The sequence below is a fragment of the Mastigoproctus giganteus genome, chromosome 11, assembly GCF_048544385.1.
Source record: "Mastigoproctus giganteus isolate SK-2022 chromosome 11, ASM4854438v1, whole genome shotgun sequence".
NCBI classification, from domain to species: Eukaryota; Metazoa; Arthropoda; class Arachnida; order Uropygi; family Thelyphonidae; genus Mastigoproctus; species Mastigoproctus giganteus.
Window position 1 is genome coordinate 13,044,405 of NC_143585.1, and position 475,471 is coordinate 13,519,875.

At 38.9% G+C, this 475,471-nt stretch overlaps 2 protein-coding genes across 2 annotated transcripts; one reads left to right on the plus strand and one right to left on the minus strand.

Annotated features, from left to right (window-relative positions):
* Positions 1 to 6,337: 6,337 nt before the first annotated feature.
* On the minus strand, positions 6,338 to 302,349 carry LOC150077726 (MFS-type transporter SLC18B1-like). Its single transcript, XM_090385228.1, has 13 exons — positions 301,565 to 302,349; positions 275,400 to 275,495; positions 242,949 to 243,022; positions 238,200 to 238,347; positions 219,356 to 219,424; positions 174,780 to 174,870; positions 142,101 to 142,243; positions 115,358 to 115,456; positions 99,589 to 99,680; positions 78,925 to 79,020; positions 60,286 to 60,360; positions 14,876 to 14,969; positions 6,338 to 6,520 (listed from the first exon to the last, which is right to left on the minus strand). Exons 1-13 carry the CDS (start codon positions 302,276 to 302,278, stop codon positions 6,338 to 6,340), a joined length of 1,974 nt encoding a protein of 657 aa, XP_090241354.1. The 5' UTR covers positions 302,279 to 302,349.
* Positions 302,350 to 353,702: 51,353 nt separating this feature from the next.
* On the plus strand, positions 353,703 to 446,967 carry Ak2 (Adenylate kinase 2). Its single transcript, XM_090385422.1, has 6 exons — positions 353,703 to 353,794; positions 353,847 to 354,049; positions 378,509 to 378,554; positions 407,691 to 407,881; positions 427,491 to 427,658; positions 446,707 to 446,967. Exons 2-6 carry the CDS (start codon positions 353,936 to 353,938, stop codon positions 446,926 to 446,928), a joined length of 741 nt encoding a protein of 246 aa, XP_090241548.1. The 5' UTR covers positions 353,703 to 353,794; positions 353,847 to 353,935; the 3' UTR covers positions 446,929 to 446,967.
* The last annotated feature ends 28,504 nt before the right edge of the window (positions 446,968 to 475,471 follow it).

The window sequence follows — 475,471 nt, forward strand, 5'->3', positions numbered from 1 at the left end:
TTTCTCTTGTTCATGCATAATCCATTAAAATAATTCACTAGCTCACTTTTCAAAAATCAATAGTGATTGTCAAATGTAAGATTCTTAAAGATATCATTATATAATCTCAAAAATTTCATATTCCTCAAGAATGAAAAATTATATACATAGCACTAGTATTTACAGGTAGCAATGACATTTTCAACTTTGTAAAAACTAAATTTTTTCTATAAAGACACAACGTATCACAGCAATGCTTATATCAAATTCTAAAATATAAATATCAAACACTGGTTTAAATGAATGATATATATTCTACTAATGAACTTCACAAAATAACAGCAAGTATAATTACAAAATATTCTGGTTTTACTAAAATACTGTCTCTTTTACCACAGATCTATCTTATGCCACAATAAGAAATATAATGGCAAAATTATGTGCTTTGTTGTTCATCAATATGAGCAAGGAGATGTGTTCTCTCTCTCCCCTTTTTTTTTTTTTTTTTTTTTTGTATAAGTTTAACTTAAAACACACAAGAAAATAAAAGTAATTTTCAAAGAGAAATATTTCTGTTTGCTATAATGTTTGCAGGTATGGTGGTTTTTCAGAAAAAAATTGTATATGTAATCTATTTAAATAAAGCATAACTTGAAGATCCCATATCCATATATTTTACTATACAAAGAAAAATATTATGTATCACTTTCTGTATACCCAATACAAAAAAACTAAGATCAGTGGTAAATGAGATAAATAATAAAGGAAGCAAGAAATTTAATGAAGCAACAATTTTTAGCATCTGCAACTTATTGAATACATCAGTCTAATTCCAAAAGTAGGGATACTACAACAATCACATCAAATTTATGAAGGGAGTACACTTTGTAGTGGTTAAAAAATTTCTGCAGATTTGGTTTTAAAATATATTTTGCCAAACTAGTAGATTTACATCCTAACAAATTCAGAGAGTCGATTCAGCAAGTCTATATATAATACACATAAACCTATAAAGTGGAGACACTGAGCAAATAAAAACTAACCGTAGATGATAAAATAAGAAATTCAATATATTAAAATGTTAGATCAGTAATAAATTGTACAATTCAGAAGTATATACTCAGGTACTGATAAAAGTTATTATAAGAAAGGTTAACAGATTCAATGGAAAAGTAAGCAATTGCTCTAGGTTATGGAATGCATTTAACTACATAAATATAAAAATATCAATAATCATTAAAGTACAATATTTGCAAGTGCACTGCAAACTTATCTTTAAATTAACAGAACTATCAAATATTTTCAAATTTTCTGATATCATACAAATATCTCAGAACACTCACTAGATCAAAAAAAAATTAAACAGTTATCAAATTTCATGCTCAGTTTGTATTCTTTATATTTCTTACTGATGATAAACATTACGGCATCTTTTCCAGTATGAGACAAAGGATTCAAAGTTGGCATTTCCTTGATATTTCTTCAAAATCATTCAAAATTTATCCCTTTTTTTTTTTGAGACATCACTATAATTTTTTTTTTGACCAAATGTGATTCGACTTTCGGAATGAATAATTTCTGCATCATTCTAGAGTGCACTAGAAAATAAATGAATTTAAGTTAAATACATTCATAAAAATTATTTTCATTTTTGGTTCCTGCATACACAAAAAAATAGATATTTGTAAATGAACAAAGAATAAACATAGCAAACTTTTAAAAATATGTAATTCTTTTCCACGAGCTTCTTTTTCATTATTATAAATTTTATAATTACCATCATACAAAAGCAAAGCCTCTTTGTTGGCAATACACCCTATCAGGACTACAGTCTTCAAAGCAGATAATGAAGCAGGTATCATTAGCATTAGTAGTAGCAACTGATGCAAAAAAGTAAGCTTATACAGCATCAGAAAAAAAACAAAAAATCAACACCACCTGCTGACTGAAGAGAAACTTCCACACAGCTATCCTGCAATCATCCTCCTTCAATTTGAATTTAAGCTTCCTCATGGGTGTAATCTGAGCAAAAGGAAGGATGTCATCAGCATTTAGCTTACTTAATAATTCAAACCCTTAGACACCTCAATCAGATCACCTCACAAGTGCTTAGTCTCCAGATGCTGAAATTTGCAGAACTGAAGTCTTTCTTGATAAACAGCACTCTTTTGTTCCTCTCGTAATCTCATTGCTCTTCTCTGCACCCATTCCAATAGATCAACCCATTCCATCAACATCTTTCATAAAATGAGACTTCCGTACCCGTATGCGGTAATCAAGATGTGGCCTAACCATTGAGACAACGGGATAATCACCTCCTTATTCCTGCTTGCAAAACTTCTGTATATTTTCAACTAAAGAAAATGCAGCTTGTCTGCACTGTCAGGCAACTTCATATCTGACAGCACAATTACTGCCCCAAATTTTTTTTTTTCATTCTTCACTACACTGAGTGTGGGGAATGAAAAAGACTTACCACACAGGTAGGTAGCTCTAACATATATGTTGTGCTGTGGCATAACATTTATGCTACGATTCACCTTAATGTCCAAGTAGTGTGACCCTAACTACTGTAGCAACACAGACAACATATTCTTTAATTTAAAATGAATCTAGATAGTCAGGCAGACCAAAATATGATTTTGGTTTCAGTATTTCTGGACTGGTCATGAAAATAATTATATTTTTGAAAAATAAATTGGGTGACCCCCCCCCCCCCATAAGAAACTGTTTTATTAGTATTTAACATTTCAAGGGTAAAAATATATACTGTATATCACAACAGACTCAAAATTTAAGAAATTAACTAATTAGCTATTGCTAATTTCTTAAACAAATAAACCTGAAAAATTCTCAGACATTCTCCTCACACAAATAGAATGACAATAAACAGAGAATCGCCATGACAAATAGCAGTTATCTAGTTACGGTCACAGCACAAATAACATTTGAGCACCTCTTCATTTAGAGTATCCTGTGCGGACGTACATTTTTGCCGATCCTGAAGTTTTTTCTGATTTATTTTCTGTTTTATTAGCTTAAATTGGCATATTAACTTATTTTCTAGAGTAGTTTTATATTCTTATTTACGATACTTAGATTAAAGTAACTTAGATAGAGATTTTGTAGGTATTACTTAGTATCGGAAAGGGTATCAAATCCACGTGTTTACCGTTCGTAATTGCCGCCATTGTAACGCGATACAAAATATCTCGAAATAGATAGCATAAGCTTAATATAGTATAATATAGTACATAATATTGTCAATTAACCAGATAATTAATCTTGTTGAACTTCATTGTCAATTAAATTGTACCTTTAACTATACATATAACAACTTGGGTTACGTAACATAAATAATTAATACTTAACTTGATACGGACGTTATATAAAGGGATTTCGTAGATAACACTCGATACTGAAACATAAATATAGCGTTATAACTGTGTTGAGATATAAGTTTAGGGTTTTAATTTTGTACTGAAATTGAAATTTTATTGAAATTAAATCAAAATCATGACTCTGACCACAGCAGCAAAGCAAAAGGCTCAAGCTAATGGGAGTGCTGTGGCTCAGGGGAGAACTGAGGGGGGCAGTTGCCCTCTGAATCACAGCTTATTAAAATGCACTACTTGCTTGATGTTTGTAGAGCAGTCAGGTACGGGACATGATACTGCCACGGGGAATGTCTTTGTGTGTGCGCGATGCAAGGAGATCAGGCAACAACTCAGCACTGTTATGGGCCTATATGACAGCTTGAAGGACAGGGTGGATGCCCTCGAAGGATTAAAAGTGAGGGGCCTATCAAGCTCTCAGCTGCCCACACCAATGCCAGAGCTTGCACATGGTCATCGCGCAACACAGCGGCAGCTCCCAAGGCAGAATGCGCTGGTCCCGAAGGAACTAGTAGTTGTTGGTGACTCTATTGTCAGGGAAACGGGGAACATGCTTTGTAAAAAAGATAGGTGAAACAGGACCAGGGTATGTCTGCCAGGGGCAAAGGTTGATGACGTTGTAGAGCGGATATCATCTTTTAAGGGCACAAAAGGTGATATAGTTGTACACGTTGGCACTAATGATATTAAGATTAGGAGACCGGCGGAATTACTTAACAAGTACAGGTCACTGTTGAAAAAAAGCCGTGAATTAGGGGTGAATTCGAAAGTGTCTGCAATTCTGCCCAGATACGATAGGAGGGAGTATATGATGAGAGCCCTGTCGATCAATTCGGCCCTGGAAAGACTGTGCAAGGCTCAAGGGGTAGAATTTTTTTCAGCCTGGTCTGTACTTGTTAACAGGAGAGACTGCTTCTACAGGGATGGGATACACTTAAATAGAAAGGGCGCAAGAATGTTTGCTGATGCTATCGAGGCAGTGTTAGGTGGGTCAGAAAACTGCTAGATTGGGGGGGGATACAAGGACTAATAGATTAACAGTAGCCACTGGCAGAGGTGAAAGTGATTCTTCCACTGCTTCTATTGGAATGAGCCGCAGCCTGGAAAATAAAATGCAGGATATTTCAGAGACTGCTGGGAATCATTGGGGTACAAGTAAACACATGGGTTGTGTCAGGGTAGCTAAGAAAAAGAACAGGTGCATGTATACTTGTGTGTACACCAATGCTAGGAGTTTAGTAAATAAATTTGATTTTGAGGTATTGCTCAAAACATCAAAGGCAGATATTGTGGGGATTTCAGAGACGTGGTGTCACATAGATATAAGGAATGCAGAACTGGAATTTGGGGAGTACAATGTCTACAGAAAGGATAGACAGGATAGGAAGGGAGGAGGGGTTATGCTATTAGTTAAGAAATACATAAAATCCAAGGAAGTGAAGCCAGTCAACATTGCTAGACAGTGCAGTGTCAAGTCAGTTTGGTGTGACATAAGCATTGGGAAATCAAAATTGAGAGTAGGAGTGTGCTATAGGCCTAATGACTCTGATGAGTATAATAAGAAACTATAAAGGGAAATAGAGTGGGCCAGTAAATCAGAGTCTTATAATGGGGGATTTTAATTTCCCAGATATTGACTGGAATTTGGGGGCTGGTTACTCACACACTAGCAGGGCTTTTGTGGATTTATTGGATGATTGTTTTCTACATCAGCATGTTCGGGAGGCAACTAGAGGGAGTAATACTCTTGATTTGATTATCAGTAGTGATTCTTCATGCATTAAGAATCTGCAGGTAAATGAACCACTAGATGGCAGTGATCACAGTGTGCTGAAGTGGGATTTACTCTAAGAGGTAACTACCATTAGGGGTAAAGGGAAGGGTTATTGCTTTCGTAAAGGCGACTACGATGGACCGAGACAGTATTTAAATTCTATACAGTGGGACCAACTGATGATGTTACCAACAGCAAATTCAAAATGGGAAGCATTCAAAGAACTTATCTTGGAAGCTACTAGGCTTTACATACCAACTAAGAAATATTGTTCAAGGTTTAGGCCTAAGTGGATGTCAGATGAACTAATGAGACATATGGCAGAGAAGAAAAATGCATGGGATACATACAAATTAACACGTGACACAGAAGCCTATGATAGATACAAGTTGATCAGTAACACAAATCAGTATAACTGTTTTTGTCAAAGTTAAATTTCTAGGTAGTATTAGTACCAGCAAATGATGCAAGGAAAGCAAACTTATACAGCATTAAAAAAAAAAAAAAAAAAACTTCCCATTTCACCTATCCATCCCCTCCAATAGTTTGTCTAGTTTTCCTTGAATTTATTCAAGCTATCAACTTCCACAACAACAACTGGACGTTTGTTCCAGCAATCAATCACCCACTGGCTAAAGGCAAACTTCCACTCATATATTCTGCAACCATCCATCCTAAATTTAAATTTATGCCCCTTCAATGTGTGTAATCTGAGCAAGATGAAGAATCTCATTAGCAATGAGCTTGCCCAATTCAGGTATTACTTATTTAGAGATGCAATGTAATGTCACCTATTTGCTCAACTGCTCTCAGTTATTTAATGTAGACACCAAAAAAAATTGTTCTTGAAAGGTAATAGGGGTTGTAAACTGAGTCGGAAATGGCTGGAGAACATGGAAACTTATCACTGGGCCTATCAGACTCCTGCATCCCAACTATGTGAGTTAAAAGAATGATCCTAAAGGTTATTCTTTCTTTTTTTTTTTTTTTTCTTTGGAAAAATATCTAAATATCTCTGAAAAAACATTTTTTTAAGTTTTTTAAAATAACTGCTAAAACATTTTACATCACTAACACTATGGAAGTAACCAAATGCTTCAATAATAGCATATGCCCAAAATCACTGATGATATTAAATAATAACTGTCTAATATATTAATACTTACTGAAAAGATATTCACAATATATACTACACAACTGGATAAGAACATTCTGTTGTATAGGCTGGCTTCTGATCTAAAAGCAAAGGTTCTTGCTCAGATAAAGTATGTGGTACAGGTACTTTAACTTCAGTGAATCCAGACTCCTCATCAATTGATAGTTCTCCAAAACATTTGAAAGGATTGATCCATGCTATTGTAGCTATTACACTCTAAAAAGAAAAGAAAAGAATAATATATGTTATCATCAATGGCACTTTATTAGAAGTAAGAAATTTATTGTAATATGTAATATAAATAAACATACATAACTTTAATCGTGTCTTTTGATCTATCCATCAAGAAATAAACTATTCAAACACTACACACGACAAATATTTTAAAAAATGAGACCATATTAAAAACCAGGCTCAAGCTAATGGGAATACTGTGGCTCAGAGGAGAACTGAGGGAGGGCAGTTGCCCTCTGAATCACAGCCTGTTAAAATGCACTGCTTGCATGACGTTTGTGGAGCAATCGGGTACAGGACATGATATTACCATGGTACAGGACATGATATTACCATGGGGGATGTCTTTGGATGTGCGCAATGCAAGGATTGGTGTAATGAAATCAGGCGACAACTCAGCGTTGTTATGGGCCTATATGAGAGCTTGAAGGACAGGGTGGATACCCTCGAAGGATCTAAATTGAGGGGCCCATCAAGCTCTCAGCTGCCCACATCAACGCCAGAGCTTGCACTTGGTCATCACGCAACACAGTGGCAACCCCCAAGGCAGAATGCACTGGTCCCACAGGAACTAGTAGTTGTTGGTGACTCTATTGACGGAAATGGGGAACATGCTTTGTAAAAAGGATAGGTGGAACAGGACAAAAGGTATGTCTGCCAGGGGTAAAGGTTGATGACGTTGTAGAGCGGATATCATCTCTTAAGGGCACAAAAGGTGATATAGTTGTACACGTTGGCACTAATGATATTACGAGTAGGAGACCGGCAGAATTACTTAACAAGTACAGGTCACTATTGAAAAAAAGCCGCGAATCAGGGTTGAATTTGAAAGTGTCTGCAATTCTGCCCAGACACGATAGGAGGGAGTATATGATGAGAGCCCTGTCGCTCAATTCGGCCCTGGAAAGATTGTGCAAGGCTCAAGGGATAGAATTTTTTTTCAGCCTGGTCTGTACTTGTTAACAGGAGAGACTGCTTCTAGAGGGATGGGATACACTTAAATATAAAGGGTGCAAGAATATTTCCTGATACTATTCAGGCAGCGTTAGGTGGATCGGAAAACTGCTAGTTTGGGGGGGATACAAGGATGAATAGATTAACAGTAGCCACTGGCAGAGGTGAAAGTGATTCTTGCACTGCTTCTGTTGGAATGAGCAGAAGACTGGATATTTCAGAGACTGCTGCGAGTTGTTGCGGCACAAGTAAACACATGGGTTGTGTTAGGGTAGCTAAGAATAAGAACAGGTGCATGTATACTTGCGTGTACACCAATGCTAGGAGTTTGGTAAATAAATTTGATGAATTTGAAGTATTGCTCAAAAACATCAAAGGCAGATACTGTTGGGATATCAGAGTGGTGTCACACAGATTTAAGGAATGCAGAACTCGAATTTAGGGAGTACAATGTGTACAGGAAGGATAGACGGGATAGGAAGGGAGGAGGGGTTATGCTATTAGTTAAGAAACACAAACTCCAAGAAAGTGAAGCCAGTCGACATCGCAGGACAGTGCAGTGTCGAGTCAGTTTGGTGTGACGTAAGCATTGGGAGATTAAAATTGACTCTGATGAGTATAATAAAAAACTGTACAGGGAAATAGAGTGGGCCAGTAATCAGAGAGTCTTATAATGGGGGATTTTAATTTCCCAGATATTGACTGGAATTTGTGGGTTGGTCGCTCACACACTAGTAAGGCTTTTTTGGATTTATTGGATGATTGTTTCCTCATTAGCATGTTCGGGAGGCAACTAGAGAGAGTAATACTCTTGACCTGATTATCAGTAGTGATTCTTCATGCATTAAGAATCTGCAGATAAAGGAACCACTAGGTGGCAGTGATCACAGTGTGCTGAAGTGGGATTTATTCAAAGAGGTAACTACCATCAGCGGTAAAGGGAAGAGTTTTTGCTTTCGTAAAGGCGACTACGATGGTCTGAGACAGTATTTAAATTCTATACAGTGGGACCAACTGATGATGTTACCAACAGCAAATTCACAATGGGAAGCATTCAAAGAATTTATCTTGGAAGCTACTAGGCTTTACATACCAACTAAGAAATACTGTTCAAGGTTTAGGCCTAAATGGATGTCAGATGAACTAATGAGACATATGGTAGAGAAGAAAAATGCATGGGATACATACAAATTAATGGGTGACGTGGAAGCCTATGATATATATAAGATGGTCTGTAACCAAGTCACAAAGGAGATTAAGCAGGCAAAGGCGGATTATGAGAAATCTTTGGCAAGGGATGCAAAGAAAAACAACAAAGAGTTCTTTACTTATGTAAATTCTAGAAGGAAGGGGATGAATCAGATTGGTCTACTTAATTTCGATTGTTCAATTGTTGATGATCCTGCTCAGGTAGCTAACAGACTAAATGAATATTTTGCATTGACATTCACACATGAGGAGTTATTCAACGAGGGGAATGCCAGAGGTGTATTCAACTCTGGCAGTAAGCTAGATAATCATGTAATAACTGAGAGTAAAGTGGAGGAGAAACTGTTGAAGATAAACACAAGAAAGGCACCCGGGGTGGATGGGATCTATCCAGTTATATTAAAGGAGGCAGCAAAGGAAGTAAGCAAACCCTTAGCCATAATTATGAGAGCTTCCTTAGACTCAGGGGAAGTATCCATAGACTGGAGATGTGCAAATGTGACCCCAATTCACAAAGGAGGATCAGCCTTTGATCACAAGTAATTATAGACCTGTGAGTCTAACTTCTGTTCCAGGAAAACTAATGGAGGCACTGGTTAAAGAAGCACTACAGGATCATCTAGACAAGACTTCAGTTATAGCTCGGGCACAGCATGGTTTTGTTAAGGGGAAGTCTTGCCTGACCAATTTGATTAGATACTATGATGCCGTCACAAAAGAACTGGATGCAGGGAATAACTTTGATATTATATACTTGGATCTTAAAAAGCTTTTGATACTGTTGCACAAGGAAGACTGCTGCACAAATTGGAGCAATGTGGCATTGGAGGTAAATTGCTGCTATGGATAAAGGGGTGGTTGAGGGGGAGAAGACAGAGAGTGGTAATGAATGGACACTGCTCATCGTGGACTAATGTTATTAGTGGAGTTCCTCAGGGTTCAGTGTTGGGTCCATTATTTTTTTCTGTATTTATAAATAATATTGATGATGGTATATCAAGCTTAATGTCCAAGTTTGCAGACAATACAAAGGTTGGCAGGGTTGTCAAGGACACTACTGACACTATGCTGCTGCAACAGGATGTGGAAAGATTGAGCAGATGGGCTGAGAGGTGGCAAATGAAGTTTAACATTGACAAATGTAAAGTACTACATATGGGAAACAGCAACCCCAGAGCAACATATCAACTCTGTGGTACTACACTGACAGTGGTAGAGAATGAAAAGGACCCAGGGGTAATTGTGCAGGCAGATATGAAGTTCTCTGAGTAGTGCAGACAGGCTGCAAGTGTAGCTCGTGGTGTCTTGTCAACGATATACAGGAATTTTTCTAGCAAGGATAAGGAGGTGATTATTCCCTTGTATAAGGCAATGGTCAGGCCACACCTTGAGTACTGTATGCAGGCCTGGAGGCCTCATTTCACGAAGGATGTAGAACTGCTGGAACATGTACAGAGAAGGGCAACAAGATTAGTTAATGGAACAAAGGGTTGCTCTTACGAAGAAAGGCTTAAGACTAGGAGACTTAGGAAAGGCTTAAGACTCTCTGGAGACTAGGCACCGGTGAGGTGATCTGATAGAGGTGTATAAAGCCTTGAATGGTTTGAGCATGCTCAATGCTGATGGGATTCTTCCTCTTGCACAGAATAATCACCTGAGAGGGCATAAATTGAAATTGAGGAAAGACAGATGTAGGATAGATGTGCGAAATTTGTCTTTAGCCAGCGGGTAGTTGGTTGGTGGAGCAGACCTCCATCCCTTGTTGTGGAAGTTGATAGCCTAAATAAATTTAAGGTTCAGCTGGACAGGTATTTCGAACGAACGGAGGGATGAAGTGAAAGTTTTTTTTTTTTTTTTTTGGCTGATGCTGCATAAGCTTGCTTTCTTGCATCATATGCCTCTACTAATGCTAATGCTAAATCCATGCCAGTTTCTATTCACATACAGAATGACAAAGAACAAGGAGTACAAATTTGCCTTTCTTAAGCTGTTGACATCAGGTTATAAAAGATATCTCTAATCCAATGTCTAGCTATCTCACAGCCTTGTTCCCCACCATGCCCACTCCATTAGCTTAGTCTTGTTGAAAAGTCGATTCCATGGTGACTCCATGTTCTTCTCCTATCTCAGATTAAAGCAACCTGGCTAAATTTCTTACTGTAAAAGGTTTCTTTTACAACCTCTCTTTTCCCTCCTATTACTTCACATTTACCAACACTATATGCCTAGATATACTCAGCACATTCTCTGGAGTGCATTTCTTTTAACTATGTGTGTTTTGTGCTTATCTAAGTGAGTTTCAGATCTTCTCCCTGTCTTGTGAATGTATATCTTTTACATATTTACACTTATATTACATATGTTCTATTATAATCTGGTGTCAGATCTTTGTGCAAATTTTCCATTTTATTAATTAGCTTAAAGATCACCACAGGACCAAAACAGATCTCCCCCCCCCCATAAGCTGAGATTGAGACCAATAATAACTTGCCTTTCTTGGAACGCTGGACTCTAAATCCAATCCTGTGCACTGAGCCAGTTCATGGGATTTAGAAGCCAACAGATTCTGAGCAACATTGGTAAAAAAAATCACAGATGAAATAAACACTATTATTTTAATAAAATTATTAAAGACTTTTTTTAAATAATTCAGACTAATGATTAAAAATATTGATGATGAATAACTTATGATTACTCAGCGTTGGTCTGTAGTAATGAAAGACCCTTCATGCTAAAGAGAGGCTGTGTGAGGGAGGCTGAGCCATATGAAATTAATGATTTCAAAATTACTGATGACAGTATATTAAAAAAACTTTCATGCATAAAGGCAAGTAAGTCTCCCGAAGTTGATGGCATATACCCAGTAATTTTGAGGGAGATGACCAGAGAGTGTATTGAACCAGTGAGGTTAATTATGAGGGCATAATTCGACTAAGGAAAGATTCCTTTGGATTGGAGAAGTGCCAACATATCGCCAATACAGAAAGGTAGTTCTAAGAGTAAAGTTTGTAACTACAGACCAGTCTGACTTCAGTGGTAAGGAAAGTAATAGTAGTAGCAGAGGCATGTGATGCAAGAAAGCAAGTTTATTTAGCATCAGCCAAGAAAAAAAAACATTTCACATCCATTCCCTTAAAGGTTTGTTCCAGGAATCAACTATCAGATGGCTAAAGGCAAATTTCCGCACATCTATTCCACAACCGTCTTTACTCAATTTCAATTTATGTCCCCTCAGGTTTGTAATCTAAGCAAGAGAATCTCATCAGAATTGAGCCTGCTCAACCCATTCAAGGCCTTACACACCTCAATCAGATCACCTTGCAGGTGCCTAGTCTCCACTTAAGCCTTTCTTGGTAAGAGGACCCCCTTTGTTTCCTTCACCAATCTTTTTCAAGCAAATCTACATCCTTCCTAAAATGAGGCCTCCAGACCTGTACACAGTACTCAAGGTTTGGCCTGGCCATTGCCTTATACAAAGGGATAATCACTTCCTTTTCCCTACTAGCAAAATTCCTGTATATCATTGACAATACCCCATAACCTGCTCTGGCAGTCTGTCTGCATTGCTCAGAAAACTTCATATCTGGCTACACAATTACTCCCAGGTCTTTTTCATTTTCTACCAACCACACAGTTCGTATGTTTCTTTGGGATTACTTCTTTTCTAGATCCTGTTGCAGTAGCACATTGCCGTCATTAATAACTATGCCAACTTTTGTGTCATCTGCAAACTTGGACATTAAGCCTGATATACCTTCATCAATATCATTCATAAATATAAAAAACAACACTCTTAGACAAAACTCTTAGAGACAAGGATTAACTGTGCAATACATTTAGACATTTAGAAAGAAAGCATTCTGAAGGATAAACAGCATGGTTTTGTTAAGGAAAAATCAGTTTTAACTAAGCTAGTAAATTATTTTGACACAGTTACTCACGAGATGGATGTAGCAAACAATTTTGACAAAGTTTTTTTGGATTTTAGCATTAGCATTAGTAGAAGAATATGATGCAAGAAAGCAAGCTTATATAGCATCAGCCAAAGGAAAAGAAAAAAAAAACCTTCCCATTTCACCCATCCATTTAATCCAAATGTTTGTCTAGTTCTGCATTGAACTTATTTAAGTTGCTGACCTGCACACAACAACAGATGGAAGTTTCTTCCAACCATCAACCCACTGCTGGCTAAAGGCGAATTTCTGCACATCTGTTCTACAATTGTCTTTTCTCAATTTGAATTTATGTTTTCTCAGGTGAGTAATCTAAGCAAGAGGAAGAATCCCATTAGTATTGAGCTTGCTCAATCCATTCAAAGCCTTATACACCTCAATTAGATCAACTCGCAGGTGCCTAGTCTCCACAAGCTGCAATTTGCAGAACTTAAGCCTTTCTTGGTAACAGCAACCATTTGTTCCACTCACCAATCTCGTTGTCCTTCTCTGTACTTGTTAAGGGCACAAAGGGCGATGTTGTAGACATTGGCACTAATTACATTAAGAGTAGGAAATCTGCGGACTTACTTAACAAGGAAAGCAAAATTGAGAGTAGGAGTGCTATAGGCCTAATGACTCTGAGGAGTACAAGGAGTGGGCCAGCAAATCACATGGTCTTATAATGGGGGATTTTAACTTCCCAGATATTATTATTATTAGCCATATGGTTCAAGGAACCCCGAGGTTTATGCTGCACCAGCCAAAAAAAAAAAAATTTCTGAGTTACCCTGACAGAGAGAGAGCAAAGTAGAAGGAAATCAAGACAGAGAAGAATGATAATATCCAGCTCAGGACCCTGGATGTGCCAAGCCCATATTCACCAGATGTGAGCCTCTGGGATTAACAGACTGGAACTTGTGGATTGGTCACTCGTAAACTAGCAAGACTTTTGTGGATTTATTGGATGATTGTATTCTACAGCAGCATGTTTGAGAGGCAACCTGAGGGAGTAGTACTCTTGATCGAATTATTAGCAGTGTTTATTCATGCATGAAGAAACTGAATATAAAAAAACCATTAGGTGGCAGTGATCACAGTGTACTGATAAGGATTTATTTGAAGATGTAACAAGGGGTAAAGGGATGGGTTTTTGCTTTCGTTAAAGTGACTACAGCAGTCTCAGGCAGTTTTTAAATTCTATATGGTGGGACCAACTGGTGATGTTACCAACAGCAAATTCTAAATGGGAAGCATTGGAAGCTACTAGGCTTTTCATTCCAACTAAGAAATACTGTTCGAGATTTAGGCTGCATGAGTAGCTCATGGTGTCTTGTAATGATATACAGGAATTGTGCTAGCAGGGATAAGGAGGTGATTGTCCCCTTGTATAAGGCAATGGTCAGGCCACACCTTGAGTACTGCATACAGGTCTGGAGACCTCATTTTAGGAAGGATGTAGAGCTACTGGAACAGGTACAGAGAAGGGTAGCGGATTGGTGAGTGGAACAAATGGTTGCTGTTACCAAGAAAGGCTTAAGTTCTGCAAATTGCAGCATCTGTAAAATAGGTTATGTGTGGTGCCTAGTCTCCAGATCGAGGCCTTATACACCTCTGATTGAGGTGTATAAGGCCTTGAATGATTTCAGCAAGCTCAATGCTGATGGAATTCTTGCTCTTGCTGAGATTCCACACCTGAGGTGGGGGCATAAATTCAAATTGAGGAAAGACATGCAGAAATTTGCCTTTAGCCAGCAGGTGGTTGATAGTTGGAACAAACGTTCATCAGTTGCAGTGGAGTTCAACAACTTAAATAAGTTCAAGGCAGAACTAGACAAACATTTGGAGTGAATGAATGAGTGAAATGGGAAAAGTCCCCCCCCCCCCTCTTTGGCTGATGCTATATAAGCTTGCTCAGGTAGCTGACAAACTGAATGATTATTTTGCATCTACATTCACATATGAGGAGGTCTGTAGTGAAGTAGACACCAGAAGCTTATCAAACTCTGGTGGGGAGCTAAATGCTTTTGTAATTAGTAGAAGCATCATATGCTTCTACTAATGCTAATGCTAAGATATTTAGATAGAAGCAGACATTGCCTACCCTCAGATAACTATAATGGCCCTGAGTGTTGAAATTAATAGCTAACAGAAAGTATATGAATGAATAAATATAAACATCACCTTTTATTCGATAATTATTAATAGTATATATATATATATGTATGTACATCAGACTTACTGCTAATGCAGAACATGCAGCCATTATGGTTGAAGCCCAAGGAAATGTTAACAGATCACTTAAAAAACCTCCTAAAGTTGGACCAGCTACTTCACTGAAAACAAGAAAATAGCAAATCTCTTGAGACGCCTTATAAAATAATCATAGTCATACATGACTTAAAAATGCTATGCTAAATAAAATATACAAATATCATTATAACACGAAATACTAAACAAAGCAGAACCAAATAGAGTTTCAAAGCTTATAATGTAGCTGTGTATATATATTTCTTATTTAAATTTATTTTTTTGTTCAAAAGATATTTTAAGCACTGTAAAAATCAAATATCATGTTCATAAAATTTTTAGAAGCTTATAATATGACTGCATAATAATATTTCTCATTAATATACAAATATTATAATATAAAAAATTTTACAATGGACAGTAAACAAATAGTTCTAATCATTTAAAAAAATGAAAATTATTATTAGGGAAATATAGGAAATAAGCAGGAGAAATGTGTTGTTGCTTGTCAATTTAAATTATCGAACTCAACAGTTCACATATGAAATCTCATTATTCAATACAGAAATAGTTTAATTTTGATAAAAGGAAAATGTGTTGTTATTAACCAGCCAGCAATGACAGGTAAGTAATAACTACCACAGGAATTCCTGGACTTATGTAAGGGTTGCATTTTTTGGAATGCTACGTAAGTCGCAATTTCCCCCATGCTTGTGCAGTCCTTGCAACTCTGCTCGCTGAATTGATTGAATAAAAAAAGAAATGTTCGACGAACATGCAAATAGAATTATTTATTGTATTTATTCAATTTTTTATCTCATGCGCAGGAAAAATGACAAAAGCATGCAATTTAAAAAAATTTCAAAATTATAAAATTACAAAAAAAGAGAGAAGACAGGCATAACTTCAGTAAGTTTTACCTCTCAAGCATTGTTGCCAGAATCGACGTTTTCAGCTGTACGTTGCTGCGGAGGTTGAGGGTTGTGGAGATTTAGAAGGGGTCGGCCGCTCAACCGAAAGAACATATTAATGGATGACTGGATGGTGGCTTTTTCCTTTTCATTGTAGATTTCTTTGTAGCAAGCAATCATATCATCCACCCCTCTGTTAACTTTTAAGAATAGTTTGCTGTCAGGATCCATCTTCCCAAACCTCGCCATTGCCGATGCAATTTTCAGAAAATGCCATTGCCATCTCTCTGGTGATGAAGCATCTCAGCTCCTCATTTGGCTCATCTTGAGCTTCGTCAGCATTTTCTTCTTTCACTATTGCTGCCTGCAAGTCATTAAGTTCTTTGTTAGATAATTCCTTCTCTTCTTCCTCAATTAACTACTCCACATCTTTGGCATCAACCTCCAACTGAAGTAGCTCTGCAACCTTTACAATCTTATCTGTAACCTCTTCATATGATTCGTCTTTTCAAAGCCTTTTACCTGCCATGGGCATATTTTCTTCCATGCGGCATTTAAAAAATTTTAGTAATTTCAGCCGAGGCCTTATTTTTTTATGGCGTGGTAAATATTGTAGGATTTCCAAAAGTCTCTTAATTTAAATTTTTCTCATCGTCTACTGCAGAGAATGCCTGAGCAAATGTATGATAAATAGTATGCTTTTAAATTCAAAATAACACCCTGATCCATAGGGGGAATGAATGAAGCCATGTTTGAGGTAGAAATATGACTCTCACGTTCAAATTGAAATCATCCATCTAGATGCGTAGGATATTCAGGAGCATTATCTAATAGAAGCAAAATCTTGAAAGGAACGTCAAAGTCTTTACGATATTTTTCAACCTCGGGAATGAAGCAACATTTAAACCAATCCTCAAAGAGAGATATTGTTATCCATGCTCTCTGGTTCGATTGTCATTGTTGTTATTTGGTTTTTAGGAGCATTAGCAACTAAGGCCATATTGCTCAAGGGATATGCGGTGGTCATTCCCTGACCTTTCTGCATCCTCCATATTTGGTGGTCACAGGCTCGAACCCCCGTTCTGATCAAGAAGCGTGTGCTACACACTGCTGCTCCTGCCCACCTGGCTACAGAGCCACCCCCTGGTTCGATTGGAAATGCATGGGTAGGGTGGCTTTATTGATGCCTTTAAATGCACGAGGATTTCCAGAAAGGTACACAAGCAGTTGTTTTAATCTGTAATCTCCTGCTACATTAGCCCCAAGCAAGAGCGTGTCCCTATCTTTTGACACCTTGAAACCTGGCATTGCATTTCTTCTTTGACGATGTATGTTCAATCCGGCATTTTTTTCCAATACAGAGCGGTCTTGTCAACGTTAAAAATTTGCTGCATTGAATAGTCGCCTTCAACAATAAATTTTTTCCAACACATCACAAAATTTCTCTGCAGTTGCAGAATCAGCACTGGCAACTTCACCGCATACTTTAACATTGTGGAAACCAGTGTGATGCTTGAACCTATTAAACCACCCATTGCTTGCTATGAATTTGAATTGGGCATCGCCGCACTTATCCTTAATATCTTTATAAATATTTGTTGCTTTTGCTTGAATGGCCATTCGACTCAGGGGCACTCGCTTCTGAATCTGATTTTCTATCCATATCATTAACAGCTGTTCCATCTTCGATATATCACCTGAATGCTGTTTTGTGATCACTGTTGATCTTAAGTGCATTGATCCTTTGATGTGTTCTTTTATACGTGCACTGTCCTTTAAGATAGTATTCACTATTGAAGCAGTGAGACCTAATTCCCTTGCAATAGATGACAAACTTTGTCCTGCTTCGTACTTCATGATCATTTCCATTTCTAAATCAATTTTATTTCAGTTCCTGGCACTGCCAGCACCTGCAATTTTCGTTGGTCACTTTCCCTTCATCATTCTAATACATAAATAGGAACGAAGAGAAGTTTCTGAAAATTTGTTTTTATATGATTGAAGATTTCAGTGAAGGGGAACACATTTCAACATAATAGCATAAAAACCCACAGAATTGCAGTTATTGGTATTATTGCAAATGCAATAAGATCGAGTTTACTACCCGTTTATAATTAGATGCACTAACAGAAAAGCCCAATAAACCAGAAAGTCCAAATTGTTTTTATTGTTTTTTGGTCGTGACCTCCAGAAACATGCTTTAGAAAAATATCATAAAGGTGTTCAAAATTGATTCTTATAATGGGAACATATGATAACGATGAAAGTGTAGTGCAATTGCCATTATAAATATGACCTTTAAGAGAGATAAATAGTTTAGTAATATAGTGAAATTTTCAACTTCCAAGGACGTGGATCGAATTACAAAAAAAAACAAAAAAACAATGTGTTGTTGGTTGGATTCACATTGCGATATTTTCACGATACCTCCATTTATTCCTATGGGATGCAAAATACGTTTCCACAATTTTTTTTAAGTTTGCACCGGCAACTAAAACTTACGTAAAGTCGAATTTCCGTAAGTCGAGTATTACATAAGTCAGGGAGTTCCTGTATATATCATTAAAAATATATTTCCAATGCTGCTGTACTTTTCAAGGATACTCTAAAGCTGAGGCCATAAATTGATCAAGATCAAAGTCAAGGTGTGTTTGTTTTCATTGCGGCCTCCAAGGTTTCCCCTATAAGCCACTATAGCATCTGAAATGGCAAAAGCTAAGACCAGCAAGTGTAATGTATGTAGGGTGAAAGTATGTGTATTGTTATGTTGAGTGCTGGCACCTGGAAACTTTGCAGCCGGGGGGGACACCTGGTTCCTTGACTCCCAACCTTGGCCACGAGGAGGCGTGCCAGGGTTGGGAGTCAACTACCCTTTAGCTGAAACTCTTTTAGCATTAGCATTAGCATTAGTAGAGGCATTTGATGCAAGAAAGCAAGCTTATGCAGCATCAGCCAAAAAAAAAAAAAAAAAAAAGTAACATAAATAAATAAAAATAACCACTTCCACTTCACCCCTCTGTTCGTTCGAAATACCTGTCCAGCTGAGCCTTAAACTTATTTAGGCTATCAACTTCCACGACAAGGGATGGAAGTCTGTTCCACCCACCAACCACCCGCTGGCTAAAGGCAAATTTCCGCACATCTATCCTACATCTGTCTTTCCTCAATTTGAATTTATGCCCTCTCAGGTGATTTTTCTGAGCTAGAGGAAGAATCCCATCAGCATTGAGCATGCTCAAACCATTCAAGGCTTTGTACACCTCTATCAGATCACCCCGCTGGTGCCTAGTTTCCAGACACTGTAATTTGCAAAACTTAAGCCTTTCTTCGTAAGAGAACCCCTTTGTCCCATTCACCAATCTAGTTGCCCTTCTCTGTACTCGTTCCAGCAGCTCTACATCCTTCCTGAAATGAGGCCTCCAGGCCTGTATACAGTACTCTAGGTGTGGCCTGACCATTGCCTTATACAAGGGAATAATCACCTCCTTATCCCTGCTAGAAAAATTCCTATATATCATTGACAATACACCATGAGCTACTCTTGCAGCTCGTCTGCACTGCTCAGAGAACTTCATATCTGCCTGCACCACCACCCCCAGGTCCCTTTCATTCTCTACCACTGTCAGTGTAGTACCACAGAGTTGATACGTTGCTCTGGGGTTGCTGTTTCCCATATGTAGTACTTTACATTTGTCAATGTTAAACTTCATTTGCCACCTCGAAGCCCATCTGCTCAACCTTTCCAAATCCTGTTGCAGCAGCATAGTGTCAGTAGTGTCCTTGACAACCCTGCCAACCTTCGTATCGTCTGCAAACTTGGACATTAAGCCTGATATACCATCATCAATATCATTTATAAATACAGAAAACAATAAAGGCCCCAATACTGAACCCTGAGGGACTCCACTAATAACATTAGTCCACGATGAGCAGTGTCCATTGATTACCACTCTCTGTCTTCTCCCCCTCAACCACCCCTTTATCCATAGCAGCAACTTGCCTCCAATGCCACACTGCTCCAATTTGTGCAGCAGTCTTCCATGTGCAACAGTATCAAAAGCCTTTCTAAGATCCAAGTATATAATATCAAAGTTATTCCCTCATCCAGTTCTTTTGTGACTGCATCATAGTATCCAATCAAACCTTAACAAAACCATGCTGTGTCCTAGCTATAACTGAAGTCTTGTCTAGATGATCCTGCAGTGCTTCTTTCACCAGTGCCTCCATTAATTTTCCGGGAACAGAAGTTAAACTCACAGGTCTATAATTACTTGTGTCAGCCTTTGATCCCCCTTTGTGAATTGGGGTCACATTTGCACATCTCCAGTCAATGGGTACCTCCCCCGAGTCCAAGGAAGCTCTCATAATTATGGCTAAGGGTTTGCTTACCTCCTTTGCTGCCTCCTTTAATATAACTGGATAGATCCCATCCACCCCAGGTGCCTTTCTTGTGTTTATCTTCAACAATTTCTCCTCCACTTTGCTCTCAGTTATTACAAGATTCTCTAGCTTACTGCTAGAGTTGAATACACCTCTGGCATTCCCCTCGCTGAATAACTCCTCATGTGTGAATGTCGATGCAAAATATTCATTTAGTTTGTTAGCTACCCGAGCAGGGTCATCAACAGTTGACCCATCGATCTCAAGTGGACCAATCTGATTCATCCCCTTCCTTCTAGAGTTTACATAAGTAAAGAACTCTTTGCTGTTTTTCTTCGCATCCCTTGCCAAGGATCTCTCGTAATCTGCCTTCGCCTGCCTAACCTCCTTTGTAACTTGGTTACAGATCAACTTGTATCTATCATAGGCGTCCGTGTCACGTGTTAATTTGTATGTATCCCATGCATTTTTCTTCTCTGCCATATGCCTCATTAGTTCATCTGTCAACCATTTAGGCCTAAACCTTGAACAATATTTCTTAGTTGGTATGTAAAGCCTAGTAGCTTCCACGATAAGTTCTTTGAATGCTTCCCATTTTGAATTTGCTGTTGGCAATATCATCAGTTGATCCCACTGTATAGAATTTAAATACTGTCTCAGTCCATTGTAGTCGCCTTTACGAAAGCAATACCCCTTCCCTTTACCCCTAATGGTAGTTACCTCTTTGAGTAACTCCCACTTCAGCACACTGTGATCACTGCCACCAAGTGGTTCATTTATCTGCAGATTCTTAATGCATGAAGAATCACTACTGATAATCAAATCAAGAGTATTACTCCCTCTAGTTGCCTCCCGAACATGCTGATGTAGAAAACAATCATCCAATAAATCCACAAAAGCCTTGCTACTGTGTGAGTGACCAGCCCCCAAATTCCAGTCAATATCTGGGAAATTAAAATCCCCCATTATAAGACTCTCTGATTTACTGGCCCACTCTATTTCTCCGAACAGTTTCTTATTATACTCATCAGAGTCATTAGGCCTATAGCACACTCCTACTCTCAATTTTGATCTCCCAATGCTTATGTCACACCAAACTGACTCGACACTGCACTGTCCAGCGATGTCGACTGGCTTCACTTCCTTGGATTTTATGTGTTTTTTAACTAATAGCATAACCCCTCCTCCCTTCCTATCCTGTCTATCCTTTCTGTAGACATTGTACTCCCCAAATTCCAGTTCTGCATTTCTTATATCTGTGTGACACCACGTCTCTGAAATCCCCACAATATCTGCCTTTGATGTTTTGAGCAATACCTCAAATTCATCAAATTTATTTACTAAACTCCTAGCATTGGTGTACACACAAGTATACATGCACCTGTTCTTTTTCTTAGCTACCCTAACACAACCCATGTGTTTACTTGTACCCCAATGATTCCCAGCAGTCTCTGAAATATCCTGCGTCTTATTTTCCAGGCTGCGGCTCATTCCAATAGAAGCAGTGCAAGAATCACTTTCACCTCTGCCAGTGGCTACTGTTAATCTATTAGTCCTTGTATCCCCCCAATCTAGCAGTTTTCCGACCCACCTAACATTGCCTCGATAGCATCAGCAAACATTCTTGCACCCTTTCTATTTAAGTGTATCCCATCCCTGTAGAAGCAGTCTCTCCTGTTAACAGTACAGACCAGGCTGAAAAAAATTCTACCCCTTGAGCCCTGCACAATCTTTCCAGGGCCGAATTGATTGACAGGGCTCTCATCATATACTCCCTCCTATCGTGTCTGGGCAGAATTGCAGACACTTTCAATTTCAACCCTTAGTTGGTATGTAAAGCCTAGTAGCTTCCACGATAAGTTCTTTGAATGCTTCCCATTTTGAATTTGCTGTTGGCAATATCATCACTTGATCCCACTGTATAGAATTTAAATACTGTCTCAGTCCATTGTAGTCGCCTTTACGAAAGCAATACCCCTTCCCTTTACCCCTAATGGTAGTTACCTCTTTGAGTAACTCCCACTTCAGCACACTGTGATCACTGCCACCAAGTGGTTCATTTATCTGCAGATTCTTAATGCATGAAGAATCACTACTGATAATCAAATCAAGAGTATTACTCCCTCTAGTTGCCTCCCGAACATGCTGATGTAGAAAACAATCATCCAATAAATCCACAAAAGCCTTGCTACTGTGTGAGTGACCAGCCCCCAAATTCCAGTCAATATCTGGGAAATTAAAATCCCCCATTATAAGACTCTCTGATTTACTGGCCCACTCTATTTCTCCGAACAGTTTCTTATTATACTCATCAGAGTCATTAGGCCTATAGCACACTCCTACTCTCAATTTTGATCTCCCAATGCTTATGTCACACCAAACTGACTCGACACTGCACTGTCCAGCGATGTCGACTGGCTTCACTTCCTTGGATTTTATGTGTTTTTTAACTAATAGCATAACCCCTCCCCCCTTCCTATCCTGTCTATCCTTTCTGTAGATGTTGTATTCCCCAAATTGCAGTTCTGCATCCCTTATATCTGTGTGACACCACGTCTCTGAAATCCCCACAATATCTGCCTTTGATGTTTTGAGCAATACCTCAAATTCATCAAATTTATTTACTAAACTCCTAGCATTGGTGTACACACAAGTATACATGCACCTGTTCTTTTTCTTAGCTACCCTAACACAACCCATGTGTTTACTTGTACCCCAATGATTACCAGCAGTCTCTGAAATATCCTGCATCTTATTTTCCAGGCTGCGGCTCATTCCAATAGAAGCAGTGCAAGAATCACTTTCACCTCTGCCAGTGGCTACTGTTAATCTATTAGTCCTTGTATCCCCCCAATCTAGCAGTTTTCCGACCCACCTAACATTGCCTCGATAGCATCAGCAAACATTCTTGCACCCTTTCTATTTAAGTGTATCCCATCCCTGTAGAAGCAGTCTCTCCTGTTAACAAGTACAGACCAGGCTGAAAAAAATTCTACCCCTTGAGCCCTGCACAATCTTTCCAGGGCCGAATTGATTGACAGGGCTCTCATCATATACTCCCTCCTATCGTGTCTGGGCAGAATTGCAGACACTTTCAATTTCAACCCTAATTGACGGCTTTTTTTCATCAGTGACCTGTACTTGTCAAGTAATTCCGCCGGTCTCCTACTCTTAATGTCATTAGTGCCAACGTGTACAATGGCTATCACTGTGGCTATCAGGCAAGCCTGGGAGCCCTAAGATATTTAGGGAAAGGAAGTGGAAATAAGAATGAAAAGTACAGAGATTGGAAGGGTAAGTTGGATAGAAGATAAGGGAAAGAAGAAATAGACATCCCCTGAAATAGAAGAGAAAAGTTTACAGAAGTTTATAGAAAAAAGTGAAAAGTGGACTATATTCTATTTTCGTTTTTAAAATTTAATCTTATGATTCTTAGGCAAATTTGATAATAAAACATAATAAAACCTGGTTTTGAAAATAAAATGCTACCAATCTATCAATAGCTACTAACTATTCAAATACCAAAACCTCAACAATCTAACCATTCAATTGATTTTAGCCATATGTTCATAATGTACAGATTATATTCGCAAAAGTCAGCCACACCAAAGTTCAGCTATGGGATAACAGGTATGAAAACTAAACAATCATGAAAAACACACAGTAATAACTATGTCAGCAAGTAAGAATTTCCTTTCCTATAGCCTGAGTGTGGCCAAGCACCCAAGTGTACAAGAATAGCAGTTGATTTACATCCAATGAACAACGCAATCGAAAATCATAATACCAACTTCAGTATGAATAGTTCAATAAATTCAAAGCCAGTTTATAGATTACAGTTTATCTTGAACTCGAGATGCTTTAAGAACATATCCTGAGTAATGTCCAATTAAAGTTTATGGAGGTATATTTTAACTTACACATATCAAATTCACACCCAATGAAGAGCAGAAAACCAGACACATTCAGTTCATTTACATTCTACATCCATCAATAACAATCAGTGTCAGTGTATATCTTAGTATGATATCTCTTCACCAAAACGTGTGGTAGCCAAATCAATCTAATAATTAAATCAATCAAATCAATCTAATATTAGCAATCAAATCAATCTAATACTTACAAATTAACACATGACACAGAAGCCTATGATAGATACAAGTTGATATGCAACCAAGTTACAAAGGAGGTTAGGCAGGCGAAGGCAGATTACGAGAAATCCTTGGCAAGGGATGCAAAGAAAAACAGCAAAGAGTTCTTTACTTATGTAAACTCTAGAAGGAAGGGGATGAATCAGATTGGTCCACTTGATATTGATGGGTCAACTGTTGATGATCCTGCTCAGGTAGCTAACAAACTAAATGAATATTTTGCATCGACATTCACACATGAGGAGTTATTCAGCAAGGGGAATGCCAGAGGTGTATTCAACTCTAGCAGTAAGCTACAGAATCTTGAAATAACTGGGAGTAAAGTGGAGGAGAAACTGTTGAAGATAAACACAAGAAAGGCACCCGGGGTGGATGGGATCTATCCAGTTATATTAAAGGAGGCAGCAAAGCAAGTAAGCAAACCCTTAGCCATAATTATGAGAGCTTCCTTGGACTCAGGGGAGGTACCCATAGACTGGAAATGTGCAAATGTGACCCCAATTCACAAAGGAGGATCAAAGGCTGACACAAGTAACTATAGACCTGTGAGCTTAACTTCTGTTCCAGGAAAATTAATGGAGGCACTGGTTAAAGAAGCACTGCAGGATCATTTAGACAAGACTTCAGTTATAGCTCAGACACAGCATGGTTTTGTTAAGGGGAAGTCTTGCCTGACCAACTTGATTGGATACTATGATGCAGTCACAAAAGAACTGGATGCAGGGAATAACTTTGATATTATATACTTGGATCTTAGAAAGGCTTTTGATACTGTTGCACATGGAAGACTGCTACACAAATTGGAGCAGTGTGACATTGGAGGCAAATTGCTGCTATGGATAAAGGGGTGGTTGAGTGGGAGAAGACAGAGAGTGGTAATCAATGGACACTGCTCATCGTGGACTAATGTTATTAGTGGAGTCCCTCAGGGCTCAGTGTTGGGTCCATTATTGTTTTCTGTATTTATAAATGATATTGATGATGGTATATCAAGCTTAATGTCCAAGTTTGCAGATGATACAAAGGTTGGCAGGGTTGTCAAGGACACTACTGACACTACACTGCTGCAACAGGATCTGGAAAGGTTGAGCAGATGGGCTGAGAGGTGGCAAATGAAGTTTAACATTGACAAATGTAAAGTACTACACATGGGAAACAGCAACCCCAGAGCAACGTATCAACTCTGTGGTACTACACTGACAGTGGTAGAGAATGAAAGGGACTTGGGGGTGATTGTGCAGGCAGATATGAAGTTCTCTGAGCAGTGCAGACGGGCTGCAAGAGTAGCTCATGGAGTATTGTCAATGATATACAGGAATTTTTCCAGCAGGGATAAGGAGGTGATTATTCCATTGTACAAGGCAATGGTCAGGCCACACCTAGAGTACTGTATACAGGTCTGGAGGCCTCATTTCAAGAAGGATGTAGAGCTGCTGGAACGAGTACAGAGAAGGGCAACAAGATTAGTGAATGGAACAAAGGGGTGCTCTTACGAAGAAAGGCTTAAGTTTTGCAAATTACAGTGTCTGGAGACTAGGCACCAGCGAGGTGATCTGATAGAGGTGTATAAAGCCTTGAATGGTTTAAGCATGCTCAATGCTGATGGGATTCTTCCTCTAGCTCAGAAAAATCACCTGAGAGGGCATAAATTCAAATTGAGGAAAGACAGATGTAGGATAGACGTGCGGAAATTTGCCTTTAGCCAGCGGGTGGTTGGTTGGTGGAACAGACTGCCATCCCTTGTGGTGGAGGTTGATAGCCTAAATAAGTTTAAGGCTCAGCTGGACAGGTATTTTGAACGAACAGAGGGGTGAAGTGGAAGTGGGTTTTTTTTTTTTTTTTTTTTTGGCTGATGGTGCATAAGCTTGCTTTCTTGCATCAAATGCCTCTACTAATGCTAATTCTTAACATACTGGATCCACAACATTCCCTACTAAAGGGCAGCTCCTTTCAAAAGAGGTAAACGAATCATTGTTAACCTCAAAACAGAACCAAAGTTTGCATTCTGCATTTAATTAATACATCTTTAAAAAAACTATTAATATCAAATCTCAGACGGATTCATCCATTTTCCTCTAATACATTACTATAAAGATGCTTCTTTCATCTGTATAATTTATCTGCAATGTCAGAAAAAGCATTAAAATTTTTCCTAGAAAATTGAGGCATTTCATCCTCATTATATACATTTGTAAGTAACTGGAGGTTGAGCATAAGGTCTACATACAAATAACAATCAATTGATCAATCACAAATCAGGATTTTGTCAATCACAATAGCATTAGTTGAGGCATACGATGCAAGAAAGTACGCTTATGCAGCATCAGCCAAAAAAAAAAAAAAACACATTCCAATTTCACCCCTCAATTCATTCCAAGTGTCTGTCCAGCTCACCCTTAAATTTATTTAGGCTATCAACTTCCACAACATAAGATGGAAGTCTGTTCCACCAATCAACTACCCGCTGGCTAAAGGCAAATTTCCACACTTCTATTCTACAACTGTCTTGCCTCACCTTGAATCTGTGCCCCCTCAGGGTCATAATCTGAGCAAGAGGAAGAATCCCATCAGCATTCAGCTTGCTCAAGCCATTTAGGGCCTTATACACCTCAATCAGATCACCTCGCAGGTACGTGCTCTCCAGGCACTGCAATTTGCAGAACCTAAGCCTTTCTTGGTAAGAGCACCCCTTTGTTCTCCTCACCAATCTTGTTGACCTTTGTACTCGTTCTAGCAACTCTACTTCTTTCCTAAAATGAGGCCCCCAGACCTGTGCACAGTACTCTAGGTGTGGCCTGACCATTGTTAACCTTTGTATAACAGGATAATCACCTCCCTGTCCCTGCTAACAAAATTCCTATATATCATTGACAAGACTCTATGACCTGTCCTGGCAGCCAGTCTGCACTGCTCAGCAAACTTCATATTCAACTGCACAATTACCCCCAGGACTTTTTCACTTTCCACTTCCCTGAGTTAGAACCACACAGTTGGTATGTTTCTCTTCGGTTATTGCAACCCATATGCAGTACTTTGCATTTGTCAATGTTAAACTTCAGTTGCCACTATTCAGCCCATTTGCCCAACTTATCTAGATCCAGTTGGAGTAGCATACTGTCTTTACTGTCGTTAACAACCCTGCCAACCTTTGTATCGTCTGCAAACTTGGACATTAAACCTGATATACCTTCATCAATATCATTGATAAATATACAAAACAACAATGGGCCCAACACCAAATCCTGGGAACCTCCTTTGTGAATTGGTGATACATTTGTGCACACCTCCAGTCCATGGGGACCTACCCTGAGTCCAAGGAAGCTCTCATAATTATGGCTAAGGGTTTGCTTACTTCCTTTGCTGCCTCCTTTAATATAACTGGATAGATCTTGTATATTCCAAGTGCCTTCCTTATGTTTATCTTCAACAATTTCTCCTCCACTTTGCTCTCAGTTATTACAAAATCACTTAGCTTCCTGTTAGAGTTTGAGAAACCTCTGACACTCCCCTCATTCAATAACTCCTCATGTGTGAATGTTGATGCAAAATACGCATTCAGTTTGGTCCTTGAGGTTGTCACAGACATTCTCTCAGATATGCCAGACAAGTTGTACTTGCTACCTGGGAGTCTAAAACGCTGATGGAACTGATATTCAGGTGACACTCAAGTCAAGTGGACCCAATTTCGGTGAAGTCCAGACGGTCTGTGACAGCCAAATCCTCTGCTTGCACCTTCACGATGGTGGGAGTGTTAGTAATCCTGGGTATAACCTCCATGCACAAGTACATGGTGGGTGACCACCCAGGTGTGAACCAACGTAAGCAGGGGTCAACATGTGGCACCCACACCACATGGAGGATTGCCAACCCTCTATGTTACCAGGCAGTACTAGGTGGTAGATGACTCTCATCAACCGGTGAAATACCACCACTTTGCTTATTGGAGGCTTGAAGTGGTGGAACCCATGTTTAATCTCTAGAGCTAAGTTCCGGTCAACCTATCTTCCCTATCTCTTCCATCATGCAGTATGATTGATGACTTTTGAGATTATGATGAACGTCGTGGCGAGATCCAATATTCCTTACATTTCGAGGGTACAGCTCTGAAACGGTGTTCGCAGGCTGGCCGCTAGTTAGTACACCGGACCGAACCTATTGGTAACTCTCTAGGAGGCTTCTGGATCAGCTAGTGTATAATCTTGCTACCTCTACTCTGCCAGATAGTGACTGGAGGGAGTCCGAGTAGTGTGTATGCGGGGAGCATTGTCGAGGTCACGTTATGTCAAGGATCTGGGTATATTCTTACCTCGTGTATGCCATATCCAAAAATTTCATTACTTCATACAGCATGTCCCACCCACTTTTTCTTACCATTGAATACACCATGAATTGTCAAACTAATAGAGCAAGCTCAACCGGTGAAATACTACCACTTTGCTTATTGGAGGCTTGAAGTGGTGAAACCCATGTTTAGTCTCTAGAGCAAAGTTTGCGGCACCCCCCTTCCCCCATACTTCTCCTTCAACCCATGCATGGTACTAAGTACTATAGGTTTTGATAACTTTCGTGTTTGGGGTTTTCATAAAAAAAAAAAAAAAAAAAAAGCTTATCTGCGAAAAGATCTAAACCTCCCAAACACTTACTAATTCATTTCACAAATATACGTGGTCTCAATTCTAATCTCAACGATGTCCATTTCCACTTGCAGTCTGCCAAATCCCATGTACTTTTTCTGACAGAATCTCAGTTATCGGTTGATTCAACCACTGTTCATCTCAGATGCCCAAATTATTCGCTGTATGCTTCCTTTCGCCTCAAAGGTGGTACTTGTGCATATGTCCGTTCTGATATTCCCTGTCAGACTTGGCAATTTGGAATCTCCTCTCTTTGATCTTCTCTGGCTTAAAATCTCTCTACCTCATTGTGTCAAATTCATCAGTTGTCTCTACCGTTCTCCCAACTCCACAAATCACTTGGAGCTCTTTGACTTCCTCTCTTTGCAACTTGACTTTCTCCAGTCCAACTTTCCTAAAAGTGAGGTAATTTTCCTTGGTGATTTTAATGTTCACAACTCCAGCTGGCTTCCATTTTCTAGTCACACCGACCCAGCAGGTCGAGATGCTGAGGCTTTTGCAATTACTAATGATCTAGCACAGATTGTTCATTTACCTACAAGAATACCGGACAAACCTAATCGTACAGCCAATACGCTTTATCTTTTTCTCACAAAGAACCCTTCTAAGTACACGATCGAAGTGAGAGGTCCTTTAGGCACTTCAGATCACAACTTGGTGATTGTCTCTTCTCATTTTCTGCCTACACCAAAGCTCGCAACAATTGTAAAGCAGTTATTAATCAGTCCAAACTAGAGTTTGAACAGGCTAAGAGTAGAAAACTTGCTTCTTGCCCTAATGGTAGCCGAGCATTCTGGTCTCTTGCCAAAGCTATTGGCCGCAACTTTTGCCCATCTCTGCTCCCACCTCTGTCCAAACCAGATGGTTCTGTTGTCATTTCAGCCAAGGATAAAGCTGACCTGCTAGCATCCCATTTTTCTTCCAGCTCATGTATTAATGATCTTGGTAAAACACCTCCCACCATTCCCAACACACTCCATTCATTGCCTCTTGTGGTCGTCCGTCAAAAGGATATCAGAATGATTTTGATGAATCTTGATGCTAAGAAAGCTCCAAGTCCTGATGGTAGTTCTCCACTTGTTCTGAAAACCTGTGCTCCTGAACTTACTCCTATTCTTTGCCGCCTTTTTTTTCACTTTCTTATTCCAAAGGTGTCTTTCCTTCTGCTTGGAAATTTGCTCATATCCAGCTAGTTCCAAAAAAGGGTGACAAATCCCTCCCATCCAATTATCGTCCCATTGCAATTACTTCTACTCTTTCTAAAGTAATGGAGAAATCATTTAACCGCCAACTCTTAAACTACCTAGAAACCTTCCGTCTGATCAACGATCGCCAGTATGGATTCCGTCAGTGTCGATCCACTGGTGATATTCTGGCTTATGTTACCCATTTATGGCCTAATTCAATGGAAAGGTTCAGTGAAACACAAGTAGTTTCTCTTGACATCTCAAAGGCTTTTGATCGTGTTTGGCATAAAGGTCTTCTAAACAAGCTTCCATCTTATGGTTTGCCAACGTTTTTAGTAATTGATTATCCAGTTTTCTCTCTGATCACTCACTGAGGGTGATGGTAGATGGCTCTCTGTCTTCTAACTTCTCCACTAATGCCAGTGTCCCCCAAGGTTCAGTTCTCTCCCCCACTCTTTTCCTCTTGTATATTAATGACCTTCTTCCATTGACTGGAAATCCTATCCATAGTTTTGCCGATGATGGCACATTGCATTCCACTTTCCATTTTGAGAAACTTTGTCCTGCTCAATCAGCTTAAACTTCTCGAAAATCTGCTACCAATTCCTTAAATGCCGATCTTCAGGTAATTCTCCAGTGGGGCAAAGACAACTTAGTTGATTTCAACCCTTCTAAAACTGAGTCTTGTCTTATATCTCGCAAAAAGGATTCTTCTGCTCCTATACTTATCTTTGGTGACACTACAATTTCTAAGCAAAATGATATATCTTTTTTGGTGATTATCCTGACTTCTAATCTCTCTCTTGGCACAAGCACGTTACAAATATTGCTTCCTCTGCATCTAAAAAACTTGGTTTTCTCTTTCGCTCTCGGCGTTACTTTTCTTCCAAACAGCTGCTCACTCTGTATAAATCCCAAATCCTCCCTGCCATGGAATATTATTCCCACATCTGGGGTGGTGCCCCCAAAACCTCTTTCAGGCTTCTTGATTCCATTCAGAAGAGGGCAGTTAGGTTAATTAATGATTCATCACTAACAGAGTCTCTCCACTCGCTTTCTCATAGACGCACTGTTTCTGCTGCATGCCTCTTCTACTTCCATGGGCACTGTTCTTTTGAATTGGTTTCTATAATTCCCGCTCTCTCTTTCAAAACAGTCCGAACACGTGCTGCCACCAGCCAACATCCATTTACTATCCAACTTCAAACCCACAGAACGAACTTTTCATCTTCCTTCATACGTATTTCCTGAAAATTACAATCTACAGAAGTTCAAGTCCAATGTCAACAAATATCTTCTTTCATCTTCTCAACCTCCAACCCAAGCATGGTACTAAGTACTATAGGTTCTAATACCTCACGTGTTTGGGGTTCACATAAAAAAAAAAAAAAAAAAAAGTTTATCAGCTACCTGAGCATGATCATCAATGGTCAACCCATCTATGTTAAATGGTCCAATCTGATTCATCCCTTCCCTTCTAGAGTTTACATAGGTAAAGATCTCTTTGCTGTTTTTCTTTGCATCCTTTGCCAAGGATTTTTCGTAATCTGCCTTCATCTGCCTAACCTCCTTTATGACTTGATTACAGACTAATTTATATCTGCCATAGGCTTCTGTGTCACCTGATACTTTATATGCATCCCATACATTTTTCTTCTCTGCCACGAGCGTCATTAGTTCATCTGACATCCATTTAAGCCTAAACCTTTATTTGGTAGTATTTTTTAAATTTATATTTTCCAGCAAAATTGGTGCCTGCAGCTGGCATATGCTATTTCTCAATCATACATATTTTATATTTATGGCTGTCTGACACTCCTATTATTTAAAAATTATTTTGTCTGTTTATAGTTACCAGTTATCACTTGGCAGTTATTATATATTGGATTTCATCTACAGCTTCCACCTTTTCATGTTTATGTTGTCGTGAATACTTGATTGGTTTATCATTATAACTTTTCCTTTTTTGGCAGCATAAATGTTGCAGCCATTCAAAAAGTTAACTTCTCTGACTAACTAATAAAATTATGTTTGTCGTGATATCTCAGCAGCAATCTGAAGAGTTTGGGATTGATGGCCATCATTTCTTTATTTTCCTCTTCCTTTTTCTGTTTATTTTATACATGGTATTTCAGAGTTCAGACCACAGCTTACTCAGATGGTTCTGGTGGCCCAGACATCTCTGTAGCCAGCAAAATTAAAAATTGGTAATTTAATTTTAACTTTAGCCAAACTGGGCGATACTATTATTATTATTATTTTTATTCCACATTATTAATCTGTTTAATGTCTTTTCCATTTCTGTTTTCACTTATTAGGAATTCCCAGAGCATTCAGAATGTAGTTTTCTGTTTGAAATTTTGTGATATTTTACTCTATAGTTTTATTTTAAACTAGTATCTTCAGTAGTTTTTTATCAATTGATCCTAAATTGTTCTCAGCATTTGCCCATTCCTTTGGTTTCCTAAATTTTACTAAATTTCATGGTCACTACACCTATGTCCTCTTACTATATATCTTTACAGTTTTATTAATTTATATATATTTATTTTTATTATAGTACTACTACTACTATTTTTCTTAGTAGTGCTATTTTTTAAATATATATTCCAGCAAAATTAGTGTCAACAGCTTAGCCCATGCTATTTCATTATGGTTTCCACATTTGTTCACTCAGTCTTCATACAGCTTGTATGCTACTCATTCATATATATTTTTTATAGATTATTTAAAATAGAGATATATATGTACAAAAATGTGATTAGTCAATCTAAAGACTGTGTTTATTTTAAATATAGCTGAAATGGTGGGATTGTTGCCAGGCCTTGCTTTAAAGGATGGGTCAATAGCAATCAAACCATTCAAGTTCAGTGACTGTGGACAGTGCAATGGTCAAAGATTGCCTCTGGTGGATTTCATCCCCACACCCTTTCACTCGTAATCTTTTATGAACAGTCTTAGTTATTCTCCCATAAGGCAGCAGATCATTTTTAATATTAAGGTATTAGTAGCAGCAAATTATGTAAGAAAGAAAGCTTTAGCATTAGACAAAATAAATACACTACTTCCCACACTGTATGTTTAATTCCTTGAATAATTTGTCTAGTTCTTCTTAAAATTTATTCAAACTCCCACTTCCATGATAAGACTGAAGCTGTTCCAATGATCTACTACCCTCTGGCTATCCAATGATCCACTATCCTACACATCTATCCTAAGATCATCCTTCCTCGATATAAATTTATGCCCCTCTCGTGTGTGTGTGTGTGTTGCCTGAGCAAGAGAAAGGATCCATCAGCATTAAGCATACTCAATGTATTCAAAGCCTTAAACACCTCAATCAGATCTTTTCACGGAAGACAGGAAGTCCTACTCTCAATGCTGCAATTGATAGAACCAAAGCCTTTCTTAAGAGCACACTTTGTTCCTCTCACTAATCTCATTGTTCTTCTCTCCATCTGTTTAAAGAGATCCACATCTTTCTTAAAATGAGTCCTTCAGACCTGTATTCCGTATTCAAGATGTGCCTAACCATTTCCTTATACAATGTGATGATCACCTCTTTATGCTACTGGAAAAATTGTGGTATACAAGGTGCTACTCAAAAGTTTCTGAAATGTATTTAAAAAATAAATTAGACCCACCCTGGGTCTTATTTTCCAATGTCACCTTCAAAGTAGTCCCCTTGACAGTGTAAACACCGAACGTAGTGCTTCTCCCATGATGTGAATGTGTCCTGAAAGTCCCTCTTCATCATAGTGTCCAGCACAGTTGTAAGAAGGGAGAAGGGGTTATGTTGTTAGTTAAGAAACACACAAAATCTAAGGAATAGCATCCAGTTGACATATGTGGACAGTGCAATGTTGAGTCAGTTTGGTGTGACATAAGCACTAGGAAAGCAAAAATGAGGGTAGGAGTTTGTTATAAGCCTAATGATTCTAATGAGTACAATGAAAAATTACACAGAGAAATAGAGGTGGCCAGTAACTCAGAGTGTCTTATAATGGGGGATTTTAACTTCCCAGATATAGACTGGAACTTGTGGGTTCATCACTCGCCCACTAGCAAGGCTTTTGTGGATTTATTGGATGACTGTTTTCTACAGCAGCATGTTAGAGATGCAACAAGTAACTCTCTTGGTCTGATTATCAGCAGTGATTATTCATGCATTAAGAATAGTACAGATAACGAAATCACTAGGTGGCAGTGATCACAGGATACAGATGTGGGATTTACTTGAAGATGTAACTACCATCAGGATAAAGGGTAGGGTTTTTGCTTTTGTAAAGGTGACTACAGTGGTCTCAGAGATTTTTTAAGTTCTATACAGTGGGACCAACTGAAGACATTACCAACAGCAAGTTCTAAATGGGAAGCATTCAAGGAATTTTGGAAGCTACTAGGCTTTCTGTTCCAAGTAAGAAATACTGTTCTAGGTTTAGGCCCAAAAGGATGTCAGATGAACTAATGAGACTCATGGCAGAGAAGAAAAGTGCATGGGATGTACATAAATTATCAGGGGACACAGAAGCTAATGGTAAATACAAGCTAGTCTGCAATCAAATCACAAAGGAGGTTAGTCAAGCGAAGGCAGATTATGAAAAATCTTTGGCAAAGGATGCAAAGAAAAACAGCAAAGACTTCTTTACATATATATAAACTCTAAAAGGAAGGGGATGAATCAAATTAGTCCACTTGTAGTAGTAGTAGTAGTAGTAGTAGTAGTGGCATGTGATGCAAGAAAGCAAGTGTATGAGCTTATGCAGCATCAGCCAAAAAAAAAAAAAAAAAAATCACACCATTGCCTCCAAATGCCTGTCCACTTCCTCCTTAAATTTATTCAACCTATCAGCTTCCACAACGACAGATGGAAATTTGTTCCAGCAAGAGAGGGCGCTGACTCTCTTTAGAAAATACAGCTGCAAGTTACAGGCTCCGAAAAAAACGATAAGTTTTTGCTTTTTATTTACATAATTGTTATTTTATATTGTACTTAATAAGTAGTCTTATAGTTCTAATTATGCTGGTTATTTTTATTTTAATTTCTATAAACAGTTTTTGTAGATAAACTTAATACTTTATAAAACCGTTATTTCATTCGAATATTGCAGGCATTGTTTTTGTATATAGTGATAGGGAATTCAAATTTTTAATTGAGGTAGTTAGGCAGCTCTAACGTATAATTATAGAAACAGTAATACGCTTCACTGTTTCTATTAGATAGCATAGTATTGACATTTAATTTAATTTAATTTATTGATCTTATTAATTTAAAATATCATGCCCCAAACTAGAGCAGCAAAGCAACGAGCACAAAGTGGCAGGAGTGCTGTGACTCGGGGGAGAACTGCGGGGGGGGGCGATTCTCCAACACATCACAGCCTAAAAAAATGTGCAACTTGTGAAATGTTTGCCGAACTATCTGGAATGGAACATGATATTGCCATGGGGGATGTCTTTGTGTGTGCACGATGTAAGGAGTGTAAGAAAATCAGGCGACAACTCAGCGTTGTTATGGGCCTATATGAGAGTTTGAAGGACAGGGTGGATGCCCTCGAAAGATCTAAATTGAGGGGCCCATCAGGCTCTCATCTGCCCACATCAACGCCAGAGCTTGCACTTGGTCATCAAGCAACACAGCGGCAACCCCCAAGGCAGATTGCGCTGGTCCCAAAGGAACTAGTAGTTGTTGGTGACTCTATTGTCAGGGAAACGGGAAACATGCTTTGTAAAAAGGATAGGTGGAACAGGACCAGGGTATGTCTGCCAGGGGCAAAGGTTGATGACGTTGTAGAGCGGATATCATCTTTTAAGGGCACAAAAGGTGATATAGTTGTACACGTTGGCACTAATGATATTAAGAGTAGGAGACCGGTGGAATTACTTAACAAGTACAGGTCGCTGTTGAAAAAAAGCCGTGAATTAGGGGTGAATTTGAAAGTGTCTGCAATTCTGCCCAGACACGATAGGAGGGAGTATATGATGAGAGCCCTGTCGATCAATTCGGCCCTGGAAGGATTGTGCAAGGCTCAAGGGGTAGAAATTTTTTCAGCCTGGTCTGTACTTGTTAACAGGAGAGACTGCTTCTACAGGGATGGGATACACTTAAATAGAAAGGGTGCAAGAATGTTTGCTGATGCTATCGAGGCAGTGTTAGGTGGGTCGGAAAACTGCTAGATTGGGAGGGATACAAGGACTAATAGATTAACAGTAGCCACTGCCAGAGGTGAAAGTGATTCTTGCACTGCTTCTATTGGAATGAGCCGCAGCCTGGAAAATAAAATGCAGGATATTTCAGAGACTGCTCGGAATCATTGGGGTACAAGTAAACACATGGGTTGTGTTAGGGTAGCTAAGAAAAAGAACAGGTGCATGTATACTTGCGTGTACACCAATGCTAGGAGTTTAGTAAATAAATTTGATTTTGAGGTATTGCTCAAAACATCAAAGGCAGATATTGTGGGGATTTCAGAGACGTGGTGTCACATACATATAAGGAATGCAGAACTGGAATTTGGGGAGTACAACATCTACAGAAAGGATAGACAGGATAGGAAGGGGAGAGAGGTTATGCTATTAGTTAAGAAACACATAAAAACCAAGGAAGTGAAGCCAGTCGACATCGCTGGACAGTGCAGTGTTGAGTCAGTTTGGTGTGACATAAGCATTGGGAGATCAAAATTGAGAGTAGGAGTGTGCTATAGGCCTAATGACTCTGATGAGTATAATAAGAAACTGTACAGGGAAATAGAGTGGGCCAGTAAATCAGAGAGTCTTATAATGGAAGATTTTAATTTCCCAGATATTGACTGGAATTTGGGGGCTGGTCACTCACACACTAGCAGGGCTTTTATGGATTGATTCGATGATTGTTTTCTACATCAGCATGTTCGGGAGGCAACTAGAGGGAGTAATACTCTTGATTTGATTATCAGCAGTGATTCTTCATGCATTAAGAATCTGCAGATAAATGAACCACTAGGTGGCAGTGATCACAGTGTGCTGAAGTGGGATTTACTCAAAGAGGTAACTACCATTAGTGGTAAAGGGAAGGGTTATTGCTTCCGTAAAGGCGACTACGATGGACTGAGACAGTATTTAAATTCTATACAGTGGGACCAACTGATGTTGTTACCAACAGCAAATTCAAAATGGGAAGCATTCAAAGAACTTATCTTGGAAGCTACTAGGCTTTACATACCAACTAAGAAATATTGTTCAAGGTTTAGGCCAAAATGGATGTCGGGTGAACTAATGAGGCATATGGCAAAGAAGAAAAATGCATGGGATACTTACAAATTAACACATGACACAGAAGCCTATGATAGATACAAGTTGATATGCAACCAAGTTACAAAGGAGGTTAGGCAGGCGAAGGCAGATTACGAGAAATCCTTGGCAAGGGATGCAAAGAAAAACAGCAAAGAGTTCTTTACTTATGTAAACTCTAGAAGGAAGAGGATGAATCAGATTGGTCCACTTGATATTGATGGGTCAACTGTTGATGATCCTGCTCAGGTAGCTAACAAAGTAAATGAATATTTTCCCTTCGACATTCACACATGAGGAGTTATTCAGCGAGGGGAATGCCAGAGGTGTATTCAACTCTAGCAGTAAGCTACAGAATCTTGAAATAACTGGGAGTAAAGTGGAGGAGAAACTTGAAGATAAACACGAGAAAGGTGGATGGGATCTATCCAGTTATATTAAAGGAGGCAGCAAAGGAAGTAAGCAAACCCTTAGCCATAATTATGAGAGCTTCCTTGGACTCAGGGGAGGTACCCATAGACTGGAAATGTGCAAATGTGACCCCAATGCACAAAGGAGGATCAAAGGCTGACACAAGTAATTATAGACCTGTGAGCTTAACTTCTGTTCCAGGAAAATTAATGGAGGCACTGGTTAAAGAAGCACTACAGAATCATTTAGACAAGACTTCAGTTATAGCTCGGACACAGCATGGTTTTGTTAAGGGGAAGTCTTGCATGACCAATTTGATTGGATACTATGATGCAGTCACAAAAGAACTGGATGCAGGGAATAGCTTTGATATTAGCATTAGCATTAGTAGAGGCATATGATGCAAGAAAGCAAGCTTATTTCAGCATCAGCCAAAAAAAAAAAAAAAAAACAACCACTACTCCCATTTCACCCCTCCATTTGTTCGAAATACCTGTCCAGCTGAGCCTTAAATTTGTTTAGGCTATCAACTTCAACAACAAGCGATGGAAGTCTATTCCACAAACCAACTGCCCGCTGGCTAAAGGCAAATTTCCGCACATCTATCCGACATCCGTCCTTCCTCAATTTGAATTTATGCCCTCTCAGGTGATTATTCTGAGCAAGAGGAAGAATCCCATCGGCATTGAGCATGCTCAAGCCATTCAAAGCCTTATACACCTGTTGCGCAGGCTTTTACTCCGTTATAGTATAAACTTGCTAGGGTTCCAACAATTCTCAGTTATGGTGTGATGTGTCAGTTAGGAATAAATGTTCTTTGCAAGAGTTACACTAATATTTACATCCGGAGAAACCTGGCTTTCATGTAATCGTCTAGCAGTTAGTTAGGACAAATCCCGTGTTCTAAAAACTTACTCAGAGGGACGTTGAGCAAACCTGCAACATCAAGATTGCGTTGTGTGATTTTCACCTTTGACTCCTTTCTATTTGATTAGAATCAAAAGCGCCGCCTTAACAGTTCTTTATCAGTAATCCATTCAAAGAAATCATGTGTCATCAGAGAGTAATCAATAGGCAAAAATTAGCAAACAAAACATGGTTTATTAAACATCATCATCATCATCAGCCATTTTCAATCCACTGCAGGATGAAGGCCTCTCCAGCAACTTTCCAGTTCCTTCTGTTTTGAGCACTGGCCATCCATTTACTACTCGAAAACTCATGAATTTCATCTATCCATCTCTGCCTTTGTCTTCCAGGTTTTCTTCTAGCTCCTCTTGGGTACCATTCTGTTATTTTCTTAGTCCATCTGTCATCATGTCTTCGAGCTATGTGTCCTGCCCAAGACCATTTTAGTTCTTTAGTTTTGATAAGAATGTCCTTTACTTGAGTTTGCTGCCTAATCCATGTGTTTCTCTTCTTATCTAACAGTCTGATTCCCAATATGATTCGTTCCATTCTTCGCTGTGTAGTTCTCAGCTTCTCTTCCATTCTTTTGGTGAGTGCCCAAGTTTCACTTCCATAAGTCATGGTGGGGAGTATACATTGATTCATTATTTTACGTTTCAGACAAACTGGGATATTGCTCTTCAGTATGTGACTATATTTCCTGAATGCTATCCATCCAATATTTATTCTTCTCTTGACTTCCAGCCATTTATCATTATTACAGCTAATAACTTGTCCCAGATAAGTATATGACTCCACGTTTTCAATTACTGCTCCTTCAATCATTATTTCCCTTTCCGTGGCATACTTGTTCATCATTACTTTTGTTTTAGCCATATTCATCTTTAGTCCAAAATCCTTACTAACTGTGCATAACTGATTAAGATTTTCCTCTAATTCTTTGGGATCGTGGCTTATGACCACAATGTCATCTGCAAATCGTAAATGGTTTAGGTACTCTCCGTTCACATTGACTCCTTTCTGCGACCAGTCTAATCTTCTGAAAGCTTCCTCAAGGGCAGAAGTAAACAGCTTCGGAGATATTGTGTCTCCCTGTCGAACTCCTTTCTCGATTTTAAATTTGCTACTGTCTTTGTCTAGTCTAATAAAGGATGTAGCACTCTCATATATTTTCTTCAAAATCATAATATATGGAGTATCTATGCCTTGTCTTTCCAGTGCCCGAAACATTGCCTTATGCTGTATGGAGTCAAATGCCTTTTCATAATCCACAAATGCCAGGCATAATGGTGTTTTATATTCATTTGCTTTCTCCATTAGCTGTGATATTACGTGAAGGTGATCCATAGTTGAGAATCCTGTCCTAAAGCCAGCTTGCTCTTTTGGTTGATTCTCATCAAGTATTCTTTCTAATCTGTTAGTAATGACCCTTGTGAACAACTTGTAGATATGGGATAACAAGCTAATTGGTCTATAATTTCCAATTTCTGATTTATCTCCTTTCTTATGCAGCAAAACTATGATTGCATTATTCCACTGCTTAGGCATCACACCTTTTCTAATGCACTTTGTGAAGAGTCTTGCCAGTTTTTGTGTTATGTCTCTTCCTCCCAATTTTAACAACTCTACAGTAACTTCATCTTCCCCCGGGGCTTTCCGATTCTTCATTTTCTTCAATGCATGTTCTACCTCATCAGGAAGAATATCGGGTATGTCGTATGTGTTGCTACTTTGCAATCCATCTTCCCCACTGCTGGTATCATTCCCTCGCTCCTTGTATAATTCTCTATAGTAGTCTTCTGCTATTTGAATTATGCCTTCTCTGCTGTTTATAAGTACACCATCGCTATTCTTCAGTTTCAGTATCATTTGTCTTTCTGTATTACTGCTCATAGCTGCTGATTTAAATCCTTTGTTTTCCCTTAATGCTTGTTCTACTTTTCTTGTGTTAAATCTTCTTATGTCCTCTCTGAGTCTCTTTCTAATGGCTTTGTATAACTCAGTATACTCAATTTTCTCCCTGTCAGTGTTTTTCTTGCTCTTCATTTGTCGTCTTTGGTTCATCATGACAAGTGTTTCTTGACTAATTTTTTCTTCTTTGGATTTCTGTTTCCCTATAGGTTTCTTGGGCTTTATCACTTTCAGAAAGTTGTAATATTCCTCGTCGATATCTTGGTCCTGAGCAGTCTGCAGAAGCTCAAACTTGTTCTTAAGTTCCAGTACATACTGCTTTTTCTCCTCCTCTGTTATCTCAAAGACCTTTGTATTATTTACTCGAGTCAGTTTTTTCCTTTCCTTTCCTACATCTATATCAAGTGTACATCTTACCATTCTGTGATCACTTCCAACATTTACCTTATTCAGGACGGTAACATCATTCACAATATATCTTCTGTTAGTGAGGATGAAGTCGATTTCATTAGTTGTTAATCCATTTGGACTCTTCCATGTCCACTTTCTGTTCACCCTTTTCTTGAAAAAAGTGTTCATTACTGACATTCCTTGAGATTCTGCAAATTCCACAAGTCTTTCACCTCTTTTATTTCTTTCACCAATTCCAAAATTTCCTATAGTTCCTCTTTCTGCGCTGTTTTGCCTTTTTCCAACCTTAGCATTGAAGTCCCCCATAATAATAGTGTAGTGGGTTTTCTGCTCATCTAGAAGACTCTCAATTTCAGTGTACATTTCTTCAACCTCTTCATCATCATGGCTCGATGTTGGTGCATAAATCATTATAATCTTCAGCTTGTATCTCTTAGAAATCTTGAGTATTAGTCTTGACACCCTTGGTGATGTACTTTTGAATTCCAAAATGTTGTTTTTAAAATCTTTATGGACCAGAAACCCAACTCCACCTTCACTCCTTTCACTGTTTCCATTGGTGTACAGCAGATTTCCACTTGATAAACTTATAAGTGATTCATTTCTTCTTCTTGTTTCAGCCAAACCGATGATATTCCAATTCACATTTTCTAATTCCTTTTCCAGCTCTAATATCCTGTCTTCACCGATGAGTGATCGAAACATTTAGTATGTTTATTAAACATTTAGTAAACATTTAGTTTATAAACATTTAGTATGTTTATTAAACATACTAAATTGTTACAAAATACAGTTAGACAAAACAGTGTATAAGTCTTTAGTAAAATAGCCTTGAGCTTTATACCTTTACATATTTAGGTAACCAACGGATTAATTAATAATGGTATTGGTTTGCAAATTGTTATGTTCTTCACGAACATTCGACAGCCAAAGAGCATTCATACATCGCGTAGCTGACGAATATTACACCACATTGGTGGAACATGTAAGATTGTAGGCCATGATTAATATTCAGTCTTAATATTCAATTATAATATTCAGTTTTAATGTTAATTCTGATTATTCAGTTTTAATATTTAATTATAATTAATTCTAATTAAATAACGTCCGGCATTCATGTACAAGTTACAGTATCTATTAAATATGAAATGCTAAGTAAAATAACAAAACTCTCATCAAAGTGTGAGTTTCCGTGAGGATAGATGTCTTTAAGCACATAAAAAATATATAAAAGGGGGGGGGGGATGGAAGTATGTTCGACTTAGTGCAATTTAGTTCCGTTTATAATTACACAACAAGGGTTAACTTACCCGAATAATTCAGCATCGCCTCAGGAACTGTAGTTACAGGACAGTAGTTCATCCCGATTCCTTCCTATATCTCATTAACGAGTTTTTGCCTTCTTCTTCTTCCGACTTTTCGTTTTCTCTTCTTAAGAATATTTTCTTCACATTCTACAAAAGATTATCATAGCGACGGCTCTCTAACTTACTAAAATCCTAACTCAAACTCCGCTAACTGCCCTTACAAGTCACCGCTCGTTCACCGACCAACTCTCACTGTCCAAGCCTCAGCTCCAACTACTCTCTCCCCTACCACACCCTAGCTGCTAACCGAACTGCCTTCCCCCTATTTCCCCTCTAGTTAGTTTCGTCAAGCAGAAAAACATCTGGGGAACTGTCGCTTTACAGCGTTCTGACTCAACAGAAAGTCCGATTTATGAAAGTCGTTGAAAGAATTACATGTTTGTATGAGGTTCGCACAAAGGCCAAAACGGACATAAAAATCGTCTACTCCGACACAAGGAATCTATGAAATAATAAACACTCTGCTGATGCCTGAATCAAATACAATACTAGTAGTGTTCTCCGAAAATGTAACTCCCCTGTTTTTATGACTAGCGCCGCGACTTTTCTGTTTTTGTCAACAATACGCTCGGACGCTTCCCGCTCCAACGAATAAATAACGTACGGCAGGCGTCGGATGGTGGTTTTGGAATTTCGTGGGTGCGGCTCTGCTCCCATGCGAAAAACGAAAGTAATTCTGCCTTCTCCGGTGAAGTAAATATTGTATGACAGATACAGCGCAGTGAAAAGTATGAGGCCCTTGTGCTCTCTAAGAATGTACTAATACGGTTAAAAATAAATGCATTTTTAACACACCTCTATCAGATCACCTCGCCGATGCCTAGTCTCCAGGCTCTGTAGTTTGCAAAACTTAAGCCTTTCTTCATAAGAGCAACCCTTTGTTCCATTCACTAATCTTGTTGCCCTTCTCTGTACTCGTTCCAGCAGCTCTACATCCTTCTTGAAATGAGGCCTCCAGACCCGTATACAGTACTCAAGGTGTGGCCTGACCAATGCCTTATACAAGGGAATAATCACATCCCTGTCCCTGCTAGAAAAATTCCTATATATCATTGACAAGACACCATGAGCTACTCTTGCAGCTCGTCTGCACTACTCAGAGAACTTCATATCTGCCTGCACAATTACCCCCAGGTCCTTTTCATTCTCTACCACTGTCAGCGTAGTACCACAGAGTTGATACGTTGATCTGGGTTACTGTTTCCCATATGTAGTACTTTACATTTGTCAATGTTAAACTTCATTTGCCACCTCTCAGCCCATCTGCTCAACCTTTCCAGATCCTGTTGCAGCAGCATAGTATCAGTAGTGTCCTTAACAGCCCTGCCAACCTTTGTATCGTCTGCAAACTTGGACATTAAGCCTGATACACCATCATCAATATCATTTATAAATACAGAAAACAACAATGGACCCAACACTGAACCCTGAGGAACTCCACTAATAACATTAGTCCACGTTGAGCAGTGTCCATTGATTACCACTCTCTGTCTTCTGCCACTCAACCATCCCTTTATCCATAGCAGCAATTTGCCTCCAATGCCACACTTCTCCAATTTGTGCAGCAGTCTTCCATGCGCAACAGTATCAAAAGCCTTTCTAAGATCCAAACTTTGATATTTAACTTTGATATTATATTATATAATATCAAAGTTATTCCCTGCATCCAGTTCTTTTGTGACTACATCATAGTATCCAATCAAATTGGTCAGACAAGACCTGCCCTTAACAAACCCATGCTGTGTCTGAGCTATAACTGAATTCTTGTCCAGATGATCCTGCAGTGCGTCTTTAACCAGTGCCTCCATTAATTTTCCTGGAACCGAAGTTAAACTAACAGGTCTAAAATTACTTGTGTCAGCCTTTGATCCTCCTTTGTGAATTGGGGTTACATTTGCACATCTCCAGTCCATGGGTACCTCACCTGAGTCCAAAGAAGCTCTCATAATTATGGCTAGGGGTTTGCTTACTTCCTTTGCTGCCTCCTTTAATATAACTGGATAGATCCCATCCACCCCGGGTGCCTTAGGTATGCCCCCTTAGGTTCGTAATCTGAACAAGTGGAAGGATCCCATCAGAATTCAGCGTGCTCAACCCATTCAAGGCCTTATACACCTCAATCAGATCACCGTGTAGTTGCCTAGGCTCCAGCCACAGCAATTTGCAGAACTTAAACCTCTCTTGGTAAGAGAATCCCTTCATTCTCCTCACCAATCTTGTTGCCCTTCTCTGTACCCGCTCAAGTAAATCTACATCCTTCCTAAAATGAGGCTTCCAGACCTGTACACAGTACTCAAGGCGTGGCCTGACCATTGCCTTATACAGAGGGATAATCACCTCCTTTTCCCTGCTAGCAAAATTCCTATATATCATTGACAAAACCCCATGACCTGCCCTGGCAGCCTGTCTGCATTGCTCAGAAAACTTCATATCTGACTGCACAATTACTCCCAGGTCTCTTTCATTTTCTACCACCTTAAGTGTAGTACCACACAGTTGGTACATTTCTCTGGGGTTACTTCTACCCATATGCAGTACTTTTCATTTGTCAAGGTTAAACTTCAGTTGCCACTTCTTAGCCCATCTTCCCAAATTATCTAGATCCTGTTGCAGTAGCACACTGCTATCACTGTCATTAACAACCCTGCCAACCTTTGTATCATCTGCAAACTTCGACATTAAGTTTGATATACCTTCATCAATATCATTGATAAATATACAAAACAACAGTGGACCTAACACCGAACCCTGTGGGACTCCACTAATAACATTAGTCCACGAAGAGCAGCATCCATTGATTACCACCCTCTGTCTTCTCCCACTTAACCATCCTTTTATCCATTGTAGCAACTTACCCTTAATACCATTCTGCTCCAATTTGTACAATAGTCTTCCATGCACAACAGTGTCAAAAGCTTTCCTGAAATCCAAATATATGATATCAAAATTATTTTTTGCATCCAGTTCCTTTGTAACCACATCATAATATCCTATCAAATTTTTCAGACAAGACTTTCCCTTAACAAACCCACGCTGTGGTCTGAATTATTGCTGCAGTCTTGTCTAGATGAGCCTGCAATGCATCTTTAACCAGTGACTCCATTATTTTACCCGGATCAGAAGTTAAACTAACTAGTCTGTAATTACTCGTGTCACCCTTCGATCCCCCTTTGTGAATTGGGGATACATTTGCACATCTCCAGTCCTTGGGATCCTCCCCTGAGTCCAAGGACGCTGTGATAATTATGGCTAAGTGTTTGCTTAGTTGCTTTGCCGCCTCCTTTAATATAACTGGATAGATCCCATCCACCCAAGGTGCTTTTCTTATGTTTACCTTCAACAATTTCTCCTCCACTTTGCTTTCATTTATTCCAAAATCATTAAGTATCCTGCTACAATTTGATAACCTTCTGCCATTTTAAGACCTTAATAATTCCTCACGTGTGAATGTAGATGCAAAATACTCATTCAGTTTGTTTGCTATCTGAGCAGGATCATCAACCGTCGAACCATCGATGTCAAGTGGACCAATCAGATTCATCCCCTTCCTTTTAGAGTTTATATAAATAAAGAAATCCTTGCTGTTTTTCTTAGCATCTTTTGCCAAGGATTTCTCGTAATCTGCCTTCGCTTGCCTAACCTACTTTGTCACCTGATTACAGACTAGCTTATATCTGCCATAGGTTTCTGAGTCGCTTGATAATTTATATGCATCCCATTCATTTTTCTTCTCTATTACGAGTCTCATTAGTTCATTAGATAACCATTTAGACCTAAACCTTGAACAATATTTCTTAATAGGTATGAAACTTTTAGTAACTTCCACGATTAATTCCTGGAACGCTTCCCACTTAGAATTTACTGTTGGTAACATTGTCAGTTGATCCCACTGTACAGAATTTAAAAACTGTCGGAGAGCACTGTACTCACCTTTACGGAAGCAAAAACCCTTCCCTTTACCCCTGATGGTAATTAAATCTTTAAGTAAATCCCACATCAGTACACTGTGATCACTGCCACCTAGTGGTTCCTTTATCTGCAAATTCTTAATACACAAATAGTATTCAATTAGTATTAGTAATCGATTAGTATTATTAGAGGCATATGATGCAAGAAAGCAAGCTTATTTAGCATCAGCCAAAAAAAAAAAAAAAAACCCTTCCCATTTCATCCATCCATTCACTCCTAGTTCAGCACTGAATTTATTTAAGCTGTCAACTTCCACAATGACAGAAGGAAATTTGAGCAATCAACCACCTGCTGGCCAAAGGCAAATTTCTGCAAATCTATTCTACAACCATCTTTCCTCAATTTGAATTTATGCCCTCTCAGATGTGGAATCTAAGCAAGAGGAAGAATCCTGTCAGCATTGAGCTTGCTCAAACCACCATTCAAGACCTTATACATCTCAATCAGATCATCTCACAGGTGCCTAGTCTGCAGATGCTGCAATTTGCAGAAGTTAAACCTACAAATGATCACTAACCATTGATATCAATAAACCACTGATATCAATGGTTTAACTGTAGATGATCATTCTCAGATAGCTGCCAAACTAAATGAGTATTTTGCATCTACATTCACACATGAGGAGTTATTTAAGGAGGAGAGGGCCATATATTTATCAAACTCTACATCAAGGTTAAACGATTTTGTAATAACTGAGAGCAAAGTGGAGGAGAAATTGTTGAAGTTAAACATAAGAAAGGCACCTGGGGTAGATTGGATCTATCCAGTTATATTAAAGGAGGTAGCAAAGGAAGTAAGCCAACCCTTAGCCATAATTATGAGCACATCCTTGGACTCAGGGGAAATCCCCACAGACTGGAGTTGTGCAAATATATCTCCAATTCACAAAGGGGGATCAAAGGGTGACATGAGTAATTACAGACCTGTTAGTGTGACTTATGTTCTAGGGAAAATAATGGAGTCACTGGTTAAAGAAGAATTGCAGGATCATCTAGACGAGACAGCAGTAATAATTCAGACAGCATGGGTTTGTTAAGGAGAAGAATTGTCTGACCAGTTTGATTGGATACTATGAAGTGGTCACAAAGGAACTGGATGCAAAAAAATAATTTTGATGTCATATACAGTAGACTCTCGATTTTCCGGGATAGATGGTAAAAAACAAATCCCGGATAATCGATTTCACAGTTATTCCAAAATACAAAAGTCCCCGACATACATAAAAGGTACATTCCAGGACTTCTTACGTCGTCAAGTTTTATGCAACTCAAGAATGACTAATAACATATTGCTACTATATTATTATTGACAAATCTGAATTCCGCGCGATACTTGTTATTGTTTCTTAATTTTCATACATCCTTATTAGTTTAATTTTCTGATCCAAATCGATCGCTTTCCTTTTGTTGATAAATTTACTAGTAGCGCTGTCACTTATTCTCTTAGTCGGCACCATGATAACGGTCAAAATGAAATTTTTTGAAAAGAACTTCACAGAGTTAAGGGGGAAACACACACACTATTATCACCTCACGCAAACTCACATTTTACTAAAGCATAGTTTCTGGAGGTCACTGCCATTAAACAATTTGCACCTTCCGGGTTACTGGGCTTTTCTGTTCGTGCATCTAATTATAAACAGGTAGGTTTTTTAAACTCGATCTTATTGCATTTGTGATAATACCGATAGCAGGAATTGTGTGGGTTTTTACGTTATTATGGTGAAATGTGTCCCCTTCATTGAAATCTTGAGTCATATAAAAAAAAAAACCATAAATAAACTGTAAGAATCTTCTCTTTCCTAATTTTTTGCTTGTTACTCCGTATCTCACTTGTGCAATTTGTGCGTGCCATGATCATCGTTATTCATTGCTTATTTTATTTATTTATTATTTTTGTTTGTTTTAAATTTTACAATCCTAAAAAAAAAAAAAAATCGAAAAAAGTTCAGAAACCTACATAAAAACGCACTAGTTGCGTGTCCAATACGATGCTTCCCTTTTGCGATGTTTTTGCGATGTCAATTTTAAGTCTAATAGCTTTCCTATATTTTTTTATGATGTCGATTTTAAATCTAATAGCTTCCCTTTATTTTTTACAATGTTGCGTATGGTTTGGTCACCAACATTATAATGGTTCATTAGAGATTTCACAGATGCACCGTTTACAAACTTTTGAATAATTTCAAGTTTTTGTTTAATTGAAAATGCAATTCTTTTGCGTTTACCCATCAATTTCACAATTTCTAAACAAAAAAAAATAATAATAAATCTACTAGAAAAAAAATTGTGACATTCCTGACAAACAAATTTTTTTTTTTTTTTTTTGAGCGCCAAGTGTGAAGGCCTTATTTATCACTTATTTATAACTCGCAAAATATCTGTTTATACCTATTCTAGTTATTACTTGAATTTTTTGATTTCTGGTTGATTTTTATTTTTATTTTTTATTTGGAATCTTGAAGTGTCCCGGTTAATCCGCTTCCCGGTTAATCCGATCCCAGTTAATCAAGAGTCTGCTGTACTTGGATTTCAGGAAAGCTTTTGATACTGTTGCAAATGCAAGACTACTGTACAAATTGGAGCAGTATGGCATTAAGGACAAGTTGCTACAATGGAGAAAAGGATGGTTGAGTGGGAGAAGACAGAGTAGTAATCAATCGATACTGCTCTACGTGAACTAATGTCATTAGTGGTGTCCCTCAGGTTTCGGTGTTGAGCCCATTGTTGTTTTGTATATTTATCAATGATATTGATGAACTATATTTTTTGTATATTTATCAATGATATTGATGATGATTGATGATGATCATCATCATCAGCCATTTTCAATCCACTGCAGGATGAAGGCCTCTCCAGCAACTTTTCCTTCTGTTTTGTGCAATGGCCATCCAATACTCATGGCCATCCATCCACAAACTCATGAATTTCATCTATCCATTTCTGCCATTATCTTTCAGGTTTTCTTCTAGCTCCTTTTGGGTACTATTACCATTCTATAATTTTCTTAGTCCATCTGTCATCATGTCTTCGAGCTATGTGGCCTGCCCAAGACCATTTGATGAAGGTATATCAAGTTTAATGTCAAAGTTTGCATATGATACTAAGGTCGACTGGGTTGTTAATAACAGTAATGACAGTGTACTGCTGCAACAGGATCTGGAAAAGTTGGGCAGATGGGCTGAGAAGTGGCAATTGAAGTTTAACATTAACAAATGCAAAGTACTGCATATGGGTAACAGTAACCCCAAAGAAATGTACTAACTGGGTGATGTTACACTTGGGGTAATGGAGAATGAAAGATACCTTGGGGGTAATCATGCAGTCAAATAAGAAGTTTTCTGAGAAGGCAGACAGCCTGCCAGAGTACGTCATAGGGTCTTGTCAATGATATACAGGAATTTTGCGAGCAGGGACAAATAAGTGATTATCCTCTTGTGCAAGGCAATGGTCAGGCCACACCTTGACTACTGCGTACAGGTCTGGAATCCTCATTTTAGGAAGGATGTAGATTGCAAGAACAAGTACAGAGGAGGACATCAAGACTGGTGAGGGGAACAAAGGGGTGCTCTTATGAAGAAAAAGCTTAAGTTCTTCAAATTGAAGCTTCTGGAGACTATTCACCTGCGTGGCGATCTAATTGAGGTGTATAAGGCCTTGAATGGATTGAGCAGGCTCAATGCTGATGGGATTCTTCCTCTTGCTCAGATTACAAACCTGAGGGGGCATAGATTCAAACTGAGGAAAGACAGTGTAGAATAGATGTGTGGAAATTTGCCTGTAGCCAGCAGGTAGTTGATTGCTAGAACAAACTTTCATCTGTTATTGTGGAAGTTGATAGCTTAAATAAATTCAAGGCAGAACTAAACAAACGTGGAACGAATGGATCAGTGAAATGGGAAGCGTTTTTTTTTTTTTTTTGGCTGATGCTGTATAGACTTGCTTTCTTGTATCATGTGCCTCTACTAATGCTAATGCACCACCTGCAATTCAGTTTGGATATCCTTTATGCTGTCTAATCTTCGATCCTTCACCTTGATTTCCATTCTTGGGAAGAGGAAGGTCGCATGGGGCTAAGTCTGACGAATAGGGGGGGAGAACGATTGTCATGTTATTGGATGCCAAAAACTGAGCCACAGTGAGAAATGTGTGGGCCAACATCTTGTCATGATGAAGGACCCAGTTCTTTGTTTGCCACTTCTCTGGATGTTTCATCCTGACAGCTTTTCTTAACCGCCTCAGGAAGTCACAGTAGAACTTTGAGTTGCTGGGCTGGCCAGGAGGGATGAATTCCTTATGGATAATCCCATCAATGTCCAAAAACTAGATCAGCATGAACTTCACATTGCTCCTCACTTGTCGAGGTTTCTTCAGTCGGAGCCAAGATGGGCTCTTTTGTGATGATTGTTGCTTGTTTTCTGGGTCATACCCAACTTTCGTCACCAGTGATGACCATAGAAAGGAAGTTTGATAGAAAAGATGATAGTCTTACAATACCAAAAATGTTGCGGATGGTCAGCCTGCAGTCTTCAAGGATCGCCGCACAAACTTTTGCAACGTTTTTCGGGGTGGTGCTTGATGATTGATGCCCAAAGTGATCGTCGTCATCAACTGACATTTAATCATTTTTAAAACAGTTAAATCAGTAGTGGGTCTGTGTCTGGCCTAAAGCATTGTCACCAAAAGCTTGTTTCAACTTCTTATGGTTTCTGCTGCTGTATCGTTAAGAAGGAAACAAAACTTTATGCAAGCATGTTGCTCTCTCATAACAATCGCAAAAAAAATTTAGGGATTATATGTTAAAAGCCTTGTGGATTAACTCAAGACTTGAGGGACTCTGCAAGGCTTTAGGGGGGAAATTTCTATCAGCATGGCCCGCACTTGTAGGTAGAAGGAATTTGTTTTGTAGATACGGGATACACTTAAACAAAGGTGGTGCAAAAGTTTTTGCCAGTATTATTGAGGATACCTTAAAAGGTTCAGGGAAACTGCTAGTTAAGGGGGATATGGGTAATACTGACACTCGTTTATCTGATAATATTGGTCAAAGTAACTCTTGCACATACCTCAAGAGTTCTTATCTGTTACCCCAACTGGACATATTATCTAGGTGTTCTGGGGGCAGAAACATTTCAAGTGAGCGGGTAGCCTAAAAAACTTCAAGGGTTGTGTTAGGGTTGTTAAATATACAACAGTAAGTCTTAATTGTTTATATAGTAATGTTAGAAGTGTTGTCGATAAAATGAGCGAATTCGAACTGCTGGTTAAAACAAGTAACGTGGACATAATAGGGCTTATGGAGATGTGGTGCCACCCGGAAATTGGGGATAATGAGTTTCAGTATGGCTTGTATAATGTATTTAGGAAGGATAGGGTAGATAGAAGGGGTGGTGGGGTAATGCTTCTTATCAGAAGCAGCCTGAGTGTGACTATAGCTTTCCCAGATTCAGACATTTCACATGCTAGTATAGAATCTGTATGGTGTGAGATAGTTGGAAACAAAGGTATAATGCGAATAGGAGTAATCTACAGACCAGGTGATTGTGATGATTATGACGAAAGCCTCTACATGCAAATGGAATGGGCAAGTAAGCGTCAATGTCTTATTATGGGTGATTTCAATTTGCCTCTAATTGATTGGAGTAAATGGGAAGGAAACTCGACATGGCGTACAAAATTTTTAAATCAACTAGATGACTGTTATTTGTATCAGCATGTCAGGGAAAGTACTAGAGAAAAGAATATCCTAGACCTCATTATCACCCATGAATCAGAGGACATAATAGGGCTGGCAGTAGAGGAACCAGTAGCAGGAAGTGATCACGGAGTTCTACAGTGGATGATGACGAGAGAGAGGTAGCAGAAGTAAAAGGCAAAGGAATGGGTTTTAATTTCAGAAAAGGAAATTATGATGCCTTAAGGTACTATATGGCCTCTATTAACTGGGTAGATATCGCACAGAGAATGAATACAATTGAACTGTGGTATGCTTTTAAAACATTAATCACAGATGCCTTGCATGCGTATTTACCATTAAAAAATTACTCCACAAGGAGGGTTCCAAGTTGGATGAATAGTGATTTTTTTTTTTTTTTTTTTGATTTGGTAGTTGTTGGCGCATCGGCTTCTGTGGCCATATTGCACCTCCCAAGGTTTTTGCAGTACTTTGATCCAAGCCCGAGGCGGGAATCGAACCCGCGACCTTTGGGTTGCCGGGCAGGTACTTTACCCATTCGGCTAGCCCGGTCGGCGATGAATAGTGAAGTTGCCACTTTACTTGAAGGCGCCTCCGTAGCCAGGTGGGAAGGAGCAGCAGTGCGTAGCACACGCTTCTTGATTAGACCGGGGTTCGAGCCCGTCACCACCAAATATGGAGGATGCGGAAAGGTCAGGGAATGACCACCGCATATCCCGGAGCAATATGGCCTTAGTTGCTAATGCTCCTAAAAACCAAACAACAAACAAACAAACAAACAAACTTTACTTGAGCAGAAAAAGGTGGCATGGAAAGGTTACAGAGCAATAAAAAGTACTGAAGCCTATAACAGCTACAAGATGATCTGTAATAGAGACACAGAAAAGGTTCGACAGGCAAAGGCAGTTTATGAGAAATCACTAGCAAACAGAGCAAAGAGGGGGGGATAATCGGACCTTTACATAAGGGAAAGGGAATACACCAGCTGCCACTGCAGGTGAACTCAACAGTTATTTTGCATCGATATTTACAAATGAAAAACCTTTTGTGGCAATGGGAAATTGTGGGAGCGAAGTTGAAAAATATGTAATTAATGATATTGAAATTTCGCAAGATTATTTAAGGAAAAAACTTTCGAGCCTACAGGCCAGTAAGGCTCCTGGAGTTGATGGAATATACCCTATAATCTTATGGGAGGCGGAAAGTGAGTGCATTGACCCATTGAGGCTAATTATGTGAGCATCGCATAATTAGTCGCCATGTATGAAATATTTTCATACATGGCGACTTAAACCTAACTTAAATAAAGCCGACGTTAGCTGCTTTCATCTGGATAATCAAAGGGGTAATTATATGCCTCAAGTGGAATATAAAGGCCAATGACTGAAATACAACCCATGTCCAAAATATCTGGGAATCACAATGCACCGAACACTGACGTATAAACAACACCTTTGTAATATTGCAGCAAAGATAAAAACTAGGAATAACATCTTGCACAAACTCAGTAGAACAGGCTGGGGAGCAAATGCAACAGTGCTACGAACATCAGCCCTTGCCTTAGTCTACCCAGTTGCAGAATACTACTGTCCCGTATGGCTTAATAGTGTACACACTGTAAAAGTTGATACCCAACTGAATGACATAATGAGGACAATATCAGGCACCATTAAATCAACACCTTTAAAATGGTTACCAGTGTTATCTAACATCCATCTCTCCTCATATAAGAAGAGAAACTGCTTTGCTGAACGATTGGCAAAAATGTCATAGAAATCCTCAATTGCCCATACATCAGGACTGCAAACCCCAGAAGCCGAAGAGATTGAAATCCAGGAACCCCCAATGGAAGCTAGGTGAGAAACTTATTAAGTCACATTTTAATGTTGATCAGACCTGGTGTGAAGAATGGACTACTTCAAACCCCAACCACCTGGGTTTAGTCAATGATCCATGCAGAGCTGTACATGGTTTCAACTTACCAAGAAAGGAATGGACATCCCTGAATAGAATCCGAACAAGTCACGGAAGATGCAAGTTCTGGCTGCACAAGTGGGGAAAAACAGAAAACCCATTCTGTGACTATGTGCCTCAGACTATCCAGCATGTCATCTCGGAGTGCCCAAAGAGGAGATTAGCATTAGCATTAGCATTAGTAGAGGCATTTGATGCAAGAAAGCAAGCTTATGCAGCATCAGCCAAAAAAAAAAAAAAAAAAAAAACCCACTTCCACTTCACCCCTCTGTTCGTTCCAAATACCTGTCCAGCTGAGCCTTAAACTTATTTAGGCTATCAACCTCCACCACAAGGGGTGGAAGTCTGTTCCACCAACCAACCACCCGCTGGCTAAAGGCAAACTTCCTCACGTCTATCCTACATCTGTCTTTCCTCAATTTGAATTTATGCCCTCTCAGGTGATTTTTCTGAGCTAGAGGAAGAATCCCATCAGCATTGAGCATGCTTAAACCATTCAAGGCTTTATACACCTCTATCAGATCACCTCGCTGGTGCCTAGTCTCCAGACACTGTAATTTGCAAAACTTAAGCCTTTCTTCGTAAGAGCACCCCTTTGTTCCATTCACTAATCTTGTTGCCCTTCTCTGTACTCGTTCCAGCAGCTCTACATCCTTCTTGAAATGAGGCCTCCAGACCTGTACAGTACTCTAGGTGTGGCCTGACCATTGCCTTATACAATGGAATAATCACCTCCTTATCCCTGCTGGAAAAATTCCTGTATATCATTGACAATACTCCATGAGCTACTCTTGCAGCCCATCTGCACTGCTCAGAGAACTTCATATCTGCCTGCACAACCACCCCCAAGTCCCTTTCATTCTCTACCACTGTCAGTGTAGTACCACAGAGTTGATACGTTGCTCTGGGGTTGCTGTTTCCCATGTGTAGTACTTTACATTTGTCAATGTTAAACTTCATGTGCCACCTCTCAGCCCATCTGCTCAACCTTTCCAGATCCTGCTGCAGCAGCATAGTGTCAGTAGTGTCCTTGACAACCCTGCCAACCTTTGTATCATCTGCAAACTTGGACATTAAGCTTGATACACCATCATCTATATCATTTATAAATACAGAAAACAATAATGGACCCAACACTGAGCCCTGAGGGACTCCACTAATAACATTAGTCCACGATGAGCAGTGTCCATTGATTACCACTCTCTGTCTTCTCCCCCTCAACCACCCCTTTATCCATACCAGCAATTTACCTCCAATGTCACACTGCTCCAATTTGTGTAGCAGTCTTCCATGTGCAACAGTATCAAAAGCCTTTCTAAGATCCAAGTATATAATATCAAAGTTATTCCCTGCATCCAGTTCTTTTGTGACTGCATCATAATATCCAATCAAGTTGGTCAGGCAAGACTTCCCCTTAACAAAACCATGCTGTGTCTGAGCTATAACTGAAGTCTTGTCTAAATGATCCTGCAGTGCTTCTTTAACCAGTGCCTCCATTAATTTTCCTGGAACAGAAGTTAAGCTCACAGGTCTATAATTACTTGTGTCAGCCTTTGATCCTCCTTTGTATATTGGGGTCACATTTGCACATTTCCAGTCTATGGGTACCTCCCCTGAGTCCAAGGAAGCTCTCATAATTATGGCTAAGGGTTTGCTTACTTCCTTTGCTGCCTCCTTTAATATAACTGGATAGATCCCATCCACCCCGGGTGCCTTTCTTGTGTTTATATTCAACAGTTTCTCCTCCACTTTACTCCCAGTTATTTCAAGATTCTGTAGCTTACTGCTAGAGTTGAATACACCTCTGGCATTCCCCTTGCTGAATAACTCCTCATGTGTGAATGTCGATGCAAAATATTCATTTAGTTTGTTAGCTACCTGAGCAGGATCATCAACAGTTGACCCATCAATATCAAGTGGACCAATCTGATTCATCCCCTTCCTTCTAGAGTTAACATAAGTAAAGAACTCTTTGCTGTTTTTCTTTGCATCCCTTGCCAAGGATTTCTCGTAATCTGCCTTTGCCTGCCTAACCTCCTTTGTAACTTGGTTGCATATCAACTTGTATCTATCATAGGCTTCTGTGTCATGTGTTAATTTGTCAGTATCCCATGCATTTTTCTTCTCTGCCATATGCCTCATTAGTTCATCTCACATCCATTTTGGCCTAAACCTTGAACAATATTTCTTAGTTGGTATGTAAAGCCTAGTAGCTTCCAAGATAAGTTCTTTGAATGCTTCCCATTTTGAATTTGCTGTTGGTAACATCATCAGTTGGTCCCACTGTATAGAATTTAAATACTGTCTCAGTCCATCGTAGTCGCCTTTACGGAAGCAATAACCCTTCCCTTTACCCCTAATGGTAGTTACCTCTTTGAGTAAATCCCACTTCAGCACACTGTGATCACTGCCACCTAGTGGTTCGTTTATCTGCAGATTCTTAATGCATGAAGAATCACTGCTGATAATCAAATCAAGAGTATTACTCCCTCTAGTTGCCTCCCGAACATGCTGATGTAGAAAACAAGCATCCAATAAATCCACAAAAGCTCTGCTAGTGTGTGAGTAACCAGCCCCAAAATTCCAGTCAATATCTGGGAAATTAAAATCTCCCATTATAAGACTCTCTGATTTACTGGCCCACTCTATTCCCCTGTACAGTTCCTTATTATACTTATCAGAGTCATTAGGCCTATAGCACACTCCTACTCTCAATTTTGATCTCCCAATGCATATGTCACACAAAACTGACTCAACACTGCACTGTCCGGCGATGTCGACTGGCTTCACTTCCTTGGTTTTTATGTGTTTCTTAACTAATAGCATAACCCCTCCCCCCTTCCTATCCTGTCTATCCTTTCTGTAGATGTTGTATTCCCCAAATTGCAGTTCTGCATCCCTTATATCTGTGTGACACCACGTCTCTGATATCCCAACAATATCTGCCTTTGATGTTTTGAGCAATACCCCAAATTCATCAAATTTATTTACTAAACTCCTAGCATTGGTGTACACGCAAGTATACCTGCACCTGTTTCTATTCTTAGCTACCCTAACACAACCCATGTGTTTACTTGTACCGCAATGGCTCCCAGCAGTCTCTGAAATACCATGCATCTTGTTTTCCAGGCTTCTGCTCATTCTAATAGAAGCAGTGCAAGAATCTCTTTCACCTCTGCCAGTGGCTACTGTCAATCTATTGGTCTTTGTCTCCCCCCCAAGCTAGCAGTTCTCCAACCCACCTAACACTGCCTCGATAGCATCAGCAAATATTCTTGCACCCTTTCTATTTAAGTATATCCCATCCCTGTAGAAGCAATCTCTCCTGTTAACAAGTACAGTCCAGGCTGAAAAAAATTCTACCCCTTGAGCCTTGCACAATCTTTCCAGGGCCGAATTGATCGACAAGGCTCTCATCATATACTCCCTCCTATCGTGTCTGGGCAGAATTGCAGACACTTTCAAATTCAACCCTAATTCTCTGCTTTTGTTCAACAGTGACCTGTACTTGTTAAGTAATTCTGCCGGTCTCCTACTCTTAATATTATTAGTGCCAACGTGTACAACTATATCACCTTTTGTGCCCTTAAAAGATGATATTCGCTCTACAACGTCATCAACCTTTGCCCCTGGCAGACATACCCTGGTCCTGTTCCACCTATCATTTTTACAAAGCATGTTCCCCGTTTCCCTGACAATAGAGTCACCAACAACTACTAGTTCCTTCGGGACCAGCGCATTCTGCCTTGGGGGTTGTCTCTGTGTCACGCGATGCCCAAGTGCAAGCTCTGGCATTGATGTGGGCAGCTGAGAGCTTGATGGGCCCCTCAATTTAGTTTCTTCGAGGGCATCCACCCTGTCCTTCAAACTCTCATATAGGCCCACAAGAACGCCGAGTTGTTGCTTGATATCGATACACTCCTTGCATCGCGCACATACAAAGACATCCCCCTTGGCAGTATCATGTCCCGTACCCGATTGCTCTGCAAACATCAAGCAAACAGTGCATTTTATAAGGCTGTGAGTCAGAGGACAACTGCCCCCCTCAGTTCTGCTCTGAGCTACAGCACTTCCATTAGCTTGAGCCTTTTGCTTTGCCGCTCTGGTCTGAGTCATGATTCTATTAATTTATTAATTAATTATAATTAATTATGTTATGTTATTAATTATGTTAAATATAATTAATTATATTACGTTTGTAATCTAAGTCGTTATATGTATTTATTTAAACGTACAATTTAACTGCTAACGAAGTTCAACTAACGCTATCTAGTACGGTATATAACTATCGTATCACAAAGGCGGGAAAATTACGAACGGTACTGGAGTTGAAACACGTGGAAACCTTTACCGATACTTTTATGCAATTACAAGGCCGAGTAAAGAATAAATACACCAAATTAATCAGAAAATCACAAAATAATGTTATACTACTAAATTTAAATCAATAGTTTTAGAAAAACAATAATTTCAAATCAATAAATAAGAAAAATCCACTTAGCGGCTTTGAACATGACCGTCTGTAGTAGCCTCGGCAGCAGACTCGCCAGCAGATTTAAAGAACCCAACCAAGATCTACATAGTGTTACTGACGATGCTATCAACTGGCTGAATAAACTGGACATTACATTTTAATTCATTAAAATGTTATCTATAATTTTCTCTGTAAATATTGTTTTTAGGCTTATTGTAATTTATTTATATTTTTTAATATTGTTTTAATAATAAAATGAGGATACAAATGTATCCTCATTTTGCCATACGAAATAATAATAATAATGCGAGCATCACTAGACTCTGAGGAGATTCTCTTGGATTGGAAAAGTGCCAATGTATCTCCCTATACATAAGGGTGGCTCTAAGAGTGAAGTGGTAAATTATCGACCTGTCAGTCTGACTTCAGTAGTAGGGAAAATCATGGAGGCAATGATCAAGGGTGGAATTCAGGATCATTTGGATCGAATTGAAATTCTCAAGGATACTCAGCATGGTTTCGTAAAGGGAAAATCATGTTTAACAAATCTGGTTCGCTATTTCGAAAGGGTCACTCACGAGCTGGATTTAGGGAATAATTTTGACATTGTTTATTTAGATTTCAGCAAAGCTTTTGACTCAGTCCCACACGAGCAGTTGCTTTATAAACTGGAACAGGTTGGAATCACTGGGAAAATCCTTAGATGGATAGAAGGATGGCTTCAGGGCAGGAGGCAGAGGGTTGTGATAAATGGCTATTCCTCAAATTGGGTTGATGTAAGAAGTGGGGTTCCCCAAGGATCAGTATTAGGACCACTGTTGTTTTTAATTTTCATAAATGACATCGATGAAGGGATAGAAGCCGTGATGTCTAAATTTGCAGATGATGTTAAAATTGGTAGAGTAGTTAATGATCACTGTCAAGCTGAGCTTCTTCAGAGAGGCCTAGATAGACTTCAGGAATGGTCAGAAAAATGGCAGCTATGCTTTAATCCAACAAAGTGTAAGGTATTACACCTGGGAAACAGTAATCCCAAAATAACTTATGCACTTGGTGGAGTTCAACTAAACCCAGTACTGGAGGAAAGGGACTTGGGTCTTACGATACGGTCAGACATGAAATTCTTTGAGCATTGTAAACAGGTTGCAAGGAAGGCTCATAGTGTCCTATCGATGATCTATCGAACTTTTGCAAGTAGAGATAGGGACGTGATAATCCCATTATATAAGACTTTTGTTAGACCACACCTGGAATACTGTGTTCAAGTATGGAGACCGCACCTAAAGAAAGACATCGAGCTTCTTGAAAGGGTGCAAAGACGGGTAACTCGCCTGGTGAGATCTGCAAAAGGGCGTCCTTATGAAGAAAGACTTCGAATATGTGGGTTGCAGAGTTTGGAAACTAGACACCTTAGAGGAGATTTGATTGAGGTGTTTAAGGCTCTGAGAGGCATCAGTAAAATGAATAAGCAGGTTGGGTTTTTTAATGAGAAATCTTTTCTAATATCTGCTCACTAATCATTTTGATATTAATCACTCACCTGTTATTCATTCTGATGTTAATTTCAGTTGTTGAACTTATAATTTCATATTGTAAGTTCTTCCATACTCTACCCTTCCCCTCACTGCTCTTTGGGAATTACATATGGCTGGCTGCATTTGTCTGCATAGCAGATTGGGTTTTCTAGTATATACTTAAAAAGTAAAGCATATTAATAGTTGAATTGTTATATTTAATTTTTTTTACTTACCCCAGCGAATACATTGCATTCCATAATCCTGCAACAACACTATATGTACCAATATCATCTTCAAATCCTCCAGCCCTAAAAAAAAAAATAAATAAATAATATAATAATATTTTTAATATTTTCATAATATTTAATAATATTATAATATTTTTGAATAACATATATAATTGTAATTTGCTAAATTTAATATTATTAATTAGAATGCAATGCCACGAGCAATTCCATAAAGGTAATCCCATCTCAGGTTGATTTTCATGGTCATTCACATCTGTAAAAATTCTTGTTTCTCGATCGATTGTCATCTTCCACTTTATACAGGGTACGCTGCACAGTATGCATTCAACTTATTTATCTACCTGCTGCTGTTCTTTCTGAAATTCTTTGATGATACTGTAGACACCAATATATCCTTGTCCAATTATGTTCTCCCATCTTCTGTGCCAAGCTTCATGATATTTTGGATGCATGCAAGCATACAGTGATTTGCTACAGGTCTGTATATGACTCCAAATTCTATGGAGTCATATACAGACCACAAAATTTGTGGAAACAATGGTGGGGCACGAACAGCAGTACCATTACACAAATACCATCTTATTCTTCCAAAAATATAATTGTTTTCGAACCACTCAATCACATTACTAACTACTCTTGGCAAATTGAGTTTCAGAGCATTCAATGCTTTGAAATTTAATCAGATAGAATAAATGTCAAGGCAAACAAATGATGTAGCATCAAACTATGCTGCATCATTTGTTTGCCTTGGCATGCTATATCCAGATTCTAATCCACTTGCTTGCCTCTTTCTCCAACCATCCTCCCCCTGAAAGAAAGAAACAAATTTTATTTGAAACATCAGGAAATTCACTTTTAGAAGTGTTTATTGCAGCCAATTCTAGATAAGTTAATCCTGTCTGTTGCTTCAGTTCAATTTCATTTTCTTCAGCAAAGTCAATCAAATCTTGAAATAAACGTTTATATTCTTCACTCTTGCTAGTCTTTAACACTTAAGCTAAATCAAAATTTGGTAATTCCCAGAACCAACCAGTGCATAAAGCTGTTAAAACATTTTGAGAACAGTTTTGACTGTACCATCCATAATTCAATACTGTGCCTGCAATAAACATTGAACATTTACTTTTTTTGTAAAAACCAAAATTCTTTCCTCTCTCACTACAGAATCTCTAACCAGAAATAACACACCATTTAGTGTTTCACACAAAGCAATTGGAATGTCAATTTCACACAGTGATTTGCTACAGGAAGGAGCCAAATGACTAGTTCTACCAGTCATTCAGCTTCTTCTCACCCATTTTATTTTCTTTGCAGAGAGAGTTTTTTGATAGTATATACAGCTGAAACTGTTGAGAGATGGCAATGTTGTTGGTTTGAATAATCTGACAAGGCAGATTTTTTGTTTGTTTTGCATGCATCTTAATTTGCCCAATGATTTTTGTAGCAGCAGAACTTCATTCTGGAGCATGATTATGATTCACAAACTTCTGAAGATGATGTTGCCTATTCAAATATTTTGTCATTGATCTACCTTTACAATCTACTGATTTTCTTCTTTCACAACACCAATAGTAAATATTCTTGCAATGTTTATATTTTACCATTAAATATCCACATGTTAATGTGTTGTTCCCTTTTTGAGATGGAACAATTTCACAAATTTCATCCATTTGAACAAGAAGGTTGACTAACACTGAAAAGTTTTATCTTGTACACACTTTTATATAGGTCTGTCCTACCTAATGTAATCCTTTTTCAACAGATTTCTCAAAAGGAAATATCCAAATAAATGAGAAAAATAATCTAAAAAGAAACAAAAAAAAAAAACTATTAATTCCTAGAATTTTTAAACCTAGTATTATAGGTGGTCAAGTATTATTATATTTTGGTATTACAGCTTGTCAGGATTATGGCCAGCACCCATTTGTGTCATATTCAAATTTAGTTTGCTTCATGAAGCAGAAGCAACAAAATTCTAAAAATAGGCTTTCTGGCTATGTTTCTAGATTTGTGACGAATCCTATTTTCAGGGCAAAAAGTTAAAAATTATTAATAATCGTTTCCCCCGATCCCATTGATGTCCTAAAGAATACTGAGGTAGAAGTATTTATGACTTCTATTGAAAATTAATTTATAGAATACATTCCTTTGTCCAAAAATTTTGGCATACTTTGCAGACAATATCCAAAAGTATTTTGGAACCAGGACATCCTTGATAACTTCCAAAACACAATCTACATATCAAATTCAACATGAAATTAGAGAACCCACGAATCCTACAATTTCTTACCATCAAGCTTTTTTAGGACTCCAGAGACAAAGATAATGATCAACAGATAAATTGGAATTCTGTGGATAATGTCGATGGCTGTAAATGAAAGATGACGAACAGAATTCTGTTGATCATCTGTTATTCACAACTACTGAATTATTAACCCACTTCTGGGCCAGAAGACTGGATTTATCACAAATCTAGAAACATCCAGCAAGAAAATTTTAGAAAAACAAAATTGTCCATCTTGGTTATAGTCTAGATTTGTTTCTGGCTACAGAAACAAATCTAGAATTTACTAGAATCTAGAATCTACTACTGCTGCACTGTTAGCACTGGTAGGTACTGGAATCTGTACCTTCTACTTTATGAAACAATAAACGAGGCCTCATTTTAAGAAGGATGCCTCATTTTAAGAAGGATGTAAAGCTGCTGGAAAGAGTACAGAGAAGGGCAACAAGATTAGTGAATGGAAAAAAAGGTTGCTCTTGGGCTTAAGTTTTGCAAATTACAGTGTTTGAAGACTAGGCACCTGCAAGGTGATCTGATTGAGGTGTATAAAGCCTTGAATGGTTTGAGCATGCTCAATGCTGATGGGATTCTTCCACTTGCTCAGAATAATTGCCTGAGAGGGCATAAATTCAAATTGAGGAAAGACAGTTGTAGGATAGTTGTGCAAAAGTTTGCCTTTAGCCAGCGTGTGGTTGATTGCTGGAACAAACTTCTATCTGTCGTAGTAGTTGATGGCTTAAATAGCATTAGCATTAGTAGAGGCATTTGATGCAAGAAAGCAAGCTTATGCAGCATCAGCCAAAAAAAAAAAATAATAAATAAAATAAATAAATAAAAAAATAAACACTTCCACTTCACCCCTCTGTTCATTCGAAATATCTGTCCAGCTGAGCCTTAAACTTATTTAGGCTATCAACTTCCACGACAAGGGATGGAAGTCTATTCCACTAACCAACCACCAGCTGGCTAAAGGCAAATTTCCTCACGTCTATCCTACATCTGCCTTTTCTCAATTTCAATTTATGCCCTCTCAGGTGATTATTCTGAGCAAGAGGAAGAATCCCATCAGCATTGAGCATGCTCAAACCATTCAAAGCTTTATACACCTCTATCAGATCACCTCGCTGGTGCCTAGTCCCCAGACACTGTAATTTGCAAAACTTAAGCCTTTCTTCGTAAGAGCACCCCTTTGTTCCATTCACTAATCTTGTTGCCCTTCTCTGTACTCGTTCCAGCATCTCTACATCCTTCTTGAAATGAGGCCTCCAGACCTGTATACAGTACTCTAGATGTGGCCTGACCATTGCCTTATACAAGGGAATAATCAACTCCTTATCCCTGCTAGAAAAATTCCTATATATCATCGACAATACACCATGAGTTACTCTTGCAACCCATCTGCACTGCTCAGAAAACTTCATATCTGCCTGCACAACCACCCCCAAGTCCCTTTCATTCTCTACCACTGTCAGTGTAGTACCACAGAGTTGATACGTTGCTCTGGGAGTTCTGTTTCCCATATGTAGTACTTTACATTTGTCAATGTTAAACTTCATTTGCCACCTCTCAGCACATCTGCTCAACCTTTCCAGATCCAGTTGCAGTAGCATAGTGTCAGTAGTGTCCTTGACAACCCTGCCAACCTTCGTATCGTCTGCAAACTTGGACATTAAGCTGGATATACCAGCTTAATGTCCAGGATAATATACCAGGATATAATAGATTCAAGGCAGAACTAGACAAACATTGGAGCGAGTAGATGGGTGAAATGAGAAGGGGTTTTTTTTTTTTTTTTTTTTTTTGGGTGATGCTATATAAGCTTGCTTTCCTTCATCACATGCCTTTACTAATGCTAAAGAAACATAATTTCCAAAATTTTTTAACTTTCTACAAGTTCTCTTCATATAAGAATATCTCTTTGTTTCCATAGCTAGTTTTGAGGTCCTCTTTTGCATCCTTTCATACATACCGTATAATGCATCCAGTGCTTATGTCCATATATGCTTCTGTACTATGATGTTACAAGTCATCACACTACCATTAAAAGTTTTCCACCCTTTTACCTCAAACGGCTAAAGTAGCAAATTAAATTTTTCTTTTATCATTTTTTATTTCTGCTTCTTTTGTGTGCTTTCTTGACATTTGTAACTTTACTTCAGAATATAACACAAATTATTATAATGTGATTATAAGACTCAATGCCAGGGGCTCACATCTGGTGAGTATGGGCTTGACACACCCAGGATCCAGAGTAGGGTATCATCATTCTTCTCTTCCTTGGTGATTGCCTTCTACTTCTGACTTCCTCTCTCTTTCTTTCAGGGTAACTCAGAAATTTATTTTGGCTGGTGCAGCATAAGCCTCAGGCTTCCTTGCACCATATTAGCATTAGCATTAGTAGAGGCATTTGATGCAAGAAAGCAAGCTTATGAAGCATCAGCCAAAAAAAAATAAAGTAAAATAAATAAATAAAAAATAACCAGCTGGGTCTGCTGACGAGGCCACTAGAGACGGTCGTGTTCAAAGCCGCTAAGTGGATTTTTCTTATTTATTGATTTGAAATTATTGTTTTTCTAAAACTTTTGATTTAAATTTAGTAGTATAACATTATTTTGTGATTTTCTGATTAATTTGGTGTATTTATTCTTTACTCGGCCTTGTAATTGCATAAAAGTATCGGTAAGGGTTTCCACGTGTTTCAACTCCGCTACCGTTCGTAAATTTCCCGCCTTTGTGATACGATAGTTATATACCGTACTAGATAGCGTTAGTTGAACTTCGATAGCAGTTAAATTGTACGTTTAAATAAATACATATAACGACTTAGATTACAAACGTAATATAATTAATTATATTTAACATAATTAATTATAATTAATTAATAAATTAATAGAATCATGACTCAGACCAGAGCAGCAAAGCAAAAGGCTCAAGCTAATGGAAGTGCTGTGGCTCAGAGCAGAACTGAGGGGGGCAGTTGTCCTCTGACTCACAGCCTTATAAAATGCACTGTTTGCTTGATGTTTGCAGAGCAATCGGGTACGGGACATGATACTGCCACGGGGGATGTCTTTGTCTGTGCGCGATGCAAGGAGTGTATCGACATCAGGCAACAACTCGGCGTTCTTGTGGGCCTATATGAGAGCTTGAAGGACAGGGTGGATGCCCTCGAAGAAACTAAATTGAGGGGCCCATCAAGCTCTCAGCTGCCCACATCAACGCCAGAGCTTGCACTTGGGCATCGCGTGACACAGAGGCAACCCCCAAGGCAGAATGCGCTGGTCCCGAAGAAACTAGTAGTTGTTGGTGACTCTATTGTCAGGGAAACGGGGAACATGCTTTGTAAAAAAGATAAGTGTAACAGGACCAGGGTATGTCTGCCAGGGGCAAAGGTTGATGACGTTGTAGAGCGAATATCATCTTTTAAGGGCACAAAAGGTGATATAGTTGTACACGTTGGCACTAATAATATTAAGAGTAGGAGACCGGCAGAATTACTTAACAAGTAAAGGTCACTGTTGAACAAAAGCCGAGAATTAGGGTTGAATTTGAAAGTGTCTGCAATTCTGCCCAGACACGATAGGAGGGAGTATATGATGAGAGCCTTGTCGATCAATTCGGCCCTGGAAAGATTGTGTAAGGCTCAAGGGGTAGAATTTATTTCAGCCTGGACTGTACTTGTTAACAGGAGAGATTGCTTCTACAGGGATGGGATACACTTAAATAGAAAGGGTGCAGGAATATTTGCTGATGCTATCGAGGCAGTGTTAGGTGGGTCGGAAAACTGCTAGCTTGGTGGGAGACAAAGACCAATAGATTGACAGTAGCCACTGACAGAGGTGAAAGAGATTCTTGCACTGCTTCTATTAGAATGAGCAGAAGCCTGAAAAACAAGATGCGTGGTATTTCAGAGACTGCTGGGAGCCATTGTGGTACAAGTAAACATATGGGTTGTGTTAGGGTAGCTAAGAATAGAAACAGGTGCAGGTATACTTGCGTGTACACCAATGCTAGGAGTTTAGTAAATAAATTTGATGAATTTGAGGTATTGCTGAAAACATCAAAGGCAGATATTGTTGGGATATCAGAGACGTGGTGTCACACAGATATAAGGGATGCAGAACTACAATTTGGGGAGTACAACGTCTACAGAAAGGATAGACAGGAGAGGAAGGGCGAAGGGGTTATGCTATTAGTTAAGAAACACATAAAAACCAAGGAAGTGAAGCCAGTCGACATCGCTGGACAGTGCAGTGTTGAGTCAGTTTGGTGTGACATAAGCATTGGGAGATCAAAATTGAGAGTAGGAGTGTGCTATAGGCCTAATGACTCTGATGAGTATAATAAGGAACTGTACAGGGAAATAGAGTGGGCCAGTAAATCAGAGAGTCTTATAATGGGAGATTTTAATTTCCCTGGTTACTCACACACTAGCAGGGCTTTTGTGGATTTATTGGATGATTGTTTTCTACATCAGCATGTTCGGGAGGCAACTAGAGGGAGTATTACTCTTGATTTGATTATCAGCAGTGATTCTTCATGCATTAAGAATCTGCAGATGAATGAACCACTAGGTGGCAGTGATCACAGTGTGCTGAAGTGGGATTTACTCTAAGAGGTAACTACCATTAGGGGTAAAGGGAAGGGTTATTGCTTTCGTAAAGGCGACTACGATGGACTGAGACAGTATTTGAATTTTATACAGTGGGACCAACTGATGATGTTACCAACAGCAAATTCAAAATGGGAAGCATTCAAATAACTTATCTTGGAAGCTACTAGGCTTTACATACCAACTAAGAAATATTGTTCAAGGTTTAGGCCAAAATGGATGTGAGATGAACTAATGAGGCATATGGCAGAGAAGAAAAATGCATGGGATACTTACAAATTAACACATGACACAGACGCCTATGATAGATACAAGTTGATATGCAACCAAGTTACAAAGGAGGTTAGGCAGGCGAAGGCAGATTACGAGAAATCCTTGGCAAGGGATGCAAAGAAAAACAGCAAAGAGTTCTTTACTTATGTAAACTTTAGAAGGAAGGGGATGAATCAGATTGGTCCACTTGATATTGATGGGTCAACTGTTGATGATCCTGCTCAGGTAGCTAACAAACTAAATGAATATTTTGCATCGACATTCACACATGAGGAGTTATTCAGCAAGGGGAATGCCAGAGGTGTATTCAACTCTAGCAGTAAGCTAGAGAATCGTGAAATAACTGGGCGTAAAGTGGAGGAGAAACTGTTGAAGATAAACACAAGAAAGGCACCCGGGGTGGATGGGATCTATCCAGTTATATTAAAGGAGGCAGCAAAGGAAGTAAGCAAACCCTTAGCCATAATTATGAGAGCTTCCTTGGACTCAGGGGAGGTACCCATAGACTTGAAATGTGCAAATGTGACCCCAATTCACAAAGGAGGATCAAAGGCTGACACAAGTAATTATAGACCTGTGAGCTTAACTTCTGTTCCAGGAAAATTAATGGAGGCACTGGTTAAAGAAGCACTGCAGGATCATTTAGACAAGACTTCAGTTATAGCTCAAACACAGCATGGTTTTGTTAAGGGGAAGTCTTGCCTGACCAACTTGATTGGATACTATGATGCAGTCACAAAAGAACTGGATGCAGGGAATAACTTTGATATTATATACTTGGATCTTAGAAAGGCTTTTGATACTGTTGCACATGGAAGACTGCTACACAAATTGGAGCAGTGCGACATTGGAGGCAAATTGCTGCTATGGATAACGGGGTGGTTGAGGGGGAGAAGACAGAGAGTGGTAATCAATGGACACTGCTCATCGTGGACTAATGTTATTAGTGGAGTCCCTCAGGGCTCAGTGTTGGGTCCATTATTGTTTTCTGTATTTATAAAAGATATTGATGATGGTATAGCAAGCTTAATGTCCAAGTTTGCAGACGATACAAAGGTTGGCAGGGTTGTCAAAGACACTACTGACACTATGGTGCTGCAACAGGATCTGGAAAGGTTGAGCAGATGGGCAGAGAGGTGGCAAATGAAGTTTAACATTGACAAATGTAAAGTACTACACATGGGAAACAGCAACCCCAGAGCAACGTATCAACTCTGTGGTACTACACTGACAGTGGTAGAGAATGAAAGAGACTTGGGGGTGGTTGTGCAGGCAGATATGAAGTTCTCTGAGCAGTGCAGACGGGCTGCAAGTGTAGCTCGTGGTGTCTTGTCAACGATATACAGGAATTTTTCCAGCAGGGATAAGGAGGTGATTATTCCATTGTATAAGGCAATGGTCAGGCCACACCTAGAGTACTGTATACAGGTCTGGAGGCCTCATTTCAAGAAGGATGTAGAGCTGCTGGAACGAGTACAGAGAAGGGCAACAAGATTAGTGTATGGAACAAAGGGGTGCTCTTACGAAGAAAGGCTTAAGTTTTGCAAATTACAGTGTCTGGAGACTAGGCACCAGCGAAGTGATCTGATAGAGGTGTATAAAGCCTTGAATAGTTTAAGCATGCTCAATGCTGATGGGATTCTTCCTCTAGCTCAGAAAAATCACCTGAGAGGGCATAAATTCAAATTGAGGAAAGACAGATGTAGGATAGACGTGCGGAAATTTGCCTTTAGCCAGCGGGTGGTTGGTTGGTGGAACAGACTTCCATCCCTTGTGGTGGAGATTGATAGCCTAAATAAGTTTAAGGCTCAGCTGGACAGGTATTTTGAACGAACAGAGGGGTGAAGTGGAAGTGGGTTTTTTTTTTTTTTTTTTGGCTGATGCTGCATAAGCTTGCTTTCTTGAATCAAATTCCTCTACTAATGCTAATGCTAATTTTTGACTTAACCACTTCCACTTCACCCCTCTGTTCGTTCGAAATACCTGTCCAGCTGAGCCTTAAACTTATTTAGGCTATCAACTTCCACGACAAGGGATGGAAGTCTGTTCCACCTACCAACCACCCGCTGGCTAAAGGCAAATTTCCGTACATCTATCCTACATCTGTCTTTCCTCAATTTAAATTTATGCCCTCTCAGGTGATTATTCTGAGCAAGAGGAAGAATCCCATCAGCATTGAGCATGCTCAAACCATTCAATGCTTTGTACACCTCGCTGGTGCCTAGTCTCCAGACACTGTAATTCGCAAAACTTAAGCCTTTCTTCGTAAGAGAACCCCTTTGTCCCATTCACTAATCTTGTTGCCCTTCTCTGTACTCGTTCCAGGAGCTCTACATCCTTCTTGAAATGAGGCCTCCAGGCCTGAATACAGTACTCTAGGTGTGGCCTGACCATTACCTTATACAAGGGAATAATCACATCCTTATCCCTGCTAGAAAAATTCCTATATATCTATCATTGACAATACACCATGAGCTACTCTTGCAGCCCGTCTGCACTGCTCAGAGAACTTCATATCTGCCTGCACAACCACCCCCAGGTCCCTTTCATTCTCTACCACTGTCAGTGTAGTACCACATAGTTGATACGTTGCTCTGGGGTTGCTGTTTCCCATATGTAGTACTTTACATTTGTCAATGTTAAACTTAATTTGCCACCTCTCAGCCTATCTGCTCAACCTTTCCAGATCCTGTTGCAGTAGCATAGTGTCAGTAGTGTCCTTGACAACCCTGCCAACCTTCGATTCGTCTGCAAACTTGGACATTAAGCTTGATATACCATCATCAATATCATTTATAAATACAGAAAACAATAAAGGACCCAATACTGAACCCTGAGGGACTCCACTACTAACATTATTCCACAATGAACAGTGTCCATTGATTACCACTCTCTGCCTTCTCCCCCTCAACCACCCCTTTATCCATAGCAGCAATTTGCCTCCAATGTCGCACTGCTCCAATTTGTGCAGCAGTCTTCCATGTGCAACAGTATCGAAAGCCTTTCTAAGATCCAAGTATATAATATCAAAGTTATTCCCCCTGCATTCAGTTCTTTTGTGACTGCATCATAGTATCCAATCAAATTGGTCACGCAAGACTTCCCCTTAACAAAACCATGCTGTGTCTGAGCTATAACTGAAGTCTTGTCTAGATGATCCTGCAGTGCTTCTTTAACCAGTGCCTCCATTAATTTTCCTGGAACAGAAGTTAAACTCACAGGTCTATAATTACTTGTGTCAGCCTTTGATCCTCCTTTGTGAATTGGGGTCACATTTGCACATCTCCAGTCCATGGGTACCTCCCCTGATTCCAAGTAAGCTCTCATAATTATGGCTAAGGGTTTGCTTACTTCCTTTGCTGCCTCCTTTAATATAACTGGATTGAGTGCATCCACCCCAGGTGCCTTTCTTGTGTTTATCTTCAACTATTTCTCCTTCACTTTACTCTCAGTTATTACAAGATTCTCTAGCTTACTGCCAGAGTTGAATACACCTCTGGCATTCCTCTTGCTGAATAACTCCTCATATGTGAATGTCGATGCAAAATATTCATTTAGTTTGATAGCTAACTGAGCAGGATCATGAACAGTTGACCCATCGATATCAAGTGGACCAATCTGATTCATCCCTTCCTTCTAGAGTTTACATAAGTAAAGAACTCTTTGCTGTTCTTCTTCGCATCCCTTGCCAAGGATTTCTCATAATCTGCCTTCGCCTGCCTAACATCCTTTGTAACTTAGTTACAGATCAACTTGTATCTATCATAGGCTTCTGTGTCACGTGTTAATTTGTATGTATCCCATGCATTTTTCTTCTCTGCCATATGTCTCATTAGTTCATCTGACATCCATTTAGGCCTAAACCTTGAACAATATTTCTTAGTTGGTATGTAAAGCCTAGTAGCGTCCAAGATAAGTTCTTTGAATGCTTCCCATTTTGAATTTGCTGTTGGTAACATCATCAGTTGATCCCACTGTATAGAATTTAAATACTGTCTCAGTCCATCGTAGTCGCCTTTACGAAAGCAATAACCCTTCCCTTTACCCCTAATGGTAGTTACCTCTTTGAGTAAATCCCACTTCAGAACACTGTGATCACTGCCACCTAGTGGTTCATTTATCTGCAGATTCTTAATGCATGAAGAATCACTACTGATAATCAAATCAAGAGTATTACTCCCTCTAGTTGCCTCCCAAACATGCTGATGTAGAAAACAATCATCCAATAAATCCACAAAAGCCTTGCTAGTGTGTGAGTGACCAGCCCCCAAATTCCAGTCAATATCTATGAAATTAAAATCCCCCATTATAAGACTCTCTAATTTACTAACCCACTCTATTTCTCTGTACAGTTACTTATTATACTCATCAGAGTCATTAGGCCTATAGCACACTCCTACTCTCAATTCTGATCTCCCAATGCTTATGTCACACGAAAATAACTCAACACTGCACTGTCCAGCGATGTCGACTGGCTTCACTTCCTTGGATTTTATTTGTTTCTTAACTAATAGCATAACCTCTCTCCCCTTCCTATCCTGTCTATCCTTTCTGTAGATGTTGTACTCCCCAAATTCCAGTTCTGCATTCCTTATATCTGTGTTACACCACTTCTCTAAAATCCCAACAATATCTGCCTTTGATGTTTTGAGCAATACCTCAAATTCATCAAATTTATTTACTAAACTCCTAGCATTGGTGTACATGCAAGTATACATGCACCTGCTCTTCCTCTTAGCCACCCTAACACAACCCATGTGTTTACTTGTACCCCCATGATTTCCAGCAGTCTCTGAAATATCCTGCATCTTATTTTCCAGGCTGCTGCTCATTCCAATAGAAGCAGTGCAAGAATCACTTTCTACTCTGCCAGTGGCTACTGTTAATCTACTAATTCTTGGATCCCCCCAATATAGCAGTTTTCCGACCCACTTAACACTGCCTCGATAGCATCAGCAAACATTCTTGCACCCTTTCTATTTAAGTGTATCCCATCCCTGTAGAAGCAGTCTCTCCTGTTAACAAGTACAGACCAGGCTGAAAAAAATTCTACCCCTTGAGCCTTGCACAGTCTTTCCAGGGACGAATTGATCGCCAAAGCTCTCTGATCATATACTCCCTCCTATCGTGTCTGGGCAGAATTACACATACTTTCAAATTCAACCCTAATTCACGGCTTTTTTTCATCAGTGACCTGTACTTGTTAAGTAATTCCACCTGTCTCCTATTCTTATTATTATATGGCTAATAATAATAATAATAATGTCAAAATGGCTTATCTATTTTTTAATTCATTTTTAATGTTCAAGTCCTCATTCAGAGGATAAATATCTCTACAATTTCAGTTCACCTCATTAGGCAGTGAAAAATAACTGCCTGTTATTCACAAAATTTGACCAAATACCGAAAGTACATATGCAATTTTATTTCCTTAGTTTTATTCATTTTGTCAGCTTACAGAAGCAGCAACAGCAGCATTTCTTTTTTGAAAAACCTGTCTAGAAGTGATGCATTGAATCTTTCTCATCTGTAATAAACAGGTGATAACAGTAATAATAAATAATAATAATAAATTTTTTGTTTAAACTCCGGGACGACCAAATGGTCAGAGGAGTTTACAAGATACACAGAATACAAGAAACAGCACCGTATTCAGCAGTCACGGGCTTGAACCCCGGTCACTCAAGGCACGGGTACTTATGTACCCACGCGCCTGACCACTAGGCTACGGCGGCCTTTAAGAACACTGAAAGATCAATAAGCAAGGATTATAATGCATTACTTAAGGAAGATTTTTCATAAGGAATGCATCATAAGTGTACACATAAATGATTAGATTATCACTTAATGATGCTACTGTTTACCAGAGAATTTTATGCTTGTAAAAATTTCATTTTTTTAGCAATTTTAAATAATGCTTAGTTTATAATTTTTTTTTTAGCTTAAAACAGCCATGGACTGAATCTAGCATTAGCATTAGTAGAGGCATATGATGCAAGAAAGCAAGCTTATTCAGCATCAGCCAAAAAAAAAAAAAAAAACCACTCCCATTTCACCCCTCCGTTCGTTCGAAATACCTGTCCAGTTGAGCTTTAAATTTGTTTAGGCTATCAACTTCAACAACAAGTGATGGAAGTCGGTTCCACCAACCAACCACCCGCTGGCCAAAGGCAAATTTCCGCACATCTATCCGACATCCGTCCTTCCTCAATTTGAATTTATGCCCTCTGAGGTGATTATTCTGAGCAAGATGAAGAATCCCATTGGCATTGAGCATGCTCAAACCATTCAAAGCCTTATACACCTCTATCAGATCACCTCGCCGGTGCCTAGTCTCCAGACTCTGTAATTTGCAAAACTTAAGCCTTTCTTCGTAAGAGCAACCCTTTGTTCCATTCACTAATCTTGTTGCCCTTCTCTGTACCCGTTCCAGCAGCTCTACATCCTTCTTGAAATGAGGCCTCCAGACCTGTATACAGTACTCAAGATGTGGCCTAACCATTGCCTTATTAGTATTAGTATTAGTAACGGCCGCATGGTGCAAGAAAGCCTATGGCTTATGCTGCACCAGCCAAAAAAAAAAAAAATTAAAAAAATAAATCCGAACAAAACAATGATAAAAACAAAAAAATAAAAATATATAACTAAATAATAATAATTAATAAAATAAAAAATAAATAAAAAGGAAATTAAACCTATCATCCTATGTGCTTCCCTTACCCGAAAGTACTATCCAGATGACCTTTGAATTTCCCCAAACTGTCGGCCTCTACCACCCATGAAGGCAACTTATTCCAGTAATTTATAACTCGCTGGCTAAAATAGAACTTCCTGCAATCCAATCTAAACATTTCCCCCCGTAACTTGAATTTATGTCCCCTAGTTCTAGCATCATTTATAATCTTGAAAATTTTGTCCTCATTCATTTTACTGATGCCTCTCAGAGCCTTAAACACCTCAATCAAATCTCCTCTAAGGTGTCTAGTTTCCAAACTCTGCAACCCACATATTCGAAGTCTTTCTTCATAAGGACGCCCTTTTGCCGATCTCACCAGGCGAGTTACCCTTCTTTGCACCCTTTCAAGAAGCTCGATGTCTTTCTTCAGGTGCGGTCTCCATACTTGAACACAGTATTCCAAGTGTGGTCTAACATAAGCCTTATATAATGGGATTATCACGTCCCTATCTCTACTTGCAAAAGTTCGATAGATCATTGATAGGACACCATGGGCCTTCCTTGCAACCTGTTTACAATGCTCAGAGAATTTCATGTCTGACCGTATCGTAACACCCAAGTCCCTTTCCTCCAGTACTGGCTTTAGTTGAACTCCACCAAGTGAATAAGTTTTTTTGGGATTACTGTTTCCCAGGTGTAATACCTTACACTTTGTTGGATTAAAGCACAGCTGCCATTTTTCTGACCATTCCTGAAGTCTATCTAGGTCTCTCTGAAGAAGCTCAGCTTGACAGTGATCATTAACTACTCTCCCAATTTTAACATCATCTGCAAATTTAGACATCACGCCCTCTATCCCTTCATCAATGTCGTTTATGAAAATTAAAAACAACAGTGGTCCTAATACTGATCCTTGGGGAACCCCACTTCTTACATCAACCCAATCTGAGGAATAGCCATTTATCACAACCCTCTGCCTCCTGCCCTGAAGCCATCCTTCTATCCATCTAAGGATTTTCCCAGTGATTCCAACCTGTTCCAGCTTATAAAGCAACCGCTCATGTGGGACTGAGTCAAAAGCTTTGCTGAAATCTAAATAAACAATGTCGAAATTATTCCCTAAATCCAGCTCGTGAGTGACCCTTTCGAAATAGCGAACCAGATTTGTTAAACATGATTTTCCCTTTACGAAACCATGCTGAGTATCCTTGAGAATTTCAATTCGATCCAAATGATCCTGAATTCCACCCTTGATCATTGCCTCCATGATTTTCCCTACTACTGAAGTCAGACTGACAGGTCGATAATTTCCAACTTCACTTTTAGAGCCACCCTTATGTATGGGAGATACATTTGCACTTTTCCAATCCAAGGGAATCTCCCCAGAGTCTAATGATGCTCGCATAATTAGCCTCAATGGTTCAATGCACTCGCTTGCTGCCTCTCTTAAGATTATAGGGTATATTCCATCAACTCCAGGAGCCTTACTGGTCTGTAGGCTCGAAAGTTTTTTCATTAAATAATCTTGCGAAATTTCAATATCATTAATTACATATTTTTTAACTTCGCTCCCACAATTTCCCTTTGCCACAAAAGGCTTTTCATTTGTAAATATCGATGCAAAATAACTGTTGAGTTCATCTGCAACGGCAGCTGGTGTATTTATTACTATCCCCTTTCCCTTACATAAAGGTCCGATCTGGTTTGTCCTGCTCTTCTTGGCATTTATATATGTGAAGAATTCTTTATCCCCCCTCTTTGCTCTGTTTGCTAGTGATTTCTCATAAACTGCCTTTGCCTGTCGAACCTTTTCTGTGGCTCTATTACACATCACCTTGTAGCTGTTATAGCCTTCAGTACTTTTTGTTGTTCTGTAACCTTTCCATGCCACCTTTTTCTGCTCAAGTAATGCGGCAACTTCACTAGTCATCCAACTTGGAACCCTCCTCGTGGAGTATTTTTTTAATGGTATATACGCATTCAAGGCATCTGTGATTAATGTTTTAAAAGCGTACCACAGTTCAATTGTATTCATTCTCTGCGCGATATCTACCCAGTTAATAGAGGCCATGTAGTACCTTAAGGCATCGTAATTTCCTTTATACAAGGGAATAATCACCTCCTTATCCCTGCTAGAAAAATTCCTGTATATCATTGACAAGACACCATGAGCTACTCTTGCAGCTCGTCTGCACTGCTCAGAGAACTTCATATCTGCCTGCACAATTACCCCCAGGTCCTTTTCATTCTCCACCACTGTCAGTGTAGTACCGCAGAGTTGATACGTTGCTCTGGGGTTACTGTTTCCCATATGTAGTACTTTACATTTGTCAATGTTAAACTTCATTTGCCACCTCTCAGCCCATCTGTTCAACCTATCCAGATCCTGTTGCAGCAGCATAGCATCAGTAGTGTCCTTAACGACCCTGCCAACCTTTGTATCATCTGCAAACTTGGACATTAAACTTGATATACCATCATCAATATCATTCATAAACACCGAAAACAACAACGGACCCAACACTGAACCTTGAGGAACTCCACTAATAACATTAATCCACGTTGAGCAGTGTCCATTGATTATCACTCTCTGTCTTCTGCCACTCAACCATCCCCTTATCCATAGCAGCAATTTGCCTCCAATACCACACTGCTCCAATTTGTGCAGCAGTCTTCCATGTGCAACAGTATCAAAAGCCTTCCTAAGATCCAAATATATAATATCAAAGTTATTCCTTGCATCCAGTTCTTTTGTGACTACATCATAGTATCCAATCAAATTGGTCAGGCAAGACCTGCCCTTAACAAAACCATGCTGCGTCTGAGCTATAATTGAATTCTTGTCTAGATGATCCTGCAGTGCTTCTTTAACCAGTGCCTCCATTAATTTACCTGGAACAGAAGTTAAACTAACAGGTCTATAATTACTTGTGTCAGCCTTTGATCCTCCTTTGTGAATTGGGGTTACATTTGCACATCTCCAGTCTATGGGTACCTACCCTGAGTCCAAAGAAGCTCTCATAATTATGGCTAGGGGTTTGCATACTTCCTTTGCTGCCTCCTTTAATATAACTGGATAGATCCCATCCACCCCAGGTGCCTTTTTTATGTTTATCCTCAACAATCTCTCCTCCACTTTCCTCTCAGTTATTACAAAATCATCCAGCTCACTGCCAATGTTTACTTTACCTACATCATTCTCCTTCCTGAATAACTCCTCATGCGTGAATGTAGATGCAAAATACTTGTTTAGATTGTTAGCCACCTGAGCAGGATCCTCAACTGTTGAACCATCAATATCCAGTGGACCAATCTGATTCATTCCTTTCCTTCTCGAGTTCAAATATGTAAAGAACTCTTTTCTGTTTTTCTTTGCATCCTTTGCCAAGGATTTTTCGTAGTCTGCCTTTGCCTGCCTAATCTACACATAAATAAAGGCAGTCCTCTATTTACAATGATTATTTGTTATTTGTTACAATGACATCAATATTTTGTCTTCAGTATGAGTCACAAATTTTCACTATAATGATTATTAAAACTGAAAGGTATGCTAGAATTATTTTTCTCTGTGCAGTGAGACAAAATGCATTGTATGGTGTGCCACTGTAGAATAATCATTTAATTCTATAAGTCTGAGAATTTTTATTTATATTTAAATAGTGGTTATTTCAATGAAAAGTTATGAATAAGTTATCAATAAGTTGTTTTTCACTGTGACAATAACAGTATACAAATAATGTACAGAAAATTACCAACAAGTACAGCTACACATACGCTGTTGAAAAGGTTACAAAATGAAATCTCTTTATCAGTGAAATTAAGTGTTAAGCTGATATAATGATGTTTAATTTATGGACTCCCCCAGTAATGGATATGATATTTTTCCATGTTCATTGAGAATTACTGTGCAAGGAAATATTAGGACAACAAAAACTTGATCGTGCAAGATAACTTGAAGGATCCAATTCATAATATTCATGTTCTATTTTTACCTCCAAACAAATGGTATGCAATTAATCAACTTCACAATGGTGACATTACAAGCAATGGACCTGGAAGTGATTTCCACATTCAAAAGGTTTGCTAATACTACCACACTGTTAGCCAGTTGAACACCAGCAAATCACAAAAAAGTAAAACAAATTATGGACAGATAGAACCTCATAGGAATGCATTCTATGAGGTTCTATCTGTTTATCTGTTAATCATGTTTATACTGATTTTTTCCTATGAAAACATCCCTGTTTCAATTAAAGTGATTTCAGTTAACATTAGCATTTGCAAAGGCACGTGATCCAGCCGAAAAAAAAAAAAAAAAAAAACCCACCCTTATTTCACCCATCCACTCATTCCAAATGTTTGTCTAGTTCTGCCTTGAATCTATTTAAGCTGTCAACTTCTACGACAGATGGAAGTTTGTTCCAGCAATGAACCACCCGCTGGCTAAAGTCAAACTTCCGCACATCTACCCTACAACTGTCTTTACCCAATTTGGTTTTATGCCCTCTCAGGCGATTATTCTTAATATCATGCTTTCTAAGAATATATCCTCATAAATAAAGGACTTCCTTTGAAAGTCTTTTAGTTTTTTTACCAGCTGTGTCTCATCCTTAATATAGAATAAGGTTGTGTGTGCATGCGTGTGTGCATGCTTGCAAGCATGCATGAATGAGAGAGAGAGAGAGAGAGAGAGAGAGAGAGAGAGAGAAATGGAGGGAGAGAGGAAAATCAATAGAAATTAATTTTAAAAAATTAATTAAATGAATAAAGGATACTTACACAGCTGCATCTAAAACACATTCAAAAGTTGGAACATAAGCCATGGCTAGAGATACACCCAATAAGAAGATGGCCAATATATTCATCCAGACTTTTCTGAAATATAACAAAAATATTTAAATATTTTACTTATAGATACTTTAAAAGCTGTTACTCCCTCCACGGGATCAAACATTGATCATTAAGTTCATGATCCCACAATTTTCTGTGGCGAGAAATAGAAAATTCCATGGTGCAGCATGGAATACCACAGCTGTGGAAAATCATAACCTTTACAGTAATAATTTAAAAACATTGAAATCACCAAGGAAAATTACCTCACTGTTAAGATTATTACTATATTTAATATGACCCTTGTACAATGTGAAAGTAATAATATACTTTATTAAGCCAATCGAATCGACTAAACCACTATACATTAAGGTGACATTTCGGGCATCTTGCTAATACCCATCATCAGACCATGCTTTTGGGGGTTACAAATTTAACTATATTATAATATTACAATAACAATTGCAAATATTACAATTACAAAAATTATTGATTCATTGCGATTTACTGTTACAACAAAAACAGATATTAATTTAACTAAATCCAAATACATAAAGATTAAATTCTTACCTGCTGACAGACTCCTACTTTCTGCCAATGCTGCCAGAATCCTGATGTGTATCCAGGCAAGAGGTGCTGCCAGTAGTAAATTTCTAGGTGAGGAATTAAGCCAAAAAGAATCCCTCACCTATAAAAGTCGAGTTTCAAAGAGAGGAAGTGAAATAGTTCCAAGTTAGTGGAGTTGGGAGAACAATAGAGGTAACAGATGAATTTGACAGAATATGGTAGAGAGATTTGAAACCAGAGAATCTTGAAAAGAGGAGATTCCAAAGCACTAAGTCTATGACAGGGAATATCAGAACAGTTATATGCACAGGTACCACCATTGAAGCGAAAGGAATCATACAGCAAATAATTCGGACAACTGAGATAAGCAGTGGTTGAATCAACCAATAACTGGGATTCTGTCAGAAAAAGTACATGGGGTTTGGCAGACTGTAAGTGGCAATGGACATCATTGAGATTAGAACTGAGACCATGTATATTTGTGTAATGAACATGGGAGGTTTAGATCTTTTCGCAGTACTTTGCATTTGTCAATGTTAAACTTCATTTGCCATTAACCACCATGACAACCTTTTTATCATCTGCAGCTTGGAAATTAAGTCTGATATGTCTTCATCAATATCATTAATAAATACAGAAAACAACAATGGACCCAACACCGAACCCTGGGGAACTCCACTAATAACATTAGTCCATGAAGAGTAGTGTCCATTGATTACCATTCCCTGTCTTCTCCCACTCAACCATCCCTTTATCCATAGCAGCAATTTGCCTCCATTGCCACATTGCTCCAATTTATGCAGCAGTCTTATATGTGAAACAGTATGAAAAGCTCTCCTGGAATTCAAGTGTATGATATCAAAATTATTTTTTGCATCCTGCTTCTTTGTTACAGCATCATAGTATACAATCAGGTTGGTCAAACAAGATTGCCCCTAAATAAATCCATGCTATTACTGCAGTATACTTGCATCTTAGTCTGCATTACTTTAGCCAGTGACACCTTTATTTTCCCTGGAACAAAATTAAGCCAACAGGTCTGTAATTATTTCCATCCCTTTTTGATCTCCCTTTGTGAATTGGAGATACGTTTGCATATCTCCAGTCCATAGGAACCTACCATGAATCCTAAGATGCTCTCATAATAATCACTAGGAATTTGCTTACCACTTTTTTTTGCCTTGCTTAATATATCTGGACAGATCCCAATCACTCCATGGACTATTTTTAATTTTAGCCTTCAACAATTTCTCTTCTACTTTCCTCTCAGATATAACAAAATCATTTCGCTCTCTCTTAGAAATTGATAAACTTCTGGCATCCACCTTTCTAAAGAATTCTTTGTGTGTGAATGTACATGTAAAATACCATTCAGTTTGTTAGCAACAGGATCATTTGTTGATGATCCTGAGACAGGATCATCAACAGTTAAACCGCTTACATAAAGTGGACCAACGTAATTCAACCCCTTCCTTCTACTGTTAATATAAACAAATAAGTCTGCTACTTTTCTTGGCATTCTTTTCCTGACACTTCTTGTAATGTCCTTTACAAGAAGTAATATCCTTCTTGTAACCTCCTTTCTGACATGATTACACACTAGTTTATACCTACTATAGGCTTCTGTATCATGTGATACTTTATATACACCCCCTGAATTTTTATTCTATGCCACAAATCTCATCAGTTCATCTGACATCCATTTAGGTCTAAACCTTGAATGGCATTTCTTAGTTGGTATGAAAAGCTGAATAGTTTCAACAATTACTTTTCTGAATGCTTCCCATTTAGAATTTGCTGACGGTAATATTGTGCATTGGCCTCACTGTATAGAATTTCAAAACTGCCCAAGACCACTGTAATCACCCTTACAAAAACAAAAGCCCTTCCCTTTTACAAACCAGCAGTGGGACATCCTATACTGTGACCATTGCCACCCATTTTTTGGGAATGAGAGTAGCCTTGTTCCGGGGAAGTTTTTACTGCTCCTGGAAATAGAAGTTTTTTCTGTTTTATTAGCTTAAATTGGCATATTAACTTATTTTCTAGAGTAGATTTATATTCCTAGTTACGATACTTAGATAAAAGTTTAACTTAGATAGAGATTTTGTAGGTTATTACTTAGTATTGGTAAGAGTATCCAATCCACGCGTTACAAGCAGCTCCGCTGAATGGGAAGTTTTTAAGCCATATTTAGCCGCTTTATTGACCAATTGTTGTATTAAATTATTTTCTATAAGTAGTTTACAGACCTAGTCAAGATCCTTGGTTTATTCTGAATTGAGACAGTGAGATTTTGGAAGTTAATTAATACTTAAGTATCCGTAGATTTACCGTTCGTACCTTGCCACCATTGCTATACGATACGTTATATCCCGAACTAGATAGCTTTAGCTTAGTATAGTATAGTATATTATATAATATTGTCAATTAATCAGTAAAATCTGTTAATCTTGTTAAACTTCATTGTTAATTAAATAATACTTTTTAACTAAATACTATAACTATATTTTTTTAACAAAATGCATATAACGATTTAACTTTTACAAAGGTAACATAATTAATTAACACATAACTTGATACGGAAGTTATATAAATGGAACTCGTAGATAATACTCGATACTGAAAAATATATATAGATATACAGTGTTATAACTGTGTTGGGATACAAGTTTAGGGCTATAATTTTGTACTGAAATTGAAATTTTATTGAAATTAAATCGAAATCATGACTCAGACCAGAGCAGCAAAGCAAAAGGCTCAAGCTAATGTGAGTGCTGTGGCTCAGGGGAGAACTAAGGGGGCAGTTGCCCTCTGAATCACAGCCTTTTAAAATGCACTGCTTGCTTGATATTTGTAGAGCAATTGGGTATGGGACATGATATTGCCATGGGGGATGTCTTTGTGTGTGCGTGATGTAAGGAGTGTAAGTAAATCAGGCGACAACTCAGTGTTGTTATGGACCTATATGAGAGCTTGAAGGACAGGGTGGAAGCCCTCGAAGGATCTAAATTGAGGGGCACATCAAGCTCTCAGCTGCCCACATCAATGCCAGAGCTTGCACTTGAACATCACGCAACACAGTGGCAACACCCAAGCCAGAATGCGCTAGTCCCACAGGAACTAGTAGTTGTTGGTAACTCTATTGTCAGTGAAATGGGGAACATGGTATGTAAATAGGATAGCTGGAACAGGACCAGGGTATGTCTTCCATTGGCAAAGGATGATGACGTTGTAGAGCAGATACCATCTTTTAAGGGCACAAAAGGTGATATTGTTGTACACGTTGGCAATAATAATATTAAGAGTAGGCGACCGGCTGAATTACTTAACAAGTACAGGTCACTGTTGAAAAAAAGTCGTGAATTAGGGTTGAATTTGAAAGTGTCTGCAATTCTGCCCAGACACGAAAGGAGGGAGTATATGATCAGAGAGCTTTGTCGATCAATTCGGCCATGGAAAGACTGTGCAAGGCTCAAGGGGTAGAAATTTTTTCAGCCTGGTCTGTACTTGTTAACAGAAGAGACTGCTTCTACAGGGATGGGATACACTTAAATAGAAAGGGTGCAAGAATATTTGCTGATGTTATCGAAACAGTGTTAGGTGGGTCGGAAAACTGCTAGTTTGAGGGGATACAAGGACTAATAGATTAACAGTAGCCACTGGCAGAGGTGAAAGTGATTCTTGCACTGCTTCTATTGGAATGAGCAGCAGCCTGGAAAGCAAGATGCAGGGTACTTCAGAGACTGCTGGGAGAGACTGCATTACAAGTAAACACATGGGTTGTGTTAGGGTAGCTAAGAATAGGAACAGGTGCATGTATACTTGCATGTACACCAATGCTAGGAGTTTGGTAAATAAATTTGATGTCAAAACATCAAAGGCAGATATTGTTGGGATATCAGAGATGTGGTGGCACACAGATATAAGGAATGCACAACTGGATTTTGGGGAGTACAATGTCTACAGAAAGGATAGACAGGATAGGAAGGGAGGAGGGGTTATCCTATTAGTTAAAAAACACATAAAATCCAAGGAAGTGAAGCCAGTCAAAGTTGCTGGACAGTGCAGGGTCGAGTCAGTTTGGTGTGACATAAGCACTGGGAGATCAAAACTGAGAATAGGAGTGTGCTGTAGGCCTAATGACTCTGATGAGTATAATAAGAAACTGTACAGGGAAATAGACTGGGCCACTAAATCAGAGAGTCTTATAATGGGGGATTTTAATTTCCCAGATACTGACTGGAATTTGTGGGTTGGTCACTCAGACACTAGAGAGGCTTTTGTGGATTTATTTGATGATTGTTTTCTACATCAGCATGTTAGGGAGGCAACTAGAGGGAGTAATACTCTTGATCTGATTATCAGTAGTGATTCTTCATGCATTAAGAATCTGCAGATAATGGAACCACTAGATGGCAGTGATCACAGTGTGCTGAAGTGGGATTTACTCAAAGAGGTAACTACCATCAGAGGTAAAGGGAAGGGATTTTGCTTTCGTAAAGGCAACTACGATGGTCTGAACCAGTATTTAAATTCTATTCAGTGGGACCAACTGATGATGTTACCAACAACAATTTCAAAATGGGAAGCAATCAAAGAATTTATCTTGGAACCTACTAGGCTTTATATACCAACTAAATGGATGTCAGATGAATTAATGAGACATATGGCAGAGAAGAAAAATGCACTGGATACAAATAAATTAATGGGTGACATGAAAGCCTATGATAGATATAAGCTGGTCTGTAATCAAGTCATAAAGGAGATTAGGCAGGATTATAAGAAATCCTTGGCAAAGGATGTAAAGGAAAACACAAAAGAGTTCTTTACCTATGTAAACTCTAGAAGGAAAGGGATGAATCAGATTGGTCCAATGGATATTGATGGTTCAACTGTTGATGATCCTGCTTAGGTGGCTAACAAACTAAACGAGTATTTTGCATCTACATTCACACATGAGGAGTTATTGAGGAATGGGAATGCCAGAGGTGAAGTAAACTCTGGCAGTGAGCTAGATGATTTTGTAATAACTGAGAAGAAACTAGAGGAGAAATTGTCGAGGATAAACATAAAAAAGGCACCTCGGAAGGAAGGGATCTATCCAGTTCTATTAAAGGAGGCAGCAAAGGAAGTAAGCAAACCCTTAGCCATAATTATGAGAGCTTCTTTGGACTCAGGGGAGGTACCCATAGACTGGAGATGTGCAAATGTGATTCCAATTCACAAAGGAGGATCAAAGGCTGACACAAGTAATTATAGACCTGTGAGTTTAACTTCTGTTCCAGGAAAATTAATGGAGGCACTGGTTAAAGAAGCACTGCAGGATCATCTACACAAGACTTCAGTTATAGCTCGGATACAGCATGGTTTTGTTAAGGGAAAGTCTTGCCTAACCAATTTGATTGGATACTATGAAGCAGTTACAAAAGACCTCCGTGCAGCGAATAACTTTGATAATATATAATTGGATCTTAGAAAGGCTTTTGATACTATTGCATATGGAAGACTACTGCATAAATTGGAGCAGTGTGGCAATGGAGGCAAATTGCTGCTATGGATAAAGGGATTGTTGAGGGGGAGAAGACAGGGAGTGGTAATCAATGGACACTGCTCATCGTAGACTAACGTTATTAGTGGAGTCCCCCAGGGTTCAGCGTTGGGTCCATTGCTGTTTTTTGTATTTATAAATGATATTGATGATGGTATATCAAGCTTAATGTCCAAGTTTGGAGATGATGCAAAGGTTGGCAGGGTTGTTAAGGCTACTCCTGACAGTATGCTGCTGGAACAGGATCTGGAAAGGTTGAGCAGATGGGCTGAGAAGTGGTAAATGAAGTTTAACATTGACAAATGTATAGTACTACATATGGGGAAACAGTAACCCCAGAGTAATGTATCAACTCTTTGGTACTGCACTTGACAGTGGAAGAGAATGAAAAGGACCTGGGGGTAATTGTGCAGGCAGATATGAAGTTTTCTGAGCAGTGCAGATGGGCTGCAAGAGTAGCTCATGTTGTCTTGTCAATGATATACAAGAATTTTTCTAGCAGGAATAAGGAGGTGACTATTCCCTTGTTGTATAAGGCAATGGTCAAGCCACACCTTGAATACTGTATACAGGTCTGGAGGCCTCATTTCAAGAAGGATGTAGAGCTGCTGGAACGAGTATAGAGAAGGGCAACAAGATTAGCGAATGGAACAAAGGGTTGCTCTTACGAAGAAAGGCTTAAGTTCTGCAAATTACAGTGTCTGGAGACTAGGCACCGGCAAGGTGATTTGATAGCAGTGTATGAAGCCTTGAATGGTTTGAGCATGCTCAATGCTGATGGGATTCTTAATCTTGCTCAGAATAATCACCTGAGAGGGCATAAATTCAAATTGAGGAAACACAGATGTAGGATAGATGTGCAGAAATTTACCTTTAGCCAGCAGGTAGTTGGTTGGTTGGTGGAACAGACTTCCATCCCTTGTGGTAAAGTTGATAGCCTAAATAAATTTAAGGCTCAGCTGGACAGGTATTTCAAACGAACGGAGGGGTGAAATGGGAATGTTTTTTTTTTTTTTTTTTGTTCTTTTTTTTGGCTGATGCTGCATAAGCTTGCTTTCTGGCATCATATGCTTTTACTGATGCTAATGATGCTAATTGATTCTTTTATCTGTGGATTCTTAATGCATGAAGAATCACAGCTTTGGTCCTTGAGGTTGTCACAGACATTCTCTCAGATATGCCAAACAAGCTGTACTTGCTACCTGGGAATCTAAAACGCTGATGACTGATATTCGGGTGACACTCAAGTGGACCCAATTTCGCCGATGTCCGGACGGTCTGTGACAGCCAAATCCTCTGCTTGCACCTTCACGAAGGTGGGACTGTTAGTAATCCTGGGTATAACCTCCATGCACAAGTACATGGTGGTTGACCACCCAAGTGTGAACCAACGTAAGCAGGGGTCGAGATGTGGCACCCAAACCACATGGAGGAACGCCGCCCCTCTGTGTTACCAGGCAGTACTAGGTGGTAGATGACTCCCATCAACCAGTGAAATACCACCACTTTGCTTATTGGAGGCTTGAAGTGGTGGAACCCATGTTTAGTCTCTAGAGCTAAGTTCAGGTCAACCCTTCCCTATCTCTTCCATCATGCAGTATGATTGATGACTTTTGAGGTTATGATGACCGTCGTGGGAAGATCCAATATTCCTTACATTTCGAGGGTACAGCTCTAAAACGGTGTTCGGAGGCCGGCCGCTAGTTAGTACACCGGACTGAACCTATTGGTAACTCTCTAGGAAGCTTCCGGATCAGCTAGTGTATAATCTTGCTACCTCTACTCTGCCAGATAGTGACTGGAGGGAGTCCGAGTAGTGTGTATGCGGGGAGCATTGTCGAGGCCACGTTATGTCAAGGATCTGGGTATATTCTTACCACATGTGCGCCATATCCAAAAATTTCATTACTTCATACAGCATGTCCCACCTACTTTTTCTTACTATTGAATACACCATGAATTGTCAAACTAATAGAGCAAGCTTATCTGCGAAAAGATCTAAACCTTCCAAGGACTTCCTAATTCATTCCACAAATATACGTGGTCTCAATTCTAATCTCAACGATGTCCATTTCCACTTGCAGTCTGCCAAACCCCATGTACTTTTTCTGACAGAATCTCAGTTATCGGTTGATTCATCTACTGCTCATCTCAGATGCCCAAATTATTCGCTGTATGATTCCTTTCGCCTCGAAGGTGGTACTTGAGCATATGTCCGTTCTGATATTCCCTGTCAGAGACTTGGCAATTTGGAATCTCCTCTCTTTGATCTTCTCTGGCTCAAAATCTCTCTACCACATTGTGTCAAATTCATCTGTTGTCTCTACCGTTCTCCCAACTCCACTAATCACTTGGAGCTCTTTGACTTCCTCTCTTTGCAACTTGATTTTCTCCAGTCCAACTTTCCTAACAGCGAAGTAATTTTCCTTGGTGATTTTAATGTTCACAACTCCAGCTGGCTTCCGTTTTCTAGTCACACTGACCCAGCAGGTCGAGATGCTGAGGCTTTTGCAATTACTAATGACCTAGCACAGAGTGTTCATTTACCTACAAGAATATCGGACAATCCTAATCATACAGCCAATACGCTTGATCTTTTTCTCACAAACAACCCTTCTAAGTACACGGTCGAAGTGAGAGGTCCTTTAGGCACTTCAGATCACAACTTGGTGATTGTCTCTTCTCCAATGGAACCTTTATCTCATGGCTATTCCCAACCACGTGTTGTTTGGCATTACAAGAATGCAAAATGGGATGACCTACGAGACTTCTTTTCTTCTTTTCCTTGGTCGGATTACTGTTTCAAAACTTCTGATGTCAATGTTTGCTCAGATCGTGTCAGTGAAATTATTCTGGCAGGAATGGAATCCCTTATCCCACACTCCACTTTAAAATCTCGTCCTTTATCTAAACCTTGGTTTTCCAATAAATGTGATAAGGCTGTCCAAGAGAAGAATGTTGCATATCGTAATTGGCTTGTTTCTAATTCTTCAGTTTCATTTTCTGCCTACACCAAAGCTCGCAACAGTTGTAAAGCAGTTATTAATCAGTCCAAACTAGAGTTTGAACAGGCTAAGAGTAGAAAACTTGCTTCTTGCCCTAATGGTAGCCGAGCATTCTGGTCTCTTGCCAAAGTTATTGGCCGCAACTTTTGCCCATCTTTGCTCCCACCTCTGTCCAAACCAGATGGTTCTGTTGTCACTTCAGCCAAGGATAAAGCTGACCTGCTAGCATCCCATTTTTCTTCCAGCTCATGTATTAATGATCTTGGTAAAACACCTCCCACCATTCCCAACATGCTCCATTCAATGCCTCCTGTGGTCTTCCGTCAAAAGGATATCAGAAGGATTTTGATGAATCTTGATGCTAAGAAAGTTCCAGGTCCTGATGGTATATCTCCGCGTTTTCTCAAAACCTGTGCTCCTGAACTTACTCCTATTCTTTGCCGCCTTTTTTCACTTTCTTATTCCAAAGGTGTTTTTCCTGCTGCTTGGAAATTTGCTCATATCCAGCCAGTTCCTAAAAAGGGTGACAAATCCCTCCCATCCAATTATCGTCCCATTGCAATTACTTCTACTCTTTCTAAAGTAATGGAGAAATCAATTAACCGCCAACTCTTAAACTACCTAGAAACCTTCCGTCTGATCAATGATCACCAGTATGGATTCCGTCAGTGTCGATCCACTGGAGATATTCCGGCTTATGTTACCCATTTATGGACTAATTCAATGGAAAGGTTCGGTGAAACACAAGTAGTTGCTCTTGACATCTCAAAGGCTTTTGATCGTGTTTGGCATAAAGGTCTTCTAAACAAGCTTCCATCTTATGGTTTGCCATCTGTTTTTAGTAATTGGTTATCCAGTTTTCTCTCTGATCGCTCACTGAGGGTGATGGTAGATGGCTCTCTGTCTTCTAACTTCTCCACTAATGCCGGTGTCCCCCAAGGTTCAGTTCTTTCCCCCACTCTTTTCCTCTTGTATATCAATGACCTTCTTCCATTGACTGGAAATCCTATCCATAGTTTTGCCGATGATAGCACATTGTATTCAACTTTCCATTTTGAGAAACCTTGTCCTGCTCAATCAGCTTCAACTTCTCGAAAATCTGCTACCAATTCCTTAAATGCCAATCTTCTCCAGTGGGGCAAAGACAACTTAGTTGATTTCGACCCTTCTAAAACTCAGTCTTGTCTTATATCTCGCAAAAAGGATTCTTCTGCTCCTATGCTTATCTTTAGTGACACTCCGATTTCTAGGCAAAATGATATATCTCTTTTAGGGATTACCCTGACTTCTAATCTCTCCTGTTACAAGCACATTACAAATATTGCTTCCTCTGCATCTAAAAAACTTGGTTTTCTCTTTCGCTCTCGGCGTTACTTTTCTTCCAAACAGCTGCTCACTCTGTATAAATCGCAAATCTGCCCTGCCATGGAATATTGTTCCCACATCTGGGGTGGTGTCCCCAAAACCTCTCTCAGGCTTCTTGATTCCATTCAGAAGAGGGCAGTTAGGTTAATTAATGATTCATCTCTAACAGAGTCTCTCCACTCGCTTTCTCATAGACGCACTGCTTCTGCTGCATGCCTCTTCTACAGATACTTCCATGGGCACTGTTCTTCTGAATTGGCTTCTATAATTCCTGCTCTCTCTTTCAAAACAGTCTGAACACGTGCCGCCACCAGCCAACATCCATTTACTGTCCAACTTCAAACCCACAGAACCAACTTTTCATCTTCCTCATTTATTCATTCAACTGCCGTCGTTTTCTGGAACAACCTTCCTTCATACGTATTTCCTGAAAATTACAATCTACAGAAGTTCAAGTCCAATGTCAACAAATATCTTCTTTCGTCTTCTTAACCTCAAACCCAAGCACGGTACTAAGTACTATAGGTTCTAATATCTCTCGTGTTTCCGGTTCACATAAAAAAAAAAAAAAAAAAAAAAGCTGATAATCAGATAAAGAATATTGCTTCCTCGTGTAGCCTCTCTAACATGCTGCTGTAAAAAACAATTATCCATTAAATATATAAAAGTCTTATGTGTGAGTGACCAAACAAAAGTTGCAGTAAGTATCTGGAAAGTTACAATTTCCTATTGTAAGTTATTCTGATTTACTAGCTCAATTTATTTCTCTGCATGTTTCTTATACTCATCACAATCATTAGGCCTGTGACACATTCATACCCTCACTTTGGTTGGTTAGTTAGTTTTATGGAGCATTGGTAACTAAGGCCATAATGCACCAAGTCAAGATAAACAAAGACATTAAAAAATATATTTGGTAACCCAAATAGGTTACTATGTCAAAAAAGAAATATACATCAAAAGAAAAACGAATATGAGTGTATAAGTTAATGGATTGTAAAAGTTAAAAACATCAGACAAATTGTCTTGGTCATCTAAAATCTGGCTGAGTGTGAAGGGTTCAACCAGGTTAATAAAATGCATAAAACATAAATGACGTGCACTGATAAAAGTGGGACATCTTATAAAAAATATGAATAATGGTTAAAAGAGTTTAACAGTTCTCACACATAGGTGAGGCCTCCACCCTCAGCAGAAATGAGTGCAACAGAGTTAATTTGGTGTAGTTTATTTGTAGCCTGTCCAAGCCAAGAATCTTGCCATTGGCAATATAATTTGGTGCATATTATCTGCTTGTAGGGGACCAACAGGCAACAGTTATCTAGAGGAATGGCATCAGGTAATTCATTTCCCCTGATCCCAATGTGGCTTGGGATCCACCAGAAGCAAATGTCAAATTTTGATGTAATGAGAGAAAAAAAGCATCTGCCAAATCCGGGACAGAACTGGATGAGGGTTACACCTCACTGATAATAGAGCCTGTAACATGCTTGACAAATCTGTATATATCATATGATATACCTACTTTGGTATTCGCTCTCTTTAATGTGATCAAGGGATCAATATTTATATTGCATGCAACTCGGCAGTATATATGCTAGCTTCTTGTGGAATCTTGCTGGACACTGCTTTGTGTGGAAGGACAACAGCTGATCCCACATATGATTCTGACTTCAAGCCATCAGTGTAGACTGGCAGAAAGTCAGAATATTGTGCTATATGTGATGTATATATATGTTGTCTAGTCAACACTGCCTATCATTATGCTTAGTTGATTTAACAGTTTAATCTATTGGATCTGAATACCAAAGATTGGTTGGTAGTCCAATGGGTATTCTAGAGGTTTTCCCATCTTGGCACAAAGATTGATGTCCACATGAGGTGATAAGGCAGGGACTTTAATTTGAAAGCATACTGTAAGGACAGCTTCTTACATTGAAGAGAAAGAGGTGGCTGGTTTGCTTCAATGTAGAGGATTCGGACAGGAGACATTTGAAATGCTCCAGTGGCAGTGCAGATGGCCTGGTGATGGATTGGGTCTAGCCATTAAAGTGCACTATCTCTAGCAGAAGCATCTCTAGCTAAAACTGGGAACCACAGTCAAGTTTAGGATGAACAGCCCAGTATAGCTGGAGTAGGATATAGCAATCTGCACCCCACGGCCACACATGTCAACTGGATGCATGCTTCTTAAGTAAGAACATAATCCCACATTGTACCACCTGAGATTGTACCATCTGGAGGCACCATATCTCCAATAACCCTACAATGATATCCTTACATTTGATGACTTGATACTTCAAATTCATCAAATTTATTTATTATGTTCCTAGCATTAGTGTCATGAAAACATACATGCACCTGTTCTTTATCTTAGTTACCTTAAGCCCATGTATTTACTTTTTCCATGATGACCCAGAGCAGGGCCTGAAATCCCTGACACCTTGCTTTCCATGCTGCAAGTTCCAGTAGAAGCAGATTAACAGTAGTCACCTCTGTCTGTGACTACTGTTAATCTATTAGTCTGTGTTTCCCTCAAGGTAGTAGACCCACCTAATACAGCCTTAATAGCATCAGCAAATATCCTTGCATCCCCTTCTATTTAAGTGTATCCTATCCATGTAAAAACAGTCCTGTTAACAAACACAGACCATGCTGAAAAAAATTCCATCTCATGAGCCTTGCACAGTCTCTTCAGGGTTGATTTGATTGATAAGGCTTCAACATGTCGTCTCTTCTATCATGTCTGGGCAGAATTTTGCATAAATTTTCAAATTTAATCCTAACTCACAACTTTTTCCCCATTGCTCTGTACTTGTTACCTAAGTCCTCAGATCTACTCTTAATATTATTAGTGTGATCATGTATAACAGTATCATTTTTCATGCCCTTAAAAGATGATATCTGCTCTACAATGTTATCTACCTTTGCTTCCCCCAGCAGACATTCCCTAGTTCTATTCCACCTATATTTTTTGCCCAATATATTTCTCATTTTCCTTGACAATCAATTTCCCGACAATAACTAACCCCCCCCCCATTGGACCAGCTCATTCTGCCTTGGGGATTGCACTTTATTTGGACTTCAGCAAAACATTTGACTAAGTTTTGCATGAAAGGTTACAGTATATGCTTGAACATGTTGGCAGAAGGCTACAATTAATGTTACTTATCTTAGTTACCTTAAGCCCATGTATTTACTTTTTTCCATGATGACCCACAGCAGGGCTTGAAATCCCTGACACCTTGCTTTCCATGCTGCAAGATTGGACTAACGTAAAAAGTGGAGTTCCCCAAGGATCATTACTGGGGCTACTGTGGTTTTTTAAATAAACTTCAGGGATGGTCAGAAAAGTGGACACTATGGTTTCATGCAGCAAAGTGCAAGGTCTTAGAGGAACTTGCGAGACAGCAACCCAAAAATAACTAATACACTTGGTGGGGTTGAATTAAAAACAGTAAAAGAAGAAAGCGCTGGACATGAAGTTCTCTTAGCACTGTAGATAAGCAGGAAGGAAGGAAGGTCCATGATATCCTATCAATGATTTATCAAAAATTTTCTTGTAGAGATAAGAAGGTCATTATCCGACTATATAAGGCAATTATAAGACTACACGATACACTGTGTTCAAGTACAGAGACTGCATCTAAAAAAGACATCATTCTTCAAATATGTGGACTACTGAGCTCGGTAGGTGCATTTTCTTGTAGAGATAAGAAGGTCATTATCCGACTATATAAGGCAATTATAAGACTACACGATACACTGTGTTCAAGTACAGAGACTGCATCTAAAAAAGACATCATTCTTCAAATATGTGGACTACTGAGCTTGGTAGGTGCCTCCGTAGCCAGGTGGGAAGGAGCTGCAGTGCATAACACACGCTTCTTGATTAGACCGGGGTTTGAGCCCATCACCACCAAATACGGAGGATGCGGAAAGGTCAGGGAATGACCACTGCATATCCCGGAGCAATATGGCCTTAGTTGCTAATGCTCCTAAAAAAAACCAAATAACAAACAAATAACTGAGCTCGGTAGGTGTATAAGGCTTTGACAGGAGAAAGTAAAATGAATGGGGATGAAATTTTCATTATTACATATGATTTCTGAACTAGAGACCATAAATACTAATTGCAAGGGATGAGGCTTACATTGGATATTGCAGGAAGTAATTTTTTTTTATTTAAAATTTTATACCAGCAAGTTGTAAATTTTAAAAATTAAAAACTTGCTGGTTAAAATTTTTCTTTTAACCATCAAGCTGTTAATTACTAGAATAAGTTTCCCCATCAGTGGTTAAGGCTGACACTTGGTTAAATTTGAAGGTCAGCTAAATAGGCACCTATGTGAGGAGGGAGTCAAATAAGTAGTTTACTTATTTTATTATTTATATATTATTATTTTTATTTAATAATTTTGGCTAGTGCAATAAAAGCCGTGGGCTTCCTTGCACCATACAGCTAATACTAATTGTAAACCTGAACTCTGAATGGTGCCTCCATACTTTGTCCAAGTATGGAGACAGAATCTTAAAAAAAGACATCAAGCTTCTTGAAAGAGTCCAAAAACAGGCAACATGCTTGCTGATATCTGGGAAAAAAAAAAAAAATGGTGCTTGGTTTAGGAAAGACTTTGAATATGTGAACTACAGCGTATGAAAACCTTAAAGAGGGATCTAATTGAGCTCATTAAAACTCTGAAAGGAGACAGGAAAATGAATGAGAGCAAAATTTTAACTATTATAAATGATTCCAAAACTAAAAATCATAAATTGCAATTACAAGGAAAGAGCATTAGCATTAGTAGAGACATATGATGCAAGAAAGCAAGATTATAGTATCAGCAAAAAAAACAAAAAAAAAAAACTACCCATTTCATCCATCCATTTGCTCCAAAATTATATTGGACTGTAGGAAATTTACTTTTAGTGAGCAAGCTGTTAATTGCTGGAACAGGTTACCTCCATGGGTGGTTGAAGCTGGCAACTTGGAGAAATCCAAAGCTTAGCTAGATTGTTATTACCTACATGAGGTGGGAAATAGAGGGTGTTTTTTTTCTTTTTAATTTTTATATATTTATTTTTATTATTTATTTATATATATTTTGTTTATTATATTTTTTATTTTTAGCCATGCAAAAGCCTGTGGCTTCCTTGCACTATATAACTAATACTAATATTTATCAATTTTAACACAAGATTTGAGAATGCAATCTGTTTTGTAGACATTTGTGTCTCTCACCCTCACTGATGATCACAGGGGGTTGCAAGTTCTTGCAGGTCAAAATCTTCATCTACGTGTCGCAAACCCACACTTTTTTCTTCTGTCCCTACTGGTGACGAATCCTGGGTGTATGGATATAACTTGGAAACAAAGGTTCAGTCCTCTTAGTGGAAGACTCCATCCTCTCCAAGGCCTAAAAAAGCAAGACAATCTCAATCAAATGTGAAGATCATGCTTATCACACTGCTTTACCCACAGGTTATTGCTCACTATGAATTTGTTTCCACCTCATCAAAAAGTGGACCAGGAATGCTATAAAAGAGTTCTATAGTGATTGTGCAGTGCTGTTTGGAGAAAACTACAAAAAAAAATGGAATACAGGGAATTGTTGATTGTATCATGACAATGCCCCATTCTGAAAGAGGACAATGAGGGCAAAATTTGATACTCTCCATTCAAGAATTTTTTGCTGAGCACTCTATCACCATAGTTCCCCATCTTCCATACTCACCAGATTTAGCTCCCTGTGTGTTTATTGTTTCCCAAACTTTTTCCCTTGAAAGGTGACCGTTTTCAAATACTGATGAAATTATTAACATGACCCAGAAACTATTAAAACCAAAAGAAATGCTTTGAAAAGTTGCAGAAGCATTGAAATTGATACAGGAAACCACTTCAGAGGAGATCCACCCAAATAGCTGGTAAACATCAATGATACTGATGAAGGCATATCAGGCTTAATGTCTAAGTTTTCAGATGATATGAAGATTAGCTGGATAGTTCATGACAGTAATCAGGGTATGCTACTGCAACATAATCTAGAAAAATTAGGCAAATGGGCTGAGAAGTGGCAACTGAAGTTTAACACTGACAAATGCAAGGTAATTCATATGGGTAGCAGTAATCTCAGATTAACATGCCAACTATGTGGGACCACTCTGAGTAGTAGAGAATGAAAAATACCTGAGAGGGTAATTGTGCAGTCAGACATAAGGTAATCTGAGTGAATGATCTATTACAACAACTCATGGAGTTTTGTCAATGATATACAGGAATTTTGCTAGCAGGGATAAGGAGATGATTATGCTTTTGTATAAGGCAATGTATTAGGCCACATCTTGAGTACACCTAATTCTGTTTTTGCACGAACTTTTTTTACACGAATTTGATTTAACACGAATTCGAAATAAATATTTCATTCTCTTTTTACGCGAGTCATTTTGATTTAACACGATTTCTATGAATTTTTTTTGCCTAAATTCTAAGAAATTTTTTTTTTTATTTGTGGCATATTAGTATCATTTCTATATTACACGCACTAATAGATTAGTGTGATTATCAGCTATTTATTAGTGTGATAGATTAGCTAGTGTGTGCGTTTTGAAATGCATGCTTTTGTTTACCAATGTATACGTCTAGGTATCTATGAATCATCAACGTTTTTATTGAATTTGGTGCACATCTACAGTATTCGTGCATTGTATCTTCGAAAGACATTTAGTAGTAAGCTCTATTTCAAAGTGAAAGAATCTTTAGTGAAATTTGTGCACATATAAATTTATTAATTTTGCCTATAGTCAATAAATTGTAAGTTTACAAATTTTTCATACTTTTTTTATTAACTATAACTGAGATATTTTTCGGTAGCCCTTATATAATGTCGAATAATTCGCCTATTACCAAAATGAAAAGGAAAGCGAGTTCTTTGGAACTTAAAATTCAAATTTTAGATCGTCTTGCAATTGGACAAGGGGGCTACGTCTGTAGGAAAGCATTTTGGTGTACATGAAGCTACCGTAAGAACGATTAAGAAAAATGAAGCTGCAATTAGGAAGTCGGTATGTTCTGGAACAAAAGTAAGTGTTAATTCATCATCATATACAAGAGATATTGTCAAGGAAAAAATGGAAAAGGCTCTGGTAATATGGATAGAAGATCAGTCACAAAAAAGAGTACCAGTAGATGGAAATGCCATCAAGCAAACAGCACTAAGAATTTACAGACAGATTAAAGAAAAGAAGCCAAGCACTTCATCTCAAACAAAAAACAGAAAGTTAAACAGAAAGTATGAATTTTCTGCGAGTACAGGTTGGATGATAGGGTTTCTTGAAAGGAATGCTCTTCCTAATATAAAAATTAAAGCTGAAACTGCATCTGCAGATGAACCGGCCACTAAAGTATTCCCGCAAGAACTTGCAAAAATTATTGAAGACTGAGGATACACTCCTGATCAAGTGTGGAATGCAGATGAAACTGGTTTCTTCTGGAAACGAATGCCGAACAGAACGTATGTAGCCAAATCGCAGAAAACTGCTGGTGGTTTTAAGGTAGCTAAGGATCGTGTGACCTTGTTATTTTCCTCCAATGCTTCAGGAGATCGTATGTTGAAACCACTGCTGGTAAATCGAGCCCTAAACCCACGTTCAATGAAAGATGTAGATATCAATAAACTGCCTGTTCACTGGATGTCAAACAAGAAGGCCTGGGTGACAACTGCTATCTTTACAGAATGGTTCAACAAATGTTTCGCCCCAGAAGTCAGATGTTATATGAATTTGAAAGGTCTCGAATTTAAAGTTCTTCTGATTTCTTGACAATGCACCTGGCCATCCTGTCTTGGAACACCCAAACATACAAATTTTATTTCTGCCACCTAATACTACATCTTTGATACAACCGCTAGACCAAAGTATAATTGCGACAATTAAAACATACTACGTAAAATGAACATTCCAACACGTTTTGGACAAACTGAATGATGAAACACTAACAGTCATTAATGTGTGGAAGAAATTCTGAATTATGGATTGTATCAATCAAGTTGGATTAGCGTTAACTGAATTAAAACCAGCAACTTTAAATGCGTGTTGGAAAGCGGTTTGGCCACAATGTGTAAAAAGCAAAGATCCCATCATCCCTAATACGACTGAATTTCCCAACATCATTACAATGGCACACAAAATTGGCGGAGAAGGATTCGATGATCTATCGTTTGAAGATATTGATGAATTGTTAACCGACAAAGCCCTAAGCGAAGATGAAATATTAGAGGTTGTCCTTGGGACTCCTTATCCCACAGAACGTAGTGATAATGAAGAAAATGATTCTGTTCTAAATGCAGATTTAATAAAAGAAGGTCTGGAACTGGCCAGAAAATTAGGTAATCATTTTGTCAAACATGACCCTAATGAAGAACGCGTTGGGAAGTTTCAACGTGAACTGAAGTTGTTGACTGCCTCTTACAGAGAATTATATAACGGCCTAACCAAAACACGAACACAACGATTAATAACTGAATTCGGTCGTAAAAACCGGTAAAACATCAGCACCAGAGGAGACTCGTGCTGATTTTTCTCAAGAGATCACAGATAGAATTTCATAATAGAGGAAGAAGACCATGTCCACAACATTTCTAGTGATATTCCAGTCGCATGCAAACGTATGCACCGTTTATTATCAGAAAGTGAAAATGAATAAAATCTTGTTATGTGTAAAACAGATTTTTTTTGTTCATGAAGAATTTTTTTTCATTTCATATGCATACATTACTTTAATACATTTTCATTACATATTATTACATGTGTATTTTGTTTAAATAAAATAATAAGCTTAAAACAAATATTTTTATGTGTTTTTTTTTAATTATTTTTACTGCTTTTTTAGATCCGGAACCAATCGTCTTTCCTTCCATAAATACAATGTCTTTTTTTACACGAATTTTTTTTACACGTATTTTTCAGGAACGTATCTATCGTGTAAAAACAGAATTAGGTGTACTTCATACAGGTCTGGAAACCTCATTTTAGGAAGGGTATGAATCTGATGGAATGGGTGCAGAGAAGGGAAGGAGATTAGTGACAGGAACAAAAGGGTGCTCTTAAGAAAGGCTTCAGTTCTGCAAATTACAATGTTTGAAGACTAGGCACCTGCAAGGAAGCAAGGAAATCTGACTGAGGTGTTTAAGGCTTTGAATGAATTGAGTAAGCTCAATGCGATGGCATCCTTTCTCTTGTTCAGCTACACACACACACACACACACACACACACACACACACACACACACACACACACACACACACACACACACACACACACACACACACACACACACACACACGAGGTTTATAAATTCAAACTGAGGAAGGATTATTGTAGGATAGATGTGCAGAAGTTTGCCTTCAACCCAGGGAATAGTAGAGAATGAAAAATATCTGGGGTTGATGTCGGAAAAAAATTTTCATCTGTTGTTGTAGAAGTGGGCAGTTTAAATAAATTTATAGGAAGAACTAGACAAACTATTAGAGTATACGGGGAATGAAAAATACCTGGGGGGGGGGGTAACTGTGCAGTCAGACATAAGGTAATCTGAGTGAATAATCTATTACAACAACTAATGGAGTTTTGTCAATGATATAAGCATTTTTTTCTGGCTTTTTTTTATTTTTTTTTTTTATTTGCTACTTACTGATGCTAATACTAAACTTTTATTGAAACTTTTATTTGTTCTATTTTTTTTATTTCTTTTATTACAAAATATTGGGAAATAAATGTGAGGGCTAATGAATTTTAATTAAAGCTATCTGAAAATAATGTAAAATTCAATTTGAGGTGTCTCTCATTAAGTGTCTTTGTGAATTAATCCATAACCATTATCAAAGTTGTTAACATTACTACTTATTCATATTCAAGTTAAATCCATATACAACTTTTTCTCATTAAATAATTAATGATATGGACAACGTGTTTTTAGAGAGTGTACTTCAAGTTTTATACTAAATAAATTAATGCACAGTTATTGTCAACTGCCATAAAACATCAAAGAAACTAATAACTTATGGAAAAGTCACTTTTTTATAGTTAGAATTTTGATATTTATTAATATTATAAAATTAAATCATTACCCTTCAAATGGCAAAATTGGTGATGGACCAAGGAGGAGAAATGATAAAGTCATCAGGAGCAGGCCATAAATCATAAGAGGATATGGATTTTTCTACAAAAAATCAAAAAGAAATGTTAATGAACATTATAATTCAGATTTTTTTTCTCACTAGTTAAAATTTTCATAAACTTACAGCAAAAACAGTAAAATGAATTCTGAGAGACTAACTTTGAAAAAGATAGAGAAAAAAGGGCCAATCAAATCACAAATTGGAAAATATATTTTTTTAATGTGTGTGCACGCACATTTGAAATAATTTTAATACTACAGTACTTTAGAAAATAATTTAATTTTGTCTATTTATAAGTGATGTCAATGCTATTGCTGTTGTAAGTAATTAGTCATTATATACACATGAAATTTGATATTAAGATAATTTTTAGATTAATACATATTATGGGGAAATGTGAGATTAGATGAACTGTTCAGTTGCATTACATGTGGCTTAAGTCTACAGGGTGTCTCAAAAATATTGGTACAAACTTTTAGGGGAGGTAGGTAACATCTAAAGGAATGTGAATCGCATAGGAACCCATAACCGGAAACGTCATAGGAAAGTAGTAGCAGAAGCACAAGAAGCAGGAATGACACAAGACAGTAATTAGTGGCAAACATTTATTTGGCATAATATTAACAATGGAATATGAGATGGATGCATTTCATGATGTTACAATAGATGCTCGAAGGTTCCACCATGAGACGCGATGCATGCGTGACACCGACGCAGCATGGATTGGCGGACATGGTCGAACACACCTGGAGTTTCTTTGACAGTAGCAGCAGCGCAGATGAGTCTCGCCCCGAGATCCATTTTCGTCTCCACAAGCGATTCATACACAATAGATTTGAGGGCTCCCCCACAGAAAGAAATCAAGGCTCGATAAATCAGGTGAGCGTGGGGGCTAGGCAACGGGTCCACCATAGCCAATCCATTGATGCCCAAAGCGCCTGTTCAAATGGTCATGAACACACCTTCCATAATGGGCAAGCGGCCCGTCATGTTGAAACCGAATGTTGCGTCTCACATTTGCTGGAACATTGTCAAGTAACCCTGGTAAAACTTGTTCAAGAAAGATCCGATATTTAGCGGAGTTCATGCGGGATGGTAACAGGTATGGGCCGACTAAGCAGTCACCGACCATACCTGGCCACACATTTACTGCGAAGTGATGTTGTGCCGCATGAGGGTGCACACCGTGTGGTTCGTCGTGAGCCCACACATGAGCATTGTGCTGATTGAATAAGCCTTCCCGAGTGAAATAAGCCTCATCCATGAACAAAACAGAGGCTGGAAAATCCAAGTCTTGAACACTTTCTTGGAGAAACCACTGCGCAAAAGTCACACGTGCAGGATGATCTTGGGGGAGAAGTAACTGAACCCTTTGGAGATGAAAGGGGTGTAAGGAATCGTCGTGCCAGACACGCTGTACACTGCAATGAGACACTCCTAAGGCAGAGGCAATGGTATGTGTGCTGGTAGTGGGATTATTCTGGATGGCATTCAACACACTTTCTTCCATGGCGGGAGTTTGTGTCAAACGTGGTCTGCTTGCACTACTCCTGTTACCTCTAAATGACCCATAATCGCACAAATTTTGATGCACACGTGCAAACAAATGGTGGTCCGGTACATATCTGTCTGGGAAGCGTTCTCCATAAATTTGTTGAGCGGCTCGTCCATTTCCCTCTGCTAATCCATACACTAGGTGCATGTCTGGCAGCTCACAGTTCGTATATCAATGCATGCTCTTCATGCGGCGACTACTGCTTGAATGAGTAAACCAGAAATTTTCCCTTTTGCAAACTGAAGAACAGCGCCGTCTACCGACTTACGGTGACGTTTCCGGTTATGGGTTCCTATGCGATTCACATTCCTTTAGATGTTACCTACCTCCCCTAAATGTTTATACCAATATTTTTGAGACACCCTATATGTGGTGCTGACTAATGCCAGGTGTGCCTAAAGGTGCAATTTTATAGCAAAATATTTGCCTGTATGTAATATAATAATAAAAACTAAAACTATGTGTAATAATAACACTAATATTATTATTATTAATCTATTCATCCATATGGACATAAAACAGTCTTCGGTCTTAGTACCGTTTTATGTGATTTGAACCAAATGGAACCATTTGGTTCCAATGGGAATGGTTCCATTCCCAGTTTGGTTCCAGTTTGCTGTTATTATCTCCTTTAATGATAAATTTAATCTAGATTAATTTTTGGAAGCTAATTTCAGATTAGAACAAAAAAATATATATATGCCTTATTGGGACATTAAAATTGAGACAACAAAAACAGGTATGCATGAGCTGTTCATATCATTTCTTCTCTGCTCAAAGCCTTTGAGGAGTAGTGCAGGAAAGTCCATGTGGAGGAATGGATTGATAATTATTAATATTATTAATTTTTTTTTAGCATTATTTTCAGTTTTTAGTATTAGATTAAACATAGGCAAATGTGTTGCTACTAAATTCCACCTTTAGGTAAACCTGGCATTAGTCAGCACCACACAGACTTAATCTGCCTGTAATGCATTGAACAGTTCAGGTAATCTTACAAAATTTCCATAATATGTGTTAATCTTACATACAGGCACTCCCTGGCTTACATAATACTTGACTTACGGAAATTCATCTTTACGTAAATTTTTGCCAGCTGGTGAAAACTTCAAAAAATTGTGGAAATGTATTTTACATCCTGCAGGAATCTTGAAAACATCGTAATGTGAACCAAACAACACATTTTTTTTTTTTTGGTAATTCGTTCCAACACCTTGGAAGTTGAAATTTTTAGTATATAACTAAGCTATTTATCTCTCTAAAAGGTCATTTTATTAAGGAAATTACATAACACTTTCATCGTTATCATAAGATCGGGTATAAGATTCGATTTTGAACACCTTTGTGATATTTTTCTGAAACACATTTCTGGCCATCACTACCATAAAACAACAAAAACAATTTTCACTTTCTGGTTTATTGGGCTTTTCTGTTATCACAATCTATTATAAACGGTAGTAAACTCGATCTTATTGGGCTTTTCTGTTATCACAATCTATTATAAATGGTAGTAAACTCGATCTTATTGCTACCACTGTCAGTGTAGTACCACTCTGTGGTACTACACTGACAGTGGTAGAGAATGAAAGGGACTTGGGGGTGGTTGTGCAGGCAGATATGAAGTTCTCTGAGCAGTGCAGACGGGCTGCAAGAGTAGCTCATGGAGTATTGTCAATGATATACAGGAATTTTTCCAGCAGGGATAAGAAGGTGATTATTCCATTGTATAAGGCGATGGTCAGGCCACACCTAGAGTACTGTATACAGGTCTGGAGGCCTCATTTCAAGAAGGATGTAGAGCTGCTGGAACGAGTACAGAGAAGGGCAACAAGATTAGTGAATGGAACAAAGGGGTGCTCTTACGAAGAAAGGCTTAAGTTTTGCAAATTACAGTGTCTGGAGACTAGGCACCAGCGAGGTGATCTGATAGAGGTGTATAAAGCCTTGAATGGTTTAAGCATGCTCAATGCTGATGGGATTCTTCCTCTAGCTCAGAAAAATCACCTGAGAGGGCATAAATTCAAATTGAGGAAAGACAGATGTAGGATAGACGTGCGGAAATTTGCCTTTAGCCAGCGGGTGGTTGGTTGGTGGAACAGACTTCCATCCCTTGTGGTGGAGGTTGATAGCCTAAATAAGTTTAAGGCTCAGCTGGACAGGTATTTTGAACGAACAGAGGGGTGAAGTGGAAGTGGGTTTTTTTTTTTTTTTTTTTTTTGGCTGATGCTGCATAAGCTTGCTTTCTTGCATCAAATGCCTCTACTAATGCTAATGCTAATTTGCAACAATACCAATAACTGGAATTCTGTGGGGTTTTACATTACGGTATTATGGTGAAATGAGTTCCCCTTCACTGAAATTGTCAATCATATAAAAAACAAATAAATTTCAAAATATTCTCTTCATTCCTATTTACTTATTACAATGGTGAAAGGAAAGAGGTTAAAAGAAGGCTCTAGAATTTGTATCAATTTAAAATGGGCCCAACATTTAGCATTAGCACAGGCATACGATGCAAGAAAGCAAGCTTATGCAGCATCAGCCAAAAAAACCCTCCCATTTCGACCCTCCATTCGTTCCAAATTGCCTGTCCAGCTCAGCCTTAAAATTATTTAGGCTTTCAACTTCCACAGCAAAAGATGGAAGTCTGTTCCACCAATCAACTACCCGCTGACTAAAGGCAAATTTCTGCACATCTATTCTACAACTGTCTTTCCTCAATTTGAATCTGTGCCCTCTCAGGGTCTTAATTTGAGCAAGAGGAAGAATCCTATCAGCATTCAGCTTGCTCAAGCCATTCAGGGCCTTATACACCTCAATCAGATCACTTCGCAGGTGCCTACTCTCCAGGTGCTGCAATTTGCAGAACTTAAGCCTTTCTTGGTAAGAGAACCCCTTTGTTCCCCTCACCAATCTTGTTGCCCTTCTTTGTACTTGTTCTAGCAACTCTACATCCTTCCTTTGTAAAACAGGATAATCACTTCCCTGTACCTGCTAGTAAAATTCCTATATATCATTGACACGACTCCATTACCTGCCCTAGAAATTGCAAGTGCTGGCAGTGCTAGGAAACAAAACAAAATTGATTTAGAAATGAAGACAATTAATTAAGAAGTACGAAGCAGAGCAAAGTTTGGTATCTATTGCACAGAATTAGGTCTAGCTGCTTCAACAGTGAATATTTTAAGGGACAGTGTGCATATAAAAGAATATGTTAAAGAGTGAACGCATTTAAGATCAACAGTGATCACAAAACAGCATTCAGGTGCTATATTGAAGATGAAAAAGCTATTAATATTATTATTATTATTATTAGCCAGATGGTGCAAGGGAGCCTAAGGCTTATGCTGCAGGAGCTAAAAAAAAAAAAAAAATTTGAATTACCCCAAGAGAGAACAGAAATAGCATTAGTAGAGGCACATGATGCAAGAAAGCAAGCTTATACAGCATCAGCCAAAAAAAAAAAAAAACTTCCCATTTCACTGATCCATTCTTTCCAAATGTTTGTCTAGGTCTGCCTTGAATTTCTTTACGCTATCGACTTCCACAACAAGAGATGGAAATTTGTTCAAGCAATCAACTACCCACTGGCAAATGCAACCTGCAGGCAAACTTTCACACATCTATTCTACAACTGTCTTTCCTCAGTTTGAATATATGCCCCCTCAGTTTTGTAATCTGAGCAAAAGGAAGAATCCCATTAGCACTGAGCCTGCTCAATCCATTCAAGGCCTTATACGCTTCAATCAGATCACCTTGCAGGTGCCTAGTCTCCAGAAGTTGCAATTTGCAGAACTTAAGCCTTTCTTCATAAGAGCAACCCTTTGTTCCCTTCATCAGGAAAACCAATCAAGTGATTGAACTACCCAACATCTGTGAATGAGTTATCCACTGTGATTGAATTAAAGATGACATGGAATTCTGGTGTGTTTCAATGTGTATATGAAATAATTTTTTTTTTCTGAAATAAAGAGGTTAAATGAAGGCTCTAGAATTTGTATCAATTTAAAATGTGTCCAACATTTAGCATTAGCATCTTGTTGCCCTTCTCTGTACTTGTTCTAGCAACTGTACATCCTTCATAAAATGAGGCTTCCAGACCTGTATGCAGTACTCATGGTATGGCCCGACCATTGCTTTACAAGGGGATAATCACCTCCTTATCCCTACTTGCAAAATTTCTGTATATTATTGAGAATACCCTATGACCTACTCTAGCAGCCTGTCTGCACTGCTCAGAAAACTTCATATCTGACTGCACGATTACCCCCAGATCGCTTTCAACTTTTCCAAATCCTGTTGCAGCAGCATGCTATCATTACTGTTATTAACCACCCTGCCAACCTATGAACCTTTGTATCATCTACAAACTTGGACATTAAGCCTGACATACCTTCATCAATATCATTGATAAATATACAAAACAACAAGCCAAACACTGAACCCTGAGGTACACCACTAATAACATTAGTCCACGTAGAGAACTATCCATTGATTAACACTCTCTGTCTTCTCCCATTCAACCATCCTTTTATCCATTGTAGCAACTTGTCCTTAATGCCATACTGCTCCAATTTGTACAGTAGTCTTGAATGTGCAACAGTATCAAAAGCTTTCCTGAAATCCAAGTATATGATATCAAAATTATTTTTTGTATACAGTTCCTTTGTGACCACATCATATTATCCAATCAAATTGGTCAGACAATACTTCCCCTTGGGCCAACTGGGCTAGCCGGGTGGGTAAACTGCCTGCCTAGCAACCCAAAGGTCGCGGGTTCGAATGCTGCCTCGGGATTGGATCAGAGTAGAAAAAGCAAAAACCTTTGGAGGTGCAATATGGCCACAGAAGCCGATGTGCCAACATCTAACTAAAAAAAAAAAAACTACCCCTTGACAAACCAATGCTGTGTCTGAATTATTACTGCTGTTTTGTCTAGATTATCCTGCAATGTTTCTTTAAGCAGTGACTCCATTATTTTCCCTAGAACAAAAATGTCAAACTAACAGGTCTGTAATTACTCGTGTAACCCTTTGATCCCCCTTTGTGAATTGGAGATACATTTACACATCTCCATCCATGGGGACTTCCCACAAGTCCAAGGATGGTCTCATAATTATGGCTACTTGTTTGCTTACTTCCTTTGTCCCCTCCTTTAACATAACTGGATAAATCCCATCCACCCCCAGGTGCCTTTCTTATGTTTAACTTCAACAATTTTCCATCCACTTCTCTCAGTTATTACAAAATTATTTAACTCCCTGTTAGAATTTGATAAACATCTGGCCCTTTCCTCCTTGAATAACTCCTCATGTGTGAATGTAGATGCAAAATACTCATTTAGTTCTGCAGATATCTGAGAATGATCATCTACTGTCAAACCATTGATATCAAGTGGACCAATCTGATTCATCCCCTTCCTTTTAGAGTTTATATAAGTAAAGAAGTCTTTTTTGTTTTTCTTTGCATCCTTTGCTAAAAATTTTTCATAATCTGCCTTCTCTTGCCTAACCTCCTTTGTGCCTTGATTACAGACTAGCTTGTATCTAGCATAGGCTTCTGTGTTGCCTGAGAATTTATGTGCATCCCATGCATTTTTAATATCTGCCACGAGTCTCATTAGTTCATCTGACATCCATTTTGGCCTAAACCTAGAGCACTACTTCTTAGTTGGAACAAAAAGCCTAGTAGCTTCCAAAATTACTTTCTTCAATGCTTCCCATTTAGAATTGGCTGTTGGTAACATCATCAGTTGATCCCACTGTGTTTTGCATCTGCCCAATGAATGGTTTCATGCAGATTTCACCTTATTTATGGCAAAGGTCAGTGGTAGTAACAGGGTTCGGTGTTGGGTCCACTGTTGTTTTGTATATTTATTAAAGATATTGATGAAGGTATATCAGGCTTAATGTCGAAGTTTGCAGATGATACAAAGGTTGGCAGGGTTGTTAATGACAGTAATGGCAGTGTGCTACTAAAACAGGATCTAGATAATTTGGGCAGATGGGCTAAGAAGTGGCAACTGAAATTTAACCTTGACAAATGCAAAGTACTGCATATGGGTAGAAGTAACCCCAGAGAAACATACCGACTGTGTGGTACTACACTTAAGGTGGTAGAAAATGAAAAAGACCTGGGAGTAATTGTGCAGGCAGATATGAAGTTTTCTGAGCAATGCAGACAGGCTGCCAGGGCAGGTCATGGGGTTTTGTCAATGATATATAGGAATTTTGCTAGCAGGGAAAAGGAGGTGATTATCCCTCTGTATAAGGCAATGGTCAGGCCACGCCTTGAGTACTGCGTACAGGTCTGGAGGCCTCATTTTAGGAAGGATGTAGATTTACTTGAGCGTGTACAGAGAAGGGCAACAAGATTGGTGAGGAGAATGAAGGGATCCTCTTACCAAGAGAGGTTTAAGTTCTGGAAATTGCAGTGGCTGGAGCCTAGGCAACTCCGCGGTGATCTGATTGAGGTGTATAAGGCCTTGAATGGGTTCAGCACGCTGAATTCTGATGGGATCCTTCCACTTGTTCAAATTACGAACCTAAGGGGGCATAAATTCAAATTAAGAAAACACAGATGTAGAATAGATGTGCGGAAATTTGCCTTTAGCCAGAGGGTGGTTAATTGCTGGAAGAACAAACTTCCATCTGTCGTTGTGGAAGTTGATAGGTTGAATAAATTTAAGGAGGAACTGGACAGGCATTTGGAGAAAATGGTGTGATTTTTTTTTTTTTTTTTTTGGCTGATGCTGCATAAGCTCATACATTTGCTTTCTTGCATCACATGCCACTACTACTAATTGTCTAGACCAGTTTCAAATGGCTTGGACTTGGCCTCCTGGATACTGCACCTGAAACGGTGGATATATGTGCCTACAGTGACATTCTGGGCAATTCTTCTTTACTAGCACTATGAGAATTATATGAAGTAGAGCTACTATGGTATGGGCATGATAGAGTTTTGATGCAGCAGTCCAAATATAATGCAGCAGTCCAAAGACAATACCCTATATTTGCCAGGCCAGAGTCCTGGTCATAATTCATCTGAATACATTTAGGGTTATTTTACAACTTAAAACCAATCAAGTCATTGAGCTACCCAACATCTGTGAATGAGTTATCCACTGTGATTGAATTAAAGATGACATGGAATTCTGGTTTGTTTCAATGTGTATATGAAATAATTTTTTTTTTCTGAAATAAAGAGGTTAAATGAAGGCTCTAGAATTTGTATCAATTTAAAATGTGTCCAACATTTAGCATTAGCACTGGCATATGATGCAAGAAAGCAAGCTTATGCAACATCAGCCAAAAAAACCTTCCTATTTCACCCTGCCATTCATTCCAAATTGCCTGTCCAGCTCAGCCTTAAATTTATTTAGGTTATCAACTTCCACAATAAAAGATGGAAGTCTGTTCCACCAATAAACAACCCATTGGCTAAAGGCAAATTTGCGCAAATCTATTCTACGACTGTCTTTCCTTAATTTGAATCTATGCCTCCTCAGGGTCTTAATCTGAGGAAGAGGAAGAATCCTATCAGCATTCAGCTTGCTCAAACCATTCAGGGCCTTATACACCTCAATCAGATCACCTCGCAGGTGCATACTCTCCATGCACTGCAATTTGCAGAACTTAAGGTTTTCTTGGTAAGAGCACCCCTTTGTTCCCCTAACCAATCTTGTTGCCCTTCTTTGTACTTGTTCTAGCAACTCTACATCCTTCCTTTGTATAACAGGATAATTAATTCCCTGTCCGTGCTAGAAAAATTCCTATATATATCATTGACAAGACTCCATGACCTTCCCTGGCAGCCCGTCTGCACTGCTCAGCAAACTTCATATTCGACTGCACAATATGAAGGTCTTTTTCACTTTCCACTTCCCTGAGTGTAGTACGTTTCTCTTTGGTTATTGCTACCCATATGCAGTACTTTGCATTTGTCAATGTTAAACTTCAGTTGCCACTTCTTAGCCCATCTTCCCAAATTATTTAGATCCAATTGAAGTAGCATACTATCTTTATTATCGTTAACAACCCTGCCAACCTTTGTATCATCTGCAAACTTGGACATTAAACCTGATATACCTTCATCAATATCATTGATAAATATACAAAACAACAATGGGCCCAACACCAAATCCTGGGGAACTCCACTAATAACATTTGTCCAAGAAGAGCAGTGTCTATTGATTACCACTTTCTGTCGTCTCCCACTCAACCATCCCCTTTATCCATTGTTGCAACTTACCCTTAATGCCATATCTCTCCAATTTGTACAGCAGTCTTCCATATGCAACAGTATCAAAAGCTTTCCTGAAATCCAAGTATATGATATCAAAATTATTTTTGCATTCAGTTCTTTGTGACGACATCATAGTATCCAATCAAATTGGTCAGACAAGACCTCCTTTTAACAAACCCATGCTGGGTCTTAACTATTACTGCAGTCTTGTGTAGATGATCCTGCAATGCTTTTGTCACCTTGTGTCACCTTTTGAGCCGCCTTTGTGAATTGGTGATACGTTTGCACCTCCAGTCCATTGGGACCTCCCCTAAGTCCAAGGAAACTCTTATAATTATGGCTAAGGGTTTGCTTACTTCCTTTGCTGCCTCCTTTAATTTAACTGGATAGATCCCACTGTGATCCAACCCAGGTTCCTTCCTTATGTTTAACTTCAACAATTTCAACTCTACTTTGCTCTCAGTTATTACAAAATCACTTAGCTCCCTGTTAGAGTTTATAAACTTCTGGCACTCCCCTCATTAAATAACTCATCATGTGTGAATGTAGATGCAAAATACTGATTCAGTTTATCAGCTACCTGAGCATGATCATCAACAGTCAACCCATCTATGTTAAGTGGTCCAATCTGATTCATCTCTTTCCTTCTAGAGTTTACATACATAAAGAACTCTTTGCTGTTTTTCTTTTAATCCTTTGCCAAAGAATTCTCGTAATCTGCCTTTGCCAGCCTAACCTCCTTTGTGACTTGATTACAGACTAGTCTATACCTACCATAGGCTTTTGTGTCACCTGATATGCATCCCATACATTTTTCTTCTCTTCCAGGAGCCTCATTAGTTCATCTGACATCCATTTATGCCTAAACCTTGAACAGTATTTCTTAGTTGGAATGAAAAGCCTAGTAGCCTCCAAAATTAAGTCCCTGAAGACTTCCCATTTAGAATTCAACATTTGTAACATCATCGGTTGATCCCACTGTACAGAATTTAAATTGTCTGAGACTACCTTAGTCACCTTTACGAACACTATAGCCCTTCCCTTTAGCCTTGATGGTAGTTACATCTGTAAGTAATTCCCACATCAGTACATTGTGATCACTGTCACCCAGTGGTTCCTTTATCTGCAAATTTTTAATGTATGAATAACCACTGCTGATAATCAAATTAAGAGTATTACTCCCTTTGGTTGCTTCTCGAACATGTTGCTGTAGAAATCAGTCATCCAATAAATCCACAAAAGTCTTGCTAGTGTGCAAGCGACTATCCCACAATTTCCACTTGATATCTGGAAAGTTAAAATCTCCCATTATAAGACATTCTGATTTACTGGCCCACTCTATTTCTCTGCGCAATTAGCATTAGCATTAGTAGAGGCATTTGATGCAAGAAAGCAAGCTTATGCAGCATCAGCCAAAAAAAATAAAAATCAATAAATAAAAAATAACCACTTCCACTTCACCCCTCTGTTCGTTCGAAATACCTGTCCAGCTGAGCCTTAAACTTATTTAGGCTATCAACTTCCACGACAAGGGATGGAAGTCTGTCCACCAACCAACCACCTGCTGGCTAAAGGCAAATTTCTGCACATCTATCCTACATCTGTGTTTCCTCAATTTGAATTTATGCCCTCTCAGGTGATTATTCTGAGCAAGAGGAAGAATCCCATCAGCACTGAGCATGCTCAAACCATTCAAGGCTTTATACACCTCAATCAGATCACCTCACAGGTGCCTAGTCTCCAGACATTGTAATTTGCAAAACTTAAGTCTTTCTTCATAAAAGAAATCCTTTGTTCCATTTACTAATCGTGTTGCCCTTCTCCATACTCGTTCCAGCAGCTCTACATCCTTCTTGAAATGAGGCCTCCAGGCCTGTATACAGTACTCTAGGTGTGGCCTGACCATTGCCTTATACAAGGGAATAATCACCTCCTTATCCCTGCTAGAAAAATTCCTATATATCATTGACAATACACCATGAGCTACTCTTGCAGCCCATCTGCACTGCTCAGAGAATTTCATATCTGCCTGCACAACCACCCCCAGGTCCCTTTCATTCTCTACCACTGTCAGTGTAGTACCACAGAGTTGATACGTTGCTCTGGGGTTGCTGTTTCCCATATATAGTACTTTACATTTGTCAATGTTAAACTTCATTTGCCACCTCTCAGCCCATCTGCTCAACCTTTCCAGATCCTATTGCAGCAGCATAGTGTCAGTAGTGTCCTTGACAACCCTGCCAACTTTCGTATCGTCTGCAAACTTGGACATTAAGCTTGATATACCATCATCAATATCATATATAAATACAGAAAACAATAATGGACCCAATACTGAACCCTGAGGGACTCCACTAATAACATTAGTCCACGATGAGCAGTGTCCATTGATTACCACTCTCTGTCTTCTCCCCTTCAACCACCCCTTTATCCATAGCAGCAATTTGCCTCCAAACGAGCAATTGCCCCCAATTGCTCATTATACTCATCAGATTCATTAGGCCTATAACACACACCTACTCTCATTTTTCCTTTCCCAGTTCTTATGTCACACCATACAGACTCAACATTGAATTGTCCACCAACATCAATTGGATGCACTTCCTTAGATTGTGTGTGTGTTTCTTAACTAAAAGCATAACCCCTCCTCCCTTCCTGTCTTGTCTATCCTTTCTCTGCACATTGTACTCCCGAAATTCCGATTCTGCACTGATTATGTCTGTGTGATACCATGTCTCCGATATCCCAACAATATCTGGCTCATCAAATGTATTAACTATACTATAATGTATTCAAGCTCATCAAATGTATTCACTGTAATCCCAGCATTGGTGTACATTCAAGTATACATGCACCTTTTCTACTTTTAGTTACCCTAACACAGCCCATGTATTTATTTGTTCCACCGTGACTCCCAGCAGTCCTGGAAATCTTCATTGCCTTGCTTTCCAGGCTGCTGCTCAATTGCATTTTAATAGAAGTAGTGCAAGAATCACTTTTACCTCTACCAGCAGCTACTGTTAATCTATTAGTCCGTGCCAAGCTAGCAGTTTTCTGACCCACCTAACACTGCCTCGATAGCATAAGCAAATATTCTTGCACCCTTTCTATTTAAGTGTACCCCATCCCTGTAGAAGCAGTCTCTTCTGTCAACAAGCACCGACCGGGTTGAAAAAAATTCTACCCCTTGAGCCTTGCACAATCTCTCCAGGGCCGAATTGATCAACAAGGCTCTCATCATATACTCCATCCTATCGTTTCTTCGCAGAATTGCAGACACTTTCACATTCAACCCTAACTCGAGAGACTTTTTTTCAACATTGACCTGTACTTGTCAAGTAAATCTGCAGATCTCTTACTCTTAATGTCATTAGTTCCAACGTATACAACAATATCACATTTTGTGCCCTGTAAAGATGATATCTGCTCTACGTCATCAACTTTTGCTGCTGGCAGACATACCCTGGTCCTGTTCCACCTATCCTTCTTACATAGTATATTTGCCATCTCCCTGACAAAAGAGTAACCAACAATAACTAGTTCCTTCGGGACCAGCACATTCTGCTTTGGAGATTGCCTCTGTGTTGCCAGGAGTGAGCTCTGTCATTGAACTCAGCAGCTGAAAACCTGATGGGCCCCTCATATTAATTTCTTCGAGGGAATTTACCCTACGCCTCAAGCTCTCATAGGCGTCCATCAGAATGCTGAATTGGTGCCTAATTTCTTGACACTCCAGACACCTAGCACACACAAAGGCATCTTTGTATGTGCTAGGTGTCTTGGTATCCTTGGCTAGATCATGTCCTGTTTTAGAAAAGGCGGCAAATATTTCACATTTCGCACATTTTTTGAGACTGTGATGCACTGGAGAATCACACCTTTCGTTTCTCCCCCCAAGCCACAGCACTCTCGCTAGTCTGTGATCTTTGCTTCGCAGCTCTAGTCATGATTTTCATTTAAATACAATTTAATTAACAATGAAATTTAATAAGATTAATAATATTTCTGATTAATTGATAATACTATAATAAGCTAACAGATTCCTAATTGAGTGCTTCATATTACGCTATCTAGATTTACTTTATACCTTACGCTATCAGTTTGCCAAATATATACATTATGCTATTTCTTATCAACTACAATATGGCGGCTAGTTCAACAATATTGACATCAACACCAGGAGTCGTAACTTCCAAAAATTGCTAGTTAAATTCAAAATAAGAACCTACTAAACCTATTTAATATCTCTATAAAACACAATGAAGTATGTTAATTAACGAAGAATACGATAAAATTTAAACATACATTCCTTTACAGAAGCCAAAAATTCACCGACTGTTCTCTTTCGCAACTAAAGCGCCCTCTCCAATATTGCTTCCGCTGCATGTATCCACTAAATACAGTCTTAATAATTAATTTTTCTTATATTTTCACATGTCATATATGATTTTACTGTAACCAAATAATATTTGCATATGAAATATGAAAAAAAATAGTTCATATAAAAAGAAAACAACAAACGGCATTATTTATGATCAGAATATACTTGCTTGTATAGCGACTTCATTAGAATTAGTAGAGGCATATGATGCAAGAAAGCAAGTTTATATAGCATCGGCCAAATGAAAAAAAAAAAAAAAAAACACTTCCCATTTCACCCATCCACTCACTCCAAATGTTTGTCTAGTTCTGCCTTGAACTTAACTTGTCGACCAACACTACTGCAACAGATGGGAATTTGTTCTAATAATCAACCACCCACTGGGCTAAAAGCAACTTTCCACACATCTATTCTACAACTGTCTTTCCTCAATCTGAATTTATGTCCCTCAGGTGAATAATCTGAGAAAGAGGAAGAATCCCATTAGCATTGAGCTTGCTCAAACCATTCAAGGCCTTATAACACCTCAATGAGATCACCGCAAAGGTGCCTAATCTCCAGATGCTGCAATTTGCAGAACTTAATATCCTCAGATGAGGATTAGATGGCAATGGAAAGAAAAATAATTGTCAAAAGCTGTTTGATGTATATAGACAGTATAGTCTAAAGTGAGTGGCTAAGTTAGATTTTCATGCCTAAGATACAACTAATCCACAACACAAAATACTTCCAAAAAAAAAAACGCACGCACGCACCCCCCCCCCACAAAACTTATTAAATATAAGACTTATGTTTTTTTGAAAATAAAAAAATGCTTTTTTGGGACGTCTTTTTAGCAGTCAGAACCATCAGTCAATTTTAGAATGCACCCATTAACCCATGCTTCACATTCAATTAAAGGTTCTTTGGTTTCCTAGTAATAATGTCACCAGAAAGTATAACATTTTTGAAATTTCATACTCTTCCTAGATGGGCCTGACATTAGTTATGCATGTCTTGCTATCTCAAGTGCTGTAGCCAATCAAGGTAGACAATCAGGTTTGAATTTCATCACACTTCTTATTTAGTTATAATATGTAACAGTTCTTATTTAGTTATGTATAATACATTCACTAAATGATGAGTGTATAATATGCTCATTATTTAGTTATTCAATAAATCAAAACCTTAATGGAACTTAACAGGTTTACTAAAAACAACAGTTCAAAGAAATAACAGATGAAACAAACTGAGAAAATACTCAGAAGAGCATGAAAACAATTTTCTGCATGTAGCAATAAAATCTGATGACCCAGTACTAAAATGTTTCATTTCTACTTCCTCTCTCTCTCTCTCAGTTGTACATATGAAGTATTTGCAATTAAAATATATTTTTCCTCAATTTTGTTTTTCAAAATTCAAAATTCAATTGTTTTTCAAAATTTCATGGTATATCTTATAGTTCTAAAATATTATTTATGTATTTTTTTATTGTTGTTTGCCATGAAAAGCTGAATAAAATTTTAATCAAATAAAATTATTATTTTGGAACTTACCAGTTTACCTGAAATCCATCCAATAACTGGAGATAAAACAGAATAGGCACCAGACATCACTAAAAACAGAGCTCCAACAAGTCCAACTGACACATTATACTTAAATTAAGAAAGAAAAAGAAATGCAATAAATAAAATTACTCTATTGTGAAATTTAAATTAATTTGTAATTTTGAAGGAATAAATAAAACTGAAAATTGGTGAAATATCCTTGCTCTTTCCATGGATAAATTATTTTACTTATAATACATGTTAGGCTAACAGAAAGGAAAATGTTTGACATTTATCACTAATGAACAACAAAGTGTTTCATGACCTTCCTGATCAAGACACATTCCAAATATCTGATGGGATTTTCAGTTGTGTTTTGGAATAAAGGTTGTCCCATCAATTGGAAAGTCTTTTATTTAACTTTCAGCTCTAGGATGGGTGAAGGTGGTAAATGATGAAATATGCTCTCTTGACCATTTGAGGTGAATGTAGCTTTCAATTAAAGCAGAAAATTAATAAGATTTATTCATTTATTTATTGTACCAGGTGGTCCCAGCCAGCTTTCCTGGCACCTCCGCCACTATTTACATACTGTACAGATAATTACACTCCATTATAACATATTGAAGTTCCACACTTCATGTACCCACTACATTATAGGGTATTGAAAGCCTACAGTTCATATCATGTTAGTTTGAATCTCTGCCAAGAAAATAGCTAGTGAGAGTCCTTGCACTGGACCTCTCGAATCATTTCGCCTGTCTTTTTCCATCATATTTACCACAGCCGAAGAGACATTTTACATGCATCCGTTTCACTCACAAAAAATTGGAATGTGCCATGGAAGTATCCAGTGCAGTGCATGGAAATGCAAGGATCGTCTTATTCCATGTTGCTCTCAGACAAGAACACCATTTCACTGTGAACGATAGGGAGATTTATGCCCCCTTAGGTTCGGATCCTTCCACTTGTTCAGATTACGAACCTAAGGGGGCATAAATTCAAATTAAGAAAAGACAGATGTAGAATAGATGTGCGGAAATTTGCCTTTAGCCAGCGTGTGGTTAATTGCTGGAACAAACTGCCATCTGTCGTTGTGGAAGTTGACAGGTTAAATAAATTTAAGGAGGAACTGGACAGGCATTTAGAGGGAATGGTGTGATTTTTTTTTTTTTTTTTGCTGATGCTGCATAAGCTCATACACTTGCTTTCTTGCATCACATGCTACTACTACTACTACAGCTCCATTTGTGTGTATTTTCCCAGGTAAGCTAAGAAGCACATAAAATATCCAGTTGATATGAGTAAGCTACCCACCATTAACTGGAATGGTACACACATCCTATGCTTACCCTGACTGCAAAAATTCCGTTCTAATATCCAGTGGACTATTTAGCAAACTGGATATTGGAACAGGAGATGGGGTGGGGAATGTTATTCCCTTAGTTAAGAAGCACATAAAATATCCAGTTGACATGAGTAACCAGTGCAATGTTCAGTCAGTTTGGTGTGACATAAGAATTGGGAAAGCTAAACAGAGTGGGAGTGTGTTACATGACTAATGATTATGATAAGTACAAAAAACAACTGTACAGAGAAACAGAATCAGCCAGTAAATCAGAATGTCTTAATAATGGGGGATTTTAACTTTCCGGTTATTAACTGAAACTTGTGGGTTGTCACCCACACACTAGCAAGACTTTTGTGGATATACTGGATTTTCTACAGCAGATGTAAGAGAGGCAACAAGTGATAACAATACTCTTGCTTGATCTCATTATCAGCAGTGATCCTTCATGCATTACGATACGCAGACAACAGAATCACCAAGTGGCAGTGTTCACAGTTTATTAATTGGGATTCACTTAAAGATGTAACTATCATCAAAGGTAAAGGGAAAGGTTTTTGTTTTCATAAAGGTGATTACAGTGGTCTCAAACAGATTTAAATTTTATACAGAGGGGACCAAATAATGATACCATCAGCAAATTCTAAATGGGAAGTATTTAAGAAAATAATCATAGATGCGACTAGGTTTTTCATACCAACTAAGAAATACTGTTCAAAGCTAAGACCTAAATGGATGTAAGATGAACTAATGAGACTCAAAGCAGAGAAGAAAAATGCATGATATGCATATAAATTATCAGGTGATAGAGAAGATAACACAGATTACATTGGTCAACACCAAAAATGTTTCTGGCTTGAAAATAATTTCAATTCTTCTTAATTTCAGCATGAGAAAAACGAATATAACATTTAAAACTCTTAGTTAGCTCTCGGTTGTTATTTGTTGTTGTTATTTGGTTTTTAGGAGCATTAGCAACTAAGGCCATATTGCTCCGAGGATATGCGGTGGTCATTCAATACCACCACTTTGCTTATTGGAGGCTTGAAGTGGTGGAAACCATGTTTAGTCTCTAGAGCTAAGTTCCGGCCAACCCTTCCCTATCTCTTCCATCATGCAGTATGATTGATGATTTTTGAGGTTATGATGAATGTTGTGGCGAGATCCAACATTCCTTACATTTCGAGGGTACAGCTCTAAAACGGTGTTCGCAGGCCGGCCGCTAGATAGTACGCCGGACCAAACCTATTGGTAACTCTCTAGGAGGCTTCCGGATCAGCTAGTGTATAATCTTGCTACCTCTACTCTGCCAGATAGTGACTGGAGGGAGTCCGAGTAGTGTGTATGCGGGGAGCATTGTCGAGGCCACGTTATGTCAAGGATCTCGGTATATTCTTACCACATGTACGCCATATCCAAAAATTTCATTACTTCATACAGCATGTCCCACCCACTTTTTCTTACTATTGAATACATCATGAATTGTCAAAATAATAGAGCAAGCTTATCTGCGAAAAGATCTAAACCTCCCAAGGACTTCCTAATTCATTTCACAAATATACGTGGTCTTAATTCCAATCTCAACGATGTCCATTTCCACTTGCAGTCTTCCAAACCCCATGTACTTTTTCTGACTGAATCTCAGTTATCAGTTGATTCAACTACTTCTCATCTCAGATGTCCAAATTATTTGCTGTATGATTCCTTTCGCCTCAAAGGTGGTACTTGTGCATATGTCCGTTCTGATATTCCCTGTCAGAGACTTGGCAATTTGGAATCTCCTCTCTTTGATCTTCTCTGGCTTAAAATCTCTCTACCTCATTGTGTCAAATTCATCTGTTGTCTCTACCGTTCTCCCAACTCCACTAATCACCTGGAGCTCTTTGACTTCCTCTCTTTGCAACTTGACTTTCTCCAGTCCAACTTTCCTAACAGTGAGGTAATTTTCCTTGGTGATTTTAACGTTCACAACTCCAGCTGGTTCCCATTTTCTAGTCACACCGACCCAGCAGGTCGAGATGCTGAGGCTTTTGCAATTACTAATGACCTAGCACAGATTGTTCATTTACCTACAAGAATACCGGACAATCCTAATCATACAGCCAATACGCTTGATCTTTTTCTCACAAACAACCCTTCTAAGTACAAGGTCGAAGTGAGAGGTCCTTTAGGCACTTCAGATCACAACTTGGTGATTGTCTCTTCTCCAATGGAACCTTTATCTCATGGCTATTCCCAACCTCGTATTGTTTGGCATTACAAGAATGCAAAATGGGATGACCTGCGAGACTTCTTTTCTTCTTTTCCTTGGTCTGATTACTGTTTCAAAACTTCTGATGTCAACGTTTGCTCAGATCGTGTCAGTGAAATTATTCTTGCAGGAATGGAATCCTTTATCCCACACTCCACTTTAAAATCTCGTCCTTTATCTAAACCTTGGTTTTCCAATAAATGTGCTAAGGCTGTCCAAGAGAAGAATGTTGCATATCGTAATTGGCTTGTTTCTAATTCTTCAGTTTCATTTTCTGCCTACACCAAAGCTCGCAACAATTGTAAAGCAGTTATTAATCAGTCCAAACTAGAGTTCGAACAGGCTAAGAGTAGAAAACTTGCTTCTTGCCCTAATGGTAGCCGAGCATTCTGGTCTCTTGCCAAAGCTATTGGCCGCAACTTTTGCCCATCTCTGCTCCCACCTCTGTCCAAACCAGATGGTTCTGTTCTCACTTCAGCCAAGGATAAAGCTGACCTGCTAGCATCCCATTTTTCTTCCAACTCATGTATTAATGATCTTGGTAAAACACCTCCCACCATTCCTAACATGCTCCATTCAATGCCTCCTGTGGTCTTCCGTCAAAAGGATATCAGAAGGATTTTGATGAATCTTGGTGCTAAGAAAGCTCCAGGTCCCGATGGTATTTCTCCACTTGTTTTCAAAACCTGTGCTCCTGAACTTACTCCTATTCTTTGCCGCCTTTTTTCACTTTCTTATTCCAAAGGTGTTTTTCCTTCTGCTTGGTAATTTGCTCATATCCAGCCAGTTCCTAAAAAGGGTGACAAATCCCTCCCATCCAATTATCGTCCCATTGCAATTACTTCTACTCTTTCTAAAGTAATGGAGAAATCAATTAACCGCCAACTCTTAAACTACCTAGAAACCTTCCGTCTGATCAACGATCGCCAGTATGGATTCCGTCAGTGTCGATCCACTGGTGATATTCTGGCTTATGTTACCCATTTATGGACTAATTCAATGGAAAGGTTCGGTGAAACACAAGTAGTTGCTCTTGACATCTCAAAGGCTTTTGATCGCGTTTGGCATAAAGGTCTTCTAAACAAGCTTCCATCTTATGGTTTGCCAACTGTTTTTAGTAATTGATTATCCAGTTTTCTCTCTGATCGCTCACTGAGGGTGATGGTAGATGGCTCTCTGTCTTCTAACTTCTCCACTAATGCCGGTGTCCCCCAAGGTTCAGTTCTTTCCCCCACTCTTTTCCTCTTGTATATCAATGACCTTCTTCCATTGACTGGAAATCCTATCCATAGTTTTGCCGATGATAGCACATTGCATTCAACTTTCCATTTTGAGAAACCTTGTCCTGCTCAATCAGCTTCAAGTTCTCGAAAATCTGCTGCCAATTCCTTAAATGCCGATCTTCAGGTAATTCTCCAGTGGGGCAAAGACAACTTAGTTGATTTCAACCCTTCTAAAACTCAGTCCTGTCTTATATCTCACAAAAAGGATTCTTCTGCTCCTATGCTTATCTTTAGTGACACTCCGATTTCTAGGCAAAACGATATATCTCTTTTGGGGATTACCCTGACTTCTAAACTCTCTTGGCACAAGCACATTACAAATATTGCTTCCTCTGCATCTAAAAAACTTGGTTTTCTCTTTCGCTCTCAGCGTTACTTTTCTTCCAAACAGCTGCTCACTCTGTATAAATCGCAAATCCGCCCTGCCATGGAATATTGTTCCCACATCTGGGGTGGTGCCCCCAAAACCTCTCTCAGGCTTCTTGATTCCGTTCAGAAGAGGGCAGTTAGGTTAATTAATGATTCATCTCTAACAGAGTCTCTCCACTCGCTTTCTCATAGACGCACTGTTTCTGCTGCATGCCTCTTCTACAGATACTTCCATGGGCACTGTTCTTCTGAATTGGCTTCTATAATTCCTGCTCTCTCTTTCAAAACAGTCCGAACACGTGCCGCCACCAGCCAACATCCATTTACTGTCCAACTTCAAACCCACAGAACCAACTTTTCATCTTCCTCATTTATTCATTCAACTGCCGTTTTCTGGAACAACCTTCCTTCATACGTATTTCCTGAAAATTACAATCTACAGAAGTTCAAGTCCAATGTCAACAAATATCTTCTTTCGTCTTCTCAACCTCCAACCCAAGCACGGTACTAAGTACTATAGGTTCTAATACCTCTCGTGTTTGGGGTTCTCATAAAAAAAAAAAAAAAAAAAAAAATTCCCTGACCTTTCCGTATCCTCCATATTTGGTGGTCATGGGCTCGAACCCCGGTCTAATCAAGAAGCATGTGCTATGCACTGCCGCTCCTGCCCACCTGGCTATGGGCGCCTAGCTCTCGGTTCCACGATATAGCCCCTCTTACGATTTAGGGGAATATTGGCGAATATTAAAGAATTTTGGAGTCTAGAGAATAGACAGGTTGGTAACACTGAAACAGGAACCAATATGCCATGTTTTTTTTTGTTTTTTTTTTTTTGTATTTTTGTGTATCATTTACCTTACAAGTGATGTTCATTTCTTTTTTTTTTCCAGGTTTATGGACAAAAATTACATAAAAAGCCAGGATGCCACACGCAAAAATTGTCAACAGTGTTGACAATTTTTGTGTGTGTGATATGACATTTTCCACTCAGAAATGCCAATTGACTCCACTTGTGAAGACAGCCTACTACCATTATTTTGGCTGTAAGGTAAGGGATGAAGACAAACCCTGGACACCACATATTTGCTGCAACACATGTGCTGTAAATCTCTGTGGATGGTTGAATAACAAAGGACGTTCAATGCCTTTTGCCATCCCAATGATTTGGAGGGAATCTTCAAATCATGTAAATGACTGTTATTTCTGTATGGTGCCACCTCTATAGCATGGCATGTCAAAAAAAAGGAAGTGAACTGTGGAATATCTTGTCAGCTATCTGCCAGTGGCACATGGGGATGGTCTGCCTGTACCTCACCCTCCAGAAGAGTACACTTTGGAGTCTGATGAAGATGGGGACAGTGTGAGGAATGATGGTCAACCTGGGCCTTCAACATCACAGGATCCTGATTTTGTGCCAGAACATGAGTCGCCAAGTGAGTCACACGGAATCACTCAAGGTAAACTAAGTGATCTAATTCAAGACCTAGATCTATCGAAAGATAAAGCAGAGCTTCTGGGATCAAGGCTGCAACAATGGACTCTTCTGCAACCAAATGTAAAGGTGTTAGTGTACAGGAGCAGGCAGAATGCTTTGACTCCATATTTTAAAAGTGAAAACAACCTTGTTGCTTGCTGTGATGTCAATGGTTTGATGACAGCTTTGAATGTGGAGCACAACCCATAGGACTGGAGGCTATTCATAGACTCATCAAAGCTAAGTTTAAAAGTTGTTTCGCTCCACAATGGCAATGTTCTTCCTTCAATTCCTCTAGGCCATACTGTCAACATGAATACACAGGAACATTCGAGACTCGACCCAAGAAAAAAGAGACAAGGAGCACATAAAACCAAAATACTGCACCAAGTCAAAGTCTCCCAACCTTTGCAATTGGGTAGTGGATCTCTCTCCACAAGCGTGGAACCAGCTAAAACTTCAAGACAGGATCTTTATTGGTTGGAGCAGCCACCGCTTCAAGGAACATGTGGCTGTTCCTAAATGCTTCAGATGCTGTCGTTTTGGGCACACCACCCACACATGCACACAGACGGATCCTACCTGTGGGCATTGTTCCCAAAAAGGGCATCATTATAGCAGTTGCCCAAACAAATCATCTGCTCCGACGTGCGCAAACTGCAAAGCAGTAAAACTGGATGCATCCCATTCAATCAGGGACAACAAATGTCCTATTTACATCAAGGCAAAGCGAAACCAACAACTGAAGACCGACTATGGTAGTGAGGCCTAAGCCATTCAATAACAGTGTTATTAAATTTATACAACTTAATGCTCAGCGAGCACGTGCAGTAGCAGCGGAAATAAGAAAAAAGGCAGATGAAGAAAACATTGATATATTACTACTGCAAGAACCATACACCCACTCCAAGAAAGTTAGAGGCTATCCTCTCACATATAAAATAATTCAAGCAGATGAAGATACTCCCTGGGCTGCCATAGTCATCCGGAACCCGAACATAATGGTCACCAAAATCTCTTCTCTCTGCACAGGTTGGGCAGTGTGTGCCCATGTAATTGGCCCCTTAGGTGCCTTCTATTTAATATCACTCTATTGTAGACCCAGTCAAAACATCGGCCCAGCTATTGACTACCTAAGAACTGTTACCACTACTCTACCTAACGCTAAAATCATCCTGGGGGCAGATGTTAACTGCCGTTCTCCTGCTTGGCACAGCCTCACAGCTGACCGGCCTGGTTGCCATAATGGGCGGCTTTTGGAAGACTTTCTAGCCACCTCACCATTTAATATAATAAACAGGCCCAATAACCTCCCAACATTCTCCAGTACTATGTGGGAGTCTACAATAGACATAACAATTGCTACAAGATCAATCTCAAGTAAGGTGTCGGGGTGGCAGGTAAATGAAGCCTGGACCACCTCCGACCATAGAGCAATTACATACAGCCTCACAAGAAATATAGAATCAACTCCTACTCCGCACTACGATATCAACCGCTATGCCATCAGCAAAGCCAATTGGGAGCTGTTCACCACTTCTCTCCAGTCAACAATCATGGATCACCCTTCTGATATCCTCTCCCTGAATCCCGAGCAGCATCAAAAGCTTGTAACTAACATCATTACCCTCTCCTGCAATCAATCTATGCCCAAGAAAAAACCTCTTCCAAGTGCTATACCATGGTGGTCTCAGGAACTCGAACGTCTACGCTGGACTGTTCATAACAAGAGGAAAGCTTTTCAGAGAGCTCGCACCTCTTGGCCAGCTACTGATGTGGAAGCCCTTCGTGAAGACTACAAGAGGACCAGGAACCAATACACTTCCATGATCAGGCAGCGAAAAAGAACTACATGGGAGCGGCTGGTTACCACTACTGGTAATTCGGACCCTTGGGGAGTGGTGTACCGAGTTACTACCAACAAATTGCCAAGAGGAGAAGTAGTCCATTCCACAATAACACCACAAGGAATCATGACAACGTCATGGGAGCAATCCATGATGAATATCTTGGATACTCTCTTTATCAGCGACGCCGATCATCTCACAACACAACAGCAGCAAATTTGTATAGATAATGACAATTACCACATTGACTCTGTGGAGGAAGAATTTAACACTGAAGAACTGCAGCAAGCCCTTGGCAAAATGAAGGATAAAAAATCCCCAGGATTAGATCGCATTGAACCAGAAATACTAAAAAAGGTCGCCCAGGTAAATCCCCAATTTCTGCTTAACCTGTTCAATAAATGCCTAACCCAGGGATCCTTCCCAGAAAGCTGGAAAATAGCTGAATTAAAGTTAATACTGAAAAATCCATCGAAGCCTCCAGAACAGCCTAACTCATACCGACCCATTGCCCTCTTGTCCACATTGAGCAAACTACTTGAACGCCTCCTCCATACCAGACTCCTAACACACTACACAGAAGCTGGCCTACAATCCAATTCACAGTATGGATTTCGCCCAGGACACTGCACAGAGGATGCTCTCTACCAAATAACCCAAGCTGCAGCCAACACTAATTACAAGTACTTTCTCCTCATAACCATTGACTTTGCCGGGGCCTTTGACATGCTCTGGTGGCCAAGCATTCTTCGCAGGCTAAGATTGGCACGCATACCAGCCAACTTATACAGGTGTATAGAAAGTTACCTTTCCAACAGGAAGATCACCATCTCCTCACCATACCAGAAGCTCACCAAATCTATCTACAGAGGCTGCCCACAGGGTTCGGTCCTCGGCCCGTTCCTCTGGAACATCGTCCTTGATGAGTTACTTGATCTGGATCTGGGCCCTGTTACTATCCAAGCATTCGCAGATGATATTACCATCTCCATCGCAGCGGACACCAGAGCAGCTCTCGAGGCCGCTGGAAACCAGGCACTACAGATCATACAGGACTGGGCAACTCTACACAAGCTCCGGATTTCTCCACAGAAGACACAATCCATACTTCTCAAAGGCACCCTACAAATATCAAGGCCACCTCAGATCAAGGTACAAGGAAAAACCATCAAGCTGGTAACTTCCCTAAAACACCTGGGTATCATCCTGGATTCAAAGCTCTCCTTCTTCCCGCACCTCTCATACCTTCAAGTAAAAATCAGAAATTATGCAGCCTTAATCGTCCGAGTAAGCAGGTGTGACTGGGGTCTGAACCGGAGAACACTCAAACTCCTGTATAACGCTATATTCCTCCCTGTTATTACATACGGATCTGGGATTTGGTACCATAGAGCAATAATTGTTCGCAATAAATGCAAACTGGAAACAATTCAGCGAAGTATACTGCTTGCCATTACCAGGGCCTGTTGCACAGTAAGTTCTCCGGCCCTACAGGTTCTTGCAGGTGTCCTCCCCCTTGACTTGGAGGTTATCCGTCGAGGATTGCACTACTGCCTGTCGCGGGGAATCCCAGCTACCATCTTTGGACATACCATCGACACCCACACTGACTGCAAGCAAGAAAAGAAAAAACTAGCTGCCATGCTACTACAAATCTGGCAGACTAGATGGGAGGAGACGGACAAGGGCCTGATAACTAAGAAATTCATCCCGGATGTCAAACTAGTTTATCCAAAGTCGCCGCCTTGGTTCTCTCCTGGCCTCTACTGTACATATATTATAACTGGACACGGCTCTATAAATCATAAGTTGACTACCTTGGGAATCATCAATAACCCCTACTGTACATGTGGAGAAATTGAAGATTGGGACCATCTTCTTTATAACTGCCCAATTTATAACGATCTTCGAGGAACACTGTACACCAGGCTACAACACATACCTCAAGGACAGGAGCACCTGCTAATTTCTGAAGAACAATATTATAAATCATTAACGGAGTACGCACAGAACCTCTTTTCTAGGCGCAGGACTCTACAACCAACTCAAGCCAGGGATAGAAACTTGTAAAGGACTTACTCAAACTTGAAATAAAAAAATCTGTACTTGACTGTTTTACCAGCATCGACTTGCTAACCCTGGAACATCCAAAGTAGGATTACCTGCTAACTTTCCATATGGTTTGGTAGGCTCCAGTGGTCTTGACCACTCCACCGCAAAATATAAGTCACACTCAGCACTCTCGCTGAGTGGTTTTTCTACCCTTCTGGAGTTATCCTCTCCCCCTTTTCTCCTGGTGGGGCATATGCTCCACTGTCAATTTATGGGATGCCCTTACCTACATCCCGTTACTCTTACTTTCATCCCCCATCCTCTTCCGTACACCCTGTACTGCCGCACTCTACCTTATTTTTTATTTATTTTATTATTTATTTTTTATTTTATTATTATTTTTTTAATTTAATTTAATTTATTTATTTTTATTTTATTATTTTTTTTTTATTTTATTTCATTTATTTATTTATTTTTTATTTTTATTTTTTTTATTAATTTTTTTTTATTTTATTATTATTTTTTTTTTATTTTTTTTTATTTATTATTTTTTATTTATTTTTTTTATTATTATTATTATCATTTTTTTTTATTATTTTTTTTTATTTATTTATTTATTATTATTATTTTTTTTATTATTATTATTTTTTTTTTTTATTATTATTATTATTATTATTATTTTTTTTAATTGGTCTCCGTTCAGGAAGCTCAGGCAACTCTGACGGAGACCTGCCAGAGAATAATGGGCAGCCTGGCTACCTCCTAGTGGTGTGTGCGGGCAACGTGGGGTTCCACCAGGGGCCCTGCGGCCAAATGCCAGGACATACAACAGAACCCAACACAAAACTACACATTCAACACACTACACTTTTTCTGGCATTTACAGTGTTCTGTATTTCTTCACAGTGTACATATGGCGCAGATGTGGGAAACCACAGGTGGCGCCCGACCCTAACACTATGCACACTATGCACACTATATGTCAACATGAATACAAAGCCTTAACGAGTTACGCACAAGCTGTCTTTACCATCAGACGGGCAAAGTTTGCTGAACTTAGAGCTGCTCAGAACAACGACCTTCAAGTGCAAACACAAACTGGGGTCGGATAGCATTTTCCCAACTGATAAAAGAGTAAGACTGAAGATTAAAATACTATGCTGGCATCATCATGGTTGGCACTCCTTGAAAAGCTGACCCCCAGAGAGTGCTTGGCCTTTGGCACTCGCACAGTGGCGCCTGCCCCTGTGACTTTTAATCCCTCTACCCATCCCCTATTTCTCCTTACTCGGGTGGACTGCCTTCTCTATCTGTCCACTTTAGCTTGTTCGTCACATTCAGATCCCTCTTCCTCTTGTTCCCCAGGCCTTCTCTTCTCTTCTCTTCCTCTCTCTTTTTTTTTTTTTTTTTTTTAACTTGGTCTTCGTCCAGGACGCTCAGGCGACCCTGGCAGAGACCAGCCAGAGAATAAGGGGCAGCCTGGCTACCTCCTAGCGGTGTGTGCGGGCAACGTGAGGTCCCACCAGGGGCCCTGCGGCCAAATGCCAGGACGCCCAACAGAATCTAACGCAATATGTCATATACAACAGACAACACTCTTCTGGCATTTACAGTAGTTCTGTATTTCTTCACAGCGTACATATGGCGCAGATGTGAGAAATCACAGGTGGCACCTGACCCTAACACTATGCACACTATGTCCACATGAAAGAGCCGTTCTGATCAAGTCCGATTCAGACTCCCTCAAGACCAGTGAGACAAGCTGTAAAACAAGTGGTTTTGCAGTCTGTAAAGTCTGTAAATGTTCGAAGCATGAGAACTATCAAAGATACAGGCGTTGTGCTGGAGGTTGGCAGCCAAGCTGACGCTCAAAAAGTTCTGAACTGTGAGACGATAAAAGCGAGAGGCTTAAAGACCGAGGTTCCAAAGAAACCAGGTAATCATCTTATTATCTACGATGTAGATTCAAACGTCAAACAAGAAGATTTCCTTTCTGAGCTGTATGAACGAAACCTCAGTTCGTATGGTGTAAGTAAAGATCATTTCCAGCAGAGTACTATCATTCGGTCCATGGCGAAGGTTGCCAATAGGGACACAAAGAACTGGATCATAGAGGTTCCCACAGACCTGAGGAATATCTTGATTGAGAAAGGAAGAGTGTTCCTGCACTGGTTGTCGTATAAAGTCCGTGATATTCACTTCACTGTGAAATGTTTCAAGTGTCTTGCCTTCGGGCACTTAGCAAGGAACTGTAAGTTCAAGGCTGTGTGTGCGCATTGTGCTGGAGAAGGCCATTTTCTCAAGGAATGTCCTAAGACGGCTGGGAAGCTGACTTGTATTAACTGTAAGAAACGTGGCAACGCCTCTGACCATTCTGTCCATAGTAGAGACTGTCCAGTCTTCAAGAGCTACCTCAAACAAATAAAGAAAAAAGTTGTTTATGGGTAGTACGCCTATAACAACTCTTACTGATGGGTTCAGCATTATCCAGATTAATGGTCAGAGATCGTATCCAGTGGCCCTGCAGTTGGCCGAACGCTCCAGAAGAGAAAAATATGACTGTATCCTTTTACAAGAGCCATACACTGTGAATGATAAGGTTCGTGGTTACCCCTTAGATTATAGGGTTGTTCAGACTGGTCAGGGTTGTCAGGCAGCGATAGTCGTCTGCAACAAAGAGCTGGTAGTTACCCAGTTGCAGAAGTTATGTTCCACGCACTGTGTTTGTGCTGAAATTATTGGCTCATTTGGCAATGTGTACTTGGTTAGTATTTACGCCCAGTTTCGGGAAGAGCCACACGCCTATCTGCGGTACATGATGAGTTATGTGCTGTACTACCAGGAAAAAGGATACTTATAGGTATAGATGCCAATGCTAAGTCAGTTAGCTGGAGTAGTATTAATACCGACTATAGAGGACTACTCTTTGAAGATTGCATTCTGAGTAACAGACTCGAGATTCTAAATGTCCCTAATCAACCTTGTACCTTTTCTACACTACAAGACGAGTCTAACAATGACATCATGCTTTGCACTGGCAATCTAGTTAATGAAGTTACGGAGTGGTCCGTGTTGACTGATTGGTCGACTAGTGATCACCGGGTCTTACGATGTAGGATTTGTCCATTTGAACGCAGAACTGTTAACTGTGACGTGGATGGGTTTGTGGTGAGTACTGCTAACTGGAGGAGGTTTAAGCCGGTCTTAACCGATGTAACTGCCGACCTGGCCTGGAGACGTTGGAGTTGCGGCCTGGCAGCCCATAGAGTTTCTTTAATTACTGATCTTCTTCGGAAGGCTAGTGTAGCGTCTATGAGGAGAGGAAGGAATAGAACAACGTCTGTTCCCTGGTAGTGTGGGGAGTTAAGCAGACTTAGATGCCTGGTTAACCAGACTCGCAGAAAGTTTCAGAGAGCCAGAAGGTCAGCTTACCAGAACCTTGCCGAATACCGAGAGCGTTTTGCTACGGCAAAAAGAAACTATGTCAAGGTGATTCGCGACTGTGAGTGGAAGGCTTGGCAGGACTTTGTCTCAGATAGAGCCAACTCGAACCCTTGGGGTCTGCCGATACGGCAGACCCCAAGGGTTCGAGTTGCTCCTGACACTGGTTCAGGACAAGTAGCACTGGTTCAGGACAAGTTCACTGACAAGTAGCTCCTGACACTGGTTCGTAGTCATGGACAAGGTTGGACTTGACCAAGTTCAATACTCGGTTTCTGGTGGCCAGAGCGAGACTCAGACCTGGAATGATACTATGCTTACGGTTCTCCATGCGCTCTTTCCTGCCGACGACGTCGAAGACAAAACGGCGGAGCAGGCTGCAATGCATTTAGCTAACCAGGGTGGCTGCTCTGGAAATACTGGTGAAATGTTCACTCTAGCTGAATTGGAATTTGCAGTTAAGAGTGCGCAAATCGTCGAGCTCCTGGCACTGATAAAATTTCAGCAGAAGTCTTGAAAGAATTCTTCAGGCAATGTCCTGAATTATTGTTGTCACTTTACAACCAATGCCTCAAAGAAGGCACCTTTCCGCTAACCTGGAAAGAAGCTAGACTCATCGTTCTCCTGAAAGGAGATGACCGTGAGAGAACTGAGCCATCCTCTTACAGGCCCATTGCCTTATTATCTGTTCTTGGGAAAACCTTTGAATGAATACTCATGAATCGATTAAATAAAGTGTACAGTGACAATCACCAGGAGTCTGTGCGGCAGTTTGGCTTCAGACGAGGTTGTTCTGCTGAGGACACAGTGATGAAGCTCCTGACACTGGTTCGTAGTTCTGAGAGCAAATATGTCCTAGGCATTTTCCTAGATTTCAAGGGAGCTTTTGACCGCCTATGGTGGGAAAGCATCTTCTGCCGATTGAGGCTTGTGGACTGTCCAAGTGATATCTACCGTCTCTTGCGTAGCTACTTTCATGAACGAAGCTGCCCCGCTTCGAAAACGTTAGTCACACAGTCTCCAGAGGGGTTCCGCAGGGGTCCATTATTGGTCCTTTCATGTGGAAAGGACCAATCTTCGTCTTGGATGAGCTATTAAACCAAGACTGGAATGGAGTTGAGATTGTAGCTTACGCAGACGATGTTGCCGTACTTGTGTGCGGTAATGCCCGGATAGAGCTGGAACAAAAGACCAGTTGGGTTTTGGACAGGATACAGACTTGGGCTTCGGTTCACAAGCTAATGATATCGCCGATGAAGTTGCAGTGCATGATGCTAAAAGGACAGTTCAGTCCCAATAGACATCCCACAGTAAGCCTTGGTGGGCTCTCTTTGAGTTTTTCTCCAGTGATCAAATATCTGGGAGTCAATCTTGACCAAAGACTGAGTTTTATCCCTCATGCGAAGTACCTGAAAGATAAAATTAAAAAGCTCTATGCGAAACTGAGAAGAATCACCTGGACGAAACCTTGATGTCCTGTACAAGTGTCTTTTTATTCCCATTATTACCTATGCCTGTGGAGCCTGGGGTCAGGCCACTGACAGATGCATCATGAAGCGACATTTGTTGGCAGCTCAGCATTTTGCGCTGCTTTGTGTGATGAAAGCTTGCCACACTGTCTCCACAGAGGCCCTCCAGATAATCGCTGGTGCAGTGCCAGTTGATTTGATGGTTCTTGAGCGACTCCTTAGGTATCGAACCAAGAATAACTTGCCCACGGAATTGATGGGTGTTTGTTGCTGCCCCGATGAGAGTAGAACCTATAGTAGACTTGATCTGAAAATGGAAGGCAAGAGAATTTCGCAAGAGGTCCTTCAGCTCTGGCAAGAGCGCTGGACGACGTCCTCCAAGGGTAGAGTGACGTTCGAAATGCTGCCCGATATTTCAAGGTTGGAACAGATCCGAAGGTGGCCTAAGCTAGGAGTCTTTCAAGCTATGGTTGTTACAGGACATGGATTTAAACAACAACTACTTCAACTCGGCCTTGCAGACAGTGATCACTGTAGCTGCAAGGAGATTGAGGATATTCAACATGTAGTTTTTCAATGTCGATTATACGACATTCCAAGGCGAAGGCTTCTTAGCCAATTAGGGATTTCCTCTCCCCATGAGTTGCAGTGGCTTTTTGAATCTGAAAATGTGTATAAAGTTTTCTTGACATATCTAAAAGTTGTAAATACTATTCGTAGTGCTCACGGCACTACTTGAACCAAAGTAGGTTCAGTTTTCCCGCATGCTTGCGGATGTTAGTTTTGTGTTGCAACTGCTTGAAGTTGCTATTTTGTTTGTATATTATGTATAACACTCTTTAGACCCCTAAAAATAACACTCTTTAGACCCCTAAATTGAAGTAGTTTTCTTAGATTGTGGGTAAGATCAAAGCAATCAGAAATTCTATAAACATAGAGCTACAACGTTGTGTTAATAAGGATAGTAGCGGTAAAGACTTCCTGGCGGTAAGACGAGTTCTTGCCATTAGGAAGGCTAAATAGGTCAAAAGTAGCTAAAATTGCATTGTTGAGCCTTTGCTCAGGGAACGCTCCAATGAGTGTAAATATGATGATAATGTCCACATGAAAGAGGAGATAGGGGAAACCCCTGGTGCCTTCAGACAACTAACATGTCCACATGAAAGGGAGATGTAACAATGGTGGTTAGCTGTGATAGTTGCTATTATATGTGCTCTTGTTAAAAGTGTTTATAAATATGGTTTTAAAGTGCTTACTTTAAATACTCTTGCAATACGCAGATATATTCTGATAAGGTCTACCTGGTTTGATGATTTTTTAATCAAGGAAAGGTAATATTCAAGCTAGATTTACGATAAGTCTGTTTTGGCAGTTAGAGCATTCTCTCCATTCATCACTGAAACACGTTGTGTGTGGGGATTTCAATCTCCCGAATACTCAGGGAAACCTCAGGAGGGGATTGAGTCAGCGTCTAGGTATATTAGGTCTCAAACTGGTTAGCACACCACCCACGATGGGCGAAAGCACACTAGACCATGCGTTCGTGTCAGAAAATTGTGTGGGTGATCAAAACCCTATAAGCAACATACAGTCTGATCATAACCCCATCATTCTCTCTGTACAAATAGAAATGCCCATCACTTCTGGAAGAAGGAAAGTCACAACCAAAACAATTACAGCGCCCAAATACCTTAATCCTGAAAAGTGTGTTTATGTGGCTCAGGCAATCCCATGGGATATCCTGGAGGAATTCAACCCTGAACTCGGGATTGACCTGATGACAAGATGGATAGCCACTGTTTCTCTCTATGCTGCAACGAAGAAACTAACCATCACAAAGCATTCAAAGGCCTGGTGGAATCCAAAAGTCTCTGAAAGTTTTTACATTAAACAGAATTTGCACAAAAAGTGGAAAAACTCCGGCTCACCCTCGGACAGAACTGCCTATTCCCAAGCTAGGGCACTTTTTATTCTGAACAAGAGGGAAGCGATAAAACTTCACCTAGAGGATACCATAAATAAGGGGAAGCCCTTCCAAAGAATCCAATCAGAGGGTGCCATTGACTCACTCAATATGAGCAGTTGGCTTGACCATATAACTAGGTTTGCTGCTCAGCCAGAATCCACTACACTAATGGAATTTCCAATCAATCTGATTTCGACAGACCCCTTAAATTTAGTTCACCTCACCAAATACCAGCTGATCGACATAATGAATAGCTTAGCACGCTACGGCCGCATCCGGTGCCGACGGAATCCCTCAGTTTATGCTGAAATGCCTCAGTACATTTGTTGTTGATCCTATCCTGTCATTATTTAACAAGATCCTTAATCAAAATTTTTTTCCTCCTATGTGGCACGTCTATCTAGTAAGACCACTGCCGAAAACATGCTCTGCTTCTCAGCCCAGTAACTTCAGTCCAATTTCCTCCGCATCATGCCTATTAAAGCTCTTTGAGAAATCTCTTCTGAGAACATTAACCATCTAAATTATGCCACAACAGCTACCGCAGATCCACTATGCTACCCGGTCAAGATCCACCACTAAAAATCTAGTCACCACCACTACCAAGATCCTTGAGGCATTTGAGCACCATTCGGAAATCACCGTTACTTATATCGACGTCCAGGCAGCATTTGATTCCGTATCTGTTTACGCAATGGCAAAAAGTGGCTACTACGTGAGTATTACCTCATTGGTGGAGACCTGCTCTGGTTTATTCAGACAATGCTTGAGAACAGGACCATTATTGTTCGCGATGGTAATCTGTGCTACACCAGGACAGATTACAGCTGGAATCCCACAAGGCGGGGTCCTGTACGGAATCTTGTTCTCAGCTGTTCTCGTGCCATTTGTGACGGGCCGAACTGATATCATCATCACCTTTGCCGATGACATACAACTGTTTACTCCCATCAGCCCTGGAGACACTGCTGAATACATCAATGCCTTAATCCTACAGAAAATCCGGAACCTTGAGGCCTTCCTCTCCAGTTTCGGACTTCACATCAATCCCGAGAAGTCAAAACAGTTGACTTTCTCTCTCAAACTGAGCCCAACAATAGTGCAACCCATTTTAAGAGGATCCGCGATTTCTGCTGTCCAACAACATACAGATCTGGGCATTATTTTCAATCAAAAGCTCTCCTTGCTACCGCACATAGACCACTTGCAAATAAAGTTCTGTCGACTCCAGTGGATGATTAAACAACTCATGCATGTCCATGACCAGGCTGTTGGTTGCAGATATATTAAGACATGTGTCTATCCAGTTATACTCTATGGCGCCGAAGTCTGGACTTCAACTGCTACGACCCATCTTAGGCGGATTTTCGCGGGGGAATTCTGGCTACTGAAGTGGCTTTATGGAAATTTCGGCTTTCCCCTGCACCAAGGACCACCCAGATGGCGGCAGCTCTCAACATTAGACGTGTTTCACGAGAGAAGACTCATCTTTGCCATCAAAATAATGGTCGGCATTATTTCAGTACCAGATTTCTGGGCTAACTGCAGATGGAGGATCCCGGTCCCAAGCCTTAGGTCTAATCCAATCCTACAGGCCATTCCAAACCGGTTAAAGCTAACAGATCGGTTCCTACCCGTGCAAATGCTGCAAGTCCTTGGATGGCGATCTCTACAAATTCGCAGTCGCCAAGGAATATAGGCAGAAAGTACTCAGTCGACTTCCTTCTCAGGACCATTATGACTCCTTTTCTGGAGTCATAATTTTTTTTTTTTTTTTTTCCGTGTGTGTTTATTATGTTGTATAATTTCTTTTATGTAAACCCCTGGCTTGTAGCCGTGAAGGGAGTTGTATACAGCAATGTGCCTTCTGTATATAATAAAGAGTTCTTCTTATTCTTCTACATATAGACATAAGTTTATTTGACAGTTGGAACGTTCTTAGTTCTAACGGTCAGCTGATTGTTTGCTTATGTTACAGCATAGCGTAAACACTTAACATTTTATCTGGCTATAATTTAAAATTTATTCATTGGGACTAAGTCTGTACAAACCACCATGAAAATGTGTTTAAGAAAATTCAAAAATCATTAATATATTGGAGATTATTAGCTGGAGATGGAAAGAGAAAATAGCTGGAGATTGAAAGAGAAAGAGTGATAATGCGTCACCTCACTGAAGATTAAAAATAATAATAATGGGGACACTAAGTGGGGCTTTGCTGTAGTCACCTTTCCTCTTCAAGAGCATCCCCGTGGGAGGCATGATGACTCTTCCTATGATTAAAGCCAGCCCCTTTCAAAATCAGCCATGTGGTAAGCAATGGCATACCACCACATTTATCTGATGCCACAGAGACCATAACAAAACCAACTCCAAAAACTGCTGATAGAGGAAGACCTGCAACCAGGCGGAAGGATAGGTTCGGTGACCTTTTGGGCATGACATTTTGCGATGCCGCTCGTAAAGCATGTGATCAATGCAGTTGGAAGATTTTGTTGATGGCCACAACAGCTTCTCAGGAAACTATGAGACTGGAAGAAGAAGATCCACATGCATTTACCTTAATCTATAGTACAACCCTGGACTGGAGACATACAAAAGTATCATCAATTCACAAAGGGGGTGCAAATGTTGACAAAAATAATTATATAGACCTGTTATTTTAACTTCTGTTCTGGAGAAAATAATGGAGTCACTGGTTAAAGAGGTGACACAGAATCACCTACACAAGACTGCAGTAATAGTTCAGGCACAGCATGGGTTTGTAAAGGGAAAGTCTTGGCTGACCAATTTGATTGGATACTACAATGTGATCATAAAGCAACTGGAAGCAAAAAATAATTTTGATATCATATACTTGTATTTCAGGGAAGCCTTTGATACTGTTGTACATGTAAGACTGCTGTACAAATTGGAGAGATATGACATTAAGGGAAAATTGCTGCAATAGATAAAAGGCTGGTTGAGTGGGAGATGGCAGAGAGTGATAATAAATGGACACTCCTCTATGTGGACTAACGTTATTAGTGGAGTCCTCCAGGGTTCAGTGCAGGGTCCATTGTTCTTTTATGTATTTATCAATCATATCGATGAAGATATATCGGGCTTAATGGCTAAGTTTTCAGATGATACAAAGATTGGCAGCATTGTTAGTGACAGTAAAGACAGTATGCTACTGCAACAGGATCTAGAAAAGTTAGGCAGATGGGCTGAGAAGTGGCAACTGAAATTAACAGTGACAAATGCAAAGTACTGCATATTCAGGGGGGATTGCCAGAGGTGAGTTAAACTCTGGTAGTGAGCTAGATGATTTTGTAATAACTAAGAGGAAAGTGGAGGAGAAATTGTTGAAGATAAACATAAAAAAGCACCCGGGGTGGATGGGATCTATCCAGTTATATTAAAGGAGGCAGCAAAGGAAGTAAGCAAACACTTAGCCATAATTATGAGAGCTTCTTTGGACTAAGGACCCATGGACTGGAGATGTGCAAATGTAACCCCAATTCACACAGGAGGATCAAAGGGCGACACAAGTAACTATAGACCTGTTAGTTTAACTTCTGTTCCAGGAAAATTAATGGAGGCACTGCAGAATCATCTAGACAAGACTTCAGCTATAGCTCGGACACAGCATGGGTTTGTTAAGGGAAAGTTTGTTATTATTTGATTTTTAGGAGCATTAGCAACTAAGGCCATATTGGCCGAAGTGACAACAGAACCATCTGGTTTGGACAGAGGTGGGAGCAGAGATGGGCAAAAGTTGCAGCCAATAGCTTTGGCAAGAGACCAGAATGCTTGGCTACCATTAGGGAAAGAAGCAAGTTTTCTACTCTTAGCCTGTTCAAACTCTAGTTTGGACTGATTAATAACTGCTTTACAATTGTTGCGAGCTTTGGTGTAGGCAGAAAATGACACTGAAGAATTAGAAACAAGCCAATTACGGTATGCAACGTTCTTCTCTTGAACAGCCTTAGTACATTTATTGGAAAACCAAGGTTTAGAAAAAGGACGAGATTTTAAAGCGGAGTGTGGGATAAAGGATTCTATTCCTGCAAGAATAATTTAACTAACACGATCTGAGCAAACGTTGACATTAGAAGTTTTCAAACAGTAATCCGACCAAGGAAAAGAAATCTCGCAGGTAATTCCATTTTTCATTCTTGTAAGGCCAAACAATACAAGGTTGGGAATAGCCATGAGATAAAGGCTCCATTGGAGAAGAGACAATCACAAAGTTGTGATCTGAGCAAGATTATACACTTTTGCAAATTAGCATTAGCAAAGGCACATGATGCAAGAAAGCAAGCTTATATAGTATCAGCCAAAAAAAAAAAAAAAAAACCATTATTTCACCCATCCACTCACTCCAAATGTTCTGCCTTGAATCTATTTAAGCTGTCAACTTCTACAACGACAGATGGAAGTTTGTTCCACCTATCAAACACCCACTGGATAAAGGCAAACTTCTGCACATCTATCCTACAACCGTTTATTTCAAAAATTTATTCACCAAACTCCTAGCATTGGTGTACACACAAGTATACATGCACCTGTTCCTATTCTTAGCTACCCTAACACAACCCATGTGTTTACTTGTACCGCAATGACTCCCAGCAGTCTCTGAAATATCCTGCATCTTGTTTTGCAGGCTTCTGCTCATTCCAATAGAAGCAGTGCAAGAATCACTTTCACCTCTTCCAGTGGCTACTGATAATCTATTAGTCCTTGGATCCCCCCCCCCAAGCTAGCAATTTTCCGACCCACCTAACACTGCCTCGATAGCATCAGCAAATATTCTTGCACCCTTTCTATTTAAGTGTATCCCATCCCTATAGAAGCAGTCTCTACTGTTAACAACTATAGACCAGGCTGAAAAAATTCTACCCCTTCAGTCTTGCACAATCTTTCCAGAGCCGAATTGATTGACAAGGCTCTCATCATATACTCCCTCCTATTGTGTCTGGACAGAATTGCAGACACTTTCAAATTCAACCCTAATTCATGGCTTTTTTCCAACAGTGACCTGTACTTAAGTAATTCTGCCGGTCTCCTACTCTTAATATCATTAGTGCCAACGTGTACAACAATATCACCTTTTGTGCCCTTAAAGGGTGATATCCGCTCTACAACGTCATCAACCTTTGCCCCTGGCAGACATACCCTGGTCCTGTTCCACCTATCCTTTTTACATACCATGTTCCCCATTTCCCTGACAATAGAGTCAACAACAACTATTAGTTCCTGTGGGACCAGCACATTCTGCCTTGGGGGTTGGCACTGTGTTACGTGATGATCAAGTGCAAGCTCTGGCGTTGATGTGGGCAGCTGAGAGCTTGATGGGTCCTCAATTTAGATCCTTCGAGGGCATCCGCACTGTCTTTCACGCTCTCATATAGGCCCATAACGACAATGAGTTGTAGCCTAATTTCCTTACACTCCTTACTTCACACACACACACAGACATCCCCCATGGCAATATCATGTCCCGTACCTGATTGCTCCACAAACATCAAGCAAGCAGTGCATTTTAAAAGGCTGTGATTCAGAGGGCAACTGCCACCCTCAGTTCTGCCCTGAGCCACAGCACTCCCATTAGCTTGAGCCTTTTGCTTTTCTGCTCTGGTCTGAGTCAGGATTTCAATTTAATTTCAATTTCGGTACAAAATTATAACCCTAAACTTGTATCCCGACACAGTTATAACACTATATTTTTTCAGTATTGAGTGTTATCTACAAGTTCAGTTTATATAACTTCCGTATCCAGTTATGTATTAATTAATTATGTTACGTTTGTAAAATCTAACTCGTTATATGTATTTAGTTAAAAAGTTAAAAAGTGCAATTTAATTGACAATGAAGGTTTAACAAAATTAATAGATTTTACTGATTAATTGACAATATTATATAATATACTATACTATACTAACCTAACACTATCTAGTTCGGAATATAACATTGTATCATATAACAATGGCGGCAAGTTACGAATAGTAAATCTACGGACACTTAATTATTAATTAACTTCCAAAATCTCACTGTCTAAATTCAGAATACACCAAGGATCTTGAATAGGTCTATAACTTACTTATAGAAAATAATTTAATATAACAGTTGGTCAATAAAGCAGCTAAATATGGCTAAAAAAACTTCTCGTTCAGCGGAGCTGCAAAACTTTAACACGTGGATTGTATACCCTTACTGATACCAATATAAGCTTGCTTTCTTGCATCATGTGCCTTTGCTAAAGCTCTGTTCGTAAGAGGATCCTTTTATTCCCCTCACCAATCTTGTTGCCTTTCTCTCTACACGCTGAAGCAAATCTACATCCTTCCTAAAACGAGGCCTCCAGACCTGTACGCAGTACTCAAGATGTGGCCTGATCATTGGTTATACATAACGACAATCATCTCCTTTTCCCTGCTAGCAAAGTTCCTGTATTTCAATGACAAAACCCCATGACCTGCACTGGCAGCCTGTCTGCATTGCTCAGAAAACTTCATATCTGACTGCACAATTACTCCCAGATCTTTTTTCATTTTCTACCACCCTAAGTGTAGTACCGCACAGTTGGTACATTTCTCTGGGGTTACTTCTACCAATATGCAATACTTTGCATTTGTCAATGTTAAACTTCAGTTGCCACTTCTCAGCCCATCTGCCCAAATTTTCTAGATCCTGTTGCAGTAGCACACTGCCATTACTGTATTTAACAACCCTGCCAACCTTTGTATCATCTGCAAACTTCGACACTAAGCCTGATATATCTTCATCAATATCATTGATATATATACAAAACAACAGTGGACCCAACACCAAATCCTGTGGGACTCCATTAATAATATTAGTGCATGAAGAACAGCACCCATTGATTACCACCCTCTGTCTTCTCCCACTCAACCATCCTTTTACCCATTGTAGCAACTTACCTTTAATATTAGCATTAGCATTAGTAGAGGCATTTCATGCAAGAAAGCAAGCTTATGCAACATCAGCCAAAAAAAAAAAAAAAAAAAACCACTTCCACTTCACTCCTCTGTTCGTTCAAAATACCTGTCCAGCTGAGCCTTAAACTTATTTAGGCTATCAACTTCCATGACAAGGGATGGAAGTCTGTTCCACCAACCAACCACCCGCTTGCTAAAGGCAAATTTCCGCACGTCTATCCTACATCTATCTTTCCTCAATTTGAATTTATGCCTTCTCAGGTGATTATTCTGAGCGAGAGGAAGAATCCCATTAGCATTGAGCATGCTCAAACCATTCAAGGCTTTATGCACCTCTATCAGATCACCTCGCTGGTGCCTAGTCTCCAGACACTGTAATTTGCAAAACTTAAGCCATTCTTCGTAAGAGCATCCCTTTGTTCCATTCACTATGATTCTGCTCCAATTTGTACAGTAGTCTTTCATGCGCAACAGTGTCAAGAGCTTTCCTGAAATCCAAGTATATGATATCAAAATTATTTTTTTGCATCCAGTTCCTTTGTAACCACATCAGAATATCCAATCAAATTTGTCAGACAAGACTTTCCCTTAACAAACCGATGTGTGTGAATTACTGCTGCTATCTTGTCTAGATGATCCTGCAATGTATCTTTAACCAGTGACTCCATTATTTTACCTGGAACAGAAGTTAAACTAACTGGTCTGTAATTACTTGTGTCACCCTTCGATCCCCCTTTGTGAACTGCTGATAAATTTGCACATCTCCAGTCCATTGCGACCTCCCCTGAGTCCAAGGATGCTCTGATAATTATGGCTAAGGATTTGCTTACTTCCTTTGCTGCCTCCTTTAATATAACTGGATAGATCCCATCCACCCCCAGGTGACTTTCTTATGTTTAACTTCAACAATTTCCCATCCACTTCTCTCAGTTATTACAAAATCATTTAACTTCCTGTTAGAATTTGACAAACATCTGGCCCTCTCATCATAGAATAACTCCTCATGTGTGAATGTAGATGCAAAATACTCATTTAGTTCAGCAGATATCTGAGAATGATCATCAACAGTCAAACCATCGATATCAAGTGGGCCAATCAGATTCATCCCCTTCCTTTTAGAGTTTATATAAGTAAAGAAATCCTTGCTGTTTTTCTTAGCATCCTTTGCCAAAGTTTTCTCGTAATCTGCCTTCGCCTGCCTAACCTCCTTTGTGACTTGAATACAGACTTAATATTCATATCTAAAATAAAATTTATTGGTGTTGGACCCTTGGGTATAAGCATTACTCTCAAATTATATTTTTTTTTCTATGGGAAAACCAATTTCAACTAATGTCACATTTCTGAGGAGAAAATTAGCCATAAGTCCATGGACCATCTGTAATTCTCCTCAGAGGATATCATTATTTATTTATTTATAGTGTAAGACTGATAAATCTGATGATAACAGTGCTTCACAATATATGATGTTTGATGCACTGGAGCAAATTTAATTGGCACTTTTATTGCAAAAAATTATTTGCAAGTATGTTAGAATTGCACTGTACTATATTATAATGGAGGTTCAAAAAAGATTTGTATTCACCTGGAAGTATTTGTGACAGAAAAAAAAAATTTTTTTTTTTTGTTTGATACCTTGAAATCTATATAGCAATCACACAAATTTTGGTTTCGATCTGACAATTCATTTTTTTTTCTTTTCAGTGCTAAATGAAGCGAATTACAGACTAGCTTATATCTACCATAGTCTTCTCTGTCACCTGATAATTTATATGTATCCCATACATTTTTCTTCTCTGCCACAAGTTTCGTTAGTTCATCTGACATCCATTTAGGCCTAAACCCTGAACAGTATTTCTTAGTTAGGACAAAAAGCCTAGTAGCTTCCAAGATTACTTCCTTGAATGCTTCCCATTTAGAATTTGCTGTTGGTAACATCATCAGTTGGTTCCACCATACAGAATTTAAAATCTGTCTGAGACCACTGTAGTCACCTTTACGAAAGCAAAAAGCCTTGATGGCAGTTACATCTTTAAGTAAATCCCAAATCAATACACTGTGATCACTGCCACCTAGTGATTCTTTTATCTGCAGATTCTTAATGCACGAATGATCACTGCTGATAATCAGGTCAAGAGTATTATTCCCGCTTGTTGCCTCTCTAACATGCTAACCTTTTATCTAATGACTACATTGATGGTGTCTGTTTCAACCTTCTATCACAACTACTGGGTGAATACCAATCTCTTTTGAGTTCCCCTCGTATATTATACTTTGATTAAATAACAAAAAAAGCAAACAAACTTACTTCTCTCATATGAGGCTCTAAAGTAGGATCAACAAATCCCTGGCCTTGGGCTGATATCATCAATATAAGACATAAAACTAATACATGGGGTATTGAAAGTAACTTCTTATATGAAATATCTGAGCTGACTTCAACTGCAACATCTTAAACAAATATAAAAATGAATATTCTAGTATTAGTTTTTAATAATATTTAATGCCTATTTGTAATTGATAGGATAAAGGTAAGGAAAAGAAAGCTCAGTAAATACTACCTGAATGCCGCAAGTTCTAACAGGTGTCAGAATTAAAGATAAAGTACTGTATACAGGTCTGGAGGCCTCATTTCAAGAAGGATGTAGAGCTGCTGGAACGGGTACAGAGAAGGGCAACAAGATTAGTAAATGGAACAAAGGGTTGCTCTTACGAAGAAAGGCTTAAGTTTTGCAAATTACAGAGTCTGGAGACTAGGCACCGGCGAGGTGATCTGATAGAGGTGTATAAGGCTTTGAATGGTTTGAGCATGCTCAATGCCAATGGGATTCTTCATCTTTCTCAGAATAATCACCTCAGAGGGCATAAATTCAAATTGAGGAAGGACGGATGTCGGATAGATGTGCGGAAATTTGCCTTTGGCCAGCGGGTGGTTGGTTGGTGGAACCGACTTCCATCACTTGTTGTTGAAGTTGATAGCCTAAACAAATTTAAAGCTCAAATGGACAGGTATTTCGAACGAACGGAGGGGTGAAATATGAGAGGGTTTTTTTTTTTTTTTTTTGGCTGATGCTGAATAAGCTTGCTTTCTTGCATCATATACTAATGCTAATGCTAATAATGCTAATAACACTCACCAAATTTCTTCATATATTACATATATTTAACTCTGCATCAACAGTATTAATACTAGTACCACTTAACAACAATATTTCTTCCATATACTACAGTATATGGAAGAAATAGAATATGGTAAACAGTATATGATTTTTAATGATCGGTATTAGCATTAGCCAAATAGTACAATGAAGTTACAGGCTTTTGCTACACCATCCAAAAAAATAAATAATATGATGAATCAACATTAATAACAAAAGAATAAAATAACAATAAAGTAATAAAAATATAAAGGAGGATATAAAAAAATAAAAGAAGATATATAAAAAGTAGATAAGAAAATAGATAAAAATGATTCAAGAAAGCAAAGCTTATACAGCCCAGCCAAAGAAAAAAAAAAAAAAAACAGAAAAAAGGAAATTGATGGGAATTTTCCCCTTGCTTAGGTGATACACATGAGGCATCCATAAATTCAAATTTAGGAAAGACAGTTGCAGAATAGATGTGTGGAAGTAGTGTGGAATTAGTAACCATTTATAACCACTCTTTGTTTTCTACCATTTAAATATTCCTTTATCCTTAGTAGTAACTTGTTCCTAATGTCACATTGCTGAAATTTATACAGGAACTACCCAGCTTAAGTAATACTCGACTTACAGAAATTCTACTTTACGTAAGGTTTTGCAGGCTGGTGCAAACTTAACAAAATCGTGGAAATGTATTTTTGCTTCCTGTAGAAAAAAATGAGGTATCGTGAAAATATCATAATGTGAACCCAATGACACATTATGTTTTTTTTTGTTTTTTTTTGTAATTCGTTCCAAGTCCTTGGAAGTTGAAAATTTCGCTATATTACTAAGCTATTTATATCTCTAAAAGGCCATATTTCTAATGGAAATTGCGCTACACTTTCATCGTTATCATATGTTCTTGTTATAGGAAGCAATTTTGAACAACTTTGTGATATTTTTCTAAAGCACATTTCTGGAGGTCATGACCAAACAACAATATGCAATTTCCGGTTTATTGGGCTGTTCTGTTAGTGCATCTAATTTAGGGCTTGCATAAAACCGAGAAATTTCAAAACCGAGTTTAACTGAAGTTTACTCTTAAAACCGGTTTTAAAACCGATTTTCACAGACTTAGGGAAAATAATTAAAAGCTTATAACACAGGTATTTATTTTATCTTGGGTAGATTGTACAAATCGTAATCAAACCTTTTAAACAAAATCTATCACCTCTTATAGTAAAAAAAATAAAAAAATTAAAATGCTACAAAAAAGTGACCAGCTTGAGATTATACAAAATTACAAATTGTATTCAAATCCTTTGAATAAAAACTATCTTCTCATATAGTAAACAAAAAAAAAATAATAATAAGCCCTATAATAATAATAATAAATAAATAAAACTAATGTGAAAAAAAAACAGCTTGGGGAAATTACTTTACTATTTATTGCTCAGTTTTTTTCTGAAAATGATCCTTTAAAAAACAGTATATTAAGCATTTTTCCTGATAGACTTGACCTTATTTTTGTGTTAAAGAGACCAGTGATCGAAAACACTCTCAGATTGGACGCTTGTTGGTTTAATGGTCAGCAGTGCTCTATAAACTTTCTCCAGCTTTTCACTTCTACTGCTAGTTGCCTCCAAAATTTTAAATTCTTTGCTGATTTCCAATTCACTCGGATATTTTGAAGGCTCTTCAGTTAATCTCTTTATTACACTATCATATTCTCTCATGAGTGTATCTCCAACATCGGAACTAGACGAGTCTTTGTTTTCTTCTAAAAGAACAGTTCATTTATTTTCAGTTTCTTCATTCAATGCTAAGACTCCTTTGGAATGTTTTGCAAATAATCTCTGATAAATCTCTTCAGCATGCTTTTTCAAAACTTGTTTACTTGGAAAATCAAAAGTTTTTGAACCTGAATCTTCTTTCCTAAACTTTTTGGGGTTGTGTAGATAGCTCAGCAAAGCCACAGTTGGGCAATTTCGTCTTGCATTGTAACGCTGCAAAAGGCTTTGGTGAAACTTTAAAGCAAATGGGTTTTCTGCTGTATCAAGCTTAGCAAGCAGAAATTCTATTGAAGACTCTGCTTTAAGTAAGTCTGTATCTTCTGAGGTTATAGCCTTCAGAATCATTTCAACTGGTCGCAAAGTTTCACATAGCAATTCAAGTGTTTTCCAGGCATCGTCAGACACAGCTTCAGTTGACATTACTGCACATAGAGCATTTGAAATACAATTTTTCAATTTCAAAAATCGCTCAATCGTATAGAATGTGCTATCCCATCTAGTCTTGCAATCTAATATAAGTTTATATTCTTTCCCATTAAATTTTGCTTTAACAAAATTTTGTAATATGTCATTTTTGGTAGGCGATTTTCAAAAAAGCTTGCAAATTTTTCTGAATTTTGTTAATAGTTTGTGCAATATTGGCCATTGGATTGAAGAAATAAATGAGCTCATTGGTAAAGTCGGTTTGATAAGGCATGCCTTGCTGTCTTTCTTCACTCATCGCTCAATCATCACTACTTTCTTCAATATTTTCATTTTCTTCATTGTCTTTGGGAGACTCAGAGACTGTGGCACCATAATTGATTGCTTTTTCATAAAGTACATCTATAACTGACAGATGTATACAATGGGCTATACATTGTTGATGATTAGGCTTAATTTGCTTGCCAAACTTAATCATCATTGCTGCTCCATCGGTGGTGCAGGCAACAATATCCTCATCCAAGTTCAAACCAAATTCCTTCAAGTGTCCCTTCACAATTTGCTCAGTTCTTCTGCTATCAAGTGAACCATTGATCTCAATAAGACCTAACGACCAATGATTGTCTTGTGAATGCACATTTATATTCGTATAACTTTTATTTTGTATAGAAGTATATTCGTCTAAAGTCAATGAATACCGTGCACCCAAAACCAATGAATTTTTGAAATGCTGAATTAGTTCTTCTTTCTTAGTTTTATAACAATTCAGAACCATATTTTTAATTCCATTCACTGAGGTTGGTGGTAATTTATCGTATTTATTTCTCTGAAGGTGAAGGCTTGATTGTATAAACTCACTCTTGGCAATTGAATTAAAAGAAAATCCATCTAAAGCAGCTAATTTTGAAATCTCTTCTTCCATAGATTTTTTAACGATAAAGTTTTCTAATGTTCTTACCATTTTTACAAGAGGTTCACTGTTAACTTGTTTAATGTCAATCTGATGCATTTTCTTTAAATGCAACATCAAAGATGATGTAGATCCTCCAGACGACTTCATTATCTCCTGACATTTCGAACATTGTGCTTCTTTGCTTTTTCGAGCAAAATAATTCCATACATTTGATTTCATCTTAGACATATTAAGAGTAATAAATATTAATTAGTAGGAATTTATATCACCGAAATTTTAAATAAAAATATTGAAGATAACAAAGGCACAATACTATGCGTCACTCCCGCAAGCACTGAATGAAGAGTCTAATCGAGGCAAGTTTCAAAATTTTCACGAAAGAAATTTTTTATTTATTTACTCGCAATTTTTTTTCCCCCAATTAAATCTATTGTATTTTCAAAATTACATAAAAGCTAAATTTGGTGAAGCTGCTTTTTGGAGAACATTTGATCACAAATTTAATAGAAATAAAGAAGCAAAAAACTTTCTACGATTGTAATTTGATGCAATATTCAGCGAATCTGTTTCTAGTGGGTAACCATCAATAAGGCGCGTTCCATAACTTGCCTGGCGAACAAGATAGATGGAACGGAGAAATGTTGAGCATTTTCTTTTACGCTATCGCTCCGACTCACTCAGTCGTAAATGAGTACACCTGCATCGTGCCATGATACAGGTGGAAAGATAAAAGGCACCCCTCCTAGATTTGGGCCACTTGCCCATGAGATTCAATACCCAAACATAAAATAAAATAAAAAAACATGTTTAAAACGTAAAGCAGTTGAACGATCCAGACAAACGAACAAACAAAAGAAAATGTGCCTAACAAAAAACTATATTCGAGGGCTAACTAAAAAAATATTAGAATCCGGTTTTAGAAGCTCGGTTTCGGTTTTAACAACTCAATATGAAAACCGGGTTTATAAAACTGGTTTGCAAGCCCTAATCTAATTATAAATGGATGGCAAATTTGATCTTATTGCATTTGCAATAATACTGATAACTGCAATTGTGTGGGTTTTTACGCTATTATGGTGAAATATGTTCCCCTTCACTGAAATCTTCAATCATATAAAAAACAAATTTTCAGAAACTTCTCTTCATTCCTATTTACGTATTACAATGATGAAGGGAAAGCGACCAATGAAAAGTGCAATAATATGGATGGAAAATCAGATTCAGAAGCGACTGCCCCTGAGTCTAATGACCATTCAAGCAAAAGCAACAAGTATTTATAAAGATATTAAGGATACGTACGATGAACCCCAACCCAAGTTCGTGGCAACCAACCGTGGGTGGTTCGTGGGTGGTTTAAGCATCGTACTTGTTTCCACAACATGTGGTGAAGTCGCAAATGCCAATTCTGCAGCTGCAGAGAAATTTTGTGATGTGATGGAAAAAATTATTGATGAAGGCGGCTATTCAATGCAGCAAATTTTTAACGTTGACGAGACTGCTCTGTATTGGGAAAAAATGCCGGATCGAACATACATTGCTAAAGAGGAAAATACAATGCCAGGTTTCAAGGTGTCAGAAGATAGGGACACGCTCTTGCTTGGGGCTAATGTAGCGGGATATTACAGATTAAAACAACTGCTTGTGTACCTTTCTGGAAATCCTCGTGCATTTAAAGGCATCAATAAAGCCACCCTACCCATGTATTTCCGATCGAACCAGAGAGCATGGATAACAATCTCTCTCTCTCTCTCTCTCTGAGGATTGGTTTGAATGCTGCTTTATTCCTGAGGTTGAAAAATATTGTAAAGACAACGGCATTCCTTTCAAGATTTTCCTTCTATTAGATAATGCTCCTGGACATCCTACGCAACTAGATGATTTCAATTCGAATGTGAGAATCATATTTCTACCGCCAAACCCAACTTCACTCATCCAATCTATGGATCTCGGTGTTATTTAAAATTGAAAAGCATACTATTTATGCACAACATTTGCTCAGGCATTGTCTGCAGTAGACGATGAGAAAAATTTTACGTTAAGAGACTTTTGGAAATCTTACAATATTTACCATGCCATCTTAAACATTAATAAGGCCTAGGCAGAAATTACTAAAAGTTGTTTGAATGGCACATAGAAGAAAATATGCCTGTGGCACATAAAAGGCTTTGAAGGATTGGAAAAAGATATGACACTATGCTGCTGCAACAGGATCTGGAAAGGCTGAGCAGATGGGCTGAGAGGTGGCAAATGAAGTTTAACATTGATAAATGTAAAGTACTACACATGGGAAACAGCAACCCCAGAGCAACGTATCAACTCTGTGGTACTACACTGACAGTGGTAGAGAATGAAAGGGACTTGGGGGTGGTTGTGCAGGCAGATATGAAGTTATCTGAGCAGTGCAGACGGGCTGCAAGAGTAGCTCATGGAGTATTGTCAATGATATACAGGAATTTTTCCAGCAGGGATAAGGAAGTGATTATTCCATTGTATAAGGCGATGGTCAGGCCACACCTAGAGTACTGTATACAGGTCTGGAGACCTCATTTCAAGAAGGATGTAGAGCTGCTGGAACGAGTACAGAGAAGGGCAACAAGATTAGTGAATGGAACAAAGGGGTGCTCTTACGAAGAAAGGCTTAAGTTTTGCAAATTACAGTGTCTGGAGACTAGGCACCAGCGAGGTGATCTGATTGAGGTGTATAAAGACTTGAATGGTTTGAGCATACTCCTTGCTGATGGGATTCTTCCTCTAGCTCAGAAAAATCACCTGAGAGGGCATAAATTCAAATTGAGGAAAGACAGATGTAGGATAGATGTGCGGAAATTTGCATTTAGCCAGTGGGTGGTTGGTTGGTGGAACAGACTTCCATCCCTTGTGGTGGAGGTTGATAGCCTAAATAAGTTTAAGGCTCAGCTGGACAGGTATTTTGAACGAACAGAGGGGTGAAGTGGAAGTGGGTTTTTTTTTTTTTTTTTTTTTGGCTGATGCTGCATAAGCTTGCTTTCTTGCATCAAATGCCTTTACTAATGCTAATGCTAAGATGAATCATATGAAGAGGCTACAGATAAGCTTGTAATGGTTGCAGAGCTACTTCAGTTGGAGGTTGATGGCAAAGATGTGGAGGAGTTAATAAAGGAAGAAGAGAAGGAATTATCTAATGAAGAACTTATTGACTTGCAGGCAGCGATAGTGAAAGAAGAAAATGCTGATGAAGCTCAAAATGAACCAAATGAGGAGCCAAGATGCTTCATCACCAGAGAGATGGCAATGGCATTTCATGAAATTTAATCAACAATGGCAAGGTTTGAGAAGATGGACCCTGACAGCAAACAATTCTGAAAAGTTAACAGAGGGGTGAATGATATGCTTGCTTGCTACAAAGGAATATATGATGAAAAGAAAAAAAACCACTGTCCAGTCATCCACTAACATGTTCTTTCATAAGGTTGAGCAGCCAACCACTTCTAAATCTCCACAGCCCTCAACCTCTGCAGTGGCATACTTATCAGCTAGGCGCCTCCGTAAACAGGAGCAGCAGTGCGTAGCACACGTTTCTTGATTAGATTGAGGTTCGAGCCCGTGACCACCAAATATGGAAGATGCAGAAGGGTCAGGGAATGACTAACGCACATCCCTGGAGCTGGCTTTAGTTGCTAATGATCCTAAAAACCAAATAACAAACGAAAAAAAAAACTTATCAGCTGAAGACGTTGATTCTGGCAACGATTCTTGAGAGGTAAAACTTACTGATGTTATGCCCATCTCCTCTCTTTTCTTGTAATTTTATAATTTTGAATTTTTTTTAAATTGCACGCTTTTGTAATTTTTCCTGTGCATAAGATAAAAAATGGAAAAAATAAATAAATAATTCTATTTACATGTTCGCTGAACATTTCTTTTTTGTTTTAATCAATTCAGCGAGCACAACTACAAGCATTGCACAAGCATGGGAAAAATTCCAACTTATGTAAAATCAGAACTGCGCAGCATTCTGTGGGACACAACAATTGCATAAGTCGGGGAGTTCCTGCACTTCAATTGTACATGTAGTAGTAGTAGTAGTAGTAGTGGAATGTGATGCAAGAAAGCAAGTGTGTGAGCTTATGCAGCATCAGCCAAAAAAAAAAAAAATCACACCATTCCCTCCAAATGCCTGTATAGTTCCTCCTAAAATTTATTTAACCTATCAACTTCCACAATAACAAATGGAAGTTGGTTAGAGCAATTAACCACCCGCTGGCTAAAGGCAAATTTCCGCACATCTATTCTACATCTGTCTTTTCTTAATTTGAATTTATGCCCCCTTAGGTATGTAATCTGAACAAGTGGAAGGATCCCATCAGATTTCAGCGCGCTCAACCCAAGGCCTTCTACACCTCAATCAGATCACCGTACATGTGCCTAGTTCCAGCCACTGTAATTCACAGAACTTAAACCTCTCTTGGTAAGAGGATCCCTTCATTCCCCTCACCAACCTTGTTGCCCTTCTCTGTACATGCTCAAGCAAATCTACATCCTTCCTAAAATTAGGAATCCAGACCTGTATGCAGTAATCAAGGCATGGCCTGACCATTGCCTTATACAGAGGGCCAATCAACTCCTTTTCCCTGCTAGAAAAATCCCTATATATCATTGACAAAACCCCATGACCTGCCCTGGCAGCCTGTCTGCATTGCTCAGAAAACTTCATATCTGCCTGCACAATTACTCCCAGGTCTTTTTCATTTTTTACCACCTTAAGTGTAGTACCACACAGTTGGTACGTTTCTCTGGGGTTACTTCTACCCATATGCAGTACTTTGCATTTGTCAAGTTAAACTTCAGTTGCCACTTCTTAGCCCATCTGCCCAAATTTTCTAGATCCTGTTGCAGTAGCACACTGCCATTACTGTCATTAACAACCCTGCCAACCTTTGTATCATCTGCAAACTTCGACACTAAGCCTGATATACCTTCATCAATATCATTGATAAATATACAAAACAACAGTGGACCCAACACCGAACCCTGTGGGACTCCACTAATAACATTAGTCCAAGAAGAGCAGCACCCATTGATTACCACCCTCTGCCTTCTCCCACTCAACCATCCTTTTATTCATTGTAGCAACTTACCCTTAATACCATTCTGCTCCAATTTGTACAATAGTCTTCCATGCGCAACAGTGTCAAAAGCTTTCCTGAAATCCAAATATATGATATCAAAATTATTTTTTGCATCCAGTTCCTTTGTAACCACATCATAGTATCCTATCAAATTTGTCAGACAAGACTTTCCCTTAACAAACCCATGCTGTGTCTGAATTATTGCTGCAGTCTTGTCTAGATGATCCTACAATGCATCTTTAACCAGTAACTCCATTATTTTACCTGGAACAGAAGTTAAACTAACTGGTCTGTAATTACTCGTGTCACCCTTCGATCCCCCTTTGTGAATTGGGGATACATTTGCACATCTCCAGTCCGTGGGAACCTCCCCTGAGTCCAAGGATGCTCTCATAATTATGGCTAAGGGTTTGCTCATTAGTTGCTTTGCCACCTCCTTTAATATAACTGGATAGATCCCAACCACCCCAGGTGCTTTTCTTACGTTTAACTTCAACAATTTCTCTTCCACTTTGCTCTCAGTTATTACAAAATCATTAAGCACCTTGCTACAATTTGATAACCTTCTGCCATTTTCAAACCTTAATAACTCCTCATGTGTGAATATAGATGCAAAATACTCATTCACTTTGTTTGCTATCTGAGCAGGATTATCAACAGTCAAACCATCGATGTCAAGTGGACCAATCTGATTCATCCCCTTCCTTTTAGAGTTTATATAAGTAAAGAAATCCTTGCTGTTTTTCTTAGCAACTTTTGCCAAGGATTTCTTGTAATCTGCCTTCGCCTGCCGAACCTCCTTTGTGACCTGATTACAGATTAACTTATATCTGCCATAGGCTTCTGAGTCGCTTCATAATTTATATGCATCCCATGCATTTTTCTTCTCTGTTACGAGTCTCATTAGTTCATTTGATAACCATTTAGGCCTAAACCTTGAACAATATTTCTTAATAGGTATGAAACGTTTAGTAGCATCCACGATTATTTCCTTGAATGCTTCCCACTTAGAATTTACTGTTGGTAACATTGTCAGTTGATCCCACTGTACAGAATTTAAAAACTGTCTGAGACCACTGTTCTCACCTTTAACCTTTAAATGTGGTAGTTCAGTATCAAAAGCTTTGCTGAAATCCAAGTATACAGTGCCAAAATTATTGTCTTCATCCAGTTCCCTTTTGAAAACCTCATTAATAGCTCTTCATATTGATTTTTCATGATCTCCCCTTAACAAACCCATGCTGCATTTGCCTTTTGGCTCTACGTCTAGTGCCAAAAGGCAAAGTGACTCCATTTTTCCTGGCACAGAGAGTAAACTACAGGTTACTACTGGTTGAAAGGGTAAACTTACCCACTTTGCCCTTTCATGTACCTTTGTGAATGGGAGATACATTTGCACATTTCCAGTCAGCGGGTACTTCTCCTGGATCTAAGGATGCTCTCATTATTACGGCTAAAAATTGTTAACAGAAGCAGCAAAAGTTATAACTTTTGCTGCTTCTTTTAACACAACTGGATAGATTCCATCAGTCTCAGGTGCTATGTTCTTTTAGCCAATAATTTCTCTTCCATCTCACTTTCTGTTATTATAAAATATTTTAACTCTTAATCAGTATTAGACAGACCTCTGCTAAAAGCATCTCTAAAAATTCTTCATTGAATGCATGTATACAGGATTATCAATAGTTATACCATTCATATCCAGTGGTCCAATGTGATTCATCTCTTCCCTTCTACTGTTAACTTATAAAGAATTCCTTGTTGCTTTTCTTTGAACTCTTGACCAAAGACCTCTGATCGTAACCAGCCTTAGTCTGCCTGACAGGGCATTAAGTTGTTAAGTTACACACCTGTGTAACATAATTACACACCCTAGATAATTTATAATCATCTCATGCAATTTTATTTTCTGTCACTAAACTCAGCACTTCATTGACATCCGTTTTGGTCTAAATCTTGAACAATACAAGAACTCCCAAACTTACGTAAGGGTTGCTTTCCGCGGAACGCTACGCAAGTCGAATTTTACGTAAGTTGGAATTTCCCCCATGCTTGTGCAGCACTCGCAACTGTGCTCGCTGAATTGATTGAATCAAAAAAGAAATGTTCGATGAACATGTAAATAGAATTATTTATTGTATTTATTAAACTTTTTATCTCATGCGCAGTAAAAATTACAAAAGTGTGCAATTGAAAAAAAGTTAAAAATTATAAAATTACAAAAAAAAGAGAGGAGACAGGCATAACGTCAGTAAGTTTTACTTCTTGAGCATTGTTGCCAGGATCGACGTCTTCAGCTGATAAGTATGCCGCTGCAGAGGTTGAGGGCTGTGGAGATTTAGAAGGGGTTGTCCACTCAATCTTACAAAAGAACATATTAACGGATGACTGGACGGTGGCTTTTTTCTTTTCATTGTAGATTTCTTTGTAGCAAGCATCTCATTCACCCCTCTGTTAACTTTTAAGAATCATTCGCTGTCAGGATCCATCTTCCCAAACCTCGCCATTGCCATCTCTCTGGCGATGAAGCATCTCGGCACCTCATTTGCTTCATTTTGAGCTTCATCATCATCATTTTCTTTTTTCACTATTGCTGCCTGCAAGTCAGTAAGTTCTTTGTTAGATAATTCCTTCTCTTCTTCCTCTATTAACTCCTACACATCTTTGGCATCAACCTCCAACTGAAGTTGCTCTGCAAGCATTGCAATCTTATCTGTAACCTCTTCATATGATTCGTCTTTTTCAAATCTTCGAAACCTTTTTTACCTGCCATGGGCATATTTTCTTCCATGCATCATTTAAACAACTTTTAGTAATTTCCGTCCAGGCCTTATTACTGTTTAAGATGGCGTGGTAAATACTGTAAGATTTTCAAAAGTCTCTTAACGTAAAATTTTTCTTACCGTCTACTGTAGACAATGCCTGAGCAAATGTTATGCGTAAATAGTATGCTTTTAAATTCAAAATAACACCCTGATTCATAGGGTGGATGAGTGAAGTCGTGTTTGTCGGTAGAAATATGGCTCTCATGTTCGAAATGAAATCATCTAGATCAGGGGTCACCAAACTTCTTTGACCGTTGGCCCCTTAAAGAGTTTCTTGACTTTTTATCGACCCCCCTCTATTTTACTATTAAGTAATTATAAGACAAGCAAAAAAGATGATTATGTGAGTTTTTAGATTGTTTATTTTATAGTTAAGTGTTTATTGTATGTATAATATAGTATATATTATTGTATTGCCTTAACGTCAAAGGGATAATTTTTGTTTTTGACATCCTTCTTAATATTACATATTTGATAGGAGGGATAAATAATATATAAAATATAAAATTTAATTTAGATAACAAAAAAAGAATCTTCCTTATATATATGAAAATAAGACTTTTATTAACTTAGTATACAATTTACTAACGTTGTCAATGTGAAGGCTGTGCTTCGTGACTGTTGACAAGATTAGCAATGTTGGGTTCAAAATTAGTAGTTATGTACTGTTGAGGCTTGTCTAGATTGAAGTTTGACTACAACACTCGATTCACCTCTGATAAGAGTACCTACAATGAGAAATAATAATTCCTTTAACAGGAGTGTGTAAGCGCACATCTTGCAAATATTCTTTAGTATGCGAGGCGCCTCAGTAGCCAGGTGGGAAGGAGCAGCAGTGCATAGCACAGGCTTCTTGATTAGACCAGAGTTCGAGCCCGTCACCACCAAATACGGAGGATGTGGAAAGGTCAGGGAATGACCACTGCATATCCCGGAGCAATATGGCCTTAGTTGCTAATGCTCCTAAAAACTAACTAACAACAACAACAACAATAGTCTTTAGTATGCTGTGTAAACACTTCACTTATTCACAGTTTTCTATTTTTCTTTTTTTAGAAAATACTGATGTGTGCAGAGTGCTCACTCTTCCCCTCCCCCATTAATTAATTTAATGGATTTATTTCTCTCTGATTCAAGAAATTATTTAAATTTTTTGACTTTGTTAATCTGAAATTTTTCCAATCTAATTTTTGCTTCTGCAAACTCATTTTCCTCACTGATGTTAAAGTTGATAATATCAACAGGACGATATCAGGATAATTCTTCCTTTTTTCAATTTTACTAGCAGAGGTGACAGCATTTACTATTGTTGATGATCTGATACAAATTCACTTAATAATAGAACATCGAATAATGTAAAATCACTTGCCCAGTGCTTGAGCTTTTCCTCTCCAAAATATTTTTATTTTTCATTGTAAATATTAACTGTCCTTCTGGTACTTTAGCTCATAAAACAGTATTTATCTTTAATTACATAGTCTCTTTGTTAGTCATTCTTAGACTTGGCATTTGACATGATAGTGGTTTGTAATGAAATAGAATTGTTTCCTTGTTTTGATCCTTAATTTGAGCTTTCCACCAAGATAAAAGTAAAAACTTTTACTTTTATCTTGGTGGAGGGCTCGGGTTGTGTATTGGAATAGGGAAGTGGTTTTGTTTCATTGTGAATTGTTGTCATGTCAAATGCCAAGTCTAAGAATTTGAGCTTTCCACCAAGATAATCAGACTTAATTAGATGTCAGACAAACCAGTGAAACCTCACAGAAAAACAGTTTCTCCAGTCAAGAGTAGTCAGCAGACAATACTATGTAATTGAACAAAAAGTACTTTCAGAATATATAGTGCAGACTGTTATTTATAAACAGCATAATTTTTTTTTTTTTTTTTTTTTTAATGTTGTGCTTCTCTAAGTGAGTTATTTGGATAATTTTTCTTGAAATTCCTTTCCCTTCAAATTAAAAAAAAAAACAGGGAGTAATACTCTTGATCTGATTATCAGTAGTGATTCTTCATGCATTAAGAATTTGACGTAAAGGAACCACTAGGTGGCAGTGATCAGTGTGCTGAAGTGGGATTTATTCAAAGAAGTATTTACCATCAAGGGATAAAGGGAAGGAGTTTTGCTTTCATAAAGGTGACTATGGTGGTCTGAGACAGAATTTAAATTCTATATGGCGGGACCAACTGATGATGTTACCAACATCAAATTCAAAATGGGAAGCATTCAAAGAAATAATCTTGGAAGCAACTAGGCTTTTTCTACCAACAAAGAAATATTGTTCAAGATTTAGGCCTAAATGGATGATAAAAGAACTAATTAGACATGTGGCAGAGAAAAAAAATGCATGGGATACATATAAATTAACAGGTGACACATAAACCTATGATAGACATAAGCTGGTGTGTGACCAAGTCAGAACGGAGGTTAGGCAGGCAAAGGCAGATTACGAGAAATCTTTGGCAAAGGATGCAAAGAAAAACAGCAAAGAATTCTTTACTTATGTAAATTCTAGAAGGAAGGGGATGAATCCGATTTGTCCACTTGATATTGATGGTTCAACCATTGAAAATCCAGCTTAGGTAGCTAACTAACTAAATGAATATTTTGCATCTAAATTCACACATGACGAGTTATTTAGGGAGGGGAATGCCGGAGGTTTATCAAACACTAACAGGGAGCTGAGTGATTTTTTTTAATAACAGAGCAAAGTGGAGGAGAAATCGTTGAACTTAAACATAAGGAAGGTACCGGGGGTGGATGGGATCTATCCAGTTATATTAAAGGAGGCAGCAAAGGAAGTAAGAAAACCCTTAGCCATAATTATGAGAGCTTCCTTGGACCCATGGACTGGAGGTGTGCAAATGTATCACCAATTCACAAAGGGGGTTCAAAAGGTGACACAAGTAACTACAGACCTGTTAGTTTTAACTTGTGTTCCGGGGAAAATAATGGAATCACTGGTTAAAGAAGCATTGCAGGATCATCTAGACAAGACTTCGGTTATAGCTTGGATATAGCATGTATTTTTTAAGGGGAGGTCTTGTCTGACCAATTTGATTGGAAACTATGATGTAGTCACAAAGGAACTGGATGCAAAGAATAATTTTGATATCATATAGTTGGATCTTAGAAAGACTTTTGATACTGTTGCACATGGAAGACTGCTGCACAAATTGGAGCAGTGTGGCATTGGAGGCAAATTGCTGCTATGGATAAAGGGACGGTTGAGTGGGAGAAGACAGAGTGGTAATCAATGGACACTGCTCATCGTGGACTAATGTTATTAGTGGAGTCCCTCAGGGTTCAGTGTTGGGTCCATTGTTGTTTTCTGTATTTATAAATAATATTGATGATCGTATATCAGGCTTAATGTCCAAGTTTGCAGACAATACGGAGATCGGCAGGGTTGTTAATGACAAAAATGACAGTACACTGCTGCAACAGGATCTATGAAAGTTGAGTAGATGGGCTGAGAGGTGGCAACTGAAGTTTAACATTGACAAATGAAAAGTACTGCGTATGGGAAGCAGTAACCCCAGAATAACATATCAACTGTGTGGTGCTACACTGATAGTTGTTGTTATTTGATTTTTAGGAGCATTAGCAACTATGGCCATATTGCTCCGGGGATATGGTAATTCCCTGACCTTTGCAGTGCAGATGGTCTGCAAGAGTAGCTCATGGTGTCTTGTCAATGATATACAGGAACTTTTCTAGCAGGGATAAGGAGGTGATTATCCCCTTGTATAAGGCAATGGTTAGGCCCCACCTTGAGTACTGTATACACGTCTGGAGGCCTCATTTTAAGAAGGATGTAGAGCTGTTGGAACAAGTACAGAGAAGGGCAACAAGATTAATGAATGGAACAAAGGGTTGCTCTTATGAAGAAAGGCTTAAGTTTTGCAAATTACAGTGTCTGCGAGGTGATGTGATTGAGGTGTATAAAGTTTGGAATGGTTTGAGCATGCTCAATGCTGATGGGATTCTTCCTCTTGCTCAGAATGCGTGAGGGCATAAATTCAAATTGAGGAAAGACAGATGTAGGATAGATGTGTGGATGTTCTTTTAGCCAGCGGGCGGTTGATTGCTGGAACAAACTTCCATCTGTCGTAGAAGTTGATAGCTTAAACAGATTCAAGGCAGAACTAGACAAACATTTGGAGTGGGTGGATGAGTGAAATGAGAGGGGGGGGTGTTTTATTTCATTTTTTTTTTTTATTTTTTTTTGGCTGATGCTATATAAGCTTGCTTTCTTGCATCCTGTGCCCATGCTAATGCTAAATTTTCCACCTAATGCTAGTAATTTTCAGCCTTAAACTGCCACAGAATTCTATATCTAGCTTATTTCTTTGTTTTATTAAAATGGAATTAACATGGCTGAAACTAGCTTCAACCACGTACGAACTTGGAAATGCAAGCAAAAAGGGGAGTACCACTTCAGAAAGTTTTGGATATTTTTCTACAACATTTATATTCATCCAACAGTAACTTAAAGTCCTATTTTTAAAATGCGTCTTAGCTTCAAGATCAACTGACAATTCAATAAGTTCATCTTGTAAGTTACATTCGATATTTTCAATATCTGCAGAAAATGGTGTGATAATCCAATCTGGAATGTGTATATTTTCAAAATCTGCAAAGCGCAATTTAAAATCATCGCTCAAATTTTGAAGATGTTTTGTGTATATTGTGTATAAGTCTTCATCTTTTACTTCCAATTGCCGTAGATTCAAAAATTACTGAAAATCTTTTCTTAACAATGATGATTTAAATAAGGCTAATTTAGCTTGGAAGCCTAAAAGAATCGTCTAAGCTTGAATAATCATGACATCTTTACCTTGTAGATGGGTCTGTACATCATTAAATTTTGAAAATAAATCCACCAAGTAGAAAATATGATTCTTATTTCTCTTCAGTTCATCACTCAAAAACAAATTAGCATTAGTAGAGGCATATGATGCAAGAAAGCAAGGTTATGCAGCATCAGCCAAAAAAAAAAAAAAAAAAAAAAAAAAAAACACACTCCCATTTCACCCCTCCATTCGTTCCAAGTACCTTTCCAGCTCAGCCTTAAATTTATTTAGGCTATCAACTTCCACAACAAAGGATGGAAGTCTGTTTCACCAAACAATCACCCGCTGGCTAAAGGCAAACTTCCGCACATCTATCCTACATCTGTCTTTCCTCAATTTGAATTTATGCCCTGTCAAATGATTATTCTGAGCAAGAGGAAGAATTCTATCAGCACTGAGCATGCTCAAGGCTTTATACACCTCAATCAGATCACCATTCAAGGCTTTATACACCTCAATCAGATCACCTCGCGGGTGCCTATCTCCAGACACTATAATTTGCAAAATTTAAGCCTTTCTTCGTAAGGGCAACCCTTTGTTCCATTCACTAATCTTGTTGCCCTTCTCTATACTTGTTCCAACAGCTCTACATCCTTCTTAAAATGAGGCCTTCAGACCTGTATACAGTACTCAAGGTGTGGCCTAACCACTGCCTTATATAAGGGGATAATCACCTCCTTATCCCTGCTAGAAAAATTCCTGTATATCATTGACAAGACACTATGAGCTACTCTTGCAGACTGTCTGCACTGCTCAGAAAACTTCATATCTGCCTGCACAATTACCCACATTTGTAAGAAACTCTAGGGTTGAGTCTTTGTAGACTTGCATCTCTGGACAACCACCTTACTTCAGTATGCAAGAGTAATTGGTTTGATACTTTATCATTTTTTTCACAAAGTTTGGCAAACAATTGCGATTTAAGTTTCCGGCATCCCCCTCCCCCCATACTTCTCCTTCAACCTGTGCACGGTACTAAGTACTATAGGTTTTGATACCTTTCGTGTTTGGGGTTTTCATAAAAAAAAAAAAAAAAAAAAAAGAGGATGAACTCTAATTTTATAAATAAATATAATACACACTCTTAGAGTATCATGCAGTTTGTCACTGAGGGTTTTTGCCACCAAATGGTTTCGGTGCAACACACAATGAATAGTATGTACACGTTTAACTTTTTCTTTCAGAAAGGCAGCGAAACCATGATAACAGCCCACCATTGCAGGTGCGCCATCTGTGGCTACTGCTGTTATATTAGTAAATGGAATATCATACTTATTTAAATATTCCTCCAATCGCGGAAAAATTGTCAACCCCGTTCCATCACTTTCAAGATATTTTGCAAATAAAAATTCGTCAATAATTTGATGTTTGGTTTTACTACAATATTTTACATAAGCCATAAGAATAGAAGAACTATCGAATGTAGATTCATCAAGTTGGATGGAGAACTTACTATTTTTGAGTTCTGATACTACAGGTTTTTCTATATCTTCAGCCATTTCACCAATACGCCTTTTCACGGTATTCGCACTCAATGTTAAGCAGTTTAAAACAGGGCTACAATCTTTTTTCATTATGGTTTCAATTACTTCTTTGATTGCGGGTATAACAATGTCCTCTGCAATTGTATATGGTTTTCCTTTTTTTGCTATATTAAAAGAAATATTGTAAGAGGCTGTTAATCCTTGTTTATTGTCAGCTTCGGCAGGTGCTTTCATAAATGATTTTATAGTTGGTCGATGTGTGTATTTCTCTTTCAGTTCTTTAAAAAAGTCAAGATCTTTATCTTTCTTATCAGGATGGAGTCTTTAAAGATGATCTTTCATTTTTGCTGGTTTCATTGCATCGTTACTAAAAGTTTTTTCACAAAGAAGACACATAGGCCTCGTTTCGTTTGTTAATGAAGCAATAAACCCAAGTTTCAAATATTCTAACAAATATTGTCTGCATTTCTTTTTAGAATATGAAAATGCCATAGTGGTTACTGGGGTTGTAATAAAATAATTAAAATTGAAGTTAGTAAGCAAAAGTAATGTCTAAATAATATACCTACTCACGTATTTCTATAGGATGTACAAAACTACCAGCCCTGCTCAACTCTTCAACATAGAGAAGTTTAGTTCGTGAATGAATAACGATTGAATTATAATATGTATGTTGATGAATTTTAGAACATTAATGCTCACTTGTATGTCGATGCGCAAAAATGAGACTGGGATCGAATACATAAAAGTATAAGTAAATAAGCAACCGTGCACATGTTGCAATCTTGCTCCCGCCGCGCCAGCCGGGCGGGAACCACCGACACCCGTTTATTGTTAAATACATCATTTTGGCCTACTTGATTGGCTCCGTAACTATTTTCATGACCTTGCTCCATCTTACAGGTCCTATTCATGTCACTGTTCCCACAATTCACTCTCAATTGCGTTGTCATTCAGGATGGAAGTAATCCAAGTTAACTGAATTAAATATTACCCGTACAATAAAGTCTTATATTTTTCTATCAACCCCCAATCAACTCCTGAGCCCGAATCAACCCCTAACAATGTTATATTGACCCCTGGGGGTCGATATCGACCATTTTGGTGACCACTGATCTAGATGCTTAGGATATCCAGGAGCATTATTTGATAGAAGCAAAATCTTGAAAGAAATGTTGTTGTCATTACAATATTTTTAAACATCGGGAATGAAGCAGCATTTAAACCAATCCTCAAAGAAAGATATTGTTATTCATGCTCTCTGATTCGATCGGAAATGCAGGGGCAGGGGTGGCTTTATTGATGCCCTTACATGTACAAAGAAGTGTATAAAGCCTTGAATGGTTTGAGCATGCTCAATGCCGATGGGATTCTTCCTCTTGCTCAGAATAATCACCTGAGCGGGCATAAATTCAGATTGAGGAAAGACAGATGTAGGATAGATGTGCGGAAATTTGCCTTTAGCCAGTGGGTAGTTGGTTGGTGGAACAGACTTCCATCCCTTGTTGTGGAAGTTGATAGCCTAAATAAATTTAAGGCTCAGCTGGACAGTATTTCGAACGAACGGAGGGGTGAAATGGAAGTGAGAGTTTTTTTTTTTTTTTTGGCTGATGCTGCATAAGCTCGCTTTCTTGCATCATATGCCTCTACTAATGCTAATGCTAATGCATGAGGATTTCCAGAATGGTACACAAGCAGTAGTTTTAATCTGTAATCTCTCGCTGCATTAGCCTCAAGCAAGAGCATGGTCCTATCTTTTGACGCCTTAAAACCTGGCATTGTATTTTCCTCTTTGACAATGTAAGTTCAATCCGGCATTTTTTTCCAATACAGAAGAGTCTCGTCAACATTAAAAAATTGCTGCCGCCTTCGTCAATAATTTTTTCAAACACATCACAAAATTTCTCTACCGCTGCGGAATCGGCATTGGTGACTTCACCACATACTTTAATGTTTTGGAAACTAGCGCGATGCTTGAGCCAATTAAACCACCCATTGCTTGCCACGAACTTGGGTTGGGGTTCGCCGTACTTATCCTTAATATCTTCATAAATTTTTGTTGCTTTTGCTTGAATGGTCATTAGACTCGGGGGCACTTGCTTCTGAATCTGATTTTCCATCCATATTATTAATGGTTGTTCCATCTTCGATATAGCTCCTGAACGCTGTTTTGTGATCACTGTTGATCTTAAGTGCATTGATCCTTTAATATGTTCTTTTATATGCGCACTGTCTTTTAAAATACTATTCACTGTTGAAGCAGGGAGACCTAATTCCCTTGCAATAGATGACAAACTTTGTCCTGCTTCGTACTTCTTAATCATTTTCATCTTCATTTACATCCCATCAGCATTGAGCATGCTCAATGCTGATGGGATTCTTCCTCTTGCTCAGAATAATCACCTGAGAGGGCATAAATTCAAATTGAGGAAAGACAGATGTAGGATAGACGTGAGGAAATTTGCCTTTAGCCAGCAGGTGGTTTGTTGCTGGAATAGACTTCCATCCCTTGTCATGGAAGTTGATAGCCTAAATAAGTTTAAGGCTCAGCTGGACAGGTATTTCGAACAAACAGAGGGGTGAAGTGGAAGTGGTTATTTTTTATTTATTTATTTTATTTTATTTTTTTTTTTTTTTTTTTTGGCTGATGCTGCATAAGCTTGCTTTCTTGCATCAAATGCCTCTACTAATGCTAATGCTAATTTCTAAATCAATTTTGTTTGGTTTCCTAGCACTACCACCACTTGCACTTTCCATTGGTCCCTTTCCCTTCACCATTGTAATAAGTAAATAGGAATGAAGAGAAGATTTGTATATTATATGATTGAAGATTTCAGTGAAGGGGAACTCATTTCACTATAATACCGTAATGTAAAAACCCGCACAATTGCAGTTATCGGTATTATCGCAAATGCAATAAGATCGAGTTTACTACCCGTTTATAATTAAATGCACTAACAGAAAAGCGCAATAAACCTGAAAGTGCAAATTGTTTTTACTGTTTTCTGGTAGTGACTTCCAGAAATGTGTTTTAGAAAAATTCACAAAGGCGTTCAAAATTGATTCTTATAACGGGAACATATGATAACGACGAAAGGGTAAAACAATTTTCATTATAAATAGCTTAGTTATATAGTGAAATTTCAACTTCCAACTACTTGGAACGAATTACAAAAAAAAAACAATGTGTTATTGGGTTCACATTATGATATTTTCACGATACATCCATTTATACTGTCTCAGGATGCAAAATACGTTTCCATGATTTTTTTAAGTTTGCACCGACTGGCAAAAACTTACATAAAATCGAATTTCCGTAAGTCGAGGAGTTCCTGTACTTCCTAGTTGGTGTAATACACTTATTGATCTCTATGATTACCTCTCTAAACATTTTTTATTTGAGTTTTACATTTTTTTAACATCAGTTATCATTTACATTTTTTAATATCAGTTGGTCCCACTGAAAAGAGTTTACAAATTGTCTGGGCTCATTACAGTCACCTGTCCAAAAACAAAATCTCTTCTCTTTACCCCTGACAGTTGTTATTTCTCTCAATAACTCACACATCAATACATTATGATCATTGCCACCTAAAAGTACCTAATTCTGGAGATTCTTAATAAGTGATGAATCACTGTTAATAACTGGATGAAGAATATTTCTGTCCCTTGTTGCATTACCATTGGCACATAATGCAAGAAAGCAAACTTATATAGCATCTGCCAAAAAAAAAAAAAAACCCTTATTTCACTCAATTCGCTCCAATTGTTTGTCAAGTTCTGCCTTGAATCTATTTAAGCTATCAATTTCTACAATGATAGATGTAAGTTTGTTTCACCAATCAACCACCCACTATCTAAAGGCAAACTTCCACACAAATATATGATATCAAAATAATTTTGATATCATATATTTGGATCTCAGGAAAGCTTTTGACACTGTTGCGCATGGAAGACTACTGTACAAATTGGAGCAGAATGGTATTAAGGGTAAGTTGCTACAATGGATAAAAGGATGGTTAAGTGGGAGAGGTCAGAGGGTAGTAATCAATGGGTGCTGCTCTTCTTGGACTAATGTTATTAGTGGAGTCCCACAGGGTTCGGTGTTGGGTCCACTGTTGTTTTGTATATTTATCAATGATATTGATGAAGGTATATCAGGCTTAGTGTCGAAGTTTGCAGATGATACAAAGGTTGGCAGGGTTGTTAAATACAGTAATGGCAGTGTGCTACTGCAACAGGATCTAGATAATTTGGGCAGATGGGCTAAGAAGTGGCAACTGAAGTCTAACCTTGACAAATGCAAAGTACTGCATATGGGTAGAAGTAACCCCAGAGAAACGTACCAACTGTGTGGTACTACACTTAAGGTGGTAGAAAATGAAAAAGACCTGGGAGTAATTGTGCAGGCAGATATGAAGTTTTCTGAGCAATGCAGACAGGCTGCCAGGGCAGGTCATGGGGTTTTGTCAATGATATATAGGAATTTTGCTAGCAGGGAAAAGGAGGTGATTATCCCTCTGTATAAGGCAATGGTCAGGCCACACCTAGAGTACTGCGTACAGGTCTGGAGGCCTCATTTTAGGAAGGATGTAGATTTACTTCAGCGTGTAGAGAGAAGGGCAACAAGATTAGTGAGGGGAATGAAGGGATCCTCTTATGAAGCGAGGCTTAAGTTCTGCAAATTGCAGTGGCTGGAGCCTAGGACCCGCGCGGTGATCTGATTGAGGTGTATAAGGCCTTGAATGGGTTCAGCACGCTGAATTCTGATGGGATCCTTCCACTTGTTCAGATTACGAACCTAAGGAGGCATAAATTCAAATTAAGAAAAGACAGATGTAGATTGGATGTGCGGAAATTTGGCTTTCGCCAGCAGGTGGTTAATTGCTGGAAGAACAAACTTCCATCTGTCGTTGTGGAAGTTGATAGGTTGAATAAATTTAAGGAGGAACTGGACAGGCATTTGGAGGGAATGGTGTGATTTTTTTTTTTTTTTTTTTTTTTGGCTGATGCTGCATAAGCTTACATACATTTGCTTTCTTGCATCACATGCCACTACTACTACTACCACATCTATCCTACAACTGTCTTTTCTCAATTTGAATTTATGCCCTCTCAGGCGATTATTCTGAGCAAGAGGAAGGTTCCCATATGCATTGATCATGCTCAAACCATTCAAGGCTTTATACACCTCAATCAGATCACCTTGCAGGTGCCTAGTCACCAGACACTGTAATTTGCAAAATTTAAACCTTTCTTCGTAAGAGCAACCCTTTGTTCCATTCACTAATCTTGCTGCCCTTCTCTGTACTCGTTGCAACAGCTCTACATCCTTCTTGAAATGAGGCCTCCAGACCTGTATACAGTACTCAAGGTGTGGCCTGACCATTGCCTTATACAAGGGAATAATTACCTCCTTATCCCTGCTAGCAAAATTCCTGTATATCATTGACAAGACACTATGAGCTACTCTTGCAGCCTGTCAGCACTGCTCAGAAAACTTCATATCTGCCTGCACAATTACCCCCAGGTCCTTTTCATTCTCTACCACTGTCAGTGTAGTACCACAGAGTTGATACATTGCTCTGGGCTTACTGTTTCCCATATGTAGTACTTTACATTTGTCAATGTTAAACTTCATTTGCCACCTCTCAGCCCATCTGCTCAACTCTTCTAGATCCTGTTGCAACAGTATACTGTCATTAACAACCCTATCAACCTTCGTATCATCTGCAAACTTAGACATTAAGCCTAATATACCATCATCAATATCATTTATAAATACAGAAAACAACAATGGACCCAACACTGAACCCTGAGGGACTCCACTAATAACATTAGTCCAAGAAAAGCAGTGTCCATTGATTACCACTCTCTGTCTTCTCCTGCTCAACCATTCCTTTATCAATCGCAGCAATTTGCCTCCAATGCCACACTACTCCAATTTGTGCAGCAGTCTTCCATGTGCAACCGTATCAAAGGCTTTTCTAAGATCCAAATATATGATATCAAAGTTATTCTTTGCATCCAGTTCCTTTGTGACTACATCACAGTATCCAATCAAATTAGTCAGACAAGACTTCCCCTTAACAAACCCATGTTGTGTCCGAGCTATAACTGAAGTCCTGTCTAGATGATGCTGCAATGCTTCTTTAACCAGTGCCTCCATTAATTTCCCTGGAACAGAAGTTAAACTAACAGGTCTGTAATTACCTGTGTATCCCTTTGATCCTCCTTTGTGGCTTGGGTTCACCTTTGCACATCTCCAGTCCATGGGCACCTCCCCTGAGTCCAAAGAAGCTCTCATAATTATAGCTAAGCGTCTGCTTACTTCCTTTGCTGCCTCCTTTAATATAACTGGATAGATCCGATCCACCGATGTGCCTTTTTTATGTTTATCTGTTTGTTGTTATTTGGTTTTTTAGGAGCATTAGCAACTAAGGCCATATTGCTCCAGGATATGAGGTGGTCATTCCCTGACCTTTCCGCATCCTCCGTATTTGGTGGTGATGGTCTCGAACCCCAGTCTAATCAAGAAGCGTGTGCTATGCACTGCTGCTCCTTCGCACCTGGCTACGGAGGTACCCTTATGTTTATCTTCAACAATTTCTCCTCCAATGTCCTCTCAGTTATTACAAAATCATCTAGCTCACTGCCAGAGTTTACTTCACCTCTGGCATTCCCCTTCTCGAATAACTCCTCATGTGTGAATGTAGATGCAAAATACTCGTTTAGTTTGTTAGCCACCTGAGCAGGATCATCAACAGTTGAACCATCAATATCCAGTGGACCAATCTGATTCATCCCGTTTCTTCTAGAGTTTACATAGGTAAAGAACTCTTTTCTGTTTTTCTTTGTATCCTTTGCCAAGGATTTCTCAAAATCTTCCTTTGCCTGCCTAATCTCCTTTGTTACTTGGTTACAGACCAGCTTATATCTATCATAGGCTTCCATGTCACCCATTAATTTATATGTATCCCATGCATTTTTCTTCTCTGCCATATGTCTCATTAGGGGCGCCTCCGTTGCCAGGTGGGAAGGAGCAGCAGTGCGTAGCACACGCTTCTTGATTAGACCGGGGTTTGAGCCCGTCACCACCAAATACGGAGGATGCGGAAAGGTCAGGGAATGACCACCGCATATTCCGGAGCAATATGGCCTTAGTTGCTAATGCTCCTAAAAACCAAAATAACAATAACAATAACAACAATATGTCTCATTAGTTCATCTGACATCCATTTAGGCCTAAATCTTGAACAATATTTCTTTGTTGGTATGAAAAGCCTAGTAGCTTCGAAGATTAATTCTTTGAATGCTTCCCATTTTGAATTTGCTGTTGGTAACATCATCAGTTGGTTCCACCGTATAGAATTTAAATACTGTCTCAGACTACCGTAGTCACTTTTACGAAAGCAAAAACCTTTTCCTTTACCTTTGATGGTAGTTACCATCAAAGGTAAAGGGAGGTTTCTTTCCTAATGTGTTGGTTTAAAAATCAGTCATCCAGCAACTCTAGAAATATTTTGCGATCTGTAGAGCTACCAACCTATGAGTCCCAATGGAAAACTTAGAATAGTCATTTTGGTCATTAAATGTCTTTTTCTTTTATCTTTTTGCAGTGAAGTGGCACTAATTTTGTTACTAGCACAGTAAACCCCCGCTATTCGAGGGGGTTACGTTCCTGAGAAATGCCACGAATACCGAAAACGCGGGTACTGAGTTATGGCTCCCATAGTAATAAAGGGGTTCCGTTCCAAAGTATGAAATATATAAGAAAAACTAGTCTAAAATTTTGTCTATGTATGTATTATATGTACCTTCATAATATGACTATATACATAGTGAAATGCAAGCATATGGCATCAAAATGAAAATAAGAAACAATTTAATATTAAATGTAATATTTATTAGAAATTTAAAACTAGCGACTTTGGTAGCTAAAAAACTTATCCCGTCAGTGCTATCACCAGTTTCGGTAAAGTGTTGATAAAGGAGTTTTGCCTTTTCACGAATGATGAGTGAACTTAACGGAATTTTATTTTGAGTTCGGTCTTCTATCCACAGATTTAAAACTTTTTCCATTTTTTTAAATTTAACATCATGAGTTACAGAGCAAATTTTTGAAGCAATTAGCACATTTTCACGGACACTACGGCGGATTTTTTCTTCTGATTTTTTGATTGATCGTACCGTTGACTCATTGATTTTATAATGTTTTGCCACTGAGGAGACACTTTCACCATTAGAAATTTTGTCTAATAACTCAATTTTATTCGCTAATGTCATCACCTTCTTTGATCTTTTCACATTTCCCTTGTTATTCGTAGCCATATTTTTGTACGGGTTAGAAAGAACTTATCCACAATAAAGTCACTTTCTTCCATTAACACACTCAAAAAAGTCTTGTTTTACATTGCAAAATGGTAGATTTATCCCTTTTGTAAGCATATCAATTTATAAATTGATCAATTTATTCAATTTATAAACATATAAATTAAAAGCAAACGACGAAACCTTCCATGACAAGCGCATAACACATGCTGAACAAGGATTAGCGAGAAACGTCCACTCTCGCGATTTTGCACCCCTCTGCCCCCACCCACTGAGCCCTGTTTTGACCAGGAAAGATAATTTTAGCCACGCCCTTGTTTTTTTATGGCGGAAAATGTTCATGGCACTTTAAAATTCACATTTTTTTAGGTTTCATTTTATATTAAATCAGCAACCGCGAATACAGATACCGCGAATAGTGGAGTTTACTGTATTTATCACGATTTTTCAATCCATAGATGTCTAGCAGATGGGCTAATGCAATAGCTCATGTGATGCTGTCAGATATACACACAAACTTTGCCAGCAGAGCTAAACAGTTATTTATCTTACATATATAAAGCAATGGATAGGACACACCTTAAATCTGCATACAGGTTTGGGAACCTCGTTTCAGAAAGAACATGGATCTGTTGGAAAGAGAAAAGCAACATGATTAGTCGTGGATATTCTTACCAAGAAAGACTGTGGTTCTGTAAATTGAAGCATGTGGACACTACATGTATGTGGTGATTTAAATTAAGTGTTTTAAGACTTCAAAAAGATTAAGTAAACTAAACTACAACTTTACTCTTTCTCAGACAACCCACAAGCATATTTGACTGATTTTGGAATAAACTTCCTGATGTAGAAGTAGGTAGTTTGATAAATTTAAAGAGGGGCTTAAAAAATTATTAGAATGGATAGGAAAATGAAGTGAGGGAATTTTTTTTTTTTTTTGCTGATGCTGTATATGCAGGAAAGGTTGCTTTCCTGCATCATTTTGTAGACGCTAATACCAATTTTTCCTCCTCCAGAGGCCACTTTCTCCAAGAAATGACAATGCAGTGCCTACTGCTAGAAATCAACTTTTGTGGCACAAGGATTTTTTTTTTATAAATACCCCAATCACAGAAGGCATTATTAGATCCTATAGTACTTAGTACCAGGCATGGATTGAAGGCCAAGCAGACAGAAGATACATGTTGATATTAGACTTCAATTTTTGCAGATTATAATTTTCAGGAAATATATGTGAAGGTTTGTTTGTTATTTGGTTTTTAGGAGCACTAGCAAATAAGGCCATATTGCTCCGGGATATGCGGTGGTCATTCCCTGACCTTTCCGCATCCTCCGTATTTGGTGGTGACGGGCTCGAACCCCGGTCTAATCAAGAAGCGTGTGCTACACACTGCTGCTCCTTCCCACCTGGCTACAGAGGCACCTCCTATATGTGAAGGAAGGTTTCCCAGAAAACAGAAGTGGAAGGAATAAATAAGGAAAAGGTAAAGTTGGCTCGGTAAATTGGAAGATGGACAGTAAATAGATGCTGACTGGTTGTGGCACATGTTCTGCTCTGTTTGGAACAGAGAGAGAGGAAATTATAGTGCCAATGTAGAATAACAGTGCCCACAGAAGTATCTATAGAAAATGCATGCAGCAGAAACAGAATGTCTATGAGACACAGTGTCAAGCTTCATTTTGAATGGAGTCTAGAAGCTTGAAAGAGGTTTTTGGGGGTGGGCACCACCCCAGACATGCGAACAACATTCCCTAGTAGGGAGGATATGAGATTTTTACAGTGTGATTAGTTGTTTAAGGTTGTAAAACAACCGAATTTTGGATATAGAAGAAGCAATATTTATGATGTGCTTATTCTAAGAGAAATTACAAGTCAGGGTAATATACCTAATAGAGATATGTAACCTTGTCTAGAAACTAACAAGTGTCATCAACGAGCAGCATAGAAGCAGGTACACTCTTTTTTCAAGAAATAACATAGGACTAAATTTTAGAAGGATTGAAGTTAACTAAGTCTTCTTTGTCCCACTGAAAAATTACCTGGCATTTAAGATTGACAAGCCCTAGCCTGTCATACCTGAAAAAAACTCAAGGACAACTGCAGGATACAAGGAACCTATAATGATACAATGTTTTGCATGCAACACAATCACTGTCGTTGCTCTTCGATGATTCTTTCAGAACTTTGAGCACATTTTTTATAAACTTGACCAATTGTTTAAAGATCTTTTGTAAAAATAAGCCTTCTCTCTGGTCAATGTTGAACTTGGGGATGGACAGCTGCCTTCCACTTACATAAATATTCTCCAGGGCTTGGGGATCTTCAAAATGTATAGAAGCTTCAAAGTTGAAGCTATAATTTTATGCAAGTTAATTGGGAGTGTCACTTTTACCTTTTGCAGCCTTGTTTATACTTTTTTGCTACCAACCACTCCTGTACAATATATCATGACCAAGAATAAATGGGATTATTCATCACTTTCCCAATACTTTTGGCTGCCAATGCTCTGTATTTAGTTAAAGGTAGACAAAAAATTCAAAGTTAAAATTATAAGCATGCTTACTATTAAAGTAACTAACTGAGAACTTGTGTAGGAAATTAGCATTAGTAAAGGCACATGATGCAAGAAACTAGCTTATATAGCATCAGCCAAAAAAAAAAAAAAAAAAAAAAACCTTCTCATTTCACCCATCCACTCACTAAATATTTATCTAGTTCTGCCTTGAATCTATTTAAGCTATCAACTTCTGCAATGACAAATGGAAGTTTGTTCCAACAATCAACCACCCACTGGCAAAATGCAAACTTCCACACATCTATAATACAACTCTTTCCTCAAATTGAATTTATGCCCTTTCAGGTGATTATTCTGCGCAAGAGGAAGAATCCCATCAGCATTGAGCATGCTCAAACCATTCAAGGCTCTATAAACCTCAATCAGATCACCTCACCGGTGCCTAGTCTCCAGACACTGTAATTTGCAAACCTTAAGCCTTTCTTCATAAAAGCAACCCTTTGTTCCATTCACTAATCTTGTTGTCCTTCTCTGTACTCATTCCAGCAGCTCTACATCCTTCTTAAAATGACCTGTACACAGTATTCACGGTGTGGCCTGACCATTGCCTTATACAAGGGGATAATCACCTTCTTATCCCTGCTAGAAAAATTCCTGTATATCATTGACAAGACACCATGAGCTACTCTTGCAGACCATCTGCACTGCTCAGAAAACTTCATATCTGCCTGCACAATTACCCACAGGTCCTTTTCATTCCCTACCACTAAGTAAAGAAATCTTTGCATCCTTTGCCAAAGATTTCTCATAATCAGCTTTTGCTTGCCTAACCTCCTTTGTGACTTGGTTACAGACCAGCTTATATCTATCATAGGCTTCCGTGTCACCTGTTAATTTATGTATTCCATGCATTTTTCTTCTCTGCCACATATCTCATTAGTTAGCCGACCGGGCTAGCCGAGTGGGTAAAGTACCTGCCCGGCAACCCAAAGGTCGCGGGTTCGATTCCCGCCTCGGGCTTGGATCAAAGTACTGCAAAAACCTTGGGAGGTGCAATATGGCCACAGAAGCTGATGCGCCAACAACTACCAAATCAAAAAAAAAAAAAAAAAAAAAATCTCATTAGTTCATCCTACATACATTTAGGCCTATGCCTTGATGTTGTTTTTATTTGGTTTTTAGGATCAACTAAGGCCATATTGCTATGAGGACATGCGGTGGTCATTCCCTGACCTTTCTCCATCCTCCGTATTTGGTGGTCACAGGCTCGAATCCCGGTCTAATCAAGAAGCGTGTGCTATGCACTGCTGCTCCTGCCCACCTGGCTACGGAGGTGCAGCCTATACCTTGAACAATATTTCCTTAGTTGGTATGAAAAGCCTAGTAGCTTCCAAGATAAATTCTTTGAATGCTTCTCAATTTTAATTTGCTGTTGGTAACATCATCAGTTCGTCCCACCGTATAGAATTTAAATACTGTCTCAGACCACTGTAGTTATCTTTATGAAAGCAAAAACCCTTCCCTTTATCCCTGATGGTAGTTACCTCTTTGAGTAAATCCCACTTCAGCACACTGTGATCATTGCCACCTAGTGGGTCCATTATCTGCAGATTCTTAATGCAGGTAGTAGATGACTTTCATCAACCAGTGAAATACCACCACTTTGCTTATTGGAGGCTTGAAGTGGTGAAACCCATGTTTAGTCTCTAGAGCAAAGTTTCCGGCATCCCCCCCCCATACTTCTCCTTCAACCCATGCACGGTACTAAGTACTATAGGTTTTGATACCTTTCGTGTTTGGGGTTTTTTCATAAAAAAATAAATAAATAAATAACTACTGATAATCAGATCAAGAGTATTACTCCCTCTAGTTGTCTTCCAAACATGCTGCTGTAGTAAACAATCATCCAATAAATCCACAAAAGCCTTGCTAGTGTGTGAGTGACCAACCCACAAATTCCAGCCAATATCTGGGAAATTAAACCCCCCCTCCCATTATAAGACACTGTGATTTACTGGCCCACTCTATTTCCCTGTACAGTTGTTTATTATACTCATTAGAATCATTAGACCTATAACACACCCCTACTTTCAATTTTGCTTTCCCAGTGTTTATGTCACACCAAACTGACTCAACACTGCACTGTCAAGCCATGTCAACTGGCTGTACTTCCTTGGATTTTATGTTTCTTAACTAATAGCATAACCCCTCCTCCCTTCCTATCCTGTCTATCCTTCCTATACACATTGTACTCCCCAAATTCCAGTTCTGCATTCCTTATATCTGTGTGACACCATGTCTCTGATATCTAAACGATATCTGCCTTTGATGTTTTGACCAACACCTCAAATTCATCAAATTTATTTACCAAACTCCCAGCATTGGTGTACATGCACCTGTTCCTATTCTCAGCTACCCTAACACAGCCCATTTATTTGCTTGTTCTGCAACGACTCCCAGCAGTTTCTGGAATCCCCTGCACCCTGTTTTCCAGGCTGCTGCTCATTCCAACAGAAGCAGTGCAATAATCACTTTCACTTCTGCCAGTGGCTACTGTTAATCTGTGTATTCCCCCCAATCTAGTAGTTTTCTGACCTAGAATAACACAAAATTTATAGTTGTGTATCCATACATGGTACCAATAATATGAACAGAAGTTGCTGACTATTTACATAATATGTAAAATGAATATAGTATCTTAAATTAGTTGGAATGTACACAGGGAGTGTAAGATTATTATATTTTATTTTCATCAGTCATATGGTGCAAGGAAGCCTGAGACATTTGCTACACCAGCTAAAAAAAAAAAATTCTGAATTACCCTGAGTGAGAGTGAGAGAGAGAGAGAGAGAGAGAGAGAGAGAGAAGGGAATTGCCAAGAAAGAGAAGAATGATGATATCCATCTCAGGTACCATGGGTGTGGCAAGCCCATACTCACCAGATGTGACAATGCAAAATTATCCTTTGCATTAAACAATGCAAAATTATCCTTTAAGTTAAAGGTACCTGGCTAAACAATTGCAAATAAACATGAAGATATTCACCTCGAAAAAAAAATACTCTCCAACCAATTACTGGGATACAGAAAGTTAAATCTCATTATTAAAAAATCATATTGTAGAAAAGGGAAAATCACTTCCATTAAGTGACACCTTAATCTTACGCATATGGTCAACAGCAAGGTAGATCCATATTTATTATATGGTATAACCTAGTGGTGTATCCAGTTATCATCGTAAAGGAAGGGCATGGCGACCAGGTTTTTGAGTTGTTTTTTTGTTAGAACGGCTCCTGCATTCTTTTTCTTTAATTTAAAATTTTTGGTTAAAGGGGGAGGGGGTATATGCCCCTTCTGCCCACCCCTGAATATGACCCTAGTCTAACCTGCAGACCAGATAATAAATATGGTGTGTGGATTAGAGAGCTTTACAGCATTAGAATATTAAAGTCTTATTTTTGAATATATTTTAATAAATTGTAATAATTATGTAAGAATCTTTAGATACCTACCAATTTGTAAAAACTATACATTTCATGATATATACATAACACAGCAGTTAAAAAGGAAAGCATTTAAATCTATGTTATATAAAATTTTTATTTGTACAGCTCACCTTTAATATCTTTCATAAGATACCAACACAGTGGAACTGTCAGAATTACAAATGAACCAAGTGTAAAAAATGGCAATGGATATCCTCCAGCCTATAAAAATTAATTAAGTAGTTAAATTATTTACATACATAAAATCTTTTACTTATAGGAACATAGCAGAAACTGAGCGGTGGGTGGGTGGGTGGGTGAGTGAGTGAGTGAGTGTGAGTGAGTGAGTGAGTGAGCAAGCAAGCAAGCAAGCAGATCAACAAACCAAATGTGAGAAACAACAATCAATATTATGGTAGATTTGTAACTTATACAGAGCTAGCAGCTGTTTAAAAAAAAATCAATGCTAAGACACAATAAGAATGCATAGTCTTATTTTTATGCAGAAGAAACAATGTTTCTAATATTCCTGTGCCAAAAGTCAGGGTTATATTCCAGTAAAGATATTCTTTATTCACAAAATTTTACAAGGACCCAATTCCCATTATAGGCAATCAGAGGAATCTAACAATCTTACTGGAGGCAGTATATTAACTTACACCATCATCATCAACATCAGCCATTTTCAATCCACTGAAGGATGATGGCCTCTCGAGCAACTTTCCAGTTCCTTCTGTTTTGTGCAATGGCCATCTATTTACTACCCACAAACTCGTGAATTTCATCTGTCCATCTCTGTCATTATCTATTCCCTTGTATAAGGCAATGGTCAGGCCACACCTTGAGTACTGTATACAGGTCTGGAGGCCTCATTTTAAGAAGGATGTGGAGCTGTTGGAACGAGTATGGAGAAGGGCAACACGATTAGTGAATGGAACAAAGGATTTCTTTTATGAAGAAAGACTTAGGTTTTGCAAATTACAATGTCTGGAGACTAGGCACCTGTGAGGTGATCTGATTAAGGTGTATAAAGTCTTGAATGGTTTGAGCATGCTCAATGCTGATGGGATTCTTCCTCTTGCTCAGAATAATCACCTGAGAGAGCATAAATTCAAATTAAGGAAAGACATATGTAGGATAGATGTGTGGAAATTTGCCTTTAGCCAGCAGGTAGTTTGTTGGTGGAACAGACTTCCATCCCTTGTTGTGGAAGTTGATAGCCTAAGTAAATTTAAGGCTCAGCTGGACAGGTATTTCGAACGAACAGAGGAGTAAAATGGGAGTCATTTTTTTTTTTTTTTTTTGGCTGATGCTGCATAAGCTTGCTTTCTTGCATCATATGCCTCTACTAATGCTAATGCCAATGCTAAGGTCTTAAATTACTGTCTATTTTCTCATAATTCATTTTTAACGAAAGCTTAATTTGTCCAGCTCTTAATCCGCATTTATAACTTTTTGAAGCCCATAAGAAGATAAAAGTTTTAAAAATTGCATTAATAATTAATAATTAAGATACACTCAGGGGAAGAAGAAGCGCATCCCATTTTTCCTCCGGTTTCCATCAGTTTTATGGTTCAGTTGTCATGAATTATGTTTCCTCCCGTTTTTTCCTCTGAGCATATCTTAATTTTTAATGTAATTTTTAGAACTTTTACTTTTACCTTCTTATGGACTTCAAAAAATTATAAATACAGATTAAGATGTGAATACTGGATAAATTAAGCTTTCACTATAAATTAATTATTTTGAACTGATTAACTGTAATAAAGATGATATTGGGTAACATAAAGGATGCTCTAGGTATAAACAGATTGAGAGAACATGATAGAACAGATTGAGATAGTCTATACATAATTCATTGGAAGTTAGTATTCATTCAAATGACAATTGCAGGAATACTGATGGCATGTGAATATGGATTTGCACTTTTTTCTTCTGTGGGCCAAATCTCTGGACCACAGATCAAATCCTAGGTCACGAGAGCTCAGTGTACCGATTATGCTGTTGGGAAAGTGCCACTTGAAAGTCAAGAGCTTCTGCAGGTTTGAACCCTCCTGGAACCACCAGGAGTTCTCAGAAAACATCCAGACAATTCAAGGGTTCTGGAGAGCTCTGCCTGGGATTTTCCAGCCCACAATTTTCCAGATGTTGAAATCATGAGTAGCAGAGCACAGATTAAGTGCCATAGTGTGCTTTCGCATATATGCCCAGTGCTGGGCTGGAGTGTATCTGAGATTCTTGCAGAGCTGCAATTTTAACATTGAATAGGGGAGCTGATGCCAATTGTTGGCCCACTTTAAGACCCAGAATTCTAGACCCCAAAGTGTTTTCAGACTGAATATAGGAGCGGCAGACCAGACTTCAATGCCATACCCGATGATAGAGCTGACATAGTAGAGGAGAAATTTTCTGACTGTTCCTTTATTATGCAATTCACAGAGATCAAGTTTCGTGCCCCAGAAAGCCCATAATTCTTTTGCATGGAATTCCTGTATTTGTTTCTTATACATTAGCTTCTCATCCATTATCACTACTAAGAATTTTATTGAATGAGTGGCAACGAGAATAATGCCCTGGAATGGAGTGTTCCAGAGAGGATGCCAGATTGAGGTCTGCTTGTGCTCTAGGTGAGAAGTTGATATACTTTGATTTTTAGGGTTTAGTTTAAGCCCAAAAGAGCATTAGCATTAGTAGAGGCATATGACGCAAGAAAGCAAGCTTATGCAGCATCAGCCAAAAAAAAAAAAAAACTGCTCCCATTTCACCCCTCCATTCGTTCCAAATACCTGTCCAGCTCAGCCTTAAATTTATTTAGGCTATCAACTTCCACAACAAGGGAAATAAGTCTGTTCCACAAACCAACTACCCGATAGCTAAAGGAAAACTTCTGCACATCTATCCTACATCTGTCTTTCCTCAATTTGAATTTATGCCCTCTCAGGTGATTATTCTGAGCAAGAGGAAGAATCCCATCAGCATTGAGCATGCTCAAACCATTCAAGACTTTATACACCTCAATCAGATCACCTCACAGGTGCCTAGTCTCCAGACATTGTAATTTGCAAAACCTAAGTCTTTCTTCATAAAAGAAATCCTTTGTTCCATTCACTAATCGTGTTGCCCTTCTCCGTACTCGTTCCAACAGCTCCACATCCTTCTTAAAATGAGGCCTCCAGACCTGTATACAGTACTCAAGGTGTGGCCTGACCATTGCCATTATACAAGGGGATAATTACCTCCTTATCCCTGCTAGAAGAATTCCTGTATATCATTGACAAGACACCAGGAGCTACTGTTGCAGCCTGTCTGCACTGGTCAAAAAACTTCATATCTGCCTGCACAATTACAGCCAGATCCTTTTCGTTCTCTACCACTCTCAGTGTAGTACCACAGAGTTGATACGTTACTCTGGGATTACTGCTTCCCATATGTACTACTTTACATTTGTCAATGTTAAACTTCATTTGCCACCTCTTAGCCCATCTACTCAACATTTCTAAATCCTGTTGCAGCAGAGTACTGTCATTAGTGTCCTTAACAACCCTGCCAACCTTCATATCATCTGCAAACTTGGAAATTAAGCTTCATATACCATCGTCAATATCATTTATAAATACAGAAAACAACAATGGACCCAACACTGAACCATGAGGGACTCCTCTAATAACATTAGTCCACGATGAGCAGTGTCCATTGATTACCACTCTCTGTCTTCTCCCACTCAACCATCCCTTTAATCATAGCAGCAATTTGCGTCCAATGCCACACTGCTCCAATTTGTTCGGCAGTCTTCCATGTACAACAGTACGAAAAGCCTTTCTAAGATCCAAATATATGATATCAGAGTTATTCCCTGCACCCAGTTCCTTTGTGGCCACATCATAGTATCCAATCAAATTGGTCAGGCAAGACTTTGCGTTAACAAAACCATGCTGTGTCCGAGCTGTTTATTATTATTTTATTTATTTTTTTTTTTTAGGAGCATTACAACTAAGGCCATATTGCTCCGGGGATATGCAGTGGTCATTCACTGACCTTTCCGCATCCTCCGTATTTGGTGGTGGCGGGCTCGAACCCCGTTCTAATCAAGAAGTGTGTGCTATGCACTGCTGCTCCTGCCCACCTGGCTACGGAGGCACCGTGTCCAAGCTATAACTGAAGTCTTGTCTAGATCCTAAATAAACCAGTGCCTCCATTAATTTTCCTAGAACAGAAGTTAAACTAACAGGTCTATAATTACTTGTGTCACCCTTTGATCCTCCTTTGTGAATTGGGGTCACATTTGCACATCTCCAGTCCATGGTGGTCTCCCCTGAGTCCAAAGAAGCTCTCATAATTATGGCTAAGGCAGTGGTGTAGCTACCATGTAGGCAGGCAAGGCAATTGCCTCCGGGCCCGAGCCCTTTAAGGGCCCAGCGTCTTTGGATGGCTCCTCTTTTTTGCAACTTTCATTAATTAAGTAGGGGCCCAAACATGTTCTTTGCCTCTGAGGCCAAAAAAGGATAGCTACACTACTGGGCTAAGGGTTTGCTTACTTCCGTTTCTGCCTCCTTTAATATAACTGGATAGCTCCCATCCACCCCAGGTGCTTTTTTTATGTTTATCTTCAACAATTTCTCCTCCACTTTCCTCTCAGCTATTACAAAATCATCTAGCTCACTGCCAGAGTTTAATTCAATCATCCAATCATCCAATTCTCCCTGAATAATCCTCATGTGTGAAAGTAAGTTGCAAAATACTCATTTAGTTTGTTAGCCACCTAAGCAGAATCATCAACAGTTGAAACATCAATATCCAGTAGCCCGATCTGATTAATTCCTTTCCTTCTAGAGTTTACATAGGTAAAGAACTCTTTTCTGTTTTTCTTTGCATCCTTTGCCAAAGATTTCTCATAATCTGCATTTCCCTGCCTAATCTCCTCTGTGAATTGGTTACAGACCAGCTTACATCTATCATAGGCTTCCATGTCACCCATTAATTTATATGTATCCCATGCATTTTTCTCCTCTGCCATATGTCTCATTAGTTCATTTGACATCCATTTAGGCCTAAACCTTGAACAATATTTCTTAGTTGGTATGTAAAGCCTAGTAGCTTCCAAGATAAATTCTTTCAATGCTTCCCATTTTGAATTTGCTGTTGGTAACCTCATCAGTTGGTCTCACTGTATAGAATTTAAATACTATCTCAGACCACTGTAGTCGCCTTTACGAAAGCAAAAACCCTTCCCTTTACCCCTGATGGTAGTTACCTCTTTGAGTAAATCCCACTTCAGCACACTGTGACCACTGCCACTAGTGGGCCCTTTATCTGCAGATTCTTAATGCATGAAGAATCACTACTGATAATCTATTACTCCCTCTAGTTGTCTCTCAAACATGCTGATATAGAAAACAATCATCCAATAAATCCACAAAAGCCTTGCTAGTGTGTGAGTGACCAACCCACAAATTCCAGTCAATATCTGGGAAATTAAGATCCCCCATTATAAGACTCTCTGATTTACTGGCCCACTCTATTTTCCTGGACAGTTTCTTATTATACTCATCAGAGTCATGAGTCCTATAACACACTCCTACTCTCAATTTTGATCTCCCAATGCTTATGTCACACCAAACTGACTCGACACTGCACTTTCCAGCGATGTCGACTGGCTTCACTTCCTTGGATTTTATGTGTTTCTTAACTAATAGCATAACCCCTCCTCCCTTCCTATCCTGTCTATCCTTCCTGTACACATTGTACTCCCCAAATTCCCATTCTGCATTCCTTATATCTGTGTGAACCCACGTCTCTGATATCCCAACAATATCTGCCTTTGATATTTTGAGCAATACCTCCAATTCATCAAATTTATTTACCAAATTCCTAGCATTGGTGTACATGCAAGTATACATGCACCTGTTCCTATTCTTAGCTACCCTACAAACCCATTTGTTTACTTGTACCGCAATGACTCCTAGCAGTCTCTGAAATACTCTGCATCTTGTTTTCCAGGCTGCTGCTCATTCCAATAGAAATTTTTTTTTTTTTTTTTTTTTTTGATTTGGTAGTTGTTGGCACATCGGCTTCTGTGGCCATATTGCATCTCCCAAGGTTTTTGCAGTACTTTGATCCAAGCCCGAGGCGGGAATCGAACCCGCGACCTTTGGGTTGCCGGGCAGGTACTTTACCCACTCGGCTAGCCCGGTCGGCTCATTCCAATAGAAGCAGTGCAAGAATCACTTTCACGTCTGCCAATGGCTACTGTTAATCTATTAGTCCTTGTATTCCCCCAAACTAGCAGTTTTCCGACCCACCTAACACTGCCTCGATAGCATCAGCAATGTTGGTAACATCATCAGTTGGTCCCACTATACAGAATTTAAAACTGTCTATAACCACTGTAGTCACCTTTATGGAAGCAAAAACCCTTCCCTTTACCTCTGATAGTAATTATATCTTTGAGTAAATCGCACTTCAGCACACTGTGATCACTGCCACCGAGTGGTTCCTTTATCTGCAAATTCTTAATGCATGAATAATCACTGCTGGTAACCATATCAAGAGTATTACACTCTCTGGTTGCCTCTTGAATATGCTGCTGCAGAAAAAAATCATCCAATAAATCCACAAAAGTCTTGCTAGTGTGCGAGAGACTAACCCACAAGTTCCAGTCAGTATCTGGGAAGTTAAAATCCTCAAATTTTTCTGCTGAAAATTCTCATCCGGAGCAAATAATGGAATTACTGGTTAAAGATGCATTGCAGGATCTTCGACAAGACTGCAGTAATAATTCAGACACTGCATAGGTTTTTTTAAGGGAAAGTCTTGTCTGACAAATTTGATTGGATACCATGATTTAATTGGATACCAGTACAGACAGGAATTTTGCAAGAAGTAAAAGGGGACTGAGTTTTAGAGGGATTCAAGTTAACTACAGGTGATAAGTTTTCTACAGGTAATATTTCCACACTGAAGAATTTTACCTGGAGATCAGTATTTAAGGAACTAGTGGCAAATATTCTACAGGTAGTTATTTGTGCACAGCAGCATTTATAGAACTGGGAACAGTACTATTAAAACATAAGAATAGGATTTACAGTCAATGGGAGATCAATAATAAACAGAAGAAAAAATGTGGGTAAAAGAACAGAACTATGGACGCTGTTTAATGGGTAAGAAGTTACAAAAATACCAACACATCACAAAGAGGGAAAACTGCCTATCCTATTACATAAATCAGAATGCATACTATAAAGTGGCAGTTTGTTTAAAAATACTTCCCACCAAACATGATCAAAAGCATTAGAAATATTGAGTTCAACTGCCTCAGTTTCTCCAAATTTTTCCAAAGAATTTGTCTGCAGATAAGCAGTATAAACCAAGTTAATGGTTGATAGTTTTCTTCATCATTTCAGAATTTTTTAGGGTGACAGTGAAAAGGAAGGATTTATTAATTTATTGCCCTTTTTAGAAACTGGCTGGATATGAGTAACTTCGTATTAGTAATAGCAGTGGAAAAACGATGCAAGGGAGCAAGTTTATTATTATAACTATTATTATTAGCATACGTTGCAAGGAAGCCTGAGGCTTATGCTGCACCAGCCAAAAGAAAAAAAAAAAAAAAAAATTCTGAAATACCCTGTGTGAGAGAGAGAGAGAGAGAGAACAAGAATCAGAAGTAGAAGGAATCACCAAGAAGGAAAGAATGATGATATCCAGCTCAAGACTCTGGGTGTGCCAAGCCCATACTCACCAGATGTGAGCCCCTGGGGTATATACAGCATCAGCCTAAAAAAAAAAAAACTTATCCACTTATTTGGATTTCAGGAAAGCTTTTGACACTGTTGCGCATGGAAGACTATTGTACAAATTGGAGCAGAATGGTATTAAGGGTAAGTTGCTACAATGAATAAAAGGATGGTTAAGTGGGAGAAGACAGAGGGTGGTAATCAATGGGTGCTGCTCTTCTTGGACTAATGTTATTAGTGGGGTCCCACAGGGTTCGGTGTTAGGTCCACTGTTGTTTTGTATATTTATCAATGATATTGATGAAGGTATATCAGGCTTAATGTCGAAGTTTGCAGATGATACAAAGGTTGGCAGGGTTGTTAATGACAGTAATGGCAGTGTGCTACTGCAACAGGATCTGGATAATTTGGGCAGATGGGCTAAGAAGTGGCAACTGAAGTTTAACCTTGACAAATGCAAAGTACTGCATATGGGTAGAAGTAACCCCAGAGAAATGTACCAACTGTGTGGTACTACACTTAAGGTGGTAGAAAATGAAAAAGACCTGGGAGTAATTGTGCAGGCAGATATGAAGTTTTCTGAGCAATGCAGACAGGCTGCCAGGGCAGGTCATGGGGTTTTGTCAATGATATATAGGAATTTTGCTAGCAGGGAAAAGGAGGTGATTATCCCTCTGTATAAGGCAATGGTCAGGCCACGCCTTGAGTACTATGTACAGGTCTGGAAGCCTCATTTTAGGAAGGATGTAGATTTGCTTGAGCGTGTACAGAGAAGGGCAACAAGATTGGTGAGGGGAATGAAGGGATCCTCTTACCAAGAGAGGCTTAAGTTCTGCAAATTGCAGTGGCTGGAGCCTAGGCACCTGCGCGGTTATCTGATTGAGGTGTATAAGGCCTTGAATGGGTTCAGCACGCTGAATTCTGATGGGATCCTTCCACTTGTTCAGATTACGAACCTAAGGGGGCATAAATTCAAATTAAGAAAAGACAGATGTAGAATAGATGTGCGCAAATTTGCCTTTAGCCAGCGGGTGGTTAATTGCTGGAACAAACTTCCACCTGTCGTTGTGGAAGTTGATAGGTTGAATAAATTTAAGGAGGAACTGGATAGGCATTTGGAGGGAATGGTGTGATTTTTTTTTTTTTTTTTTTTTGCTGATGCTGCATAAGCTCATACACTTGCTTTCTTGCATCACATGCCACTACTACTACTACTACTTCATTTGTCCATTCCTATTAGAAGGGAAGGATTAATGAAGTGGATAGGGCTCCCCTCTTATTTTTCTCAAACTATTAGTAGTAGTAGTGAGCAAGCAAGAAAAAAGCTTATAAAACATCAACAAAAAAAAAAAAAATACATTCTTTAAATTTGTTCAAACTGCAGGTAAATCTTGCTTAAAAACAGGTTTAGATTCCTTGAAAATGCTGTTAGTTGAATGGTGAATTCCCATATAGTCCCAGGTTATAATGATAGATGCATTCCTTGAAAAAAGACCAAGTAGTAAGTTTTAAATATAATAACTGTTAGTAATAACCTAAATTGTTAGTAAGGGAAAGAAATAGCTTTGCCTATTTTGCATAAATAAAGTAATAACACCTGCCGATGTATTATATATATAATAGCATAATGTAATAAGAAAAGATTGATATTCTGGGGATCACTGGCTTGCCATCAGGTCCATTAGTCCTATAACCATGGGAGTAAAAATAAATTTTTTTTTTAAAAATCTTAGTCCTAGACAACCATGCTTCTTCAGTTGGGTGGTCAAAGTCATTTAAAATATGAATCTATTAACATTTGCATACTTGTCTTCCTTCTGTTTCGACATATCTGGCAACATTTGTATGCTTTATCTAAGTATGTCGTTTACATATACTCTGAAGCTCCTTTGCATACCTTCTTCTTTCTCAGCAAACAGAAAGCAATGCAGCCTCTAAATGAGCAAAGACTTATGACATTCCCTTGGTTGTTATTAATTTTTGGGAGAATAGCATTAGCATTTCTTCAACCTTGTTTTGCATTTTCTGATTATACGTACAGAACTCTTTGGTAGTCAAATTTTCACCATGTGATTCAACTAGCCAGCGGGTGGTTGGTTGGTGGAACAGACTTCCATCCCTTGTCGTGGAAGTTGATAGCCTAAATAAGTTTAAGGCTCAGCTGGACAGGTATTTCGAATGAACAGAGGGGTGAAGTGGAAGTGGTTATTTTTTATTTATTTATTTATTATTATTATTTTTTTTTTTTTTTTTGGCTGATGCTGCATAAGCTTGCTTTCTTGCATTAAATGCCTCTACTAATGCTAATGCTAATGCTAACTAAATCAGCTTTCCTAATGTAATTCAAGCCAGACTTTCTTGTGGTCTCCATTAAGTTTCAATGTATATCATGTGCTTGATTAAAAAACCCATATGCAGCATTTTGCATTTGTCAATGCAAAATGGGCTGAGAAGTGGCAACTTCAGTTGCCACTTCTCAGCCCATTTGCCCAAATTTTCTAGATCCTGCTGCAGTAGCATACTGTCATTAACAAACCTGCCAACCTTTGTATCATCTGAAAACTTGGATATTAAGCCTGATATACCTTCAACAATATCATTGATAAATATACAAAACAACAGTGGGCTCAACACCAAATTCTGGGGAACTCCACTAATAACATTGGTCCACAAAGAGCAGTGCCATTGATTACTACTCTCTGTCTTCTCCCACTCAACCACCATTTTATCCATTGTAACAACTGGCCCTTAATACCAGACTTCTCCAATTTATACAGTAGTCTTCCATGCACAACAGTATCCAAAGCTTTCCTGAAATCCAAGTATATGATATCAAAATTAATTTTTGCATCCAGTTCCTCATCATAGTGTCCAAACAAATTTCTCAGACAAGACTTTTCCTAAACAAACCCATGCTTTGTCTGAATTATTATTACTGCAGTCTTGTCTAGATGAGCCTGCAATACTTCTTTAACCAATGACTCCATTATTTTGCTTAGAACAAAAGTTAAAGTAACAGGTCTGTAATTACTCGTTTGATTTATGATCCCCCTTTGTGAATTGGGGATATCTGCACATCTCCAGTCTGTAGAGACCTCCCCTGAGTCCAAGGAAGTTCTCATAATTAGGGCTAAGGGTTTCCTTACTTCCTTTGCTGCTTCCTTTAATATAACTAGATAGATCCCATCCACCCCAGGTGCCTTCCTTACATTTAACTTAAACAATTTCTCCTCCACTGTGCTCACAGTTATTACAAAATCACTTAGCTCCCTGTTAGAGTTTGATACTTCTGGTATTCCAGTCCTTGAATAACTCCTCAAGTGTGAATGTAGATGCAAAATACTCATTCAGTTTATCAGCTATCTGAGCAGGATCATCAATAGTCAAACCATCTATGTTAAGTAGACCAATCTGATTCATTCCTAGTATAAGTAAAGTAAAGTAAAGTCTAAAGTATAAGAAAAGAATTCTTTGCTGTGTTTCTTTGCATCCTTCCAAAGATTTCTCGTAATCTGCCTTTGCCTGCCTAACCTCCTTTTTGACTCGATTACAGACTAGCTTATATCTGCTTATGTGTGGCTGGATAATTTATAAGCATCCCATGTATTTTTCTTCTCTGCCACATGTCTCATTAGTTCATCTGACATCCATTAAGGCCAAAACCTTGAATATTATTTCTTAGTTGGTATGAAAAGCCTAGTAGCTTCCATGATTAGTTCCTTGAATGCTTCCCACTTAGAATTTGCTGTTGGTAACCTCATCAGTTGGTCCCACTATACAGAATTCAAAAACCATCTGAGACCACTGTAGTCACCTTTACAAAAGCAAAAACCCTTCCCTTTACCCTTGATGGTAGTTACATCTTTAACTAAATCCCACATCCCACAATTCTAAATCCCACACTGTGATCACTGTCATACAGTGGTTCCTTTCTTTGAAAATTCTTAATGCATGAATAATCAGATCAAGAGTATTACTCCCTCTGGTTGCTTCTCAAACATGTTGCTGTAGAAAACAGTCATCCAATAAATCCACAAAAATCTTGCTAGTGTGCAAGTGACCAATCCACAAGTTCTACATTCTGGAAAGTTAAAATCCCCCATTATAAGACATTCTGATTTACTGGCGCACTCTATTTAGCATTAGCATTAGTAGAGGCATTTGATACAAGAAAGCAAGCTCATGCAGCATCAGCCAAAAAAAAAAAAAATAAATAAATAAATACAAAATACCCACTTCCACTTCACCCATCTGTTCGTTCGAAATACCTGTCCAGCTGAGCCTTAAACTTATTTAGGCTATCAACGTCCACGACAAGGGATGGAAGTTGGTTCCACCAACCAACCACCAGCTGGCTAAAGGCAAATTTCCTCACATCTATCCTACATCTGTCTTTCCTCAATTTGAATTTATGCCCTCTCAGGTGATTATTCTGAGCAAGAGGAAGAATTCCATCAGCACTGAGCATGCTCAAACCATTCAACGCTTTATACACCTCTATCAGATCACCTCGCTGGTGCCTAGTCTCCAGACACTGCAACTTGCAAAACTTAAGCCTTTCTTCGTAAGAGCACCCCTTTGTTCCATACAATAATCTTGTTGCCCTTCTCTATACTCGTTCCAGCATCTCTACATCCTTCTTGAAATGAGGCCTCCAGACCTGTATACAGTACTCTAGGTATGGCCTGACCATTGTATACAAGGGAATAATCACCTCCTTATCCCTGCTAGAAAAATTCCTATATATCATCGACAATACACCATGAGCTACTCTTGCAGCCCATCTGCACTGCTCACAAAACTTCATATCTGCCTGCACAACCACCCCCAGGTCCCTTTCATTCTCTACAACTGTCAGTGTAGTACCACAGAGTTGAATACGTTGCTCTGGGGTTGCTGTTTCCCATATGTAGTACTTTACATTTGTCAATGTTAAACTTCACTTGCCACCTCTCAGCCCATCTGCTCAAACTTTCCAGATCCTGTTGCAGAAGCATAGTGTCAGTAGTGTCCTTGACAACCCTGCCAACCTTTGTATCGTCTGCAAACTTGGACATTAAGCTTGATATACCATCATCAATATCATTTATAAATACAGAAAACAATAATGGACCCAACACTGAACCCTGAGGGACTCCACTAATAACATTAGTCCACGATGAGCAGTGTCCATTGATTACCACTCTCTGTCTTCTCCCCCTCAACCACCCCTTTATCCATAGCAGCAATTTGCCTCCAATTCCACACTGCTCCAATTTGTGCAGCAGTCTTCCATGTGCAACAGTATCAAAAGCCTTTCTAAGATTCAAGTATATAACATCAAAGTTATTCCCTGCATCCAGTTCTTTCGTGACTGCATCATAGTATCCAATTTCTCTGCACAATTGTTCATTATACTCATCAGAGTCATTAGGCACAGGATTCTATTCAACTTGGAGACATATCTGGTGTGTTCAAAAATGAACAGGGTTACAGAAGTTGTACAAGACAAAGCGTAACATGTTTACGCATGTTATCTCTGCAGAGTAAACAATTAGAATCTGCAGATAAAAGACCCACTAGGTGACAGTTAATACAGGGTATTCATGTTGTATTTATAAAAGATGTCACCACTATCAAAGTAGTAGTAGTAGTAGTAATAGAGGCATGTGATGCAAGAAAGCAAGTGTATAAGCTCATGTAGCATCAGCCAAAAAAAAAAAAAAAAAATTATTTATTTAAGCTATCAACTTCCACAACGGCAGATGGAAGTTTGTTCCAGCAATTAACCACCCTGTGGCTAAAGGCAAATTTCCGCATATCTATTCTACAACTGTCTTCTTTTCTCAATTTGAATTTCTGCCCCTTTAGGTTCATAATCTGAGTAAGAGAAATAATCCCATTAGAATTCAGCATGCTCAACCCACCCATTCAAGGCATTATACACTTCAATCAGATCACTTCACAGGTGCCTAGTCCCCAGCTGCTGCAATTTACAGATATTAGGCCTCTCTTGGTAAGAGGACCCCTTCGTTCCCCTCACACCAATCTTGTTGCCCTTTTCTCTAAACACTCAAGCAAATCTACATCCTTCCTAATATGAGGCCTCCAGACCAGTATACAGTACTCACGGTGTGGCTTCACCATTGCCTTATCCCTCCTTTTCCCCTGCTAGCAAAATTCCTGTATATCATTGACAAAACCTCATGACCTGCTCTGGCAGCCTGTCTGAATTGCTCAGAAAACTTCATATCTGACTACGCAATTACTCCCAGGTCTTTTTCACTTTCTACCACCCTAAGGGTAGTAGCACACAGTTGGTACGTTCCTCTGGGGTTACTTCTACCCATAAGCAGCACTTTGCATTTGTCAATGTTAAACTTCAGTTGCCACTTCTCAGCCCATCTACCCAAATTTTCTAGATCCTGTTGCAGTAGAACACTGTCATTAACAACCCTGTCAACATTTGTATCATCTGAAAACTTCGACACTAAGCCTGATATACCTTCATCAATATCATTGATAAATATACAAAATAACAGTGGGCCCAAGGAAAGGGCTTTTTCTTCCATAAAGGGTAACACAACAGTCTCAGACAGTTTTCAAATTGGCATTTAGCATTAGCATCAGCAGAGGCATATGACACAAGAAAGCAAGCTTATATACCATCAGCCAAAAAAAAAAACATCTTCCCAATTCACCCATCCACTCACTCCAAAAGTTTGCCCAGTTCTTCCTTGAATTTATTTAAGCTATCGACTTCCACAAGGACAGATGGAAGTTTGTTCCAATAATCACCACCCCTCTGGCTAAAGGTAAATTTCAGCACATTTATTCTACAACTTTTCTTCCTCAATTTGAATTTATGTCCCCTCAAGTGCATAATCTGAGCAAGAGGAAGAATCCCATCAGCATGGAGCTTGCTCAAACTATTCAAGGCCTTATTCACCTCAATTAGATCACTTTGCAGGTGCCCTAATCTCCAGATGCCGCAATTTGCAGAACTTAAGCCCTTCTTCAGAAGAGCACCCCTTTGTTTCATTCACCAGTCGTTTTGCCCTTCTCTGTACTCGTTCTAGCAACTCAGCATTTTTCCTAAAATGAGGCCTCCACACCTGCACACAGTACTCAAGGTTTGGCCTAACCATTGTCGTTTACAAGGGGATACTCACCTCCTTATCTCTGCTAGCCAAATTCCTGTATATCATTGACAAAAACCCCATGACTTGCTCTGAACAGTTCAGACTGTCTGAACTGTTCAGAAAACATCATCATATCTGAGTGCACAATTACCCTCAGGTCTTTTTCATTCTCCACTACCTTGAGTGTATCATTACACAGTTGGTATAATCTTCTCAGCTTCATCGTCGTCATCATCAGCTATTTTCAATCCACTGCAGGATGAAGGCCTCTCCAGCAACTTTCCAGTTCCTTCTTTTTGTGCAATGGCCATCCATTTATTACCCACAAACTCATGAATTTCATCTATCCATCTCCGCCATTGTCTTCCAGGTTTTCTTCTAGCTCCTCTTGGGTACCATTCTGTTATTTCCTTAGTCCATCTGTCATCGTGTCTTCGAGCTATGTGTCCTGCCCAAGACCATTTTAGTTCTTTAGTTTTGATAAGAATGTCCTTTACTTGAGTTTGCTGCCTAATCCATGTGTTTCTCTTCTTATCTAACAGTCTGATTCCCAATATAATTTGTTCCATTCTTCGCTGTGTAGTTTTCAGCTTCTCTTCCATTCTTTGCTGTGTAGTTTTCAGCTTCTCCTCCATTCTTTTGGTGAGTACCCAAGTTTCACTTCTATAAGTCATGGTGGGGAGTATACATTGGTTCATTATTTTACATTTCAGACAAACTGGAATATTGCTCTTCAGTATGTGACTATATTTCCTGAATTCTATCCATCCAAAATTTATTCTTCTCTTGACTTCCAGCCATTTATCATTATTACAGCTAATAACTTGTCCCAGATATGTATATGACTCCACCTTTTCAATTACTGCTCCTTCAATCATTATATCCCTTTCTGTGGCATACTTGGTCATCATTACTTTTGTTTTAGCCATATTCATCTTTAGTCCAAAATCCTTACTAACTGTGCATAACTGATTAAGATTTTTCCTCTAATTCTTTGGGATTGTGGCTTATGACCACAATGTCATCTGCAAATCGTAAATGGTTTAGGTACTCTCCATTCACATTGACTCCTTTCTGCGACCAGTCTAATCTTCAGAAAGCTTCCTCAAGGGCAGCAGTAAACAGCTTCGGAGATATTGTGTCTCCTTGTCGAACCCCTTTCTCGATTTTAAATTTGCTACTGTCTTTGTCTAGTCTAATAAACGAGGTAGCATTCTCATATATTTTCTTCAAAATCATAATATATGGGGTATCTATGCCTTGTCTTTCCAGTGCCCGAAACATTGCCTTATGGTTTAATGGAATCAAATGCCTTTTCATAATCCACAAATGCCAGGCATAATCGTGTTTTATATTCATTTGCTTTCTCCATTAGCTGTGAAAATTACGTGATGGTGATCCATAGTTGAGAATCCTGTCCTAAAGACAGCTTGCTCTTTTGGTTGATTCTCATCAAATATTCTTTCTAATCTGTTAATAATGACCCTTGTGAACAACTTGCAGATGTGGGATAACAAGCTAATTGGTCTATAATTTCAATTTCTGATTTATCTCCCTTCTTATGCAGCAAAACTATGATTGCATTATTCCACTGCTTAGGCGTCACACCTTTTCTAATGCATTTTGTGAAGAGCCTTGCCAGTTTTTGTGTTATGTCCCTTCTGCCCAATTTTAACAACTCTACAGTAACTTCATCTTCCCCCAGGGCTTTCTGATTCTTCATTTTTTTCTCAGCTTACTGCTACCCATATGCGGAACTCTGCATTTGTCAACATTAAACTTCAGTTGCCACTTCTGCCCGTTTCTAGAGCCTGTTGCATTAAACTTCAGTTGTCCATCTGCCCAACTTTTCTAGATCCTGTTGCAGTAATATACTGTCATTACTGTCATTAACAACCCTGGCAACCTTTGTATCATCTGCAAACTTGGACATTAAGCCTGATATACCTTCATCCATTAGCTGTGATATCATTAATAAATACACAAAACAACATGGGCCCAGAATACAACCCAGGGCACCCTACTAATAACATTAGTCCACATTGAGCTGTATCCATTGATTACCACTCTCTGTCTTCTCCTACTCAATCATCCCTTTATCCATAGCAGCAACTTTCCCTTAATGCCATGCTGCTCCAATTTATTTTCCCCAGAACAGAAGTTAAAATAAAATGTCTATAATTATTCTTATCACCCTTTGATGCCCCTTTGTGAATTGGAGATATATTTGCACATCTCCAGTCCATGGGGAAACTCCCGAGTCCAACGAAGCTGTCATAATTATGGATAAGGGTTTGCTTACTTTCTTCGCTGCATCCTTTAATATAACTGGATTGATCCCATCCACCCCAGGTGTCTTTCTTATGTTTAACTTCAACAATTTCTCCTCCAGTTTGCTCTCAATTATTACAAAATCATTTGGCTCCCTGTTAGAGTTTAATAAGCTTCTGCTCGTCACTTCTTTACAGAATTCCTTATGTGTGAATGTAGATGCAAAATATTCATTCAGTTTGTCAGCTATCTGAGCAGGATAATCAACAATCAAACCATCAATATCAAGTGCAGCAATCTGATTCATACCCTTCCTTCTAGAGTTCATATAAGTAAAGAAGTCTTTGCTGTTTTTCTCTGCATCCTTTTCCAAAGATTTCTTGTAATTTGCCTTCACTTGCCTAACCTCCTTTGTAACTTGATTACAGACTAGCCTCTATCTACCATATGTATGTAGTATGTATGTATTTTATCTATGGCGGCTCCTAGAACATAAGTTCATCTCCTCCTTGTTGTTCTGTACAGTTTTTACAGACTGTGAAGGTAGGGCCATATGTATGTACTGTAAAAAAAAAAAATTCATCCCACACAGGAAGATTCTCCACAGGGTGAACCTAGATGAAAAGGAAGAAGAGAGAGAGAGAGAGAGAAATAAATAAATAAAAAAATAATAATAATAAAAGATTTTCATCCCACATGGTATAAAGATGTGAAAGAAAAAAATCCAAGTGTTTGTGAGCTTTAGTGTGTGTTTCATAGTGTATTGTTATGTTTCAGCCTGTTGACTACCCGGAAGTGGCAATCGCCTGGATGATGGCTTCCTGGTACTTGTCCCTAGCCACAGGAAGGCAAGGACCCCCCCACTATCTGCTTGCCCTCCTCCCAGAAGAAAGAACTTCCTCGGGAGAATATAAAATTGATCGAAGGAAGAAGAGAGGGAAGGGAGAGAGAGAGAAGAGGAACTTTCTTGGCTCAGAGAGGTCCCAATCCAGGACAGCTGCAAGGGAGGGGAAAAAAAAAAAAAAAAAATGGAAGAGGGAGTGAATAAGCTACCCTGGGCTGAGGAGTCCCAGTCCAGAGCAGATCATGATAAAATACATAAATAAAAAAAAAAATAAATAATAATAATAAAAAACAGAAAGGAGATGAGTGTCAGCCACAGTGCCAGCACAGAGATAAAAAAAAAATTTTTTTTCATCCTGCATGGGACGAGAGGGAAAGTGTAGGAGGAGAGTGCTATTGCTACTCCAGAACCAGAGAAAGGTCAGGTCCCAGAACAGAAAGTGAGGAGAAAAAAAAAACCAAAAAAAAAAACCATTTTTTTTATGAAAACCCAAAATACGAGAGGTATTAGCACCTATAGTACTTAGTACCATGCTTGGGTTGGAGATTGAGAAGATGGAAGAAGATATTTGTTAACATTAGACTTGAACTTCTGTAGACTGCAACTTTCAGGAAATACATATGAAGGAAGGTTGTTCCAGAAAACGGCAGTTGAATGAATAAACGAGGAAGATGAAAAGTTGGTTCTATGAGTTTGAAGTTGGACAGTAAATGAATGTTGGCTGGTGGCGGCACGTGTTCGAACTGTTTTGAAAGAAAGAGTGGGAATATATATAGTTGTTATAGAATAGTGTCTTAGGTGCTGGTGTCAGGGAATTGTAACCTGACTTCCTGGTCTAATTGTTGGCTGCTGCCATAAGTTGTTTCCTTAAGTCTCCGTACAGTTCACAATGGAAGAGTAGATGCGCCCAGTTTTCCACCTCCCCGCAGGAGCAGGGGGAATCCACAAGCCAGAATTGGTATAGTTTCTCGTTTAAGGATCCGTGCCCAGTTACCAGGAAATAAGTTTCTAAGCTGAGTGAGAACCATGTCTTGGCTATTTTTGATATTATGAACATGACCTCTGGGAGAAAGCACCTAGTAGTGGCCCCGACTGAAGTGGTGTGCCATCTGGTTTGCCAGAGATTGAGTAGCCCATTATAGCAGCGAGCTTTTTCTTTTTTTGATATCAACTTGTAAGTTTATTTGTATATCAAGGATTTTAGCTGAGATGTGCCTTCTCAACTGGGGGCGCCTCCGTAGCCAGGTGGGCAGGAGTGACAGTGCGTAACACACGCTTCTTGATTAGATCGGGGTTCGAGCCCGTGACCACCAAATACGGAGGATGCGGAAAGGTCAGGGAATGACCACCACATATCCCCGGAGCAATATGGCCTTAGTTGCTAATGCTCCTAAAAACCAAACAACAACAGCCTTCTCAATTGGTAGCACAGGCCTTTGAAAATTAGGAATAGGTCTAGGGGAAGAGTTCCTGCTATAACTTGATTGCTGTCGTGGAGGCAGTTCTACAGAAACGATGTGTTGCTAAGATGATGTTCCATTGTATTGATTGGAGTTTTTGTTCCTGATCTTGCAGTGGGCCACCCTAGGGAACCATGCTCCAGCAGCGAAGGTGGTGATTGGAAGGAAGACTACATTGTAACATAATAAGTGTTCTTTTGGAGAGTCCCAATCATTTTTTTGAGATTCTTATTATTGCTGCTGAGAATTTTTTGATTTTGCCATTTAGATGCACAGTATGGAGTAAGAAGGACAGCTTATAATCTACTACTATTCCTAGGACTCTTGTTTGGGTGACTATGGGGAGCTGCACCATTTCTATCTGAACCTGTGGGGGTCTCCTGATGTCCAGCTTGCCGCTGAAGATCATCATATTAGTTTTGCTGGTGTTAATCTTGAGCTTGTTTATTTTGGTCCATAGGCTTCTGTGTCACCTGATAATTTATATGCATCTCGTGCATTTTTCTTCTCTGCCACAAGTCTAGTACATCATACATCCATTTGGGCCTAAAATTCTATGCAGTGGGACCTACTGTTGAAGTTACCAACAGGAAATTCTAAACAGGAAGCATTCAGGGATGTTATCATAGAAGCTACTAGGCTTTTTATACCAACTAAGAGATACAGTTCAAGGTATAGGCCTAAATGGTTGTCATATGAACTGATGAGACTTGTGGCATGAAGATAAACATATGGAATGCATATAAATTATCAAAAGATACAGCTGACTATAAGAGATATAAAATAGTCTGCAATAAATGGTTGTCATATGAACTGATGAGACTTGTGGCATGAAGATAAACATACGGAATGCATATAAATTATCAAAAGATACAGATGACTATAAGAGATATAAATTAGTCTGCAATAAGCCACAAAGGAGATTAGACAAGTTAAGGCAGATTATGAGAAGCCTCTGGCAAAGAAAAGCAGCAAACATTTCATTACTTATGTAAACAGTAGAAGGATGGTCCACTAGCTGTGAATGAATTAACGGTAGTAGTAGTAGTGGCATGTGATGCAAGAAAGCAAGTGTATGAGCTTATGCAGCATCAGCCAAAAAAAAAAAAAAAAAATCACATTATTCCCTCCAAATGCCTGTCCAGTTCCTCCTTAAATTTATTTAACCTATCAACTTCCACAACGACAGATGGAAGTTTGTTCTTCCAGCAATTAACCACCCGCTGGCTAAAGCCAAATTTCCGCACATCTATTCTACATCTGTCTTTTCTTAATTTGAATTTATGCCCTCTTAGGTTTGTAATCTAAACAAATGGAAGGATCCCATCAGAATTCAGCGGCTCAACCCATTCAAGGCCTTATACACCTCAATCAGATCATCGCGCAGGTGCCTAGTCTCCAGCCACTGCAATTTGCAAAATGTAAGCCACTCTTGATAAGAGGATCCCTTCATTCCCCTCACCAATCTTGTTGCCCTTCTCCGTACATGCTCAAGCAAATCTACATCCTTCCTAAAATGAGGCCTCCAGACCTGTACGCAGTGCTCAAGGCGTGGCCTGAGCATTGCCTTATACAGAGGGACAATCACCTCCTTTTCTCTGCTAGCAAAATTCCTATATATCATTGACAAAACCCCACGACCTGCCCTGGCAGCCTGTCTGCATTACTCAGAAAACTTCATATCTGACTGCACAATTACTCCCATGTCTTTTTCATTTTCTACCATCTTCATTTTCTACCATCTTGCCTCATTTCAGGAAGGATGTAGAGCTGCTGGAACGAGTACAGAGAAGGGCAACTAGATTGGTGAATGGGACAAAGGGGTTCTCTTACGAAGAAAGGCTTAAGTTTTGCAAATTACAGTGTCTGGAAACTAGGCACCAGCGGGGTGATCTGATAGAGGTGTACAAAGCCTTGAATGGTTTGAGCATGCTCAATGCTGATGGGATTCTTCCTCTAGCTCAGAAAAATCACCTGAGAGGGCATAAATTCAAATTGAGGAAAGACAGATGTAGGATAGATGTGCGGAAATTTGCCTTTAGCCAGCGGGTGGTTGGTGGGTGGAACAGACTTCCATCCCTTGTCGTGGAAGTTGATAGCCTAAATAAGTTTAAGGCTCAGCTGGACAGGTATTTCGAACGAACAGAGGGGTGAAGTGGAAGTGGTTATTTTTATTTATTTATGTTACTTTTTTTTTTTTTTTTTTTTTTTTTTTTGGCTGATGCTGCATAAGCTTGCTTTCTTGCATCAAATGCCTCTACTAATGCTAATGCTAATGCTAATGCTAAAGTATAGTACCACACAGTTGGTACATTTCTCTGGGGTTACTTCTACCGATATGCAGTACATTGCATTTGTCAATGTTAAACTTCAGTTGCCACTTCTTAGCCCATCTGCCCAAATTCTCTAGATCCTGTTGCAGTAGCACACTGCCATTACCATCATTAACAACCCTGCCAACCTTTGTATTATCTGCAAATTTCAACACTAAGCCTGATATACCTTCATCGATATCATTGATAAATATACAAAACAACAGAGGACCCAACACCGAACCCTGTGGGACTCCACTAATAACATTAGTCCACGAAGAACAGCACCCATTAATTACCACCCTCTGTCTTCTCCCACTCAACCATCCTTTTATCCATTGTAGCAACTTACCCTTAATACCATTCTGCTCCAATTTGTACAATAGTCTTCATGTGCAACAGTGTCAAAAGCTTTCCTGAAATCCAAATATATGATATCAAAATAATTTTTTGCATCCAGTTCCTTTGTAACCACATCGTTACAGTGATCATAACGATCACTTTAACGATCCTGCTCAAGTTGCTGACAAACTGAATGGGTATTTTGTATCTACATATGATAGAAGTGAGTCATATTCTGCCAAGGAGATAATGATTTTGTAGCAATCATGAGGAATGAGTAAGAGAAATTGGTGATGATAAATAAATAAATATTATCTTTGTCGTAGGGTTCACAGGTATATGCAGAGCAGATACCATGACTTTACAAAACCCCTTCATGGCAACATGCCAAGGGTTATAAATGTAAAACAGAAAAAGGAAGGCACCTGGGATGGATAGTATCGATCCAGTAATATTAAGGGAGGCAGCAAAAGAGATAAGCAAACCTTTAGTCATGATTATGTGAGTATTCCTCGATTTAAGTGAGGTCCCTATGGAATGCAGTGGCGCAAATGTAACCCTTCACAAAGAGGGAACAAAGGGTAACATGAGTAATTACAGACCTGTTAGCTTGACTTCTGTTCCAGGGAAACTAGTGCAGTCACTGGTTAAAAAAGGAATGCAGAACCATCGGGACAGGAATTCAGTTATACTGCAGTTACAGCATGGGCTGGTTAAGGAGCAATCTTGTCTAATCAATCTGACTGGATACTATGAGATGGTAACAAAGGAACTGAATGCAGAAAATTATTTTGATATAATATACTTAGATTTCAGAAAAGCTTTTGATATTGTTGCATATAACACACTGTTGTACAACTTGGAGCAGTGTGGCATTAAAGTCAAGTTTCTGCTATGGATATAGGAATGTTTGAGTGAGAAAAGACGGACAGTAGTTTCGAATAAGTAGTGCTCTTCTTGGACTAATGTTATTAATGTCAGCCAGGGGCAAAAGTTCATGACATTGTAGAGCAGATATCATCTTTTAAGGGCACAAAAGGTGATATTGGTGTACATTTTGGCATTAATAATATTAAGAGTAGGAGACCAGCAAAATTACTTAACAAGTACAGATTACTGTTGGAAAAAAGCTGTCAATTAGAGTTGTATTTGAAAGTGTCTGCAATTCTGCCCAGACACAATAGGAGGGAGTATATGACGAGAGCCTTGTTGATCAATTTCGCCCTCGAAAGATTGTGCAAGGCTCAAGGGATAGAATTTTTTTTAACCTAGTCTGTATTTGTTAAAGGAGAGACTGCTTCTACAGGGATGAGATACACTTAAATAGAAAGGGTGCAAGAACATTTGCTGATGCTATCGAGGCAGTGTTAGGTGGATCGGAAAATTGCTAGCTTGGGGGTGTATACACGGACTAATAGATTAACAGTAGCCACTGGCAGAGGTGAAAGAGATTCTTGTACTGCTTCTATTGGAATGAGCAGCAGCCTGGAAAACAAGTTGTTTGTTGTTTGGTTTTTTTTAGGAGCATTAGCAACTAAGGCCATATTGCTCCGGGATATGCGGTGGTCATTCCCTGACCTTTCCGCATCCTTCATATTTGGTGGCGACGGGCTCGAACCCCGGTCTAATCAAGAAGCGTGTGCTATGCACTGCTGCTCCTTCCCACCTGGCTACGGAGGCGCCTACCTGGAAAACAAGATTCAGGGTATTTTAGAGACTGCTGGGAGTCATTGCAGTACAAGTAAACACATGGGTTGTGTTAGGGTAGCTAAGAATAGGAACAGGTGCATATATACTTGCGTATACACCAATGATAGGAGTTTGGTAAATAAATTTGATGAAATTGAGGTGTTGGTCAAAACATCAAAGGCAGATATTGTTGGGATATCAGAGACGTGGTGTCGCACAGATATAAGGAATGCAGAACTGGAATTTGGGGAGTACAATGTGTATAGGAAGGATAGACAGGATAGGAAGGGAGGAGGGGTTATGCTATTAGTTAAGAAACACATAAAATCGAAGGAAGTGCAGTCGGTCAACATTGCTAGACAGTGCAGTGTCGAGTCAGTTTGGTGTGACACTGGGAGATCAAAATTGAGATTAGGAGTGTGTTATAGGCCTAATGACTCTGATGAGTATAATAAAAAACTGTACAGGGAAATAGAGTGGGCCAGTAAATCAGAGAGTCTTATAATGGGGGATTTTAATTTCCCAGATATTGACTGGAATTTGTGGTTTGCTCACTCACACACTAGCAAGGCTTTTATGGATTTATTGGATGATTATTTAGCATTTTAGCATTAGTAGAGGCATTTGACGCAAGAAAGCAAGCTTATGCAGCATCAGAAAAAAAAAAAAAAAAAACCCACTTCACCCCTCTGTTCGTTCAGAATACCTGTCCAGCTGAGCCTTAAACTTATTTAGGCTATCAACCTCCACTACAAGGGATGGAAGTCTGTTCCACCAACCAACCACCCGCTGGCTAAAGGCAAATTTCCGCACGTCTATCCTACATCTGTCTTTCCTCAATTTGAATTTATGCCCTCTCAGGTGATTATTCTGAGCTAGAGGAAGAATCCCATCAGCATTGAGCATGCTCAAACCATTCAAGTCCTTATACACCTCTATCAGATCACCTCGCTGGTGCCTAGTCTCCAGACACTGTAATTTACAAAACTTAAGCCTTTCTTCGTAAGAGCACCCCTTTGTTCCATTCACTAATCTTGTTGCCCTTCTCTGTACTCGTTCCAGCAGCTCTACATCCTTCTTGAAATGAGGCCTCCAGACCTGTATACAGTACTCTAGGTGTGGCCTGACCATTGCCTTATACAAGGGAATAATCACCTCCTTATCCCTGCTGGAAAAATTCCTGTATATCATTGACAATACTCCATGAGCTACTCTTGCAGCCCGTCTGCACTGTTCAGAGAACAATAATGGACCCAACACTGAGCCCTGAGGGACTCCACTAATAACATTAGTCCACGATGAGCAGTGTCCATTGATTACCACTCTCTGTCTTCTCCCCCTCAACCACCCCTTTATCCATAGCAGCAATTTGCCTCCAATGTCACACTGCTCCAATTTGTGTAGCAGTCTTCCATGTGCAACAGTATCAAAAGCCTTTCTAAGATCCAAGTATATAATATCAAAGCTATTCCCTGCATCCAGTTCTTTTGTGACTGCATCATAATATCCAATCAAATTGGTCAGGCAAGACTTCCCCTTAACAAAACCATGCTGTGTCCGAGCTATAACTGAAGTCTTGTCTAAATGATCCTGCAGTGCTTCTTTAACCAGTGCCTCCATTAATTTTCCTGGAACAGAAGTTAACCTCACAGGTCTATAATTACTTGTGTCAGCCTTTGATCCTCTTTTGTGAATTAGGGTCACATTTGCACATTTCCAGTCTATGGGTACCTCCCCTGAGTCCAAGGAAGCTCTCATAATTATGGCTAAGGGTTTGCTTACTTCCTTTGCTGCCTCCTTTAATATAACTGGATAGATCCCATCCACCCCGGGTGCCTTTCTTGTGTTTATCTTCAACAGTTTCGCCTCCACTTTACTCCCAGTTATTTCAAGATTCTGTAGCTTACTGCTAGAGTTGAATACACCTCTGGCATTCCCCTCGCTGAATAACTCCTCATGTGTGAATGTCGATGCAAAATATTCATTTACTTTGTTAGCTACCTGAGCAGGATCATCAACAGTTGACCCATCAATATCAAGTGGACCAATCTGATTCATCCCCTTCCTTCTAGAGTTTACATAAGTAAAGAACTCTTTGCTGTTTTTCTTTGCATCCCTTGCCAAGGATTTCTCGTAATCTGCCTTCGCCTGCCTAACCTCCTTTGTAACTTGGTTGCATATCAACTTGTATTTATCATAGGCTTCTGTGTCATGTGTTAATTTGTAAGTATCCCATGCATTTTTCTTCTCTGCCATATGCCTCATTAGTTCATCTGACATCCATTTTGGCCTAAACCTTGAACAATATTTCTTAGTTGGTATGTAAAGCCTAGTAGCTTCCAAGATAAGTTCTTTGAATGCTTCCCATTTTGAATTTGCTGTTGGTAACATCATCAGTTGGTCCCACTGTATAGAATTTAAATACTGTCTCAGTCCATCGTAGTTGCCTTTACGGAAGCAATAACCCTTCCCTTTACCCCTAATGGTAGTTACCTCTTTGAGTAAATCCCACTTCAGCACACTGTGATCACTGCCACCTAGTGGTTCATTTATCTGCGGATTCTTAATGCATGAAGAATCACTGCTGATAATCAAATCAAGAGTATTACTCCCTCTAGTTGCCTCCCGAACATGCTGATGTAGAAAACAATCATCCAATAAATCCACAAAAGCCCTGCTAGTGTGTGAGTGACCAGCCCCCAAATTCCAGTCAATATCTGGGAAATTAAAATCTCCCATTATATGACTCTCTGATTTACTGGCCCACTCTATTTCCCTGTACAGTTTCTTATTATACTCATCAGAGTCATTAGGCCTATAGCACACTCCTACTCTCAATTTTGATCTCCCAATGCTTATGTCACACCAAACTCACTCAACACTGCACTGTCCAGCGATGTCGACTGGCTTCACTTCCTTTGTTTTTATGTGTTTCTTAACTAATAGCATAACCCCTCCCCCCTTCCTATCCTGTCTATCCTTTCTGTAGATGTTGTACTCCCCAAATTCCAGTTCTGCATCCCTTATATCTGTGTGACACGATGTCTCTGATATCCCAACAATATCTGCCTTTGATGTTTTGAGCAATACCTCAAATTCATCAAATTTATTTACTAAACTCCTAGCATTGGTGTACAAGCAAGTATACCTGCACCTGTTTCTATTCTTAGCTACCCTAACACAACCCATGTGTTTACTTGTACCGCAATGGCCCCCAGCAGTCTCTGAAATATCATGCATCTTGTTTTTCAGGCTTCTGCTCATTCTAATAGAAGCAGTGCAAGAATCTCTTTCACCTCTGCCAGTGGCTACTGTCAATCTATTGGTCTTTGTCTCCCCCCAAGCTAGCAGTTTTCCCACCCACCTAACACTGCCTCGATAGCATCAGCAAATATTCTTGCACCCTTTCTATTTAAGTGTATCCCATCCCTGTAGAAGCAATCTCTACTGTTAACAAGTACAGTCCAGGCTGAAAAAAATTCTACCCCTTGAGCCTTGCACAATCTTTCCAGGGCCAAATTGATCGACAAGGCTCTCATCATATACTCCCTCCTATCGTGTCTGGGCAGAATTGCAGACACTTTCAAATTCAACCCTAATTCTCGGCTTTTGTTCAACAGTTACCTGTACTTGTTAAGTAATTCTGCCGGTCTCCTACTCTTAATATCATTAGTGCCAATGTGTACAACTATTTCACCTTTTGTGCCCTTAAAAGATGATATTCGCTCTACAACGTCATCAACCTTTGCCACTGGCAGACATACCCTGGTCCTGTTCCACCTATCCTTTTTACAAAGCATGTTCCCTTTTCCCTGACAATAAAGTCACCAACAACTACTAGTTCCTTCGGGACCAGCGCATTCTGCCTTGGGGGTTGCCTCTGTGCCACGTGATGCCCATGTGCAAGCTCTGGCGTTGATGTGGGCAGCTGAGAGCTAAAAAGAAATCGGTCGCGCCGGACTTGAACCAGCGACCTATGGATATTTACAATTTAATACTACAGTCCTCCGCTCTGCCAACTGAGCTACCGACGGTTAAATTTTCTACACAGCATGTTCGGGAGGCAACTAGAGGGTATAATACCCTTGATCTGATTATTAGTAGTGATTCTCCATGCATTAAGAATCTGCAGATAAAGGAACCATTAGGTGGCAGTGATCACAGTGTGCTGAAGTGTGATTTACACAAAGAGGTAACTACCTCTTTGAGTAAAGAGGTAAAGGGATGGGTTTTTGCTTTCGTAAAGGTGACCACGGTGGTCTGAGACAGTATTTAAATTCTATATGGTGGGACGTACTGATGATGTTACCAACAGCAAATTCAAAATGGGAGGCATTCAAAGAATTTATCTTGGAAGCTACTAGGCTTTACATACCAACTAAGAAATATTGTTCAGGTTTTAGGCCTAAATGGATATCAGATGAACTAATGAGACATATGGCAGAGAAGAAAAATGCATGGGATACATATAAATTAATGGTGTGACATGGAAGCCTATGATAGATATAAGCTGGTCTGTAACCACATCACAAAGGAGATTTGGCAGGCAAAAGCAGATTATGAGAACTCTTTGGCAAAAGATGCAAAGAGTTTTTTACCTATGTAAACTCTAGAAGGAAAAGGATGAATCAGATTGGCCTACTGGATATTGGTGGTTCAATTGTTGATGACCCTGCTCAGGTGGCTAACAAACTAAATGAGTATTTTGCATCTACATTCACACATGAGGAATTATTCTGGGAGGGGAATGCCAGAGGTGAATTAAACTCTGGCAGTGAGCTAGATGATTTTGTAATAACTGAAAGGAAAGTGGAAGAGAAATTGTTGAAGATAAACATAAAAAAAGGCACCAGAGGTGGATGGGATCCATCCAGTTATATTAAAGGAGGCAGCAAAGGAAGCAAGCAAACTCTTAGCCATAATTATGAGAGCTTCCTTGGACTCATGAGAGGTACCCATGAACTGGAGATGTGCAAATGTGATAATAATAATAATAAAGATGTATTTTCACATCTATTCATATTTTAAACTGGCTGAGTAAACCAAACAAATATGTGTATGTTAAATTGCCTTAAAATTAGGGAAACTGCAAGTGAGCCATCTGATCTTTTTAAAATAAAACAAAGAGGTATACAAGTTTTCAGATGTATACAAATTTTTAATTGCCACCCTTACTTCAAAGAGGTTAGTGATTTTGCTGAGTAAATTCAATATATACATCAGATTTTTGCAGGAAAACAAAGCATTTTTGCTAGCACTTTTTGTCAAACAATATTTTGGACAAATATGCCAATCAGTCAAGTATAAATGCATGTATACTTGAATGGCGCCTCCGTAGCCATGTGGGAAGGAGCAGCAGTGCATAGCATACGCTTCTTGATTAGACCGGAGTTCGAGCCCATCACCACCAAATACAGAGGATGCGGAAAGATCAAGGGAATGACTACCGCATATTCCCGGAGCAATATGGCCTTAGTCACTAATGCTCCTAAAAAAAAAACCAAACAACAACAAACAAAACAACATATACTTGACTGTAATGTAAAGAGCATTGTAAATAAAATAAATTTGATGAATTTGATGTACTGATTAAGGCATCAAGACATTATGGGGATAGCAAAAACATGGTATCACTCAGAAATAAGTGATGCTCAATTTGAATATGGGAAGTACAATGTATACAGGAAGGACAGACAGGACAAGTAGGGATGGAAGAGTTATGCTCTTAGTTAAGAAGCATATTAAATCTAGAGCAGTGCGTCCAATCAACATGGGTGACCAGTACAATGTTGAGTCAGTTTGGTGTGATATAAGCACTAGGAAAACAAAAACAAAATTGACAGTAGGAGTTTGGTATAAGCATAATAACTGTGATCCGTATACCCAACAGCTATATAGAGAAATGGAGCGGCCCAATAAACCAGAATGTCCTAAAATTTGGAATTTTAACTTTAAAGATGTTAACTGGAATTTGTGGGTTGGTCACTCACACACTAATAGGAATTGTAGATTTATTGGAAGGGAGATTTCTACAGAAGCATGTTAGAGAGGTAACAAAAGGAAGCAATACTCTTGATCTGTTTATTAGCATTAACAATCTGCAGGTAAAAGACCCACTGGGTAGCAGTGATCACAGTGTAGTAATGTGTAATTTAATTAAAGACATAACTACTGTCAAGCATTGACAGTAGTTACTCTTACGAAAGCAAAAGGGAAAGGCTTTTGCTTTCATAAGAGTGATATGCACTACATTTGCACCTGGGAAAGCAAAAATGAGAGTAGGAGTGTGTTATAGGCCTAATGACTCTAATGAGTACAACAAACAATTATACAGAGAAATAGAATGGGCTAGTAAATCAGACTGTGTTATAATGGGGAATTTTAACTTCCCAGATATTGACTAGAAATTGTGGGCAATCGAGAGCCAACCAGAGGGAGTAATACTCTTGATCTGGTTATCAGCAGTGATTATTTGTGCGTTAAGAATTTGCAGATAAAGGAACCACTAGGTGGCAGTAATCACAGTGTACTAATGTGGGATTTACTTAAATATATAATTACCGTCAGGGGAAAAGGGAGGGGTTTTTGCTTCGGTAAAGGTGACTACAGTGGTCTCAGACAGTTTATAAATTCTGTACAGTGGAATGAACTTATAATGTTACCAACAGCAAATTCTAAGTGGGAAGCATTCAAGGAACTAATCATGGAAGCTACTAGGCTTTTCAAACCAATTAAGGAATATTGTTCAAAGCTTTAGGTCTAAATGGATGTCAGATGAATTAATGAGACTCGTGGCAGAGAACAAAAATGCATGGGATCCATATAAATTAACAGGCGACAGACAAGATTATGGCAGATATAAGTTAGTCTGTAATCGAGTCACAAAGGAGATTTTGCAAGCGAAGACAGATTACGAGAAATCTTTAGCAAAGGATACAAAGAAAAACAACAAGGTCTTCTTTATTACTCTAGAAGGAAAGGGATCAATCAGATTGGTCCACTTGATATTGATGGTTCGACTGCTGATGATCCTGTTCAGATCGCTGAAGATCGGAATGAGTATTTTGCATGTACATTCACATATGAGGAGTTATTAAGCAAGAAAAATGCCAGAGGTTTATCAAAGAGTAACAGGGTGCTTAATGATTTTGTAATAACTGAGAGCAAAGTGGAGGAGAAATTGAAGTTAAACATAAGAAAGGCACCTGGGGTGGATGGGATTTATCCAGTTATATTAAAGGAGGCAGCAAAGTAAATAAGCAAACCCTTAGTCATAATTATGAGAGCATCCTTGGACTCAGGGGAAGTCCCCATTGACTGGAGATGTTCAAATGTATCCCCAATTCACAAAGAGGATCTAAGGGTGACACGAGAAATTACAGACCAGTTAGGTTAACTTCCGTTCCGGGGAAAATAATGGAGTTATTGTTTAAAGATGCATTTCAGGATCATCTAGACAAGATTGCAGTAATAATTCAGACACAACATGGGTTTGTTAAGGGAAAGTCTTGTCCGACAAATCTGTTTGGATACTATGATGTGTTTACAAAGGAACTGGATGCAAAAAATTATTTTGATATCATGTACTTGGATTTCGGGAAAGCTTTTGACACTGTTGCACATGGAAGACTACTGTACAAATTGGAGCAGAATGGTATTAATGAATGGTGAATTGCTACAATGGATAAAAGGGTAGCTGAGTGGGAGAAGACAGAGAGTTGTAATAAATGGACACTGTTCTTTGTGGACCAATGTTATTAGTGGAGTTCCTCAGGGTTCAGTGTTGGGCCACTGTTGTTTTGTATATTTATCAATGATATTGATGAAGTTATATCAGGCTTAATGTCTAAGTTTGCAGATGATAGAAAGGTTTCCAGGATTGTTAATGACAGTAATGACAGTATACTACTGCAACAAGATCTAGAAAATATGGGTAGATAGGCTGAGAAGTGGCAAATGAAGTTTAACATTGACAAATGCAAAGTACTGCATATGGGTAGAAGTAACCCCCACAGAAATGTACCAACTGTGTGGTACTACACTTAGATTGGTAGAAAATGAAAAAGACCTGGGAGTTATTGTGCACTATTAGATAAGTATTTGAGCAATGCAGACAGGCTGCCGGAGCAGGTCATGGGATATTGTCAATGATATACAGGAATTTTGCTAGTAGGGAAAGGGAGGTGATTATACCTTTGTATAAGGCAATGGTCAGGTCGCACCTTAAGTAGTCTATACAGGTCTGAAGGCCTCATTTTAGGAAGGATGTAAAGTTGCTTGAACATGTACAGAGAAGGGCAACAACATTGGTGAGTGGAACGAAGGGGTCCTCTTACCAAGAAAGGCTTAAGTTCTGAAAACTGCAGCAGCTGGAGACAGGCACATACGAGGTGATCTAACTGAGGTGTGTAAGGCTTCGAATGGATTGGGTATGCTGAATTCTGATAAGATTCTTCCGCTTGGTCAGATTACGAACTCGACGGGGGATAGATTGAAATTGAGGAAAGACAGTTGTAGAATAGATGTGTGGAAATTTGCCTTTAGCCAGCGGGTGGTTAATTGCTGGAACAAACTTCTATCTGTCACTGTGGAAATTGATAGCTTAAATAAATTCAAGGAGGAACTGGACAAAGTTTTAGAGGGAATGGATGTGTGAAATTTTTTTTTTTTTTTGCCTGATGCTACATAATGCTTGCTTTTTGCATCACATGCCTCCATTACTATTACTATGGCCTCAGACAGATTAGAGATTCATTTATATATACGAGGTTTCTGTATCAGATGATATGGAAGCGTATAAAGGAGGTTAGACAAGCTAATAAAAATTACAAGAAGTCTCTGGAAAAGAATGCAAAGAACAATAGCAAGACTTATGGATTTATATATGTGCTTATATTAAGTAGAAGAAAGGGGTTGAATCACATTGGGCCACTTGGATGTCAATGGGTTAACTGTTGATGACTCTGCTCAGGTTGTTGACTGAATAGGTATTTTGAATCTACATTTACACATGAGAAATTCTTTAGGGGAAGGGATGCCAGAAGTTTATCAAATTCTAATAGGCAGGTAAATGATTTTATGATGAAAGGAAAGTATGAGAGAACTGTTGAGGATAAACATAAAAAACGTACCCTGGATGTAAAGGAATCTATTTAATTATATTAAGGGAGGCAGCAAAGGAGGTAAGCAAACCCACAGCCATAATTACGAGAGCATCCTTGGATTCCGATGAGGTCCCTATGGACTTGAGATATACAAATGTATGAAGATAAATTTATATATTATTCATACTTTCATTCCCAATTCACAGAAAGGGATCAAAGGATGACATGAGTAATTACAGACCTCTTAGCTTACACTGTTCCAGGGAAAATAATGGAGTCGCTGGTAAAAGAAGTAATGCAGAACCATCTAGACAGGAATGCAGTTATACTGCAGTCACAGTATGGCTCTGTTAAAGTGCAGTCTTGTCTATGCAATCTGATAGGTCACTATGATAACGTGAGCAAGGAACTGTATGCAAAAAATAATTTTGTTATCATACACTTGAATTTCGGGAAGACTTTTGATACTGTTGCTACATAAAAGACTGTTGTACAAACTCAAGGAATGTGCCACTAAGGAAAGTTCTTCCCATGGATAAAGGGATGATTGAATGGAAGAAGACAGAGTAATTATCAATATGAACATTGTTCTTCGTGGACTAATAGTACTAGTAGTAGTAGTAGTGGCATGTGATGCAAGAAATCATGTGTATGAGCTTATGCAGCATCAGCCGAAAAAAAACAAATCACACCATTCCCTCCAAATGCCTGTCCAGTTCCTCCTTAAGTTTATTCAACTTATCAACTTCCACAACAACAGATGGAAGTTTGTTCCAGCAATTAACCACCCGCTGGCTAAACGCAAACTTCCGCACATCTATTCTACATCTGTCTTTCCTCAATTTGAATTTATGCCCCCTTAGGTTCGTAATCTGAACAAGTGGAAGGATCCCATCAGAATTCGGTGTGCTCAACCCATTCAAGGCCTTATACACCTCAATCAGATCACCACGCAGGTGCCCTAATCTCCAGATGCCGCAATTTGCAGGACTTAAGCCTCTCTTGGTAAGAGGAGCCCTTCATTCACCCTCACCAATCTTGTTGCCCTTCTCTGTACACGCTCAAGTAAATCTATATCCTTGCTAAAATGAGGCCTCGAGACCTGTACGCAGTACTCGAGGCGTGGCCTGACCTTTATTCAACCTATCAAAGAGGTATTGCTCAAAACATCAAAGGCAGATATTGTGGGGGATTTCAGAGACGTGGTGTCACACAGATATAAGGAATGCAGAACTGGAATTTGGGGGGAGTACAATGTCTACAGAAAGGATAGACAGGGTAGGAAGTGAAGAGGGGTTATGCTATTAGTTAAGAAATACATAAAATCCAAGGAAGTGAAGCCAGTCGACATTGCTGGACAGTGCAATGTCGAGTCAGTTTGGTGTGACATAAGCATTGGGAGATCAAAATTGAGAGTAGGAGTGTGCTATAGGCCTAATGACTCTGATGAGTATAATAAGAAACTGTACGGGGAAATAGAGGGGGCCAGTAAATCAGAGAGTCTTATAATGGGGGATTTTAATTTCCCAGATATTGACTGGAATTTGGGGGCTGGTCACTCACACACTAGCAAGGCTTTTGTTGATTTATTGGATGAATGTTTTCTACATCAGCATGTTTGGGAGGCAATTAGAGGGAGTAATACTCTTGATTTGATTATCAGTAGTGATTCTTCATGAATTAAGAATATGCAGGTAAATGAACCACTAGGTGGCAGTGATCACAGTGTGCTGAAGTGGGATTTACTCAAAGAGGTAACTACCATTAGGGGTAAAGTGAAGGATTATTTCTTTCGTAAATGCGATTACGATGGACTGAGACAGTATTTAAATTCTATACAGTGGGACCAACTGATGATGTTACCAACAGCAAATTCAAAATGGGAAGCATTCAAAGAACTTATCTTGGAAGCTACTAGGCTTTACATACCAACTAAGAAATATTGTTCAAGCTTTAGGCCTAAGTGGATGTCAAATGAACTAATGAGACATATGGCAGAGAAGAAAAATGCATGGGATACATACAAATTAACACGTGACACAGAAGCCTATGATAGATACAAGCTGATCTGTAACCAAGTTACAAAGGAGGTTAGGCAGGCGAAGGCAGATTACGAGAAATCTTTGGCAAGGGATGCAAAGAAAAACAGCAAAGAGTTCTTTACTTATGTAAACTCTAGAAGGAAGGGGATGAATCAGATTGGTCCACTTGATATCGATGAGTCAACTGTTGATGATCCTGCTCAGGTAGCTAACAAACTGAATGAATATTTTGCATCGACATTCACACATGAGGAGTTATTCAGCGAGAGGAATGCCAGAGGTGTATTCAACTCTGGCAGTAAGCTAGAGAATCTTGTAATAACTGAGAGTAAAGTGGAGGAGAAATTGTTGAAGATAAATAAGAGAAAGGCACCTGAGGTGGATGGGATCTATCTAGTTATATTAAAGGAGGCAGCAAAGGAAGAAAGCAAACCCTTAGCCATAATTATGAGAGCTTCCTTGGACTCAGGGGAGGTACCCATAGATTGGAGATGTGCAAATGTAACCCCAATTCAAAAAGGAGGATCAAAGGCTGACTCAAGTAATTATAGACCTGTGAGCTTAACTACTGTTCCAGGAAAATTAATCGAGGCACTGCACGATCATCTAAACAAGACTTCAGTTATAGCTAGGACACAGCATGGTTTTGTTAAGGGGAAGTCTTGCCGGACCAATTTGATTGGATACTATGATGCAGTCACAAAAGAGCTGGATGCAGGGAATAACTTTGATATTATATATTTTGTCTTAGAAAGGCTTTTGATACTGTTGCACATGGAAGACTGTTGCACAAATTGGAGCAGTGTGGCACTGGAGGCAAATTGCTACTATGGATAAAGGAGTGGTTGATGGGGAGAAGACAGAGAGTGGTAATCAATGGAAACTGCTCATCGTGAACTAATGTTATTAGTGGAGTCTCTCAGGATTCAGTGTTGGGTCCATTATTGTTTTATGTATTTATAAATAATATTGATGATGGTATATCAAGCTTAAAGTGCAAGTTTGCAGACAATACGAAGGCTGGCAGCGTTCTTAAGGACACTACTGACGCTATGCTGCTGCAAAAGGATCTAGAAAGGTTGAGCAGATGGGCTGAGAGGTGTTTAACATTGACAAATGTAAAGTAATACATATGGGAAACAGCAACCTCACAGCACCGTATCAACTCTGTGGTACTACGCTGACAGTGTTAGAGAATGAAAAGGACTTGGGCATGATTGTGTAGGTAGATATGAAGTTCTCTCAGCAGTGCAGACGGGCTGCAAGAGTAGCTCATGGTGTCTTCTCAATGATATACAGGAATTTTTCTAGCAGGAATAAGGTAGTGATTATTCCCTTGTATAAGGCAATAGTCAGGCCACACCTTGAGTACTGTATACAGGTCTGGAGGTCTCATTTCAAAAAGGATGTAGAGCTGCTGGAACGAGTACAGAGAAGGGCAACAAGATTAGTGAATGGAACAAGGGTTGCTCTTACAAAGAAAGGCTTAAGTTTTGCAAATTACAGTGTCTGGAGACTAGGCACCGGTGAGGTGATCTGATAGAGGTGTATAAAGCCATGAATGGTTTGAGCTTGCTCAATGCTGATTGGATTCTTCCTCTCGCTCAGAATAATCACCTGAGAGGGCATAAATTCAAATTGAGGTGTTTGTTTGTTATTTGGTTTTTAGGAGCATTAGCAACTAAGGCCATATTGCTACGGGATATGCGGTGGTCATTCCCTGACATTTCCGCATCCTCCGCATTTGGTGGTGACGGGCTCAAACCCCGGTCTAATCAAGAAGCGTGTGCTACGCACTGCTGCTCCTTCCCACCTGGCTACGGAGGCGCCTCAATTTGAGGAAAGACAGATATAGGACAGATGTGCGGAAATTTACCTTTAGCCAGCGGGTAGTTGGTTGGTGAAACAGACTTCCCTCCCTCGTTGTGGAAGTTGACAGCCTAAATAAATTTAAGGCTCAGCTGGACAGGTGTTTTGAACGAACGGAGGAGTGAAATGGGAGTGTTTTTTTTTTTTTTTTTTTTTTTTTTGGCTAATGGTGCATAAGCTTGCTTTCTTGCATCACATGCCTCTACTAATGCTAATTTGCCTTTAGCCAGCAGGTAGTTGGTTGGCGGAACAGACTTCCATCCTTTGTTGTGGAAGTTGATAGCCTAAATAAATTTAAGGCTGAGCTGGACAGGTATTTCGATCGAACGGAGGAGTGAAATGGGAGTGTTTTTTTTTTTTTTTTGGCTAATGCTGCATAAGCTTGATTTCTTGCATCACATGCCTCTACTAATGCTAATGCTAATGCTAATTTACTTGTAGAGATAAAGAAGTTGTAATCCCACTGCATAAGGCAATTGTAAGATGACAATTTTCTTACTAGTTTGATGAAGCGCCTCCATAGCCCGGTGGAAAGGAGCAGCAGTTCATAGCACATGCTTCTTGATTAGACCGGGGTTCAAGCCCATCACCACCAAATACGGAGGATGCGGAAAAGTCAGGGAATGACCACTGCATAATCGCCGAGCAATATGGCCTTAGTTGCTAATGCTCCTAAAAACCAAATAACAATAACAAACTAGTTTCATGAAAATGGTTTTCTTGAAATGGTCCTTTCGCTGATCTCACCAGGTTTGATGCTTGGTGAGCGCAGCGATAAAGTATTAATGAGGAAAAACTTTGAATATGTAGGCTACAGGTTAACAGGAGAGACTGCTTCTACAGAGATGGGATACACTTAATAGAAAGGATGCAAGAATATTTGCTGATGCTATCGAGGCAGAGTTAGGTTGGTCTGAAAACTGCTAGCTTGCGGATACACGGACTAATACATAGATTAGCAGTAGATGCTGGCAGAGGTGAAAGTGATACTTGCCCTGCTTCTATTGAAATGCAATTGAGAAGCAGCCTGGAAAGCAAGGCAATGGAGATTTACAGGACTGCTGAGAGTCATAGTGGAACAAGTAAATACATGGATTGTGTTAGGGTAACTAAGAGCAGAAACAGGTGCATGTATACTTGTGTGTACACCAATGCTAGGAGTATAGTTAATAAATTTAATGAGCTTGAAATACTAGTCAAGACATCAAAGGCTGATATTGTTGGGATTTCAGAGACATAGTGTCACACAGACATAAGCAGTGCAGAATTGGAATTTGGGGAGTACAATGTGTACAGAAAGGATAGACAGGAACGAAGGGAAGAGGGGTTATACTGTTAGTTATGAAACACAAAATCTAAGGAAGTGCATCCAACTGATGTTGGTGGACAATGCAACGTTGAGTCTGTTTGGTGTGACATAAGCACTGGGAAAGGAAAAATGAGAGTAGGTGTGTGTTATAGCCCTAATGTATCTGATGAGTATAATGAGAAATTGTGCAGAGAAATAGAGTGGGCCAGTAAATTAGGGTCTTATAAGGGGGTTTATAATTTCCCAGAGATTGACTGGAATTTGTGGGTTGGTCACTCACACACTATCAAGACATTAGTGGATTTATTGGATGATTGTTTTCTACAGCAGCATGTTCGGGAGGCAACTAGAGGGAGTAATACTCTTGATCTGATTATCAGTAGTGATTCTTCATGCATTAAGAATCTGCAGGTAAAGGAACCACTAGGTGGCAATGATCACAGTATGCTGAAGTGGGATTTACACAAAGAGTAACTACCATCAGGGGTAAAGGGAAGGGTTTTTGCTTTCGTAAAGGTGACTACGGTGGTCTGGGACAGTATTTAAATTCTATACAGTGGGGCCAACTGATGATGTTACCAACAGCAAATTCAAAATGAGGAGCATTCAAAGAAATAATCTTGGAAGCTACTAGGCTTTTCATACCAACTAAGAAATATCATTCAAGATTTAGGCCTAAATGGATGTCATATGAACTAATCAGACATGTGGCAGAGAAGAAAAATACATGGTATATATATAAATTAACAGTTGACACAACAGTCTATAATAGATATAAGCTGGTCTGTAACCACGTCACAATGGAGGTTAGGTAGGCAAAGGCAGATTACGAGAAATCTTTGGCAAAGGATGAAAAGAAAAACAACACAGAGTTCTTTACTTATGTAAACTCTAGAAGGAAGGGGATGAATCAGATTGGTCCACTTGATATCGATGGTTCAACTGTTGATGATCCTACTCAGGTAACTAACAAACTAAATGAATATTTTGCATCTACATTCACACATGAGGAGTTATTCAGGGAGGTGATTGCCAGAGGCGTATTAAACTCTGGCAGTAAAATAGATAATCTTATAATAACAGAGAGTAAAGTGGAGGAGAATTTTTGAAGATAAACATAAGAAAGGCACCCGGGTTGGATGGAATCTATCCAGTTATATTAAAGGAGGCAGCAAAGGAAGTAAGCAAACCCTTAGCCATAATGATGACAGCTTCCTTGGACTCAGGGGAAATACCCGTGGAGTGGATTTGTGCAAATTTCACCACAAAGGAGGATTAAAGGAAGACACAGGTAATTACAGATCTGTTAGTTTAAGTTCTGCTCCAGGGAAATTAATGGAGGAACTGGTTAAAGAAGCACTGCAGGATCATCTAGACAAGACTTCAGTTATAGCTCGGACACAGCATGGGTTTGTTAAGGGAAAGTCTTGTCTGACCAATTTGATTGGATACTATGATGCAGTCCCAAAGAAACTGGATGCAAAGAATAATTTTGATATCATATATCTGGATCTTAGAAAGGCTTTTGATACTGTTGCACTTGGAAGACTGCAGCACAAATTGGAGCAGTGTGGCATTGGAGGCAAATTGCTGCTATGGATTAAGGGATGGTTGAGTGGGAGAAGACAAAGAGTGGTAATCAATGGACACTGCTCTTCATGGACTAATGTTATTAGTGGAGTCCCTCGGGGTTCAGTGTTGGGTCCATTGTTGTTTTCTGTATTTATAAATGATATTGATGATTGTATATCAAGCATAATGTCCAAGTTTTCAGATGATACGAAGGTCAGCAGGGTTGTTAATGATACTAATGACAGTAAGCTGCTGCAACAGGATCTAGAAAAGTTGAGTAGATGGGCTGAGAGATGACAACTGAAGTTTAACACTGATAAATGTAAAGTACTGCATATGGGCAGCAGTTACCCCAGAGTAACGTATCAACAGTGTGGTACTACCCTGACAGAGGTAGAGAGTGAAAAGGACCTTAGTGGTAATTGTGCAGGCAAATATGAAGTTTTTATTATTATTATTATTATTAATAGCCATATGGTGCAAGGAAGCCTGAGGCTTATGCTGCACCAGGAAAAAAAAAATTCCCGAGTTACTCTGAGAGAGAGAGAGAGAGAGAGAGAGAGAGAGAGAGAGTCAAAAGTAGAAGGGAATCACCAAGAAAGAGAAGAGAAGAATGATGATATCCAGCTCAGGATCCTGGGTATGCCAAGCCCATACTCACCAGATGTGAGCCCCCGGGGTGATCTGAAGTTTTCTGAGCAGTGTATACGGCCTGCAAGAGTAGCTCATGGTGTCTTGTCAATGATATACAGGAATCTTTCTAACAGGGATATGAAGGTAATTATCACCTTGTATAAGGCAATGGTCAGGCCAAAACTTGAGTACTCTATAGAGGTCTGGAGGCCACATTTTAAGAAGGATGTAGAGCTGTTGGAAAGAGTACAGAGAAGGGCAACAAGATTACTGAATGGAACAAAGGGTTGCTCTTAAGAAGAAAGGCTTAAATTTTTGCAAATTACAGAGCCTGGTGACTAGGCACCTGCGAGGTGATCCGAATGAGGTGTATAAAGCCTAGAATGGTTTGAGCATACTCAATGCTGATTGGTTCTTCCTCTTGCTCAGAATAATCACCTGAGAGGGCATACATTCAAATTGAGGAAAAACAGTTGTAGGATAGATGTGCAGAAGTTTGTCTTTCACCAGTGGGTGGTTGATTGCTGGAACAAACTTCCATCTGTTGTTGTAGAAGTTGATAGCTTAAACAGATTCAAGGTAGAACTAGACAAACATTTGGAACGGGTGGATGAGTGAAATGAGAAGGGGGTGTGGTTTTTTTTTTTTGGCTAATACTATATAAGCTTGCTTTCTTACATCATGTGCCCTTGCTAAAGCTAATGCTACAGAGTTTGGTAACTAGATACCTTAGAGGAGACTTAATTGAAGTGCATAAATGACGAAGGTGATGAAATTTTCATTTATAAATGATTCCAGAATTAGAGGTCATAAATTAAATAAATTAAAGTTATTGGGGGGGGGTGGAGAGTTGAATGAATTGCAGAAATTTTCTTTTAGCCAAGAAAGTTGTTAATTACTGGAATAAGCTGCCTCCTTGGATATTTGAAGCTGACAGCTGGATATATACTTACATGAGGAGGGTGTGAAACAGGTAGATAATTTAATTTCTAATTTGTTCTAATTTGATTAATTTGTCCCACAAGCGCATCGCGCAAAATGGAAATGTGTTAATCGAATATACAGTTGAATAAATAATTGAATATATAATAATCAATAGGAAAAATTATAATTGGTTCGTGACCTTCAAGGAATGTCCATAAAGAATTTTAAAAATACCTTTTAAATAACTTTTTAATTGTATGCCATATAAAAGATAATAAAAATAATTATAGAATTAAATGTTTATTGCATAAAATGCATAATAAAGAAACTATTTTTGCTATGGAAATATTTGAACACAGTTGTTTGAACAGTTTTAGCTTTCTCTTTTTTCATCATACAATTTCCAATAGCCGACGAGATTCTCTAGGCCCTGGTGAAATAACATGCTTCTTTCGATGTTAGGATCAACATCCATTACCTTTTGTTTAAGGTTATCTCCTTTGCGGTAACATTTTCATCTGGCTCACACTCTTTTTCTTCAGCTTCTTTGTATGCACACTGTTCCTCTATTTGAAGGAGTCATTGTCACAGCTGTTCTGAATGCGAATTAGGTGACTCTCGAATGTTAGCCATATCCAAGCTTTTAAAACCAAGGTCATTACTAATATTAGTTATGTCTTCAATAACTTTTATAACTGCATCTTTTAAATCAATAAAATCGTTTGTGCAATAGGGTAAAAGATGCTTCCAAACTGCTCTCATATTTCTGGCTGTAACTTCTTCCCATGTTGCATGAATGTTTTCAATGGCCACTCGTATGTTATATTTTTTCAAAAATTCTGGTACAGAAATTGCATTGTCTCCTGTTGTAGCTTCAAGTGCCTGTGCAAATGAGCACTTGAAGAGTGCCCATACGAGATAGCAAGCCTTGAAAGTTGCAAAAGTCCCTTGGTCCATATGTTGCAATAACAAAGTCGTATTCGCCGGTAAAAAAAAACAACTTTCACATTTTCATTTACGTCACCAAGTGCAGAAGGATGTCCAGGTGCATTATCTAAAAACAACAGAGCTTTAAAAGTAAGATTATTTTTCTTTCAATAGGCTTCAACTGTTGGACAGAAATAAGACGTTGTTGTTGCTGTTGTTGTTAGTTTTACGGCACAACAGAAATAAGACATAAACCAGTCTTCAATTAGGGCTTTGGTCATCCATGCTTTTTTATTTGAATGCAAAATGACTGGAAGGGTTCAATGACTCTGTACTTTTAAAGCCCTGGGATTTTGTGTATGGCACACAAGCATAGGCTTCAATTTAAAATCACCTTCAGCGTTACCTCCTAATAAAAGCATTAGTCGATCTTTTGAGACTTTATACCCAGGTTGTGATGCTTCATTTGCTGCCAAATATGTAAGTTTTAGTTTTCCTCTGTTCCCAGAATAGGCCCATTTTGTCTACATTAAATATTTGCCGATTGTCGTAATCACCATCCTGAATGATTTTTTGCAATTCTGCAGGAAATTTGGCTGCAGCATTTTCATCAGCACTAGCAGCTTCCCTTGTTTCTTTAACATTATGCAGTCCTGCTAGATTTTTGAAATGTTTGAACCACCCTTAACTAGCAACAAATGTATTGGTCTTCCCTTGATATTTTGTTTCTTTGAGCATAGTAAAAATGGTAATAGCTTTGCTCTGAATATTGTCCTTAGATAATGGAATTCTTTTTTGATTGCAATCTTCTATCCAAATGGATAAAAGACTTTCCATTTCAATCATTACTGAAGTTCTGTTTCTGATATTTTGCAAAACAAAAGAAGTTGATGAAACTTTATCTTTCTCTTTATATTCGTCCTTACAGCTCAAGATAGTACTCACTGTATCCTAGATCTCTTATGATTTTTGCATAGTTTGCACCACTTTCATGTTTTTTAATAACTTCAAGTTTTTCGGCCAAAGTAATAACTTTTCATTTTTTTTTATTGCAATCACATTGTTTTTTACTATTTATTTTATCCATAATTAACAGAGGTAGAAAATTAGAATTTTTCAATGCGTCTGCACATGATTTTATTAGCAGGAGACAAACAAGTAACACGTTTGCTTCCAACAGTTGATGGAACACACTGAGGTGGGCAGCGGGCAAACGCTTGTTTATTGGCTGTCAGACGCTTTGCGTGCAATTCGAATCTTTTTCAACTATCAGATAAAAAAGATCACATTAACCGGAAATTTGCATCATGTAAAGTAAAAAGTGGTATAATTTTTTCAAATCACTATAACTGAAAATGCGTTAATCAAACTCACGTTATGAAAGGCCTGGCTATATTATTTTTTGGAATGTACACCAAAAGCCTCAGGCTTCCTTACGCCATATGGCTAATACTAATACAGATCTCATATACTATTTTCCATGGCTCTACTAATATCATTTAAAACTGTATATCATTATCAGATGATTCCTATTAGCAAACATATGCTGAATGATAAATAATGTGTTTTGTTTAAGTGGGCAGTCAAGTAGGGCACAGAAGTATAACTTACATTTAAATACATAACTGCTATAATACAATGGTTATGTACTGCTGTACTTAACCTGCCATAATGCATTGAAATATAAATATATCTTTAACCCTTGGAATCAGGTTATGCTTGGACTATACACCCCTATACACAACTATACACCCCTGCAATACTGCAGTATTGCAGGGGTGTATAGTTCAAAAAAAAATTTAATTAAATCATATGCTTTTCTGTGTAGAATTTTAATCACAGGGAGATCACTGCTTCCACTGAGGGCCAATTTTTGTACAATAAACTTAGGCTTACATTCAACTTAGAGACAAATAATGTTATCCATGGTCCTAAGTTGCTAATATCTCAGCTCTCACTCTTCTCTACAAGCAAAAGTCAAAAGCAGAAAAGACACAAATTTTATTTAATTTTAACTATTGTATTGAAATGTACCCCTGCAATCCAGTAGTATGTATTGCATATGCAGCCAATTTCTAGGGTTTGAAGGAAGACATAATGGTGGTTATCTGTATAAATAGAAATTTTATTTCCATATACTGCTTGACTATTTGTTTAGACAAAACAGAATAAAGTTTTGTGTAAGTAAATGGCCAAGTTCTTTGTATGTTTGCAAATAGAAACCACCCACCAACTGATAAGAAGCCACGAGCAGCTTCCAAACAGCTGTCCTAGTAGTGTCTCACATTTTTAAATGTACAGTGTATTAATCATCTCTAGTGATGTTAGACAATTTACAAAGGTATTAAAAACTTAGTCTGAACTGTAGATAACAGTATTTGTAAGTTGAACACAAGTCCAAGCTTTACATTGGATACTTGCTCTTGATCTTCAGTGGAAGTAAAGATCTCTCCATCATCAAAATCGAATGTGGAAAAGCATATGAATTTTATTTCGAAATCCTATCATTTCATGCATTTTTCTGAATTTTTCAAGTAGAAAGACATGATACTTACAGAGTACAATGCTCCACCAATGGCTGGACCCAGGCTCATACCAATTCCAATGAAAGTTTCTGTTAAACCCTATAACAATGTTACAATAAATATTAGGCATTCATTGGGTAAAAATTTCAGAATATCACAATAATAGTGTAAAAAACTCAGAAAACTATTACTTTTATAAAAATCTTCATTTTAAATGTATCCATGGCCTTATACTACAAATATGAAAGTGATATTAATACTGCTATTGAAATAGCAAAATGATGTATGAAAGCAAAGCACATATAACATCTTCCGAAAAAAATAACATTAATAGCACTTATTAATAACATTTGTTAAAGAGGTTCTGTTTGTCTGCATTTTTTTAGTGTTTTTTCTTTATTAATTTGGGTACTAATTTACTAATTCCAAATATGACTTTGGAATTCGTCAATTAGTTTTGCATAGCTTTATTGGTTTGTTCTAAAATGAAAGAAAAGTAAGTATAGCATTAGCATTATTAGTAGAGACATGTGATGCAAGAAAGCAAGCTTATGAAGCATCAGCCAAAAAAAAAAAAAAAAAAAACACTCCCATTTCACCCCTCCATTTGTTCGAAATACCTGTCCAGCTCAGCCTTAAATTTATTTAGCCTATCAACTTCTACAACAAGGGATGGAAGTCTGTTCCACCAACCAACTGCCGGCTGGCTAAAGGCAAATTTCCGCACATCTATCCTACATCTGTCTTTCCTAAATTTGAATTATGCCTTCTCAGGTGATTATTCTGAGCAATAGGAAAAATCCCATCGGCATTGAGCATGCTCAAATCATTCAAGGCTTTATACACCTCTATCAGATCACCTCACTGGTGCCTAGTCCCCAGACACTGTAATTTGCAAAACTTAAGCCTTTCTTCATAAGAGTAACCTTTTGTTCCATTCACTAATCTTGTTGCCCTTCTCTGTACTCGTTCCAACAAATCTACTTCCTTCTTGAAATGAGGCCTCCAGACCTGTATACAGTACTCTAGGTGTGGCCTGACCATTGCCTTATACAAGGGAATAATCACCTCCTTATTCCTGCTAGAAAAATTCCTGTATATCATTAACAAGACACCATGAGCTACTCTTGCAGCCCGTCTGCACTGCTCAGAGAACTTCATATCTGCCTGCACAATTACCCCGAGGTCCATTTCATTCTCTACCACTGTCAGTGTAGTACCACAGAATTGATATGTTGCTCTGGTGTTACTGTTTCCCATATGTAGTACTTTACATTTGTCAATGTTAAACGTCAATTGCCACCTCTCAGCCCATCTGCTCAACCATTCCAGATCCTGTTGCAGCAGCACAGCATCAGTAGTGTCCTTAACAGCCTTGCCAACCTTTGTATCATCTGCAAACTTGGACATTAAGCCTGATATACCATCATCAATATCATTTATAAATACAGAAAACAATAATGGACCCAACACCGAACCCTGAGGGACTCCACTAATAACATTAGCCCACGATGAGCAGTGTCCATTGATTACCACTCTCTGTCTTCTCCCCCTCAACCATCCCTTTATCCATAGCAGCAATTTGCCTCCAGTGCCACACTGCTCCAATTTGTGCAACAGTCTTCCATGTGCAACAGTATCAAAAGCCTTTCTAAGACCAAATATATAATATCAAAGTTATTCCCTGCATCCAGTTCTTTTGTGACTACATCATAGTATCCAATCAAATTGGTCAAGCAAGACTTTCTCTAAACAAAACCATGCTGTGTCCCAGCTATAACTGAAGTCTTGTCTAGATGATCCTGCAGTGCTTCTTTAACCAGTGCCTCCATTAATTTTCCTGGAACAGAAGTTAAGCTCACAAGTCTATAATTACTTGTGTCAGCCTTTGATCCTCCTTTGTGAATTGTGGTCACATTTGCACATCTCCAGTCTATGGGTACCTCCCCTGAGTCCAAAGAAGCTCTCATAATTATGGCTAAGGGTTTGCTTACTTCCTTTGTTGCCTCCTTTAATATAACTGGATAGATCCCACCCACCTCAGGTGCCTTTTTTATGTTTATCCTGAACAATTTCTTCTCCGCTTTCCTCTCAGTTATTACAAAATCATCTACCTCACTGCCAGAGTTTACTTCACCTCTGGCATTCCCCTTCCTGAATAACTCCTCATGTGTGAATGTAGATGCAAAATACTCATTTAGTTTGTTAGCTACCTGAGCAGGATCCTCAACTGTTGAACCATCAATATCCAGTGGACCAATCTGATTCATCCCTTTCCTTGTAGAGTTTACATAGGTAAAGAACACTTTTCTGTTTTTCTTTGCATCCTTTCCAAGGATTTCTCATAACCTGCCTTTGCCTGCCTAATCTCCTTTGTGACTTGATTACAGACCAGCTAATATCTATCATAGGCTTCCATGTCACCCATTAATTTATATGTATCCCATGCATTTTTCTTCTCTGCCATATGTCTCATTAGTTCATTTGACATCCATTTAGGCCTAAACCTTGAACAATATTTCTTAGTTGGTATGTAAAGCCTAGTAGATTCCAAGATTAATTCTTTGAATACTTCCCATTTTGAATTTGCTGTTGGTAACATCATCAGTTGGTCCCACTGTATAGAATTTAAATACTGTCTCAGACCATCGTAGTCGCCTTTACAAAAGCAAAAACCCTTCCCTCTTACCCTTGATGGTAGTTACCGCTTTGAGTAAATCCCACTTCAGCACACTGTGATCACTGTCACCTAGTGGGTCCTTTATGCAGATTCTTAATGCATGAAGAATCACTACTGATAATCAGATCAAGAGTATTGCTCCCTCTTGTTGCCTCACGAACATGCTGATGTAGAAAACAATCATCCAATAAATCCACAAAAGCCTTGCTACTGTGCGAGTGACCAACCCACAAATTCCAGTCAATATCTGGGAAATTAAAATCCCCCATTATAAGACTCTCTGATTTACTGGCCCACTCTATTTCCCTGTACAGTTTCGCATTAGCATTAGCATTAGTAGAGGCATTTGATGCAAGAAAGTAAGCTTATGCAGCATCAGCCAAAAAAAAAAAATAAAACCCACTTCCACTTCACCCCTCTGTTCGTTCAAAATACCTGTCCAGCTGAGCCTTAAACTTATTTAGGCTATCAACCTCCACCACAAGGGATGGAAGTCTGTTCCACCAACCAACCACCCGCTGGCTAAAGGCAAATTTCCGCACGTCTATCCTACATCTGTCTTTCCTCAATTTGAATTTATGCCCTCTCAGGTGATTTTTCTGAGCTAGAGGAAGAATCCCATCAGCATTGAGCATGCTTAAACCATTCAAGGATTTATACACCTCTATCAGATCACCTCGCTGGTGCCTAGTCTCCAGACACTGTAATTTGCAAAACTTAAGCCTTTCTTTGTAAGAGCACCCCTTTGTTCCATACACTAATCTTGTTGCCCTTCTCTGTACTCGTTCCAGCAGCTCTACATCCTTCTTGAAATGAGGCCTCCAGACCTGTATACAGTACTCTAGGTGTGGCCTGACCATCGCCTTATACAATGGAATAATCACCTCCTTATCCCTGCTGGAAAAATTCCTGTATATCATTGACAATACTCCATGAGCTACTCTTGCAGCCCGTCTGCACTGCTCAGAGAACTTCATATCTGCCTGCACAACCACCCCCAAGTCCCTTTCATTCTCTACCACTGTCAGTGTAGTACCACAGAGTTGATACATTGCTCTGGGGTTGCTGTTTCCCATGTGTAGTACTTTACATTTGTCAATGTTAAACTTCATTTGCCACATCTCAGCCCATCTGCTCAACCTTTCCAGATCCTGTTGCAGCAGCATAGTGTCAGTAGTGTCCTTGACAACCCTGCCAACCTTTGTATCGTCTGCAAACTTGGACATTAAGCCCGATATACCATCATCAATATCATTTATAAATACAGAAAACAATAATGGACCCAACACTGAGCCCTGAGGGACTCCACTAATAACATCAATCCACGATGAGCAGTGTCCATTGATTACCACTCTCTGTCTTCTCCCCCTCAACCACCCCTTTATCCATAGCAGCAATTTGCCTCCAATGTCACACTGCTCCAATTTGTGTAGCAGTCTTCCATGTGCAACAGTATCAAAAGCCTTTCTAAGATCCAAGTATATAATATCAAAGTTATTCCCTGCATCCAGTTCTTTTGTGACTGCATCATAGTATCCAATCAAGTTGGTCAGGCAAGACTTCCCCTTAACAAAACCATGCTGTGTCTGAGCTATAACTGAAGTCTTGTCTAAATGATCCTGCAGTGCTTCTTTAACCAGTGCCTCCATTACTTTTCCTGGAACAGAAGTTAGGCTCACAGGTTTATAATTACTTGTGTCAGCCTTTGATCCTCCTTTGTGAATTGGGGTCACATTTGCACATTTGCAGTCTATGGGTACCTCCCCTGAGTCCAAGGAAGCTCTCATAATTATGGCTAGGGGTTTGCTTACTTCCTTTGCTGCCTCCTTTAATATAACTGGATAGATCCCATCCACCCCGGGTGCCTTTCTTGTGTTTATCTTCAACAGTTTCTCCTCCACTTTACTCCCAGTTATTTCAAGATTCTGTGGCTTACTGCTAGAGTTGAATACACCTCTGGCATTCCCCTCGCTGAATAACTCCTCATGTGTGAATGTCGATGCAAAATATTCATTTAGTTTGTTAGCTACCTGAGCAGGATCATCAACACTTGACCCATCAATATCAAGTGGACCAATCTGATTCATCCCCTTCCTTCTAGAGTTTACATAAGTAAAGAACTCTTTGCTGTTTTTCTTTGCATCCCTTGCCAAGGATTTCTCGTAATCTGCCTTCACCTGCCTAACCTCCTTTGTAACTTGGTTGCATATCAACTTGTATCTATCATAGGCTTCTGTGTCATGTGTTAATTTGTATGTATCCCATGCATTTTTCTTCTCTGCCATATGCCTCATTAGTTCATCTGTCATCCATTTTGGCCTAAACCTTGAACAATATTTCTTAGTTGGTATGTAAAGCCTAGTAGCTTCCAAGATAAGTTCTTTGAATGCTTCCCATTTTGAATTTGCTGTTGGTAACATCATCAGTTGGTCCCACTGTATAGAATTTAAATACTGTCTCAGTCCATCGTAGTCGCCTTTACGGAAGCAATATCCCTTCCCTTTACCCCTAATGGTAGTTACCTCTTTGAGTAAATCCCACTACAGCACACTGTGATCACTGCCACCCAGTGGCTCATTTATCTGCAGATTCCCAATGCATGAGGAATCACTGCTGATAATCAAATCAAGAGTATTACTCCCTCTAGTTGCCTCCCGAACATGCTCATGCAGAAAACAATCATCCAATAAATCCACAAAAGCCCTGCTAGTGTGTGAGTAACCAGCCCCCAAATTCCAGTCAATATCTGGGAAATTAAAATCTCCCATTATAAGACTCTCTGATTTACTGGCCCACTCTATTTCCCTGTACAGTTCCTTATTATACTCATCAGAGTCATTAGGCCTATAGCACACTCCTACTCTCAATTTTGATCTCCCAATGCTTATGTCACACCAAACTGACTCCACACTGCACTGTCCAGCAATGTCGACTGGCTTCACTTCCTTGGTTTTTATGTGTTTCTTAACTAATAGCATAACCCCTCCCCCCTTCCTATCCTGTCTATCCTTTCTGTAGACGTTGTACTCCCCAAATTGCAGTTCTGCATCCCTTATATCTGTGTGACACCACGTCTCTGATATCCCAACAATATCTGCCTTCGATGTTTTCAGCAATACCTCAAATTCATCAAATTTATTTACTAAACTCCTAGCATTGGTGTACACGCAAGTATACCTGCACCTGTTTCTATTCTTAGCTACCCTAACACAACCCATGTGTTTACTTGTACTGCAATGGCTCCCAGCAGTCTCTGAAATACCATGCATCTTGTTTTTCAGGCTTCTGCTCATTCTAATAGAAGCAGTGCAAGAATCTCTTTCACCTCTGCCAGTGGCTACTGTCAATCTATTGGTCTTTGTCTCCCCCCAAGCTAGCAGTTTTCCGACCCACCTAACACTGCCTTGATAGCATCAGCAAATATTCTTGCACCCTTTCTATTTAAGTGTGTCCCATCCCTGTAGAAGCAATCTCTCCTGTTAACAAGTACAGTCCAGGCTGAAAAAAATTCTACCCCTTGAGCCTTGCACAATCTTTCCAGGGCCGAATTGATCGACAAGGCTCTCATCATATACTCCCTCCTATCGTGTCTGGGCAGAATTGCAGACACTTTCAAATTCAACCCTAATTCTCGGCTTTTGTTCAACAGTGACCTGTACTTGTTAAGTAATTCTGCCGGTCTCCTACTCTTAATATCATTAGTGCCAACGTGTACAACTATATCACCTTTTGTGCCCTTAAAAGATGATATTCGCTCTACAACGTCATCAACCTTTGCCCCTGGCAGACATACCCTGGTCCTGTTCCACCTATCTTTTTTACAAAGCATGTTCCCCGTTTCCCTGACAATAGAGTCACCAACAACTACTAGTTCCTTCGGGACCAGCGCATTCTGCCTTAGGGGTTGTCTCTGTGTCCCGCGATGCCCAAGTGCAAGCTCTGGCGTTGATGTGGGCAGCTGAGAGCTTGATGGGCCCCTCAATTTAGTTTCTTCGAGGGCATCCACCCTGTCCTTCAAGCTCTCATATAGGCCCATAAGAACGCCGAGTTGTTGCCTGATATCGATACACTCCTTGCATCGCGCACACACAAAGACATCCCCCTTGGCAGTATCATGTCCCGTACCCGATTGCTCTGCAAACATCAAGCAAACAGTGCATTTTATAAGGCTGTGAGTCAGAGGACAACTGCCCCCCCCTCAGTTCTGCTCTGAGCCACAGCACTTCCATTAGCTTGAGCCTTTTGCTTTGCTGCTCTGGTCTGAGTCATGATTCTATTAATTTATTAATTAATTATGTTATGTTATTAATTATATTACGTTTGTAATCTAAGTCATTATATGTATTTATTTAAACGTACAATTTAACTGCTAACGAAGTTCAACTAACGCTATCTAGTACGGTATATAACCTACGGTATATCTAGTACGGTATCACAATGGCGGGAAGTTACTAACGGTAGCGGTAGTTACGAACACGTGGAAACCCTTACCGATACTTTTACAAGGCCGAGTAAAGAATAAATACACCAAATTAATCAAAAAATCACAAAATAATGTTATACTACTAAATTTAAATCAAAAGTTTTAGAAAAACAATAATTTCAAATCAATAAATAAGAAAAATCCACTTAGCGGCTTTGAACACGACCATCACTAGTAGCCTCGTCTCATCAGAGTCATTAGGCCTATAGCACACTCCTACTCTCAATTTTGATCTCCCAGTGCTTATGTCACACCAAACTGACTCGACACTGCACTGTCCAGCAATGTTGACTGGCTTCACTTCCTTGGATTTTATATGTTTCTTAACTAATAGCATAACCCCTCCTCCCTTCCTATCCTGTCTATCCTTTCTGTAGACGTTGTACTCCCCAAATTCCAGTTCTGTATTCCTTATATCTGTGTGACACCATGTCTCTGATATCCCAACGATATCTGCCTTTGATGCTTTGAGCAATACCTCAAATTCTTCAAATTTATATACCAAACTCCTAGCATTGGTGTACACGCAAGTATACATGCACCTGTTCCTATTCTTAGCTACCCTAACACAACCCATGTGTTTACTTGTACCACAATGACTCCCAGCAGTCTCTGAAATATCCTGCGTCTTGTTTTCTAGGCTGCTGCTCATTCCAATAGATATAATAGAGTAATCGAGTATATCAAATTTATTAAACTTTTATACAGATTAGGGTATAAATTAGAGTAGTAAACAACAACCTGAAAATGATAATAATCAGGACATATTGCTGCAATAAGATCTGGAAAAATTAGGGAAATGGGCTAAAAAGTGGCAACCGAAGTTTAATGTTGATAAATTCAGGGGACAGCATATAGGTATCAGTGATCCCAGATTTATGGGTATCAGTAATTTCCAGGTTGGTCTATGCTACCATACCAAAGGTAGTAGAGAATAAAAAGGACCTGGGAATAATTACGTAGTCAGACATGAAGTTTTCTGAACAATGCAGACAAGCTGCTAGGATAAATCACAAGGTTTTTCAATGATATACAGGAATTTTTCCAGCAGGTAAAAGAAAGAAATCATTCCTCTGTATAAGGAAATCTTGAGTATTGCATATAGGTCTGGAAGCTTCATTTTAGAAAGCATATGGATCTGTTGGAATGAGCACAGAAATAATTAACGGGATCAGTGTGGGGAACAAAAGAATATTCTTTCCAAGATTTCACCTAAGATTACAAACTTCAGTTCAGAAACTGGTATCTAGAAACTAGGCATTTGCAACAAGAACTGACTGAGATGTTTATGGCTCTGAATGGATTGCATAAGCTAAATGCTAAGCAAGCTAGGCAAGCATGGTTGCAAGACAGATGTGTGGAAATTTGCTTTCAACTAGAGGATAGCTGATTGTTGGGACAAACTTCCATCTGGTGTCAAGAAAATGTGTAGCTTGAAATTATTAGAGGGGATGGAGAGGTGATGTGGGAAGTTTTTTTTCAGTGATGCTGTATAAGCTTGCTTACTTTTATCATTTACCAATACCTCAATCAAATCCCTCCCACCCCGACAATAATATCCAAACTTTTCAGTTTACAGAAGTAGTCTTTTCCTGTAAGAATATCCCTTTGCATCCAGAACTAGCATAGGCATTGAAGCAAATAGACTCACCAGCCTGGCTGCCTTTCCCAGTTCGGGGACTGAGATTCCTATTTCAGGTCTTTTTCACAATGTCCATGTCAGCGGCAGATGACAGGGGGGATGCCCTCGAAGAAACTAAATTGAGGGGCCCATCAAGCTCTCAGCTGCCCACATCAATGTCAGAGCTTGCACTTGGGCATCACGTGACACAGAGGCAACCCCCAAGGCAGAATGCGCTGGTCCCGAAGAAACTAGTAGTTGTTGGTGACTCTATTGTCAGGGAAACGGGTAACATGTTTGGTAAAAAGGATAGGTGGAACAGGACCAGGGTATGTCTGCCAGGGGCAAAGGTTGATGACGTTGTAGAGCGAATATCATCTTTTAAGGGCACAAAAGGTGATATAGTTGTACACGTTGGCACTAATGACATTAAGAGTAGGAGACCGGCAGAATTACTTAACAAGTACCGGTCACTGTTGAACAAAAGCTGAGAATTAGGGTTGAATTTGAAAGTGTCTGCAATTCTGCCCAGACACGATAGGAGGGAGTATATGATGAGAGCCTTGTCGATCAATTCAGCCCTGGAAAGATTGTGCAAGGCTCAAGGGGTAGAAGTTTTTTCAGCCTGGACTGTACTTGTTAACAGGAGAGATTGCTTCTACAGGGATGGGATACACTTAAATAGAAAGGGTGCAAGAATATTTGCTAATGCTATCGAGACAGTGTTAGGTGGGTCGGAAAACTGCTAACTTGGGGGGAGACAAAGACCAATTGATTGACAGTAGCCACTGGCAGAGGTGAAAGAGATTCTTGCACTGCTTCTATTAGAATGAGCACAAGCCTGAAAAACAAGATGCATGATATTTCAGAGACTGCTGGGAGCCATTGCGGTAAACACATGGGTTTTTAGCATTAGCATTAGTAGAGGACAGGATTCTCAACTATGGATCACCTTCACATAATATCACAGCTAATGGAGAAAGCAAATGAATATAAAACACCATTATGCCTGGCATTTGTGGATTATGAAAAGGCATTTGACTCCATACAGCATAAGGCAATGTTTGGGGCACTGGAAAGACAAGGCATAGATACTCCATATATTATGATTTTGAAGAAAATATATGAGAGTGCTACATCCTTTATTAGACTAGACAAAGACAGTAGGAAATTTAAAATCGAGAAAGGAGTTCGACAAGGAGACACAATATCTCCGAAGCTGTTTACTGCTGCCCTTGAGGAAGCTATCAGAAGATTAGACTGGTCGCAGAAAGGAGTCAATGTGAACGGAGAGTACCTAAACCATTTACGATTTGCAGATGACATTGTGGTCATAAGCCACGATCCCAAAGAATTAGAGGAAAATCTTAATCAGTTATGCACAGTTAGTAAGGATTTTGGACTAAAGATGAATATGGCTAAAACAAAAGTAATGATGAACAAGTATGCCACGGAAAGGGAAATAATGATTGAAGGAGCAGTAATTGAAAAGGTGGAGTCATATACTTATCTGGGACATGTTATTAGCTGTAATAATGATAAATGGCTGGAAGTCAAGAGAAGAATAAATTTTGGATGGATAGCATTCAGGAAATATAGTCACATACTGAAGAGCAATATCCCAGTTTGTCTGAAACGTAAAATAATGAATCAATGTATACTCCCCACCATGACTTATGGAAGTGAAACTTGGGCACTCACCAAAAGAATGGAAGAGAAGCTAAGAACTACACAGCGAAGAATGGAACGAATTATATTGGGAATCAGACTGTTAGATAAGAAGAGAAACACATGGATTAGGCAACAAACTCAAGTAAAGGACATTCTTATCAAAACTAAAGAACTAAAATGGTCTTGGGCAGGACACATAGCTAGAAGACATGATGACAGATGGACTAAGAAAATAACAGAATGGTACCCAAGAGGAGCTAGAAGAAAACCTGGAAGACAAAGGCGGAGATGGATAGATGAAATTCATGAGTTTTTGAGTAGTAAATGGATGGCCAGTGCTCAAAACAGAAGGAACTGGAAAGTTGCTGGAGAGGCCTTCATCCTGCAGTGGATTGAAAATGGCTGATGATGATGATGATTAGTAGAGGCATTCGATGCAAGAAAGCAAGGTTATGCAGCATCAGCCAAAAAAAAAAAAAAAAAACCCACTTCCACTTCACCCCTCTGTTCGTTCAAAATACCTGTCCAGCTGAGCCTTAAACTTATTTAGGCTATCAACCTCCACCACAAGGGATGGAAGTCTGTTCCACCAACCAACCACCCGCTGGCTAAAGGCAAATTTCCGCACGTCTATCCTACATCTGTCTTTCCTCAATTTGAATTTATGCCCTCTCAGGTGATTTTTCTGAGCTAGAGGAAGAATCCCGTCAGCATTGAGCATGCTTAAACCATTCAAGGCTTTATACACCTCTATCAGATCACCTAGCTGGTGCCTAGTCTCCAGACACTGTAATTTGCAAAACTTAAGCCTTTCTTCGTAAGAGCACCCCTTTGTTCCATTCACTAATCTTGTTGCCCTTCTCTGTACTCGTTCCAGCAGCTCTACACCCTTCTTGAAATGAGGCCTCCAGACCTGTATACAGTACTCTAGGTGTGGCCTGACCATCGCCTTATACAATGGAATAATCACCTCCTTATCCCTGCTGATGCTATCGAGGCAGTGTTAGGGTAGCTAAGAATAGAAACAGGTGCAGGTATACTTGCGTGTACACCAATGCTAGGAGTTTAGTAAATAAATTTGATGAATTTGAGGTATTGCTCAAAACATCAAAGGCAGATATTCTTGGGATATCAGAGACGTGGTGTCACACAGATATAAGGGATGCAGAACTGGAATTTGGGGAGTACAACGTCTATAGAAAGGATACACAGGATAGGAAGGGGGGAGGGGTTATGCTATTAGTTAAGAAACACATAAAAACCAAGGAAGTGAAGCCAGTCGACATCGCTGGACAGTGCAGTGTTGAGTCAGTTTGGTGTGACATAAGCATTGGGAGATCAAAATTGAGAGTAGCAGTGTGCTGTAGGCCTAATGACTCTGATGAGTATAATAAGAAACTGTACAGGGAAATAGAGTGGGCCAGTAAATCAAAGAGTCTTATAATGGGAGATTTTAATTTCCCAGATATTGACTGGAATTTGGGGGCTGGTCACTCACACACTAGCAGGGCTTTTGTGGATTTATTGGATGATTGTTTTCTACATCAGCATGTTCGGGAGGCAACTAGAGGGAGTAATACTCTTGATTTGATTATCAGCAGTGATTCTTCATGCATTAAGAATCCGCAGATAAATTAACCACTAGGTGGCAGTGATCACAGTGTGCTGAAGTGGGATTTACTCAAAGAGGTAACTACCATTAGGGGTAAAGGGAAAGGTTATTGCTTCCGTAAAGGCGACTACGATGGACTGAGACAGTATTTAATTCTATACAGTGAGACCAACTGATGATGTTACCAACGGCAAATTCAAAATGGGAAGCATTCAAAGAATTTATCTTGGAAGCTACTAGGCTTTACATACCAACTAAGAAATATTGTTCAAGGTTTAGGCCAAAATGGATGTCAGATGAACTAATGAGGCATATGGCAGAGAAGAAAAATGCATGGGATACTTAAAAATTAACACATGACACAGAAGCCTATGATAGATACAAGTTGATATGCAAAGGCGGTTAGGCAGGCTAAGGCAGATTACGAGAAATCCTTGGCAAGGGATGCAAAGAAAAACAGCAAAGAGTTCTTTACTTATGTAAACTCTAGAAGGAAGGGGATGAATCAGATTGGTCCACTTGATATTGATGGGTCAACTGTTGATGATCCTGCTCAGGTAGCTAACAAACTAAATGAATATTTTGCATCAACATTCACACATGAGGAGTTATTCAGCGAGGGGAATGCCAGAGGTGTATTCAACTCTAGCAGTAAGCTACAGAATCTTGATATAACTGGGAGTAAAGTGGAGGAGAAACTGTTGAAGATAAACACAAGAAAGGCACCCGGGGTGGATGGGATCTATCCAGTTATATTAAAGGAGGCAGCAAAGGAAGTAAGCAAACCCTTAGCCATAATTATGAGAGCTTACTTGGACTCAGGGGAGGTACCCATAGACTGGAAATGTGCAAATGTGACCCCAATTCACAAAGGAGGATCAAAGGCTGACACAAGTAATTATAGACCTGTGAGCTTAACTTCTGTTCCAGGAAAATTAATGGAGGCACTGGTTAAAGAAGCACTGCTGGATCATTTAGACAAGACTTCAGTTATAGCTCGGACACAGCATGGTTTTGTTAAGGGGAAGTCTTGCCTGGCCAATTTGATTGGATACTATGATGCAGTCACAAAAGAACTGGATGCAGGGAATAGCTTTGATATTATATACTTGGATCTTAGAAAGGCTTTTGATACTGTTGCACATGGAAGACTGCTACACAAATTGGAGCAGTGTGACACTGGAGGCAAATTGCTGCTATGGATAAAGGGGTGGTTGAGGGGAAGAAGACAGAGAGTGGTAATCAATGGACACTGCTCATCGTGGACTAATGTTATTAGTGGAGTCCCTCAGGACTCCACTAATAACTGAGTTACAGTATACAGTACTGTATACTGTAACTCAGTGTTGGGTCCATTATTGTTTTCTCTATTTATAAATGATATTGATGATGGTATATCAAGCTTAATGTCCAAGTTTGCAGACGATACAAAGGTTGGCAGGGTTGTCAAGGACACTACTTACACTATGCTGCTGCAACAGGATCTGGAAAGGTTGAGCAGATGGGCTGAGAGGTGGCAAATGAAGTTTAACATTGACAAATGTAAAGTACTACACATGGGAAACAGCAACCCCAGAGCAACGTATCAACTCTGTGGTACTACACTGACAGTGGTAGAGAAGGAAAGGGACTTGGAGGTGGTTGTGCAGGCAGATATGAAGTTCTCTGAGCAGTGCAGACGGGCTGCAAGAGTAGCTCATGGAGTATTTGCAATGATATACAGGAATTTTTCCAGCAGGGATAAGGAGGTGATTCCTTGTAAAAGGCAATGGTCAGGCCACGCCTAGAGTACTGTATACAGGTCTGGAAGCCTCATTTCAAGAAGGATGTAGAGCTGCTGGAATGAGTACAGAGAAGGGCGACAAGATTGGTGAATGGACCTCTATCAGATCACCAGCGAGGTGATCTGACAGAGGTGTATAAAGCCTTGAATGGTTTGAGCATGCTCAATGCTGATGGGATTCTTCCTCTAGCTCAGAATAATCACCTGAGAGGGCATAAATTCAAATTGAGGAAAGACAGATGTAGGATAGACGTGCGGAAATTTGCCTTTAGCCAGCGGGTGGTTGGTTGGTGGAACAGACTTCCATCCCTTGTAGTGGAGGTTGATAGCCTAAATAAGTTTAAGGCTCAGCTGGACAGGTATTTTGAACGAACAGAGGGGTGAAGTGGAAGTGGGTTTTTTTTTTTTGGCTGATGCTGCATAAGCTTGCTTTCTTGCATCAAATGCCTCTACTAATGCTAATGCTAATGCTAATCCACTAGTTTTCCTCCCACTCCATTATGCTCCAGCCTTACAATTAGTCTTGTTATCCTTCTTTATATGGCGCCTCCGTAGCCAGGTGGGAAGGAGTTGCAGTGCATAGCACACACTTCTTGATTAGACTGGGGTTCGAGCCCATCACCACTAAATACGGAGGATGCGGAAAGGTCAGGGAATGACCACAGCATATTCCCGGAGCAATATGGCCTTAGTTGCTAATGCTCCTAAAAACTAAATAACAAACAAACAAACCTTCTTTATACCCATTCAAGAAAGTTGAAATCAATCCTGAAATGAAGCCTTCAGACCTGCTTAATATTCAAAATTACATAAACAAAAACAGAAACAGTGGTGGTCTCAGTACTGAACTGATTCTTGAGAGACTCCACTTTGAGCTTTAGCTCAATCTTAGGTGTAACCTTTAATCATATTGCTCTACTGCCTATTCTGTAGTTTTATATGGATTACCCTGTGATCCAGCTAAAGACCTTACCTGTAATCCCAATATGTTCCAGTAGGACTGGGAAAATGCTTTATCTCAGAAATTAATTTATAATTAATTTATTAAAGGAAACACGGCATGGTTTTGTAAAGAGAAAATCTTGTTTATCTAAATTTATTGGCCATTTTGAAAGAGTCACTCACAAAAGACTCTTTGAAAATGGCCAATCAATTTAGTTAAACAAGATATTCTCTTTCCAAAACCAAGCTGTATATATACACAATAACTCTATATTGTCTCAGTAGATGGAGATTATATCTTCATCCAGCAATAACCATAATGGCAGGAGTTTACAGCGGAAATAACATTGGTGAAGTTGAGGTGCAGTTCACTTCTGCAGAAGGGGCAATTTACATAGGGTGGGTAATAATTAATTTAGAGATTCATAAAAATTTTCTTACGGACAATTATTCATAGAAATAAATTTAGGGAAGAAACAAATGTCATATAGGTCACACCAGTCTCACCAGACATTTTGTAAATAATTAAACATTGATCACTCATAAACAGATCATGAACAAGCAAAAGAATCACTGGCTTTTGAAGTTGAAGGGTTACCAGAGCAAGGATCATCTTAAACAGAAAAATGATCTTTAAAGTTTGAAAATCACAGAAAAAAGAGATGGTTTTGGCATTCCGTGGGATTCTGTTGCATTTCTAACTTCAAACAAAAGTTGATGCAAATTCACTGCAGGGCAAAATCACTTGTTGCAAACTTTCTTGAAAATAAATAAATGATTGATTAATAAATTAATAAAATTAATATTAAGAATAAATTAATTATTGAATAAATAATAAGAATAAATTAATTATTAAATAAATAATAAATTAATAATAAAATTGATAAATTAATAATAAATTAATAAGAACACTAAAAATCTAGATGAGCCAGTGAACATGTCGCAATGCTTTACTTGCAACGTCACACTAGCACTGCAATTTCATGATACAAAGTCAGTTCCCAAAGCTTTTGATCACACCTTATGTTCATTAAGTAATCTGGATAACTCCCCCCCCAGGGCACTGCCAACAGTAATGGTTTAGTTGACCATCTAAGAGTCTATAAATATGGAGGGTGGCCACCTAGAAAAACCTTTTAAAGCCATATCAGAGATGTGGTGTCACACAGATATAAGGAATGCAGAAATGAAATTTGGGGAGTACAATGTGTACAAAAAGGGGTTATGCAATTTGTAAAGAAACACAGAAAATCTAAGGAAGTGCATCCAGTTGACATGGATGGACAGTGCAATGTTGAGTCAGTTTGGTGTGACATAAACACCGGGAAAGCAAAAAAATACTATACTACTATATTTAAATCAAAAGTTATTCAAAAACAATAATTTAAAATCAATAAATAAAAAAAAAAATTGACTTAACAGTTCTGAACACATCTGGCTTTCACTAGCCTCGTCGGAAGACCAAAACATCAAAGGCAGATACTGTTGGGATATGAGAGACGTGGTGTCACAGATATAAGGAATGCACAAATGGAATTTGGGAGTACAATGTGTATAGAAAGGATAGACAGGATAGGAAGGGAGGAGGGGTTATGCTATAAGTTATAGTATACACCGGCAGGTAGTTCGATGAAAGTGAGGAAGACAGCGATAATTGACAGGTGAAGGCACCTCCCTTTTCTGATTGTTTTGTGTCGTCAAGGAGGGGGGGGTTAGCTTAGGTAGGGTGTTTATCCCTCCATCTTTTTTTATTTTATTTATTTATTTTTTTATTTTGTTAGTTGTTGGCGCATTGGCTTCTGTGGCCATATTGCACCTCCCAAGGTTTTTGCATTTTCTACTTTGATCCAAGCCCGAGGCAGGATTCGAACCCGCAACCTTTGAGTTGCCAGGCAGGCACTTTACCCACCCAGCTAGCCCGGTCGGCATCCCTCCATCCTGCTGTTTTAAAATGGGAAAATGAGTTCCCAATTTAAAAACAGTGGCAAATGTGGGGAAAAACACCCTAGGAGGACAATGGGTGGGATAAAGCAGTGGGGTGCCATTCACTGCTTTGTTCCTGTTGATTTGTTGAAATATGGGAGTCAATTTGTCAATCACTGCTTTCCCACTGTTTTGCTTGCCACCATGATGCCAACCCATTCAAGGCCTTATAGACCTCAATCAGATCACCGCGCAGGTGCCTAGTCTCCAGCCACTGCAATTTGCAGAACTTAAGCCTCTCTTGGTAAGAGAATCCCTTCATTCCCCTCACCAATTGTGTTGCTCTTCTCTGTACACGCTCAAGCAAATCTACATCCTTCCTAAAATGAGGCCTCCAGACCTGTACGCAGTACTCAAGGCGTGGCCTGACCATTGCCTTATACAGAGGGACAATCACCTCCTTTTCCCTGCTAGCAAAATTCCTATATATCATTGACAAAACCCCATGACCTGCCCTAGGAGCCTGTCTGCATTGCTCAGAAAACTTCATATCTGACTGCACAATTACTCCCAGGTCTTTTTCATTTTCTACCACCTTAAGTGTGGTACCACACAGTTGGTACATTTCTCTGGGGTTACTTCTACCCATATGCAGTACTTTGCATTTGTCAAGGTTGAACTTCAGTTGCCACTTCTTAGCCCATCTGCCCAAATTATCTGGTTGCGTGGCCAACCGCCTCCCCCAGCTGCCAGCTAAGGACCAAGAAGAAGAAGAAAGAAGAAGAATGGAGTCTTTGAACTGTACAAGTTTTAGCATTAGAAGAGGCATATGATGCAAGAAAGCAAGCTTATACAGCATTAGCCAAAAAAAAAAAAAAAGCACTTCCATTTCACCCATCTATTCGCTCCAAACGTTTGTCCAGTTCTTCCTTGAATTTAATTATGCTATCAACTTCCAAAACAACAGATGGAAGTTCGTTCCCAGCAATCAACTACCCACTGACTATAGGCAAATTTCTGCACATCTATTATACTTCTCAATCAGATTACCTCGCAGGTGCCTAGTCTTCAGACACTGTAATTTGCAGAACTTAAGCCTTTCTTGGTAAGAGCACCCCTCACCAATCTTGTTGCCCTTCTCTGTACTCATTCTAGCAACTCCACATCCTTCCTAAAATGAGGCCTCCAGACCTGTACACAGTACTCAAGGTGTGGCCTGATCATTGCCTTATACAAAAAGATAATCACCTCTTTATCCCTGCTGGCAAAATTCCTGTATATCATTGACAAGACCCCATGACCTGCTCTGACAGCCTGTCCACACTACTCAGAAAACTTCATATCACAATTACCAACAGGTTTTTTTCATTCTCCACTATCTTGAATGTAGTATCACACAGTTGGTACACTTCTCTAGGGTTACTGCCACCAATATGCAGTACTTTACATTTGTCAATGTTAAGTTTCACTGCTAATAATGAGATCAAGAGTATTACTCCTTCTGGTTGCCTCTCCAATGTGCTGCTGAAGAAAACATTCATCCAGTAAATCCACAAGTCTTACTAGTGTGCAAGTGACCACATGTTCCAGTCAATATCTGGAAAGTTAAAATCCCGCATTATAAGAGATTCTGATTTACTGGCCCACTCTATTTCTCTGTACAGTTGTTCATTGTACTCATCAGAGTCATTAGGCCTATAACACACTCCTACTGTCATTTTTGCTTTCCCAGTGTTTATGTCACACCAAACTGACTCAACGTTGCACTGGCCACCTATGTCAGCTGGATGCCCTGCTTTAGATTTTATGTGTTTCCTAACTAACAGCATAACTCCTCCTCCTCCCTTCCTTTTTCATGCAATTCTCTGCGATTTTTGTGACACTAACTGAAATGGTGGGAATGTCTAAAGGAAAGAGTATTTCATGATTGTCCTGTGAATGTCAATGAATTAAAAGAGAAGATTGCAATCTCTTAACAACATAACCAATTTAGTTTTTAAGAACTAAAATTGTATTATTTATACTGTTAAATAAAGTAATTTTTTCAAAAATTTGTTAATTTGTTCAAATAATATTGCAAAATAAAAACCACTAGTTCTAGTGCCACATTCTGTAGTTAGTTACAAACCAAAAAATATAAAAAGGAAAGATCAACTTACAAACACTGTACCTATGTTATCTGGAAACATGTCTAAGATAATAGTACATGCTGCTGTACAAAAAGCTGCAGCTCCCACAGCTTCAAAAGATCGTACTAAGAAGCAAAATGCAGAAAATGTGACTTCGTTATCTATTCTGTCTAATAGCCTAATAAAAAAGGAAGATATATCTTGTATTATATAGTAAGAAAAACAAAAAACAAAGCCATACTGTCTATCAAAAAACACAGACTGCACTAGACTATTTCCAAATTTTTCTACTTTATTATTTCTACATTCATGTTGTATTTAACATATATTTAATACATGTTATATATACATTGAGTGCAATTTGGATTGCAGTGTACACATGTTCATATGGTATGAACATGTGTACACTTCACTCCAAATTGCACACTACATGTGTGTAATGTGGTGTGAGAACAGGCAAGACAAATGATTTATGTGATTTAAGGATAATGAATTTGACTGTGGCATGATGTTGGTGCCAGATGCACCGGTATGAGTACCTCAGAAACTGCAATCCTGCTGGAGTTTTCAAGTACTTTTTTTTTTTTTTTTTTTTTTTTTTTTTTTTAGGAGCATTAGCAACTAAGGCCATATTGCTCTGGGGATATGCTGTGGTCATTCCCTGACCTTTCCGCACCCTCCGTATTTGGTGGGCACAGGCTCGAACCCGGTCTAATCAAGAAGCGTGTGCTACACACTGCTGCTCTTACCCACCTGGCTACGGAGGCACCTTTTTCAAGTACTACTCTGGTGTATATTAGGATTGGTTCAGTAATCAAATAACACCCATCCAATGGCAAATCTGTGATCAGACAGAGTCTGTTGATGTAAGGAGTCAATGGAAGCTGACAAGACTAGTGCATGATACCAGAAATGCTACAATCAGTTAAATAACAACCTAGTACAATAGTGGTAATCAAAGAGGCATTTCAGAGTGCACAAATCATCATAAATTTTCAAAGGTGAGTTATTGCAGCCAACAACCAAACAAGGTTCCAGTACTGTCATCAAAAAACAAGGAGGTGATTACACTAGGCTCAGAAACACCAACATTGGATGGTGGAGGACTGGAAAAACATTGTGTGGTCTAATGAATTCCAGTTCCTGCTGTTTCATGATGATGAAGAGGACCAGAACATAGCAAAAACAGCATGAGCCCATGGATCCACCTCACCAGGTATCAAATGCAAGCTGATAGTGGCGGCATAGTGGTATAAATAGTGTTTTCATAGTGCATATTGGGCATCCTGTTGCACCAGTGAAGCACCAGGATGCCACAGTTTAACCTGAAAATTGTTTCCAACCAGGCACATCCCTTCATGGCTTCAGTGTATTCATCTTGGGTTCTTCCTACAGGATAATGCACCATTCCACAAATCCAGAATTGTACAGAACTGGTTCCAGGAAAACGATAGTGAATTCAGCATCCTGCAGTAGCTTGCCCAGACACTGGACCTCAATCCAATTGAGTACCAGTGGAATAAGGCAGAAAAAGCTCTAAGGAGTAGCAATCTGCAACCATTGCAGTAAGTAACTGAGTCACAATATACCAACATCCCTGTGGCATACTTTTGACACCTCACTGGGTCCATGGCCACAATGAATTCAGGCTGTTCTGAGGACTGTTGGCTGACATATTCACGTTTTAGGTATGTGTACCTATAAATATAAATATAAAATCAGGGGCAATACCATGGTATCAATAAGTTAGGAGGATTAATATCAAATTATATCATCACCAGAAATAACACATAAAATTAAGCATAAAAAGATTAAAAATAAATTTAAAATGTTTAAAAAATAGTAAAAACAAAATAAAAGTAATTTTAAATCTGGAAATGATAGGTTCACTGGAGTTAGAAATTTGAAATGAATTAGTCAAAATTCTCTTTCATATACCTTATTGTTGAGCCACACATTGGGGTCCAAGTCAAAACAGTTGGCTAACTTAAATGCACTGTTGACAAATGAACAGTCAAATCTGTTAAGTATGGAAAGCTTAAATGAAAGAGATGAGATGCCCCCATAGTAGTTTTGGGTGATATTCACCACTGCAGAAAATCCCAGATGTTAAAGTAATCACTTTAGCAGACAACCAGGGGTAGAGACATTGGATAACTTTGTACTAACAGTGAACAATAACAAACACAATTTGTTAGTAAATCTTATGTTGGGATAACACAAAAGGAAGGAAAAGCATTGAAATTCGTCAAATGAAAAAAATATATTCCTCTGACGTGAAACACTCAAGTAGTGATTTGAGATGAAAGATGCATGAACAATGCACAGAGAAAGTGAGATGGAATATATATAGCAAACTATTAGTATTAGTAAGGCCAAGTGATTCAAGGAGCGGAAACAATCCTCAACCAAAAAAAATAAATAAATAAATAAAATAACAGTATTATAAAATAAAATAATGATAAAATAAACCAAAATATTTATACTATTCCCCATCTGTAAAAGGTTCAATTCTCTTTGAATTTATCCAGGCTAACTGCCTCTACCATTCTGGGATGCAACTTATTCCAATGTTTGACAACCAATTGCACATTGGTGAAGTTCATGAGATCCGGTATTCTGTTGTTACCTGAGATTTTATGTTTGTCTCTTCTGGTTTCAGTCTATTCTCCTTCACCTATGAGTGAGAACCTTCCTCATTCATTTTACTCAACACCTTCAGCTCATTATATACCTCAATCTTCCCCAGGATGTTTATTTTTTTAAACATTTTTGCACACATTCTAAGCTGTTCTTCATATGTGCATTGATTTGTACCCATTACTAATTGCCATGCTTTGAAGCCTCTCCAGAAGTTCTATGACTTCTTTTAGGTATGGTGACCAGACCTGAATACAATATACCAAATGTGGTCTAATCATCATCTTATTAGCATTAGTTGAGACATATGATGCAAGAAAGCAAGCATATACAGCATTGGTTGTAAAAAAAAAAAAAAAACCTTCACATTTCACCCATCCGGTCACTCCAAATGCTTGTCTAGTTCAGCCTTAAATTTATTTAAGCTATCAACTTCCACAATGACAGATGGAAGTTTGTTCCAGCAATCAACTACCCGTTGGCTAAAGGAAAACTTCTGCACGTCTATTCTACAACTGTCTTTCCTCAATTTGAATCTATGCCCCCTCGGGTTCTTAGTCTAAGCAAGCAGAAGTATCTCATCAGCATTGCCTGCTCAAACCATTCAAGGCCTTATACACCTCAATCAGATCACCTCACAGGTGCCTAGTCTCCAGATGCTGCAACTTGCAGAACTTAAGCCTTTCTTCATAAGCGCACCCCTTGTCCCTCTCACCAATCTTGTTGCCTTCTCTGTACTCGTTTTAGCAACTTTTGGAGTGAGTGGATGGGTGAATTGGGAAGATTTTTGTTTTTTTGACTGATGCTGTATAAGCTTTCTTTCTTGTATCATATGCCTCTACTAATGCTAAACTGAAAAGAATGACTGCAGGATACGTGTGTGAAAATGCACTTTCAGGCATTAGCATTAGTAGAGGCATATGATATATAGGAATTTTTCTAGCAGGGATAAGGAGGTGATTATTCCCTTGTATAAGGCAATGGTCAGGCCACACCTAGAGTACTGTATACAGGCCTGGAGGCCTCATTTCAGGAAGGATGTAGAGCTGCTGGAACGAGTACAGAGAAGGGCAACTAGATTGGTGAATGGGACAAAGGGGTTCTCTTACGAAGAAAGGCTTAAGTTTTGCAAATTACAGTGTCTGGAAACTAGGCACCAGCGGGGTGATCTGATAGAGGTGTACAAAGCCTTGAATGGTTTGAGCATGCTCAATGCTGATGGGATTCTTCCTCTAGCTCAGAAAAATCACCTGAGAGGGCATAAATTCAAATAGAGGAAAGACAGATGTAGGATAGATGTACGGAAATTTGCCTTTAGCCAGCGGGTGGTTGGTGGGTGGAACAGACTTCCATCCCTTGTCGTGGAAGTTGATAGCCTAAATAAGTTTAAGGCTCAGCTGGACAGGTATTTCGAACGAACAGAGGGGTGAAGTGGAAGTGGTTATTTTTATTTATTTATGTTACTTTTTTTTTTTTTTTGGCTGATGCTGCATAAGCTTGCTTTCTTGCATCAAATGCCTCTACTAATGCTAATGCTAATGCTAATGATGCAAGAAAGCAAGCTTATACAGCAACCTGCAAACAAATGGGGTGAGTAACTGATTGTTGGTCCAAACTTCCGTGGGGTGTTATGAAAGTGGTTAGTTTGAAAAAAATTTAAAGAAGGATTAAAAAAAAAACTGTTAAAGTGCATATATAGATGAAGGTTATTGCTTTTTCTTTGTTATTGAAGTTTAATATTCACATTATTTTCAACTGGACGTTTTCCTTCTACATGCTGCTTGGCTGTTCATTTAAACTCCACATATCTATTTATGTTTTAACACAAAATTTCCAATTGAGACCACCTGATGAAGGTTCAGTAAGACCCAAAACATCTGTAATAATAGTCCTCTTGATGATGTTATTCAATCAAAAATTATATTCATAATTTCAGATCAACTCATAGATAATGCTATCATTTCTAACCTGAGTATAAGCCCATGCCTATAGCTATCACTGAGGAAGTAGAACTTCCCCAAGAGAGAAATACATAATTCAGTAAAGCATTCATTTTTAAATTATTTCAATATCTGTGTTGAAACATAACACCTTTACTAACGCATAAATAAATTAAAATTTAGGAAAATATAAACTTACCCAAACAAAATATTACAACAACCAGCAAAAAAAACACCACTGAGAAACAAAAACTTTGATCCCACAAGTGGAAGCTAGAGAAAAAAAAAATTGCATAATATTAAAAATAATAATAAATTACAACTAATACAAGTAAGTGTCTGTTTTGGAATCAAAAAGTTTGTACTGAAAGTAATGGCATCAAGCAATTACACATGTCTAGATATACTGGTGTAATCTATTATCTCCTCTAACATTGTTGAACAGGTAGATGTGCACCACCTGTGTTCCCATCATGCAATATGTGGAGATGGCAACCAACAGTATATCATTTCATCAATGTGCAGTAACTGAATTCTTTGTGAAAGAGGGAAACTAAGCAGCAGATATCTGTGGGATTTCTGATGTGTATGGAGATATCTGCATAGTGCCAATGTATTAGAAAATACGAGGAGCGATACGAAAATAATGGCTCCTATTTTTTTCCTCAGAAAATTTATTTCCAACAACTATGCCTTTTACCTCAATTAATCCTCAATCATTAGTAAACACTGTTATTTTTCCACAAAGTCACCATCAATTTTTTGCACTTCCACTATCTCTGAGTCAGACGCCGCATTCCAATCCTGTAAAAGTCTTACTCTTGCTCCGAAAGGCTTTGCGAACACTGTGCTTGAGCTGGTCATTGTCCACAAAATGATTCCATGGAGTGCATCCTTCAGCGAGCCAAAGAGATAAAAGTTGGAAGGTGTGAGGTCCAGTCTATGAGAGGGGTGAGGAAAAACAGTGCAACCCAGTTTTGCAATGGCCTCCATCGAGCGCAGACTGGTGTGGGGGTATCCGTTGTCATGGAGAAGAAGAATCTCAATAAGGTTTTTGTCTGGTCGAACTCTAAGGATGAGGGCTTTCAACTTTTTCACATATCAATCTGAGTTGATTGTGGACAAAGATGGGGTCTTGCTTGTGAACAAGGAGTCCACAAGCAAGACCCCATCTTTGTCCCAAAACACTGTTGCCATGACTTTACTGACAGAAGGCTGTCTTTTGAACTTCTTGCACCATGAATTTGTTGTTTATTTCAACAAGTTTAGTCAGGATAGACAATATAGAAAAAGAATACTCTGTGGTGGGTGGCCAAGGCTACACTATTATAACCTGACCGCAATCAATGCATTCTATTACTCAATTCAATTCAATGTATATTCTTGTGTTATGTATTTTGTAACTAAGGGTGTGTATACTCGATGTTTAGTATACTTAATTATTTCTTTACTTTTTTTCTAATACTTTATTAGCTTATTCATTATTATTTTATACTTTTGATTTATTCAGGCAATCTTGCCTTTATATTACTTTGTTAACTCCTGGCTACTGAGCACTGTGCTGTGACGGGTAGTTGCAACTACACTATTGTGTAATCGTCATCTCTGTGTTACAATAAAGATTTTTCTCTCTCTCTCTATAAAGATATGTGATCTTCTCTAGAAATCTAGGTGTCATTGAAGGAGGGCATATCAACAGTAGAATCTTTTCAAAAAGAAACAAGATAGGGTTGAGTTTTAAAAATATTAAAGGTAACTAAGTTTTCTTCACGTCACTGGAGAATTATCTAGACATCAGCATTTAGGGAATTGGTGGTAGATATTCAAGAAGCTGCAAATGTTTTTGTAGGGCATGGTTTCTCAAACTGGGAGGTAATATCATTAACAAAACTATGAATAGGATTTCCAGTCAATGGAAGAAGGTCTATACAGGAAGAAAAGATTGGGAAAAAGAACAGAATCTTGAGGAATTTAGAAGGGAAGTTAGAAAACAGGCAGCCATCAGCCACTGCCCACAGCAGTCAAAGAAAAAACTGGCTACCAACTGCAAAAGCAGAAAGCAAACCATAAGATGGAAACATGTTTAGAAAATATTACAACAATCAAAAGCCTTAGAAATTTCAAAAGCAAGCTTCAACTTTTCCATAAAATTTGTCCAAAGTTGTTAAGACAAAATATAACCAGATTGTTAAAAGAATTACTAGAGGATGTCCTCAAGGTTCGGTAGTCGGCCCCTATGCCTGGAATATGGTTTTTGATGAGTATCTTAATATGGAATTGTCTGGTATAACGAAAATAGCATATGCTGATGATTTAGTTATTCTAATAAAAGGAAATGATAGATCATTTATTGAGAGCAAAGCCGATGAGGCATTGAAAATCTTGGAAAATTGGACAAAATATAGGCTGCAGATTTCGAAGGACAAGACTGTTCAGATGCTCCTAAAGGGTAAATTGAGTATGAATAGGGCTCCAGCTATGAAGCTGATGGGGAGTGCTGTTCGATATGCCAAGGTAACAAAATATTTAGGTTTAATGTTAGAAGAACGGTTGTTTTATACGGAACATGTTAAGTATCTCAAAAAAAAAAAAGGAGTGGGAGTGCAATAGCACACACTCTTTGAGTAGACTTGGACTGAAGCTCCTGGCAGCTAAATATGGTTGATCTGCCTACCCATATTGGACCAATGTAGCTGATTATGGCCATTTTCCTTAACATGATTTGTTGAGGAGGCCTCTATCCTACAGTGGATTGATAATGGCTGCAGATTTATTTATTTATTATATATGTATATTGCACGTGTTCATAATTTTCACCCTGAAATCTGTCTGGATGCTACATCTGACAACTTGGGCAAAATTGATTTAAACGTTATTTCTTTTCTGAAATTTTGTGGTTATAATAATGGTATATCATACTGCACAGTAAATGTTTTATTTTACACATCATTATGAGATCACCTTTGGGTTCAGGAGTGGTCCCTATGGATTACAGATACGTAAATATATCCCCAGTTCACAAAGGGCAGATCAAAGGGTTGAGTGAGTAATTAACAGGCCTTTTAGCTGGACTCCTTTTCTAAGGAAAAATAATGGAGTCACGGGTTAAAGAAGTACTGCAGGACCATCCAGACAGAAATGCAGCTATACCGCCGTCACAGCATGGATGGAAAACTTTCTTTGAGGTTTGCATCCATTTGTTACTGTGTCAGTGCACAGCATTGATGCAAAAAATAATTTTGACATCACATACTTATATTCCAGACAGGATTTTGATTCCATTACACATGAAAAGCTGCTGTACAAATCAGAGCAGTGTGACGTTAGGGGACAAGTTACTGTGGTAGATAAAGGGTTTGTTAACTGGAAGAAAACAGTTATCAGCCAGCAGTCATTGTTCTTCTGTTATCAGTGGATTTCTTTAGAGATCAATGCTATATCCATTGTTATTTTCAATATGATATTGATGAATTAATATCAGGCTTAATGTCTAAGTTTGCAAATGACATGAAGTTGGTAGGGCTGTTAATGACAGTATTCAGGATATGCTATTGCAACAAGATTTACAAAAATTGGGCAGATGGGGCTGAGAACATCTACATGAAATTTATTGTTGTTAAATGCAAGATACTATTCTGGAACGAGTGCAGAGAAGGGCAACATGATTAGTGAATGGAACAAAGGGTTGCTCTTACGAAGAAAGGCTTAAGTTTTGCAAATTACAGTGTCTGGAGACTAGGCACCGGCGAGGTGATCTGATAGAGGTGTATAAAGCCTTGAATGGTTTGAGCATGCTCAATGCTGATGGGATTCTTCCTCTTGCTCAGAATAATCACCTGAGAAGGTATAAATTCAAATTGAGGAAAGATAGATGTAGGATAGATGTACGGAAATTTGCCTTTAGCCAGTGGGTAGTTGGTTGGTGGAACAGACTTCCATCCCTTGTTGTGGAAGTTGATAGCCTAAATAAATTTAAGGCTCAGCTGGACAGGTATTTGGAACGAATGGAGGGGTGAAATGGAAGTGGGGTTTTTTTTTTTTTTTTTTGGCTGATGCTGCATAAGCTCGCTTTCTTGCATCATATGCCTCTACTAATGCTAATGCTAATGACTAACAAAGATGGCAGTGGATCACAACTGGTAATTGTTAATCAGATGGCTTCATGATAGTATTAAGAGTAAATGGTAAATGGTTGATGGATTTACTTTAGAAAGAGCTGAGGTAAGTGCCAAAAATAATTGGAAAGGTGGGATTTTTCACTCTTTTTATGAACTGGCTGGATATCAGCAAATTTCAACACAGACAAAAAATTGCAAGTGAAATAAGAGAGCGTAAAAAGTGAAACAACAGAAATAAGAACAAGGGAAGAAATGCCATCAGAACCAGGAGACATCTTGGCATCAAAGTTGTTCAGAATTCTTCTAATGGCCTTCTATCAGAAGAGTAAGGAAAACACTAAATGGAATGTGTTTTTTTATGATAGAAGGAGATTTGCCAAGATCATCAGTGAAAGAGTTGAAGTAAAATGATAATACACCAACGTCTCTAGATGTAATAGAACAATCAGAATGTAACAGAATTAGTACAGAATGACAGCAATTGTCGCCAATGGTGTTAGCTAGGGAACAGAAGGTTTGACTACCATTTGGACAAGACATAAGCTTTCTACTCTTTATTCAGATCAAGTCAGTTTTACTGACTTCATCTGGGAAATAATAGGATCAGCAGATTTAAAATAGTAAACCAACCAAAGAAAGGAGGGATAAAAATCATGACACAGTTCACCCCATTTGTACTCTTGTAATATCAAATGATACATGGTTAATAGACTATTATAAGATTGTCGGGCTAAGGTAAAGAAAGCCAACATAAGAACCATAGGAAACTTCGGAAGACTTACCGGGCAAACTAGTTTCCCGCTACCACAGTTTTTCCCTGCATTCTCAGTAAACAGATAGTGTGTGTTATCGGTAGTGGCAGCAGAAGTCGATAACGATGTATTGATTAATTTTTTCTCATTAAAAGCAGATCATTGGAGTTCATGAGTGGGATGAAATTACTTAGGGGTACTGCCTCAGTCTCAGTCTTTCCTATTTTAAAACAGCAGGAAGAGAGGATAAACACACTAAGACTGAGGCAGTCTGCAGAGTGTACCCTACTCGTAAGTAAATGTTTAGGCGTGAAGGCATTACACTCATGAACTCCAATAATCTGCTTTTAATAATGAGAAAAAACTAATTAATGCATTGTTCTTTACTTCTACTGCCACTACCGATAGCATGCACCATCTGTTTACCGAGAATGCAGGGAGAAAGTGCGGTAGCGTGAAACGAGTTTACCCAGTAAGTCTCCCGAAGTCTCCTGTGTTGGCTTTCTTTACCTTCGTCGACTGTCGCAAAGGAACTGGATGCAAAGAATAATTCTGACGGTAAAATATTTTGGATATGAACACTTAGCTTATATCAAGATTTCAATAATGCTTTTAATAGTGCCATATGAACAATCTTGCATAAGGAGAAATGTGGCATTAAGTTAGTACTGTAGATAAAGGGATGGTTAAGCAGTGGGAGACAAAGGTAGTTATAAATGTCTCTTGCTTCTGACTAATGTTGTAGTAAGATATCACAAGGTTCAGCACTGGGTTCATTAATGTTTTTAATATTTTTTTGATACTGATGTAGGTATTTCAGGTTTGATGACACAAAGCTGGGCAGCGATTAATAACATTAATCATTTCAAGAAGATCTAGTAAACTAAGCAAATGGACAAAAAAGTTGAAATGCAGAATTAATATTGATAAATGCAGAATACTGCACTTTGAAAGCAGTAATTCCAGAACCGTATTAGCAAAATGATGCAAAGAAGCAGACGGTTGCTGCATCAGCAAAAAAAAACATTTTAAATAAAATTTAAAAAATAATAATATAAAAATGAAATAAAACAGAATATTTAATCTATACTGTTCCCATTCCCACAAAGTAACCACTGAATTCTACTTTGAATTTAGTGAGACTTACTCCTTTGCCAAGCTCAGAGGTAACTTATTCCAGTGTTTGACAACCAACTGCCCATAGGCAAACTTCATCAGATCCAGTCTTCTGTTATTCCCTGAGATTTTACATTTGTGTCCTGTGGTTCTTAGTTCACCTATAAGGGTGAACAGACTGCATAAAGCACTAAAGAACCTCTTCAGTGCTTTATGCACCTCATCAGACTTCTCTTACATGTCTTGGTATCAAACTTTGCATTCCACACCTTTTAAGTCACTCTTCATATATGCATCAATGTATCCTCATCACTAATCTGGTTACTCTTTTTTGAATCCTCTCTAGAAGTTCTGTCTTTTTTCAGGTGTGGTCTACAAATCTGAATACAATATTCTGAATGCAGTCTAACTGTCATCATGTAGTAACCATCATCATGTGGTGTAACCATCATATTTATCTCCAAAATCATTTAACCTACTTTCTTATCATCTATAAATTCTGACAACATGGCCTGTATTCATTCACCAATTTCAGTTCAAGTCAGAAGCAGAAGGAGCCCCAGCACAGGTTCCTGAGAAATTCCACTTGTAACTCTGGTCTACTCTGAACAATATTCATTTATAACTAACATCAGATTGCTGTCCTACAATTCTTTGATCCATCTAATTCTTGCAGTAATGCCATCTCTCCTGTTTGAACATTCATAAATAAGGGTGTCAAATGCCTAACTTAAATCTAAGTAAGTATATAATGTCAAAGTTGTTTCTTGAATCTGATTATTCTTTTAGCAGCAGGGTACACAGGTATATCAAGAACTGCAAATTGGTGAAATAATGAGTACTTAAACCTGCTTGGAGTATAATCTGCCTTCAATTTCTTAAAAGAATTACAGATTATTTTCTGACATCTTATGGAACATCCTGTACCACTTCTTCAGTGACTGCAAAGACTGCAGAACTGGTAAATTATGTGACTTGACTGTCAATTTGATTACACATTTCTTATTTCTTTGTTAAGATTTAGTCTTAAATTAGTTAACAATTCAACTATTATTGATTAGTTGAATTGTTAACTAACTATTAGCAAACATCAGGTAAAGATTAAATTATAACAGTTTTAAATAATTTTGCATTAATAAAATTATTTTTGTTAATTATTTTATTAATTTAGTTAAAAATATTAATACAGTCAGACCTCTAATAATGAAATCGATTGTTCACTTGAAAAAATTCGTTAAACAGAAATTTCTTATAAAGAAATATGACCTTTTCAACAATGAAAAATACTGTAATTCAACATTCAGAAATATAGTAAAAGATGGGAAATAAATCAGAAATAAGTAGGAATGAATAAATTTTGTAACATTTTAAAACAATTAATTTATTAATACATGCATATTAAGAAACTACTTACACGATGCACATAACACATTAGTACACTTTTAAGAATTATTTCATAAAATATTTGGTTATTTTTTTGTTGTACAGTGGATTTTACTCTACGTCGTTAATAAAAATGTTTACATTTGTTTAAACACTCAAATATATTTTCTGGCACATTTTCTTCACACTGAAGGCCTTGCCACAAAGTTTCAAATGCTATCAACATTTCATGATTGGAAGGCTTAAATTGCCCTTATTTTTATCCAACTCATAGTCGATATTGTCACTAGTTCTTTGAATACTCTCTAAAATGTTAGAGTCACTTGGATATTCAGCTACTATGACATCATTATCAACTCCTAAAAATTTGCCAAAAACAATTTCTCCACTGATCAAACCTCTCACTTGGAATTCTTCCCAAAATTGCTCAATATCTTGTAATAGTTCATCACTATCAACAGTGTTAATTAGCATTTTAGCTTTTGCAAAACAATTCTTAATGGTTGTTTCTATCACATCTTGACTCCACACTTTTGCCAACTCTGATATGCACATCTGCAAAGCTAGAACAGCATCTATAAGTTGGTTGGTTTCTATTCTCAGTATAATTTTTTTCAGTATGCGCCTTCAGTAGTGCATTTTCAAATTCTTGATAGAAATTGGTATATGGACTATCGGTATATCGCTATATGGACTATCGGGTATATTGCTATATGGAAGTTCATTAAAGACAGGTCTGGCTGTAATTAAAATTAAAATTTAAATAGATTAACATTAAGTAAATGGATAACCATGAATACTTACACTCTTGTAATAATTTCCTTATAACATCATCAGCCTCACACACCAAGAAAGTGGTTTACATTTCATTATATATTCTCTAATACTCTCACACTAAGAAAGTTTTGAATTTTAATTTTAATTCAAAACATTCTTAGTTTAAGAATGTTTTAGTATGTCAGGCTGATTGTGTCATAAGGATGGCATTACAAGAGTGTTAGTATTCATAATTATTCATTTACTTAATGTTAATTTATTAATTATGGTATAGTTTAGGACTAAAGTCTCAGGTTACGTAAATAGTTTAACTAATGTACAAGTTAGTGCATTTGCATCATTTCTGTACATAAATAGTTATAAATTGGCATCATTAACTATATCTCATATTGTGAATACCTTCATAATGAGTTGCCATGATATTGCACTACCTCAAATATGTAATGCTTCCCCATAGGAGAAGACTATTGTTACTTATTCTCAGCGTATACCATCACCCAGACAGAGAATAAGTAAAAATGGTCTTCTCCTATGGTGAAGCGTTACTTATTCGAGGTAGTGCAATATCATGGCAACGTGAAGGTATTCACAATGTGAGATATACTTAATGATGCCAATTTATAACTACTTATGTAGTTGGCTATGTACAGAAATGATGCAAATGCACTAACTTGTACATTAGTTAAACTATTTACATAACCTGAGGCTTTAGCCCTACACTATACCATAATCTAAATTACTCCACACTGTCAGGCATCTCTCATATTGTGGATTTATACTTTGCAACTGGGTTGTCATCATTGCAACACCAGGGTACCTACCCACCCACTGATGAGGAGCCAATATGCTCCAAAACGGTGCCATCTGGGTGATGGTATCTGCTGAGCAAAAGTAACAACAGTCTTCTCTCTCCTATGGTGAAGCCTTACTGATTCTTCTTCTTATTATTATTATTATTATTATTATTATTATTATTATTATTATTAGCCATACAGTGCAAGGAAGCCAGAGGCTTATGCTGCACCAGCCAAAAAAAAAAATTCTGAATTACCCTGAGAGAGAGAGAGAGAGAGAGAGAAAACAAGAGTCAGAAGAAGTAGATGGGAATCATCAAGAAAGAGAAGAATGATCATATCCAGCCCAGGACCCTGGGTGTGCCAAGCCCATACTCACCAGATGTGAGCCCCTCTTGGACCACTGTTGTTTCTCATGTTCATAAATGACATCGCCAACGGGATAGAAGGCAGTGTGATATCAAAATTTGTAGATGACATTAAGATTGGTAAAGTAGTTAATGGTCAGTACCAAGCAGCGCTCCTTCAAGATGACTTGAACACGCTGCAAGAATGGTCAGAGAAGTGGCAGCTAAATGCAAGGTATTTACACTGGGTGGAACTGAATTGAAAACTGTGGAGGAAGAAAGGGATCTGGGAGTTACAATACAAGCAGATATCAAGTTTTCTGAACAGTGTAAACATGCAGCCAGGAAAGCCCGTGGCATTCTATCAATGATTTATCAAACATTATCATGTAGAGATAGGGTGGTCATAATCCTACTACATAGAGCAAATGTGAGACCACATTTGGAATACGTTTTTCATTTTATTCAATTATTCATAGGAGTTTTATCCAGTTTTACTCTGAGCTACAACACTCCCACTACTTTCAGCCCTTTGCTCTGCTACTCCAGTCTGAGGCATGACTTCAATTAAATTTGACTTAATTTGAGAATACTACACAAAACTAACAGATACCAAGTTATCTAACATAAAAGAGGTTTGTTCAATTTAATGACCTTTCTCTGCCACAAAGCAGACGGTCTACAATGCAATCATTGCAATGTAGACAGAGGTAGTGCAATATCATGGCAACTCATTGTGAAAGTATTAATGATGCCAATGATGCTTAATGAATTAATGATGCCAATTAATAACTACTTATATAGTTGGCTATGAAGAGAAATGATGCAAATGCACTAACTTGTACATTAGTTAATTTATTTTTAAAATAATATTTACAAATATTAATATCAATGTAGAACGTATTGAGTATTACAGCTCTGATTCATACTATTTAATTAGTTAATTTATTAATTGTAATTATTAAGCTTATCAACTAAATCAATAACTAATGTAAAATTATCTAAAACTGTTAAAATTTAATCTTTACCTAATATTTGTTAACAAATAGCTAATAGCTATTTGTTAACAAATTCAAGACTAAACCTTAACAAATAAGAAATGTGCAATCAAATTAACAACTTTATGTAAATCAAGTACTCGTAATTTACCAGTTTTGCTGTCGTTATAGTCACTGAAGAAGTGGTACAGAAAGTACCACATAACATCTGAGAATATTGAGTGATGTCTTTTTCTTTAAGAAATTAAACACAGATTAACCTCCATGCAGGTTTAAATGCTCATTATTTCATCAGTTTCTTGAATCAAACACCTTGGGTAAATTTAGGTATCAGCTGGATATTTACTTACATGAGGAGGGAAAACACACAGGTAATTTATTTTATTTTCTTAGCATTAGCATTAGTACAGGCATATGATGCAAAAAAGAAAGCTTATATAGCATCAGCCAAAAAAAAAAAAAAAAACCTTTCTCATTTCACCCCCATCCATTTACTCCAAATGTTTGTCTAGTTCTGTCTTCAACTTATTTAAGTTGTTGACCTCCACTACAGCAGATGGAAGTTTGTCCTAACTACCAACAACCCGCTGGCTAAAGGCAAATTTCTGTACATCTATTCAACAATTATCTTTCCTCAGTTTTAATTTATGGTCCCTCAGGTGAGTAACCTGTTCAAAAGGAAGAATCACATTAGTATTCAGCTTGGTCAAACCATTCAATGCCTTATACACCTCAATTAGATCACAACGCAGGTGCCTAGTCTACAGCCACTGCAATTTGCAGAACTTAAGCCTCTCTTGATAAGAGGATCCCTTCATTCCCCTCACCCATCTTGTTGCCCTTCTCTGTACACGCTCAAGTAAATCTACATCCTTCCTAAAATGAGGCCTCCAGACCTGTACGCAGTACTCAAGGCGTGGCCTGACCATTGCCTTATACAGAGGGATAATCACCTCCTTTTCCCTGCTAGCAAAATTCCTATATATCATTGACAAAACCCCATGACCTGCCCTGGCAGCCTGTCTACATTGCTCAGAAAACTTCATATCTGCCTGCACAATTACCAATTACTCCCAGGTCTTTTTCATTTTCTACCACCTTAAGTGTAGTACCACACAGTTGGTATGTTTCTCTGGGGTTACTTCTACCCATATGCAGTACTTTGCATTTGTCAAGGTTAAACTTCAGTTGCCACTTCTTAGCCCATCTGCCCAAATTATTCAGATCCTGTTGCAGTAGCACACTACCATTACTGTCATTAACAACCCTGCCAACCTTTGTATCATCTGCAAACTTCGACATTAAGCCTGATATACCTTCATCAATATCATTGATAAATATACAAAACAACAGTGGACCTAACACCGAACCCAGTGGGACCCCACTAATAACATTAGTCCAAGAAGAGCAGCACCCATTGATTACCACCCTCTGTCTTCTCCCACTCAACCATCCTTTTATCAATTGTAGCAACTTACCCTTAATACCATTCTGCTCCAATTTGTACAATAGTCTTCCATGCGCAACAGTGTCAAAAGCTTTCCTGAAATCCAAATATATGATATCAAAATTATTTTTGCATCCAGTTCCTTTGTAACCACATCATAATATCCTATCAAATTTGTCAGACAAGACTTTCCCTTAACAAACCCATGCTGTGTCTGAATTATTGCTGCAGTCTTGTCTAGATGATCCTGCAATGCATCTTTAACCAGTGACTCCATTATTTTACCAGGAACAGAAGTTAAACTAACTGGTCTGTAATTACTCGTGTCACCCTTCGATCCCCCTTTGTGAATTGGGGATACATTTGCACACCTCCAGTCCGTGGGAACCTCCCCTGAGTCCAAGGATGCTCTCATAATTATGGCTAAGGGTTTGCTTAGTTGCTTTGCCGCCTCCTTTAATATAACTGGATAGATCCCATCCACACCAGGTGCTTTTCTTTCGTTTAACTTCAACAATTTCTCTTCCACTTTGCTCTCAGTTATTACAAAATCATTAAGTATCCTGATACAATTTGATAACCTTCTGTCATTTTCAAATCTTAATAATTCCTCACGTGTGAATGTAGATGCAAAATACTCATTCAGTTAGTTTGCTATCTGGGCAGGATCATCAACAGTCAAACCATTGATGTCAAGTGGACCAATCTGATTCATCCCCTTCCTTTTAGAGTTTATATAAGTCAAGAAATCCTTGCTGTTTTTCTTAGCATCTTTTGCCAAGGATTTCTCGTAATCTGTCTTCGCCTGCCGAACCTCCTTTGTGACCTGATTACAGATTAACTTATATCTGACATAGGCTTCTAGGTCGCTTGATAATTTATATGCATCCCATGCATTTTTCTTCTCTGTTACGAGTCTCATTAGTTCATTTGACAACCATTTAGGCCTATACCTTGAACAATATTTCTTAATAGGTATGAAACTTTTAGTAGCTTCCACGATTACTTCCTTGAATGCTTCCCACTTAGAATTTACTGTTGTAAACATCGTCAGTTGATCCCACTGTACAGAATTTAAAAACTGTTGGAGACCACTGTACTCGCCTTTACGGAAGCAAAAACCCTTTCCTTTACCCATGATGGTAATTAAATCTTTAAGTAAATCCCACATCAGTACACTGTGATCTCTGCCACCTAGTGGTTCTTTTATCTGCAAATTCCTAATACATGAATGATCACTGCTGATAACCAGATCAAGAGTATTACTTTCTCTGGTTGCCTCTCGAACATGCTGCTGTAAAAAACAATGTGTGGCCTGATTGAACCCATGGCCTTAGACAAGGGTACAATCACCTCCTTATCCCTGCTAACAAAACTGCTGTATATCATTCACAAGACACAATGAGCTACTCTTACAGCCTGTCTGCACTGCAAAGAAAACTTCATATCTGACTCCAAAATTACCCCCAGATCTTTTTCAGTCCCTGAGTGTAATACCACACAGTACATTTCTCTGGAGTTACTGCTACCCATAAGCAATATTTTTCATTTGTCAAGGTTAAACTTCATTTGCCACTTCTCAGCACATCTGACCAACTTTTCTAGATCCTGATGAGGTAGCATAATGTCATTAACAATCCTGCTAACCTTTGTATCATCTGCAAACTTTGACATTAAGCTTGATATACCTTCATCAATAACACTGATAACTATACAAAACAACAATGGGCCTGACACTGAACCCTGGAGGACTCCAATAATAACATTAGTCCACAAAAAGCAGTGTCCACTGATTACCACTCTCTCTATATTCTGCCACTCAACCATCCTTTTATCCATTGTAGCAACTAGACTTAACGCCATTCTGCTCCAATTTGTACAATAGTCTTCCATGAGCAACAGTATCAAAAGCCATCAATATCCAGTGTACCAATCTGATCCATCCCTTTCCTTCTAGAGTTTAGATAGGTAAAGAACTCTTTGCTGTTTTTCTTTGCTTCCTTTGCCAAAGATTTCTCATAATCTGCCTTTGCCTGCCTAATCTCCTTTATGACTTGGTTACAGACCAGCTAATAGCTATCATAAGCTTCCATGTCACCCATTAATTTATATGTATCCCATGCATTTTTCTTCTCTGCCATATGCCTCAATAGTTCATCTGACATCCATTTAGGCCTAAACCTTGAACAATATTTCTTGGTATGTAAAACCTAGTAGCTTCCAAGATTAATTCTTTGAATGCCTCCCATTTTGAATTTTCAGTTGGTAACATCATCAGTTGGTCCCACTGTATAGAATTTAAATACTGTCTCAGTCCATCGTAGTTGCCTTTACGGAAGCAATAACCCTTCCCTTTACCCCTAATGGTAGTTACCTCTTTGAGTAAATCACACATCAGCACACTGTGTGTGTGTGATCACTGCCACCTAGTGGTTCCTTTATCTGCAGATTCTTATTGCATGAAGAATCACTACTAATAATCAGATCAAGAGTATTACTCCCTCTAGTTGCCTCCCAAACATGCTGAAGTAGAAAACAATCATCCAATAAATCCACAAAAGCCTTGATAGTGTGCAAGTGACCAACCCACCAATTCAAGTCAATATCCAGGAAATTAAAATCACAAATTATAAGACTCTCTGATTTCCTGGCCAACTCTATTTCTCTCTACAGTTTTTATTATACTCATCACAGTCATTAGGCCTATAATACACTCTTACTCTCAATTAAGATCTCCCACTGCTTATGTCACACCAAACTGACTCGACACTGCACTGTCCAGCGATGTCGACTGGCTGCACTTCCTTGGATTTCATGTGATTCTTAACTAACAGCATAACCCCTCCTCCCTTCCTATTATATTTGTCCTTTCTGTAAACATTGTACTCTCCAAATTCCAGTTCTGCATTCCTTATATCTGTGTGATACCACGTGTCTGATATCTCAACAATATCTGTCTTTGATGTTTTTACCAACACCTCAAATTCATCAAATTTATTAGCCAAACTCCTAGCATTGGTGTTTACGCAAGTATACATACACCTGTTCCTATTCTTAGCTACCCTAACACAACTGATGTGTTTTCTTGTACTGCAATGACTCCCAGCGGTCTCTAAAATACCCTGCATCTTGTTTTCCAGGCTGCTGTTCATTCCAATAGAAGCAGTGCAAGAATCACTTTCACCTCTGTCAGTGGCTACTGTTAATCTATCAATCAGTGTATCTGCCCAAGCTAGCAGTTTTCCGACCCACCTAACACTGCCTCGAACAGTATCAGCAAATGTTCTTGCACCCTTTCTATTTAGCATTAGCATTATTAGCATTAGTAGAGGCACATGATGCAAGAAAGCAAGCTTATGCAGAATCAGCCAAAAAAAAACCCACTCCCATTTCACCCCTCCGTTCATTCGAAATACCTGTCCAGCTGAGCCTTAAATTTATTTAAGGAGAGGCTAGACACCAACCAACTACCCGCTGGCTAAAGGCAAATTTCCGCACATCTATCCTACATCTGTCTTTCCTCAATTTGAATTTATGCCCTCTCAGGTGATTATTCTGAGCAATAGGAAGAATCCCATCGGCATTGAGCATACTCAAACCATTCAAGGCTTTATACACCTCTATCAGATCACCTCACCGGTGCCTAGTCTCCAGACAGTAATAATCAAAACTTAAACCTTTTTTCGTAAGCGCAACCCTTTGTTCAATTCACTAATCGTGTTGCCCTTCTCTGTACTTGTAACAGCAGCTCTACATCCTTCTTGAAATGAGGCCTCCAGATCTGTATACTGTACTGAAGGTGTGGCCCGACCATTGCCTTATACAAGGGAATAATCACCCCCTTATCCCTGCTAGAAAAATTCCTGTATATCATTGACAAGACACCATGAGCTACTATTGCAGCCTGTCTGCACTGTGAGAAAACTCCATATCTGCTTGCACAATTACCCCCAGGGCCTTTTCATTCTCTACCACTGTCACTGTAGTACTAGAGTTGATATGTTGCTCTGGGGTTACTGTTTCCCATATGTAGTACTTTACATTTGTCAATGTTAAACTTTTGCCACCTCTCAGCCCATCTGCTCAACCTTTCCAGATCCTGTTGCAGCAGCATAGTGTCAGTAGTGCACTTAACAACCCTCCCAACCTTTGTATCATCTGCAAACGTGGACATTAAGCCTGATATACCATCATCAATATCATTGATGAATACAGAAAACAACAATGGACCAACAGTGAACAATGGGGGACTCCACTAATAACATTAGTCCACGAACAGCAGTGTCCATTGAGTAATACTCTGTCTTTTCTCACTCAACCATCTCTTTATCCGTAGCAGCAATTTGCCTCCAATGCCACACTGCTCCAATTTGTTCAGTAGCCTTCCATGTGCAACAGTATCAAAAGCCTTTCTAAGATCCAAATATATAATATCAAAGTTATTCCCTGCATCCAGTTCTTTTGTGACTGCATCATAGTATCCAACCAAATTGGTCAGGCAAGACATTCCCCCTTAAAAAAACTATGCTGTGTCCGAGCTATAACTGAAGAGTCTTGTCTAGATGATCCTGCAGTGCTTCTTTAACCAGTGCCTCCATTAATTTTCCTGGAACAGAAGTTAAACTCACAGGTCTATAATTACTTGTGTCAGCCTTTGATCCTCCTTTGTGAATTGGGGGCACATTTGCACATCTCCAGTCTATGGGTACCTCCCCTGAGTCCAAAGAAGCTCTCATAATTATGGCTATGGGTTTGCTTACTTCCTTTGCTGCCTCCTTTAATATAACTGGATAGATCCCATCCACCCCAGGTGCCTTTTTTATATTTATCCTCAACAATTTCTCCTCTACTTTCCTCTCAGGTATTACAAAATCATCTACCTCACTGCCAGAGTTTACTTCACCTCTGGCATTCCTCTTCCTGAATAACTCCTCATGTGTGAATGTAGATGCAAAATAATCCTTTAGTTTGTTAGCCACCTGAGCAGGATCCTCAACTGTTGAACCATCAATATCCAGTGGACCAATCTGATTTATCCCTTTCCTTCTAGAGTTTACATAGGCAAAGAACTCTTTTAAGTTTTTCTTTGCATCCTTTGCCAAGGATTTCTCATAATCTACCTTTGCCTGCCTAATCTCTTTTGTGACTTTGTTACAGACCAGCTTATATCTATCATAGGCTTCCATGTCACCCATTAATTTATATGTTTTGACTGTTGGCATTCGAGGTGAGCGGACGCGCTTAGACAGGGCTCCTCAGTTAAGTGGTTTACTTTTGGATAGTGCTTTCAAATATTTGATTTATTTAGATATTATTGGATTATTTTGTTATAGGGTTTCCTGTAACTGTTTGATTTTAATAATATTATAGATATAATTTTTTAAAGTTACTTTCATTGATATTTATTTAATTTTATAATGGTATAATCTTGTTGCATCTGCCTTAAACGAGATCTGCCTTAAACACGTCACAGGGTATCGTGACTCACATGGAAATAGCCGATGGCGATTTACGGGTGAGTAATGATTTAATCCGTTGTGGAACCTGTGGGATGTTTTCCAAGGTCGACCTGGTGACTAATCCTACCTCACCTGGGGATTCTTTTCTTTGTGATCGATGTAAGGAGTGCACCGACCTTAAATTACAATTTGGTGCACTGATGGAATAATTTGAGTCCCTGAAAAAACGAGTGCTTGCCCTGGAAAATAATGCATCTGGGAGCTCGTCAGGGACTCAAACTCCAGCAATCTACCAAGTGATGCACACCCGATTCGAGCCTCAAAACAGAAAAACCAAGTGCAAACTACTCTGGTTAAAAAGGACATTGTTTTATTAGGAGACTCCATTGTCAGGGAAACGGGGAATATTTTTTGTAATAAGGATAGGCGGAGCAGAACCAGGGTATGTCTGCCGGGAGCAACTATTGAGGGTGTCACCAACAGATTGTCAAATTTTAAAGGGGGTAAAGAAAATATTATTATTCATGTGGGGACAAATGATATTAAACGTACATGATCTGACGATTTGTTGGAAAAATACAGGACTATGCTAAGGAAATGTCGCGAGCTAGGCCATAATGTCTATGTGTCTGCAATTCTGCCCAGACACGATAGGAGGGATTATATGTTAAGAGCCTTGTGGATTAACTCAAGACTTGAAGGAATCTGCAAGGCTTTAGGGGGTAAATTTCTATCAGCATGGCCCACACTTATAGGTAGAAGGAATTTGTTTTGTAGAGACGGGATACACTTAAACAAAGGTGGTGCAAAAGTTTTTGCCAGTATTATTGAGGATACCTTAAAGGTTCAGGGAAACTGCTAGTTAGGGGAGATGTGGGTAATACTGACACGCGTTTATCCGATAATATTAGTCAAAGTAACTCTTGCACATACCTTAAGAGTTCTTATCTGTTACCCCAACTGGACGTATTATCTAGATGTTCTGGGGGCAGAAACGTTTCACGTGAGCGGGTAGTTAATATCAGGGAAGAGAGCCTAAAAAACTTCAAGGGTTGTGTTAGGGTTGTTAAATATACAAGAACAGTAAATCTTAATTGTTTATACAGTAACGTTAGAAGTGTTGTCAATAAAATGAGCGAATTCGAACTGCTGGTTAAAACAAGTAACGAGGACATAATAGGTCTTACAGAGATGTGGTGCCACCCGGAAATTGGGGATGATGAGTTTCGGTACGGCTTGTATAATGTATTTAGGAAGGATAGGTTAGATAGAAGGGGTGGTGGAGTTATGCTTCTTATCAGAAGCAGCCTGAGTGCTATGATAGCTTTCCCGGATTCAGACATTTCACATGCTAGTATAGAGTCTGTATGGTGTGAGATAGTTGGAAACAAAGGTATAATGCGAGTAGGAGTAATCTACAGACAGGTAATTGTGAAGATTATGACAAAAGCCTCTACATGCAAATGGAATGGGCAAGTAAGCGTCAATACCTTATTATGGGTGATTTCAATTTGGCTCTAATTGATTGGAGTAAATGGGAAGGAAACTCGACATGGGGAACAAAATTTTTAAATCAACTAGATGACTGTTATTTGTATCAACATGTCAGGGAAAGTACTAGAGAAAAGAATATCCTAGACCTCATCATCACACATGAATCAGATGACATAACAGGGCTGACAGTAGAGGAACCAGTAGCAGAAAGTGATCACAGAGTTCTACGGTGGATGATGATGAGAGAGGTGGCAGAAGTAAAAGGCAAAGGAATGGGTTTTAATTTCAGAAAAGGAAATTACGATGCCTTAAGGTACTACATGGCCTCTATTAACTGGGTAGATATCGCGCAGAGAATGAATACAATTGAACTGTGGTACGCTTTTAAAACATTAATCACAGATGCCTTGAATGCGAATATGCCATTAAAAAAATACTCCACGCGAAGGATTCCAAGTTGGATGAATAGTGAAGTTGCCACATTACTTGAGCAGAAAAAGGTGAAATGGAAAGGTTACAGAGCAATAAAAAGTACTGAAGCCTATAACAGCTACAAGGTGATGTGTACTAGAGCCACAGAAAAGGTTCGACAGGCAAAGGCAGTTTATGAGAAATCACTAGCAAACAGAGCAAAGAGGGGGGGGATAAAGAATTCTTCACATATATAAATGCCAAGAAGAGCAGGACAAACCAGATCGGACCTTTACGTAAGGGAAAGGGGATAGTAATAAATACACCAGCTGCCGTTGCAGATGAACTCAACAGTTATTTTGCATCGATATTTACAAATGAAAAGCCTTTTGTGGCAATGGGAAATTGTGGGAGCGAAGTTAAAAAATATGTAATTAATGATATTGAAATTTTGCAAGATTATTTAATGAAAAAACTTTCGAGCCTACAGACCAGTAAGGCTCCTGGAGTTGATGGAATATACCCTATAATCTTAAGGGAGGCGGCAAGCGAGTGCATTGAACCATTGAGGCTAATTATGCGAGCATCACTAGACTCTGGGGAGATTCCCTTGGATTGGAAAAGTGCAAATGTATCTCCCATACATAAGGGTGGCTCTAAAAGCGAAGTTGGAAATTATCGACCTGTCAGTCTGACCTCAGTAGTACGGAAAATCATGGAGGCAATGATCAAGGGTGGAATTCAGGATCATTTGGATCGAATTGAAATTCTCAAGGATACTCAGCATGGTTTTGTAAAGGGAAAATCATGTTTAACAAATCTGGTTCGCTATTTCGAAAGGGTCACTCACGAGCTGGATTTAGGTAATAATTTCGACATTGTTTATTTAGATTTCAGCAAAGCTTTTGACTCAGTCCCACATGAGCGGTTGCTTTATAAGCTGGAACAGGTTGGAATCACTGGGAAAATCCTTAGATGGATAGAAGGATGGCTTCAGGGCAGGAGGCAGAGGGTTGAGATAAATGGCTATTCCTCAGATTGGGTTGATGTAAGAAGTGGGGTTCCCCAAGGATCAGTATTAGGACCACTGTTGTTTTTAATTTTCATAAACGACATTGATGAAGAGATAGAGGGCGTGATGTCTAAATTTGCAGATGATGTTAAAATTGGTAGAGTAGTTAATGATCACTGTCAAGCTGAGCTTCTTCAGAGAGACCTAGATAGACTTCAGGAATGGTCAGAAAAATGGGAGCTGTGCTTTAATCCAACAAAGTGTAAGGTATTACACCTGGGAAACAGTAATCCCAAAAAAACTTATTCACTTGGTGGAGTTCAACTAAACCCAGTACTGGAGGAAAGGGACTTGGGTGTTACGACACGGTCAGACATGAAATTCTCTGAGCATTGTAAACAGGTTGCAAGGAAGGCCCATGGTGTCCTATCGATGATCTATCGAACTTTTGCAAGTAGAGATAGGGACGTGATAATCCCATTATATAAGACATATGTTAGACCACACTTGGAATACTGTGTTCAAGTATGGAGACCGCACCTAAAGAAAGACATCAAGCTTCTTGAAAGGGTGCAAAGACGGGTCACTCGCCTGGTGAGATCGGCAAAAGGGCGTCCTTATGAAGAAAGACTTCGAATATGTGGGTTGCAGAGTTTGGAAACTAGACACCTTAGAGGAGATTTGATTGAGGTGTTTAAGGCTCTGAGAGGCATCAGTAAAATGAATGAGGGCAAAATTTTCAAGATTATAAATGATGCTAGAACTAGGGGACATAAATTCAAGTTACGGGGGGAAATGTTTAGATTGGACTGCAGAAAGTTTTATTTTAGCCAGCGAGTTAGAAATTACTGGAATAAGTTGCCTTCATGGGTGGTAGACGCTGACAGTTTGGGGAAATTCAAAGGTCATCTGGATAGTACTTTCGGATAAGGGAAGCGCATAGGATGATAGGTTTAATTTCCTTTTTTTTTTTTTTATTAATTATTTACTTTATTTTATTTATTTATTTTTTGTTTTTATCATTGTTTTGTTCGGATTTTTTTTTTTTTTTTTTTTGGCTGGTGCAGCATAAGCCATAGGCTTTCTTGCACCATGCGGCCATTACTAATACTAATACTAATGTATCCCATGTATTTTTCTTCTCTGCAATATGTCTCATTAGTTCATCTGACATCCATTTAGACCTAAACTTGAACAATATTTCTTAGTTGGTAAAAGTAAACGCAGCCATTATCAACCCACTGCAGGATGGAAGCCTCCTCAACAATTCATGCTGAGGGAATTGGACTGTAATCTGCCATGCTGGTCCAGTGCGGGTTGGCAGATCGACCATATTTAGCAGTCAGGGGCTTGAACCCCAATCTAACTCAAAGAGCGTGTACTACTGCACTCCCGCTCCTAACCATTCGGCTACAGAGGCACTAGTTGGTATGTAAAGCCTAGTAGATTCCAAGATAAGTTCTTTGAATACTTCCCATTTTGAATTTGCTGTTGGTAACAACATCAGCTGGTCCCACTGTATAGAATTTATATACTGTCTCAGACAATCATAGTCATCTTTACGAAAGCAAAAACCCTTTCCTTTACCTCTGATGGTAGTTACCTCTTTGAGTAAATCCCACTTCAGCACACTGTGATCACTGCCAACTAGTGGTTCCTTATCTGCATATTCTTAATGCATGAAGAATCACTACTGATAATCAGATCAAGAGTATTACTCCCTCTAGTTGCCTCCCGAACATGCTGATGTAGAAAATAATCATCCAATAAATCCACAAAAGCCTTGCTAGTGTGTGAGTGACCAACCCACAAATTCCAGTCAATATCTGGGAAATTAAAATCCCCCATTATAAGACTCTGATTTACTGGTCCACTCTATTTCCCTGTACAGTTTCTTATTATACTCATCAGAGTCATTAGGCCTATAGCACACTGCTACTCTCAATTTTGATCTCCCAATGATTTTATGTCAATGCAAGAATCACTTTTTAGAAGCAGTGCAAGAATCACTTTCACCTCTGTCAGTGGCCACTGTTAATCTATTAGTCCTTGTATCACCCCAAGCTAACTGTTTTCCGATGCACCTAACATTGCCTCGAAAGCATCAGCAAATATTCTTGCACCCTTTCTATTTAAGTGTATCCCATCCCTGTAGAAGCAGTCTCTCCTGTTAACAAGTACAGACCAGGCTGAAAAAAATTCTACCCCTTGAGCCTTACACAATCTCTCCAGGGCTGAATTGATCGACAAGGCTCTCATCATATACTCCCTCCTATCGTGTCTGGGCAGAATTGCAGACACTTTCAAATTCAACCCTAATTCACGGCTTTTTTTCATTGACCTGTACTTGTTAAGTAATTCCGCCAGTCTCCTACTCTTAATATCATTAGGGCCAACATGTACAACAATATCATTTTTGTGCCCTTAAAAGATGATATCTGCTCTACAACATCATCAAACTTTGTCCCTGGCAGACATACTCTGGTCCTGTTCCACCTATCCTTTATACACACCATGTTCCCTGTTTCCCTGACCTTAGAGCCACCGACAACTACTAGTTCCTGACAGCATAAGATTTAAAACAGGAATCCAATCAAGGGAAAAAAGAATTGAATTCTTGGAGTTCATTCAATTTTGCATTCTTCTAATGCCAAACAACGTGAGGATGAGAATGGCAGAAAGAGAAAGGCTCCAGTGGAGAAAAAACCATTGCCAAAAAGTGATCTGAGCTGCCTAGAGGACCACTCACCTAGACTATGTACTTGGAAGTGGTGTTTACAAGAAAAAGATCAAACGTTTTGGATGTGTGGTTAGGATTTTCTGGTAGGTAAATGAACAATCTGTGCAAGGTCATTAGTAATTGCAAAAACCTCAGTATCTCGACCAGCTAGAAAATGGAAGCCAGCTGGAGTTTTTAACATTAAAATTAACAAGAAAAATTACCTCTGTGTTAGGAAAGTGGGACTGAAGAAAGTCAAGTTCCAAAATAAAAAAGGAAGCCAAAGAGTTCCAATGATTTGTGGAATTGGGAGGCAACAGATGAGTTTGACAGAATGGGGTAGAGAGATTTTAAGATGAGAGAAAATGGGGCTTAAAATGGCATTGATGATATATCCCCAGCATAAACAATACTCAGACTCCTTTCGGTCGCAATCTAGAAGAGAAGAGCAGTGAGATTATATACTAGTGGACTTTTTTTTTCTTTTTTTTTTTTTTTAACAAGAACCCCAAACACGAGAGGTATTATAACCTATAGTACTTAGTACCTGTGCTTGGGTTGGAGGTTGAGAAGACGAAAGAAGATATTTGTTGATACTGGACTTGAACTTCTGTAGATTGTAATTTTCAGGAAATATGTATGAAGGAACGTTTTCCTGAAAACGGCAGTTGAATGAATAAATGAGGAAGATGAAAAGTTGGTTCTGTGGGTTTGAAGTTGGACAGTAAATGGATGTTGGCTGGTGGCGGCACGTGTTCGGACTGTTTTGAAAGAGAGCGGGAATTACAGAAGCCAATTCAGAAGAACAGTGCCCATGGAAGTATCTGTAGAAGAGGCATGCAGCAGAAACAGTGCGTCTATGAGAAAGCGAGTGGAGAGACTCTGTTAGAGATGAATCATTAATTAACCTAAATGCCCTCTTCTGAATGGAATCAAGAAGCCTGAGAGAGGTTTTGGGGGCACCACCCCAGATTTGGGAACAATATTCCATGGCAGGGCGAATTTGCAATTTATACAGAGTGAGCAGCTGTTTGGAAGAAAAGTAACGCAGAGAGCGAAAGAGAAAACCAAGTTTTTTAGATGCAGAGGAAGCAATATTTTGTAATGTGCTTGTGCCATGAGAAATTAGAAGTCAGGGTAATCCCCAAAACAGATATATCATTTTGCCTAGAAATCGGAGTGTCACTAAAGATAAGCATAGGAGCAGAAGAAGCCTTTTTGTGAGATATAAGACAAGATTGAGTTTTAAAAGGGTTGAAATCAACTAAGTTGTCTTTGCCCCACTGGAGAATTACCTGAAGATCGGCATTTAAGGAATTGGCAGCAGATTTTCGAGAACTTGAAGCTGATTGAGCTGGACAAGGTTTCTCAAAATGGAAAGTTGAATGCAATGTGCTATCATCGGCAAAACTATGGATAGGATTTCCAGTCAATGGAAGAAGGTCATTGATATACAAGAGGAAAAGAGTGGGGGAAAGAACTGACCTTGGGGGACACCGGCATTAGTGGGGAAGTTAGAAGACAGAGAGCCATCTACCATCACCCTCAGTGAGCGATCAGAGAGAAAACTGGATAACCAATTACTAAAAACAGTTGGCAAACCATAAGATGGAAGCTTGTTTAGAAGACCTTTATGCCAAACACGATCAAAAGCCTTTGAGATGTCAAGAGCAACTACTTGTGTTTCACCGAACCTTCCCATTGAATTAGTCCATAAACGGGTAACATAAGCCAGAATATCACCAGTGGATCGACACTGACGGAATCCATACTGGCGATCGTTGATCAGACGGAAGGTTTCTAGGTAGTTTAAGAGTTGGCGGTTAATTGATTTCTCCATTACTTTAGAAAGAGTAGAAGTAATTGCAATGGGACGATAATTGGATGGGAGGGATTTGTCACCCTTTTTAGGAACTGGCTGGATATGAGCAAATTACCAAGCAGAAGGAAAAACACCTTTGGAATAAGAAAGTGAAAAAAGGCGGCAAAGAATAGGAGTAAGTTCAGGAGCACAGGTTTTGAAAACAAGTGGAGAAATACCATCGGGACCTGGAGCTTTCTTAGCACCAAGATTCATCACAATCCTTCTGATATCCTTTTGACGGAAGACCACAGGAGGCATTGAATGGAGCGTGTTAAGAATGGTGGGAGGTGTTTTACCAAGATCATTAATACATGAGCTCAAAGAAAAATGGGATGCTAGCAGGTCAGCTTTATCCTTGGCTGAAGTGAGAACAGAACCATCTGGTTTGGACAGAGGTGGGAGCAGAGATGGGCAAAAGTTGCGGCCAATAGCTTTGGCAAGAGACCAGAATGCTCGGCTACCATTAGGGCAAGAAGCAAGTTTTCTACTCTTAGCCTGTTCAAACTCTAGTTTGGACTGATTAATAACTGCTTTACAATTGTTGCGAGCTTTGGTGTAGGCAGAAAATGAAACTGAAGAATTAGAAACAAGCCAATTACGATATGCAACGTTCTTCTCTTGAACAGCCTTAGCACATTTATTGGAAAACCAAGGTTTAGATAAAGGACGAGATTTTAAAGTGGAGTGTGGGATAAAGGATTCCATTCCTGCAACAATAATTTCACTGACACGATCTGAGCAAACGTTGACATCAGAAGTTTTGAAACAGTAATCAGACCAATGAAAAGAAGAAAAGAAGTCTCGCAGGTCATCCCATTTTGCATTCTTGTAATGCCAAACAATACGAGGTTGGGAATAGCCATGAGATAAAGGTTCCATTGGAGAAGAGACAATCACCAAGTTGTGATCTGAAGTGCCTAAAGGACCTCTCACTTCAACCTTGTACTTAGAAGGGTTGTTTGTGAGAAAAAGATCAAGCGTATTGGCTGTATGATTAGGATTGTCCGGTATTCTTGTAGGTAAATGAACAATCTTTGCTAGGTCATTAGTAATTGCAAAAGCCTCAGCATCTCGACCTGCTGGGTCGGTGTGACTAGAAAACGGAAGCCAGCTGGAGTTGTGAACGTTAAAATCACCAAGGAAAATTACCTCACTGTTAGGAAAGTTGGACTGGAGAAAGTCAAGTTGCAAAGAGAGGAAGTCAAAGAGCTCCAAGTGATTAGTGGAGTTGGGAGAACGGTATAGACAACAGATGAATTTTACACAATGAGGTAGAGAGATTTTAAGCCAGAGAAGATCAAAGAGAGGAGATTCCAAATTGCCAAGTCTCTGACAGGGAATATCAGAACGGACATATGCACAAGTACCACCTTTGAGGCGAAAGGAATCATACAGCAAATAATTTGGACATCTGAGATGAGCAGTAGTTGAATCAACTGATAACTGAGATTCAGTCAGAAAAAGTTCATGGGGTTTGGAAGACTGCAAGTGGAAATGGACATCGTTGAGATTAGAATTGAGACCACGTATATTTGTGAAATGAATTAGGAAGTCCTTGCGAGGTTTAGATCTTTTCGCAGATAAGCTTGCTCTATTATTTTGACAATTCATGGTGTATTCAATAGTAAGAAAAAGTGGGTGGGACATGCTGTATGAAGTAATGAAATTTTTGGATATGGCATACATTTGGTAAGAATATTAGCATTAGCATTAGCATTAGCATTAGCATTAGTAGAGGCATATGATGCAAGAAAGCAAGCTTATTCAGCATCAGCCAAAAAAAAAAGAAAAAAAAAAAAAAAAAAAAAAAACCACTAAAAAAAAAAAAAAAAAACAACCACTACTCCCATTTCACCCCTCAATTCGTTCGAAATACCTGTCCAGCTGAGCCTTAAATTTGTTTAGGCTATCAACTTCAACAACAAGCGATGGAAGTCTATTCCACAAACCAACTGCCCGCTGGCTAAAGGCGAATTTCCGCACATCTATCCAACATCCGTCCTTCCTCAATTTGAATTTATGCCCTCTCAGGTGATTATTCTGAGCAAGAGGAAGAATTCCATCGGCATTGAGCATGCTCAAGCCATTCAAAGCCTTGTACACCTCTATCAGATCACCTCGGCGATGCCTAGTCTCCAGGCTCTGTAATTTGCAAAACTTAAGCCTTTCTTCGTCCCTTTGTTCCATTCACTAATCTTGTTGCCCTTCTCTGTACTCGTTCCAGCAGCTCTACATCCTTCTTGAAATGAGGCCTCCAGACCTGTATACAGTACTCAAGGTGTGGCCTGACCAATGCCTTATACAAGGGAATAATCACATCCCTGTCCCTGCTAGAAAAATTCCTGTATATCATTGACAAGACACCATGAGCTACTCTTGCAGCTCGTCTGCACTGCTCAGAGAACTTCATATCTGCCTGCACAATTACCCCCAGGTCCTTTTCATTCTCTACCACTGTCAGCGTAGTACCACAGAGTTGATACGTTGATCTGGGGTTACTGTTTCCCATATGTAGTACTTTACATTTGTCAATGTTAAACTTCATTTGCCACCTCTCAGCCCATCTGCTCAACCTTTCCAGATCCTTTTGCAGCAGCATAGTATCAGTAGTGTCCTTAACAACCCTGCCAATCTTTGTATCGTCTGCAAACTTGGACATTAAGCCTGATACACCATCATCAATATCATTTATAAATACAGAAAACAACAATGGACCCAACACTGAACCCTGAGGAACTCCACTAATAACATTAGTCCACGTTGAGCAGTGTCCATTGATTACCACTCTCTGTCTTCTGCCACTCAACCATCCCTTTATCCATAGCAGCAATTTGCCTCGAATGCCACACTTCTCCAATTTGTGCAGCAGTCTTCCATGCGCAACAGTATCAAAAGCCTTTCTAAGATCCAAATATATAATATCAAAGTTATTCCCTGCATCCAGTTCTTTTGTGACTACATCATAGTATCCAATCAAATTGGTCAGACAAGACCTGCCCTTAACAAACCCATGCTGTGTCTCAGCTATAACTGAATTCTTGTCCAGATGATCCTGCAGTGCTTCTTTAACCAGTGCCTCCATTAATTTTCCTGGAACCGAAGTTAAACTAACAGGTCTATAATTACTTGTGTCAGCCTTTGATCCTCCTTTGTGAATTGGGGTTACATTTGCACATCTCCAGTCCATGGGTACCTCCCCTGAGTCCAAAGAAGCTCTCATAATTATGGCTAGGGGTTTGCTTACTTCCTTTGCTGCCTCCTTTAATATAACTGGATAGATCCCATCCACCCCGGGTGCCTTTTTTATGTTTATCCTCAACAATTTCTCCTCCACTTTCCTCTCAGTTATTAGAAAATCATATATACCCAGATCCTTGACATAACGTGGCCTCGACAATGCTCCCCGCATACACACTACTCGGACTCCCTCCAGTCACTATCTGGCAGAGTAGAGGTAGCAAGATTATACACTAGCTGATCCGGAAGCCTCCTAGAGAGTTACCAATAGGTTCAGTCCGGTGTACTAGCTAGCGGCCGGCCTGCGAACACCGTTTTAGAGCTGTACCCTCGAAATGTAAGGAATATTGGATCTCGCCACGACATTCATCATAACCTCAAAAATCATCAATCATACTGCATGATGGAAGAGATAGGGAAGGGTTGGCCGGAACTTAGCTCTAGAGACTAAACATGGGTTCCACCACTTCAAGCCTACAATAAGCAAAGTGGTGGTATTTCACCGGTTGATGAGAGTCATCTACCACCTAGTACTGCCTGGTAACATACAGGGGCGGCGTTCCTCCATGTGGTGTGGGCGCCACACCTCGACCCCTGCTTACGTTGGTTCACACCTGGGTGGTCACCCACCATGTACTTGTGCATGAAGGTTACACCCAGGATTACTAACAGTCCCACCATCGTGAAGGTGCAAGCAGAGGATTTGGCTGTCATAGACCGTCCGGACTTCGCCGAAATTGGGTCCACTTTGACTCGAGTGTCACCCGAATATCAGTTCCATCAGCGTTTTAGACTCCCAGGTAGCAAGAACAGCTTGTCTGGCATATCTGAGAGAATGTCTGTGACAATCTCAAGGACCTAAGGACTGGTGGACTGCCTGTGAACACCGTCTCAGAGTGGTACCTTCAAAATGGATCTTGCCACGATGCCCATCTTAACCTCAAAAGACATCAATCATACTGAAGGGTAGAAGAGATGGGAGAGTTTGCCAGAACTTTGCTCTGAAGACTAAAAATGGGTTTTACCACTTCAAGCCTCGAATAAGCAAAGTGATGTATTGTACCAACTGATGAGAGTCATCTGCCACCTAATATTACCCGGTAACACAAAGTGGTAGCATTCCTCTGTGTGATGTGGATAAATTTACTTTAAATTGTAAAGACTGATGTGAAGTACCCATTCCACTCATCAGCTATGTCAGCTGGATTATATATGGTTCTGCCACTTTCATTTTGTAACAGGTGATCTAATTTACTCTTTCTCAGCTTTTTTATTGCCAATGTTATTGATTGTAAATCAATCTAATGTAATTTTTTTTGGATGGCATACTTAATCAGTGAATAAACCTCTGAAAGATGCATTATGAAACTGCAGTGAATGTTAATCAAAAGAATATAATATTTTGTAAAATGCCAATGAAATAACACAGTGATTTCTATAACATAACTGTAATTAGCATTAGCAAGGGCACATGATGCAAGAAAGCAAGCTTATATAGCATCAGCCAAAAAAAAAAAACACACACACGCCCACCCAATCCAAATGTTTGTCTAGTTCTGCCTTGAATCTGTTTAAGCTATCAACTTCTACAATGACAGATGGAAGTTTGTTCCAGCAATCAACCACCCACTGGCTAAAGGCAAACTTCCACACACCTATCCTACAACTGTCTTTCCTCAATTTGAATTAATGCCCTCTCAGGCAATTATTTTGAGCAAGAGGAAGAATCATATTAGCATTGACTCAAACCATTCAAGGCTTTATACACCTAAATCAGATCACCTCGCAGGTGCCTAGTCTCCAGACACTGTAATTTGCAAAACTTAAGCCTTTCTTCATAAGAGCAACCCTTTGTTCCATTCACTAATCTTGTTGCCCTTCTCTGTATTTGTTCCAACAGCTCTACATCCTTCTTAAAATGAGGCCTCCAGACCTGTATAAAGTTCTCAAGGTGTGGCCTGACCATTGCCTTATACAAGGGGATAATCACCTCCTTATCCCTGCTTGAAAAATTCCTGTATATCATTAACAAGACACCATGGGCTACTCTTGCAGACCGTCTGCACTGTTCAGAAAACTTCATATCTGCAAACAAACAGTAGGTACAATTTACTGTATAATGTAAAAGTCATTGTTACTCTTTTTCTTAACCAATTTTTTAACCAAATACATACATAGGATAACAATACATCCTATCTCCCATAAGTCAATGGTTATTTGCCAAAAAGTGAATAATTTAATTAGATTAAAAAAAAAATTTATCAAAGAACAAAAACAATATATTTATTAGTCACAGCAATGAACCCACGGCTGTGGGTTCATTTTAACAATAAGCAAAGGAGGAAAGATTAGGGGTAAAGTGAAGGGGTATTGCTTTCGTAAAGGCAACTACAATGGACTGAGACAGTATTTAAATTCTATACAGTGGGATCAACTGATGATATTGCCAACAGCAAATTCAAAATGGGAAGCATTCAAAGAACTTATCGTGGAAGCTACTAGGCTTTACATACCAACTAAGAAATATTGTTCAAGGTTTAGGCCTAAATGGTTGTCAGATGAACTAATGAGGCATATGGCAGAGAAGAAAAATGCATGGGATACATACAAATTAACATGTGACACGGACGCCTATGATAGATACAAGTTGATCTGTAACCAAGTTACAAAGGAGGTTAGGCAGGTGAAGGCAGATTACGAGAGATCCTTGGCAAGGGATGCGAAGAAAAACAGCAAAGAGTTCTTTACTTATGTAAACTCTAGAAGGAAGGGGATGAATCAGATTGGTCCACTTGAGATCGATGGGTCAACTGTTGATGACCCTGCTCGGGTAGCTAACAAACTAAATGAATATTTTGCATCGACATTCACACATGAGGAGTTATTCAGCGAGGGGAATGCCAGAGGTGTATTCAACTCTAGCAGTAAGCTAGAGAATCTTGTAGTAACTGAGAGCAAAGTGGAGGAGAAATTGTTGAAGATAAACACAAGAAAGGCACCTGGGGTGGATGGGATCTATCCAGTTATATTAAAGGAGGCAGCAAAGGAGGTAAGCAAACCCTTAGCCATAATTATGAGAGCTTACTTGGACTCAGGGGAGGTACCCATTGACTGGAGATGTGCAAATGTGACCCCAATTCACAAAGGGGGATCAAAGGCTGACACAAGTAATTATAGACCTGTGAGTTTAACTTCTGTTCCCGGAAAATTAATGGAGGCACTGGTGAAAGAAGCACTGCAGGATCATCTAGACAAGACTTCAGTTATAGCTAGGACACAGCATGGTTTTGTTAAGGGGAAGTCTTGCCTGACCAATTTGATTGGATACTATGATGCAGTCACAAAAGAACTGGATGCAGGGAATAACTTTGATATTATATACTTGGATCTTAGAAAGGCTTTTGATACTGTTGCACATGGAAGACTGCTGCACAAATTGGAGCAGTGTGGCATTGGAGGCAAGTTGCTGCTATGGATAAAGGGGTGGTTGAGGGGGAGAAGACAGAGAGTGGTAATCAATGGACACTGCTCATCGTGGACTAATGTTATTAGTGGAGTCCCTCGGGGTTCAGTATTGGGGCCTTTATTGTTTTCTGTATTTATAAATGATATTGATGATGGTATATCAGGCTTAATGTCCAAGTTTGCAGACGATACGAAGGTTGGCAGGGTTGTCAAGGACACTACTGACACTATGCTGCTGCAACAGGATTTGGAAAGGTTGAGCAGATGGGCTTCGAGGTGGCAAATGAAGTTTAACATTGACAAATGTAAAGTACTACATATGGGAAACAGCAACCCCAGAGCAACGTATCAACTCTGTGGTACTACACTGACAGTGGTAGAGAATGAAAGGGACCTGGGGGTGGTGGTGCAGGCAGATATGAAGTTCTCTGAGCAGTGCAGACGAGCTGCAAGTGTAGCTCATGGTGTATTGTCAATGATATATAGGAATTTTTCTAGCAGGGATAAGGAGGTGATTATTCCCTTGTATAAGGCAATGGTCAGGCCACACCTAGAGTACTGTATACAGGCCTGGAGGCCTCATTTCAGGAAGGATGTAGAGCTGCTGGAACGAGTACAGAGAAGGGCAACTAGATTGGTGAATGGGACAAAGGGGTTCTCTTACGAAGAAAGGCTTAAGTTTTGCAAATTACAGTGTCTGGAAACTAGGCACCAGCGGGGTGATCTGATAGAGGTGTACAAAGCCTTGAATGGTTTGAGCATGCTCAATGCTGATGGGATTCTTCCTCTAGCTCAGAAAAATCACCTGAGAGGGCATAAATTCAAATTGAGGAAAGACAGATGTAGGATAGATGTGCGGAAATTTGCCTTTAGCCAGCGGGTGGTTGGTGGGTGGAACAGACTTCCATCCCTTGTCGTGGAAGTTGATAGCCTAAATAAGTTTAAGGCTCAGCTGGACAGGTATTTCGAACGAACAGAGGGGTGAAGTGGAAGTGGTTATTTTTATTTATTTATGTTACTTCTTTTTTTTTTTTTTTTTTTGGCTGATGCTGCATAAGCTTGCTTTCTTGCATCAAATGCCTCTACTAATGCTAATGCTAATGCTAAAGATTACTAACAAATCTTCTGTTTATTTTCTATTAATTATTCTAAAATAGTCTAAACTCCTTCCCATTCCTTTCTTTATTTTCATTTGTAAATTTGACAAAAATTACAATTATTCCATGAGATAATCACTAAAGCTGCTTTTAAACTTACCAGTTTACCAAACACGGGTGATGCCAGCATAACTACTAATGCATAAATGCTGAACACAAATCCTGCAACTGAATTTGACATCCCCTTCTTTTCTGCCTAAAAAATAAAGTAATGGGCTTAACTGGAATCTAACTATAACAAACAAAAGCAAATGTGTATTAAAATAAATGAAATATGTAACTACAAGATATGAATATTTATTAGCGATATTAATTTTTTTAATAAATATACTTGAATTCATATCTCCAGAGGAGTATTTGTTCCCTTCAAAGTAATCACCCTGGAAAGTCATATATTTATTCAAATGGCACTGCCAATTCTCAAAATATTATTGAAAGTCCTATTTTGGAATTGACTTCAGAGCCTACATCACATTGTTCAGAATTTTATTAATGGTAGCAGATCTGCCCTTTGAGGACACAGACCACTCATGAGGAGTAACAAAGTAGGAAATGTGCAATGCAAGACTTCAGCTGGACTTGAGATGTACTACTCAAATTAAACAGGAGTAATTCTTACAACATCCTGTATGGAGAGATAAATCACTAGCAGCTATTGAAGAAAACAAACTTGTGCTAAAGAAAAGGCAAATGACAACAGACAAATCTATCAGGCTGAAGCTAAACAAGTCCACCTCCATAGATGGATGATGTTGCAGAGAAATATTCATACTGCATCGAGTGTGGCACAGGATAAAGTCACTCGTGTTCAGGCCTTAGGCAGAGGGGTCAGTTCAAAAAGTTAGAGACAGTCTCCTGAGCAAGACAGTGGAGCAAGTGGCACTGTCCCCCATAAGGCTACCACAAGAGAAGGGCAAGACCATCCAGCCCCACCAACTGGCAGTGCTTCCTGCACAACTGCACTAATGACCACTCAGGAAGGAAGAAAACGCCAACGCATGAAGTGGAGCATTGAAATGAATACGTACATCATGCAAGCATACTATGAAATAACCAGGCCAGAGACCGATATGACAATGTACGGGTTGCGACTACATACCAAGTGGTTGGAACAATACCTGGATATTCAGGTAATCGAACAGTGATTAGCGGACCAAAGAAGGACCTCATTACGAAGAACCTAATAGCTCCTGCCATCTTGGAAAAAATCAAGCCGGATGTGAGTGATCAACTACAAAGAATATGGTCAATATGGAACCAGAGGAGGAAGAGCAAGAAGAAATACAACCCAGAGTAGCTGAAGTGGAAAGAGACAAAGTCATGATATCCAAAATAGAAGACGAGTTGAAGAAGGCCCTAACAGAATTTGAAGAAATGTACCCCACAAAAACCCAATGTGATACCTAAGCAGAGGTCAAATAAAATCCTGTGGAGAGTAACAGACCACCTCAATTGGCAAATAATGCCACATTACCTTGACAACAATGATGCAGCCCAGTATATGGCTATCCACACAGCCATATACTGGGCTGCCATAACAGCTACTAGGATTAAGGAAAAAAGAAACGAGAGACCAGCAGCAGAAGAACCGAAAACAGAAGGAACCACCAGCTTGGGAAAGAAGATTTCAGCAAAAGATAGAAGAATTAAGAGTCAAGATAGGTCAGTTGACCCAGTACCAACAGGGTAATAGAAGTAAGAAATTAATTGGAAAGGTGAAGAGCATCCTCAAGAGAGAGACAGCATCCACAACAAACATGAGACCAGAAATCAGAGAATACTTGGACACACTAAAGCAGAACCTCCTTGCACTCAGCAAGAGACTACACCGATACAAAGAGAGCTCCCAGAGGAAAATAAACAACCGAACCTTCAATGGAAACTGGGTGAAGATGAGAAAGCAGGAAAAGGACCACCCGATAAGAAGACAATCGAGGAGTTCTGGGGAAATATCTGGAACAGTGAAGGAGGAGTTCTGGGGAAATATCTGGAACAGTGAAGTAAAACATAACAGCAGAACACCCTGGATTGAAGTAGAACAGAAGAAAACCAAGAACATACAAGAGATGAGAGAGTGGGAGAATCGAGAAGAAGAAGTAAAACAGTCGATCAGGAACACCCACAACTGGCGAACCCCAGGAATTGATAACATCCACAACTACTGGTACAAGAATCTCACCTGCACACACAAGCACCTAGCAGAGTAGTTCACTCGAATGATAAGGCACCCGGAGACAATCCCAAAGTTTCTCACTGAAGGAGTCACATATCTGAAGCCTAAAGATGAAGATACAAGAAACCCCGCGAAATATAGGCCAATCACCTGCCTCTCAACGATGTACAAGATCGTGACCAGCTGCATAACCAAGAAGATATCAGACCACTTAGAGAGTCAGAACATAATGGCCGAAGAACAGAAAGGATGCAAGCGGAGGAGCAATTAACCATAGATGCCACAGTTATGGGGCAAGCCCACAAGAAGCACCGCAACCTATACACGGCCTACATCGATTACTTACCATAAGGCCTTCTACTCCATGCCTCACAGCTAGCTTATACAGACCCAGAACAAGGTCAATCCAATACTGACAAATTTTCTAGGAGCAACAATGGCAAAATGGAGTACCATCATTAAGGTCGAGAATAACACAACCAGGCCAATCCACATTAGAAGAGGAATCTCTCAGGGAGATGCTCTGAGACCACTGTGATTCTGCCTACTATGAAATAGTAGGCAGAACCCCACTATCCACCATGCTTAACAGCAGCAAGTGCGCATATAATCTCAAAGAAGGAAGAAAGAACCACCTGCACGCCCTCATACACCTGATGTACATGGATGACATCAAACTCTATGTGGCAATCGAGAAGCAACTCCAGCAACTACTCCGGATCACCGAAGAATTCAGCAAGAATATCAGGATGGAATTTGGTTTAGAAAAATGCAAGACCCACACACTGCACCAGGGAAACTTAGTTGGCTGAAACTACCAGCTGCTGACTGGTAAAGAGATTAGTATTAGTATTAGTAATGGCCGCATGGTGCAAGAAAGCCTATGGCTTATGCTGCACCAGCCAAAAAAAAAAAAGAAAAAAAAAAAAAAAAAAAACCGAACAAAACAATGATAAAAAAAATAAAATAAAAAAAAGGAAATTAAACCTATCATCCTATGAGTTTCCCTGACCCGAAGGTACTATCAAAATGAACTTTGAATTTCCCAAACTGTCAGCCTCTACCACCCATGTCGGCAACTTATTCCAGTAATTTATAACTCGCTGGCTAAAATAAAACTTCCTGCAGTTCAATCTAAACATTTCCCCTCGTAACTGGAATTCATGTCTCCTAGTTCTAGCATCATTTATAATCTTGAAAATTTCGTCCTCATTCATTTTACTCATGCCTCTCAGAGCATTAAACACCTCAATCAAATCTCCTCTAAGGTGTCTAGTTTCAAAACTCTGCAATCCACATATTCAAAGTCTTTCTTCATAAGGATGCCCTTTTGCCGATCTCACCAGGCGAGTGACCCGTCTTTGCACCCTTTCAAGAAGCTTGATGTCTTTCTTTAGGTGCGGTCTCCATACTTGAACACAGTATTCCAAGTGTGGTCTAACAAAAGCCTTATATAATGGGATTATCACGTCCCTATCTCTACTTGCAAAAGTTCGACACATCATCAATAGGACACCATGGGCCTTCCTTGCAACCTATTTACAATGCTCAGAGAATTTCATGTCTGACCGTATCGTAACACCCAAGTCCCTTTCCTCCAGTACTGGGTTTAGTTGAACTCCACCAAGTGAATAAGTTATTTTGGGATTACTGTTGCCCGGGTGTAATACCTTACACTTTGTTGGATAAAAGCATAGCTGCCATTTTTCTGACCATTCCTAAAGTCTATCTAGGTCTCTCTGAAGAAGCTCAGCTTGACAGTGATCATTAACCACTCTACCAATTTTAACATCAGCTGCAAATTTAGACATCACGCCCTCTATCCCTTCATCAATGTCGTTTATAAAAATTAAAAACAACAGTGATCCTAATACTGATCCTTGGGGAACCCCACTTCTTACATCAACCCAATCTGAGGAATAGCCATTTATCACAACCCTCTGCCTCCTGCCCTGAAGCCATCCTGCTCTCCATCTAAGGATTTTTCCCAGTGATTCCAACCTGTTCCAGCTTATAAAGCAACCGCTCATGTGGTACTGAGTCAAAAGCTTTGCTGAAATCTAAATAAACAATGTCGAAATTATTCCCTATATCCAGCTCGTGAGTGAGCCTTTCAAAATAGCGAACCAGATTTGTTAAACATGAATTTCTCTTTACAAAACCATGCTGAGTATCCTTGAGAATTTCAATTCGATCCAAATGATCCTGAATTCCACCCTTAATCATTGCCTCCTTGAATTTGCAAAATTTATTTCCACTTGCACTACCTGTGCGGACGTACATTTTTGCCGCTCCTGGAACAGAGAAGTTTTTTCTGATTTATTTTCTGTTTTATAAGCTTAAATTGGCATATTAACTTATTTTCTAGAGTAGCTTATATTCCTACTTACGATACTTAGATTAAAGTAACTTAGATAGAGATTTTGTAGGTATTACTTAGTATCGGAAAGGGTATCGAATCCACGTGTTTAACGTTCGTAAATAGCTGCCATTGTTACGCGATACATAATATCTCGAAATAGATAGCATAAGCTTAATATAGTATAGTATAGTATAGTACATAATATTGTCAATTAATCAGATAATTAATCTTGTTGAACTTCATTGTCAATTAAATTGTACCTTTAATTATACATACAACGACTTGGGTTACGTAACATAAATAATTAGTAAAAAATAAATAATTAATACTTAACTTGATACGGAAGTTATATAAAGGGATTTCGTAGATAATACTCGATACTGAATAGGATAGACGTGAGGAAATTTGCCTTTAGCCAGCGAGTGGTTGGTTGGTGGAAGAGACTTCCATCCCTTGTCGTGGAAGTTGATAGCCTAAATAAGTTTAAGGCTCAGCTGGACAGGTATTTCGAACGAACAGAGGGGTGAAGTGGAAGTGGTTATTTTTATTTATTTATTTATTATTATTATTATTTTTTTTTTTGGCTGATGCTGCATAAGCTTGCTTTCTTGCATCAAATGCCTCTACTAATGCTAATGAGCAACCCTTTGTTCCATTCACTAATCTTGTTGCCCTTCTCTGTACTCGTTCCAGCATCTCTACATCCTTCTTAAAATGAGGCCTCCAGATCTGTATACAGTACTCAAGGTTTGGCCTGACCACTGCCTTATATAAAGGGATAATCACCTCCTTATCCGTGCTAGAAAAATTCCTGTATATCACTGACAAGACACTATGAGCTACTCTTGTAGACCGTCTGCATTGCTCAGAAAACTTCATATCTGCCTGCACAATTACCCCCAGGTCCTTTTCGTTCTCTATCACTGTCAGTGTAGTTCCACAGAGTTTATACGTTGCTCTGGGGTTACTGTTTCCCATATGTAGTACTTTACATTTGTCAATGTTAAACTTCATTTGCACCTCTCAGCCCTTTCCAGATCCTGTAGAAATTTGTTTTCCTGTGCTGTGTACTCACTTTGCATTTGATCATACTGTCAGTAGTGTCCTTAACAACCCTGCCAACCTTTGTATCGTCTGCAAACTTGGACTTGAGCTTGATATTCTATCATCGATATCATTTATAAATACAGAAAACAACAATGGACCCAACACTGAACCCTGAGGGACTCCACTGATAACATTAGTCCACAATGAGCAGTGTCCATTGATTACCACTCTCTGTCTCCTCCCACGTAACCATCCCTTCATCCATAGCAGCAATTTGCCCCCAATGCCACACTGCTCCAATTTATGCAGCAGTCTTCCATGTGCAGCAGTATCAAAAGCCTTTCAAAGATCCAAATATATGATATCAAAGTTATTCCCTGCATCCAATTCTTTTGTGACCACATCATAGTATCCAATCAAATTGGTCAGGCAAGACTTCCCCTTAACAAAACCATGCTGTTTCCGAGCTATAACTGAAGTCTTGTCTAGATGATCCTGCAGTGTTTCTTTAACCAGTGCCTCCATTAATTTTCTTGGAACAGAAGTTAAACTAACAGGTCTATAATTACTTGTGTTGCCCTCTGATCCTCCTTTGTGAATTGGGGTCGCATTTGCCCATCTTCAGTCCATGGGTACCTCCCCTGAGTCCAAAGAAGCTGTCATAATTATGGCTAAGGGTTTGCTTACTTCCTTTCCTGCCTCCTTTAATATAACTGGATAGATCCTGTCCACCCCGCGTGCCTTTTTTATGTTTATCTTCAACAATTTCTCCTCCACTTTCCTCTCAGTTATTACATAATCATCCAGCTTACTGCCAGAGTTTAACTCACCTGTGGCATTCCCCTCCCTGAATAACTCCTCATGTGTGAATGTAGATGCAAAATACTCATTTAGTTTGTTAGCCCCCTGAGCAGGATCATCACAGTTTCATCCCTTTCATCAATATCCAGTAGACCAATCTCATTCATCCCTTTCCTTCTAGAGTTTACATAGGTAAAGGAATGTTTTCTGTTTTTCTTTACATCCTTTGCCAAGGATTTCTCATAATCTGCCTTTACCTGCCTAATCAACTTTGTCACTTGGTTACAGACCAGCTTATATCTATCAAAAGTTTCCATGTCACCCATTAATTTATATGTATCCCATGCATTTTTATTCTCTGCGACATATCTCATTAGTTCATCTAGCATCCATTTAGGCCTAAACCTTGAACAATATTTCTTAGTTGGTATGTAAAGTCTAGTAACTTCCAAGATTAATTCTTTGAATGCTTCCCATTTTGAATTTGCTGTTGGTAACATCATGAGTTGGTCCCACTGTATAGAATTTAAATACTGTCTCAAACCACCATAGTCACCTTTACGAAAGGAAAAACCCTTCCCTTTACCCCTGATGGTAGTTACCTCGTTGAGTAAATCCCACTACAGCACACTGTGATCACTGCCACCTAGTGGTTCCTTTACCTGCAGATTCTTAATGCATGAAGATCACTACTGTTAATCAGATCCAGAGTATTTCTCCTCTCTTGTTGCCTTCCGAACATGCTGATGTAGAAAACAATCATCCAATAAATCTACAAAAGCCTTGCTAGTGTGAGCGACCAACCCACAAATTCCAGTCAATATCTGGGAAATTAAAATCCCCCATTATAAGACTCTCTAATTTACTGGCCCACTCTATTTCCCTGTACAGTTCCTTATTATACTCATCAGAGTCATTAGGCCTATAACACCCTACTACTCTCAATTTCGATCTCCCAATGCTTATGTCACACCAAACTGACTCGACACTGCACTGTCCAGCGATGTCGACTGGCTTCACTTCCTTGGATTTTATGTGTTTCTTAAGTAATAGTATAACCCCTCCTCCCTTCCTATCCTGTCTATCCTTCCTGTACACATTGTACTCCCCAAATTCAAGTTCTGCATTCCTTATATCTGAGTGACACCACGTCTCTGATATCCTAACAATATCTCAAATTCATCAAATTTATTTACCAAACTCCTAGCATTGGTGTACATGCAAGTATACATGCACCTGTTCCTATTCTTAGCTATCCTAACACAACCCATGTGTTTACTTGTACTGCAATGACTCCCAGCAGGCTCTGAAATACCCTGCATCTTGTTTTCCAGGCTGCTGCTCATTCCAATAGAAGCAGTGCAAGAATCACTTTCACCTCTGCCAGTGGCTACTGTTAATCTATTATTCCTTGTATCCCCCCAAGCTAGCAGTTTTCCAATCCACCTAACACTGCCTTTATAGCATCAGCAAATATTCTTCCATCCTTTCTATTTATGTGTATCCCATCCCTGTAGAAGCAGTCTCTCCTGTTAACAAGTACAGACCAGGCTGAAAAAAATTCTACTCCTTGAGCCTGGCACAATCTTTCCAGGGCCGAATTGATCGACAATGCTCTCATCATATACTCCTTCCTATCGTGTCTGGGTAGAATTGCAGACACTTTCAAATTCAACCCTAATTCACAGCTTTTTTTCAACAGTGACCTGTACTTGTTAATTAATTCTGCCACTAAAATAAGTTTGATATCAAAATTACTTAGATTTCAGGAAAGCTGTTGTTTTCTGTATTTATCAATGATATTGATGAAAGTATATCAGGCTTAATGTCCAAGTTTGCAGATGATATGGCTGGTAGGGTTGTTAATGACAGTAAGGACAGTACGCTACTGCAACAGCATCTGGTAAAGTTGAGCAGATGGGCTGAAAGGTGGCAACTGAAGTTTATCATTAACAAATGCAAAATACTGCAGTAACCCTAGAGCAGTGATATTCAAACTGGGTTCTGCCAGACATTTTTTGAAGTTTTGCAAAAATTATAATTTTCGTTTTTTTCATAATTGCATTATTTAAAAAATTTATTAAAACAGCACTTACACTTGAGAAAAAAAAATTTAACATATCGTAACCACAAAAATTTTCACAACCTAATTTTAAAGAGCTATTTGTTTTCTATATCAATTACATATTAGTGGTACCCTTAATTGGAAGCAATCCGCTACCCTTACTGTGACTTTGGATGTGGCTGTGGCTGTAGTACAAGCAACTGTAGAAATATTGTGCATTGCTTGATTCGAGCTGAGTATTATTATTTGTTTTCTGAAGCATATAGTCAATTTTGTGCTGTTGATTGTGATAAGAAGTGTATTTATATACAAATTGGCCTAAATTTTAGAAATGGTAGGTATATACTTCGTTTTTTTATTTATACATAATATGTATATTAGTACACAGAAATAAAATTAAACACAAATACATACTGTAATTTTCAAGTTAATGCTATGTGTTCAGTCAAGCACTCAGTATATATAATTAATATTTCATAATAAATTTATTAATGGGTTCATCTTTAAATTAGTATTTCTAGTTATTTATTCAGTAGGCTCAGCTGTTGTCACCATGCACATTTTTAATTAATGCTTTATTAGTTTATTTGCATTTACGAATATTACAATTTATTTTTCATTTCGTTTTTAGATATTTCTGCTTCACATGTGAATCCCCAATAATGGAGAATTGGTTAAAAACAGGAATATTAAAATCTATTAAGACTGAAGAAGATAATAATAGTTCGGCAACAGTGCAATCAATGTCTCTACTTTCTACTTCTGTGTCGCTAGAATCAAATGTAAAGCGAGTACACAGCACAGGAAGACAAATTTCTACAAATGTAAATGCTTGTAGAAGCAAAAATATGATGACAATTAGTTAAGCTTTGGATTTATGTGGACTTAAAATGGATATGAGCCGAATGGATTGTGTGTCGAATGTGAAAAAGTGGTGTAGAATAGCAGTCTGAATCCTGCAAAATTGCAAAGACATCTGGAAAGTAATGACCCACATTTAAAGGATAAAAATATTGAATATTTTAAATGCAAATGTGGGGAGCTAAAAAGTAAAACGAAAATGTTTTCTAAGTATATTTTACTCTGAAAATAAAGCATCACTGGAAGCATCTTACTGCGTTATCTATCGAATCACCAAGGCAGATGAAGCTTACACAATTGGGGAAAAATTAATTAAGCCTTGTGCAAAAGATATAATTATTTGTAAGATTGGCGAAAAATATTCTAAAGAAATTGACAGCGTTCTCCTTTCTGATACAATCATGGCTAGGCACATTAAAGACATGTCACATTTTTGTGAAGAAGAATTAAGACATTTAAAAAAATTCATTATATGGCCTTATGCTACAATTATATGGGTCAACTGATGTTGCTGGCTTAGCAATATTACTTGTACTTGTATGTTATATTTGTGATTCAACTGTTCAATAGGATATTCTCATTGGTAAACCTCTTCCAGACAGGACCAAAGGGGAAAATATTTTTGAAATTATCGACACATACAGGGAAAAAAATGAATTATCTTGGGATTTGTATTTGCACATTTGTACTGATGGAGCAAAGTCTTCATCGTCATGCTTTAGCTGTGAAATGAATGCCAGATCAGTTAAAAGAAGTACTCAACAATGTAGTTAAAATCATTAATTTTATCAAATCAAGAGAATCGAATCCGCGATTACCTACATTATTTTGCGAGGAATAATCTGGTGTTCATAAGACATTACTCTTGCATACTGAGGTCTGATGGTTATCACGTGGAAAAGTTTTAAGTCAATTTTATGAATTGAGGGATGAGGTAAGAATTTTTTTGTCTCAACAAAATCATGACTTTGTATCCAAGTTAAAGGATGAAATTTGGATGCAAATTACAGCATATCTTGCAGATATTTTTCTCTTTTGAATGAACTGAATATTTCATTGCAAGGAACATGGTTGATTTCTGGAACAAAAATACATATCTTTAGAGTTAACAACAAAATCGAAACAATGATTTTGAAGCTGGATCTTTGGAAAAAGTATATACAAAAAAAAGATGTGCAATGTTTTGAAAAGCTAAATGATTTTTTAACATTCAATGAAATCAGTCTTAATAAGACTGTACAAAAATACATTGTGCAACACTTATCACAGCTTCGTGAAACGTTCCGAGAATATTTTCCAGTCCAAAAATAGTCATATAACTGGGTTCAAAATTCATTTCGTGAATCCAAAGAAACTGATTTACCACTGAAGGAGAGAGAACAACTGATCTGACATTAAAAGCAAAGTATGAAGAACAAGAGCTACTTGATTTTTAGCTTCGAGTGTACAAGGAATACCCATAAATTTCTAAACGAGCAATAGAAATTCTTTTGACTTTTGTTATGACTTATCTTTGCGAAAGACCCTTTTCCATGTATACAAGTACAAAAATAGAGTACAGAAACAAATTAGATGTGAACCAGAAATGTGTTTTCAAATAAGCTTAATAACTCCAAATTTTGACGATCTTTGCAAACAAATGGAAGCACATCCAAGCCATTAATTTGAGTATATTGTCGTGAACAATGACCAATAACTAATTTTAGATGATAATAAAAATTTTAGTTTCCAGTAGGGCATATAATCATTATTTATTGATTTTGTATTCTATATTGTCAATTATTATTATATTGAATAAATTTATTGAAGGGTTAATTTTTATACTATACTTTCTAGTTGGTTTTTATGCAGGCTCGGGTGTTGTCATCATATAGACCCTTTCCACCAACCTTTCTAGTTGTTCTCCTCATCATTATAATAATAATTAATGTTTTAGTAAAGTATATATTATGATTATAAAAAATTTAAGTCATTTATATACCTAAAAACACATATTAACTGAGTACGATTCCACAGAAATAATATTTAGAGACAAGAGTTTCATAGATGTTGAAAGTTTGAAGACCCCTGCCCTAGAGTACCATACCAACTGTGTGGTACGACACTCAGGTAGTGGAGAATTAAAAAGACATGGGGGTAACTGTGCAGTCAGATATGAAGTTTTCTGAGCAGTGCAAACAGGCAGCAAGAATAATTCATGGGGTCATGTCAATGATATATAGGAATTTTGCAAGCAGGGATAAGGAGGTAATTATACCCTTGTATAAGGCAATGGTCATGCCACACCTTGAGTACTGCATACAGGAGGCCTCATTTTAGGAAAGATATAGAGCTGCTGGAATGAGTACAGAGAAAGGCAATGAAATTAGTGAGTGGAACAATGGGTTGCTGTTACCAAGAAAGGCTTGGTAACAGCAACTTGCAGTTGCTGTTACAACTAACAGCAACTTGGTAACAGCAACTAACAACCAAATTGCAGAGTCTGGAGACTAGACACCTGTGAGGTGATCTGATTGAGGTGTATAAGTCCTTGCATAGTTTGAGCAAGCTCAATGTTGATGGGATTTTTCCTCTTGCTCAGATTATGTACCTGGGGCGCATAAATTCAAATTGAGAAAGATAATTGTAGAACAGAAGTGCAGAATTTTGCTTTAGCCAGCAGGTAGTAGATTTCTGGAACAAACTTCCATCTGTCATTGTGGAAGTTCACAGCTTAAATAAATTCAAGGCTGAACTAGACAAACGTTTGGAGTGATGGACAGTTGAAACGGGAAGGTTTTTTTTTTTTTGGCTCATGCTATATAAGCTTGCTTTCTTGCATCATATGCCTCTACTAAATACTAATGGTAAAGTGATAACAACAGCTGAAGAAAGAAGAAAGCAACTGTTCAGCATTGTTTACTGATGCAGAACAGAAGTGTGTACATAAAAAGATGGAAGTGGACAGAAAGAAAATATTAAAACCAAGCAATATAAAATACAATAATTTTAACAGTCCACTATTTCTTCAAGAAAGTCATTAATAAAAAACAATTTATATTATTATATATTTATATATAAATATATTAACGTTAAAACAGAATTATAACATGTAATCTTACTTGTTATCAGCCCTCTGCTTGCTGAGTGTCTCGATTGGGGATCGAGACACTCAGTAAGCAGAGGGGCTGACAACAAGTATGACTACATGCTATAATTCCGTTTAAAACTAATTATATGTTTAATTGTAACTTTAACTTTAAAAAAAATTTTTTAACCTGATACTTTTTTTTTACTTCCCATTTGTATAGATAATTCTTACTTCTATTATAAATTAGGGATGCAAGCAGCAGTGATGTGCAAAACACAGCCTCTCCTACTGAAATGCCAACCCCACCTTCTCATAGTGCATCCTGTTTTTTACAAATGGGGATATGGCGACCGAGTATAGGGCAGTATAACCCTACAACAGTAGCGTCTGCCTCGTTGTCAGGAGCGGCTACAAACAGCATCTGTTCTCCATGTTAAGAGTGGCTGACTAAAACACCTGGCTGAGGTATAAACAGCATGCAGAAGGCAATGGGAACCCACAGCATTATTTTTCCCAAAACAAGCAACCATGCAAACACAAAATTATACTTCGTTTACTGATCATGTGGTGGAAATCCCAAGATCTGGCAGGAGAACAAGCAAGGATTCTCGGGTGATCAGCCAGCGAAACCCTTGCAACAAACAGGAAATGAAAATTGGGATGTGGAATGTGCGGACTCTACTGAGATTGGGAAAGCCAGAAGAGGTGAAAAGGATGATGCGTGATGGGGAAATGGACACCTTGGGCTTGAGTGAAACCCGATGGCAAGTTAATGGTGATTTCTTCAGCGATGAGTACAAAATGATCTACAGTGGGGATAGAGAAACTGGATGAAATGGTGTTGGTGTCCTAATCCAGAAAAACTGGGCAAAGAATGTTATGAATACCTACCATGTACATAACAGACTACTCATGGTGAAAATAAAAACATCACCGAGAAACCTAGTAATTATCCAAGTGTACTTCCCAACATCTAACAGTGAGAACCAGGAAATAGATGTATGAGAAAATTGAAGATCTCTTGAAATTGACAAAGGATGGTGACAACGTTTGTAATCATGAGAGACTTCAATGCCATGGTCGGATGGCAATATGATAGAGTAGGAGTTGGGAAGTTTAGACTGGGAAACAGGAATAGCAGAGGCGACAGACTGCTCGACTTCTGTGAACAGTACGATATGGTGACAACCAATACCTTATTTGAAGTACCACAGAGAAAAAGGTATACCTGGAGAGCACCAGGTGATATACAATGCCATCAAATTGATTACATACTAGGCAAGACAAGCCGTAGCCTAGTGGTCAGGCACGCGGGTGCATAAGTAGATGTGCCTTGAGTGACCAGGGTTCAAGCCCGTGACTGCTGAATACAGTGCTGTTTCTTGTAATCTGTCTATCTTGTGAACCCCTCTGACCGTTTGGTCGTCCCAGAGTATAACAGAAAAAATATAATAAAAAATATATATATACTGCAACCAAATTAAGCCACAGTTATCCTGGACCAGAAGTTGACAGTGACCACTGTCTCGTGATGGCAAAGTGCAATCTTAGATTTAAGAAATTCAAACGAATTGAAAGGACTAGCTGGGATTTGGATAAATTACAATATGAACATGCTAAGAGGAATTACGAAGAGAAAACAAATGAAAAATCATAGCTAACATAACAGGAGAAATCAACTGGGATTTGACAAAGCAAGGTATAATTAAAGTAACACAGGAGACATTAGGAAGGAGGAGCTTTGGTCCAAGGAAACCATGGATCACGGAAGAAATACTAGAACTCATACAAAGACGTAACAAATATAGGAAAACACCCAAAGAGGAAGGTCAGGAGAACTATAGACACACAAAGAACCTAATTACAACCAAATGTCGGGAAGCAAAACAAGACTGGATGAATAAAATGGCAGAAGACATTGACAAGAACTTGACAAAGGGAAGAACAGACAAAGCGTATAGAAAGATTAAGTCATTACAATACAATCCCAAAACGAGGAGCACGATGAATAAAGACAAACAAGGGAACCTACTGATGGACCCAGAGGAAATTGGTGAGCGTTGGAAGGAATATCTAGAAGAACTCTACTGTGGAGAAGAAACAATTGATGAGAATGACTATATTGAAACAGAAGACAAGGTGGAAGAGGATGCTAAAGGCCCAACAAAAAGGGCAAACTAAAGGCCCAAATTGAACAAGGAGTGAATTTGAGGAGTCAATTAAGGAACAGGAAAGCAGCAGGACCAGACAATGTCCAGGCAGAGCAACTCAAGAATATGGGAGGAGACATGAAAGATAGGCTTTATCAAGTGATACAAAAAATCTATGAAAGTGGTGAAATCCCAGATGACTTTAATAAAAGCAGAACAATCACTCTTCCAAAGAAAGGAAATGCTAATGACTGTGCAGGACTATAACCCTACTGTCCCATGCATCCAAAATCATCTTGAATGTAGTGAAGAACAGGATCAAGAAAAGAACAGAAGAGGTCATCGATCAAGATCAGTTTGGCTTCAGAACTGGATGTGGGACAAGGGAGGCGCTTCTAGCAATAAGAACTATTCTTGAAAGAAGAATGGAAATGAATAGAAGAACATACATTGCTTTTGTTGATATACAAAAAACCTTTGATAATGTAAATTGGAAGAAGTTGTTCAGAGTGATGAAAAACTTTGGCCTGGCCTGGAGAGACAGAAGGCTTATCCTGCATCTGTATAAGACACAACATACTGAAATAGATATTAATGGTACCATAAAGGAAGCAAGGATCAGGAGAGGTGTGAGGCAGGGTTGCTCTTTATCCCCGTACCTTTTCAACATGTTCATTGAGGAATCCATAACAAAAATGAAGCAGGAAGCAAAGGGTATCAAGACAACATAGCAATAATGCTATGTTGTCCCCGCGGACAACATAGCATTATTGGCTGACTCAGAGCAGGAGTGTGTAAGATGTTGGAAAGGCTATCATTAAGGCTACAAGATTCACATCTAAAGATAAATGCACAAAATACTAAAATACTTGTCGTCACCAAGAATGATGAACAACCTCAAACAAACTTCAAAATGGGGAACAACAAAGTGGAACAAGTGAAACAGCTTTGTTATTTGGGGAATTTCATTACCCAGGACAACCAGTGCACTACAGATATCAGAAGAAGAATCACCCTTGCCAAGCAAGCTTTCAGTAACAAGCAAAATATTCTAACCAGCACATACATCGACAGGGAAACCAGGAAAAAGTTTGCTACGTCATTTGTTTGGAGTGTGCTGCTGTATGGAAGTGAAACCTGGACAATATGCAAACAAGATATCAAGAGACCGGAGGCATTGGAGATTAGCATTAACAGAGGCATTTGATGCAAGAAAGCAAGCTTATGCAGCATTAGCCAAAAAAAAAAAAAAAAAAAAAAAAAAACACTTCCACTTCACCCCTCTGTTAGTTCGAAATACCTGTCCAGCTGAGCCTTAAACTTATTTAGGCTATCAACTTCCACGACAAGGGATGGAAGTCTGTTCCTCCAACCAACCACACGCTGGGTAAAGGCAAATTTCCGCACGTCTATCCTACATCTGTCTTTCCTCAATTTGAATTTATGCCCTCTCAGGTGATTATTCTGAGCGAGAGGAAGAATCCCATCAGCATTGAGCATGCTCAAACCATTCAAGGCTTTATACACCTCTATCAGATCACCTCGCTGGTGCCTAGTCTCCAGACACTGTAATTTGCAAAACTTAAGCCTTTCTTCGTAAGAGCACCCCTTTGTTCCATTCACTAATCTTGTTGCCCTTCTCTGTACTCGTTCCAGCAGCTCTACATCCTTCTTGAAATGAGGCCTCCAGACCTGTATACAGTACTCTAGGTGTGGCCTGACCATTGCCTTATACAAGGGAATAATCACCTCCTTATCCCTGCTAGAAAAATTTCTATATATCATTGACAATACACCATGAGCTACTCTTGCAGCCCGTCTGCACTGCTCAGAGAACTTCATATCTGCCTGCATAACCACCCCCAGGTCCCTTTCATTCTCTACCACTGTCAGTGTAGTACCACAGAGTTGATACGTTGCTCTGGGGTTGCTGTTTCCCATGTTTAGTACTTTACATTTGTCAATGTTAAACTTCATTTGCCACCTCTCAGCCCATCTGCTCAACCATTCCAGATCCTGTTGCAGCAGCATAGTGTCTGTAGTGTCCTTGACAACCCTGCCTACCTTTGTATCGTCTGCAAACTTCGACATTAAGCTTGATATACCATCATCAATATCATTTATAAATACAGAAAACAATAATGGACCCAACACTGAGCCCTGAGGGACTCCACTAATAACACTAGTCCACGACGAGCAGTGTCCATTGATTACCACTCTCTGTCTTCTCCCCCTCAGCCACCCCTTTATCCACAGCAGCAACTTGCCTCCAATGTCACACTGTTCCAATTTGTGCAGCAATCTTCCATGTGCAACAGTATCAAAAGCCTTTCTAAGATCCAAGTATATAATATCAAAGTCATTCCCTGCATCCAGTTCCTTTGTGACTGCATCATAGTATCCAATCGAATTGGTTAGGCAAGACTTCCCCTTAACAAAACCATGCTGTGTCCGAGCTATAACTGAAGTCTTGTCTAAATGATCCTGCAGTGCTTCTTTAACTAGTGCCTCCATTAATTTTCCTGGAACAGAAGTTAAACTGACAGGTCTATAATTACTTGTGTCAGCCTTTGATCCTCCTTTGTGAATTGGGGTCACATTTGCACATCTCCAGTCTGTGGGTACCTCCCCTGAATCCAAGGAAGCTCTCATAATTATGGCTAAGGGTTTCCTTACTTCCTCTGCTGCCTCCTTTAATATAACTGGATAGATCCCATCCACCCGGGGTGCCTTTCTTGTATTTATCTTCAACAATTTCTCCTCCACTTTACTCTCAGTTATTACAAGATTCTCTAGCTTACTGCTAGAGTTGAATACACCTCTGGCATTCCCCTCGCTAAATAACTCCTCATGTGTGAATGTCGATGGAAAATATTCATTTAGTTTGTTAGCTACCTGAGCAGGATCATCAACAGTTGACCCATCAATATCAAGTGGACCAATCTGATTCATCCCCTTCCTTCTAGAGTCTACATAAGTAAAGAACTCTTTGCTGTTTTTCTTTGCATCCCTTGCCAAAGATTTCTCATAATCTGCCTTAGCCTGCCTAACCTCCTTTGTAACTTGGTTACATATCAACTTGTATCTATCATAGGCTTCTGTGTCATGTGTTAATTTGTATGTATCCCATGAATGTTTCTTCTCTGCCATATGCCTCATTAGTTCATCTGACATCCATTTAGGCCTAAACCTTGAACAATATTTCTTAGTTGGTATGTAAAGCCTAGTAGCTTCCTAGATAAGTTCTTTGAATGCTTCCCATTTTGCATTTGCTGTTGGTAACATCATCAGTTGGTCCCACTGTATAGAATTTAAATACAGTCTCAGTCCATCGTAGTCGCCTTTACGAAAGCAATAACCCTTCCCTTTACCCCTAATGGTAGTTACCTCTTTGAGTAAATCCCACTTCAGCACACTGTGATCACTGCCACCTAGTGGTTCATTTATCTGTAGATTCTTAATGCATGAAGAATCACTGCTGATAATCAAATCAAGAGTATTCCTCCCTCTAGTTGCCTCCCGAACATGCTGATGTAGAAAACAATCATCCAGTAAATCCACAGATGTGGGTCTGGAGGAGGATGTTGAGGATTAGCTGGACTGAGCTACGATCCAATGAATCTGTCTTGAACAAGATGCAAGAAAAGCAGCAGCTACTCAGAACAGCAGCAAAAAGACAATCTAAATTTTCAGGACACACCCTAAGACATAACAAATTTTTAGTGAATATCTCAGAAAAATAAAAATATTGGGAAAGAAAGGAAGGGGACAACCAAGGAAGAAAATTTTGGAAAACCCAATGAGGAAAATGAACTTTAGGGGATATAAGGAAATGAAACGTTTAGCAGTAGACAGAGATGTATGGTTGCAGCAACAAGGCAAAGCCGTTAGAATTTGATGATGATGATTATAAATTAATAATAATGTATAATATAAAGTATAATAATAATAGTCACATATGAAGTTTTGTGTTTTATCCCACAAATATGTAGTATCTTTTTTTTTTTTCTTTTTCTTTTTTTGTCCTTTAACAGCCAAAATATTGTTTGATGATCGGTGCCGGCAAGGTTCCCGAAACGTTACCTTAATATATAGGAATTAGTTAAACTATCTTAATATTCACGTGGCATAAGAGTAGTCATTACTAAGAATACAATTCTATGGAATTATATGCTTAGTAATGACCACCTTAACATCCTTCCCCAATTATATTAGCAATCTTTGTTATTAATGTGAGAAACTGAATAATCTCTACTGTACATTATTAAAAGCAAATATTATGGTAAAAAATTAGATGTTATGGCAGAAAATTATACATCGTAGCAAATATCATAAAGCAAAATTTTAAACTGATAAAGATTTATGTGTGAGACACAGACTAAATTTCTCCACAGTATATCATTAAAAGCAAACGTTGTGCAAACTGATAAAGACTGCCTCGTTATAATAAATATTTCTCAAGGAGAATAATTAATTTTTTCTGCTTCTCTTGTGAAAGTATTTTTTTCTCTGAAATATATCCATTGTTATTCTGACAACAATTTGCTGTAACTATGTTTATTGTCATTTGCTCACATTCATCAAATTGAACTGTAATGTACGTTTTAACCAACGGTACTATCTATTAGTCACTATAATCATTTACAGATGTAAATAAGTTCAGTTGCTAATCCATAATATTGATTGAAATGCACTTTTCTAAAATTGTCCAAACACTAGGTATACCTCTCAAAACCCAGAAAATTTTAAAATCCAGCACCTCTCAACACCTGAGGGTGCTGGATTTTAGTTTACTGTAATAACAATGATGCTGATAATGATTAACACCTACATATATTTGTACTTAACAATGCCACTAAAAAAGCAATAAAATCTTCCTGAAATATATGGCTATCTGTTATAAATTTATTTTAATGTAAATTCTAAATAGTTTCAGATAAATAATTTACTAGTTAAAACTTCATTCATGCCAGCCATGTGTGTGTGTGTGTGTGTGTGTGTGTGTGAGAGAGAGAGAGAGAGAGAGAGAGAGAGAGAGAGAGAGAGAGATCCAAAGTTTTTAAGCCAAGAACAAGGAGAGGGCGCTGACTCTCTTTAGAAAATACAGCTGCGAGTTACAGGCTCCGAAAAAAACGATAAGTTTTTGCTTTTTATTTACATAATTGTTATTTTATATTGTACTTAATACATAGTCTTATAGTTCTAATTACGCTGGTTATTTTAATTTTAATTTATATAAACAGTTTTTGTAGATATACGTAATACTTTATAAAACCATTATTTCGTTCGAATCTTGCAGGCATTGTTTTTGTATATAGTGATAGGGAATTCAAATTTTTAATTGAGGTAGTTAGGTAGCTCTAAAGTATAATTATAGAAACAGTAATACGCTTCACTGTTTCTATTAGATAGCGTAGTATTGATATTTAATTTAATTTAATTTATTGATCTTATTAATTTAAAATATCATGCCCCAAACTAGAGCAGCAAAGCAACGGGCACAAAGTGGCAGGAGTGCTGTGACTCGGGGGAGAACTGAGGGGGGGGCGATTCTCCAACGCATCACAGCCTAAAAAAATGTGCAACTTGTGAAATGTTTGCCGAACTATCTGGAACGGAACATGATATTGCCATGGGGGATGTCTTTGTGTGTGCGCGATGTGTAAGGAGTGTAAGGAAATCAGGCGACAACTCAGCATTGTTATGAGAGTTTGAACGACAGGGTGGATGCCCTCGAAAGGTCTAAATTGAGGGGCCCATCAGGCTCTCAGCTGCCCACATCAACGCCAGAGATTGCACTTGGTCATCATGCAACACAGCGGGAACCCCCAAGGCAGAATGCGCTGGTCCCACAGGAACTAGTAGTTGTTGGTAACTCTATTGTCAGGGAGACGGGAAATATATTGTGTACAAAGTATAGGTGGAACAGGACCAGGGTATGTCTGCCAGGGGCAAAGGTTGATGACGTTGTAGAGCAGATATCATCTTTTAGGGGCACAAAAGGTGATATAGTTGTACACGGTGGCACTAATGATATTAAGAGTAGGAGACCGGCAGAATCGTATTGCCTTCTCCAGAGCCCGAGCAGTTTTCAACCGTAAGAAAATATTTGCAATTAAAAAGCATTTAAATTCAACCCTACGAAAAGGCAAATCGTTTTATGACTCTCAGCACACAGGAATTCCTAAGACACTGGACCTTGAACTGTGGATGGACCACGTTGCACGGTTCTCAAACACTGTGGCCCCGATGCATCTAGGCAACTTACCCATCAACAACGTCCCTACTGATATGCTCGCCACCGTTCGCATCACCAGGAAGCAGCTTATAACTGCTATAAATGGATTGCCACCCACTGCAACTGCAGGCCCCGATCTTGTGCCACAATTCATGATTAAATGTCTTAGCTCGTTTATCATCGATCCGCTACTATCAATTTTTAACCGTGTATTAACGCAGCACTACTTTCCCCCTCTCTGGAACAGATATGCTGTGAGGCCACACCCTAAATGCCAATCTGCAACCCTCATTAAACAGTTCAGGCCAATCTCTCATTCTTCCAGCCTCTTGAAGCTCATGGAGAAGACATTACTTTCCACCATCACCAATCAAATCGTGCCTCACAAACCCCCACAGATTCACTATGGCATTCCAGGTAGATCCACAGTCACCAATTTAACATCGATAACCAACACCATTCTCGGTGCACTAGAAGCAAAAGCAGAGCTTTCTGTCACCTACATCGACCTGGAAGCTGCTTTCGACTCCATCAGTATCCCCTCACTTGTTCACCTCCTAGAAAACTACTTCTACATAAAAGGTGACATGTTGTGGTTTATCACAGCCCTGCTCTCTGAGAGAACCATTCTTCTTAAAGCGGATCAACACACAATCTGGAGAAAGATCACTGCAGGAGTTCCCCAAGGCGGAGTTCTCTCCGGAGCATTATTCACCGCAGTTATTCTTAAGTTTGTGCAACAGAGAGAAGACATACTCTGCTATGCCGATGATATTAAGATATATACTCAGATTAACCCCGGCGAACATCTCTCAAACATCAATAAAAAGATCTGTGAAAAGTTACATAACTTAGGATCCTATCTCCATCAATTTGGCCTCCTCATTAACCCTGCCAAATCAGCACAAATTGTCTTTTCTCTGAAGCGCCAACCCACTGAAATCCAAGCCTCTCTAGACGGCATTCCCTTCCCAGTGGTCAAGATGCATACAGACTTGGGAGTCGTCTTCGACTATAAACTGAGCTTCAACCCCCACATTGACAAGCTCACAGCAAAATTCTGTCAAATGCGCTGGACCACAAAACAACAACTGCTCCACGTTAGGGATCTGGATGTGACTCGTCGATATGTATACACCTCAGTATACTCTGTCGTACTGTATGCCTCGAAAATTTGGGGGTCAGCGGCCCCTACCAACATCAAGTGCGTGTACTCTGCCGAATACTGGCTCCTCCGTTGGATCACACAAAAACATTGTCGTCCACCCCAGCAAAGAACAACTGCGATGGCGATCTCACTTAATTTTGCCCGACTTCCAGATCTTGTATTTGAAAAACGCCTTGTTCTCACTGTCAAGATGAAAACCGGAATGGTCTCGGAGCCAAGCATCTGGGAACTGTGTGGCTGGAGGATCCCTCTACCCGGACTGAGGTCAGCTCCCACGCTCACATCTCACTATAACAGACTATCGCTCAGTGACCGCTTTCTCCCCAGGGAGATGCTCCCCACAATCGTTTCAATTGACGGCGACATCTGTAGGTTTGTGAAGGATCGGAGGTACCGAAGACAGATCCTTCAGAGCCTGACCTTGGCCAGGCAAAGTGCACATTGATAAGGGCAGCATAATAATGCCCAATATATTGTAAATAATGTTCAAAGCACGATGTCTTTATGAATGTGTTGTAAATAAAGTCAACAATATCTTTGTGAATATAAATATTAATATAACATAATGTAAATATGAATATCTTTATTATTTCATTGTAAATACTGTCAAAAGCATATATTCTGTAAATAATCTGACACTGATTCTATTTTATTGTTGGCTCTGGGGGATGAGCCCGAACTTCGATGTGGGCCCCGTTCCCCCAAGGCTCAAGGGATAGAATTTTTTTCAGCCTGGACTGTACTCGTTAACACAAGAGACTGCTTCTACAGGGATGGGATACACTTAAATAGAAAGGGTACAAGAATATTTGCTGATGCTATCGAGGCAGTGTTACGTGGGTCGGAAAACTGATAGCTTGGGGGGGATACAAGGACTAATAGTTTAACTGTAGCCGTAGGCAGAGGTGAAGGTGATTCTTGCACAACTTCTATTACAATAAGTAGCGACCTGGAGCGAGGGGTGTTGGGGGTTTCTGGGACGGATGGCAGTCACCGTGAAACAGGTGGGTATATGGGATGTGTTAGAGTAACTAAGAATAAGAATAGGTGCATGTATACTTGCATGTATACCAATGCTAGAAGTATAGTAAATAAATTTGATGAATTTGAAATGTTGGTCAAGACATCAAAGGCAGATATTGTTGGGATATCAGAGACGTGGTGTCACACAGATATAAGGAATGCCGAACTGGAATTTGGGGAGTACAATGTGTACAGAAAGGATAGACAGGATAGGAAGGGAGGAGGTGTTATGCTGTTAATAAAGAAAAACATAAAATCAAAAGAAATGCATCCAGTTGATATAGATGAACAGTGCACTGTTATGTCAGTTTGGTGTGACATAAGCACTGCGAAAGCAAAAATAGGAGTAGGAGTGTGTTATAGGCCTAATGACTCGAATGAGTACAATGAACAATTGTACAGAGAAATAGAGTGGGCTAGTAAATCGGAATGTCTTATAATGGGGGATTTTAACTTCCCAGATATTGACTGGAACTTGTGGGTTGGGCACTCACACACTAGTCAGACTTTTGTGGATTTATTGGATGATTGTTTTCTGCAGCAGCATGTTCGAGAGGCAACCAGAGAAAGTAATACTCTTGATCTGGTTATCAGCAGTGATCATTCATGTATTAGGAATTTGCAGATAAAAGAACCACTAGGTGGCAGTGATCACAGTGTACTGACGTGGGATTTACTTAAAGATTTAATTACCATCAGGGGTAAAGGAAAGGGTTTTTGCTTCCGTAAAGGCGAGTACAGTGGTCTCCGACAGTTTTTAAATTCTGTACAGTGGAATCAACTGACGATGTTACCAACAGTAAATTCTAAGTGGGAAGCATTCAAGGAATTAATCGTGGAAGCTACTAAAAGTTTCATAACTATTAAGAAATATTGTTCAAGGTTTAGGCCTAAATGGTTGTCAAATGAACTAATGAGACTCTTAACAGAGAAGAAAAATGCATGGGATGCATAAAAATTATCAAGCGACTCAGAAGCCTATGGCAGATATAAGTTAATCTGTAATCAGGTCACAAAGGAGGTTCGGCAGGCGAAGGCAGATTACGAGAAATCCTTGGCAAAAGATGCTAAGAAAAACAGCAAGGATTTCCTTACTTATATAAACTCTAAAAGGAAGGGGATGAATCTGATTGGTCCACTTGTCATCGATGGTTCGACTGTTGATGATCCTGCTCAGATAGCAAACAAACTGAATGAGTATTTTGCACCTACATTCACACATGAGAAATTATTAAGGTTTGAAAATGGCAGAAGGTTATCAAATTGTAGCAGGATACTTAATGATTTTGTAATAACTGAGAGAAAAGTGGAAGAGAAATTGTTGAAGTTAAACATAAGATACCTGGGGTGGATGGGATCTATCCAGTTATATTAAAGGAGGCGGCAAAGCAACTAAGAAAACCCTTAGCCATAATTATGAGAGCATCCTTGGACTCAGGGGAGGTTCCCACGGACTGGAGATGTGCAAATGTATCCCCAATTCACAAAGGGGGGATCGAAGGGTGACACTAGTAATTACAGACTAGTTAGTTTAACTTCTGTTCCGTGTAAAATAATGGAGTCGCTGGTTAAAGATGCATTGCAGGATCATCTAGACAAGACTGCAGCAATAATTCAGACACAGCATGGGTGTGTTAAGGGAAAGTCTTGTCTGACAAATTTGATAGGATATTATGATGTGGTTACCAAGGAACTGGATGCAAAAAATAATTTTGATATCATATATTTGGATTTCAGGAAAGCTTTTGACACTGTTGCACATGGAAGACTATTGTACAAATTGGTGCAGAATAGTATTAAGGGTAAGTTGCTACAATGGATAAAAGGATGGTTAAGTGCGAGAAGACAGAGGGTGGTAATCAATGGGTGCTGCTCTTCTTGGACTAATGTTATTAGTGGAGTCCCACAGGGTTCGGTGTTAGGTCCACTGTTGTTTTGTATATTTATCAATGATATTGATGAAGGTATATCAGGCTTAATGTCGAAGTTTGCAGATGATACAAAGGTTGGCAGGGTTGTTAATGACAGTAATGCCAGTGTGCTACTGCAACAGGATCTAGATAATTTGGGCAGATGGGCTAAGAAGTGGCAACTGAAGTTTAACCTTGACAAATGCAAAGTACTGCATCGGGTAGAAGTAACCCCAGAGAAACGTACCAACTGTGTGGTACTACACTTAAGGTGGTAGAAAATGAAAAAGACCTGGGAGTAATTGTGCAGTCAGATATGAAGTTTTCTGAGCAATGCAGAGAGGCTGTCAGGGCAGGTCATGGAGTTTTGTCAATGATATATAGGAATTTTGCTAGCAGGGAAAAGGAGGTGATTATCCCTCTGTATAAGGCAATGGTGAGGCCACGCCTTGAGTACTGCGTACAGGTCTGGAGGCCTCATTTTAGGAAGGATGTAGATTTACTTGAGCGTGTACAAAGAAGGGCAACAAGATTGGTGAGGGGAATGAAGGGATCCTCTTACCAAGAGAGACTTAAGTTCTGCAAATTGCAGTGGCTGGAGACTAGGCACCTGCACGGTGATCTGATTGAGGTATATAAGGCCTTGAATGGGTTGAGCACGCTGAATTGTGATGGGATCCTTCCACTTGTTCAGATTACGAACCTAAGGGGGCATAAATTCAAATTAAGAAAAGACAGATGTAGAACAGATGTGCGCAAATTTGTCTTTAGCCAGCGGGTGGTTAATTGCTGGAACAAACTTCCATCAGTCGTTGTGGAAGTTGATAGGTTGAATAAATTTAAGGAGGAACTGGACAGGCATTTGGAGGGAATGGTGTGATTTTTTTTTTTTTTTTTTTGTTGGCTGATGCTGCATAAGCTCATACATTTGCTTTCTTGCATCTCATGCCACTACTACTACTACTACTACTACAAAGCAGAGAATACTGGGCTCATGGCATATGCATTGTATTTATACTGCTGCTAGAGTGATGCAATCATGTATAGAACATGACAGCATCTAAGAGAGCTTCCTAAAGAAGAATGATGCAATAGGATAATGCTATTATGAAATATATGATATATTCCTAAATTTCACAAAAATTCAGTGAATTTTGCAAGTGATGGTTTTTTTTTTTTTTTTTTTAACTCCACTGAATATTGCTAAACTTCAATTCTTATTAAATAATATGATTTTTTTTTTTCCACTATAAAACTAAAATAGTAATATGGTACTCTTTTCACTATAAGACTGTTATGCATTAGTAATTTGAAATAACTGCATACATAAAACTCTGTACTTTTTTCATGTGATAATGTTTAAACTATTGTATATAATGCTTTACATATATACTTACCTCCAAAGGAAAGAATGGTGCAATAATGGACATGATAAGAAAAGATGTAAAATCAACTAAACAGATACAAAAAATGATTAACTTCTGGTGTGTGGTAAATTTGACCTTTTTTTTTTTCTCTGATAGAATTGGTAAAAGAGATTTTTCACCATCTTCTTTACTAACTACAGTAGTATATGATGTGGTTCTTCTTGCACTTGTTCGTCTTTCTCGCCCTCCAGGCAAAACACGTGGGCAACCAAATAGCTTTCCTTTGAACGAATACACTGAAATTGTATTTCTTATGACGTACGTTGGTGACTGTGATTCTGATGACAGTGCTCTAGATAAAGGAGGGCAACTTTCAACAAGAGGTGTATTGGAATCATCTGCAGAATTGTCTGTTAAAATGTCGATTTCAGATGCACTTGGATCACCTAAAGTACAGGCATGTTCTGCACATTCAGAAAATTCATTTCCATTACATATGTCTGGTTCTTCGGCTGAAAAAGTGCTCACTAGTATGGTAGAAGAATATCCTAAATGGTGAAAGTTTTCTTGTTGTTCCGATGAAGGTAATTCAGCTGGTACTGATGCAAATGTGTCATCAGGTAATATGTTAGCAAACAAAACTTCACAGGATATGGAACGATATTTAACTTCACTTGTAACTTCATCAGAAGTATCGTCACTGGCCTCGGCTAAAGGTTCTTCTATGGCATGGTCTTTATTCATTATGCAATTTTTTTTTACTATCTTTCTATAAATTCCAAAATTTTATATTATGGTATGGCTTTTTACACAAAAGCATTAGATCGCAAGGATATATACCAAAGGCTTTGTTTCTAACAATAATGGATAACATTTGCAAATCAGTTTTCCCAAAACTAATTTTGAAAGATCTCCAGAAAGTTTAATAATTCAGGATTATGCTAAAAAAAATTAAAAAAAAGAAAGAAATGGAAATTAGAACTTTTTAACAATGAAAATAATGGTAAATACAATAACAGTTAATTTACAACAATGAAAAGAAATCATTCACATCAGAAGCCAAAGTAATATAAAAAAAAAGCCCATATTTAACATCGTTCATCAAATAAAATTTTTAACAGATTAGCCATGCCATTTTTAAGATTTTTATGTAAGTCAATCTGATTTAAAAAACTCACTGTGTGTTCATAGGCTAATTTATGTGCTGTGCTCATGGCAAGAGCCCTACTCCCTTTTACCTTGATTGAAAATGCCTTTCAGAATTAGTCAACAGTGGAATTTGGATGCGAGCATCAATAAACCTGTAACAAATAACATAACAAATAAACTAATTCATGATGCCTGTTGACAGAAATGTTCTTACATTCTGGGTAAGCAATGTTGGCCTCCACAGACAAGCCACTGTGTCTTTCCAGTTTCAGTTTATTCCACAGCAGAATTAAATGGGTTCTGAAAGAATCAATTCATTATTCTCCTCAAACTTAGCAAACAATCAGCTTTGTGATGGGGGCACAGTCCTGTTGAAAAACATGATGACTAGTGCATTGTTGAATTCAGAAGGGTTGCAGGTAAGATATTTCCACCCACAGGGTGAAAAAATTTCCCTTTTTGGATAAAATATCATCACAGCTATATTATTAATTGCATTAAATCCGGCGCCTCCGTAGCCAGGTGGGAAGGAGCACCAGTGTGTAGCACACGCTTCTTGATTAGACCGGGGTTCGAGCCCGTCACCACCAAATACGGAGGATGCGGAAAGGTCAGGGAATGACCACCGCACATCCCCGGAGCAATATGGCCTTAGTTGCTAATGCTCCTAAAAAAAAAAAAAACCAAAAAAAAAAACCAGCATTAAATCCCCCCCTCAACAGGGAAGAGAGTTGGATTTAACACTATTCCTGTACCATAAACACATCAGTGTTGGAAGAATGGCATACTACCATAATGTCTCACAATACTTCTTTTGCAAAGCATCATCTACAATACTCTTAATCCAAAATTGTACTATAAAAAGCAGCCTAAATTGTGCCATTTTAAACTGCCCTGCTTCATAGCTGGGAAATGCCATCCTGTACAAAGTGTTCCTCAAGTTGGTACAATACCCAAGTTTTCCCATGCAACGAAAACAACATATGATATTTGTTTCTACAGAAAATCTTTTCCACTTTTCCAGAAGTTAGTTCCTCTAAGCATGATGCTGTTACACCCATTTCTATGCATTAACATTCATGATGAAATCTTTATAGGCAGCTAGTTAGTATTAATATTAGCAGTGTCAACTGATGCAAAGAAGCAAATTTATGCAGCATTAGGCAAAAAAAATAATAATAAAAATACCAACCTCATTTGCCCAACTCCTCTAATAATTTCTCTATTGCTTCCTTTAATTTATTCAAACAACCCACTTCTAAAAACACCAGATGGAAAATTGTTCCAACAATCAATTACTCTCTATCTGCAACCATCCTATCTCAGTATATTTATGTCCCTTATTTGGGGTGTCTGAGAGTAAGAATACCATCAACTTTAGTCTTCCCAATCCCTTCAAAGCCTTAAATACCTCAATCATATTTCCATGCAGTAACCTAGTTTCCAGACTCAGCAATTATTCAAATTGCTGAGTCTGGAAACTATGTGAAAATATCCTTTTGTACATGAGAACACCCTAGGTCAGAATACCCACTCATCCTTAGTAAAAATACCCTTTTGTACCTCTAATTTCACTGCTCTTTTCTGCACCCATTCCAACAGATCCACACCCCTCCTGGAATGAGGCTTCCAGACATGTAAGCAGTACTCAAGATGCAGATGAAAATTGGCTTACAGAATGGGATAATCACCTCCTTGCCCCTGCTGTACAAATTCCTGCATATCACTGACAAAACCCCATGAGCAGTGCTGGTGGCATGTCTGCACTGTCAGAGAACTTCATATCTGACTGCACAATTATCCCAGGTCTTTTTCATTTTTCACTACCCTCAGTGTGTACCACACAGTTGGTACATTAATCTAGAATTACTGCTACCGATTACTACTAATATAGGCAGTACCTTGCATTTTACTTACTGTAGGTTTCTGTGTCCTTTGATTATCTATATTCATGGAAGCATTGTTGATACAAAGGTCTGTAGAATATATGAACAATGATAACTGTTCCTATACATTCACAGACTTCTTGAATAACTCTATGGAAAATCTTAAGTACAGTTTTTAAGGAACATGATGAAATGTTCAGAGATCATTTGTAAAAGTATGCAATCTCCCTGAATGTTTAGCTTTACCTTTCCAAAAGCCTTTCACCAGGGTCAACCTTCAGCTAGAGCTATTCATTCAAATAGTTAATCATGGAGTTCATTTTTACAGGCCGTAAATCCAATATCAATACAAGTCTATATAACAGTTTTAGGACAGACTCTATCAGTGTATATAAATAAAAATTTATATTATCCTAGAGCAAAGAATTAAAATTAATTACGTGTAACTGTATTTAGGCACCTTTCAAACAGGAATTTAAAAAAAATAAAATACTTAACATACTTTATTGACTTTAAGAAATACAAATGAGCAAGGCATTTTCTTTATTTGACAATTCTCCATATAAGGATGCCATCAACCTGTCTTCAGCATAATCAAGAATGGTACTGAAGGTATAAAAATTAAATTTGTAAAACTCACCGAGTGCAAGCTCACATAGACAGAATGTTAGGTTTGACCAAATCTCCTGAATATCCCTAAAACCAGCCCTGCCCTCAAATAGAGGTCTCCATAATGTTAAACTCTACCTCCAGATAGAGATCTCTGTAAAGTTAAAAATCTATGAAGTCCATCCCCTCTGAAAATTTCTGAAATCCCTCCCATCATTCATTTGAATTTATCATCAAACTCAGCAAATATGAATAGCAAAAAACAATGTGGACAAACTGGGATGACTTAGACTTTCCACAGTCTGTCCACATGCATACTCACTGAGCTTCTTTAATATATGTTTAAGAGTTCTGGTGATAAAAAAAAAAGTGTTTTTTTTCCTGAGGTATTTTCTGCCATGGAAAATTTATGAATATATTGAACTGCTGCTACTTGTGAGGTAAACAAGAAATCTCAGCAGTTAAGATACAGTGATCACAATGCAGCAAGCAGGTTAGAGGTATTCATTCAGTTTATCTGAGGTTGGCATCCAGTCATAAAACTCACAACTGTTTAATAAACTTTATTGTGGAGTATTTTGTTAATATATTTCACTTGAAATTTCATTAAGTTTTTTAATTGAAACCTTTTAGAGCCTTTTAGCTGGAAACTGTCTAAAAGTATTAATTTTTTAATTTTCCATCTGTTATTTTGATGTTCAAATTATTTCAGTAGCCCATCAACTGACTGGATATACCTTAGCTTTTCATTATTTATCTGCAAGTAGTTTAAGCTGACTATTATAGAACTCTTATTCTTAAGAGACAGCAAATACCAAGAGAAAGTGTTAGGAAATATTAAGACTGCACAGGGATGGTCCCAGGTAGAGGCTAAAGGGGCTATAGCCCCATGATTAAAATAATATGGATTTTTTTTTTTACTACTACATGGTGATTAAAGCTTAATAAATCCCGGGAACACTACTTCAGTCCCCCCTTCCTTTAGAAAATTCTGGGGCCACTCCTGAGATTACAGGTTGACTAAAGTTTGCAGTGTATACATATCTATGTAGATATCTATATACAGCTAGCAGTTTACCTAATAAGCTAACTTTACCAGCTAACTTACAACGTAACTTGTGTATTATATAATTACAATATACAAAATAATTAAAACTGAAAGACAGTTCTTATTTAGCATAATTAATTCTATACACTAAATTTTCACATTATAACATTCCCTGCATAACATGAAGCCAAATATATAAATTTAATCTGCACTTAAAAAAATTGATAACATGAAACAAATTTATAAATATCTGTTTTAGCTCTTTCTGAATTCCATTTAAAAGGGCCAGTACAATTTGAAATATACTTAATGATAGCAACAAATTATACTTTTTCAAAATATTTGTTCCTCGTGATTTAAAGGTGAATAATTTCATATATTCCATATATCCAATTTGAAATTTCCCTCTACATATACAAATTGTATGTAACAATATCCCAAAAGGCACATACCAAAAGAATAACTAATCCTCATTGAAGAAAGAAAAGATTACACTGCTGAATGGCCAATTCTCATCAAACAAACTTATCATTTATACTGATATAACAAATATCAGATAATAATGATGATGAAGATGTGTAAGAGAGAGAGCAAGGGATACTATATACTGGTTAAGTCCAAAGACTGATAAACAATAGTGAAGTAATTCTACTTGAATATGTCAAAGTCCACAACTATAGATTAAAGTTTAATCTGTAGAAAAACTAAAGTAAACTGAGTATATATATTACATTTAGAAGAGTAGATTTATAAGTATATATTACATTGATAACAACAAACATATATATTCATAAAATATTTAGCAAAAAAAAATATAAAATGGTTTTAATGTATTATAATACTGTTTAGTACAATAATTCATAACTACTTATAAAATATATTAGGAAACAATTCTACTCAGTTTCTGTGAAACACAAAGAGAGACAGTTTTTCTGATATTAGTGTTAGTAGTGGCAAATGATTCAAGGAAGCAATCTTTATCTTTAATAGTTTAATCTTTATCTTTAATAGCATCAGCCAAAAAACAATACCTACTTTATCCATCCATTCCCTCTAGTAATTTGTATAATTCTTCTTTAATTTATTCAAACACCCACCTAAACAACACCAAATGGAAGTTTTCAAACAACCAGTCACTCTCTGGCTGAAAGAAATTTCCATAAATCTCCTCTAGAACCATCCTTTTTTCAACTTAAATTTATGTCACCTTATCAAAAGTAATTATATATATCTCAACATGCTTTTAAAAATTAATAACAAAGGAACAAATAAGCATCTGTAAACAAAATGCATTCTACAACAAATAAAAATTTTGTTTTAATCATTTACACATAATTATATCACAGTACACAAAAAATTACATAATGGAAAATATAAATATTACCAATCATTAAAAATAAAAACAAGGTATCAATACGATTTATATTTTGTAAATTTAATTTATATTACCCAGGGTGATCAGATTGTTTTTATTTTTGTTTTTATTTTTGTCACTAATTATGGCACAATACTGTTATTCATGTGCTGCACAGAGCCATTTAATAACTAGCATTTTTTGTAGTTTAATTTTTAATTGTAATTCACTAGTGCTTATTTATAAATTATTATTATTTGAACCTTTACTTAACAAATAACTATGGTTTCAATTGTAAATCAAGTTTTCTGAGCAGTACAGACAGACTGCAAGAGTAACTCATCGTGTCTTGTCAATGATATACAGGAATTTTGCTAGAAAGGATAAGGAGGTGATTATCCCTTTGTATAAAGCAATGGTCAGGCCACACCTTAAGTACTCCATACAGGTCTGGAGGCCTCATTTTAGGAAAGATGAAGAGCAGCAGGAATGGGTATAGAGAAAGGCAACAAGATTGGAGAGTGGAACAAAGGGTTGCTCTTACCAAGAAAGGATTAAGTTCTGCATATTGCAGCATCTGGAGACTAGGCAACTGCAAGGTGATCTAATTGAGGAGTATAAAGCCTTGAATGTTTTGAGAAAGCTCAATGCTGATCGGATTCTTCCTCTTGCTCAGATTAGCATTAGTTGAGGCACATGACGCAAAGAAGCAAAAACCCTCCCATTTTACTCATCCATTCACTCCAAATGACTGTCTAGCTCAACCTTAAATTTATTTAAGCTATCAACTTCCACAATAAGAGATGGAAGTCTGTTCCAGCAATCGACTACCCACTGGCTAAAGACAAATTTCCGCACATCTATTCTACAACTGTCTTTCCTGAATTTGAATCAATGCCCTCCCAGGTTCATAAAGTGAGCAAGAGGAAGAATCCCATCAGCACTGAACTTCTCAAACCATTCTAGGCCTTATACATCTCAATCAGATCACCTTGCAGGTGCCTATTCTCCAGGTGCTGCAATTTTCAGAACTTTAGCCTTTCCTGGTAAGCGCACCCCTTTATTCCCTTCACCAATATTGTTGCGCTTCTTTGTTGTTATTGTTATTGTTATTTTGATTTTTAGGAGCATTAGCAACTAAGGCCATATTGCCCTTCTTTGTACTCATTCTAGCAACTCAATATCCTGCTACCAAAATTCGTATATATCATTGACAAGACTCCATGAAATCCTCTGGTAGCCCATCTGCACTGCTCAGCAAACTTCATATCTGACCGAACAATTACCCCCAGGTCTTTTTCATTCTCCACTTTCCTGAGTGTAGTACTGCACAGTTAGTACGTTCCGCTGGGGTTACTTCTACCCATATGCAGTACTTTGCATTTGTCAATGTTAAACTTCAGCTGCCACTTCTCAGCCCAAATTTTCTAGCTCCTGTTCAGTAGCACACTGCCATTACTGTCGTTAACAACCCTGCCAACCTTTGTATCATCTACAAACTTTGACACTAAGCCTGATATACCTTCATCGATATCATTGATGAATATACAAAACAACAGTGAGTCCAACACTGAAACCTGTGGGACTCCACTAATAACGTTCGTCCACGAACAGCAGCGTCCATTGATTACCACTCTCTGTCTTCTCTCACTTAACCACACTTTTATTCATTGTAGCAAATTATCCTTAATACCATACTGCTCCAATTTGTACAGTAATCTTCCATGTGCAACAGTGTCAAAAGCTTCCTGAAATTCAGGTATATGATATCAAAATTATCTTTTGCATCTAGTTCCTTTATAACCATATCATAATATCCAATCAAATTTGTCAGACAAGACTTTCCCTTAACAAACCCATGCTTTGTCTGAATTATTGCTGCAGTCTTGTCTAGATAATACTGCAATGCATCTTTAACCAGTGACTCCATTATTTTACCCAGAATAGAAGTTAAACTAACTGGTCTGTAATTACTCGTGTCACCATTCGATCCCCCTTTGTGAATTGGGGATACATTTGCACATCTCCAGTCCATGGGAACTTCTCCTGAGTCCAAGGATGCTCTCATAATTATGGCTAAGAGTTTGCTTACTTCCTTTAATATAACTAGATAAATCCCATCCACCCCAGGTGCCTTTCTTATGTTTAATTTCAACAATTTCTCCTCCACTTTGCTCTCAGTTATTACAAAATCATTAAGCAACCTGGGTTGCTTAATGATTTGATAACCTACTGACATTTTCCTTCCTTAATAACTCGTGTGCGAATGTAGATGCGAAATACTGATTCAGTTTGTTTGCTATCTGAGCAGGATCATCAAGTCGAACCACCAATATCAAGTGGACCAATCTGATTCATCCCCTTCCTTTTAGAGTTTATATAAATAAAGAAATCCTTGCTGTTTTTCTTAGCATCCTTTGCCAAAGATTTCTCGTAATCTGCTTTTGCTTGCTAATTTCCTTTGTGACTTGATTACAGACTAGCTTATATCTGCCATAGGCTTCTGTGTCACCTGATAATTTATATACATCCCATACATTTTTCTTCTCTGCCATGATTCTCATTAGTTTATCTGACATCCATTTAGGTCTAAACCTTGAACAATATTTCTTAATAGGTATGAAACATCTAGTAGCTTCCACAATTAATTCCTTGAATGCTTCTCACTCAGAATTTGCTGTTGGTAACATCATCAGTTGGTCCCACTGTACAGATTTTAAAATCAGTCTGAGACCACTGCAGTCACCTTTATGGAAGTAAAAACCCTTCCTTTTACCCCGATGGTAATTAAATCTTTAAGTAAATCCCACATCAGTGCACTGTGATCACTGCCACTTAGTGATTCCTTTATCTGCAAATTCTTAATGCATTAATAATCACTGCTGATAACCAGATCAAGACTATTAACTCTCTGGTTGCCTCTTGTACATGTTGCTGCAAAAAACATTTATCCAACAGCAGTGTGAACGGTGATGGGAAAGTTGCAGCCAACAGCTATGGCCAGAAACCAAGATGTTAGGCTATCATTTGGACAAGAAGCAAGTTTTTTCTACTCTTAGACTGTTCAAAATCAAGTTTGGACTTATTAATAACTACTTTACAATTGTTGTGAGCTTGGGTGGAGGCAGAAAATGAAGCTGGAGATTTGGAAATAAGCCGATTACGATACGCAACATTCTTATCTTGAACAGGCCTAGCACATTTATTGGGAAACCAAAGTTTAAATAAAGACAAGATGTTAAGGTGGAGTGTGGAATAAAGGATTCTATCCCTACAAGAATAATTTCACTGACACTATTTGAGCAAACATTGACATCAGAAGATTTTAAACAGTAATCTAACAAAGAAAAAGAAGAAAAAAAAACCCGTATATCATCCCATTTTGTTTTGTTGTAATGCCAAACAGCATGAAGTTCAGAATGGCCACATGAGAAAGGCTCCAATGGGGAAAGAGACTATCACCACGTTGTGATCTGAGGTGCCTAGAGGACCACTCACCTCGACTGTGTACTTGGGAGTGTTGTTCATGAGAAAAAGATCAAGAGTTTTGGTTGGGATTGTCTGGTATTCTGGAAGGTAAATGAACAGTCTGTGTGAGGACATTAGTAATTATAAAAGCCTCAGCATTTCAACCAGCTGGATCCATGTGACTAGAAAACGAGGGCAGCTGGAATTGTGAACATTAAAATTACCAAGGCAAATTACCTCAACTGTTAGAAAGGTTGGACTGGAGAAAATCAAGTTTCAAAGAGAGGAAGTCAAAGAGTTCTAGGTAATTAGTGGATTTAAGAGAATGATGTAAGGTCACAGTATCTTGGCCATACTGTTTCCTGGACTGACAAAGTAAAAGATTTGCTTTCATCTATAAATTCTGAAGTTAATACTACACCTATTATTCTATTCATTGAATGTGTATGTAATCACTTGGACAATAGATTTCCTGTTGATGAGTTAAAAGAATAACAAGCTCTTGACCCAAATGCTACAGCAAACACAACGAATTTTGAATTTGGAGAAGAGAATTTTAAACAACTAATAAAAAAATACTCAGCAACCATTACAATAAACGAAAGCATTGCCACAATAATAACGCGTCAGTACTGTAATTTGAAACTCGTAATTCCTGAGAAGTTAAGAGCGGTTCAATTAAGTCATTCACTGATATGTTGAACTACATGCTCAGAAACAAAATAATTTGAAGAACTGTCAATTCTTGTTGATACCTGCGGATGTTTGCTGATGCTATCGAGGCAGTGTTAGGTGGGTCGGAAAACTGCTAGCTTGGGGGGGATACAAGGACTAATAGATTAACAGTAGCCACTGGCAGAGGTGAAAGTGATTCTTGCACTGCTTCAATTGAAATGAGCAGCAGCTTGGAAAATAAGATGCCAGATATTTCAGAGTCTGCTGGGAGTCATTGGGGTACAAGTAAACACATGGGTTGTGTTACGGTAGCTAAGAAAAAGAACAGGTGCATGTATACTTGCGTGTGCACCAATGCTAGGAGTTTAGTAAATAAATTTGATGAATTTGAGGTATTGCTGAAAACATCGAAGGCAGATATTGTTGGGATATCAGAGACGTGGTGTCACACAGATATAGGTAATGCAGAACTCTGGAATTTGGAGAGTACAACGTCTACAGAAAAGATAGACAGGATAGGAAGGGAAGAGGGGTTATGCTATTAGTTAAGAAACACATAAAATCCAAGGAAGTGAAGCCAGTCGACATCGCTGGACAGTGCAGTGTGGAGTCAGTTTGGTGTGACATAAACATTGGGAGATCAAAATTGAGAGTAGGAGTGTGCTATAGGCCTAATGACTCTGATGAGTATAATAAGGAACTGTACAGGGAAATAGAGTGGGCCAGTAAATCAGAGTGTCTTATAATGGGAGATTTTAATTTCCCAGATATTGACTGGAATTTGGGGGCTGGTTACTCACACACTAGCAGGGCTTTTGTGGATTTATTGGATGATTGTTTTCTACATCAGCATGTTCGGGAGGCAACTAGAGGGAGTAATACTCTTGATTTGATTATCAGCAGTGATTCTTCATGCATTAAGAATCTGCAGATAAATGAACCATTAGGTGGCAGTGATCACAGTGTGCTGAAGTGGGATTTACTCAAAGAGGTAACTACCATTAGGGGTAAAGGGAAGGGTTATTGATTTCGTAAAGGCGACTACGATGGTCTGAGACGGTATTTAAATTCTATACAGTGGGACCAACTGATTATGTTACCAACAGCAAACTCAAAATGGGAAGCATTCAAAGAACTTACCTTGGAAGTTACTAGGCTTTACATACCAACTAAGAAATATTGTTCAAGGTTCAGGCCTAAATTTAGTAGGTGGTAGATAATTGGTTGTATTTCACCGGTTGATGATGACCAATTTGATTGGATACTATGATGTAGTCACAAAAGAATTGGATGCAGGGAATAACTTTGATATTATATATTTGGATCTTAGAAAGGCTTTCGATACTGTTGCACACGGAAAACAGCTGCACAAATTGGAGCAGTGTGGCAATGGTGGCAAATTGTTGCTATGGATAAAGGGATGGTTGAGTGGCAGAAGACAGAGTGGTAATTAATGGACACTGCTCATCGTGGACTAATGTTATTAGTGGAGTCCCTCAAGGTTCAGTGTTGGGTCCATTGTTGTTTTCTGTATTTATAAATAATATTGATGATGGTATATCAAGCTTAATCTCCAAGTTTGCAGACGATACAAAGGTTGGTAGAGTTGTTAAGGACACTACTGACGCTATGCTGCTGCAACAGGATCTGGAAAGGTTGAGCAGATGGGCTGAGAGGTGGCAAATGAAGTTTAACATTCACAAATATAAAGTACTACGTATGGGAAACAGGAACCCCAGAGCAACGTATCAACTCTATGGGACTACACTGACAGTGGTAGAGAATGAAAAGGACCTGGGGGCAATTGTGCAGGCAGATATGAAGTTCTCTGAGCAGTGCAGACGGTCTGCAAGAGTAGCTCATGGTGTCTTATCAATGATATACAGGAAAAAATTTTCTAGCAGGGATAGGGAGGTGATTATTCCCTTGTATAAGGCAATGGTCAGGCCGCACTTTGAGTACTGTATACAGGGCTGGAGGCCTCATTTCAAGAAGGATGTAGAGCTGCTAGAATGAGTACAGAGAAGGGCAACAAGGTTAGTGAACGGAACGAAGGGTTTCTCTTACGAAGAAAGGCTTTGAAGAAAGCCTTTCTTCGTAAGAAAGTTTTTCAAATTACAGTGTCTGGAGACTAGGCACTGGCCAGGTGATCTGATAGAGGTGTACAAAGCCTTGAATGGGTTGAGCATGCTCAATGCTGATGGAATATTGTCTCTTGCTCAGAATAATCACCTGAGAGGGCATAAATTCAAATTGAGGAAAGACAGATGTAGGATGGATGTGCGGAAATTTGCCTTTAGCCAGCGGGTAGTTGGATGGTGGAAGAGACTTCCATCCCTTGTTTTGGAAGTTGATAGCCTAAATAAATTTAAGGCTCAGCTGGACAGGTATTTCGAACGAAGAATGGTGAAGTGGAAGGGTTTTTTTTTTTTTTGGCTGATGCTGCATAAGCTTGCTTTCTTGCATCATATGCCTCTATTAATGCCAATGCTAATAGAACATTTCAAGTTCTATTGCTGAATGAGAACGTGGATTCAGTGTCATGAAATCCATAAAATGTAAATCTAGAAACACACTGGAAGTTGAACATTTGGACTTATCTTTCATCTTGGTGCAAAATTAATCTAGATAGTGTTTATAGTCAATGGATTTCTAATAAGGAAAGACGAGAAAAAGTTCTAGAAAAGTGAAATAATTTTCTTTGTTGTGATTTTTATTGTAGCAATCAGTTAATAAATTAAATACAAAATATGACTTTATTCAATTTTCATTGTAAATATTCTAATTATGTATATTACAGAAAACCTTTAAAGTGCCGCGCGGACATCAGATCGTGTAAAAATTTTCTGCTCAGAGCAGTGGCAGATCTGTGCAGCTTTAAAAAAAATTAGAGGCAACGATGGAGACCATGTATACTTGGAAATGAACAAGGAAGTGTTTGTGAGGTTTAGATCTTTTCACAGATAACTTTGTTCTATTCATCATCATCATCAGCCATTTTCAATCCACTGCAGGATGAAGCCCTCTCCAGCAACTTTCAGTTCCTTCTGTTTTGTGTGCAATGGCCATCCATTTACTACCCACAAACTCATGAATTTCGTCTGTCCATTTCCACTGTTGTCTTCCAGGTTTTCTTCTAGCTCCTCTTGGGTACCATTCTGTTATTTTCTTAGTTCAACTGTCATCATGTCTTTGAGCCGTGTCCTGTCCAAGACCATTTTAGTTCTTTAGTTTTGATAAGAATGTCCTTTACTTCAGGTTTCTGCCTATTTCCATGTGTTTCTCTTCTTATCTAACAGTCTGATTCCCAATATAATTCATTCCATTCTTCGCTGTGTAGTTCTCAGCATCTCTTCCATTATTTTGGTGAGTGTCCAAGTTTCACTTCCATAACTCATGGTGGGGAGTATACATTGGTTCATTATTTTACATTTCATACAAATTGGGATATTGCTCCTCAGTATATGACTATATTTCCTGAATGCTATCCATCCAAAATTTATTCTTCTCTTGACTTCCAGCCATTTATCATTATTACAGCTAATGACTTGTCGCAGATATGTATATGACTCACCTTTTCAATTACTGCTCCTTCAATCATTATATCTTTCTGTGGCATATTTGTTCATCATTACTTTTGTTTTAGCCATATTCATCTTTAGTCCAAGATCCTTACCAACTCTGAATAACTGATTAAGATTTTCCTCTAATTCTTTGGGATCGTGGCTTATGACCACAATGTCATCTGCAAATCGTAAATGGTTTAGGTACTCTCCGTTCACATTGACCCCTTTCTGCGACCACTCTAATCTTCAGAAAGTTTCCTCAAGGACAGCAGTAAACAGTTTCGGAGATATTGTGTTTCCTTGTCAAACTCCTTTCTCAATTTTAAATTTGCAACTGTCTTTGTGTAGTCTAATAAAGAAGGAACCATTCTCATATATTTTCTTCAAAATCATAATATATGGGGTATTTATGCCTTGTCTTTCCAGTGCCCAAAACATTGCCTTATGCTGTATGGAGTCAAATGCGTTTTCATAATCCACAAATGCCAGGCATAATGGTGTTTTATATTCATTTGCTTTCTCCATTAGCTGTGATATTATGTGAAGTTGATCCATAATTGAGAATCCTGTCCTAAAGCCAGCTTGTTCTTTTGGTTGATTGTCATCAAGTATTCTTTCTAATCTGTTAGTAATGACCCTTGTGAACAACTTGTAGATGTGGGATAACAAGTTAATTGGTCTATAATTTCCAATTTCTGATTTATCTCCTTTCTTATGCAGCAAAACTATGATTGCATTATTCCATTCTTTAGGCGTCACACCTCGTCTGATGCATTTTGTGCAGTCTTGCCAGTTTTTTTTTTCATGTCTCTTCCTCCCAATTTTAACAACTCTACAGTAACTTTATCTTCCCCCGGGGCTTTCTGATTCTTCATTTTCTTCAACGCATGTTCTACTTCAAGAGGAAAGATATCGGGTTTGTTCTATTAGCTTTGTTCTAAATTCTGGCAGTGAGCTAGATGATTTTATAATAACTGAGAGTAAAATGGAGGAGAAATTGTTGAAGGTAAACATAACAAAGGCACCTGGGGTAGATGGGATCTATCCAGTTATATTAAAGGAGGCAGCAAAGTAAGTAAGCAAACCCTTAGCCATAATTATGAGAGCGTCCTTGGACCCATGGACTGGAGATGTGCTGATGTGACCCTAATTCACAAAGGAGGATTAAAGGACGACACAAATAATTACAGACCTGTTAGTTTAACTTCTGTTCCAGGGAAATTAATGGAGGCACTGATTAAAGAAGCACTGCAGGATCATCTAGACAAGACTTCAGTTATAGCTTGGACACAGCATGGGTTTCTTAAGGAGAAGTCTTGTCTGACCAATTTGATTGGACACTATGATATGGTCACAAAGGAATTGGAAGCAAAGAATAATTTTAATATAATATATTTGTATCTCAGAAAGACTTTTGATACTGTTGCACATGGAAGACTGCTACACAAATTGGAACAGTGTGGCATTGGAGGCAAACTGCTGCTATGGATAAAGAGATGGTTGAGTGGGAGAGGACAGAGAGTGGTAATCAATGGACACTGTTATAAGTGGAGTCCCCCTGCGTTCGGTGTTAGGTCCATTGTTGTTTTCTGTATTTATTAATTATATTGATGATGGTATATCAGGCTTATTGTCTAAGTTTGCAGACGATACGAAGATTGGCTGGGTTGTGTTAATGATACTAATAATAGTACGCTACTGCAACAGGATCTAGAAAAGTCAAGCAGATGGGCTGAGAGGTGGCAACTGAAGTTTAACATTGACAAATATAAAGTACTGCATATGGGAAGCAGCAACCTCAGAGTAATGTATCAACTGTGTGGTACTACATTGACAGAGGTAGATAATGAAAAGAACCTGGGGATAGTTTTGCAGTCAGATATGAAGTTTTCTGAGCAGTGCAGACTGTCTGCAAGAATAGCTCATGGTGTCTTGTCAATGATATGCAGGAATCTTTCTTCTAACAGGAATAAGGAGGTGATTATCCCCTTGTATAATTCAATGGTCAGGCCACACTTTGAGTACTGTATACAGGTCTGGAGGCCTCATTTTAAGAACGATGTATAGCTGCTAAAACGAGTACAGAGACAGGCACAAGATTAGTGAACGGAACAAAGGGTTGCTCTTACAAAGAAAGTCTTAAGTTTTGCAAGTTACAGTGTCTGGAGACTAGGCGCTGGCAAGGTGATCTGATTGAGGTGTATAAGGCCTTGAATGAGTTGAGCATGCTCAATGCCGTTGGGATTCTTCCTCTTCCTCAGAATAATCCCCTGAGAGGGCATAAATTCAAATTGAGGAAAGACAGTTGTAGGATAGATGTGCAAAAGTTTACCTTTAGCTAGTGGGTGGTTGATTGCTGGAACAAAGTTCCATTTGTCGTCGTAGAAGTTGATAGCTTAAATAGATTCAAGGTACAACTAGGCAAACATTTGTACTGAGTGGATGGGTGAAATGAGAAGGGTTTTTTTTTTTTGTCTGATGCTGTATAAGCTTGCTTTCTTGCATCATATGTCTTTACTAATGCTAGTTTGACAATTCATGATGTATTCGGTAGTAAGAAAAGGTAGGGGGCACATGCTGTGTGAGTAATTAAATTTTTAGATATATCGTACACATGGTAAATGGCCTGCGTAGCCAAGTGGTCAGGAGCGGGAGTACAGTAGCATATGCTCTTTGAGTAAACCGGGGTTCAAGTCCCTAACTGCTAAATACAGTCAATCTGCCAACCTGCACTGGACCAGCATGGCAGATTAAAGTCCATTTCCCTCAGCATGAATTGTTGAGGAGGCTTCCATCCTGCAGTTGGTTGATAAAGGCTGCAGGTTACCTTTTTTTTTTTTTTTATACATGGGAACAGTATACCCAGCTCCTTGACATAATGTGGCCTCGCCAATTCTCCCTGCATACACACTACTCAAACACCCTCCAGTCACTATCTGGTAAAGTAGAGGCAGTGAAATTATACACCAGCTGATCCAGAAGCCTCCTAGAGAGCTACCAATAGGTTCGGTCCAGTGGACTATCAAACGGCCAGTCTGAGAGCACCGTTTTAGGGCTGTACCCTCGAAATGTAAGGAAGATTGGATCTCGCCATGATGTCCTTCATAACCTCAAAAGATATCAATCATACTGCATGATCGAAGAGGGTTTGCCGAAGCTTTACTCTGGAGACTAAACATGGGTCCCACCACTTCAAGCCTCCAATAACCAAAGTAGTGGTATTGTACAAGTTGAGTCTTCCTACCACCTAGTATTGCCTGGTAAAACAGAGTGGTGGCATTCCTCCGTGTGGTGTGGGTGCCACTCCTTAACCCCTGCTTAAGTTGGTACGCACTTGGGTAGTCATCTACAGTTCGCTAGTTGCCATATTTCAGGACTTGCACACAGATTTTATACCCAGGGTTACCAAAAGTTCTACTATTGTGAAGGTGCAAGCATAGGGTTTGGCTGTCGCAGATCAACCGGACTTTGCCGAAATTTGATCCACTTGACTACAGTGACACTCGAATATCAGTTCCATCAGCATTTAAACTCCCAGGAAGGAAACACAACTTGGCATATCTTAGAGAATGTCTGTGACAGCCTCAAGAACCAGACACTTCACAGGTATTAACATTTTTTTTTAGCATTAGCATTAGCAAGGGCACATGATGCAAGAAAGCTTATATAGCAAGCAAAAAAAAAACACACACACACACACCCTTCTCATTTCACCCATCGCCTCGCTCCAAATGTTTGTCTAGTTCTGCCTTTAATCTGTTTAAGGTATCACCTTCTACAACAACAGATGGAAGTTTTTTCCAGCAATCAACCACCCACTGGCTAAAGGCAAATTTCAGCACATCTATCCTACAATTTGCAAAAATTAAGCCTTTCAATGTAAAATACAGCCTTTGTATACAGTATATGGTACTCTATATTTGTATACAATATGCAGTACTTTGTATACAGTATATAGTACTGTATACAGTACTCCAGATTATCCCCTTGTATAAGGCAATGGCCTGATCATTGTCTTATACAAGCGGATAATCACCTCCTTCTCCCTGCTAGAAAAATTCTTGTATATCACTGACAAGACACCATGAGCTACTCTTTCAGACCATCTGCACTGCTCAGAAAACTTCATATCTGCATGCACAATTATCCCCAGGTCCTTTTCACTCTCTACCACTGCCAGTGTAGTATCACACAGTTGATACGTTACTTTGGGATTCCTGCTTCCCATATGCAGTACTTTACATTTGTCAATGTTAAACTTCAGTTGCCACCTCTAAACTCATCTGCTCAACTTTTCTATATCCTGTTGCAGTAGCGTACTGTCATTAGTGTCATTAACAACCTTACCGACCTTCGTATCATCTGCAAACTTGGACATTAAGCTTGATTTACCATCGTCAATATCATTGAGAAATACAAAAAACAACAATGGACCCAACACTGAACCCTGGGTGACTCCACTGGGTGACACATTAGTCCACGAACAGCGGTGTCCATTGATTACCACTCTTTGTCTTCTCCCACTCAACCATCCCTTTATCCATAGCAGCAATTTGCCTCCAATGCCACACTGCTCCAATTTGTGCAGCAGTCTTCCAGGTGCAACAGTATCAAAAGCCTTTCTAAGATCCAAATCTACGATATCAAAATTATTCTTTTTCCTTTGTGACTTTCCAGTTCCTTTGTGACTATATCATAGTATCCAATCAAAAATGGTCAGACAAGACTTCCCCTTAACAAACCCCATGCTGTGTCTGAGCTATAAGTGAAGTCTTGTCTAGATGATCCTGCAATGCTTCTTTAAGCAGTGCCTTCATTAATTTCCCCACAACAGAAGTTAAACTAACACTTCTGTAATTACATGTGTCTCCCTTTGATCATCCTTTATGGATTGAGGTCACATTTGCACATCTTCAGTCCATGGGTACCTCCCCTGAGTGCAAGAAAGCTCTGATAATTATGGCTGTGGGTTTGCTTGATTACTTTGCTGCCTCCTTTAATATAACTGGATAGATTCCATCCACCCTAGATGCCTTTCTTATGTTTACCTTCAACAATTTCTCCTCCATTTTACTCTCAGTTATTACAAGATTATCTAGCTTACTGCCAGAGTTGAATACACTTCTGGCATTCCCCTCCCTGAATAACTCCTCACGTGTGAATGTTGATGCAAAATATTCACTTAGTTTGTTAGCTACCTGAGCAGGATTATCAACAGTCGAACCATCGATATCAAATGGACCAATCTGATTCATCCCCTTCCTTCTAGAGTTTACATAAGTAAAGAACTCTTTGCTGTTTTTCTTTTCATCCTTGGCCAAAGATTTCTTATAATCTGCCTTTGCCTGCCTAACCTCCTTTGTGACTTGGTTACAGACCAGTTTATATATATCATGGTGTTCTGTGTCACCTGTTAATTTATATGTATCCCATGCATTTTGTTTCTCTGCCACATGTCTAATTAGTTCATCTGACATCCATTTAGGCCTAAATCTTGAACAATATTTCTTATTTGGTATGAAAAGCTTAGTAGTTTCCAAGATTAATTCTTTGAATGCTTCCCATTTTGAATTTGCTGTTGGTAACATCAACAGTTTGTCCCACCGTAAAGAATTTAAATACTGTCGCAGACCACTGTAGTCACATTTACGAAACCAAAACCCTTCCCTTTACCCCTGATGGTAGTTATCTCTTTGAGTAAATCCCACTTCAGCACACTGTAATCATTGCCGTCTAGTAGTTCCTTTACCTGCAGATTCTTAATGCATGAAGAATCACTACTGGTAATCAGATTAGGAGTATTACTCCCTCTAGTGGCCTCCCGAACATGCTGCTGTAGAAAACAATAAATCCACAAAAGACTCAATAGTGTGTGAGTAACCCCAAATTCCAGTCAATCTCTGGGAAATTAAAATCTCCCATTATAAGACATTCTGATTTACTGGCCCACTCTATTACTCTGCACAATTGCTCATTATACTCATCAGATTCATTAGGCCTTAGGGTTGAATTTGAAAGTGTCTGCAATTCTGCCCAGACACGATAGGAGGGAGTATATGATGAGAGCCCTGTCCATCAATTCGGCCCTGGAAAGATTGTGCAGGGCTCAAGGGGTAGAATTTTTTTCAGCCTGGTCTGTACTTGTTAACAGGAGAGACTGCTTCTACAGGGATGGGATACACTTAAATAGAAAGGGTGCAAGAATGTTTGCTGATGCTATCGAGGCAGTGTTAGGAGGGTCGGAAAACTGCTAGATTGGGGGGATACAAGGACTAATAGATTAACAGTAGCCACTGGCAGAGGAGAAAGTGATTTTTGCACTGCTTCTATTGGAATCAGCAGCAGCCTGGAAAATAAGATGCAGGATATTTCAGAGACTGCTGGGAATCATTGGGGTACAAGTAAACACATGGGTTGTGTTAGGGTGGCTAAGAGGAAGAGCAGGTGCATGTACACTTGCGTGTACACCAATGCTAGGAGTCTAGAAAATAAATATGATGAATTTGAGATATTGCTCAAAACATCAAAGGCAGATATTGTTGGGATTTCAGAGATGTGGTGTCACACAGATATAAGGAATGCAGAACTGGAATTTGGGGAGTACAACGTTTACAGAAAGGATAGGAAGGGAGGAGGGGTTATGCTATTAGTTAAGAAACACAAAATCCAAGGAAGTGAAGCCAGTCGACATCGCTGGACAGTGCAGTGTCGAGTCAGTTTGGTGTGACATAAGCATTGGCAGATCAAAACTGAGAGTAGGAGTGTGCTATAGGCCTAATGACTCTGATGAGTATAATAAGAAACTGTACAGAGAAATAGAGTGGGCCAGTAAATCAGAGAGAATTATTATGGGGGATTTTAATTTCCCAGATATTGACTGGAATTTGGGGGCTGTTCACTCACACACACTAGCAAGGCTTTTGTGGATTTATTGGATGATTGTTTTCTACATCAGCATGTTCGGGAGGCAACTAGAGGGAGTAATACTCTTGATTTGATTATCAGTAGTGATTCTTCATGCATTAAGAATCTGCAGATAAATGAACCACTAGGAGGCAGTGATCACAGTGTTCTGAAGTGGGATTTACTCAAAGAGGTAAAGGGAAGGGGTATTGCTTTCGTAAAGGCGACTACGGTGGACTGAGACATTATTTAAATTCTTATACAGTGGGATCAACTGATGATGTTACCAACAGCAAATTCAAAATGTGAAGCATTCAAAGAACTTATCTTGGAAGCTACTAGGCTTTACATACCAACTAAGAAATATTGTTCAAGGTTTAGGCCTAAATGGATGTCAGATGAACTAATGAGGCATATGGCAGAGAAGAAAAATACATGGGATACATACAAATTAACACGTGACACAGAAGCCTATGAGAGATACAAGTTGATCTGTAACCAAGTTACAAAAGAGGTTAGGCAGGCGAAGGCAGATTACGAGAAATCCTTGGCAAAGGATGCGAAGAAAAACAGCAAAGAGTTCTTTACTTATGTAAACTCTAGAAGGAAGGGGATGAATCAGATTGGTCCACTTGATATCGATGGGTTAACTGTTGATGATCCTGCTGAGGTAGCTAACAAACTAAATGAATATTTTGCATCGACATTCACACATGAGGAGTTATTTAGCGAGGGGAATGCCAGAGGTGTATTCAACTCTGGCAGTAAGCTAGAGGATCTTGTAATAACTGAGAGTAAAGTGGAGGAGAAATTGTTGAAGATAAACACAAGAAAGGCACCTGGGGTGGATGGAATCTATCCAGTTATATTAAAGGAGGCAGCAATGGAAGTAAGCAAACCCTTAGCCATAATCATGAGAGCTTCCTTGGACTCAGGGGAGGTACCCATGGACTGGAGTTGTGCAAATGTGACCCCAATTCTCAAAGGAGGATCAAAGGCTGACACAAGTAATTATAGACCAGTGAGCTTAACTTCTGTTCCAGGAAAGTTAATGGAGGCACTGGTTAAAGAAGCACTGCAGGATCATTTAGACAAGACTTCAGTTATAGCTCGGACACAGCATGGTTTTGTTAAGGGGAAGTCTTGACCAATTTGATTGGATATTATGATGCAGTCACAAAAGAACTGGATGCAGGGAATAGCTTTGATATTATATACTTGGATCGTAGAAAGGCTTTTGATACTGTTGCACATGGAAGACTGCTACACAAATTGGAGCAGTGTGACATTGGAGGCAAATTGCTGCTATGGATAAAAGGGTGGTTGAGGGGGAGAAGACAGAGAGTGGTAATCAATGGACACTGCTCATCGTGGACTAATGTTATTAGTGGAGTCCCTCAGGGCTCAGCGTTGGGTCCATTATTGTTTTTTGTATTTATAAATGATATTGATCATGGTATATCAAGCTTAATGTCTAAGTTTGCAGACGATACAAAGGTTGGCAGGGTTGTCAAGGACACTACTGACACTATGCTGCTGCAACAGGATCTGGAAAGGTTGAGCAGATGGGCTGAGAGGTGGCAAATGAAGTTTAACATTGACAAATGTAAAGTACTACACATGGGAAACAGCAACCCCAGAGCAACGTATCAACTCTGTGGTACTACACTGACAGTGGTAGAGAATGAAAGGGACTTGGGGGTGGTTGTGCAGGCAGATATGAAGTTCTCTGAGCAGTGCAGACGGGCTGCAAGAGTAGCTCATGGTGTATTGTCAATGATATATAGGAACATTTCTGGCAGGGATAAGGTGATTATTCCCTTGTATAAGGCAATGGTCAGGCTACACCTAGAGTACTGTATACCGGCCTGGAGACCTCATTTCAAGAAGGATGTAGAGCTGCTGGAACGAGTACAGAGAAGGGCAACAAGATTAGTGAATGGAACAAAGGGGTGCTCTTACGAAGAAAGGCTTAAGTTTTGCGAATTACAGTGTCTGGAGACTAGGCAGCAGCGAGGTGATCTGATAGCGGTGTACAAAGCCTTGAATGGTTTGAGCATGCTCAATGCTGATGGGATTCTTCCTCTTGCTCAGAATAATCACCTGAGAGGGCATAAATTCAAATTGAGGAAAGAGACAGGTGTAGGATAGATGTGCGGAAATTTGCGTTTAGCCAGCGGGTGGTTGGTAGGTAGAACAGACTTCCATCCCTTGCCATGGAAGTTGATAGCCTAAATAAGTTTAAGGCTCAGCTGGACAGGTATTTCGAACGAACAGAGGGGTGAAGTGGATGTGGTTATTTTTTATTTATTTTACTTTAATTTTTTTGGCTGATGCTGCATAAGTTTGCTTTCTTCCATCAAATGCCTCTACTAATGCTAATGCTAATAACACACACCTACTCTCATTTTTTCTTTCCCAGTGCTTATGTCACACCAAACAGACTCAACATTGCATTGTCCACCAACATCAATCGGATGCACTTCCTTAGATTTTATGTGTTTCTTAACTAGCAGCATAACCCCTCCTCCCTTCCTGTCCTGTCTATCCTTTCTGTACACATTGTACTCCCCAATTCCAATTCTGTACTGCTTATGTCTGTGGCACTATGTCTCTGATATCCCAACTATATCTGCCTTTGATGTCTTGACTAGTACATAAAGCTAATCCAATTTATTAACTATACTCCTAGCATTGGTGTACATGCAAGTATACATGCACCTATTTCTACTCTTAGTTACCCTAACACAGCCCATGTATTTACTTGTTCCACTATGACTAGTTAACCTGATTACCTTATAAACCTCAATCAGGTTACCTGATTGAGGTTTATAAAGCCCTAAGAGGGATTATTAAAATAAATGAAGGTGGAATTCTATATGTTATACAGAATTTCAAAACAATGGCTTTTAAATTTAAATTACAGGGGTTGGGGTTTAGATCAGATTGTAGGAAGTTTTGTTTTAGCAAGTGGGTTGTTGATTGCTGGAACAAGTTTCCCTCGCAGGTAGTTGAGACTGACATTTGGAATAAATTCAAAGGTCAAGTGAATAGTTACCTGTGTGAGGAGGGAAACATATAATTTGCGTTTTCTTATCTACTTGGGTTTTTCCATTTTTTCTGCCAGTGCAGCAACAGCTTGTGGCTTCCTTGCACTATATTATGAATAGTGTTCCTATTCTCAGAAAGAAGCATTAAATGATAAACTGAGAATTAGTATTAGTAGTACTGGACAAATGGTGTAAGGAAGCCTAAAGCTTATGGCACACCAGCCAAAAAAAAAAAAAAAAAAAGAAAGAATAAAACAACATTAAGAAAAAATAAAATAAAATAAATAATTAATAAATAATAAACGAAAAGGAAATAGACAACCTATGTGTTTCACTCCTCTCGTAGGTAACTGTCCAGCTGAACTTTTAATTTCCCCTAATTATCAGCCTCTACAGCCCATGTAGGTAACTTATTCTGGTAATTTATAACTCGCTAGTAAAATAAAACTTCCTGCAATCCAGTCTAAACATCTCCCCCCATAATTTGAATTTATGGCTCCTAGTTCTAGAATCATTTATAACTGTGAAAATTTCGTCCTTATCCTTGCTAGCAGGAATAACAAGGTGATTTTCTTCTCTACCACATCTCATTAGTTCACCTAACATCCATTTATACCTAAACCTTGAACAGTATTCCTTAGTTGGAACAAAATGCCTAGTAGTTTCCAAGATTACTTGAAAGTACTTCCTTGAATGCTTCCCATTTAGAATTTGTTGTTGGTAACATCATCAGTTGGTCCCACTGTATAGAATTTAAAAACTGTCTAAGACAATTATAGTCGCCTTTGCGAAAGCAAAATCCCTTCCCTTTACACCTGATGGTTATTACATCTTTAAGTAAATCCCACATCAGTATGCTGTGATCACTGCCACCAAGTGGTTCCTTTATCTGCAAATTCTTAATGCATGAATAATCACTGCTGATAATCGGATCCAGAGTATTAGTCCCTCTGGTTACCTCACAAATATGCTGCTGTAGAAAACAATCAACCGATAAATTCACAAAACACTTACTAGTGTGCGAGTGATCAACACCCAATTCCAATCAATATCTGGGAAGTTAAAATCCCCCATTATAAGACATTCTGATTTACTGGCCCACTCTACTTCTCTGTATAGTTGTTCATTGTACTCATCAGAGTCATTAGGCCTATAACCCACTCCTGCCCTCATTCTTGCTTTCCCAGTGCTAATGTTACACTAAATTGACTCAGCATTGCACTATCCACTAATGTCAACTGGATGCATTGTCTTAGATTTTTTGGCCAGTTCATTCTATTATTTCTTAAAATATTAGCATGAACTCTCCTCCCTTTCTATCCTTTCTGTACACGTTGTATTCCCCACATTGCATTTTTTTTATTATTTAATTTTATTAGTAAAGGATAGCGAATGCTTTGAAAGCATTCGCTATCCTTTACTAGTCTATTAACACGGTACTTGAAGATCTCTAAAACTTCGCATTGTCTATTTAATTTTATTCAGTTATTCTATATTTTTGGCTAGTGCAGCACAGCATGTTTGCTTTCTTGCACTACATGACTAATATCAATACTATGATAAAACTGGAGTATACTATATTATGTAAATGTCTACAAGTTATTTAATTCTTTTTCCACAGATGAATGAACCACAGATTAATTTAGTGTTTTAAATGTTTGAAATACTGCAATGTGCAGTTATTAATTAAAGTGCCTAAATTACATTTGCACAATTTAATTGTACAGTGTAGTATCTTTAACTGTCAAGCTATCATATTTTCTGATACAATCAAGCCCTGATGTTTTGGAAATACACCAGGAAAGGTTAAAGCTACACGAGAATAGAAGATGTTACCAGTTAGTTTAACTTCTGTTCCGGGTAAAATAATGGAGTCGCTGGTTAAAGATGCATTGCAGGATCATCTAGACAAGACTGCAGCAATAATTCAAACACAGCATGGGTTTGTTAAGGGAAAGTCTTGTCTGACAAATTTGATTGGTTATTATGATGTGGTCACAAAGGAACTGGATGCAAAAAATAATTTTGATATCATATACTTGGATTTCAGGAAAGCTTTTGACGCTGTTGCGCATGGAAGACTACTGTACAAATTGGAGCAGAATGGTATTAAGGGTAAGTTGCTACAATGGATAAAAGGATGGTTAAGTGCGAGAAGACAGAGGGTGGTAATCAATGGGTGCTGCTCTTCGTGGACTAATGTTATTAGTGGAGTCCCACAGGGTTCGGTGTTGGGTCCACTGTTGTTTTGTGTATTTATCAATGATATTGATGAAGGTATATCAGGCTTAATGGCGAAGTTTGCAGATGACACAAAGGTTGGCAGGGTTGTTAATGACAGTAATGGCAGTGTGCTACTGAAACAGGATCTAGATAATTTGGGCAAATGGGCTAAGAAGTGGCAACTGAAGTTCAACCTTGACAAATGCAAAGTACTGCATATGGGTAGAAGTAACCCCAGAGAAACGTACCAACTGTGTGGTACTACACTTAAGGTGGTAGAAAATGAAAAAGACCTGGGAGTAATTGTGCAGTCAGATATGAAGTTTTCTGAGCAGTGCAGACAGGCTGCTAGGGTGGGTCATGGGGTTTTGTCAATGATATATAGGAATTTTGCTAGCAGGGAAAAGGAGGTGATTGTCCCTCTGTATAAGGCAATGGTCAGGCCACGCCTTGAGTACTGCGTACAGGTCTGGAGGCCTCATTTTAGGAAGGATGTAGATTTGCTTGAGCGTGTGCAGAGAAGAGCAACATGATTGGTGAGGGGAATGAAGGGATTCTCTTACCAAGAGAGGCTTAAGTTCTGCAAATTGCAGTGGCTGGAGACCAGGCACCTGCGCGGTGATCTGATTGAGGTCTATAAGGCCTTGAATGGGTTGAGCACGCTGAATTCTGATGGGATCCTTCCACTTGTTCAGATTACCAACCTACGGGGACATAAGTTCAAATTAAGAAAGGACAGATGTAGAATAGATGTGCGTAATTTGCCTTTAGCCAGCGGGTGGTTCATTGCTGGAACAAACTTCCATCTGTCGTTGTGGAAGTTGATAGGTTAAATAAATTTAAGGAGGAACTGGACAGGCATTTGGAGGGAATGGTGTGATTTTTTTTTTTTTTTTGCTGATGCTGCATAAGCTCATACACTTGCTTTCTTGCATCATGTGCCACTACTACTACTACATCAAAACTAAAACTTTGAACTTCAATAATGCTTTATATCATTTCCTTCAACTATCCTAGCTCATGGGCTCACATTTGGTGAGTATGGGCTTGGCACACCTAGGGTCCTAAGCTTGATAATATCATCATTCTTCTCTTTCTTGGTGATTCCCTTCTACCTTTCTCTCTCTCTCTCTCTCTCTCTCAGGGAAACTTGGAGAATTTTTTTTTTTTTTTTTTTGGCCGATGCACAATAAGCTTCGGCTTCCTTGCACCACGTAGCTAATAATAATAATAATAATGAAGGGTTGCAAGCTGACTCATGCTACTGAACTTCAAGAAGTTCTAGCAGCCTAGAATACTAAACTTCAGAATCTGTAATGACATATTTTAAATTGGACTAAAGTGTTTGTTTTTTTTTATTTAATTTTGCAATTTTTATAGAACTATTTTAACACCATTATGTTGCTTTTATAATAATCCTTATTACACAAATATTTATTGTTTCACATATAATTTAATTTCACATATAAAATATTTATTGTTTCACATATAATTGAATTAGGAGTCAATGGTAGCCTTATGTCCTGATTTTCATTCTCATATCCCAACAACCCAAAAATAACCTCTCGGGGACCACTGAATGTCCTCGTTTTCCAAAAATAATAATAATAATATAAAAAATAAAAGAGGATTTACAACACCAAGTAAAGCTACACAATTGCCATTTTTTAATATAGACAATTGTGTGATACTACTGCCATCTCTTGGAGGGATGGAAGGTTTTTTTTTTTTTTTTCCTAGTAAATATTCTGTCCTGAGCTGGAGGGCCTAGCTGTTACTTGTCAATGCAATTATTAAAAACAATATTTGTTTACAGCTGCCCAATAAAGTGGTTGTATGCAACTTCTATAAGAAAATATGTACATTTACACATCACATCAATTGACCCCAGAGGCTCACATCTGGTGAGTATGGGCTTGGCACACCTAGGTTCCTGAGCTGGATATCACATCATTCTTCTTTTTCTTGATTCCCTTCTACTTCTGTCTGTCTGTCTCTCAGTCTCTCTCTCTTCCCCCTCCCCCCCCCCCGGAATTCAGAAATTTTTTTTTTTGGCTGGTGCAGCATAAGCCTCAGGCTTCCTTGCACCATATGGCTAATAATAATAATACATGCTGATATCGAAATAAAATATTGTTCCAATTTGTCCATAAAAAAAAATTGGCAACTTCAATGAAGTTCCTAAATAATACTGAATAATTAAATAAATTTAATTTCATTCATTAAATTAAACAATTATTTAACAAAAATTATAGTGGCATTATAATATTTATCGATATTGTTTACTTTTTAATTATAATTATATAAATAATTATTTTATTAACATAAAGTTAAAGTATAATTTAAATCAATTTTATAAAATAATTAAAATATAATAACATACAAATATAATTATACAAATTAAATAAGTTAATATTATAATCCAAAATACTATAATTATTATAACAAATGATACAGATAATGTCATGTTTCCCAAATGAGTTACAAATTCACAAATGAGTTATGTCTTTTTCATTTATTTTGTCTTTACCACTCAGTTAACACTTACGGTGAATGGACATCTAATGGCATTTACAAAATACAATAAAAATTAATAAGTATTATTAAAATTTATATTAACATTTAAGCGATATTATTACGTTGTAACGAAAATGCGAAATAAAAACAAACTTTCTCTCATTTCTTTGGTCCAGCTGCGTTATTTCAAAAAAAAAAAAAAAAAAATCTGCACACCTTATGACTTGTCACAAGGTGACAGTGGAGTACTGTATATGCATTTTAATTTTTTTTTTTTCTTAGGCGTGAAAAACTCTTAGTTAAATACACATGGCACACTAGCACCACATGCCACAGCTGCGTATATGCTACATATGCAGCATTGCAACACAGTACTTTTCGTTCGTGACCATCTTACGTTTACAAAGTAGACCAATACTACTCTGTAACACACACCACAACAAACGCTCTTGGACTAGAGCCTGGAACAGCTCTACTGCAATAACAATTTGCAGTAGAACCTTAAACTGATTCATGAGATGGCGCGACATCCAAAATTCTGATTTCCAACTTAATGCTAATTGTCATGTATAACATTCACTGAAGATTAGCCACAGAAGCTGGTCAGTTAGCCGATTATTTTCATTACATTACAAATACAGATATATAATCGCAAAGTACTTTGTCAATTTCAAATAATATAAAGCAATTGCTTGGCATCAATTGGATCGCTCAATCATTGCAGTCTGATGAGGGTGGGCTTGGCACACACCCAGAGTCTTGAGCTGGATATCATCATGCCTCTCGCTCTCTCTGTCAGAGTAACTCGAATATTTTTTTTTTTTTTTTTTTTTTTTTTGGCTGGGGCAGCAAAAGCCTCAAGCTTCCTTGCACCTTTGGCTAATAATAATATTAATAATTTCCCCCATCAGGGAGAAATAATATAAGAGAGTAACAATAATAACAATAACCCATGTAATCAACATCGGTCTCCCAAGGAAGCAGTGGAGCAAGTGGCGCTGCCCCCGTATAGCTTCTACAAAAATTATTGTATTAGGGCCACCCGTCATTTCTTCCACGTATACATATATGTATTATGACTGTAAATTCTGTGCGTTCTCTGGTCGATTTGCCTGTTTTGCTGGACGACAAAACCCCAGTTTCCGAGGGGGGGGGGGGACTTGCTATCTACGCTTCACACCGACTAACTCAGCCATGGAGTGAAAAAAAAGCCCATTAAAGTTCCTTGCGTCATCGACGGGATTCGAACCTGGACATTTTCCACCCGGTGTGGGGAGGACGGTGACGATACCACTGTGCTACACGCGCAGACCGTATGGCTTCCACAAGAAAAGGGTAAGACCATCCAGCCCCACCAACAGGAAGTGCTTCCTGCGCAACAGCGCTAGTGACCACCCAAGAAGGAAGAAAACGCCAACGCACGAAGTGGCGAATCTAAATGAATACGTACATCATGCAAGCATAGTACGAAATAACGTAGCTACAGACCGATACGAAAACGTACAGGGCGAGACTACATACCAAGTAGTTTGAACGATTCCTGCATATTCAGGTCACCGAACAACGAATAGCGGACAATAGAAGAACCATCGTCACGAACAAGCTGAATAGCACCTGCAGCCTTGGAAAAAATCAAGCAGGACGTGAGCAATCAAGAGCAAAGGATAAAGAATATGATCAATCCGGAACCAGAGGAAGGAGAACTAATACTACCGAACAGGAGGAAGAAGAGCATGAAGAAATACAACCCACAGCAGCTGAAGTGGAAAGAGCGCGGTCATGATATCCAGAAAAGAAGACGAAAGGAATAAGAACTTAACAGAAATCGAAGGAATGGATCCCACAAAGACCCACGTGATACCGAAGAACAGGTCGCATAGAACTTTGTGGAGAGTCACAGCCGACCTCAATCAGCATATAATACCGCATTATTCCAACAGCAATGGTGCAACACTGCAGGCCATCCACACAGCCGTGTATTGTGCTGCGGTAGCAGCCACGAGGTTTAATGGAAGAGAAACGAGAGACCAGCAAAAGAAGAACCGAAAACAGAAGGAACCGCCACCTTCACAGAGAAGAGTTCAGCAGAAGACATAAGAATTAAGAGTCAAGATAAGCCAAATAACCCAGTAACAACGATGCAATACGAGTAAGAAATTAATTGTAAAAGTGAAGAGCATCCTCAAGAGAGACAGCGTCCACAAATTAAGACATTAGGGTCCCCTGTAAATGATTAGATCTACCCATATATTTATTTTGTCTGTAAATTGCGTGTTTTCTCTGGTCAATTTGCATTTTTGCTGGATGGAAAAACCCCAATTTCTGAGAAGAAAACCGTGTTATCTACGCCTAACACAGACTAACTCAGCCACGGAGTGAAAAATGCCCACTAAAGTTCCTGGCGTCATCATGGGGATTCGAACCAGGGCCTTTTCCAACCAGTGTGGGGAGGACATGACGATACTACTGTGCTACTCGGGTAGACTGCACACAGCAGACATGAGACAAAAAATCAGAGAATAGCTGCGTACTTGGACACATTGAAGCAGAACCTCCTTGCCTCAGCAAAAGTCTACGGCGATACAAAGAGAGCTCCCAGAGGAAAATAAACAACCCGAATCTTCAAAGAGGCTTCTACAGGAGTCACGGAGAAGACGGCAAAGAAGGGAACGGACGACCCGAGCAGACGACGATTGAGAAGCTCTGGAGATACATGTGGAGCAGGGAAGTAAGAAAAAACACCCAAGTCCCCTTATAAATAGAACGCAAGAAAACCAATGACGTACAAGAGATGAGAAAGTGGGAGACGGGGGAGGAAGAAGTAAAACAGACGATCGAGAACTCTCACAACTGGCGAACTCCAGGAATAGATAAAGTCCACAGCTACTGGTACAAGAAGCACACTTGGCAGAGCAGTACACTCGAATGGTAAGGTACCAATCCGCGCGGGTACCACAGTGGTATCGTCATCCTCCCCATACCGTAAGGAAAACACACGGGTTAGAATACCGTCGATGACGCGAGGAACCTTAATGGGCTTTTGTGGTCCCATGGCTGAATTGGTTGGTCTCAGGCATGGATAGCAAATTTTTCCCCCAGTTACTGGGATTCTTCGTCGAGCAAAACAAACATATCGACCACAGAACATAAGCAATTAAGGGATATAAGACACTGAGCACGGCAAACAAATTGAATTATTCAGCAGGCTTAAAAAAAATACAATACTAAAGAACCCAGAGATTATCCCGAAGTTTCTCACTGAAAGGAATCATAAATCTCAAGCCTAAATAAGAAGATATAGGTAATTCGGCGAAATACAGGCCAATCACCTGCCTCCCAACGATGTACAAGATCCTGAGCAGCTACATAACTAAGAAGCAGAGCCGGCCCAAGGGGGGGGGGGGGGGTACGAACGGTGCGAGCGCACAAGGCCCCGCGCCGCTGACTGATTTTGCAAAATAAAAATGGTTTCATTTTTTTTTTTTTTTAATACTGTCGCAAACTCTAGCGACATCGCCATTAAATGGCCATATGTTTAATATACATAAGAAATAAAATGTCAATAATCTTGTTATTAACATTATCTGAAAGCCCGCCAAGAATTCTCCAAAGAACACGGAAAAATATATTTTCTTTCAAATATATTTAAAATATCTCTCCTGCAAATAAATATAATAATTATATAATAATTTATTGGAGTTTCATTTGAAATTATTGAATAAATATTCCCCACAAATACGAATATATGTACAGTATATATATATATAGCGATTCAGTGCAGCGGAACATAGCAATATTCTGCTTAAGGCAATACGGCACTTAAGCTCTGGACAAGGTCAAACTGTGACAAAGTTAGGGATTAAAACCTCCCCCATTTCCACCTGCATATTACATAGGCTAGTCATCGAACGATAGAAGTGCCCTATCTTGTTGTACTAAAGACTACCTGCCTCGAAATTACTGAAATTCCGGCTCCCATTTGGATTTCAGAATGACAGATTTCAGCGCATCAGCCGTGCCGCTTACTTGCTGCATATGTCTGACCAATGATGACTTCATAATTAAATGCGTTACTTGTCACAAAAACTATTGCAATAAGCCTGATTGTACTTCTGTAGATATTAAGAGATTAAATAAAACTAGAAAACGCAAGTTTGAATGTAACGTTTGTAAGCAACAAACAGGGAAAAATAATGAAGAATTACCTAATGAAGTCATTTGTGAAGATTCATGCACAGAACAGATTAATGACCTTGAACAAGCAAAAAGAGAAATCCTCTCTCAGACTGACCTTGGAAATGGCATCTTGGGCCATCCTGAAGGATCAATTTTTGAAACCTTGGGATGCGATATTTGCCCGGAAGACTGCGAGCACTCTGAAGGGGCTTTCGCTGGACAGAGGAGCAATCATAGCCCGGATGAAAGGCAGGAGGAGAACCGTAAAGAATATGTCTCGCGTACGGAATTAAAGGATATCCTTGCAGACTGCATCAGCCCCTTTTCGATGCAGGCTGTGGAATACGCTGAAAACCTCGCGAGCAATTTCATCCCTGTACATAAAATGCTACAGGAACTGCAGGAAGAGAATTTTCTTCTCAAAGAACAAAACAGTAAAATATTGCACACCCTTAAACGACTGGAGGAAAAGCTAGGATGCTTTGAATCAGTCCTCGTTGCACAAGGTGGCTCAGCGGCCCCCGTAACCGACGAAACTTGCTATGCGAGGCAGAGCTACCCAAAGAAAAGTAGAAGTGGTATGCATGGATTGTACAGGAGGACAGAAAGCATTCAAAATTAGAAACAGAAGACAAGAAAAGAATTTAATTCGGGGGAAAACATATCAGAACGAATTGCAAAACTACAAGACAGCCAAATAATATGTGAATTTCAAGCCCAGCCGGGAACTGTCTGTTTGCAGCAGGACCTCGCAAGCAATAGCACCAAATCCAGTGAAACTTTAGGGGCAGCACAAGGAAATGGCTCCACACATTCCACTAGGAAAAGTCGAAACCAAAATAAAGAAGTCTCAGAAATATTAGGACAACAGGAATCAACTGAAATGATTGGGGCATCCATGTATTCCAAGAGTACGATCGCGAGAGTTACATCTTCCCCCTCAAATCATGTTCCTGCAAACCCACTCACTTATGCGCACATCACTATTCTACCTAAAAAGCATAACACTTTTGAGGGTAGAAAAACCCGCCCATCCCAAAATTTCATGCCTAGTCTTGCCGAGGACAGCCGACGACATAATCCAGTTCACAGAGAAAGTATTAATGTGTCTTCCTGTAACACACCAGAAACAAACAAACGGTTTTCTGAAATGTACAACATTACTTCCGTTGCAACCAGAGAGCAAATTTTTGTATCAAGGCTGGGACCCACAACACAGCCCAAAAATATTAAAGCCATGTGTGAGGGCGAACATGGGATAACTGTGGAAGTAAAGCAAGTGAAAACACGACACCCAGCTTACTCCTCCTTTATAATCTCTTGTCCACCAGATAAGGCAACTCGCCTACAAGACGTAAGCGCCTGGCCAGTAGGTACCTTAGTCAAGCCCTACAGAGACAGATGGGCCAGACCACTGGTTAAAAATGATGCAAGGAATCGGGCTCAATAGCAATCAAGAAAACTACCCCCAGCTGGGGATGCAGAACATCACATCCACCTGTTTGCACAAAACGTGAGGAGCATCTCAAATAAGCTCCACACCCTACAAACGATGATGATGTACGGGGACCTGGATTTCATTTGCCTAATCGAAACCTGGTTGGGAAATGGAAAACAGTTAGATCGGCTAACTGCGGCAGCAAACTGCAAATGTGTGGGAACCGGAAGAACAGATAGGCGAGGAGGGGGAGTTATAATTTGCTATCAAAATAAATACCAGTCTATAAGAGAACGAAAAACCAATTCAAATAATTTTGAAGGGATTTGCGTTACCTTTTCAAAAGAGCACGTGAAAATACAGATATGCATCATATACCTCCCACCTGAGCACACAAAGGAGACAAGAAACGAACCCTATGCTTGGCTTGCTGCAAATCTAAAGCCATCAGTCGACACAATAATAGCGGGAGATTTTAATTTGCCTCTTCCGAAACACAGGGAGGCCAAGAAAGAGCTGGATGCTACATTGGGTGCATTGCACTTAACGCAGCTTCCGACACCAGTGACAAGGGGAATACAGCAACTTGACCTGTTGTATCATAGTTCCTTAGACATAAGGCTAGTGCAAAACTGCATAAAATTTAAGTCAGACCACAATCCCATTGAAATAGAAGCAGCACTGAAGATACACAAATACATGCAGGGTAACCACACGAACTGGGAAAAGCAAAGTAAGTATCTTTTCTCCGTGAAGTATATTAATGCAGAGGTCATTCTCAGTCACTTGACTAGTTACAACTGGAATGACCTGCAAGAAAAGCCAGTAGACGAAGCTTTAGAAATGATCACTAAAAAGCTATACCAAACAGCACTGGAAGGAGCAGCAAAAGAAATCAAAATATCTGAGAGAACAAAAGAATGGTTTAACCCACAACTGAAAGCAAGTTTCCTCAGGAAGCAAAAACTGTATAGAAAATGGCAAAGAGCGGGTCATCCTGCCGATCACATTCGTTATAAGAAAGAAAGAGCACATTTCATCAAAGCAAAACGACAGGCACACTGCAGTGTTATTCATAACAAACTAAAACGAGCAAAAAGAATTACTAGCAATAGAAATAGCACAGAGAATATGACAGAATGCATTTTCAAGGAATGGGCTAATAACACTTTTAGTAACCTGCATGGACCGAATCAAATTGAGAACACTGATAATAGTAACAAAATTTTGGAATTCCTGAAAGATTTAAACAAGCGAAACTATTCGGCAAGAGAGGAACCAACAAGACCTCCATTGAGTGAAATACAAATCACCAAAGAGAGCGTAATGAAAGCAATCAACGATCTGCCCAATAAGGCCACTGTTGGACCAGACAAATTTCCAATGTTCATCCTTAAGATAAGTAGCCCATTTATAATAGATCTATTACTGCACATCTATCAGGAAATCATTAGGTCAGGAGCTTTCCCGCAAGCCTGGAAAAATTACATTGTAACCCCAATACCAAAGATTAAACACCCAAAATTGGCTAAGGATTACAGACCAATTTCTGTTAGTTGCACCCTACAGAAGGTATTCGAAAAAGCGCTTCTTCCCACCATCAATCAACACTGCTTCAGCCATAGACCACCACATTTGCACTCAGTTATTTCGGGTAGATCAACAATAACAAACTTACTGGAAACAATTTTTCGCGTGCAGAAAGCACTAAATGAGAAAAAGCAAATTGATATTATTTTTTTGGATATCTCCGCAGCCTACGACAACGTCTCAATTCCAGCGCTCATTGCGATTTTAAAGAATTATTTTAATGTAAGAGGAAATCTGTTAACTATAATAAGCAGCCTGCTAGAACATAGGAAACTTATTGTTAAGCACCAAAAGCTACAATCTTGCTTTACCATCTCGCAAGGAGTGCCTGAAGGGGGAGTTCTTTCGGCTACTCTCTTCGCGGCCGCCCTGGAGCCGTTTCTTGCACGGTACTACAATTTTATAACATATGCTGACCATGTAAAATTCTTCATCACTTCCAAAGACCATGAATCAGCAGAAGGTATTTGTCAGATGGCAAATAGCACAATCCGAGAATTTGAGAGCTACCTGGATTGCATCGGGCTCCGTATTAATGCACAGAAGTCTGCCCAAATGACCATAACTTACAAGCAGAATAAAAATGACATCTCGATCTCTGCGAACGGGGCTAGTGTGGAAAAAGTGCATTCTCACCTGGACCTGGGTCTTAAATGGGATGACAGACTCACCTTTGCTCAACACTTCGCCCATATGAAGACAAAAATATTCGCCGCTTTATGGGCTACTAGACAGGAACTGGTAGGAATTAGGGATCCTCAGCTAGCGACCAAGTACATTTTAATGTGTGTCCTGCCAATTGCAATGTATGCCTCGCAAATCTGGTCTTCAGCTCCAGATTCACATTATAAGTCCGTCCTTGGGATCGAGTACTGGTTCTTGCGATGGCTTAACAGAGTTGCTGGCCACCCTTTTACTATCTCAAGGGCCATTCTCTACTCAAACCTTAACATCACACCCTGGATGCAGCGGACAATTAACAGGAACATACACACTCTCACACAAATGCTCACAGGCAGAGTGGATGCTCCAGTCCTGGATAATATTCTAGTTAAACCGCGTGCCACTGCTAGACGTTGCGGAGAACTAAATAATCCACTGCGTTCAGTCCTGAACAATCTTAGTAGCCTGCAAAGATTCTTCCCATCAAATGCAGCGAGAATATTTAACTCACTACAGATAGATGCCGAAAAACTGTGTGAGGATGCAGCATACCGGAAATAGATCTTCCAGGATTCGTACAGACTTACTGAAATATGAATCGGCTGCAAAGTACTAAAGAATTGTGAATAAAAGTGAAGCTTTCTGCTTTAAGAACAATAATAATCTGTTGACTGTAAAAATATACCTTCTGTAACAGTTATGTTAATATGTAAGTTATATGTGGAATTATTAGTGAATTGTAAATATATGAGCTGTATAATGTATGTACAGAATCATTAATGTGTAAATATGTTAAATGTATGTACAGAATCATTAATGTGTAAATATGTTAAACATAAAATTTGTATATAATATTTCGGGACGAGACTACGTGTTCAGTATATGTAACCCACTGCACGTAGTATCTCGTACCCTGATATGTACTTAGCACCCTCCTGGCACTTTGCCGTCTCCTTATGGAAATAAACAGATAATAATAATAATAATAATAATAATAATAATAATATTATGACAGCTGATCATACATCGTACATTTTTATCGCGATTCGCGAAGTGTGAAAATAAATAACATATTCGTATCTATTCGTAGTAGTAGTGGCATGTGATGCAAGAAAGCAAACAGGCCGCCGTAGCCTAGTGGTCAGGCGCGCGGTTGCATAAATACACGTGCCTTGAATGACCGGGGTTCAAGCCCGTGACTACTGAATACGGTGCTGTTTCTTGTATTCTGTCTATCTTGTGAACTCGTTTGGTCGTCCCGGAGTATAAACAGAAAATTTATTCTATTAAGTGTATGAGCTTATGCAGCATCAGCCAACAAAAAAAAAATCACACCATTCCCTCCAAATGCCTGTCCAGTTCCTGCTTAAATTTATTTAACCTATCAACTTCCACAACGACAGATGGGAGCTTGTTCCAGCAATTAACCACCCGCTGGCTAAAGGCAAATTTGCGCACATCTATTCTACATCTGTCTTTTCTTAATTTGAATTTATGCCGCATTAGGGTCGTAATCTGAAAAAGTGGAAGGATCCCATCAGAATTCAGCGTGTTCAATCCATTCAAGGCCTTATACACCTCAATCAGATCACCGCGCAGGTCCCTAGTCTCCAGCTGCTGCAATTTGAAGAACTTAAGCCTCCCTTGGTAAGAGGATCCCTTCATTTCCCTCACCAATCTTGTTGCCCTTCTCTGTACACGCTCAAGCAAATCTACATCCTTCCTAAAATGAGGCCTCCAGACCTGTACGCAGTACTCAAGGCGTGGCCTGACCATTGCCTTCTTCTTCTTCTTCGGTCCTCAGCTGGCAGCTGGGGGAGGCGGTTGGCCACGCAACCAGTATGCTGCTGTAGGTGCCGCAGGGTTTCGGACTTGCTCTGTGATGTTCTTCCATACCTTACGATCCATGTCGTCAGTCCTAGCCTGGTTAAGGTCGAGATGTCGGCTCTTCAAGTCATATTCCACTTGCTTGGCCCACGTTTTCCTAGGCGCGGTCCGTTGGATGCTCCATTGGGTGGGTCGTTGTCTCCAAAGGAGTGTGGATGGTATTCTATTCGTGCCCATTCTACATACGTGGCCAAACCATCTAAGCCTTCGCTTCTGGATTTGGTCGGCAATGGTTGGTTGCTGTTGGCATCTGGCACGGATGGTATCATTAGTGATGCGGTCGCGAAGAGAGATGCCCAAGATCTGCCGCAGGCATCGCATTTGGAATACCTCAAGTCTGTTCAAATCTAACTTGAGACAAATCCATGTTTCCGATCCGTAAAGAAGAATGGGCAGGATCAAAGTCCGGAAGAGTCGGATTTTAGTCTTTGTGGAAATGTTGGTCCTCTTCCACAGACACCATTTGAGCGAGGCGAACGCAGTGGCCGCCTGTCCAATTCTGCTGTGGATTTCCATGGTGGATGCAACTTTCTTCTCCTGGACCAGCGACCCAAGGTATTTAAAGTCCTGCACTTGCTCGATCTGGACGCCTTCGAGATAGATGGTGGCTTGCGACCCCATCTGTTGTCAGGGCCTTTGTCTTATCAGCATTGATCTTCAAACCGTATGGCCGGGCAATGCGGGCAATGTCGTAGAGGATGTCCGTGGCTTCAGCGTCGTTACCGGCAATGATAGCACTATCATTGACAGAATCGCCTTTTCCCGTGCCAGGGCCCACTTTAATCGAAAGAAAGCTGACGCAATCCAAGTGAACCTTAACCGCACTTTGAGGAAAGGAAAGCCATTCTATGCTGCCCCACATGGTGGATTCAATCACATGCTTGATCCTCACGAATGGCTCAAATACATCGCCAGATTTTCAAATACAACCACAGTCCCATCTACAGTTGTCCAGCCTGACTATGAAAACCCTTCAGATGTCCTAGGGACTATCCAGATCACGGAACAGGAGCTCATACGTGCCATCAATTCCCTTCCCACAACAGCCACTGTTGGGGAGGATGGAATTCCACAATTTATGATCAAATGCTTAAGCACATTCATCATAGGCCCTCTTCTCTCGATCTACAACAGATGCCTCACTGAGCATTATTTTCCACCCCAGTGGAATAAATACAGAGTGTACCCCATCCCCAAAAACCAATTTGCCTCAAACGTCAGCCAGTTCAGACCCATATCAGTTGCCTCTTGTCTGTTAAAAACTCTTGAAAAGGCTTTGCTACCCACAATCACTCAACGAATCCTCCAGACGAAACCACCTGAAATCCATTATGCTATCGCAGGAAAATCATCAATCACTAACTTGGCAGCCACCACAGAACGCATTCTCTCAGCATTCGAACAAAGAGCTGAGCTAGCAACCACATACCTCGACATAAGCGCAGCCTTTGATGCCGTGTCGATTCCGGCCTTGCTCCTCCTACTTAAGGAGAATTTTCACATTCGAGGTGATATGCTGTGCTTTTTGGAATCACTTCTCAGTCACAGAATACTTATTCTCCATCGGCAGCAACATACCCTATCCTGCGACATTACTGCTGGAGTACCGCAGGGGGGTGTCCTGTCTGGTGTCCTGTTCACAGCCATCATCGTGCCCATTATTGCCTCAACGAATGGTCTCCTATGCTATGCCGATGACTTCAAACTGCTGACTCCAATTAACCCTGGCGACGACCCCGCCCAGCTTAGCAACAGGATCAATTCCCAACTTAAGGATCTAGAATTGTACCTGGCAAACTTCAATCTAAAAATCAACCCTCTGAAGTCTGCTCAGGTTATATTCTCCCTTAAATCCATGCCGACAGTACTCAACGTTTCACTCGCAGGGGTACGAATACCAAACGTACCCTCGCACACAGACCTTGGCGTTCTGTTCGACCAAAAGATGTCCTTTGTCCACCAGATCGACAAACTCAGTACCAGATTTTCTCGTCTACGGTGGATCTCAAAGCAGCAGCTGCTACACGTCCGACATCCTGCCACTGTTAAAAGGTTCATCACCTCCACCGTCTACCCTGCCATTCTCTATGGTGCAGAAATATGGGCCTCTGCTGCACATACAAACCTTAAGCGGGTGTACACTGCTGAATACTGGCTACTGAAATGGGCGAATAACAAGCTTCGGCTACCTCCCGCTACCACAACTACCATGATGGCACAAGCACTCGACATCCCGAGGTTGAAGTTCCTGATCTTGAAAAGAGGCTGGTCTTCACAGCCAAACTCATCTCAGGCCAAATATCATCTCCAAATATTTGGAATGCTTGCTCTTGGAGGATTCCACAGCCAAGCCTAAGGTCGGTACCAGCACTTGTGGCTCACCACAACAGGCTTGTACTCACCGAAAGATTTCTGCCCAAGCAGATGCTCGCTGCCCTCAACCGTGTGGACGCCGACATCGACACCATAATAAGTAAAAAGAAGGACAGACACAAGTTTATCAAAGCTCTTGAAACCTGAATCACTGCCAACTTGTATTTGTTTTTCTTTATTTGTGTTCAGCTCCTTGTTTTTATGATGTATTTGTATTTCTTTTTGCATTTGTAATCTGTATTTTGTAGCCTTTTGTATGTGTTCGCTATATTTTGTAGCCATTTGAATTTGTACTTATGTTATCTATATGTGAACCCCTGGCGCTCGTCGCCGTGATGGGATATTGTGCTGTAAATCTACTTCACAATAAAGATTTATTTATTTATTTATTTATCATCAACAAACATCAGGTCAGTCACATAGTGATCCTTGTCATATTGTATGCCCTGTCTGTTTCTGAATGCTTGCCTCATAATGGCGTCGACCACGATGTTGAAAAGCAACGGGGAGGCTACATCCCCTTGGCGGACTCCAGTTTGGATGGTAAATTCCTCAGATAAATCGTTCTGGATGCGCACCTGGCTGGTTAAACCGTTGTATGCAGTTTGGAGGAGTGTGATGACTCTTCGAGGTACATGTTCAACCTCTAGTAGTTTCCATAAGGCAGGCCGGTGGACACAGTCGAAAGCAGACTTAAAGTCAATGAAAACAATGACGGTTCGCTGTCCACACCGGATCCTCTCCTCCATCAGCTGACGAATGGCAAAGATTTGATCACAGCATCCTCGCCCGGGTCTAAATCCTGCCTGTTCTTCTCGACTGGTTTGCTCGCGATGTTTTTGCAGTCTTGACTGGATGATCTTCATAAAGACCTTTCCGATGATGGAAAGGAGACTGATGCCACGGTAGTTCTTGAAGTCCCGGTTATCACCTTTCTTGTGGATCGGTACGATAATGGCTTTCCTCCATGTTAGCGGAATTTGTTCAGTGCACCAGATGGTTTTGAGGAGTGAGTGTAGTCGGCGAAGCAGTACATCTCCCCCGGCTTTGATCGCTTCTGTGGTGACTTGGTCCACTCCTGGTGCCCTGCCATTCTTCAGGGATTGTATGGCTGCTTTCACTTCTTCTACTGTAGGCTCAACATCGACCATGGAGACCTCAGGGGGGTCGATCGAGAGTGCTGTTGCTGGCGGTCCCTGAGGTGGGTCGTGATTATACAAAGCTTTGAAGAATTCACTCCACCGTTGCAGGCGTTCGGATGGTGACCATTGCCTTATACAGAGGGACAATCATCTCCTTTTCCCTGCTAGCAAAATTCCTATATATCATGACAGAACCCCATGACCTGCCCTGGCAGCCTGTCTGCATTGCTCAGAAAACGTCATATCTGACTGCACAATTACTCCCAGGTCTTTTTAATTTTCTACCACCTTAAGTGTAGTACCACACAGTTGGTACGTTTCTCTGGGGTTACTTCTACCCATATGCAGTACTTTGCATTTGTCAAGGTCAAACTTCAGTTCCCACTTCTTAGACCATCTGCCCAAATTATCTAGATCCTGTTGCAGTAGCACACTGCCATTACTGTCATTAACAACCCTGCCAACCTTTGTATCATCTGCAAACTTCGACACTAAGCCTGATATATCTTCATCAATATCATTGATAAATATACAAAACAACAGTGGACCCAACACCGAACCCTGTGGGACTCCACTAATAACATTAGTCCACGAAGAGCAGCACCCATTAATTACCACCCTCTGGCTTCTCCCACTCAACCATCCTTTTATTCATTGTAGCAACTTACCCTTAATACCATTCTGCTCCAATTTGTACAATAGTCTTCCATGCGCAACAGTGTCAAAACTTTCCTGATTTCGCAACATGACTAGTAGAGACAGAAATGCAGGAAGAAAGTGTATGTGTGGCTCTGATAATTTGAAGAAAAAAAGAAAGACAGAAGAAATTACGGAAAAACAGAGGAACTCCCTCGCAAAAGTTAAACGTTTCAGAACTTCTAAGAGGGGTAGGGTACATCCTGACAACTCGAAATCATATAGCAATGTGGGGTCGGAAATGCTTTCCTGAAGGGGTGTTGTACACAGAAGCACCATAAAGAAAAGAGACCGTAAGTGAGAAATCGTTTTAATAATACATGAAAAGAAGCAAAAGGTACATGGATTAAAGTAAGTGTTCGAAGTTTCTTCCACGGGCTACAATGCACGCCTCACATCTCCGACGCATGGACATCCGAAAATTCTGGAATACTCCAGGCGAATTTCGAATTTCTTCGGCAGCTACTGCGATTCTTGCAACCAGCTCCTCAGCATTGTCAACAGGGCTGTCATAAACTAGCAATTTCATATGACCCCAGAAATAAAAATCAAGACATGATAGGTCGGGTGACCGAACAGGCCAACGCACGGGACCACCACGTCCGATCCACTGTTGACCAAATGTGACGTCCAGGTAGTTACGAACATCTCCGCTATAATGGGCAGGGGCTCCATCGTGTTGGAACCGCATTGTCTGTTGCGTCGATATAGAAATCTGTTCATCTCTCAAAAGTTGTGGCAATACTTGCTGCAGAAAGATCAAGTAGATAGGTCCGGTTAGACGACACGGTAACAGGTAAGGTCCGGTGAGGTGATCTCCCATAATACCGGCCCATACATTGACCGAAAATCGAATCTGTGCTGCACGACGTCGTATTGCATGCGGGTTCTCGACCGCCCAGATATGGTCGTCATGCGTGTTGAAAATTCCTTCCCTTGTGAAGGATGCCTCATCGGAAAACAACACTTCAGCAGGAAAAAAGGGATTTGTAGCACATTTTCCAAGGTACCACTGTGCGAAAGCAATACGAGGTGCATAATCCTCCCGTTGCTGTGTCTGGACACGCTGCACGTGAAACGGATGCATGTCTTGTTCTCGGAGAATCCTCCAGACGCTGCAATGGGAAACCCCGACTGCGTTTGCTAGACTTCGTGTACTCGTTCTTGGATTCCCCTGTACATGCTGCAGCACATTCTGTTCGACGGCTGGCGTCCGTGCTGTTCTTACCCTGTCCCTGTCAGCTCTTTCAAATGAACCTCTCTCAGCTAACCTCTGGTGCAGTCTTGCAAAGAAATTATGACTGGGAATACGCCTCGTCGGATATCGTTCCGCGTACAAACGCTGTGCGGCTGGCCCACTACAATTTGCAGCCCCGTACGCCAAATGCATATCGGCTAACTCTGCGTTCGTGTAATCATCCATCCCACTAACTTGGCGTTCTTGTGCGAATTTAAGATTCCCTGCACTAAAGCTCGGAATTTTCTATTCTGCCCATTGGTATATGATTTCGAGTTGTCAGGATGTACCCTACCCCTCTTAGAAGTTCTGAAACGTTGAACTGAAACACCCTGTATAAACCGCACAACGGTAGTTTCTTAGGTCTCATAGAATTACTTGCAAGATTTGCAAGATCGGTGCGTAGAATCAGCATCGCGTTCCTATTTATCTCATAGAATACAAGATGAACTGATTTCTGCTTTGGCTAAAAAAGTTAGAAAGGATATAATAAATACAGTTCGGAAAGCTAAGTATTTCACAATTTTTGCACTCCAGACGTAAGCCATCAAGAACAATTATCTGTTATTTTAAGATATGCTAATGTAGACAACTCTGAAAGTGATGTCAGTATACAAGAACGATTTATTTGTTTTGAAACAGTAAAAGACTCGACAGGAAAAGGGTTATCAGCCAAAATTGAAAGCATATTAGAAAAGGAGGAACTATATTTAGGGAACTGTCGAGGACAGGGGTACGATAACGGAGCTCATATGAGAGGTTTATATAAAGGCGTGCAAGCACTTATCCTGCAAAAGAATTCCAAAGCACAGTATATGCCCTGCAGAATTCATAATTGGAATTTAGTTCTTGGAGACATTTCAAAATCATCTTCTCTTGCAAATTCATTTTTTGGGACTTTACAAAGCACATATAATATTTTTGCAAGTTCTGTGATACGCTGGGATATATTAAAAGAGCATGTCAAACATCTTACTCCAAAACCACTGTCAGAAACGCGATGGGAATGTCGCCTCGAAAGTGTGAAATCTGTGAGATACCAAGTACCACAATTTTCTCTAGCTTTGAAATAACTTTATGAACATACCAGTGAGATGAAAACGAAATCCGAAATTCAATCAATCGAAAATAAACTTACTTCATTTGAATTTTTATTAGGTTTGGTCATTTGGTATGATATACTGAATGAAGTAAATATTGTGAGCAAGATATTTCAAAATTGAAATATAGATATCAATACTGCAAATTCACATTTAAAAGGCCTTTTAATTTTTTTTTGAATAGTATCGTGAATCGGGATTAAAATCTTCTTTAATAAGTGCAAAGGAAATAGCTGAAGAATTACAAGTGACATCTGAATTTATTATTATTATTATTATTAATATCCATATGATGCAAGGAAGCCTGTGGCTTATGCTGCACCAGGAAAAAAAAAAAAAAAAAAAGTTCCCGAGTAACCCTGAGACAGAGAGAGAGAGAGAGAGAGAGAGAGAGAGAGAGAGAGAGAGAGAGAGAGAGAGAGTCAAAAGTAGAAGGGAATCACCAAGAAAGAGAAGAATGATGATATCCAGCTCAGGACCCTGGGTGTGCCAAGCCCATACTCACCAGATGTGAGCCCTTAAGAATCAAAGAACTGGACGGAAAACAAAGCAATTTTGTTATGAAGGAACCGATCAGCCTATTTCATCAGGCGAAGAATATTTCAGAATTTTATATTTTCTAGTCGTAATCGATAGTGCGATTATTTCTTTTAAGAAAAGATTCGAAATTTATCACGAACATGAGACATCATATGGTTTTTATATAATTCGGATAATATTCAAAAACTGACTGAAAACGATCTTCTTAAATGTTGCAAAGACTTAAATGCGACCTTGCAGGACGATATTGATTGCATTGATTTATTTAATGAAATCAAAATTTGTCGTCGAGTTTTGCCTTCCAGGATCACAACTTTACAAATAATACAATATTTACTGAAAAATAATTTATTTGAATTGTATCCAAAATTTGTTACTGTTCTGAAAATTATATTAAATTTACCAATTACCCTCGCATCTGCAGAAAGATCTTTCTCAATATTGAAAATAATAAAAAATTACTTGAGATCTAGCATTAGTAAAGAATGATTTACCTCCTTAGCCATTTTATCTATCGAATCCTAAATAGCCAAAAAACTAAATTATGATGATATTATCAAGGAATTTGCTATAAAACATGTAAGAAAATTAAACAAAAATCGCATATTGTGATCTTATTCGATTAAGTCGCATACCAAATTGTATTTTATAAGTATATGAAGTAATTATTTTTATTATTTGATTTATTAAAGATTTTTTTGTGATTGAAATGTTAATTTTAATAGAATAATTTAATTATTTATCATTTTCATGTAATCCTTACGAAACCAATTTGTGCAATGTAATAAATATCAAAATGCAATAAATTATTTTGTTGTACGAAATTTGAATCAAGGCCCCGCAGGTCAACTTTGCACCGGGTCCCGGTTTTGTTCGGGCCGGCCCTGCTAAGAAGATCGGCCCTGGAAAGGTTGTGCAAGGCTTAAGGGGTACAATTTTTTTCGGCCTGGTCTGTACTTGTTAACAGGAGAGACTGCTTATACAGGGATGGGATACACTTAAATAGAAAGGGTGCAAGAATGTTTGCTGATGCTGTCGAGGCAGTGTTAGGTGGGTTGGAAAACTGCTAGATTGGGAGGGATACAAGGACTAATAGATTAACAGTAGCCACTGGCAGAGGTGAAAGTGATTCTTGCACTGCTTCTATTAGAATGAGCAGCAGCCTGTCAAAGAAGATGCAGGGTATTTCAGAGACTGCTGAGAATCATTTGGCCTGGATGCTCATTTCAAGAAGGATGTAGAGCTGCTGGAATGGGAACAGAGAAGGGCGACAAGATTAGTGAATGGAACAAAGGGGTGCTCTTACGAAGAAAGCCTTAAGTTTTGCAAATTACAGTGTCTCGAGACTAGGCACCAGCGAGGTGATCTGATAGAGGTGTATAAAGCCTTGAATGGTTTTAGCATGCTCAATGCTGATGGGATTCTTCCTCTTGCTCAAAAATAATCACCTGAGAGGGCATAAATTCAAATTGAGGAAAGACAGATGTAGGATACACGTGCGGAAGTTTGCCTTTAGCCAGTGGGTGGTTGGTTGGTGGAAGACACTTCGATCCCTTGTCGTGGAAGTTGATAGCCTAATAAAGTTTAAGGCTCAGCTGGACAGGTATTTTGTATGAACAGAGGGGTGAAGTGGAAGTGGTTATTTTTATTTATTTATTTATTTTATTTTATTTTTTTTTGGCTAGTGCTGCATAAGCTTGCTTTCTTGCATGCATTAAATGCCTCTACTAATGCTAATGCTAATGCTAATTGCGATACAAATAAACACATGGGTTGTGTAAAGGTAGCTAAAAACAGGAACAGTTGCATGCATACTTGGTGTACACCAATGCTAGGAGTTTGGTAAATAAATTTGATGCATTGGAAATATTGCTCAAAACATCAAAGGCAGATATTGTTGGGATTTCAGAGACGTGGTGTCACACAGATATAAGGAAGGCAGAAGTGGAATTTGGGAAGTACAATATGTACAGAAAGGATAGACAGTATAGGAAGTGAGGAAGGGTTAAGAAACACATAAAATCCAAGGAAGTGAAGCCAGTCGACATCGCCAGACAGTGCAGTGTTGAGTCACTTTGGTGTGACATAAGCATTGGGAGATCAAAACTGAGAGTAGGAGTGTGTTATAGGCCTAATCACACTAATGAGAATAATAAAAAACTGTACAGTGAAATAAAGTGGGCCAGTAAATCAGAGAGTCTTATAATGGGGGATTCTAATTTCCCAGATATTGACTGAAATTTGTGAGTAGGTCACTCACACCTACGAATGCTTTTGTGAATTTATTGGATGATTTTTTTCTACATCAGCATGTTCGGGAGGCAACTAGAGCGAGTAATACTCTTGATCTGATTATCAGTAGTGATTCTTCATGCATTAAGAAACTCCAGATAAAGGGACCACTAGGTAGCAATAATCACAGTGTGCAAAGTGGGATTTACTCAAAGAGGTAACTACCATCAGGGCTAAAGAGAAGGATTTTTGCTTTCGTAAAGGCAACCACGATGGTCTGAGACAGTATTTAAATTCTATACAGTGGGACCAACTGATGATGTTACCAAAAGCAAATTCAAAATTGGGAAGAATTCAAAGAATTCATTTTGGAACCTAATAGGCTTTACATACCAACTAAGAAATATTGTTCAAGGTTTAGGCCAAAATGGATGTCAGATGAACTAATGAGACAAATGGGAGAGAAGAAAAATGCCATGGATACATAAATTAATGGGTGATATGGAAATCTATGATAGATATAAGTTGTTCTGTAACCAAGTCACAAAGAAGATTAGGCAGGCAAAGGGAGATTATGAGAAATCCTTGGAAAAGGATTTAAGAAAAACAGAAAAGAGTTCTTTACCTATGTAAACTCTTGAAGGAAAGTGATGAATCAGATTTGTCCACTGGATATTGGTAGTTCAAGTACTGATGATCTTGCTGAGGTGGCAAACAAACTACACGAGTATTTTGCATCTATATTCATACATGAGGAGTTATTCAGGAAGAAGATTTCCCAGATGTGAAGTAAACTCTGGCAGTGAGCTAGATGAATTTCAAATAACAGAGAGGAAAGTGGAGGAGCAATTGTTGAGGTTAAACTTAAAAAAGGCACCCGGGGTCGATGGGATCTATTCAGTTATATTGAAGGATGCACCAAAGTAAGTAAGCAAAATCCTTAGTCATAATTATGACAGCTTGTTTGGACTCAGGGAAGGTACCCATAGACTGGAGATGTTCAAATGTGACCCCAATTCACAAAGGAGTATCAAAGGTTGAGATAAGTAATTATGGACTTGTAAGTTTAACTTGTGTTCCAGGAAAATTAATTAAGGCACTGTTAAAGAAGCACTGCAGGATCATCTAGACAAGAATTCAGTTATAGATCGGACAGAGCATGGTTTGTTAAGGGAAAGTCTTGCCTGACCAATTTGATTGGATACTATGATGCAGTCACAAAAGAACTGGATGCAGGGAATAACTTTTATATCATATATTTGGATCTTAGGAAGGCTTTTGATACTGTTGCACATGGAAGGCGGCTGCCCAAATTGGAGCAGTGTGGCATTGGAGGCAAATTGCTGCTATGGATAAAGTGATGGTTAAGGGGGAGAAGACAGAGAGTGGTAATCAATTGACACTGCTCATCGTGGACTAATGTTATTAATGGTGTCTCTCAGGGTTCAGTGTTGGGTCCATTGTTGTTTTCTGTATTTATAAATGGTATTGATGATGGTATATCAACTTTAATGTCCAAGTTTGGAGACGATACAAAGGTTGGCACGGTTGTTAAGGACAATACTGACAGTATGGTGCTCCTACAGGAACTGGAAATGTTGAGCAGATGGGTTCAGAGGTGGCAAATGAAGTTTAACCTTGACAAATGTAAAATACTACATATGGGAGCAACGTATCAACTCTGTGGTACTACACTGACAGTGGTGGAGAAGGAATAGGACCTGGGGTTTATTGTGCAGGCAGATGTGAAGTTCTCGGAGCAGTGCAGACGGGCGGCAAGATTAGCTCATGGTGTCTTGTCAATGAGATACAGGAATTTTTCTAGCACGGATAAGGAGGTAATTATTCCCTTGAATAAGGCAATAGTCAGGCCACACCTTGAGTACTGTGTACATGTCTGGAGGCCTCATTTCAAGATGGATGTAGAGCTGCTGGAACGAGTACAAAGAAGGGCAACATGATTATTGAATGGAACAAGGGGTTGCTCTTACGAAGAAAGACGTTTTTTTAAGTTTTGCAAATTACAGTGTCTGGACACTAGGCACCGCCGCGGTGATCTGATTGAGGTCTATAAAGATTTGAATGGTTTGAGCATGCTCAATGCTGATGGGATACTGCGTCTTGCTCAGAATAATCACATGAGAGGGCATAAATTCAAATTGAGGAAAGACAGATGTAGGATAGATGTGCGGAAATTTGAGTTTAGCTAGCGGGTAGTTGGTTGGTGGACAAGATTTCCATCCCTTGTTGTGGAAGTTGATAGCCTAAATAAATTTACGGCTCAGTTGGACAGGTATTTCGAACGAACGGAGGGGTGAAATGTGAGTGATTTTTTTTTTTTTTTTACTGATGCTGCATAAGCTTGCTTTTTTGGATAATATACCTCTACTAATTCTAATGCAATGGTAATTCTAAAGATATTAGACCACTTAGAAAGTCAGAACATAATGGCCGAACAGCAGAGAGGAATGCCAGCCTAGGAGAAAAGGATGAAAGGAGCAATCAACCATAGATGCCGCAATTATGGAGCAAGCCTACAAAAACACCGCAACCTGTAATCGAAATACATTGATTACCCAAGTTCTTCGGCTCCGTACCTCATAGCTGGCTAATAGAGACTCAGAAAATCTACAAGGTCAATCCGATAGTGACAAACGTCCTAGGAGCAACTATGGCGAAATCGAGTACCACCATTATGGTCGAGAACAACACAACCAGGCAAATTCCCATTAGACGAGGAATGTTTTATAAGATGCTCTAAGCCCCCTCTGGTTCTGTCTAGCACTTAACCCGCAATCCACCATGCTTAACGGCAGCAAATATGGATATAACCTCAAAGAAGGAAGAAAGAACCTTTACACCCTCACCCACTTAATGTACTTTAATGGCATCATGCTCTACGCGGCAAACGAAAAGCAACTCCAGGAACTACTCCGGGTCACCGAAGAATTCAGCAATGACATCAGGATGGAAATTAGTCTAGACAAATTTCAGACCCACTAACTGCACCAGAGAAATTAGTTGGCCGAGACTACCGGCTGCTTACTGTTAAAGAGTTCGAAAGCAAGACAGAAGGAGAGACTTAGAAATACCTAGTGATGATGCAGGCTCAACAGTTAGAGCACAAGGAAATCAACAAGTGCCTATCTGAAAAATATCATCAGAGACTCTGAAGCCTGCTGAAATCAAAATTGAACGGAGAGAACACAGTTAAAGCCACAAACACCAATCATCTCCAGTACTAACATAGCACAATTTGTTAACTAACATAGCAAATTTGATATAATTCACATTCGGGGTTATAGATTGGACTAACACCGTGCTAGAATATATCATGCGAATGACAAAGACAATGATGACAAGAGCCCCCAACACCACTGGAGGTCAGCAGTGGAGAGACTAACAGTAGCTCTGAAAAAAGGAGGAAAGGACCTGATAGACCTGATAGAGTAATAGAAAACAGCGATAATTTACCTGAAGGATTACTTCGAGAACAACACAGTACCACTCCACCAGTCCATAAGGAACATAGTTTAGTCGTATACCCTACTCAGCCTAAGCGAGGAAACTCCTCCCGCTTAGACGGTACTAGAAACGAAGTTAGAAAGATGGGCAAAGAAGACCCTTCATGGCAGATACTAGAATGATCTCCATCAAGATCACTTCGGTAACAATGCTTCCAATGCATGGCTCACAAGCGGGACGTTCTTCCCCGAGACTGAAGGGTTCATGCTGGCCATCCAAGACCAAGTAATCAACACCAGGAACTACAGGAAATACAACGAAAGAGCCCAGAATATCAGATGACTCATGTCAACGTTGCCACCTGATCTCAGAAATGATCGAGCACAACACCGCGGGGTGCAAGGTAATAACCAGACTGAGCACACTCATAGACACGATCAGGTTGCCAGGATAACATCAGAAGCTAGCGAGGAAATACCAGTTGAACAAAGAAAGTGTACCATACTACAAGGACGAACCCCATGGAGTACTAGAGACCCCAAGCCACAAGCTGTACTGGGACCGTGCCATAATAACGGGTAAGACCATCCCGCACTACAGACTGGACCTATCCCTTGTGGACAAGATGGAAAAGGCTACCTACCTGATTGACATAGCGGTGCCCAACACTAACAATGTCTAGAAAATCCATGAAGAAAAAATTAGGAAGTACGCGGACCTGAGAAATGAGATCAAGGAGATGTAGGTTATGCAAGAAGTATCAATCATCGTGTCAATCACCGGTATGGTATTAAAGACCCTACATAGCAGCCTAGCAGCAATAGGTCTCCCAGAGAACACCTACAAGGAACTCCAGAAAGTGACCATCCTGAACACCTGTAGGATAGTCAGAAATTTCCTCGACCGACAGTAACACCATACATTACAACCACCTTGTGTACTTGGTAGCAATACCCGTCATGGAGTGCAATCCCCCAATCAGGAGAAATAATATAAGGGCAACAACAACAACAACAACAACAACAACAATAATAATAATAATAATAATAATAATAAATACAGAAGAAACATAATTTTTGAAAATTTGTTTCATATTTTAATTAATTATTTAAAACGCACAATGTTAAGCAGGGAATTCTTGGACTATTATCTGGAGATTCAATTAATAAATTGTGTTATAGCTTTGCTATCGTTATCACTTTCGTGTAGTGACTTTCACTTATGTTTACGTTGTAATGTGGGTGTGTTTTCGTAAATAGCGGCTGGAGTAGTGGTTTCGTTAATAGCGGCTGGAGTAGTGGTTTCGTTAATAGCGGCTGGAGTAGTTTTCGAATGTTTGTTTTTTTTCGTAAACTTTTCACACTGTTCAGATATCATTTTGATTTGATTTAGTTGATTTTTTTTTTTTTATTTAATGGCACCTGTTCCTGCTGCCAGGCCACATGTGGAACCTTTCGATGAACCGGAGCACAAAACCGGAATTAATGCCGTTCTTTTAGGACCACCGGGTGCTGGAAAGGGGACACAGGTATTTCTTTTATTCTTTTCTTTTGTTCCTTTTTAATTTTTCTTTTTTTTTAATTTTGGCAATTTTTATTTGAAATATGGGTATAATGCTGGTTTATAATATGAAAACATATATTGATGAAGGTGTATCAGGCTTAATCTCTTAAGTTTGAAGAGGCGTATGGGCTTGGCTCACCCAGGTTTTTGATCTGGATATCATCATTCTTCTCCTTGGTGATTTCCTTCTACTCCTCTCTCTCTCTTTCACAGAAATTTTTTTTGCATACTAGTAGTAGTAGTAGTGGCATGCAGCATCAGCAAAAAAAAAAATCACAACATTCCCTCCAAATGCTTGTCCAGTTCCTTCTTAAATTTATTTAACCTATCAACTTCCACAACGACAGATGGAAGTTTGTTCCAGCAATTAACAACATGCTGGCCAAAGGCAAATTTCCGCACATCTATTCTACATCTGTCTTTTCTTAATTTGAATATATGCCCCCTTATGTTCGTAATCTGAACAAGTGGAAGGATCCCATCAGGGCACCTCCGTAGCCATGTGGGAAGGAGCAGTAGTGCGTAGCACACGCTTCTTGATTAGACCGGGGTTTGAGCCCATTACCACCAAATACGGAGGATGCAGAAAGGTCAGGGAATGACCACCGCATATCCCGGAGCAATATGGCCTTAGTTGCTAATGCTCCTGAAAACCAAATAACTAACTAACAATCCGGCGGAATTACTTAACAAGTACAGGTCACTGTTGAAAAAAAGCCGTGAATTAGAGTTGAATTTGAAAAGTCTGCAATTCTGCCGAGACACGATAGGAGGGAGTATATGATGAGAGCCCTGGCGATCAATTCGGCCCTGAAGGATTGTGCAAAGCTCAAGGCGTAGAATTTTTTTCAGCCTGGTCTGTACTTGTTAACAGGAGAGACTGCTTCTTCAGGGATGGGATACACTTAAATAGAAAGGGTGCAAGAATGTTTGCTGATGCTATCGAGGCAGTGTTAGGTGGGTCGGAAAACTGCTAGATTGGGGGGATACAAGGACTAATAGATTAACAGTAGGCACTGGCAGAGGTGAAAGTGATTCTTGCACTGCTTCTATTGGAATGAGCCGCAGCCTGGAAAATAAGATGCAGGATATTTCAGAGACTGCTGGGAATCATTGGGGTACAAATAAACACATAGGTTGTGTTAGGGTAGCTAAGAAAAAGAACAGGTGCATGTATACTTGCGTATACACCAATGCTAGGAGTTTAGTAAATAAATTTTATGAATTTGAGGTATTGCTCAAACATCAAAGGCAGATATTGTGGGGATTTCAGAGACGTGGTGTAACACAGATATAAGGAATGCAGAACTGGAATTTGGGGAGTACAATGTCTACAGAAAGGATAGACAGGATAGGAAGGGAGGAGGGGTTATGCTATTAGTTAAGAAATACATAAAATCCAAGAAAGTGAAGCCAGTCGACATTGCTGGACAGTGCAGTGTCGAGTCAGTTTGGTGTGACATAAGCATTGGGAGATCAAAATTAAGAGTAGGAGTGTGCTGTAGGCCTAATGACTCTGATGAGTATAATAAGAAACTGTACGGGGAAATAGAGTGGGCCAGTAAATCAGAGAGTCTTATAATGGGGGATTTTAATTTCCCAGATATTGACTGGAATTTGGGGGCTGGTCACTGACACACTAGCAAAGCTTTTGTGGATTTATTGGATGATTGTTTTCTACATCAGTATGTTCAGGAGGCAACTAGAGGGAGTAATACTCTAGATTTGATTATCAGTAGTGATTCTTCATGCATTAAGAATCTGCAGGTAAATGAACCACTAGGTGGCAGTGCTCACAGTGTGCTGAAGTGGGATTTACTCAAAGAGGTAACTACCATTAGGCGTAAAGGGAAGGGTTATTGCTTTCGTAAAGGCGACTACGAGGGACTGAGACAGTATTTAAATTCTATACAGTGGTACCAACTGATGATGTTACCAACAGCAAATTCAAAATGGGAAGCATTCAAAGAACGTATCTTGGAAGCTACTAGGCTTTACATACCAACTAAGAAATATTGTTTAAGGTTTAGGCCTAGGTGGATGTCAGATGAACTAATGAGACATATGGCAGAGAAGAAAAATGCATGGGATACATACAAATTAACACGTGACACAGAAGCCTATGATAGATACAAGTTGATCTGTAACCAAGTTACAAAGGAGGTTAGGCAGGCGAAGGCAGACTACAAGAAATCTTTGGCAAGGGATGCAAAGAAAAACAGCAAAGAGTTCTTTACTTATGTAAACTCTAGAAGGAAGGGGATGAATCAGATTGGTCCACTTGATATCGATGGGTCAACTGTTGATGATCCTGCTCAGGTAGCTAACAAACTGAATGAATATTTTGCATCGACATTCACACATGAGGAGTTATTCAGCGAGGGGGATGCCAGAGGTATATTCAACTCTGGCAGTATGCTAGAGAATCTTGTAATAACTGAGAGTAAAGTGGAGGAGAAATTGTTGAAGACAAATACAAGAAAGGCACCTGGGGTGGATGGGATCCATCCAGTTATATTAAAGGAAGCAGCAAAGGAAGTAAGCAAACCCTTAGCCATAATTATGAGAGCTTCCTTGGACTCAGGGGACGTACCTTTGGACTGGAGATGTGAAAATGTGACCCCAATTCACAAAGGAGGATCAAAGGGCGACACAAGTAATTATAGACCTGTTAGTTTAACTTCTGTTCCTGGAAAATTAATGGAGGCACTGGTTAAAGAAGCACTGCAGGATCATTTAGACAAGACTTCAGTTATAGCTCAGACACAGCATGATTTTGTTAAGGGGAAGTCTTGCCTGACCAATTTGATTGGATACTATGATGCAGTCACAAAAGAACTGGATGCAGGGAATAACTTTGATATTATATACTTGGATCTTAGAAAGGGTTTTGATACTGTTGCACATGGAAGACTGCTGCACAAATTGGAGTAGTGTGGCATTGGAGGCAAATTGCTGCTATGGATAAAGGGGTGGTTGAGGGGGAGAAGACAGAGAGTGGTAATCAATGGACACTGCTCATCATGGACTGATGTTATTAGTGGAGTCCCTCAGGGCTCAGTGTTGGGTCCATTATTGTTTTCTGTATTTATAAATGATATTGATGATGGTATATCAAGCTTAATGTCCAAGTTTGCAGACGATACGAAGGTGGGCCGGGTTGTCACGGACACTGTTGACACTATGCTACTGCAACAGGATCTGGAAAGGTTGAGCAGATGGGCTGAGAGCTGGCAAATGAAATTTAACATTGACAAATGTAAAGCACTACATATGGGAATCGGCAACCCCAGAGCAACGTATCAACTCTGTGGTACTACACTGACAGTGGTAGAGAATGAAAGGGACCTGGGGGTAATTGTGCAGGCAGATATGAAGTTCTCTGAACAGTGCAGATGGGCTGCAAGAGTACCTCATTGTGTCTTGTCAATGATATACAGGAATTTTTCTGGCAGGGATAAGGAGGTGATTGTTCCCTTGTATAAGGCAATGGTCAGGCCACAAATTGGGTACTGTATACAGGTCTGGAGGCCTCCTTTCAAGAAGGATGTGGAGCTGTTGGAACGAGTACAGAGAAGGGCAGCAAGATTAGTGAATGGAACAAAGGGATGCTCTTACGAAGAAAGGCTTACGTTTTGCAAATTACAGTGTCTGGAGACTAGGGACCGGCGAGGTGATCTGATAGAGGTGTTTAAAGTCATGAATGGTTTGAGCATGCTCAATGACGATGGGATTCTACCTCTTGCTGAGAATAATGACCTGAGAGGGCATAAATTCAGATTGACGAAAGACAGATGTATGATAGATGTGCAGAAATTTGCCTTTAGCCAGCAGGTAGTTGATTGGTGGAACAGACTTCCATCCCTTGTTGTGGAAGTTGATAGCCTAAATAAATTTAGGGCTCATCTGGATAGGTATTTCGAACGAATGGAGGGAAGAAATGGAATATGACATCCATTTAGGCCTAAACCTTGAACAATATTTCTTAATTGGTATGTAAAGCCTAGTAGCTTCCAGGATAAGTTCTTTGACTGCTTCCCATTTTGAATTTGCTGTTGGTAACATCATCAGTTGGCCCCACTGTATAGAATTTAAATACTGTCTCAGACCATCGTAGTTGCCTTTACGAAAGCAAAAACCCTTCCCTTAACCCCTGATAGTAGTTACCTCTTTGAGTAAAACCCACTTCAGCACACCGTGATCATTTCCACCTAGTGGTTCCTTTATCTGCAGATTCTTAATGCATGAAGAATCACTACTGATAATCAGATCAAGAGGATTACTCCCTCTAGTTGCCTCCCGAACATGCTGTGTAGAAAATAATCATCCAATAAATCCATAAAAGCCTTGGTAGTGTGTGAGTGACCAAACCATAAATTCCAGTCAATATCTGGGAAATTAAAATCCCCCATTATAAGACTCTCTGATTTACTGGCCCACTCTATTTCCCTGTACAGTTTCTTATTATTCTCATCAGAGTCATTAGGCCTATAACACTCTCCTACTGTCAATTTTGATCTCCCATGCTTATGTCACACCAAACTGACTCGACACTGCACTGTCTAGTGATGTCGACTGGCTTCACTTCCTTGGATTTTGTTTTTTAACCAACAGCATAACCCCTCCTCCCTTCCTATCCTGTCTATCCTTCCTGTACACATTATACTCCCTAAATTCCAGTTCTGCATTCCTTATATCTGTGTGATACCACATCTCTGATATCCCAACAATATCTGCCTTTGATGTTTTGAGCAATACCTCAAATTCATCAAATTTATTTGCAAAACTCCTAGCATTGGTGTACATAAAAATATACATGCACCTTTTCCTATTCTTAGCTACCCTAACACAACCCATGTGTTTACTTCTACCGCAATGACTCCGAGCAGTCTCTGAAATACCCTGCATCTTGTTTTCCAGACTACTGATCATTCCAATAGAAGCAGTGCAAGAATCACTTTCAACTGTGCCAGTGGCTACCGTTGATCTATTAGTCCTTGTATCCCCCCCCAAGCTAGTAGTTTGCTGACCAACCTAACACTGCCTCGATAGCATCAACAAATATTATTGCCCCCTTTTTATTTAAGTGTATCCCATCCCTGTAGAAGCAGTCTCTCCTGTTAACAAGTACAGACCAGGCTGGAAAAAAAAAGTCTACTTTTTGTTTTAAATGTTTCTTGGTGTTAGTTAAGAAACATTTAAAATCTAAGGAAGTGCATCCATTTGGCATGAGAGGACAGTGCAATGTTGAGTTAGTTTGGTGTGACGTAAACACTGGGAAAGGGGAAATGGGATTAGGAGTGTGTTATATTGCTAATGACTCTGAGTACAATGAACAGTTCTGTAGAGAAATAGAATGGGCCAGTAAGTCATAATGTCTTGTAATGTGGGATTTTAATTTTCCAGATATTGACTGGAACTTATGGATTGGTCACTTGCACGCCAGTAAAACCTTTGTGGATTTATTGGAGAATTGTTTTCTTCGGCAACATGTTCGAGGGGCTACCTGAGGGAGTAATACTCTTGATCAGATTATCATCAATGATTATTCATGAATTAAGAATTTGCAGATAAAGGAACCACTAGATGACAGTGATCACAGTGTACTGATGTGGGATTTAAAGATATAACTATCATGTGTAATGTAAAGATGTAAAGGGAAGGGTTTTTGCTTTTGTAAAGGTGACTATTAGTATTAGCATTAGTAACGGCCGCATGGTGCAAGAAAGCCTATGGCTTATGCTGCACCAGCCAAAAAAAAAAAAAAAAAAAAATCCGAACAAAACAATGATAAAAACAAAAAAAAAAAAAAATAAATAAATAAATAAATAACTAAATAATAATAATTAATAAATAAAAAAAATAATAATAAAATAAAAAATAAATAAAAAGGAAATTAAACCTATCATCCTATGCGCTTCCCTTACCCGAAAGTACTATCCAGATGACCTTTGAATTTCCCCAAACTGTCGGCCTCTACCACCCATGAAGGCAACTTATTCCAGTAATTTATAACTCGCTGGCTAAAATAGAACTTCCTGCAGTCCAATCTAAACATTTCCCCCCGTAACTTGAATTTATGTCCCCTAGTTCTAGCATCATTTATAATCTTGAAAATTTCGTCCTCATTCATTTTACTGATGCCTCTCAGAGCCTTAAACACCTCAATCAAATCTCCTCTAAGGTGTCTAGTTTCCAAACTCTGCAACCCACATATTCGAAGTCTTTCTTCATAAGGACACCCTTTTGCCGATCTCACCAGGCGAGTTACCCTTCTTTGCACCCTTTCAAGAAGCTCGATGTCTTTCTTCAGGTGCGGTCTCCATACTTGAACACAGTATTCCAAGTGTGGTCTAACATAAGCCTTATATAATGGGATTATCACGTCCCTATCTCTACTTGCAAAAGTTCGATAGATCATCGATAGGACACCATGGGCCTTCCTTGCAACCTGTTTACAATGCTCAGAGAATTTCATGTCTGACCGTATCGTAACACCCAAATCCCTTTCCTCCAGTACTGGGTTTAGTTGAACTCCACCAAGTGAATAAGTTTTTTTGGGATTACTGTTTCCCAGGTGTAATACCTTACACTTTGTTGGATTAAAGCACAGCTGCCATTTTTCTGACCATTCCTGAAGTCTATCTAGGTCTCTCTGAAGAAGCTCAGCTTGACAGTGATCATTAACTACTCTTCCAATTTTAACATCATCTGCAAATTTAGACATCACGCCCTCTATCCCTTCATCAATGTCGTTTATGAAAATTAAAAACAACAGTGGTCCTAATACTGATCCTTGGGGAACCCCACTTCTTACCTCAACCCAATCTGAGGAATAGCCATTTATCACAACCCTCTGCCTCCTGCCCTGAAGCCATCCTGATATCCATCTAAGGATTTTCCCAGTGATTCCAACCAGTGACTACAGTGATCTCAGAAAGTTTTTAAATTCTATACAGTGGGATCAACTGATGATGATGTTAAAAACAGTGAATTCTAAATGGAAAGCCTTCAAGCAATTAATCTTGGAAGCTTGTAATCCAGGCTTTTCATACCAACTAAGAAATACTTTTCAAGATTTATACTTAAAATGGATGTCAGATGAACTAATGAGGCTCATGGCAGAGAAGAAAAATGCATGGGATGCATATAAATTATCAGGTGTCACAGAAGCCTGTGGCAGATATAAGCTAGTCTGTAATCAAATCACAAAGCAAAGGCTGATCACGAGAAATCCTTGGCAAAGGATGCAAAGAAAAACAACAGACTTTTTTATTTATGTAAACTTTATGTGAAAGGAAGGGGATGAATCAGATATGTCCACTTGATAGTGATGGTTCGACTGTTGATGATCCTACTCAGATAGCTGACAAACTGAATGAGTATTTTGCATCTACATTCACACATGAGGAATTCTATAAAGAAAAGGATGACAGGTACACATGGTCTACATCAGTGCTTCTCAGAGTGGGTGATATTGCCCCCCAGGAGGCGTTTGAATTATCCATGGGGGCGTTAGGCATGAAAGGAGGCAACAGGGGGCGGATGGAGCACCATCAATGATTGGCGGTTACAAGGGTTTTATATCTTGTTTAAAAAAATGCTGTGCCAAACATTATTACTGTTCATTGTGTTATTCACCATCAGCATTTAGTTGCAAAAAAACTTGGTGATCAACTGCACAATTCTCTACAAACTGTTATTACTGCTATAAACAAAATTAAAGCACATTCTTTGAATGATTGTTTATTTCGAAAGCTTTGCGATCAAAACAGTGAAGATTTTGAATGATTGCTACTTCACTCTGAGGTTCGGTGGCTGTTAAAAGGCAACTGGTTCAACAGATTTTATGAACTCTTTGATACTGTTGTCCAGTTTTTTGAAGATAGGAACAACGACCTTAATAATGGCCTCAAGAAAATGAAAACTGATATTGCTTATCTTGCAGATTTATTTACCAGATTCAACTCAATGAACTTACATTTACAAGGACAAGATGTAACTCTTATTAAGGCAAAAATTCAAATTTCAGCATTTATTTCAAAATTAAAGCTTTTTGTGCACAACGTAGGATGATGTGAATTGTATAAATTTCCAAATGCAGGATTGTATAAATTGTATAAATTTCCAAATTTCTAAATGCAGGATCATTTAGACAAGACTTCAATTATAGCTCGGACACAGCATGGTTTTGTTAAGGGGAAGTCTTGCCTGACCAATTTGATTGGATACTATGATGCAGTCACAAAAGAACTGGATGCAGGGAATAGCTTTGATATTATATACTTGGATCTTAGAAAGGCTTTTGATACTGTTGCACATGGAAGACTGCTACACAAATTGGAGCAGTGTGACATTGGAGGCAAATTGCTGCTATGGATAAAGGGGTGGTTGAGGGGGAGAAGACAGAGTGGTAATCAATGGACACTGCTCATCGTGGACTAATGTTATTAGTGGAGTCCCTCAGGGCTCAGTGTTGGGTCCATTATTGTTTTCTGTATTTATAAATGATATTGATGATGGTATATCAAGCTTAATGTCCAAGTTTGCAGACGATACAAAGGTTGGCAGGGTTGTCAAGGACACTACTGACACTATGCTGCTGCAACAGGATCTGGAAAGGTTGAGCAGATGGGCTGAGAGGTGGCAAATGAAGTTTAACATTGACAAATGTAAAGTACTACACATGGGAAACAGCAACCCCAGAGCAATGTATCAACTCTGTGGTACTACACTGACAGTGGTAGAGAATGAAAGGGACTTGGGGGTGGTTGTGCAGGCAGATATGAAGTTCTCTGAGCAGTGCAGACGGGCTGCAAGAGTAGCTCATGGAGTATTGTCAATGATATACAGGAATTTTTCCAGCAGGGATAAGGAGGTGATTATTCCCTTGTATAAGGCAATGGTCAGGCCACACCTAGAGTACTGTATACAGGTCTGGAGGCCTCATTTGAAGAAGGATGTAGAGCTGCTGGAACGAGTACAGAGAAGGGCAACAAGATTAGTGAATGGATCAAAGGGGTGCTCTTACGAAGAAAGGCTTAAGTTTTGCAAATTACAGTGTCTGGAGACTAGGCACCAGCGAGGTGATCTGATAGAGGTGTATAAAGCCTTGAATGGTTTGAGCATGCTCAATGCTGATGGGATTCTTCCTCTAGCTCAGAATAATCACCTGAGAGGGCATAAATTCAAATTGAGGAAAGACAGATGTAGGATACACGTGCAGAAATTTGCCTTTAGCCAGCGGGTGGTTGGTTGGTGGAACAGACTTCCATCCCTTGTAGTGGAGGTTGATAGCCTAAATAAGTTTAAGGCTCAGCTGGACAGGTATTTTGAACGAACAGAGGGGTGAAGTGGAAGTGGGTTTTTTTTTTTTTTTTTTTTTGGCTGATGCTGCATAAGCTTGCTTTCTTGCATCAAATGCCTCTACTAATGCTAATGCTAAACTCTACTAACTTTTTGTAATCATCTAGAAATGTTGCTCAGAGATATGCAGGAAAGGTTTGAAGACCTCCTAAATTTGAAAATTCCAGATTGGGTTATAAATCCTTTTTTAAATAATGACAATGGTGAACGTTTTGTAGAAGAAAAATTGATTGAGTTACAAAATGAAGTTGAACTGAAGCCAAAATTTCAAAATTCTTATCAGGAATTTTGGTTACAAAAGAAAATCCCTGACCATTATCCTGCATTGTGGGGAATTGTAAAAAAATTACTTATTTCTTTTTCAACATCGTATCTAGTCGAAACCAGTTTGTGCTGTATCTCAATTGCTGACAAAACAAAGAAATCGATTTACGACTTCTACTTACAGATATTAAACCTAATATTGATAAGCTAATAAATCTCCACCAAGCTTATCCATCGCATTAAATATTTAAATATGATTAACTATTTCCATTAATATCATGACTTATGTAATTAACTTTAATTTTTAAGACTTAATTTAAGTGACTATAACTGACTTTATGTAGTCGTAAGTTTTTACGAAGAAGGAATAAAGTGCAGTAAATAGTTTTCTTTATAATTCACACACATACGTGCAGGGCTGCATTTACATTTTTGGAGGCAAACAGACAAATATTCATTTCAGTTATTTAGCTTCACTTTATATTGGTGGGCTAAAAAAAAAGCCCTGGCGAGGGCTTTTTTTTAGGGGGGCGGTGATCCAAAAAAGTTTGAGAAGCACTGGTCTACATGGTCGATTGTTATTAGTGGAGTCCTGGGTTTGGTGCTGTGCTCATTGTTGTTTTGTGTATTTATCAATGATATCGATGAAGGTATATCAGGCTTAATGTCAAGTTTGCAGATGATACAAAGGTTGGCAGGGTTGTTAATGACAGTAAAGACAGTATGCTACTGCCACAGGATCTAGAAAAGTTAGGCAGATGGGAAGTGGCAACTGAAGTTTAACATTGACAAGTGCAAAGTACTGCATATGGGTAACAGTAACGCAAGAGAAATGTACCAGCTGTGTGGTACTACACTCAGGGTAGTGGAAAATGAAAATGATCTGGAGTAATTGTACAGGCAGATATGAAGTTCTCTGAATAGTGCAGACAAGCTGCCTAAATCTTTGGTTTTTTTCAATGATGTAGGATTTTATTATCAGGATTAAGGTGATTATCCCATTGTATAAAACAGTGGATAGGCTCCATCTGAGTATGCATTTTAGGAAGAATGTGGATCTGCTGATATGGCTGCAGAGAAGGACAATGAGATTTGGAGAATAAAAGGGTGTTGTTACCAAGAAAGGCTTCAGTTCTGCAGATTGCAGCATCTTGGAGATGATCTGATTTTGTTTAAGGCTGTGAATGGATTAAGTAAGCTCAGTAGCAATGGAATACTTCTTGGTTAGACTATGCAAATGAGCTGCATAAATTCAAATTCATGAAGGAAGGTTGCAGAATTAGTTGCATGGAAATTTCTCTTTAGCCAGTTGGTAGTTGATTATTGGAACAAATTTCAATCTGATCTCTCCAAAGTGATCTCTGATCCTTCCATGGTGTCCTATCGATGATCTATCGAACTTTTGCAAGTAGAGGTAGGGACGTGATAATCCCATTATATAAGGCTTATGTTAGACCACACTTGGAATACTGTGTTCAAGTATGGAGACCGCACCTAAAGAAAGACATCGAGCTTCTTGAAAGGGTGCAAAGAAGGGTAACTCGCCATGTGAGATCGGCAAAAGGGCATCCTTATGAAGAAAGACTTCGAATATGTGGGTTGCAGAGTTTGGAAACTAGACACCTTAGAGGAGATTTGATTGAGGTGTTTAAGGCTCTGAGAGGCATCAGTAAAATGAATGAGGGCAAAATTTTCAAGATTATAAATGATGCTAGAACTAGGGGACATAAATTCAAGTTACGGGAGGGAAATGTTTAGATTGGACTGCTGGAAGTTTTATTTTATCCAGCGAGTTATAAATTACTGGAATAAGTTGCCTTCATGGGTGGTAGAGGCCGACAGTTTGGGGAAATTCAAAGGTCATCTGGATAGTACTTTCGGGTAAGGGAAGTGCATAGGATGATAGGTTTAATTTCCTTTTTATTTATTTTTTATTATTTATTAATTATTATTATTTAGTTATTTATTTTATTTATTTATTTATTTTTTTGTTTTTATCATTGTTTTGTTCAGATTTTTTTTTTGGCTGGTGCAGCATAAGCCATAGGCTTTCTTGCACCATGTGGCCGATACTAATACTAAGTGAGTAGTTTGCCTAAATTTAAGGAAAACTAGACAAACTGTTAGGGGCCGTGGAAAGTTTTTGTTTTTTGTTGTTGTTAATGCTTTATAAACTTACTTTCTTACTTTATTTGCCACCACGTGTACTAACAGATTTGTTGCTGATTTGTTGCCCATAAGTGAAATTAATGGCATACAGTTAATATGCATAAATGAAAAGCAGTGCATTGAAACTAAATAGAGTATTTAATTTTTATTTTAAATGTTTGAAAATTTATTTCTAGCAAACTTTTTTGAATGCATTGAGTGTATGTTATCCCTGAAATCATATGGAAAATAGGTTTAAAGGAGTATTCAGTACAATTGCAAATATAAATGCCACCTTCTGACAGTTTGACTTGATGCATTATGGCCTAAGCTTTAAATGTGCCATTAAAAAAGAAAACTGATGAACTTCTTTAAGTTTCAAAGCAATAACTTATTAATTTTATATGGTCAGTGGCAACGCAAAGGAAAATCACTGAGCCACCTGAATTCATTATTGGGCTCAACTGCTACGGTGATTCAGTGAACTGATAGCAAAAGGTACAGTCTGTTAGTGGGAACAAATTTCCTGTTGAAGCCATATGGTTAAAGATTCTCATTTTAACCATTCTGCAATGGTTAAAATGAGAATTAATGAATAACATCATTAATTAACAGTGTTTTAAATTATCTAGACTTATCAGGTGCATTGAACATCAACGCAGCCTCAACCAGCCTGCTTTCCATTTTTCTCCATTAAATCCACCCCTCCCCACCTCCCACACCATGTTGGCTTGGAGCAACTGACCTGCCCCTTCTTTCTCCTCTCTCTCTCTCTCTTGATACTCTTGGATGGGGTGGGGTGAATTGCAGCTACTGGGTGAGTAGTGTGTGTGGATACTCCTGCTATTTCAAAAATTTTTTTTCATATTCCGCCACATGGCTGGCTGGCAGGCAGATGCCAAATGGTTAACTTCTTGTAACTCAAGTAAATCAAAAAAATTACAGGAGAAAATACTGCATCATTTATAGAATATTGCTGAGGAATGGTATGTGAGAGTATTGTACTTGTACAATTTAAAAAAGACAAATTTATAAGGTGGCATATCTCTCAGGCACTGTGCTGGGCGCAGGCAGCCCACACAGTAGGTGGTCCTCCACTGCTGAACTTTTTATTTTAATATACATGTTAAAATAAAAATATGAAACTACTGCAATTTGTTTTTATTCCCATTTTCATTTTGAATTTAAAAAAATAATTTAGAATTTCTTAGTGGTTACATTGTGATATATAATAAGGGGCTTAGAGGGGAACAGGTATCCTGTGTGTTATCAGACACTCAGCCTAAAACACTGATGAATCCAATATCTCTCTATTACAGAAGATTTAGGAGAAGTCCGGTTGGCCTGCCTCCCTAAAATCCACTCATGCACACCTTCTCGATGGTAAGCCCTGTTACGTCACTTAGGTGGCAACGAACGTGTAGAGTGGTTCTCTTCAAGACGCCTGGTCAGCATGAAGAGGAAAAGACCAAACCCTCCAGCAATGAGAGCACAACAATACAAATGGCCCTCAGTCCCCAGCAGCTTTCACTCTCCCTCTTACGGCAGCGAGAGGATCAGAGTGGAAGCAGAGGGTGCTAAGAATCTCTGGGTACAACCAGGCTGCCATGCACGGAAATTGAACTTGGCCTGTTATAACGTACGATCACTCATCGGTTAAGACAGGACATTAGAGCTGGAAAAGGAATTAGAAAATGTGAATTGGAATATCATTGGTTTGGCTGAAACAAGAAGAAGAAATGAATCACTTATAAGTTTATCAAGTGGAAATCTGCTGTACACCAATGGAAACAGTGAAAGGAGTGAAGGTGGAGTTGGGTTTCTGGTCCATAAAGATTTTAAAAACAACATTTTGGAATTCAAAAGTACATCACCAAGGGTGTCAAGACTAATACTCAAGATTTCTAAGAGGTACAAGCTAAAGATTATAATGATTTATGCACCAACATCGAGCCATGATGATGAAGAGGTTGAAGAAATGTACACGGAAATTGAGTCTTCTAGATGAGCAGAAAACCCACTACACTATTATTATGGGGGACTTCAATGCTAAGGTTGGAAAAAGGCAAAACAGTGCAGAAAGAGGAACTATAGGAAATTTTGGAATTGGTGAAAGAAATAAAAGAGGTGAAAGACTTGTGGAATTTGCAGAATCTCAAGGAATGTCAGTAATGAACAAGTTTTTCAAGAAAAGGGTGAACAGAAAGTGGACATGGAAGAGTCCAAATGGATTAACAACTAATGAAATAGACTTCATCCTCACTAACAGAAGATATATTGTGACTGATGTTACCGTCCTGAATAAGGTAAATGTTGGAAGTGATCACAGAATGGTAAGATGTACACTTGATATAGATGTAGGAAAGGAAAGGAAAAAACTGACTCGAGTAAATAATACAAAGGTCTTTGAGATAACAGAAGAGGAGAAAAAGCAGTATGTACTGGAACTTAAGAACAAGTATGAGCTTCTGCAGACTGCTGAGGACCAAGATATCGACGAGGAATATTACAACTTTTTGAAAGTGATAAAGCCCAAGAAACCTATAGGGAAACAGAAATCCAAAGAAGAAAAAATTAGTCAAGAAACACTTGTCATGATGAACCAAAGACGACAAATGAAGAGCAAGAAAAACACTGACAGGGAGAAAATTGAGTATACTGAGTTATGCAAAGCCATTAGAAAGTGACTCAGAGAGGACATAAGAAGATTTAACACAAGAAAAGTAGAACAAGCATTAAGGGAAAACAAAGGATTTAAATCAGCAGCCATGAGCAGTAATACAGAAAGACAAATGATACTGAAACTGAAGAATAGCGATGGTGTACTTATAAACAGCAGAGAAGGCATAATTCAAATAGCAGAAGACTACTATAGAGAATTATACAAGGAGCGAGGGAATGATACCAGCAGTGGGAAAGATGGATTGCAAAGTAGTAACACATATGACATACCCGATATTCTTCCTGATGAGGTAGAACATGCATTGAAGAAAATGAAGAATCGGAAAGCCCCGGGGGAAGATGAAGTTACTGTAGAATTGTTAAAATTGGGAGGAAGAGACATAACGCAAAAACTGGCAAGGCTCTTCACAAAGTGCATTAGAAAAGGTGCGATGCCCAAGCAGTGGAATAATGCAATCATAGTTTTGCTGCATAAGAAAGGAGATAAATCAGAAATTGGAAATTATAGACCAATTAGCTTGTTATCCCACATCTACAAGTTGTTCACAAGGGTCATTACTAACAGATTAGAAAGAATACTTGATGAGAATCAACCGAAAGAGCAAGCTGGCTTTAGGATAGGATTCTCAACTATGGATCACCTTCACGTAATATCACAGCTAATGGAGAAAGCAAATGAATATAAAACACCATTATGCCTGGCATTTGTGGATTATGAAAAGGCATTTGACTCCATACAGCATAAGGCAATGTTTCGGGCACTGGAAAGACAAGGCATAGATACTCCCTATACAGGCATACCCCGGTTAATGTTACCTCTGATAACGAAGCCTCGATATAACGAAGTCGGCAATTTCAAGCCCCATTTAACATAAAAAAATATTCCAATTTAAGACCAACGCCCGACAATCATTCGATTGGTGACTGATGGCGACTCGTTACGTATTCCCGAGCTGCGGGCGTGTCCATTATAACAGTTTTGCGCGTCAATCGCATAATTTAGTTGTTGTTTACATGATTTGACGTTGTTTCAGTGTGGCGCATTGCAATAATCGACGTAGGTTCTTTGTAGCATTACATAACGTAGATTTTGTAAATTTTAATAGAAATATTTTTGTTTTAGTTAATTAAAATGTCAGAATCAAAGAAAAGAAAAGCAATTTCTTTGGAAACTAAACTAAATATCGTAAGAGGATAAAGAGGAAATGACAGTTAAAACTTTTTGGAAAAACTACACCATTAAAAACGCAATTGAAAACATTGATAGTTCTTGGAAAGAAGTCACTAAGAAATGTTTAAATGGAGTTTGGCGCAAAATATGGCCAGAAGTTGTACTAGAAGAAGAAAATAACATCCAAGAAATTAGAAATGAAGTTATCCAGATGGCTCAATCAATAGGTTTCGAAAATGTCGATGAAGAGGATGTTAGAAATTTATTGAATGCAGAAGATGATGGTTTTTCAGTGGAAGATTTAGAAAACCTTGTTAGCAACGAAGACAAAGATAATGAAGGCGAAGTTAAAGAAGTTCCTGCCGAAAAAGTGTTAACAACCAAAGATTTAAAAAGGTGCTTAAATGACATTGAAAACGTTTTAAATTTTTTTAGTGAAAATGATCCCGATTTAGGAAGAAGTGTTATAGTTAAGCGATCAGTGTTAAATGCAATAACTCCGTATAGGCAATTGTTAAATGAAAGAGAAAAAAAGCATAAACAATCAACTTTAACCTCATATTTTAAAATGTGATTTCACTTTGTATGTAAGTTGACTGTTTATTTAATAAAACTTTTCTTTGTTCGAAAAAAAGCTTTTCATTTTCTTTAAGTAGGAACGTATCCCTATTCTGGCCATAGTATTTTTACCTCTGAAAACGAAGTTTCGCTTAACGAAGTAATTTCGTGGAACGCATCCTATTCGTTAATCGAGGTATGCCTGTATTATGATTTTGAAGAAAATATATGAGAGTGCTACATCCTTTATTAGACAAAGACAGTAGCAAATTTAAAATCGAGAAAGGAGTTCGACAAGGAGACACAATATCTCCGAAGCTGTTTACTGCTGCCCTTGAGGAAGCTTTCAGAAGATTAGACTGGTCGCAGAAAGGAGTCAATGTGAACGGAGAGTACCTAAACCATTTACGATTTGCAGATGACATTGTGGTCATAAGCCACGATCCCAAAGAATTAGAGGAAAATCTTAATCAGTTATGCACAGTTAGTAAGGATTTTGGACTAAAGATGAATATGGCTAAAACAAAAGTAATGATGAACAAGTATGCCACGGAAAGGGAAATAATGATTGAAGGAGCAGTAATTGAAAAGGTGGAGTCATATACTTATCTGGGACAAGTTATTAGCTGTAGTAATGATAAATGGCTGGAAGTCAAGAGAAGAATAAATAAATTTTGGATGGATAGCATTCAGGAAATATAGTCACATACTGAAGAGCAATATCCCAGTTTGTCTGAAACGTAAAATAATGAATCAATGTATACTCCCCACCATGACTTATGGAAGTGAAACTTGGGCACTCACCAAAAGAATGGAAGAGAAGCTAAGAACTACACAGCGAAGAATGGAACGAATTATATTGGGAATCAGACTGTTAGATAAGAAGAGAAACACATGGATTAGGCAGCAAACTCAAGTAAAGGACGTTCTTATCAAAACTAAAGAACTAAAATGGTCTTGGGCAGGACACATAGCTCGAAGACATGATGACAGATGGACTAAGAAAATAACAGAATGGTACCCAAGAGGAGCTAGAAGAAAACCTGGAAGACAAAGGCGGAGATGGATAGATGAAATTCATGAGTTTTTCAGTAGTAAATGGATGGCCAGTGCTCAAAACAGAAGGAACTGGAAAGTTGCTGGAGAGGCCTTCATCCTGCAGTGGATTGAAAATGGCTGATGATGATGATGATATAATAAATAATGCATACAGTCAATCACCTTATTATTCAGTCAGCATTGTTTTCCAGTTTTCATGTCTAATTGTAATATTGGAAGGGAAAACAAAAAATGTCACTGAATAAAACTGCATATATATGAAACAAAACATCTTTAATCTTAAGATGCATCAGTGTGATATCACTTTAATATTCAGTTTTGTACTCTGTCTTTTGTCTGTTATGATTTCCTTCCTTGTAAGAACGTCCAGTAGAGCAGTGTTTCTCAAAGGGTGTGCCGCAAAATTTAGAAATTCCTTCTTCTATGACTACGTAGGTGTGCCGCGAAATTTTTCTTCTTTGGAAAATGTGCCACGAGAGTAAAAAGATTGAGAAACACTGCAGTAGAGCAATATGCTTTAATAATATCACCAGAAACATACTGAATTGCTTTTATTTATTCTTAATCAATTTATTCTTAATCAACTAACATTTATTCTTAATCAAATGGATTACACAGGGAAAAAAATTCTACTTACTAAGTAAACTTGTTATTTTTCCTCATGAAAAGGTATGTATGTATTTGGAAATTGCTGAAAATTTAGCAGTGAGTAATTATACAGTTAGTGACATTGTAAGGAAGTATAAGAATGAAGATAGAAATAAATCTAAGTCACAACTTAGATTTATTTCTTAGAAAAGGACAACCTAGGAAAGAACTGAATATGAAGAATGTTTGATAATAGAAAAATAAAAAAGAACTCAAGATTAAGTGCACCAAAACTTGCAACAGAGGTTTTACAAGAGTGCAGTAAGTACATCTTGAAACAGTTTGTAGAGTTATCAGAAAACAAGGGTACAATGGTAGAGTAGCTAGGGAAAAACCATACATGAATAAGTCAATAGAAAAAAAGAGGCTCCAGTTTGCTAAACCTAACATTGTGAAGGAACAAAACTGGTGGGGGATGATGTTATCTCCACCGATGAAAGTAAATATAATGTGTTTTTAGTTCAGCTGGGAGAATGAATGTGTGAAAAAAGCCAAATGAAGAGCTAAAACCTAAAAATTTGCAATTGACAGTAAAGCGTGGTGGGGAAATCGTAATGGTTTGGTGTTGTACATCAACAGCTGGAGTAGGAGAATTGGTATTGAAGGAAACATGAACAAAATGCAGTATATAAACATTTTACAAGAAGACTTGTGCAAAAGTGCTGAAAAAGTGGGAATATTATAGAGACTTAAATTTTACTAAATGTTGATTCTGAGCATAAAGGTTATCTTATTTGCAAATGGCTGTTCTCTAATTGTTCCACAGTAATGAAACACCATCCAGATCACTGGTTTGAACCTGGTAGAAAATTTTTGGAACTAACTTGATCATCAGATAAGCTCAAAGGAAGAACCTAAAAGTAGGCTATAGGAGGAGTGGAGGCATATTTGGCTCTGCTTATGCTAAAAAAACAAAATTCTAACATGCCAAGGTGCTTGGAAGAAGTCTTATATCAAATGGGTACTCTACAGAGTATAAAGATTAGCGCTATGATTTTCTTGATGTCAAACCAAATATTACAATGATTCGAGTATGACTTTTTCCATTGAAGGGTTATTTCATTGTTATGAATTAACTGTGAAGCATGTTTGATAATAGAAAACATGCTTCACAGGTTTTTTTTTTTTTTTTGTTATGTTGTTGTGCCTGGAGGACCACTATTTACAGTTGCAACATGTTTTCTTGTTTCCCCTTTATTTAACCCTTTGCAGTCAAATGCCTCTTCTCATGTGAACATGAAAAACTACAGTCGGCGGCTGTAGTTTTTCTTCTTCATTTTTAGTGTTCACTGTCTACCAGAAACAGTGTTTAGTCATGGTGTCAACATCTCAAAAAGGCCTTTCTGTTGGAGAAATTGTTAAACTTTCCAATTGTCTGAATTATTCGCTGTATGATTCCTTTCTTCAAAGGTGGTACTTTTGTATATGTCTGTTCTGATATTCCCTGTCAGAGACTTAGTTATTTGGAATCTCCTCTGGCTTAAAATCTCTCTACCACATTCTGTCAAATTCATTTGTTGCCTCTATCATTTTCCCAACTCCACTAATCGCTTGGAACTCTGACTTTCTCCAGTCCAACTTTCCTAGCAGTGAGGTAATTTTCCTTAGTGATTTTAATGTTCACAACTCCAGCTGGCTTCTGTTTTCTAGGAAATGGACCCAGCTGGTTGAGATGCTGAAACTTTTGCAATTACTAATGACCTTGCACAGATTGTTCATTTACCTGCCAAAATACCAGACAATCCTAATCACATAGCCAACACACTTGATCTTTTTCTCACAGACAACCCTTCTAAGTATATGTTCGAGATGAGTGGTCCTCTAGGCACCTCAGATCACAACTTGGTGATCATCTCTTCTCTAGTGGAGCCTTTCTGTCGTGTCTGTTCTCAATCTCATGTTGTTTGGCATCACAGGAATGAAAAATGGGATGATCTGCATGATTTCTTTTCCTTGGTTGGATTATTGTTTCAAATCTTCCCATGTCAACATTTGTTCAGATCGTGTCAGTGAAATTATTCTTGTAGGGATGAATCCTTTATTCCACACCCCACCTTAAAATCTCGTCCTTTTATCTAAACCTTGGTTTCTCAATAAATGTGCTAAGGCTGTTCAAGATTAGAATGTTATGTATCATAATTGGCATGTTTCTAAATCTCCAGGTTCATTTTCTGTCTACACCAAATCTCACAACAATTGTAAAGCAGTTTATTAATCAGTCCAAACTAGATTTCGAACAGACTAGAGTAAAAAACTTGCTTCTTGTCCAAATGATAGCTAAGCATTCTGGTCTCTTGCCAGAGCTATTGACCGCAACGTTTGCCCATCTCTCTTCCCACCTCTGTCAAAACCAGATGGTTATATTGCCACTTCAGCCAAAGATAAAGCTGACCTGCTAGCATCCTATTTTTCTCCCAACTTGTGTATTGATGATCTAGGTAAACCACCTCCCACCATTCCCAGTACACTCCATTCAGTGCCTGCTGTGGTCTTCCATCAAATGGATGGCAGAAGGATTTTCTTTATGCTAAGAACATGACAGGTCCTGATGGTATTTCTTCACTTGTTCTCAAAACCTTAACGTACACCTGTTCTGTGTCACCTTTTTTCACTTTGTCATTCCATTTCCTTCTGCCTGGAAATTTGCCAATATCCAGCCAGTTCCTAAAGAGGGTAGCAAATCCCTACCATCCAATTATCATCCCATTGCACTTACTGCTACTCTTTCTAAAGTAATGGGGAAATCAATTAACCTGAACTCTTAAACTATCTAGAAACCTTCCATCTGATCAATGATTGTTAGTATGGGGGGGGAGGTTTTTCTTTCCTAACAGGTGCCCTCCTTGAGTTGGGCAATTAAGTTATTCCTGGAGATTGCTGCATAGGCAAAAACCGAGATCTGTAATCATTTTCCATAGAGAATTGGGTAATACGGGCTGGGTTACTTTCTGCATCAGATTATGGGACTTCCCCCCCCCAAGGATGTACTACTTTGAGTAATAAATAACACAAGTGAATTTTTTACTGCAGTTATAATTACAGAGAACACTAACCGAACATCAGTAGTATCAAACTATGAAAATGTATAAACTATTCAATTCATTCACACTGCATTATATGCCTTTAGTAGTTTTTGCCATTCTAAATGTGATTTGATCCTTGAAAAGAATGTCACTTGCTATTATTTATAACTGAATACTGTATATTGGAACTGACAAATATGGTAGCTGGTTCCTCACAGAGCTAAAAGTGTAGTTTTGTCAGTGTCCTATATGTAATTAATGTTTCATTGATTTGTTTTTCTTTGCATCCCTAATTGAGGCAAGAAACTGAACATTATGATAATTACAGTTTTTTTTTTTTTTTTTTTTTTATGAAACTCCCAAACACGAAAGGTATCAAAACCTATAGTACTTAGTACCGTGCATGGGTTGAAGGAGAAGTATGGGGGGGAGGGATGCCGGAAACTTTGCTCTAGAGACTAAACATGGGTTTCACCTGGAATAATTAATGTCAGACCTCTTCCAGATAGCCAGATTTTCCAGTTAATTGAACGTAAGGCAAGATTAAATAAATTCTGTTATAATGTATTAAGGTAAAAGAAAAAGACTTTAAATATCGTGAAAAAAATGAATTTATTTAATTTAAAAAATAATAATATTATACATAAATTTGCACATTTACATATGTATATTCAGATTGGTATTTTACTGCAAATTTTATGTAGAAAAAATTAAGTAATTTTTTAAAATAATGTTCTAATGTTTGTTGTGACTTTTTTTTTTTTTTCTTGCTGTGAAATCTGTCATGTTCCTTCATTATTCTACTCTTCCGTTGAGTCCCTATTTAGATATTATTCTCCATTGTTGTCGATCTCTTGAATTTTGCATCATTTGTTGATAACTCTGAAAGCCTGTGTTTTCCTTTAGGCATTGGAGCCATTCTCTTTTGGGTCTTCCTGGTGGTCTCTTATCTCCAGTTCTTCCTGTCAGTAGTACATTAGGCAGCCTGTGTTATTTCATCCAGTTCACATGTCCAAACCACTGAAGTTGTTTTTTGTAGATCTGCTCTATTATTCTGCATTCAAAATTTAGATCTCTTCTTACTTGTTCATTAGTTTTATGTTCTCTCCAATTTGTTTTATTGATTTTCCTTAGACATCTCATTTCAAATGACATTTATTTTTTGCCTTTCTTTCTTATTTATTCTCCAATTCTCTGATCCATAAGTTGCTGTGGGTATGATCACAGTTTCATATAGTTTAATTTTTCCCTTTTTTCTTGACTGTTTTCTTTGTTTAGGAGATTTTTCATTTGTCTTTTTTCCGTCCATACATCTAAAATTTCTACTGTAATCCAAGGATGTTTTGGTTTTGTTCCCAAGGTTTCTAAGGCTGCATCTTTAGTCATTTGTTTAGTTTTCTCCCATATATTTTCCACAGATAATGAATAGTTTATATCTTTTAATTTTTCTTGTAGCGTTTTCCCATAAATTTCCTTTATTTTATCTTCTTCAAATCGTGATATATTTAATGTTGCTCTATTGTTCTTTGGCTTCGTATTTTTAAATTTCCATTTAATTGTTGTTGCTAGCAGTTCATGGTCAGTGTCAAAATCTGTACTTCTAAGAGTTTTAACATTTAGAATGGATGATTTCCAGTTGTTATTTATTAAAATGTAGTTGATACAGTTTTTTGTATTTCCATCTGGTGATGTCCATGTATACTTATGTTTAAATCTGTGGTAGAACAGTGTGTTGGTGATGAATAGTTTATTTTTTTTTGCAGAATTCAAGAGTTCTTCTCCTTGCTCATTTCTATTTCCCATCCCGAACTTTCCTAATATATCACTGAAATCTGTTGGAAAGCCTCCAACTTTTGCGTTAAAGTCTCCCATTATTATTAAAATATATTTTTTTTTCTTGTGTTATCTATGGTTTCTTGTAGGTCTGAATAGAAGGCAGCTGTCTCTGTATCATCATGTGAGGAGTCTGGGGCATATACCTGGATTATTTTTGTGAAGATTCCTTTTTCTTTAATGTTCCTTAATAATATCAATTTGAGTATATTGCATTCTTTCTGGTTTTCTGCCCATTTCAGTGCTGTTTCTTTTCATTGACATTTTATTACTACTACTACTGTAAAAAAAAAACTGAGAAAAATAATAAATTGCACAGTTTCGGGCTGATATTATTCTTACTGAATTTGGAGTTTAACTAAACATAATATGAAATGAAGAGAACAAAAATATGCCATGGAAAATTGGGTTCATGGAAGCAAATGACTTAACTCTATCACTCATGGTTTCCTAATCCAACATTTAACCAGATTTACGAAGTAAAAAAAAAAAGATAGAAATGTTCTCTTAACATAATAAACATTTGTCTCAAATACTACTGTTAATATAAAAAAAAAAAAAATCGGCCTTTCAAATTATTCCGGATAACCGACTTTCTACTTTACTACCATTTATAAAAATTTAATGGTGTAATTGAAGGAATGTAGCACAAGAGAATATAGTATCACAGTGTTCCACACTTGAAAACCATTCTGATAGCTGGGCCCACCTGCAGGGTATATGGTTTGCTTCTGTTAGTGGCTATGGTGGAATGGAGACCGTAGTGATGGAGTGCTTTACAAAAAATTCTTGTATAGAAAGCACCAAATGAGCAGAGTGTTATGATTATTATTAGCCATATGGTGCAAGGAAGCCTAAGGCTTATGCTGCACCATCCAAAAAAATTACCCTAGTTACCCTGAGAGAGAGAGAGAGATAGAGAGAGAGGTAGAAAGGAATCACCAAGAAAGAGAAGAATGATGATATCCAGCTCAGGACCCTGGGTTTGCCAAGCCCATACTCACCAGATGTGAGCCCCTGGGGTTAAATACTGATTCCTAGTTCAGTGTTTGACCATGCAAGACAAATTTATAACAAACAATGCCCTGTAAATTAAAAATATATGATAAGCATGATCTTCACATATGTTATCAAGATTGCCTTAATTTTTAGGGGAGGGGCCGTTAAAGAAGACTGGGCCTTTGATTCCAGGTCAGTTCTGTACACCTTTTGTCACCAATAGAAATGGAAGAAATAGTGTCAGTAGCAGCATATTGATAAAGATCCTGACAATGTAGTCTCTCTCACATACACATCATAATCAGTGAAGTTGCTAGGCTTAAACTTTGCTGAAACATATCTCATTTCCAAAATAAAATTGACTGACATGTCCCCATAAGGTTTCTGTTGCATTTTTCCCTAATTTGATGTAAAATTGGTTACAAGTTCACTGCTGAGTAGTCACTCATTTTAAAATACAAGGAAAACACTTTCTATTCAATATACATTGATTCAGAAATACTGCAGATTAATGGATGATCACTGAAAATTTTGATAAGTTGCAACTCACTATGATGCCACAATTAAAGATACAAAGTCATTTCCCAGACCTGCTGATGACATCTCATTTATTGTTTTATAATTTTTATTAAGTATACATCTGAAATTAATTTTCTTCACTTTATTTTTTAAGGCACCAAGGCTTCGTGATGAATATTGTGTATGCCACCTAGCTACAGGTAAGCAGGCAAAGAAATTTTTAAATCATTTTAAATAAATCATTGCATAGAATTATAAATGAAACTTAAGAGGTTATTTGAAATAATATGACGTCTTTAGCAGAAAGCTAAAGTCATGTTTAACTAAACTGTGGGCCAGGAACAACTATTTTTGTCTAGTTACTGTTTTTACTAGGTAAAATTCATATATGCCAGGACATTTGTAATACTGTAACTTGTTTTCCATTGCCAACAGAGTCCTTTTTATTACTGTTTGAAAAGGATTTTCAGTCAGGCTAAATTTATTCAAGAATAAAAATAACTGTCTTGTTGAAAATATTTAGGTCAAACAGCATTTCTTCATAACTTGACAACTGAAAAATTTTATGACTTAAGTTTATGAGAAAGTTATACAGACCATATATATTTTTATCTCTGAGAAACAAAACATTTCAGAGTAAATAATTGTAAGGGGAAGATTAATTCAAGCAACAGTACAAATATTTCTGTTACTTAATTTTCTTTATATGGACAAATATTTAACTTTACAAAGCAAGATTAAGTTATTTTTACAGTGATATAATTTATTTTGTTGAAGCTCTTATTTCCTTTCACTCTCTAGGATTGTTGCAGTTATTTTCCTAAAAGAAGGGTGAATATTAGGGAAGTTTAAAGCACCGTGGCTTTGTCATTATATTCATCCCTCTCTGATTTTTATTTTTTTTTTTTTCGTTATATCAGTTGGCATAATGGTTATTTTTCATAATTTACATTATTTTTAGACATTTATCACATTGCATATTAACTAGTTAATACATAATATGATACTCACCATGGCAGTCAGATACTCTGGGTTGTTTTGGTTACCATAATTGCATTGTATATCACATGATGATGTAAACATTATTTCTCATCTATTAATATGTACATCAGTATAACAACAATCCCAACGGCATTAAACTATTATTATTATTGTGTGGTTCAGGGCTTCTTAAACTAGGGGTCACGATCCCCAGGGGTTCGCGTAAAAATTAAGAGGTTGCAGAAAATTAGGAAAAATAAATTTTGATAAGGCTAATGGAGTTACTAATCACCCTTTCTTGAAAAGGCAACAATTATAGGCCATTTATTAGTTTTGTGCCTGCATTTGCAGTCGAGTGTGGACTGAAACAACAATCAGAATCTGAATCACACTTAAAAAATTATGGTTGCACAACATCGCTGGCCAAGCCTGTACAATTATGATGAGTATCTGATAGAGGTGTTGAGAGTAATGGCACAATGTCATGATTTAGCAGTAAATATGAATTAGAAGAAATGCATTCGTCTAATGACAATTCTCTTGTGAAATTGTATCATATAACTACACAAATTTCATTTTGCGACCACAATGCTATACTTGGTACTTTTAATTGCACCTGTGCTCAACAATTGCTGCATATCATTAATGATTATTACTGCTCTCCCTCTATTGAGACATTCTTTGAAATAACACCCACCTAAAGTCCCTACTGTTCTTAGAACTATTGTATTGCAAAACTTTGTACCTACAAACAATTGCTGTTCCAAAATCATAATTGAAAGCAGCTCAGTTGTTATTCATACCGGACAACCCGATTGTTGATTTGCACAAGAATCTTCAACATTCTTTGGATGAGTTTATCGTTAACATATTGTGAGAAAGTAGTATATAACAATATTTGAATTTTAATAGTACTGAAAATTTAAACTATAATAAAATTAATTATCATTATGGACAAATGGTTAAATTTACTTAAAAAAGATAAAACTGGAAAAGAAGGTGATGGAATGAAGGCTGGAATATCAGGAAGTAGTAAAATGACACAAGAATCACCTGCACATCAAAAAAAAACAGGAAATATAATGAATTGTTTTTGCATATGGATTTACTTTTAACTCCTTGGTCCTTGAGGTTGTCACAGACATTCTCTCAGATATGCCAGACAAGCTGTACTTGCTACCTGGGAGTCTAAAACGCTGATGGAACTGATATTCGGGTGACACTCAAGTCAAGTGGACTTGAGTGTCAAGCCAATTTCGGCGAAGTCCGGACGGTCTGTGACAGCCAAATCCTCTGCTTGCACCTTCACGATTGTGGGACTGTTAGTAATCCTGGGTATAACCTCCATGCACAAGTACATGGTGGGTGACCACCCAGGTTTGAACCAACGTAAGCAGGGGTCAAGGTGTGGTGCCCACACCACATGGAGGAACGCCGCCCCTCTATGTTACCAGGCAGTACTAGGTGGAAGATGATTCTCATCAACCGGTGAAATACCACCACTTTGCTTATTGGAGGCTTGAAGTGGTGGAACCCATGTTTAGTCTCTAGAGCTAAGTTCCGGTCAACCCTTCCCTATCTCTTCCATCATGCAGTATGATTGATGACTTTTGAGGTTATGATAAACGTTGTGGCGAGATCCAATATTCCTTACATTTCGAGAGTACAGCTCTAAAACGGTTTTCGCAGGCCGGCCGCTAGTTAGTACACCGGACCTATTGGTAACTCTCTAGGAGGCTTCCGGATCAGCTAGTGTATAATCTTGCTACCTCTACTCTGCCAGATAGTGACTGGAGGGAGTCCGAGTAGTGTGTATGCGGGGAGCATTGTCGAGGCCACGTTATGTCAAGGATCTGGGTATATTCTTACCACATGTACGCCATATCCAAAAATTTCATTACTTCATACAGCATGTCCCACCCACTTTTTCTTACTATTGAATACACAATGAATTGTCAAACTAATAGAGCAAGCTTATCTGCGAAAATATCTAAACCTCCCAAGGACTTCCTAATTCATTTCACAAATATACGTGGTCTCAGTTCTAATCTCAACGATGTCCATTTCCACTTGCAGTCTGCCAAACCTCATGTACTTTTTCTGACAGAATCTCAGTTATCGGTTGATTCAACTACTGCTCATCTCAGATGCCCAAATTATTCGTTGTATGATTCCTTTCGCCTCAAAGGTGGTACTTGTGCATATGTCCGTTCTGATATTCCCTGTCAGAGACTTGGCAGTTTGGAATCTCCTCTCTTTGATCTTCTCTGGCTTAAAATCTCTCTACCTCATTGTGTCAAATTCATCTGTTGTCTCTACCGTTCTCCCAACTCGACTAATCACTTGGAGCTCTTTGACTTCCTCTCGTTGCAACTTGACTTTCTCCAGTCCAACTCTCGTAACAGTGAGGTAATTTTCCTTGGTGATTTTAATGTTCACAACCCCAGCTGGCTTCCGTTTTCTAGTCACACCGACCCAGCAGGTCGAGATGCTGAGGCTTTTGCAATTACTAATGACCTAGCACAGATTGTTCATTTACCTACAAGAATACCAGACAATCCTAATCATACAGCCAATACGCTTGATCTTTTTCTCACAAACAACCCTTCTAAGTACACGGTCGAAGTGAGAGCTCCTTTAGGCACTTCAGATCACAACTTGGTGATTGTCTCTTCTCCAATGGAACCTTTATCTCATGGCTATTCCAAACCTCGTGTTGTTTGGCATTACAAGAATGCAAAATGGGATGACCTGCGAGACTTCTTTTCTTCTTTTCCTTGGTCTGATTACTGTTTCAAAACTTCTGATGTCAACGTTTGCTCAGATCGTGTCAGTGAAATTATTCTTGCAGGAATGGAATCCTTTATCCCACACTCCACTTTAAAATCTCGTCCTTTATCTAAACCTTGGTTTTCCAATAAATGTGCTAAGGCTGTCCAAGAGAAGAATGTTGCATATCTTAATTGGCTTGTTTCTAATTCTTCAGTTTCATTTTCTGCCTACACCAAAGCTTGCAACAATTGTAAAGCAGTTATTAATCAGTCCAAACTAGAGTTTGAACAGGCTAAGAGTAGAAAACTTGCTTCTTGCCCTAATGGTAGCCGAGCATTCTGGTCTCTTGCCAAAGCTATTGGCCGCAACTTTTGCCCATCTCTGCTCCCACCTCTGTCCAAACCAGATGGTTCTGTTGTCACTTCAGCCAAGGATAAAGCTCACCTGCTAGCATCCCATTTTCTTTCACCTCATGTATTAATGATCTTGGTAAAATACCTCCCACCATTCCCAACACCCTCCATTCAATGCCTCCTGTGGTCTTCCGCCAAAAGGATATCAGAAGGATTTTGATGAATCTCGATGCTAAGAAAGCTCCAGGTCCTGATGGTATTTCTCCACTTGTTCTCAAAACCTGTGCTCCTGAACTTACTCCTATTCTTTGCTGCCTTTTTTCACTTTCTTATTCTAAAGGTGTTTTTCCTTCTGCCTGGAAATTTGCTCATATCCAGCCAGTTCCTAAAAAGGGTGACAAATCCCCCCCCCATCCAATTATCGTCCCATTGCAATTACTTCTACTCTTTCTAAAGTAATGGAGAAATCAGTTAACCGCCAACTCTTAAACTACCTTGAAACCTTCCGTCTGATCAATGATCACCAGTATGGATTCCGTCAGTGTCGATCCACTGGTGATATTCTGGCTTATGTTACCCATTGATGGACTAATTCAATGGAAAGGTTCGGTGAAACACAAGTAGTTGCTCTTGACATCTCAAAAGCTTTTGATCGTGTTTGGCATAAAGGTCTTCTAAACAAGCTTCCATCTTATGGTTTGCCAACTGTTTTTAGTAATTGGTTATCCAGTTTTCTCTCTGATCGCTCACTGAGGGTGATGGTTGATGGCTCTCTGTCTTCTAACTTCTCCACTAATGCCGGTGTCCCCCAAGGTTCAGTTCTTTCCCCCACTCTTTTCCTCTTGTATATCAATGACCTTCTTCCATTGACTGGAAATCCTATCCATAGTTTTGCCGATGATAGCACATTGCATTCAACTTTCCATTTTGAGAAACCTTGTCCTGCTCAATCAGCTTCAACTTCTCGAAAATCTGCTACCAATTCCTTAAATGCCGATCTTCAGGTAATTCTCCAGTGGGGCAAAGACAACTTAGTTGATTTCAACCCTTCTAAAACTCAGTCTTGTCTTATATCTCGCAAAAAGGATTCTTCTGCTCCTATGCTTATCTTTAGTGATACTCCAATTTCTAGGCAAAAGGATATATCTCTTTTGGGGATTACCCTGACTTCTAATCTCTCTTGGCACAAGCACATTACAAATATTGCTTCCTCTGCATCTAAAAACTTGGTTTTCTCTTTCACTCTCGGCGTTACTTTTCTTCCAAACAGCTGCTCACTCTGTATAAATCGCAAATCTGCCCTGCCATGGAATATTGTTCCCACATCTGGGGTGGTGCCCCCAAAACCTCTCTCAGGCTTCTTGATTCCATTCAGAAGAGGGCAGGTAGGTTAATTAATGATTCATCTCTAACAGAGTCTCTCCACTCGCTGTCTCATAGACGCACTGTTTCTGCTGCATGCCTCTTCTACAGATACTTCCATGGGCACTGTTCTTCTGAATTGGCTTCTATAATTCCCGCTCTCTCTTTCAAAACAGTCCGAACACGTGCAGCCACCAGACAACATCCATTTACTGTCCAACTTCAAACCCACAGAACCAACTTTTCATCTTCCTCATTTATTCATTCAACTGCCGTTTTCTGGAACAACCTTCCCTCATACATATTTCCTGAATATTACAATCTACAGAAGTTCAGTCCAATGTCAACAAATATCTTCTTTCGTCTTCTCAACCTCCAACCCAAGCACGGTACCAAGTACTATAGGTTCTAATACCTCTCGTGTTTGGGGTTCACATAAAAAAAAAAAAAAACTCTAATCATGATGAACAGCAACCAGTGTTTTTAATTTGTAATGAAACTTTGCACAGCAAAAGTTTGAAGCCTGCAAAATTAAGAAGACATCTTGAAACTAAACATGCTGTCTACTCCAATAAGCCAGTAGAGTACAGCCAGGCCTCGCATAACGCATGTTCAATTAACGCAATTTTCAGTTAACGCTATTTGAAAAATTATACCACTTTTCACTTTGCACGATGCAAATTTCCAGTTAACGCGATTTTTTAAAATTTTTTTTATGCGATAGTTGAAAAAGATTTGAATTGCGTGTTAAGCTTTACCGCGAGTCGTATGGGCAATAAAGAAACATTTGCCTGCTGCCCACCTCGGTGTGTTCCATAAGCCATCGGAAGAAGACGTGTTACTTGTTTGTCTCCTGCTAATAAAGTCCATGCACACTTGCATAAAAATTCAAATTTTTAAATGAGCCAGATGAAAATGTTACTGCAAAGGAGATAACGTTAAAAGAATTAGATGGACTTTCGTATCGCATAGAACTTCAAACAAAAGGTTGGAGGTTCTCTGCGATATTTATTTCGGCAGGGCCCAGAGAAGATTGTTGTCGGCTATTGGAAATTGATTGGTAAAAAGAGAAAGTCAACACTGTTCAAATATTTCCGCAACAGTCATTTCTTCATTGTGTATTTTATGTCAGAGATTCCCAAACTTTCTCAGTTCACGGCACCCTTAGTGTCTCGGTAATTTTTTTCAAGGTGCACCCAGACCAAAAGAAATACCTAACAGTTCTGTTTAGTAGTTGGGTCCAGACAACTTAATAAGAAATGCTGAAATTGTGAACTACCTCGAGCTAGTAGTTCGCGCGGTGTCCAACAGATGTTGAGTATCGCGGTGTTTCCCTCGAAAAATTAAAATATCCCGCGGCGCACAGTTTGGGAACCGCTGTTTTATGCAATAAACATTTAATTCCATAATTATTTTCATTATCTTTTACATTGTATACAGTTAATTTATTTAAAAGGTATTTTTAAAATTCTTTATGGATATTCCAGAAGGTCAAGACCAATTATAATTTTTCCTGTTGATTATTATATTCGATTAACGTGTTTCCGTTTTGCGCGATGCGCTCGCAGGACGAATTAATTGCGTTAATCGAGGCCAGCCTGTATTTTGAAGGACTCTTAAAATCATTAAAACAAGAAAAACAATTTTTCAAAATATGTGTAAGTGTTCAAGAAAATTATTTAATTGCATCTTAGGAAGCGTCATATTTAATAGGGAAAGCTAAAAACCATATATGATTCTTGAAGATCTTATTTTGCCTATTGCAGTACAAATCCATTTCCATACAACTCCATTTCCACTTACAGTCTGCCAATCCCCGTGTACTTTTTCTTGCAGAATGTCAGTTATTGGTTGATTCAACTATTGCTCATCTCAGATGCCCAAATTATTCGCTGTATGATTCCTTTCGCCTCAAAGGTGGTACTTGTGCATATGTCCGTTCTGATATTCCCTCTCAGGGAATTGGCAATTTCGAATCTCCTCTCTTTGATCTTCTCTGGCTTAAAATCTCTCTACCTCATTGTGACAAATTCATCTGTTGTCTCTACCGTTCTCCCAACTCGACTAATCACTTGGAGCTCTTTGACTTCCTCTCTTTGCAACCTGACTTTCTCCAGTCCAACTTTCCTAACAGGGAGGTAATTTTCCTTGTTGATTTTAACGTTCACAACTACAGCTGGCTTCCGTTTTCTAGTCACACCGTCCCAGCAGGTCGAGATGCTGAGGCTTTTGCAATTACTAATGACCTTGCACAGATTGTTCATTTACCTACAAGAATACCGGACAATCCTAATCATACAGCCAGTACGCTTGATCTTTTTCTCACAAACGACCCTTCTAAGTACACGGTCGAAGTGAGAGGTCCTTTAGACACTTCAGATGACAACTTGGTGATTGTCTCTTCTCCAATGTAACCTTTATCTCATGGCTATTCCAAACCTCGTGTTGTTTGGCATTACAAGAATGCAAAATGGGATGCCCTGCGAGACTTCTTTTCCTTGGTCGGATTACTTTTTCAAAACTTCTGATGTCAACGTTTGCTCAGATCGTGTCTGTGGAATTATTCTTGCAGGAATGGAATCCTTTATCCCACACTCCACTTTAAAATCTCGTCCTTTATCTAAACCTTGGTTTTCCAATTAAATGTGCTAATGCTGTTCAAAAGAAGAATGTTGCATATCGTAATTGGCTTGTTTCTAATTCTCCAGTTTCATTTTCTGCTTACACCAAAGCTCGCAACAATTGTAAAGCAGTTATTAATCAGTCCAAACTAGAGTTTGAACAGGCTAAGAGTAGAAAACTTGCTTCTTGCCCTAATAGTAGCTGAGCATTCTGGTCTCTTGCCAAAGCTATTGGCCACAACTTTTGCCCATCTCTGTCCAAACCAGATGGTTCTGTTGTCACTTCAGCCAAGGATAAAGCTGACCTGCTAGCACCCCATTTTTCTTCCAACTCATGTATTAATGATCTTGGTAAAATACCTCCCACCATTCCCAGCACACTCCATTCAATGCCTTCTGTGGTCTTCCGTCAAAAGGATTTTGAAGAATCTTGATGCTAAGAAAGCTCCAGGACCCGATGGTATTTCTCCACTTGTTCTCAAAACCTGTGCTCCTGAACTTAGTCCTATCCTTTGCCGCCTTTTTTCACTTTCTTATTCCAAAGGTGTTTTTCCTTCTGCTTGGAAATTTGCTCATATCCAGCGTGTTCCTAAAAAGGGTGACAAATCCCTCCCATCCAATTATCGTCCCATTGCAATTACTTCTACTCTTTCTAAAGTAATGGAGAAATTCATCATCATCATCAGCCATTTTCAATCCACTGCAGGATGAAGGCCTCTCCAGCAACTTTCCAGTTCCTTCTGTTTTGAGCACTAGCCATCCATTTACTACTCAAAAACTCATGAATTTCATCTATCCATCTCCGCCTTTGTCTTCCAGGTTTTCTTCTAGCTCCTCTCGGGTACCATTCTGTTATTTTCTTAGTCCATCTGTCATCATGTCTTCGAGCTATGTGTCTTGCCCAAGACCATTTTAGTTCTTTAGTTTTGATAAGAATGTCCTTTACTTGAGTTTGCTGCCTAATCCATGTGTTTCTCTTCTTATCTAACAGTCTGATTCTCAATATAATTCGTTCCATTCTTCGCTGTGTAGTTCTTAGCTTCTCTTCCATTCTTTTGGTGAGTGCCCAAGTTTCACTTCCATAAGTCATGGTGGGGAGTATACATTGATTCATTATTTTACGTTTCAGACAAACTGGGATATTGCTCTTCAGTATGTGACTATATTTCCTGAATGCTATCCATCCAAAATTTATTCTTCTCTTGACTTCCAGCCATTTATCATTATTACAGCTAATAACTTGTCCCAGATAAGTATATTACTCCACCTTTTCAATTACTGCAACTTCAATCATTATTTCCCTTTCCGTGGCATACTTGTTCATCATTACTTTTGTTTTAGCCATATTCATCTTTAGTCCAAAATCCTTACTAACTGTGCATAACTGATTAAGATTTTCCTCTAATTCTTTGGGATCGTGGCTTATGACCACAATGTCATCTGCAAATCGTAAATGGTTTAGGTACTCTCCGTCCACATTGACTCCTTTCTGCGACCAGTCTAATCTTCTGAAAGCTTCCTCAAGGGCAGCAGTAAACAGCTTCGGAGATATTGTGTCTCCTTGTCGAACTCCTTTCTCGATTTTAAATTTGCTACTGTCTTTGTCTAGTCTAATAAAGGATGTAGCACTCTCATATATTTTCTTCAAAATATATGAGAGAAATAATAATGGAGAAATTCATTAACCCCCAACTCTTAAACTACCTAGAAACCTTCCATCTTATCAACGATCGCCAGTATGGATTCCATCAGTGTCGATCCACTGGTGATATTCTGGCTTATGTTATCCATTTATGGACAAATTCAATGGAAAGGTTCGGGGAAACACAAGTAGTTGCCCTTGACATCTCAAAGGCTTTCGATCGTGTTTGGCAGGTCTTCTAAACAAGTTTCCATCTTATGGTTTGCCAACTGTTTTTAGTAATTGGTTATCCAGTTTTCTCTCTGATAGCTCACTGAGGGTGATGGTAGATGGCTCTCTGTCTTCTAACTTCTCCACTAATGCCAGAGTCCCCCAAGGTTCAGTTCTTTCCCCCACTCTTTTCCTCTTGTATATTAATGACCTTCTTCCATTGACTGGAAATCCTATCCATAGTTTTGCCGATGAAAGCACATTGCATTCCACTTTCCATTTTGAGAAACGTTGTCCTGCTCAATCAGCATCAATTTCTTGAAAATCTGCTACCAATTTCTTAAATGCCGATCTTCAGGTAATTCTCCAGTGGGGCAAAGACAGCTTAGTTGATTTCAACCCTTCTAAAACTCAGTCTTGTCTTATATCTCGCAAAAAGGATTCTTCTGCTCCTATGCCTATCTTTAGTGACACTCCGATTTCTAGGCAAAATGATATATCTCTTTTGGGGATTACCCTGACTTCTAATCTCTCTTGGCACAAGCACATTACAAATATTGCTTCCTCTGCATTTAAAAAACTTGGTTTTCCCTTTCGCTCTCAGCGTTACTTTTCTTCCAAACAGCTGCTCATTCTGTATAAATTGCGAATCCGCCCTGCCATGGAATATTGTTCCCACCTCTGGGGTGGTGCCCCCAAAACCTCTCTCAGGCTTCTTGATTCCATTCAGAAGAGGGCAGTTAGGTTAATTAATGATTCATCTCTAACAGAGTCTCTCCACTTGCTTTCTCATAGACGCACTGTTTCTGCTGCATGCCTCTGCTACAGATACTTCCATGGGCACTGTTCTTCTGAATTGGCTTCTATAATTCCCGCTCTCTCTTTCAAAACAGTCCGAACACGTGCCACCACCAGCCAACTTCCATTTACTGTCCAACTTCAAACTCACAGAACCAACTTTTCATCTTCCGCGTTTATTCATTCAGCTGCCGTTTTCTGGAACAGCCTTCCTTCATATGTATTTCCTGAAAATTACAGTCTACAGAAGTTCAAGTCCAATGTCAACAAATATCTTCTTTCGTCTTCTCAACCTCCAACCCAAGCACGGTACTAAATACTATAGGTTCTAATACCTCTAGTGTTTGGGGTTTACATAAAAAAAAAAAAAAAAAAAATAGCAGAAATGATTCATGGAAAAAAATATGTAGACGAATTATGCAAAATTTCTTTGTCAAATGACACGGTCAGTAAAAGAATTTTGGAAATTAGCAATGACCAGTTCCAGCAGCTTACTGTAAGAATTAAAGAAAGTTCCAAATTTGCCATTCAGCTGGATGAGTCGACAGACATTTCAGGCTTAGCCTAGTGGCATAGCTACCATGTAGGCAGGCAAGGCAATTGCCTCTGGGCCTGGGACCTTTAAGGGCCTGGCGTCTTTGGCTGTCTCCTGTTTTTGCAATTTTCATTAATTATGTAGTGGCCCGAACAGGTTCTTTGCCTCTGGACCCGAAAAAGGGTAGCTACGCTAGTGGCTCTTAGCCCTACTGTTAATACATGTCAGATATTGTTATGATGGCAATATACAGGAAGACTTGCTATTCTGTTGGTCATTACATGGACGTACAACAGGTAAAGATATTTTTCAGAAAGTGGATGAATTTTTCAAGGAAGAAGGTCTAGAATGGAGTAGCTGTGTTGGTGTATGTACTGATGGTGCCAGAGCAATGATAGAAAGAATGGCAGATTTGTAGGCAGAATTAAATCTGCTAATAATAAACACATTACTTTTACTCATTGTGTCATTCATTGAAAGGCCCTTGTGGCTGAGAACATTTCTGCTTATCTAAATATTGTACTACAAGATGCAGTAAAAGTTAACTTCATTAAATGTTGTGCACTTAATAGCTGCCTTTTTGCAAATCTATCCAAGGATATGGAAGTCGATTACGATAATTGTTGTTGCATACGAAGTAAGATGGTTGTCAAGGGGACGAAGTTTGAGACAACTAATGGAGTTAAAAAATGAAGTAGTGTTATTTTTGTCTGAAAGTAACTCGGATTTTGCAAAACTTTTTCACAGCGACATTTGGCATTGCAAATTATCATATTTGTCAGATATATTTGATAAATTCAACGAAATGAATGTCTCTGCAGGGAGAGAGCATTAATATTTTCCTTGTGAAAGATAAAGTCCAAGTATTTATGAAAAAAATAAACATATGGAAGAGTAAAATGGAAAATGACTTGTTTGAGATGTTTCCATGCATGGACGAGTTTATTAGTGAAAATAATTTCAGTTTTAATCTGATAAAGCAGATTATACTTGATCATTTGATATGCTTGGAAAATCAGTTTTGTAAATATTTTCTTACAGATTTTAAAACTGATCATTTTGATTGGGTTCAAAAACCATTTGTTATACAAATGGAGGAGGTAAAACATCTCATTGCAGGCTCAAGATGAATCCGCAGATTTTTCTAGTGATGGAAACCTTAAGCTTGAATCTCGAAGAAATCTTTAAATGCTTTTTTGGCTTCAGGTTAAAGCTGATTATCCAATGCGCTCTGATCTGGCACTGAGAGTACTTCTACCATTTGCCACCACTTATTTATACAGTAAAGACAGTATGCTACTCCAACTGGATCTAGACAAGTTGGGCAAATGGCCTGAGAAATGGCAACTGAAGTTTAACATTGACAAATGCAAATCTAATAAAGACGAAATACCGTTCTAGCCTTAACAACATCGAAGTTGCTATGAGACCTGCACTAACAATTTTTCCAAGATTTAATTTATTGTGCCAAAATAAACAAGCTCATCCATCTCATTAAAGACTTTTACATTTGTGGTTGTTATGTTTGTTTGCTGCATATTTAATTGTACTTTTGTATTTTTTTATGTTTTTAATTTTTGTAAACTATAAATTTGAGTGTAATAAATTTTTGTTTACTACCGCAATATGTATCTCAATGTACAAGGTAGAGATAAGTGTGTATAAAGGAAGGAATGTGTGACACACTTGCTAATCACCTGTCCTTGTTTGATTTATTGAAATTGTATGAAAAAATGTAAATTTTAGGTTACATTTCAGCCTGTCTGAAAGAGAGGTCGCAAAAAATTTTCCATTGTAAAAATGAGTCACAGGTGAAAAAAGTTTAAAAAGCTCTGGTCTGCACCTAAAGCAAAATTCAAATCTATCCACAGCCTTCACTTACTGTCATGATTTTAATAAATGGTACTTTTTATTTCTAATACAAGATATGTTGTTTTTTATAGTAAATTATAATTTTAAAATGGATTATTTTAAAAAAAAATTAAGTGTTTTTAAACCTATAGCATAAAAATTATATACTTTGTTCAGAGAGTTTGGATATTAGATGTGATAACTGGCTGCTGGTCAATCTGGCAGCCTTGTGAATGATACACCACTTTTTTTCACTGTAAAATGTTAATGTTTTAACTATTTCATTGCTGTAATTTTTTATAGTGTTTTAAGATTCTCAGCTTATGTTTATGCTATAGTGTGATACTGTTTTTCATCATGACTGTCTATGCAAAGGATCTTGTTTAAGTTTGCTGTTATGAAAACAGAGTAACTGCTTTGTTAGCCACCATTGCTGTAAATCATATCATCGCTCATCTAAATAACCGAAAATCCACAACTTCAGTAGTAAGTGCATAGGTAACATAGGTCAGAAATGGACAAAAAAAAAAAAAAACAATCTTCTAGTACTGTTTCTTTGAAATGTTTCTGTGATTCTTATGAGGATATTTGTTATTAGTGGAGTTCCCCAGGGTTTTGTGCTGGGCCCATTGTTCTTTTGTGTATTCAACAATGATATTGATGAGGGTATATCTGGATTAATGTTCAAGTTCGCAGATGATACAAAGGTTGGCAGGGTTGTTAATGACAGTAAAGACAGTATGCTACTCCAACTGGATCTAGACAAGTTGGGCAAATGGGCTGTGAAGTGGCAACTGAAGTTTAACATTGACAAATACAAAGTACTGCATATGGGTAGCAATAACCCAAAAGAAACATACCAACTGTTTGGTACTACACTCAGGGAAATGGAAAGTGAAAAATACCTGGGGGTAATTGTGCAGTCAAATATAAAGGTTGCTGAGCAGTGCAGATGGGCTGCCAGGGCAGGTCATGGAGTCTTGCCAATGATATATAGGAATTTTGCTAGCAGGGACAGGGAGATGATTATCCAGTTGTACAGGTCTGGAGGCCTCATTTTAGGAAGGATGTAGAGTTGCTAGAAAGAGTACAAAGAAGGGCAACAAGATTGGTGAGGAGAACAAAGGGGTGCTCTTACCAAAAAAAGGCTTAAGTTCTGCAAATTGCAATGCCTAGAGAGTAGGCACTTGCGAGGTGATCTGATTGAGGTGTATAAGGCCTTGACTGGGTTAAGCAAGCTGAATGCTGATGGGATTCTTCCTCTTGCTCAGATTAAGTACCTGAGGGGGCATAGATTCAAATTGAGGAAAGACAGTTGTAGAATAGATGTGCAAAAATTTGCATTATCCAGCAGGTGATTGGTTGGTGGAACAGACTTCCATTTTTTGTTGTGGAAGTTGATAGCCTAAATAAATTTAAAGCAGAGCTGGACAGGCATTTAGAATGAATGGAGGGGTGAAAGGGTAGGGGTTTTTTTTTTTTTTTGGCTGATGCTGCATAAGCTTGCTTTCTTGCATCGTATGCCTCTACTAATGCTAATTGTGTTTTAGGTACTCTGCCACATGGATGTGTTCACTGGCATTACTTGTTTTGACTTCACTGATCACAGGATGTGAAAGTACAACTGAGTGCACTAGTTTCTCTTAGCTGAATCTCTACTTCCATGATGTTAGAAGGCTGAAAGGTCAACTTTCTGAATTTGAAACTTTGCTTTTATGCAATCTGTAAAAGAGACACAACTGTTTAACAATATCTGAATTTGTAATGGTAAATTATTGGCCAACATTAAAAAATAAGAAGAGTTAGGAGTTTTGATTTTGGCTGAGAATAGTCTGCAAAGCTGAAAAACTACTTTTTAATCTTCCCTTTTGTGGAGGCTCTCTTTAAAAATCAAAATGGCTCTGGCTTGTTTTTTCTGATGTTTTCATTAAAAAAAAAAAGTTTTGTTTATACTCTTAAATTCCTCTCGCCTAGAAATTTTAGGTCAGAGGAATTTGCTGTTAATCATTTTGCCGACAATTACAATGAATGTAATTGTTGGCTTAGCTGTATTTTATAGTCACATGTTCTTGAACCTTGGTCCATTCAAATGTATAAAAATCTAACTTCAGTGACAGTCATCCAGTCCACATCCTTTTTACTGAGACACGGTGGTCCCTTTAAACTTGCCTTATTTTTACTGATTCTTGATTTTATTTCTCTTTGAGCTCCCCTGTTAAAAAGTGTGTGCCACTATATGCTTTGCCAGGATCATAGAAACTTAATTTTTTTTTTTTTTTTCACAATGTAGCTGTGTTTCTTGTTCTTGGGCAGTTGTATGGTTTTTTCTAACAGAAACTGGTTGTTTGGTCCTAAAAAACAAGCTGAGTATTAAATACATAGTTACAATCATGATATTGTGATGCTTGTCCTTTGCAGTGTTCTGGCTTCACTGTTTTTCTTTTGTACAGAAAGTTCTGATTTGAGTCTGATTATTAGCAGTATTTCTTAATGGGCCTTTCACTTGGAACTATGGTTAGCTAGTCTTGGGCAAGGTATAGGATTTTTCCCTCCAGTATTCCTCAATTTTCAGATGTGATAATTTAAAGCTTAATGGCTTTAATTGCCTTGGCCCACTCAAAAACAATCCAAACCAAAATACGCCACATCAGCTACTAATTTTTATATTCTGTGGCACACCTTAACTTTTGATTAGGAGATAACTTCAGTGAGAATAATGGAGTCAAATAAAATACATCACCAGTGCAACAAAAATAAAATAAAATGCTGAACCATTCAAGTTCTCCTGAATGCAATTTTTTTTTTTTTTTTTGTGGTAAATATTCTGTTGGTTCCACTTCATCATCATACGGTTCTGCTGAAGAACTTTTCTTAGCCTCTGGCTCTTCACCATGTAAATCAGAGAGATCTATATCAACAACACACTCAAGGTCCAGTTGATTGAGCAAGATGACTTTAGTGGGTTTTTTTTTTTTTTCCTGACTGTATCCTCAAATCTCTAGGGCTTGCAATACCGGGATCGTGGTCATTTTTTACCGGCTTTTTGGTACTAATTTAAAAAAAAAGATTGTTTAAAATTTAATCACATAAAGGTTATAAAATCACCTTTATGTGATTAAGACGTCGTTATCTCTACTAGCAAATGTTCGATAAATCATCGATAGGACACCATTCAACGTTGCAACCTGTCCAAAATTCTCAGACAACTTCATGTCTGACAATATCGTAACTCTCAAGTCCCGTTACTACTGACTTTAATTCAACTCCACCAAGTGTATAAGTTATTTTGGAGTTGCTATTCCCCAGGTGTAAGACCTTGCATTTTGCTGAATTAAAGCATAGCTGCCACTTTTCTGACCATCACAGAAATCTATCTAGGTCACTCTGAAGGCGCTCTGCTTGGCGGTGATCATTAACTACTCTACTGATCTTTACATCATCTGCAAGTTTAGACCTCACGCCCTCCATCCCTTCATATATGTCATTTAAGATAATCAAAAAAAAAATCAAAAGGTGATATTGTTGTATACGTTGGCACTAATGATATTAAGAGTAGGAGACCAGTGGAATTCCTTAACAGGTCACTGTTGAAAAAAAGCCGTGAATTAGGGTTGAATTTGAAAGTGTCTACAGTTCTGCCCAGACACGATAGGAGGGAGTATATAATGAGGGCCTTGTCGATCAATTTGGCCCTGAAAACATTGTGCAAGCCTCAAGGGGTAGACTTTTTTACAGCCTAGTCTGTACTTGTTAACAGGAGAGACTGCTTCTAAAGGGATGGGATACACTTAAATAGAAAGAGTGCAAGAATATTTTCTGATACTATCGAGGCAGTGTTAGGCGGTCGGAAAACTGCTAGATTGGGGGGGGGGATACAAGGACTAATAGATTAACAGTAGCCACTGGCAGAGGTGAAAGTGATTCTTGAACTGCTTCTATTGGAATGAGCAGCAGCCTGGAAAACAACATGTAGGGTATTTCAGAGACTAATGGGAGTCATTGCGGTACAAGTAAACACATGGGTTGTGTTAGGGTAGCTAAGAATAGGAACAGGTGCATATATACTTGCATATACACCAATGCTAGGAGATTGGTAAATAAATATGATGAATTGCTCAAAACAAAGGCAGATATTGTTGGGATATCAGAGATGTGGTGTCACACAGATATAAGGAATGCTTCCTGTAGGAAGGATAGACAGGATAGGAAGGAAGGGAGGAGGGGTTATGCTATTAGTTAAGAAACACATAAAATCCAAGGAAGTGAAGCCAGTCGACATCGCTAGACTGTGCAGTGTTGAGTCAGTTTGTTGTGACATAAGCATTGGAAGATCAAAATTGAGAATAGGAGTGTGTTATAGGCCTAATCACTCTGATGAGTATAATAAGAAACTGTACAGGGAAATAGAGTGGGCCAGTAAATCAGAGAGTCTTATAATGGGGGATTTTAATTTCCCAGATATTGACTGGAATTTGTGGGTTGGTCACTCACACACTAGCAAAGCTTTTGTGGAATTATATGATGATTATTTTCTACAGCAGCATGTTGGGGAGGCAACTAGAGGGAGTAATACTCTTGATCTGATTATCAGCAGTGATTCTTCTTGCATCAAGAATGTGCAGATAAAGGAACCAATAGGTGGCAGTGATCACAGTGTGCTGAGGTGGGATTTACTGAAAGGGGTATCTACCATCAACGGTAAAGGGAAGGATTTTTGCTTTCGTAAAGATGACTGTAGTGGTCTGAGACAGTATTTAAATTCTATACAGATGAACCAACTGTTGATGTTACCAACAGAAAATTCAAAATGGGAAGCATTCAAAGAATTAATCTTAGAAGTTTAGAGGCCTTACATACCAACTAAGAAATATTGTTCAAGGTTTAGGCCTAAATGGATGTCAGATGAACTAAATAGACATGTGGCAGACAAGAAAAATGCATGGGATACATACATAAATTAATGGGTGACATGGAAGCTTATGATAGATATAAGCTGGTCTGTAACTAAGTCACAACGGAGATTAGGGAGGCAAGGGCAGATTATGAGAAATCTTTGGCAAAGGATGCAAATAAAAACAGCAAAGAGTTCTTTACCTACGTAAACTCTAGAAGCAAAGGGATGAATCAGATTGATCCACTGGATATTGATGGTTCAACCATTGATGATCCTGCTTAGGTGGCTAACAAACTAAATGAGTATTTTGCATCTATATTCATATATGAATTGATAATTGAACTCTGGCAGTGAGCTACATGATTTTGTAATAACTGAGAGATAAGTGGAGGAGAAATTGTTTGAGATAAACCTAAAAAAGGCACCCAGGGTGGATGGGATCTATCCACTTATATTAAAGGAGGCAGCAAAGGAATTAAGCAAACCCTTAGCCATAATTATAAGAGCTTCTTTGGACTCAGGGGAGGTACTCATGGACTGGATATGTGCAAATGTGATCAAAAGGTGACACAAGTAATTATAGACTTGTTAGTTTAACATTTTGTTCCAGGAAAATTAATGGAGGCACTGATAAAAGAAGCACTGCAGGATCATCTAGACAAAACTTCAGTTATAGCTCGGACACAGCATGGTTTTGTTAAGGGAAAGTCTTGCCTGACCAATTTGATTGGATACTATGATGCAGTCACAAAAGAACTGGATGCAGGGAATAACTTTGATATTATATATTTGGATCTTAGAAAGGATTTTGATACTGTTGCACATGGAAGACTGCTGAACAAATTGGAGTAGTGTGGCATTGGAGGCAAATTGTTGCTTTGGATAAAGGGATGGTTGAGTGGGAGAAGACAGATAGTGGTAATCAATGGTCACTGCTCATCATGGACTAATGTTATTAGTGGAGTCCCTCAGGGTTCAGTGTTGGGTCCATTGTTGTTTTCTGTATTCTTCAATGATATTGATGATGGTATATCAAGCTTAATGTCCAAGTTTGCAGATGATACGAAGGTCAGCAAGGTTGTTAATGACACTAATGACAGTACGCTGCTGCAACAGGATCTAGAAAAGTTGAGCAGATGGGCTGAGAGGTGGCAAATGAAGTTTAACATTGACAAATGTAAAGTACTACATATGGGAAGCAGTAATCCCAGAGAAATGTATAAACTCTGTGGTAATACACTGACAGTGGTAGAGTAAGAAAAGGATCTTGTCAATGATATACAGGAATTTTTCTAGCAGGGATAAGGAGGTGATTATCCCCTTGTATAAGGCAATGGTCAGGTCACACCTTGAGTACTGTATACAGGTCTGGAGGCCTCATTTTAAGAAAGATGTAGAGCTGTTGGAACGAGTACAGAGAAGGGCAACAAGATTAGTAAATGGATCAAAGGGTTGCTCTTACGAAGAAAGGCTGAAGTTTTGCAAATTACAGTGTCTGGAGACTAGGCACTTGCTAGGTGATCTGATTGAGGTTTATCAAGCTTTGAATGGTTTGAGCATGATCAATGCTGATGGGATTTTTCCTCTTGCTCAGAATAATCACCTGAGAGGGCACAAATTCAAATTGAGGAAAGACAGATGTAAGATAGATGTGCTTAAGTTTGCCTTTAGCCAGCTGTTTAGGTAGTTGGTTGGTGAACAGGCTTCCATCGTTTGTTGTGTGGAAGTTGAAAGCCTAAATAAATTTAAGGATGGGCTGGACAGGTATTTGGAATGAACGGAGGGGTTAAATTGGTAGAGGTGTTTTTTTTTTTTTTTTTGTCTAATGCTGCATAAGCTTGCTTTCTTGCATCATGTGCCTCTACTAATGCTAAAAAACAACAGAAGTCCCAATACTGATCTTTGGGGAACCCCGCTTCTTACATTAACCCAATCTGAGGAATAATCATTTATCAGAATCCCCTGACTGGTGCCCTCAAGCCATCGTGCTATCCATCTAAGGATTTTCCCTCTGATTCCAGCCTGCTCCAACTTATAAAGTAACCGCTAATGTGGGACTGAGTCAAATGCTTTGCTGAAATCCAAATAAACAAAGTCGAAATTATTCTCTAAATCCAGCTCACGAGTGACCTGTCAAAATGGCTAATCAGATTTGTTAAACATGATTTTCCCTTTACAAAACGATGCTCTGTATGCTACAGAATTCCATTTCCATCTAAATGATCCCGAATTCCACCCTTGATCATTACCTCCATGATTTTCCCTACTACTGAAATTAGACTGGCCGATCGGTAATTTCCTGTTACACTCCTAGAACTGCCTTTATGTTCCAATTTACACCAATCCAACGGAATCTCTCCTGTCAAGTGATGCTCTTATAACTAGCCTTAATGGTTCAATGCATTCACTTGCCGCCTCCTTTAAGATTATAGGGTATGTACCCTCAACCACGGGAGCGTTACTTGCCTGTAGGCACGAAAGTTCTTATTAAATAATCATTTGAAATTTCAACATCAATAGATAAATTATAGAATGTCTTAAAATACTGTGTGATTGGACTAAGTTTCAATAGCAAAAGCTTAATTTACAGTACTCACCTTGGAAGATCTGCAGTTGTTATTTGGGTGAATGAATGACTATATTTTTGGGTTTGGGTAATTTAAAGTTAAGTAGATTAATTGGTAAGTTTACGGGATGAGAATAAATTAATTAAAAGCAGAAATAAAATATGTGCAAGGAAGCAGAAGTGCACAACTCCGTCCCTGGTTGTCATGGAAAATTAATTAATTAAGAACTCTAAAATATGTGAAATAGATGAGGCCAATAGTCATAACAGTAGACTTTCGTTTTGTTAAAAACGTCTTCAGTTGGCAAGTTTAGTGGAGAGAGAACGCATGCTGTATTTTAAAGGAATTTTTATGTTCCCGTGATGCACTTTGTGACATTCGAAAATCTCAAGTGTGTGAGATTCCAAACCAGGGATTTCTGCATGTCATAAAGTGCATCACGGGAACATAAAAATTCCTTTAAAATATAGCATGCATTCTCTCTCTCTCCGCCAAACTTGCCAACTGAAGACGTTTTTAACAAAACGAAAGTCTACTGTTATGACTATTGGCCTCATCTATTTCACATATTTTAGATTTCTTAATTAATTAATTTTCCATGACAACCAGGGACGGAGTTGTGCACTTCTGCTTCCTTGCGCATATTTTAATTCCGTTTTTAATTAATTTATTCACATCCCGTAAACTTACCAATTAATCTACTTAATTCTAAATTACCCAAACCCAAAAATTTAGTCATTTATTCACCCAAATAACTGCAGATCGTCCAAGGTGAGTATTGTAAATTAAGCTTTTGCTATTGAAACTTCATTTCAACATCATTAATTACATTTTTTTTCAACTTCACTTCTATAATATCTCATTGACATAAAGGTTGTTTTTATGTAAATATCGATGCAAAGTAACTGTTGAGTTCATCTGCAACTTCCACCATGTTATCTAATACTATCCCACGTCCATTACATAAGGGTCCAATCTGATATGTCCTTCTGTTCTTTGCATTTATATATGTGAAGAATTCCTTAACTGCACTCTTTGCTCTCTTCTTTATTCCTTATCCCCACTCTTTGCTCTCTCCCAAGCTTAGTAAAGATACTGTAGTGAAAATTATACTTCGTTTAATAAAATGTCTTTCTCCTTTAGAAAGTGATGAACATAATTCAACCATGGAAGACCAACATGGAACAGAACAGTTTTCCGCAAATTCTTTCCAAAATAAGAAATTGCCCTGACTCCAATGAGATTTTAAAAGATGAACTTTAGTCGGAAATTAATGAAATATTTCATTAATTTCTCTATGGATAAAGGGGTGGTTGAGGGGGAGAAGACAGAGAGTGGTAATCAATGGACGCTGCTCATCGTGGACTAATGTTATTAGTGGAGTCCCTCAGGGTTCAGTATTGGGTCCATTATTGTTTTCTGTATTTATAAATGATATTGATGATGGTATATCAAGCTTAATGTCCAAGTTTGCAGACGATACGAAGGTTGGCAGGGTTGTCAAGGACACTACTGACACTATGCTACTGCAACAGGATCTGGAAAGGTTGAGTAGATGGGCTGAGAGGTGGCAAATGAAGTTTAACATTGACAAATGTAAAGTACTACATATGGGAAACATCAACCCCAGAGCAACGTATCAACCCTGTGGTACTACACTGACAGTGGTAGAGAATGAAAGGGACCTGGGTGTGGTTGTGCAGGCAGATATGAAGTTTTCTGAGCAGTGCAGATGGGCTGCAAGAGTAGCTCATGGTGTATTGTCGATGATATACAGGAATTTTTCTAGCAGGGATAAGGAGGTGATTATTCTCTTGTATAAGGCAATGGTCAGACTGCACCTAGAGTACTGTATACAGGTATGGAGGCCTCATTTCAAGAAGGATGTAGAGATGCTGGAATGAGTACAGAGAAGGGCAACAAGATTAGTGAATGGAACAAAGGGGTGCTCTTACGAAGAAAGGCTTACATTTTGCAAATTACAGTGTCTGAAGACTAGGCACCGGCGAGGTGATCTGATAGAGGTGTATAAAGTCATGAATGGTTTGAGCATGCTCAATGCTGATGGGATTCTTCCTCTTGCTCAGAATAATCACCTGAGAGGGCATAAATTCAAATTGAGGAAAGATAGATATAGGATAGACATGAGGAAATTTGCCTTTAGCCAGCGGGTGGTTGGTTGGTGGAACAGACTTCCATCCCTTGTCATGGAAGTTGATAGCCTAAATAAGTTTAAGGCTCAGGTGGACAGGTATTTCGAACGAACAGAGGGGTGAGTGGAAGTGGTTATTTTTTATTTATTTATTTATTTAGTATTTATTTTTTTATTTATTTATTTATTTTTTTTTTTGGCTGATGCTGCATAAGCTTGTTTTCTTGCATCAAATGCCTCTGCTAATGCTAATTTTTAACTATTTTTGCTAAAAAGTTCAAAGCCTAGAAAATAAGGACTGAGATTGTCTACGATTATCTCTGCCACTAATCAAATACTGTACATACCAAAATTAGATCCATTTTAAATGATCATACTATTGATTGCTTATGTTTCTTAAGAGCTCACTTTATTCAGACAGGTAGTGTGGATGCTTAAACATAACTAAAATTTGCAGTAACAATATGTATTTTTTTTGTTTTTAGAATAACTGTATTTTAATGATTTTTTTTTTCAGAATATTTATTATTGCAATAAAAGTTTATTTAAAACATGAATTCAAGTAATTACAGTACTTGTTTTTTTCTTTACTTCATTGCACCTAATTGTCATCAAAATTTGTTGAGAAAAACGTTTGTTTTTGGAATACCGGTATTCTAAGCCCTACTTGAATTTTATCACAAGCTGCTTCAATGCTTTTTATTACATCAAAGACGGTATACACTGAGTGGACAGAAATCATAGGATACCTACCTAGTAATGTGTAGGCCCACCTTTTGTCCAGATAAGGGCAGTCATACGACGAGGCATTGAGTCCACTAGTTCATAAAAGCATTCCCCAAGTATTTCCATCCATGGTTGCTTCTACACTATCCATAATTCCGTCACATTCCTGGGTGGAGGATCCAAAGCTTGAATGAATCTTTCCACAGCATCCCAAAAGTGTTCCACAGGGTTCATGTCCAGTGAATGGGGATGTCATTCCATGGTGGTAAAATTTGCGGAATGCTCTTCGAACCATATTCTAGTCACCACAGCTTTGTGAGGAGGTGCATTGTCCTGATGGAAGAGTCCATTGCCATGTGGGTGCACGATGGCCACGAGGGGATGCAGATGGTCTGTGATGATGGACACATAACCTGGACTGTTCAGAGATGCATCTAGACGTACCAGAAGTCCCAACATGTGCCAGTTGAACACGCCCCAGACCATTACCGACCGTCCACCTACTTGAACAGTTCCTTGTTGACATGACGGGTGCATAACTTTGTGTGGTTTCTGCCAGATACGCACCCTCCCATCCACTCAAAATAACTGGAAATGGGACTCATTGGATCAGGAGACCCATCTGTAATCATCCAAGGTCCAGTGCCTATGTTCTTTCGCCCAGTTGAGGTGTAGCATCCTGTGTTGCTATGTTAGAAAGAGGACCCTGGTGGGTCGGTGGCTCCCATAACCTATTGCAGCTAATGATCGCCTGATGGTCTTGGTGGAGATGATTCTGACACTTCCCTTGTTGAAGTCAGTGATTTGTGCCACTGTTGCTGTCCGGTTGGCTGAAGGTATGCAAGACAGATGTCGATGGCCACGTTCGTCCACCACCGCTCACAGCGCTGTCCAGATAGCATATTCCTGGTACACTCTTGATCGTGTCGAATGGGGATAGTGCAATTTCTGTACCACCTCCGCGATAGAGTGACCTATGTGTCAGGCAACCACTATCATCCCTCTTTCAGAGTCAGTTAACTCATGACGTTTATCTATACTGACATCGAATTGCCCTCTATGTGAATACAGTGCGCCTGCGAAGCAGTGGGTTTGTCCAGTAGCGAGAAGGGTGACAGTGTCGCGTTGCTCAGGAACCAGATATCCCATGAATTCTGTCCTTTCAGTGTAGTTTTTCCAGAAGTTCTTTGGATGGCTAGGGCAAAAATCTTGCATATATAGTATGCCTAGAAAGTTGCTATAACCCTCTGATCCATTGGTTGCAGCACTGAGGTTGTGTTTATTGGCAGAAAGACAACTTTGATGTTAAGGTGTAATTTGTCCAACTGTGGATAAATTGAGGCAATGCCCCTGATATACAACTTAGGATGATCAGGGGCACTGTAAAACACATTTAGGATTAACAGAACTTTTAAATGAGATTCCTTTTGCTTATTAATAGGTGAACTAGCTGATGAAAATGTCTCCAAAAAATCTTCCTCAGACATGGCAGCTGTAACCCAAGCCCTTGGTTTTGACATCTATATAATGAGGAGAGACCATTTGTTAACACCCTTCAAGTGCCTGTGGACTTTCCCATTGCACATGACTGATAGAGCATCAGTTTGCCTGGTTGAATTGGTCTTTAAAATTTTTTATCGGAAACCTACTGTTATTGTTTAAAATGATGACCTTATTTATCTGGTGTGTGTGTGCTCTATGAATTCTGTATTAAGCCTTCTCCCCCCCAAAAAAGTGTCAGCTTCATGTTCTTCCATACTAAAACTGTGGGAGTGCCCCATACCAGTGTGAAATTTTTCATTTCACAAGGAATGTAGTAAATTGTTTCTCTAGTAGCTGGTGCAGACTTTTGATTTTAGACATCCTACTCTGAGAAATATATGCTATTAGAGTAGAGAAGTATACTGTGAATACAAAATGACTCTTATATTCACATAAAAACCAAGTTAAACCATATATAAACTATAAACCAGGATCTTTTTTTTTTTTTTTTTTTATGTGAACCCCAAACACGAGAGGTATTAGAACCTATAGTACTTAGTACCGTGCTTGGGTTGGAGGTTGAGAAGACGAAAGAAGATATTTGTTATTATTGGACTTGAACTTCTGTCGACTGTAATTTTCAGGAAATACATATGAAGGAAGGTTGTTCCAGAAAACGGCAGTTGAATGAATAAATGAGGAAGATGAAAAGTTGGTTCTGTGGGTTTGAAGTTGGACAGTAGATGGATGTTGGCTGGTGGCGGCACGTGTTCGGACTGTTTTGAAAGAGAGAGTGGGAATTATAGAAGCCAATTCAGAAGAACAGTGCCCATGGAAGTATCTGTAGAAGAGGCATGCAAGCAGAAACAGTGCGTCTATGAGAAAGTGAGTGGAGAGACTCTGTTAGAGATGAATCATTAATTAACCTAACTGCCCTCTTCTGAATGGAATCAAGAAGCCTGAGAGAGGTTTTGGGGGCATCACCCCAGATGTGGGAACAATATTCCATGGCAGGGCGGATTTGCGATTTATACAGAGCGAGCAGCTGTTTGGAAGAAAAGTAACGCCGAGAGCGAGAGAGAAAACCAAGTTTTTTAGATGCAGAGGAAGCAATATTTGTAATGTGCTTGTGCCAAGAGAGATTAGAAGTCAGGGTAATCCCCAAAAGAGATATATCATTTTGCCTAGAAATCGGAGTGTCACTAAAGATAACCATGGGAGCAGAAGAATCCTTTTTGCGAGATATAAGACAAGATTGAGTTTTAGAAGGATTGAAATCAACTAAGTTGTCTTTGCCCCACTGGAGAATTACCTGGAGATCGGCATTAAGGAATTGGTAGCAGATATTCGAGAAGTTGGTGTTGATTGATCAGGGCAGGGTTTCTCAAAATAGAAAGTGCAGTGGAATGCAATGTGCTATCATCGGCAAAACTATGGATAGGATTTCCAGTGAATGGAAGAAGGTCATTGATATACAAGAGGAAAAGAGTGGGGGAAAGAACTGAACCTTGGGGGACACCGGCATTAGTGGAGAAGTTAGAAGACAGAGAGCCATCTACCATCACCCTCAGTGAGCGATCAGAGAGAAAACTGGATAACCAATTACTAAAAACAGTTGGCAAACCATAAGATGGAAGCTTGTTTAGAAGACCTTTATGCCAAACATTATCAAAGGCCTTTGAGATGTCAAGAGCAACTACTTGCGTTTCACCGAACCTTTCCATTGAATTAGTCCATAAATGGGTAACATAAGCCAGAATATCACCAGTGGATCGACACTGACGGAATCCATACTGGTGATCGTTGATCAGACGGAAGGTTTCTAGGTAGTTTAAGAGTTGGCGGTTAATTGATTTCTCCATTACTTTAGAAAGAGTAGAAGTAATTGCAATGGGACGATAATTGGATGAGAGGGATTTGTCACCCTTTTTAGGAACTGGCTGGATATGAGCAAATTTCCAAGCAGAAGGAAAAACACCTTTGGAATAAGAAAGTGAAAAAAGGTGGCAAAGAATAGGACTAAGTTCAGGAGCACAGGTTTTGAGAACAACTGGAGAAATACCATCAGGACCTGGAGCTTTCTTAGCATCAAGATTCATCAAAATCCTTCTGATATCCTTTTGACGGAAGACCACAGGAGGCATTGCATGGAGCGTGTTAGGAATGGTGGGAGGTGTTTTACCAAGATCATTAATACAAGAGCTGGAAGAAAAATGGGATGCTAGCAGGTCAGCTTTATCCTTGGCTGAAGTGACAACAGAACCATCTGGTTTGGACAGAGGTGGGAGCAGAGATGGGCAAAAGTTGCGGCCAATAGCTTTGGCAAGAGACCAGAATGCTCGGCTACCATTAGGGCAAGAAGCAAGTTTTCTACTCTTAGCCTGTTCAAACTCTAGTTTGGACTGATTAATAACTGCTTTACAATTGTTGCAAGCTTTGGTGTAGGCAGAAAATGAAACTGAAGAATTAGAAACAAGCCAATTACGATATGCAAAATTCTTCTCTTGGACAGCCCCTTAGCACATTTATTGGAAAACCAAGGTTTAGATAAGGGACGAGATTTTAAAGTGGAGTGTGGGATAAAGGATTCCATTCCTGCAAGAATAATTTCACTGACACGATCTGAGCAAACGTTGACATCAGAAGTTTTGAAACAGTAATCAGACCAAGGAAAAAAAGAAAAGAAGTCTCGCAAGTCATCCCATTTTGCATTCTTGTAATGCTAAACAATACGAGGTTGGGAATACCCATGAGATAAAGGTTCCATTGGAGAAGAGACAGTCACCAAGTTGTGATCTGAAGTGCCTAAAGGACCTCTCACTTCAACCGCGTACTTAGAAGGGTTGTTTGTGAGAAAAAGATCAAGCGTATTGGCTGTATGATTAGGATTGTCTGGTATTCTTGTAGGTAAATGAACAATCTGTGCTAGGTCATTAGTAATTGCAAAAGCCTCAGCATCTCGACCTGCTGGGTCGGTGTGACTAGAAAACGGAAGCCAGCTGTAGTTGTGAGCGTTAAAATCACCAAGGAAAATTACCTCCCTGTTAGGAAAGTTGGACTGCAGAAAGTCAAGTTGCAAAGAGAGGAAGTCAAAGAGCTCCAAGTGATTAGTCGAGTTGGGAGAACGGTAGAGACAACAGATGAATTTGACACAATGAGGTAGAGAGATTTTAAGCCAGAGAAGATCAAAGAGAGGAGATTCCAAATTGCCAAGTCTCTGACAGGGAATATCAGAACGGACATATGCACAAGTACCACCTTAGAGGCGAAAGGAATCGTACAGCAAATAATTTGGACATCTGAGATGAGCAGTAGTTGAATCAACTGATAACTGAGATTCAGTCAGAAAAAGTATATGGGGTTTGGAAGACTGCAAGTGGAAATGGACATCGTTGAGATTGGAATTGAGACCACGTATATTTGTGAAATGAATTAGGAAGTCCTTGGGAGGTTTAGATCTTTTCGCAGATAAGCTTGCTCTATTATTTTGACAATTCATGGTGTATTCAATAGTAAGAAAAAGTGGGTGGGACATGCTGTATGAAGTAATGAAATTTTTGGATATGGCGCACATGTGGTAAGAATATACCCAGATCCTTGACATAACGTGGCCTCGATTAAAGAAGTTGCATCTTGTCATATATAATATTATACTTTATAAAAGATTTCACAGTTTGAAATTAGCTGATGTTTAAATTTTTTAAACATCAGCTTTTACTAGCAGGGATAAGGAGGTGATTGTCCCCTTGTATAAGGCAGCGGCCAGGCCATGTTTTAAGTGCTGCATATAGGTCTGGAGGCCTCATTTTAGGAAAGATGTAGAGCTACTGGAACAAGTACAGAGAAGAGCAACGAGATTGGCGAGTAGAACAAAGAGTTAGTGGTACCAAGAAAGACTTATGTTCTGCAAATTGCAGCTTCTGGAGACTAGGTGCCTGCAAGGTGATCTAATTGAGGTGTACAAGGCCTTGAATGGTTTGAGCAGGCTCAATGCTGATGGGATACTTCTGCTTGCGCAGATTAAAAACCTGACAGGGCATAGATTCGAAAAAGACAGTTGTAGAATAGATGTGCAGAAGTTTGCCTTTAGCCAGCAGGTGGTTGATAGTTGGAACAAACTTCCATCTGTTGTAGTTGGAGGTCAACAACTTAAATGAGTTCAAGACAGAACTAGACAAACATTTGGAGTGAATGGATGGGTGAAATGGGAGGTGTTTTTATTTATTTATTTTCTTTTTTGGCTGGTGCTATATAAGCTTGCATTCTTGCATCATATGCATCTACTAATGTTAATTAAATTTAATTAATCAGTTTTATAAAAAAATGTTTAGAAATATTCTTTTTCTTATTTTTTTTATATATATATATATATATATATTTTTTTTTTTAGGTGACTTACTAAGAGCAGAGGTGACTTCAGGTTCTCAGTTAGGCAAAACGCTGAAGAAGATCATGGATGAAGGAAAATTAGTGAATGATACTTTCATAACTGACTTAATAGACAAAAACCTAGATAAACCAGAGTGCCAAAACGGATTTTTATTAGATGGTTTTCCTCGTACAGTTGTTCAGGCAGAAAAGGTATTATCTTAGGTGATATACCCCTTAAATTTTTTTCAAAATGATATTGATTTTGTTGCTTTCTAAATTACTCTGATCCCAATATGACATAATGCATTACCACCAGTAATGGAAATAAAATTTTGGAACTAGAGATATGTTTGAAGTGCCAAAACCACCATGTCATTTAATGTACCCTATAACTGGATTATAGCACTTTCCCTCATTGGAAATAATATAAATTTTTGGGAAATTTTCATTTATATTTGTTTTTTTATAGCTGTCGCAAATTAAATTTTCTTCCTTATGGTGGAATTAACTGGGCACCCTCCTGTCATTGGGATTAGTATAAATGATTGGAGAATTATTATTATTTTTTATTTTTTTGGTTGATGCAAAATATGTTTACATCATTGCATCCTTTGGCATTGTAATACTAATGAGAGAGCCCACACGGTCTTATTGAAACTTACTGGTCAGTTCCTGGTATTAGAAAATTTTCAGTTGACTTTTATTTATGATTTCTTATGTCCATGTTTCATATGTTAAACTTAGTTATAACATCAGTTAGGGATAAAGATATCACGGTTCTTATAACCAAGGGATTGTATAAACTGAGCTAGTCTGTTTTATGTATGTAATGATGAATGATTAATATAGTATTGGCCATACAATACAAGGAAACTAGGCTTATTTTTTTATTTATTTTTTTTGTGTTGAAAAGAAGACTGCCTGTGTTTCCCTTAGTGTGATTCAGCCGGCTTCATCTACCAATGGAGACAACCTTATTGATTAAAAACTTGTTGTCTAAAGAAATTTCCTAATATCCATTCTAAAGCTCTTCTCCCTTTGTTATAATTCTCTATCTCCGATTTAATTCCATATCTAATGCCACAGATTTTTTCCATTTAATACCTCAGAATTCCTTCAGTAATTACTCTCCTCTTTCAGAGTTTTATAAAGTACAGGAAGTTCCCCAATTTACGAGTTAATTCATTCCTAGCGTGTGTTGTAAAGTGAAACTCATAAAGCGGGAATTTCTTTCCCGTAGACATAATGATAAAACCAGGGGTTACGTTCTCAACAATGAAATTAATTAGCTAATTAGTTTGTTTAAACAATGATTGATTTAACCAAATAAATGAAAACATAGCCTGTAAAATCAAGCAAATTATAATTTAAAGAAATTATTTATGACTTACAAATGTTAGCATTAGCAGAGGCATATGATGCAAGAAAGCAAGCTTATGCAGCATCAGCCTAAAAAAAAAAAAAAAAAAAAAAAAAACTGCTCCCATTTCACCCCGTTCATTCCAAATACCTGCTGTCCTACATCTGTCTTTCCTCAATTTGAATTTATCCCCTCTCAGGTGATTGTTCTGAGCAAGAGGAAGAATCCCATCAGCATTCAGCATGCTCAAACCATTCAAGGCTTTATACACATCAATCAGATTACCTCGCACGTGCCTAGTCTAAAGACACTGTAATTCGCAAAATTTAAGCCTTTCTTCGTAAGAGCAACCCTTCGTTCCATTCACTAATCGTATTGCTCTTTTCTGTACTAGTTCCAACAGCTCTACTTAAAATGAGGCCTCCAGGTCTGTATACAGTACTCAATGTGTGGCCTCATTAGCATTAGCATTAGTAGAGGCATTTGATGCAAGAAAGCAAGCTTATGCAGCATCAGCCAAAAAAAAAAAAAAAAAAACCCCACTTCCACTTCACCCCTCTGTTCGTTCAAAATACCTGTCCAGCTGAGCCTTAAACTTATTTAGGCTATCAACCTCCACCACAAGGGATGGACATCTGTTCCACCAACCAATCCCCGCTGGCTAAAGGCAAATTTCCGCACGTCTATCCTACATCTGTCGTTCCTCAATTTGAATTTATGCCCTCTCAGGTGATTTTTCTGAGCTAGAGGAAGAATCCCATCAGCATTGAGCATGCTTAAACCATTCAAGGCTTTATACACCTCTATCAGATCACCTCACTGGTGCCTAGTCTCCAGACACTGTAATTTGCAAAACTTAAGCCTTTCTTCGTAAGAGCACCCCTTTGTTCCATTCACTAATCGTGTTGCCCTTCTCTGTACTCGTTCCAGAAGCTCTACATTGCCTTATACATTGCTTATACAACGAGATAATTAACTCCTTATCTCTGCTAGAAAAATTCCTGTATATCATTGACAAGACACTATGAGCTACTCTTGCAGACCATCTGCACTGCTCAGAATACTTTATATCTGCCTGCACAATTACCCTCAGGTCCTATTCGTTCTCTACCACTGTCAGTGTAGTACCAAAGAGTTGATACGTCACTCTGGGGTTACTGCTTCCCATATATAGTACTTTACATTTGTCAATGTTAAACTTCATTTGCCACCTCTCAGCCCATCTGCTCAACTTTTCTAGATCCTGTTGCAGCAGCTTACTGTCATTAGTGTCCTAAACAACCCTGCCAACCTTTGTATCATCTGCAAACTTGAACATTAAGCTTGATAAACCATCATCAATATCATTTATAAATACAGAAAACAATAATGGACCCAACACTGAACCCTGAGGGACTCCACTAATAACATTAGTCCACGATGAGCAGTGTCCATTGATTACCACTCTCCCACTCAACCATCCCTTTATCCATAGCAGCAATTTGCCTCCAAGCCACACTGCTCCAATTTGTGTAGCAGTCTTCCATGTGCAACAGTATCAAAAGCCTTTCTAAGATCCAAATATATGATATCAAAGTTATTCCCTGCATCCAGTTCCTTTGTGACCACATCATAGTATCCAATCAGGTTGGTCAGGCAAGAGTTTCCCTAAACAATACAATGCTGTGTCCGAGCTATAACTGAAGTCTTGTCTAGATCATCCTGTAGTGCTTCTTTTACCAGTGCCTCCATTAATTTTCCTGGAACAGAAATTGAACTAACAGGTCTATAATTACTTGTGTCGCCTTTTGATCCTCCTTTGTGAATTGGAGTCACATTTGCACATCTCCAGTCCATGGGTACATCCCTTGAGTCCAAAGAAGCTCTCATAATTATGGCTAAGAGTTTGCTTACTTCCTTTGCTGTCTCCTTTAATAGAACTGGATAGATCCCATGCACCTTGGGTGCCTTTTTTATGTTTATCTTCAACAATTTCTCCTCCACTTTCCTCTCAGTTATTACAAAATCATCTAGCTTACTGCCAGAGTTTAACTCGCCTCTGGCACTCCCCTCTCTTAATAACTCCTCATGGGTGAATGTATATGCAAAATACTCATTTAGTTTGTTAGCCACCTGAGCAGGATCATCAACAGTTGAGCCATCAATATTCAGTGGACCAATCTGATTCCCCCCTTTCCTTCTAGAGGTTACATAGGTAAAGATCTTTGTTGTTTTTCTTTGCATCCTTTGCCAAAGATTTCTCATAATCTACCTTTGCCTGCCTAATTTCCTTTGTGACTTGGTTAAAGACCAGCTTATATCTATAATAGGCTTCCACGTCACCCATTAATTTGTATGTATTAGGGCTTGCATAAAACTGAGTTTAACCGAAGTTTATTTTTAAAACCGGTTTTGAAAATAATTAAAAGCGTATAACACAGGTATTTATTTTATCTTGGGTAGATTGTGCAAATCGTAATCAAATCTTTTAAACAACGTCTCTCACCTCTTATAGTAAAAAAAAAAAAAAAATTAAAATGCTCCAAAAAAGTAACCAGCTTGAGATTATACAAAATTCCAAATTGTATTCAAATCCTTTGAATAAAAACTATCTTCTCGTATAGTAAACAAAAAAATAATAAGCCCTATAATAATAATAATAAATATATAAAAATAATGTGAAAAAAAACAGCTTGGGGAAATTACTTTACTATTTATTGCTCAGGTTTTTTCTGAAAATGATCCTATAAAAAACACAGTATTTTAAGCATTTTTCCTGATAGACTTGACCTTATTTTTGTGTTAAAGAGCCCAGTGATCGAAAACACTCTCTCAGATTGGACACTTGTTGGTTTAATGGTCAGCAGTGCTCTATAAACTTTCTCCAGCTTTTGACTTCTACTGCTAGTTGCTTCCAAAATTTTAAATTCTTTGCTGATTTCCAATTCACTCGGATATTTTGAAGGCTCTTCAGTTAATCTCTTTATTACACTATCATACTCTCGCATGAGTGTATCTCCAATATCGGAACTAGACGAGTCTTTGTTTTCTTCTAAAAGAACAGTTCGTTTATTTTCAGTTTCTTCATTCAACGCTAAGACTCCTTCGGAATGTTTTGCAAATAATCTCTGGTAAATCTCTTCAGCATGCTTTTTCAAAACTTGCTTACTTGGAAAATCAAAAGTTCTTGAACCTGAATCTTCTTTCCTAAACTTTTTGGGGTTGTGTAGATAGCTCAGCAAAGCCACAGTTTGGCAATTTCTTCTTACATTGTAATGCTGCAAAAGACTTTGGTGAAACTTTAAAGCAAATGGGTTTTCTGCTGTATCAAGCTTAGCAAGCAGAAATTCTATTGAAGACTCTGCTTTAAGTAAGTATGTATCTTCTGAGGTTATAACGTTCAGAATCATTTCAACTGGTCGCAAAGTTTCACATAGCAATTCAAGTGTTTTCCAGGCATCGTCAGACACAGCTTCAGTTGACATTACTGCACATAGAGCATTTGGAATGCAATTTTTCAATTTCAAAAATCTCTCAATCATATAGAATGTGCTATCCCATCTAGTCTTGCAATCTAAAATAAGTTTATATTCTTTCCCATTAAATTTTGCTTTAACAAAATTTTGTAATATGTCATTTTTGGTAGGCGATTTTCAAAAAAGCTTGCAAATTTTTCTGACTTTGTTAATAGTTTGTGCAATTAGCATTAGTAGAGGCATATGATGCAAGAAAGCAAGCTTATTCCGCATCAGCCAAAAAAAAAAAAAAAAAAAAAAAACAACCACTACTCCCATTTCACCCCTCAATTCGTTCGAAATACCTGTCCAGCTGAGCCTTAAATTTGTTTAGGCTACCAACTTCAACAACAAGCGATGGAATTCTATTCCACAAACCAACTGCCCGCTGGCTAAAGGCGAATTTCCGCACATCTATCCGACATCCGTCCTTCCTCAATTTGAATTTATGCCCTCTCAGGTGATTATTCTGAGCAAGAGGAAGAATCCCATCGGCATTGAGCATGCTCAAGCCATTCAAAGCCTTGTACACCTCTATCAGATCACCTCGGCGATGCCTAGTCTCCAGGCTCTGTAATTTGCAAAACTTGAGCCTTTCTTCGTAAGAGCAACCCTTTGTTCCATTCACTAATCTTGTTGCCCTTCTCTGTACTCGTTCCAGCAGCTCTACATTCTTCTTGAAATGAGGCCTCCAGACCTGTATACAGTACTCAAGGTGTGGCCTGACCAATGCCTTATACAAGGGAATAATCACATCCCTGTCCCTGCTAGAAAAATTCCTGTATATCATTGACAAGACACCATGAGCTACTCTTGCAGCTCGTCTGCACTGCTCAGAGAACTTCATATCTGCCTGCACAATTACCCCCAGGTCCTTTTCATTCTCTACCACTGTCAGCGTAGTACCACAGAGTTGATACGTTGATCTGGGGTTACTGTTTCCCATATGTAGTACTTTACATTTGTCAATGTTAAACTTCATTTGCCACCTCTCAGCCCATCTGCTCAACCTTTCCAGATCCTGTTGCAGCAGCATAGTATCAGTAGTGTCCTTAACAACCCTGCCAACCTTTGTATCGTCTGCAAACTTGGACATTAAGCCTGATACACCATCATCAATATCATTTATAAATACAGAAAACAACAATGGACCCAACACTGAACCCTGAGGAACTCCACTAATAACATTAGTCCACGTTGAGCAGTGTCCATTGATTACCACTCTCTGTCTTCTGCCACTCAACCATCCCTTTATCCATAGCAGCAATTTGCCTCGAATGCCACACTTCTCCAATTTGTGCAGCAGTCTTCCATGCGCAACAATATCAAAAGCCTTTCTAAGATGCAAATATATAATATCAAAGTTATTCCCTGCATCGAGTTCTTTTGTGACTACATCATAGTATCCAATCAAATTGGTCAGACAAGACCTGCCCTTAACAAACCCATGCTGTGTCTGAGCTATAACTGAATTCTTGTCCAGATGTTCCTGCAGTGCTTCTTTAACCAGTGCCTCCATTAATTTTCCTGGAACCGAAGTTAAACTAACAGGTCTATAATTACTTGTGTCAGCCTTTGATCCTCCTTTGTGAATTGGGGTTACATATGCACATCTCCAGTCCATGGGTACCTCCCCTGAGTCCAAAGAAGCTCTCATAATTATGGCTAGGGGTTTGCTTACTTCCTTTCCTGCCTCCTTTAATATAACTGGATAGATCCCATCCACCCCGGGTGCCTTTTTTATGTTTATCCTCAACAATTTCTCCTCCACTTTCCTCTCAGTTATTAGAAAATCATCTAGCTCACTGCCAATGTTTACTTCACCTACGACATTCCCCTTCCTGAATAACTCCTCATGTGTGAATGTAGATGCAAAATACTCGTTTAGATTGTTAGCCACCTGAGCTGGATCCTCAACTGTTGAACCATCAACATCCAGTGGACCAATCTGATTCATCCCTTTCCTTCTTGAGTTTAAATAGGTAAAGAACTCTTTTCTGTTTTTCTTTGCATCCTTTGCCAAGGATTTCTCATAATCTGCCTTTGCCTGCCTAATCTCCTTTGTGACTTGGTTACAGACCAACTTATATCTATCATAGGCTTCCACGTCACCCATTAATTTGTATGTATCCCATGCATTTTTCTTCTCTGCCATATGTCTCATTAGTTCATCTGACAACCATTTAGGCCTGAACCTTGAACAATATTTCTTGGTTGGTATGTAAAGCCTGGTAGCTTCCAAGATTAGTTCCTTGAATGCTTCCCATTTTGAATTTGCTGTTGGTAACATCATCAGTTGGTCCCACTGTATAGAATTTAAATACTGTCTCAGACCATCATAGTCGCCTTTACGAAAGCAAAAACCCTTCCCTTTACCTCTGATGGTAGTTACCTCCTTGAGTAAATCCCACTTCAGCACACTGTGATCACTGCCACCCAGTGGTTCATTTATCTGCAGATTCCTAATGCAAGAAGAATCACTACTGATAATCAGATCAAGAGTATTACTCCCTCTAGTTGCCTCCCGAACATGCTGGTGTAGAAAACAATCATCCAATAAATCCACCAAAGCCTTGCTAGTGTGTGAGTGACCAACCCACAAATTCCAGTCAATATCTGGGAAATTAAAATCCCCCATTATAAGACTCTCTGATTTACTGGCCCATTCTATTTCCCTGTACAGTATCTTATTATACTCATCAGAGTCATTAGGCCTATAGCACACTCCTACTCTCAATTTTGATTTACCTATGCTTATGTCACACCAAACTGACTCAACACTGCACTGTCCAGCGATGTCAACTGGCTTCACTTCCTTGGATTTTATGTGTTTTTTAACTAATAGCATAACCCCTCCTCCCTTCCTATCCTGTCTATCCTTTCTGTAGACGTTGTACTCCCCAAATTCCAGTTCTGCATTCCTTATATCTGTGTGACACCACGTCTCTGATATCCCAACAATATCTGCCTTTGATGTTTTGAGTAATACCTCAAATTCATCAAATTTATTTACTAAACTCCTAGCATTAGTGTACACGCAAGTATACATGCACCTGTTTCTATTCTTAGCTACCCTAACACAACCCATGTGTTTACTTGTACCACAATGACTTCCAGCAGTCTCTGAAATATCCTGCATCTTGTTTTTCAGGCTTCTGCTCATTCCAATAGAAGCAGTGCAAGAATCTCTTTCACCTCTGCCAGTGGCTACTGTTAATCCATTAGTCTTTGTCTCCCCCCAAGCTAGCAGTTTTCCGACCCACCTAACACTGCCTCGATAGCATCAGCAAATATTCTTGCACCCTTTCTATTTAAGTGTATCCCATCCCTGTAGAAGCAATCTCTCCTGTTAACAAGTACAGTCCAGGCTGAAAAAAATTCTACCCCTTCAGCCTTGCACAATCTTTCCAGGGCCGAATTGATCGACAAGGCTCTCATCATATACTCCCTCCTATCGTGTCTGGGCAGAATTGCAGACACTTTCAAATTCAACCCTACTTCACGGCTTTTTTTCAACAGTGACCTGTACTTGTTAAGTAATTCCGCTTGTCTCCTACTCTTAATATCATTAGTGCCAACGTGTACAACTATATCACCTTTTGTGCCCTTAAAAGATGATATCTGCTCTACAACGTCATCAACCTTTGCCCCTGGCAGACATACCCTGGTCCTGTTCCACCTATCCTTTTTACAAAGCATGTTCCCCGTTTCCCTGACAATTGAGTCACCAACAACTACTAGTTCCTGTTGGACCAGTGCATTCTGCCTTGGGGGCTGCCTCTGTGTTGCAAGATGACCAAGTCCAAGCTCTGGTGTTGATGTGGGCAGCTGAGAGCTTGATGGGCCCCTCAATTTATTTCCTTCAAGGGCATCCACCCTGTCCTTCAAGGTCTCATATAGGCCCATAACAACGCCGAGTTGTCGCCTAATTTCCTTGCACTCCTTGCATCGTGCACACACAAAGACATCCCCCATGGCAGTATCATGTCCCGTACCCGATTGCTCCGCAAACATCAAGCAAACAGTGCATCTTAATAGGCCGTGATTCAGGGGGCAACCGCCCCCCCTCAGTTCTCCCCTGAGTCACAGCACTCCCATTAGCTTGAGCCTTTTGCTTTGCTGCTCTGGTCAGAGTCATGATTTCGATTTAAATGTCAATAAAATTACAATTTCAGAACAAAATTAAAACCTTAAACTTGTATCTTAACACAGTTATAACGCTATATTTATTTTTCGGTATCGAGTGTTATCTACGAGTTCCCTTTATATAACTTCCGTATCAAGTATGTATTAATTATTTGTTACGTTTGTACTCTAAGTCATTATATATATATAGTTAAAAGTACAATTTAATTGACAATGAAGTTTAACAAGATTAATAGATGTACTGATTAATTGACAATATTATATTATGCACTATACTATACAAAGCTAATGCTATCGAATTCCGGATATGCTGTATCGCGCTTCAGTAACGAGTGTTATCTACGAAGTCCCTTTATATAACTTCTGTATCAAGTTATGTATTAATTATTTATTTTTACTAATTATTTATGTTCCGTAACCTAAGTGGTTATATGTATAGTTAAAATTACAATTTAATTGCCAATGAAGTTCGACAAGATTAATAGATTTTACTGATTAATTTTCCCGTAACAATGGCGGCCGTTTATGAACGGTAAACACGTGGATTTGATACCCTTTCCGATACTAAGTAATACCTACAAAAAACTCTATCTAAGTTATTTTAACTTTAAGTACCGTAAATAGGAATATAAAGCTACTCTAGAAATAAGTTAATATGTCAATTTTGGCCAATATGTCAATATTGGCCATTGGATTGAAGAAATAAATGAGCTCATCGGTAAAGTCGGTTTGATAAGGCATGCCTTGCTGTCTTTTTTCAACTTCTTCATTGTCTTTGGAAGACTCACTGTGGCACCATAATTGATTGCTTTTTCATAAAGTACATCTATAACTGACAGATGTATACAATGGGCTATACATTGTTGATGATTAGATGTAATTTGCGTGCCAAACTTAATCATCATTGCTGCTCCATCGGTGATGCAGGCAACAATATCCTCATCCAAGTTCAAACCAAATTCCTTCAAGTATCCATTCACAATTTTCTCAGTTCTTCTTCTATCAAGTGAACCATTAATCTCAATAAGACCTAACGACCAATGATTGTCTTTTGAATGCACATTTATATTCATATACCTTTTATTTTGTATACTCGTCTAGAGTCAGTGAATACCGTGCACCCAAAACCAATGAATTTTTGAAATGCTGAATGAGTTCTTCTTTCTTAGTTTTATAATAATTCAGAATCATATTTTTAATTCCATTCACTGAGGCTGGTGGTAATTTATCGTATTTATTTCTCTGAAGGTGAAGGCTTGATTGTATAAACTCACTCTTGGCAATTGAATTAAAAGAAAATCCATCTAAAGCAGCTAATTTTGAAATCTCTTCTTCCATAGATTTTTTAATGATAAAGTTTTCTAATGTTCTTACCATTTTTACTGGAGGTTCACTGTTATCTTGTTTAATGTCAATCTGATGCATTTTCTTTTAATGCAACATCAAATATGGTGTTGATCCTCCAGACGACTTCATTATCTTCTGACATTTTGAACATTGTGCTTCATCTTTGCTTTTTTGAGCAAAATAATTCCATACATTTGATTTCATCTTAGACATATTAAGAGTAATAAATATTAATTAGTAGGAATTTGTATCACCGACAATTTTAAATAAAAACATTGAAGACAACAAAGGCATAACACTGCGTTACTCCCGCAAGCACTGAATGAAGGGTCTAAACGAGGCAAGTTTCAAAATTTTCACGAAAGAAATTTTTTATTTATTTACTTGCAATTTTTTTTCCCCCAATTAAATCTATTGTATTTTCAAAATTACATAAATGCTAAATTTGGTGAAGCTGCTTTTTGGAGAACATTTGATCGCAAATTTAATAGGAATAAAGAAGCAAAAAACTTTCTATGATTGAAATTTGATGCATTATTCAGCGAATCTGTTTCTAGTGGGTAACCATCAATAAGGCGCATTCCATTACTTGCCTGGCGAACAAGACAGATGGAACGGAGAAATGTTGAGCATTTTCTTTTACGCTATCGCTCCGACTCACTCAGTCGTAAATGAGTACATCTGCATCGAGGTGTACTCATTTACGAGGTGTATTGAAGATAAAAGGTATCCCTCCTAGATTTGGGCCACTTGCCCATGAGATTTGTACCTTAAAACAAAATAAAAAACATTTTTAAAACATAAAGCAGTTGAACAATCCAGACAAACGAACAAACAAAAGAAAATGTGCATAACAAAAACTATATTCGAGGGCTAACTAAAAAAAATATTCGAATCCGGTTTTAGAAGCTCGGTTTCGGTTTTAACAACTCAATATGAAAACCGGATTTAACCGGTTTATAAAACCGGTTTTCAAGCCATAGTATGTATCCCATGCATTTTTCTTCTCTGCCGTATGTCTCATTAGTTCATCTGACATTTCTTATAATGGGGGATTTTATCTCCCTAGATATTGACTGCAACTTGTGGGCTGGTCACTCACACACTAGTCAGACTTTTGTGGATTTATTGGATGATTGTTTTCTGCAGCAGCATGTTCGAGAGGCAACCAGAGAGAGTAATACTCTTGATCTGGTTATCAGCAGTGATCATTCGTGTATTAAGAATTTGCAGATAAAGGAACCACTAGGTGGCAGTGATCACAGTGTACTGATGTGGGATTTACTTAAAGACATAATTACCATCAGGGGTAAAGGAAAGGGTTTTTGCTTCTGTAAGGGTGAGTACAGTGGTCTCAGAAAGTTTAAATTCTGTACAGTGGGATAAACTGACGATGTTACCAACAGTAAATTGTAAGTGGGAAGCATTCAAGGAATTAAACGTGGATGCTACTAAAAGTTTCATACCTATTAAGAAATATTGTTCAAGGTTTGGCCTAAATGGTTATCTAATGAACTAATGAGACTTGTAACAGGGAAGAAAAATGCATGGGATGCATATAAATTATCAAGTGACTCAGAAACCTATGGCAGATATAAGCTAGTCTGTAATCAGGTCACAAAGGAGGTTAGGCAGGTGAGGGCAGATTACGAGAAATCCTTGGCAAAAGATGCTAAGAAAAACAGCAAGGATTTCTTTAGCATTAGTAGAGGCATTTGATGCAAGAAAGCAAGCTTATGCAGCATTCTTTACTTGTATAAACGCTAAAAGGAAGGGGATGAATCTGATTGGTCCACTTGACATTGATGGTTCGACTGTTGATGATCCTGCTCAGAGAGCAAACAAACTGAATGAGTATTTTGCATCTACATTCACACATGAGGAATTATTAAGGTTTGAAAATGGCACAAGGTTATCAAATTGTAGCATAATACTTAATGATTTTGTAATAACTGAGAGCAAAGTGGGGGAGAAATTGTTGAAGTTAAACATAAGAAAAGCACTTTGGGTGGATGGGATCTATCCAGTTATATTAAAGGAGGCGGCAAAAAAAAGGTAAAGTGCAGCCATTATCAATGCACTGCAGGATGGAAGCCTCCTCAACAATTCATGCTGATGCAAATGGACCATAATCTGCCACGCTGGTCCAGTGCGGGTTGGCAGATCGACCATATTCAGCAGTCAGGGGCTTGAACCCCGGTCTACTCAAAGAGCACGTGCTACTGCACTCCCACTCCTGACCACTCGGCTACGGAGGCGGCAAAGCAACTTAGCTAATCCTTAACCATAATTATGAGAACATCCTTGGACTCGGGAGAGGTTCCCCCGAGTCCAAGGATGTTCGAAGGGTGACACAAGTAATTACAGACCAGTTAGTTTAACTTCTGTTCGAGGTAAAATAATGGAGTCACTGGTTAAAGATGCATTGCAGGATCATCTAGACAAGGCTGCAGCAATAATTCAGACAAACATGGTTTTGTTAAGGGAAAGTCTTGTCTGACAAATTTGATAGGATATTATGATGTGGTTACAAAGGAACTGGATGCAAAAAATAATTTTGATATCATATATTTCGATTTCAGGAAAGCTATTGACACTGTTGCGCATGAAAGACTATTGTACAAATTGAAGCAGAATGGTATTAAGGGTAAGTTGCTACAATGGATAAAAGAATGGTTAAGTGGGAGAAGACAGAGGGTGGTAATCAATGGGTGGTAATCAATGGGTGCTGCTCTTCGTGGACTAATGTTATTAGTGGAGTCCCACAGGGCTTGGTGTTGGGTCCACTGTTGTTTTGTATACTTATCAATGATATTGATGAAGGTATATCAGATTTAATGTCGAAGTTTGCAGATGATACAATGGTTGGCAGGGTTTTTAATGACAATAATGGCGGTGTTCTACTGCAACAGCATCTAAATAATTTGTACAGATGGGCTAAGAAGTGGCAACTGAAGTTTAACCTTGACAAATGCAAAGTACTGCATATGGGTAGAAGTAACCCCAGAAAAACGTACCAACTGTGTGGTACTACACTTAAGGTGGTAGAAAATGAAAAAGACCTGGGAGTAATTGTGCAGTCAGATATGAAGTTTTCTGAGAAATGCAGACAGGCTGCCAGGGCAGGTCATGGGGTTTTGTCAATGATATATAGGAATTTTGCTAGCAGGGAAAAGGAAGTGATTATCCCTCGGTATAAGGCAGTGGTCAGGCCACGCCTTGATTACTGCGTTCAGGTCTGGAGGTCTCATTTTAGGAAGGATGTAGATTTACTTGAGCGTGTACAGAGAAGGGCAACAAGATTGGTGAGGGGAATGAAGGGATCCTCTTACCAAGAGAGGCTTAAGTTCGGCAAATTGCAGTGGCTGGAGACTAGGTACCTGCGCAGTGATCTGATTCAGGTGTATAAGGCCTTGAATGGGTTGAGCACGCAGAATTCTGTTGTGATCCTTCCACTTGTTCAGATTACGAACCTAAGGGGGCATAAATTCAAATTAAGAAAAGACAGATGTAGAATAGATGTGCGGAAATTGGCCTTTAGCCAGTGGGTGGTTAATTGCTGGAACAAACTTCCATCTGTCGTTGCGGAAGTTGATAGGTTGAATAAATTTAAGGAGGAACTGGACAGTCATTTGGAGGGAATGGTGGGGTATTTTTTTTTTTGGTTGATGCTGCATAAGCTCATACGCATGCTTTCTTGCATCACATGCCACTACTACTACATCCATTTAGGCCTAAACCTTGAACTATATTTCTTAGTTGGTATGTAAAGCCTAGTAGCTTCCAAGATAAATTCTTTGAATGCTTCCCGTTTTGAATTTGCTGTTGGTAACATCATTAGTTGGTCCCACCATATAGAATTTAAATGCTGTCTCAGACCACCGTTGTCGCCTTTATGAAAGCAAAAATCCCTTCCCTTTTATCCTTGATGGTAGTTACCTTTTTGAGTAAATCACACTTCAGCACACTGTGATCAATGCCACCTAGTGGTTCCTTTATCTGCAGATTCTTAATGCATGAAGAATCACTACTGATAATTAGATCAAGAGTATTGCTCCCTCTGGTTGCCTCCCGAACATGCTGATGGAGGAAACAATCATCCAATAAATCCACAAAAGCCTTGCTAGTGTGTGAGTGACCAACCCACAAATTCCAGTCAATATCTGGGAAATTAAAATCCTCCATTATAGGACTCTCTGATTACTGGCCCACTCTATTTCCCTGTACAGTTTTTTATTATACTCATCAGAATCATTAGGACTATAACACACTCCTACTCTCAATTTTGATCTCCCAGTGCTTATGTCACACCAAACTGACTCGACACTGCACTGTCCAGCGATGTCGACTGGCTTCACTTCCTTGGATTTTATGTGTTTCTTAACTAATAGCATAACCCCTCCTCCCTTCCTATCCTGTCTATCCTTCCTGTACACATTGTACTCCCCAAATTCCAGTTCTGCATTCCTTAAATCTGCGTGACACCACTCTCTAATATCGCAACAATATCTGCCTTTGATGTTTTGAGCAATACCTCAAATTCATCAAATTTATCAACTCCTAGCATTGGTGTGCATGCAAGTATACATTCATCTGTTCCTATTCTTAGCTACCCTAACACAACCTATGTGTTTACTTGTACTGCAATGACTCCCAGCAGTCTCTGTAATACCCTGCATCTTATAGTAACGAATGGGCCTGGTGTACTGGGGTCCATGGTTTATAATACAAAGGGTACTAGGAAAGTTTTGCAATATGACACAACAATGAATCGCAGGAAGCTGCTTGTTGCTGCATGTTGAGACATGTTCATACTTGCATAGTAGCCGCCGCGCCAAGTCGATGGGCTCAGTTATTCATTAGTAGTGAGAGTGTAAAGTGCTTGCGATGGCATCGTGGTCACGAAATGAGATAAGGACAGTTTTGCGGTATAATTTCGTGCGTGGTTTAACCATAGACCAGTGCTTAGAAGAAATGACTCTTGCACTAGATGATGATTGTCCACATCGTACAACGATATTCAGGTGGTATAGAGAATTCCAAAGGGGAAATTTCACTCTGGAGGATTCTGAGAGACCGGGAAGGCCACAAACGTCAGTTACGGAGGAAAACGTTACTGCTGTGAGGAAAATGCTTGACGAAAACAGGCGAGTGACCTACCAACAGATAGAGGATACTTTGGGCCTAAATGCACCAGCAATTCGTTCGAATCTGCAAGATCATTTGCACGTGAAGGAACTCGAGACGTGTGACTTGGTGCCGGGAGATGTTAAAAAAGTTTGATAAGGGACAATCTCGGTATGTGAACAACGTCGTGACAGGTGACGAGACTTGGCTGTACTATTACGATCTGCCGACCAAGGCTCAAAACAAAGTTTGGGTCTTTGATGATGATGACACACCCGTAATTGTCAGAAAATCCCGATCTGTAAAGAAGAAAATGATAGCTGTATTTTTCAAATCGAGTGAAATTGTGGAACGTGTCGTTTTGGACACAGCAGAAGACAGTCACAGCTAAGTGGTATACTGAACAATGCCTGCCTAAAGTCATTGGATCTATGAAGAACCTGCGGCCAAAGTCAGGAATGTACACCTGGTACCTCCATCACGATAATGCTCCAGCTGACCGCGCCAAAGCCTGCACCGAATATTTGACCACGACAGGACTGAAACTTCTGGGGCACCCTCCCTACAGTCCAGACCTTGCTCCCTGCGACTTTGCACTGTTCCCGCATGTGAAAATGAAGCTAAAAGGGAGGCAGTTTTCTAGTGATGAGGACCTTCTACGGGCTTGGGACAACGAGTGTGCTTTACTCCCTAGTGAAACTTGGCAGAACTGGTTTAAAGATTGGTTTCGGAGGATGGAGAGGTGTATTGAATGTAGAGGAAATTACTTTGAAAAAATTAAATAAACAAAGCTGTATTGCAAAACTTTCCTAGTACCCTTTGTAACATACACGTAAGTTATAAATCCAGTTTAATTTAAGAATACAAATATATACTGACAGTAGCTTTCGAGACGCGTGTTATAACTTACGTGTATGTTATTATAAACCCTGTATCTTGTTTTTCAAGCTGTTGCTCATTCCCATAGAAGCAGTGCAAGAGTCACTTTCACCTCTGCTAGTGGCTACTGTTAATCTATTATTCCTTGTATCCCCCCCCTCCCAAGTAGCAGTATTCCGACTCACCTAATACTGCCTGGATAGCATCAGCAGATATTCTTGCACCCTTTCTATTTATGTGTATCCCATCCCTGTAGATGCAGTCTCTCCTGTTAACAAGTTCAGACCAGGCTGAAAAAAATTCTACTCCTTGAGCCTTGCACAATCTTTTCAAGGCTTAATTGATCAACAAGGCTCTCATCATATACTTCCTCCTATATGATGTTAAAGAATGTTTATTCATCATCATCGACTAAATGCACACTCATTGTTGGTTTGTTGCACAAGGAGTCGTCTTCTTCAGAAATGCTTCAAGATGGGGTTTGTTTCCAAGTCTCATCTCTTTTCTTTATAAATTTCATGATAGCATGCATAAGCATTTTTAATGGTATGCAAAAATTGCAACTAACACGATACGCACAAGTGAGATTTCAACTAACACGATTCGTGTGGAGTAACAAGTTTACAAAGAAGGGAAAAAAAGGAATGAAGTGAAGATTCTGAAAATTTGTTTTTTTATATGATTGAAGATTTCAATGAAGGGGAACTCATTTCACCATAATACTGTTACGTGAAAACCCACAGAATTCTAGTTGTTGGGATTATGGCAAATGCAATAAGGTCGAGTTTACTACCCGTTTATGGCGCCTCCGTAGCCAGGTGGGAAGGAGCAGCAGTGCATAGCACACGCTTCTTGATTAGACCGTGGTTCGAGCCCGTCACCACCAAATACGGAGGATGCGGAAAGGTCAGGGAATGACCACCGCATATCCCGGAGCAATATGGCCTTAGTTGCTAATGCTCCTAAAAACCAAATAACAACAACAACAACAACAACTACCCGTTTATAATAGATTTTGTTAACAGAAAAGCCCAATAAACCTGAAAGTGCAAATTGTTTTTATTGTTTTCTGGTAAACCCCAGAAATGTGTTTTAGAAAAATACCAAAAAGGCATTCAAAATTGATTCTTATAACGGAACATAGGATAATGATGAAAGTGTAATGCATTTTAATGATTTGAATTGGTAACTAATACAATTTCCATTATAAAAATGACCTTTTAGAGAGATAAATAGCTTAATTATATAGCGAAAATTTCAAGTTCCGAGGTCTTGGAATGAATTACCAAAAAAAAAAAAAAAAAAAATCTGTGTTATTGGGTTCACATGACGATATTTTCACAATACGATGGTGTCTCTGGAATGGTATAATGTCATAAAGCGGGGTGCACTGTATTGTATAGCTACGTGTGTGGTTTGAAATGCGGTAATTATGAATGTTTAGCATTAATGTTTTTAGCAATTAATGTTCATATTTTCAATTTTGTTGATACTTGATACTTGGGGGGAAAAAAAACTCGTAAACCGGGAACTGCCTGTACTGTAGCCCATATTTCTGACATCTCTCCTCATATGTTGCTCTTTTGCCAATTTCACTAGCGGCTTTTCAAGGAGGTTTTACCTTTTGGGTTCTTATTTTCCAGTTTATAACCCTATATTTTCAGAATTAAAGTGTAGTTGTGACTAACCTGATCATTGCAAAGCCCATCCAAGTTATCCAGGCGTACTGCTTGGAACTGGTCAGTGACCATTTTCCTGATCTAAACATCTACAGATTTTGATACAACGTACCAAGAGATACAGGGTATTCCTTCAGCAATGTCATTTAAGAAAATCAGAAATAGTCCCAGCTGTGATCCTTGAGGGATATTATTGATACTTGATACTTGGATCAAGTATCAATAATATCACAATAGTATCTCTCACTTCTAATCATAACCCATTCTGAAGAGTAACCATTAATTACAATCCTTTGTACTTAATGTCATGTAGCTGTCCTTAATCCATCTAAGGATCTTTTAACCTGAGTTAAAAGTTATTTCCTGCATCAAACTTGCAAGAGATACTATCATGATATTTTATCAAGTTAGAAATACTGAGAGGAATTATAGTAGTACTTAAAGTACTGCTATAATTCCTGAAATGATTTAGCCCTGCTCCTTTTTTAGTTAATTATTTACTTCTCTGTTTTCTTCTGAGTTTAAATGAAACTCGTGGGAACACAAAATTCAGTTTCATAAAAGCTCTAAATAATGTACAAGTTAGTGCATTTGCATCATTTCTGTAGTAGTAGTGACATGTGATGCAAGAAAGCAAGTGTGTGAGCTTATGCAGCACAGCATCAGCCAAAAAAAAAAAAAAAAAAAATTACAAAACAATTCCCTCTAAATGTTTGTCCAGTTCCTCCTTAAATTTATTTAACCTATCAACTTCCACAACGACAGATGGAAGTTTGTTCCAGCAATTAACCACCTGCTGGCTAAAGGCAAATTTCCACACATCTATTCTACGTCTGTCTTTCCTCAATTTGAATTTATGCCCCCTTAGGTTCGTGATCTGAACAAGTAGAAGAATTCCATCAGAATTAAGCATGCTCAACCCATTCAAGGCCTTATACACCTCAATCAGATCACCTCACAGGTGCCTAGTTGCCATTACTGTCATTAACAACCCTGCCACCTTGTACATAGCCAACTACATAAGTAGTTATAAATTGGCATCATTAAATATATCTCATATTGTGAATACCTTCACAACAAGTTGTCGTGATATTGCACTACCTCGAATAAGTAACACTTCACCATAAGAGAAGACTATTGTTACTTATTCTCAGCTGATACCATCACCCATACGGCACCATTTCGGAGCTTATTGGCTCCTCATCAATGATGCCAATTTATAACTCCTTATGTAGTTGGCTATGTACAGAAATGATGCAAATGCACTAACTTGTACATTAGTTAAACTATTTACGTAACCTGAGGCTTTATCCCTAAACTATACCGATAGATGTGCGGAAATATGCTTTAGCCAGCGGGTAGTTGGTTGGTGGAACAAACTTCCATCCCCTGTTGTGGAAGTTGATAGCCTAAACAAATTTAAGGCTCAGCTGGACAGGTATTTCGAACGAACGGAGGGGTGAAATGGAAGTGGGTTTTTTTTTTTTTTCTTCTTTGGCTGATGCTGCATAAGCTTGCTTTCTTGCATCATATGCCTATGCTAATACCGTAAGCTCTAAAGAAATAATTTTTGGACAATGTTTATAATTCCCCCCCATCCTTATTTTGTGCTCTAAAACTCATCTCAGAATTTGTCATCTCTCTTTAAACATTTTATATATGATAGTAAATTGAATGTGTGTATAAGATTTAACATAAACATATGTATACGGTATTAAATAGACACATGTTAATTTATGAATATTTAGTTGCCTTTTCTTAAATGCATTTCTTCTTTATTTACCTAGCTTGATGAGGTATTACATAAAAGGAATACAAAGTTAGACTCTGTTGTAGAATTTGGAATCGATGATTCTTTACTGGTTCGTCGAATAACAGGAAGGTTAATTCATCCTTCAAGCGGTCGAACATATCATGAAGAATTCAGTCCTCCAAAGAAGGCCATGGTAGATGATGTAAGTTTTTAAAAATTTTATACACTCTTAAGATAGATGGTTTTACAATTCTTTTTAGGTATATACACACACGAGCAGTTTTTGTACAATTATATGTATGTGACTGGGCTTATGAATTACATATAATCACTTAATGGATTTAGAATACAGGGTGTCAACAAAAGTATGACCTTATTTCAAAATTTAATGATTCCAGAACAAGCAAAAGTAACATAAATTATCATTATCATCTAATGGATAATACAGCCAGGCCTCGCATAACGCGAGTTTCAGTTAACGCTATTTGAAAAATTATACCACTTTACGCAATGCAAATTTCCAATTAACGCAATTTTTTTTTTTTTTTTTTTTTTATGCGATAGTTGAAAAAGATTTGAATCGCGTGTTAAGCTTACCTCGAGTCGTACAGTCAATAAACAAACATTTGTCTGCTGCCCGCCTCGGTGTATTCCATCAACCATCGGAAGAAGATGTGTTACTTGTTTGTCTCCTGCTAATAAAGTCAATGCACACTTGCATAAAAATTCAAATTTTTAAATGAGCCAGATGAAAATGTTACCGCGAAGGAGATAACGGTAAAAGAATTAGATGAAATCTTTCGTATCGCAGAGAACCTCAAACAAAAGGTTTGGGGTTTTTTTGCGATATTTATTTGCAGGGCCCAGAGAAGATTGTTGTCAGCTATTGGAAATTCATTGATGAAAAGAAAGTCAAAACTGTTCAAATATTTCCGCAACAGTCATTTCTTCATTGTGTATTTTATGTCAGAAGTTCCCAAACTTTCTCGGTTCACGGCGCCCTTAGTGTCTCAGTAATTTTTTCAAGGTGCACCCAGACCAAAAGAAATACCTAACAGTTCCGTTTAGTAGTTAGGTCCAAACAACTTAAAAAGAAATGCTGAAACTGTGAACTACCTCGAGCTAGCAGTTCGTGCGGTGTCCGACAGATGTCGAGTATCGCTGTGTTTCCCTCGAAAATTTAAAATATTCCGCGGCGTGCAGTTTGGGAACCGCTGTTTTAATGCAATAAACATTTAATTCCATGATTATTTTCATTATCTTTTACATTGTATACAGTTAAAAAGTTATTTAAAAGGTATTTTTAAAATTCTTTATGGACATTCCAGAAGGTCAAGGACCAATTATAATTTTTCCTATTGATTATTGTATTCGATTAACACGTTTCGGTTTTGCGCGATGCGCTCGCGGGATGAATTAAACACGTTAATCGAGGCCAGCCTGTACTTATCAGGTTTTGTTCTACAGCTGTAGTCAATAATGAATGCCCGAATGGAATCCTTCTGTGCCTCCCCCCCCCCACTATCTATATTTTGCAACATTTCTGGAATAATAGTGGCAGTAGCATCTGTGATCCTCTGCTTCAAAGTTGGTAAGTCTACCAGCAGTATAGAATACATCTTTAACTTTACCCCCACAGGAAGCCAAGTGGTATAATATTGGGTGAGTACAGTGGCCAGGAAAATTTTTATTGCCATGCATGGACAAAATAACAGTGTAGTGTGTTTCCCACCTTCAAACTGAAGGATTACATTGCCCTCTCCCCACAGTGTTCAGATATCGGTGTTTTCACCAATGAGAATGTAAATTCTTCTCCAACCCCCCCAAAAAAAATTTTTTTTCTCCATACCTCAATGTCACAGAAAGTGTAAGTGTTGGTAATTGAATTTAAGAATGTATAAATATTTATGTGAATGAATGTGCCCTGATATACTTGTATAAGCTTAGACAATAGCATGTATTTATGTGCATATGAGGGTACCACTGTTCATAGGTACATGTGTGTGAGTATAAGTATAAATGTGTGCAATTGCACATAGTAGTAGAGGCATTTGATGCAAGAAAGCAAGCTTATATAGCATCAGCCAAAAATACACACGGCAATATGGTCTTAGTAGCTAATGCTCCTAAAACCCAACTACAACAGCACTGTTTGGATGTGATCCAGTATACTGAAGCTGCTTCTGAAACCTACTTGTTCTTTGAGTTGTGCTGTACCAAATATTGTTCTTATTCCTCTTAAAGTATCTTTGTGAAAATCTTATCGACAATTGGCAATTAGCTATTGGTCGGTAGTTTTTAAATTGCCTTGTCACCTTTTTTGTGCAGTAGGATTGCTTTGCATTTTTCCGTGCTATAGGTACTTTGTTAAGTAGAAGGCATTTTGAAAATAGTTTGGCTAGAGCTTTACATACTGGCTGGCCTCCAATTTTCAACATTTCACTTTGCTTTTTCAACCTAGCAATTATTTCTTTTGATATTCTGGCTGGTTTTTCTTGTTTTACAGTAGGTGCAAGGGCAGTGTTTGCAATAGTTTCAATGCCTTCATCATTATTCATTCGAAATATCTGTGTTAGGAATGTTTTGCAGCACACCAAAACAATTGGACAGTTCTAGTTCAAAGTTTTGATGATATATATATATATATATATATATATATGATTTCTGAAGCCTGCAGGTTAAGTTGTTGAAATGTGTATGAACACCAGATCATCTGTGTAAGCTGTACGATGGCTGAATGAATGCTTGTGACCAGTTCAAAAAAAAAAAAAGTGTGTATATCTTAGTATGTTTTGTCTATATTTAGATGGTAACTGTGTTATATCTTTTTGAAAAGTGATTGATTTAAGATGGCATATGAGAGAGAAAGTAATATCATGCAGTGTATATTTGTGTGAGAGAGAGAACAAGTGAACAATCACCAAGAAAGAGAAGAATGATGATATCCAGCTCAGGACCCTGGATGTGCCAAGCCCATACTCACCACATGTGAGCCTCTGGGGTTAAGGCATGGTGTGGATCTGTTGACACTGACTGCAGCTGGTATGGCCAGTGTGGGATTTTTTATCATAGTGCAATGTTTCCCCCCCCCATATAGTGCACTCTTATCCTATTACTTTACTCCCCTTCCAAATCCACTTCACCTTATCTCCCATCCAAACATTTTGTTTGGTGGACCCTGCCACCCCAAATCTTTCTCTGTTTTTAACAGCCCTCCTCTGTGGAGGATAGGCTCCCACTCCAGGGGTATCTTTTTCTGTTTCCAGGTGGAAGGCTCCCTATCATCCACCTTCTTTACCTTCATCTGTACTCCCCTACTCAAACTGTCTTATCAATGCTCCTTTCCAACAAAAACCTTTTTTTAGGGGGTTCTTCCTGGCAAGCTTTGGGGATGCCAGGGTTTGCACCAGCCAGAGAACCTTATACTCTACAATCTGGGGTCTAAGTGGCCAGAGGAACAACATACCAACATAACCCCATACTGCACAGACTACACAACAACTCACACCATCACCTCTACAGAGTTTGTGCTGCAACACAGAGTATGCTATGTGGAGTTGCCACAAGGCAGTAAACACTGTATGTTATGCCCTCTCTCGGCCCTGAGTGCCAAGCGATAGTTACCAAGCGATTTTCCTATGCATTTATGTAGTGTTTCTTCCTAGTGTGAATACTAGTTTATTTTCATAAATCATCCTCCGCTCGCAACGTCACTGCTCTGATCACTTGGTCACTGGTTTGCATCGCTCCTGCCGGAAAGAGCTACTTCCCCAGGGCTAAAAGGAATTAGCATGAAATTTGATAATTACCCTCTAATTGAGCCTAGATGCTCATCATGTTCTAAATTAAATGACGCTGGCCATGAAAAGACTGCATACTGGCACAGAGAAACAAGAATGCCCATCTTTCACTCCTTATTTAACAAATGCATGAGTACTCCCCATTTCTCACACAGAAGTGCTTGGAAAGCTCAGCAGGTTTGCCTAAAATGGTGAAAAGACCAGAAATTTGCTTGAAAGTGTGAGTTGTAAGCAATCAGTGACTCTGCTAAAGCTCTCAACCTTTGGTGGTATACCCATGCAAGTTACCCCACATGCAACACTAAATACCTCCAAAGGGGTAATTGCAGAGTGGGATTTGATCAATGTCATGGAAGATTAACTGGTCCAAGAATTAAAAGAACAAAAAGTCACACAAGCTATGTGGATTATGATCAGAAAAGGTGGTCAGCTTGTTAAAGCCAGCTATATTAATTGCTGGCTTTAACACAAAATTAAAAAATTTAGGCACTCTCGAACTGTCTGCTGAGGGGATGCAGTGAGCCCAAACTGTAGGTCAAAATCACACAAAATGGAATGCGATGTTGAAACACAACATTGGCCAAATTGTCAAGTCCAACATGCCACTTATTCAAAGTCCTGCAAACTATGGAAAACAGGGAAAATAATCCAAAAAAAAAGTAGAGCAGAAAGTCACTTACGAGGAGGCAAGGAAACAAATTATTCCTACTACACCAAAACATACCTGGGCAGCAGCGGCACAAACTGATGTGTCAGTTCCCCCAGCCATGTCTATTGCAGATTGGGCCCGAGAATTATTCACAACTTCACAGCAATCTCCTAAGGAACGGTATATAATAGATAGTGAAAACAACCCACCAATTACAGTACCACCAACTGCATCTGTCTTCAACAGAAGCCATAAAAATTTAAAAAAAAGTTCCAGTGAAGAATCTTCAGCCAAATTTAATGAATATGTATACAGATGAGAGCATATATCAGGTATATCAGGCTTAGTGTCGAAGTTTGTAGATGATACAAAGGTTGGCAGGGTTGATAATGACAGTAATGGCAGTGTGCTACTGTAACAGGATCTAGAAAATTTGGGCAGATGGGCTGAGAAGTGGCAACTCAAGTTTAACATTGACAAATGCAAAGTACTGCATATGGGTGGAAGTAACCCCAGAGAAACGTACCAACTGTGTGGTACTACACTTAAGTTGGTAGAAAACGAAAAAGACCTAGGAGTAATTGAGCAGTCAGATATGAAGTTTTCTGAGCAATGCAGCCAGGCTGCAAGAGCAGGTCATGGCGTTTTGTCAATGATATATAGGAATTTTGCTAGCAGGGAAAAGGTGGTGATTATCCCTTTGTATAAGGCAATGGTCAGGCCATGCCTTGAGTACTGTGTACATGTCTGGAGACCTCATTTTAGGAAGGATGTAGATTAGGTGCCTGGTCTCCAGTTGCTGAAAATTGTAGAACTTATAAGTCTTTCTTGGTAAGAGCACCCCTTTGTTCCCCTAACGCAGCATTTCCCAAACTGTGTTCTGCAGAACGCTAGTGTTCCGTGAGATGTAAATAAGTGTACCGCAAAAAAACGTAATTAACAGTTAGAAAACTAAATAAATTTTGCAAATTTGTAGCATACACCACTTCTGTATCATTATAATTTTTAACATTTTTTTTCGGTTATTAATATACTGGCAAAGACTAATAATCAAATAGACAGCAGTGGTGGGCTTTTGTATAGAGAAGTATGCTTAGAAATAATGACATCTACTTTTTCGTAGTGATCTAATATGCCAATTATATGTGATTTAGCCTGGAGTATAGGGGTTGAAGGAGACGAGGAGGAAGCAAACTCATATCATAACTAAACTCACTTCCTTGTATAATTATTTTTTTTGATAATTATTAGTATTTTGAAATATTATTAAAATACTTGACCATGTGGTTGAAAAAAGGAACTTTAAATCGAAAAGCAAAGTACAGTCAGTCCTCATATAATACGAGTTTACACTACACGAATTCGATCACACACGATTTATAAATAGGGGAACAATATCACATATAACACGAACCGAATTCGCTTATGCACGATTCGCCTTTGTGTTTACAAGAAATGGCAGTCGAACGCAGAATCACCCCAACTGAATGCAACACAATAGGAAAGAAGAGAAGATTATGAAAATGTATTTGTTTTTATATCAGTGAAGGGGAAACACATTTCACCATAATAACGTAAAAACCCACACAATTCCAGCTATCAATATTATCGAAAATGCAATTAGATCGCGTTTCTACCAGTTTATAACACATTCCACTAGCAGGAATGCAACTCAAAATTGTTTTTATTGTTTTATGGTAGTAACCCCCAGAAATGTGCTTTAGTAAAATTTGAGCTAGTGAGGTGTTCATAGTGTGTCAATTCTTTTACGGTGTTGTTTATTCAGTTGCTTCACGTGCGCAGCTTTGTTTATGTGTATCATGCATGCTTCCTCATTTTGTAATTGTACTTTATTCCCTAAAAATGAGAAAAATACTTAAAAGGTGTGAAAAGGAAGCATCCTGGTAAAGACACTGCAGATTTAGAGAGAAAAAGAAAAGCAATATCGATAAACAGAGGCGGACTCGGTCAAAAATTCTTACCCGGGAAAATTTGTAGTGGCCTCATACTAGTGTTTATGGCCAAAATCACACTGGCCTCTGGTCGGTCCACCGGGGTTTCCCCGGGAAGGCTTATGGCAAGTCCGCCTCTGTCGATAGAGAAAAAATATGAAATTGTGAAACGCTTTGAGCGAAATGAAAGACCATTTGATATTACATGTGCTACAGGCCTAAATTAGCATTAGTAGAGGCATATGATGCAGGAAAGCAAGCTTATGCAGCATCAGCCAAAAAAAACCAAAAAAAAAAAAAAAACCTATTCCACTCCCTCCGTTTGTTCGAAATACCTGTCCAACTGAGCCTTAAATTTATTTAGGCTATCAACTTCCGCAACAAGGGATGGAAGTCTGTTCCACGAACCAACTACCCGCTGGCTAAAGGCAAATTTCCGCACATCTGTCCTACATCTGTCTTTCCTCAATTTGAATTTTTGCCTTGTCAGGTGATTATGCTGAGCAAGAGGAGAGATCCCATCAGCATTGAGCATGCTCAAACCATTCAAGGCTTTATACACCTCTATCAGATCACCTCGCTGGTGCCTAGTCTCCAGACACTGTAATTTGCAAAACTTAAGCCTTTCTTCGTAAGAGCACCCCTTTGTTCCATTCACTAATCTTGTTGCCCTTCTCTGTACTCGTTCCAGCAGCTCTACATCCTTCTTGAAATGTGACCTCCAGACCTGTATACAGTACTCAAGGTGTGGCCTGACCATTGCCTTATACAAGGGAATAATCACCACCTTATCCCTGCTAGAAAAATTCCTGTATATCATTGACAAGGCACCATGAGCTACTCTTGCAGCCTGTCTGCACTGCTCAGAGAACTTCATATCTGCCTGCACAACCACCCCCAGGTCCTTTTCATTCTCTACCACTGTCAGTGTAGTACCACAGAGTTGATACGTTGCTCTGGGGTTGCTGTTTCCCATATGTAGTTCTTTACAATTATCAATGTTAAACTTCATTTGCCACCTCTCAGCCCATCTGCTCAACTTTTCTAGATCCTATTGCAGCAGTATACTGTCATTAGTATCCTTAACAACCCTGCCAACCTTCGTATCTTCTGCAAACTTGGACATTAAGCTTGATATACCATCATCAATATCATTTATAAATACAGAAAACAACAATGGACCCAATACTGAACCCTGAGGGACTCCACTAATAACATTTGTCCACAATGAGCAGTGTCCATTGATTCCTACTCAACCATCCCTTTATCCATAGTAGCAATTTGCCTCCAATGCCACACTGCTCCAATTTGTGCAACAGTGTCAAAAGCCTTTCTAAGATCCAAATATATGATATCAAAGTTATTCCCTGCATCCAGTTCCTTTGTGAACACATTATAGTATCCAATCAACTTGGTCAGGCAAGACTTCCCTTAACAAAATTTGGGGGCTGGTCACTCACACACTAGCAGGGCTTTTGTGGATTTATTGGATGATTGTTTTCTACATCAGCATGTTTAGGAGGCAACTAGAGGGAGTAATACTCTTGATTTGATTATCAGCAGTGATTCTTCATGCATTAAGAATCTGCAGATAAATGAACCACTAGGTGGCAGCGATCACAGTGTGCTGAAGTGGGATTTACTCAAAGAGGTAACTACCATTAGGGGTAAAGGGAAGGGTTATTGCTTCCGTAAAGGCGACTATGATGGACTGAGACAGTATTTAAATTCTATACAGTGGGACCAGCTGATGATGTTGCCAACAGCAAATTCAAAATGGGAAGCATTCAAAGAATTAATCTTGGAAGCTACTAGGCTTTACATACCAACTAGGAAATATTGTTCAAGGTTTAGGCCAAAATGGATGTCAGATGAACTAATGAGGCATATAGCAGAGAAAAAAAATGCATGGGATACTTACAAATTAACACATGACACAGAAGCCTATGATAGATACAAGTTGATATGCAACCAAGTTACAAAGGAGGTTAGGCAGGCGAAGGCAGATTACGAGAAATCCTTGGCAAGGGATGCAAAGAAAAACAGCAAAGAGTTCTTTACTTATGTAAACTCTAGAAGGAAGTGGATGAATCAGATTGGTCCACTTGATATTGATGGGTCAACTGTTGATGAGCCTGCTCAGGTAGCTAACAAACTAAATGAATATTTTGCATCGACATTCACACATGAGGAGTTATTCAGCGAGGGGAATGCCAGAGGTGTATTCAAATCTAGCAGTATGCTACAGAATCTTGAAATAACTGGGAGTAAAGTGGAGGAGAAACTGTTGAAGATAAACACAAGAAAAGCACCTGGGGTGGATGGGATCTATCTAGTTAGTATTAGTAACGGCCGCATGGTGCAAGAAAACCTATGGCTTATGCTGCACCAGCCAAAAAAAAAAAAAATCCGAACAAAACAATGATAAAAACAAAAAATAAATAAATAAATAAATAACTAAATAATAATAATTAATAAATAAAAAAAAATAAAATAAATAAAAAGGAAATTAAACCTATCATCCTATGCGCTTCCCTTACCCGAAAGTACTATCCAGATGGCCTTTGAATTTCCCCAAACTGTCGGCCTCTACCACCCATGAAGGCAACTTATTCCAGTAATTTATAACTCGCTGGCTAAAATAGAACTTCCTGCAGTCCAATCTAAACATTTCCCCCCGTAACTTGAATTTATGTCCCCTAGTTCTAGCATCATTTATAATCTTGAAAATTTTGTCCTCATTCATTTTACTGATGCCTCTCAGAGCCTTAAACACCTCAATCAAATCTCCTCTAAGGTGTCTAGTTTCCAAACTCTGCAACCCACATATTCGAAGTCTTTCTTCATAAGGACGCCCTTTTGCCGATCTCACCAGGCGAGTTATATTAAAGGAGGCAGCAAAGGAAGTAAGCAAACACTTAGCCATAATTATGAGAGCTTCCTTGGACTCAGGGGAGGTACCCATAGACTGGAAATGTGCAAATGTGACTCCAATTCACAAAGGAGGATCAAAGGCTGACACAAGTAATTATAGACCTGTGAGCTTAACTTCTGTTCCAGGAAAATTAATGGAGGCGCTGGTTAAAGAAGCACTGCAGGATCATTTAGACAAGACTTCAGTTATAGCTCGGACATAGCATGGTTTTGTTAAGGGGAAGTCTTACTGACCAATTTGATTGGATATTATGATGCAGTCACAAAAGAACTGGATGCAGGGAATAGCTTTGATATTATATACTTGGATCTTAGAAAGGGTTTTGATACTGTTGCACATGGAAGACTGCTACACAAATTGGAGCAGTGTGACATTGGAGGCAAATTGCTGCTATGGATAAAGGCGTGGTTGAGGGGGAGAAGACAGAGAGTGGTAATCGATGGACACTGCTCATCGTGGACTAATGTTATTAGTGGAGTCCCTCAGGGCTCAGTGTTGGGTCCATTATTGTTTTCTGTATTTATAAATGATATTGATGATGGTATATCAAGCTTAATGTCCAAGTTTGCAGACGATACAAAGGTTGGCAGGGTTGTCAAGGACACTACTGACACTATGCTGCCCCCAACAGGATCTGGAAAGGTTGAGCAGATGGGCCGAGAGGTGGCAAATGAAGTTTAACATTGACAAATGTAAAGTACTACACATGGGAAACAGCAACCCCAGAGCAATGTATCAACTCTATGGTACTACACTGATAGTGGTAGAGGATGAAAGGAACTTGGGGGTGGTTGTGCAGGCAGATATGAAGTTCTCTGAGCAGTGCAGACGGGCTGCAAGAGTAGCTCCTGGAGTATTGTCAATGATAAACAGGAATTTTTCCAGCAGGGATAAGGAGGTGATTATTCCCTTGTATAAGGCAATGGTCAGGCCACACCTAGAGTACTGTATACAGGTCTGGAGGCCTCATTTCAAGAAGGATGTAGAGCTGCTGGAACAAGTACAGAGAAGGGCAACAAGATTAGTGAATGGAACAAAGAGGTGCTCTTACGAAGAAAGGCTTAAGTTTTGCAAATTACAGTGTCTGGAGACTAGGCACCAGCGAGGTGATCTTTAACTAGTGCCTTCATTAATTTTCCTGGAGCAGAAGTTAAACTAACAGGTCTATAATTACTTGTGTTGCCCTTTGATCCTCTTTTGTAAATTGGGGTCACATTTGCACATCTTCAGTCCATTGGTTCCTCCCCTGAGTCCAAAGAAGCTCTCATAATTATGGCTAAGGGTTTGCTTAGCTTTCCTTTGCTGCCTCCTTTAATATAACTTGATAGATCCCGTCCACCCCGGGTGCCTCTTTTATGTTTATCTTCAACAATTTCTCTTTCACTTTCCTCTCAGTTATTACAAAATTATCCAGCTCACTGCCAGAGTTTAACTCACCTCTGGCATTTCCCTCTCTGAATAACTACTCATGGGTGAATGTAGATGCAAAATATTCATTTAGTTTGTTAGCTACCTGAGCAGGATCATCAACAGTTGAACCATCAAGATCCAGTGGACCAATCTGATTTATCGCTTTCCTTTTACAGATTACATAGGTAAAGAATTCTTTGCATGCTTTTCCAATGATTTCTCATAATCTGTCTTTGCCTGCCTAATAAAGGAGGCAGCAAAGGAAGTAAGCAAACCCTTAGCCATAATTATGAGAGCTTCATTGGACTCAAGGGAGGTACCCATAGACTGGAGATGTGCAAATGTGACCCCAATTCACAAAGAAAGATCAAAGGCTGACACAAGTAATTATAGATCTGTGAGTTTAACTTCTGTTCCATAAAATTAATGGAGGCACTGGTTAAAGAAGCACCGCAGGATCATCTAGACAAAACTTCAGTTATAGCTCGGACACTGCATGGTTTTGTTAAGGAGAAGTCTTGCCTGACCAAATTGATTGGATACTATGATGCAGTCACAAAAGAACTGGATGCAGGGAATAACTTTGATATTATATAGTTGGATCTAAGAAAGGCTTTTGATACTGTTGCACATGGAAAATTGCTGCTATCGAGAAAGGGTTGGTTGAGGGGGAGAAGACGAGTGGTAATCAATGGACACTGCTAATCGTGGACTAATATTATTAGTCGAGTTCCTCAGAGTTCAGTGTTGGGTCCATTATTGTTTTCGGTATTTATAAATAATATTGATGATGGTATATCAAGCTTAATGTCCAAGTTTGCAGATGATCCAAAAGTTGGCAGGGTTGTTAAGGACACTACTGAAGCTATGCTGCTGCAACAGGATCTGGAAAGGTTGAGCAGATGGGCTGAGAGGTGGCAAATGAAGTTTAACATTGACAAATGTAAAGTACTTCATATGGGAAACAGCAACCCCAGAGGAAGGTATCAACTCTGTGGTACTACACTGACAGTGGTAGAGAATGAAAGGGACCTGGGGGTGGTTGTGCAGGCAGATATGAAGTTCTCTGAGCAGTGCAGACGGGCTGCAAGAGTAGCTCATTGTGTCTTATCAATGAGATACAGGAATTTTTCTAGCAGGGATAAGGAGGTGATTATTCCCTTGTATAAGGCAATGGTCGGGCCACACCCTGACTACTGTATACAGATATTGAGGCCTGATTTCAAGAAGGGCGTAGAGCTGCTGGAGCGAGTACAGAGAAGGGCAACAAGGTTAGTGAATGGAACAAAGGGTTGCTCTTTCGAAGAAAGGCATAAGTTTTGCAAATTACAGTGTCTGGAGACTAGGCACTGGCGAGATGATCTGATAGAGGTGTATAAAGGGTACTAGGAAAGTTTTGCAATATGACGCAACAATGAATCACAGGAAGCTGCTTGTTGCTGCATGTTGAGACATGTTCATACGTGCATAGTAGCCGCCGCGCCAGGTCGATGGGCTCAGTTATTCATTAGTAGTGAGAGTGTAAAGTGCTTGCGATGGCATCGTGGTCACGAAATGAGATAAGGACAGTTTTGCGATATAATTTCATGCGTGGTTTAACCATAGACCAGTGCTTAGAAGAAATGACTCTTGCACTAGATGATGATTGTCAACATCATACAACGATATTCAGCTGGTATAGAGAATTCCAAAGGGGAAATTTCACTCTGGAGGATTCTGAGAGGCCGGGAAGGCCACGAACGTCAGTTACGGAGGAAAACGTTACTGCTGTGAGGAAAATGCTTGACGAAAACAGGCGAGTGACCTACCAACAGATAGAGGATACTTTGGGCCTAAATGCACCAGCAATTCGTTCGATTCTGCAAGATCATTTGCACGTGAAGAAACTTTGTTCTCTCTGGGTGCCGCATCAACTGACTGAAGAGCAGATGACACGACGTGTGACTTGGTGCTGGGAGATGTTAAAAAAGTTTGATAAGGGACAATCTCGGTATGTGAACAACATCGTGATAGGTGACGAGACTTGGCTGTACTATTACGATCTGCCGACCAAGGCTCAAAACAAAGTTTGGGTCCTTGATGATGACGACACACCCGTAATTGTCAGAAAATCCCGATCTGTAAAGAAGAAAATGATAGCTGTATTTTTCAAATTGAGTGGAATTGTGGAACGTGTCGTTTTGGACACGCAGAAGACAGTCACAGCTAAGTGGTATACTGAACAATGCCTGCCTAAAGTCATTGGATCTATGAAGAACCTGCGGCCAAAGTCAAGAATGGACACCTGGTACCTCCATCACGATAATGCTCCAGCTTAGTGCGCCAAAGCCTGCACTGAATATTTGACCACGACAGGACTGAAACTTCTCGAGCACCCTCCCTACAGTTCAGACCTTGCTCCCTGCAACTTTGCACTGTTCCCGCATGTGAAAATGAAGCTAAAAGGGAGGCGGTTTTCCAGTGATGAGGACCTTCTACGGGCTTGGGACAACGAGTGTGCTTTACTCCCTAGTGAAACTTGGCAGAACTGGTTTAAAGATTGGTTTCGGAGGATGGAGAGGTGTATTGAATGTAGAGGAAATTACTTTGAAAAAATTAAATAAACAAAGCTGTATTGCAAAACTTTCCTAGTACCCTTTGTATAAAGCCTTGAATGGTTTGAGCATGCTCAATGCTGATGGGATTCTGCCTCTTGCTCAGAATAATCACCTGAGAGGGCATAAATTCAAATTGAGGAAAGACAGATGTAGGATAGATGTGTGGGTAGTTGGTTGGTGGAACAGACTTCCATCCCTTGTTGTGGAAGTTGATAGCCTAAATAAATTTAAGGCTCAGCTGGACAGGTATTTCGAACGAACAGAGGGGTGAAGTGGAAGGTTTTTTTTTTTTTTTTTTCTAGCTGATGCTGCATAAGCTTGCTTTCATGCATCCTATGCCTCTACTAATGCTAATCTCCTTTGTAACTTGGTTACAGAGCAGCTTATATCTATCATAGGCTTCCATGTCACCCATTAATTTATATGTATCCCATGCATTTTTCTTCTCTGCCACATGTCTAATTAGTTCATCTGACATCCATTTAAGCAATATTTCTTGAACAATATTTCTTAGTTGGTATGTAAAGCCTAGTAGCTTCCAAGATAAATTCTTTGAATGCTTCCCATCTTGAATTTGATGTTGGTAAAACAATTTTTCCCACCGTATAGAGTTTAAATACTGTCTCAGACCACCCTAGTGACCTTTACGAAAGCAAAAACCCTTCCCTTTTTCCCTGATTGTAGTTACCTCTTTGAGTACATCTCACTTCAGCACACTGCCACCCAGTGGTTCCTTTATATGCAGATTCTTATTGCATGAAGAATCACTACTGATAATCAGATCAAGAGTATTCCTCCCTCCAGTTGCCTCCCGAACATGCTGATGTAGAAAACAGTCATCTAATAAATCCACAAAAGCCTTGGTAGTGTGTGAGTGACCAGCCCCCAAATTCCAGTCAATATCTGGGAAATTAAAATCTCCCATTATAAGACTCTCTGATTTACTGGCCCACTCAATTTACCTGTACAGTTCCTTATTATACTCATCAGAGTCATTAGGCCTATAGCACACTCCTACTCTCAATTTTGATCTCCCAATGCTTATGTCACACCAAACTGACTCAACACTGCACTGTCCAGCGATGTCAACTGGCTTCACTTCCTTGGATTTTGTGTGTTTCTTAACTAATAGTATATCCCCTCCTCCATTCCTATCTTGTCTCTCCTTCCTGTACACATTATACTCCCCAAATTCCAGTTCTGCATTCCTTATATCTGTGTGACACCACCTCTCTAATATCCCAACAATATCTGCCATTGATGTCGTGACCAGCACTTCAAATTCATCAAATTTATTTGCTATACTTCTAGTATTGGTGTATATGCAGGTATACATGCACCTGTTCCTACTCTTAGTTACCCCAACACAGCCTATGTATTTACTTGCTCCATGCTGACTCCCAGCAGTTCTTGAAATCCCCAGCAACTTTCTCTCTATGCTGCTTGCTCATTCCAATAGAAGCAGTGCAAGAATCACTTTCACCTCTGCCAGTGGCCACTGTTAATCTATTAGTCCTTGTATCCCACCCCAAGCTAGCAGTTTTCCGACCTGCCTTACACTGCATCTATAGCATCAGCAAATTCTAACCCTTGAGCCTCGCACGATCTTTCCAGGGCCGAATTGATCGACAAGGCTCTCATCATATACTCTCTCCTATCGTGTCTGGGCAGAATTGCAGGCACTTTCAAATTCAACCCTAATTACGGCTTTTTTTTTAAACAATGACCTGTACTTGTTAAGTAATTCTGCCAGTCTATATATAGGGGTACGATTTCGCAAATAACACGAACCGAATTTGTTATGCATTATTCAACCTTGCATTTACAAGAAATGGCAGTTGAATGCGGCGGAATCACCCCGGCTGAACACAAACTTAATGCATTGTTTACTCAGTTTCTATGTGCGTGCTGCTTTCTTTGTGCGTATGAAGCATGCCTTTTTAATTTTGCTTTTTTTTTTATACTCTAATAATGCTTTATTCCTTAAAAATGAGTAAAATACTTAAAAAGTATGAAAAGGAAGCATGCTCTGGTGGAGATACTGCAGATTCAGAGAGCAAAAGAAAATATTTTCAAAAAATATGAAATTGTGAAATGCTTTGAGCGGAATGAAAGAACATGTGATAGTGCATGCTACAGGCCTAAATGAGGCAACACTGAGAACAATTAGAAAGAACAGAGAGAAAATAAAAGCAACTTTTATAGAAGGAACAACTCAATGTAACAAAATCCATTACATCAAGACAAAGAATTGGAAGAGATGCTACGTCTGTTATCTGTTTGGATAGAAGATCAAACAAAGAACAGATCAAGAACAAGTTTGCAAATGATAAAAGAAAAATAATTAGCAATATTTTATTATGTAATAATCATAATAAAAATATGTATTTTATTATAATTATTAATTGTGTTTGGTAATGTTTTTGTTATAAATGTATCTTCAGTGGTCAGCACCTAACCCTATTTTTCCCATAAGGCCTGTTATTTATATTGCACAAAGATTTCTTGTTGTTATACGAGGACTGACTGTAACTGGAGATCAGCATTTAAAGAATTGGTAGTGGATATTTGAGAAATTGAAGCTGGTTGTGCAGGTAAAATTTTTCAAACTGGAAGATAGAATTTCTTTATGCTCTCATCAGCAAAACTGATTATAGGATTTCCAGTCAGTGGAAGATCATTAATATTCAAGAGGAAAAGAGTGGGAGAAAGAAATGTACTTTGGGAAACACCAGCATTAGTGGAGAAGTTAGAAGACAGCCATCTACTATCACCCACAGTGAGTGGTCAGAGAGAAAACTGGATATCCAATTTTAAAAAACAGTTGACAACCCATGAGATGGAAGCTTATTTAGAAGAATTTTTTGCCAAAGATGATAAAAAGCCTTTGAAATGTCGAGAGCAATGCTTTAGTTTCACCAAACTTATCCATAGATTTGTAACATAACCCAGTATATCACCAGTTAATTGACACTGGTCCACAGGTATACTGACAGTAATAAAATAAATGCACTTGAAATAACACAGCAAGAAAATGTACTGAATGATTAACCAACTTGTATGTTGTAGATGAAAGTTGAAACTTGCAATTTGGTGAACAGCAAATCATACTACATTTATTGAGTGCTGCACTGCACAGCCAGTCAGGAAATTTGTTGACTGTACTAGGTTTGTTACCCTATACAATTCTTCTGATCTGACGTAACCTTTTTCACTTGTTTGTCTCTAGCTCGGAGGGTTTGTATAGTCATGGTACTTGCATATACCTCTACCCTTACGATAAAGATTGTTAATTTTTTATTTTTTTTTATCACATACTGTTATCCACATGGTAACAGTAACAGCATATTCAGCATTCAAGAAACACACTCCCAGTATTTAGATATCAGCAAACTAACATGTAGATTAGCGCAAAAGCATCATTTTAACGTAGCCATCTACCAAAGTAGTTAAATTAATTAATTAAATTGGCATCGTTTTGGTTATATCCCATATTATGAATGCCTTCACAACAAGTTGCCATGGTATTGTACTACTTCGAATAAATAATACTTCACCAGTGGAGAAGACTACAGCAGGCCCCCGTTATAACGCGGTTCGCTATACGCTGATTCGCTATAACGCTGTTATTATATTATAACCCGTGTCTGACTATAACGCTGTCACAGATCACTATAACGCTCTTTTACAGATTACATTTTTGACATATTTAACGAAATCGTTTCATTTGGAGTCGATGGAGTCGATAGCTTGAAAATGAATAGCAAAACAGCATTAAAACGTTTCCCACGCCGACTTGAGAAATTTTCCCACGCTCAGTGAAAATTTCTCGCACGCTAATTTAATTTCAGTACAGTGACTTGTTACGTAGTTCCTAGATCAACATTTTAAAAAATGAGAAGTATATTGCTTGTAATATTTGCGTTATATGCATTTATCCGAAGTCTAGTCATCACTCAGTACCGTATTAGACAACGTGCGAAACGGACAGTTTACTTGAACATTGTATCATAATTAATGCAACCAACGCAGTTACATTTTCGAAGAATGAAAAAAGAATGAAAAATCAACAACGTCTGAGCACAGTACGAAGACTATAAATGTAAGAAAAAGACTGAATTTGAAAATTAGACGTTTTGAAGCGAATCGATTCCGGTCAACGACAAGCGGATGTGTGCCATAATTTAGGACTTGCAACTTTAACTGTAAGAACAATTATAAAAAAATAAAGAATTAATTTTTGCAGCGGGAAAAGTAGCTGTTCCACTGCAAGCAACTAGGGCTAGGCTGGCTATTAGGATTGAAATGGAAAGACTTTAATTTTATTGAAGATAATGTCCAATGCAGAATTCAGTTAAGTTAAATATTAACAAAAAAAAAAAAAAAAAAAAAAAAAAAAAAGAGAGAGAGAGAGATTAGCCAGATCAAGGAGCTGAAACTTTCAAAAAAGAACTTGTTAAAATTATTGAAGAGGGGTATTATGTGTTATACTTCTCAACAAGTTTTTAACATAGATGAAGAGGACTTTTGTGGAAACGAATGCCTAAAAGAAGTTTCATATTGAAAGAAGAAAAAACATGCCAAGTTTCAAAGCGGCGAAGGATCAGTTGACGTTATTGTTGGGTGGTAACGCTGCGGGCCATTTAAAATTAATACCCCTTTTAGTTTATTTGGAAGAGGGCTAAAGTTCAACTCAAAATCCACACATTTTTCATGATTAAATTCAATCAATTAAATTCATTATTTTAATTGGAATTTTAAGTTTACTTTTGATACGCAAGTAGTTACCACATAATTATACGTATGTAATGCAGAATATTTTATATGTGCAAATATTTGAATATTAAATATTTTGACCGACATTTGTGCATCTTTTCATTACCGTTTATTATTGATTAGGAAATATCCTATGGCACCGACCGCAGCTCACAAATACATATGTTACCTTATGGGAAAGCGGCGCTCGCTTAGCGCGGATTCACTTAGCGCTCTGTTTTTCCGGAACGAATGATCAGTGTTAAGCGGGGGTCACCTGTACTGTTATTTATTCTCAGCAGATACCACCACCCAGACGGCACCGTTTCAAAGCTTGTTGGCTTCTTCGGTGGGCGGGCAGGTACCCTGGTGTTGCAATAGTGACAACCCAGTTATGAAGTATAACTTCACAATATGAGAGATGCCTGATGGTATGCACAATATGAGATATAACCAAAACGATGCCAATTTAATTAATTAATTTAACTACTTTGGTAGATGGCTACACTAAAATGATGCTTTAGCACTAACCTACATGTTAGTCATTCTACCTCGTAGCATTGAGGCCTTTGCCCTTAAATATTTTATAGTCTATCACTGCACACCATCAGGCATCTCTCATATTGTGAAGTTATACTTCATAACTGGGTTGTCACTATTACAACACCAGGGTACCTGCCCACCCACCGAAGGGAAGTCAACAATCTTTGAAATGGTGCCGTCTGGGTGGTGGTATCCGCTGAGAATAAATAACAGTAGTCTTCTCCACTGGTGAAGTGTTATTTATTCGAAGTAGTACAATACCATGGCAACTTGTTGTGAAGGCATTCATAATATGGGATATAACCAAAACGACGCCAATTTAATTAATTAATTTAACTACTTTGGTAGATGTCTACATTAAAATGATGCTTTTGCACTAACCTACATGTTAGTCATTCTACCTCGTAGCATGAGGCCTTTGCCCTTAAATATTTTATATCAGTAAACTTATTGGATGCTTTATGTGGAGACAAGTGACACTTGTTTTTTACTTTATTTAATGAGTTGGTCAAATTTTTTTATTTGATTTAATTTTTTTGTGTTTTTCTCATGAAGCTGAAAATTAGACTCAAGCTGTTAAAAAAAAAATTCTCATAAATTTTATTTCAGGTTTCTGGAGAGCCCCTAATTCGTAGATCAGATGACACTGCTGAAGTTTTGAAGAAACGGCTGGAAACCTATCACAAGCAAACTTCTCCACTTGTTGATTACTATCAGAAGATGGGAATACATACAAGAGTTGATGCTTCTGAGAAACCTGGAATTGTTCATGAAAAAATCAAAGAAGCATTTAAAAAGGCAAAAACTAAAGATTTTGTCTATTTTGTCTGACTGACTTCACAGTTTTTTTATCAATACAAAAAAAAAAAAAAAAAAAAAACCTCCAAGCAGGGCACAAAAAATATAAATTTTAAAATCAAGTTGAATTCTTTGGACACCATATTTATTGCTATTACGCTAAATATTGTACAGTAATAGGAATAAACATGCTTTTGCATAAGAAATGATAAAGTAATCAATCTGTGGTATGTTTTCTCATTAAATAATCAGATCTATCATATTATTAGGATTATCATTAATAATGTGTTTATTAATAATGAATTTAATTTCAGTTAATTACTAATTCAAATTAGTAATTAATTGGAATCAGTGATGATTCTAACCAACAAAAAATTTGGTTTAATTTAATCCCTACTGCCTTTTCACATTTCCTTAAATAAGAAGTTATGGACCAATTTTTTTTTTTTTTTTTTACTTTATTTCGGGATTTTTGTTAATCTTTTTCCAGAGGCAAAACAGTATTATTGACCTTTGATACATTATGTTAGAATATATTACTTTGTACAATCATATATAGTTAGCCTTATTCTGAATGCAGACCATATTCTTAAAAAGATGCCCATGATAATTTACTTGCTTATTTTCTTTCATTTCTCCCTTGACTTAGAATTTACTCTAATATTGATGTTAATTTATCAGTGTTGATGAACTTGAGTGAGTTTCCAGAAAAATCCATTTCTTAAAAAACAGGCCTAGTTTAATCATCTTTCTCAAACTTTGTATTAGAAAGCTGCCCATTGTGAATTGGTATAAATTTTGTCTTTCTAAAAGTACTTGAAAACTAGGTCAATATACCTAGTTTTCATTACATGTTCAGTCAGAAATTTTTCCTTCCGCACATTGCTTGACTGCTCTTGTTCATTATTCGTTGTCACAAAGTAGCCAGTTTAACAAAAACCAATAAGTCCATCAAGGTAGTGTCCAATGTTTCCAAGTTGTTGAATAATGGATTCATCTGTTTTGATGATGCATTTTCAATAAAAAAATTAAATTGTTTGATTGAAAAGCATCTCTCCATCAAATCATTTCATGCAGGGGCATATTCAGAGGTGGTCAGAGGGGTAATATATCCCCCCCTAACAAAAATTTAGAAATTAAAGAAAAAGAATGCAGGATGTGTTCTAAAAAAACTCAAAAGCCTCGTCAGATGCCCCCCCCCTTACATTGACACCTGGATGTGCCACTGATTTCATGTATAATTCTGCTAAACAGGAGTTTTCACTCCATAATATTTTTATAAAAATTTACAAAGAATGTAAAGAAATTTATTTGAAAAAAATATAAATTATAAACGTCATGCATATATTTAAGATTCTCATTGAAAATTCAAATTAAAAGTTGCAATCTATTTAGTTCCTAAATGCAGAGCATTTCACTCAATCTCTCCCCCCCCACCACCAACTCTTGATAACATTAGCATTAGCATTAGTAGAGGCATTTGATGCAAGAAAGCAAGCTTATGCAGCATCAGCCAAAAAAAAAAAAAAAAACCACTTCCACTTCACCCCTCTGTTCGTTCAAAATACCTGTCCAGCTGAGCCTTAAACTTATTTAGGCTATCAACCTCCACCACAAGGGATGGAAGTCTGTTCCACCAACCAACAACCCGCTGGCTAAAGGCAAATTTCCGCACGTCTATCCTACATCTGTCTTTCCTCAATTTGAATTTATGCCCTCTCAGGTGATTTTTCTGAGCTAGAAGAAGAATCCCATCAGCATTGAGCATGCTTAAACCATTCAAGGCTTTATACACCTCTATCAGATCACCTCGCTGGTGCCTAGTCTCCAGACACTGTAATTTGCAAAACTTAAGCCTTTCTTCGTAAGAGCACCCCTTTGTTCCATTCACTAATCTTGTTGCCCTTCTCTGTACTCGTTCCAGCAGCTCTACATCCTTCTTGAATCGCATTATGGCCTTAGCTGCCAATGCGCCAAAAAAAACCAAACCAATCCTTCTTGAAATGAGGCCTCCAGACCTGTATACAGTACTCTAGGTGTGGCCTGACCATTGCCTTATACAATGGAATAATCACCTCCTTATCCCTGCTGGAAAAATTCCTGTATATCATTGACAATACTCCATGAGCTACTCTTGCAGCCCGTCTGCACTGCTCAGAGAACTTCATATCTGCCTGCACAACCACCCCCAAGTCCCTTTCATTCTCTACCACAGTCAGTGTAGTACCACAGAGTTGATACGTTGCTCTGGGGTTGCTGTTTCCCATATGTAGTACTTTACATTTGTCAATGTTAAACTTCATTTGCCACCTCTCAGCCCATCTGCTCAACCTTTCCAGATCCTGTTGCAGCAGCATAGTGTCAGTAGTGTCCTTGACAACCCTGCCAACCTTTGTATCGTCTGCAAACTTAGACATTAAGCTTGATATACCATCATCAATATCATTTATAAATACAGAAAACAATAATGGACCCAACACTGAGCCCTGAGGGACTCCACTAATAACATTAGTCCACGATGAGCAGTGTCCATTGATTACCACTCTCTGTCTTCTCCCCCTCAACCACCCCTTTATCCATAGCAGCAATTTGCCTCCAATGTCACACTGCTCCAATTTGTGTAGCAGTCTTCCATGTGCAAGACTATATACAAACATTAACATTGTAGTTAATGTTTGTATGGTTAACTCTTGCTGGCCACATGGTAAATTTCTGCAGGCAAGTTATGTTGGTAACTGGCTAGCGTGGCTGACGTTCAGATCCAAAGCAACTCCCTTGGAAATTAAAGGTTATTTACCCAGACTAAGATGCGTTTAGGGCTAAAGCTGTGAGCAAGTTTAGACTATGTACAAAGGGTACTAGGAAAGTTTTGCAATATGACGCAACAATGAATCACAGGAAGCTGCTTGTTGCTGCATTTTGAGACATGTTCATACGTGCATAGTAGCCGCCGCGCCAAGTCGATGGGCTCAGTTATTCATTAGTAGTGAGAGTGTAAAGTGCTTGCGATGCCATCGTGGTCACGAAATGAGAAAAGGACAGTTTTTCGGTATAATTTCGTGCGTGGTTTAACCATAGACCAGTGCTTAGAAGAAATGACTCTTGCACTAGATGATGATTGTCCACATCGTACAATGATATTCAGGTGGTATAGAGAATTCCAAAGGGGAAATTTCACTCTGGAGGATTCTGAGAGGCCGGGAAAGCCACGAACGTCAGTTACGGAGGAAAACGTTACTGCTGTGAAGAAAATGCTTGACGAAAACAGGCGAGTGACCTACCAACAGATAGAGGATACTTTGGGCCTAAATGCACCAGCAATTCGTTCGATTCTGCAAGATCATTTGCACGTGAAGAAACTTTGTTCTCTCTGGGTGCCGCATCAACTGACTGAAGAGCAAGATGACACGACATGTGACTTGGTGCCGGGAGATGTTAAAAAAGTTTGATAAGGGACAATCTCGGTATGTGAACAACATCGTGACAGGTGACAAGACTTGGCTGTACTATTACGATCTGCCGACCAAGGCTCAAAACAAAGTTTGGGTCTTTGGTGATGACGACACACCCGTAATTGTCAGAAAATCCCGATCTGTAAAGAAGAAAATGATAGCTGTATTTTTCAAATCGAGTGGAATTGTGGAATGTGTCGTTTTGGACACGCAGAAGACAGTCACAGCTAAGTGGTATACTGAACAATGCCTGCCTAAAGTCATTGGATCTATGAAGAACCTGCGGCCAAAGTCAAGAATGGACACCTGGTACCTCCATCACGATAATGCTCCAGCTGACCGCGCCAAAGCCTGCACCGAATATTTGACCACGACAGGACTGAAACTTCTGGAGCACCCTCTCTACAGTCCAGACCTTGCTCCCTGCGACTTTGCACTGTTCCCGCATGTGAAAATGAAGCTAAAAGGGAGGCGGTTTTCCAGTGATGAGGACCTTCTACGGGCTTGGGACAACGAGTGTGCTTTACTCCCTAGTGAAACTTGGCAGAACTGGTTTAAAGATTGGTTTCGGAGGATGGAGAGGTGTATTGAATGTAGAGGAAATTACTTTGAAAAAATTAAATAAACAAAGCTGTATTGCAAAACTTTCCTAGTACCCTTTGTATATATTAAGTGCAATAGCATCATTAATACACAGCCATTTCTGAATTAACAGAATATTTATAAGGTGACATCGTTTTAAGTTATCTCATATTGTGAATACCTTCACAATGAGTTGCCATGGTATTGCACTACTTAAAATAAGTAACGCTTCACCTGGGAAGAAGACTAATGTTACTTATTTTCAGATGGATACCACCACCCAGATGGCACCGTTTCAGGGCTATTTGGCCCATCCAACCACCAAAGAAGGGTGGGTGGATAGGTACCCAAGTGATGCAATAATGGCAAAACGGTTAAGAAGTATAACTCCACAATATGAGAGATGCCTAATGATGTATGATGTATTTAGACTAAGATGCGTTTAGGGCTAAAGCTTCAAGCTGCGAGCAAGTTTAGCTCTGAAACGGTGCTGTCTGAGTGGTAGTATCCATCTGAGAATAAGTAACCTTAGTCTTCTTCCCAGGTGATGCGTTACTTATTCGAAGTAGTGCAATACCATGGCAGTTCATTGTGAAGGTATTCACAATATGAGATATAACTTAAAACAATACCGCCTTATAAATATTCTGTTAATTCAGAAATGGCTGTGTATTAATGATGCTATTGCACTTAATATATACGTAGTCTAAATTTTCTCGCAGCTTGAGGCTTTAGCCCTAAACGCATCTTAGTCTAAATACATCATACACCACAGGCATCTCTCATATTGTGGAGTTGTACTTCATAACCGTTTTGCCATTATTGCATCACTTGGGTACCTACCCACCCACCAAAGAAGGGCCAGATAACCCTGAAACGGTGCCGTCTGAGTGGTGGTATCCATCTAAGAAAAAGTAACATTAGTCTTCTCCCAAGGTGAAGCGTTACTTATTTGAAGTAGTGCAATACCATGGCAACTTGTAAAGGTATTCACAATATGAGATATAACTTAAAATGATGCCGCCTTATAAATATTCTGTTAATTCAGAAATGGCTGTGTATTAATGATGCTATTGCACTTAATATATACATAGGTTATGTACCTTTGAAATTTTTTAAAGATGGCCCACAGGGATATAGGAACAAAATTTGAAAGTTTGGTATCCAATCCCTTTATCATTGATAAAAATATAAGAGGGTTAGAATTTGCCATGGTGTGATAGTTTGTTCATATTACACTGATTTTGTACAAAAAAACAACACTGAAAATTAAACTACTTTGTACTGCTTGGAAATTTTTTGACAATAGCATGAGAAGATATCATACACAGGGACAAAAGTTAAAAACTGGGCATTGTCTTATGTTGATGGAAAGCAGATATTGCCACAGTAAAAAAAATTGATTGCATTGCCTACCTGCTAAAATGAAAATTCAAAATACAAAAAAGTATTAAAACTTGTACTTAGTACCATTCCCAGGTATGAACAATAGATACTAGTCGAAATTACACTTCGATTTCTGTAAATTGTAATTTTCAGGAAATACATGTGAAGCAAGCAAGGTTAGCATTAGTAGAGGCATATGATACAAGAAAGCAAGCTTATGCAGCATCAGCCAAAAAAAAAAAAAAAAACCTGCTCCCATTTCACCCCTCCACTCGTTCCAAATACCTGTCCACCTCAGCATTAAATTTATTTAGGCTGTCAACTTTCACAAAAAGGATGGAAGTCTGTTCCACCAACCAACTACCCGCTGGCTAAAGGCAAACTTCCGCACATCTGTCTTTCCTTAATTTTAATTTATACTCTCCTAATCAGGTGATTATTATCAGCAGGAGGAAGAATCCAATCACCATTGAGCATGCTCAAACCATTCACGCTTTATACGCCTCAGTCTGATCACCTCACAGGTGTCTAGTCTCCAGACATTGTAATTTGCAAAATTTAAGCCCTTTCTTCGTAAGAGCAACCCTTTGTTCAATTCACTAATCTTGTTGCCCTGCTCTGTATTTGTTCCAACAGCTTTACATCCTTCTTAAAATGAGGCCTCCAGACCTGTAAACAATACTCAAGGTGTGGCTTGACTATTGCCTTATACAGAGGGATAATCACCTCCTTATACCTGCTAGAAAAATTCCTGTATATCATTGACAAGACACCATGAGCTACCCTTGCAGACCGTCTGCACTGTTCGGAAAACTTCATATCTGCCTGCACAAATACACCCGGGTCCTTTTCATTCTCTGCCACTGTCAGTGTATAACCATAGAGTTGATATGTTACTCTGGGGTTACTGCTTCCCATATGTAGTATTTACATTTGTTAATGTTAAACTTCATTTGCCACCTCTCAGCCCATCTGCTCAACTTTTCTAGATCCTGTTGCAGCAGTGTACTGTCATTAGTGTCCTTAACAACCCTGCCAACCTTCGTATTGTCTGCAAACTTGGACATTAAGCTTGATATATCATCAGTATCATTTATAAATACAGAAAACAACAATGGACCCAACACTGAACTCTGAGGGACTCCACTAATAACATTAGTCCACAATGAGCAGTGTCCATTGATTCCCACTCAACCATCCCTTTATCCATAGCAACAATTTGCCTCCAATACCACACTGCTCCAATTTGTTCAGCAGTCTTCCATGTGCAACAGTCTCAAAAGCCTTTCTAAGATCCAACTATATGATATCAAAGTTATTCTTTGCATCCAGTTTTTTTGTGACCACATCATAGTATCCAATCAAATTGATCAGGCAAGAATTTCCCTTAACAAAACCATGATGTGTCCAAGTTATAACTGAAATCTTGTCTAGATGATCCTGCAATGTTTCTTTAACCAGGGCCTCCATTAATTTTCTTGGAACAGAAGTTAAACTAACAGGTCTGTAATTATTTGTGTTGCCCTTTGATCCACCTCTGTGAATTGAGGTCACATTTGCACATCTCCACTTCATGGGTATCTCCCCTGAGTCCAAAGTAGCTTTCATAATTATGGCTAAGGGTTTGCTTACTTCATTTGCTGCCTCCTTTAATATAACTGGATAGATCCCATCCACCCCGGGTGCTCCAGAGAAGAGGAGGTAGATGAGGAAGAGGAAAAGCTCGTTCTCTGAATTTGGAGTTGAATAGTGAATGGATGCTAACTAGTAACAGCAAGTGTTTGAACTGATTTGGAAGAGTTGGAGAATTACAGGTGGCACTTCAGACAACCAGTATTGTGGAGTGGAAAAGGCTATAAAAATATAAAATGGCTATAGGAAAGGAATGCAACAGAAACTAAACATCTATGAGACAGAGTGAAATTAACCTGATGGCGCCTCCGTAGCCAGGTGAGAAGGAGCAGCAGTGTGTAGCGCACGCTTCCTGATTAGACCGGGGTTCGAGCCCGTCATCACCAAATAAGGAGGATGCGGAAAGGTCAGGGAATGACCACCGCATATCCGGAGCAATATGGCCTTAGTTGCTAATGCTCCTTAAAAAAAAAAAAAAAAAAAAAAAAAAAAAAAAACAAATCACACTCATTCAATTAACCTGATTGGCTTTTCAATATACTAGAAGAAGTGGATTTCAGAAAAGCTTTTAATACTGTTGCACATGGAAGATGGCACAGATCTGGTGAGTATGGGCTTGGAACACCCAGGTTGCTGAGCTGAATATCATGCTTCTCTTTCTTGGTTATTCCATTCTACTTCTGATTCTTGTTCTCTCTCTCAGGATAATTCAGAATTTTTTTTTTTTTTTTTTTGGCTGGTGCAGCATAAGCCACAGGCTTCCTTGCACCCTATAGCTAATAATAAATTTGAATAGTATGGCATTAAGGGCAAGCTGCTACAATGGATAAAAGGATGGTTGAGTGGGAATAGAGAGAGTGGTAATCGATGGGTACTGTTTTATGGGGATTAATTTATCAATGATATTGATGAAGGTATATCAAGCTTAACGTCAAAGTTTGCAGATGATACAAAGGTTAGCAGGGTTGTTAATAACAGTAATGGCAGGTATGCTGCTGCTGCAACAAGATCTGGAAAAGTTGGGTAGATTGGCTGAGAAGTGGCAACTGAAGTTTAACATTGACATATGCAAAGTACTGCATATCGGTAGCAGTAACCTCAGAGAAATGTACCAATTATGTGGTGTTACACTCATGGAAGTAGTAGTAGTAGTAGTAGTGGCATGTAATGCAGCATCAGCCAAAAAAAAAAAAAATCACACCATTCCCTCCAAATGCCTGTCCAGTTCCTCCCGAAATTTATTCAACCTGTCAACTTCCACAACGACAGATGGAAGTTTGTTCTAGCAATTAACCACCCACTGTCTAAAGGCAAATTTCTGCACATCTATTCTACATCTGTCCTTTCTTAATTTGAATTTATGCCGCCTTAGGTTCGTAATCTGAACAAGTGGAAGGATCCCATCAGAATTCAGCGTGCTGAACCCATTCAAGGCCTTATACACCTCAATCAGATCACCGTGCAGGTGCCTAGTCTCCAGCCACTGCAATTGGCAGAACTTAAGCCTCTCTTGATAAGAGGATCCCTTCATTCCCCTCACCAATCTTGTTGCCCTTCTCTGTACACGCTCAAGTAAATCTACATCCTTCCTAAAATGAGGCCTCCAGACCTGTACGCAGTACTCAAGGCGTGGCCTGACCATTGCCTTATACAGAGGGATAATCACCTCCTTTTCCCTGCTAGCAAAATTCCTATATATCGTTGACAAAACCCCATGACCTGCCATGGCAGCCTGTCTGCATTTCTCAGAAAACTTCATATCTGACTGCACAATTACTCCCAGGTCTTTCTCATTTTCTATCACCTTAAGTGTAGTACCACACAGTTGGTACGTTTCTCTGTGGTTACTTCTACCCATATGCAGTACTTTGCATTTGTCAAGGTTAAACTTCAGTTGAAACTTCTTAGCCCATCTGCCCAAATTATCTAGATCCTGTTGCAGTAACACACTGCCATTACTGTCATTAACAACCCTGCCAACCTTTGTATCATCTGCAAACTTCGACATTAAGCCTGATATACCTTCATCAATATCATTGATAAATATACAAAACAACCGTGGACCCAACACCGAAGCCTGTGGGACTCCACTAATAACATTAGTCCAAGAAGAGCAGCACCCATTGATTACCACCCTCTGTCTTCTTGCACTTAACCATCCTTTTATCCATTGTAGCAACTTACCCTTAATACCATTCTGCTCCAATTTGTACAATAGTCTTCCATGCGCAACAGTGTCAAAAGCTTTCCTGAAATCCAAATATATGATATCAAAATTATTTTTTGCATCCAGTTCCTTTGTAACCACATCATAATATCCTATCAAATTTGTCAGACAAGACTTTCCCTAAACAAACCCATGCTGTGTCTGAATTATTGCTGCAGTTTAGATTATCCTGCAATGCATCTTTAACCAGTGACTCCATTATTTTACCCGGAAAACAAGTTAAACTAACTGGTCTGTAATTACTCATGTCACCATTAGATCCCCCTTTGTGAGTTGGGGATACATTTGTACATCTCCAGTCCGTGGGAACCTCCCCTGAGTCCAAGGATGCTCTCATAATTATGGCTAAGGGTTTGTTTAGTTGCTTTGCCGCCTCCTTTAATATAACTGGATAGATCCCATCCACCCCAGGTGCTTTTCTTACGTTTAACTTCAACAGTTTCTCTTCCACTTTGCTCTCAGTTATTACAAAATCATTAAGTATCCTGCTACAATTTGATAACCTTCTGCCATTTTCAAACCTTAATAATTCCTCACGTGTGAATGTAGATGCAAAATACTCATTCAGTTTGTTTGCTATCTGAGCAGGATCATCAACAGTCGAACCATCGATGTCAAGTGGACCAATCAGATTCATCCCCTTCCTTTTAGAGTTTATATAAGTAAAGAAATCCTTGCTGTTTTTCTTAGCATCTTTTGCCAAGGATTTCTCGTAATCTGCCTTCGCCTGCCAAACCTCCTTTGTGACCTGATTACAGATTAACTTATATCTGCCATAGGCTTCTGAGTCGCTTGATAATTTATATGCATCCCATGCGTTTTTCTTTTCTGTTACGAGTCTCATTAGTTCATTTGACAACCATTTAGGCCTAAACCTTGAACAATATTTCTTAATAGGTATGAAACTTTTAGTAGTATTCACGATTAATTCCTTGAATGCTTCCCACTTAGAATTTACTCTTGGTAACATCGTCGGTTGATCGCACTGTACAGAATTTAAAAACTGTCGGAGATCACTGTTGTGAATGAATGAGACAAGTGGGTAATTTTTCAGTCAGATATGAAGTTTTCCGACAGTGCAGATAGGATGCCGGAGTAGGTCATGGGGTCTTGTCAATGATACGCAGGAATTTTTCTAGGCGGGATAAGGAGGAGATTATCCCTTATATAAGGCAATGGTCATGCCACACCTTGAGTACTGCATACAGGTCAGGAAACCTCATTTTAAGAAGGATGTAGAGTTGCTAGACTAAGTACAGAGAAGGGCAATAAGACTGGTGAATGGAATAAAGGGGTGCTCTTGTGAAGAAAGGCTTAAGTTCTGCAAATTGCAGCTTCTGGAGACTAGGCACCTGCAAGGTGATCTGTTTGAGGTGTATAAGGCCTTGAATGGATTGGGCAGGCTCAATGCATTTTGCATCTACATTTACCCATGAGGAGTTATTCAGGGAGGGGGGAATGCCAGAGGTGAGCTGAACTGGCAGTGAGCTATATGATTTTGTAATAACTGAGAGGAAAGTGGAGGTGAAATTGCTGAAGATAAACAAAAAAGTCACCAGGGGTGGATGGGATCTATCCAGTTATATTAAAGGAGGCAGCAAAGGAAGTAAGCAAACCCCTAGCCATAATTATGAGAGCTACTTTGGACTCAGGTGAGGTACTCGTGGATTGGAAATGTGCAAATGTGACACCAATTCACAGAGGATCAAAGGGCAACACAAGTAATCATAGACTGCTAGTTTAACTTCTGTTCCAGGAAAATTAATGGAAGCACTGGTTAAAGAAGCACTGCAGGATCATATAGACAAGTCTTCAGTTATAGCTTGGACACAGCATGGTTTTGTTTAGGGAAAGTCTTGCCTGACCAATTTGATTGGATACTATGATGTGGTCACAAAGGAACTGGATGCAGGAAATAACTTTGATATCATATTTTGGATAAAAGCAGTCTTCCGTTGCACACGGAAGACTGCTGAACAAATTGGAGCAGTGTGGGATTGGAGGCAAATTGCTGCTATGGATAAAGGGATGGTTGAGTGGGAGAAGACAGAGTGGCAATCAATGGATACTGCTCATCGTGGACTAATGTTATTAGTGGAGTCCCTCAGGGTTCAGTGTTGGGTCCATTGTTATTTTCTGTATTTGTAAATGATGATGATGGTATATCAAGCTTAATGTCCAAGTTTGCAGACAATACGAAGGTTGGTATGGTTGTTAAGGATACTAATGACAATATGCTGCTGAAACAGGATCTATAAAAGTTGAGCAGATGGGCTGAGAGGTGGCAAATGAACTTCAACATTGATAAATGTAAAGTACTACATATTGGAAGCAGTAATCCCAGAGTAACAGTATCAACTGTGGGGTACTACACTGACAGTGGTAGAGAACAAAAAGGACTTGGAGGTAATTGCGCAGGCATATATGAAGTGTTCTGAACAAAGCAGATGGTCTGCAAGAGTAGCTCAGTGTCTTGTCAATGGTATACAGGAATTTTTCTAGCAGGGATAAGGAGGTGATTATCCTCTTGAATATGGCAATGGTGAGGCCACACCTTGAGTACATGTATACAGGTCTGGAGGCCTCGTTTTAAGAAGGATATAGAGCTTTTGGAACAAGTACAGAGAAGGGCAACAAGATTAGTGAATGGAATAAAGGATTGCTCTTATGAAGAAAGATTTAAATTTTGCAAATTACAGTGTCTGGAGACTAGTTACCTGCAGGGTGATCTGATTTAGGTGTATAAAGCCTGGAATGGTTTGTGCATGCCCAATGCCGATGGGATTCTTCCTCTTGCTCAGAATAATCACCTGAGAGGGCATAAATTGAAATTGAGGAATGAAAGATGTAGGATAGATGTGCCAAAGTTTACCTTCAGCCAGCGGGTAGTTGGTGGAACAGACTTCCATCCTTTGTTGTATAAGTTGATAGCCTAAATAAATTTAAAACTCAGTTGGACAGGTATTTGGAACGAATTGAGGGGTGAAATGGGAGCGGGTTTTTTTTTTTTTTTTTGACGCTGGTTAAGCTTTCTTTCTTGCATCAAATGTTTTACTAATGCTAATGGGATTCTACCTCTTGCTCAGATTAGAGACCTGAGGGGGGCATATATTCAAACTGAGGAAAGACAATTGTAGAATATATGTGTGAAGTTTGCATTTCGCCAGCGGGTATTTGATTGTTGGAACAAACTTCTATCTGTTGTTGTGGAAGCTGATAGCTTAAATAAATTCAAGCCAGAACTAAACAAACATTTGGAATGAATAGATCAGTGAAATGGGAATTGGTTTTTTTTGTTTTGTGTGATGCTGTTATTAATTTGCTTTCTTGCATCATGTGCCTCTACTATTGATGATGCTAAAGTGAAGAGAGGGTTTTTGGGAGCCCCACCCCAGGTGCGGGAACAATATCCCAGAGTAGGACAGAAATAAGATTTATACAGAGTGAGTGAGTAGTTAGGAAAAAATGTAATGCCAAGAGGAAAAAACAAAAATTCAGTCGTTAGTGCAAAGAAGATAGCATTTGTGATGTGCTTATTCCAAGGGAGGTTAGAAGTTAGAGTAATTCCTAATTGAGATAAACCCACCAAAAAAATAAGACTGGATTGAGTTTTAGCAGAGTTAACCTTTTTTCCACCATATTATGGAATTAACTGGAGGCTGGGGTTACTTGCAATTACCTTGAAATCGTTTATTTGTCTAGGAAGCCTGCAATTTTTAAGTCTTGATGAAAGTTTTGAGCATAAAGATGGCTCCGGGAGTTGATGGCATATACCAAGTCATTTTGAGGGAGGGTGCCAGGAAGTGTATTGAACTATTGAGGTTAATTATGAGGGCATCTTTGGAGTTGGGAGAGATTTCTTTGGATTGGAGAAGTGCCAATGTATTGCCAATATGTAAATGTGGTTCTAAGAGTGAAGCTGGTAACTACAGACTGGTTAATCTGACTTCACTGGTAGAGAAAATCTTAGAGGGAATGATGGAGAGTGCCATCCTGAGCTATTTAGATATGTTTTGTTAAGGGAAAATCATGTTTAACTAACTTAGTAGGCCATTTTGACATTTTACTGATGAGCTGGATGTAGGAACAGTTATTACAGTTTGTTTGGAGTGGGTTTCCACAACGATCAGTTCTTGGACCACTGTTGATTTTGATTTTCGTAAACGATATCGACAAAGGGATAGGATTGCAGACGACAAAGATTGGTAGAACAGTTAATGATCAGTACCAAGCAGCACTCCTTCAGGATGACTTGAACAGTCTACAAGAATGGTCAGAAAATTGGCAGCTCTGTTTTATTGCAGCAAATGCAAGGTCTTATACTTGGGGGAACAGCAACCCAAAATTAAATTATAGACTTGGTGGGGTTGAAAGAAAAACAATAGAGGAAGAAAGGGATCTGGGAGTTGTAATACGGGCATATATGAAGTTTTCTGAGCAGCGTAAACAGGCAGACAGGAATGCCTATGATGTCCTATCAGTGATTTATTAGACATCCTGTAGGGCTATGTAGATAGCTCATCTCAGAATCCTCGAACATTGTGCTGTTAGGCAAAAGACCACGTGTGGAATACTGTTCAAGTTAAGGAGATTTCTGAAAAAAGGCATTAAGTTTCTTGAAAGGGGAATCCAAAGAGTGACAACTTGCATAGCTGAGATTGGCAAAACGGCTACCGTATGACGAAAGACACTGCTAATGTGGGGTACAGAACTTTGTAAACAGGCACCTCACAGGTGACCTGATTTCGGTTTATAAGGCTCTGAGAGGGGTTAAAATAAGGGAAGGTGGAATTTTCACTGTTAAAAAGAATTCCAGAACTAGGGGCCACCGCTAGGTGGCGGAAGTCTGTAAACAACTGAATTTTGGGGCTCAGCTTTTTAGTTAATTTAGTAAGGATAATGGCTCTCAAACTAAGCACATTTGGTACCAGCGGGTAGCTCCTTCTTCAACTACTGAAGCAAATACCAGCAGAAGACTAAAGTAAGCAGCTAAATCTTATTTTTAAGATTAAAACGCGAATATCCAATCGGACATTTACCAGTATATCTTAATTGCGATATGTCTGCCCACCGAGGCAACAGACCACTAAGTCACTACAAGGTCATACATCCTGCCGAATCCCCTACCCTAATAGATATTGCTATTAGTGCAGCTGGGCTGAAAGACTAGAACAGTTTCAGTAGCCCACCTCTTGTTTGCCCACGGGAAATTAAATACCTTAAAAGCAAGATTGTGACACATGTCTAACTTGGAAAGAATGGATAAATTTTTGGGATCAGAAGTAACTGAACAAACATGTAGCTTATGCCAAAAAGTAAATAAGTATACTATTAAATGCATAGGTTGTAAGGTAGTTATTGGGAGATGTTTCTCTTCAGTTGACATATCTCTCCTGAACCGAAGTAGAAAAGATTTCTCTGTTCATCGTGTAAAACCAAGAGAGAGAATGATGGGAAAGAGCCAGGAAATAAGACATCTAAGCAAGTGTCTAGCGAAGTGGACGACTGCAGTGATCTCTAGCCAACGGACTTCTCGCAACTGCTTTCGGATATCTGGAGAACGAAATGATATAATTAATGACACGATAATAGAAATTCTCGGGTGTGACGCATGCCCAGATGACTGCGAACATCAGAGTCGTGATACGAGAAGCCAGGCCGGTGATAGAAATTCAGACTTCCTAGTACAGGATGATGCAAAAAGAGTCCGAGGCAACGGGGGCAAATGAACTCTACAGCTCGGAACCAAACATGAACAGACATGAATATCACTTAACAGAACTCCTCTCTCCGATGTACAAGGCCCTGCGGGAGATCCAGGAGAACGACGAACTAAGGAAGCAAAATATTAAAATTATTATGAGTCAAAAATTATTGGAGGAAAAATTAAATACAGTACTGGCGCAATTACAATTAATAGATAGAAGAAATGACAAACACAATGCAGTATTCACTATAAAGAAACAGCAAAATAGGGCAATAACCAATGATGCGGACGCGATGAAGACAAAACATATACGGATGCAGAGTGATATAGAAGGAAAAATCAGGAATAATAGGAGTAATATCTTACATAACGAGGGTGGCGAGACACTTAAGCAAAGAGCATCAGTAGCCGAAATATCCACCGAGAAAGACATCATGTCTAAGCCAGGTCAGGAACAAGGTCAGACCCTGCCAAAATTTTTCCTAATCCCCTACCAACGCAGAACCCAAAGGCGACAATAATAGATATTGGTCTCACTAGACAATCTATGTTTGCGCAAATTGCGGCCCTTCCCCCGAAGTCACCGCAGGAAAACGCGTCAAGTAAATCTGCCGCATGGATGCCTTCGCACACACAGCAAACCACTTTACATAGCAATCTTGTAGGCTACAAGCATCAAAAAACATCACAAAACAATGATGAGCACAGTAGACCTGACACCGCAACGAAACGTTCGTTAGGACACACTCAGAGACTAGCGGACAGATTCAACATAACAAACCAGAGGAAAAATATTTATCTCAAGACTCGACCCGCAGACGAAGCCAAATCTCATAAAAGAAATGTGCAACAGTGGAATAAGGATCGACGTAGACGTTAAGAAAATTCGCACAAGACATCCAGCATAACTTCTTTCGTAATCACCTGCCCAGTAAGCAGTGAAGACTGTCTCATGGACAGAAACATCTGGCCAGTAGGATCGCTTGTGAAACCATACAGAGAAAGGGCTCGGAAGCCCACATGCAGAGAACGTGCGAACTGCCGAATAGCAATCAGCAAACAACTCAGCTGACGAAAAAGAATCTAATGGGATCATTATTTTCCTGCAAAATGGAAGAAGTATTTCGAATAAGCCGCACACACTACAAAGTTTATTGCTTAACTCGGAGCATGATTGCATATGTTTAGTAGAAACATGACTCCAAAATAACAGATACCTTGATACCCTTGCGCACCCCGGTTACTATTGCCTTGCAAATGGAAGACAAAATAAAAGAACTCCAAAAATACCTCGACTCTATCGGGCTACACCTAAATGAAGACAAGACTGCGCAAATGACCTTCACAAATAAAATAAATCCAAACAAAATAACAATATACGTGAACGACATCCTTGTATAAAAGGTTCAGTCACATGTTGATCTTGGACTCAAGTGGGACAAAGGACTTAACTTCCTTCTGTACTATGCTTACATCCATAGGAAAATATACGCGGCGCTCTTGACAACCAGGCAGGAGCTCACCAGAATTACGAACCACAATTTAATGAGTATATATCAATAGATGTGTTATCCCTATTCCTCTATATGCGTCACAAATCTGGTCTTCAGCTCCCTAAAGCACTATAAAGGCTTTTCAAGGAACAGAATACTGGCTCTTGAGACGGCTGAACAGAATTTCAGCTAAGCCTTTTACCATCTGAAGAGGTATAGTATACTCCAAGTCACGCCCTGGAAACAAACCGTTACTTCAGAGAATATAATGACACTTGATCAGATCTTATCGGGACGGCTGGATTCTCCGAAAGCCCGCGAGTGGATAGTAACACTAATGATATTAAGAGTAGGAGACCAGCGGAATTACTTAACAAGTACAGGTCACTGTTGAAAAAAAGCCGTGAAGTAGGGTTGAATTTGAGAGTGTCTGCAATTCTGCCCAGACACGATAGGAGGGAGTATATGATGAGAGCCTTGTCGATCAATTCGGCCCTGGAAAGATTGTGCAAGGCTGAAGGGGTAGAATTTTTTTCAGCCTGGACTGTACTTGTTAACAGGAGAGATTGCTTCTACAGGGATGGGATACACTTAAATAGAATGGGTGCAAGAATATTTGCTGATGCTATCGAGGCAGTGTTAGGTGGGTCGGAAAACTGCTAGCTTGGGGGGAGACAAAGACTAATGGATTAACAGTAGCCACGGGCAGAGGTGAAAGAGATTCTTGCACTGCTTCTATTGGAATGAGCAGAAGCCTGAAAAACAAGATGCAGTATTTTTTCAGAGACTGCTGGAAGTCATTGCGGTACAAGTAAACACATGGGTTGTGTTAGGGTAGCTAAGAATAGAAACAGGTGCATGTATACTTGCGTGTACACTAATGCTAGGAGTTTAGTAAATAAATTTGATGAATTTGAGGTATTACTCAAAACATCAAAGGCAGATATTGTTGGGATATCAGAGACGTGGTGTCACACAGATATAAGGAATGCAGAACTGGAATTTGGGGAGTACAACGTCTACAGAAAGGATAGACAGGATAGGAAGGGAGGAGGGGTTATGCTATTAGTTAAAAAACACATAAAATCCAAGGAAGTGAAGCCAGTTGACATCGCTGGACAGTGCAGTGTTGAGTCAGTTTGGTGTGACATAAGCATAGGTAAATCAAAATTGAGAGTAGGAGTGTGCTATAGGCCTAATGACTCTGATGAGTATAATAAGATACTGTACAGGGAAATAGAGTGGGCCAGTAAATCAGAGAGTCTTATAATGGGGGATTTTAATTACCCAGATATTGACTGGAATTTGTGGGTTGGTGACACACACTAGCAAGGCTTTTGTGGATTTATTGGATGATTGTTTTCTACACCAGCATGTTCGGGAGGCAACTAGAGGGAGTAATACTCTTGATCTGATTATCAGTAGTGATTCTTCATGCATTAGGAATCTGCAGATAAATGAACCACTGGGTGGCAGTGATCACAGTGTGCTGAAGTGGGATTTACTCAAGGAGGTAACTACCATCAGAGGTAAACGGAAGGGTTTTTGCTTTCGTAAAGGAGACTATGCTGGTCTGAGACAGTATTTAAATTCTATACAGTGGGACCAACTGATGATGTTACCAACAGCAAATTCAAAATGGGAAGAATTCAAGGAACTAATCTTGGAAGCTACCAGGCTTTACATACCAACCAAGAAATATTGTTCAAGGTTCAGGCCTAAATGGTTGTCAGATGAACTAATGAGACATATGGCAGAAGAAAAATGCATGGGATACATACGAATTAATGGGTGACGTGGAAGCCTATGATAGATATAAGTTGGTCTGTAACCAAGTCACAAAGGAGATTAGGCAGGCAAAGGCAGATTATGAGAAATCCTTGGCAAAGGATGCAAAGAAAAACAGAAAAGAGTTCTTTACCTATTTAAACTCAAGAAGGAAAGGGATGAATCAGATTGGTCCACTGGATGTTGATGGTTCAACAGTTGAGGATCCAGCTCAGGTGGCTAACAATCTAAACGAGTATTTTGCATCTACATTCACACATGAGGAGTTATTCAGGAAGGGGAATGTCGTAGGTGAAGTAAACATTGGCAGTGAGCTAGATGATTTTCTAATAACTGAGAGGAAATGGAGGAGAAATTGTTGAGGATAAACATAAAAAAGGCACCCGGGGTGGATGGGATCTATCCAGTTATATTAAAGGAGGCAGCAAAGGAAGTAAGCAAACCCCTAGCCATAATTATGAGAGCTTCTTTGGACTCAGGGGAGGTACCCATGGACTGGAGATGTGCAAATGTAACCCCAATTCACAAAGGAGGATCAAAGGCTGACACAAGTAATTATAGACCTGTTAGTTTAACTTCGGTTCCAGGAAAATTAATGGAGGCACTGGTTAAAGAAGCACTGCAGGATCATCTGGACAAGAATTCAGTTATAGCTCAGACACAGCATGGGTTTGTTAAGGGCAGGTCTTGTCTGACCAATTTGATTGGATACTATGATGTAGTCACAAAAGAACTGGATGCAGGGAATAACTTTGATATTATATATTTGGATCTTAGAAAGGCTTTTGATACTGTTGCGCATGGAAGACTGCTGCACAAATTGGAGAAGTGTGGCATTCGAGGCAAATTGCTGCTATGGATAAAGGGATGGTTGAGTGGCAGAAGACAGAGAGTGGTAATCTATGGACACTGCTCAACGTGGACTAATGTTATTAGTGGAGTTCCTCAGGGTTCAGTGTTGGGTCCATTGTTGTTTTCTGTATTTATAAATGATATTGATGATGGTTTATCAGGCTTAATGTCCAAGTTTGCAGACGATACAAAGGTTGGCAGGGTTGTTAAGGACACTACTGATACTATGCTGCTGCAACAGGATCTGGAAAGGTTGAGCAGATGGGCTGAGAGGTGGCAAATGAAGTTTAACATTGACAATTGTAAAATACTACATATGGGAAACAGTAACCCCAGATCAACGTATCAACTCTGTGGTACTACGCTGACAGTGGTAGAGAATGAAAAGGACCTGGGGGTAATTGTGCAGGCAGATATGAAGTTCTCTGAGCAGTGCAGACGAGCTGCAAGAGTAGCTCATGGTGTCTTGTCAATGATATACAGGAATTTTTCTAGCAGGGACAGGGATGTGATTATTCCCTTGTATAAGGCATTGGTCAGGCCACACCTTGAGTACTGTATACAGGTCTGGAGGCCTCATTTCAAGAAGGATGTAGAGCTGCTGGAACGAGTACAGAGAAGGGCAACAAGATTAGTGAATGGAACAAAGGGTTGCTCTTACGAAGAAAGGCTTAAGTTTTGCAAATTACAGAGCCTGGAGACTAGGCATCGCCGAGGTGATCTGATAGAGGTGTACAAGGCTTTGAATGGCTTGAGCATGCTCAATGCCGATGGAATTCTTCCTCTTGCTCAGAATAATCACCTGAGAGGGCATAAATTCAAATTGAGGAAGGACGGATGTCGGATAGATGTGCGGAAATTCGCCTTTAGCCAGCGGGCAGTTGGTTTGTGGAATAGACTTCCATCGCTTGTTGTTGAAGTTGATAGCCTAAACAAATTTAAGGCTCAGCTGGACAGGTATTTCGAACGAATTGAGGGGTGAAATGGGAGTAGTGGTTTTTTTTTTTTTTTTTTTTCTTTTTTTTTGGCTGATGCTGAATAAGCTTGCTTTCTTGCATCATATGCCTCTACTAATGCTAATGCTAATGCTAATGCTAACATCCGGAGAAAAACAAAGACGAGTTGCGGGTAAGGAACGGCAACTCAAGCCCTCATTTACGCAATTGGATAGTCTGGGAAGATTCTTTCCAGCAAACACTATAAAGCTGTTTAATACCCTAAAAATCAACGTTGAAAAACTCTGCACAAGCAAAACATACAGAAAAACAGTTCTCGAAAACTGCTACCTGCAGATACAGACGTAAGAAAAAATAAATAGCACAAGAACCTCCATACAGTAGCTGACAGGAATCCAAATTTCATCTGGAAAAACTCTGCTGGATATGTCTTACCTACTCCACTCTACTCCCACAGAAGAAACAGACTGCTCAAAACAGTAAAAATGAACCTTTACGCTTTTTTATTTTGTATGATATTGTATTCTGTGTACTGTTCTGCTGTGAATATCCGTGCTAATGTAAATATGGTGATTTTATGCTTTAAACGCAGCAGTATAAAATTTTTCTCGTCTATTTATTAAGTCTTAAGCAGATTACAAGTTATTAATGTATGGTATAATTCTAATAATAAGTACTACATGTATTGTATAATTTAGTAACGAGTGTTACATATAATGTAAAATTGTACATAATATTATTCTCCGATGCATAACAGAATATGTCTACACCCCCTATTCATTGGCTGTAACCGGGTGTCTCCTAGGAGAAATAATAATAATATGGGTGCGATGGCCCTGTGATTAAGATACTGGACTACAAGCCTGATGAACTCGGGTTTGAATCCCGCGCATTGGTGGAAGCAAACGCGGCTCTATTACGCTGGGAAGCTATATAATAATAATATTAAATGATAAAAAAAAAAAAAAAAAACATCGCAAAAGTTACCCCATTGGATTTACCTTCCCCAAGGGCAGAGTGACGGCTGAGGCAGATAGTGGCGCCATCCGGTGTCACACACGAGAACTAAATAAATAAATAAAGCCAAAGCTAAACAAGTCCACCTCCATAGATGGATGATGTCGCAGATAAATATTATTAATACTACATCGAGTGTGGCTCTGGATAAAGTCACTCACGTTCAGGCCTTAGGCAGAGGGATCGGTGTGAAACGTTGGAGACAGTCTCCCGAGCTAGACAGAGGAGCACGGGGCGCTGTCCCCCGTAAGGCTATCATAAGAAAAGGGCTAGACCACCCAGCCCCACCAACTGGAAGTGTTTCCTGCTCAAGGGCGCTAGTAACCACCCAGGAAGGAAGAAAACGCCAACGCATGAAGTGGAGCATTGCAATGAATATGTACATCATGCCAGCATACTATGAAATAACCAGGCTAAAGACCGATATGACAATGTACAGATCGCGACTACATACAGATCGTTCTGTTGTCACTTCAGCCAAGGATAAAGCTGACCTGCTAGCATCCCATTTTTCTTCCAGCTCATGTAATAATGATCTTGGTAAAACACATCCCACCATTCCCAACACGCTCCATTCAATGCCTCCTGTGGTCCTCCGTCAAAAGGATGTCAGAAGGATTTTGACGAATCTTGATGCTAAGAAAGCTCCAGGCCCTGATGGTATTTCTCCACTAGTTCTCAAGACCTGTGCTCCTGAACTTACTCCTATTCTTTGCCGCCTTTTTTCACTTTCTTATTCCAAAGGTGTTTTTCCTTCTGCTTGGAAATTTGCTCATATCCAGCCAGTTCCTAAAAAGGGTGACAAATCCCTCCCATCCAATTATCGTCCCATTGCAATTACTTCTACTCTTTCTAAAGTAATGGAGAAATCAATTAACCGCCAACACTTAAACTACCTAGAAACCTTCTGTATGATCAACGATCGCCAGTATGGATTCCGTCAGTGTCGATCCACTGGTGATATTCTGGCTTATGTTACCCATTTATGGACTAATTCAATGGAAAGGTTCGGTGAAACACAAGTAGTTGCACTTGACATCTCAAAGGCTTTCGATCGTGTTTGGAATAAAGGTCTTCTAAACAAGCTTCCATCTTATGGTTTGCCATCTGTTTTTAGTAATTGGTTATCCAGTTTTCTCTCTGATCACTCACTGAGGGTGATGGTAGATGGCTCTCTGTCTTCTAACTTCTCTACTAATGCCAGAGTCCCCCAAGGTTCAATTCTTTCCCCCACTCTTTTCCTCTTGTATATTAATGACCTTCTTCCATTGACTGGAAATCCTATCCATAGTTTTGCCGATGATGATGATGATCATCATCATCAGCCATTTTCAATCCACTGCAGGATGAAGGCCTCTCCAGCAACTTGCCAATTCCTTCTGTTTTGAGCACTGGCCATCCATTTACTACTCAAAAACTCATGAATTTCATCTATCCATCTCCGCCTTTGTCTTCCAGGTTTTCTTCTAGCTCCTCTTGGGTACCATTCTGTTATTTTCTTAGTCCTTCTGTCATCATGTCTTCGAGCTATGTGTCCTGCCCAAGACCATTTTAGTTTTTTAGTTTTGATAAGAATGTCCTTTACTTGAGTTTGCTGCCTAATCCATGTGTTTCTCTTCTTATCTAACAGTATGATTCCCAATATAATTCGTTCCATTCTTCGCTGTGTAGTTCTTAGCTTCTCTTCCATTCTTTTGGTGAGTGCCCAAGTTTCACTTCCATAAGTCATGGTGGGGAGTATACATTGATTCATTATTTTACGTTTCAGACAAACTGGGATATTGCTCTTCATTATGTGACTATCTTTCCTGAATGCTATCCATCCAAAATTTATTCTTCTCTTGACTTCCAGCCGTTTATCATTTTTACAGCTAATAACTTGTCCCAGATAAGTATATGACTCCACCTTTTCAATTACTGCTCCTTCAATCATTATTTCCCTTTCCGTGGCATACTTGTTCATAATTACTTTTGTTTTAGCCATATCTATCTTTAGTCCAAAATCCTTACTAACTGTGCATAACTGATTAAGATTTTCCTCTAATTCTTTGGGATCGTGGCTTATGACCACAATGTCACCTGCAAATCGTAAATGGTTTAGGTACTCTCCGTTCACATTGACTCCTTTCTGCGACCAGTCTAATCTTCTGAAAGCTTTCTCAAGGGCAGCAGTAAACAGCTTCGGAGATATTGTGTCTCCTTGTCGAACTCCTTTCTCTATTTTAAATTTGCTACTGTCTTTGTCTAGTCTAATAAAGGAGGTAGCACTCTCATATATTTTCTTCAAAATCATAATATATGGAGTATCTATGCCTTGTCTTTCCAGTTCCCGAAACATTGCCTTATGCTGTATGGAGTCAAATGCCTTTTCATAATCCACAAATGCCAGGCATAATGGTGTTTTATGTTCATTTGCTTTCTCCATTAGCTGTGATATTACGTGAAGGTGATCCGTAGTTGAGAATACTGTCCTAAAGCCAGCTTGCTCTTTCGGTTGATTCTCATCAAGTATTCTTTCTAATCTGTTAGTAATGACCCTTGTGAACAACTTGTAGATATGGGATAACAAGCTAATTGGTCTATAATTTCCAATTTCTGATTTATCTCCTTTCTTATGCAGCAAAACTATGATTGCATTATTCCACTGCTTAGGCATCACACCTTTTCTAATGCACTTTGTGAAGAGCCTTGCTAGTTTTTGTGTTATGTCTCTTCCTCCCATTTTAACAACTCTACAGTAACTTCATCTTCCCCCGGGGCTTTCTGATTCTTTATTTTCTTCAATGCATGTTCTACCTCATCAGGAAGAATATCGGGTATGTTGTATGTGTTGGTACATTGCAATTCATCTTCCCCACTGCTGGTATCATTCCCTCGCTCCTTGTATAATTCTCTATAGTAGTCTTCTGCTATTTGAATTATGCCTTCTCTGCTGTTTATAAGTACACCATCGCTATTCTTCAGTTTCAGTATCATTTGTCTTTCTGTATTACTGCTCATGGCTGCTGATTTAAATCCTTTGTTTTCCCTTAATGCTTGTTCTACTTTTCTTGTGTTAAAACTTCTTATGTCCTCTCTGAGTCTCTTTTTAATGGCTTTGCATAACTTAGTATACTCAATTTTCTCTCTGTCAGTGTTTTTCTTGCTCTTCATTTGTCGTCTTTGGTTCATCATGACAAGTGTTTCTTGACTAATTTTTTCTTCTTTGGATTTCTGTTTCCCTATAGGTTTCTTGGGCTTTATCACTTTCAGAAAGTTATAATATTCCTCGTAGATATCTTGGTCCTGAGCAGTCTTCAGAAGCTCAAACTTGTTCTTAAGTTCCAGTACATACTGCTTTTTCTCCTCCTCTGTTATTTCAAAGACCTTTGTATTATTTACTCGAGTCAGTTTTTTCCTTTCCTTTCCTACATCTATGTCAAGTGTACATCTTACCATCTGTGATCACTTCAAACATTTACCTTATTCAGGACGGTAACATCATTCACAATTTATCTTCTGTTAGTGAGGATGAAGTCGATTTCATTAGTTGTTAATCCATTTGGACTCTTCCATGTCCACTTTCTGTTCACCCTTTTCTTGAAAAAAGTGTTCATTACTGACATTCCTTGAGATTCTGCAAATTCCACAAGTCTTTCACCTCTTTTATTTTTTTCACCAATTCCAAAATTTCCTATAGTTCCTCTTTTTGCGCTGTTTTGCCTTTTTCCAACCTTAGCATTGAAGTCCCCCATAATAATAGTGTAGTGGGGTTTCTGCTCATCTAGAAGACTCTCAATTTCAGTGTACATTTCTTCAACCTCTTCCTCATCATGGCTCGATGTTGGTGCAGAAATCATTATAATCTTTAGCTTTTATCTCTTAGAAATCTTGAGTATTAGTCTTGATACCCTTGGTGATGTACTTTTGAATTCCAAAATGTTGTTTTTAAAATCTTTATGGACCAGAAACCCAACTCCACCTTCACTCCTTTTACTGTTTGCATTGGTGTACAGCAGATTTCCACTTGATAAACTTATAAGTGATTCATTTCTTCTTCTTGTTTCAGCCAAACCGATGATATTCCAATTCATATTTTCTAATTCCTTTTTCAGCTCTAATATCCTGTCTTCACCGATGAATGATCGTACGTTATAACAGGCCAAGTTCAATTTCCGTGTATGGCAGCCTGGTCGTACCCAGAGATTCTTAGCACCCTCTGCTTCCACTCTGATCCTCTCGCTGCCGTAAGAGGGAGAGTGAAAGCTGCTGGGGATTGAGGGCCATTTGTATTGTTGTGCTCTCATTGCTGGAGGGTTTGGTCTTTTCCTCTTCATGCTGACCAGGCGTCTTGAAGAGAACCACTCTACACGTTCGTTGCCACCTAAGTGACGTAACAGGGCTTACCATCGAGAAGGTGTGAATGAGTGGATTTTAGGGAGGCAGGCCAACCGGACTTCTCCTAAATCTTCTGTAATAGAGAGATATTGGATCCATCAGTGTTTTAGGCTGGGTGTCTGATAACACACAGGATACCTGTTCCCCTCTAAGCCCCTGCCGATGATAGCACATTGCAATCCACTTTCCATTTTGAGAAACCTTGTTCTGCTCAATCAGCTTCAACTTCTCGAAAATCTGCTACCAATTCCTTAAATGCCGCTCTTCAGGTAATTGTCCAGTGGGGCAAAGACAACTTAGTTGATTTCAACCCTTCTAAAACTCAGTCTTGTCTTATATCTCGCAAAAAGGATTCTTCTGCTCCTATGCTTATCTTTAGTGACACTCTGATTTGTAGGCAAAATGATATATCTCTTTTGGGGATTATCCTGACATCTAATCTCTCTTGGCACAAGCACATTACAAATATTGCTTCCTCTGCATCTAAAAACTTGGTTTTCTCTTTCGCTCTCGGTGTTACTTTGCTTCCAAACAGCTGCTCACTCTGTATAAATTTCAAATCCGCCATGCCATGGAATATTGTTCCCACATCTGGGGCGTGCCCCCGAAACCTCTCTCAAGCTTCTTGATTCCATTCAGAAGTGGCAGGTTAGGTTAATTAATGATTCATCTCTAACAGAGTCTCTCCACTCGTTTTCTCATAGACGTACTGTTTATGCTGCTTGCCTCTTCTACAGATACTTCCATGGGCACTGTTCTTCTGAATTGGCTTCTATAATTCCCACTCTCTCTTTCAAAACAGTCCGAACACGTGCCGCCACCAGCCAACATCCATTTACTGTCCAACTTCCAACCCACAGAACCAACTTTTCATCTTCCTCATTTATTCATTCAACTGCCGTTTTCTGGAACAACCTTCCCTCATACATATTTCCTGAATATTACAATCTACAGAAGTTCAAGTCCAATGTCAACAAATATCTTCTTTCGTCTTCTCAACCTCCAACCCAAGCACGGTACTAAGTACTATAGGTTCTAATACTTCTCGTGTTTGGGGTTCACATTAAAAAAAAAAAAAAAAAAAAAACATGCCAAGTGGTTGGAACGATACCCGGATATTCAGGTCACCAAACAGCAATTAGCAGGCCAAAGAAGGACCATCATTACGAAGAACCTAATAGCTCCTCCCATCTTGGAAAAAGTCAAGCAGGATTTGAGCAATCAACTACAAAGCACAAAGAATATGGTCAATATGGAACCAGAGGAGGAAGAGCAAGAAGAATTACAACCCAGAGTAGCTGAAGTGGAAAGAGACAAAGTCATGATATCCAGAATAAAAGACGAGTGGAAGAAGGCGCTAACAGAATTTGAATAAATGTACCTCACAAGAACCCACGTGATACCCAAGCAGAGGTCAAATAAAATCCTGTGGAGAGTAACAGACCACCTCAATTGGCACACATTACTTTGACAACAATGGTGCAATGATGGAAGCTATCCACACTGCTGTATACTGGGCTGCTATGGCAGCTATTAGGATTAATGGAAACGAGAGACCAGCAGCAGAAGGATCCGGCAGCTTGGGAAAGAAGACTTCAGCAGAAAAAAAAAAGAATTAAGAGTCAAGATATGTCTGTTCACCCAGTACCAACCGGGTATAAGAAATTGATTGGAAAGGTGAAGAGCATCCTCAAGAGAGACAGCGTCCATAGGAAACATGAGACCAGAAATCAGAGAATAGGAGAATACTTGGATACACACTGAAGCAGAACCTCCTTGCACTCAGCAAGAGACTACACCGATATAAAGAGAGCTCCCAGAGGAAAATAAACAACCGAATCTTCGATGAGGACCAAAGAGCCTTCTACAGGAAACTGGATGAAGATGAGAAAGCAGGAAACGGACCACCCGATAAGAAGACGATCGAGGAGTTCTGGGGAAATATTTGGAGCAGTGAAGTAAAACATAACAGCAGAACACTCTGGATCGAAGTAGAACAGAAGAAAACCAAAGACATAAAAGAGATGAGAGAGTGGGAGAATCGAGAAGAAGAAGTAAAACAGTCGACCAGGAACACCCACATCTGGCGAACCCCGGGAATTGAAATCATCCACAACTACTGCTACAAGAAGCTCACCTGCACACACAGACGCCTAGCAGAGCAGTTCACTCGAATGATACGCCACCCGGAGACAATACCAAAGTTTCTCACTGAAGGAATCACATGTCTGAATCCTAAAGACGAAGATACAAGAAACCCCACGAAATACAGGCCAATCACCTGCCTCCCAGCTATGTACAAGATCCCGACCAGCTGCATAACCAAGGAGATATCAGACCACTTTGAAAGTAAGAACATAATGGCCGAACAGCAGGGAGGATGGAAGGAGCAATTAACCACAGAAGCCGCAGTTATGGAGCAAGCACACAAGAAGAACCGCAACCTATAGGAGAATACTATAGGAGAATACTATAGGAGCCTACATTGATTACTTACCGCAAGGCCTTCGACTTCGTACCTTATAGCTGGCTAATAGAGACCCAGAAGATCTACAAGGTCAATCCGATAGTGACAAACTTCCTAGGAGCAACAATGGCGAAATAGAGTACCACCATTAAGGTCGAGTACATTAGGCCAATCCACATTAGAAGAGGAATCTTTCAGAGAGATGCTCTGAGCTCACTATGCTTCTGTCTAGAACTCAACCCATTATCCACCATGCTCAACGGTAGCAAGTATGGATATAATCTCAAAGAAGGAAGGAAGAACCTGTACACCCTCACCCACCTGATGTATGGATGACATCAAGCTCTACGCCGCAACTGCAGCAACTACTCCGGATCACCGAAGAATTCAGCAAGGCCATCAGTATGGAATTTGGTTTAGACAAATGCAAGACCCACACACTGCACCAGGGAAACTTAGTTGGCTGAAACTACCAGCTGATGACTGGTAAACAGATCGAAGCTATGACAGATGGAGAGACCTACAAATACCTAGGGATGATGCAGGCTGAGCAGTTAGAACACAAGGAAATCAAGAAGTGCCTGACCGAAAAATATCATCAGAGACTAAGAAGACTGCTTTAAGCAAAATTGAACGGAGA

Bases quoted from the DNA above. Each gene is read 5' to 3' on its own strand.
- LOC150077726 (XM_090385228.1), bottom strand. From the start codon at position 302,278: ATGAATAAAGACCATGCCATAGAAGAACCTTTAGCCGAGGCCAGTGAC. The intron at 60,361-78,924 runs GTAAGTATCCTT...TTTTTTTTTTAG, and splicing joins TGTGTTTTAGATGCAGCTGT to GGCTGGAGGATTTGAAGATG. The intron at 14,970-60,285 runs GTAAGTAAAAAA...TCTTGTTTTCAG, and splicing joins AATGCAATGTATTCGCTGGG to TGAAGTAGCTGGTCCAACTT.
- Ak2 (XM_090385422.1), top strand. From the start codon at position 353,936: ATGGCACCTGTTCCTGCTGCCAGGCCACATGTGGAACCTTTCGATGAA. The intron at 407,882-427,490 runs GTATTATCTTAG...TTATTTACCTAG, and splicing joins CAGTTGTTCAGGCAGAAAAG to CTTGATGAGGTATTACATAA. The intron at 427,659-446,706 runs GTAAGTTTTTAA...ATTTTATTTCAG, and splicing joins AGAAGGCCATGGTAGATGAT to GTTTCTGGAGAGCCCCTAAT.